The 576,716-nt window shown below is 37.7% G+C and overlaps 7 protein-coding genes and 1 long non-coding RNA gene across 19 annotated transcripts; 4 read left to right on the top strand and 4 right to left on the bottom strand.

Moving 5' to 3' along the window:
* The first annotated feature begins 737 nt into the window (after positions 1 to 737).
* On the top strand, positions 738 to 12,101 carry LOC131195247 (transmembrane protein 68-like). Its single transcript, XM_058177014.1, has 7 exons — positions 738 to 912; positions 2,547 to 2,836; positions 4,145 to 4,312; positions 7,154 to 7,347; positions 8,432 to 8,492; positions 10,881 to 11,020; positions 11,107 to 12,101. The coding sequence occupies exons 2-7, from the start codon at positions 2,581 to 2,583 to the stop codon at positions 11,206 to 11,208; spliced, it is 921 nt and encodes a 306-aa protein (XP_058032997.1). The 5' UTR covers positions 738 to 912; positions 2,547 to 2,580; the 3' UTR covers positions 11,209 to 12,101.
* Positions 12,102 to 29,266: 17,165 nt separating this feature from the next.
* Positions 29,267 to 46,807, top strand: LOC131194885 (monoacylglycerol/Diacylglycerol O-acyltransferase-like). 3 transcript variants are annotated; one of them, XM_058176444.1, is made up of 6 exons: positions 29,267 to 29,586; positions 31,611 to 31,775; positions 33,502 to 33,695; positions 39,523 to 39,583; positions 44,774 to 44,913; positions 46,674 to 46,807. In XM_058176444.1, the coding sequence occupies exons 1-6, from the start codon at positions 29,319 to 29,321 to the stop codon at positions 46,776 to 46,778; spliced, it is 933 nt and encodes a 310-aa protein (XP_058032427.1). In that variant the 5' UTR covers positions 29,267 to 29,318; the 3' UTR covers positions 46,779 to 46,807. The 3 variants fall into 3 exon arrangements, with proteins under 3 accessions (XP_058032427.1, XP_058032428.1, XP_058032430.1); XM_058176445.1 differs by having other exon boundaries at positions 44,780 to 44,913; XM_058176447.1 differs by lacking the exons at positions 44,774 to 44,913; positions 46,674 to 46,807 and adding an exon at positions 40,695 to 44,560.
* LOC131194886 (uncharacterized) lies at positions 46,786 to 54,034 on the bottom strand. Of its 4 annotated transcripts, XR_009154340.1 has the most exons (7): positions 53,929 to 54,034; positions 53,324 to 53,811; positions 51,700 to 52,282; positions 51,396 to 51,594; positions 51,120 to 51,231; positions 50,044 to 50,219; positions 46,795 to 47,343 (listed from the first exon to the last, which is right to left on the bottom strand). It is a non-coding gene; the product is annotated as an uncharacterized LOC131194886 (long non-coding RNA). The 4 variants fall into 4 exon arrangements; XR_009154338.1 differs by lacking the exons at positions 53,324 to 53,811; positions 53,929 to 54,034 and having other exon boundaries at positions 46,786 to 47,343; positions 51,700 to 52,413; XR_009154341.1 differs by lacking the exons at positions 53,324 to 53,811; positions 53,929 to 54,034 and having other exon boundaries at positions 47,247 to 47,343; positions 51,396 to 51,591; positions 51,700 to 52,413.
* On the top strand, positions 54,023 to 69,426 carry TMEM68 (transmembrane protein 68). The gene is made up of 7 exons (XM_058176443.1): positions 54,023 to 54,161; positions 55,481 to 55,811; positions 60,525 to 60,689; positions 61,368 to 61,561; positions 63,270 to 63,333; positions 64,941 to 65,080; positions 66,752 to 69,426. Exons 2-7 carry the CDS (start codon positions 55,484 to 55,486, stop codon positions 66,857 to 66,859), a joined length of 999 nt encoding a protein of 332 aa, XP_058032426.1. The 5' UTR covers positions 54,023 to 54,161; positions 55,481 to 55,483; the 3' UTR covers positions 66,860 to 69,426.
* Positions 69,427 to 84,804: 15,378 nt separating this feature from the next.
* LOC131196021 (transmembrane protein 68-like) lies at positions 84,805 to 99,986 on the top strand. 5 transcript variants are annotated; one of them, XR_009154604.1, is made up of 7 exons: positions 84,805 to 86,910; positions 88,565 to 88,729; positions 89,263 to 89,456; positions 91,724 to 91,787; positions 94,093 to 94,232; positions 94,802 to 95,700; positions 97,640 to 99,986. XR_009154604.1 is itself a non-coding variant. In XM_058178402.1 (7 exons), exons 2-7 carry the CDS (start codon positions 86,589 to 86,591, stop codon positions 97,745 to 97,747), a joined length of 993 nt encoding a protein of 330 aa, XP_058034385.1. In that variant the 5' UTR covers positions 84,805 to 85,319; positions 85,438 to 86,588; the 3' UTR covers positions 97,748 to 99,986. The 5 variants fall into 5 exon arrangements, 4 of the variants coding, with proteins under 4 accessions (XP_058034385.1, XP_058034384.1, XP_058034382.1 ...); XM_058178402.1 differs by lacking the exon at positions 94,802 to 95,700 and having other exon boundaries at positions 84,805 to 85,319; positions 85,438 to 86,910; XM_058178401.1 differs by lacking the exon at positions 94,802 to 95,700 and having other exon boundaries at positions 84,805 to 85,319; positions 86,584 to 86,910.
* Positions 99,987 to 110,037: 10,051 nt separating this feature from the next.
* XKR4 (XK related 4) lies at positions 110,038 to 201,222 on the bottom strand. The gene is made up of 3 exons (XM_058176815.1): positions 200,315 to 201,222; positions 138,873 to 139,072; positions 110,038 to 111,141 (listed from the first exon to the last, which is right to left on the bottom strand). Exons 1-3 carry the CDS (start codon positions 201,184 to 201,186, stop codon positions 110,195 to 110,197), a joined length of 2,019 nt encoding a protein of 672 aa, XP_058032798.1. The 5' UTR covers positions 201,187 to 201,222; the 3' UTR covers positions 110,038 to 110,194.
* Positions 201,223 to 209,614: 8,392 nt separating this feature from the next.
* Positions 209,615 to 465,578, bottom strand: RP1 (RP1 axonemal microtubule associated). Its single transcript, XM_058177836.1, has 59 exons — positions 465,488 to 465,578; positions 439,238 to 439,894; positions 433,078 to 433,249; positions 418,410 to 418,573; positions 416,429 to 416,515; positions 414,674 to 414,806; positions 413,195 to 413,346; positions 411,244 to 411,322; positions 409,845 to 409,920; positions 405,618 to 405,694; positions 404,507 to 404,538; positions 403,475 to 403,604; positions 401,400 to 401,503; positions 400,096 to 400,269; positions 399,442 to 399,654; positions 395,547 to 395,724; positions 393,993 to 394,124; positions 384,806 to 385,008; positions 361,623 to 361,709; positions 359,897 to 360,029; positions 358,051 to 358,202; positions 356,537 to 356,691; positions 354,117 to 354,175; positions 352,392 to 352,436; positions 350,408 to 350,571; positions 340,413 to 340,638; positions 329,434 to 329,588; positions 322,825 to 322,903; positions 321,686 to 321,773; positions 320,254 to 320,309; positions 320,096 to 320,128; positions 316,347 to 316,513; positions 305,578 to 305,797; positions 301,711 to 301,865; positions 299,261 to 299,474; positions 298,284 to 298,474; positions 296,733 to 296,943; positions 288,666 to 288,820; positions 287,155 to 287,233; positions 281,971 to 282,102; positions 280,443 to 280,624; positions 279,494 to 279,580; positions 271,904 to 272,036; positions 258,810 to 258,961; positions 251,490 to 251,742; positions 249,929 to 250,167; positions 249,698 to 249,824; positions 246,325 to 246,473; positions 238,346 to 238,553; positions 237,161 to 237,220; positions 236,773 to 236,951; positions 235,845 to 236,061; positions 223,867 to 224,024; positions 223,597 to 223,672; positions 222,916 to 222,994; positions 220,434 to 220,677; positions 215,518 to 215,596; positions 213,410 to 213,485; positions 209,615 to 212,126 (listed from the first exon to the last, which is right to left on the bottom strand). Exons 2-59 carry the CDS (start codon positions 439,880 to 439,882, stop codon positions 212,072 to 212,074), a joined length of 8,460 nt encoding a protein of 2,819 aa, XP_058033819.1. The 5' UTR covers positions 439,883 to 439,894; positions 465,488 to 465,578; the 3' UTR covers positions 209,615 to 212,071.
* A 17,972-nt stretch (positions 465,579 to 483,550) lies between these two features.
* Positions 483,551 to 487,988, bottom strand: SOX17 (SRY-box transcription factor 17). Of its 3 annotated transcripts, XR_009154561.1 has the most exons (5): positions 487,525 to 487,988; positions 485,600 to 486,449; positions 484,234 to 484,317; positions 484,069 to 484,120; positions 483,551 to 483,804 (listed from the first exon to the last, which is right to left on the bottom strand). XR_009154561.1 is itself a non-coding variant. In XM_058178130.1 (4 exons), exons 1-3 carry the CDS (start codon positions 487,820 to 487,822, stop codon positions 484,281 to 484,283), a joined length of 1,185 nt encoding a protein of 394 aa, XP_058034113.1. In that variant the 5' UTR covers positions 487,823 to 487,988; the 3' UTR covers positions 483,551 to 483,804; positions 484,234 to 484,280. The 3 variants fall into 3 exon arrangements, 2 of the variants coding, with proteins under 2 accessions (XP_058034113.1, XP_058034114.1); XM_058178130.1 differs by lacking the exon at positions 484,069 to 484,120; XM_058178131.1 differs by lacking the exons at positions 484,069 to 484,120; positions 484,234 to 484,317.
* Positions 487,989 to 576,716: the final 88,728 nt, after the last annotated feature.

A 576,716-nucleotide genomic window follows, 5' to 3' on the forward strand; every position in this document is an offset into this window, starting at 1 on the left:
TTTAAGGGTTTAGATTTATCATTGAGACATTTTAAAAATATTTTATTATATTTTTACAAAGATTTAGAACACTTTTTGATACAAGCTTGATTATTCAGATCAAACTAATAGAACAAAAAGAAAGAATAAAAACAAAAATGCAGACAGAAAGAATAAAAATAAATAGCAAAAGTGGTCTTCAGAAGCAACAAAATTTTAAATTGGACTAGGCTTGTCCAAACTGACATAATTTATATCATTTGCACAGTGATATAAATTGATGCATAAAATGATGCATAAAATGATGCAAAATACATCTATATCATGAGCAAATATTTACATTATATTATTAATGTAAATGTGAATTTAATTTATATTTCAGTGTAACCACTAACCCTTTCCACAAAATGGTCTATTAAACTGAGTTTGAGAACCTTATAGAAATAAAATTAAAAGGCTGAACAGCTTATTTTGAAATTGCAAATAAATTGAAGTCACAAAATTCACTCTCTTTAGGGGAGCTTATATAAACTGCCATATTAATATAAATATTTCTTTGTATATATTGTTTCAGATCTTACATAAATGTTGGTGATCAGTATGAAGAAGAATGAAGTCATAGCACAAAAACAGCAATAATCCAAGGAATGGTGGGAGACCATTAACAGATAACTATCTTCTTGCAGCCAAGGGAAGTGATATGGTTGTTAAACAATAATTAGAGGCGTAAACCACACCTACAGCCAGGTAGTTTCAAACTCAAAAGATACAGTCAGCAGAAATATCTCAACATATGACAGATGAACAAAAGAAGAAACAAAAGTGTAAACCCATTAACAAATAAAAGATTTCAACCTCGGACAGCTCTTACAAGTTAATCCACTTAAAAGGCTTTGAAAAAGAAGAGGACAATAACCACCTACCCAGATTTTGGTAATATTTTTAAATTGTTATTTTGAAGTTTTGATCCATAATACTGTTTAAGATAATAATATTTTAATAAGCAATAACTAAATAATCTTAAAGGAACAAAGTATTGAATTGCTAAAATTCTATATTCTTGCAGATTTTTCATTACCCAAACTAGGTAACATTATCAGTGCTAGTCCAGTAAGTAAGTAAGTAAGTAAGTATGTAAGTAAGTTAAATAAGCATATACCTAGTAAATATAACAAATTTTTTCTGTCCTTAATGAAAGATATATTAATTGTCCCTCTTGCATTTAGAAAAGTGGATAAAACTGTACAATTTGATGGAAAGGATTGTAAACATTAAGGTGATCCTGTGAGAGTTTTTAAAAAAGTAAATAATCTGTAAGTGTGTTTTTAGAATTACTGACATAGCTAAAATCTATGGAGAAAAATGGGGCAATGTTTTCACAATCAACATGTGATTTATTTCATTGGACAATTTTGCATTTCTAGTTTCAAATTTCTAATTCAGCTTTTTTAAAGTTTGTCAATATTATTCAAGTTAGGAATTTGCATATCTCTCCATTCTGACCTCAATAAAGGTTATCAATGAGTGGAAGAAGGCTGTTACATGCATTATTTTTTCCCCATATAAGTTTATATTTTGAGTTGAGTTGAGTTGAAAAAAAATTGATACCTTTTATTTGTAGCATATAATTAAAATTTCAGCTACACAGTTTAATGCATATTGATTTTAACATTATTGAACCAATATGATAGCAAAAATTAATTGTTAATAAAAGAAACATCATTTTAGCTTTGCTCTTGGCTACAGATTATAAACACAACTAATCAAATACCTGATCTCTAACACTTACGGATTTAAGGTTTTGTGCATGTTATCCTGAGTATTTTTCTCTTCAGTTATCTAAGATCAGGTTAATATTGCTTAATGCTCTTTAAGTAATTTAGCATAAGCAATTAACAAGAAGGTTGAAACATGATATATGAGTATGAATTAATGATTTTTCAGTGCTTACTGTTAAAGAATTAAAAAGAAAGCAAAACAATGTATACTTTGAAGTTCATGTCTGACTATCCTAATATATTTCATAACCATTATGAAAAAAGCATTAGCTTTTAAAAAATTGTCTTAATATGCATATGTAATTTCACAGTACATATCTAAAATTATATTAAAATCTCCCCAAAATCTATTCCTAACTTTCAGATACAATCCAGTAAAATGCAAGCCAACTGATTCTCTAGATTAATTTAATTAACCATTTAGGACAGGGATCAAAATATATACTGTAGTAGTAATTATCTGGCCCACAGTTGTGAGTGCTTTTGGACTATCTCAGCTTAGATCACCATTACTATTTTGTGAGTCCTGAGTACCCTCCAATTTAATCAAAAGCTTCCAAAATAATGAAAATTTGAGATTATATAAACAAGCACTGAGATCTTGAGAAATTGCACTCGCAAGATTTCAATCATTCTCACAGACAATTTCTGTCATTCTGTAGAAGGGAAGGCAACGCATGGCCTAATATTCCTAAGCTTCATATTGCAAGATTTGTGGCAGCTCAATATTTTTATGTTGAGTATTGTTATACTTATATTGTTCTTTGATTTTTTTCCCCTTTTCATCAGAAAATAAACATTATCACATTTCGCACCAGTACTTATGAACTCAACAATAAGCCTGCCATACATATATGGAGAATGGCTTCCATTGGGCTTGGAGAAATATTTTATTTATGCAGTCTTAGGGCCCATACTGGCATTAATGGTAGTTCCAATTTGGATTTTTTTCTATGTCTACCTATCTGTTTTCATTGTCCTGATCTATGAGATGTCTAGTAAAGCTAAAGAAGAGGCCCAAAGAAGCTACTATTTTATTTTGGGACATCTTTGGGACTTCTTTGGAAGAATATGGCATGGTAAGAAATGTTTATTCTTCTGAGTTTGCTTGTTCTGGGAAAAGGGTCCTATTTCTGATGTTTATATTTGCCATCAGACATTTCTTAAATTCATTGAAATATGAATACTGGGATTTGAGTTCAGATAATTCTGCTTTAAATTCTGCAATCTGTCTATATGTTCACTACCTATATTTAAATATTACATTTAAATCACTTACTAATTAGATGATCTACTGCATTAACTAGTTTCTACTGTCCTGAGCTACTGCTTCAGCAAAACAATAATCATTACTAAAAATATTTAGCACAACATAAACTGGTATTAATTACATGTTATTCAGGAGATCTTTGTCTGGATATTCTGATTTAATTGAATGGTAATAACGAGATACTGGCTTGTTTATTTAGAGTAAAAATGTAGGTATTTCTATTATCTATACAATATATAATAGAATATGGGCATGAATTTTTATTAAAAAAAATACTTATATGAGCAGCTTGCTCCTCTGTCACTGATCAAACTGAAACTTGCAGAATTAATGCTTGTTGCATTAGAGCAGAGGCTCCCAACTCCCGGATAATGGACTGGCACTGGGAGAGGCATGCCAGCAACTGTGCTATCCAAACAAGTGAAACTTTTTATATTAATATATGTAAAAATTTTGAATCCTCCTTATTAATCAACAAAAGTCTAATAATGTGTTTTAATAAAATAAAAAAATAAAACAGTAGAGATACTTAAGAGTTAGTTATTTGGCAAGCGGAAGTATTTTGGGTCATTAAATTCTCCCATTCCCTGTTCTCCATAAAACTCACGATACAACAATTTAAAAATTCTATCAGACAATATAATATTGTGCTATTTTAGTAGAAGTAGAGACTACTGTGATCTAATAATAGATCAAGCATAATCATCATCTACTTGGAATAATAAAATCTTTTTTAAAAAAAAGTTTTTATTAATTTTATTACAATGACACAACACAAACATACATAACATAAACACATAATCTGTATTTTCTTTTTACATGATGGTTTTGTTCCTTCAACTTTCTGCTTTATCCATTCCCTTTTTCCCTTCTTTTTTACTATCTTTGACTTTATCGTCCCTTTACACCTAGTTTCATTTATTTACAATATTTTACACATTTGTTATCTTTTCTTCTCCATCCTTTATTTCTGTTTAGTTTTCCTATTCTCCAACCACTCGTACCATTTGATCCATATTTGATAATATTCTGTCTCTTTCTTTTGGTATAATAAAGTCTTATGATGCATTTGATTATATGAATGATAATATTCTGTTCTGTTTTGTATTAAAAACAGGTTATGAATTACATGGAGTAGAAAATCTACCAGACGGACCAGGCCTTATTATTTATTATCATGCTGCACTTCCTATAGATTATATTTTCTTTCTAGCAAGGATCTTTTTCCTGAAGAACAAATTGTGTTGCTATACAGTGGTCGATCATTTTGTCTTTAAATTGCCAGGTGATATATAAATATATATATATTTATTTTTTGTATCATTGCATTTATAGATATATGGTCTGTCTAAAGGAGCTGATAATATATTGTCCTGCTTCATTTTATTCTAAAACTTATTTGAGGTAGTTCAGGTTAAAAGTGTTTTTGGGATTTGGTATACATGTAAACTTGAATGATTATTTGTGGATTGTCTCACAGACATATTTTCTTGCTGGTAGAGCCCGACTTATGGAATTCTCTTTGAACAAAGTTTAAAGTTTCTCTGTTTTATAGAAACTGAAGAAATGCCTGTTTATTCAGGCAGGCATGGGATAATAGCTGTTTTGGATGGCCTTTGATTATTATTATTATACTTTTATTCATTAAACATGAAACTCACTCAACTGAACATTTAAAATTGTTTCTAGTTCTTTTTCTTCACAGTCATCAAAAATCGAAGCATACAATTTATTGATATCGCTGTACCAGGAGACGCCAGAATCTAAGAAAAAGAACTAGAAAAAATAACAAAATATTGTGACCTGGCCATCGAAACAACGCGATTAGGGATGAAACATGTGACAGTGATACCCATTGTCATTGGGGCACTTGGCACTATGTCCAAGAATTTTAAAAAATACATCCAGAAATTGCAGCTTCCTGCAATAACTCCAGCAGAACCGGGCGAATTGGTAGCAGCAGGAGGCTCCGCCCACTTGCCTGGATGCTTCTATGCATGTGCAGAAGCGTCGCGCGCACCCACAAGTAAATCGGTGGCAACGGGTTTTGAAACCAGCCCCTGACTCTAACCACTGCACCACTGAGGTCTAATACAGAGGAGTTTTGACTCAGGAATCACAGCATATCACTCAAAGAGACCACAATACATATCATAGATCTCTGCAAAGTAATGTATTTTCACACTGAGCAAGCAACTGAGGCTATGAAAATGATTTGATTTGTTATCTTGAAAGAAAGAAGATATCAAATTTGCCCTGATAAAGCAATTTAGGTGGTGTCAGATTAATCTGAAGTCAATGCTAAAGGTTAGGGTTTAGGGTTCCTCTCAACCTTCTCTCTGAGAGCTAGGCAATTGTCCCAAGATATGCTGCTTTAGCCACCTTCATGAAGCCATGTCTTCCGGATGACTTTCAGCATGCATAGGCCAATACTAAGAGATAAGTCTTTTCTTAGCTATCTCTGTAAGCACCTAGTAAAGAATGATATACACATCCATACCAGGGGTGAAATGCTCCCGGTTTGGACTGGATTGCCAAATCTGGTAGCGATGATGACGGGTGGTTCAGAGAACTGGTAGCAAAAATCCCTGGCCACGCCTTCTGCCCCTGCACCCGAAAAAATGCTTTTAAAAGTAAAAAAAAAGCCTTTGATGATCATACAGCTCAGCTGGGATCGTCGGAACCCTTTAAACTCTTTTTTTAAACAATCTCTTCGGCTGAAGAGGTTGTAAAAAAAAAAAGCTTTTAAAAGGCTCCTCTGGCAATCCCAGCTGAGTTGCCTGATTACCAGAACCTTTAAAAAATATGTTTTCTACAAGCTCTTCGGCTGAAGAGGTTGTTAAAACAATCCTTTTAAAAGGTTCTGGCATCAGGCAACTTCAGTTGGGATCATCAGAGGAGCCTTTTAAAATCTTTTTTCCCTCTGGCAATCCCAGCTGAGTTGCCTGATCATCACAGGCTTTTAAAAACATTTTTTTGCAACCTTTTACAACATCCCCCCCATGTCCACCCAATCGCCCATCCCCACTTACCTAATTGCTGCTTCTTTTGGGCTTGCTAAGCCTTTCTTTGCTTCGGCTGCTGCAATCAGTTGCATCAGCTAGCAATTGAATCTGCCTGCCTGCAATCCATCTCAGTGAGCAACTCAATCTGCCTTTGCTGGCTGAGGAGTTGAAGTCCACAAACCTTAAAGTTACTAAGGTTGGAGAGCCCTGATCTAAAAAATATAAATAAAATAAAATAATAAAATAAAATATTTTTGCAGCTTTCTGAGATTTGGTGTGTTTCTGTAGTGTTTCACTCTAACTACACAAACACACAAAATCTCACAAAGCTGTATGTGGCATTTTGTGTGTGTGTGAGTCAGTTGTGTTGTGTGTATGTAAAGTGTGAAAGTTGGTTTTTGGTACCTCTTATTGTTTTGTATACTTTGTTTATTATTTTTTGTTATTGGCCATGCCTACCCAGTCACCTGACCACCAAGCCACATCCACCAATTAAGCCATGCCCACAGAACTGGTAGGGAAAATTTTTAGATTTCACCCCTGATCCATACACATATATAATTATATTGTAACACATTACATATTATTATATTTATATGGGGTTATAACATAATGGTTTGAAATCTTTAGGGTGGGGGAAATTTCACAACAGATTACAACTGAACAGTTCTACTTTCTAGCATTATGTCTTCTAAATCTACATGTTACGGGGTTACTTTAAAATGCAATCCAGCAAAATAGCTCTTATTATCAGAAATTGAAATATAATGCTTGTTGCTATTTATTAATGAATAATAGAATAAGAAAATAAAAGACTTACTGTTCAAAATAAAAACTATTCAATTTGAAATAAAACAGTTCTTGGATCTTATTTTTTGTATGCTGGCTAGATGGTTTGTGATTTACTTGCCAGCTAAAACATGTTGACCATCACTGACAAAATTAAGAAAATAAATTAGTACTGCTGATTGCTTTGTTCTGAAATAAAGCAATCAGCAGTACTAATTTATTTTCTTAATGTTATCTTTCAAAAAATATACTTTCTTATCACATTGTTCAGCTTTCTGCTCTCAAAAAGATTTTTAATTTTATTTTTTATTCATTTTATTTCTTCCCTTCAGGCTTAAAAATGCTTGGCAGTAAATTGAAAATGATAACTGGTTCAAAGGAAGAATGTCTTCATGGCCTGAAAAATGGTGATTGGGTGGCTATTTCACCAGGAGGAACACGAGAAGCTATCTTTAGTGATGAAACCTATAACATTTTATGGGGTAAACGCACAGGTTTTGCAAAAGTTGCTTTAGAAGCAAGAGTGGTAAGTCCTACCAAATACATAGCAATAGGAATGATATAGAGACTTATATACCGCTTCATAGTGCTTTACAGAACTTTCTAAGTGGTTTACAGATTCAGCATATTTGCTCCACAAATCTGGGTCCTCATTTTATCGATCTTGGAAGAATGGAATGCTGAGTCAATCAGAAACTAACTCCTGGCTGTGGGCAGAGTTAGCCTGCAGTACTGCATTCTAACACTGCACTACCATGCTCTTACATGGAGAAATCACATTGTATATACCACAACATCCATCAGATTCCATTTTTATTAATTTCATGACAGTTGTCTTATTATTTAATTTGTATCCCACCTTTATTATTTTTACAAATAATTCAAGGCAACATATCCGCACACCTCCTTCCCTGACTTGAACTCGCAGTCTCCTACCTTCTAACTTAGTGCTGTAACCAGTAGACCAGGACTGTCAAACTCACGGCTCATAGGCTGGATGCATCACAGGCTGGCCATACCCATGCCCAGTTTAGCAAAGGGGAAAAAAGTCCCGATACATCATGTGATGCTGCTGTGATTATGCCAGTTTGACACCCCTGCACTAGACCAAATTATCTGTAGAATCAAGTGGCATCTAAATCAAAGTAATAAATTGACAATGCATGAGAAAGTGTATGTAATGTGCATTATCATTCTATTTGTAATGTAGTTCTAACACACAACTCCATCTAATACACAAACATTTGGGAGGATGATAAATTATGACTGGGAAGTTCCTAGTTCAAGCCTACCATCAACCATGGAAAGCCACAAAGTGACTTTGAGTCAGTTACTATCTTTCAACATCTCTATCCTTTATCCTATAGGGTTGTTTTTAAAGAGAGGATCAAAGGAGGGGATGTTATATATGTCACTTTAGGTTCCTGACAGGAAGATGAGATATACATCTAATAACTTTGTAGATAAAGAACATGAGGAAGCTGCTATGGTAATTAAGAACAGACTATATATTTACAATGAAAGCACATGTTCTTCAAATTACCAGTTATTAAAATGAAATATTTTAAATAAATGAAGTTGATATTTGCTTCCTTGCTTCTTTTCCCCAGCCCATAATACCAATGTTTACAGAGAACGGTCGTGAGGGATATAAAATACTTGGAAGAATAAGTAAGTTAAACATACTACATTTTTTCTAAATTTATAATCTTTTTTTTTTTAAATAAACAATGTCAATGTTCCTAAACACTAAAATAAACAATAGTATTTGTTTTATAGTGTTCCACCATAGCTCCAACACAGTGATTTTGCAAAAAGATGGACTTTTCTATTGAGCAAGTTTTACTAATTGCTTTCTTTCTTTCTTTCTTTCTTTCTTTCTTTCTTTCTTTCTTTCTTTCTTTCTTTTTTTCTTTCTTCCTTCATTCCTTCTTTCCTTGATTCATTCATTCATTCATTTATTTTATTATTTATTTTAGCCACCCATTTCAAATGAAAATAAGTGTGTGTGATGTACCCCAATACTGGAACAATAAATATCTAAAATCATTATCAATACCCTTTCCTTATTATCAGTAACAAAAAAAAACACCACATTAGTATCCAGTTATTTTTTTTCTAATGTAGCCCTCCATTTCACAAGCAACTGACTCATGCAATTATAATATAAAAATTAAAGGCTATAAAACACAAAACAAATAAATAACAAACAAAGGGATGTTACTAGTAGTGGAACCACCTCACAAGTTCACCCATCCTCTGAGGTCCAAGCTTACTGGTACAATGGAGCAATATTTCTAATTTTATTTCACTTGACCAACTTTTTTTTCTGCTTTTAGATCTTGTTTTTACTGGGAAACTGCATATTTCTAGATTATGTTGCTACTTGTATTGTCTGCAGTCTGAGAACTCAAATTTTAAATAGCTTATTATTTGAAATATGCTCACTAAGCAAGGCAGGGGAAGCCTGAAGAACATCCTTCTGGAAATTTTTCTAATTCTTTAGCAACATAGCTACTGAAGTTATCTGTGTAGTAAACTAACAAGATGTGCTAATCAGTGGTGGGTTTTTAAAATTTTTGCTAATGGTTTGGTGGGCGTGGCTAGGTGAGGGGGCCATGTGACTGAGTGGGTGTGGCCAACTTGACATCACTCATGCCCATGCCCACTCAGTCACATGTCCCTCCCACCTAGCCATGCCCACAGGAAAAGGTAAGACAATTTTTGGAATTTCCACCTATCTAACCTCACCCTCCTTTTGCCAGGTGCCCCTGTTTCCCCTTCTTTAGTGGCCCCAGTCCTAGCTCCGCTTCCTCCCCCACCATCACCTCTTTGTTCAGGCTGCTTATCTTTCGGGGTGGCTGGTCCACAGTCTGGAAGGCAAGCTGACTGGAGTTTTCGGTGGCCCCCAGCCAGCCAACATAGCTGCAAAGCGGCTGTCAAAGGAGCAGTGGCTGGCCGCAGGCTGCCAAAAAGTACCGGAGGTCGGGGAAAAAGCTGCTGCTATCCCTGCCATGTTCTTTACGCATGCACATCCCACTGAACTTGCGAGGCAATGGGATGCACGTGCGAAGAAATGGCGGCGATGAACATGGTAGGCAGGGAAAGCAAGTGGCGACCGGGGGACTAGTTCAGGGGCGTGGCCAGTCAGACAACGCTACTAGTTCAGCGACCTTGGCCAAATTTCTGCCAACAGTTTGCACGAACCAGTGCAAACCGGCTGAATACCACCTCTGGTGCTAGTAGCTATGGTCGGGTTAAGTGCATACTTTGCTTCTGTGTGTGTGTGTTTTGTGAAGGCTGGGTGATATGTATTGCCAGCTTAAATATGTCTGTGTCTTTCTGTACAAGTCAATCAAGATGGATGCTTTTGTGAGTGTGTCTTCTTTTGCTTGCTCCTTGTGTAAAAAAAATATTTTTATGTGTATACTGTGAACCATAGAATTCCACCCTGGTCATGTGATCAGGAGAGAGGAAATAGGGAAGTTTAAACATATAACTCCCAAGGAGTCACTTAATTGCTTATCTCCAAGGTCTGCACTGGTGGATTTTTTTCTAAAACCTTTTCTCCCAGAAAAAGGATAGCCTCTGAATTTGGATAGTCTGAACAGGTCCAATTCATTTTTCAACTCTCTTTTGCTACTTGGCCCACCATCATAAATTGGTTTTATTCTCTTCTGTTTTGAGAATTAATGTATGGATAGACAGATAGTCTTAAGTCTCCCTGTATTTCTTTCTGACATTCCAGATGAAAAAAATAATAATAACAAAAAGAAATGCTTTCATATACGCAGTTATATTGTATGCTGAATGATACAGAATGCTGATTTAATAGTTGTCATCAGTGATATAATAGGCACTGATAATTTAGGAGCTGCTGTAATTTCACATCATTTTTAAAAATATTTTTATTGAATAATTTTTTAATGAAGTACAAACCGTAAAAGACAATAAAACCATAAAATCATCTAATTTAACTTCAGAATGCTGTTCATCTGAACTTAACCTTGAAGACTGTCTTATATACTTAACATGCTACCTAATTTTCTCATCATAAAGAACCACTAAGAGATTTATACGAATATTTTCGATGGCCACTAATTATTTTGTATGGAGGGTTTCCAGTGAAATGGCGTACCCATATTGGAAAGCCGATACCATATGATCCAAACATAACTGCTGAAGAGCTGGTGAAAAAGGTAAACTGATCTATACATGAGTGTTATTAAGCAAAAGCATTCAGGAGTCAAGAGAAATTTACATATGTGTTTTCTTTTTCTAATAGGCAAAAAATGCTTTACAGACTTTAATAGAAAAAAACCAAAAACAACCAGGAAGTATAAGAAGAGGTCTGTTGGCACGGTTTCATAACAAGAAAAATGAATAATTGCAATGAAATTTCTGCGTAACAATGACAGCCTTATCCTTATTGTAATTCTATATCCTCATGCATTATTGAAATATTGCTACTCTTGTAAACTTGTAAACAGTTAAAATGAAGCCTTTTGATGTTGTTATATGTGTTATTTACACATTTAATTAAAATGGGCTCCTGAAAATTCAAGTTCAGCTGTTTTTGAAGTCTTCCAGGCAACAATGCTGAAAGATTTCATTCTCCTTGGGTGAGTAATTCATTTGGGCTTGGAATCTCACAACTTCTATGGCCAACATGGGCTTGTTGCACGTGATTTTGGACCAAACACATATAATAGATATAATAATTTATTATTATATACTATAATATTATCATTATTATTAATAATAATATGTTATTAATAATAACATATTATATCTTGTCTTTCCCTTGAAGCAGATGAGACATAATCTAAAGATGGAAGACCTGGCCATAGTTGAGTTATTATTTTGTTCATGTGCACATTGCTGCCATACTTAATCTACAAGAGGGGTAGAGTGATTACGAAGTCTTATTCCCACATGCCTGATGGAACAATTCACATTTCTAAGGTTTATTTTTCTGGCAATAAGGTAGACATTTGTAGAGGACAGAGGGAATGGCCTTGAAAGACAAAAAAGAAGAGCTGCTACCAAGGCAATATTCAGATGAAAGGGTCCTGATCCCTAGTCAATAAACTCATTTGAAAAAATATTTGTTTAATTCAAATGATTTTAAAACTATTAAAATTGTTAAATAATATTTTCTTTAATTGTATTAATTTATTGTGATTGTAAAATTTATGCAGGGGATTGTTTCATTATGTTGATGTTTTATTACTATTGATGGTAATAATAAATTGGTAATAATAAATAGAGCCTTTGAAGCTGCCAGTATTTAAATTGTTCAATAAATAAATAAATAAATAAATAGACAATTTTGTGGGTGATAATTATTTTTATTATTTTTTCATATTAAGGGAAACCTTAATTTTAATGTTAGTTCATGATTATCCTTAAATATTTTGCTACCTGAAATGAAGTTGCATGTAGTATCTATCAGGGTCAAAATATAAGTATTATAGGAAGCTATTTCACATTCAAGACTCAGAAAAAACACAGGGTACCTGTGTTATCGAGTTTAATTTTAAGACTGGCTCCTTGGCATATAAATAAATTTGATGAATAATATATAATTTTTACAGAAAATCCAGTACGTAGTCTAATGCAATCCATTACAGTCAGATATTACTGTTCGGTGTTGTAGAACTATCTCAAAATACAGATGGCTATAATACTCAAATAATTAAGAGGTTTATAAATGTCATTCAGAACTCTTCTCTCCCGTAAATACTCAGATGGAGCCCCATAAATTTTTGTACATGAAGTTCAGGTATCTTCTCCTGGTGCCCATCACTTCAATCTCTTCCCTTTTTTCCTCCTTTGAAAAGTCATTTTTCATTTTATCCCAGCTGACAGTCAATGGTCCAGCTTGGTCCACATATCACATCGTTGAATTTTCATTGTCTATCCTTTGCAATTTTTATTAAATATAAAATAATAATTAAAAAAATTGAAACTTTCATTCTCCAAGGTATGTGTCAAGGTATGTGTTATTTTATTATTACATTAGTATTATATAACATTACTCCAATACAATAAAATGCCATAATAATGGATTCTTTTAAAAAAGAATTTAAAGAAGAAAAAAGAATTAAAAAGAAGCTTAACTTGTACCATGGTGTACTTAGCTATTCTATGGTGTTTCATTACTGTTACCTACTTTCTCACAGAAGGTGAGATTTTTGTGTTTGAAAGAACACTAAAATAAATATAGAAATGGGAATTCCACATTACATTACTAGATTGAGAGATTAATTGAGAATGCAAACGAACATAGTTAAAATAATACCAAAGTCCACATCAATTTTTAAATGACTAAGTGAAATAAACTGAAAATATATATTTTAGTTGCCTAGGTAATTCACAGATTATATATGTATTTAACAAATATACTGTAAATAACTACCAGAATATTTTAGCACTGAAGTCCTAATATATTATAACAGGACTCCAACTATTATCCCTCATTCATTGTGTTCTCCTGCTTCTAACCAGGCACATCCAAAGCTTCATTTTTTTCTAAACAAATGAGACACCCTCCCCCCAAAATGAGTTTACATACTGTACACAAAATACACAACGGAAAATAATGAATATTTAATAATATAATGTAACAGGACTTCACAATGTCCAGAAGAATTGAACATACTAAAAAAATGGAGACAAAGAATAGTGGCTCCCAACTTTTATTTTATGATCACAATTATGGTACCACTTATTGCCAATCTAGTCATGGATTACCAAATTACACTCATGAAATTTGAAAACAAGTTTCTTTCATAATGATATTATGCAAAAGGGCCACCATAAACACATTAGATTTGCAGAATGGTTTTTATGAAACAAATTACACTGTTATTAACAATGGATGTGGAAGCCCTAATGCTCCAGAACTTTCTCTTTCTCAGCAAGATCCAGAAGAGATAATGTTCTGGGAATGATACTGTATATAGGTTTTCCAGAAGTTAAACTTTTAAAAAGCTTTCTGATGTGCATATTATAATTCTTCAATCTAGTTGCACAATGAAATGTTGTTAAATTCAGCAGTGCAATATTCCATTCCAGTCATATCTAATATTATCTATCTAGTCATATCTATGCATATTATCATGTAGCGTGCCTTTTGACACCTGGCGTGATTGGATTTAGATATATTGGACTGCAACTTCAAAACTCAGAAAACATCTTCATTGACCATCATAGCTGAGATTTATGGAAACTAAAATTGAATTGACAGCTGGAGGAGTGAAGAAAATATTAATTTTCTTGAGTATATGAGCAGTAATTTTATAATATATATTAATCTAATCTCAAATTTACTGCATTGGACTTAGATGTCAAGAAGCAATAGAAGTGATATTGCAGCAAACTGGACTGGAAATAGATGAACAAGCGTTCAGCTTCAAGGACTTCTTCATTCTGCTCTATTTCTATCATTATTAATATTCCTTACTCTTACTTTCTTGGCTGAGTAAATACATTCTATACCAAACTCAATACTAGAAAACCCTCCCTTGCTCTGAAAGCATTGATACTTGGCCTGGCTCAGATATCAACAGATATGTCAGATGTTGACAGAGTGGTTTTGGGGTGCAATACCATCAGTACGCTGATGACACGTAGCTGTACATTTCCACCCCTGACCACCCCAATGAGGCCGTTGAAGTGATGTCCCGGTGTTTGGAAGCCGTACGGGTCTGGATGGGGAGGAACAGGCTCAGACTCAATCCCTCCAAGACTGAGTGGCTGTGGATACCATCGTCCCGGTACAGTCAACTGGTTCCATCGCTGACTGTTGGAGCCGAATCATTGGCCTCCATGGACAGGGTCCTCAACTTGGGTGTTCTCATGGATGCTCAGCTGTCGTTCGAGGAACATATGAACGGTCATCGCCAGGGGAGCCTTTTATCAGGTACGCCTGATCCGCCAGTTGCGCCCCTTCATAGACCGGGATTCCTTGTGCACGGTCACTCACGCCCTCGTCACTTCCCGCCTGGACTACTGTAACGCTGTCTACATGGGGCTCCCCTTGAAGGGCACCCGGAGGCTCCAACTGGTCCAGAATGCAGCTGCGCGGGTGATAGAGCAACCAGTGCAGCCTGCGCAGGAGAGGTATTATGTGGGAGCCATGAGTGGTTCCCACATAATACCTCTCCTGCGCAGGCTGCACTGGTTGCCAGTGGTCTTCCGGGTGCAATTCAAAGTGTTGGTAACCATCTTTAAAGCGCTCCATGGCTTAGGACCGGGCTATTTAAGGGACCGCCTGCTGCCACCGATAGCCTCCCACCGAACTGTGCGCTCCCACAGGGAGGGTCTCCTCAGGTTGCCGTCAGCCAAACAATGTTGGCTGGCGACCCCCAGGGGGAGAGCCTTCTCTGCGGGGGCACCTACCCTCTGGAATGAGCTTCCTCCGGGGTTACGATCACTCCCCGACCTCCAGACCTTCCGACGCGAGCTCAAGACCCTTTTGTTTCACCGCGCAGGGCTGGCCTAATGTCTTAATGGTTTTTAGTTAGGGTTTTATTATTGTTTTAATTGGTTTTAATGTTTGCCAAAATTGAATTAGATTTTTATAGCATTTTTTAACCTTATTTATGAATTATTGTTTTATGTTGGCTGTAAACAACCCTGAGGCCTTCGGGAGAAGGGCGGTATAGAAATTTAATTAAATAAATAAATAAATAAAATAAATAAATAGATGTTCAGGGTAATAATCAATATAGTCAGATGTAATTTTTAGAAATTCTAACCAGATTGGTCACCACTCAGGTCAAGAAGGTACACCCTAGGTATTGAAGTTTTGGACATCTGGTGACAAATGGGCTAGATTTCAGGTGTCAAGCCTCTAAGTAACATGTCCCAAATAAGAACAGTCCAAGGCAGCCATATTCAAACCAAGTCTTTTTATTAGGAGCATATCAAAATGGCAAGGTCTTGGTGTAATTCCAGATCTGGCCAGCCTAAAGAATTATACCCTATATATATATTAAATGTTAGAAACATCCTTCACAGAGTCACATCCTCCAATTAGTTCATAGTCCATCGGTCCGGTGACTCCAAACTCCACTTTCTGCCCTCTGCAGGCATTTTCACTTCCACCGAGCCATAACAATCCCCTTATCTCTCCTACCCCTCTTCTTGCTACCAGATGTGGCGAACTTGAAGCACCGTTAAACACCAAGTCAAACTATTTAACACTACCAACAATACAGCTACTCTTCAAAAAGACCTTGACTTTGTGTCAGAATGGTCTAAAACCTGGCAACTCCAAATCTCAACCAGCAAATGCTCTGTCTTACACATTGGAAAAAAGAATCCAAACACTAAATACAACTCAATGGACATTACCTTACAGATGATGCCCACCCAGTCAAAGACCTTGGAGTCTTCATATCCAATGACCTAAGTGCCAAAGCCCACTGCAACTACATTGCAAAAAAGGCATTAAGAGTTGTTAACCTAATCTTATGTAGCTTCTTCTCCAGAAACACTACACTACTAACCAGAGCTTATAAAACATTTGCTAGACCAATTCTTGAATACAGCTCACCTGTCTGGAACCCATACCACATTTCAGACATCAATACAATTGAACATGTCCAGAAATATTTTACAAGAAGAGTTCTCCACTCCTCTGAATATAACAAAATATTTTATGCCACCAGACTTGAAATCTTGTGTTTAGAAAACTTAGAACTCCGCCGCCTCCGACAGGACCTATGTTTAACTCATAGAATCATCTATTGCAATGTCCTTCCTGTTGAGGATTACTTCAGCTTCAATCACAACAATACAAGGGCAAACAATAAATTTAAACTTAATGTTAACGGCTTCAATCTTGATTGCAGAAAATATGACTTCAGTAACAGAGTTATTAATGCTTGGAACACACTACCTGACTCTGTGGTATCTACTCAAAATCCCCAAAACTTTAACTTTAACTTCAACTGTTGACCTCACCCCATTCCTAAGAGATCTTCAAGGGGCGTGCATAAGAGCACAAACGTGCCTACCGTTCCTGTCCTACTGTTTCCTTTCATTATATCCAATTTATATAGTTATTATATACTTATACTCATATATATGCTTATATATTATATAGTTACTTCATGCTTATGCTTATATATACTCTTGTGAAAAAATAAATAAAATAAAATAAAAAATTAATCCCCATATAGCATATTGAAAAAAGTAGGAAAGAATATGCATAAGAAATGAACTACAATTAAAAATGGCTGTGGGTATGTCAGCTTCAGGGTCGACTCTTTGCTGAACAACCAGAGCCAACACTCTATAGGACCAATAAAAGAAAAGTTGGTTGAATACCATCAAGACAATTAACATCTTGACATTTCCAGTCATTAGATACACAACTAGAATAATGGAATGGTCTCAAGCAGAGCTAGAAGCCTTGGATTGCAAAAATGGATTAGATTGCAGAAGAAGAAAAAGGGCGTTGGAAAAATGCCCTTCACTGATGGACTCTGAAGAAAATACACTAAAGCTAGTGTACCATGAAGGTTTTCTGAATACTGGACTGTCCCGAAGTTTTTTTTTTCAAAAAGCAACTAGACTTTCTTATTTTTTTTCTTTTTGAAAACATTTTGCTTCTCATCCAAGAAGCTTTTGCAGTTCTGAGTTAGAACTGAAGAAGCTTCTAGGGTGAGAAACAAAATGTTTTCAAAGGAAAAAAAAACAAGAAAGTCCAAAACCTGGATGATTGAGAATCTCCATTGACAAGTACTGGACTGAACAAACTGGCCTACATGAAAGACCATTGAAGAGACATGGCAAGGCAGAGTATTACAATACCAGTACATACATACATATGCACATTAGTGGCAAGGCAGTTACCAACATGATTCAGAAGTGGCTTAGAGTGGGAAAGGAGATGGGGGAGAATTATATTTTCAGACTTGCAAGATTGGGATAGCCTAGCATGGCAAACCAGATATGAAACATTACTACATGAGCTGATACTACTTTATTATAAGGCTACACTGACAGAATCATGCAAATCTTAAGGTACATTTCTCTTCCTCTCATCTCATTTCCTCTACAGCCTGAGAAACTAGGGAATGTCTCCTCTGATCCTCTTGTTCTGCCCATTATCCAGCTGCAGGCAGAGGTGGGTTTTAGCAGGGTCTGACCAGTTCTGGAGAATAGGTAGTGGAAATTTTGAGTAGTTCAGAGAACTGGTAAATACCACCTCTAACTAGTGCCACCTCCATCTATTCTCTGCCTCCCGAGTCCCAGCTGATTGGGGAGAAATGGGGATTTTGCTGTAACCTTCCCCTGCATTGGGGTGGGAATGGAGATTTTACAGTATCCTTCCCCTGGATTGGAGTGGGAATTGAGATTTTACAATATCCTTCCCCTGCCATGCCCACCAAGCCATGCCACACCCACCAAGCCTTACCCACAGAACTGGTAGTAAAAAAATTTGAAACCCACCACTGGCTGCAGGCTATGTTGTCTTTTATCTGACCATTCTCTTGGCAGTTTCTCTTCACCTAGTCACCCAAGAGCTTTCCCTCGTTCCATTACATAAGGTGGACTTCTGAAATCCTGATAGATGGCATTGTTTAATCAAAGCAATCTGGAGGGTACCAACCTACGAGATTGGCAGGTATTAGTGGACGGTCTTCTTTATTTCACCTTTCACAAGCCTAATTCATTTTATATCTTCTGCTATTATTCTTGCTTCTACCCACAGCATCCAGAAATTACTCAGTAACTCTATCTTCCTCTCCAGAAGTTAGCACATTTCACAAACATTTGATACTTATTTGTGTCCCTTTTGGCCCTTCTGAATTACTTTAGGAACTGAATCATACTTCTGAACAGGATTATCTGACTTCATAAGAGAGAATCTTTTTTTAATTTTTCACTTAAATTTCTTTATGTGCTTATAAAGAAGCCCATGTTTTATTTATAGATTTATTTATTCACTCATAAAGAAATGTATAATGTATAGATACATTCTTTATACACTGTCAGTTAATAATCATTTCTTCTTTATCGTATACTGTAGACTACTTACAAGGCAATGGGAAAATGTGCAACTATCTTAAAGGTAAAGGTAAAGGTTCCCCTCGCACATATGTGCTAGTCGTTCCCGATTCTAGGGGGCGGTGCTCATCTCCGTTTCAAAGCTGAAGAGCCAGCGCTGTCCAAAGACATCTCGGTTGTCATGTGGCCGGCATGACTCAATGCCAAAGGCACACGGAACACTGTTACTTCCCACCAAAGGTGCTCCCTATTTTTCTACTTCCATTTTTTATTTGCTTTCGAACTGCTAGATTGGCAGAAGCTGGGACAAGTAACATGAACTCACCCCATTATGCGGCACTAGGGATTAGAACCACTGACCTGCCAACTTTTCGATCGACAAGTTCAGCGGTGGCTTAGTGGGTAATGACAATGAATGACACTTACAAAAGATTCTTTTGTAATCTTTTAGAAGGTCTGTAGCATGGTTACTGTTAGGAAAGGGCAGGTGAAATGAACTAAGAAGCTGACAGGAGATCAGTTGTGAGGAAGTTGGACAAAGAGAGGAAAAAAAATAAGATGGCAATTAGCAAAGTGGAACTCATGCAACCTTTGGCTAATGAACAGATACAGATTCCAAGGAGATTCAAGAAGATATTATAACGATAGTTTTGAAAGACAGGTAGTTAAATTTTAAGTACAATCTTTGACTAATTCTTTGAAAAATTAGTGATAATCGCATTTTAGGACAGGGACAATGTCCTCTTACCAGAAGGGCTGTTTTTGCCCAGGGTTACTTAATCTCGGAATGGTAGCACAAAACATCTTTGAAGACATAACCTGGAGGAAAGAGAAGTGGGAGGACTATAGATCTTCTTTAGAGGAAGACAGAGATAACCTTTAAGAAGGCATGCAGAAACAAGCAATGGAAGATAAAAGATAAGTTGATCCTGGGAAAGAAGAAGGCGTCAGAAAGAAATTCAAAATAACCATGCCTTGATTCTGTCTGGTGTAAAAAGGGCAGAAGGAAATTCTGGCGGGCTTTCAAGACTTTGTTATTGTACCTTGCAACAATAACACCAAGACAAATTCCTTGTGTGTCCAATCACACTTGGCCAATAAAAAAAAAATAAAAAATTCTAAAGTAGCAATTATTAGGCTGCTTCCTGACATTGGTTACCTTGAAGAGCTGACAGTACTAGCAGAATTCCATTTGACTTGTTAACTAGAAAAGTACACCTTTTACAGAAATCAATATTTTTCTATCCTTGTTTTGCTACTAAAGGATAACAATTTAGAGGGTATTTTATCCAATCAGTTCTGAAACTCACAGACACATCTTTTTTCAGTGAAAGAAGGGAACGCCTACACATTCAGATTTTAGGCTAAATACGCTTAGTTAAGTAATGGTTTTCCTTGGTTTTTAGCAAATTTTGTTCAAACCAGGTATTATTTATTTTGATTCCAGCCAATCGGAATGGGACTTTTTGCCTCCACCCTTGGCTGCACTTGCTTCTCCACCAGGCTTCTGTCTCCGGGGATTCTCCTCTAGCTTTTCTCGTTGGCTGACACACTCCCTCTCATTCACCCTGGCTAATCGGCCACAGCCCCTCCATCTCACACTTCGGCATGGCCCATTCGGCACCACACTGTCCATCCCGGGCTTTTCGCCTCCTGAGACAGTTAGCTGCCAGTCAATCGGCTAGAATCCCTTCCTGCCCTTGTTGTGCTGTTTCAAAGCATCCACTGAAGCTGTGTCTAGTGCCAGGGTTCGTGGTCCTTCCTTCCTCTCCTTTTTCTCTCCCTCCTTTCCAACCCTCTCCCTTTCTCTCTCTCTCTCTCTTTCTTTCTTGTCTCCCTTCTCTCTCTCTCTCTCTCTCTCTTCTCTCCCTCCTTCCCTCTCTCTTTCTAAGGCTAGGATACCCACCTGAAACAAAAACTCCTTTGGATGAAGCCAGCTTGCTATCAGTACCCCCATTCCTGCTCTTCCCTTCCATCCCTCCCCTTGCTTCTCCTAACAAGCGCCTGAGCAGCAACTCCCCCAACCCTCACCCCTGCACTTCTGGCTGCCAGCATTGGCAACTAGCTGATTGGCTGGCGACTAATTGCCCCAGGAGATGAAAAGCCCAGGATGAACAGTGTGGTGTTGAATGGGCTGTGCCGAAGTGTGTGGGGCAAGGGGCCAGGGCCGATTGGCTTGGGGCAAATGAATGGGGCATGTCAGCTGATGAGAAAAGCTAGAGGAGAATCCCCCAAGATGGAAGCCTGGCAGAGAAGCAGGCACGGCCAAGGGTCAGAGGCGAAAAGTCCTAAACCCCAGCCAATTGTTTGTAGTAACTTCTTCTGTTTTCCAGTTTCTCATTATCATATTTAAGTTTTAGCATGATTCAGTTGTTTAAAAAATATGTGCTAATGTTTCATCAGAAGGAACATTTCTGCAGAATGCACCATTATGTAAAGCTTTACCACTATCTGACAGTTGGCTTCCTTCAATATCAGACCTCAAACTTTATAGCTCAGGAGTTTCTTCACCAGAGTTCTGTGAGTCTCAAGGCTTGGTTCTTTTATTGTCTCCAACCAAAAACACTACTTGTTGACTATTCCCTATTCATTCTTTTAAAAGTGTATAATATACTTGAAGTCCCTCAACTATGCAGTATGGCTAAAAGAAATATATTAACCTCAATTCAGGGAGAAAAGGCCAGGCTAACAGTTTACTGGATTCGATTATCTGCATCCATGAAAATAATTAATTACAGAATCTTCTACGTCTAGAAGACTCAAACCTTCAATGCAAGTCATTTATTTCAGGTAAGCCATTTATTATATAGCCAGGCTTTTTATATATATTTTTCACAAATTAGTTTAAAATATGATGCCATTCAAAATGAGAATGGAATCTAATTTAACTAATCATTTTTAAAAGGTTCTCTTTCCTTTTCCTATCATATTAATGATAATAGAAGTGATGTAACTGAAAATAATTGCTTTTCATTGTATGAAAAGTATGCTCTGACTCATAAAAGTAGCAATTTTGTCTTTATCTTTCATAGCTGTTATGAAGAAAAACATCAGCACACACCTTTAAGATGTGGGAGAAATAATAATATAAAGAGATATTTCTTCTCTGATAGTGTACTCTTCTGCCTACACGCTGATCTGAACTAAAGCAAGTAATTATTATAAACAGAATTATGAACTGAAGCATATAATATTCAAAAGATACTTTGGAAGGGTGTTATATAGAACAGTGTTGGCAACTTTTAAGATGCTGGATGGGGAATTCTAGAGCTGAAGACCACACATGTTAAAGATGCCAAGGCTGAGAAAGAAAATGTAAGACCTGCTGTTTATTAACCCGGATGACAGAATACAACATGTATAGGATGTCATGGGATTTCTGGCTTTGTGACCCAGAAGTCCCAACTATAAAATGTGTGTTGAGAGATGACAGAGGTTGAATACTACAGAGTTAGAATATTTTAATCAATGGAAATAACATAGTCTTCCCATGTGGAAAAAAAAAAGCTAAGGTTTAAAGAGAGTTGGAAGAACCATAGGAAACAAAAGAAATTAATTGGATGATGACTGGAATTATGTATGAATACCATGTCAATATCTACTTGTCTACTTCATGTTTTGTTTTTGATAACATAGTGCAAACTAAAGAAGAAACTTAGTATCTAACTAGAGACATATATAGAAGATGAAAAATAAATAAATGGTTGTTGCATATATGGAGAAGTGGAGTATACGATTAATGAGAGGGATGAGTATTAATCATTGTGTTGTAATACAAAATAAAATTTTAAAGGTGTCAGACCCAACAGGTAGATCAGGTCCAGAAAATTAATTCCAATGGAAGTCTAAAACCACACTTCATTTACTATAATAGTAAAATCTTACAAGTCTGATTGTGCTATATTTTTACCTTTTCTTTTACCATAGTGACTCAGGGAGGCCTCTGCCTTCCAACTATTATTTTGTTTCCCCAGACTTAAAGAATATTTCATCCCTCTTTGTCTAGACAATAGTTCTTACATATTTCTGTCCATGTCATCTCCCTTAGTCTCTACAAACAAAAGGGAAGAGGCACAGAATGAAAAAGGAGCATAATGAGTCTGCAGTTTGCCAATTGTAACAAACCAGCCCACTAGTTTTTGCTTTCTGCAGAACTCCTAATCTACCTGATCCTGCCTCTGAGATGTTGATGACTTTGCAGTATGAAATGAAAACTTAAAATCAGAATACAGAAATGGCAGCACTTCACCTTACGTACATCTTCACAGACATTTTCCTATGACTTTCTTTCCTTACCTTTTATTTCCTCCTTCCATTAAATTAGTATGGTAAACTTTGTAAATGTTTAATAATCGTGATGACTAATTTGATACTCAGGTATTTAGCTAAGTCAAGAGGAAACTAATGATCACAACCAGCCATTATGTATCTATTTATTCAAATAACATGAAGAGGTGTAATCCGGAACAGTAAGTTTTATGGCTATGCCAAACAGAATGAATGGTGTTTGAATGTGTGTGTTGCAGTAGGAGGTAATCACACAGGGCATGAAGCTGACTGTCCTTGCTCAGTAAGTAGAAGTTTACTGATCTTAGTGGCAGCAATAATCATGTAGGTAGAAAATGGGCAGTTGGCATTCAATGGCTAGAACTCACCAATCTTTTGGAGAGTTCTTGATTAATTCAAGACTTGAGAAATTGCTTCTGACCTATTAGGTACAACCCTAACTGTACAATTGTGATTTGTAGTTTCTAAATGGGAGCAGAAAGACAGATAATTATTAATCCTTTAGGAAGTGGTGTGAATAAAAACAGAACAAAGTGAATAGGAACACCCAAGCACAAATTTGGCAAAACACAATCCACTTAAAAAATGAGGATTAAATCAAAGAAAAAGAGAGAAGAATAGAGACTTCTCTCATCAACTCCCATTATCATATTCTTGGCAACTGAAACCAACCTTTTCAAACACAATATGAATTGGAACTTGACATCTGTATACTACTAAAACTGTTTATCTGTTTCTAATCTTCAATTAACCCCAAAAAGTGCATCATAGTGCAAAGAATTTTGAATCAAGGTACCTTAAATACAATAACTTAAAGAATGCTCAGAATCCATTATTCCTGTGTAATTGAAATGTCAAGAATAGTCACACAGAAGTTTTGTTCGCAAAGTTGTGGTCCTGCATCATTACCATAGTTAACTGTGGTCATGTGATCATGATTTCCAATGTTCTCTGCCAGCTTCCCACACGTAAAGCCAATGGAGAATTTTATGATGTACTACATCATCCGTTGCTCATTGGATCATCATTTTGGAAATATCCCCCAAAGTCAATAGAAAATTCGAAGTCACTCCTGCTCCCACTGCTTTTTTTTATCCATACAGTTCCTTCTGTTTTTCTGTTTGGGTGAGAAAATACCTCCAAAATGATGACCTAATGAGTAAACTGGTTGAGCAATATAAAATTATCAAAATTATAAAATTAACCAAGTATTAGAAAGTATTAGAAAGTATTCTTTCCTTGAATTTAAAATGAATCCATTTTGCTTTCTATCTTACAATGTTGAAATGGTGCAAAAGTCACAGAACCTGATCTATTTCCATTTAACAGTTAGTTCTATTGAAATAAATGACATTACTTAAGAATAGAATGAGAATGCATCCTCACTTTCATGACAATGCACAGCGTAAAATGATTAAAAGACATCCTTAAGAAGTATGGAATTTACTACATAAACAGAACTAGGACTCTTAAGTTTCTACATACAAGTTGTCCTTGGTTAATGATCACAATTAGGACTGGCAACTCAGTTATTAGGCAAAGTGGTCACTAAGTGAAATCGTGACTGTGCTTATGATTTTATTTCAGTTTTCTTTTCCTTTCCTTTATAGATCTGCAAAGGTTGTAAATGCAAGGACTAGTTGCAAAGTTACATTTCAATCATTGTCATCATTGTGAATAACTGTTATCTGAGGCAGTCACTCAGATGGAGGAGGACTAGCTAACGAACAAACAAACAACCTAAAATAAATGATAGAAATGGAGAAACTGAAGATGAAATAACTGAACTAAATTAAATGGAATTTACTTCCTTTTCTAATTTGGAGATTATTATTGTCTGTATTACAGATGAATACATACATTTATTTTAAAATATTTTTTCAAAGTTGTACTTCTATTCATCATGTAACAATACTCACCCCATGACAAGATAAGAACACTAGTTCACAATCAGTCAAATCAAATAAAAATAAATGTTTATTCTGGCACACAGTTAACTTACCAATAAAATAGAATTAGAAGGCTTTAAAGCAATAGGTACTAAAATTTATCACAGAAAGCACATCTCTCTCTGAAGATTCCAGAAAAATCTAGATTTTATTAAGGATTATATGAGCAGCCTGATTATTTAAAGTTTCTTCCTTTTGATTGGCTTTTTAGTGTTTCAAAAATATTGGTATATTGGTTTTTTTGAAGATTTTCTTGTAAGAATTAATTCAGAAGAATAGGAATATGAATGCAGCAGATGGCTGCAATTCATTACAGGTAATCCTCGACTTACAACAGTTCATTTGAGTGATCATTCTAATGCCACTGAAAAAAGGGACTTATGACCATTTTCCATACTTATGACTATTTCAGTGTCTCCTTAGTCACATGATCAAAATTCAGATAGATGGCAAATGGTTCATATTTATGATGGTTGCAATGTCCTGGATCCACTTTTGCGACCTTCTTATAAGGAAAGTCAATGGAGAAGCCAAATTCACTTAACAACCGTATTACTAATTTAACATCTGCAACAAGAGAACTAAATTAACATCAAAAAACAAGGGAAAAAAGGTCATAAAATGCGACAAAATTCATTTAACAAATGTTTTTCTTAGCAAGAGAAATTTCGAGCTCAATTGTAGTCATAAGTCAAGGAGTATCTGTACAAATCATAAATGCAAATCATGTTGTTCTGCAGGATCATATAGTTGTTATAAAGAGAATTTCATTCCAGATCTGCTGTCAGATCTGGTAAACAAATACAGACGTTTGCATGAGTCACAAAAAAGTGTTGCATTCACACTCCAAAGTACCCTTCCAAATGTAATCATCAGGCCTCATACATGCTATCAATATTTCACCAATGGTGAAAATTATTGGCAAACTGTTTAACATAATTGGCTGACCCATTTCCCAAAATATAGATTTTACCAGGATTTCTGATTATTTGAAGCTTTGTCTTTTTTTTATGCACAAGCCAAAGTATTCTTTGTGACATTCTATGGATGCAAAAGTTGAAAATTAAAGAAGCAGGATAGGAAATGTAGATGCCTTTGAACTTTGGTGTTGGAGAAGACTCCTGGGAATACTAAAAAGGTTGGGTCTGACTTTAGGGGTGGTACTCACTTTTGTTTCTTAATCTTTTGAACTGCTGGATGGCAGGAGTTGGGGCAGGAACAGGAGGTCATCACATCACAAGACTCTCAGGTCTTGAACCCAGACCATTAGCTTTCCAGCTGTCAAACTCAGTGTCTTTAACCACTCAGCCATCATGCCCCTCCCCGAATACTATGGACAGCCAAACAAAAAACAAAAAAAAACCCCAAACTGATGGATCATCAAACCAATCGATCCAGACTTTTGACTCAAGGCACAAATGACCAGGATAAAATGATCCTATTTTGGACATTAGGACTAGCTTCCTAGGGAGGTCTCTAATGCTGGGGAAGGTGGAATCTAAAGGGGGGAAAAGGATGACCAGCAGCATTCTTGGATGGGTTCAGTTACAGTGATGATGAATGCACTGTTGGAAGATGTGAAAGAATAGATCATCATGGAGAAAATCTACGTGGCCCCTAAGAACTGAAAACAACTTGATGGCACATAATAAATTGAAAAATAAAATTCAATAAACATATTGGCTTTTATGAAACAGCATATTCCCTCTAATTCTACTTCAGAATAATCCCACAATTGTGAAATGGGCATTGGGAGTCATTCTATCTTCATCTGGAGGATTCTGGGGTGTTAGGAACTTAATACAAATACTACCAAGAAGGTTACTATTCTTAAAGTAACTGATTTTACTTCAATGCTGATTCAGCTGTAATGCATTGAGATGCTTCCTGTAGCCACTATATTACATAGAGGCTCGTGCCAGACGAGTTCTGGTTCGGCTCCTGAACGCCCTTGGCCTTTTCTCTGAGAGCTGGTGTCGCAAGAACGCTTCTATAACCAGCGTAACCTGAACGGATTTTCTTCAGGCATTTTTCATGAGAGTGTTAAGGAAATTTAGGAAGGAATTTCCTTAACATTCAGTGGGTGTTTTATTTTCTGACTAAAAAAAAACAACCCAAATCTTCAGAGTGGATCAGGAAGACTGAGGTGTAAAGGACCAACCCTCGATCTTTAGAGCAGGGGTCTCCAACCTTGGCAGCCTTAAGCCTGGCGAACTTCAACTCCCAGAAGTCCCCAGGCAGCAAAGCTGGCTGGGGACTTCTGGGAGTTGAAGTTCGCCAGGCTTAAGGCTGCCAAGGTTGGAGACCCCTGCTTTAGAGTATCGTGGGTGTCTCCTCCCCTTTCTTCTATACTCTTCAGCCATGGTCGCTAAGGCTGTTTTTTATTTGAAGCCCTGATTGTGCCTGTTTTTTGTTGTGCTTGTTTTTCCCTCCTCCGGTACAAACTGAGTCTGAGAGTGACCGGGAGCTGCTATGGGACGAGCGATGCAAAGCGAAAGAAGCAGCGATAACGAGCAGGCAAGTGGAGTCGAGGCGAGAAAATACCGAGGGGTTGCCTGGGAGCTTCCGTAGGTTTGCGTAGTTAGGACAGGCTTTCGACTTGCTTTTTTTTTGGGGGGGGGGGTTGGGGCGAACGATAAAAACAAGGCTTGGAAAAGAAAGGACGTAATGGAGGAGGAAAATGGCAGAACTGGTTTAAGGAGTGGCTGTGGGACGGAACCTCTTCCTCTGAGCAGGTCATCCACATCTGTTGAACTGCAGGTCCACAGAATTCCCAGCCTGGGAATCGCCCCCCCCCCCGCTCCAACACATCTGGAGACACCACACTGGGGGTGTAGAACTGCGCCCATATCATCTGCTAAGTATTTTCAGAAAATCCTTGTGGTCCATTTCCTTTGAAATTAAATGCGATGGCCCACTTTGCAGCAGCATGTTAAAGAGCAGAAGAAACGCTTTTCACGTTCTCAAGTACAGGGCTCTCCAACCTTGGCAACTTTAAGACTTGTGGACTCCAACTCCCAGAATTCCTCAGCCATCTTTGCTGGCTGAGGTATTCTGGGAGTTGAAGTCCACAAGTCTTAAAGTTGCTAAGGTTGGAGACCTCTGCTCAAGTACGTAACTTACATGTTCGTGCTGGGTAACACTAAGGCATCTGGGCTGCAGAAATCCCTACGGCCAATGGAGGAGAGGAAAAAGCTACGAAAACCCTTTAATTTGAAAAGTCTATTTAGCGGTCCTCTGGATTTTGTAGCCTTGATTGGTGCTTTTGTGCGTGGTTATTCTTCCCGATTATAAATGGGTATGGACATCTGAAATGTTTTGCAGTTTAAAGTCAGCTATGGTTTGAAAGCGATTTCTACAAGACTTGAAATCAAACATTAAAAATAGATCATCATGGAGACAATCCACGTGGCATATAGTTCTGTTGAGATTTGTTATGCAGGTATTTTCATTAAAATATATAGTGAAATATGGGATACTGTCAACAATAAGTGAGCTTTGCTTTTCCTGACTGACTGGGAAATTCTGGGAGCTGAAGTCTACCCATCTTAAAATTGTTAAAGTTGAGAACACTGTTCTGCAGAAGGACTGCCAGATCTGAATTGCAGAAATCAAGAGAATCCTCAGGGATCAGCTGAAAGATAGAAAGGCTTTGTTGCCCTCTAATGGTCATCCAGTATATATAGAATTTGGAAAAAAATATTTTTGCTTCTTGATGGAGAAACATTTCATCCTGTTTTAGGGCACAGTCAAATCAGTGGTGGGATTCAGCCAGTTCACACCACTTCGAGAGAACCAGTTGTTAACTTTCTGAACTTCCAACTGGTTGTTGGAAGAAATTATTAGGGCAGAAAACCGGTTGTTAAATTACTTGAATCTTACCACTGAGTCAAATAATACATTTTATAGAAGTATTATTCTAGCTGACTTTATCTTTCTTCTCCTAGCAAAGTGTTTTCCTTTTTTTTTTTTTTTGCTCCACACCCAACTGCATATATCAGGAATAGTCGCTTTCCCAGTAATTAATTTTATGCTCCATAAACTTGAACTGGATCTATTATTTGGATTGGTTGATTTAGATTTGGGTGTGTTTTATTAAGATTGTTGCATAGCTAGCATATTTAGACCTCTGTGATGTTTCTGACTGGGCACTTGAATTATTTTCTGTGGGATGAAGACACAGTAGTGCTGTGGAAAGAATATTACTAAATACTGCTTGCCTTGATAGCCAACAATGATCTTCTCTACATGCCTTCAATATCTTTTGGAAGAATGGCTTCCTAACTATCTTCTTTATATAGTTTTTTACTCAGTGCTGCTGCTTGCTATTATATTATTTGCCGTTCCACTTGCATTCATATTATTTTTATATTTTACTGCTTTATTCCTCCTCTTGTATGAAAGGACTTGCAAACTGAATGGAAATTATTCCAGTATTATATGGGATCCTGTGAGGCTAATAATAGCAATCATATTGGATGGATATGGAAGATTATGGCATGGTAAGCAAATGTGTAATAGTGAAAAATTTAGATTCTGTTACAGAATTATCTACATTTGTTGGATCATATCAATATAACTGTACTTACTGAGATAATGGATGTATAACTCACAGTATTTTGTATCAAAGTCTTCCATAAATTATTCACTTCATAAATGTATATAGCTGCCTATATCACTGAACATGATTCTGGGTGGCCAACAGTTAAAACACTATTTGTTTTTAAACTATAGTTATTAGCTAGTTCTCCAATTGTCAATATGCATTATACAAAAGCCCTAAAATTGGGAACATTGACCAACATCCAGAGTGAACTCACAAATAATGTTAGTATTTAATACGTTTTACTTATTTCTTAAATATCTCTGTCACTTTACTTATGTGTCTTGTTTCTTTGGATTTTGTTGTTAGCTGTTTGAAGATCAGTAATTGCCCAGCTCTACAGTGCAGGCTTGGGCAATTACTGATCCTTCAAATAATGTCAAATTTCCATTCCTGATGATTGCAAATCTAATGGTGAATGACGGTGCATGTTAAGTGTGTTGCCAGGTCAAGATGGACCTATGGTAGATGGTCTATCAGTTATCTACCACAGCTAGCATAATATGCTTACCATTATAATTAGTTCTGGCTTTTTGCTACTTGAGAAATGCAATTTTGAAGCAGTTAGTGTTGCTGAATCATTTTTTGCACTGAGCGGAAAAAGAGGGTCACTGGAGGGGACTCCTGTCTTGTTTTGCCTTCCAACTTCTACTAACCCAATATGATTTTATATAATGATTCAGTAAAGGAGCCCAAAGACAGTATAGCCTTCATTACATCATAAGATGCTTGGAAGGAGAAGCTTGTCACAAACATAAACACAAAAATGCCAGCAGTGTAATTTTACGTCACATTTTTGTAATAGAAAACATTTGCATTATGGTACAAAACTGAAAGATTGGGAAGAGGCTTTTGTTACTTAGCCAACCAACCAACACCAAACGGTTGGTTATTTTAAGTGCTCTGCTTTTGGCCAAGAGGAGCGAAGGGTCATTGCCTCTTGGTTCAGTTCTCTGTAAGGGCTACAGATTTATAAATACATCTGCTCCACTAGTATCTTGTAGTGTGATTACAAATATAAATTGCAGCATCCTTGCTATTACCGACTGACAAAGATGCTCTAATTATTGACTCGAAACACTTGAATGACAGGCTTGTTATCTGCAGATGCTCAAGTGTATGCACCATAGCATAGCCTTTTCCCTACTGCCAAGTGTTCCTCATTTCTAGCATAGGAATCCATCATTGAAAGCATCTCATAAGAATTCTGCTGTGAGTGCTCTGAATAAAGAAGTGAGCCAATAGTATTTGCTAGTTCTTCCCTCCCAGTAAAATCTGTAGCAAACATGTTCTTGGAAGGTGGGAGCAGGGTAGATACAAATTCTGGGATAGATCTTGGGATGCCAAAAGACGAGTTCAAGAGTTCAAGTTGAAGAAAATGCCTTCTCTCTTGCTCAGTCACTGGAATGTTTCAATGAATGGATTTTTGGAAAACCGTTTCTTAAATGGTTAACACTTCCCCGAGTCATCATAATAGACATGTGCAATACAGTTTTCTTAGCAACGTTACATAAGTTGTATTACTGACTTTCTAAGAAATGCCTAATTTTTCTGGAGCAGGCTACAGCTCTGGAATTTCCTATTAGTTTCCACTTAAGTGCTAATTAGGTCTAATCAGCCAAGGTCAGGTAGGGGCCATCACTTGCTATGACTCCATAAATGAAAGACGTTCTTAGTTCCACAGAAAATATACTCTTAATTCAAACTATATTAGACCATAGATGGCAGCTTTCAGTACATGGGAATTTCAGGCAGTTGTTTGATTGTGACTATGGTACTTACTAGTTAATCGTATCTAAAATTTGATATTCTACATTAGAAACATTCATATAGCAAATGTGCATGGTATTTTAATTAGTGCATTACTGATTTATGTAGCATAATATGGAATAACTGTTGATTTATACTTTGCATTTCAAACAGGGTATGAGCTACATGGCATTGAAAACATACCAGATGGGCCAGGGCTAATTATTTATTACCATGGAGCAGTTCCCTTGGACTACTTGTATTTTCTGGCTAAAATTTTTATTCTGAAGCGCAGGTGTTGTTACTCAATAGCAGATGATTGTGTTTTCATATTTCCAGGTGATGTTTATAAGTTATTTTAATATGTATGATGGTAAAACATTTCATTCAGTTTGTTTTTCCAGACTTTAGGAAGCTTGAAACATGGATTTTTATATGATAGTTTCCTGTGCTGGTAGCCAGCAGCTGTCAAAAGTTCACAAAACTTATTTTAGAGAACACTTTCTATTTGCTAGAAATTGTTAGCTAGCATTAGTGATTTAGAAGCGTGTTAAACGAAAGAGAAAGAAAAAGTATTTACTTCTATTGAATCATATTCTTATCTATACATGAAACTAACAATCCTACATAGGCCTCTGACGTAATCTAGTCAGTTCTTAGAATCGGTTGCTCATGAAAAGAAAAGAAAATAATAGAGCATATGTCGTTAGTAGAAGTGTTACACAAAACTAACTCCAAACAAACACGCTGCAGTTCTGGATGTTTTGCACAACCGCTGTTGATGAATTGAGTTATTAGCACACAAATTACATGGAATTTATAATGACCTTAACTGATTTTAGGGATAGTGTGCATTGCTTCTTCTTTCCCTGCCTTCTTTCAGGAGGTCTCAGCATAGATGATGATGATGTATTAAACTTGCACGTCATGTGATACTTCCTTCTGCTGCTAATCATGGCAGTCTGGCTGTAATCTGTGTTCTATCAGAAAATATCCAAACAGTTTAATTCCTTTAATTCGTTTCCACAAACAAGAAACAAAATTGTTTATAAATTAGGTAGTGTAGGCATAATGCACCTCATCTTGCATTGGCACAGTGCTGAATTGCTCTTTTATACGCTATATTAAATCAATTAGGCTCATTTAAAAACTACATACCTCCATGCAAATTTCAAATTCTCCATGCAGGTACATAGTTAGGCAACACAGTTAACAAAGTAGCATAAAATTATGCTGTGGCATTGCCCATTTCTTAGTCTATTTTTCAATAGAATAGAATAGAATTTTATTGGCCAAGTGTGATTGGACACACAAGGAATTTGTCTTGGTGCATATGCTCTCAGTGTACATAAAAGAAAAGATACGTTCATCAAGGTACAACATTTACAACACAATTGATGATCAATATATCAATATAAATCATAAGGATTGCCAGCAACAAGTTATAGTCATACAGTCATAAGTGGAAAGAGATTGGTGATGGAAACTATGAAACGATTAATAGTAGTGCAGATTCAGTAAATAGTCTGACAGTGTTGAGGGAATTATTTGTTTAGCAGAATGATGGCCTTCGGGAAAAAACTGATATATATATCAATATATTTGATATATATATTTGATATATTCAAATATATAGTATGGACACAATTTTTGTATTACAGATTCATTTTCATAGTCTTATTAAATTCACAGTATAAATTTTGAAAATGCTTTTATTTGGCCAAATATATGAAATATTTCCATAATGACTTACATGTATTAGAAATAAGTTCAAGGTATCAGTTTGAAACAGGTTCTGTAATTTTTAACATAGAAAATTAATTGAAAGTATGTTATTGGTTGAAAGTATATTTTAATATAACTGGTATTTTAGCCTTCAGGTAAAATTAAAAAATAAAATAAATGAAGACTGAAAATGTCTTTTCCTTACATAGAACCCCAACCAGATCCACACACTTTAAAATTCTGATCTGATCCTCTCTGTTACCTTAAGGTAAAGCATTAACGCAATTTCATAGATCTTTACACACAGCATATTATTTTGTAATCTTGCACTTTCTTTCAGGTGTTCAAGCATTAACTGGTGTGACAGGTATTATTCAAAATAAAAAGGAAGAGTGTTTAAATGTTCTCAAGAAAGGCAAGCTACTTGGAATTTCTCCAGGAGGAATGAGAGAAGCACTCTTCAGTGATAAATCATACAAGCTCATATGGCATAAGCGTAAAGGTTTCGCTCAGTTAGCTGTAGATATGAAAGTGGTAAGTATGGTGTTCATATCATTATTAAATCTTTGCTGATTACATTTTATCAGATAGAACATGATGCTAAAACAACTGGAAAACTTAGTTTTTTATAGAAGTATTGTGATAGGTTTTCTTGAAGATAACAGCTCACGAAGTATATTTACTGTAACTTGCTGTTTGAGAGTTAATTAAGTAAAGTAATGGTAGCCTAGTTCATATTTCCCAATTTTGGAACAAAAGGGAATCGTTTTTGACTTAATTCTTCATGACCATGACAGCAGAACTCTTTTCCTTCAATTAACTTAGCTCTATACTGTACTTCTCCTATTGATTATATCAGGGGTTTCCAACCTTGGTCCCTTTAAGACTTGTGGACTTCAACTCCCAGAGTTCCTCAGCCAGCTTTGCTGGCTGAGGGATTTTGGGAGTTGAAGTCCACAAGTCTTAAAGGGACCAAGGTTGGAGACCCCTGGTTTATATCATACCTTCTGTAACTTTACTGCTATGAAAAAAATACTATTCTTCTATTATCTTAATGATAAATATTTCAATATCTCAAAAATTTTCTTAATATTTAGTTATTTAACAAACTACATTTTTTTTTATTTTTAACTCTCTGATTAGACATTCATTCAGTTAAAAAATGGGAAGTCCTGATCTATTCCAAAGATTTATTATTAAATAATTGGCATTTTGTATATAGTTTGTGTATTGTGTATTGAACGAGGTATCTAGTTTGGAAGGAAAGTTCAAAAATATCAAGTAAGGGCCATATTAGAATGTTTAATGAAGCTAATCATGCAAATAGAAATAGTTTTTAAAAAAATAGTGATACCTTGGTACTCAACTGCTTTGAAACGAATCTAATTTGGTACTCAATACATTTTGATTTGAAAATTTTGTCCTGGTACTCATTGTTTGTTTGGTACTTAGCACACAATCTAGAACCTTGACTCACTTTATTATTCCTTATGGGAAAAAATGTTTGGTACTCATTGTTTCTGGTACTCATCACACCTCCTAGAAACAACGATGAATACTGAGGTACTACTATACAGAACTTGGACAGAAAATTAAGTCTCATACAATTTGATCCTTTTCGCTTAGATTCCTAGCATTTTCTGTTCCCTGGTTTTGGGTTTTGGTTTCATTCTATCCCTTCAGACCAGAGGTGGGTTTCAGCAGGTTCTGACCAGTTCTGGAGAACAGGTAGCGGAATTTTGAGTAGTTCGGAGAACCGGTAAATACCACCTCTGACTGACCCCGCCCCCATCTATTCTCTGCCTCCTGAGTCCTAGCTGAGATTTTGCACTAACCTTCCCCTGGAAAGGGGGGGAAATGAAGAGTTTACAGTATCCTTCCCCTGCCACACCTACAGAACCGGTAGTAAAAAAATTTGAATCCCACCACTGCTTTAGATTCAGTGTTTTGTATTTTTTAATACTCAAGAGTAGGGGGGGGTGTATTCTAATCTTATTTACCATTTACAGTTCACTTTATTTTTATACAAAAATAAGTATACCAAGTTTACCTGTATACTGCAACACACTATCTTGCTTGTTAGAACAGAGAATCTATCTTGCATTAAAGTGGGACTTTGTTTCCATTTGTAATACTCTGGTCAAAATGACTACGCTGACTTTACCATTAGTAGCAAATGCTGCATTTGTCATAAGAACTATTAAAACTGATAATCTAACTTTTATCATCACCTTATTTAAAAGCATTATGTAAAATTCTCAATTGACCAAGGCAGGGTGGTAGGGAAGTTCATTATCTATGGGCCTATCCAGGACTAACTATGGCACATAGAAAACAGTGACTTGGATGAAAGAGGAATAAATAAAATCTTCTGTGTCCTCTTTGCATAGTCTGAACCTCAGATCCTGTCTAGTGTGGTTGATCTATGCTTTTATGAATCTATTGCTTAGTGACTATTGTGCTGCTGTGATCACTGCTTCAAGTAGGATTGCCCAAGGTCAGCACCTCAGCTGTCAATGGTGCCTTGCCATGCCACTTCTTCTGCTTGATTTTCCTTGCATATCTGTTTCTGCTTCAGGCACTTTTTTAGGATCTTATCTTTCAGTGCCATCTTACCAATTACACTTGAATATTTTGAGTTTCATCCACAACAATCATTTTGACACCAGATTCTTCCTCCTCTCTTTCTCATCCAAACATTGTGAGAAACTTCCAGATCTTTACATTGGCAGCCTTCATATCCTGCTTTGGTTAGTTTACTATACTGACTGGCAAGGCATATGCCTTGATGGTGTATATCTTGTTCTTCCCATTGAATTGGCCCTTCAGGACCTGTGTTATCTTTTGATAGTATATAAATGCTGTTGTCTTCTTTGCCTGCCATGTGATTCCCATGTAATTGTGGGATACCAGGTGCTTGTAACTGGTCCGAATATTTGCTTTGTGATCTGCTGTTAGTTCCACCCATCAGTTTTTAAACTACCTCCTTTCTCTTTTCTACCATGCCGTAGATTTCTTGTAAATGAACAACACATAGTGTCAGAAGTGAATTCTTCTGCAGCAGTAATGGATGCTAGAGTCAAAGGTTTGATTAAAACAAAGGACAAACATTTTTTTAAAACTTTGTTGATTTATTAAAAGGTTTATTAAACCTGTTTTACAGTGTTTACACTTTATTATTATTATTTATTATTTATTAAATTTTTATACTGCCCTTCTCCCGAAGGACTCAGGGCAGTTTACAGCCATGATAAGAAACAACAACAATATACACATAAAACCATAATTTAAAAAACTTATTATACAAATGGCTGAATTAAAACATTTAGAATAAAACCCCACATTTTAAAATGTTAAAACATTAAAACTAATTAAAATCCTATGCCAGTCCTGCATGAACAAACAAATAGGTCTTCAGCTCTGGGCAGAAAGTCCGAAGGTCCGAAGTTGCCGAAGTCCAGGGGGAAGTTCGTTCCAAAGGCTGGGAGCCCCCACAGAGAAGGCCCTCCTCCTGGGGGCCGCCAGCCGACATTGCTTGGCGGACGGCACCCTAAGGAGTCCCTCTCTGTGCGAGCATGCAGGTCGGTGGGAGGTAAGTACCCTGGCCTAAACCATGGAGCGCTTTAAAGGTAGTCACCAACACCTTGAAGTGCACCCGAAAGACCACAGGTAGCCAGTGCAGACTGTGCAGGAGAGGTGTTACATGGGAGCAACGTGTGGCTCCCACTATCACCTGCGCAGCTGCATTCTGAACCAACTGGAGCCTCCGGGTACTCTTCAAGGGGAGCCCCATGTAGAGAGCATTACAGTAGTCCAAGCTACAGTTCTACAGTGATTATTGTTGTACTGTAAATCAGAATCAGCAAAAGACTGAAAGATCAGTTGCAACATTACCAACCAACCTTTACAGAATAGTGCTTTTGCTTTTGCTTTTGCTATTAGCTTCTTCCTCCTCCTCTTCTTTTTTTAAAAAGATGCTCTGGAGTCATTGCCAAACTTGAGGCTTCCTGGGAATATGGAAATCAAATTCTTTCAGCAAGGATTTCTTGACAGCAAGGATTACATGATAGCAATTAGTTACCATGAAAACGAGGTCACATAGAAATTATAGATGCTCTTTCTTGAGTACACTTCAGAAATTGAATGATGAGTATCAAAGAGAGTGTTTGTCTTGAAATACATGTGTGAAATACATGTGAAAGCAAAGAATGAAGACTAACAAATGAGCTACCATGTGTGGGCAACAAATTCCAGAGGCCACTATTAAAGAGGCCTATGAAATAATCGAGGTCACTAAATTGTTAGTAGAAGAAATGTTTGAGTTAAAACAGTCTATAGACAGTCAAGTAGGACTTACCACTATTTTTAGAAATTAGCAAATGGGCATGCCAAGAACCCAAAATTCCAAGCTATTATTGTACATTTCTAGAAACTTGTTTAGACCTCTCATAACTTTTCTTAGAAAATAAATGAAAAAGAAATGTATTTTTTTCACTCATCTGATTAAATAATTGGGTGGCTAATTAAATACTAGATGATTGAAAATAGGTATGTTTCTCAACAAAGCAATGGGATGGTGGAGTTGATGATGGTGCAGAAACCAACCTAGGATTCTAGAGAACATCATATCAGTTGTGGGCTGCAATTTTAAAAAGTCCCATTGTAATAAATAGGCCTTTTTGTGACTTGTCATATCCACATGGAAGCTATTTTCTGAATGTGCAACAGGAAACTTTTATGAAAGTATTTGCTGTAAGTATTCAAATTTCCAGTGTGCCATTGGCCCTAAAAAAGTTCCCTGTTTTTTCTGGGTGACAACATTATTGCTTCCATTTTAGAAGGAGTGTTTATTTTAGTAACCCCTTTTCTATATTTATCTGAGTTTCTCTTTATAATTTGTGCTTGAAAAAAACCCTTTCTGGTTCATGAGATGCATACTACCTAGAAGGAACTGTGAATAATCAAATATATTATGGATATTGAGCAAGACAAATGTAAGATATAATCCAGAACGCCCTGCTACATGATTGAGTAATTGATTGATATTTAATGTGGGTGGATATTTAATATGTCCTGCAATCCAAACATTATTACATTATATTCAACTCTTATTTAAGACCGTAACAAAATGTCCATTTTCTCCCCAAAAGAAAAGGGAAATTAGAAAAAGTGTTCTTCATATCCTTGGAAGTCATTGTTTGTATATATTTGTGTTTTCTTTTCTTTTTCTTTATACTTTTCTATCTCTTTTTACTCTTTATTTTTTTCTTGATCATTAAAATTATTTGACCAGACATCACATTATTATGATTGGTGTTGCTAACCTTATATTTGTTTTAAGCATATAGAAACTGAAGATTATGATGCTGAAAGCAGTGTATTAAATATTAAGGAAAACTCGATCAGTCGATTAGTGATAATAATTAGGCATACCTTAAGTGCAGTTTGAGTTAGAAAAGATAAGAATGTTAAGTGTGCACAATCAGAACTAAGCAAGATCAGTAAGAAATTTTTATAAACATCATTTTTAAAACTTTTAATTTTAAATTATTCTGATTTTAATGTTTCATTATATTGATGATATTGTATACTGCCCAGAGCCCCTCTCTAAGGGAAATGGGAAATTAAGAAATATGAAGTATAGGTCATGGGTGATATCCAGCAGATTCTAACAGGTTCTGGAGAACCGGTACCGGAAATTTTGAGTAGTTAAACCAGCAAATACCACCTCTGGCTGGCCCCAGAGTGGGATGCGAATGGAGATCTTACAATATCCTTCCCTCAGGAGGGGAGGTAATGGAGATTTTGCAATATCTTCCCCTGCCACGCCCACTAAGCCACACCCACAGAACTGATAGGGAGAAATTTTGGATTTCACCCCTGGTATAGGTAGTCCTTGACTTACACCGCAGTTGAGTCCAAAACGTCATTTAACAAATGAGACAATTGTTAAATGAGCTTTGCCCCAATTTACAACTTTCTTTGCCACAGTTGTTAAGTGAATCATTCCAGTTCTTAAGTTAGTAACACTGTTAAGTGAATTTGGTTCCCTCATTGACTTTGCTTGTCAGAAGGTCACAAATGGTGATCACATGACCCTGAGACACTGCAAGCGTCATAAATATGAGCCAATTGCCAAAAGTTTTATTTTTGATTATGTGACCACAGGATTGTTGCAATGGTTGTAAGTGTGAAAACTGTCCCATCACTTTTTTCAGTCCTGTTGTAACTTCGAACAGTCACTAAATGAATTGTTGTAAGTTGAAGACTACCTGTATAAATAAATAAATAAAACGGGCTAATGGTCTCTCAATACTTTAATTAAATATTTTTTAAAAAATATCTCTTTTTTTTCCTTTAGCCTATTATACCCATGTATACACAAAATATTCGAGAAGGATATTGGATCTTTGGGCAATCAAGTAAGGCATACTTATATTGCATATTTTAATTTGAAAATTACTTGTTGTTCAGTCTATAGCTCTATGTTTTGCATAGCATTTAGATAGAGTGTATAAGACACAAAGAGGTCCCTAGCCCCATTCTCTTTGGGATGCAGAGTTTAACTGAGCTCAGTACTTGACTCCACCAGTGTAATACAATGATAAATTATTTTTACTCTATTGTACTTTTAATTGCCTTGATGAAGAAACACTTTTCTTGGGAAACTAAAACAATGTATTGCATGGTACACAGTCATCTCTGAGCTTCATAGGTGAAGCAAGAGGTTTTCTTGAAGTACAGTACAAATGCTGAGTTTGTTCTTTTGCTTCACACCATTCCAAACACTTAGGCGCATTTTAGATTGTCAGAGGATCTGCAAAAAATAGCTGTTTTGTTTACCCTTTTCCCTATTTGGAAAATGAAGAGGGAAGGAGGAAATATGCACAATAATTATAGCTTTTAATCACAGGAATGATATGCATCAAGGCCTCTCCAGAGTGCCTTGCAAACAGATGTTGTAACCCTATTACAATTTGCTACACCCTGTTCTCTGCTCATTGCTGATAATTGAAGAGCAATATTTGAAATAAAAATATAGCAAAGTGAAGTATGTCAAGCGCAGGAAATCAGGAGCCAGGTTGGTTCAAATAAATACAGGTTTATTGCAGGCTAACACTCTCTCTAAGAATCTGAACTACTACAGTCAAAGTGAATCGGTGGTAGATAAGAGTGAACAGAATTCAACTTAGATCCCTTGTGGGCGCAAAGGGACTCGAGACTGATGATGCACTTGACCTCTCCCTCAGGTTCAGGCTGTCATCTCCTACATCTATTCACCTGTGATAATATATTGAATTTTTTCCATTCCTTTTAATTAATTCTTTAGATCCCAGATTTTTTGCTCATTTATCCATACCCTGAACTCTCTCATCATTTTATGCTATAAATTGTTAATCTGCTTTCTGTCTTGTTAAAACTTAGTTGTAGCATTTCCATACAGAATATTTGTGGCAGTCTGAAATCAGAACCAAATTTATCAGTTCTCACAGTATTAACTAAGCCAGGAGATAAATAAATTTATTACTACAGGTACCTCCAGCATCCTGCTATGCGCTGTCTTTTCATTTGAATCTTTGCACTATTGGTAAGCTTCTGATAAGCTTGTTACCCTTTGCAGAAATCTTTCCTTGGTTGTTAACTTGATCAGATTATTGGCAAGCTCCTTCAGTATCTAGAATGCAATTAATTTGACCCTGGAGACTTAAATTCATTCTAAATAAATCCCCTGACCATGCTTCTTTGAGTTTCAAGGTACAACCCATCTTCTTTATCCTGGTTTTTTTAAATGGCATTGTAAAGCATGTTATTTTGTTGGAAACGAAGAAAACAAGAGATATTCAATAGCAGTCTTCTCTGTTAGTATTGTTCTGTTTTACATTTTACACACGTGTGTGTGTGTGTGTGTGTTTCATTTTTTATTATTTTTATACATATTATAATTCTTCCCTTTTTATAAAAACTGTTTTATTTCTTGATTTTCTTTTATATATGTTTTCTACTTTTTTTAATAAATGCTCTGCTCTACTTCTTTGGGACTTACAAACAGACAATGTCGGCTGGCGGCCCCCAGGGGAAGATCCTTCTCTGTGGGGGCCCCCACTCTTTGGAATGAACTTCCCCCTGGTTTACGTCAAATACCTGACCTTCGGACCTTTCGCCGCGAACTGAAAACATATCTGTTTGTTCGTGCGGGGCTTTCTTAAATTGTTTAGTTTTAAATTTTAAATTTCTCTCTGGTTTTAATTGGGGTTTTTTAGATTTTTAACTATTTTAATTTCGGCCACACTGTATAATAAGTTTTTTAATTTTATTTTAACTGTACATTGTTTCTTTTTACTTTGGCTGTACACCGCCCTGAGTCCTTCGGGAGAAGGGCGGTTTATAAATCTAATAAAATAAATAAATAAATAAATAAATAAACAGTACCACAAGAGGAAAAACAACTATTTGTCTGCCTCTTGTGGAGCTATAAAAAATACTACATAATAAATTTTTGCATGAAAAATAATAAAGCCATGGGGAAAGTGTCTGGTAACATTGTTACATGCAATGTGTAAGCAATGTTTGTATTCCTACCTATGGGGGACTCAAATAACACTTGCAATAGGTGTAAATTGGTTAGATTACTTGAAGAAAAGGTGAAGAATTTGAAGGCAAGTCAAGCCTCTAAAACTCATGACACTCCCGTACTAGACACTTTAAAGTTTGTTTATTTATCAAATTTATTACAATCCTAGATTGTATCAACAGAGGGATACCATCAAGTTCATGAGAAATGATACCGTTCTATACTGAACTAGGAATACTGTATCCAGTTCTGGTTGCCAAATACAAATAAGATTGTGAGACCCTAGAAACTGCAAAGAGCAAAGAAGATGATAAAAGGTCTGAAGGCTAAATGATATGATGACCAGCTGAGGGAGCTAGGTATGTTTAGCTTATCAAAGAAAAGGATTAAGGGGGGTAGGTCCCTTTCAGCCTATGTTTCTGTGTTCTAATGTTGACAAGACAGGTTTTTTTTAGCCAAGTTTGTAACAATGTCAAGTGAATTTCTGCTTCTTGTTCATAATTTCAAGAGTACAGGAAGCTTTTATTTAGATCAGGACTGATAGATCGGTGATTCCTATCTCACTGGTACATGCTACTCCTAGCAACCAAATCTGCTGATATTTCTCAACTATAAATTATGGCTGAGAAAATTGTTGCTTTAAATGTTGTTATTGAAAGGTCCTAATCTTGTCTAAGTTTTGTTGTGGTCCGCCAGCGTCCTGCAGAGCTGGCAGCAGAGTCAGACAGTGAGGAGTTTGGAGAGGAACATGAGCCAGTCTTAGAATCTGGGGAAGGCTCAGACGGGGTTCTGCGACAGAGGCAGAGAAAGGGCCATCTAGGAGGTACGTGCTGCCTTCGGACTCTCAGCGGACTTCAGTGAGGCAGAGGAACAGAGGGCTGTTCCCAGTGTGCACTTGCGCAGAGCTGCCAGAAGGCAAGAACAGTTAAAACAAAAGGGACGACTTGGGAGTAGAGCTTGGAGATGATTATGGAGCCCCTCCCATAAGACTTAAAAGAGGAGCAAAGGCACGTGGGCCTTTGCAGGAAGCGGCGTTGTTAATTCTGTTCTGTTTAAAGCCTGAAGCTCTGTTTGATTCTGGACTCCGCCAATTAGGTCTTTGGCAGCGTGTCAAGGGAGATAAAGGTGGGTGATTATCCCGAAGGACTTTTTACTACTATTTGGGACTCAACAGTGAATGAACAGAATTCACAGCTGTTGCAATAAAAGAGGTTTTTGGGACTACTCGTGTGTTTTACTGACTCAGGAAGTCTAGGTCAGAACAAGTTTTTCAATCTCTGCTTCTTTATTAACAGTAACTCAGTGTAAAAGGAGATCACACTTTGATAGCAGATAATCTGATGTGCTGAAAAAAGGAGGGCATCCTCAAGTTACCAACAGCACCAACTGATTTTATCTGTAGATCTTTCAAATTACATTTTTAATTTTAAAATTGCTAAAATCTAGCAGCTGAAAAGTTTACCATGCCCTGCCTGAGAAGAAGAATTGCAGTTTTCATCTTAAATTATACTAAGAAAGTAAAATCAAATAGAGAAAGGTTAATTCTTGAGACAGAATTCTCAGTGCTAGGCAAATTTGTAATTCTTGTAGTTCCTATGAAGAAAAAGAAGCCTGTTATTAAAACACAGCAGCCTGCAATTACTGCAGGTTCAAGCCCCACCAGGCCCAAGGTTGACTCAGCCTTCCATCCTTTATAAGGTAGGTAAAATGAGGACCCAGATTGTTGGGGGGGGGGGCAATAAGTTGACTTTGTAAATATACAAATAGAATGAGACTATTGCCTTACACACTGTAAGCCGCCCTGAGTCTTCGGAGAAGGGCGGGATATAAATGTAAATAAATAAATTTAAAAAAAGTATGATTTAAGGCACAAACAAGTAACAAAAGTGATCTTACTTTAAAATCAAATTCTATTTCTCACAGATCTGTAGGTTGAATGTGTAATCATATATATAATTATTTTTAAAACAGCAGTTTAAGTACTCATATTTTGGGGGGAAATAATAAATCATATTAGAATAAGCAAATATATGCATTTCTATCTGTGGGATTATTTTTCCTTTGCAGAGTATTTCCATAATTACTATTTAATTTAATTGCCCATGTAATCAAAAATTTAGCTAACATAGTCTGTGGAATCTAAAGATAAAGGCATGATATATGGGCATCTGGCAATTCAAATGTTAACAAAGAGAAATCCACTAGATTCTAGTGAAATTTTGTTTGATTCCAGAGGAAGCACTAGATGAATTAAGCTTTGCCCAGGGAACAGGAGAGAAAAGCAGTTTTCCTTGTGCCCCTTTTCTCATTGGTTCCTTTTGCTTGGGGGAAAAATCCCTACTCTAACTGGTGCAACCAGCTATGGTACAAAACTGAACAATGTAGAAGGAGATATATGTATGTATGTATGTATGTATGTATGTATGTATGTATGTATGTATGTATGTATTACTGAATCTGGGCTTCTACTGAAGCCCAACAACTCTAAAAGCTCTTCATAAAACTTTTCCAATTGTGAAATAACCAGCCAACATACAACCCAGGAAATAGACAATATGGTTTCTTTCAGCAATTTTTTCCTATGTTAATATGTTATACAGATTCCTTGTTCTCCAACTAAAACAATGGATTTTGTTAAACCCATTTTTAAGGGAGTGACTTTGGGATGCAATACTAAATAGAAGCCTCTGTATTTTAATCTTTTGCTTGCCAGAAACTGTATATGTGTGTGCGTGCGCACATGCAGATGTGTATAATTTTTATTTAAATGAATAGTTTTATGACTATGTTGCAGCTGAAGAGCAACTATAGTTCTCTAGAGCAGGGGCCTCCAACTTTGGTCCCTTTAAGATTTGTGGACTTCAACTCTCAGAGTTCCTCAGCCAACTGGCTGAGAGACTCTGGGAGTTGAAGTCCACAAGTCTTAAAGGGACCAAGGTTGGAGACCCCTGCTCTAGACTGATTCCAATAACATATAATTTAGATATTTAAACTGATTCAAATTATGTTTTGGTTTTAACTTTTTTTTCTTTCACATGAGCTTTAGCTAGGAGGCTATATGAATATAGTCGAATCCCCTTCCTTCCAGTCTGTGGTGGATTTCCAGTCAAATTTCGTACTTACATTGGAGAACCCATTCTGTATAATCCAAATGTAACTGCTGAGGAATTGGCTGCAAAGGTATGATTTGTTTATCAGTTTGAACATCTTCAATTCCTGCTTAATTGTCAACAAATATTTGTATTTTAAATTAATGTATTACATTGATTTAATGTCTCAAAGCTTTTCATAAGACTAATATAATTCAAATTATTCATGGAAAAGTATTTTCCTTTTGTGTTTTCAAAACAGTGCAAATAAAATCTAGTAATGACCAAATTCTATTACTAAATTGTGGAAATTACACTTAATGGCATTAACCTTAAAATGGTTCAGTGCTTACAAACAGAGTAAAATAAAACCAAAATATTTTAGATGACTTTATATTCTTTGAATGGATTGGTAAATTCTAGCTATGGTGGGTTCTAAACATTATTTATTTTATTTTATTTTATTATTTTATTTTATCATTGTCTTTTCAGTTTCTATAGCTGCCCATTTCATTCTTACTCTGGGCAGCTTGCAACTCGAGAAATAGATTACAATTGAAACATTAAAACATTTTAAAACAATAAGAAACAATAAAAACATCAAAAAATATACATAGAGATGAGATACTTGGCCGGTTAGCAATTCAACTAGGAAACAGGGCCCTAAACACAGTCAGGACCCCAGGTTTATTTATAGATTAATGTTATGATTTATAGATTAATGTATCTAGCTATTGTGCCTTCAGAAATTTATAGTCTAGTTGTTTCAGCATGTAATGCCCTATAGACTGTCCCAAGGGGAGAAGTTGAAACAGTTTAGATTCAGGATGTGAGGGATCACTAGATATATTTTCAGCCTCCTTCTGATCTGTGCAATATACATGTCTTCTGTGGAAGGCAGGCTGGTTGCAGTTCCTTTTCCTGCAGTCTTAACTATCTGTTGGAGTACGTACCTGTCCCATTTAGTTGCTGTACCAAACCAGTATAGAAGTACAAATGACAGACTCAGTAATTCCCCTGTAAAACTGCATCAACAGTGCCTGGGGCTGAACTTCCTGAGGTTGCAGGAAGAATATTCTTAGTTGTGGCTTTTTAGTGATGGTTTTAATGTTAAGTGTCCACTTCAAGTCCTTGGATTATAAAGGGCCTCTGGTGGCTCAACAGACTAATGCAGTCTGTTATTAACAGCAGCTGCTTGCAATTACTGCAGGTTCAAGTCCCACCAGGCCCAAGGTTGACTCAGCCTTCCATCCTTTATTAGGTAGGTAAAATGAGGACCCAGATTGTTGGGGGCAATAAGTTGACTTTGTATATAATATACAAATGGATGAAGACTATTGCTTGACATAGTGTAAGCCGCCCTGAGTCTTCGGAGAAGGGCGGGATATAAATGCAAAAAAAAAAACCAACCACCAGAAAACCTGAAGGACTCTACTGCTGACACTTTTCTGTCAAATATAGTAAGAGGTGGTAGAAGGGCTTTATTTAGAAATAAAAATAAAAATGAATATAGAAAAGAAGAGTCATAATCTGATAGACTTACTTTAGTCTAGATCTGGGAATTGGAAAAAGGGACCCCCACGTCATTTCTCAAGATATTTCTAACCTGTATACTTTTCTATGAGAATAAAAAAATTAAACAGCAGCTATATTTTTATATAATGCCTCCCTTTGTTCCGAACTTTTTGGGGACAGAGAACAGATTGGGCCTAAATAGTACTTGGATTTGAGAGTACCAAGGATGAAGCTTTCATAAATTTACCATTTATTCTTCTAGCGAATCCTTATCCAACATAATTGTGATAATGAAATGTTTTATTGTTTCCTTTTTTTTTTAACTTTCATTTTTAGACCCAAATTGCACTCCAGTCATTAATTAGAAAGCACCAGCAAATTCCTGGAAGCATCTGTCGGGCTTTATTGGAAAGATTTCACAAAGAAAAGAAAAAGGAGTAAATTGGTCAAATGTTATGATTAGGTTAAATGAGGCAGCACACTGCTAATTACGAGTTTGACAATCATACAGGATATCAAAAATTCTAATTTATATTATTTTCTAATTTAGTATTGTACTTTTTTGGCATATACTTATTATATTATTATTATAATAATATAATATATATAATATATATAATATAATATAATTTATTATTATTATTATTATTATTGCTTATATATATTGTTGTGTTTGACAAATAAATAAATAAATAAAAATAAAGAAAGAATAAAGTATTATGCAATTTTTCATTTACAGGCAAAAAGCACTTGAATAGCTTTTCATAAGGCTTCTAAGACAAGGGTGTATTTCAAGGTTGAAGTGTTACTTAGAGACTTTGGTGTACTTACAGGTAGGTCATGATTACTGAATGATACAATACTAGACTTAGTATGAGTTGGAATTTGAGAAGTTGCATATAAGGAGATCCCAAATTCAGTTAAGGCGAGGCTTCACGTGTGCAACACAGTGGAGATTTTAGACACTCTTCATCTTCATATGTGCAAAATGGATAAAAGGCAGATTCTGTCAAAGAAAAACAGTGAGATTGTAATTAGAACAAATATTTGCTGTAATTGAATGACATGAACATAACCATAGCAATCCTAAATTAGGATGAATTTAGGGAAGAATTATTTTGCGTTTGCTTTCTATAATTACTCTGTGATTTTGTTATATATATGAATTTGAATAATGCAACCATTTCACTGGATTCATTAATCACACTAATCAATAATATTTTTTAGAATGATTTGATTCCTTGGCTGTTGTTTATATTGTGCATTTCACTACTGTATTGTTTTTAAATGTTGTAAGCCTTCCAGAATTGCTAATGTAAGATAAGCAGCTGTATAAATCCAAGACATATTTTTTTAAATATTAAAATTATATTGAATAAAATGGCATTCATGTTGTGCTTCACTGCAATATGTATTGGAATGGATCTGTCAATATACATGCAGTGGTAAAGAATTTCACTATTGGGTTTTTGTGAAACAGGCAATCTTTGTAGGCTATCTTGAAGCAATATTTCACCAGACATTTTTAACAAAGTAAATTTTTATGGGATGTATTTTGAGTGAAAGGAAATTTTAGAAAATTTTGTTTGTATCAAACATATTCAAATTGATAGTCTGTGTGGATAAGCATATAGAGAAGGCTGGTACAAGACATGGCCTACATGCTGCCCATCAGCCATATTTTTTTTTAATAATAAAAAAATAATTTTACTCTCAGCGTCAGAAAGGATCTGCAACCATTGCCACGAAGACACACTGCTCCAACATTTCCAGGCCTTACAATGCCGCCAGCTCTGTTGCTGCTCCACCAGCTGTCAGACAGTTACAGGTAGTCCTTGACTTACAACAGTTCACTTAGTCACCATTCAAATTTACAACGGCACTGAAAAAAGTAATTTATGACTGTTTTTCACATTTACCACAGGGGTAGCATCCCTATAGTCATATGATCAAAATTCAGACACTTGGGAAGTGACTCACATTTATGACCACTGCAGTGTCCCAGGGTCATGTGATTACCGTTTGCGACCTTCTGACAAGCAAAGCCAATGGGAAAACCAGATTTGCTTAACAATCGTTACTAATCTGACAACTGAAGTGATTCATTTAACAACTGGGACAAGAAAGGTTGTAAAATGGGGGGGGGTAATTCACTTAACAAATATTTCACTTAGCACCAAAAGTTTTGGGCTCAATTGTGGTCATAAGTTGAGGACTATCTGTAATTGTCATACCAACTATTTCTTTGCAGACACCTAATATTTTTAATTTATTAACATGACCCTTTTCCATCTACAACTTGTGTAACTCTGGTAGCAGGTTGTGCAAGTTAAGGTTAATTTGCAGGTTGTTTCAGCAGACATTTTGGCTAATAAATTTCAGCAGACATTTTGGCTAATAAATGAATAAAAACACTGAAATAAATAAAAAATAATAATTATGTGGAAACCAATCTGATCTAAAGCTACTTTCAATGAAAACCGACGTTGGCCTTTGTAAGAGAATGTATTTATGGATGCTTCTTTGGAGATCCGATGTTAGTAATTGGACTTATTATCCTTTAGTCATGTTTTTGATCTTTATATTTATAAATAAACTCAGATATTCTAAAACATAGTTACCATGGCTTTTTTTCTAAATGGAACTCTTTTGGAATATGTACTGTAGCCCTCAATATGATCACAGATGGAATTTTGGTAGTAAGTCAGGATAATCATTGAACCAATCAATTTGGTGACTGAACTCATTTCAAAACCATTTTATGATGGCTGTAAAGTGAGCCACTGTGGTTGTTAAGCAAACCATGTGGTCCTTAAGTGAAACCAGTGTACGCAATAGGCTTTCCAGCAGAAAACAGTAAAAAAAAATGTGGCAAATCTGAAATGTAGTCAAATGATTATGGGGCTGCTGTGTCACATTTTACAATGGTTAGAAGTGCTTACAGGCCAGAAAGTACACTTTTGGAGGCCATCATAACTTCAAATGGTCATTAAGCAACCAGGCATTAACCAAGGACTACCTGTAATTTTTCCAGTTCTGGAAAAAGTAATGACTGACAATATTACCTAACCTACAAATCTCTCCTGAGTTCAGGTATGGCAGGGCTGTCAAATACCTGGCCCTCAAACCAGATGCATCACGCGCTGGCCATGCTCACACCCGGTTTAGCAAAGGGGGGGAAAAAGTCCTGATACATCACGTGATGCCTCCGTGACGACATGAGTTTGACATCCTGATGTATGGTGAATCATTTCTAACAGCGCTTGCTCTCGATTTGGGATAGAAGGTACTGTAATTTGGGTTAGACAGGCTAAAATGAAAATAAATTTAGTAGTTTAGATCAGGGGTCTCCAACCTTTGCAAATTTAAGACTTGTGGACTTCAACTCCCAGAGTTCTTTGGGAGAACTCTGGGAGTTGAAGTTCACAAGCTTTAAAGTTGCCAGGGTTGGAGACCCCTGGTTTAGATGTTAAAGTAGCGTAACAAAGTAGGAAAACGGATCATTAGTTGATACAATTGTGGCTATTGGAAATGTTAGACTATTACGTCATTTTTTAAAAAAAATTTAATTTACATTTATATCCCGCCCTTCTCCGAAGACTCAGGGCGGCTTACACTATGTTAGCAATAGTCTTCATTCTATTTGTATATTTATATACAAAGTCAACTTATTGCCCCCAACAATCTGGGTCCTTATTTTACCTACCTTATAAAGGATGGAAGGCTGAGTCAACCTTGGGCCTGGTGGGACTAGAACCTGCAGTAATTGCAGGCAGCTGCTGTTAATAACAGACTGCATTAGCAGTCTGAGCCACAGAGGCCCATCACGCGCTTTATTCCAATTATATACACCTGATCTATTCAAGGTATCTCTCAAGGTACCTATCAGTTTAAAAAGAAAAAAAAGAGAATGAAATTAATTCTAAATATGTGGCCTTTTGTCATTAACTCTATATTTGCACTTCATGTCATTCCTTCTAATAATCAAGTTATTTTGACAAAATAGTAGCAGTTATGTGCTGCTGGTTACTGGATACTTGTTTATTTGCAAAGTTGGATAATTAAGTGTACAAACCAGTTTCCAGTTGACATTCTGGATATTCTGGAGGCATGCTTATCACATTGCCATCCAGTCCTTTTTTGGATGCTATAAGTTTTTGAAAACTTTGAAACATACTGAAACTCTGGAAATGCTTACAGCACTGGGAATTCTGAAGATGTAAAGGACATAGGATTAAGGAAAGCTAAACTGCTGTGACTGTCAGCATCTTTCTTTTTCATTAGAGGCCAGTCTTTTCTATTATCCACTGATTTTTAAAATTGTTTTAATACAAAGATTGAAACTTTATCTATGTTAGTGTGTAACATAACCATTTTACCACATTGTTACAGCTGTGGATGGGACAGAGTCCTAACACTAAAGAAAGCCTTTTAGAAATCCAAATTTGATCCGGTGGTAACATTGGATACCATGTTGCAAGACTAAGCATTGATAGAAGCAATGCAATCAAGTCAGAAAGGATTAAAAAAAGAAAATCTCAAAAAGACTTACATAACTCCATGAGCATACAAAAACTAATATTCAATAGTCTTAGAAGACAAATAATAAAAGGAACTTCTGATGCACTGCCAGACCATTAGAGTACATATATACATATATACACCACCACCATATATACACTACACCCATCTTCCACAAACCATGCTTCTCCCTTGCATATACACATGGACACACACATTTTGTCCTATAATTTAGGTCCCTGGGGACATTTTATAGACTACCTTTCAGGAGCCAACTTCTGTACTAGACTTTTGAAAGTTAAAAGGAGCTTCCTCTTCAAGCAGTCCATCTTCAGGTATTCATTTCCAGCTCAGTGACCCAGAGCTCTTTGATCTTTCATCAAATAAAACAGAAGGGTAGAGCTTAATATTAAACTACACGTTTCCAAACACAAGATAAAGATGTAAATCCTCTTGTCCAATTTTAGGCTCAAAAATAAGCAGATTTATAGATATATTTCAATGATTATATACATACATACATACATACATACATACATATATATATATATATATTTGTTTTCTGAGGTTTTCGCGGGTGTTTGTATGTAGGTCTTTGGTTATTCAGGTTTTCTCCCGCGTAAAATTGGAAGTGTCTTGGCGACGTTTCGACGAAGTCTCATTCGTCATCTTCAGGCTTCAGCTTCGTGCTTCTGGGAGCAATGTGTGATTGCAGCTGTTTCTTCCTTTTTAACTGCTAGCATAGGAAAAGAAACAATGAAAGGCAAGACATCAGGAAAAGAGGAGAAATGGGTCTTCTCATCCTCCACCACCCGCAAGTACAGATTGCAGAATGCTTTACCTGGAACTCCTTTTTCTCCATATTATTCTCCTTATTGGCTTGTAGGTCAAAGCTCTGAGCATGGGTCGATGTCTCTCTGCCTAACTCTCCTTGCAGGGCCATTCAGGACACGTCAGAGGTCTACCTCTGTAGATATTTGGATATGTACGGAAAATCCATGTGATAAAGCGATGGCCAGCAGGTCTTTTGATACAGATTATACCAATATCTTCCCTTCTGTTCCTGCAAACCATGGTTAGTTGGAGAAATGAGGATGAAGGAGACATTCCTGCAACATCTCAGATGATCACCAAGGACAGCAGCTTACACACCTAAATTTACTATGTTTTGCTATGGACCTTTATTAGGCAGTCATTCATGTTCAGCAGCAGAACTTTGAAATGGAACCAGAAAAGGGGTGACTGACGATGGTCTTCTAGTCAAAGTTATGTGGGCATCTTCTTACCTCTTAGAGCAATTTAAAATGTAGACAAACCAAAAGTTTTTAGGCTCATCTGCTTCATTCTGAATTGTAATAGTTTTACTAATTCAAGTAAAGGTCTTTGTCCAGAAACAGCATATAAGCAACAGAAGACGTTTTAATCTGAAATACATGCACACAGAAGATTGTGCATTAGAAAGTAAACACGAAATATAAAAACAGATATAACAGATCCTCCCCAATTATAACACAAGGATCATAAACTTTTTGCATTTTGCTATATAACGGGGGTCTCCAACCTTGGCAACTTTAAGGCTTGTGAACTTCAATTCCCAGAATCCCTCAGTCAGCAAAGCTTTGTTGGCTGAGGAATTCTGGGAGTTGAAGTCCACAAGCCTTAAAGTTGCCAAGGTTGGAGACCCCCGCTATATAATGTTACGACCCGGAGAACAAAAGCGCCGAGCAAATAAAAAAACAGGAAGTGCCAGAGAATAAAACGAGCATGCGCCAAAGCCTTGTCTTCCTTTGGCAGCGTCCGGTGATCTCGAATTTGATAGAGCCAGAAATTATTAGAGTGACAAGACGATGGACTATGGGCTTTCTATCATTCACTGGGTCCGACCTGTATTCTGAATTCGCTGAAAGAGGTTGCCTGCTTCCTGACTCAGAGTCTTGTGCACAGGGTAATTACAGATCAGGCAAAATACTTAATTCATTAAACCACAATTTGGGTAAACCGTGGGGTTGGCCGATTCCGGCAACACGGTTTGCCACGCTGTCATTTCATCTGTGGAGCAACGGGGAGGCGCCAACAACTTTGCAGAAGAATACAACTGGAATGGGGGAAACCGGTATGCTGCCTGGGGCTTGTGGGGAAAGGCGAGGTATCGGGGTTATTCGTTCATTTAATTAGGTCCCACTTAAGGCTGGTTTCACTCCGCCGCGCCCCTCCTATGTAGAAAGACAGCGGATCTCTCTACGCACCTACTTACGGCGGTGCTGCAACCCGCAACCCGAGGAGCCGACCCTTCCGAGGCGCGCGTGGGTCCCCCTCTGGGAAGCGCGGTAGGGTCGGAGGATGGCTGGGCTCCAAAGGAGCCTCATTGCCCTTCGAAGCGCGCACTCCCAATACCGCCCTTCTGGGAGTGGGGAGAAAAAGCAGAAGGAAAGCCGGGCTCCTTGGGACGACGAAGCGTTTCCTACCTTTGAAAGGTGGTTTTCCTGGCTGGACTGACCCGCGTTAGTGAATATCGGCCGGTGAGAAGGACAGCAGTGGCATTGGGTTCTGTTTTTTGCTGACCGGCATCGTTGTACCCTCTGTGGGCAAAGCCTTTCCTCCCACCCCCTTGATTCCCACGGAGGTCCGGACCCTTTCCTGCCCGTTTGTCCTGGAGTTCTTCTCCGTGGCTCCCCCATCCCCGGTCGGAAGAAAACCCTGCGGGTATAAGCTGAAGGGAGGCGGCTCTGCTTCTTGAAAGGCTCCTAGGGCAATTCGTTGTAAAGGCGAGAGTCCCGAGGTCTTCTTCCTCTGCGGCTGGGAGGGGAACCCTGCGGATGCCGGAGTGAAGAAACGATCGAATTCAAAGCTTTGCGGGCCTTAACTTTGGCAAGGTCTTCGTCAGTGATGGGATTCAGCCACTTCGCACCATTTCAGGAGAACCGGTTGTTCACTTTCTGAGCAGTTTGGCAAACTGGTTGTTGGAAGAAATCATTAGAATAGAGAACTGGTTGTTAAATTACTAGAATCCCACCACTGGTCTTGGTAGGATCAAAGGAAAAGCAACCGAAATACCTTCTTCTCAACTCACCCCAACTTTAGTGTTAAAATGTGAATCTCCTCCTTTACAGGACAGGTGAACCTGGAGAAGAATCGGTACTGGCCAGAGATTTTTGAAGAGCCAAGGAGAAGCTGCATCTGATCATCTTTCTTTCTTGAAATTAAATATATCCAACAGAGAGCTGTTCCTGTCTGTTACCCTCCTGATGAGTTGCAACATTAATTCTTCCCAGTAAGCCAGTAAGCCCAGGTGAAACATCAAAGGTAAGACGTAAGTCTCTCAATTCCCAATGGAACTAGATTATTTAATGAATGTGTCAATCAGAACAGATCTTGTCTTGCTTGGTGCAAAAGTTCCCAAAATAATTTCTGACAGGTGGCAATGCTGCCCCTGTCCAAAACTTGTCAATCATGAATAATTTTATTATGCATACATAATCAGTTTCTTGACTGATGTTGACTCTAAAAGACTATAGCCCAGAAAAATGTATGTGGTAATAATTTGGAAATTTTTAAGATGCCAAAGGATTCTTTGTGGTTTAACTGTAAAGAAGCAACCTTTTCAAACTTTTATAGCTTGAGAAAATTGCAAGAAGAGATAGGAGTTCATTTCAAGAACTTATCACCAATTCAGTCTCTTTTTGAATGTTCAATAATTTTGCCTTGCATGAATTAGACTATTGTGTATAAAATGGATATTTAACAATAAGGTATGTTCTTATATTTGTAAGGATGTGGAGTTGACTTTTTATACCTTCTTGAATGTTAGGTTTCACTGCTTGAAGTGATGTCCTTTTGTTACAATGTAATGGAAGAGTGATACTAGAGTACAGCATTAAAATAAGGGATCACACAAAAGCTTTGCATAATATTTATTACAAAACCTGTATTGTTATTTAATAGTACATGAAGTTAAAATCAAGAATTTCAAGCCAAGCAAGTATGTCAAAATCTCAAATATGTTGTTCTTAGATCAGATAGGACACTTGGCCATGACTGTAGTTCATGTTTACTTACTATATACAATATAGTACAGTGATGACTAACCTTTCTTGGACCTAGTGCCGAAGGCGCGCAAGCGTGTGAAGGCGTGCGCACATAATGCAATGCAACCCACACACATGCGCACATGCCCTCTTGGGTGTGCCCTGCCCCCCTGCATGTGCACCCCCCGTGTGCATGCACACGCATCTCCTGCATGCGCTCCACCCCTGGGCATGCGTGGCAGAGACCTGAAAACCAGCTGACTGGCAGGAGGCACATGCGCATGCGCAGCAGAGCAGAGCTGGGATGACGGCTCACATGCCCGCAGAGAGGGCTCTGTGTGCCACCTGTGGCACGCGTCCCATAGGTTCGCCATCACAGATATAGTATATTCTATATGCAGTATATTCTGTAATTCTATAATCATTTGCTTGGAATTAAACTTTATTAAGTTTAATTGGACTCATTTCTTAGGAGACATGTAGATTAGGATTCTTATATTTTTCTAATAATTAATAGTTAAGTCAAATTAATTCAAGGACAATTATACGATGGTCTAGATTTTAAAATGCTTTATGTTTTATTTCCTTTTTAAACAGAATATGATACACCAAAATGGATCCTGTGGGACAGAACAGATACCCATATCCTATTTAACATGTGTGTTTTATGTGTTAGAAGAATGGACTGGAGTGGAACGCTTGGGAGAATATCTGAGTTACCTCATCTACCTCACATGGCTATTTATGCCACTACTCATAGGTTTTCTGCTTCCAGCAGTTATTATCCTCCTCATTTATATTTCGGCTATCATTGTTCATATTTACAAAAGAAAAGCAGACATAAAAGAAGGTTATTTGAATGATTTCTGGGATGGTGTAAGACAAATCTTGGCAACTATGTGGTATGCTCATGCAAGAATATGGAATGGTAAGTATCCTACCATTCTTGTGCGTGACAGTTGTGAACAACTTTATCCTCAGTCTAAAGGGCAGATATTCATAAAAGTCATTGGATAATTTAATAATACTTAGTTCCAATACCTGTAATTTTTCAAAACAATGCTTTTAGTATCATGTCAGAGATTCGTTTTATTTTAGTTTATAATGTTCACCTTTCCTAAGTTGATAATGCATAAATAAACATGGTTAAAAGGGTGTATATAGAAATATAAGAGAAACGTTCCCCTAAATTGGGGACAAAATGCCAGTGGAATATGGTGTGTTTCAGGCGATTTTGTGATATGGTCACCTCTATTAAGATGGCACTGGCTGTGTGATAGTATTGGAAGTTGTGGAAAACATGAACTCTCCTGGTTTGCCCCAAGGGTGACAGCTGGGCCTTTTTGTGTGGAGGATGATAGGCTGCTGACTGGACTTTCCATGTTTTTGGTCCCTGGAACCCCTGGAGTCTTAGAGGTGCTGAAATGAAGACAGTGTCTATGTGAATTCGTGCCATGGGAATTTGACCCTGTTCCTGAGGAAGTGGACAGGATCCTAAGGAATGTGAGCTCCACTACCTGTGGGTTAGATTATGACCCACATGGTCGCTAAACGCGTCCCAGGTAGTGATGTGCTGGTCGGTGCTAGCAGTAGTTAATACATCTATGGATGAGAGGATGATGCCCCAGTCTATTAAGGAGATTGTGGTTCACCACTTTAAGAAACTGTTACTCAGTGTTATCCTGATGGACAATTTTCATCCTGTTTCCAACCTTCCCTTTTTGTAGAAGGTTGTTGAGAAGGCAGTCATGCTGTAGTTCCAGAGGATCCAGATTAAAACAGATTATCTGGACCCCCTTTAGTTGGACTTCAGATCTAGATATAGGATGGAAATAGCATTTATCTTGTTTTTGGATCTCTGGCAGGAACTCTGGCATCCTCTGGCAGATGAGTGTAGTTAGAGCAAGAGGGTAGCAAGTTCCTTTCCGCAGCTTTTGATACCATAGTATTCTGGAATGGCTCTATGGCTTAGGAATGGGGAACATTGTGTTGTCCTAGTTCACTACCTTCCGACAAAGCCTTTTTCAGTTTTCAGTTGATATTAATTGGAAACAAAAGATAATTAGGGGCAAAAGATCTACTTGTGCCTTCTGCTTTATGGGGTCTTTTAGGGATCAGTGCTTTCTTCTCTCCTGTTTAATATCTACTTGATGCTGCTGGGTGAGATCATCTTTCACCAAGATATAAGATATCATCATGACTAAGTTAAGAGTACTTAGTTCCAATACCTGTAATTTTTCAAAACAATGCTTTTAGTATCATGTCAGAGATTCGTTTTATTTTAGTTTATAATGTTCACCTTTCCTAAGTTGATAATGCATAAATAAACATGGTTAAAAGGGAGTATATAGAAATATAAGAGAAACGTTCCCCTAAATTGGGGACAAAATGCCAATGGAATATGGTGTGTTTCAGGCGATTTTGTGATATGGTCACCTCTATTAAGATGGCACTGGCTATGTGATAGTATTGGAAGTTGTGGAAAACATGAACTCTCCTGGTCTGCCCCAAGGGTGACAGCTGGACCATTTTGTGTGGAGGGTAATAGGTTGCTGGCTGGACTTTCCATGTTTTTGGTTCCTGGAACCCCTGGAGTCTTAGAGGTGCTGAAATGAAGACAGTGTCTATGTGAATTCGTGCCATGGGAATTTGACCCTGTTCCTGAGGAAGTGGACAGGATCCTAAGGAATGTGAGCTCCACTAACTGGGTTAGATTATGACCCACATGGTCGCTAAACGCTTCCCAGGTAGTGATGTGCTGGTCGGTGCTAGCAGTAGTTAATACATCTATGGATGAGAGGATGATGCCCCAGTCTATTAAGGAGATTGTGGTTCACCACTTTAAGAAACTGTTACTCAGTGTTATCCTGATGGACAATTTTCATCCTGTTTCCAAGCTTCCCTTTTTGTAGAAGGTTGTTGAGAAGGCAGTCATGCTGTAGTTCCAGAGGATCCAGATTAAAACAGATTATCTGGACCCCCTTTAGTTGGACTTCAGATCTAGATATAGGATGGAAATAGCATTTTTCTTGTTTTTGGATCTCTGGCAGGAACTCTGGCATCCTCTGGCAGATGAATGTAGTTAGAGCAAGAGGGTAGCAAGTTCCTTTCCGCAGCTTTTGATACCATAGTATTCTGGAATGGCTCTATGGCTTAGGAATGGGGAACATTGTGTTGTCCTAGTTCACTACCTTCCGACAAAGCCTTTTTCAGTTTTCAGTTGATATTAATTGGGAGCAAAAGATAATTAGGGGCAAAAGATCTACTTGTGCCTTCTGCTTTATGGGGTCTTTTAGGGATCAGTGCTTTCTTCTCTCCTGTTTAATATCTACTTGATGCTGCTGGGTGAGATCATCTTTCACCAAGATATAAGATATCATCATGACTAAGTTAAGAGTACCTGTAGACATTTCCAATTTCAACATTTTAGCACTTCTTTTATCCAGTGTCCCAAAGGTGCTTTGTAAAAGACAACTGAACTTCCTTGTTTTTCTTTGAAGAATTTCGCTTTTCATCCAAGAAGCTTCTTCAGCTCTGACTGGTTGGTGGGGAATGGAAGGATTTATATTCCTTGCAGACAGTTGGTCATTTGCATTCTTTTTACAGAGCTGTTGAGGCCACTTGGAGATTTTCTGTATCCTCAGGGTCATCTGAGTAGTGCAAATGGAGCCTTCTTGGAACTGCTGAAAGGACTGTGTTGTAGATTGAGATAGATGATGTCATAGCCTTCCCTCTCTGTTGAGAGACAGCTATTCAATTTTGACATAGCTGGCTTCTTTGACTCCTCTTTCAAACCAATGGTCCTCTCTGCCCAAAATGTGGACTTTGCTGTCTTCAAAAAATGGCCTTTGTCTTTTAAATGCAGATGGATTGCTGAATCTTGTCCTGATGGATTTGTTGCGTTTATGAACTTGAATGTAGCATGCATTGATTACAAAGAAGCATTTGACTCCCTGCCACATGAATTAAATAATCAAGTGCCTAGAAATAACAAGAATGAGAAGAAACATTAGAAGCTTTGTGCAAAGATTGATGGCACAACATGAGACACAGTCGCAGGTCAATGATAAGAGACTGGGAAAAGTTAATATCAATAGAGGATTATTTTAAGGAGATTCACTATCACCACTGATAATAAACATATATGTTTATTATTGCTCTGATTTCTTTATTGACAATACTGAAAAGCCCAGGCCATGGCTATCAAATATCAAAAACTTCTGCTAGACCCATGATGGCAAACCTATAGCATTCGTGCCACACGTAGCACGTGGAGCCATATATGTGGGCACACGAGCCGTTGCCCTAGCTCAGCTCCAACACACAGCTGATTTTCAGCTGGCCCTGCCCACCACACCTCCCATCCCAGGAGTCTCCATATGGCCCATTTTGGATACCAGGTAAGTGCAGGGCTTGCATGGAGGCTCTGGGAGAGCGTTTTTGGCTTCTGGGGGGGGGGCAGGGGAGGTCATTTTGCCCACCCTAGGCTCCAAGAAATCCTCTGGAACCTGGGGAGGATGAAAAACGGGCCTACCGGAGGTCAGGAATTGGGCCGTTTCCGGCCTCTGGAGGCTTCAGGGAGGCCTGCTAGGCCCAAAATGGGGGACGGGGGGGTTGTGCGCATGGGGGTGGGACCCCTCCGCTTCCTCCGCTTTTGCCACATGACGACAAAAACGTTAGCCATCACTGTGCTAGACTATCTCACCTTCTTTACATTTACTTTACATAAGATCATTTATGGATGATCTGAAGCTATATGGAAAAACAGCATCTGTTCATATATATACAGCCAAGATATTGCAATGAAGTTTGGACTGGAGAAATGCAGCACCATCAAACGGGGAAAAATAGTGAATAACGAAGGAATCAAGAAGTCCTATGAAAATAACATCAAGAGTCTGGATAAATGTGATAACTACAAATACCTGGGTATCCTTCAAGCTGACAACATCAAGCACACTAAAGTCAAGAAAAAAGTTACTGTGGTTTCCTGAAAATAAGCCCTAGCTTGTTACACGTGTGTCCAATATAAGCCCTACCCCCAAGCAGGCAGGCACTTGCCATGTAACAGCACACTGACTGTGCAAGAAACCAGTACTGTAGTTCTAAGAACTTCACCATTTATATTGCCTCTTTTGTTCTTGTTTGCTAAGAAGAAAGCCATTACATATTTTGTCATGCTATATTTACTTCCTATATAGAATAGGAATGTTTTTGAAAATGCTTTAAAAATTGCCTTTATCAAACACAAACAAGTTTGTGAAACTGAATTACTTGCTATACAAGAAGCAAAAAATTTCAGTTTATATATGTTAATTTATGATTTTGCTATTTCTTTATCCTAAATAAACCATGTAATCCAGAAGCAATTATTTTTTATCAGCTAGCCCAAATTCATTTTGAAGATGATAATTCTCCAGAACAAGCAGGCCGTGTATCTGATTGGCATAAGTAATAAACATCAGTGAATATTAATACAAAGATGAAATGGAGTTATAATGTAACGAATAACTGCCATGCATTGTAATGTATTTATAGTTGGTATCTTACTCAGCAGTTTCATAATTTTAATATCTTAAGAATATTTTGTTAAAAAAACTTGGTATCAAATGCTAACCTTGAATGTTTCTGCCCATAACAGGTTATGAGGTGCGTGGTCTTGAAAAACTACCAAATGGACCAGCAATAATTATTTTTTATCATGGAGCAACTCCTATAGACTTTTTCTATTTGGCAGCCACTGTTTTAATCAAGAAAAAAAGAATCCTCCATGTAGTTGCTGATCATTTTGTCTTTTCAATTCCAGGTAATTGTCCTGAGCAATTAAGAAAAATTAATGTACAGTATGGATCAGTTTTATGTCACATTTAGGTTGTGATATATATTGAAAAATAGCAGTAAACTAAATTATTTTCTTATTTTAAATAACAATCCATTCTGTTCCTAATTAATCAAGTATGGCTTGTTTAAATTAAATTCCTATCCAGAAGTTTTATACAGCTGCACTCTGTTTAAAAGAAAAGTGAATTCCCATGTAACTTAGGTATATCATTGTACTGGCTTTGGATTTCAATTTTCTTATTGTGAAGTCTTTTGTAGCTACCTTATAGTTAAATTGTTTCCGGGTAGTGATAGTTGAGAAAAAGTGCTTTTTAAATCACCACTATGATGTAGACTTTACAGCAGAAAATATATATTGCATAAGCTATATAACAATATTTGATTATTGGATGTTAATTGGTAGATTTCTTATCAGGATAAATTTTCATTATAAAAAAATTATAAATTTATAATTCTTATCACTGATCATTGATTTGAATATATTTGATTAGATATGGATTGGTGAAAATCTAATCCTTTTTGTCTTTCTCATAATTTGTAATTCAGTGTTTATTCTATATTTTTCTGATAAAATCTAGTATCTATGGAGAGATCATAATTTTATATCAAGATTAGTCTTACAACAGAGTCTTATGAATTCCAGGTATACAGTTATTAATTGATGTGATCCGTGTTCTGCATGGATCACAGGAAGAATGTAGAAAAGTATTAGAAAATGGAGGACTGGTGATAATTTCACCAGGGGGAGTACGGGAAGCACTATTCAGCGATGAAAATTATACTATTATGTGGAAAAATCGTAAAGGGTTTGCTCAAGTGGCCACTGATGCAAAAGTGGTAAGTATTCTGTGGGAATAACTGGAATGTAAGATTAAGCTTATAATGTATGCCATGCTTAGAAAGGGAAATTTAATGTTGAAAACCATGTCGTTTTTTAAAAAAATTATGTATTTTTTACTTTATACATCACTATAGACACACCAGTATCAGACTGTATCTATAGAGTTTATTTACAGTCTCTCTTTGCTTTACAAGAATCTGAGGTATCAGGTTCTACTTACTCTGATCCTTTTTAAAAATAATTTCCACACATTTCTAGAAACTGTAATGAACGTGTTCCTTGAGCATGTAAGTTTCTGTATTGGTTGGTATGCTTCCTTAGGTAAACCAATTTAATTTACATTTTAATCACTTAATATATTATTTAAAAAATCAATTAAAAATAGTTCAGTCTTTTTCAAATTTCTCCAACTTTTCAGAAAAAAAAGTTAGGAAAAAAGTGGTTTTGGCATTGGGCAATGGGTGGGAAAGGAGCAGTTTTCTAGTCTGTTTATATGACTTTTCTTGCCATATAAAAACAGCTAATGTAATCCTATAACTGTATACACATTAAAAAGAGTCATAATTATGCAATAAAAAGGCAAGGTGAGAATGTATCTCTTCAGATTTCTCAATACAGATTTCCCATAATATTTATATAAATACTATGGTATTATGTAGTGTAGTAATTTTTATTTAATACCAGGTTAATAGCTGAAATCGAACAATTCAAATACCGGTAAAAATTTTAATATAGTCCTGGGGTTTCCCTTATGTTTCCTTTGGTTGGTATGAGACTTTTGTAGTGACAAATGTGTCACTTTTGACTGCAGTCTTCACAGCGACACATTGGAAAGCCAGTTGGCATCAGCAAAACCCCATTTTTTTAAAGCACTGAAGCAGATAAAGCCCTCAGAAGCTTCTGTGGGTTTTCAGGAACCTTCCCAGATGCATCTGCACAGCTGCTTTGCTTTGAGGGTATTGCCACTTAAAATGTTGCCTCACATAACATTTATAGACAACCTAAGAAATTCTTCAAGGAGATGTCTGAGTTTCCAGACACAGCAAGAATGAATGTTTTCAAGCATGAATGCATTGCTTGTGCTAATACACTTTGCAAAATGCCTTTCCCATTCTTAATGCAGACAAAATTATTATTACCAGCACCTCAAATTTTTCCATAACGTCTTTGATGAAAGATATAAATTTGAGAAGATCCTAGATAATATTCTATTTTGTTAATTGCTTGCAGGACAAGGTTGCTTTTCTGAAATGTGAAGAACTTCATGCATAAAATTGCAGGTATATAGAGCAGTACAAAAAATTAATTTACTTAACATTGTAGCTCAAATATTCTCAGAATGCAGCCTATAATCCCTATGAATTGATGACTGAACTTGCAATAATTGCAATAATTATCTAACTTTGTAGTGAGAAGGTTGGGTTCAGAATGGGTGACTAAGACTCAAATCCCCTGTAAGTTACAAAATTCCCCCACTGTGCTTGCAAAAAAACAAAGAAAAAGATACTTTAGTTTCTTACATCAACTACTAGATGGAAATGTGACAAAGAAATAGTTTCCTATACTAGTTTCTCTTCCTTTTTCAGTTAATCTGTTTTATCTGCTTTTAGATCCAAGTATTTAACTTTGTGATTTAGTAAAAAAAATCAGTTGATTATGGGAAATAAATTGTTAATACATATTTCCATTAATCTATTCTTTCAGCCCATCATTCCTATGTTCACACGAAACATTCGGGAAAATATCCGAGTAGTTGGAGGACAAATAAGTATGCAACTTTATTTGGATTGTATTGTATTAAGTCAATTGTGATTACATTTGGTTCGCCCTGATTAGAGTTCATTTAACTCTTATGCCTATGGTGCTGTAAATTATTTTAAATAAAATGCTCTGGTTTTTAATAATATGCTCTAATATATAAATAAGTTGCTTGGCCTGTTCTACAAGAGGAAACTGTAGTTATTTCATTTATATATTGTCTTTCTGCAGCAGCTGAAAGCAACGTATCTGGATTTCCCCTTTTTTTAATGCCAGATCAACAATACTCTGGAATATATTAATCTGTCTCAATGTAAAATTTTTCTGAGATCTGCAGGAAGGACAAAATTAATCCATGTTCATCTCTTTAATCACTGCACTACACTACAGCCTGGGCATGTAGAATTTGTTGGCTGTTCTGCATGACAACAGAGCATTTTTTATAATTTGCTTTTGAGGTTTGATATTTCTCCTTTGAGAGATTCGTTTTACAAAGTAAAAACCTGAAGGCATTGACAAACTCAATTACAAGGCCAGTTTAGTATAGTAGTTAAGGTGCTTGCCTAGAAACTGAGTCACTCTGAGTTCTAGTATTCTCTTAGGCATAAAACCCAATTGGGTGCTTTGTGGCTCAGTCACTCAGGCATCAACATTATATCTAGTACCTTTGATATATAAAACAAAGCGGATATAAATTAAAATTATTGTTGACAAATTCAACTCATAAGAACAGTTCTTGATAAGCAAGAAGCAGCCATTTAGTAGCCAACCAAATACCTGTTCAGTATTCATAGAAAGGCGGTGGAAGCATATTTCTCTTCGACCATGGGTTAGAATGCACTATTGCCAGCTAACTCTGGCCACAGCCCAGGAGTTTGATCCTGATTAACTGAAGGTTGACTTGTCCTTCCTTTCTTCCAAGGTCAGTAAACTGAGGACCCAGATTGTTGGGGGAAATATGCTGACACTTGTAAACCATTCAAAGAGTGCTATAAAGCACAATGGAGCAGAATATAAGTCTAAGTGCTGTCGCTAAGTGCTATTGTTCCCGCTATTCACAGAACTGCCTTCTATCAACTTATATATCTGCTTTTAGAATAACTTGGGTTAATGGACATCACCACATTTTATCATAATGACTTCCATAGGACTCTGGCATCCTTACCTTGTTCTGATTTGTGTTAGGAAGCAATATTCTATAGATTTCTGAGTGCCTCAGTCGTTTTAGGTGAAATTAGAGATGACATCTTCCATGAAGATGACTTCCAGACTCCAAACTAGTTCCAGACCATTACAAACCAGTATAGCGACTATTTCCAAACACTGGTTCTCCTTGCAGTTACCTCTCTAATGTTTCCTCTCCTTTCACTAGATTCTAGTTTTTTAGCCTGATATCTTTCTCTATCCATTAATATTTTTAACAAACTGCCATGCAGCTTTAATTTCCTAATGCAGAGGTCAAGATGATGGCACGAATTTGTTCAGATTTGTGCCAAGAAGCTATTTTATACGGATTTGTGATTGAATCACTACTTCTTGGATTTTTCAAATGAACAAATGGGTAAATACATAATTGTACCTGCTACCCTATTAATCCTTCTTTTTTCAATTAATCAGAATTATTAAGATCGATATATGAGTATTTTCGTTGGCCACCAGCTCTTCTGTATGGAAACTTTCCAGTTAAATTACAGACATATTTTGGAGATCCTATTCCATATGATCCAAACACAACAGCAGAAGAACTGACCGAAAAAGTAAGATCTTCCTTATCGACTATTAATAACTTGATGTCAGTTTATAAGGTTAAAATAAAGACTCCTGGATGTATTGCCAAAATAATTTCAGTTTATACTATATGGATGTTTCGAGAACATTTGTGTGATTCAAACTGTGGATTGAAACATATAAATTTTGATTCAAATAAATAGTACAAAAAACATAGGGTTGTTTGAAAATTAGGCTGAATGAAAGGTTAGGGAAATTAGGTCAATATCTACCATGTTTCCCAGAAACTAGGACCTGTCTGGATAATAAGCCCAACTGGACTTTTGAGCGCATGCACTAAAATAAGCCCCCCCCAAAAAATATCCCCCCAAAATACTTAGACGTATACGCAGCTGCCATGCAAACAACACGACGTGAGGAGGTGAGGCCGGAGGGGGGGGGAAAGGGAGGGGGAACATGCCCCACATGCCCCATGCACACCTGCCATCCAGACGGAACGGCCTCGTCTTACCTGACTTCCAACTCCTGCTATGCCCGGCAGTCAACAGCCATTAAAGATGGTTTTTCAAACTTTTTTTAAAAAAAATAAAAATGAGAGAGACAGAGAGAGAGAGATGCATATCATTCGGGAGGCAATTCACTGTTGTTGGAATCATTTACAAAAAAGATTCTGTCCCTAAAGTCCATCAGTCAGATTAAATTTAGGGCCTCAACAAAATTTCAAATAGATCAGAAATGATAAGTCCCACTACTTGCACTAATTCACTTTTATGGAAATAATGATTTTATTCTTCTTGCCGGATTAGGGTTTGTCTTTGATCATGAATACTTTTTTCAGTGAAGATGTGGGAGAGAATATGAAACTATATGAAGTCTCCTAAAATTAACTAGTTACTTTTCATGCATGAATAATTTGGGATTTTTGTCAAGCATATATGGTTTAATAACAGAATTAATGTCCTAAGAATAGTTTGATCATAAAGGATTTCGCATTGCTCATTGTTCCACTCCGTGGAACTTGGAGTTTCAGAATGCCTTGCCATTCAGCAGAGGGCAGAATTTTCTTTTAACTAACACAAAATCAGAGGGACGCGGTGGCTCAGTGGCTAAAACTGTCGATTGAAAGGTCAGCAGTTCAGCAGTTCGAATCTCTAGTGAGCTCCCATTACTTGTCCCAGCTTCTGCCAACCTAGCAGTTTGAAAGCACGTAAAAAATGCAAGTAGAAAAATAGGGACCACCTTTGGTGGGAAGGTAACAGTATTCCGTGCACCTTTGGCATTTAGTCATGTCAGCCACATGATCACGGAGACGTCTTTGGACAGCACTGGCTCTTTGGCTTTAAAACAGAGATGAGCACCACCCCCTAGAGTCAGGAATGACTAGCACATATGTGCCAGGGGAACCTTTACCTTTACCTTAACACAAAATCAGAGCAGCCAAGGAAATCTACTCCTTTGTTTATTATTTGATTTTGTAGTATCTAAAGTATAGATTGTTTGATAAAAACTAATTTCCACAACAATAAATCTTTATATTCTGTATTTGTGTGGGTTCTGTAATTTCAGGGTTAAATGTCTGATTAATGTTATATTGTAGTTTGAAAAGGATTTGTTGTTGCTTTTGTTTTTTAAATGTAATTTATCTTTGAACAATGCAATAATAAATAATTTATATTTCTCATCCTTCACTCCCCTCGTAGGCAAAGGATGCACTACAATGTTTAATAGACAAACATCAGAAAATACCAGGAAATGTGTGGAGGGCTTTGATGGAAAGAATTACAACAGAGAAACAAGACAATGAATAGCTTTGACAAATCATTGTGAAATTTTTTGAATGATATTTAATGTGATATATGATTTAAGAATTGTTACAATAGTTTTTTATTTGCTGTGCAAATGTATAATTTTACAGAAAACCAGGCTTTGAAGATCATTGTTACATGTATTGCTCAGGAAAGTAAATATTTCAGTATAAATACAACTCTTTTGTGTTCACAGAAATAAAACTATAGTTTAAAAAGCGCAATCCTAATTAGGAATAAGATGTAAAAATGATTTTTAGGCTTTTTGAAATTTATCAAATACGTAGCCTATTTCTAGTACTTCTTAAATTAAATGTAAACTTTAAATGGATCAGGATTAAATTTAGTATTTTTGTAAAACTTAGATTTTTTTTATTCCATGTATTCTCCAGTTACCAAAAGTTTAAAGTAATCAAACTTAATGTATGCAGAAGCTACTCATATGAGCAAGAAAGATCCAGTATCTGTATTTATTAATACTTTGAATTACACTTAGAATTTAGTTCTATTTTACTGCCCAGTACTACTTATACTGGTACTTAAAAAGAGAAAATTAATTTAAGGCTTTGTAAATAATATGAATTGGCACTGCATAAAGAAGAATTTCTGCAATAGAAATTGTTTTGCTATTTTCCAGCAAGTACTACATTTTTGGGAAAACTACTAATTTATTATGAATTTGTGTGTCCTTGAAATTAAAATTCATAGATTATAGGTATACTTCTGTGCCAAGACAGTGCGAAGCCACCAAGATGTGCCTTATTTACTATAGTGATTGTGGGATCAATAATCATTCAAACAGAGACTTACATAGCAGGTTACAATGCCATCAAAATGAGAATATTAGCATAGGAAGTTGAAATGATAATCCTTTTATTGGGAAGCATCTTTCTGCTAAGAATATGTTTCAGTATTCTCCACTTTGATTACAGATAATATATACAGTGGACTAAGTATTAATGAATAGGTCAATTCATGTATCTAAATCAAGGTTGTCTCTAATCAAATAGTTGAATTAAACAGAATGACACAAGTTCTTTACAGTATCATTTGCACTATAATGTACCTGTTGTCATTTTCATGTCATTGTATCTTGCTATATATATATGTTCAGACCTATGATTGAATGATTATTGACAACTTTTTTTACAAGGCCCTAGTCAGCAACGACTAGCAGAGTAAAATCTGCAGGGATCCTTTTTAATGGATAATGTTGCAATTCTGAGCATTTTTTAGATTTCTTATAGTGTTGAATCCATTTTAAAGGTTAGATTCTATTTCAAACATTCCATATGTTTATTCTGCATATTTATAACCGTCCAAACCTACTTATGAGTAGCTTATTTATGATATATGCATAGGAAATTTATTTTGTTGGTTTCATTAATGCAAAATAACTTCAAACTTCGGGGGAGAAAAGTATATTTGAGAATGTTCTGAGAATATTTTTACTTTTGGGGGAAAGGTTAGTTCTCCAGAGCTCTTATATGAAAACTATTCTGTACTATTATAATCCACAAAGCAGGACTTTTTTTCTTTAAAAATTTAAGTAGAAAAAATAGCTTTATTGTGTCTTTTTTCAGATTTCAGCATGCATAAGGAACTCCATCCAAATTGTTTTAAAAAGATGCCATGTGAAGTTAGAGTGCTTTACCATGAGCCTATTTGTCTGTCAGTATTTTTTGGAGTAGGATGGGAATCTCTGAGCACTGAAATGTATCCAATTAATGAAAACAGAACTCCTGGAAATACGTTATAAGATATGGATACGTAGCTATCAAAAATTTACTTTTTTCTGGAAGTAGAATTACGTCAAATATAAGTAATTCTACTTCCAGAAAAAAAGTATTTTCTTTGATTGTTATGTGTACTACTTTAACTATTTATTCATAGTAAATGATAACAAATATTTTTTTTATTATCCACTGAATCTACGATACTTGATAAATGTAAATCTGATTTTATATGTTCACATTTAGTCTTACTTTTCAATTCCCTTAAGACCTTAAAAGGAAACAAGTTGTTATGATGACCATTTGATAATTATGATTAAAAGGTTTGACATAGAAATAGTCACTACTATAATGATTTCTGAAAAGTGTTAAAGAGATAGAGAAGTAATCCAACAGGTAAAGAAGGGCCCATATTTAGGAAAACCTTTTCTGTCCATTTAAGGGGTATTGTGGGTTTTTTTGAGCTCTCTTGCTGCTGCAAAATGTATTGCTTTTACTTTAAATTAACATTTTCAATTTCATTTGCTGTTTAATTATTTTCTTTCAGACTGATTACTCAATGTTTAGATTATTAAAAAGTGTTTGTAAGGTATTTCCAGGAGTGATACAGGAAACTTGTAAATATTTTGAGATCAGGGTTATAGATATTGCTGCATATTTTTTTCTGAATAATGCTTTTAAATCACTTACAAGATAGTAACAGATTGAAATATAGTTCATTTAAGAATATTTAAACATAGTTTATCTGCAGTTATTCCTTATTGTTTTATTTATTTTTATGTCATGGGGTGAAGAATACCTACTGAATAAAGCTGAAGTAACAATTAGAAAATATCATTACGTATTATATTACTGTGTGCATTCTATTGCTCTTAGGGTTTTTTATACCATAGTTACTGAAGAAGACCATATAAATAAAACAATCAGATGAAAGCAAGGAGAAATATATACAGTTAGTAGCCAGAAACAATAAAGCAGAAATAGCAATAGCACTTATATACCACTTCAGAGCGCTTTTACAGCCCTCTCTAAGTGGTTTAAAGAGTCAGCATATTGCCCCCAACAATCTGGGTCCTCATACTGAAATCATATGTTTTCAGTAGTATTAAATACTAGAGCCTGGAGAGACTTCATAAGTGATTTTTTTAGCATTAATAAGTTAATTGTCAAATGGCTGCTTTAAAGATTTTTCCCAGCTGTCTCTCTGTCTATGTCCAGGGAAAGTCTTTTTGTGTGTGGATAAAACCTTGAAAAAGTTGTGTATGGTTTCTGGAAGAGTAAGAGCAGGAGTAATTTGTAGCAAATCTTGCCTGCCTTCTTCAGCACCACAAAGGGAAACTATTTCTCTCCTTAAAGCCTTTAGGATACAACATCAACTCCCCTAACCTTAACCCAGGGGTATCAAACTCGCATCGTCACGACAGCGTCACATGACGTATGGGGACTTTTTCCTCCTTCACTAAACTGGGTGGGGGCAGGGCCAGCAAGTGACACAATTGGGCCGCAGGCAGCGAGTTTTACATCCCTGCCTTAACCCATTGATTTTCTACCATTAATTCATTCATTTATGTTTCATTATAGCTTGTCTTTATTATTTTATATTACAAATATAAATTATTACAAATATAAATAATTCAAGGCAATGAACATATCCAACACATGTGTCTATTGAAATTCTCAATTATCCAGCTCATGGTTGTCCCTTTTTGTCTTCAGAAGGCAACTGGACTTTCTTGGTTTCTTCCTTTGAAAACATTTTACTTTTTATCCAAGAAGCTTCTTTAGTTCTAACTAACTGGTGGGGAATAGAAAGATTTATATTCTTTGCAGTCATCTGGTCATTACCACTCAGAGTTGTTCAGATCACTTGGGGATTTAACAGTATCCTCAAGAGTCACCTGAATCAGAATGCACACAGGTATGGAACCTTCTTGGGATTGCTAAAAGGACTGCGTAGAAAGCGGGAGATAGGTGATGTATCCCTCCCCCTCTTATTAATATAGCCTCTTTGACAACTCTTTCAAACCAGTGTCCCTCTCTGTCCAGACCGTGAACCTTGCTGCCTTCAAAAGAGTGAACATTGTCTTTAAGATGAAGATGGACTGCTGAATCCTTTCCTGATGACCTTTCTCTCCTGTGCCATCTGTTTGTGAAGTGCTTGTTTAGATTACCCGGGTCTGCACAAACCTCACTGCATTGCACTGCATATCAACATTATTCTGTTTGCATCTGGGTGTTTTGCCCCTGGGATAGACAAGCTTCTGTCTTAATTTATTCTGAATTAAAAGTGTGCATCTATATTGTGTTTGTCGAAAGGCTGTATTAAAATTGATCTGTTTCCAGACACCAAACCTGACAATTACAAACCAGTTTACTGACTAACTGCAAGCATTGCTCCTCCTTACAATTACCTCAGTTCGGGTCACCACTCATTTTATTAGATCCTAGTTTTTTAGCTTGATATCTTCTCTATCCTTTAACATTTTTAGCAAGCTACCATATAGGCTTAACTTTTTAATCAAGAACTCAAGGTGAATCTGGAAGCAAGAACTAACTTGCTGTTGAAATTTCTATCGTTTTGTGAGTGAATCACTATTTGTCATAGTTTTTAAATAAGTAAATGGATAAAATACATAATTGTACCTGCTATCCTATTAATATCTCCTTTTTCAATTAACCAGAATTATTCAGATTGATATATGAGTATCTTCATTTGCCACTGTCTTCTGTATGGAAACTTTCCAGTTAAACTGTAGACAAAGTTTGGAGATCCTATTCCATATGATCCAGAGGTGGGTTTCAGCAGGTACTGACCAGTTCTGGAGAACCGGTAGTGGAAATTTTGAGTATTTCTGAGAACCAATAGTGAAAATTCTGACTGGCCCTGCCCCCATCTATTTTCTGCATCCTAATTCCCAGCTGATGGGGAGGAAATGGAGATTTTGCAGTAACCTTGCCCTGGATTGGGATGGGAATGGAGATTTTACATTATCCTTTCCCTGCCACGCCCACCAAGCCACACCAACAGAACCGGTAGTAAAAAAAATTGAAATCCACCGCTGATATGATCCAAATATAACAGCAGAAGAATTGTCTGAAAAAGTAAGATCTTCCTTTAAGAATTGATCCCAACCCACAAGGTTAAAATAAAGACTCTTGGATGGATTGCTAAGTTACTTCCAACATATACTATATCCGTGATGGTGAACCTATGGCACGCATGCCAGAGGTGGCACACAGAGCCCTCTCTGTGGGCATGTGCACCGGCCACCTGCTGTCTTTTAGGTTTTGGTGGCCAGCTGGCCAGCGTGCTGTGTGTACTGGAACCCAGAAAAAAGCAGCTGGCTGGAGCGCATGTGCACGGCAGAACCTGGAAGAGCAGCTGGCTGACACACGCATTCATACTGCCCAGCTGCTCTCTTCCAGGTTTTGGTGGTTTGGCACATGCACATGCGTGTGCTTCAGTTTCGGCACTCGGTGTCGAAAAGGTTATCCATCACTGTACTATATGGATGGTCAGACAACATTTTTGTGATTCAAATTGTGGGTTTCAGGGTTAAATTATTGAATGTCTTATTAATGTTATACTGTATTTTGAAAAGGATTCAATTGCTTTTAATTTCAAATATCATTTACCACTGAACGATGCAATAATAATAAATAATTTATATTTCTCACCCCTCATTCCCCACAAAGGCAAAGAATATGTTACAGTGTTTAATAGAAAAAATATCAGGAAATGTGTGGAGGGCTTTGATGAAACGAGTTTCAACAGAGAAACAAGACAATGAATAACTTTGGCAAGTTATTATAAAAAATTTTTGAATGATATTTTAATGTGATTTATTATATAAGAATTGTTTATATAATAATAATTAGTATATTATTATATATAAATAAATAAATAAAAAGTTGTGTTTTTATGTTACAATCTTATTTTACTGTGCCAAAAAAAATTGGAAGCCAATGCTTTCCTTTTTCTTTTTCCTTTTACCCTAAACTTTTTCCTCCCTTCTCCTTCTCTATTTTCATTTGATTGTTTTTCTTTATATTTTTGTATGTTATAGTTTGATAAATAAAAATTTGTGACATAGAAAGAGTCCCATGTTTCCAGAAGGGAACAAAACTAAGATAACTATCTTAATGTGGTATGAACATATAAAGACCAAAATATGCCACTTACAGTATATAAGGACAACCTACATAAGTGTAATATGTGTTCTCTTCCCCATTCATAGTTCAATAAAACTTTCATCAGATTGCTATCTAATAGGAAATCAAACATAAGGAATCATCTTGATAGATACTTGCTTACTGCAATGTGTATGTTTATTTTCCTTTACAACTGAAATATATACACATATACATACACTTAAACATACTCAGAGATCCACACACAGACACATCTGTGATTATCCATGGTTATAATTGACATAAAGATCATTTCATAGCTACATTTTAGATAAACTGAAGGAAAACAAGGCCTTACTTTTAAAGGTTAATATTTTGCCAAGTAAATAATTGATTCATTACTTTGATTCATAAATCAGATTACAAGGTGAAGTCTCCCAACTGACCAAGCCTATTATCAAATCCAAACAGGGTTCCTCATCATCTTGATTTATTTAGGATTTATTTGATTTATTTAGAATTATGCTGCCACAATAATGTAAATATTGCACTCATATATAGACTCTTGGCTAGCAAAAAAATATTAAGGCATAATTATTATTGTACATTGTTCAAAATAAAATGCATTTTGATAAAAAGACTAGTGTCAGCAAAATGACCACAGTGTACTTTATGATTTGCAAGTTCGTATTGTAGTAAAATAATTTTTAAAAATCATACAAAATCCAAACACATAAAAATGTTCAAATCAAATTGAATTCAAAGAAATGTTGAAATATGAAGCACTACTGTGAATTTCATTTCATAAACCGAAACTGAATGAACAGACTAAAAGAACTATGGTACTATAGTACATACATCATACACTGTTATCACATTTAACCACTTTCAGTGCAAGCAATGGTATATAGCCAATCAAGACACTCTTCACAATCAGGACTCAGAAAGAGAGAGAGAGAGGGAGAGAGGGAGGGAGGAAGGGAGGAAGGGAGGGAGAGACACAAAAGAAAGAAAAGAAGGAAAGAAAGAGAAAGAAAAAAGAAAGAAAGAAAGAAAAAGAAAGAAAGACAGACAGACGTTATACATGGAGTCTGAGTATAAGTACTGTATGTATGTATGTATATATATATATATATATATATATATATATATATAGGTCTTTGGTTATATACAAATAACAAACACTATATACAAACACCCGTGAAAACCTCAGAAAACAAATATATATATATATATATATATATATATATATATATATATATATATATATATATATATATATATTTATATATATATATATGGGCCTTTGATTATTCGGGTTTTCTCCCACGTAAAATTGGAAGTGTCTTGGCGACGTTTCGACGAAGTCTCATTCGTCATCTTCAGGCTTCAGCTTCGTGCTTCTGGAAGCAATGTGTGATTGCAGCTGTTTCTTCCTTTTTAACTGCTAGTGGGGGTTTGAACTGATTGGGTGGGAGCTTGGCTGTGCTCTGATTGGATCCAGAAGCACGAAGCTGAAGCCTGAAGATGACTAATGAGACTTCGTCGAAACGTCGCCAAGACACTTCCAATTTTACGCGGGAGAAAATCCAAATAACCAAAGACCTACATACAAACACCCGCGAAAACCTCAGAAAATATATATATATATATATATGAAATATTTCTGTTTATCTGTTTGAATCTTCATTTCAGATGAAATACCATTTGTACAATATTTACAGGCACAAGAGCTGTCATGAATATTCTGTTTATTGAGAACTATTCAATGGAATAAAAAAAGGTGGCAAACTAGCATGATACCATGCTGCTACCACCCCCTCTACCATCCTCAGTCAATCCAAGATGATACCATGGTTGATGGTATCAAAAGCTACAGAAAGATCAGTTGGGTATAGGGAAAGATCAAGTAGGAATAGGGACAACCCTATCCCACCCTCATCAGAAGTCATCCAAAAGCATGACCATTGCTGTTTCAGGTCTTAATGAGCTGTGGTGGAGCAGTGGTTAGAGTGCAGTACTGCAGGCTACTTCTGCTGACTGCCAACTGACTGCAATTTGGCAGTTGGAGTCTCACCAGGCTCAAGGTTGACTCAGCCTTCCATCCTTCTGAGGTGTGTAAAATGAGGATCAAGATTGTTGGGGGCAATATGCTGACTCTGTAAACCACTTAGAGAGGGCTGTAAAGTACTGTGAAGCAGTATACAAGCCTAAGTGTTATTGCTATTGCTATTAATTCCAACTGAAAGGCTCTAGATAAATCTGCTCTAAAATCTCCTCTAAAACTGCTATGTACCCACTTAATCAATCAATGTATGAATGTTTGAAATTTCCACATAGAAGTCTAAGGATCTGAACTAAGGGAACGTAACAGTTGCTTTCAAAACTTCAAAAATACTTAATCTACTAATTTGTCCTATTTGCTTAGCCCTGTTAATAGGATAGCCAAATCTAAAGCAAATTTACACCCAAAACCAAAATGTACAAAAAAAGGTACATGAACAGGTCAATTAAACTGTACTGCAGTACCACCTAGTCAGTGGATAATACATATTGAAGTTAATTTTTCATAAATTAAGCAGGAAAATTCTGATTTCAATTTTTTAGAGTTCATTTCATTGATAAATCAGAATACAATTTAATAAATGTTTCCACAAATAGTTATTTTTTAAATAAAACTGGTATATTGGTCTTGTACTTCCTATAGGCTATGTTAATGTATTTTATTTTAATATAATTGTTATTTATATACATTTTATATCTGGGTACATAAAATAAGTATTTTTTATCTTTATTTATAAGCAGAGGATAAAAATAACGTGGAGGGTTTGTAAGTTAATTTCCATGTAGCACGTGTAATAGCCACATGTATATCGTATAGCTAAATTCTATAGTTTAGAATTTAGAAAATTCTGTATAGAAAAACATTTCTTTTTTTCTTTCTTTCTTTTTTTTTTGGCTATTTGTAAGAGAACAGTCCTGTTTTTCTGAATCTCAATTTGGCATTGGTTCATGTCAAGAACCTTACAAAAGATCAAAACCTGATCAAGTATTTACAAAGGTCAGAATTACGCTGATCCCAAATTGGATTAGATGTTAGTGAAATAGAGTATTTAGTTACATCAATAAGCACTTAGCTATAATACATTTCAACAGTGTCATTGCTAAACATCCTCAGAACTAAATGAAATACTTTTTGGAAAGTAGGGCTAGGAAATACCAGTGGGAATAGACATATTCCTATGCCTTTATAATTCGATGGAATAAGCCATCATAAAAAGCCTGACATGATTCAGTAAAATGGGATTAGATGCATCATTGTTTCTGAGTTACCCTATTTGAAAAAAAGGCTGAAAATAACAAAACAATTTATGCATTCACTTGAAATAGCTGGATAAATATTAGATATGTATGCTCTTCCATCATGGTTTCAAATAAAAACAAATATATCTAAATCATTGAAAAACATATAGCCAAAACTAATGAGTATTCCAGTTGTACTATTCACTCAGATCCCGAGAAACAGAATACTGGTGTGATTTGGCTTGAATCTTCAAGAGTTTCAAACAGTCTGCCAAAATAAATTGGGGAAATTCTATCTGAGAACATTGGTTATAAGATTTTATAAATAATAATTTATAATATTAAATATTAAAATAGAAGCTAAACATTAGCCTAAAAATCAAATTAAAAAATTCACAATTGTGAATTGTAATTCCAGGAGGACCTTAATTTGCTTATTTATTTTATTTATTTATTTATTTATTTATTCGTCGTAAAAAATATATACAAGTATAACATAGAGGATTATATAATATATAAACATATATATGAGGAGAAACAAGGTACTACAAACACATATATATATAGGGGAAGAAACAATAGGACAGGAATGGAAGGCACATTTGTGCTCTTATGCACGCCCTTAGAGTCCTCTTAGGAAAGTGGTGAGGTCAACCGTGGATAGATTTAGAGTAAAACTTTTGGGGTTATGAGAAGAAACCACAGAGTCAGGTAATGCATTCCAAGCATATACAATTCTGTTACAGAAATCGTGTTTTCTGCAATCTAAACTGGAGCGGTTGACATTGAGTTTAAATCTGTTGGTAGCTCTTGTGATATTGTTATTGAAACTAAAAAAGTCATTAACAGGAAGGACATTACAACGGATGATTTTATGAGCTAAACCCAGGTCCTGTCGATGTTTATTTTTATTTCATTTTATGTTTATTTCATTTTCTTCTTTCAGAATCAACAAACACCTTTTAGTTTCCCATAGATAAAACATAATGTACCAGGTAATGGTTATTTATTCACACAGTTACTATCAAAATATAACTAAATATGCTACAATTTATTTCATTCCATAATTCTGCAGCACAGGGGTGGGTTCTACTTACCTTTACTACCGGTTCGCATTGTGTCCACGTGCACTCTTCTGCGCATGCACAGAAGAGTTTTGATGATGTTTGGGTCAGTGGGCGGAGCCTCCCGCTGGTTTTACTACCAGTTCTATAGAACCAGTCTGAACTGGGGGCAACCCACCACTGCTGCAGCAGTTTCTCAAAGCAGAACTCCCATTTAACATGGGTAACAAAATAATCTTAAATCTTCTCCTGTGATTTAAGTGAAAAAGCAGAGAAGCTGTGGACCAATTGAGATTTTATTTATTTATCAATAAATAAATAAAGGGAGACGGAGTCACAGAGGGAGTCTGGGCAGTGTACAAATAAAATATTAAAACATAAAACATATAAAATTATAAAAATACTCATATATAAAAATTTAATTACCAGGCAGGGGTAGTTAAAATTCAACGTTAAATATTAATTAAAATGTGGGAGGAAGGCCTACACAGTGCTAACCAGCCCCACAGCTATGTGCTCCCCATGAGCTCAGAGCAAGATAGTAATGCCTTTAGTCAATGCTCTCTACATGGGGCTCCCCTTGAAGAGCACTCGGAGACTCCAGCTAGTCCAGAATGCGGCTGCGCGGGTTATTGAGGGAGCGGGTCGGAGCTCCCATGTAACACCGATCCTGCGCAGACTGCACTGGCTACCTGTTGTCTTCCGGATGCGCTTCAAGGTATTGGTTACCACCTTCAAAGCGCTCCATGGCTTAGGACCGGGTTACTTATGGGACCGTCTACTGCCGTCTTCTATCTTCCAGCGACCAGTGCGTTCCCATAGAGAGGGACTCCTTAGGGTGCCGTCAGCCAAACAATGTCGACGGGCGGCCCCAGGGGGAGGGCCTTCTCTGTGGGGGCTCCTACCCTGTGGAATGAGCTTCCCCCTGGACTTCGACAATTACCTGACCTTAGGACCTTTCGCCGCAAACTTAAAACCTATTTATTTCGTATGGCTGGACTGGCTTGATTTTTAAAATTTTAATTTAATTTAAATGGGTTTTAAATTTTTGTAATTTTATGGGTGTAATTTCTATTTTAAATTTTTTGACAAATTGAATAAGTTTTTTAAGGGTTGTTTTTTAATATTGTGTGCGTCTGTGTTTGTATTTTATTTGGTTGTTCACCGCCCTGAGTCCTTCGGGAGAAGGGCGGTATACAAATTAAAATAATATTATTATTATTATTATTATTATTATTATTATTATTATTATTATTATTATTATTATTATTATTATTATTATTATTATTATTATTATTATTATTATTTCCAAAAAGCTAAGAGATTAGGGGCCCACCCCAACCCTCATCTCACCCAAAGGGAGAAGTACAACAGCAGAGCAGGTTCTCTTACCGAACCTCACAAATCGGTATTCTTTAACTGGCAACATACATTCCTGGCATTGGGACTTGCTTATATAATGAAGTGAAGACACTTCTGTAGGTATTCTGGCCCCATGCCATGTAGGGCTTTAAAGGTCATAACACATAACCAACCCCTTGAACTGGATGCAGAAACAAACCACACCCAGTGCAGCTTTCACAGCAGAGGTGTTACATGCCTTGTTCTTTGGGTGCACAAGATTGCTTGCATGGCCACATTCTATACCAGCTGAAGCTTTCAGATACTTTTCAAGGGCAGCCCAGATATAGCATATTGCAATAATAGAACTCCTAATCCTTTTCCCAGTAGCCGGCCTATCCGGCAAAATTGTGCAAAAGCTTTTTTGAATTAATACTATTGATTGGTATAATATTTGGGAATTTTTCGTTTTGTGATTGAGTAATTTTCAAAATATCACTATATCCCATAATTAGTCCCATGTGAAAATTTAGGGCTAAATCCTCTACTGGGTAGATTATTATATTATAAACAAGCTTGGCTTGTTACACGTTGCTACATAGACATTGCAATATGGCTTCTTCGTTCTAAAGGAACAAAGTTTATTTTTTATTTTTTTTAAGAGTAAGGACATTTGGAACAAAATTATGTAATGAAGTTTTTTTTTTGTTTTTGAATATTGTTGTCTTTATCATAGGTAAAATAAATATATAAACTGACTAAATATAAGTATGTATATAGACTGGTTACTTTTGTACATCACTATAATCAAAAAGGACAATAGTTAATATCAAGAATGATTTTTATATAACACTCATAACACCACAATCTACTAAATTCTAATAATGCCTTTTGAATGTTCACTGAAAGATTCCTCTTTTAGTGTCTGGAAGTGATCAGTTTAACTATTAACCTGGATTCAAAGTGGGGGCTAAACATAAAGGAGGGTCAACATGGGCCCTTCCTGCTCTTCCCATCCAACCTCCCCAAAATGAGAACCATTCATAATTTCTACTAACATAAATAACCTTAAATGTGAGATGGGTGGCATAAAAATTTAATATAAATAAATAAATAATGCTGCAGCAGATCAATTCCTCCGTCAGTATTGAGGATTAGTGGCAGTGAAGTTACATACGAGGGTTTTTTAAAATTGTTGTTAAAACCAGCAGTTGTATACACAGAGGCATAGAATCAAAATCACGTGATGTACTAGTACCACTTTATAAAACCTTAGTACGAGCACATCTGGAACACTGCATCTAGTTTTAGTCACCACAGTACAAAAAAAATGTTGAGACTTTGGAAAAAGTGCAGAGAAGAGTAACTAAAATGATTAAAGGCCTGGAGACTAAAATATATGAAGAACAGTTGCAGGATTTGGGTTTGACTAGTCCAAAGAAAAGAAGGTGTCATGAAAGCAGCATTCCAGTATTTGGGGGGCTGCCACAAAGAAGAGAGCGTCAAATTATTTTCCAAAGCACCAGAGGTCAGGACAAAAAACAATGAATGAAAACTAATCAAGGAGTCATGCAACCTGGAATTAGGAGAAACTTTCTAACAATGAGGACAATTAACCAATAGAATAGCTTGCCTTCATAAGTTGTGGGTACTTCAGGTTATTAAGAAGAGACTGGACAGCCACATGTCTGAAACAGTAGAAAGATCTCCTGCTTTTAGCAGGGGGCTAGACTAGAAGACCTCCAAGGACCCTTCCAGGTCTCTTCTCTTCTCTTCTCTTCTCTTCTCTTCTCTTCTCTTCTCTTCTCTTCTCTTCTCTTCTCTTCTCTTCTCTTCTCTTCTCTCCTCTCCTCTCCTCTCCTCTCCTCTCCTCTCCTCTCCTCTCCTCTCCTCTCCTCCATTCCATTCCATTCCATTCCATTCCATTCCATTCCATTCCATTCATCAGTGTGATGCACATTGCCTAGATTTCCATCCCTATCTCAATTTTAACCTTAATACTTATAGTGAAGAAAAGAATAAGTTTAGTCTGGCAGCTCATTCACAAAATGAGATTGAATCAGCCTTCCATATCTGATAGCAATGTTATAAAAATCAGCAATTTTAAATTCCATATCTGATAGCAATTATAAAAAAAGCATTTCATTACAAAGTCCTTGTTTTTCTTTTCTACCATTGTTCTCTGAACACTAAGCATCATATTCCCACAAGTACCTCAAATAGACATGTTACAGAACATGTCCAAAATGTGGGATCCTTGACTCCTGAGAAGAAACTTTCAAAGCAGATACAACTTTGAATATCTCCCTGAATTTTTAATAACTTTTCAAATACATTAGAAGTTCTGCCAATACTAAAGGCATTGAGGAAAATATCTCTGAAATGATCACACCAGATATACTCACAGAAAAGGTAAAAAAAGAGAGCTGCTGAACAAACACATCCCAAAACTTACCAGTCATATCCAAGCATCCCTTCTTCACCCCTATATCCCAATTGTATATTTAACAAGGAATGCGAGAATCACATGGAAAGCACTCAATGAGGCCAATGAGGCCATCTTAGCATGTGGCATAGATGTATTTATCTCACTATTTATTCCATTATAACCTGTCAAAAAATACAAAATGTAAAAACTTATAATGAAAAAAATACAAAAACTTCTACCCCAGGGAACATTAGGCATCAGCCCTCAAAAAACTTACATTTTCAACTTCTTCTGGAAGGTAGGGTTGGAGGTCCAAATTTATGGGTCAGTTTGAATTGTATTACATTGAAACTACCCGATACCCAGTGAAGGCACTAATTTAGTCACGTCTTCTAAAGTGTGGCAACATTCAAATGTCTTGTCACATTGCAGAATACCAGGATTTAATTGGCTCTGGTAAGGTATTTTTACATATTCAGATTCTGATCCCTTAGATTACATGCTTGGTTTGATGTAAAAACCAAACTGATAATTTTTGAATTTCTCTTTTTTTACAATAAGTATACTGAATTCTATATTTACTCAGTATGTACTATATATTCAAGAGTTTCTAATGCAAATACTAATATGTAAAAAAATATTGCAATGTGCATCTGACAATCTTCCTATTCTTACAATTAGATGTGGTGATGTCCATTTATTACATTGCTTAAATGGTGATATTATGAAAACTATTTTTTACTCTTCCTGTGTTGAATAGAATCTTGCATATAGAATAAATGCAATTAGATCTAGTCCTATATTAACATACATCAGATGAAACTGATTTCAAATGCTAAGTATGATACATGTGCTATACTAAAACTTTCTCACTTTTTAACTCAAATGAAACTCAAATACTTTGGCCACGTAATGAGAAGGAAGGACTCACCGGAGAAGAACCTAATGCTGGGAAAGATTAAGGGCAAAAGAAGAACGGGACGACAGAGAATGAGATGGCTGGATGGAGTCACTGAAGCAGTAGGTGTGAACTTAAATGGATAGAGGACCATCGTGTTATAGGGTCAGACACGATTTCACAACTAACAACAACTTTGTAACTAGCAGCTATTTTTCGGTGTATAAAACGCACCTTTTTACCCCCCAAAAAAAGGTTGAAAATCTGGGTGCGTCTTATGGTTTTAAATGGGTTTTTATTATTTATACTGTTTTTTAATAATTCGGCTATAGAATAAGTTTTTTAATTGTCATTTTAGTTTGTATTTATATGTATTTTTAATTGCCTGTGAACCGCCCTGAGTCCCTAGGGAGATAGGGCGGTATATAAATATGAAAAAATAAAAATAAAATAAATAATAAATAAATAAATACGCCGAATGTAGCCCCGCCCACCTGCTGGCCTCCACCCTTTGGACATTTTCGGGCAATTTCAGGTAGCAGAAATCTGGGTCGGGGCACATCCTGTCCCGAAGAGGAACAAACCTCTTCGGGACAGTTTGGGTGGGGGATCTGCCCGGAGGCTTTGGTGAACAAGGCGGGCCCCACAGTTTGTGGCTGGTCACCCCTCTAGCCACCCAGAGGGCAGCTCAGGCCAGACAATGGTTGTGATGACTTCACTTCCCAGCAACATGAGAAGCCACTGTTGCAACCACCGCCTAAGCCCTCTCTATGCCCAGGAGCCGAGTCAAGCGGGGACCCCTAAAGTGAAACGTCCCTTCTTTCCAGCCACGGCTGCCCGAGCTGCATTTCAGGCAGAGGCCAGTTCCCCTGCAATGTGCAGCTGGGAACCAGAAACTGTTTTGGATTCGGGGAGGGGATTGCAGTGCTGCCGCCTGAAAATACTTTCCTTCCCGTTGCACATTGCAGAACCGTGCACCCTCGTCCTCCTTCTCAGCAGACTCACCTCTTTCCTCCTGGCCAGATCTTCCACCTAAAATGTGATGTACTTTTTTTTCCTCTGCACACCCCACTTTTGGAATCAGGAAGGGGATCGCGGGTCTGTCACCCAAAAACACTTTCCTTTGGAATCGGGAAATCCTGGTCCTGTATCTGTAGAACACCACTTGGGAAATGGAGCACAATTCTAAATCGGTGCTTGTGGTTGTTCTGTAAAGAAGACCTGTAATCTGATAAATCTTATGTAGCCTAGACCTGGAAACTGGAGACAGGATGCACCTCCGCATCATTTCTCAAGATATTCCTAACTTTATACTTTCCTATGAGAATAAAAAAGTTAAATAGCAATAATTTTATATAATACCTTGCCTTTGCTCCCAACCTGGTCTCTCGGCAATCTATTCATACTTACGATGGGTTGCCAAGCCCTCCATGATCATGTGATCATTATTTTCAATCTTGCCTGCTGCATCCCTAGAAAGTCAACAGGCGCTTGCATTGCATTTGGGGTTTCGGGCATGAACACATGCGTGCTTTGGGCACTCGGCACCAAAAAGATTAACTATCACTGCCATATACCATTTCAGACCAGTGGCTGTCCAGTCTCTTCTTAAAAACCTCCAGTGATGAAGCACCCACAATTTCTGAAGGGAAGCGGTTTCACTGTTTCCCTCACTGTTAGGAAGTTTTTTCTTAATTCCAGGTTGCTTCTCTCTTAATTAGTTTGATTAGTTTCCAACTATTGTTTCTTGTCCTGCCCTCTGGTGCTTTGAAAAAATTAACTGGGTTTTTGTGAAGCAGGTAATCTGTGTAGGCTATCTTGAAGCAGTACTTCATCAGAAAATGAATTTTTATGGTGCTGTATTTTGAGTGGAAGGAAATTTTAGAAATTCAAAATGATGATCTGTCTGGATAAGTAGGTAGAGCAGGCTGGCACGAGATATAGCCTTAATTCAGCCCATCAGCCATGTGTGGCCTCTGTTTTTTGAATAATAAAAAAATAAATTGATCACCAGGAAGCCCCTGCCACCATTGCCAGAAAATCACACTGCCTCTAACACCTCTAGGCCTCACCAATGCCACCAGCTCCACTTGACTGGCAGGTCAGCTATTTTTTTCCAGACAAATAATATTTTTAATTTATTAATGTGGCCCCTTTCCATCTATAACTTGCTGAGTCTTGATGTAGCGGACTGTTCAAATAGTCTTCAGATTAGATTTAAGCAGAGTAATTTTGAATAATAAATGAATAAACAAAGTTGAAATAAATAAAAGATAATGGTGTGAAAAAAGATAGTTCAATTTTTCAATGAAAACTGAAGTTAGACTTTTTAAGAGAGTATATATTTTATGGATGCTTCTTTTCTCCCTGCAAACTTCCAACAAGCAAAGTCAGTGGGAAAACACCGGCTGGAAGTAGAAAATACCTCCCTGCTTATTTTGCTTGCCCACATCATTCTATAGACCTGTTTAGAATAAAAACCTCTTAAAGGATGACCCAAGGAGACTGAAATTAGGGTGGCAACATGAATTGATTATGGAATTACAGCAATACATTGGCTGAGTCAGACTGCACTGGAACAACTCTTGTTGGTTAAAAATAGGTTGCCTGATTCAAAGTCTTGTGTACAGGGTGATTACACATTAGGCAAAATACTTAAATTGATTAAACCACAGGGTGGTGTTCAGGCTAATTACAGATCAGGCAAAATACTTAATTCGTTAAACCACAATTTGGGTACACGTATTGGCCGATTCCGTCCACACGGTTTGTCACACTTTCATTTCATAAATCAATCAATCAATCAATCAATCTGTGGAGCAACGGGGCGGCGCCAACAACTTTGCAGAAGGATACAACTGGAATGTGGGAAAGCGGTATGCTGCCTAGGGCTTGTGGGGAAAGGCGAGAAATCGGGGTTATTCGTTCATTTAACTAGGTCTCACTTAAGGCTGGTTTCACTCCGCCCTCCCCCTCCACCACTTTGTAGAAAGATAGTAGATCTCTTCACGCACCTACATAGGGCAGTGCTGCAGCCCGCAGCCTGACAAACGAAAATCTCCGAAGCGCGATAAGATAGGAGGCGTGAGGAAGGAAAGCAGGAGGAAAGCTGGGGTCTTTCGGGCGGCGAAGCGTTTCCTACCTTTGAAAGGTGGCGAGGGAAACGGACGGGCCGGTTTTCCTGGCTTGGCTGAGCCGGGTTAGTTAATACCGGCCGGTGCTGTGGAGAGCACTGGCACTGGGTTCTTTTTGACTGACCGGCGTCGTTACACCTTCTGTGGCCTAAAGCCTCTCTCTCTCTTTCTCTCTCTCTCTTCCCACGGAGGTCCGGACCCTTCCCTGCCCGTCTGTCCTGGAATTCTTCTCCGTGGCTCCCCCATCCTCGGTCGGAAGAAAACCCTGCGGGTATAAGCTGAAGGGAGGCGGCTCTGCTTCTTGAAAGGCTCCTAGGGCAATTCGTTGTAAAGAGTCCCGAGGGTCTTCTTCGTCTGCCGCTGGGAGAAGAACCCTGCGGATGCCGGAGTGAAGAAACGATCGAATTCAAAGCTTTGCGGGCCTTACTTTGGTAGGGTTTTGGTAGGATCAAAGGGAAAAAAAATGGAATCCCTTCCCGCTGGTATTGTCACTCCTCCTCATCTCTCACCTTAGCTTTAGTATTAAAATGCAAATTTACTCCTTTTCAGGACAGGTAAACCTGGAGAAAAATTAGTACCAGACAGGTTTTTGAAGAGAGGAGAAGGAGATGCTACATCTGATCATATTTCTTTCTTGAAATTAAGCATATTCATTAACCAGCTGTTGCCCTCCTGATGTGTTGAAAGATTACTTCTCCCCAGTGAACATGACCAGCCAGTAATCTCTGGTGGGTTTAGAAGTCTGGGAGATGATGTACTCAGATGTTCTGATGCACCTTTGAATCAGTCTTGACTCCTAGTAAGGGCATCTATCAGAAGGAATCTTATAATTTCCTGGTACATGCAAAAATTCTCCAAAGTATTCTTGACAGGTAGCAATCCAGTCTCTGTTCAAAATGTGCCAACCATAAACAAATGTATTATTTATAGTTTTCTGCAGGTTATAATCAACTTCTTGATTGATGTTGCTTTTGATAGACTGTAGCCCACAAAAAAAAATGTGGTAATAATTTGGAAATCATTAAGGTGGTTCTTTGTAGTTTTGCTGTAAAGAAGCAACCTTTTAAAACTCTTATAGATTAAGAAAATTACGAGAAGTGAGGGCATCTCAAAAACATATCACAATTCAGACAGGAGGTTTTTACAGCTTTGACTTGCTTGAATTGAACTATGGTGTGTAAATATGCATTTGTTTTTGTTTTTTTAAAAGCTATGTTCTTACATTTGTAGGGGTATGGAGTTGACTTTTTATATAGTATTCTTGGATGTTATAAGAAAGCTTTACACAAAACATTTTAGAAAACTTTGTACTTATAATCAGTAGCTAAGAGTAGCTTAGCCAAGAGCTAAGCAAATATGTCAAGATCTCAGATTATTTTTTCTCTGGTAAGAATTGCTTGGCAATTCTTGGCAAACTGACTGCAGTTTATGTTTCAGTTGTTTACTATGGAAGATAGCAACTCTATTTTCACTTGCCTGGAAGTTTTTATTAAATTTTATTATATTTAATAATAAATCTCTCTCTATATAAATATCTATTAATCTAGCTCAGTTTTCAAGATATGTACATAGGTTTTCCCTGTGAAAAATGTCTGATGGTTCAAATGAAGAATTGAAAAGGAAATTAGCAGGGCAAATATATGATAGTCTAAAATGTTTAAATGTCTTTATTTATTTTTTATTTCCTTTTTTAAGAGAACATGATAATCCAAAAAGAATTCTGTGGTGCAGAGCAGATATCCGCATCCTATTTAAGATACCTGCTTTATTTGTTAGAAGAATGGACAGGAGTGGGATGCTTGGAAGAATACCTGAATTACCTGATCATATGCCTCCTTATACTACTACTTATAGGTTTTCTACTTCCAACGGTCATTTTCCTTTTCTTTGTTATTACTGCTATCATTGTTCATATGTATAAAAGAAAGACAGATATAAATGAAGGTTATTTGAATGATTTCTGGAATGGTGTAAGACAATTGTTGGCAACTGCATGGTATGTTCATGCAAGAATATGGAATGGTAAGCATCCATTCTTCTTATGTATGACAGTTGTGAACTAAATTATCCTCACATTTAAGGACAAATATTAGGTCAATGGGTAATTTAATGATGCTTATTTCAATTTCCCTGGAATTTTGAAAGTATTGCTTTTAGTATCATGTCATTTTATATTGTTCTGAATCTTAGTGTTTGGAGGAAGTTTACTATGCATATAATATAGACTTACTCAACATAATACCTCTCAGATAATTGGTGCTACAATTCTCATCAGCATAATTAGCTGATTAACATAATTAGCTGGATGAATAGGAATTATATTCTTAAAGAAGATAGTTTATTTTCTAGAAAACCCCTTCCTTTTTTACTTCTTTTATTTTCACCACTTGTACATTATTCAATTAACAATGTAAAGTTAAAAATGTGCTTTATATTTATGTTGATTGATGGGTGATTTGTCTGAATGCCAGGAATTTACAGGAATTATGTGGTGTTTTTAAATTTGGCTTCTGGCATGCTCATCATTTTCCAGTTGAAACTATGGTTGAGTCTCCAATATGCTACGGGATTAAGGAATTTTCATCACAACTTCTAATTGCTAGTTGGGGTTTCATGGATGTGCTCTGCTAGTTTTCTTCTGTCCTACACAGTGGCTGTTACAATCTTCCCACTGTATGTTGTGGACTCCTGATTTTTACTTCTTGGGTTCTGGGTCTTTGGTTTGCTTTAGATGCTTTGGAGAGTTTTAGTTGGCTTGGGTGCTATGGTGATGCCATGTGGTTGTAATAGTCTGTTGGCTATGTACCAGATAGTTGTCTATATGGTAGATTTATCCTTTTGATAGCTTGTGTTAATTATGCTGCAAAAATTTGAGCAACAGGTACTTTTTGATAAAGTTATGTGGGTATCTATTTTGTTGAGAAACACTGTGTAGGTGGTCTGTTTTCTTTTTTCAGATCTTCTGGGTTGCTGCAATACATTTATACTCATCTGAATAATGTTCTAAGAAGCTTCTCTTGTGGGAAATTGAGTTGTTACTTTGGTAATAGAACACTTGTTTAGCGTGGGTTCTTTTTTTGGTTGACTTGTATTTCTAATTTGCCTCTGCTGTTGAGGATATGCAGGAAGGATAGTGTAAATTTGTTTTTTGTGAATTGTATTCCTTTAAAAGTGTGGTTGATTGTTTCATGTGACTTCTCTAAATGTTTTTTTTTATTATGACAAAGGTGTCATACTGTTCTTCTTTTGTGATTTGAGCTTTCTTACTTAAGTCATTGATGATTCTCTTGATCACATTGTCTAGTTTCTGTATTAGGTTGGTGCTTTCTGGAATGTAGGATTTTTTGTCCTCCAGTAATTCCTTGGTTTTTTGTATGTATTGTGTTCTGTCCACAATAACAGTGGTTCAGCATTTGTGTGCTGTAAGAATGGTAATGGTTTAGTCCTCCTTTAGTTTTTCTTTTTTAGGGCTGCTTTCTGCTTTCAGTTGGTACTGATTCTGTGTCCTTCTTGTATGTGATATAATTGTCTGTCTTATATTTTCTTGGGTCTCTGGCAATTTCTGAGGTTTTAAATGTACCTGTAATCATGCAGTTCATAATTTTAATATCTGAATAATTTTTGTTATTCAAGCTTAATATCAAATGCTAGTCTTGAATGTTTCTGTCTGTGATAGGTTACGAGGTGCATGGCCTGGAAAAATTACCAGATGGACCAGCACTGATTATTCATTATCATGGAGCAACTTTTTTAGACATTTTGTACTTGTCAGTCATTATTTTTATCAGGAAGAAAAAAATCCTCCACATAGTTGCTGATCATTTTATCTTTTCAATCCCAGGTAATTGTTTTGAAAAATGAACATAATTATTTGTACATCTCATTTAATATGTATATAAGTTTTAACACACACACACACACACACGGGAGATAGAGACAGAGAGAGAAAGGGAGGGAAAGATATTGAGATATATATTGAAAAACTCCAGTGAACTAAAATTCCCTTCCCTTCCCTTCCCTTCCCTTCCCTTCCCTTCCATTCCATTCCATTCCATTCCACACTGCAACAGCCAGAAATTTGAAGACCTATCGTAAGTTCCTTCGTTTGGTGCCATTATAACTTCAAATAACTACTGAACAAATGGTGTAGCTCAAGGAATACCTGTAATGGACAGTACAAGTATAGAATTGAAAATTTGCTACAGATTTTCTACAAACATGGGCAAATGTAGTTTTCTTGTGTCTTTCTCATTATTTACTTCTATTTTGTTGTTCATTGTTTGCTCCATGTTTTTCTGGCAAAGTATAATGACTCTGGAGGGATCATAATTTTATACCAGTATTAATCTTACAATGATTTCTTATGAATTCCAGGTATGAAGTTAGTATCTGATGTATTACAAATTATGCCTGGATCCCAAGAAGAATGTAGAAAAGTATTAGAGAATGGAGAATTGTTGATAATTTCACCAGGGGGAGTACGGGAAGCACTATTCAGTGATGAAAATTACACCATTATATGGAGAAATCGTAAAGGATTTGCTCAAGTGGCCATTGATGCAAAAGTGGTAAATATCATATTGGTATAATTGGATAATATTATTACTGCTTTTGTGTGCTATGCTTAGAAATATAATTTTCAACCTATGATTAATGGAACCTGCCCATCATGGTCGTAAGTCCTAATGGCTGTAAAATAAGTCAGTTGTTTATTATCTTTTTTGAGGCAATTTTTAAGTGACCTATATAAAGTGACTGCCGCAGCTGTTAAGTGAACACAATGGCTTTTAAGTGAACTGATAGTTAATGCAGTTTTGCCGAAAAATGGACATGTGCCATTTTTGTAAAATTTGGTCACTGCAGTGAGGATGGGTGAATGGCACAACTTTGAATTCAAGTTGTAACTAATCCCATGGTAGGTCGGTCTTAAGCTGAGGACCCAGATTGTTGGGGGCAATAAGCTGACTTTGTATATAAATATACAAATATTTATAAATATTACAAATATTACAAATATTACAAAGACTATTGCTAATATAGTGTAAGCCGCCCTGAGTCTTCGGAGAAGGGCGGGATATAAATGCAAATAAAAAAAAAAAGCTCAAACAATCACTAAATGACCAATCATAAGTAAAGGACTACCTATATAACATTTATAATATTTCTGGAAATAAAACGTTTCTGGCAAATTTTAAGCAATAGGAACCAATCTGATGGAAAGAGGGACAGTCAGTGTGGCACAGTGATTTTGGGATTTTGGACTGATAAAATCAGTCTATCCTCAGTCACAGATTGTTGGGCCAATTAATACTCTTTTATCTTAATTTACCTTTCAATAGCAATATCACTTTGACTTATATACAGCTTTGCAGTGCTTTCCAGCCTTCTCCCAGAATATTGCCCCAACAATCTGTGTCCTCATTTTACTGACCTTGGAAGGAAGGCAGCTGAGTCAATCTTGAGCTGGTGAGAATAGAACTGCCAAACTGCAGTCAGCCAGCAGTCAGCAGAAATAGCCTGCAGTACTGCATTCCAACCACTGCATCACTACAGCTACTTCAGGGTAGTTGTACATTTAAAAATGTACAAATGTCTCCCTGGGCTCCTTTATGAAATGAGGTATATTCTGTAAATCCATATAATTCAATACATGAATTAAAAGACTGCAGTACTTATTTTTTGGAACTTTTATGGATTTAAAATGATTTAACTTTACAAAAAGGAATATTTGTAGCTTTGTTTACTCCTAAAATTTCTGTGACAGTTGAAATATACACATTTTAGATTGCATATTTCTTGATTTAGTTAATTTTAAATTTTGTTTAAACTACAGATCTTTAAGGAATGTACCTTCTCTTTATTTTTGTTAGTTTAAAAAATAAGGCAAGCAAAATCTTAATGTTGAAAAACATGTAATATTAAAAAAGTAATGTATTTTTTTACAATATCAGAACTGTTAAAGGCAAGCAGGAGAGAGACATGCAAGTCCCAGACTGTATCTATAGTCTTTTTCTGCATTACAAAATCTGAGGTATCAGGTTTTACTTACTCTGATTCTTTTTAAAAGCAATTTCTATGAATTTTCGGAAACTGCAATGAAACGTGTTTCTTGAACACATTCTTTATTGATTTGGCATGCTTTCTTACCTAAATCATTTTAATTTACATTTTAATCATTTAATGCATAATTTAACAAAGAAACAAAAATAGTTCATGTCATTTTTCAAAAGTTCTCCAACTTTTCAGAAAAAAAGAATTTAGCAAAAAAAAAAAGGTTTTGTCATTAAGAATAGGTGGGAGACGGATAATTTTCTAGTCTGCTCCTCTATTTGGCTTTTCTTGCCAAATAGAAGCAGCTCAAAAAATCTTTCCATAATTGTTTACGTATTTAAAAGAGACATAACTGTTTACACATTAAAAAGGGCAAGGGGACAATGCATCTGTTTAGAATACTCAATTAAAATTTCTCGTAATATTCATATAAATACTATGGCATTATGTACTGTGGTAATTTTTACTTAATACCATGTTAATGCTAATTAATAACTGACACTGAACAATTCAAATACCTGTACTCCCACATTTACATTATTCTAATAAACTCTATGTAGGGCTTCTGTTAGATTTCCTCTAATTAGTATGATACTTCTGCAGGCCACAAAAAGCAGATACTTCTGACGGGAGTAAATTAAGAAAACTACTATAAATTCTTTCTTTTTTTTTATTGAAAGAGTTTTTTTAAAAAAAACAAAGACATTTTCCCCCCTTTTTTCCCCCCTCCCTCCCAACTACTGTAAATTCTTAATGTTTATTTTCATCACTCTATTTCTTTCAGCCCATCATTCCTACATTCACACAGAATATTCGAGAAAATATTCGAATAGTTGGAGGACAAATAAGTAAGCAACTTCAGTGTGGGTTTTTTCATATTAAGTCATCTAGTCATCTGATTAGAGCTTGCTTTGGTTACATTTTTTGCTTATAGTGGTGGACATAATTTAAATAAAATGCTCTGGTGTTTATTACCATATTCTAATATATAAATAAATTGGTCTGTGCTAAAAAAGAAGCTGTTGTTTTTTCTTTTATATTTTGTCTTTCTCTCATAACTCAAAGTAACATCTTGATTTCCTGTTTTTATTTCAAGATCAATAGTATTGTAGAATATATGAATCTGTCTCAATCCAAAGTTGCCCAGCAATCTACATGGAGGACAGACCTAAATTTAAGTACTTTAGATGAATTAAGTTCATCTCCTTAACCTGCACTACGATACAGTGTGGGCATGTAGAATTTTAAACATTTTTTTGAGGTTTCTTTGAGAGATTACAATTTGGGAAAAAAAAAAACATTGATAACTCAATTACAAAGTCAGATTAGTATAGTAGTTGAGGTGCTTGACTAGAATCTGGACCATTATGAGTTCTACTATTCTCTTCTCTTTGCTCTTACAATTGACTATGGGGATGCTGCAGAGTCCCTCTCTTTCTCCTCCCCTCCATCCTGCTCTGATAGGACTCTGCAACATTTGGGCTTACTCCTTATGGCTCCTGGAAGCAGCTGCCATTTTCAGCACTCCAACAATTCCTTTTGGAAATGGTAGCTGCTTTTGGAGCATTCTACCCTGATCAGCTGGCCATTGGGGGACTGCAAAGCCTATCATGTTTCTTGCTAGGCTTTGGGAATCAGCCCTGCATGTTAAGGCACAGTTTCAGGATGAGCTTCTCAAAACCTTTCCCTTGCCACATTTCTTCAATAAATACAACAGTAAAAGTTGGGAGGAAAAGACTTCTTGATTTTTCTCCCCCCCCCCCCAAATTAGGTACAGAAGCGTATACCTCTTAGTTTAGGCTACAGCCCAATACGTGCAGCAAATTGAGTATTTGGGGGGAAAAAATCCCTTTAAGACCTTTAGAGTCCTAGCTGGAACTTAAAGGTAGATTAGAGGAGTCCTAGATAGGATAAAGGGGATGCAGTGACTCAGTGACTAAGACACTGAGCTTGTCGATCAGAAAGGTCAGCTGTTCGGCAGTTCAAATCCCTAGCACCACATAACAGGGAGAGCTCCCATTACTTGCCCCAGCTTCTGCCAACCTAGCAGTTTGAAAGCATGTAAAAATGCAAATAGAAAAATAGGGACCACCTTGGTGGGAATGTAACAGCGTTCCGTGTGCCTTCGGCATTAATTATACCGGTCACATGTTCACGGAATTATCATCAGACAGCGCTGGCTCTTCGGCTTAGAAACCGAGATGAGTTTAGAGATGAGCACCGCTCCCTAGAGTCAGGAACAACTAGCACATATATGCGAGGGGAACCTTTACCTTTACCTTTTTCAGCTCAAAGTGTTCTAGAGATACCAAGAAGAGGAACAGCTTGCTCTAATTCTATGGAGCTTCCAGAAGTGGTTATGGTAACAGGTAACAGCAACAAAGGTGGGGAAGAACATGTGGAACCCCAACGGGTATCTCAGGGTTGGGGATGCCCAAAGTAGGTGGGCTTGTATCTGCACTGGGCCTCCCAGAATCTCCCCCCAATGCACCCTATTCCCTACTTAACAACCTGTACATTCATTTAAGGAATGCAGGGATGACTTGTCATTACCTGAGGCAGTTCATTTAACATTTATCCTGACTTCTGGATAACTTCTAATTGGCAGGCTCCATTGCATTCGTAACTCAAGAATTAGTTGACTTCCAACTCTGGCACATTTTTACCTTGATCCATTTTTTTAGCCTCATTTGTTACTTTTGCTTCTTTACTGGTCCAGTATCATGCCTCAGTCATTTTAGATTTAACTAGTGATGATGTCTTGCATGAAGACCACTTTCAAACTTGTTCCAGACTATTCCACATCAATATAACAACTAATTGCAAGCATTGCTTCTCATTGCAGTTATTTCTGTTCTGATCTGCACTCATTTCACTAGTTCCTAGTTTTTTAGCTTAGTATCTTTTAGATTGGCATCTATTCTTTAACATTTTTACCAAGCTGCCACGCAGCTTTAAGTTTCTAATGCAGAGCTGAAGGTGACAGTGGAAGCAGGCAAATAATTCCAGAGTGTTCAGATTTGTGTCAGGAAGCAACTTTGTACAAATTTGTGAGTGTATCACTACTGCTCAGATATTTTAAAATGAATAAGTGAGTAAAAATATATAATTGTACCTGCTATCCTATTAATCCCTCTTTTTTCAATTAATCAGAATTATTAAGATCGATATATGAGTATCTTCGTTTGCCAATATTTCCGCTGTATGGAAACTTTCCAGTTAAACTGCAGACATATTTTGGAGATCCTATTCCATATGATCCAAACATAACAGCAGAAGAACTAGCCAAAAAAGTAAGATTTTCCTTGTAAAGTATTAATAGTTTGATCCCAACTTACTGGGCTAAAATAAAGACTCCTGGATGAATTGCTGAGATATTTTCAGTGTATATTATATCAATGGATGTTCAAAGAAAATTTTTGTGACTGAGATTGTGAATCAAAACACACAAATCTTGATTGGGATAAACAGTACCAAAAACACAGATTCAGTTGAAAATTAAGCTGAATGAAAAATTAGTGAATTTCTGTCAGTATCTACTGATTTATTTTCTAGATAAAGTTCTGAATTACAAGGTGTTTTTTTCACTATTTATGTTGCAGCAGTATTTTCCCAGTTTTTTAATTTCCACATGCAGTTGTTTTTTAAATGCTTAATACATATCTTGTTTTAGTATAAATATTTAGATACTGAGTAATCTAAGATATTTTACATAGCATAAAGATCTTTCTAGAGCCCAAAGAATATCAGTTATCAACAGCATGATCGTGACACTCAGCAATCAAATGCCATTCAAAAGTTATAGAATAATAGGTTTAGAAGGGAATTTACAGTTCTTCTAATCCAACTTCTTTCTGAATAGAAAACTCTTTGACTGTCTGGTCTCTTTCTGAAAATCTCCAGTGATGGAACCCACATAATTTCTAAATGTAAGACATTCCATGAATAATTCCATGAACATCTGTCTACCCTAGACGAGTTCAAATCACCAGGATCGGATGGATTACACTCCAGGGTTCTGAAGGAACTGGCAGACGAAATCTCAGAACCACTGAACTATATCTTTCAAAGATCCTGGAGCACAGGGGAACTGCCAGAGGACTGGAAAAGAGCTGATGTAGTTCCCATCTTCAAAAAAGGAAAAAAAAAACAGATCCAGGAAACTACAGACCTATCAGCCTAACCTCAATACCAGGGAAGATTCTGGAAAAGATAATCAAGCAACGAATCACTGAACACCTAGAAGCAAATAAAGTAATAACCAAAAGCCAACATGGGTTTGTCAAAAACAGATCATGCCAGACTAATCTTATTGCATTCTTTGACAAAGTGACAAAATTAGTGGACCAGAGGAATGCTGCCAATATAATTTACTTGGACTTCAGTAAAGCATTTGATAAAGTAGACCATAACCTACTACTAGATAAAGTAGAAAAATGTGGGTTAGACAGCACCACCACCAGATGAATTCATAACTGGCTGACCAACCGCACTCAACGTGTAGTCTTCAACGGAACTACATCCACATGGAGGGAAGTATGCAGTGGAGTACCCCAAGGCTCTGTTTTAGGCCCAGTACTCTTCAACATTTTCATCAATGACTTGGATGAGGGATAGATGCAGAACTCAATCAAATTTGCAGATGACACCAAGCTGGCAGGAATAGCCAACACTCCAGAAGATAGGCTCAAGATACAGAAAGATCTTGACAGACTTGAACATTGGGCACTATCTAACAAAATGAAATTCAACAGTGAAAAAGTAAGGTTCTACATTTAGGCCAAAAAAACAAAAAAAAATGCACAGGTACTATATATGTGGTACCTTGCTCAATAGTAGTAACTATGAGAAGGATCTTGGAGTCCTAGTGGACAACCATTTAGATATGAGCCAGCAGTGTGCAGCAGCTGCCAAAAAAGCCAACACAGTTCTGGGCTGCATAAACAAAGGGATAGAATCAAGATCACGTGAAGTGTTAATACCACTTTATTAATGCCTTGGTAAGGCCACACTTGGAATATTGCATTCAGTTTTGGTCGCCACAATGTAAAAAAGATGTTGAGACTCTAGAAAGAGTGCAGAGAAGAGCAACAAAGATGATTAGGGGACTGGAGGCTAAAACATATGAAGAACGGTTGCAGGAACTCGGTATGCCTGGTTTAATGAAAAGAAGGACTAGGGGAGACATGATAGCAGTGTTCCAATATCTCAGGGGTTGCCACAAAGAAGAGGGAGTCAAACTATTCTCCAAAGCACCTGAGGTAGAACAAGAAGCAATGGGTGGAAACTAATCAAGGAGAGAAGCAACCTAGAACTAAGGAGAAATTTCCTGACAGTTAGAACAATTAATCAGTGGAACAACTTGCCTGCAGAAGTTGTAAATGCTCCAACACTGGAAATTTTTAAGAAAATGCTGGATAGCCATTTGTCTGAAATGGTGTAGAGTTTCATGCCTGGGCAGGGGGTTGGACTAGAAGACCTCCAAGGTCCCTTCCAACTCTGATAAAATAAAAAAAAATTGTTCTCACTATCAGGAAATTTGTCCTTGGTTCTAAGTTGGTTCTTTCTTTAATCATTTTATATGCTTTTGCAAACTTTTTTTTAAAAAATACAAATGATACAGAGAATTACACATTAGGGAAAATTCTGTGATATTGGAACCAGGGGTGAAATCCAGCAGGTTCTGACAGGTTCTGGAGAACCGGTAGTGGAAATTTTGAGCAGTTCAGAGAACCGGTAGCAGAAACTTTGAGTAGTTCACAGAACCGGCAAATACCACCTCTGGCTGGTCCCAGAGTGGGGTAGGAATGGAGATTTTGCAATATGCTTCCCCCAGGACTGGAGAGGGAATGGGGATTTTGTAGTATCCTTCCCCTGGAATGGGGTGGGAATGGAGATTTTGCAGTATCCTTCCCCTGCCATGCCCACCAAGCCACACCACACCCACTAAGCCACGCCCACAGAACCGGTAGTAAAAAAAATAGGATTTCACCATTGATTGGAACTATTATAAAAAAAACTTAGTCCCTAAGGTCTCCATTCACATTAGTCTCAGAGCCTCAAGAAATTTTCAAATGGACTAGAAGTGATAGGTCCCATCCTATCTGCAGTTTGATTTTATTTTATTTTTTTGGCCAGATTAGTGTTTGTCTTTGATCATGAGCACTTTTTTCAGTGAATATGTGGGAGAGAGTATGAAACTGTATGGAATCCTCTAAAATTAACCGGTTTCCTTTCATAGATTAATAACTTCATATTTTTATCAAACATATATTACAGAATATAGGTTTAATATAGAATTAATATTCTAAGAACCATTTGATCCTAAAGATTTCTCATTACTCAGTGGAGGTTGGAATTTCAGAATGCCTTGTCATTCAACAGAGGGAAGAGTTTCCTTTTTAACAAACAAAAAATCAGAGCAGCCGAATATCAGTGTGGCTGAAATCTACTCCTGTTTATTATTTGATTCTGCAGTGCTTAAAGAATAGGTTGTAGGATGAAAACTAATTTCCATGCACAGAGCTCTCTCTATTTTGAATTTGTGTGGATTTAGTAATTTCAGGGTTAAATTATCAAATTTCTGGTTAATATTATATTGTAATTTGAAAAGTATTCATTGTTGCTTTTGATTTTAACTGTAATTTACCATTGAATGATGCAATAATAATGAATAATTTATATTTCTCTCTGCTCACAGGCAAAGAATGCACTACGGTGTTTAATAGACAAACATCAGAAAATACCAGGAAATGTGTGGAGAGCTTTGATGGAACGAGTTGCAACAGAGAAACAAGACAATGAATAACTTTGACAAATCATTGTGAAGATATTATTTGAATGATATTTTAATGTAATGTATTTTTAAATAATTATTATAATATTTTTTATTTGCTGTGCAAATGTATAATTGTATTAAAAAGTAGACTTTAAAAATCATTGTTACATGTATGGCTCAGGAAAGTACAAGTAGTCCTTGACTTACAACAATTGTGCCCAAAATTTCCATTGCTAAGCAAGGCAGTTGTTAAGTGAATTTTGCTCTATTTTATGACCTTTTTGCCAGATTTGTTAAGTGAATCACTGCAGTTGTTAAGTAAATCACACAATCGTTAAATGAATCCACTTTCTCCCATTGATTTGGCTTGTTAGAAGTTGTCTGGGAAGGTTACAATAGTAATCACGTGACTCCAGGACAGTGTAACTGTCATAAATTCATGCAAGTAGCCAAGCAACCAAATTTTGATCACGTGACCATGGTCATAAGAGTGAAAAACTGTCATAAGTTACTTTTTTCTGTGCTGTTGTAACTTTGGATAGTCACTAAATGAATGTTGTAAGCTGTGGATTACCTGTACCAGGGATGGGTTACTACTTACCTTTATTACTGGTTTGCAGCAGGCTCATGTGCGCTTGCTTCTGTGCATGTGCAGAAGCTTCCTGATGATGTCGGGGTGGGCGGAGCCTAACCCCGTTTTTACTACCTGTTTGCAAGAACCAGTCTGAACCGGTACAGGTCAGTGTACCTGTACATCTTTTAATATTAGTACAACTGTTTTTTACAAACATAAAACTATAGTTTAAAAATCACAATCTTTTATATCCTTTATAAGATATAAAAAATATTTTTTAGGCTTTTGGGAAATGTATCAAATTTATAATTTATTTCTAGTATGTAAGATTTAACTGTTTTGGACTAAATTTGATACTTTTCTTAAAATTTGGATTTCTTTTCTGTTGCATGCATTCTCCAGTGTAGTAGAGGTTGCCTTTAATTTCTCTATCAAATTAAGCTGCTATTGATTCCTTTTTTTATGAAAAGTATTTAAATTGGATTAAATAGGAATGTACATAAAAGGAGCCTTGGGTTGATTATAATTTTAAATAATTTTAAAACTTGAAATAACATTTAACCTGGTGTCTGTATTAGACACATCAGGAAATATAATATAATATAATTATATTATAATATAACAGTAAATATAAGCATCCCTGTCTTACTGTCCCCATTCGTATCCATTTCCTGTATTCATAATCACGTTTATACTTATATCTGTTATCTTATACATGCTTGAAAAATGAATAAATAAATAAATAAATAAAATAATTTTATTAAAGTTTGTTCAGTTTAGGAGAAAAAAATGATTGCAATGGAAGTTATACCTGGACTCTGTAATCCATTGCTTTGGGGTAGGATTGGGACAACTGAATGGAGCTGAGCATTTACTGCCCAGATGTCCTTTCTTGATGCCTACATGGAGTTTGCAGCAGATATTTTCTCTTTGAGCCCTGATAGAGAAACATCTATCGCTGTGTAGGATTGAACTCTGAACCTTCCAAGTGGGAGGCAAGTGTCTTCACCTCTAGGCTGTTACACAGCTCTTTTTAAAGATCTTTTTAATGTGCTTAATTTCTCTTAAGACATTAAAAAGAAACTGTGCAAAGCAAATTGGTATTGTGACCTTTTGATAATTATCATGGCAAATTGTACCCAGAAAATAGTCACTACTGTAATGATTTGTGCAAAGTGTTAAAGAGATAGAACAGTAATCCAACAGATAAAGAAGAGACCAATGCTCATATTTAGGAAAACCATTTCTGTTCATTTAAATTTTTAACAGTTTTTGATTTTTTTTTAGTTCAGTTGTTGCAAAATGCATTGCTTTTACTTTATTTTTAATTTCATTTATTGTTTAATTATTTTCCTTCATGATGATTATTCAATGTTTGGATTATTAAAAAGTGTTTGTAAGGCACTTCCAGGAGTGAAATAAGAAACTGACATAAATATCTTGAGATCATGATTATGGTTACTGCTGGATATTTTTTTTCTGAATAATGCTTTTAAATCCCTTAAATGATAGTAACATATTGAAATATTGTTTTATTTTTAAGAATATTTACAAAGATATTTAATTGCATTATTCCATATTCTTTTCTTTATTTCTATCTCATGTGATGTAAAACATCTATTGAATAAAACTGAAGTAACTAGAGAATATCTCCTAACATAATTAAATTAGTAATTAAATTAATTACTGTGTGCATGCTATTTTTCTTAGTGTTTTTTTTCTCTTGAATACCACATATATTGAAGAAAAAGACTATATACCTAAAACAATCAAATGGAGGCAAGCAAGAGATGGATGATAAATGAAATAAATAAATACTAGGGCTGGTATCACTTCTAAAAGTAAAGACATTAAAAAGTCATTGTCTGGAAACCTCAAATGGTTGCTTTAAAAGCTTTTTCCAGTTCTCTCTCTGTGTCTGTGTTCCAGGGGAAGTTTTTTGTGTGTGGGTAAAACTTTGAAAGAGTTGCACCATATCTTCTGGAAGACATTGCTCCTTCAGTGCTTTAATGGTTAGATACTTCAGTGGAAACCAGGACTAGCTAAACCAGTGGATACTTCAGCAATGATACTTCAATGAAAACCAGGACTAGCTAAATCTTGCTAGAACTTTTTATGTAAAAGTGATGGGAAATCAGAGTCATCACATAGAACAAAGTACCATGCACAGAGGACTTCCACTTTGATTCTAGCCTGGCCAGGTATACTTTGAATGAGTGAATGTGTGAGAGAGATGGTAAAGCTTTCAGTTCAGAAAATAAACATTGAACGTTGTAATTTGCATTTGCTTTGTATTGTGAATTTCTAGATAAATAAGAACAAAAAGAACTAATGGCACAGAGGTTTTTATAAAAACCCTCTATCTTTTTTCCATGTGATGCATTGATAAATCGGAACAGCAGGGTTAGACTAAACCTTGCTGCAAACCATATAAGAACATTGTTTTATTATTTTGTCATGAACATAAGAACAGGCAGCATCATTTATTAGTTTAGTCACTGTCATGGCTATAGAGTAAGTGTAAGCACAGCTTTGGCAGGCTGACACCTCAAAGAACTTGTATCTCAATGCCAACAAAATAACAGTAAAATGTATGTTATTGGAATCTTGCAATTTAGAAATGATATGGTATCTCAGGATGTAATTAAGTCTGCCATACTTTCTTACCCATTTTTTCAAAAATAGATTCTTTCACAGACTGTAACAATGGGAAAGATGCATTTCATCACCTTTATTTTGAAGAATTCCTTTGGCAGAAAATGTGCCCCTAAGCCAATAAAAAATGAGGGCCTACTGCAGCCAGAACTTTGTTTGAACCCTGACGGGAACCAAGCTATAGGATGCCCCTATTGTGGAATGACCTAAAGATCAAAATAGCCACCTAGGATATACACAGAACTGTAAATAATGAATTCATATACTGGTCCTTGGCTATCAAATATATATGCCATATTTATAATTGCATATTTAATTAAAATGACTCACTGGAGAAGAGCCTAATGCTGGGAAAGATTGAGGGTAAAAGAAGAATGGGATGACAGAGAACAAGGTAGCTGGATGGAGTCACTGAAGCAGTAGGCATGAGCTTAAATGGACTCCAGAGGATGGTAGAGGACAGGAAGACCTGGAGGAATGTTTTTCCATGGGGTCACGACGGGTCAGACATGCTTAGCAATTAACAATAACAATTAAAATGAGGCATTATTGATGGCATCACAAGAGGCTATTGGAAGTTCCTAGAAAGAAAGAAGTTACCTAGGTGCCCCCCTTAGAGCTAGGAAAATCTGCCCGCCAAAAGTTAAAGTGTGTGTGGTGGGGAAAATGTATTCACCCAATCAAAGCTGCTGATGCAAAAATGTTGTGGGGGGACACGGGGATTGCTTGTTTTGAGACTTTAACCCCAGAACTGACTTCTTTACCTTGGCACAGAAATAAACATTTTTATATGTTCCCATCCACCTTTGTGTGATTATTGGTTAACTCGCACCAGGTGAAATGAACCACCCATTTGGGCTGCGCCAACATTGTAGTAAAAAAAACTCCACAGTGTCAGTAAAATGACCACAGTGTACTTTATTTATGATTTGGTACTTCTTGTTGCAATAAAATAAAAAAAATCTACAAAATCCAAATATATAAAATTTTTCAAGTTTTCTTTTAAAGTTTTACAAGAAAAATCAAGTTGTATTCAAAGAAATGTTTAAGTATGAAGCACTACTTTGAATTTCATTTCATCACAAATTGTAACTTACTTAACAGACCAAAAGAACTATGGTACTGTAGTACACCAAATACTTCACACACTGTGTTCCTTACTATAGCACATTTAACCACTGTCAGTGCAAGGCAATGGTCTCTAGCCAATCAAGACACTCTTCACAATCAGGACTCAAAAGGAATGTTTGTATACATGGAGTCTGAATATAGGTATTTACAGGAAGGATTTCTGTTCCATTATCTATTTGAGTCTTCATTTCAAACGAAATACCAAGTACATTTGTACAATGTTTACAGGTCATAGCACAAGAACTGTCATGAATATCATTCAACTCAAGTCACTGTGCTTGAGGGAAATATATCTACATGGTTCCCATAAACATAAAGATGATCTGATAATGGTAACTATTGAGTAAAAGCACAGTTACAATTAGCACAATCTGCTTAAAATGCAACAGTTTACAACAGGAGCTGAAAAATTATTGGCCATTTTCTAGTCTGCAAAGGGTAACTTTTCATTACTTTTTTCTGGTATTTCTTATAAGTAGATTACCGATACAGGATAAACAAAGTGAGGGGAAACCCTTAATTTATAAATAGGAAAAATACAATTCTTAAGACAAAGTAAGCATATACAAGCAGCTTATATGGGTTGGTTCCTTGATATTTGAACTGCATGTCATAGATTCACACTCCTAAATCAGCTATATGGATACTGAGCCGAACATCAAAATCTAGTAATCCAGATGGAGGACACAGTGAGTTCTGGTACCAGCATATTCCTGTTATTTTTTTAAAAGGGAGAAAAGCTGTATGCTTCTGCCACCAAGTGGATGAAGGGTGGTATGATTTTGGACTTTGCTCAAGTTTCCACTTCAGACCCAGCAATTAGATGCAACCAGTATTTTCTTTCTTTACAAAAGATATAACATAAATACAGAAACCGGTCTGCCTGAAAATATCATCATAAATGCTTCATGGTGAAAAGTGTGTTCCATATTCCTTAATGATCTAGGGTGGGTCTTTTCCTTCCCCCAGATTATTGTTTCTAAATGCTAATTAGTATAATTTTGAAAAATATTTTGTTTTCCAAATGTAAATTTTAAAAAGAATCAAAATTAAAGCTTGCTGAGGTAGTCTACTGTAAAAAAACAACAACATGCAGATTTTAAACATAGCCAGACAAATAGTGGTATAACTTTCCAACTCTTGGAAATGTAGTTGATCAACAATAAAATGGCTTTGCATTATTAGAATTTCACAAATAAGCAAAATTAATATATTAAGCCCCATCTGTCTTCTGCATCTCAAATGTTTTTAACATTTCATAAGATACCATCTAGGTCTTGTCAATTTTTCATGTTTCTTAGGTCATGCCCTATATGCAAACATTTACTGTAGTGTAGTCTTTCTATTAGAGTCATCCCATACCAATATAGTATATCTTTCTTCAAGAAACAAAATTGGAAAAAGAACAATCTGATTTTCAGTACAAAGATGTTGGGGTACATATGCATGTTATTACAGATATTTTATAACAGCAGAATGCATTATGCCTTTTCAGGCTCCATCTTGGTTACAGAATTCATAGCTAACGGGAACAGTGACTATACAGACTGAAATTCTTGAGGCTGAAATTCAATCTATCTGGAAGGCATCACGTCAGACATTTCAATATAAGGTAACAAAAACACAGTCATAGAATAGTGGTAACATATCAAATGACACTTCCATTTGAACCAGCAATTACAAGATAATGCCCATTTAGTAGAGCTTTGGCAGAAATTCTTACACATTTTCCAGGAAAATAAAAGTGTATGTAATTGACATAAATATTAATCTTCAGATGTGGAACAAACTCTGTTTCAAAGAAATTTTGAAATTTTTTAATATCCATTTTATTCAATAGAATCACTAGGACTAATATTGGGGAGCACTGCACAGGGAGAATAAAGAGTTTTTTCTTTTCAGAAAAAAGGTGATTTCAGTTTTTCCTGTTGAAACAAACAAACAAAAAAAACCAAAACTCCATTCACTTTCAGTTCATTTTCCATCTTACTGAATTTCCCTTAATTACTTCCATTCTATATTCTGGGCTTGCTGGTGGTCAGCTTCAGCTCTTGTCTTCGAGGATTCTGCTATGTCTCCTCTCATATTAGCCCTTGACTGTTAGGAATGCCAAGATATATAAGCCATTAAAAAGCAACAGCAGTGCCATGCATCCCATCAACTCTGAGTAGCAAAGATACTGTCCTTACAAGTTCACACTGCAAAATAATAGCTTCTACCAGCTGAAAGCAGCTCTATCACCATGGCCATGCAAAGAACGAGTATGCTAATAGTGAGCCTATTTGTATTAGAGGATCCAGGAAGGTAATGGAAGCAGTCATACAAAGTTTATTATTCATTTGTTTTGTTTTGTTTTTCATTAAACCTATATACTACTTTTGCTTTAGGAACCTCTAGCCCTTCAATTTTATTGTCATAATAACAGAGCCCATGAAGAAAGCACAACTAGGTTATGATTCTTATTGTGTTTTAACTAGAAGCTTGGGGTAAGGGGAACTAATGTCCTGGAAATTTCTTGGAAAGCTGCAGTCTATGATAAATGACAAAAAAAGTTACTACTTTTACATACTCTGGAAACCTACTGTAGAAATCCTGGAAACAGAGGCCACCATCACTGTCAGAGAGAAAATGTGGTTTGTTGGTCCTCCATGTATCTCTGTATAAGATCTTAAAGGTTCACCACTGCCTGCTATCCTCTCACATAGAATAGAATAGAATAGAATAGAATAGAATAGAATAGAATAGAATAGAATAGAATAGAATAGAATAGAATAGAATTTTTTATTGGCCAAGTGTGATTAGATACACAAGGAATTTGTCTTGGTGCATATGCTCTCAGTGTACATAAAAGAAAAGATACCGAAAAGAGCATTTCCGAAGATGCAGAGAAGATAATGCAACTACTTCTTTATCAAAGTATTTCAAGCAATAATGCTACCTTCATGACTAGGAGTGAAGTTTTTACTGTATCAATGGAGCCAGAGGTAGATGTATTAAAGACAAGAAATGGGGCTGAGGAAGCAAACTTGAAATTGAACTGGCTTGATTTGGAGGGAGCATTTCTGACAAAATCAAATATTTGAGCAAAACCACATTGATGTAGTCATTTGTCTGTTAGAAAATATACAATTGTACAACTGCTTATACTAAATAATACAAATTTCCTGGTCACATAATGACTGGCTTCTTATCTTCTGCAAAGAATAGTTGAGATTGAAAAATAACCAAAACAAAAATAAATGGTGAAGTGAGATCAGAACTATTGCTGATGCAGCTGAGGGGAATTTAGACAACTTGCCCTTTTGTGTACTTACTCTACCAAATATGATTAGTAGAATGAATGAAAAGATGTTTTTCTGAAGCTCAAATTAGATGATACCATTTAATGATTACCTTTCTAAGGCAGAAAGAAAGGGTTACATTTCTGTTCATCTCTTATACTTATTCATATGATATAGCAAACTGGGGAAAGTTAACTTAGCCCCAAATCATTCTAGCATTGTCAGAACAAAAAAGTATCCCAAGGTTGACTCCATGCAAGATGTTAACACCACGTCCAATCTAGTTAAATAGGTTATACAAACAGAACCACCATGTCAAGATGGCAGCAGCCCAGGAAGGCATATTAGAGATATGCAACATCCTTTGGCTTGTGGGTCTGTCAGGTGTTTACCCAGCTATTGAGAGCTACTCTCCAAAAGTGGGTGAGGCCAGGATGCAAAATGAGCCTTCCTTGGAAGAAGGAGTGGAAGCAAGTTCTCATTTTGCTTCTTTAAAATCCACTAGCCCAAAGTTTAGTCCACTTTGGGAATGGAAAAAAAAGCTATAGCAAATTGTAGGTGAATTAAAAGTTTCACTTTTTGCATCTAAGAATAGATAATGAGAAAAGTTCAGTCATTTTTCTTTTCTTTTCTTACTTGTCAATGGAAAAGAAGATGATGTAGGTAGCAGGAAGGCATTGGCTGAGCCTTATAGGTTAAACAGTTGCCTAGAATGCACCAACATTAGTTTTGTGAAAGTTTATATTGCCATTGGTTCCCTTGAAATAAAATGGGAAACATGAATATGGTAAAATAATAACATTATTCTTGTAAAATTACACCAATGAAATAAGTTCAAGGACATAATGTAAAATAATTATACATCATCATAACACTGAAGCTGAAAAACTGACTCCTGATTTCAAGAGAGAAGAGTATGTCATGGAACTGTATTGTAGACTTTGCACAGTATTACAACAGAATTATGTATATTAGAAGCAAAAAATCATGTAGGCAACTCCAGCCATATCAAGACAGAAATAATTAAACATCGTGGTACATCAAGAAGGGCCATTCTGTGAATGTAAATGCTCCTTCCTAGCTAAAGAAGAGAAGAAAGAGATTGTCTTCATGGAATTCTGAAAATTGTCCAAATCACCATAGTGGAAAAAATAATATAGTAATGAATTATATCTCTGAATTGATACATTATCTTTTGTAAGCTAGCTATTACTAAAACATGCAAATATATTATGCATTAGTTCAATCTTAAGACATAGTAGTCCTCACAAATTCCAAAAAAATATTCATATTATTTTCTATAAAAAAACCCAATGAGAAACAAGCATCCTGCTTTTTGTTCAAACCTTTCTATTCAAACATGATGTTTTTAATCACTTTTGAACAAACTTTGCAAAACTCAAACCTCCGCTTCTTATATTGTATCTTGTTCCACACATTATAATGGCAGGCGTAACATTATGCAAAAGACATGCTATGAAAAGAACGACAAATGCAAGGCTGTTGATGGAGAGGAGCTTTGCTGAAATTCATGCAGCACATACAGATGAGGTGATCTTTGTGCTGTTAAAGGCTGTCCTCCTCAACAAAAATTTCTTGGAGAACTTTGGTAAAGCTGAAACAATGGATGTCAGGGTCAGGGAAGAGTATGAGATGATGCATTCACTTTATTTCATCTTTTCCCTTCCTCTCACTGTTTTGCACGTGCACAATAGGATGCCCATACCTGCCTCTCTTTCCCCCTACGCAGCAGGTTTTCAGGAAAAGGATGGATCATTCTTGTCGGATTTTTCAATTTTTGAAATCAGACTGAGGGGCCACTTGAAATTAGTAATAAACCAGTATTGCCCACCCATACATGTTGAGTTTGTATTTGAAAGCATGTTGATCCCACAATTTCAACTCGTATGTCTATTGAAATAACGAGATAACTTTTGCCAATACAATTGCATCATGGCTTGAAGCAGTGCAAATTCAACATGCCATAATCTTAAAGAATTAGTTGAATTGAAGTAGGACATTTTCAATTGCAAAGGAGACTGCTGAAGGACATGCACATTTACGCAGAGCTATTTTTTGGAGGGGAAGTTGTTTTCTTTCAATACAATTGTACAAAAAACTGCTTCACATACCTGCTTATTGCAACAGCTTATATTCATAAACAACTTCCTGATAATTGCAATAGGTGATTATATATTCTTTGCTAAAGAATAACACAACGAACCATCTCACTTTTTGAAGTTTCTAATATATTGCAGAAACGTTATGAAAATACAGCTTGCCACTATCTGGAGATTAACTGAAGTAGAAAAAAGCAAACTATAATCTCACTACAAATCTGCAAAATTTCAGCTAAATCTAATTATAAATTGGCTTTTTTCAACCTACAATTCTCCACTGCTGTGGCTTCACATTCTGCAAGTTGCATTCCGAAGAACACTGGAGAATTCCAGATTGGAAAATATTGATTTCATAGTTTAGAGTTCATAAGAATTCATTATAAAGCATCCACTGTACACACTGAACTAAATCTGAAGTACTCATCTGAAGTTTTCACTGTTTTGAAAGGTAGCAATGGACATTTTCATATTGCATGATATTGTGAAACAAACTAATATAGCATCAAGACTATGCAGTTATATTAATTTACAAAGGACTAGCAGATATAATTATGGACTAATTTTTAAACTAAGTTAATAAAGAGAATGAATTACAGGTGAAAAGATTCTGCCTATAAAAAGTAACAAGTTGTGTACTGAGTTTTTGCTTTACAAAAATATTGACATAATCCATGAGTTATTCCAGTTTGCACCAATTTTTGTTAAAAAAAATACTATCAAATTTTGACTTGCACCTTTAATGCAACCAAAAGCACCATCAAGGATACTTTTAACGTAAGAAAAGATACTTCTTGGAATCATACCCAGATACCTATTTGCAAAACTAATTTTTGACAGTTAGCTGGTTTGGATATAAGGCTAAAGTGTAGTTTAGCTGTACAAAAGTGAGCCACAGTAAACTCTGGATTTATACATTTCCCTTCTTCTTTTTATGTACCTGTGAAGGGAATACTGAAATTTTAGATTATTTTTAGGTGCATCTTTTGCTTTCTTTTTGTTTTTTTTATTTTGTTCCTTACTTTTAGCTTGTGTTAACTTGTAACTTGTTTAAAAACAAACATTATACTTAAAAATGAAATTTACATTAATTTTGCTTTGTCTAGCTTAGGTCAAACTTGCGGCCTGTGGGCCGAATGCATCATGTGCTGGCCACACCCACCAGTTTTAGCAAAGGGGAAAAATCACAATACATCACAATGACGTGAGTTGTCTAGCTAATCAAAGACAAGTTTCATGTTATTAATCAAAAATACAAGTAGTTGGAAAAACACTGAGCATTAAGCTGCACATGAAAATCATTTGTTTCAACTAACCTTAACATGGCAAGTGAAATAGCACTTCATCTAGAATAGAAATGGACACTTTTGATCTTATTAGATGCCGGGTCAGATGACAAGAGGTGGAGTACCATTAAATCCAAGGCTCACTGAAACACATTTTTGTGAAACTAAAACACAATGTTGTATTATGTCCAGGTACAATGAAACAAGTTTTACCCCTTTCAAGAAAATCTTGTGCATAAGGTAGATTACTGTAGATTACAGTATTTATAAAGTATATACTGTAGTTTATATGCTTACAAACCAGGGAATATTTTTTGCTTAAACACCATTGACTGTAATTGTAAAAAGTACAATGTATTCTTTCCAGGTTCTTTAGGACATGTCACACATTATCTCTTCTTCAAACCTCATTATTATATTAATTTTGTAATTACACAATATTTGGCACTAAAAGGTCGTAGCATTCTGTGATGCTTTATTCATATGTAGTAGATTAAAACACCTATTCTCTTTTGCTGCTGTTCTGAATGTAATCTTCATAGGATATGGGATATATACCTTTTTGGTATTTTTCCATCTCCCTCCCTCCCTGCCTTTTCTTTTGTTTTAGTCTTTGCAATTGAAATTTAATCATGATTATCATTTAATTTACATTTTTAATAACCATCCAAACTCTCAATTCTTTTTGAAACTTGAGGAGGGAAGAGGGAATCATCTGCATAGAATTTCTGTTAAAAAGTACCCTGAAGTTGTACATAAAATATTGGTTTTTGTTTAAAAAAAGGAAATAAAATTTAATAAAATAAAAATGAATAGTTTCTTTGACTATAAATTGTAGATTAGAGAAAAATTATTAATGCCTTGTTCAATGTCTCTTATTTGAAAATGTTTCATGATTTACCTATGCAAGATAATTTTATTAATTTTTTTCATAGAAACTAGAATTCATATAACAGTAACATCGCCTTGTATGAATTTAGTTCTGACAATTTTTGCTAAACTGCTGCTTTGTTTTGTAAATAAGTATGCAAACATACTAAGCTTAAAAATATATGTAGGGATTTATCTAAAAATGAAAAAAGAAAAGAAAACCCCACTCACTAGTATGTTGGATGTCACTCATTCAACCCTTCCTGCCTTATTTTTAAATTCCATATAATGCACTTAAAAATCAGAATAATCGAACTAAGTCTATTTCTCAGTCAAAAATAATGATTCTTTGAGGTTTTTGTATGCTGCTTCTTTTAGGCTTACTGCGATTGACCGTGGTACAGTGGATCAAATGATAATCATGATGGTAGTCAGACTAAGGACACTGCTATAGCTTCCTGATCTGCTGTAGAATGAAATTAAGTTATTGCCACGGCCCTATTATTACCCTTTTATTTGGATGCATCATAGCCGTTGCACTGAGTTTTCTTTATTCATTCTATTTATAGTGTTGTTTCATATTCCAATCGCTCCTGTATAAGGGCATCATCTTTATACTGTAGTCGTGGGGGAGCAGGAGAACATTCAAAAGCTAAAATGGCCTTTCTGAGGCTCCTGTCCAATACATGTCTTTCCCATGCTGGATACCTATTCCTGAACAAATCAATTTTAATGACGGATTCTTCAATCCTTGGTGGTCGGGATGAAGGAGTTGAAGGTGCAGTTGGTCTCACTTGAAAGACAGGTACACACCCATCTCTCTCAGCAAATTTCTGATCCCGGTCACTTGTGACACTCCGATTATTAGAAATAGACCTTAAAGTACTTGATGCTACTTCAGCAGGAAGAGTGAAGGCAGCTACAGTATCTTCACAAGCACAGCTTGGTGACTGCCCAAATCGTGGTCCATTAGGATGAAAGAAGGCATAGTACATCAGCATAAAAACAATGCCAGTTAAAAAGCTGCTGAACACCACACATAGTGCCGGTATGGCAAATGCATCAGAGATCATAGGAGCCTTGTACAGATACCAAAGAGCACTCAAGGCAGTGTTTTCCAAAAGGATCACAAAATAGTAAATGAAAAGCCTACAACGTGTCCTTCCTTCCTTGACGTTGAACCAACTAAAGATATAAATTATTCCAACAACCATGTCAAACACAATCTCTTCCCACTTTGTAATGCAGAATTCTGTTTCACAATGGACGATCCAGAAAGTCATGATACACCAATGAAGGACTATGAAGATCCCAAAGTATAGTTGAAAAACAGAGGCAAAGAGAGCAAAAGTAATCACCCTGGCTGCGATTGTGAAAAAATGCCAACAGAATTGAATAATTACAGCCATGTAGCTGATAGGTTTCTTGTCATCCCGGGAGTCACGAAGAGCTTTTTGATATGAAGCCAATGCCCATGCCAAAGATACTAGGGATGCTGCTGCAGTAAGACCTACAGGAAAAGGAAGGGCAATAAATATAGGACATGCCATTAATAAAGATGGACACTTTTTAAAAAAAACATGCATAATCTCATTACACTTCTACTTGAAAGGACCACGTTATGTACAATCCTGTAAATGTTTTCTTCCAGTGGACCGATCACACAAAGAATTATGCTGGAAGATTGTAATCTGATAAATGACATTTTGTAACAGACATCTAAAGATGCAGGAGAACTTTTAACTACTGAAAATGTTCATTTAACAAATATAACTGTAATGAACTCATTAAAACTTAAAGACAAAAAATATCCTACAGGCAGAAACTGTAACAGTATATCAGCAGTATATCACAAGTAAGATAAGACAACAATATTATATAACAGCTTGAAACACACAGACATCAATCCCGAAAGACTCAGAATTCAGTTAAAAATGCACTATGTGCTACCCTTTAACAGACAAATTGTGGGAGAACTAGGACATTTTATGGAAAAACATCTGAAGATGAAGATTTGTTTGAAACATTCTTATTTCAGCACGGGCATACATTTAGCTAAATCCCAATTCTGATGGCCTACCTTATTATGATGATGTTAGTAGATTCAATCCATATTCGTTTGTGAGAGGAAACAGATTCAATTTTTTAAATAAGAAATACCTACTGTAAAATGCTTGATCTTATAAATTCAAATCCAATGTCCCAGCAATTGTGGACAATATACTTACTATTTGGTTAAGATTTAGAAAATCAGAACAATAATGGACTGACATATGTATATACTAAAAATATATTGAACACAGAATAAACATTTGGAAAGGTCTAGTCCAGGGGTCGGCAACCCCTGGCTCTGGAGTCACATGCGGCTCTTTCAGCCCTCTGCTGCGGCTCTGGCTGCCCCCTCCCCTCCCAGTCACTCCTCACCTGGCCTAAGAAGGATGGGGGGGGAGGGGATGGAGACTTGCTCCATATTTCGGAGCTGAAGTGAAGCGTCCCTGTACTTTCCTTTGCAGGGCAACAGCATTCTGCCTTTGACATGGTACATTTGAATTTAAGGCAGCCCTCGCTACTTCAGGTTTGGAGCTTTGAGCCGCTTCGGGCTTGGAGCTGTTGTCACCTCCATGGCCTGCCCACTGCTCTCGCAACAACTTGCGCAGCACAGTGAAATTTAGCATGCTTCACAATGGGGGAGACGGGGCCCCCTCCTCCTCCTGGAGCCCATTACGATGCGGAGCCTCAGTGCGACTCTTCCCCATTTGCCCCTGGCAACAGAAGCGGCTGTGCTGTGGGTCAGGCCAGTGTGTTGGGGTCGAGAGCAGGTCGCGCGTCTCCCTGAATAACCAAGCCGCGTCTAGCACCAACAAGGGCTGGAAGAAGGATTTTTAAGGGCTTTGCTGTTGGAGGTTTTATCTCCATTCCGTTCCCAGGTATTTGAATATCTTTAAGATGATGCAATCTTACCCAGGTTTTATATGAATAGTTCAGTCCTGTAAATGCTTTTATAGAAGCTGCATTGGCTTTTGGATCCTTTTTGCCTTAGATCCTGATGAGACTGGCTGCGGAAAGGGATTTACTCCCAGAGTTAGCCTTAGATTTTAGAAAGCATTTATTTATCAAATCTAAATAGCCACTCAACTCACCTAAGGTGACTCTGGGTGTCAACAATGAAATAAAACTATATAAAAACTATAGATGTAAAACATAAAAATCTATATTAATAAAGTAGCCGTCCACTGTTTCCTGTTGCAGTCTACCGGACAGCGAGACCCAGCTAGAGATGAGGTGCCAGAGAATCAGAATCAGAATCAGAGAGAGAGAGGGGAAAAAAAAACCTCAGAGAGACATAGATAGAGAAAGAAAAAGAATTTTTTTACAGAACTATAGATACATCGAGGCCTTTGAGGCGGGAGGTGAGGCAAGGCCGGGTGTGACAAGAGGTGACTGGAAGGGGAGAGATGAGGCATGACTGGGGTGTGTGTGTGTCATGTGACTGGGTGGGAGTGATGTCAAGTTGGCGACGCCCACCCAGCTTTTGTGGCTCCCGATGTTTTCTTTTCTGTGGAAACAGGTCCAAATGGCTCTTTGAGTATTTAAGGTTGCTAACCCCTAGCCTAGTCCAACTCCCTGCTCAGTGCAGGAATTCAAGAACAACATTCCAATAAAGGGCTGTCTAGTATTTGCCACTTTTCAGGATTGGTGGTTCTACTATTCCTACTATTGAGAAGGTTTTTTTTCTAATATTCATTTTTATTTTATTTATTTATTGATTTGTCACAACAGTATATATAAGCATAAGCATGAAATAACTATACTATATACAAGCATATATATAAGCATAAGTATTTAATATCTATATTAATTGGATATAATGAAAGGAAACAATTGGACAGGAACAGTAGGCACGCTTGTGCTCTTATGGACGCCCCTTACAGACCTCTTAGGAATGGGGTGAGGTCAATAGTAGACAGTTTTTGGTTAAAGCTTTGGGGATTTTGGGAAGAGACCAGAGAGTCAGTAGTGTATTCCAAGTATTAACAACTCTGTTATTGAAGTCATATTTTCTGCAATCAAGATTGGAGCGGTTAACATTAAGCTTAAATCTATTGTGTGCTCGTGTATTATTGCAATTGAAGCTGAAGTAGTCTTCAACAGATATAACAGATTATGACATATTCAGTCATAATCTGTCTTCTTATAACCATTATTTCATATTCTGCAATGTGTAAAAACAGATTTTATTTTTCTTCAGCAGAAAAGCAGCATCTTTTCAGGTATTTGAAGAAAGCATCATTCTGACACCTTCAGTGAGCTTTTCTCAAGGCTAAAACACAAAATCCTTCAGTCTCTTTTCATAGAACTTAGTTTCTAGTTTTGATCATTGTTATTCACCATCTCTGAAACTGTTACAATTTCTCTGATTTCTCCTGAATATATATTTCTCCTGAGTATATAAAACCTAACATTATATCCCAGGCCAAACCAACCTCACTTCAAGGAAATGATTAATTCCTTTTGAATTAATTTTATGGCCAAACGGGCTGAATATAGGAACACCTCTGTTGAAATATTGTATTTTTCTGTTAAACCATATGGCAAGGCAGTTCTGATTATAAACGTAGGAGAGCAAGAAAGTTGGTCAGGTTGTGAGTTTTCCCAAAGAAAAACTATATGATTTTTCTTATGCTCCTCCCTCATCCCCAATCCCAGCACAGTCCCAAGTAATTACTATTTTCCCAGACAAGGGAAAGTACAATTATCCCAAAATCCTGGAAGGATACACTAAAACGTGACATGGCAAAGCAGTTTATACAATGTTGCTATTGTTGGTTGTTGTTGTTTTTTTGTTAAAATTCAAACAACATGCAGACACTGAAGTACTAAAAAGATGCATGAGTATTTTGCTAAGAAAAAGACTGTTTTTGCTAACGAGTAGGGTATATATCACTTACATGTAATTTGTTAAAGCAGAAAAAATATACATTCACACAATTCACACTACATATAATCCACTAGGTGGCAATGCAACACAATTTAATGTTTTTGGTCTGTTTTGCTTTTGGCTATAAACTTGCTATAATAAGCAATTTGTTAGCTATCCTATTAACAGCCCTAAGTGAATAAGACATGATATAGAAATTAAGTGTCTTTGAAATTGTGAAAGCAACTTGTTATGTTTTCTTAATTAAAATTCTTGTATGTAGAATGTACACATGCAGTTGAGAAAGTGGTTGCAGAGCAGGTTTGGAGGGCCGTGAAGAAAGAGGATTATCTGGATCTTTTCAGTAGGCATGAAGACCTAAATATGGGACAGAAACAGTATTGGTCACGCTTTTGGATGAACTCTGATGAGGGTGTGATTGGGTTGTGCACAGCGGTGGGATTCAACCAGAACCGGTTGTTAACTGTCTGAGCAGTTTGGCAAACTGGTTGCTGGAAGAAATCATTAGGGCAGGGAACCGGTTGTTAAATTACTTGAATCCCACCTCTGGTTGTGCACCATCCTTGTTCACCTGATCTCTCTACATCTTTCAATACTATTGATCAGGCAATCCTTTTGGATTGGGTCAGGGGATTGGGGATGGGTGGCACAGTGTTGTGGGGGTTGGCATCCTTTTTCCAGTGTTGATTCAGCCATTGTTGCTGTTGGAGGAACAGAGATCCCATCTTTGGCTCCTGCTATGTGGAGCACAGTAAGGTTTGGTGCACTGTCCTATTCCACATCTAACATGAGGCAGGTGAGCTTATTTGCATCCATGGGTGAGGTTTCATCAGTACTGGGTAATGATACCCAGTTATACATGGCTGCTCGTGATAACTTAAACAATGCTGTGAATATCTTATCCTGGTGTGTGGAGTCTTTGAGGGTCTGGATGGGAAACAACAGACTAAACCCTGAGTGATTATGAGGTTTTTGTCTGCCACTTCTAGTCACCTCCCAATCGTACCACTATAAATGCACTTCACATAGGGTGCCCGGAAGAGTATTTGGAAGCTTTTTCTGATGCAGAATGTAGTGGTGTAGGCAGGTGTGTCTATTTCTAGAACAGAAGGTGATATACCTCTCTTCCACAAGATGCATTGGTTGCCAGTTTGCTTCCAGGTCAAATTCAAAGTGCCGATCCCCCCCCCAATAACTTTATTATACAAATAAAACTCTTGACGAGTGTATCTTGTCTTTTAATGTACACTGAGAGCATATGCACCAAAGACAAATTCCTTGTGTGTCCAATCACACTTGGCTAATAAAGAATTGAATTCTATTCTATTCTATTCTATTCTATTCTATTCTATTCTATTCTATTCTATTCTATTCTATTCTATTCTATTCTATTCTATTCTATTCTATCCTATCCTATTTTGCAACAATGTAAGTTGTGTGTGTGTGTGTGTGTGTATATATATATATATATATTAAAAGGAGAAAGAAAAAAGCTGTCGATTTTAAGCTTTAAAGCCCTTCATGGCATTGAGCCAGGTTATCTATGGGCAGCCTCTACTCATTTATATCTGCCCATCCCATCAGATCTGGTAGAGGAGGCATGTTGCCGGTGCTGTCTGTTAAGGAGCTACATTTGGCAGGTCCCAGGCATGTGCTATCAAATTACCTTTGGCGGATCCCTTCTGTGCCATGGCACCCACCTTATGGAACATTCTTTCTCTTGAAGTGAGGCTGGCTCCATTGCTGTTAATTCTCCAGAAATCTCTCAAGACCTGACTCTGTCATCAGGCAGACTAATGGAACCCTGGGATGCCTCCCTGGTGAATATCCACTCCATTTTTTATGTTCTTTTTTACATCTTAATAATGTAAAAATGTTTATATACTTTTTTTTTAATTAATTGTTTTATGCCAACCAGAGTTGTTGTGAGATGGTCAGCTATATAAATTTGATAAATAAGCAAATACACAATACTTGAGAAAAATACTCAACCACAAAAACGTGGTAAAAATCTTATTTACCTAAATTTATTTATGGCAGATTTAGACCTGAGAAAGGAGTATTGTTGGGAAAATAGCACAAAGTGGGGAAAAACAATAAAAGAGAAGCTTAGGGTCAGTGAGAATATTTAGCGTGTTTTAAAACTATACTTTTACACACGTCTATTAATTTTCTCATTTAATATGTGAATTCTACACTTTCTAATCCATGGAGAATTGCTTAAATAGGTAACAACATTTCAGTCAAAATACAGTCAAAACAATCAAATAATTGGAAGAAGCAATAGCTTTGAGATGTTAAAGAATAAACCTGAGTATGCAGTTTAGAAATAAATGCCAACCATACAGCTTTCTAGTAATATCTAGATATAGACATAAAAATGAATCTTTCCTTTTCATTCATAAGAATTGTGCAATTCTTTTGTTTTCCACTCCTTGTTTAAGCAAATTAAAATGGTTACCTACTTGTGATAGAGCTTTCATTCAACTATTCAACTATTCAAATTTTCTTGCTTTCATCGTAATAATTGTTCACTACTGAACATCTTAATTCATAAACTTGTTAAATATGTCAAGTATTATGGAAAGCGATATGAAGCAAAGAGACTTTCCAGTTATTTAAAAAAAAATTAAGGGAGGTTATTTAGCATTTAAAATGTTAAGATATTTTTGAGCCTATTTCTAAAGTTCACCTGTGATTCTTTCTCTCAGAAATAAGAATTTGTTTTAATATAATATTCTCTTTTTATCTCATTGAAATACCCTAAATTTATCTTGACCTGAAGATAAGATAAGCCTGAAGTAAAGCATACTCATTCCAAAATTTCACTGAATGTAAGTCAGGATATTAACAAGGTTTTATGGTCCAAACAATAAAGGTCAAAATACATGAAACATCAAATGTATTACTTTTTCAGTTTTATGATTCAATGCTATATAAATTCTGGAAATATCATAGCACACATTTATATGTTTGTTTGCACAAGAATATCACAGCAGATATTGAGCAGATGTATAGAAAGCTTTGCTGTGCATGTCCAAGGTTGCAAATGTCAAGTACATGAACCAGGCTTGGAAGGGAAATGGAGTTCTTTTTGGCTTTAACATCTCATCACTCTTTTCCTTTCCAGTAAAAGATAAATCTACCTATACTATTCTTCTGAAAATTAATTCAAAGAAAATTCAAAAGACTATTTAAAATCAACCTAGATTTATACAAGTATCTTGAAAGGTACTGCCTTAAAATTATCATTAGTACTTTTAGAAATCAAATCTGGAGCAAGCAATTTACCAAGCATTAGTATCCTTCTTTGTGTTTGCTTTTCGACATCTGCTTGGAAGCAAGAGCTCAGTACCTATAAATTAATCAATATCAGAAATTGATTAAAATAAATTATATTCAGAATCCAGTTGTGGCAAACTGGTTTCTAGTGCATCCAAAGCATAAGGTATGATTCTAGCTAGTATCTATTCTCATCTGAATAAATAAAAATGAGTGGGATGGGGTAAAATGGAATTCATGTTATAAGTGGTTTAAGAAAGAGAGTGGGAAGGGAAAGCAACAGATGATGATTGTTGAAGATGAAGATAATGACAACAAAGATGATTAGATTTTTATCCTGCTTATTTATTTGGTCAACTCATAGGTGGTGAGCAGTGATGGGTTGGCCCCGGTTCAGTCTGGTTCTTGCGAACCGGTAGTAAAACCTGGGGGGAGGCTCTGCCTACCCACTCGGATGTCATCATAGATGATCTGTGCATGCGCAGAAGCTCGGTGCGCACAATCCCACTGCAAACCAGTAGTAAAAGTAAGTAGAACCCAGCCCTGGTGGTGAGCATAGCTAATACTTCTTCCTCCTACAGTATTTTCCCTGTTTTCCAATAACCCTGTGAGGTAAGTAGGGTTGAGAGAGAGTGATTGGCTCAAAGACATCCAGCTAGCCTTCATGGCTAAGGGAGACCTTGAACCTACTCCCGGCTGTTTTTTAGGCTAACGCTTTCACTACTACACCCAATGAAACTGAAAAGAATAGGGTTTCTTTCCCTAATACTTATTGAAACCTTATAAAAACATACAACCCAGGGAGCATTTGACAACTATCCCAAACATCTTCCATTTTCAATTTCTTCTGAAGGTGTCTAGACTTTGGATCCAAAGTTATGGATCTGTGTCAAATTACCTTACATGGAAACTACCCAACTACCCAGACAGCACTAATTTTGCTAAGTCTTCTAAAGCAGGGATCTCCAATGCCTGGGCTGCAGCCTTCTACCAGGCCATGCCCTAATCAGAAATGGGTTGCGTGAGTGGTTGGCCAGTGAGTGCGCATGCACGCAGCTCTACTTGTGAGAGCAGTGGACCAGCAGGCACTTGCATGTATGTGCACCAGGTTCAGCTGCGCAAGTGTGCACCACCCCACCACCTGTGCAAGGACTGCATGCACAAAAACATGCATGTGCTGGACTGCCACTTGTGCTGTTCAATTCCCATCCCTCTCCCCACCCCAGATGGGTCACCAAGCTGCAAAGGTTGGGGACTGCTCTTCTAAAATGTGGTCTTATCAACACGTATAATTTTATAATTTCCATTTAATTACCTTTGGCTTTGGTAAGATATTTTTATATATTCAGGTTCTGATGTACCTTAGCTTACACACTTGATTTGATGCAAAACTCAAACTGACCGTTTGAACTCCTTTTTGACAATAAATATAGTCAACTGCATGTTTACTCAAATTTACTCAATTTTTAAAACATACTCAACAGTTGTTTAATGCAAGTGCCAATATATTGCAGTGTGTATCTGGCATAATATTTCCTATTCTTACTGTTAATATGGAAATGACCATTTACTGCAATAGATATATAGCGGTGATTATAATGCTTATTTCTTACTCTTGATGTTGAATAGAATCTTGCAAATAGAATAAATACAATTAGGTCAACTCACATTTTAATATATATCAGATAAATCTGATTTAGAATGCTTAATGTGATACAGGTGCTATACTAAAGCTAAAACTGATTTCTCACATTGTAACATTACCAGCAGCTAATTCACATAATAACATAGTTTTGGGTGCTAATGAGAATATATATAAGTCATAGTGACTAATGACTAAAGATTCAATTCTCACCATGTTAGAAAAAGTGTCATAATGTGTAAAGGTAAAGTTACAACAATTCTGTGTTCTGGCAACCAGACACTAAGATAATGTATTATGTTAATGATAGATAAGAACAGTTAAAAAAGAAGTTAAAAGTTGGACTTAAAAAAACCTGAACATTTCACATTATTTTTTTAACATTTAACATAGATTTAAAAGTGATTTTTATCTCATAACAAAAGAGCTTTCTATATATGGCACAAATTAAAAGATTCAATTTGACTAATATAAAGACACCTTGATAATGATCTTGTGTATTAACATTTAATACAGTCTTTTTCCTGAAATAGCCATTGGGATTGTGCAAAACATAATCTGCCTAAAATAATCCAGTCTAATTCTCAAGATACGGAATGTAACATTTTCCATTTTGTGCATGATTCTCCCACTTTATTTGAACCAATATTTCATTACCTTAGAACAGCTAACTAGAGATGTTAGTTGGTCATAAAACGATGAACGATATGCCATTCTATTGGCATCCTTCAGTCTCAAAAGACTATGGTATCGTGCTCTGGAAACAGCATTTAGTATGGCTAAAAAGGCCAATTCGAGAGTGGCAATCCCTTCCACACTGAGGGCAAATCCCCTGCCAACCCCCCAGATTTTGCTGATATGCCAAATTATTGTAAAAAGCCATGCAACCATTTTCTAAATTTTTCTTCTTCTTAAATTCCATTTCTATATATTGGAATTTTAAAATATATATCTAGTGACTCACTCGGCTTCTTTTCCTAGTAGACTGTAATGCGTAATGTCAACTGTTACATCACATCTCATATTTAAACATAATTTAGTGCCAGCTTTTACATATGTACAGAGACATGAAAAATTCAGCAAATATGATTATTTATAATATAATAAAAATAAAGACAGTATTATTATTTGCTACATTATTTATAGAATAAATAATATTCTGATAAGAAGCCAAGTTTTCACTTGAATTCTACTTGCTTGTCTGATTCAATATACCACCACCACCACAATTACTGTTTCAAGTCAGTTTTGACTTGTGGCAACTGCTCTCTGAAGCTTTTGTGGCAGAAATTTTTGGAAGTGGCTTGCCATTCTTCCTGAGACAGAGAGAATGTGATGGGCTCAAAGTTACCCAGCTGGCTTCGTGGCTAAAGCAAGACTAAAACTCAGTCTCCTGATTTCTAACCTGATGTCTTAACTAGTACACCAAATTGGGCCTCTTCAATATATATGTAAATCAGATTAAATCAAGAAAACTAGCAGGACTTCTATCATATCACAAGTACCCAAAAATACTGTATAATCACTCCTATCCCTAATATGAATGAGAAATTCTTTATGGTAATGAAGATTGCTACTGTTAAGTGTTTCATTTAAAGAGTTCTTTGCAATGGATGGGTTTTGTTTCATAGCCAGATATTAAATGGTGACATTTGGGGCTGATAAAGTTTTCATTCAGAAGTTGGAATTGCCCTCATTTCTCTGTAACAAATTATGAATCATATAAAGACAAAACAGGAACTCAAAGCAGAAATCAGAAGCCTGGAAAGCTCTCCATTTGGATGAAGTCACAGTAGGAGAATGCTTCTAAATTTGACCCTATCTCACCAGCTATATTCCTTAAATTTCCTTCCTAGAAGCTATATCTCATAACATGCTGTTTAACTCATTTAAGTGAAACATCAGAAGCAACCTGATCTTCTGGCCTCTCTTGGAACATTTTTTCAGATTACAAATATATTCTCATGTGCAATAACTAAGTGAAGATCTCTGAGATTTTATGATGAATAATGAAATTAGCTAAGCAAAGATCAAGTGGATAAAACTGGCAGATGTCTGTTCACAAACTGGTGCTCATTGCTTCATGCAGTATGAAAAACAGCTAGAAATATAATACATGTTAGAGAACAAATTACAACAGTGTATGTTGAAAGAGTGTATGAATAGTACGTCTCCCCCCCAATACACACACACGTTAGTCTTGCAGGTTTAATATGGTCAGTAATAGCTCACATTTATAAACATTATGTATACCTAGTCCTGCTTGAAAGCAATCCAACCAGCTTCAGCTGGTGCAGAATGTGGCCGCACAAACCATACTGAACGCCCAAAAAAAAGGCACATACAACACCTTTGTTCTGCAAACTGCACTAGGTGCCAGTTTGGTTCTGAGTGCAATTCAATATATTGGTCATCACCTATAAAGCCCTACATGGTATAGGGCCAGGCTACCTATAGAACCAGCTTCACCTTATATTATTAGTCTATCCCACTTATTCAGGCAGGGAAATATGCTGCAGATCCTGTTGGTCAAACAATATCAATTGGCAGGGTCTAGAAAGAGGGGCTTCTCTACCACTAATTCTGTCCTTAGAGGTGAGGAAAGGCCCCAGTCTCTTGGTCTTCCGCAAAGGGATCAAAACTTGGCTACCCACTCTTGCCTGGGGAACCCATAGGCCCACACAACTGTGGGGCTAGCCAATCCCTATGAGAACCCCCACTGGTATTTATTAATAACTGCTAATTCCTCATCTTGGAATTTTTCACCTTTTGAAATTTTATAATGTTATTTTTATAATTGTAAAACTTTTAGCAATAGCACTTAGACTTATACGCCACTTTACAGTGCTTTATAGCCCTCACTAAGCGGTTTACAGCATATTGCCCCCAACAATTTGAGTCCTCATTTTACCCACTTCGGAAGGATGGAAGGATGAGTCAACCTTGAGCTTGGTGAGATTTGAACTGCCAAATTGCAGACAGCCAGCAGTCAGCAGAAGTAGCCTGCAGTACTGCACTCTAACCATTGCGTCACCATGGTTTTTGAATCTTAAATTGATGCTAATTTTAATATTATTGATTAAACAAATGTATTTATTTTACATTGCTTTTGTTCATTTTTTGTGTAATGGAATATCTTCCTCTTTTTTTACTTGCACAAAGGGGAAAATACATCAGTTTTGCTCCTGAAGAACATATTTGTCATTTCTGTAGACATTATTTCTTATTGATTTATTACATATCAAAAGTATAATATCAAGTTTCTTCTTTGCTTAGCTATTTTAGCTTTCCGCTTTGGATGACACGATTTTAGTATGAATGATATACAGCCTGGTGGTTGGGAAAAAAAAAATTGATGATGCAGGAACAATAGTTTTAATTTCCTCCTTCCTTTTCCTCTCAATGTATGAGATTAAAATACAGAAGTCTAAGCTTCAGACCCTCTGTTTGCTTCATCTCTATTAAGAAGATATTTCTAAACATCCCAAACAAACAGATGTTAGATGTGATTGAACACTAACTAGGAATTAAAATGCTGACAAACCCATACTTTTGGCAGCACTCAGCAGGGCTTGTTGTCTGCAATCAGCTTTGCATTGTAAGGTTCTGGCTGTCATTTCTTTGATTTTTAAGCTAACAAATGTTTTGATATCAGTTCAGTTCTTTCCATTATATGTCCTCTGAACTCCCATCTGGAGCCAATGAATGGAGATCCAATAAAGATTTTTCTCCATTCACTTACATAATAGTAATCTGAAGCAGTGCCACTCTGTTAAAGACATCATCTTCAGCAGGTGCACAGCGATGTAAAGAATATGGCTACATATGGCTCAAAACCTTTATTGACATTTTCTTCCATAGCCTTTATTATGGTGCAAAATCCTAGTGAAAATAAAATTAAAATTGCATTTTCAAAGAAAGGACCAAGCTCTTTTCTTTGTTCTGCTGGATCTTTGTTACAGAGATAGATCACTTTTAAAAATAAAAATAGAATGTAAAAGGACAACAAAATTGTTTCTTACAGAACAGAAAATAGGATAGTAACATTGGTAATTAAGAAATTTGGAATCTGAATCTGAATGTAACTTAAAGAGGCTTATCTTAAATGTTATCAGTCTTACGTCTTATTATCTTGTGTATCAACTATTGCAGACAGGGCTGCTCTTGAAAACAACTTGGAAGCTTCGTCTGGTCCAGTATGCAATAACCAACAGTTGGCAAAATTTGCTTATGTAAATTAAGGAGGCTTTTATGGCTTACAGCTCCAATTCAAGGGAGAAAGTTAAAGTCATACGTATTATAGATCAGGGTCTGGATAGCTCTGTTATTTGAAAGAGAATAGATAGACAGTTTATTATATTTCATGTACATTCCTTGGGCAGCAAAATTTACAGATATTAGTTACACAAAATTTAATCATATCAGGGCCCAACATCTGCTCACAGGTATGTAGGTTTTCTGCTTTTGTACTGCACTGAAGGAATCTTCAATTTCTCAATATATTGGTCTTGGAATCTGAAACAAAGCTGCACCAATTCCCTTAAAATATAACTGAAACTCCTTTTTATCAAGTCTATATCACCTGAAAATTAATCCAAAGAAAACTAGATGGTTCCTTTGTACTACATGTAATATATACTTCATGTAATATATACTCTATTGTTGGCAATATATTCTATCTCAGAAGACATAATGTTTTTGAAGGTGGATCTCATTAATAGAGAGAGACATGGCATCCAGAAATGTGTGTATATTTTAAGCCAAACAACTGCTAAAATCAGTGAGAAAACCAGATCTAACTTACATAACATAACATCAGAGTTGGAAGGGACCTTGGAGGCCTTCTAGTCCAACCCCCTGCCCAGGCAGGAAACCCTACACCATCTCAGTCAGATGGTTATCCAACATTTTCTTAAAAATTTCCAGTGTTGGAGCATTCACAACTTCTGCAGGCAAGTCATTCCACTTATTAATTGTTCTAACTGTAAAACTTTTAGCAATAGCACTTAGACTTATACGCCACTTTACAGTGCTTTATAGCCCTCACTAAGTGGTTTACAGCATATTGCCCCCAAAATTTGAGTCCTCATTTTACCCACTTCGGAAGGATGGAAGGATGAGTCAACCTTGAGCTTGGTGAGATTTGAACTGCCAAATTGCAGACAGCCAGCAGTCAGCAGAAGTAGCCTGCAGTACTGCACTCTAACCATTAAGGCCACCATGGTTTTTGAATCTTAAATTGATGCTAATTTTAATATTATTGATTAAACAAATGTATTTATTTTACATTGCTTTTGTTCATTTTTTGTGTAATGGAATATCTTCCTCTTTTTTTACTTGCACAAAGGGGAAAATACATCAGTTTTGCTCCTGAAGAACATATTTGTCATTTCTGTAGACATTATTTCTTATTGATTTATTACATATCAAAAGTATAATATCAAGTTTCTTCTTTGCTTAGCTATTTTAGCTTTCCGCTTTGGATGACACGATTTTAGTATGAATGATATACAGCCTGGTGGTTGGGAAAAAAAAATTGATGATGCAGGAACAATAGTTTTAATTTCCTCCTTCCTTTTCCTCTCAATGTATGAGATTAAAATACAGAAGTCTAAGCTTCAGACCCTCTGTTTGCTTCATCTCTATTAAGAAGATATTTCTAAACATCCCAAACAAACAGATGTTAGATGTGATTGAACACTAACTAGGAATTAAAATGCTGACAAACCCATACTTTTGGCAGCACTCAGCAGGGCTTGTTGTCTGCAATCAGCTTTGCATTGTAAGGTTCTGGCTGTCATTTCTTTGATTTTTAAGCTAACAAATGTTTTGATATCAGTTCAGTTCTTTCCATTATATGTCCTCTGAACTCCCATCTGGAGCCAATGAATGGAGATCCAATAAAGATTTTTCTCCATTCACTTACATAATAGTAATCTGAAGCAGTGCCACTCTGTTAAAGACATCATCTTCAGCAGGTGCACAGCGATGTAAAGAATATGGCTACATATGGCTCAAAACCTTTATTGACATTTTCTTCCATAGCCTTTATTATGGTGCAAAATCCTAGTGAAAATAAAATTAAAATTGCATTTTCAAAGAAAGGACCAAGCTCTTTTCTTTGTTCTGCTGGATCTTTGTTACAGAGATAGATCACTTTTAAAAATAAAAATAGAATGTAAAAGGACAACAAAATTGTTTCTTACAGAACAGAAAATAGGATAGTAACATTGGTAATTAAGAAATTTGGAATCTGAATCTGAATGTAACTTAAAGAGGCTTATCTTAAATGTTATCAGTCTTACGTCTTATTATCTTGTGTATCAACTATTGCAGACAGGGCTGCTCTTGAAAACAACTTGGAAGCTTCGTCTGGTCCAGTATGCAATAACCAACAGTTGGCAAAATTTGCTTATGTAAATTAAGGAGGCTTTTATGGCTTACAGCTCCAATTCAAGGGAGAAAGTTAAAGTCATACGTATTATAGATCAGGGTCTGGATAGCTCTGTTATTTGAAAGAGAATAGATAGACAGTTTATTATATTTCATGTACATTCCTTGGGCAGCAAAATTTACAGATATTAGTTACACAAAATTTAATCATATCAGGGCCCAACATCTGCTCACAGGTATGTAGGTTTTCTGCTTTTGTACTGCACTGAAGGAATCTTCAATTTCTCAATATATTGGTCTTGGAATCTGAAACAAAGCTGCACCAATTCCCTTAAAATATAAGTGAAACTCCTTTTTATCAAGTCTATATTACCTGAAAATTAATCCAAAGAAAACTAGATGGTTCCTTTGTACTACATGTAATATATACTTCATGTAATATATACTCTATTGTTGGCAATATATTCTATCTCAGAAGACATAATGTTTTTGAAGGTGGATCTCATTAATAGAGAGAGACATGGCATCCAGAAATGTGTGTATATTTTAAGCCAAACAACTGCTAAAATCAGTTATTAAATGAGAAAACCAGATCTAACTTACTACCCTTACAAATATTTTATAATTGTCTTTTGGAACAGGCTTCCCAGGACCTCAAAGAATAAAGCAGCATCTTGAAGACAATGGTTTGAAGATGTTTATGGATCTCTGGATAAAAAAGAAGCTGGTACAGACCCCAGACCAAGGAAGAAGATTCTACTTCAAAGAATCCTTCTGGAAAGGGGAGGATTCCTACCTTTGCATTGAAGAAGCAGTGATGGGTGATGCTGATTAGAGACCCTCTGAGTGGAATTCAAATAGCAATCCATCATCCAGACAGCCTTTCAAGAGAAGCCTTTCTAGAGAAGCCTTTCTGGGGAACATACTTTGTAATATGATGGAGAGAGAGTCCAAAGATAGTTTAAGCCTATTGGCAGATATCCCTTTCTCTTCATTCATGTGGAAATAAATGATCCAACCAGACATAGTCTGGAAAATACTGCAAGGGATTGTAAAGAATTGGGCAGGGGTGAAGCACTGACAGTATCTGTAGAACATTGATTCTCCAAGATGGCGCCGACGAAGGCTGCCTCGGTGAAATGCTCTCTAATTGTTTCTTTATTTCTAATTGTTCTCTGTGACTCACTATGGATTTCCTACTCACGAGACCATCTGCTAAAAATTAAGGAACATTTCTTTAAGGAGCAGCTTTCTTTAATCTCACCCCCGCCTGTCTTTACAAACACGGAGGAGATTCTAACACAGGAGGAGGCAATTCCCACGGAGCCATGGATTACTAAAAAAACCAAACGACGGAAACGAAGGAAGAGAGGTAAGCGATCTGGGATCTTAATCAGGCTAAGAACTCGCATTAAAACTTCTCTGCCTTCAATTTTCCTAACAAATATATGCTCACTTGCAAATAAGATGGATGAAATACTCCTCTTAAACAAATACTATTCTGATTTTTGCAATTCAGCAGTCCTATGCTTCTCTGAAACCTGGTTAAATGAATCAATTGAAAATAGCAGCCTGAACATTCCAGGGTTTCAGATTGAACGATCAGACAGGATTCCAGAAACATCTGGTAAAAAGAAAGGAGGAGGCTTATGCCTATATATTAATAGAAACTGGTGTCAAGATTTTAATATAATTTACAAATTCTGTGACAACAATTTAGAGACTCTAATAATCAATTGCAAACCTTACTATTCGCTTCGTGAATTTTCCTCATTTCTTCTAATTGCTGTTTATGTCCCACCACAAGCCTGTGTAAACAAGGCATTACGAACTCTAGCTGACCAAATCATGGAGGCTGAAGCCAAACACCCTGATTCACTGGCCATTGTTTTGGGAGATCTAAACAAGGCAAACATAAGGAAAGAGCTACCAAAATACTTTCAGCATGTCAATTGTCCCACCAGAGGCAAGAATACTCTAGACCATTGCTACACAACACTAAAAGATGCCTATCGGTCTTTACCACATGCAGCTGTAGGACACTCTGATCATTGCATGATTCACCTTGTACCTGCTTACAGGCAAAGACTTAAAGCCACAAAACCAATAATTAAATCAGTGAAGACCTGGACGGAGGAATCAAAATTAAAGCTACAGGCATGTTTTGACTGCACTGATTGGAATATTTTTAAAGATACCTCTGTAGACCTGGATGAACTCACAGATACTGTAACATATGTCAGCTTCTGTGAAGACCTATGTCTACCTACAAGGAACTTGCGAATACACAGTAACAACAAACTTTGGTATACACCTAAACTTAAACAGCTACGACATTCCAAAGAGGAAGCCTACAGAAAAGGTGATAAAATGCTGTACAATCAGGCCAGAAATGCACTAACAAGGGAGATAAGAGCAGCAAAAAGAAGCTACTCTGAAAAGCTAAAGAATCAGTTTTCAGCAAATGAACCAGCAAACATGTGGAAAACTCTTAAAAATATCACCGGCTATGGCAAACCTCCTTCCCAGGCTGAAGGTAATCAACAACTGGCAGATGACCTGAATGAGTTTTACTGCAGGTTTGAAAGGAAACTACAGCCACCTATCTCCACAACCCCCATCTCAGACACACCAACAACAGCCAAGCCTCCTACAACTGACCCCATTTCATTGGGTTCACAACCCCTAGTGATCACAGAAAAGGAAGTGCAGGACCTATTTCACAGACAAAAGCCAGGAAAAGCTCCAGGCCCAGACAAGATAACTCCTTCTTGCTTAAAAGTCTGTGCTGACCAATTGGCCCCCATCTTCACCCATATTTTCAATAAATCACTAGAGATGTGTTATGTTCCTTCTTGCTTCAAATGCTCTACCATCATCCCAGTGCCGAAGAAGCCCACCATCAAGGAACTGAATGACTACAGACCAGTTGCTTTAACATCTGTAGTCATGAAAACCTTTGAAAGGCTAGTGCTTTCCTACCTGAAAACCATCACGGATCCGCTGTTAGACCCCTTGCAATTTGCATACCGAGCAAATAGATCAACAGATGATGCTGTTAATATGGCTCTGCACTACATCCTACAACATCTTGAGTCTCCAAAGACCTATGCAAGGGTCCTTTTTGTAGACTTTAGTTCAGCATTCAATACCATCATTCCAGACATTCTTCTAACTAAGCTAAACCAGCTACAGGTACCGGAACAGACTTGTAAGTGGATCACAAGCTTCCTAACAAACAGGAAGCAGCAGGTGAAGCTAAGCAAGATCACATCAAATATCTGTACAATTAGCACAGGGGCACCCCAAGGGGCCCTTCTCTTCTCTCTGTATACCAATGACTGCATCTCCAATGATCCATCTGTTAAGTTACTGAAGTTTGCAGATGACACAACAGTGATTGGTCTCATTCGAGACAATGACGAATCCGCATATAGACGAGAGGTCTAACGACTAACCTTGTGGTGCAACCAAAACAATCTGGAACTGAACACACTCAAAACCGTAGAAATGGTGGTAGACTTTAGGAGAAACCCTTCCATACTTCCACCTCTCACAATACTTGACAACACAGTATCAACAGTAGAAACCTTCAGATTTCTACGTTCTATCATATCGCAAGATCTCAAATGGACAGCTAATATCAAAAACATCATTAAAAAAGGACAACAAAGAATGTTCTTTCTGCGCCAACTCAGTAAGCTCAAACTGCCCAAGGAGCTGCTGATCCAATTCTACAGAGGAATTATTGAGTCTGTCATTTGCACCTCTATAACTGTCTGGTTCGGTTCTGCAACCCAACAAGAAAAACACAGACTTCAGAGGATAATTAGAACTGCAGAAAAAATAATTGCTATCAACCTGCCTTCCATTGAGGACCTGTATACTGCATGAATCAAGAAGAGGGCTGTGAAAATATTTGCAGATCACTCGCATCCTGGACATAAACTATTTCAACTCCTACCCTCAAAACGACGCTATAGAGCACTGCACACCAGAACAACTAGACACAAGAACAGTTTTTTGCCGAAGGCCATCACTCTGCTAAACAAATAATTCCCTCAACACTGTCAGACTATTTACTGAATCTGCACTACTATTAATCGTTTCATAGTTTCCATCACCAATCTCTTTCCACTTATGACTGTATGACTATAACTTGTTGCTGGCAATCCTTATGATTTATACTGATATATTGACCATCAATTGTGTTGTAAATGTTGTACCTTGATTAACGTATCTTTTCTTTTATGTACACTGAGAGCATATGCACCAAGACAAATTCCTTGTGTGTCCAATCACACTTGGCCAATAATAATAATAAAAAAACATTTAGCACATGTACATTTCTCTCCTTTCTGTTGAAAGCTGCAGTACAGGAAGAAAGGCTAACAACAGCAACAACAATAATAATAATAAAAATAAAAATAAAATAATAGCATTGAACAACAGACTACACAGATGGTGCCAATGAAGCAGTTTAGATGCAACAAATACCAAAAATAATTTTTAAAAGTTTCTTTCAACATATAAAAAGCAAGGAAAAAGGTCAGGGAAATGATCAGTCCACTAATGGGATGGCAAAAGCTGATGGGTAGAAGGAGAAAGTGGAACTGCTTAATTCATTGTTTGCATCTATCTTTATACAAATGGAAAAAACAACAACAGTTCAATCTATCAGTAGTAGTACTGTACTACTTAGGAATACAAGTCAAAATAGGCAAAAAACCCACCAAAGTTAAGAGAACACCTATCAACTCTAGGTGAAGAGCTGAGATGAGGGACTGCTGGCAAGAGATAGGTTGCCTCTCATGACAACTGGAAAACTAGTTCAGAACTGTGGTTCTGAACCTTGTGTGGAAGAAAAAAAAGAATGTCGAAAATGGTATGGCAACAAATAAAAAGAATAGGATGAGAAGAAGTGTACAGAATGTGAAGACATCCAACCATGGGCATGTAAATACAGGAAAGATAGATCATATTATGTGATCCAAGAATTCAATCTCTTGTAGAAGTGCATAGACTATGGGGAAAAACACGAGAAAAGACAAGACTTAATGCAGGATATCAACTGTGATTTTGTGAAAATTACTAGTATATTGGGATAAAACTAATGAATGTTGCAACTGAAAGCCATAATTTATTCAAATGAAAACATAAAAGGAATGATATATGAACAAAGGATATACTAGTATGGTGATACAAAAATCTAAGTATGAAGTCAAGAATATTTGGATATAAACACAAGAAAGGGGAAATAACAAAATATTATTTTTGTTATATTATTGTTGAGTGTTCCATATGTAGAAGAGACAAGGGAATCTACCTAGGCCCACCTAGACTTTCAAGGAAGACCAACAGTAATAAAGAGTTTCTTTGGCTAAGACAAAGAAGGGATAAGGAAAGAAAGTATGATCCAACTGGGAGTAGTGCATTTTAGGATAACATTGTTTTGGGTAGAATGCAGAGATTGTTAATTCCTACTTTGCTTTGGTCTTCTCTCTCACAGGAGACTGTGTTTGGATGAACTTAAGCTTAATACACTGAAAAAAGAAAGAATTGGAATCCAAAGTTAGGGAATGAGATATCATGTATTATCCTATCATGTATTGAGACTCCGGGCCAGCATCCAAGAGTTGTGAAAAAACTGATGCTTATTTTCTTGGAGTCTCTTTTTGTAATCTTTGAGAAATCAAGTAGAATGGGCCAAATAAATGTTATTCCTATAGTCAATAAGGGAAACAAGAAGATCAAGTTATTGAAGATAATGAGCTTGACTTCAATACTATGCAAAACTCTGAAGCAGATTAGTAAATAGTAAGTATGGGTGTAAAAGAGTGGAAGGAGACATAAATCATGTCAAACCAATTTGATTTTTTGCATAGAATGACCAATTGACCTTGCTATGGAAAAATGATAACTATAATACCTCAGGTTCAGCAAAGCATTCAACAAATTATTCCATGGGATTCTATTACAGAAGATGACAAATTATGGATTGGCTTATGCTGCCATTAGATGGATACAAAGCTCTCTGCCATTCCCAGTAAATGTATATCACTCAACATCAAGCTATATGAAATTTTATGTGGCGTACTGTGAAATTCTCTTACACTCTGTGCTGTTCAATGTGGAGTTATACAATATGATTAACACGTTTTCAGATGTGATGTGTTCCTTCTTGCTTTAAACACTCTACTATCATCCCAGTGCCGAAGAAGCCCACCATTAAGGAACTGAATGTCTACAGACCAGTTGCTCTAACATCTGTAGTCATGAAAACCTTTGAAAGGCTAGTGCTGTCCCACTTGAAAACCATCACGGATTTGCTGTTAGATCCCCTGCAATTTACATACCGAGCAAATAGATCAAGAGATGATGCTGTTAATATGGCTCTGCACTACATCCTACAACATCTTGAATCTCCAAAGACCTACGCAAGATCATCTTTGTAGACTTTAGTTCAGCATTCAATACCATCATTCCAGACACACTTCTAACTAAGCTAAACTACTACAGGTACTTGAACACACTTGTAAGTGGATCATAAACTTCCTAATAAGCAGGTGAAGCTAAGCAAAATCACATCAGATACTGTATAATTACAGGGCCCCCCAAGGCTGTGTGCTCTCCCCACTTCTCTCGGTATACCAATGACTTCTTCTCTAATGATCCATCTGTTAAACTACTGAAGTTCACAGATGACACAACAGTGATTGGTCTCATTTGAGACAATGATGAATCCACATACAGACAGGATGTTGAACCACTGGCCTTGTGGTGGGACTGGAACAATCTGGAACTGAACACATTCAAAACTGTAGAAATGGTAGTAAACTTTAGGAGAAACCCTTCCATACTTCCAACTCTCACAATATTAGAAAACACAGTATCAACAGTAGAGACCTCAAATTTCTAGGTTCTACCATATCGCAAGATCTAAAATGGGCAGCTAACATCAAAAACGTCATCAAAAAAGCATAACAAAGGATGTTCTTTCTGTGCCAACTCAAAGCTCAAACTGCCCAAGGAGCTGCTGATACAGTTCTACAGATGAATTATTGAGTCTATATCTATAACTGTCTGGTTTGGTTCTGCAAACCAACAAGAAAAACACAGACTTGAGGATAATTAGAACTGCAGAAAAAACAATTGCTACCAACCTGCCTTCCATTGAGGACCTGTATACTGCACAAGTCAAAAAGAGGGCATTCCTGGAATGCCATCACTCTACTAAACAAATAATTCTCTCAACACTGTCAAACTAGTTACTAAGTCTGCACTACTATTAATCTTCTCATCATTCCCACTACCCATCTTCTTCCACTTATGGCTGTATGACTGTAACTTTGTTGCTTGAATCCTTACAATTTATACTGATACTGTTTCCTGATTGCTTATTTATATCCTATGACTATCATTAAGTGTTGTACTTATGATTCTTGATGAATGTATCTTTTCTTTTATGTACACTGAGAGCATATGCACCAAGACAAATTCCCTGTGTGGCCAATAAAAAATTCTATTCTTCTTCTATTTTTCTAAATTTTCAGATGATACAAAAGGTAGTTATTCTATCAAAAATGTTAAAAGAAAATATCAACGAAGCCAGAAAAATGGTAAAAAACCAAGGTAAGTTTCAAAAGGGACAAATACAATATCCTATATGTGGATAGTAGAAAAAATATCTGAGACTCTTGATCACAAGATGAAGATGCGCCAACAGTATAATGCAGCTGCAGAAAAGCCAAGGGCAATGTTAGACCGAATCAATCACATTATAATGTCAAGATCAAGATTCATTATTCCTTTGTGTTATAACTTGAGCAGGCGACACCTAGAATATTGCCTAAATTCTGGTGTCACATTTTAGGATGGATATTTACAAATTAAGAGTATGTCAAAAAGGAGAGCAACCAAGAAAAAAGAGATAGTTGGAGGCACTGAATATTTTCATCTTTCAGAATGAAAGATAGTGGATAGGGTGATATGATAGAAGTGAATGATAGACGTCTTCTAATATTTGAATGGCTATCATGGGAAAAATGAAGCAAAATTGCTCAGAATTATTTCGGAAGAAAGACAATTTGGCTGAATATTAGGAAGGTTTTCCTCACACTAACTGCTGTTCAACAATGAAAACACCTTGGCAGGAGATGATAGCATCAATGTGTGTGAATTGAGTAACCATATATATGTGCTAAATAAATAAATACAGTAAATAAGAGTGTCCTTTGTTGAATGTTTTTAAGTAGAGACTGAAGGAGAGATTCCTGGGAATTTAGTGGTAATGAATTTCCTACACTGGGTAAGCTCAACCTTTTGTGGTGTTTCCAAATTGCAATGATAACTCAGTGAAAAGCCAGTCTTCATGCTTATAGCACTACATTTACAGAAGAATGGAAATACTGCAGACAATTGCACAGTGTGTGAGGAAATGGCTCTTCATTGGCATCTTCAGATAGTAGATCTGAATGGAGAAAGAACTGCTTGAATGTTGAATTGTATGCATTAGTCTGCCTAGTAAAATCTAACATGATAGTGTTCTCTTCATTGTAAAGGGTCTAACTGATGTTCATTGTTTCATAAATGTATTTTTGTAAGATAAATTAGATTCTGAGGTTCTGACAAAGAATATCTTTTTGATGACTAGCCTTCTCAACAGAAGAAAACAAGTTGCTGAAAAATAATTCTAATGCCACAATCCTCTGAAAACATTGAAAAGGATGTCTATTGATTACTGAACAATTGGCATAGCAATTGGCCTTTTCTTCTGAGGCTGCATTTAGCAAAAAAAGAAAACGAAAAGGCATTGCTTTGGTATTTAAAAATAAAATCTGCTGCAACAGGGCACAGCTGTGAAAAATTAAGCTTCATTTATGCAGTTCTATAGTGTTTCAGCCTTTTAAATATTATATTATCTGAAGATCTACAGAGATTTGTCATTATGTTCCATTCTTAAGTAAAAGACTGCCCTTTCTAAAGGATAAAACAAAATCACACTTAAAAGTTAGTTTAAAAATGTCTAGTGCTTAACTTCTCTAGAAATGTTGAATGTATATTCTTTTCTCCTGTATTTATGCATTCATATGTCAGGATAATATTATTAGTCTTTACCAACTTAATGTGTTATCTTTATATCCTATTTCTTTTTTGTGGGTTCAGGGTCACATTTATTCCATAATTTTTCTCCACAAAAGAACTCTGGGTGGAGAGATAGTGATTGACTATCATTCAATGAATTTCTGTGGTTTAACAGGGACTCGAATATGAGTTTCCCCAGTCTTACTTCAATGCCTGAAGCATTAAACAATGCTAGCAACTCTGAGAGAACTCCTTGAGTATGTTTCTAAAATTTTAAGCAATCTGTGAACAATAGTTACTATGCTAAGTTAAATGCTATGCAGTTGTGAATTATCTAAAACGGATTTAGACAGCTTGATCTTCTAACAAGAGAAGTTCCACTGCATATTAATCTAATCTATTGTTCTAAGGAAATGTAAGCTCTTTCATCCCTTAAAATTGATTTGACACGGTAGAAACATAGTATGCAACCCAAAGCAACTTCTTGAGTTGTGAGTGTTTAGAAAGAAAGAAAACTTATCTGCATCTAAGGGGAGCAAGAGACTATCAAAATAGTGGACTATTATCATGCCCAGGTTGGTTGGTGAGGAAAGAAAGTGAAACCAAGAGTTTAGCAGAAATTTCAGCCCTGCAGTTCTTTATTATTAGGAATTCTTCATCCTATGTAAATCAGTAGTGGGGATACTGGTTATGCAGGTGCCAATCAGATATAGTGAAAGATCCATTACTGTGAATCATCAGGAGAAGAATGAGCTTTGGCTTCAAAGATACATTCTGCATCAACTCTGCAAGTCCCAGTTTTTGGGGGCAACATCAGAAGCTTCTGACAAAAATGTTCCTCTCCACAATGTACTCTTTGCCATTGAGTAATGTGGTACCTGTCCAATTTTAACTATTATTTTTGATTATTGGAGTGTAATAAAAATATCAGTTTTAATTTGATAATTAATAGGGAAGAAAAGAGTTACTTCCTTATTATCCATAGAAAATCACCTGTGTAAGATTTGTTTGCCATTTATTGCAAATCTGCAGGTAGAGTAGTTCATGTCTAACAATGACATTAAGAACTTTGGAAAAAATGTCAATAGACATGACATAATTCCTCTACCCACCTTCCCCAAAATGAAATAGAATAAGTGTTTCAATATAGCCAGTTTGATGTAGATGGCAGGGGTGTCCAAACTTGGCAACTTTAAGACTTGTGAACTTCAACTCCCAGCTTTTCTGGCTGAGGAATTCTGGGAGTTGAAGTCCACAAGTCTTAAAATTGCCAAGTTTGGACACCTCTGTGTTAAGGTATAAGTCTAGAAACGAGATCTGGCTTTCTATTCTCACCTTAAGCATAAAGTCAGCTGGTTGACCTTGAGAAAATCACTTCCAACGGCAAACCATTTCTTTTAAAAATCTTGTTAAGAAAACTGCAGGGACTTGTCCTTCTTAGAGAACTGGACACAAGTGAACAGAAGACAAAGTACGGAAAACATGCAGCTAGGTTTTTTTGGAATACTTTTCAATCCCTTTATCAAGCTTAAGAGTCAGGGATACCTGAACAGGTGACAAATGAAATGTGTGTTGTGACATCAGACTTAAACCATGAGATTCAAATATTTGTGTACAATATCAGGGCTGAAATAGGAAAGGCCAGGATTTGTGCTATGGCATTTTAATGTACATTTCATTACCCTTTGATCATTACAGTTCACATTGGATTCCTATGATTGAAGGGTCTGAGATTTTCTTCTTTGTAACTATGTAACATGTTGCATCTTGATTTGCATGTACTTTGTCCCCATAAACTAATCATGGTGTTTGCACATCTGTTGTCTGTGTGTCTATGAGAGTCTAACCAGCTAATGCATGGATATAACATCTTTAGGTGTGCTTTTGCTTTCCCCTCTTGGAGCACCTAATGTGTTTGGGTGTATACATGCACAGGGAAGTGGTAGGCTGCAAATGCTGAACTCCTAGTCATGTGGTTTGGAGTGAGTCATGTGGTTTGGAGTGAGGACTCCAAATGGAATGGATGGAATGGAATGTTCCATGGAATGGAACAGTGAGCCACTTGCTGGTCAACTATCCAACTATTCCTCCATAGAGATGCACTGGGGAATTTTTCCCCTGGCTATTTCTTTTCTGCAGCCCTTTGGCTGATCTAGCCATTTTTAAACTTTGTTTTCTTCTTCAGTCACACCAAATTTGGTCCTATCTTGTTTTAAGAGAGTTATTCTGGTAGTAAATAGACAGACAGTGTCCTGAGCCCCATTGCATAAATTCTGTTAGTTAGAAAAAATGAAAGTGTTCCAACCTAGTAGGCCAGAATAACAAAAGAAGAGATTAGTATTTAAAAGTAATTTGGTCTTAAAAATAGTATACTATCTCACATATCAGTCTTTTATTTTACAAAGGTATATTTCGCAGCACCAGCATATATTTAATTACTGGTATATCCATTTGTAAAAAGACAACACAGATTTTAAAGGTAAAAGATACAAAATAATATAGAGCATTAAAGCAAAGGAACTGAATTTTGATAGAAATAGCATGACTACAAAAAAAAAATTCAATTTAATGATGTGTGCTAAAGCATTCTAAAATGCTAGAGTGAATTTCTATTTTTTAATTGATCCAAAAGCAGAATATATGATTTAAGAAACAGTACTCCCTTTATTTATGCTTTCTAATGTGTATGCAAAGTATTATATATAGAGAACAATCATTGACATTATCAGATTAATCATTAAAGGCAAGATTTAGCAATAGAATACAAACTTATACACAAACAGGCATGCATACATGTAAAACTGTCTACTTATTCTAATCAAAGGCCACCCTCTCAAGATATAGTTTTTAAAATCAGAACATTTCAAATGTCAGGTCTGATTTCAAACACTATTCTATGCAAATAGGAAGTGGGTGGAATGTCTTCTTTCAACTTATGCACATGTATTATAATGTTCCTGTGTATTATGTACATAAAAATGCAAATGGAGCCTCTGTGAACAGTTGGCTTACTTTTCTAAAGAAAAATTATCATTCAAAGAGTAACTTGGAAGAGAAAATAATCTCACTTTATCAAAAAGCTGATTTTTCCTAAAAATATTATAAATCCTCGCTCTTATCAAATTGAATAAAATCAATTGATACATATACCTGGCTGAATTACAAAGTTTCTGTATTACTGCTATTTGCTTGATGTTCATTGTTACAAATTCCAACTTGAAAGTTTGTGCCATTATCCTAGATCTTAGTTGTTTGTATTTTGAGACTCTAAGGAAGTTTATGGATTAATTTAATATAAAGAAGAATACATATTTTAAATACCTGCCTGCTTGGAAAGCCAGGACTTAGGGTTTGAAATATTTAATTAATTTCTAATACTTAGAAGAAAGCAGTTGTAGTGTATACTAGTTCATTTGTTTGAGTAATGGTGTTAGCCGGGATTGTTATGAGAATTCTATTTTCAAAACTCTGTTAGATAAACATTATAGATAATGTCTCTATATCGCTATATCTCTCTATATCTATTTCTCTCTATATCTATAGAGAGAAAAGGAGGGCGGGAGGGAGAGGGTGGGGGAAGAGAGAAACTTGACATGCCAACTTTTTCTTCCAAGAATTTTATGGGCTTGCAGATGGTTTATGAACAATAAATGGCTTATTTATGTTTTAGACTTTGTATAGAAGATAATTAGATCTGTAAATATGTTAAACTCATACATATTATGTCCAGTCTTCTATAAATCTGATGTAACTTTATCTCTGAAAAGTATTCTAAAGATCTTTAATTTGATTGCAATCTGATGAAGCAATGTTATTGTCCATGAAATTAAACTGTGAATCTAACCCAAGTTCCTACAGTCATAGATATAAATCTAGAAAAAAGGAATAGGGAAATCCTTACCTTGAAGGGCCTGAAGGGTGCGCGTCTGTACAACAATGCAGAGTTGGAGGACCAGTTGTGGGGCACTTTCCAGAAAAGTAGCAAGCAAATGCAGCATACTCACATCTGCGTACTCATAGACCATTTTCCAATAAAAACGCCACCTGTCATTCTCTCCACTCTGTCTACTCCGAATGCCCAAATATATAGTATGGAAATATCTAAAAAGAAAATTTGAGAATAAGGTTAAAATTGTAATATAGTATAAATATTAGCAAATTTAATACTCTACTTTTCTACAGATATGATAAATAGAAATGATTAAAATATATTTATTAAACAGAATCCATTAACTACATCTATAATTATGGATATATATACTGTTCAGCAAAAGGCTAGTTAGACTTAAGCAAATACTCTGACTACATAAACCAAGAAGCTCCACAAAAGGAACCAGGGATGACTTCTGGAAGAGGTTCAAAAAGTTGAGATGGTAGTCCTGCCTCTTTTTTCATATGGCATGATCCATGTGAAAAAAGGACATGGTTTCCATCACATGGTTGTGGCCTTGACTTTTTTGTTCCAAACCAATCTTTGTGGACACCTGGAAGGAAGCACTGAGCATGGACTGAAGTAGGTAAAAAGTCAAACAAATGGATTGATTAAATAAATGTGCAATTAAACAGTGTTAGTCATTGTAGTGCTATCAAGGGAAGTAGAAAAGAACAACACATTAAACTTCTTGAAGATCCTTATAAGCAGAGACTGCAATAGCAAACTAAAAACACGTGTATCGAAAAATCACCCACCCTACCAAGAACTGCACTAGCAAAGTAACAACCCACCATCCCACAAGAGAAGCTATATAAGAACACTATTTAGACAAACACAATGCAGCAACCCTGAACATCCGAAAGAGGAAAGAAATCATCTATACAACATTTTCCAACACAATGGATATCCATGTAATTTCATCAATAAGTGTCTGACCACTGAACTCAATATAGGACAACCAACACAAGCTTGGATAAAAGGATAACACTGCCATATATCAAAAACATTTCAGAAACCACCAACAGACTATTGCAAGCACATGGCATCAATATACCACACACACCAATTAAAGCCCTCCAAAACATTCTAAGTAAACCAAAAGACCCAGCAGCTGTAGAAGAAAAAAAACAGGAGTCATCTACAACATACAGTATAAGAATTACACTGCAATTAGATAAGACAAACAAGCAGAATACTAGCAGAACACATCCATGAAACCTTGGAGTATCTATGTTCCCAGTTTGAGTAATGCAAGAAAATAACCAAGCTTAGAGAGCACCAAGGACCCCTCAGAAGCAATATATTAGAACTGGTTGGATATTTATTTTTATTTATTAATTTTTTATGCAGCTCATCTCCCTTATAAGGTAACTCTGGGTGGCATGATTTGATTTGTAGCCAAATGATGTTGAATTACCAAATGAACATTTTAAAAGGTTTTTTTTTGGGGGGGGGGAACACATGTTATAAAAGGATAGATTCTAATTTAAACCAAGAAAAGAAGAACAGTTTAATAGTGGAAAGAGTTGATCACTGGACTTATTTAAGCACAGCCTACATAGCCATATGTCTGAGGTGCTATAATTTGAATTTCTTCTCTGAGCAGGGGATTGATCTTACCTAAATTATGCCTTCCAACTCTGTGATCTTATGTATATTACTTCAGAGAATTTTTCAAAGAAGATTCATGATTTCAAGTAAGAACACCATTCAGAAATACATGCAAGTCAGATGGGTAGCTAAATAAATTCAATAAACAAACCCTACTAAACTATGGAAGTAATTTTCACTCCAATTCTAAATGGCTAATAAAATTACCACCGTTACTATTTCTTTAAGAGCAGTTCCACATAGCAAGTTCTAGGGGCATGTTGAAAATCTTCCAATTAGTGAGGATTGACAGACTATGAATATTATTCATTACTTTGAATAATATTGTAACTTTTACTAGTACTAGTATTGAGTGGTGTCATCAGCAAGCATATGACTGCAGCCATAATCATTCTATATATACAAAGAACATTTCTATCACCAGTCAAGTCTGAAATATTTATATAACTATTGACAGCATATATTGGATTGGGGTTATTCAAACTGTGCTTTGAGGAATCTTTGAGGTTTTGTGGCATTCCCTGAAAAAGAGGGACAATCCCACCCCTTTAAATGAACCAATTTTCTACAATTCAAACTTTGATCAGAGATTTCAGAATTTTGCTTTTTTTTTTGTTAACAGCTAGCAAGTTTTACTGGCTGAAAAAGTTTGAAATTTCTATAGAAGATGAAACATGTCCTACTTTTCAAATCAAGATTCACAACTGTCTTCTGAATGATTTGCTGGGAATATTCCAAAAGTGGGTGAGGGAAAGAGAAAGGGCCGGAATAGCTCAGGCTGTGTTATTAGAACACAGTAGCCTGCAATTACTGCAGGTTCAAGCCCGGCCCAAGGTTGACTCAGCCTTCCATCCTTTATAAGGTAGGTAAAATGAGGACCCAGATTGTTGGGGGGGCAATAAGTTGACTTTGTAAAAATATACAAATAGAATGAGACTATTGCCTTATACACTGTAAGCCGCCCTGAGTCTTCGGAGAAGGGCGGGATATAAATGTAAACAAAACAAAAAAAAGAAATAGATGGGAATGAGATGAAAACATTAGAGGTCAATTTAATATATCAGATATCTTATCATTTTCCTTTAGTTGTTCTATTTTCATATCAAATTATGTATAGCGAAGGCAGAAAAATCTATCTTGCCTTTTAGTTAAGTGTAAAATAAGCAGCATATAGGAATAAAATATATATTCTATGAAGATAAATAAGATAGGAGCAATATTTGAATTTTTTGGCATAAAAGAAAAATGCTGATTTCATGCCTTCTATATTCTGATACTTATGAAAGTTACCTAAGTATGCCATTTGCTATATTATATTCAAACATTTATAAAAAGATAAGGGATAAAAAGCTAATGACTGATAAAGGAGAGATTGTCTGATTTGCTTTCTATATCAAATAATACATTAAGCAATTTAGCTAAACAATAAACAGGCACTCTTTGTGTCATCTTTAAAGAACAGAGAATAAAAATCTGTATAGTTAGGATTTAGAAATAACATAAAACAAACTGCAATTCAGGTAAGTTTTTTCTTGTTGCCTAGTTACCAGAAAAATTCACTATATTTTTAGCTCAACAGAAGTTATTGTTTATACAAACATTCATGGAACTATTTTTTTTCCTGAAATGTTTGCTTATCTGTTTTAACCAAATACAAAAGTGTGGGGGGACATTAGTTTTCTTATAAACATTAGTTTGTTTTTGTATTAGGGATATATGACATTTTGTTCCAAACTTGGATATCCATAAAAAATATTTTTTACTAATACTCAACTTGCATGAGCATATCAAGTTTGCTATTATAAAGTTTAATCTAAATTGATTTTATTATAAAGTTGCAATTTTAAAGATCAGTTCTTTCAAATATGTTGGAGTTTGATAATTTTTAAAATAAATTGGGCACTGAATATGTTCTGAAACAAAAAATAATGTAACATCTGAATAACTAGAAAGCAAAAAGCAAAGTGTCGAACTAAATTACCAGATATACTCATGTGTAAGCTATCCATGGATAAACTGACCTTTGAATTTTTAAACCAAATACGATGGTTTTGTTTGAAATGGTATAGGATTTTCTGTAGGGGGTTGAACTAGAAGACTTCCAAGGTTCCTTCCAATTCTGTTCTGTTATTCTTTAGCGGTTTTTTATCCAAGAAAAGTGGATATCTTTGATGGTTAATTTATGAAATGGAATCCTAAGTAAAATAAAAGGAAACATACCATGTTTCCCTGAAAATGAGACCCTGTCTTATATTTTTTTGAACCCTGAAATAAGTGTTTGGCCTTATTGCCCGATTGGGGTTTTTTTTAATCAGGGGATGTCTTATTTTGGGGAAGCAGGGTAGGTAGCTGAGATGTTGCTTAAACATGTACAATCAAGATAATATTAATAGAGCAACAAAAGATCAATTCCTAATTGAAAAGATGACTGTGGAAAATTGCAAGAGAAAGAAAACTAATTTGAATGTACTTGGATTGATTGCAAGAACACGTTCAACTCCCTGTTACATGATTGGATTATCAAGTTCCTTAGAAGTAACGGGAATCAGTAGAAACATCAGCTTTGTGCAAAGATCAATAGCACAAGGGAGGACATGGTTGATGCTGGTCAATAGTGATAGACTGGGAGAGTGGACTAACAAGAGTGGAATATTTCTAGGAAATTCACTGCTATCACTCCTGTTTGTCATTGCACTGATTCTTCTACCAACAATACTAACCAAGTCAGGCCATGGCTATCAAACATAAAAAAACATCTTCCAGGCTATCCCACTTCCTTTAAATATATGATCTGATGCTGTATGGGAAAACACATTTGAAATAGAATCAATCCTGCCCATGTATGCACCCAAAATATTGCAACAGAGTTTGAATTAGACAAATGTGCCACCTTCATGACCAGAGGAAAAATAGTGAAAAGTCCCCTATGGAGAGAATATTGAGGGTCTAGATGAAGACAATACCTACAAATAATTGATACTACATCAATTAAACTTGAAATCAAGAAGAAAGTTAGAAGTGAATACATTGTAAGAGTGAAGAAGGTCTTAAAGGCCAAACTCGGTGGAAGAAATACCAACAACTAGGCAATTTCAGTATTAGGTGAACAGCTGGAATAGTGGACTGGATTAAAATAGAACTAAAAGACCTGAATAGATCACAAAAATAAGGAAAATTAATCATGTCCTTCATCCATCCATGTCCTTCAGACGCTGGTAGACTACTTATCAAGAAACATGAATTATTGCAAGTACATCAAATAGTTGGAGAAGAAACGGCCATTGGAAGAATATCTGAAGACAGTGAAGAAGATGCAGTGAAGCTAATACACCATGAAGGCTTACTGAATACCAACAAGACAAAACTGACCTATAAAGAAAAATCAAATAAAGAATAGAAAGCAGACATGGCAAGGCAAAGAATGACATGGCCAGTACACAGTAAATTTCCTTGCAAATGTTTTGTAGTATCTTCTAAAAATTAATCCAATAAACCTTTTCTTATATCTTTCTACTTTATTTCACACTGAAAGATCCATAGCTTTTCCATAAAAGTAATCAAGTCTGGGAAAAATAAATACATATTGCATGAATGAATAGTATAATAAAAGGAAGTAAAATCCAGTAGCCTAAGGTTCTGTGTATTTATACATTCCTCAGAGAATAATAGGAGTCAGTAATCCAAGCAGGAAATTACCTGGAGATTGAGAATCACTGCGATCATCTATATAATCAGCCTACATGTGTTTATTTATTCTTAATAATTCATATTATACCTTCTGTCATGAAAAACAGTATGGAGCCAGAGACTATTTCACATGAAGTCTTGTATAAAATATGCATCTTCCGTAACAGACTAGTTCTGTTAAAGAATCCCACCTAACAAGTTCAGATGAGTGGGTTGTGGAACAGCAAATCCTCCTCCTAGGGAATTTACATTTATTGCATTCACTCAGGGGACTGTTCCTATTAAGAGAATGTTCAAACACGTCTGAGTACTATTTAGTGAAAGATTTGTCTGCTAGGCAGAGGGTTTAGTACTTAGCTCTTAAAAGTCTGGATTTACAAGCAAATATCTCCTCATCCCCCTTGAGAGAGACTTGCATTTTAAAAACTACATGGCAGAGAGATCTAGCCTTAACTTTAACTTACAGGGCAGAATTTGGCCATCTGAATTTGTGTAGTATTTAATTTTTAGACAAGAAAGTATAATGTTAAAAATAAATCAAATAATTTAATAAATCAAATGCATGTTTACTCCGAAGATGTACAATAGCCTCCCCAAACATTTGCAATTAATTTGCAATAATCAGTATTGTAGCTTTTTATAGGACTCTTTGGAAATAGTCTAGGTCGGTGGTTCTTAAGCAGTCATCCCCAGAGTGTTGGGGAGGGTACAATATTGCAAAGGCTTGAAGAAATGTTATGATTTAAATCTCGAGTTAAGTCTTGGTCCACGGCCACAAAAGGTATTTAAAGGGGATAAATAATGAAGAAAAGGTTGAAAACCACTGGTCTAAGCAATTAGACACTAGGTTAGAAACCGGGAAACTGGGAGTTTTAGTTCCACCTTAGGCAATGAAAGCTGGCAGGGTGACTTTGAGCCAGTCACAATCTCTTAGCCCAACTCTCTTCAAAGGGCTGTGACACAGGAATGAAGGAGCATTAGGACATTTGCCATCTTGTGTTATTTATAAAAGTAATAAAGGGATGATAAAAATATATAAAAACAATCATTGAAATATTTTTTAAATGTACAAAGGCAATCCAATAAATCTTAGTAAAAGTTACACCAATAAGCATTTTAGTCTTTCCAATATTTCTGATAATTCTAAGGTAGGAAAGACCTTAATGTCACAAAAGATGGATTTATGTTTAAGAAGTTAGGAATTTTGCATAAGAATGTTGCTACTTTAGTTTAATTATTTGATTACAGTTTTATGTTGCCTCAGTCTAGCATGGCTGTTGGCCCGTGGCTCTGGAACAGCATGCGGCTCTTTCACCCCTCTGCTGTGGCTCCCTGTAGCCCTGTCGCGGCAGAGGGATGAAAGAGCTGTTGCCCTTGTGGTGGTGATGAGCGGAGTCTTAGTGTGGGAGAGAAGCGCCCCTGTATTAGCCTTTGTGCAGCAACAGGATTCCGCTTTCTTTGTGGAATCTGCTTTTGCCACCAGCAAAGAGGGATGGGAGAGAATGGTGGGGGTGGATCTTGTGGGGTGGGGACCATTCCTCAAGCCTGGCCTTCCTTCTCCCTCATCAGCAGGGCCAAGAGAAAGAAGGGGGCAGCATGGGAAGCGCTACCCTCCCCCGGCCTAGTGCCGAGCACAAAAGCCCAACAGGAGGGGGGCAGTTGTACCGGCAGAAGCACCCCCATTGGCGAGTCAGCTGGTGGAGAGGCCTGGCCTGGCTTTTGCAGCTGTCCCCTGTTTGGCACCTCCAGACATGAGCTGCCACCTTTAAAATGTGCTGCACCTTTGAGGAAGGCGGGCAGCAATGGCTGGGGCCATGGGGGTGGGGGAAGGTGAGGCATCAGGGCTGATCCTCTCCTCCTTAGCAAGCCAGGCATGGAGAAGCACAGAGAGTTGCGGGCTGTGCACTGGAGGCTCAGAAGGTGCCCTCTGACGTCATCCCAACATGCATTTCCAGCGTGCGCTCCTCTATCCTGAAGTGAAATTGAGTGGGGGGTAGGTAGCAGGGGAAAGGTAGGGGGCTTCTAGGAGGAGAAGCCTATTTGGCTTTCCTTTTGGCTTGGGGTGGGGGGAAGACCCCCTCCATGGCCTGTCCACTGCTCTTCTAGAGCCTTGCACAGCACAGTGAAAACGCACTTCACAATGGGCGAGACTGGGTTCCCCCTCCTCCTGAAGCCCATTACGACGCAGAGCCACAATGCAACCCTGCCCCACTTGCCCATCAACTCTCTTTCAGAGAGTTAAAAGAGGGGAGCAGGTCGCGCATCCAGCACCAGCAAAGGCCAGAAGTTGCCGTTTCCTGCTGCAGTCGGACAGTGAGAGAGAGAGAGAGACACACACAGAGAAACAAATTCAGCTCAATTCAACTCTGCCTGCTCCCTTCTATCCTTCTTTGCCCAGTTTTGCAAGGATTCGGAGGATGCTGTCTTGGTAATGGGGGGGAGGGTTGTCCCGTACTTTACTTGCCAAGCTTCTTTGGGGCACCCAGGGACTATATTTTCTGGTTAGTTTTCACTGAGTTCCTGGATGTGCCTGTGTGCCTGTGTGAGTGTGCTGTTGCTTGGGATGAGGCTTCATCTGTGTGCGGCAATCTAAGGTGGCAACCTCATGGCGCTGTGATGTAACAGCTTGACAGTCACTTCTTTTGCAATGCAAGATTTATTTTTGTATCTTTCCAGAGGCAGAGGGAACGTGGCCGAATTTCTTTACAGTTATTCCCTGGGTGTATGGGTTGGGAAGTGGAAGAGAGCAGGAGGGAGAAAGAAAGAAATAGAGAGAGAGAGAGAGAGACAGAGACACACACAGAGACAGACAGACAGACAGACAGAGAGCCATGGAGAGAGAGAGAGAGAGAGATTGGCCATGGCCACCCAGGTTTTGTGGCTCCCGGTGTTTTCTTTTCTGTGGGAAATGGATCTAAATGGCTCTTTGAGTGTTTAAGGTTGCAGACCCCTGCACTAAGCAAATAGCATTCACTAGGGCATTCCTTTCAATGTGTATTCTCTAGTGTATGCCTGTTGATTCTCTTGTAATCTCTTTTTCAATTAGTGTAAATACCAACAATTTCCCCTTTCTAGTTATCTCAAGACTGAGGTTAGGATTCCAAAGGTAGGGAGCTTTCTTGTGAGTTGAACTCAGGAATATAACCTTCCTTTCCACTTGGACTCAGCTGGTTGTTTGGAGTCATATCTAATCTGACACTAAGTATTCAGGAGTAATTTCTTAATAAACTTTTTCCAATATTTATTAACAGCCAAATGTCTCCCTTTAGTGCCTGTTCTGCTAATTCTAAATTAAGCATTGACATGCAGCTTAATGGAATTACATTTGAAAGCCATATATAGAATGATAAATTGTGCTGTAGAAGTTAGAAACAGATGCAGTTTGAATGTATGGAATATATGGAAGAGGATTGTATCCTTCCAGTTCTGATTGCTTTTCTATTTAAAAGTCTTTCTGTGTCTGATATCCAGGCTTTCTAATTATATCTTTCAGTCCAGATGACTGATCTGGATCTCAAGCTAAATCTCCAAGGGTGACCATTTCAAAATGAATATTTATAACTCCCATTCATCATCTAACTATGCATACATGTGATACCCATCATTGTAAGACTTTGAATTACTGTTATTAGATCATTGAATCATAATTAATATTAGGATAGCTTGGATCCTTGGCTATAGGATTCTGATATATTAATATCTTCAGAACTGATATATAATAAGTAAAAATATGTAATACGCTCTTCAAGCTCTATCTTGAATTGAAAAAACAATCACTACCAACCTGCCTTCCATTGAGGACCTGCATACTGCATGAGTCAAAAAAGGGCTGTGAAAATATTTACAAACCCTCACACCCTGGACATAAACTGTTTCAACTCCTACTCTCAAAATAACCCTATACAGCACTGCACACCAGAACAACAAGACCCAAGAACAGTTTTTTCCCGAACGCCAACACTTTGCTAAACAAATAATTCCCTCAATACTGTCAAACTATTTGCTAAGGCTGCATTACTATTAATATTCTCATCATTCCTATCACCCATCTCCTTCCACTAATGACTGTATGACTGTAACTTTGTTGCTGGTATCGTTACAATTTATATTGACTGTTTTCTAATATGATTTGATTGCTTACTTGTACTCTATGATTATCATTAAGTACAACATTAAGTGTTGTACCTTATGATTCTTGACGAACATGTCTTTTCTTTTATGTACACTGAGAGCATATGCACTAAGACAAATTCCTTGTGTGTCCAGTCACACTTGGCCAATAAAATTCTATTCTATTCTATTCTATTCTATTCTATTCTATTCTATTCTATTCTATTCTATTCTATTCTAGGTTCTATTCTGTGTTCTATACACACAGTAACAAACATTTTTAAAAGAAAAAGTGATGCAATCCTTAAAGAGAAAGCCCTATGAAATAATCCCTTTTTCAAAGGTTTCCTGAAAGTCACAAGGAGGAAAGGGGAGAGAGAGTTTTGATCTTATAGACAGGTCATTCCAAAGCATCAATGTTGCAACAAAACAAATAAACAAAAATGTCTTTGAGCCATGGCTCCCCTCATTTTTTAGAAGTGTAGGAGTACAAGCAATTGTTCCCTACAAGTTCTAATGGGTCGGACCAATTACGATTGGAACAAACAGTCTTGCAAGTATGCAGGTGCCAAGCCATGAATGTTTTTATAGGTCAATACCATCACCTTAAATTGTACCCAGAAACCAACAGATAATTAGTGTAGGACTCACAAAATTCATTTTATGTGCTCTCATTGCCAGGAGCTCTTAAATATGTTGACTGCTGCATCCTAGATCAGCTGCAGTTTCTTTAATTGCTCTCCTTTAAGACTGTCCTATCAACTGATTGCAGCAATCCATTCTGGTACTTATGAGAACTTGACTTATTATAGCCATTTCATTATATATCGTTAAAATTGCGATTGTGCAGCAGATGAAGCTGGGTTACCCCAAATCATGGACTAACTTCTTCATGTGTATCCACTAGCTACTGGCCTGAAATGACTGAGCAAATTTAAACACACCTTCCAAATTGACCACTATTTAAAATCGCAATTGCCAAAACATCTCAGGGAGACATTTACCCGAGCAAGATTTGAACAGCTTGATACAATGGTTAGATTTGGGAGATTCCATTCTATCCCATACAATGTACGTACATTTATCTGTGGAACTGAAGATCTGACTCATGTATTATTCAATTGCTGTTTATATAAGGCGGTGAGAGATAAGTACCTTGATCCACATATTAAACCTATGGCCCAGTGGGAGGCCCATATTAAAAAAAAATACCTCACGTGTAGCCAGAATCTGAAAATGACATTTAATATAGCACAATTTTTGACTAAAATGATCCGACTGAGATTGGCGTATGTGAGCCTGATTTGGGTAGATTGTAGGGTTGATAAAGAAATATAATTTTACATTATTTTATTCCATCCAGATCCTGCCATTCACCAGGTAGCGGGAAAAGACATCAGCAGGACCCTTTAGGGTAGTGATGAAAAAGTGGGTATCACCAGCATAGTGATGATACTGCACCCAACTCTTGTATGACTTTATTCAAGGCTTTCATATAGATTGTAAAGAGCAAGGGAGAGAGGAATGACTTTAGCAGCACTTCACATATCAGAGTCTGTCAGGCTAATTTATTATCTCTCCCTAACTCACTGACAAAAATTGCCTGGATTTGAAAAGAAGGGGAGGACTATAATTTGTGGGAAATTATTGTTAGGGAAAATTTAGCGTATGATTGTTTTCTTTTTGAACTATACCTTGTGTTTGCTCTGGGAAGTCGGGGGGGGGGGGTTGGAGGGAGGGGGGAGGGGACAGAGGGGGGGAAAAGGGGGTTAAAATTTTTTGTAAAAACTTTTTCAATAAAAAAAAAATTGCCTGCTAAAGAAGGAGCAGAACCACTTCAAACCAGGTAAGGGGTGTGCATAAGTACACTAGTGTGCCTACCATCGCTGTCCTAATGTTTTCTTTTATTCGTATCCTTTACATGTATTTATATGTTTACACTTGCAGCTGTCATAAAATACATGCTTGACTAAATAAATAAATAAATAAATAAAAATAAAAATGTCTCCAATCCCTATAGGTAGTTCAGTAAAGTAGTTGGTTCACATAGTACAAAAATGCAAAAAAGTCAAAAGAATGAGGAGAGATACACTATTATCATTTAGGTACTAAATGAGAGAATACCAGAGGTGGGATTCAAATAATTTAACAACCGGTTCTCTGCCCTAATGGTTTCTTCCAACAACCAGTTTACCAAACTGCTCAGAAAGTTAACAACCGGTTCTCCCGACGTGGTGCAAACTGGCTGAATCCTACCATTGGAGAATATCAAATGCTATCTCTGTGCTATATCTGACAAAAAGGAATCCAAATAATCCAGTTCAGTTAAGGAACTATGAAAATGTTCAACCACCACCGTCACAAGAACATAGCCTAAAAAGAAGAGACTGGGGATTAAATGAAAATTACTCAAATCCTTGGATCTAGGTATGACATCTTCAAGCAATGGGCACATCACAGTCTGCTTTAACATTGCTGATAACTCTCCTTCTGACTAGAAGACAAGAAAAATCTCCTGAATCCAAATTGATTATTTGTCAATGTGTGTGATCAGATCAGGAAATCAACTCTAAGGAAGACAAAACTATATTTATTGAGATTGGCTGTAATAACATAATCTTACAAATTTGATTGTGCTGTATGTCCTTCCTCTTCTTAAACTCCAGTGAATCAGGGAGTCATCTGCCTGAGCCACTTCTGAGTAACAGCTGATTTAAAGAGTTGCATGCAAATGTCACAACTGGATTTTTGGAACAAAATCTAAAATGGTCTTTGCTCACTTAATTTAAGGACAATAATGTAAGGCAGGTAACTTTGAAATAAATGCAGCAGCAGTGTTCAACCTCAGTCTGCAATACTGTGTTGTGTTGATGCTTAAGAATGTTCTTTTCTCCCATGCAGAATCATTATAATGTAATGCAGAGGGCCCAGAATGATCCGCTTACTACCATGATCCTGGGAATATACTGCAGGAGCTAGAAAGAGGGCTATGAAAGGCTATTTACAGACCCCTTGCATCCTGGACATAAAGTGTTTCAACGTCTACCCTCAAAATAATGCTATAGGGCACTGCACATCAGAACAACTAGACTCAAGGACAGTTTTCCCCCCCCCATGCCATTACTCTGCTAAACAATTGATTTCCACAACACTGTCAAACTATGTAGAAAGGCAGTGTTGTCATCATTATTCTCATCTTCCCTATTATCTATTTCCTTATCTTCTCATGACTATAACTTTGTTGCTTGTATCTTATGATTAGTATTGTTTACTTAGTATCCTAGTATCATTTATGTTGGTTGCTAATTTAGTATCCATGACTGTCACTAAGTGTTGCATCTAATGCTTTATGATGAATGTATTTTTACAATGACTATGATAATAATCTATCACTATTGTACTATGTACACTGAGAGCTTCTGCACTGGAGATAAGTTCCTTGCGTGACTAATCACACATGGCCTGTATTCTGTATTTAAGCTAGGAAAATATAAGGATTTTTCTCAAATTATTTATTTATTTATTTATTTATTTATTTTTCAAATTTATATACCGCCCTATCTCCCTAAGGACTCAGGGCGGTTCACAGGCAGTTAAAATACATATAAATACAAATTAAAAAACAACAATTAAAAAACTTATTCTATTGCCGAATTTAAAAAACAATATAAATAATAAAAAAACCCTTAAAACCAATAACTTTAAAATCTAATCCAGTCCCGCGCAGATGAATAAGTGCGTTTTAAGCTCGCGACGAAAGGTTCGGAGGTCCGGAAGTTGACGAAGTCCTGGAGGGAGTTCGTTCCAGAGGGTGGGAGCCCCCACAGAGAAGGCCCTTCCCCTGGGTGTCGCCAGACGGCACTGCCTAGCTGACGGCACCCTGAGGAGTCCCTCTCTGTGAGAGCGCACGGGTCGGTGAGAGGTATTTGGTAGCAGTAGGCGGTCCCGTAAATAGCCCGGCCCTATGCCATGGAGCGCTTTAAAGATTGTCACCAACACCTTGAAGCGCACCCGGAAGGCCACAGGTAGCCAGTGCAGTCTGCGCAGGATAGGTGTAACACGGGAGCCCCGAGGGGCTCCCTCTATCACCCGCGCAGCCGCGTTCTGGACCAACTGATGCCCCTCAAGGGGAGCCCCATGTAGAGAGCATTGCAGTAATCCAGGCGAGACGTCACGAGGGCGTGAGTGACCGTGCATAAGGCATCCCGGTCTAGAAAGGGGCGCAACTGGCGCACCAGGCGAACCTGGTGGAAAGCTCTCCTGGAGACGGCCGTCAAATGGTCTTCAAAAGACAGCCGTTCATCCAGAACGCCCAGATTGTGCACCCTCTCCATCGGGGCCAGTGACTCGCCCCCAACAGTCAGCCGAGGACTCAGCTGACTGTACCGGGATGCCGGCATCCACAGCCACTCAGTCTTGGAGGGATTGAGCTTGAGCCTGTTTCTCCCCATCCAGACCCGTACGGCTTCCAAACACCGGGACAGCACTTCGATAGCTTCATGATATGCATGCACATTCTTTTATTTTACTAATCTATTTTTTCAAATAATTTCCACACTGTTGTGTCCGCCAGCAGCCTGTGGACCTGGCAGCGGAGTCGGACAGTGAGAAGGCTGGGGAGGACGATGGGCCAGTCCTGGAGTCAGGGGAAGGCCAGGACGAGGGCTATACATCGGAGGCAGAGATGGGGCCAGGGCCATCTGGGAGCGATGCACGGACTCCGGAGCCTCCTGAGGTGGACAGCAGAGAGGCAGAGGAACAGGACGAGCGCTGCCAGAAGGGAAGAGCAACTGAAGCAAAAAGGACAACTTGGGAGTAAGGCCAGAAGATGATTGGCCACCCCCATAAGGCTTATAAGAGCATCAACGAGCCGTTGGGTTCTTTGTGGAAAAGCAACATTGAATTCCATTGCTTCTTGTCAGTGTCTCTTGAACTTTGTGAGGTTTTTGCCAAGAAAAGCCTTTGGCAAGTTGCCAAAGATAATAAAGGTTGGTGATAAGGCTGAAGGACTGTTTATAAAGAATTTGTTTTGGACTAAACTGAGAATGAATTAATTCTCAGCTGTTTTAATAAAATAAGTTTGTTCAGGACTGAATTGTGTTGGGTAATCACTACTTGGGCCTTGGTCACAACACACACATTCATACTCTGCTTTTCAGATGAATGTTTAAAGGAGACATGACTAAGGTAATGTTAGCTCCCATCCTACTCACAAAGCTGTATTTGTATCCAGAGATGTACATGATACTCATTGAATTCAAAATTAGCCATAGGAATTTTATTTTCTTAGACTAAAAGGTCAGCATTATTTTATCAGCTTTTTATTTTTTGTATTTCAAATGTCATCCAACATAGTTAGCCTGGATAACATTTGTGCTTGCAACATTCTCTTTTCTGTTTCTTATTTTTGATAAGGTCTTTTATGCATAAAGAATTCTAATTATGCTTGTGTTTGAATACAAACTTTTGAAAGACATCTCAGTAAAAATGTTTAAACAATCTTTAAAAATGATACACTATCAGCTCTTTAAAATTGTACTTTATCTTTTATTTATTGTCTGGATTTACACATCATTTTAAACCACAATACTGAATAAAATACCTTGGGTTCACTTACTTTTTATGTTCTAAATTATAACTTCTAACTTTACCAGAGTTCAACATATTATGACTTAGAGTACTGTGCAAACAGTCAGTGCATCAGAATAAAGAGGGGGAAATGAATTCCAACATCTCATCCCAGTGAAAATAGAAGTTTTCTATTTGTATTATATTATATTCTACTTTAAGCAATCTTCTATTTCATAATTCATTGTTATTTATATATTGAGTGCTGCAACTTCTATTATCCACATGATATTACATTCAAAATCACAATTATACTGATTACAGTCACTGCTAGTTATACAACCTACATTCATAGATCCTATAATTTGTTAAGATTAACGGATGTAGGCTGCAAATATGCATCTAGCAATTGCCTGAAATTTTGCAGTCCCAAATTTGTACATGGTAGATACTGTAAAATTTCATGCTAGTCAAGGATTCATTTATTTCCCCACGTAAACATATAGCCCAGATGCTGTACTGCTACCTGGAATAGATTTGAAAAGTGCATAATTGAACATCTAAATACTGTACATACCAAATACATACATTTGACGGTAAGTTTGACTTAAAACTGTTTATTACACAACAGTTTTGGGTACAGGAGCCTCATAATTTTCCTTTTGTATTCCTCTTCAGTCCTTTCCCTTCTCCTTCCTTTTCCTATCTGCTGCAATATCTCCTAAGCTCTAGTAATGGTACAATATACTGAAATGACTGGTGGTGAGAAGGGTAAAAGATACTTCCTAGGGAGTAATAAGTTAAGAGAGTGTATAGCTTGCAGTTTCATAACAGGCAGAGAAAGAAATTCAGAAAGGATCTCCCTAACTCAGGGGTCTGCAAACTTGGCTCTTTTAAGACTTAAGACTGGGGTCTGCAAACTTGGCTCTTTTAAGACTTAAGACTTAAAAGAGCCAAGTTTGCAGACCCCTGCCCTAACTTATCAGGCTATAAAAAAGATGGTGGGTAATGTTAACTTTCAGAGTTGCAAGAATCTGTTAATGTAGACGTACAATAAAGTAGAATTCACTCATCTGGTAGTGTTTCTTCTCTGGGCTGCCTGGGAAAGCTGCCAATTTTGTAATACCATACTCCACATATGACAAACCACTTGAACAATAAAAGTTTCATCTGACATATGCTTATTAAAGTATCAATATAGCATTATAGTTCCATTACTATACCTGGATTGCCTTCATCCATGTATGGATACTAAAGACATTGTCACTGTATCCTGTTCTGTATTGGCAGGCAGCAATGTACAGTGTTGCATTATCATATCGTTTTTATACCTTGTTTGCTTACTTCACAGCTATATTACTGCAACTGTATGTTACAGTATTCTAATATGCTATTGACATAGTAATACCCTTGGATTTTCTATCCATCTGATTCTTTAAAAAGTGATTTATAGAGAAAACTGAGGCTTAAAATGTAATAATTTGATCTGAGCCATGGAAGATTTCTGATAATACCTATTTATAGCTTTTGCCTCTGAGGCCTTTGGATATGTGAAGAGAGTTAGCATGTTATTCAACTAGGAAAATGTGTCAGTTGACCAAGCCAATTAAATCTATCGGAATTACATTTATCCTCAAACTGTCCTAGGTTGTTGAAGCTAAAGTAATTCCTTCCATTCAGTTGTATCATTCCAAATTATCGACTGAGAGTTTAACTCACTACCTTCCATGATAAGTACAAAATTGTGGGAGGAAAAAAACCCTGTGAAACAAGATTTCCCTACATTGCCACAATATTTTTCTGGCTATCGTATTTTTCGAAGTATAAGATATACCTTTTCTTCCCTAAATGAGGCTGAAAATTTGGGTGCGTCTTATACTCCGAATGTAGCTTTTTCAAATCTTTTTTCCAGCCCTAACGAGGCACTAGCGAGTGAAGCGATCTTCCGCACTTCGCCTGCTTTTCTCATTGCTTCTGTCTCTGAAGATTAGTTGTGCTTTAGAAGCTGTTTGTTATCCCCAACCAGGGGATAAAAAGTGTGCACTGAAAACCAGCGAACTAATGTGCTGAAGCTGACCAGACTAAGGACACTAGCCAGATGAATACCTGGTAGGCATAATTTTTTTCCTATTTTCCTCCCCAAAAACTAAGGTGCATCTTATACTCTGTAAAATAGAGTATTTAAGTTTTCAGATACTTGAATAGAATAGAATTTTTGAATTCTAAGGACACTAGCCAGATGAATACCTGGTAGGCATAATTTTTTTCCTATTTTCCTCCCCAAAAACTAAAGTGCATCTTATACTCTGTAAAATAGAGTATTTAAGTTTTCAGATACTGAGGCGATACTGATGAGTGAAAAAGGATTAGCAGATCTGGGTGGATCTGAGTGTCACCCCAATCTTATTTGTAGTGATACCATCCAGATTGTGCCATTGATGAACTGAAGTATGATATGCACCACTATTATTTTATCATAAATGAAAGTTGGCCAGTGAGCTTGAGGAATGGCTGTGGAATTTGAATATAAATATATAAATCTGAAATTGTTACCTTTTACAGCAATCTTCTGATGTTCTACCTTAATAATGCTATTGTCCACAATATATTTGATATTTAAAATAATTTTGGCCATCCAGTCCAAGTGCTGAAGGTCTCTTGCATAGAAATATGGCTGGAATAGGAATCCTTATGGGATGTTCTCTGCTCTAGAATAATTTGGCCCCTGCAGGTAAGAATGGCTCCCAATGTCATGAAACTTCAAAAACAAACGAAGAAAAATCAACAACAATAAAAAAGCAACAAGATAACTTATTGAATCAATCATTGTTGTGGACTTATTGAATCAATTGTTTCGGAAGAAATTTTTGTAAATTTCTTTTACAAAAGGTAGCAACAGTTAATATCCTGTGACTTGGAATGTGAATATAAATTATTATATCTGAGCTGAAAAAGATGGAAGCAAAAATATATATCTATTTTTTTGCAGAAATTATTTATTCTATATTTCTTTGCACCCATCTAGGATTATTTTTCACGTAATTTCAAACACATTTATATGTTGTATAATACATTGTCTTATAAGGAATTTTTTCAAGATTTTCATTGCATCAATTGCTTGCTGGAAAGTGCTGTTTAATTTTTCTTTTAACATTATTACTGGATGTTTATTCAAACAGTATTTTAGTAATGACTTAGAAGATGTGGAGAGAATGTTTATCAAACTAATATCTCAAAAAGAAATCTTTGTTATTCCAAATATAAATTCTAATTCCTTCACTTAAATCCATTATTTGGTGAAATGAGATATTTCATACCATTATTGTTTTTGACTATCTTAAGCTTGTGATCTTTAAAATTAGAAAAACAAGGGGCAGAGGTTTGTGCAGAGCAAGTTGTGAATGTTTATGGTTAGGACAGAAACCAAAATTTGTAACACAGACTTTAAAATCAGCATTGTCTTTTCTCTTGAGAATTCAAGATTCTCTTCCTTAAGAAGAAATAGAGTCATTGTCATGTTACCTCAGTGGAAGAGAATGATGAGCCCAGATTCATCCAGAGAATACTGCAGTTCAATAGGGACTTGAACTGGGTCTTCCCCATCAAGGTACAACAACTGAAACATTATGCTATATTACACATATAAGTCATTGTAAAATTAGTACAGCCCGTGTGTGTGTGTGTGTGTGTGTGTGTGTGTGTGTGTGTGTGTGTGTGAGAGAGAGAGAGAGAGAGAGAGAGAGAGAGAGAGGGGGAGAGAGAGAGAGAGAGGGAGGACAGAAATAAAAGCATTTGAACGTTTTCTGTGTTTGGATGAAGGTGGGCTTTCTGCAAATATATTTTTGTCTGTTATATTTTAATAGAGGAAATTATGCTTTACTATCAAAGCTGAATGCTGTGTTAACAAACTGGTCCCCAGGATTTTGCTATGTACAGTGACCGCTAACATTGTCCATTGGCATCTTTTCAGGATAGATAGCTGAGCTTAGAGAGAAAGTCAGGTATCAGCCCATTCCTAGCCAGATCTCCAACTTCCTCCAAGAAAGTTAAGAGCCTTTGGCAGTGGCTTATGGCTCATGCAGTCACAATTCAGTAAACACAGCTAGCTTTAGGAGTCATCTGTTCTTCTTGAGGCTTTCAATGATGAGCAGGCAGGCAGTAAAAGTGTGCAGTGAAAGAAGATGATGAGTGGACATGATACCTAATGGAAATTTCAAAAATATTGAAAACATAGCAATGGTCATGCTTTTTGTATTCTGAAAGCTCACCAGAAAGTTGTGCTTCAATTGTCAGTGACAGCTAGAGAGAGAAACAAGTATCTTTCCCTAATATTTATACATTTTAAATTTAAAAATATACTTAAAAAACTAAATTTCTCATTGTTTCACATAGCTTTCTTCCAATCAGCCAAAAACACCCTTAGATCTTTTTAATTTGTTTTGCAAATTTCATATCTACAATTTGCATTGTTCAAATTTACCCTTTAATTCATGGACATTTTTGCATCAGTAAATGCATAAATGAGAAAGGTATTTCAGCAAGTTATGTAATACTTAAAATTCCTCTCATTGAGGTTCTTTTTTAGACTGTCTTAGTTTTACAAAAACCACTTAAAATAAATCCTCTGATGTCCAATAGACACAATCAAGTACTTGTTTCAATAATGAGAAGATACTTAAAACCTTCTTACTGTTGCAAAAGAATCAGCACCTGCAACAAAATGGATGTTTTGTGGAAAAACTGAGAGGAATGTCATGGATATCTTCCAAAATTCATATGGGAAGATATCTTAAATGACAGATGAAATTAATTCAGCTGAACAAAGAATGTCTTGTACCAGGTGCTCTGGACAGGAATAACTGACAAAAAAATAGAGTAATATTTCAAGCTCAAAAATCAAGATACAACAGTGACATTCTTGGAACAGGTAAGCTTCAGTTTCTTGGTACAATTTAATTAGAGTTTTAAAAGCCTCTGTGTTTTTTGAGACGAAATGAAAACTAGCATGCATGTGACTACAGGTATATAAATGATGTTCATTATTGCTTGACTTTATACATATTCAAGAGGGAAACCGTGGCAGAATGTTCACAGGAAAGCCGACACTTATTAAGGTGAGATTAGTTACATTAATTTTAATAACCTTTCATTTGCAGAATTTTAAACAATTCTGGGCAAGAACAACAAAGAGGATAAAATGTATAGCTATGTTCTGGTTGAAAGATTTGGTTAAATAAAAAAGTAAAACACTGTATTTGTACACTAGTTAACTGAAATAGCTTCAGAACACAAACCATAATAATTGGTACCAACAAGACAGGATCTGTTCTTTTATGACAGACCAATTTTCACAGGAAAAAAAAGAAGCTCCCAACACAGTTGTGGGAGGTGTAATAATCATCACAGCTTCTGCAAATTCAGTTTTTAGTTTAAATTATATGCAGTGAAGAAATATTTCTTTTTTTTAAATAAAAAGCATAATGAGCTACCTTACACTTTCCAACTGAATTAGAAAATACAGGTACTCAGCACATTTATTGTAGGTGATGAGATATTTTCACATTAATTTCTCTAGTGTGATGCTCGTTTGAAACCCTAGGAATAGGGTTGCATGGCTTAATGCATATCCTTTAATAAAGCAGACTAAGTTGTAACTGTTTGTTTTATATACACTAATACTATTTATACATAGAACAAAACTAAGAATTTTATAGATATATCTGAATTTTCAGGATTAATTTCCGTATACGGTGAATGGGAACTTTTCTTTGAAAACTAAATAAATTGAAATTTAAAAATATGTCGCTCCCCACTCCCATCATAGTGAGCTGAATGGATAGGAGATTCTTTTTCTCCTGCAGATGAACAGCTGGTTTTGCTATGAAAGCTAGTTATTTGGTGGCTTTGCTTCCTAGGAAGGACCTGAGATGGACGATGATGCACAGATGGAGAATAGAGAGGCTGGATTCCCACAATTCTCCATAAGAAGTGACATGTTTTCCTTTCAGCTATTCATCTTTCTTAAGCATTCCTAGGACTTAATTGCACTTTTTGAAGCTTTATAATCTCTTGATTTCTGACTAGTTGACTTCTGACCTATTTCATAACCCCTTGGTGGATTTTTACAACTCTTTTTTCTTACTCTTTCTGAATTTTGGTTATTTTATAAACATTACAGGTTTTTTTTATCATAAAAATGGTAAAATTTGTTGAAGGTTAATTAGTAGATCTGAATGTCTGTCCAAAATGCGACATGTTGACTTAAAACTTTACAAAGTCAAACTATTTTTGCTGTGTGCCTCTTTACTAGATCAGACCAAATTTTGTTTAAAACTTCATTAATTAGGACATATTCATTAATTTATGAAAATACTTAAGTTTTTAAATTAAGTTCTAGCAAGCGGTCAGAGAACTTTTCTAACCCAAATGTAAGAAATATCAATATTCAAAGTAAAATTTAAGGAATTTTACGCAAACTTTCCAGAAGAAGAATAACATTGTCCACAAAAAAAAGTAAATACATTTCTTCTAGGTCTTATCAAGTGACTCAATGACCCTTTATTTCTGAGTTACTTTGCTTTATTTTCCCTCTCCTATTTCAGAATGAATAATTTGTAGTGAATATTTTTCTGAAATATAGGGGAGGGGACAGTGTTTGTTCACAAAACAAGTGCAACGAGATTGTAATTATTTTTATTTCATTCTGAGTATGTATTTGTTTTGTTAACTTATTTATTTATTTATTTATTTATTTATTCGTATTTTTATACCGCCCTTCTCCGAAGACTCTTACTCTGTATTCATTATTATACCTATTTTAGTCTTTATGATGAAAATGATTACTGAAATTTGTTGGAGCCAATAAAAGAATGAAGCAAAAATAATTCTCTAGATCTTTTGATATAAATATCTGGATATATTTAAACTCAAATGAAACAGGATTTTATTCTTTGGCTTCTATTTTATTCTTTTGGTTTCAATCTTTTTCCTTTATTTCCATAATTATTGTTTCTTTTCTGACTCAACTTGAAAGTACTCAAGAAGATAGCCTAGAAAGACATTAATTTTTTGTAAGGACTCTGCTTGACAGAGTTTAATTAATCTGACATCTATCGGGAGACAAATAAGTACCACTTCAGGCCTTTCTGAAAGATTTCCATTTGCTTTTGAGAAGCTTCATCCATAACTTTTCTTTGCTTGGATGGGAGATTTTTTCACATATTTTAATGATATTGCTTTTATTTAATCATTTTTATTTCAGTTTTAGATCTGGTTATAATGAATAACATAACAATTACTCTAAAATAGAATTAAAAATTAAAATCATATTGGTAGAATATAGGTGAAGGCAATATTATTAGTGTAAAATCATAGAGTACAGGAATTAAAACATGAAAGAATCCTATAAAATTGCAATTAATTTTACAATGAATGATTTAGATGCTATAAATAACGGGGAGATAACTACAATAGAATGTAAGTAACACTAGAATTTTTAAAACACTACAAGAATATAAAGCTATGCTAATTTATGTTAAATCTAATACATGCTGAAGCCCTGCTAGGTTTCTTTGGATTAAGATAATTATGGTCCAGGCAATAAACAAAGAAATAGAAAAATAGTATGTGCATATTTAATAGAAAAAAAAGGAGGGAACGAAGGAAGGAAGAGAAAATATATTAAGTAACAGAAGTTTAGTTAAGGTTCAGCATCACCTCACTTGGAGGAGTTGTTTATATTTAATCATAGGTCTAATGCAGTACCAGGCTACAAGGAATCCCTGTTGCCTGGTCAGCTAGCAAATGATTAAGGTAATTAGCTTCTGACCTGCCTGGGTATTGTGCTATACAGTACATTGTACATTTCTATTAAGAAGACAAACGGGAAAAAATGTTTCAATTTCCTCAACAGTGCAAGGTCAGAGCCCCAGTTCTGTTGACATGTTATAGAATCTTCTTCCAAAAAAGGCAAAGGAGAGGACATTACAGCAAGCAAGACTATCTGATGTTTGTGGGAGACAATACTATGGAGTTAATGTGTAGAACCAACACTTTCAGCAAAATTAATATATGGTGGAGTTTGGCTAAGATCATTTTGCAAGGAATCTCTGATAGATTTCTTGAAAGATCATTGGCCTGAAATCAGGGGTGAAATGCTCCTGGTTCTGACCGAATCGCCCGATGGTGATGGGTGGTTCGGAGAATCTGTAGCAAAAATCCCTGCCCCCCTCCGCATGCCCAGTTGAGCCATGTGATCATAACAGGTTTTTTTTTTTTACTTTTAAAAGCATTTTTTTTTCAATTGAAAAAATGCTTTTAAAAGTAAAAAAAAAGCCTCTGATGATCGTGCAGCTCACCTGGGATTGTCAGAACCCTTTCAAGCATTGTTTCTACAAGCTCTTTGGCCAAAGAGGCTGTAAAAAAATGCTTTTAAAAGTAAAAAAAAAAAAAGTTGGCCATGCCCACCCAGTCACATTACCCCACCACCACCAAGCCATTCCCACAGAACTGGTAGTAAAAAAAATTTACATTTTACCCCTGCCTGGAATTAATACATCTTTAACCTGGATTTTAACCAGTGATCTAGCATCCCTAGTTCTCTTCCCTACTTCAGATCCCCACTTTCAGATTGTTAATAAAGGCAATGCATTGTGTGAGTCACATGTTATTAAGTCCAGCATCTATTTACTTAACAAAATTCCTCCATTATTTCATTACTTTTGCAACCAAAACAAAAAGAGAAGAGTACTATAATTGATAGGAACAATCAGACTGGCTGGCTAATCTTTTCCTAGGTCTCCATGATCAAAAAGAAATGTCTGATATCATAACATAGCTAGTGAAAGAACCATTCAGGAAAAAGAAGGCAGAGTAGAGTCTTCTTTATTTTGTTGTGCCTACTTTTGATACTCTTATCATAAGTGGCAACACATATTGATAGTGGCTGATTAAATGAAGAAAAAAACTAAAGTAGGCAGATTTGATTCTAGCTGATTCTTGGATGGAAAACTGCTTGGGAGTCCTGGAGCTTCAGGCTAGATTGAGAGAAGTGGAAAAAATAAACCCTACTTGAGAAAGCAAATTATGTACTCTTGTCAAGAAAAACTATACAGATATATCCATGTAGTCATAAAAAATCAAGCTCAAAGGAGACATTAGCTTTCCTCTTAATCCAGGAAAAGGCAGCTGCAAATGATCCTCTCTGCCTGCTTTTATTTTTCTAATGTGATCCTTCACTACAGCTTCTTGCTCCAGTCTTTACAGGGACCAAGCAAAATGGCACAATATCCAACTTTCATGGAATATGTCTAAATCCATTATGGTTATATAAATAAAAAATGCTTATAGTCGTATGCATAGAAGTATGGTTTGTTAAAAAAAAGCCACAATGTCCTGATTCATATATATATTGAATAATAACAGACAATTTAGTGTATATGAATCCAGTATATGAATCTATTTCACAGACAAGCGTTTCATTGAACCAAAGTTGTACTTAAATGATATTCATAATTATATGCTTTAAGTTCAACTACGCTGTATTTGCCTTTACAATACAGCTACAGATTTATTTAATTATGTACATGGATTAGTGTTTCATTATGAATCTTTAGTTATGTTCAATTTGAAAGGAGGGATACCATAAGAACCAGAAGGCAGGCTCTGGAGGTATTTTCCTGATGCAGAGAATATACCAGTGGATTTAAATATGAAGAAGCCAAAAGCTGAGAAGTGTAGATTTCCAAAGACAGAATTAATACCTTGAAATTGACTTAAACATAAGCAGTAAGCCATGATTGCAATTTAAGGAAGAATAAACATAGACTTCTGCAAAGCTTTTAACTCAGCAGTACATGATAAACTCCAAAAACTAAAATCCTACAGCAATTCAGGACCCCTCCACAATTGGATAACAACTTTCCTGTCAAACAGACAACAAGTGGTCAAAATTGGCAACGCTATATCAAATCCTGTTCCTGTCAAAAGTGGCATTCCCCAAGGCAGCGTTCTTGGACCAACACTCTTCATATTATACATTAATGATCTCTGTGACCAAATTATAAGTAATTGTGTTCTCTTTGCTGACGATGTCAAACTATTTAACACCACCAACAATACAGCTACCCTTCAAAAAGACCTTGACTTTGTATCTGAATGGTCTAAAACTTGGCAACTCCAAATCTCAACCAGCAAATGTTCAGTCTTACATATTGGAAAAAAGAACCTAAACACTAAGTAAAAGCTTGATGGACATTACCTTACAGATGACCCCCACCCTGTTAAAGACCTTGGAGTTTTCATATCAAATGATCTAAGTGCCAAAGGCCACTGTAACTACATCGCAAAAGAAGCTTTAAGAGTTGTAAACCTAATCTTGCATAGCTTCTTCTCCAAAAACACTACACTACTAACCAGAGCATATAAAACATTTGATAGACCAATTCTTGAATACAGTTCGACTGTCTGGAACCCATACCACATTTCTGACATCAATACAATTGAACGTGCCCAGAAATATTTTACAAGAAGAGTACTCCACTCCTCTGAACACAACAAAATACCTTATGCCACCAGACTTAAAATCCTGGGTTTAGAAAATTTAGAACTACGCCGTCTTCAACATGACTTGAGTTTAACTCATAGAATCATCTATTACAATGTCCTTCCTGTCAAAGACTACTTCAGCTTCAATTGCAACAATACATGAGCGCACAATAGATTTAAGCTTAATGTTAACCGCTCCAATCTTGATTGCAGAAAATATGACTTCAGTAACAGAGTTGTTAATGCTTGGAATACACTACCTGACTCTGTGGTCTCTTCCCAAAATCCCCGAAGCTTCAACCAAAAACTGTCTACTATTGACCTCACCCCATTCCTAAGAGGTCTGTAAGGGGCATGCATAAGAGCACAAGCGTGCCTAACATTCCTGTCCTATTGTTTTCTTTTGTTATATCCAATTAATATAGTTATTACATACTCATACTTATATATATGCTTATATATTGTATAGTTATTTCATGCTTACGCGAATAGAATAGAATAGAATAGAATAGAATAGAATTTTTTATTGGCCAAGTGTGATTGGACACACAAGGAATTTGTCTTGGTGCATATGCTCTCAGTGTACATAAAAGAAAAGATATGTTCATCAAGGTACAACATTTACAACACAATTGATGGTCAGTATATCAATATAAATCATAAGGATTACCAGCAACAAAGTTACAGCCATACAGTCATAAGTGGAAAGAGATTGGTGATGGGAACGATGAGAAGATTAATAGTACTGCAGATTTAGTAAATAGTTTGACAGTGTTAAGGGAATTATTTGTTTAGCAGAGTGATGGCCTTCGGGGAAAAACTGTTCTTGTGTCTAGTTGTTCTGTTGTGCACTGCTCTATAGCGTCGTTTTGAGGGTAGGAGTTGAAACAGTTTATGTCCTGGGGATCTGTGAGGGATCTGTAAATATTTTCACGGCCCTCTTCTTGATTCGTGTAGTATACAGGTCCTCAATGGAAGGCAGGTTGGTAGCAATTATTTTTTCTGCCGTTCTAATTATCTTCTGAAGTCTTTGTCTTTCTTGTTGGGTTACAGAACCGAACCAGACAGTTATAGAGGTGCAAATGACAGACTCAGTAATTCCTCTGTAGAACTGAATCAGCAGCTCCTTGGGCAGTTTGAAGTTACTGAGTTATATATACTGTGTGACAAAATAAATAAATAAATAAAATTAAATAAATAAAATAAGAAAGATTTTAATAATTGGACAAAAGGAACTAAAGATTATGATTAATTAATTAAGAAAACATATCAATTTAGAATTACAGAATGAAGAAAACTATTTTAACATTGGACATATTGAAGAAAATTTTTGAAAAATGAATCTAGAAATCAATTTTAATAATGTTAAAGAGATATTTGCCTTTATTGAGAGGCTTTCAAATAATGTTATGTAAGAACAAGAAGTTTTACCTGACAAAATCAAGGCTGAGTTGAAAATAGATTTACAAATGATAGAGTATGGAAAATATTGCTACACTGGCAACAAAAAATAAATTGGCTGATATTTTAATAACCAAAGGAGATATACAAACAATAAATCAAAAGAGTTATTTGGATAATTTTCCTACACTGAATTTACAGAAAATGCTTATTAAAATCTTGCAAGAAGGGACAAAGAAAAAAATGAAGTTACAATAATACTGTTATATTTTCAAAAGGAAACTGGACTTCCTTGGTTTTTACCTTAAAAATGTTTTGCTTCTCATTCAAGAAGCTTCTTCAAGTTCTTAAAATAAAAAAAAATTTAAATATTTAATTTTTCCAAAATATGTAAATATATTTTAATTTTTTGTTGTTAATGTTGTTAGAAATGTTGTTATTTCTAGTGACTTAATGGATTTTTGCTGACATCAGGAGTGAAATTTTGATGCTTTATGGATCTGTTTATAGATAAGAGACAGTATATTGGAAGAGCTCATTAGCCGTATTTTAAGAAAAAATGATAAGTTACCAAAATTGCTTGTATTTATGATAACAATAGGAAGTTCCTTCTTTATACATTTGTTTTCTTTTTCTGTTAAATATTCTTAATTTTTTTCTCTTTCTGAGAAAGTGTGGCCAAGTGTGATTGGATATAAAAGGATCCAATCCACCAGTCTTGGTACATATGCTCTCAGTGTACATTAATAAAGAATCATAAGGTACAACACTTAATAATAGTCATAGGATACAAATAAGCAATCAAATCATATTAGGAAACAATCAATATAAATCCTAAGGATACCAGCAACAAGGTTACAGTCATCAGTGGGAGTCATAAGTCATAAGTGGAAGTCATACAGTCATAAGTGGGAGGAGATGGGTGATAGGAACGATGAGAAGATTAATAGTAGTGCAGACTTAGTAAATAGTTTGACATGTTGAGGGAATTATTTGTTTAGCAGAGTGATGGCGTTCGGGAAAAAACTTTTCTTGTGTCTAGTTGTTCTAGTGTGCAGTTTATGTTCTCAGTTTATGTCCAGAATGCAAGGGATCTGTAAACATTTTCACAGCCCTCTTTTTGACTCATGTGGTATACAAGTCCTCAATGGAAGGCAGGTTGGTAGAAATTGTTTTTTCTGCAGTTCTAATTATCCTCTGAAGTCTGTGTCTCTCTTGTTGGGTTGCAGAACCCAACCAGAGAGTTATAGAGGTGCAGATGACAGACTAAATAATTCCTCCGTAGAATTGGATCAGCAGCAGAATCAGAATCAGAATTGGGCAGTTGAGCTGAGCTGGTGCATAAAGAACATTCTTTGTTGTGTTCTTTTGATGACATTTTTGATGTTAGATGTTCATTTTAGGTCTTGAGATATGGTAGGACCTAGAAATTCGAAAATCTCTACTGTTGATACTGTGTTGTCTAGTATTGTAAGAGGCGGTAGTATGGAAGGGTTTCTCCTAAAGTCTACCACCCTTTCTACGGTTTTGAGTGTATTCAGTTCTAGATTGTTCTGGTTGCATCATGGGGCTCGTTGTACAACTTCCCATCTATATGCGGATTCATCATTGTCTCGAATGAGACCGATCACTGTTGTGTCATCTGCAAACTTTAGTAGTTTAACAGATGGATCGTTTGAGATGAAGTCATTGGTATACAGAGAGAAGTGGAGAGAACACACAGCCTTGGGAGCCCCTGTGCTAATTGTATAGGTATCTGATGTGATTCTGCTTAGCTTCACCTGCTGCTTCCTGTTTGTTAGGAAGCTTATGATCCACTTACAAGTGTGTTCAGGTACCACTAGCTGGTTTAGCTTAGTTAGAAAAATGTCTGGAATGATGATGTTGAATGCTGAACTAAAGTCTACAAAAAGGACCCTTGCATAAAGTCTTTGGAGATTCAAGATGTTGTAGAATGTAGTGCAGAGCCATATTAACAGCAATATTCTCTTTTTCTTTTTTTTCCCTCCATCTTTTCCTCTTTGTTTTTATTCTATCTCTTCTAAAAGTTTTACTATTGTAATTACAATCTTTAATAAAATTATTGAATTTTTTAAAAAAATCTTTTTCATACTTTATAGACTTGTAACCAATTGATTATAATGATGTATTGAACTCCAAGTCCCACATGATCTATGTATGATTTATGTATAGCACAAGGGTGGAATAATGTATTTTCTTTTCTGTTTGTAATGTTAGAAAAAAGTAATAATAATAATAATAAAAAAAAAAAACAATTGAGATTCCTTTCCCCCTATTTTCAGAAATGTGTTTGGGAATCACTTTTCTCCTCACGTACCTTTTTGTGCCACCTTCTTAAAAAAACAAATAAAAAAACATCTGCACTGTTTATACATTCATCATAGCACAAATGTATTGTATTGTGTTTAAAGAACAGCTATTGCAATACAAAGATTCTGAAAAACATATACAATCTTGTGAATGATACTTCTACAATATCTTTATTAAAATTATTAAAATTCAAAATCTAGTATCCTGTACATAATTTTTCGCTATCTGTTCACTCACATTATCTTTCCATGCCTACAAACCTTTGAGAAAAATGGTTGTAAACACAGACAGAAATAAAGGAATATCCACTGAATTTATATACGTGAACACTAGACACATAAAAACCGAAGCAAAACCAAGTCCAAGGAAATGGTGGAATATGAAACAGATAATTATTTTAAAATAAAATGAATAGGCAAACCAGACTCTGTAAAATCTACTAATAATATACAACTGATTAAATGGGTAAAATTAAACAATAAGTAGCCTATAACTGAATCCAATTACATTAAAATAATATCTTTCCTCCATGAATAATATGGAATACTTGGATTACTTTAATACTAAATAAGCAACTTTTATTTTCCCAGTTTGCGCATAGTAGATCGAAGATTATTATCCTTAGTTTTTTTAATACATTAAACAAGACAACTGCAAAAACATTCATATAATATACCCTTCAATCTGGCATAGAATTTAATGTTGTAATTCTAATCCTTATAAAACATAAAGGAGAGAAAAAGGAAGGGCATTAAAAATAATAATAATAATATAAAGATTAAAAACTGTCTGCAATGGAATTATATTGCTTAAGAAGCACGATCCTGCAATCTCTTAGCACTACTTGAATTCCCCCCCCCCATTTCTAACTAATGTCCAATTTTATACTGTTGAAGTTTATGAAAAGTTCATAAAACTAGAGTTTTGGTAGCACAATGATGAAAGGATTTATCTGAGAATGTTCTATTTTAAGCTATAGAGAGACAGGATGCTACATTGTAATAAAAGCTTTCTGTATGTAGAAAACACATTGAAGAAGCTTACTCTGAATCTTTTTCAAAATATATCAATCAGTCAAAGATATATTAACATTTTAAAGAAACTTACTTGGGTCACTTTCCTGAACTCTACACTGAATAGCTAGATTTTACTAAAGACATTAAAAGAGATAATATAGTCTTTCCCTTAAACTGTTGTTGTAAAATTATTAGATATCAGGGTGAATTTTATTCCTTGTTTATACACCTGATATTCTTCTGTTCATATAACTTTTTTTAAAAAAAAGTTTAATAAAAATATATCTCAAAAAATGTAAATTATAATTTTTTAACATCGTAGAATAACCATATTTCAAATTCATTTCATAATATTTCAACAGACATCCAACTACTAAATATTTTAGTCAACTACGAACTTTCTGTCTTAATTAAGTTGTAGGAATCCAAACATTTGTTTATGTAAACAATATAGTTGAAAAAATAATACATGGTGATTAAGACCACCTTGTGCTAATAGCGTTAAGTTATTATTATTATAGAAGCTTTAAAACACCTTTAAAAAACACCTTTAAACTGTTTCAACTCCTACCATCAAAACGATGCTATAGAGCATTGCACACCAGAACAACTAGACACAAGAACAGTTTTTTCCCGAAGGCCATCACTCTGCTAAACAAATAATTCCCTCAACAAAGTCAAACTATTTACTAAATCTACACTACTATTAATCTTATCATCATTTTCATCACCAATCTCTTTCAACTTATGACTGTATGACTGTAACTTTTTGTTGCTATCATTAAGGGTTAAATGCAACCTATGACCATCATTTGTGTTGTAAATGTTGTACCTTTGATGAAGGTATTTTTTTTTCTTTTCTTTTATGTACACTGAGAGCATATGCCCCAAAACAAATTCCTTGTGTGTCCAATCACACTTGGCCAATAAAATTCTATAAATTCTAAATTCTTTAGAAACATTTATAACCAGATGCCCCATCGTTGGCAACAGCATCCTATGCCATCTTCAGCTTCTGAACAAAATGAAAAAAAAGCCACATATCATGCTATAATAGTCTAAACTGATAAACAGAACAGCTTCTGCAGGTTCAGTTTTTAATTTAAATTATATGCACTGATGAAATATTTATTTTTTTAAATAAAAGGCATAATGAGCTATCTTACACTTTCCAACTGAATTAGAAAATACAAGTACTCAGCACATTTATTGTAGGTGATGAGATATTTTCACATTAATTTCTCTAGTGTGATGCTTGTTTGAAACCCTAGGAATAGTTTCTGCATTAAATTATGTTGCATGGCTTAATGCATATCCTTTAATAAAGCAGACTGAGTTGTAACTGTTTGTTTTATATACACTAATACTATTTATACATAGAATAAAACTAAACATTTTATAGGTATATCTAAATTTTCAGGATTAGTTTCCGTATTTGATGAATAGGGACTTTTCTTTGAAAACTAAATAAATTGAAATTTAAAAATATGTCGCTCCCCCACTCCCATCATGGTGAGTTGAATGGGAAGGAGATTCTTTTTCTCCTGCTCCTACAGCCGGTTTTGCTACCAAAGCTGGTTATTTGGTGGTTTTGCTTCCTAGGAAGGACCTGAGATGAACTTCAGATGATGATGCACAGATGGAGAAGAAAGGCTGGATTCCCACAATTCTCCATAAGAAGTGACTGGAAGCTCTTGTCTCTTGACACATTTTCCCTTCAGCTATATTCATCTTTCTTAAGTGTTCCTGGATTTTAATTGCACTTTTTGAAGCTTTGCACTCTCTTGATTTATGATTAGTTGACTTCTGACCTATTTTATAATCCCTTGCTGGAATTTTACAACTCTTTTTCTGCTCTTTCATTATTTACCAGTAAATTCAAAATCATTATTTTTAACTGTAAGGAGGTTGTGGTGGGTTTACACAAGATTATACAATGTGTTCCTTTTTCTAGCTTTTTTTCTTTTTTTAAAAAAGGCCCTTAATTTTTGATAGGAAATGTTTCCCTTTTTTAATGGTTTCCCCGTGGAAGCTGTTACTGCTTTTCTTGTCCTTTAATAGAGAGCAAAAAATGTTTATCATGCCTTAGAAAGGAGGTAAACTACTTTGGAAGGCAATGGAAAAAAGAATGCTCTTCAAATATCAGGCTTTATTTGAAAATATAAACAAAAAACTTGATGGGTTACTAATGGTTCTTGTAAACCCAAGAAAGTATCCAAAGCAGGAAATAACAGCTGGCCATGATTTGCAATTTGAGAAATTGGAACTTGATTTATTGTAGCCAGATATGAAAAAGGGAGTGTTCGATTTGCCAGAAAAGATTGAGAAGAATGTAAATATAAGAAATTCTGAGTAAATAGTTATGACGAAGGTTGGACTGGACTTTTTTGGCAAAAGAAATGTGGTATTGTCAAGGAGAATTATTCAACTTTGGAACTTTGAAACTTAAACTTTGAAAATGAGATGCAATTGTTGGTAAAGTCATTTGTGATAAATAAGAAACCATGTACTCTATGAGTTAATTACAATAACAGACTGCTTTGAATTTTAACTTTCTTGTTGTTTAACCTGTTAATTAATTTTTCTTTCACATAGGTAATGTATGGCAGGTCAATTGAATTGCAAATAGATATACAACCTTATAAATATTGGACCTGCTTTGCAAGGGAGGAAGCCAATAATGCTGCAATGGTTTATCAGTATTTAGCTAGGAAAATATGTTTTTTCTCCTTTTTTATTCACATTTTTTAAAATTTTGGATATTAATCTTTTGACTAAATAAAATAGAATTAAAAAATAAATTTAAAAATATTTATTTATTTATTTATTTATATATTTGTCGTAACAATATATACAAGCATTACATAAAGGATTATATAATATATAAACATGTATATGAGGAGAAACAAGGTAATATAAACATATATATATAGGGGAAGAAACAATAGGACAGGAACGGTAGGCACATTTGTGCTCTTATGCACGCCCCTTAGAGTCCTCTTAGGAATGTGGTGAGGTCAATCGTGGATAGATTTTGAGTAAAGCTTTTGGGGTTATGAGTATTATAAGCATAGATAATTCTGTTACAGAAATCGTGTTTTCTGCAATCTAAATTGGAGCGGTTGACATTGAGTTTAAATCTGTTGGTAGCTCTTGTGTTATTGTTATTGAAACTGAAGAAGTCATTGACAGGAAGGACATTACAACGGATGACTATATGAGCTAAACCCAGGTCCTGTCGAAGGCGACGAAGTTCCAAGTTTTCTAGACCCAGGATATCAAGTCTGATGGAATAAGGTATTTTATTGGTTTCGGAGGAGTGGAGAACTCTTCTCGTAAAATACCTTTGGACACGCTCAATTGTATTGATATCAGATATATGGTATGGGTTCCAGACAGGCGAGCAGTAATCAAGAACTGGCCTAGCAAATGTTTTATATGCTCTGGTCAGTAGCGTGGTGTTTTTTGAAAAGAAACTACGTAGAATTAAGTTAACAATTCTTAGAGCCTTTTTTGCTATATAGTTGCAATGGGCTTTGACACTTAGATCGTTAGATATAAAAACTCCAAGGTCTTTGACAGGGTGGGGGTCATCTGTGAGGTAATGTCCATCAAGCATGTACTTTGTGATTGGGTTCTTTCTTCCACTATGCAAGACTGAGCATTTACTGGTTGAGATTTGTAGTTGCCAAATTTTAGATCAAGCAGTTAGATGATCAAGGTCCTTTTGAATTGTGGATGTATTGTCAGTGGTGTTGAAAAGTTTGACATCGTCAGCAAAGAGAACACAGTTACTTGAGATATGATCACAAAGATCATTTATGTATATTATAAAGAGAGTCGGTCCAAGAACGCTACCTTGAGGAACACCACTCTTGACAGGAACAGGATTTGATAGAGCATTACCAATTTTAACTACTTGTTGTCTGTTTGACAGAAAAGCAGATATCCAGTTGTGTAAGGGTTCTCAAATGCCATAGGATTTTAATTTTAGGAGAAGTTTATCATGTACCATGTACTATAAAGACATATAATATGTCTTTATCCACCTTAGATCATTTTTTCAGCTTCCTAACTATACAGGACTTGAACAAAAAATTGAAGACAATAAATAATAACAACAACAACAACAGCAGCACCATCAAACATCCAGATGTAACAACATCAAACATCCAGATCTGTCTATTCCAGGTTCTTGGTAAGTACTTGATATGTACACAAAAATGCCAAACCCTGTCTGAACATCTGGCTGACTTTGCAATTAACAACAACAACAACAACAATAAATGGACATATTTCATGAAAATTATGACACCTTTCTATTTTGAATTTTTGTTATTTTATAAAGATTATAGTTTTTAATACCATAAAAATGGTAAATATGAAGAAAAATTTCAAGAAAACATGTGGGTCATGAAACTCAATACCAAATTATTCTAAATAATTAATACAAATAAGAAAATGGCATTTTAATTCTTCTGATTATTAACTCAAAATTTGGAAAACTAACAAAAAATGTAATCTTATTTTACAAAATAAAAAAGGATAAACAACCTACACAAATACTTCTTAGTTTTCTCCACAGATGAATTACTATTCTCAAGGGGAAGATACAAAAGGTAATTTATAAGACCAAGCTTTATTTGACTGGAGGGGCCATTGCACTATCAGAGTGAGAGCCTCCCTGACCTCACTTTCTTATAGGCTGCTTTGTTCAGTTTTGCAGAGCTTGATAGATCCATCTCACCTCTCCTATCAGCTTGCTTAAGCGAAAGAAAAGTGCCAGAGATGAAGTAGAGTAGACTGGGGAGGCAACCCATTTATCCTTACAGAAATCAGATTAAAACCAAGAGACCAATGTCCTCCTTGATCAGGAGAAAAAGGTATGCCTTCTGGCCTTGAGAATTGGCCCCTGACAACTGCCTAGTAGCAGAAGTACAAAAAATTTAAAAGAGATCACTCTATAATTCATTATTTAAAAACATTCTAAATTTAATAATAAAATATTTCCAGTATTATCACCCGTACAATTCAAGCTAAAAGGGGTGCGAACATTTTTCTGTCATTTTGAAGTGCAGAACAATGCCAAAAACACCCAACCCATTTCCAACGCTCCTCTTCCTCAAAATGAAAAAGAACATAAAAGGGTAAGCCTGAAATATTTGCATGACATATCCAGAGGTAACATACTATAACAACTGGTTCACCCAGAACCAAAAATGTGAGCGCACTGGACATATTTCCATCCAGTCAGTATATCTGCAGCAAGCAGTAATAATGCTAACATTAAAACAGGTGACTTCATGGCATCATCAGATAAATGGCATGTTATATACTTAAGACCCAACATCTAATGCAAGTATATAGTCATGGCATGATATCAGTAAGAAAAATGCAAATTTCAATTCTTTTCCACCCTCCTTTGTTTTCTCCAGTATCCATGCAACCGAAGTGGGCTTGTCCCTTTCTCCCCAAAAAGGGTTAAAATAAAAATTGTAATTTAAAATTTATCAAATAATGATTCTTTCCAGTGATGTCATTCTGCTACCAGAATAGCATCTGCCAGTAGTTCTTTCTTCAGCTGTAAATCTTCAGTGTCTTTTCACCTCTAGCAAAGGAAACTTCCATTACACAAGCAGAACTGTTGCATAATATTACATGTAGCCCAGTTTTTCGCAGCTGTAGTTATCCAAATGGTATTTAAATGTTATTCAAAAGCAAAAAATAAAGGGAAAAATGATAGCTTTATATCCTTTAAACTCCACAACTGTGATACATCTTGATTTCCCTGACATGCTTTCTATACATGAACAGTTTTACATGTTTGGGACAATCTGCAGATTGAATCAATCAGAATTCTTTCACTGGAAGATGCCATTTTCAAAGTAGTGTAATGAAATCTGCAATATTAAGAGCTTTGTGTATTGTCATATATATTTATGTAATAGTACTAACAAACATTTCCTTTTAAATTTTAACATTATCTTTGTATTATGGACATTGTTTCATTTTACAAGACAAAGGAAAATGGTATCTACTGAAATAAATACCATCTTATATCTGTCTACTATTATTCATTGTATTGTCCAGTAAACCTGACAACCTTTCCGTGCTACCAACTGAATCATCTCAAGATTCTTGTTCTGCTAATGTTTCAAAATGAAAACAATATGTGTTTATTGAGATAACTATAAAAATTAAATATTCAAAAGAGATTCCAACTGCTCAGTTTTGGAATACAACTTGCTATATACTTTGCTATATTTCTTTGATTCAAATTACTTCCATGGAGAATAGTAAAATATCCAGAACTGATATCCAAATTCACTCACTACCAAAAATAAAAACAAAAAAGGAAAGGAAAGGAAAGGGTCATAGAAGAGAGGAAAAAGCAGTAGCTGACTAATCAATTGAGAACTGAAAGTAATTTTGCCTCAAGAAGTACAAAGAAAGTGATGATGAAATGAAATAATAAAAAAGGAAGTCATTTTAATTTAAATTATTCAAACAACTGAAGCAATATCCTGAAACATTTTAATATGAATTGTGTGCTTACATTGGGTATAGCATCATGAAAATTCACTCAAAGTAATAATTTATTTCAAAGAAAGGAAAAATACAGAATAAATAATGAATTGCTCAACAAATAAAACATTGGATATGATATTTTGTTTGGAAATATTACTAAGTCCAGATGAATGATAAAACTGCAATGTACCCCTACTCCAAATAGGAATGTTCTGGAAACATTGGAAATGTTGGAGGCAGATTTCTTGGATCAGATTAGATAGAAATGTCAGGATTCAGATGGATTACCTCCTCCTTTCTTTGGTAGACAATTCATTCATATGTTCGCCTTTGTATAAAGGAAAAATGTTACAATTCTACCATTGCAATAGAATTGCTGGACATGAAAGAGTGTTTAAAACTTTGCACCGAACTTCAGAGAATTGTGGAGGCTGAAAGTGAGACCAGATATCAAAGACTGCCTGATAGTATCATGTCTGTTACTGGGCATGATTTTACAGTAAAATCAACCTGAAAAAGAAGGTCTGTGAAGTTAAGAGCAGAGAACTGCTATGCTCCCACTAATGTGACACTGAAAGGATGTAAGAATTTCCACACACACAGACACCAAAGTATCTTTTCCCCTTCAAAACCAAAGTGCCACACATTCTTAGCAGTGATGCTTACAGGAGGGCAGATATCAAAGACTGCCTCACTGGGCCAAAGTTGTCTCTGACAAACTGGACAGCATACTTCAGTCAGTCTCCTGCCCTCCTATAACCATCAGTGCTAAGAATGTGTGGCACTTTGGTTTTGAAGGGAAAAAGATGCTCTGGTGTGTGGGTGTGTGTGGGTGGGTGTGTTTGTATGTGTGTGTGTGTATGTGTGTGTGTGTAAATTCTTATATCCTTTTAGTCTCACATGAATGGGAGCTTAGCACTTCTCTTCTCTTAACTTCACAGAGCTTCTTTTTCAGACTACCATAAAAGTTGGTGGGAAGCCCACAAGACTGGCAAAAATTAGTAAAAAATATTCTCCAATTTGTTGGAAACATGAAACCGAGTTAGTTTCATGTCATACTATCACATGTGGTGGGAATGCCAAAAAGCAAAAAAATTCTGGCAGCAAATAAAAAGCTGGTTTAAAGAGATGTTAACGGTCAAAATAGAGGTCAAACCAGAATTTTCCTTATTGGGCATGAAGGATGATAAATACGATAAAAATGTTACCTACTTAACATTGCATATATTAACCATGGCAAGATTAGCATGTGATCAAAAATGGACGTGTAAAGAAATACCCTCAGAAGAAGTAATAAACAAAATCTACAACTGTGCAGAGATGGACAGACTTACTCTATAACTCGAAGACAAAAGCGAATCAAGGTACTATGAGGTCTGGAGTAAATTCTACGACTGGCTTGAGAAGAGGAAAAATGCCAAAAACAAGAGATAATGAATGTCTGGAAATGTATCTATTAATGTATATTGTATTTGTGAGGTTATAATAGATTTTTTAAATATGTATATAGTTGTAGGAGTAGTAGTAATATAGTATATACTTGATATATAAGGAATTAGAAGATATGTAAATTTGTATATAGACTGAGGAATATATGATATAGTAACTTGAACTTGACGTAAATGTTAGAAACCAGAGATGAGGAGCAATGCCCATTGTTTTTTTTGTTTTTGTTTTTAAATCCAATAAAAATTTTCAATAAAAAAAAAAGTTGGGTGGGAGGGAGAACTGTGACTGTTTCAAAAGCCATATTAATATTAGTGAATAATGAATAATAATAACAACAGAGTTGGAAGGGACTTTAGAGGCCTTCTAGTCCAACCCCCTGCCCAGGCAGGAAACCCTACACCATCTCAGACAGATGGTTATCCAACATTTTCTTAAAAATTTCCAGTGTTGGAGCATTTAAAATAGCTGCTCTTGCATTCTCTCTCTTCCCCACCTTCCACATACGCTGTCACCATACTACTACAAGGGTTTATTAGTTGAAGCTAAATAGTAAATTAATTATATTACATAGTTTAATTAAACAAAGATAAATAATGAAATTCACTGCTATAATTACTATGACCACTAATCTAGATTATTTAAAAACAGGAATGACTGAATTAACTACAGTATATCAATGGCCACCAAGTCTCCAAGGCTGAGTCCCAGGGCCATATCTTAAATTCCAGTAACTGAGGAGTTGACAATAGAAAAGTTCAGATGCCTTTTGGCCCACATTTACCAGATTCCTAAAAGTTTTGGGCCACGGCCTGGGGGTCGGAAACCCCTGGTTTAATGTAAATAGAATCTTATAATACAATTTAAAAAGAACAAATGTAAGACAGAAAGAAAGGTACAATAGTTCACATCAGATAGTAAATGCTGATTAATTTTGGCAAATAAAAATATCAATACTGGATATCCATAAACTGAAAAGTATGACAGTTTCACCTGAACTCATTTCTTTTTAAAAAAATCAAAAGATAGTATCTAATTCCAAAGGGCTTTTTTTTTCCCAAATGAGGGAAGAATTTCCTCCAATGTTTTTAATTTATTAACAGCACTGTGAATATGGAGGTACTCTTTGTTTTGCAACCCAATTGGGATGGCAACTCAATCACTAATCAAAGCAGTCACTAAGTGAAACTGTGATTTCATTCAGGTTTTTTTCAACTTAGAGACTTGCAAAAATTAGTTGCAAAATTACTTTTTTATCACTTGTAGAATTATTAAAATTAAGAAGGGTCCAAATGTAGTTCACAGAATCATAACTTCATACACCGCCCTGAGTCCTCCGGGAGAAGGGCGGTATAAAAATCGAAATAAATAAATAAATAAATATGTTTTTCTGACTATGACAACGGTATTAAACTCGCAGCCCGAGGGACAGATGTGTCACGTGCTGGCCATGCCCAACCCCCAGTTTAGCAAAGGGGGAAAATGTTGTGATATGTCACGTGACAATATGTCATATGCAGAGAATAAATTTCAGAAGCTTTACAAAGAATTCACTTGAGGCAATATTATGGAAAGTAGAAAAGCATTGAGCAGACACATAGTGTTATTTTTCCTTGGTGGTTTAGACCAAATCAATAGACTGAAATTGTCAGTACCCAGTGTGCTGTCAAATACCTGTTCACTGGGAACAACGTATATAATATCAATAGATATGAGACCAATAGAAGAGAATATAGTAGTTCAGGATTGATCTGTGGAACCCTTGATGCTCTCTGAGCTTGGCTGATTACAGATGTTTCATTATCCAACTAAGTAACATCATTAGTGCATTAGTACCTCAATATATCAGTATAGCGACACAAACCTTCTTTAGTACAGGGTAGATGAATTGAGATATTTACACTCTAAAAAGAATGTCTCTTTTCAGGACAATATGTAATTGTTCTTTGTATACAAAGAAGTTTCAAATAACCTTTACACAATTCCAAGTGATAACTGTTCATTTGTAACTATGTAATCAGTGTATGATGAAGTTGATCACTCAAGCTGTGGGCGATGATGATCATACTTAATGGAATACAAATCAACCTGGTAGTTAGGCAAAACTTGATTAGTTTAATTTCCTGTTAAAGTTTTCTGACAAATGAAATCTGTCTGCTTGTTTGTTTTTTCATTCTGTTTGATAATTTTCTCTGGAAAATGTTCTGAGGGATGCTGTAGACATTGTCAGAAAACAGTGAAAATAAAGGACCTGATAAATCCTAAGGACCCCCAAAAACTTGTTTTTATCTGTTGGTGAAGATGTTGAAATTTTGACTGTACTGTAGAATGACCAGGTTTTGGTCAAAGGCTTAAATACTTTCTTTGCCTGTACAAACGAGACAATTAAAATAAGCTAGTGTTATTTTCAATAAGATGTAGTATCTTTTTCACCGTGTTATGAGGGAGGAGCCAGGGCAGTTGCTGGCTTGTTAAAAGTAATGTTCATCATTATGCTAAAAGAGGTCACTCTCAGATCCATTTCTGAAAATCAAAGTGAAGTAAGGGAATGTTGGAAAATAAGGGAATGTTAGAGATTTACATGGGAAATCTCTCTTGACACCTGAAGTAGAAAAAAGAAGGAAGAAAGAGAAGGAAGAGGAGGGGAGAGGGGGAGGAGGGGGAGGAGAAGGAGGGAAATATAATATTATGTTGATTTAAATGAATGCTATAAATGTTATTGCCTGAGGAAAAAAACAGATTAAAAGGAAATAATAAATCCTGTGACAATACTGAAAAAGATAAGGCTGCAGGATTAGACAAGTAATTGGAAAAATGTTAAATTATAGATGGGGGTTGCTTATGCAGTTGCTGTCCAACTTGTTTAATGTGTGTGTGAATTGTCAATGCATCTGCGCCTGACATTTGGAAAAATGCCATTATTGATTCCCTCTACAAAGAAAAAAATGTGTTCAATTTTGCAAAATATACCAGGAACAAGTTTATTAAATATGCTTGAGAAAGCATTTGGTAGAATTTGATGAAAGGAATTCAAGAGATGACCAAAACTGAGAAGTCAAGCAGTTTTATCACCCAAGTATGTATGAAAATGAATAAGAAACTTTGTTGTATGTCTGTTAATTTTGAAAATTCATATTATGAAATGGTCAGTTAGTAGGGAATCAGTATGGAAATGAAGATTAGCAAATTATGTATTATGTTAAATGGCATATTTAGCAAATGTTTCAACATTAAATAGGAGGTAAGATAAAGGTATATGATATGTGCTCTTGGTTGCTTAATATTGTTAGTATAACTAAATAACTAAATAAGAAATGCTCGTGGTGATTTTGTGTATGATTGTGGTGATTATGAATGTACATATACTTTGAATGTACATATACTCTTAGAATGAGTCATTATGTGAATATATTTTAACAGCCATCAAGTAACTCACCAAGTATACATAGATTCAGAAAAGTATGGGAAAGAAGCCTAGAGTTTAACTTGTGGATAACAGATATTAAAAAGCTGTGATTTCTTCTGCAGGTTATTGTATGACTTTTTTCAGGGCCAAGTTTGAGGCCTAATATTTACTGTAAATTTAAATTCAAACTCTTAATATTCCTGATGTTGTATTTTATGATATAATTCTTTGAAATAAAACAAAAATGTAGAAAGTCTGAATTTGCTTTGATTTTATTGGTACCAGCAACTTTAAACAATTTTTAAAAAGCTATGCATTAAAAAGCTATGGTTCTGCAACCCAACAAGAGAGACATAGACTTCAGAGGATAATTAGAACTGCTGAAAAAATAATTGCTACCAACCTGCCTTCCATTGAGGACTTGTATACTGCACGAGTCTAAAAGAGGGCTGTGAAAATATTTACAGACCCCTCGCATTCTAGACATAAACTGTTTCAACTCCTACCCTCAAAATGACGCTATAGAGCACTGCACACCAGAACAACTAGACACAAGAACAGTTTTTCCCCAAACGCCATCATTCTGCTAAACAAATAATTTCCTCAACACTGTCAAACTATTTACTAAATCTGCACTACTATTAATCTTCTCATCGTTCCCATCACCCATCTCCTTCCACTTATTACTGTAACTTTGTTGCTTGTATCCTTACATTTATACTGTAATTGATTGTTTCCTGACCGCTTAATTGTAGCCTATGACTATCATTAAGTGTTGTATCATTAAGTGTTAAATTTGTACCCTATGACTATCATTAAGTATTGCAAGTGTTATACCTTGATGAAGGTATCTTTTATGTACAATGAGAGCATATGCACCAAGACAAATAATTCCTTGTGTGTTCAATCACACTTGGCCAATAAAAAATTCTATTCTATTCTATTCTATTCTATTCTATTCTATTCTATTCTATTCTATTCTATTCTATTCTATTCTTAGAAAAATTAAAAAATAAATTAGCATGTTGTAAGCAAGCATGTATTTACTTATTGATATCTTGGAAATATTTTTTCCAGTGATGGTATGTCCCTAAAAATTCCCACAAATAAATACCAATGATTCTATTAATAATTCAGTTGTTTTCATTATTATCTTAACTTTTAATAAGTTGAAATTAAAATTAATTTTGTATCAAATTCAAGTTATTTTTCTAGAGATACAATTTAAATTATAATTTCTGGCATATCAAAGTAAATTTCAATAATCTGAGAAAAATACAGATTAATGAGATTTTCAAGTTATGCAGTTTTCATTCAAAAGATACAGCAACATTACAATCACATGCCATTTTTAATCCAAATGTGCCATGTGGTATATATTCCTTATATTGTCAGTATATGTTAATTATATATTTACCTATGTTGTTTCATCTATTAAATTACTACTACTTTACTTATGTTTCTTCATAAACTATAAATTATTAATTATTAAAGAAGGAAGTCATTTTTGAAAGGAACATGATTTATTTTTTTCTGCACAAAACGACTATGAGACAACAGGAACCTGAAACACTGAAATAGAGCGATATAGTACAAGATCAAAATGTTATTATTTTGTGTGCTATCTTGCAGAGTCAAATCATGAGTTGTTCTAAAAAGCAGATGTGATGTACTGGAATGTTATCTTATACAAATCCTTCTGAACAGAATTTAACCTTTACCTGGGACTAAATTCCTAATAATTATCAATATTGGCCAATGTTCAAATGTTTAATGAGAGGTGACCAAAATACAATTGCCTGGAAATTAAAGTAGTTGCACTCATAAATGGTAATCAACAAATGTTTATCACAGATCTTGATGGGAGCAAAATGAGTGCTTCACCATTGGATCCAAAGTAAATTTAGAGGCATGGAATAGTACCTGAAATGAAGTTGTTTTTTTCTAAGAAAATATCTGCATTGGACTAGGGTTATATAGAACATTATAAAAAAACATTTGAGGTAAGTTAGGGTTTTCTTTGATCCCTGGGAGATTGTTATAAAATGAATGGGCTCTTCGAAGAGTAAACATTTATGAGATTTGCTATATCAACTCTGGATACAGGATTTTCTCTGGAAGAAAAAGGGAAAGAGCTTCTGTTTTCAAACTGTTTATAGCAGTAAAGATGCTAAGTTTTTAAGATATTTTTAAAAATGACAGAAAAATATCTCAATCAACACGTTACTTTTAAAAATTAACATCTTCCATAGTGGCTTTGGTATGGTAATAAATATGAAAATTTGTTTGATTATTCTGGTAAGTGGGAAATTGAATGACTTAGCCCTAAATATATGCCTAATAAGAAGTTCATGTCATAGTTCAGATAAATTCTTAATCACAAGTCTGCATCTAGTCCATCTTGAACAAGTCAAGAATCCAGATCAGATGCAGACCAATGACAGATTATAATTACTGTCAACAAACATTTGTTCTGGGTTAATTAGAAACATGTGATAACTGATTATACTGATTACTGAATTAAGGGCTATGCTATGATTTTTAAATATAACATGTCCTTTTCTTATCTGTTTGGTTATACAATGTATACTTTGAAACTAAACATACCGTAGAAACAGCTATCCACTACTACAACTGTGATTCCTGTAAAACTTTAATTGGGTGAAACAGTGTACCATAGCGCAAACTTTTTTGAACCTGGTACCACCAATGGGCAAAATGGTATCTAAAATTTAGACACCATGACTCCCATGTAGCTGAAAATTGGCAAATTTTATAAAACATTTTGTGATATAAATATTATCTTAAAGCAGCTTATGATATAATACAGAGTGCCATATTAATTGAGCTCAACTTGGTCACCTCCTGATGTTTGACTCTTTTATATAGTTTAACTTTCAAGGCAGATGCATCTCTGAATTTGAATCTCTGTGCCATTGTTGGAGGCATTGAGAAATTTAGTAAGGTCAAAGCAGGGGTGAAATGTAAAATTTGTTACTAGCGGTTCTGTGGACGTGGTTTGGTGGTGGGGGTAATGTGATTGGGTGGGCACCAACTTTTTTTTTTTTTTACTTTTAAAAGCATTTTTTCTACCTCTTTGGCCGAAGAGGTATAAAAAAATGCTTTTAAAAGCCTCTGATGATCAGGCAACTCAGCTGGGATCGCCAGAGAAGCCTTTTAAAAGCATTTCTTTACAGCCGAAGAGATTGTAGAAAAAATGCTTTGAAAGGGTTCTCACGATTCCAGCTGAGTTGCCTGATTGCCAGAACCCTTTAAAAGCTTTTTTTACAGCCTCTTTGGCCGAAGAGCTTGTAGAAAAAATGCTTTGAAAGGGTTCTAACAATCCCAGCTGAGCCATGCAATCATCAGAGGCTTTTTAAAAAAAACTTTTGAAAGCATTTTTTGGCGGCTCAGCTGGGCATGGAAGGCGGAGGACGGGGGGAGCAGGGATTTTTGCTACCGGTTCTCCGAACCACCCGCCGCCATTGCTACCAGATTGGGTGATCTGATCCGAATCGGGAGCATTTCACCCCGGGTCAAAGGTTGTTTAATACATCACTTAATAGATAAGAAATAGCTTTTCCTGGTGCATGTTTACATTTGCATCTACATTAAATTATCAGGATTCTGAAGAGAAAGAAAAAGAAGAGTTTTAGTAGTATATAGATGTTTCTGTGTTTATCAATGTATCTGTTGTATATCTAAACAGATAAGAGAAAGACATGTTATATTTAAAAATCATAGTATAGACCTTAATCCAGTAATCAGTATAATCAGTTATCACATGTTTCCAATTAACCCAGAGCAAATAGTTGCTGACAGTAATTATAATCTGTCCTACTGACATACACATTCACACGCTATTGTTTGGAGTTCTAAGTAGTTATTATTGAGTTGTATCAGCCCCATTAATTATCTTCTACTGAATTTTGCTTCACTCTGGTAAATCTCTGTTAATTGCTTTGTTTACAATAGGGTTTCCCCTCCCCCCGACTTAATATGCTGAGTACAAAACTATCTCTTTAATGTAATTTTATTATGCTAAACTAATTAACAAGAGGAATGCAAAAACTCTAATAATAACAATAATAATAAAAGTAAACACAGGGCTCATTATTTATAGCCCAAAAACAAGCTCTAGCCACAAATGCTTTAAAAACAAAAATTTAAAGAGATAGAAATAATAGCAAATACATTATTCTGTATGTAAAGAAAACTACAAGTGGCTATGGCAAAATTGTTCAATTCATGAAAGAATACATGGATGAGTAGCAAAAATAATACAAATACAATAATGCAAACAGTTTTACGTGTTGTTGTTTCCATACCAAATAACCCCAAGATAGTTAAAGAGGAAATCAGAACAAATGTAAAATATCAGGGTTTAACAATTGAAATACACAGATTATGAAATAATCCAGTAAAAATTTCCCTCTTACTGGCACATTATAATCTATAATCTATAACAGGGGGGTTGTCAAAAGAGCTGAAAAAACTAGAATTATATTGTGTATATTATATTTGCTTTGCTTGGAACCATGTACATTTTAATTCATTTATTGAATTTGTATGACCATATTTATATTATTTATTGGAGATATTGAAAAAAAAACCAGGTGCACCAGGGTTTCAGAAAAAGTCAACGCTGCAGTGTAATCAGACCGCTTATTAATGATTGCCATGGTAGACATGTTCAATATCAAACCCCTTGAAAGATGACAAACAAAGACTTTTTTTAAAAAAATGCTAAGAGCAACTAAAATGATTAAAAGCCTGGAGACAAAAACATATGAAGAACAGTTGCAGGATTTAGGTTTGGCCAGTTTAGAGAAAAGAAGGACTGAGGGTGACATGATAACAGTATTTTAGTGTTTGAGATACTGCCACAAAGAAGAGGGGGGTCAATTTATTTTCCAAAGCACCAGAAGGCAAGACAAGAAACAAGGAAACTAATCAAGTAGAGAAGCAACCTGGAATTAAGGAGAAATTTCCTAACAGTAAGGACAATTAACCTGTGGAACAGCTTGCCTTCAGAAGTTGTAGGTGCTTCATCGTTGGAGATTTTTAAGAAAAGACTGGATAGCCATCTATCTGAATTGGTGTAGGGTCTTCTGCTTGAGCAGGGGGTTGGACTAGAAGACCTCAAAGGTCTCTTCCAACTCTATTCTGATTAGCTTGAAAATAGTAAGGATGCATCCTATTTCCCATAGCCTATGAAAATGCCCTATTCATGCCACCTGATTCCTTCTAAGTCTCTCTCTCTATATATGTGTGTGTGTGTGTGTGTGTGTGTGTGTGTGTATGTGTGTGGTTTTAAATTTATATGAATGTATTTAATTTGATATGTTGCTTTCTAAGATGAGTGATAATTTTTAAAGACTGGCTGAAGCACAGTAAAAATGAGGCAAGGTTTCCATTTCATCCCATATTACTAGTATTAGATAATTTTTTTAGAACTAATGTTTTCTTAGAGCCAGTTGGCATCAGATTAGAAACCAGCAGACTGTAATTTCTAGTCCCACTTTAGGCATAAAAACCAGCTGAGTGACTTTGAGTCAATCTGTCTCTTTCAACCCAACCTATCTTAAAGGCTTGTAGTTGTGGAGAAAATAGGAAAAGGAGTATTAAGTATGTTTGTCACCTTGAGTTATTTATAACAATAATAAAGGTAGCATAAATAAATACAAATAAATTAATAAATAAACAACTTAATGAACTTTGTTCTTCAGGTTCAGATGCTCAAGACAAGGCATAGTTCACCATTCATAATATTTCTGACAGTACATATATTTAATTAGTAATTACTTATAAAAAGGCTCATATTATACTCTGCATCAATGTTTATTGATTTACTAAGCTCCACTGATCTATCAATATGGGTATCCTTTTCATGGAATATTTAGAGCACCTTATACAAAGAATTGCTTTGTCGATTTACTTCCTAACACATCTCAAGATTCCTAACACATCTTGAGTCTCCAAAGACCTATGCAAGGGTCCTTTTTGTAGACTTTTGTTCAGCATTCAATACCATCATTCCAGACATTCTCCTAACTAAGCTAAACCAGATACAGGTACCCGAACAGGCTTGTAAGTGGATCACAAGCTTCCTAACAAACAGGAAGCAGCAGATGAAGCTAAGCAAGATCACATCAAATACCTGTACAATTAGCACAGGGGCCCCCCAAGGCTGTGTGCTCTCCCGACTTCTCTTCTCTCTGTATACCAATGACTGCATTTCCAACGATCCACCTGTTAAGCTACTGAAGTTCGCAGATGACACAAAAGTGATCGGTCTCATTCGAGACAATGACGAATCCGCATATAGACGAGAGGTCGAACGACTAGCCTTGTGGTGCGACTAAAACAATCTGGAACTGAACACACTCAAAACCGTAGAAATGGTGGTAGACTTTAGGAGAAACCCTTCCATACTTCCACCTCTCACAATACTAGACAACACAGTATCAACAGTAGAAACCTTTAAATTTCTAGGTTCTATCATATTGCAAGATCTAAAATGGACAGCTAACATCAAAACATCATTAAAAAGGACAACAAAGAATGTTCTTTCTGCCAACTCAGAAAGCTCAAACTGCCCAAGGAGCTACTGATCCAGTTCCACAGAGGAATTATTGAGTCTGTCATTTGCACCTCTATAACTGTCTGGTTCGGTTCTGCAACCCAACAAGAAAAACACAGACTTCAGAGGATAATTAGAACTGCAGAAAAAATAATTGCTACCAACCTGCCTTCCATTGAGGACCTGTATACTGCACGAATCAAGAAGAGGGCTGTGAAAATATTTACAGATCCCTCACATCCAGGACATAAACTGTTTCAACTCCTACCCTCAAAACGACGCTATAGAGCACTGCACAACAGAACAATTAGACACAAGAACATTTTTTTCCTGAAGGCCATCACTCTGCTAAACAAATAATTCCCTCAACACTGTCAAACTATTTACTAAATCTGCACTACTATTAATCTTCTCATAGTTCCCATCACCAATGTCTTTCCACTTATGACTGTATGACTGTAACTTTGTTGCTGGTAATCCTTATGATTTATACTGATATATTGACCATCAATTGTGTTGTAAATGTTGTACCTTGATGAACGTATCTTTTCTTTTATGTACACTGAGAGCATATGCACCAAGACAAATTCCTTGTGTGTCCAATCACACTTGGCCAATAAAAATTCTATTCTATTCTATTTAAAAAATAAAACTTCTGAATCATCTACTGCAAAAATACTTTCTCTTGAAATTTGACGAGGTGACATTAAAATTACGTAAATGATTTCTGCTATCACATTAGACATGACCAGTGTTGTTCCTTGGCTCACATATATTCTGTTAAGTTGCTTTTTCAAACCCCATGGAATCTCCCTACTCATAATAAAAGCGTCTTTTAAAGAATTTACTAGAAGAAGAAAGCATCCGGGTTTATGTGTTATGGTTAATATACTCTGAGAGTGTTGGCAACATAGCAACACTTCATTTGCCATGAAGACGGAACTGCACAATACTCTGACAGATATAAATTATTTTGTTTTGCATTTTGTTCTGAAAAAACCCCACTATCAAAACTAAAACTCACATTAATCTATTCTAACAACTACCATGATTGTTCTTTTAAAGATGAAATAATTATATCAAAGTGCATTGGGCTTAGAGTGGTCCATATATTCAACCTCTGAACACCTTTTTTGAAGCTGACTGGAATGCCAGGATTTCACTGGCCAAATTCAACAGAAGTTTTTTTAATGTTGATCCTAATATCTTATGGAAGCCCAAAAACCTAAAAAGTAGTACACCTCCAAATAGGCTTAATATATATTAAACTTCAATAATTAATTCCAGCCAAGTATTTGTGAAAGTATTCCATAGCATTCTGCTTACCATCTAATTAAATACGGGTTACAAACCATGACAACACAGTGGATACACAGCTGATTTGAAAATAGAATAGACTAGAATAGAATTTTTTATTGGCCAAGTGTGATTGGACACACAAGGAATTTGTCTTGGTGCATATGCCCTCAGTGTGCATAAAAGAAAAGATATGTTCATCAAGGTATCATATTCAAATCATATTCAAATCATATTCAAAGAATCTTTATCAGTGGTTCCTCACCAGCTGGAGAGAGAAATCAAGATTGAGTGCTGAATCATATACTTTTCAACAATTTTATTAATGACTTGGAAGAAAAGGTGGACAGAACGCTTACCAAATTTTCAGATGACAAAAAATTGGACTAATAAAATTGGACTAATAGGGCTATGAAGTGCTTCAGATCTGGTTTAAAGGATTTGGTTTAATTTGAAATCTTTTAGCAGCTGAATAATACTAGAAACAAATGCAGGACATTTAATAAGTCATAGACATAAAGTATTGTGGTCATATTCCTGCATGTTCCAGAACTTCTCTTCCAAATCAAAATTAAAGCACTACCTGACTCTTATAGCTCTAGGAAATAATTCAGAATGATACTAACTGACCACATCAAGGGACTGACAATAGCAAAATAAAATTTAACAGAGATAGAAGTTTCTTTACATGCCCTTTTCCGTTCTTGTTTTTTGAATACAAACATTTTTCTGTTACCAGGTAATAAATTGTAACACTTCATTACAGACAGTGTCAAATATATCACTGATAAGTATGGTGCATCAGGAACATATGTATTTCTGAATTAGAGTAGGTTCAGAGTTGGCCTGCCATAAAAAGCTACAAGTTCTGGCTGTATTCTTATGGTCACATTACCCAACAAACAGAACTGAGAAGGATAAAGACAAAAGCAAATGTTGACTGAGCCTATGGTTAATACATTATGAGACAGAAATATTGCTTAATGTAAAAAAGAAGACTGTACAGAAAACGTTTCTGCCCTAAATTCTGAATATTCCATGGTGACATTAAAATATTCCTAGATTACTGCAGAATCTTTTTTGGCCATTTCACATGATTATACTCTAGTCTCCAATTTAACACTGAGAGAAATGTAAAGAAATAATCTCAGTAACTATACTTCACCACCAAAATATTTCCTAAGAATAACATCTGCACAAGAAGACCTTGTGTGGTGAAAAAGAAAGCATATTATATAAAAGTTTCCTAATGGTATCTGAAATATCATGTCAATCAATCTCCTAAACATTAAATTAAGACTAAATAATTAATGCTATTAAAGAGTGTTACATTTTTATCAGGCTCAACTAGGTCCATGTAGATTCTAATAACTGTACATCAGTATACCTAGTCAAAAAGGGCAGAAGTCACACTAGTTCAAAATACAGGCATAAAAAGGTAATATTACCCATTACAATTAAGTTTTTACAGTTGTTGAATGTAAAGGCAGCCAATAAAATAAATTATGATGTTAGTCTAATGAGTACCAAATAAAACATACCCTTAAGGCAAAAATGTATTTAGGATGTTCAGCAAAGATTTAAAAGATGTAGTTATCGTAGTGACATCATAGATACATCCTTGATAAAATTGTTAACTTTGCATATATAAAACAAAGTAAGTCTTCATACAGAAATAATTCTGTAGGCAAAGAATCAACCTATAGTGATATACTTGTTGAATACCTTTCTAATTTATATTGACCTATTTTTTATTGTCAATGGTCCCAGAATATATCCACAGTAACTTTCAAGAAATATGCTTGCTGAATTTCTGAATGCATGCATACTGAAGAATGGAGAATCTGGTTTTTTATGTTTTAGTATTTGTATGTCTATTATTAAAAGAACATATTCAGAAAAGGTAGATAAAATATTATTCTATGGTTAACATAGATTTTATCATTAAGGATTAATTTATTCATTAAGTTATGGTTGTTTCATTGCAAAATGTCTTTTAAAAATCCTTGGGAATTTGAGGTACTCATATACAGTATGAATACTATGTTATAACATCTATATTGGGAATGATTTATTTATTGGTAGATGGAATAATTTGTACAAAAGGTTTTTTTTAATAGGAATTGTAAAATAAGAAACCAAACAGGAGGATTAAAATTAAAATAAATGCTGTTTACATAAGTAGGAAAATGAAGAGGGACAAATGCTTTATAACAGAAGTGTCAAACTCATGGCATCATAGCATTGCCACGTGACATATCAGGACTTTTTTCCCCCTTCGCTAAACTGGGCACGGCCGTGGCCAGCACATGACACATCTGGCTCACGGGCCAGGAGTTTGACAGCCCTGTTCTACAAAATTTAAATAACTAATCATACATAATAGTCTAAAAGAACTAAGGTAAGGTTTGCTAATTTTCTAGAATCCTTTCATATATAGTCAGTTACCTCTTGTTCAATATACCAAGGATTACTACAATGTGTTCTACATGAGGTCTTTGAAAACCACTTAAAAGCTTTAGCTGGTCCATAATGCAGTGGTGAGCAGATATCTCAGTGTGGTGGTATATAGTCCCAAGTCGCAGAGGGGAAAGAGCAAAGGGACAAAGTAGCTTGCCCAAATTAATGTTTGATATGAAGAAAAAGGGCAAAGGCAGTTCACAAGATATATCTAATAGTTATGCAGATAAATCTTAATCTGAGCAAGATTTCAGTCTAAAAGCAAGCAACAATAAAGAAACTAGTCTGAAGTAACCCCTCATGTTGTCCTTAGTTTTTTGAGCCTGATACTCACTATGCCCCTGTAACACTTCTGCTATGCAAGCTTCAATATGCTGGTTGCCACTTAATGGCATAGGCCCTTTGAGAAGGGCCTCTCTCCCATCTGCCTAACTTATAAGACCTACCTGCCTACCTTATAAGGTTGGACATACTTTGTGCCCCGCTCATTGAGTGATATCATCTAATGGTACCTAACTCTCATCTAACGCTCATTGAGTGATATCATCTAATGGTACCTAACAAATTAACACTTGACAAATCACCCCTTCCCACCCCCAAACAAAACACCTATTTCTAGTTTCGAGGTATTTCATTTCTGGAAAGTTATGTACAATTTGTGTTTCGCTATACAAAGAAGGCCTGATTATTACTGATCTCACCAGTTTTCTAAGATATTACACCTTCTCACAACTTCATTATATGGTTCATTAACTTAATGCCTTTATAATTTCCAAATTCCTTCAGTTCTACTGTGTTTTTAAAAACTAGTACTAAAATGCTAACTGTGCTTGATACAGCCTCAACCCTTACACAATATGAATTACATTCTTGATAATTTTATAATGCAAGTATACAATTTAATATAATTTGACAATTATATCATGGTATATATGAAGTCATTTTTATTAATTGAGGAATGTCATTGACCTTTGTTATGTTAGTCTTTTCTTTTTTAAAAAAAGTATTTTTATTATAAGCACCATTAATATGTGTATGATACATGTGCTTTGATATAATACATTGTATTCAAGACAAAAAGGATAGGTTAAACTGAACATACACACACATACCGTATATCTATATTCTTTCTAGCATTTCCCCAAAAGCGCAGAATCCTCTCCCCCCACCATGGATTGCTACAGGAATTGACCAACTGGTTCATCATCTAAGCCTGAATTTGTGGTCTGAGAAAGTGTGTCTGGACCAAAATCATTGAAGATGGGTTTCATGTCTAACGTGGAACTAGAATTTATAGCTTCCTGGTTTCTACTCTGGTGCCTTAACCACTAAACCAAATTGGCTTTCTATCAAACTGAACATATACGGAAAGCTAAGTTTCTTAGTCAGACTGTGTATTACTTGTACACATATACTTTCTGAGATAAATTCAGACATTTATTATAAGCCAAGGGTCCTTGTCCATTTATAGACACAACTGAATTCATCATCAAATGTGAATGATCTTTTTCCCAAAAACAAATGGTGGAAATATGCAAGCCACCAGGGCCTCTGGTGGCTCAACAGACTAAGCAGTCTGTTATTAACACAGCTGCTTGCAATTACTGCAAGTTCAAGTCCCACCAGGCCCAAGGTTGACTCAGCCTTCCATCCTTTATAAGGTAGGTAAAATGAGGACCCAGATTGTTGGGGGCAATAAAAGTTGACTTTGTATATAATATACAAATGGATGAAGACTATTGCTTAACACATTGTAAGCCGCCCTGAGTCTTTCGGAGAAGGGCAGGATATAAATTAAAAAAAAAAAAAGTGTAATAACATTCTATGGCTTCTTCTGATAGAATAAAAAATGTGGCCATGGAATGGGAAAAGGATGGATGAACCATTAAGACTCATGGTAGAATTTGGGAAAAGATTACTTGGGCCTGTAGCCGAGAAAAACTGATAGGCTTTCAAGATCATGTTATTATGCACCACAACAATAAACATGATTCCCCAATTATGAAGTTATATTACTTTTATTGAAAATAATGCAATTTTTCCACATTTGCTAAAGATAGAATCAGGGCTTTTATAGGCATAGTTAGTTTAAAGACTGTTAACATAGGCCAGACTGAAAATCCCTGCTGCTTTTATTTCCTGATCTCTTCTTCCTCAAAAACAATTTATACTACTAGGACCTGTTTTAGGGATAAGGTAGTCCCAGCTGCCAAAATCAGTTGGCTTACTACAAACTGCTTTCTGAAAATAAAACTTGGCTCAAGTGAAGTAGGACAAGGTTTACTATATAATCAACTTTCCTTTCAGTTTCTTTCCCTTCAGCTGAGCTCCACTTTCAAAATAACAGCCTGCAGGAGGTGCTGTGTTGCCAATCTCTCTACAAACATCTGCGCTATACAGATGGATTTTAAAGTGTTATTTTCCTCTTTCAGCAAAATGCATTAGACCAAAGTTTAATATAGAACAACAGATTTAGTCAGAGGGACAGAAAGGTAGACACTTCTTTTGTCATCATCCAAAGAACCAAGTCCCCAAATCAGCATCTAGAAAGACCAGTGTATAGAAGCATGAAATATTCATGATTGTAAAATTAGTGTTGTTCTGAGACAAAGAGATTGGTTGGGGTTTTCTCTACAATTAAATTGCTTTGTTAAAAATGTGTTGTATTATTACTATCGTGCTTTTAAAAAAATATTTTGGTTAGCTCAAGGCAATGAACATAACTAATACTCCTGTCTCCTCTTTTCCCTGTGAGTTGGGTTGGACTGAGATAGTAACCGGCCTAAAATTAGTCAGCTGGCTTTCAAACTTAAGGGAAACTTAGGAAGTCATGCTTTCCTGGTTTCTAGATCAGTACCTTCACCTGGAGCCCAAACTCACTCCAAAGATGAACACAAGGTTGTTGAACTTCTTATAGCAGTCCAATATTTACTAATATTAATTCATTAATCATTGTGACTTTAATATCCCCTTACATTTCACCCAGGTAGAAAGTTATAAATTATTGCTGTAAAATGGAAGTCAAAATATCCATGCAATGCATATTGGCTTAACACGATTGAGCCAATATCCTTAAGGATAAGATGCTTCCAGATACACCCTGTATTTCAATAATCTTGTTAGTCCAATGATTAATATTATTCAGGGTATATCCTGTAGTGTGGTAAACTGGTAGACTCATGAAATATAACTTATACTACAATATAGCCATTAATAAAATATATATTAAAGTTTGTGTAGGCACCTTAATGATAATATTTGTCCAAAACAAAATTGCTACTCAGTAGGTACATGACAAAATAACCCATAATATTCACTGTATTTAATATATGAACTTGAAGCACTTAGTAAAATAAAGTGTCATATAGGGGACCAATAGAAGACTTCATAAAATTCCTGTGATTTGATTTGGGCAACTTACAGCATTATAGATTTATGCTGCAGTTGCTGTTATGCTGCATGAAATAATTCACAGTAATATTTTAAAAGTAAATAATCATTGTGCGTTGGTAGAAATTAAAACTTTTGCTTCTTTTTCTCATATGCCTCTGAAGTGACTTAAAAATATAATTTGCTCCTTGCCAAACTTGCCAAAATTATACTAGAAAATGAACCCTTTGGTTATTTCTCACTAGTAATTTATAGCACAGTATGCTATCATCCAGTGATCTTGATGGTGATATAGTTTATCTTCATTACTGATATATTGACATAGTAATGGTTGGATGATAACATAGATGCCATAAATCACCACTGAAGAAATGATATTTGCTGGCTAAATTGCAGTCCCTATCTTTTCTTTTTCATTTTGGTCTTCCCCCAATACGTATTGTCTGCGTCAATCAGCTAAGGTACTGTTTCAGTGATCAGAAACCATTTTCACAAAGAAGTTAGAACACCCTCAGTTTAAATTATACTTTGTTCAGTAATGCACAGCAAATGCGATCTCTGCAAAGAATTATTGTAAAACCGAGATGAGATAAATGACTGGAAAGCATGCATCATTTGAATCAAGAGAGAGATAAAGAGTTACATAAAACCCTTCCCTGCAGAAAAGGAAACTCTCTGAATTCCCTGCTTCCTTCATTATCAGAAATGCTGATTTGGCAATATTTCAGCTATTAAGCAATTCTTAGACATTCTTGTACCCCTGAAGCTACAGTAATTGCAATTCATGTTTTGAGAGAATGGAAGGATCAAATCAGAGAGAAGTGTGGAAAGAAAAAGGACATGGAATTGAACAGAAAGAAAAAGACAAAAATGCAGGAAGGAAGGAAGGAAGGAAGGATTTTTAAACTGCCCAAGGAGCTGCTGATCCAGTTCTACAGAGGAATTATTGAGTCTGTCATCTGCACCTCTATAACTGTCTGGTTTGGTTCTGCAACCTAACAAGACAGACACAGACTTCAGAGGATAATTAGAGCTGCAGAAAAAACAATTGCTACCAACCTGCCTTCCATTGAGGACCTGTATACTGCACGAGTCAAAAAGAGAGCTGGGAAAATATTTACAGATCCCTCACATCCTGGACATAAACTGTTTCAACTCCTACCCTCAAAATAACCCTTACAGCACTGCAAACCAGAACAACAAGACCCAAGAACAGTTTTTTCCCGAACGCCATCATTCTGCTAAACAAATAATTCCCTCAATACTATCAAACTATTTGCTAAGTCTGCATTACTATTAATCTTCTCATCATTCCTATCACCCATCTCCTTCCATTAATGACTGTATGACTGTAACTTTGTTGCTGGTATCGTTACAATTTATATTGACTGTTTTCTAATATGATTTGATTGCTTACTTGTACTCTATTTATTTACTTATTTTAGAATAAGTTTTTTAATTGCTTTTATATTGTATTTATGTGTTTTTAAGTGCCTGTAAACCGCCCTGAGTCCTTCGGGAGATAGGGCGGTATATAAATATGATCAAATAAATAAATAAATAAATAATCTATTACTATCATTCTACACCAACAGAAGTAACCAGGAGGAGACAAATCAGAACTCAGAGAAACTTAGAAGGTAGGTGGAAAGTGGTTCAGGTCGGGCCAAATGTTTGTCTTAATGTAGATTAATACTGGAACTAGAATGCTCACAAATTACAGGTACAGGCTTACATGAATCCATCAATAGGATTGCTTTTTTACATATTAGAAAAGCATATACTATATAAAACTGGCAGATTCCCTCTCTTTCATCTTATGCCCACTCTTCCCACCCATTTGTGAGCTAAGGATAATTTATTTCTGGGCAGAGGAATGGTTGATGCCTGTGCATTTTGTAATGGACCACCTGAGTTCATGCTGTCTGCTTTTAACCTTGCCAATCTAGGCACCAGAAATACCAACCATACTACAATGGGATCCAACTAGATTGGAACACGGAATTGTCTTTACAGTTAATTTAGAATTACTATTGGTGCAAATATTGCAGTTAGAGCATGTCCATGACAAATTATTCCCATTATAAAAATTATGCTGCTTCCACTTAATTTACAAACATATAAAGGCATTTCAGGAAGCAATTATTTTATAAAGATTCTGGGATGCATAATCTAAGTAAATATGCCATTTGGAAACATAAAAAATTGATACAAATACTTGGACTTCTAAACCCCAAGCAACATTAGTGGTTTATTTCTTAGTACTAGACATTCTAGTAATTCAGAAATATCCAGAGGTCTGAGTCAGATGCAGGTGTTGGATCCCATTATCATTAGGAATTAGTTGATAAACTAAGATAGAACTTCTAAAATTAAGCTCCCCTTAGAATTTCTCAGAAGTGATTACCTAAATGTTTTATTCTCTTTTTAATATGAAATGAAACCCATTAAAAAAAAGATTTTCAGGTATTTGATGGTTTTATTTTAATTTTGTTATATTTTATAATATTATTTTATTCCAAATTTTATTGAATTGTTTAATAACCTTGAAAATAATTTTATTTTTTATTTTATTTTTGCATGGAATCTTTTTAAGAATATATATTGGATAATGGGAGATAGATAATCAAATTCCAAGTGACTTTGATAAGCATCTAGTTTTGATTGCCACAATATAAAAAAAGATGTTGAGACTCTAGAAACAGTGCAGAAAAGATCAACGAACATGATTAGGGAACTGCAGGCTAAGACATATGAAGAACAGTTGCAGGAATTGGGTATGATTAATAAAGAGAAGGACTAGAGGTGACATGATAGCAGTGTTCAACTATCTAATGGGCTGAGGATGGGTCAACCTTTTCTCCAAAGCACCTGAAAACAGGACAAGAAGCAATGGATATAAACTAATCAAGGAGAGAACCAATCTAGAACTAAGGAGAAATTTCCTGGCAGAAAAATTAATCAATGAACTTGCCTCCAGAAGTTATTAACTCTGTTATTCTGTTATCAGTTATACTCACAATCTCCCTATGCATATATATTGACCGTAGCCATATTATATATGGCAAAAATGCTCATTCTTATATTCTTTCTAAAGCACATACAAACTAGAATACTACAAGAAAGTACTGTTCCCACAATACAAGATCTTTCAACTCTCGCTGAATTTTTTTTCTATAATTATAACTCATGCTATAAGATGGTTGGTTTCTTTAAATATACTTTTCTTCTCACATCAGAAGTTTATAAATATAATTCTGAATTATAAAGCATGTAATATATATATGATATAATATCAAGCATTATAGTAACATTAATCTATTAATGTTTAATTAGCATGCTTTAATTGAAATAATGATTTCATTATTTCAATTAAATTATTATCATTATTTACAGTTATTATTCGTTAATAACAATACCTGTAAATAGAAGTAGAATGACTATGGATGAAGAAAGCAAAGATAGTACCAATAGTAAAAGGTTTCGTGGGTGCAATCCCAAAACATCTGTGATGGACAATTAAAGCTGTTATCCTTTTGGTAATTTTCCTGAGTAAAGTGTTTCCTGCTTTCCCTTGATGACTTACGAATTATAACAGTGTGTCTGTGTAGGTTTTCTACTTTGGTAGTGATTGGGCACTTTTTATCATTTTCTTACAATTTCTAAACTCAAAAAGAAATGTTAATAAATGGGAGAGTTGAACGAAGAAACTTCGGAGTAATAGTAGTTTTCATTTGCTGTTCCTATTGCTGCTCTCTCTTCCACAATTTGTTTTAATGTTTCCATTTATTTTGTCATCCTATTACTAAGGACAACAAGCCTTGTGGAAAATTCATCCTAAACAGCATTTAAAGAGGATCTAATCCCAATACCACATTAGTGACAGATACAAAGATGATAGATAGATGATAAATGATAGATAGATAGATAAAATACCACCATCCAAAATTAAACATTGTATTGCAATAATTATATCATATATTAAAGCTATAAAACTTCAAAAATACTTGAAAATAAATCTTTTAAAGTTGAATTTTACTGAAATTATATTTGCAAAAGAATTCTCAGATTAAATTTTCCATATAACCGACTGTCCATCATTTTCTTGGGTATAAATTGGAGAAATAAGTATTTAATAAGAATACTTGTCTATAACAATGATTATATGCTTTTTGAAAGTTAGTCACACATGACAATTTTGTTTCATCACCTAACAGTTATGAAGCTTGCCGTTTTTACCAACACAATTATTTATAACCATCTCTGTGGGGAAAAAAGGCTTTTAAAATTGCAATTAACATAATTCCTGTACGTACAAAATTCTTCTCATTTTCTACACATTAAATATTCACTGAGTGCCTGTTAATATTTCTGGCTGAAGAGTAAGAAATAATGAAACCCATACTTATAATAAAAATAAATAGTGCTGGCAGGCCTCAAAATTTGACCCAGTTAATGTATTTCTTACCTTAATTTATAACCAATAATTCTATCTTCTAATTTTTTTTATATAGTATAGATATTGCATCCTAGTTTAATTGCTTCCTTTTCCACAAATTTTGCCTGAAAGCCCCAGTCTTATATTATAATACGCTCGGTAGATCATTGACCTGTTTAATGCATTCAAACCTTATATGACTTCCTAGTTCCCACCCCAACCCAAGGTCAGGACATAACAACAGCCCTGGATAATGGTCATGCTTGCTTTATGTGAGTGAATACAAGGTGTGACCAATTTAATAAAAATATATTTTATTATGATAGGTTGGAATAAAACAAATAAAGGTAAGTATATTTTAGAATAAGAATTTTTTTGAATCATATTCAGCATATGATGATAGCATTTTAGCTATTATAGTTACTCAGAAATATTATTTTAAATATGCCAGACTGAAAGTTTAATTGAAATATATAATTTTGTAACTAAATAACATGAAAGCAATCTTTTGTTATCTTTAAGGTAGTTCTTTATGTGGATTTATAGTGTAAAATCAAATTATCAATATAGTAGATGCAATAACCCTATTCTATTCCATATTAAATGTACAGGTATTAAGGTTTTCAACGTCATTAACAGGTTCAGAAATATGTAATTATCAAATAAGCATAAAAACAATACTTATAGAATATGCTATGTGAATTACATTAACACGAGGCATATAAGACTGCTGAATACAAAACATACTTTGAGATTTGCCTTAGGTCATAATGCTCTAAACACACCCACACTCACACCCACTACTGTTTCTGTGTAAAGAATAAAAATAACTAATAATCCATCCATGTGCAGGATTTTTAGGAGTAATATACACTCAGGTTTTGGAGACTTCAAATTTTAGTTCTTTCTTGTTCTAAGTATTTTGCATACGCTTTTTCAGAAGAGCAGGAATTCAGTCATCTGCCTTTAATCTATTTGTTTAACCATTTCCAATGTTACTTTTTTTAACCATGCATGAATGTTCAGAAATAACAACTGTATCTTAAAACCCTGCTTCAGAGAAATATTTCACTATGAGCTGGCATCTAGTAAAGATGTTGGAGTTTTCTATGTGTTCTTCCTAAAACAAACACCAAGTTTTGCATTTTCTCTGAAGAAACTGGAGTGACATCCATGCCTCCTTAAGCTAAGATAAGACTGAAACTAACCAATCTTAGAAGGCAAGGGGATGCATTGCACACAATGCAATTCTCCATTGTGTGTTTCAGCTGTAAGTGACTCCATTGATAGTGCATTCTATCTGACTGCACATATAACCATTCACAGGGACCTTGGCAAATCAGTTCATGATTTCAGTTCATGATTTCAGTTCATGAGCTGTTAAGAGTAAGATGAGATTTGCTGTGCCACATGACCCACCCACCCCTCCACACTCCAGTCTCTTAAGTTTTATCTATTATTTTAGGCCTTGAAGATAACAAGTTTTGAGTCACCCGGGGCACTTCCCACCCATCAGAAATACACACACATTTCTTCGTTGATGCCTAGCTGTATGGACTTCCTAAAAGCTAGTTTGAGGCACTTGTGTCTTACCTCCAAATTTGCCCAAGCTGCAGGATGTGGATGAGGGACTGCATCAGCCAGATGCAGAAGGCGCAGGAGGCAGATCTGGTCTTGGGGGTTCGGATGCCGCTGCAGCCGCCACCTCCACCTCCTCCACTGGTGGTGCTGGTCGCATTGGTGGTGCTGCTGTTACTGCTATTAGTTGCGTTGCCCTTGCTGGCATTGGATGCTTGCCTTTGTGGTGTGGCCGGCCGGGCCCCGGCATCCATATCCCCCGCGGCCGACCCACTGCTCACCAGCAGTTTGCTTTCGCCGTGTCCGGCGGAGGAGGAGGAGGCAGGAGCCACCGAGGCGCCGTCCTCGTTGCTGAAATCGTGGACAAACCAGCGGAAGCTGAAGACCTGCACCGAGAGGGAACCGAGCAGCACGAAGAAAAGTGTGAGCCCAAACCACCAGCGCTGGCCTCGAAGGTAGTAGTCGACCGCCAGCCAGAGGTCCGTGCCCACGTCGGCAAAGTACACGGCCACGGCGGCCAGAATCCACAGTCCGTCCCACAACGAATAGCGCCGCTGCTCCCTGCCTAGCCGCAGGCACAGAGACGACGAGCCTCCGCCCGAGCCCCGCGAGCCCCCGGCCGCCCTGCCTCCGCGGCCGCAGCAGCAGCAGCAGCGGCATCCGCCGTTTCCCCCGCCGTCCCCTCGGCTCCCGCCGCCGGACTTGCAGCAGCCGCCGCCGCCAGGTGACTCGTCATCCTCGGCGCTGCCGGGGCCCTCGGCGCCGGAGGAAAAGCCCGAGGCCAGCGCCTGCACCGAACCGGAATGCTCGGAATTCTGCAGTGGCGTGAACGCCACCTCGCTGCCCTTCTTCATCTTCAGCCGCCCCCCGTCCGACTTCGCGGCCATGATGCGGGTGGAGAGCGGCGGTGGCGGCGGCGGCGGGAGCGGCGGCAGCGAAAGGGACCCAGTCCGGGAGCACCCTTTAGCCCGCCCCCTCCCCCCCCTCCCCGGACAATTCGCTCTCCTCGTTAGGTTTCCCAAAGAGCTGGTGGGGCTGGGCCACTGGCTCCTGCAGGCTCTGCTGGAGCGCCGCCTGCCTGCAGGGAGCCCCGCTCACCCACCCAGCCCCGGACAGAAGCGGCTTGCCGAGCAGTCCTTACACCGGCACATCTTTTTCTCCGCCTGGCCCGCCCCTCTGCTTCGCCTCTGCTGCTGCTGCTGCTGCTGCTGCCGCCGCCACCCAGCTGACTGACGCCAGGAAAGAGGATGACCTCATCCCTCTCCCCCATACATACAGACACGCGCGCGCACACATACACGCGGAATAGCCGTGGCGCCCAGAAAGCGGGTGGGGGGTGGCGTGCGTGTGTATATGAAAGAGACAGAAATCGGGAAGCGACGGTACTTCGGAGGCGGGTACGGTGAAATCACACATGCAACAGGAAGAGGGGACCTGAGGGGGCGTAGAGGAACTGCCGATCGGCTGTTAAGATTGCTGAGAGGCGTGTGTGTATGTGTGTAGGGGAGCGAGGTCTGCCGTAGAGGAAAGGGAAGAAAGTCCCTGGTTTTGCTCCCTGGCGGATAGAGAAAAGGACCCACTCGCGGTCAGGAAATGTGAGCAATTATGGCTGGCATCTCAACAGATCTTCCAAGGAGGGTTGGTTGAGAGGCTGCCTGGAACGAAAAAGACAGGAAGGATGAGGAGGAAGATGAGCAAGGATCTCATAAACGGAGGAGGCCAAAGGCACCTAGAGACACCTTCACACCTGAAGGCACGGGCGCTTCCACTCCTGCCTGGAGAAGCGAGCTCCTGGTCTTCCTGCGGCAGCTCCCCTTTTCTCCGCGCTCTCTCTCCCACTCTTGAAATCGATCGCGGAGGAGCGGTGCTGATCGGGGGGGCGTGTACCGAGGGCCCGTGCAGAGCTCGGATAGTGGTGGTGGAAGGCGGATGGGAGAGCTCAGACGAGGCCGGGCAGCTCCGGAGACGAGCTGGCAACGCAGGGCGCTCTGGAAGTTGGCGCTCCCCAAGGGGCTCCCATGGACGCAGAGGAGGATGATTCCAGAGAACAGGTGCAGAGAAGAAGGATAAAACGAGGCCTCTAGTGCGGGAATCGCTGGCGGCTTCCCGCCTTTGCGGGGCGAGAGAGAGAGGAGCCAACGTTCGCCTCATTAGCACGGCCTGCTTTGTCACCTGAGGGCATGGGGCGGGGCGGGGCGGGAGGAGCATCGTTAGCAGCAGGGAGGCATGTCGCGTGGGGCGGGTGGCACCTCGGAGAGTTCGCTTACTCTCACCTATTCAGTTTTATGTGCCAGGAAGGAGAGAGAGGAGGGGCCGTGGCTGAGAAGCCTTTTTATGTTCAGCACCTTCCCTGCATTGGTAAGTGTCAGAGGCTGGCACTGGCAGTGGAATCAAGGTGGCTAGCGTGGTTTCCAAAGGCTAGTGTCACCGGAGTTGGGTGGTCCTTTTTGGGTTAGCTGGAAATACCTTTGACATGCTAGATCCCCCTTATTGCCTGCCACAAAGCCATGTAGAATCTTCATTGATTGGGAATGGGACATTCCTGTCAATGAAGTTGACTATGTACAGCTGAAAGTATAGCTAGAGATGATTAGCCCCTCATCAGACACATTGCATTTGACAGTTATGTGAGGCACAGTTGGATCTAGAACCTTATTGTTGATGGACGCTTGCCTAAGCTCAAGAGATGAGTCAGGTGGCAGTGAAGCGGAGTTTCTTCCTCATAGTGCTGTGATTTCATGGGACAAGAGAAGCAGGAGATCTTATTCAGCTTAAGAAAATCATGTAGGGCATATCATGACAGCTGACTTAACTGTGCTCCAGGCTGTGAGATGGTACAGAGCATGCCAGCATAATTTGCTCTCTCTCTATAGCTGTTCTCTGCTACTGTAGCAAGGCCAGTCAGGGGTTCTGTCCTAACAATTTACTGAAAAGCAAGTTGATGTGGGGCAATTCCTGGAAGGAGGAGGAAGAAGAGGATGAGGAGAAATCTGCCAATTGCTCTCTATAGTATTTTCTGAACAGGAGGCAAGTACTGCTTTTTCTTATTAAAGCAAGGAAGAGACCTGGACTTTTCTTGCCCAGTTACAGAGATCAGAGCTACCTTGTGTAATGGTTGTATTGCTAAAATCACTAGATAATGTGCTTCAAGTTCCTAATGTTTGGTGTTTTCCAGGATACAGGTTCGTACTGAACTGCTTCTGGGCTCCTGTTAATCCAGCAGCATAAAACGAAATGGCCAAGGAGAGAAGTTGGAGGTGACTGGAGTCAGGAGGGGGCATGCTTGCAGAAGCAATCAATCAATCAATCAATCAATCAATCATTCAATCAATCAATCAATCAATCAATAAATAAATATTGCCAACAAGACCTTGGTAAATCCCAGCTTCTAGGACATCATTCCCATATCTACTACTGAAGCTTTATGCGTTATACAAATAGCAAGGCATATTCTAGATGAAGATAAGGAACATTGCCTCCATAGTAGATCAGGAAATTCCCCACCCCCAAAGTTAAATGGCTTTGGCTATGGATGAGACAAAATCTGTTTCATGCAAATATGTTCTTAAAGCACAATTAGAAACAATGTTGAAGCTAAAATTAGGTGAACATGGACAAGATGTTATAATCACTAGTGAAGGTATGGCTCAACGTAAGTTTTAAATCCAAAGTTTAATTTCCCAAAACACTTCAGAAGTTTTCAGAGGTTAGTTAATCTTTGCATATTTTATCACAACTTTGCAGAAGCTGTATGAAGTAATAAACATGTTAAGCATAAGCATAATAATAATAATAATAATAACAATAACAACAACAACAACAACAACCACCACCACCACCACCACCAGTGCAGGTGGTTCCACTCTGGGAGCTGTGTCTAAAGACCTAGACAAGCACTTAAAAGCAATTGGCGCTGACAAGATCACCATTGGTCAGCTGCAGAAGGCCACCTTACTGGAATCTGCTCGCATAATTCACCGATACATCATGCAGTCCTAAACACTTGGGAAGTGTTCAACTAGTGATCTGTGATACGAAATCCAGCATAGTTATCTCGTTTGCTGTGTATACTGTCATAATAATAATAATAATAACAACGACAGAGTTGGAAGGGACCTTGGAGGCCTTCTAGTCCAACCCCCTGCCCAGGTGTTAACTATGGTCTGTTAACTATGGTCTTAGTTGAATGTCATGGAAACTGACTGATAATTGTGCAACAAAATATAAGTTTAAGCTCTTCTCCCTAAAGTTGTTTAAGATGGGTCTCTAGCCTTTTTCAAAAATTTGGCAGCTATATTACACCAGCAGTATTTTGCTATGGAAACACTCTTGCTCTAAGGTCCTGCCTTTCTCATACACCAATTAAAACATGGAATGACATTTTTTCTACTTAATCAAGAACCAATTTGGTGGAGTAGTTAAGGTGCTGGTGTAGAAACTAGAAGACTGAGTTCTAGTCCTGCCTTAGACATAAAAGCCACCTGGGTGACTGGGCCAGTCACTCGCTCTTACTCTAAATCACCTTACAGGGTTGTTGTGGGAAATAGGAAGAAGAAGGAGTAAAGTATATTCATTGCCTGGAGTTACTTATCAAATAATAAATGCAAAACAAAAGTCAAATAAAATATTTTACTGTAATAAAAACTCTGCTTAAATTTGGACAATTTGATAGAACGCCAATTAGCAATATTTATCAGAAAGAAGATTAGAAAAATTCCAGTCAATCCTTATTGAATGAAGTAATGTATAAACAATTTTGGGGACAAAACTGTTGTCTCTTTTGTGTGTGTTTACAGTGAAGAGATGCAGAATGCCTGTCATGTTTCTGACAATAGAGTTTTTCTGCCTGTTCACATTTTGATATTTGCTACTGGACTTACCAATATGAGAAGTTACTCTCACAATTGATCTTAGCAACAAGACATTCTTGAAAGCCACTTTTGAAAAACAGAAATTCTAAAAACGATTTTCACTTCTAACCTCTTGACATAATGACCACCATAAATACCTAATAATTCCTCTCTTTTGTCATTTGGATTGCGGACACCATCTCTACACATAGTGATGCTTAAAAAGGACAATTTTAAAGTAAATTGTCCTTTTTAAGCACATTTTACTTAAGCCATATTAGCATAACCATTAGCAGACCAATTAATCTCTTTCAAGATTTCCTCTTTGCCTATTCCTTTTGTCTATGTATAAGTATGCACACGTAAATGAACATACATAATATAATTTAGGATTTCATTTCCTTTAAATTCTTCTTTCCATCTAATAATTTTATGTTGCCATAAGATAGTAGATCTCAACACTAAACACTGAGGATGCTGTCTGAGGGTGCTGATTTTGGCTCTCTCAAAAAGGAAAAAAAAGTTTAAAGATTTTGTTGGCTTGTTCTTTTAAGTGTAAGGGGAGTGGGAATTTTTGGGGTAGACTTTTGATACCAAATAACTTGAATGATTTTGAATATCAAATCTATGCTGTAGTGCAGGGGTGTCAAACGCAATTTCATTGAGGGATGTGGCTGACCTCGGGGGGCCAGGTGGGCATGGCCAGCTGAGTGGGCTTGGCCAGCTTGATGCCACTCTCCAAACTGCTGCCATGTTTCCTCTTTACATTGAGTAAACCGGGCCGAAGCCACACTGGCCCAATGTTACCTCTTCGCATTGGGTAGACCTGACCAAAGCAACGTCGGCCAGCCCCTTACGTTTTCCAGGACAGGCCAGATGCAGCCCATGGGCTGAGAGTTTGACACTCCTGCTGTAGTGCAATTTATGACTGTTTTGAAATTCTATGAAATGTCTTCCACAAGTGATGCAAGAATAATAAACTACTCTGAATAGTTTTACTATATTAGAATTACTATAAACACACTTCTCATTCTCAAAGGTGCTTTTTCAAGGGGCAACTGGACTTTCTGGTTTTTCTTTGAAGACTTTTCACTTCTTATCCAAGGAGCTTCTTCTGGAAACATCTTCAAAGAAAAGCCAGAAAGTCCAGTTGCTTCTTGAAAAAGTACTTTTGGGACAACTATGACCTGGATGACTGAGAATCTCCATAGACGTTCAGCTATGCACTTTGGGACAGACACCGTTCAAAGGGTGCAGGAATATGAATGGATTTCCAGAAACATTGTAGACTACAGGAATCATTTGCACTTCAGTTTGAGATGCAGACAGCATAGACTCATCCTCAACAGTTTGATCCTCTGCTCAACAGCGAAGGGATACAGGGCAGAAAACATCCTGCAGAAAGCATTACTCCAACTTCTCAATGACAGAGCTGAAAAAGCTTCTTGGACGAGAAGTGAAACATCTTAAAAAAATAACCCAGAAAATCCAATTGCCTCTTGAAAAAGTACCTTTGGGATAATCATGACCTGTGTGACAGAATTTCCATAGACATTTCTCATTCTCAAGCCATAACATAGGTGCTGTTGCTCTGTTTAGTTTATAAATCATGTTTTTCTTAGTTAAGAAATAGAAACAATAATTTTCTAAAGTAATGATAACAAATTTAAGAGAGGACCTACTGAATTTCCTTAATTCAGTAAAAAATGTAGAAAGAAAGGAATTATGTCAATAATACATTTTCTTCCCACCTAAATAACACTGGTATTTCTACAGTCAATGATTCTTGCAGCAATGTATTAGCATGTTTTGTATCGAATCTGCTCTATTTATGTTCTTCAAATTGAAAAAAGACCAAAACTTTTTTTAAAAATAAAAAACACAGCAGTTAGAAGTATGGATTATGAATACAATAATATTCAAAATTACTGTCTCCATGGAATCATTTCAATTCACATAAAATAATGAATCCATGGTTTTAAACTTTCACATAATGATTACTGAGAACAAAATAAAACCCTTTTATTAAACAAGGAATTGCAAATACAGTCCACTTATTTTATGGTTGCTAAATTTCTCAAGTTCATTAAAGGATACAATTGTGTACAAAATATTCTTATTTAACATAATGCAAACATAATTAGCATCCTTAAAAACTGTTTTAGCATAGTCCTTTATATGTTTCTATCAACTTCAAAGTCCATGTTAGACTTTGAGGAAAATATTTAATCTATGTTTTGACAGTTAGTAGAGAATAGAAGAAAAGGAGAAAAAGGAAGAGAAAAAGGACAAGGGTTGTAAGCAAATAATATGACAATGACATTAGAGTATAATCCCACATTCAGAATAAAACACACTGCATTTTAGAGAGTTTTTGAATACACCATGATAATATTCTAAGGGAGGATCTGGCACAAGAAGACTTTTGAAACAATTAATATAACAGAATATTTTGGAATAATATTATTGTATATTGTAGTTGTATTCTATAAAACAAAATTATTAGTTAAAAATGCAGCAAATTGTGCCCAATCCTTATTCTATTATGATCTAAGAGTTAGAATATTGATTATACTTACATGAATCCTTCAAAGTTTTTGTATGTGATCACAGAATTAAGAACTAAAAATTATATTAAAGATCATCTAGTCTAACCACTTCTTGAATGAGGCTTCACTAGAGTGTGAGTAAGAATGCCTTTGTTCCATAGAGAACAAGTTAACTGTTTCTTAAAGAAAAAAATATAAATGAAAATTGAAGTTTTTCACTTCTCCCATGTATAGAGATAAAGGAGAAAATTTTTACCTGAGTCATAACACAGAAAAACATTTTTACAAATATAAAATATTTTAAGTTTCTCCTAATACAGAAGCAGCTAACTGAAGTTTTTTTTTAAAAAATCAATACAAACCTACAATAAATAAATAAATAAATACAAACATTTGGATACTAGAATCCTATAAATAGGAGAATTTCTATGAGATTCCTTGTTTGTTCCCATCCCACTTTTACTCCTTTGAAAATCCATTTAAACCATTTGAACCCATTTAGATGCTGGATTAACACATACTGTACATGTATAACAATAAGTCCTATCTAAGTTGTTTAAGACAGGGGTCTCCAACCTTGGTCCCTTTAAGACTTGTGGACTTCAACTTCCAGAGTCCCTCAGCCAGCAAAGCTGGCTGAGGAACTCTAGGAGTTGAAGTCCAGAAGTCTTAAAGGGACCAAGGTTGGAGACCCCTGGTTTAAGATATATCCATAATAACTGTTGGCTTGATTTGTTTGCATGTGTATGTGTACATACTTCTATCTAGTGCAGCATTTCTTGACAATATAAAAATGGGTGGATTTCAACTTTCAGAATTCCCCAATAGCATGGCTGACTGAGGAATTTTGTAGGAGTTGAAGTCCAACCATCTTAAAATTGCAAGGTTAGAAACAGTGGTCTAGTGTGTATGTTTTCTTACAGTTTTACTGTGATGGTAAAGCTTTAGAGTTGCATGAAATATAGTTTATATGAACTATAATTTTGAAAACAATTTTACATTGTTTGGTTTCATGCTACAAATTCATGAAATTATGCCAAAATATCCCATTTCTCATTTCTACCCTTAAGCTGCTTGAGACCTTACTAAAGTACAAATTTTGCATAATTCAGGTCATTTAGTATGTAAACATTTGTCAAACTCTGTGCTCTGTGAAAGAGATAAATTCTATTTCCTCATTTTACTTCCCTAATAAAATCACATTAAATCCTTAGTGAATATTGTTTTAGCACATCAGGTCAAGGCTGTTGTCCTCTGTAAGGGAATAGAAGCTGTAGCTGAGTACCATTTCTGTACACCATTGTCTGAGTTATTTATGGATAGATGTAAACATTTTAAAAACTCTGTCTCTATAGAAACTGGTTGAAGGCTAGACTTTAAGGTTCTCTGTTATAAAATTCACTTCTTTCAGATATCTGAGATATCCAAAATATATTTTGACATAATCAATTACTTAGAAATCTACTGACAATTTTTTCATGTTTAATTGCTGTCTTAAACAAATTAATTTAAAACTTATATGAATATCAAAGCAATTTATTTCCAATTAAGGTCAGATTTTAGCCTTAAATTTTTCACAATGAAGCCCCTACAAATGTCATTCAATAACAATTTTTATGCACTAATATAACAAAACATTACTTTCATTCCAATCTTGTTGAATTAATCTTGTTGACAGTAATTTATACAAATATACGTACACTACTTTATTTCATAAAAGTTCTCTTTATTTTATAAATTGATTGAATGTTGAAGATAAATACAAGAATTTCATAATTCAAGGCTGATTTTATCATATAAGTAATGTCTAACATCAGAATGACTCCAAACATCAGTCAAGATTGTGAAAATAATCAACATTTGCAAAAAAAAAAATAATCAAATCCAAAATGAAGTTGAGACAATTGCTTTTGTTTTTACAGGTTTGCATAGGAAGCCATGGAAACTATTGGAATAAATATTTTTTTTAAAAAAAATTGTTTTTCTGTTTATCAAACTTATTTGCTACACATCTCATGGTTCAGGTGGTGGTTTTTTTCTTTTTCATGTTATCTTTCAACATTGTCTAATATGAGAGTTTCATAGGAACAAAAAGGGTGCTGTTTCAGATGTATCTGAGCCACAATAACAATGCTGAAACTTGTGATTCAACAATATCTGGATAGCCACATTTTGTATTCCTGATTTAGATGTAGATGTAGGTTTCCAGGCCTGACACTTAGAGTGCTTTCTTACATGCAGTGTAACAAAATTATATGAGTCAGCATGTACCCTGGTGAGGTAGAAACAACCACTCCTGACAGAAACAATGCACTGCTCACTGATCATACTGATACTTCAATAGTAAACCTATCCTCTTTTTAAACATTGGATTTACTTTTCCATAGATTATTTGTTATGAGTTGTAGCATTACTGAACTGTACTCTCTGTTATGAGGTATGAGTTTTCATTTGCTGCATGAGTCCCACAGCAAATAGGCACATTTTTAGTACATTGAAACAATATGTAATTCACTCACAAAAAGAAATCAATGTATCTCACATAATCTGTAATACTTGTTGCCAAAGTTTATTAATTAAATTAATAAATTAAAAACTAAAACTCAGTCTGAATACTTTACTTTTGGAAAATCTGAATCATGGTTCAGAAATATAACCAAGGTTGCAGAATGATTTTGAACTAAATCACCTGTAGCTGTTCTACTTTGCAATTATGGCCATCTTACGGAGATCAATTTAAGTTGTAGATTGCAGTTTTCACATAATAAGCCATTTCATGAGAAATTACTCTCACAGTAGTTTTATTGATACACTAATCATAAAACACTTGAATAAAATTGAGATTATTGCCCTATTCCTCAGAAAGATCTCAATACGTGGTATATATTTACCAATATATGGTAAAATGTTATGTCTTTAAATGGAAATTAAGAAAATAATGAATATAAAGCTTGTATATAAACTGACCTGTCTTCTATTGAAACTGACCTCAGCTGCTCAATTTCCGGGAATCTTTTGCTTTAGGTCAGCAAAATGGAACTCCTGTTGAAATTTCCCCTGTGGGTTTTGCAAATACTGATGAAGTGCTTTTTTTAAAAAAAATCATTCAACAGTATATTATATTTTCCCAGGGCCTCGTTTTAAATAGGACAAAATAGGACAAAAGGACCAAATAAACTGCTTAAAGATGTTACTGAGTATTATTGAGGTAAATAAAGTAAAGTAAGGTAGTATTATTTACACTTGATATACTAGCAATGGCATCAGGGTAAGTTCATATTAATGAAAGACACACTAGAAGAAAAGAGTAAAGTGATTCTTTATAATGAATACAGATACTGATTAAACTCATTTCTACACTCTAGGGATCACATTTTACATTCATTTCAGTATCTATCCTAGCAATGCAAGCAGAAATATGACTTTTTAGTAAAACTTAATTAAAATCATTTCCTTGTTTAATCAGAAAATATTATGTTGTTATTTTTAACATAGTGTCATTATAAACTATTTATTCCTATATCTAGGAATATTATTGATTAGCATTTTGACAAAGAGTTCTTAATGAATATACATTATAATAAAGCATACATTTTAATAGCTTTTTATAAAACTTACACATTTTTCTTTGATTGATTTCTCATTATTTCGTTATTTGAACAGTGTATCTTGACAAATGATTGCATAAAAAGCTTTTTAGTTCCTTTTAACTATCATTATAAACTTACAATTTCCTCAAAAAGTGATATGCCATTTTCACAATTAATAAGATTATTTATAGACATAAGAAAGAAATATTTACCCTTCTTCCTTCTGATATGCACACCATATAAGTACTGTCACCATTGAAATGAGGATGGGAACACACAGTTCAGTGAGTCTTCTTGGGATTTGGCTTCAAAAGTATTTTTTATAAAGCAAAAAATGGTTGCCTATGACATCTTGCCACAGAGTTTTCCATAACCATTTTGAAAACATTTTGTCTACTAGAATAAGCTATTTGTGTATGATGTTATCAAGAAAGTACTTTCATTTATATAAAAATAAACTTCCAATAAAAGATTTCATTATGTGCTTGCTCATGACTGACATAAATTGCCTTTTCTTTTTCCTATGTAAAAAAACCCTGTCAATTTTAAATGTTGTGAAAGCATAATGATACTAAGACATATAGAACAATGAATTTATTTTATTCTGTAATTGAATAAAAGTGTTTAGAATGCTTAGAGTCATTCTCAATGGAATTATTAAAATGTGATAAATTGTTTTGATATTGTTTCATGATAATTATAGTTCTTTCATAATTAGGATATACAAATAAACTGAATCAGCTTGAAGTGAAGGGGAAGCACATTCAAATAGGTTTCAGAAAATTATATGTAAAGCTGTACTACTGTGCGTCCATCATTTTCATCTTTAGCCAGCCATCTGATAAAGAAAATATATACATATTATTGAAAGAGAAGGTACATTTGATCAGACTTTTCCATCCTAATTCCATTGATCATGCCAATTGGGAACTATGGGAATTGTAACCTAACATATCTGGAAGGCACAGTTTGGGGAAGTTCCTATAGACATGAAAATCCATGGGGATTTTGTGGATTTCATTTGCATTGAGTGAACATGCTGTTGATCACTTAGTAATCCCTCTGTTTCATAGCCTGAAGCTCAGACCTACTGATTCTCAATTTCCCTTGCATCTGTGATTTTTCTTCTCCTTGGAAAAGGAAAAATCTTTCCTAGTGTGTAATATTAGCAGTAGCAGTGGCGCTTAGACTTACCATATTTTTCAGTGTATAAGACACACTTCCCTCCCCAAAAAAAGTGGGTGGAAATGTCTGTGTGTCTTATAGAGCGAATGTTGCCGAAGCCCCGTCCACCCTCCCACCCTTTGGCTTCTGCCTTCAGCATAGCATGATTTAGCACAAGCAGTGAATGGGGGTTGGATTTGCTTTCCAGATTAGCTGTTCTAGGCTGCAGGGATCACTATTGCCCATTGCCACTGTCGCCGCCCATCACCGCTGCTGCCTATCGCCTTCTCCATTTGCCCCATTTTTGGCCCATTCCAGACGGTGGGGATTACCACTGCCAACACCACCTTGAACAGGCCAAAAATGGGGCATATGGAGGCTAAAAATGGGGTGCACAAAGGCTGAAAATGGGGCACAGGGAGGCGGCGATAGGCGGCAGTGGTGATGGGTGGTGGTGGTGATAGGCGGAAGTGATCCCCACAGCCTAGAATAGCTGATAGGCGGTATTCCGGGAGGCATATCCAACTGCCAATCAGCTGCTCATGCTAAATCAAGCTGTGCTGAAACTGACCAGGCTGTTTGCAGTTTGCTGCAAGGAGACAAATTGCTGGGAGACAGAGGCTTTATTTTTTCTTGCTTTCCTCCCAAAAGCTAGGTGTGTCTTATAGTTGGGAGCATCTTATAGTCCAAAAAATATGGTACATATTGCCCTATAGTGCTTTTACAGCATTTTCTGTTTACAGAGTCAGCATATTTTCCCCAACAATCTGGGTCCTTATTTTACTGACCCCGGAAGGATGACTGAGTAAACCTTGAGCTGGTCAGGATCAAACTCTAGGCTGCGGGCAAAGTTAGCTTGCAATGCTGCATTCTAAACACTGTGGTACCAGCCATATTGGTTAGTTAATATTTCTGTTGAATTTTGTAACAATAAAAATTTAAACAAGCCAAACATACCTGTTACAGCTAAAGCTGTAGAGTTCATTTGTAGACATATCTGTAATTTCCACCTTTTCAAGAAACCAGCCACTTGCTGTAAAAAAAAACAACGAGAATAAAGATCTGACTGGCCTAAATCAGGCCATTTTCAAATGCCTGAATAAGAGCTGCAGCTACTATTCATGCAAACATAAAGTTATCCAAATCATTTCACAAACAGGATCAGCTGGCTACCACATGCTAAACTCTGTCAACAAGGCTGTCTAGACTCAGTTTCCAAATGTCAGTCAAGTCAACTAAACAGTGACAAAAGATTACTTTTTACTCACCTGATGACAAAATATGAGAGGTGACTTTTTGACTTTCTACAGTATCATTAAGCAGAATTATCCTGTGAGATAAATTCAGCTGAGTGACAAGAGCTAGCAGGAAGTCAGTCAGCAGGAGTCATAATTCACGGTCATGTGGGCTGCTTGTTTAGCAACCTGCATTGTCCTTGCTTAATGATAATTGGGACTGTTGGAACTGCCATTGCTAAATGCAATGGTCATATTTTGTTAATTACTATTATTTTTTTAAGGATTTCAAATATTAAGATAAAATAATGCAAACCAAGAATAAGCCCAGAGTTTCCTTGTGGTAAGATGGACAGCTAATAAATTTTAGAAATAAATAAATAATATAAAAGGTAAAGAAGAAGAATAAAAAATGCAGAGAAAAATAAAAAATAAAGTTACATAAAGAAATGACTCCTCCTCCCTCCCGACAAGTATAATCAACTTCTGTAACTTAACTCTTTGTTTAGTATTTTAATAAAAAATCTTGCTATATTTCATCTCTTATCAATAAACAAATTGCAAAATCTCATTATTCAGTCCAAATCAACAAAAGTCCATTAAGAGCTATCAGAAATAACATCAATTAATTTTGCTCCCCAGCTTATCATTTTCTGTGGAAAAAAAAATTCTCCCATATGATCTTTTATTTATAAATAAAGGCTCATCCTTCAATGGCAGACAAAATGGCAAACTGATGATGGGTCCACAACAGATGGCTGTAGTAGAAACAGTAGCTGGTGAATGGATTGGCTCTTGAGAACTCTTCTCCAGATCATAGAGAAGACTGGGATCACCAGTCCTGGAATCATTTGCTCTATATAGAAGCTTTTCACAAAGTGCTTGTAAAATAGGAATCTTTGGTGGGTTTTATTGCTGTGGGAACCAGAGGGAAAATCATCTTGGCTAAGTCACAGTTCAGTTCCTTCAATTGGACACCGAGTATTCCTATTTTCTCTCTTAATCGCCTAAGGAAATTGCTTGTTACTGATTTTTTTGATGTTAAAAATTTTAGGAGGACAAGAATAGGTTGACTAGAAGAAACCAGAAAAAACTAAAGATTACAAGTAAAAGAGAAGAGACCCATTATAACAGTGGAGGAATATTGACTGTAGAAAAAATCAAGGATATTCATTCGTTCGTTCTTTCTTTCAATTTTTATAGGCACTCAACCAAGTGACTCTGGATCAATGTGTCCATAAATTAGTCTTAAGATAGTTTGCACCTATAAAAACAGATTTTACAAAGGCTACAGAAGAACAGATTTTACTAGGCAAAATAGACCAAGGGTGATCTGCAAATGGATCAAAAAATGCCAGACTATAACACATATGGAAAAAGATGCCACAATGGATTTACAAGCAAAACTGAATGATGTCTTAATAATTAAAAGAGACATACAAATAATAAATCAGAAGAATGACTAGGAAAGCTTTTTTATCTTGGATGTACAAAAAAGGTATGTTAAACTAGTGAAGGCTTTCCTGAGAAGAGACAAAGAGAAAATGATAAGAAATCAACTTGTGGGACATTATTTGAAAGGATTAAAGATCAAATTTTCTAAAAATAAACAAAAAAAATCAAAGTAGATTTATTAGCTAAATCATAAAATATGAAATGGATTTATTTGATATGTGTGGTGTGGTTTCTCATCATATTCTTTTTACTTATACCCACATTGCTTAACAACAGAGTCCAGTCCCAAAAAAGCATCATTAAGTGAAGACTACCTGTACAGATGTTTTAGCACCTATGAAACACAATTTAGTCAAATAATGCAAATACACTTACCAAACCCTTTCCCATCATGCCCAATTTCAATCTTCTGCAGCCTTCCAATATTCTTTGTCTTAATTTTGAATGTATCAGACTTTAAAATGAAAAATAGAATTAGCTTTTCAATTATAATAGGTCAAACTTTGGAAAATGCTACGTTTACTTGGTAATCTTTTGCACCAAAATATATGCCACAGTCATTGCATGTGAAGCTCTGTGTCCCTGTGCCAAGAAACCAGAAGTGCCAAGTAGCCTGGAGATTTTCTAAATATCTATATGTCTGCCAGCTCCTTTGTTTCTCTCAAGTTCTTTGATCAAGAACTAGTCTGAATTAAAGCAGGGTCAAGGATATATATATGACTTTTTATTATCACTGAAGATATCAGCTAGAACAGTAATTTTTGTCTAGTATTTCTGAATTCTTTCTATCACATGGTCCTGAACAAGAAGGAAAAGCAGCCTAAAAAGGAGCTGTAGCTTTGGCCTAATCCAAAAAGATACTATAAGAGGATTCTAATATTTTTTTCAAACACATTTCAAAATTCCAAGTAAAATAACTATGGACAACTAAAAAAGGTTTGAATTAAAAACCTGAAAGGGAAAAATAATCCAGCAGTCTGCCTTCATCAAAATTAACCATGTTTAAAAATAAAAGAAAATCAAGAATATTTTGCTGGTATCTAAGGAACTGCATAAAAATGGCTGGTTCAAGAATTTAATTCTCCCAGATATTGGGGGGGGGGGGGAAGTTGTAAACAGATTTGCTTTTTGTCACAATAATAGACATATTCAGCTTCATTCGTCAGATGAATAAATAGCAACTGGAGCTGTACAATGATCTGGATTTGAAAAAGAAAATGTTATTTGCACTGTGTGTAGATGCCCACAGTATATACAGGCACCTACAAATACATAGCACCTCTTGGGAACATCTTAAACTAGAGGTGACTTCTGTTGTGTCTTGCCCGCCCTCAGAGCAGCCGGGGCCTTCTTACCTGCTCCCGAACACTGAGGAATGTATGCCTCCCGGCCCAAGTCCTGGCTCCATGCCCACACAAACTGCAGAAGAAGGAGCATCTCCCGGCCCTAGCCCTGACTCCATGCCCAGGCAAACGGAGCAGCTAGACCCCTCCCCTCCTCCACAGCATGTGAGCCTGAGGAGGGTTTATTCCCAACAGCTGCTGATTGGTGTGACCCTCGCATCAGAAGGCTGGATAGGCGGAGGCAACAGAAGGAAGGGAGGGGCAGGCCTTAATGAGTGCTGAGTCATGGAGCCACACCCCATGGCCTATATAAAGGATCTGCTTTCTGGCAGTCTCTGAGTCAGGCAAAAGTCGAACTTATCTTGCTGAAGTCACTTACTGGTCTCCTGCCTGCTCTGAGGACTTTGCTAGGACAGAGCTGCAGAGGCAAGCCTGATTCGGATTTCCCTGACCCGGCCGTCAGCGGAGGAGTGGGACATGACAACTTCCTGGGTTCTCAAGCAAACTAAGGAGGGCATCATGTAAATGCTCAATAGCTCCAGTCACATTTTGCCCTTCAAATTCAGATTTTTCTTCAGTTTTCTTAATTATTCTGCTCCAGAAAGGTTTAATATGTAGCAAAATCCTCAGATATCACAGTCTTCGCCATCTCTTTGTTCTTCCAAACTCAGAACTGCAAGCTGGGCAGCATGCAAATTAAATATATAAATTGTTCTAGAGTGGCTACCATTATTTGAATCAGCTATGGAACTTGCTTAAATATGTACATGTGTGCAGATTATATAGATATAGATGATATACTGTAGGAGGCTTGAGAAATACCATATCTTGATTAATGATCACTGGTTGAAATTCTATGCTGCAATTCTTTCCATTTTTTAAAACATAAAAGAAGTACATCCCAATTTCTTTATTTCATTTATTACATATTTGTATGACATGCACCGTATTTTTCAGCATATAAGATGCACTGCCCCCCCCAAAGTGGGTGGAAATGTCTGTGTGTCTTATACAGCAAATGTTGCCAAAGCACAGCCCACCTGCCGGCCCCCACCATTCAGCTGTTTTCAGCCTTCTTGTGTTATCAGCCTCCGCACACCCCGTTTTAGACCTGGCTGCGGGAATCACCATAGCACATCACCGCCAAACGCCACCTCAGTGTGTTGCATTTTTTGCCTCCGTGTGTCACGTTTTCAGCCTCCACATGGTCTGTTTTCGGCCTCCATGCATTGCATTTTTGGCCAGTTTCAGGTGGTGGTGATCAGCGGCAGCGATCCCTGCCACCTGGAATGGACCAAAAATGCGATGCGCAGAGGCCAAAAATGAGGCGTGCCAAAGTGGTGATTGGCAGTGATGTGCTGTGGCGATCCCAACAGCCTGGAGTGGGTCTAAAATGGCGTGTGCAGAGGCTGAAAACGTGGTGCACAGAGGCCAAAAGTGTGACATGCGGAAGCGGTGATGGGCTGTGACAATTCCCGCAGCCTGGAACAGCTGATTGGCAGTATTCCAGGAGGCTGATCCAACCGCCAATCAGCTGCTCATGCTGAATCAGGCTGCGATAATGTGCTGAAGCTGACCAGTCTGTTTGCTGCAAGGAAACTAGCCAGATGAATATCAATGGATGCTGGTAGGCAGAGGCAGAATTTTTTTTTCTTGTTTTCCTCCCCAAAAACTAATGTGCGTCTCATACTCTGGAGCATCTTACACTCTAAAAAATATGGAGTGAAATACCTTTGACAATTCAAAAAAGTGGCTATTATCAGCAAAAAGAATAAGGAAATTTATGCTGGTACAATTCTTATTAATGTCAGAAAATAGTTTTTAAAAATAATGAACTTCCAGCTAGTTTGAAAAAAACACCTTGTGTTTTGCATTTTTATATGTATCTTTTTAATGATATATAAACCTTTCTTTGAAGACATAAAGAGAAGTCATTTGACTCTAATTATGATAAAATCTTTCAAATACCCTACTAATTTGGTTTAAAATATATATCTTTTTCATTTCCAGTGTTATTTTTGACAATGCTGGCATTTTTTTTTCAACGGGGGCAACTGTTTGACCTCTACAAAACTGTTTCTTTCATGTTAAGTTAATTCTCTAAATACAAAAATGAATTTGTTCAGGGTCAAAGGGATAAAGGAAAGTTAAGTAGCTTTTGAAATCTTTTCTCTAGCAGAATAGAACATGTTATTTATGCCTATTATGTGATAGGTATAACAATAAGTGTACATTTACAATAAGTGTACATTTAACAGAAGTTAATCCCACCAAAGAAAAAGTTGCCATATTCATATTTGACTCATTGACTTCATTTTCAGAGAATGAATGGGAATTTGCAGAATACACCAAGTTGTACTGAGATTAAGTCCAGTTTGATGTCAAAACACAAAGCACTCAGCACCAAGATAAACTCCCATTGAGAATAACTTTAAATACAGTAAGGAAACAATGGTTTAATATAGTCTATTCACTTAATTCAGCATTTTGTGTGTAACCTAAGACTCAGATTTTAAAAAGTTACCTCCTCTTCTGCTGTCCATTGGAAGTAACTGGAGGATGAACTGCTCCCTAAAATGGAGCTCCTCCAGTTCTTTTATCTTTCCCACTTCCCTGTTTTAATCTTCACATCAAGCTTGCAAAGAATGAATGGAAATTCTAAAGGCAATGTGCTGGACAAGGTTCATCCCAAGGACTGTTATCCCTCCTCTATCTGTATAGCTCTAAATCTGGTTGTACCACCAGTTTTTAAAGAAGCATTGGCCAGACACTGTACAAAAGTAATAAGAATATCAGCAAAAAGAAATGTATACTTTGCCATGCTATCTGGCACAAGATCAGTGAATGAATGAGATAGTAAACAGTTTATCATAATGCACAAATATAAATATATATATTCATTGGAAATATATATATACCTGTGTTTCCCCGAAAATAAGACCTATCCTGAAAATAAGCTGTAGCTTGATTTTTACACATGCGCCTGATAGAAGCCCTACCACCCATAATAAACCCTAATTAAGCCTCGCTCATGTCTGGCTGTATGAGGTGGGGCTTCTTGTGCTGGTGGAGCTGCTCGTGGCAGAAAGCCACTCGCAGCAGAACTTTTCGCCTGAATGGAGAAATGGCACAAACGCAAAGCTCCATTTGCTTGCAAAGGGGACAGTTTGAAATGGAGCAATTAGTTCCATTTCAAATGGTCCCTTTTTCAAGCAGACAAAGCTTCAACTGCCCCTGTCAGGCCTGGAAACCATACTAGGCCGTAGGTTTCCAGATGCTGCCACATTTCTCCCCTGAGGGGAAGAAGGGAGGGTGATGGGTATGGTTACATTCTTCAAGCGGTCAAGGTCGGATTGTGTTCGCATCTGCAGAAGGAGTGAAGAAGAGGTTTTGAATAAAGTGGGTGAAAAGTGTTTGGGCAGCTACCATCGGCCCCATCCCACTGTCTGCTTGCCTGGTGCCTCAATCAGGGCCAAGGTCTTGGCACGCCATGGCCTCCACCCACCCTGCCAGGAGGGCAAAGAACCTCCGCGAGCCCCCATGGCTGAGAAGTGTCCAACAGAAGCTGGGCCAGGAGTCAGAACAGGTGGAGGCTGTGGCATGCTGAGATCTTGGCCCGTTGCAGCCGTGGGCAAGCAGACAGTGGGATGGAGAGGGTGGAGCCAGCAGTAACTACACTCCCACTACTCACGCTTGCGTCCTCCTACACACAAACACACACACACATGTACACACATTCACACACACACACACACACACACACACACACAATATTCTATATATTATAGAATATATATAAATATATACTATATATTTGTGCATTATCTATTTAATTACCACTTCAATATTAAATATGTAGCAAAATCCTCAGGGATATATATTTTCATCTAAAACTTGTAATATTTGATATGGCCAATATTTAAAAAAGATATGTATGAGCAATATTACCTTTCCTTTTTCGAAGGGATCTCGATGATCGAGAGAGGTTTTGAGTTGAATTAAATCGGATGTATCCATGTCTCCAAACAAAATGATATGAACATTGGCATCAGTTCCTGCCCCTCTTTTATCACCAGTGTACACTTTAATAATATGTTCTGTCAGATTTTCTGGTCCATTATCTTCCTTAGTAACCAAAGAGAGAGGGATTTCTTTCCTTATTTCAGGTTTACCAATGTCCAGATGGAATGTTCTAGAAACAATTTTTAAAAGACAAGACATGTATAGGATTTGATATGACATTTAATAATGTTTTTTTTAAAAAAATATTCCTTTCCTTGAGATCCAGTTTTATTTTATGTACCTTTCTTAACCCTGGTAACTTCAAGATGTGCACACTTCAACCCAAGAATTCTCCAATCAGCACACCAACTAGAGAGTTTTGGGTGATGAAATCCAAGCTGTTAAGGTTCAGAAATACTAGCGATTATAAACTCAGAGTTTATAAGAGTTCTAGTACTAACCTAGACACAAGGCCAGCAAATGACTGTGGGCCAGTTAGTCTCTTTCAGCTCTGGGATGAAGTTCTGAAAATGCTGCCAAGACAACTGCAGGGCAATTACCAGGAATTACCACTGCAACTACATAGCAAAAAAAGCTCTAAGAGTTGTAAACCTAATCTTGCGTAGCTTCTTTTCCAAAAACACCACACTACTAACCAGAGCATATAAAACATTTGCTAGACCAATTCTAGAATACAGCTCACCTGTTTGGAACCCTCACCACATCTCTGACATCAATACAATTGAACGTGTCCAGAAATATTTTACAAGAAGAGTTCTCCATTCCTCTGAAAACAACAAAATACCTTATGCCACCAGACTTGAAATCCTAGGCTTAGAAAGCTTGGAACTACATCGCCTCCAACAAGACCTAAGTTTAACTCACAGAATCATCTATTGTAATATCCTTCCTGTTAAAGACTACTTCAGCTTTAATTGCAATAATACTAGAGCAACTAATAGATTTAAACTAAATGTCAACTGCTTTAATCTAGATTGCAGAAAATATGACTTCTGTAACAGAATCATCAGTGCTTGGAATACTTTACCTGACTCTGTGGTCTCTTCTCATAATCCTAAAAGCTTTAACCAAAAACTTTCTACTATTGACCTCACCCCATTCCTAAGAGGACCATAAGGGGCAAATAAATAATTAAAATTGACTTGAAGGCACACATTTTAAAAAATGCCCATAATATAAAGAAGAGCATAATTGATATTAATATGTCTCTGAATGTATTTTCTGAATGGTAATATGAAGTTCGTGACTTTCCCACTGTCACAGGTGTGAGTTTTGACAGGGTCTCCTGGCTGTGAATTATTGTTGCCACAGCTGTTAAGGATGGAACCATTTCTCTAACAGCCAACAGTGGGCAGCAGAAGAAGGGATTTGATAGCTGCTGGAAGAAGGATAGTTTGTTTTGTTTTACTCATGCTGGGGAAACTTTTCCAAAACAATCTCCCTGGCAGGTAAGCTTATCCTGCATGACAATTTTTTCTAAGATTCAAATTACTCTGTTTGTTGTGATTTTTATAGGTGCCTTCTATAAAAGAGATTAATTTTTTGCCTTCAGTTGGACTCAGAGGTGGGTTTCAGCAGGTTCTGACCAGTTCTGGAGAACCAGTAGCAGAAATTTTGAATAGTTCGGAGAACCAGTAGTAAAAATTCTGACTGGCCTCACCCCCATCTATTCTCTGCCTCCCAAGTCCCAGCTGATTAGGAGGAAATGGGGATTTTGCAGTAACCTTCCCCCAGATTGGGAAGGGAATGGAGATTTTATAGTATCCTTCCCCTGCCATGCACACCAAGCTATGCCCACCAAGCCATGCCACACCCACCAAGCCACACCCACAGAACCAGTAGTAAAAAAATTTGAAACCCACCACTGGTTGGACTTACGTTTTTCCTCTGCTGTTCTTCCCATATCACTTTCAGAGTACAAGTTGCTTTGATATGAACTGGAGCTTCAGGGAGTTGACTAGGCCTCATTTACAAGCCTTGGTTCTGAATCTTATAAGGGCAGTTGTGAACAAATGCCTTTTCTACTTAATTATCACCTCACTGTATCTTTTGGGACAAGCAACACCCCTTTTGGATTGCATACTTGCTGTCTATCAAATGGGTATGTTTGCAGTCTGCAGTGATCTTAGATTGTTTTTTTTAAAACAAACATAGCAATGAAATTAGAGCATTAACTTTTACCAGGTAGTTTGCTATCTGACAAAGAGAACCAAAGATTTCATCTCCTTTTCCTACTTATCAATAGCCAATGAGATTGTTTTTGGCATGCAGGTTAGAAAAATCCAAGGTAATCCCTCCTTCCTTGGTAGTAAGTACAATACACCATAATAACAAAGTAAAGTATTGATCAGCTTCCCTTTCTTAATACCCCAAATTTGCCCCGGTGATTCATATTTCTCATACTCACTCGTTCACTTCAAATATGTACACAGGCTCTTGTTTTAAATTTTCCTTTAAGTGCAAGGCTTTAATTGCCAATTTGCAGGCTGCATTAGAAGCAATAGATAATTAAAACATTTTTTCATGCCAGCACTACTATCAAATTATATTAAGTATCAGTAAATAGCATTACAAGTCTATCCCTTCTTAAATCTTAAGTAGTTGTTCTTAAATCACAAACTGGAGAGCTTTTCTATTTAATATATCCACAGGGTCTGCAGCTGTCATTATGATACCTATTGCAACTCCCATATTTATTACAGATAGAAGGAGAGGTCTGCAGGACTTATTTTCAAATAAATGTCATTTAAAAAATACATTTCCTCTAAGTTCAGTGACAGAACATGGAGTCACATTTCCAGAATGTTTAAGACTCAGTTCCTGGCATTTCTAAATTAAGCTGGGGAAACTGCTTGAAACTGTTAAAAATTGCTGTCTGTCTCATGAATTATATTGTTCTAGATGGAACAATGATCTTACTCAGCATAATGCTGTTTCCTATTTTTAAACTATTTAATGAAACCTCAAAGAGGTTGTGTTAGGTTACATAGTATGCTTTTATACTACATACTACTGATTATACATATGCAGCATCAATATTAAACTGCAAGGTTCTCTTAGCAATATTTTTGCAGTGAAAAAAACTTACACGATGTGTTTCCAATGAGAAGGACAATTTTGTGCAATTTTCCCAAATCCACAGCATCTATGTGACCTGTAAATGACTAAACATATCAGAAGATATTTCAATAAAGCAGAAAAGTGTGATATATTCAGTATGTGTGTATGTGTATGTGTGTATAATTTGCTTGTTTCTCTCCCTCTCCCTCCCTCTCCTTCCCTCCGTCCCTCCCTCCCTCTCTCCCTCTCTTATATTTTTATTCTGAATTTTTAGATAACAGTAAAAAAACTGAATTACCTCCCCAATTTCTCCTTTCTCAATTGTAGATGATGGTGACAACAAAAGCCTTCGGTCTTCAGTATCTCCATTGGTTCCATATACATTCAGAGATATAGGCACCATGCTTATTTTGCTCACAATATCACTGCAGAATATATTTATATCATATGTAATCACTGTAAAATAAAAACAAATGTAAAATTTGATGTTACAGATGGTATCATCATTCCATAATTTGTTACTTTAATAATATTTCCTGCTATCTGCCAGTATTCACATGATGCAATATTTTCTCTGCATGAATTCTTCTTCTTCATCATCATCATCATCATCATCATCATCATCACAACAACAACAGAGTTGGAAGGGACCTTGGAGGCCTTCTCGTCCAACCCCCTGCCAAGGCAGAAAACCCTACACCATCTCAGACAGATGGTTATCCAACATCGTCTTAAAAATTTCCAATGTTGGGGCATTTACAACTTCTGCAGGCAAGTTGTTCCACTTATTAATTGTTCTAACTGTCAGGAAATTTCTCCTTAGTTCTAAGTTGCTTCTTTCCTTGATCGGTTTCCACCCATTGCTTCTTGTTCTACCCTCAGGTGCTTTGGAGAACAGCCTGATTGCCTCTTCTTTGTGGCAACCTCTGAGATATTGGAACACTATTATCATGTCTCCCCTAGTCCTTTTTATTAAACTAGACATACCCAGTTCCTGCAACCGTTCTTCATATGTTTTAGCCTCCAGTCCCCTAATCATCTTTGTTGCTCTTCTCTGCACTCTTTCTAGGGTCTCAGCATCTTTTTTACATCGTGGCGACCAAAACTGAATGCAGTATTCCAAGTTAAGCAAGTGATATAACTAAAAACACATACTGCATATTTTTATATTCCCAAAGTGCTTTTGCTCCTTTCTCTCCTTTTAGCACTGATGAAAGCATTGTTAAAGCAGATACTTCAGTCTATTTGATCCAGTAATCCATCCAGATCTCTCGTTTTGTTATCCACACTGCCAAATATTGAACCAATCCCACAATCAAAGGATTTTGTATTCCAAACCTGAAGCACACTTTTACTCAGTACATGAAAATTGCAGTTATGTGAAATGATTATTGTAAAATTTGGAAGAATCGAAACATTGAGTAAAAAATAATGTTAGGGTAGGTTTGGGGAGTAAGTAGTATGTCAAATGAATGATTCAGATAACAGAGTAACAGAATAAATGCTTTAGTACATTGGCATCAGGATTCAAGGCCTGAGGGGCCAAATATAGTCAGGTCTCAGAAAAATCACATTCCATTTTCTCTGGGACATCCTGTTTTGAAGATGGAGTGAGATTCAAAGGTTACTTGAACCACTCCTTTTTACCATGGTAAAACTGGATATTTTTACTTTTTTTTTTTTTTTGAATTTATATTCCACCCTTCTCCGAAGACTCAGGGCGGCTTACATTGTGTAAGGCAATAGTCTCATTCTATTTGTATATTTATATACAAAGTCAACTTATTGCCCCCCCAACAATCTGGGTCCTCATTTTACCTACCTTATAAAGGATGGAAGGCTGAGTCAACCTTGGGCCTGGTGGGACTCGAGCCTGCAGTAATTGTAATTACAGGCAGCTGTGTGTTAATAACAGGCTTCATACTGTACTTCATAGGCCCAGCAATCCAGGGCCAGGTTCCAAATCCAACTGCTTCCGGTTTGCTCGTGCGCGTGGAGCTTCTGCGCATGCGAAAAAAGCATCTGGGAGGGTGGGCGGAGCCTCCCGCTGCTGCTGCTACCAGTTCACATGATCTGGTGCGAACTGGTAACAACCCATCACTGCAGCAATCTAATTATCCTGGTAACTCTTCTTTGGAGAAGCCCTCTTTGTCAAAACCTTTCTTAAAATATGACAATCAAAACTGGGCTCACTGTTCTGTGCAGTTAACCAATTACTCCTCATAATCTGATTTATACATTTCTGATAATGTAATTTGAAGGTGCATTTGTTGTAGCAACCACATTATTTTGCTAATCAGTTCAAATATTTTTGAGGGATATTGTATCTAACTAGCAGAGGATTGACCAATTGGAGCAGGAAAGAATTCCTGTAGAGGTAGTCCTCCACTTACCACCACAATGGAGCACAAAATTTATGTTGCTGAGTGAGAGATTTGTTAAATGAGTTTGGCCCATTTTATGACTTTATTTGCCACTAACAATCATCGCAATTGTTAAGTTAGTAACATGGTTGTTAAGTGAATCTGGCTTCCCCATTGACTTTGCTAGTCAGAAGGTCACAAGAGATGATCACATGACCCTGGGACATTGCAGCCATCATAAATATGAATTTCCATCTGAATTTTGATCATGTGACCATGGGGCTGCTTGCAACAGTCATAAGTGTAAAAATTGTTGTAAATCACTTTGTTTCAGTGTAACTTTGAAGAGTCACTAAATTAACTTTTGTAAGTCGAGGACTAGCTATAATTTAAATCCATCCACCAATAAGACCCTACCTTCTGCATACTCTAGCCAGAAATGTAGAATGACCAGAGCATTTCATCTTTGTGATTATGTCTATTTGGGGAAGGAAATAGGTTTGAAATGCTCTGCAGGGTAAGCAGACCTCAATCATAAAGGGCTTTATATAGTAAAGTAAAATCATGAAAAGCACCCTTGAGGCCCCAGACAACTAATGAAGCTCCTGAAGCATAGGGATGAGAGAAGAGAAGACTGGAAACATTTGGAACAATTGCGTTATCATGTTCTGCACTACCTACAAGAACAGGGAGTCCTCGGTTTACAACTATTTGTTTAGTAACTATTTGAAGTTACAATGTCACTGGAAAAAGTGACTTACAACTAGTACTCACACTTATACAACCATCACAGCATTGCCACAGTCACATGTTCAAAATTCAGATGCTTGGCAACTGGCATGTATTTATGATGGTTGCACCATCCCAGGGTTGTGTGTTTGCCATTTGTGACTTTCCCAGCAGCTTCTCACAAATAAAGTCAATGGAGGAAGTTGGATTTACTTAATGGATCTGCACACAGTCACGGGGTTGGTGGGAGCCATGAGAGCCCTCCCTTTGCCTTTGTCAACTAATTTTTAACAGGGTTTAATTATTCCTGCCTCCTAATTTTTTTTTATATTTTTTATATTTTAATATTTTTTATAATGTTTAAATTTTTATTTTTTATTATTTATACTTTTTAATTAATTTTAATTAATTTTTATTCTTTATATTTTTAAATTAAAAAATTATCCTTTTATATTCTTTTATTTTATTTTTAATTTTTAAATAATTTTAAAATGTTAACTTTAACATTTAAATATTTTGATGTTTTATTGTACATCGTCCGGAGTCCCTCTTTGAGAGCAATGGGTACTTCAAAAATGTGCAGTATAAATAAATAAATAATGGCTGCAATTGAGGCAATTTGCTTAAAAACTATGACAAAAAGATGATACAATCAGGTGTGATTGACTTTAACAGCCACCTTGCTTAGCAATGGAAATTCTTTGTCCCAATTATGGTCGTAAGTTGAGGACTGCCTGTAGCTGGATTTGTTTCAAAGAAGGCCCAACATAAAGTAAAGCTCAAGTCCAACCTGAAGGTAACCTGAACATATTAGTGGCCATCATGAAGATACATGTGCAGTTCTACACCCCAATATTACCTGGGATGACATGGTAAGAGATTGATCCAAATAACTTAGAGTCTAGACCATAGATACCACATAGATTACTTCCATTTTATACTTATGATTAGGTTTCTTTGCTATAAATGCAAATTTTAGAATTAATCATGCGGAATTTTATTATATTTATTCTGATACAGTAATTCAGCTTGTTCAGAACCTTTTTATTCCGATTGTTTTATTAGTGTTGGTTACTCTTTCTAGTTTTACATCATCTGTATTTGTATATTTCAAGTCCGAATGGAAGTAGAAAAGGTAGCTCAGTACATATTTCACCACTAAAGTTAAATAAATCTATCCATTCTGTTTTACAGTCTTACAGTCCTTCACCAATCAGTATAAATCTACAGTAGTGCAGCCACTCAACCAAATTGGCTCTCTGGTATTAATAATAATAATAAACTAAGTGGTTTCTTGAGAAAAGAACTCTTTGCCAACATCTGGACAATGTTTTTACTGTCTGTAGGAACTAAATAGCAGATGGCTGATTGGCTGGAAAAATGGAAACACACAGTTATATTGAGCGAATAAACATTACAATGATAAATATACCAAGTAGTAACATTCAGAAATCAACAGCTACAAAAGTATTAAGCTGATTTGATCCCGCTGAATTCAGTGAAACAGAATTAGCTTGAATAAAGTACTCTAATTCAACTAACTTATACAACTACTAATATTGATGTGTCAAACAAATTTAATATTACTGGGAAAATACTAGAAAAAAAATGTATTTAAACAAAGGATTCTTATGATCCATGTATTAAATTATTTTGAGTCATTTTCAGCTCAGTCACATAAAATATTTAGCATTTAATTTAACATGACTAATATAATTTAATAAAATATTTGAATTCAATGGCAATTATTTTCATTCTTCAGAAATACAAATTCATTTTTGCAAATGGTTATATATGCATATATTCCTACTTATTTTTTCCAAAACACTCACCAATGTTTATATCTAATACTGAGTTTGATAATTTAATATACATTCACCATAAAAAAATGACATGAACAAATTTTATAACTAGCATGTGACAAATATCCAGACTGTTATTTAGATCTATTTCTGTCATTATTTGATGGATATATGTTTTCACATGCATATCATTTCATATGAAATTCAATAACACTGTTGAATACATGTCTGTACACTATATCTCATTATAGATATGATCTCAAAAATGTATGGGAAATAAAAAAAGACTGTACTATTAACAAGTTAGAATGTCTTCACACTGCTTTTATTACAGTTATCAGTCTATGTACAGTTGATGATAACTGGCTTTTAACTAGCATTTCATTGATTAAAAATCATTTTTTAATTAAAAACCGCCACAGAGGAAGACCTTGCTGCTGAGGCTGCCGAGTCAACCGCCGTGGCTTCCCCTCCCGCCGACGGGAACCCTCCAGCGTGGTGGCCGTCGCTGCTGAAGCCGCCAAAGCAAAGGCTTCCCCCACCGCTGAAACTGGCTACCGGGAATTCTCCCACTGCCGAGGCTGACATTGCGTACGTGGGCTTTCCCCACCGCCGAAGCTGATGGTTTTCCCCACCGCTGAGTTGCTGCCTGAGTCTGCCACCTGAGTCTGCTGCCGAGGACACCGCTGCACCTTCCCACACCGTTGGAGGATTCTCACCAAGTCCAGGAGTTCTCTTCGAATGACCAGGATCGCCAAGACTGGTTTTGATCACCAGGACCGGAATCGCCAGGACCGAGCGTAATCGTCAGGACTGAGTGGATTGCCAGGACCGGGTGAGTTGCTAAGGAGGTATAGCACCACCCCCACCGCATCCCACCCGCCTCCATCATCCCATACTTAAGGCTTTGACTGCCCAGTTTCATCAAAGACAGGGTATTGTTGTGAATTTTGAATTTCCTGCCGAATCTTCACCGTTAACATAGTGGATTGCCAGGGTGAGTTCAACAATAAGGCCCCCCTAATACATGATCTGATACAGGGGGGTGCCACGGATATCATAGGCGTTACGGAGACCTGGTTGGGCACTGAAGGGGGTGTGCCCCTGGTCGAGATGTGCCCACCGGGTTTCCGTGCATTCCATCAGCCGAGGGCCCAGGGTAGGGGTGGAGGGGTGGCGGTTGCTATTAAAGAGAGTCTAGAGCCGAGGGAGACCACTGTACCTCAGATTGCCGGGTGTGAATCCCTCTTTGTGAGGTGGGGTCATAGATGTCAGATGGGCTTGCTGGTCGCGTACCTGGCTCCTTGCTGCGTGACAGCTGCCCTGCCCGAGCTCCTAGAGGTGCTTGCCGGGGTGGCAGTGGAGACCCCCAGACTTTTAGTCATGGGGGACTTTAACTTGCCATCTGCCGGCTCGTCGTCGACGGTAGCTCGGGAGTTCCTGGCTCCATGACGGCCTTGGACCTGACTCAAGTAGTGGATGGCCCCACTCACATCGGGGAGGCACACTGGACCTGATTTTGTCTCTGGTCAGTGGTTGAGAGATCTGGACTTAAAGGAAATAGTCACTGAACCTTTGTCATGGTCAGATCACTCTCTTCTTCGCCTGGACTTTCTGACCGCTACCCAACACCGCAGGGAGGCGGAACCATTACGGTGGTACCGTCCCAGGCGCCTGATGGACCCAGAGAGGTTTCGGACGGAGCTTGGGCCACTTCCTGAGGGTCTGGCTCACGGCACGGCAGAGGAACTAGCTGCAGCCTGGGAGCGGGCTGCGGCTGGGGCTTTAGACCGTGTCGTGCCTTTGCGACCTCTGACCCGGCGCAGATCCCAACCGGCTCCTTGGTTCTCCGAGGAGCTGAGGGGATGAAACGCGGAGAAGACGCCTAGAGAGTTCCTGGAGGTCCAGCCGTTCAGAGGCTGATCGGACACTAGTTAGATCCTATACCAGGACCTACCTAGTGGCACTGAGGAAGCGAGGCGTTCCTCGCCTCCTCCCTCATTGCGTCGGCAGATAACCGCCCAGCTGCCCTGTTTGGTGACCCGCCTCCTCCTTCACCAGGGGAGCGGGATGACCCGCTATGGGACGTGCTGAGGAGTTTAACGGTTATCTATACGATAAAATCGTTCAGCTTAGGGACGGTCTGGACCAAAATTGTGGCGATTCAGACGGGTATCTGAGGCGGTCTTGGTGATGTTGTGTGGGATGAGTTTGACCCTGTGACTCCGAGGACATGGACAGGTTGCTGGGTAGATTGAATGCCACCACGTGTTTACTGGACCCGTGCCCTCCTGGCTGGTGCTGGCCACTCAGGAGGTGACACGAGGCTGGCTCCAGGGGATTACGAGTGCTTCCTTGTTGGAGGGAGTCTTTCCGGCCGCCTTGAAAGAGGCGGTGGTGAGGCCCCTCCTCAAGAAGCCTTCCCTGGACCCGGCTGTTTTAGGTAATTATCGTCCGGTCTCCAACCCTCCGCGAAGGTTGTAGAAATATGGTGGCATATCAGTTTCCCCTGCACCTGGAGGAAACTGTCTATCTGGACCCGTTCCAGTCCGGCTTCCGACCCGGTTACAGCACTGAGACGGCTTTGGTCGCGTTGGTGGATGATCTCTGGAGGGCCAGGGATAGGGGTTATTCCTCTGCCCTGGTCCTATTAGACCTCTCAGCGGCTTTTGATACCATCGACCATGGTATCCTGCTGCGCCGGTTGGAGGGGTTGGGAGGCACCGTTTATCGGTGGTTCTCCTCCTATCTCTCCGACCGGTCGCAGACGGTGTTGACGGGGGGGCAGAGGTCGACCCCGCGGCGCCTCACTTGTGGGGTGCCGCAGGGGTCGATTCTCTCGCCCCTTCTGTTCAACATCTATATGAAGCCGCTGGGTGAGATCATCAGTGGCTTCGGTGTGAGGTACCAGCTGTACGCTGATGACACCCAGCTGTACTTTTCCACACCGGGCCACCCCAATGAAGCTATCGAAGTGCTGTCCCGGTGTCTGGAAGCCGTACGGGTCTGGATGGGGAGAAACAGGCTCAAGCTCAATCCCTCCAAGACGGAGTGGCTGTGGATGCCGGCATCCCGGTACAGTCAGCTGAGTCCGCGGCTGACTGTCGGGAGCGAGTCATTGGCCCCGATGGAAAGGGTGCGTAATTTGGGCGTTCTCCTGGATGCACGGCTGTCTTTTGAAGATCATTTGACGGCCGTCTCCAGGAGAGCTTTCCACCAGGTTCGCCTGGTGCGCCAGTTGCGCCCCTTTCTAGACCGGGATGCCTTGTGCACAGTCACTCACGCCCTTGTGACGTCTCGTCTGGACTACTGCAATGCTCTCTACATGGGGCTCCCCTTGAAGGGCATCCGGAGGCTGCAGTTGGTCAGAATGCAGCTGCTGGTGATAGAGGAGCCCTCGTGGCTCCCAGTGACACCTATCCTCGCAGGCTGCACTGGCTACCTGTGGCCTTCCGGTGCGCTGCAAGGTGTTGGTGAACGCCTTTAAAGCGCTCCATGGCATAGGGCCGGGTTACCTACGGGACCGCCTGCTGCTACCGAATACCTCTCACCGACCCGTGCGCTCTCACAGAGAGGGACTCCTCAGGGTGCCGTCGGCGCGACAGTGTCGTCTGGCGACACCCAGGGGAAGGGCCTTCTCTGTGGGGGCTCCCGCCCTCTGGAACGAGCTCCCCCCAGGACTTCGTCAACTTCCGGACCTCCGAACCTTTCGCCGCGAGCTCAAAACGTACTTATTTATCTGCGCTGGACTGGGTTAGTTTTTTAAGTTATGGGTTTTTAATGGTGATTTTATAGTTTAGGGTTTTATATCGGTCGTCTGACCGTTTTTAGTTTTAAATTGGCCGGTTAAATATTTCATTTTAAATGTATTTTAAATTTATTGTGTACCTATGTGTTTTAATAAGGCTGTACACCGCCCTGAGTCCTTCGGGAGAAGGGCGGTCTAGAAATCTAATTAATAAATAAATAAATAAATAAATAAATAAACATCTGCAATTGCCGTCCCCGCTGCTTTTGCCCACCTCCATTCTCCCATCACTTCCTTCTCTACAACTCCAGTATCATAACTCTAAACTTATTATCAGAGAAAGTGAAAGAGGGAGAGATAGAAATTGAGGAAGATTGATTAAGAGAGAGATACTTCTTCAATATTGAAATTGAAAAGAGTGGAAAAAAAAGAAAAGAAATAAGAAAGATACTGCTTCAATACTAATTACATAAAAATTCAAGAAATATCACTATGCCAGCCAGAAAATCCAACAGATCAACCATTGATGCTGATAAAAACTTAGAAACAAGAATAATAGCAGCTATTGAACAAAACTTAGAAAAAAGAATACTAGCTATTGAACAAAACTTAGAAAAAAAATACTAACAGTTATTGAACAACGTTTCACAAATCTGGTAAAACAAATTATAACACAAAAAAATGAAAACTCAACTGATCTAAATCTCTTCCCAACCCATCTAACATTACATAATACACAACCTGCAACACAACCTAGACAACAAATAACTACTAACCAACTAATTAGAGATACCATGGAGAGAGGACAAAAAATAAATAATGCAATATTATTTGGATTAGAAAACACTAACGAACTAGATATCACTAAGATTTGCAATATCATTGGAAATTATAATTCATCAACCATGTCCCCAAATGAAATAATTGCAGTCTCCAGAGATGGACCAGAATATAAAAACAGTGATGGATCAATAGCACCAAGATTCTGTAGAGTCATCTGCATAAATAAGGACAGCAAACGTAAGTTCATTTATACTATAAACTCAATTGCTAAAAGCAACCCTGCCTACAGTAAACTTAGATCACATCCTTTTCTGCAACGGATACGTTCTCGTGAACTCCACACAGAACTTAAACGAAGACAAGACAATGGTGAATCCAACCTATATATTGACTACCGTGCTGATTGAATAAAAAATAAAACCTATAAGCAAAAACTCACCATCAAAACCCCCATCACCCAAAACATCCAACCAGCCGTCCCAATGTTCAATCAAGTTCCCATCACCCAACCAGCCATCCAACCAACCATCCAACCAACCATCTCAACAAACAGTCAAATACCCAACATCCAAAGGCTCACCACCCAAAACATCCATCCACCTATCTAACCACCTATACAACTACCTGTTGTACATAACCCTCAACCAACTAACATCCCAAACTACGTATGCACTACGTATGCACGCCCCTTACCTCTTCAACACCAATCACTACAGATCTTAAATGCAAATCAATAAATGCAAGAAGTATTGTTAACAAATTACCTGAATTTATCCTCTTATTAAACATCTGGACTAACTGGAGCCTCCGGGTGCTCTTCAAGGGAGCCCCATGTAGAGAGCATTGCAATAGTCCAGGCGGGAAGTGACGAGGGCGTGAGTGACTGTGCGTAAGGCTTGGACCAACACTCTTCATACTATACATAAATGATCTTTGTGACCATATCTCAAGTAATTGTGTTCTCTTTGCTGACAATGTCAAACTATTTAACACCACCAACAATACAGTTGGTGCCGTGGTGGCTCAGGCTGTAAGATAGCCTGTTATTAAAACACAGCTGCCTGCAATTACTGCAGGTTCTAGTCCCACCAGGTCCAAGGTTGACTCAGCCTTCCATCCTTTATAAGGTAGGTCCCAGATTGTTGGGGGGGCAATAAGTTGACTTTGTAAATATACAAATAGAATGAGACAATTGCCTTACACACTGTAAGCCGCCCTGAGTCTTCGGAGAAGGGCGGGATATAAATGTAAATTTGTAAAAAAAATCTACCATTCAAAAATACCTTGATCTTCTAACCGCTTGGTCTAAAACTTTGCAACTCCAAATCTCAACCAGCAAATGCTCAGTCTTACATATTGGAAAAAAGAACCCAAACACTAAGTACATGCTTGATGGACATTACCTTGCAGATGACCCCCACCCTGTTAAAGAACTTGGAGTTTTCATATCAAATGATCTAAATGCCTAAGCTCACTGCAACTACATAGCAAAAAAGGCTCTAACAGTTGTAAACCTAATCTTGCGTAGCTTTGTTTCCAAAAATACTACACTACTAACCAGAGCATGTAAAACATTTGCTAGGCCAATCCTTGAATACAGCTCGCCTGTCTGGAACCCATACCACATTTCTGACATCAATACAATTGAATATGTTACAAGAAGAGTTCTCCACTCCTCTGAAAACAACAAAATACCTTATTCCACCAGACTTGAAATCCTAGGTTTAGAAAACTTAGAACTCCGTCGCCTTCGACAAGACCTAAGTTTAACTCATAGAATCATCTATTGTAATGTCCTTCCTGTTAAAGACTACTTCAGCTTCAATTACAATAATACAAGAGCAACCAATAGATTTAAACTTAATGTTAACTGCTTCAATCTAGATTGCAGAAAATATTACTTCTGTAACAGAGTTATCAGTGCTTGGAACATATTACCTGACTCTGTGGTCTCTTCTCATAATCCCAAAAGCTTTAACCAAAAACTTTCTACTATTGACCTCACCCCATTCCTAAGAGGACTATAAGGGGCTTGCATAAGAGCACAAACATGCCTACCATTTCTGTCCTATTGTTTTTATTCTTATACATATATGCTTATACTTCCTCATATTTCCTCATATATATGTTTATATACTATATAACCATTTTGTGTGATGCTTATGTATATTGTTGTGACAAAAATAAATAAATAAAATAAATAAATTTGCAGTGACAATATAGACATATCATGGAATATGTTCTTATTTATTAAATGAAGTGAGAATCTTCTACAAACAACCTAAGGTGCCACAACCAAGAAGGGTCTTTTTCGTGGTCTTACCACATGGACTTCCCTAGCAGAATTGGCTAACAACATATCCTCCTTTTCTGTCCTGGTGGGCTGAATGGGTGTAATGGGGAACAGTCATTCTCCAACTAGACTGCCCCCAACTCATGTAGGGCATTAAGAGTTATAACCAATACCTTGACTTGTACCCGGAAGCAGATTGGCAGCCAGGGCAGCTCCCACAAAAGAGGTGACACAAGTCTAGGCTTGCAATAAACTGTGTGGGCCACTGCATTCTGGATCATCTGAATATTTTCTGGATATTATGACAGCACCACTACAAATAGTAGCAAGTATCAGTAATGAAGGTTGAGGACTGTTCCAGTCTTTCTTCACAAAAGTGAAGGGAATGCAACTCTCTCATTGCTATGACACAAGACTCTTGTATAAGTAATGCATAGGAACCAATATATCTTTCAAAAATACACCTTCTCATCTGCTATCAGTAGAGTGTGCCCCTAGACCTTTAAACTACAATAATGCACTACACTATGCAGTGATCAAATGCCAATGGATACATACCAGAAAGGGCTTTCCTTAATGGCCATTCGATAGGGAACTCAAGCCACTGATCTCCATTAAGAAGAGGAAAGGTTTCATTTAATGAGAGATAAAAGGTATCCAGGGTTACAGTGTTCTGGATTTTGCAATGATGAAACAATTGCCATATGCTTTCTCCCAAGAGATGAACACCAATCTTCACTTTATAAAGTGTTCCTAAATCAGATGGGAAATATACCTAAAAGAGAATAGCAGAATAAGTAGTTTTCCACTATGATTAAAATGACATTAAATAATATTTCGAAATGACATTTTCTTAGGCGTTGTCTATTCCTGCTGATCCCACAGGCTAAAATGGAGAGTTCAAAAAAATCTTATTTTCTAAATCCACATCTCCTTTTTTTTAAAAGCATGGATTGATTGATAAATAAAGAAAATGATGTGCAAATGCAAATCTTTGATACTCATATGAAAATACACATTAGTATGATCTTCTATTTACTGGTCTTTCTTAGATGTGTTCATTATAATATACCAACAGTTAAATGACATTTTATAAAATAATCAACAAGAGTAAAGAATTCAGGATTGATTCTTTTTTGTGTGTGTGCATAAAGCAAGATTCAAATAGACAGTTTCATAGCTTACCAGTCACAAGGTAGGAAATTTAAAGGAAAGAGTGAGAGATAGCCACTGTTGTTGTGAATTCTCTAGATCAGGGGTCTCCAACCTTGTCAACTTTAAAACTTGTGGACTTCAACTTCCAGAATTCCTCAGCCAGCAAAGGAATTCTGGGAGTTGGAGTCCACAAGTCTTAAAGTTGCTAAGGTTGGAGACCCCTGCTCTAGATCCTGCCTTGTGAGAAAGATGGAAAGATTTTTTTATTAAATTGAAAAGCTACTGTGTCTATGCTTTATCTCTATACAAATAATTTACATATTGATTTTACATCAAAAATTAATTTGTCATCAGCTTGAATTCCTGTTTTGCTTGTCAAGGAAATTGGTTCAGATTTGCCATTGTTTCCATAGAACACCCAAATCAGTTTAGTAATGTTTTCCCAAGATTCTTCAAATGCTTTTGATGAATCTTCACGACATGCAGTGCAAGATATCTTCCACAGACCATCTAAACAAATAAAAGAAAACAGCATTATGGAAAGAATGTTCAAATCTAGTTATATATTAATCAGTAAGAATGTTACATTAGAATGTTAGATATTTTACTATTTAAACATAATGATAAAAACTGATATTGCCAACAATAGCGATGTATTTCTAAAACGAAGTATTTCTTTAAACAATCTGAGGCATCATGGATTGGTGTTACATAAGTACCTGATTTCATGTTTTGGCTTGATAACAATGAGGCGGTTGTGCTTCCCTTATCCAGTACTTCTAATTAAAAAAAGTTAAAAAGAGAGATATTAATATTTCTTTGTAAAAGAATACTAGACATTTCTTTTTTCATTATATTCAAATATTTGATATTCATATTTTCCTTAGAAAATTGGAGAAAGTTTCCTGGAATCTGCTGTGGTTTCTGACTCCATGCAGAACACATATAGGTTTGCATCATCAGTTAATGTTAAACCAATGCCATAACTTACTGTACTGTGTAGCTGGGATCTTAATAGTTTAAATATGCTAATATATTGAAAAGTAGAACTGTTTGTGTGCACCAAGCAGGAACAGTTATTTTTATATAGAAGTTCTTTTTTTAACTTAAAATGAGGCTTTTCAATGCCTCAAAGTGTCTAGGAATAAGAAACAGTAAAGCAAGGAATTGAGATGGAAGAAAATGAACAAGAGGAAAGAAAAGGCAAAAAAAAAAAAGGTGGTTTGAATCATAATGCTTGATAAGCTCATACTTGGAGCTATTGATAGAATAAAGCTTAAGGATGTAATCAGCAAGATTTTTGCCATTACATGCCAGCTTTTCCTGTCTCTGGTTCCCTGAAATATGAAAGGATGGAAACATCATCATCATTGTTTAAATCAGGGGCCATTTCCAGAATGTAATAAGTATGATTTCATAGCTAACTTGGAATATATAAAACAAACAGAAACTTTAAAAAAACTTTTAAAAAGGTTTTTGATATCTTTAAAAAAAATTAAAAACCAAAAGATACAACAAGAAAGAAAGAAAATCCCCCTTTGATAATAAATAATAATTTATAAAACATATTAATATATCTCCTGAGAAGTAAGAATAATTGAGAATATTTCTTGATATATAATGCTTATAAAGCTTATAATACTTTTTGAAGGAGTCACAAAGTCAAAAATAGTCGATAACAGACACTTCCACAAATTTATGTTGTACTTGGTTGCAACTTGCAACATTTAATTAATACTCTACAATCTTATTGCTAAGTTGGCTTGTGCTGTTGCTGTCATAAGCAAAGATTCTGCAGAGTGTACTTTCTATTATTCAAGCTTAGAATAAATAGGAATGTTCTGCCATTTAGAAGGAGACTTCACAACAAATTTCAAATGAGAAATGTCTTAAATAACACCAACCGGTAGCATTCAGCGTTAGTGAGGCATATTTTTTCTTTTCAATTGTGTCTTTCAGCCATGTCTGTGTCATAAAGAGTGTCTCTTTTCCTTCACATTGTGGTTCTTTCACCATAACCTTCTGGAGGTGCCAAGCAGAACCTTTTCCTTTTTCCACAATAAGCTGACACAGAATTCCAATATCTACTGCTTCTATGGGAAAAACATCCACCTAGAAGGACCACAGTAGCATACCAAAGACTTAATAAACAGAAGAATGAGATTGATACAACCACTATAAAGCTGTCAAGCATTTTTTTTAAAATTATTATTATTATTATTTATTAGATTTTTATACCGCCCTTCTCCCGAAGGACTCAGGGCGGTGTACAGCCAACATAAAAACATTAACAAAATACAATTAAAATAAACAATTAAAAAACTTATTATAAAATTGGCCAAATTTAAAACATATTAAAATTTTAAACCCATTAAAATACATCCAAAAAATTTAAAATTTAAAATTTAAGCCAACCCCGCGCGAGTAAATAAATACGTCTTCAGCTCGCGGCGAAAGGTCCGAAGGTCAGGCAATTGGCGTAAACCAGGGGGAAGTTCGTTCCAGAGAGTAGGAGCCCCCACAGAGAAGGCTCTTCCCCTGGGGGCCGCCAGCCGGCATTGCTTGGCGGACGGCACCCTGAGAAGTCCCTCTCTGTGTGAGCGTACGGGTCGGTGGGAGGCATGAGGTAACAGCGGGCGGTCCCGTAAGTACCCAGGCCCTAAGCCATGGAGCACTTTAAAGGTAGTAACCAACACCTTAAAGTGCACCCGAAAGGCCACAGGCAGCCAGTGCAGCCTGCGCAGGAATGGTGTTACACTGGCGCCGCGTGCGGCTCCTTCTATAACCCACGCAGCTGCATTCTGGACTAACTGAAGCCTCCAAGTGCACTTCAAGGGGAACCCCATGTAGAGAATATTGCAATAATCCAAGCGAGAGGTAACAAGAGCATGAGTGACCGTGCATAAGGCATCCTGGTCGAGGAAGGCACGCAACTGGCGAACCAGGCGAACCTGGTGAAAAGCTCTCCTGGAGACGGCCGTCAAATGATCTTCAAACGACAGCCATCCATCCAGGAGAACGCCCAAGTTGCGCACCCTCTCCACTGGGGCCAATGACTCACCCCCAACAGTCAGCTGCAACTGCAGCTGACTGTACCGGGATGCCGGCATCCACAGCCGCTCCGTCTTGGAGGGATTGAGCTTGAGCCTGTTTCTCCCCATCCAGACCCTTACGGCTTCCAAGCACCGGGACAGCACTTCAACAGCTTTGTTGGGGTGGCCTGGGGTGGAGAAGTACAGCTGCGTATCATCAGCGTACAGTTGGTATCTCACCCCAAAGTCACTGATGATCTCACCCAGTGGCTTCATATAGATGTTGAACAGGAGAGGTGAGAGAATCGACCCCTGTGGCACCCCACAAGTGAGGCGCCTCGCGGTCAATCTGTGCCCCCCTGTTAACACCGTCTGCGACCGGTCAGAGAGATAGGAGGAGAACCACCGATAAACGGTGCCTCCCACTCCCAACCCCTCCAACCGGTGCAGCAAGATACCATGGTCGATGGTATCAAAAGCCGCTGAGAGATCTAATAGGACCAGGGCAGAGGAACAACCCCTGTCTCTGGCCCTCCAGAGATCATCCACCAACGCGACCAAAGCTGTCTCCATACTATATCCGGGCCGGAAGCCGGACTGGAATGGGTCTAGATAGACAGCTTCATCCAGGTATTGGGGTAGCTGCCATGCCACCACACTCTCTACAACCTTCGCAACAAAGCGAAGGTTGGAGACAGGACGATAGTTTCCCAAAATAGCTGGGCCCAGGGAAGGCTTCTTGAGGAGGGGTCTCACCACCGCCTCTTTCAAGGCGGCAGGAAAAACCCCTTCCTGCAAAGAAGCATTAATAATCCCCTGGAGCCAGCCTCGTGTTACCTCCTGTGTGGCCAGCATCAACCAGGAAGGGCACGGGTCCAATAAACACGTGGTGGCATGCAGCCTTCCCAACAACCTGTCCACTTCCTCGAGAGCCACAAGAAAGTGAAGCTTAATGCTTTATTCTTATTTGACAACCATTAATCTTCATGCCAGCGCCACCTTCCCTGATGTTCTAGGGGTGCTGCCAACCTTTAGATTACATTCATAACAAAATTCTTCTCTGCATAGCTCTGCAACCATTAATTTAGCTATATGTCTAATTTCAAAACCATAGAATGTATAAGCTTCCCCCCCCAAATCAGCATCATTACAATTAATTTGTGCAATCTATAATTAGTAACCTAATTGTTGCTAATGTAATTTAAATGTGGACTATACTTAAAAATCAAATAATATATTAGGATCAATTTGTTAACGCCCGCCCCCAATTTTTTTTTGGAGATATGGCCAGTTTAAATTCATGTTTAAAACTGACCACAGCATTCAAAGGAAAGATAGAATTCTGCAGATGCTCATCTATTATTCCCCAACTACAATAAGGTATTGATAGGCAATCACAATATCTGTTACTGAGGTGCACAATTTCTGATGAGATGTGTAATATTTCTAGGATATGCTGTGTTAATATTTGCTGTAATGTAACTTGAATTACTTATTCTATGTAAGAGTATAAGATTATTGTGGAAGCATAGAAATGTGCTAAATCAATGAAATGAAATAGATTTTATATTTGAATGCTCTCATCAACAAATTTAACTAGGTTTAATATATCTGGGGCTCCAAGATTCCAAGCAACCATTAGATGGTAGCAAGGAAATTCAAAACACTGTACCATTTTAGTGACATAAAATGATCATTTGGATTTTAGCAACAATGATAGCCCTAAATCTAATAGTCCTAGAGAAAGCAAAATATATTGACCCATTTTCAAGTGAGTTCACCATGAGCTCTGAAGGCTTGGTTAGCTTAATGGCTCATATGTGCTTTATGATCAACAGTAGAGGTGTTACTCCATTGGTTCTTCTTGACTTCTCACAAGGTTTCATTACTGTCAACTACAATAGTTTTCCATATTTCCAGAAAGATTTGAGAATAGGAGGCATGTCTTTGCAGCAAAGGTGGTATTCATCAGGTTCTGACCAGTTCTGGAGAACCGGTAGCAGAAATTTTGAGTAGTTCGGCGAACCAGTAAATACCACCTCTGACTACCCCCACCCCCATCTATTCTCTGCCTTCCGAGTCCCACTTGATTGGGAGGAAATGGGGTTTTGCAGTAACCTTCCCCTGGAATGGGGAGGGAATGGAGATTTTACAGTATCCTTCCCCTGCCACACCCACCAAACCACATCCACCAAGCCACGCCACGCCCACCAAGCCATACCCACAGAACCTGTAGTAAAAAAAATTGAATCCCACCACTGCTTTGCAGTAATATTCTTTCTATCTCCCAAGTGAATTTCACATGGAATTTCTTTGAACCTCCTGGTTCTCAGAACAAGAGTGTCTCCACTGTTTCCAATGCTGTCTCCAATGCTGTCAATATCTACTGTATGTGAAAGTGTGGGTGCAGAACCTCAGATTTAGAACTGGATATTGTCAGTGTCAGACATCCTTGATTAGGATGCAATATAACTTCTTCAGCTCTTCAGTCTAATTTGTCAGAAGTGTCCCAGACATGGCTTGACTAAATTAGGATTAAGTTATACACTATAAATGACCACCAAGTTTAATACAAAGAGATAAGTGACTTTTACATATTCTGAAGGAATTTAAAATTCTTCCTTCCAAATTAATTAGTATTTGGTGCAGTGCTTGGTGGTCTTGAAGCCTAGCAGCTGTGTGTTTACATTGTCACCATGTCTAGGAAAGGGAAAGTAGTTTCTACTTCATCAGCTGCAATCCTTAAACAGGTATATTGCTGACACCAAGATTTATTTCTCTATAATCTTCAGGAAATGGTATGACACCTCTGAATGACTGCTTGCAGTGAGTAATGGACAAGGTAAAGGATTATTAATTAAAACAGATCACAGATAAGACAGCAGTGTTTGTTGTGAGGAGTAAATCTGCCTTCTCCAAATGGCTTCCCCAGTTTGGGGAAGAATATAGAAATTATTATTATTTTTTTTATTTTGTCACAACATTATATACAGGAACATATATTGAAAGGAAACAATAGGACAGGAACGGTAGGCACTTTTGTGCAGTTATAGTCCTCTTAGGAATGGGGTGAGGTCAATGGTAGACAGTTTTTGGTTAAAGCTTTTGGGAGTTGGAGAGGAGACCACAGAGTCAGGTAGTGTATTCCAAGCATTAACAACTCTGTTACTGAAGTCATATTTTCTGCAATCAAGATTGAAGCAGTTAACATTAAATTTGAATCTATTGTTTGCTCTTGTACTATTGCTATTGAAGCTGAAGTAGTCTTTAACAGGAAGGACATTGCAATAGATGATTCTCTGTGTTAAACACAGCTCTTGTCGGAGTCGGCGGAGTTCTAAGTTTTCTAATCCCAGGATTTCAAGTCTGGTGGAATAAGGTATTTTGTTGTTTATAGAGAACCGGAGAACTCTTCTTTTAAAATATTTCTGGACTCGTTCAATTGTATTAATGTCAGAGATGTGGTGAGGGTTCCAGACAGATGAGCTGAATTCAAGAATGGGTCTGGCAAATGTTTTGTATGCTCTGGTTAGTAGTGTAGCGTTTTTGGAAAAGAAGCTACACAGAATTAGGTTTACAACTCTTAGAGCCTTTTTTGCTATATAGTTGCAGTGGGTTTTGGCACTTAGATCATTTGATATGAAAACTCCAAGGTCCTTGACAGGGTGGGGGTCATCTGTAAGATAATGTCCATTAAGCTTGTACTTAGTGTGTGGGTTCTTTTTCCCAATATGTATGACTGAGCATTTGCTGGTTGAGATTTGGAGTTGCCAAGTTTTAGACCAATCGGATACAAAATCAAGGTCTTTTTGAAGGGTAGTGCTATTGTTGGTGGTGTTAAATAGTTTGACATCATCAGCAAAGAAAACACAATAACTTGAGATATGGTCACAGAGATCATTTATGTATAGTATGAAGAGCGTTGGTCCAAGAATGCTGCCTTGAGAAACGCCACTTTTGACAGGGACAGGATTTGATAGAGCATTGCCAATTTTGATCACTTGTTGTCTGTTTGACAGGAAAGCAGTTATCCAATTGTGAAGAGGTCCTGAAATGCCGTAGGATTTTAGTTTTAGGAGGAGTTTATCATGTGCTACTGAGTCAAAAGCTTTGCAGAAGTCTATGTAGATTGCATCTATTGCTTTGCCTTGATCAAGATTGGTAGTCCATATGTTTTTGCAGTGGAGAAGTTGTAAGTTACATGATAATTTTTTTCTGAAACCAAATTGTTTATTAGAGAGTAGGTTGTTTGTTTCTAGGTGGAGGGTAATGGATTGGTTGATGATAGATTCCATTAGTTTGCAGGTGACGCAGCATAGAGAGATTGGTCTGTAATTTTCAACTAGGCTGGGATCTCCTTTTTTGAAGATAGGGATGACTGTGGCTAGAGACCAAAGTTTGGGAAGGGAGCCAGTCGTGAAAGCTTTATCAAAGATTATGCTTAGGGGTTCAGCTATATTAGTGGAAAGTTTTTTTAAGAAGTATGCACATAGTCCATTAGGCCCAATAGATAAAGATGGTTTCAGTTTGTGAAGAGCTTTTTCAACATAATCTTCTGTGAAATCTATATGAGTTAAGTCATTGTAATCATTGTTAGTACGATTGGGGAATGTCAGATATGAGCCATCACTGTTAACAAAGACTGAGCCAAAGAATGTGTTAACGAGGTTTGCTTTAACTGTTTCATCGTCATATTCATTGCCGTTAGATTCTTTTAGTGGTGGGATGGATTTTGATTCTTTAAGTTTATTGTTAACAAAATTATAAAAAGCACGATTGGAATTTATGCACAGAAGATCTTCTTCTTGCTTTGTGTGCTAAATGGTGCATTCAGTTTTTATTTGGTTGCAAATATTTCTGTAGCGGTTTTGGAAGTTTGCTACATGGCCCTTTTTTTTTCTTCTCCAGAGGGATTTTTTTTTGGATTGATGCTTCTTTATTGATATAGGTAATTTGTTTGTTTTTTTTATATTGGTGGTGATTTGTGGTATGTATTGTTTGATGATTCTATTGATTTCAAGTAGGAAAACTCTGTAGTGGTCTTCAGCAGTGATACAGATTGAGAATAGATTTTGCCAGTCAAGATATGAGAGGTCATTGTTTATAAGGTCATAGTTGGCTTTTCTGAAATTATAGTTAGGAGTACTATTATTATGACGATTTATGTGAGGGTGTATATTGAGACAAAAGTCTACCATGCAGTGGTCACTGTTGGAAAAGGGTTCTTTTATTTGTAGTCCATAAACTGAGTTTGTGTTATTGCAAAAGATGAGGTCAAGGCAGTTGTTGAGTCTTGTATTATTAGTTATTAGTTGTTCAAGACCTAGGTCTGTAATGGTGTTGTATAGTGTAGCATGGATTGGTTCAGTTGTACATTCATTTGTTATCCAGTTAATAAAAGGTAGATTTAGGTCACCCAGGAAGATGAGAGGATATGGGCAAGAGGTAGCCTATCTATCTATCTATCTATCTATCTATCTATCTATCTATCTATCTATCTATCTATCTATCTAATGTTTTCTGAGGTTTTCACGGGTGTTTGTATGTAGGTCTTTGGTTGTTCGGGTTTTCTCCCGTGTAAAATTGGAAGTGTCTTGGCGACGTTTCGACGAAGTCTCATTCGTCATCTTCAGGCTTCAGCTTCGTGCTTCTGGGAGCAATGTGTGCTTGCAGCTAAAAGGAAGAAACAGCTGCGAGCACACATTGCTCCCAGAAGCACGAAGCTGAAGCCTGAAGATGACGAATGAGACTTCATTGAAACGTCACCAAGACACTTCCAATTTTACGTGGGAGAAAATCCGAATAACCAAAGACCTACATATATATATATACACACACACACACACACACACACATACAAAGAATGTATATACAAATATAGTTATTACATACTTATGCTTATATATGTGCTTATATATTATATAGTTACTTTCATGCTTATGCTTATAAATACTGTTGTGACAAAATAAAATAAATAAAATAAAAATAAAAATGTTTTTTTCTTTTGTAATGTCTTCTGATATTTTTCTCTCAAGGCCATTTTCCTTGTTTCATTTCCATCCTCATGCTCCATCACATTCTCAATTAGCTTTGTATTCTAGATGTCTAGCAAAGAGTACTATTATATATCTTTCTAATTAGGACAAATCATATATATACATATACATACATACATACATACATACATATATATATCCTTTTTTGTTTATTTATTTGAAAAACTTACCTTTCCTTCAGAAAAGCATCCCTGCTCATTCCTGAATAATTTTCTCCGGCCTGTGTCTCCCATTGTCCCTTTTAAAGTGACATACACATCAGCGTCTGTGCCTGACTTTGGGGCTGAATCCGTTGAGATATATAGAATATATTGTTTAACTAAAGACCAAAAAACAAACAAACCCCAGATCAGTTAATAAAAATATATTATAAAGATAGATATATAAATAGATAGATAGATAGATAGATAGATAGATAGATAGATAGATAGATAGATAGATAGATTGATTTAATATATATATAAGGATATATTATATCCTTTATATATTATAAAGGTACTTTCATGCTTATGCTTATAAATACTGTTGTGACAAAATAAAAATAAATAAAAATAAAAATAAAATGTTTTTTCTTTGTAATGTCTTCTGATATTTTTCTCTCAAGGCCATTTTCCTTGTTTCATTTCCATCCTCATGCTCCATCACATTCTCAATTAGCTTTGTATTCTAGATGTCTAGCAAAGAGTACTATTATATATCTTTCTAATTAGGACAAATCATATATATACATATACATACATACATACATACATACATATATATATCCTTTTTTGTTTATTTATTTGAAAAACTTACCTTTCCTTCAGAAAAGCATCCCTGCTCATTCCTGAATAATTTTCTCCGGCCTGTGTCTCCCATTGTCCCTTTTAAAGTGACATACACATCAGCGTCTGTGCCTGACTTTGGGGCTGAATCCGTTGAGATATATAGAATATATTGTTTAACTAAAGACCAAAAAACAAACAAACCCCAGATCAGTTAATAAAAATATATTATAAAGATAGATATATAAATAGATAGATAGATAGATAGATAGATAGATAGATAGATAGATAGATAGATAGATAGATTGATTTAATATATATATAAGGATATATTATATCCTTTATATATTATAAAGGTACAAGTATGTTTATTAGTAGTTGTTAATTAAAATATTTCGCTGTTTTCTTATTTAAAAAAGCACTCAGAGCCACAGCTACAAAAATTATTAAAACAAGTTTAAGAACAGCAGCAAACAAGAAATTAAAGTAAATGTTACATGATGATGTAACCTAGTTGGGTATGTAAAACATCTGCAAGCAAACAACCAAGCTGAGAGAGCACCAAGAGCTCCACAATTCAGTCTTGAGCTACAGATACCCTTTTCTATTGGAACAGTTAAAGCAGATCATACATGTGAAAGAGATTTTGAATGCTGTGTTCACCTTCTTGCTGAATACAAGGATCTGTATCACAGGATAGATACAGTACTTCTTATAGATCTGATTACCCTTCTTAAACCCAACAGGCAAAGTGGAACACATCTGTTCCTGAGAATATCTACTCCATTGTCATATGTTTATCCTAAGTTTCATGTCTAGATTTGGAGTTTCTGTCGATCAGTTGTAATACTGCTTTCTGAAGCAACAGGGAACAGCTTGTACCAATGTCTGAATAAGAGTATTTTATATACTGGAACATAGTATCACTTAAATGGTTGCTTTTCTGGACTGGATATATCTAGATTTTTCAAATATTCCTAAAAGGATTTTGGTCTACATGGATACATTTTAATGTGCTGAAATGACTGGAGGAGACCAAGTATTTGTTTCTTGTACATAAAACTGGAATTATGTGTATATATTAAACATACTACTGGCTGCTCAGGGGTGAAATGTAAAAATTTTCCCTACCAGTTCTGTGGGTGTGGCTTAACTGGTGGGCGTGGCTTGGTGGTCAGATGACTGGGTGGGCATGGCCAATAACAATAAATAATAAAAATAATAAACAATGTATAAAAAACAATAAGAGGTACCAAAAACCAACTTTCACACTTTACACACACACACAACACAACACAACTGACACACACAATGTAAAAGCAGCTGCACTTCTCACTTCACACAGCCACAAAAAGCTCAAAAACCAACTTCCACACTTTACACACACACAACACAACACAACACAACTCTCTCTCTCACACACACACACACAAAATACCACATACAGCTTTCTGAGATTTTGTATGTTTGTGTAGTTAGAAACACTACAGAAACACACCAAATCTCAGAAAACTGCACAAATATTTTATTTTATTATTTTATTTTATTTATATTTTTTAGATCAGGGGTCTCCAACCTTAGTAACTTTAAGGTTTGTGGACTTCAGTTCCCAGAGTTCCTCAGCCAGCAAAGCTAGCCAGCATTAGTTGCTCAGTGATGAAATAGATTAGCTAAGCAATTGATTTTGTCTGATGCTGAAAGTGAAACTGGGGCTTTCGGGCTGGGAAAAAAGCCATGCGTTCAATCAGTAATCAGGTAAGTGCCTTAGAATCTCTTAAAAGGAGGTTTTCTACATGTTTTCTACAGAAAACATGTTTTTTAAGGTTCTGCTGATAAGGAACTCAGGTGAGATCGCCAGAGGAGCCTTTAAATTTTTTTTTTAAGTTTAAAGGCTCTGCCGATTTCAGCTGAGGGGCGGGATCCTCAAAGGCTTTTTTTTACTTTTAAAGGCATGTTTTGGCTGAAACATGCCTTTAAAAGTAAAAATTAAAAATTAAAATAAAAATTAAAAATTAAAAATCAGCTAAAGGCTGATCTGCCTTTAAAAGTAAAAAAAAAACCCTCTGCTAATGATGTGGCTCAGCAGAGGCAGGGGGGGCGGGACCAGGGATTTTTGCTACCGGTCCTCTGAACCATCGCTACCGGATCGCGCAAGCCAGTCCGAACTGGGAGCATTTCACCCCTGTGGCTGCTACTGGAGGTAAAAGGTGAAGGTAAAGGTTTCCCTTGCACATACGTGCTAGTTGTTTCCAACTCTAGGGGACATTGCTCATCTCCGTTTCAAGAAGAGCCAGTGCTGTCCAAAGATGTCTCCGTGGTCATGTGGCCAGCATGACTAAACGCCAAAGGTGCACAGAGTGCTGTTACTTTCCTACCAAAGGCGGTCCCTATTTTTCTACTTGCATTATTTATGTGTTTTCGAACTGTTTGGTTGGCAGAAGCTGGGACAAGTAACGACAGTTCACCCCGTTACGCGGCATTCACATCCGTTTGAACCACTGAACTGCTGACCTTTCAATTGACAAGCTCAGCATCTTAGCCACTGAACCACCGCATTCCTTTTTGCTACTGGAGAGGTCCCCATCAAATTAAATGCTACCAGTAGTAATTACATTATAGTTCGTAGTTTCTTTCATTGAGTTGCCAAGCTCTCTTAGTAATCAGGAAATTTGCTAGGGTTATACAAAGATAGACTTTGCCTTGATAAAGATTTATGCAAAACATATTTTGACTCGCAAAATGACCTGTCTTTCGCCTTCTAAAATATACAGAAGCTTCAACACATGTATGACATGTACACGTAAGCCTCATTGAGGAAATTGGAGCAAAACAGAACAATTCATATCCCCTTTGTTCACAAGAGAACTTTTAATGAAAAGTACATCTTGCCCTGTCAATTGTTTATCCACCACTTAGATTGGCTTACAACAATGGAGATCGATTCTAGACAACACAATATAAGAACAAACCACAACAGAGAACCCAACAAAGGATCTAAATCACAATAAAAAAGAATCCCATTATAACAGCAGGCTGCTAGTCTTTCAGCTTTTCCATCCTTTTCCAACTTTTTTCTTCCTTGGAGAAAAATAGCTTTGCATATGGCAAGAATTCTGGCAATTACACAAAGAAGGAACCATAATTCAACCAGTTCAGTAAAAAAAAAATGATTGGAGCACTTTCTCCCCCCCAAAGTAGAACCTCTAACTAAAAGTGGAATATAACATTTACTCTTCTTTCCTAACTGCTATTTGGCATCAGCCATAGTATCTAGTATGTAATTTTAAGAATTGATGCCTAAGCTGGCTTACTATACTCTTTTCATTCCTTTTCATTTCATAGGAGACAAATGTCCTTTGTAAGCTTTTGTGGAAGTTTTTTTAAGTGTTTGGTAAGTAACAAACCTGTTAAAAACCTGGTGCCAGTTATCAGAATGGGAAATTCAGCCACTGTGCATCTTTTATTATCTGGAAAATCTCGGCAGCAAGGTATTTCTAACGTTTCCTTATTCTTTTTATTCTGAAGTTTCACCTATAGAAAAGAAGAAAATAAAATAATAGATGAATAGATTTGTAAATTATAATTTTAAAGAACATTTGTGTAAAACTATGTATTAATGCATAATTAAATTTTACCTCATGACAATGCCATGTTTCTCTGTCTGAGTCTTCTACTTCCAAGCGAATTTTGCAAATCTTATTAAATTTCTTATCTAGCTCCAAAGATGTCTGGTAAGTTTTAGCCCTTTTAAATGATCCTTTGGGAATGAAGACGGCAGCTGATGTACCTTTGTCATCACATACTGTCAGAATTAATTTAGTGTTCCCATAATTATCTGACATTTCCCTAGTTATAACAGTGACATCCCAAGTCCCTAGAAATCAACAAGAAATAATTTGTTTGTGATGCTACATCTGAAATGTAAAAAATGCTTAATTGTTTATAGTATAATTTATAATTTATAGTAGACTATAAGTAGTATAAATTAGAAGTTTTGCACATATAAGATGGATGGAATAATTGAGAGTTTAATTACATTATCCTGTAGAGTCATACACTATTATAATTTATGTAACACTCCTAGATAAATTATTTAGTAGTCCTGGGACTTTTTTCTTCTTCACAAAAGTGTCTGAGGAAGATACTATTTTCATTTTATAGAAACTTTTAATTCAAAGATAGGATTTAGCTAGTAACTGAAGTCCTTGACATGGAAGTCCTTGTCACTGTGCCCCCTAAATAGAAATACAATGTTATGTTTATGAATGGCACCATGCCTGAATTCAAAGTTGCCTCAGCCATGCATCACTTTGAATTAAAGATTTTCTCCATGTAGAAATTTAAGGTAACCAAATTAATAAGCTGCTGCTTTTGTGAGGATCTAACCAATGAGAACACTCTAGCAGATCTATATCCCTTGCTACTTGAATTCTTTTATTTGCCACACTCCTTGTTTTATCTAATCCCAATTAAAACAGTATTTCAGATATGAGTGTGTATTGGCATAGTACTGCAGAAGAAATGTCTGTAGAGATTCTCACTCTTCCAGGTCATGATTGTCCCAAAGGTGCTTTTTTCAAAAGGCAACTGGACTTTCTTGTTTTTCTTTGAAGAAGAATAGCTTCTTCAGCAGAAAGTCCAGTTACCTCTTGAAAAAAAACACCTTTGGGACAAACAAATACAATGATTTTTGAGTATTTAATACAATGTATTTTTGGTATATATGTTCCAAAGAGTTTATTCCTTCTAAAAATGAATAAGAATATTGAGTTAATATTTGTCTTTCTAGTAGTAATATGATCATTTCAATTAATCAAAATTTAAAGCACTATTCCCAAAAGTGACTGGTGGAAAGGAAAAAAACTCAGCTTGAACAGGTGAGGAAATAGCCTCAAATCCAACAGCCTTAGGTCCCACGCATGAAGAATTCTATATTTTCTTTTCTCTCTCCATGGTGCATTCAATCCCCACATCTCATTTAAAACATTGATTATACTTTTTAATCTCTCCATGTGCTTATCTATTTTTACTTAAATATTATAACTGCATTACCCAGCTTTACTAAATGCCAAGGATATGCAGTTTGCATTAAAGATATTGTTCTGATAAACCTGTCTTTTTTGCAGTTGATCCAACCAGGAAAGACAAAGATGAATTAAAAATAGAAACTTGAAAGCATTTTATTGTATATCTTACCATGAACATCTTTTGTCAGACTTTCTTTATTGGTTTTTCCAAGAAGCCTCAGTTCTTGTTTCATCTTTCCATCACCAACACCACTGTCCAACCATTGCTGGCATGAGAATACATACTGACTATCACTCTTCCCCAATTCTTGTATCAAGATTTGGTCAAGGTACCATCCAGCTCCATAACCAGAGTTGTTGTGTTCCACCAACACTGAGCTTAACATCCCAAGATCAATTGCTTGGATAGCAAATATATTTATCTATTTTTAGATGGGAGTGAAGGGAATTACCAACAGGTAATTAGGAAGAAATCCATATTAATAGAAACATAATTAGCATCCAATTATTTAATTAATATTAAATTAAATATTAATTTAATTAATATTTATCTATTTATATACATTTTCCTGATATTCTTTTGAAAGCTAGGGCACAGGAAACCATAAAATTAAGACATAGCAATAAATCAAAATTAAGCAACAATAAAAATGCATTGTCTCTAACCAATATCCCTGCAGTGGGGCTTCGAAATGTAATATATGGCATATTATAAAAGATAATAATGCTTCCTTGTTGTTGCCAAGACAGTAGCATGAATATATCTATGTTGTCACAAGAAATTAAGTTTGACTCAAAGGAGGCTTTTCTTCAATGAATGATTAGTAGTATATTAAGACAAATTAAATAAAACCTTAAGAAAAGAAATCGAAAATATTTTAATCAGATCTTTTAAAATCTAAATATTCATATGATTACAATACTCTTCAGGAAATATTGCATTTTTCTTGAAAAAAAAAAGAATAACTGATATTTTTACCTTTATATATTTAGTTATCATACACAAATCAGTTACCATGGCAAATGCTATCCTTAATGAGCAAGTATATGAAAAAGACCAAAATAGGTAATAGGCATGAAAAAACATACTGAAAATAATTTGGAACATTTTAGCACTTTTGAGTTTGTTATGGAAATTGTAAATCCTGTTGTGCCAGTACATACACTCATGCATAATACTAATTCTGGCAATATTAATCTTCCTTTTATTTATTCGTTTCCAGTTTCAGATCCCTTATTAAGCACATCCTATATCACAGTAACATAGATTTGGAAAACAGTTGTTAAAGACACACTTTGTTATCAACAGATTTTCCTCATGATGGAGGAAATTTTAGTTTTCACTATTTACTAAAATGAAATTTTATGTTATGCCATTTATCCCTTTGTGGAAATGCTAGCTGCTGAAAGACAAAAGTGATTCTTTAAAATGGACTTTTCTGATTTAAATTTTGCTTCATCTAGGTGCAAAGAACATTTCCTATTCATTTAACCCAGAGGTGTCAAACTGGAGGCCCATGGTCCGAATGTGTCATGTGCAGACCATGCTTAACCCAGCTTTGTGAATGAGAAAAATGTTGTGAAACATCATATGACGGCAATGTGATGCCATGAGTTTGACACCCATGATTTAACCCATTAAACACCTAGAAACCCATTAAACCACCTAGAAACAAACAACCTACTCTCTAATAAACAATTTGGTTTCAGAAAAAAATTATCATGCAATTTACAACTTCTTCACTGCAAAAACATATGGATTACAAATCTTGATCAAGGTAAAGCAATAGATGCAATTTACATAGACTTCTGTAAAGCTTTTGACTCAGTGGTACATGATAAACTTCTCCTAAAACTAAAATTCTATGGGATCTCAGGACCTCTACACAATTGGATAACAGCTTTTCTGTCAAACAGACAACAAGTGGTCATGTTCTGTCCCCCAGCCTCAGTCAGTGAAATGACTCAGTTAGCTGGGAATTTAGTCCACAGCAGCTATCAACTCTGGCAGCAAGCCAGCGAGCGTCTGCCAAGGTTTTCTTTTATCTTTCTGGATGCTGGCGTGCCAGAAGCTCATAACCGGAACAAACCAGGAAGTCAGGAACAAAACAGCAATCCAAGCCAAATGCTCAGTCAAATAGTTCAGCTCAAGTTTTCTCTAGTCAGTTTGATTTGTCCGTCATGAAGTAGTAGAGCAGCCCCTCCTGCTTTTATACCCTGTGGGGTGTGGCTCCTGACTCAGCACTTTCTAGGCCTGCTCCACCCCTTCTTCTGTTGTTCCTGCCTCTCTTGTCTACGAAACCTGAGATCTAACCAGGACTGATTTTCTGCAGCTGGGTTTGGGAGCATTGCCTGGGCAGGGGAAGATACAGGAGACACAGACCTTGTTACTTCCTCCACCTGGCCTGCCTCTGGCTCCTGGAGCTGAGCCAGAGAGGCTGGCCCTGCAGAGGCGAGCCCTGATGGTCCTTCCCCCTCACTCTCTGAGTCACTCTCTGGCAGGGGGCCAAGCCCGGGGGTGGGGGGGCTGGAGCCACAACAGGTCAAAATTGGCAATGCTCTATCAAATCCTGTTCCTGTTAAAAGCAGCCTTCCCAAGGCAGCGTTTTTGGACCAACACTCTTCATATTATACATTAATGATCTCTGTGACCATATTAAAAGTAATTGTGTTCTCTTTGCTGACGATATCAAACTATTTAACACTACCAACAATACAGCTACCCTTCAAAAAGACTTTGACTTTGTGTCAGAATGGTCAAAAACCTGGCAACTCCAAATCTCAACCAGCAAATGCTCTGTCTTACATATTGGCAAAAAGAATCTAAACACTAAATACAAACTCGATGGACATTACCTTACAGATGACCCCCACCCTATTAAAGACCTTGGAGTTTTCTTATCCAATGATCTAAGTGCCAAAGCCCACTGCAACTACATCGCAAAAAAAGCTTTAAGAGTTGTAAACCTAATCTTGCGTAGCTTCTTCTCCAAAAACACTACACTACTAACCAGAGCATATAAAACATTTGATAGACCAATTCTTGAATACAGCTCACCTGTCTGGAACCCATACCACATTTCTGACATCAATACAATTGAACGTGTCCAGAAATATTTTACAAGAAGAATTCTCCACTCCTCCAAATACAACAAAATACCTTATGCCACCAGACTTGAAATCCTGGGTTTAGAAAATTTAGAACTCTGCCGCCTTCGACATGACCTGAGTTTAACTCATAGAATCATCTATTGCAATGTCCTTCCTGTCAAAGACTACTTCAGCTTCAATTGTAACAATACACAATAGATTTAAGCTTAATGTTAACCGCTCCAATCTTGATTGCAGAAAATATGACTTCAGTAACAGAGTTGTTAATACTTGGAATATACTACCTGAGTCTGTGGTCTCTTCCCAAAATCTCAAAAGCTTCAACCAAAAACTATCTACTATTACTTTTTTTAATTGAAAAAGTTTTACAATAAAATTTTTCCCCATTACATCCCCCACCCCTCCCCCCACCCACCATCACCCCCTCCCCCACCCCCACCCCGGACTTCCCAGAGCAGAATACAAGGTATATGATTGACAATCATAAGCTAGAATACCCTAATTATCCATAAATTCCCATCCCTCCCCTAAAACCTCAACTCTCGTTCTCCATAAAAAGAAACAAAAAAGAAGGAAATGTTCATTCATAAAATATTCGATGTTTCTGCAAATATCTTTTTTAAATTCTCTCGCTTATTTTCTTTTAAATCTCTCACCCTGAATGCAGATTCCATTATTTTATATTGTAATAAAACCCGTTCTTCATCTGCTCTCTCCACCTTGTTCTGAAGCTCCTCTATTTGATTTTTTAAATTCAAGTTAATTTGATCAATCTCATACACTTTTCCATCCAGCTTTTTTATAACTTCAAACATAGTCATAAAGTCTGACCTTATATCTTCTTGTAAATCTTCATTCTCAACTGTAGCAGAATTTTTAATTTCCAATAATTTCTCCTCAATTTCCTTAAGTTTTTTGTCTCGGGCAGAAATTTGAGCCTTCAGAAATTCTTTCAGCTCCTCTTGTAATTTGTGTATTTGAACTAGCGAGGCAACTCCCTTAGAATCAGCAGGCTGTATTTGTTTAGAAGCCATCTTGCTTTAACTTTGTAAATTACAATAAAGTCAAATCTTTTCAAGCAACTTATTTGAAATGGGTAAATCAGTTCTATAAACCTTCGGCTTTTCTCTTTAAGATTTCTTCACTTAAGTATAAAATCCATCAAATTTAAGCAGAGTTAACAAGGTGCTAACGAAGTTAACAAGGACTTCCTTAAGTTTCGTTTTCACACCTCATTAAACAAATCCACCATTTTCCTTCTTCTCAAATACCTTCTGAAAATCGAGATGAGGTCTAAGACATGCATTCACCCTGCCTCTTGCCTCTGCTCCGTCTCTTAAAGTAATTAGAATATCTTCATCTTGATAGCAGAGATGGTCGCGAGCGCTTTGTTCTGCATAGATGCAGAAGCTTCCCGGATCTGGAGCATTTGCCAGGTTTAAACAGGGAGATCTCACCCTGTTTATTCCTGGAGTTATTCCTGGAGCTCTTGGGGAGCTCTACCCCCACCCGGCCGCTCACCTTTCCCTCTTCTCCTGAGGGAAAGGTTTTCAAACTGCCAGAAAAGCTGATTTGCGCTGTCTGAGCAGCTTTAACAGAATCACGGGGGCGGCAGTCCAAAAGGACAGTCTCCAATGCGCGTGGAGCCACCGGAAGTCTCCAAAAACTATCTACTATTGACCTCACCCCATTCCTAAGAGGTCTGTAAGGGACGTGCATAAGAGCACAAGCATGCCTACCGTTCCTGTCCTATTGTTTCCTTTCATTATACCCAATTAATATAGTTATTACATACTTACACTTATATATATGCTTATATATTGTATAGTTATTTCATGTTATGCTTATATATACTGTGTGACAAAATAAATAAATAAATAAAATAAATAAACCAATAAAAACAGTTAGCTATAAAGATAGCTCAAGTGATAGAAACCAGTTTTGTTTGCTATGATGTAATTCAATTCTGATTTTCTTTTATCAAATAACTTGCACTGGTGTCTGAATAGTGATCACATAATTTGATTTGATTTATTTATTTGTCAATCATATATAAGATAACAGGTAAAAGTATAAACATAATTTGGATACATGAAAAGAGTAAAAAAGGAATATTCGGACAGGGATGGTAGGCATATGGCTGCACTTATGCACGCCCCTTACAGACTTCTTAGGAATGGGGTGAGGTCAACAGTAGACAGTTTAAGCTTAAAGTTTTGGGAGGTTGGGGAAGAAACTACAGAGTCAGGTAGTGTGTTCCAGGCATTGACCACTCTGTTGCTGAAGTCATATTTTCTTCAATAGAGTTTGGAGTGGTTTACCTTGAGTTGTATCTATTATTTGCTTGTGTATTGTTGTGGTTGAAGCTGAAGTAGTCATTGACAGGTAAGACATTGTGGTAGATAATTTTATGTACTATGCTTAGGTCAGATTGAAGTCTGCATAGATCTAAGTTGTCTAAGCCCAAAATTTGGAGTCTGGTGGCATAAGGTATTTTATTGCGAGCAGAGGAGTGGAGGACTCTTCTTGTGAAATATCTCTGGATTCTCTCGATTGTATTTATGTCCGATATGCAGTGCAGGTTCCAGACAGATGAGCTGTATTCAAGGATTGGTCTAGCAAATGTTTTGTATGCTCTAGTTAGTAGTACAATATTACCAGAGAAGAAGCTACGCAAGTTTAGGATAACAACTCTTAGTGCCTTTTTGGCAATGTTGTTACAGTGGGTTCTGGCACTTAGATCTTTAGAAATGAGTACACCAAGGTCCTTGACAGAGTGAGGGTCATCTATAAGGTCACGTCTATCTAATTTGTATTTTATGTTTTGATTTTTTTTGCCAATGTGCAAGACAGAGCATTTAAAATTTGAAATTTGAGATTCAGACTTCAAATTTGAAGTTAACACTTCAAGTCTATGACATAATCATAGACAAGCTGCAGTAGCTGCAAATATGAAGGTCCATCATAAGTCCTTCTCATTCAGTGCCATTGTAACTTTGATTGCTGAATGAATAGTTGTTCATTGAGAACTACCTACATCTCTAAAATAAGGGAAGGAAATGCAAATGGTTTTTGCAAGGATAAACATAAGTTTTGAAATGGGCATTTTATCAATAATAGTTTGCAAACCCTATCATCATCCTAGGGCAAGGGTGTCAAACTCGCGTTGTTGGGGGTGTGTGTCATGTGATGTATCAGGACTTTTTTTCCCTTTGCTAAACCGGGTGTGCGAGTGGTCAGTACGTGATGTATCTGACCTGCGGGCTGGGAGTTTGGCAGACCTGTCCTAGGGAGTAGATAAAAATTAGCATCTGAAAAAGTTTTTAAATGTCCTCTTAGAATTCTTCAATATAAGACATTCCAGAAATCTCTTGGGAAAGTAAATCAATTGCTGAGATAATTTTACATTAATTTTTAATTATCAGAGATCTGTAATCAAACAGCAGCACATTGTGTTAATTAGATTTGGTGTGACCAGAAAAGGGATATATTATACTGAACACAGATAACTCATGTTGTATTTGTTACTTAGAATCTCTGCTGTTTAGCATTTAGACCTTGCTGGTCATAATTTGGGAAATAGCTATAACAATCATGGCATCCTGTGTTGATAGGTAGACCAATATTCACTAAAACCATAGCAGTATAATATGGATACCTCTCTCTCAACAATAGTTGTTTCATTAGAATTGCTAAAAAAAGTTACTTACACTGGGACTTTTTCAAAGAATTAACAGTTCTTTTAAAATAAAGCATTTTAATGACTTAAATTTTTAAAAATGATAATGAGGATTTCGTGACTTAGGAATTTGTACTACAGGTGCTTTTGTAAATGCAATGTGTGCATTGAAAGCAGCCAGAAATCAGTTTTCATTGAAAGCAAATCTGTCTGGAAAAGATCTTGAGTTTTGCAATATGATAGCGACTAAATCTTTTGATGAGTATGTCAACATGTTGAATGTATGAACATTAACAGATTGGTTTCATAATATAAAATACTTTCTCAAATATCCTTTTATCCAGGATTGTAGTTCTTGGATGATTGAATAAGATGGATAACTAATTACTTGTGACAGCTTAAGCATTGTCCTAATTTTCTACTAATATATGGCATTACACATGTTTTGTGTGTAGTAAATGGTCTTTGTTTCCTTCATTTTGGGAATGAGGGATAATTATGGAAACCAGATTTCAGATGTTCAGGATTGCGCTTCAGAATTTTTCTGATTTTCACATAATGATATGAGTGACAGAAGTTTGAGGCTGTAACACTTTTCTCTTGTAACTAAGTTGGTGTGTTTTGGCACATGGATGTTCTTCATTCCAATGAAATATCTACAAAATTTTTGAAACATAACTACATGTGTTCCATACTTACCTGACCCTTTTCAAACTGCGGGCATGACTTTGAGCGCTTCAGTTGTCTTTTGTAAGAGTCTCCATTCTTCCCCAATAGCGTAATAAAGATATTTGCATCTGTTTCAGATGCAGGTAATGTTCCTGTATAAACACTGATTGAGTAAGTAATTTCTGTAATGGAACATCAGATGAAAAAAACATATGAAAAGAATCCATGTAAAGAGATAAAACAATCACTCACATATTCTTTCATAGATTAAATAGTACTTAGTGCTAGGTCATAAATCTGACCAGTGGTCTCAACCTTGGCAACTTTAACTTTAAGATATGTGGACTTCAGCTCCTAGAATTCTTTGGCCAGCATGCTGTGTACAGTCATGTACAGACTAAAGTTATATATTAAATTCTGAGTTGCTTGGAGACCTAAAGAAGACCCCAAGCAAATGTAAAATGTAACACTTGAAAATATTTGACAGACTTTAAACAATTAAAAATTAAAAGAAAAAAGCTGCCTGTAAAATATACACAAAACCTTTTGCTGTGCCTTTGCTTATAGCAAAGTATCTCCCTTGAGCATTAGCATAGTAAAATAAAATCGGTATGAATGTTTAGAAAACAATTCAACAATCTGAATTTTCAACAGCTCAGTCATCCTTTTCTATTCCAATAGAAGATAACAGAGAAAATGCACGTTATGTTATGCATATTCATATTTCAAATCAGCATATACAATAAATCATAGCATGCACTTCCAAGCCAGTGAAAAAGATCTAACATGAACAGGTTGATCCATACATTGTGTTAAGCCATGAATTGTTTGTTGAGTAAAACTCAGTATTTTTATTGAATTTGCTAACTTTGTGTTAAGTTAGTCCTATTATGGCTTCGCACAGTGTGTGAAGCCGACTGCTATCAACCTTGATACAGTACAGTATGGCTTTGGAAGTCATACTAGGCCGGAGGCTCCCATGCTGCTACTTTCTCATGTGTGGGAAAGTTGTTGTTAGTTGCAAAGTTGTGTCCAACCCATCGCGACCCCATGGACAATGTTCCTCAAGGCCTTCCTATCCTCTACCATCCTCTGGAGTCCATTTAAGCTCATGCCTACTGCTTCAGTGACTTCATCCAGCCACCTCATTCGCTGTCCCGTTCTTCTTTTGCCCTCAATCTTTCCCAGCATTAGGCTCTTCTCCAGTGAGTCCTTGCTTCTCATTAGGTGGCCAAAGTATTTTAGTTTCATCTGCAGGATCTGGCCTTCTAAAGAACAGTCAGGGTTGATCTCCTCTAGGACTGACTTGTTCGTTCACCTTGCAGTCCAAGACTCGCAGGAATCTTCTCCAGCACCAGAGTTCAAAGGCCTCAATTCTTTGGCGCTCAGCCTTTCTTATGGTCCAACTTTCACAGCCATACATTGCAACTGGGAAAACCATAGCCTTGACTATACGCACTTTTGTTGACAGGGTGGTGTCTCTGCTTTTTAGTACGCTGTCTAGATTTGCCATAGCTTTCCTCCCCAGGAGTAAGTGTATTTTAATTTCTTGGCTGCAGCCCCCATCTGTGGTGATCTTGGAGTCCAAGAAAATAAAATCTGTCACTATCTCTATTTCTTCCCCATCTATCTGCCAGGAATTGAGAGGGCCAGATGCCATGATCTTAGTTTTCTTAATCTTGAGTTTCAAGCCAACTTTTGCACCCTCCTCCTTCACCTGCATCAAGAGGCTTTTTAGCTTCTCTTCACTTTCTGCCATTAGAGTGGTATCATCTGCATATCTGAGATTATTAATATTTCTCCCGGCAATCTTAATTCCAACTTTTGATTCATCCAGCCCCGCCTTTCTCATGATGTGCTCTGCATATAAGTTAAATAGGCAGGGCAATAGTATACAGCCTTGCCAGATTCCTTTCCCAATTTTGAACCAATCAGTGGTTCCATGTCCAGTTATCATTGTTGCTTCTTGACCCGCATACAGGTTTCTCAAGAGACAAATGAGATGGTCTGGTACACCCATCTCTTTAAGAACTTGCCACAATTTGTTGCGATCCACACAATCAAAGGCTTTAGCATAGTCAATGAAGCAGAAGTAGATGTTTTTCTGGAATTCCCTAGCTTTCTCCATGATCCAGAATATTTGTGGCAATTTGATCTCTAGTTCCTCTGCTTCTTCGAAATCCTGCCTGTACTTCTGGTAGTTCTTGATCCACATACTGCTGGATCCTAGCTTGTAGGATTTTAAGCATAACCTTACTAGCATGTGAAATGAATGCAATGGTGCAATAGTTTGAACGTTCTTTGGCATTGCCTTTCTTTGGAATTAGAATGTAAACTGATCTTTTCCAATCCTGTGGCCACTGCTGAGTTTTCCAAATTTGCTGACAAATTGAGTGTAGCACTTTTACTGCATCGTCTTTTAAGATTTTGAATAGCTCAGCTGGAATACTGTCTCCTCCACTAGCTTTGTTGTTGCTCAGATTTACTATTGTTTTCTTCTATTTCTTTGCACTGTTCATTTAAGAATGTATTATTATCTCTTCTAGCTATTTTCTGGAATTCTGCATTCAACTGGGTGTATCTTTCTCTTTCTCCCTTGCCTTTCACTTTCCTTCTTTCCTCAGCTATTTGCAAAGCTTCCTCAGACAGCCAATTTGCTTTCTTGCCTTTCTTTTTCTTTGGGATGGTTTTAGTTGCTACCTCTTGTGCAATGTTGCGAACCTCCATCCATAGTTTTTCAGGCACTCTGTCTATCAGATCTAATTCCTTAGATCTATTTGTCACCTCTACTGTATATTCATCAGGGATATGATTTAGTTCATACCTGAGTGGCCTGGTGCTTTTCCCTACTTTCTTCAATTTAAGCTTAAATTTTGCAAGGAGAAGCTCATGATCTGAGTCACAGTCAGCTCCTGATCTTGTTTTTACTGACTATATAGAGCTTCTCCATCTTTGGCTGCAGAGCACATATCAATCTGATTTCTGTGTTGACCATCTGGTGATGTCCATGTGTAGAGTTGTCTCTTGGGTTGTTGGAAAAGAATGTCTGCTATGACTATCGTATTATTTTCACAGAATTCTATCAGCCTGTGCCCTGCTTCATTTTGTACTCCAAGGCCAAACTTGCCTGTTATTCTGGCTATCTTTTGGCTTCCAACTTTAGCATTCCAATCCCCATGATGATAAGGACATCATTTTTTGGTGTTAATTCTATAAGGTGCTGTAGGGCTTCATAGAACCGGTCAATTTCATCCTTTTCAGCCCCTGTGGTTGGGGCATAGACTTGGACTACTGTGATATTGAACGGTTTGCCTTAGATTCGAACTGAGATCATTCTGCCATTTTGGGGATTGTATCCCAGTATTGCTTTTCCTACTCTCTTATTGACAATGAAAGGCTACTCCATTTCTTCTGAGGGATTCTTGCCCGCAGTAGCATACCTGATGGCCATCTGAATTCAATTCACCCATTCCTGTCCATTTTAGTTCATTGATTCCTAAGATGTCGATGTTCAGTCTTGTCATCTCTTGTTTGACCACGTCCAGCTTACCTTGATTCATGGAACTTAGTCCAGGTTCCTATGGAGAAAAAATCTTTACAGCATCGGACTTTCCTTTCACCACCAGATACATCCACAGCTGAGAGTCCTTTCAACTTTGGCCCAGTCGCTTCATTCTATCTGGCGCTACTAGTACTAGCCTTCTGCTCTTCCCCAGTAGCATGTTGGACACCTTCCGATCTGAGGGGCTCATTTTCCGGCATCATATATTTTTTTCCGTTTTGTACTGTCCATGGGGTTTCATGGCAAAGATACTGGAGTGGGTTGCCATTTCCTTCTCCAGTGGATCACGTTTTGTCAGAACTCTCTGTTATGACCTGTCCATCTTGAGTGTCCCTGCACAGGATAGCTTATTGCTTCATTGAGCTACGCAAGCCCCTTCGCCACGACAAGGCAGTAATCCATGAAGGGGGTGGAAAGTAGGAGGGGGGATTTAGTAGAGGGGTTGCCATTAGACATAATAACATTCTTCCTGCTGGTCAAGGTCAGGCCGATCCTGCATCTGGAGAAGGAGTGGTCAGAGTGATGTCTCAAGCTGGGACGGCTGGCAATTGGAGCATGTGATCGAAAGAGAAGTCAGGGGGTGGTTTTGGAGGTTTTGATTTACTGAGGGAAAACCCAGATCTCTCAGATTCGGATTTTCTTAGATGTGCCAGTTTACTTGTCCTAATAAAAGAACTTTGAAAGACGCGTGCTTCGGAGTTTTACTTGGTGAGGGTTTTTTTCTAGAACACTGATATGATAATAGTGTAATGTGCTTGTTGTTGATGACTCAGTCATTCATAACCCTATCTTTTGCCATTGTTATTCTGTGTTTATTTACTTTACATAGAATCCCATCTTAACCAAATAATGGTGTGTGTTTAAAACAAAATGGATACATAAAATAACATAATGTAAAAATCATAAGGCAAGACATAATTAAAAATGACCAAAGCTCCTCACAAACTGTCTTGTGACATAAAAACAAACACACAAAATAGGCTCCAAAATAAACTCCTGGCTTCTGAAAGAAAAGTCAGGTGTTCAAGACCTTCTAGAATGCCAGCAATGGGCTTGTGTGTCTGTGAGGAGGGAAATATCCACATTTTTTGGAGGGGAGAAAAGGCTGTTCCAAAGGATGTGCCATGACAATGAAGGCATACTTCTTGGGTACCACTAGTTGACATTGTTTCCAAAAGGGTCCCAGAGCATGCCCATTAGGCCAGAACTGGTGGAACAAGCATAATCATTAGAATCATCATCATGCCTACTGAGAATCATCATCATGCCTACTGAGCATGTCCAAGATGGTGCCGCCCTGCTGATCGGGGGAGCGGCGGTGGGCCTTTTCGGGCCTTGTCCGGTTCTGGGGGGGGGGCCTTGGTGACATCTTGGGCCCCCGCCCTGATGGAAGAACATCCAGTCACCCGGAGGAGGGGTGACTTGGTGCAGGACGACTTCGGGGGGCGTTGGGAGGAGCCCCGGAGTGTCCTGCTGCAGCGGTGATCCTGGCGGCTTGCCGCCGGCCTTTTCGGTGGTCTGGCGGCGGCGGCGGCGGCAGCGACGGCGACAGGGGGTCTCTGATGTTCAGGGCCCCCTTGGACCCCGCCCGTGGGAGGAAGCAGTGGCGGCCCTGGCAGCTAGCCGGGCGGCTTACTGGGCGGCCTGCGGCTTGCCGGGCTGCCGCCGGCCCTTTTTAGCATTCTGGCGGCGGCGGCAGCGGCGGCGGGGGCCTCTGACACCTTGGGCCCCCTTAGATCCCCGCCCTGATGGAGGAGGCTTCAGTCGTGGAGGAAGATGGATGATGGGCGACTTCGGGGGCGAGGGGAGGAGCCCCGGAGGAGTTGCGCCCAATGGAGATCTGGAGGGCCTATCGGGCCCCCGTCGGCCTTGTTGGCTTGCTGGCGGCGGTGGCGGCCTGGCTTCTTCGTCTGGTGCGGGCGTGGAGTGACTGGTGTCCCTTCCTAGATGGGGGGGACGTCGGTGGCCTCATGCGGCGGCGATGGGACGCTTTCGGCGGTGACGGCCGGGCGGAGGTGGCCGGTGGCGGCGGCCTGCCTCGGCGCTTCAAGGCGGCGGACGGCCTGTTTAACATCTCTACCATCGGTCCGCCCCCCCTCCTTCTTCCTTAGTCCACCCCTGACTATTTATAGGGGGTGGCGAACTGACTGAATGAGTGGTTTTGTCCTCTACTCCACGAGGATCACTATTGACTGCTTCCCATCAGGACTGACGGACAGACTGGTTGTGGTCACTGTATCATCTGTTACCATCTTGACCGGCCCAGGATGGGCCTCCTGCCGGACTTTCTTGGTGATGCGAACGTTTACGGCGGCTGACCTTCTTGCCCTGCGAGATGCCCCTCTCTCGCGGGTTTGGCCCTCCATACTATCGAGGGCCCACCTTGAGGACGGGCTTTGGAGCCCTGAGAGGTGGCATGCTAAAAATAGGAGGCTTAGGGGCTTTTTAATTAGCTGTTTTAAGAGATTTTTTAAGGGGAGTTTTAAGGGGGATTTTAAGGGTTGGGAGGGAGGGATTCACGGGTAGGGGAGAGAACCCGTCGGGAGGGGTGGGAGGGTTAGGGCGGGTATTGGGAGTAGCCCGCGGGTGGGGAGCCAGTCCTTGCAGCGTGCTCGTGGCGGTTCTGTAATGGGTTCGGAGGTTATGGGGGATTGCGTTCCTTTTGGTGAGGGTGGTTCCATTTGCACGGTAAGTGGGAGGGGCAGATATGGCGGAAGGGGGGGACCGTATCGTTCTGGGGGGGCGCGCGCTCGATGTCTGCAGGCGATCGCGCGCCCCGATCCCCCTCCCTTCTCCCGTTCCCCGGATGGTCAAGACCCTCAGAGCCTGGGCCTTCGTCTGATGTTATGCAACGCACGGTCCGTGGCCAATAAGGCCCCCCTAATACATGATCTGATTCAGGGGGGTGCCGCGGATATTATAGGCGTTACGGAGACCTGGTTGGGCACTGAAGGGGGCGTGCCCCTGGTCGAGATGTGCCCACCGGGTTTCCGTGCATTCCATCAGCCGAGGGCCCAGGGTAGGGGTGGGGGGGTGGCGGTTGTTATTAAAGAGAGTCTAGAGCCGAGGGGGACCACCGTACCTCAGATTGCCGGGTGTGAATCCCTCTTTGTGAGGTGGGGTCATAGGTGTCAGATGGGCTTGCTGGTCACGTACCTGGCTCCTTGCTGCGTGACAGCCGCCCTGCCCGAGCTCCTGGAGGTGCTTGCTGGGGTGGCAGTGGAGACCCCCAGACTTTTAGTCATGGGGGACTTTAACTTGCCATCTGCCGGCTCGTCATCGACAGTAGCTCGGGAGTTCATGGCTTCCATGACGGCCCTGGACCTGACTTAAGTAGTGGATGGCCCCACTCACATCGGGGGAGGCACACTGGACCTGATTTTTATCTCTGGTCAGTGGTTGAAGGATCTGGACTTGAGAGATATAGTCATGGAACCTTTGTCATGGTCAGATCACTCGCTCCTTCGCCTAGACCTTCTGACCGCTACCCAACACCGCAGGGAGACGGAACCATTACGTTGGTACCGTCCCAGGCGCCTGATGGACCCGGAGAGGTTCCGGATGGAGCTTGGGCCACTTCCTGAGGGTCTGGCTCACGGCACGGCAGAGGAACTAGCCACAGCCTGGGAACGGGCTGCGGCCAGGGCTTTAGACCGTGTCGTGCCTCTGCGGCCTCTGACCCGGCGCAGATCCCAACCGGCTCCTTGGTTCTCCGAGGAGCTGAGGGGGATGAAACGCCGGAGAAGACGCCTGGAGAGTTCTTGGAGGTCCAGCCGCTCAGAGGCTGATCGGACACTAGTTAGATCCTATACTAGGACCTACCTAGTGGCACTGAGGGAAGCGAGGCGTTGCTACGCCTCCTCCCTCATTGCGTCGGCAGATAACCGCCCAGCTGCCCTGTTTCGGGTGACCCGCTCCCTCCTTCACCAGGGGGAGCGGGATGACCCGTTACAGGGACGTGCTGAGGAGTTTAACGGTTATCTATACGATAAAATCTTTCAGCTTCGGGACGGTCTGGACCAAAATTGTGGCGATTCGGACGGGGCGTCTGAGGGCGGTCTTGGTGATATTGTCTGGGATGAGTTTGACCCTGTGGCTCCCGAGGACATGGACAGGTTGTTGGGTAGACTGAATGCCACCACGTGTTTACTGGACCCGTGCCCCTCCTGGCTGGTCCTGGCCACGAGGCTGGCTCCAGGCGATTACAAGTGCTTCCTTGTTGGAGGGAGTCTTTCCCGCCGCCTTGAAAGAGGCGGTGGTGAGGCCCCTCCTCAAGAAGCCTTCCCTGGACCCGGCTATTTTAGGTAATTATCGTCCGGTCTCCAACCTTCGCTTCGCGGCGAAGGTTGTAGAGAGTATGGTGGCATATCAGTTTCCCCTCCACCTGGAGGAAACTGTCTATCTAGACCCGTTCCAGTCCGGCTTCCGGCCCGGTTACAGCACTGAGACGGCTTTGGTCGCATTGGTGGATGATCTCTGGAGGGCCAGGGATAGGGGTTGTTCCTCTGCCCTGGTCCTATTAGACCTCTCAGCGGCTTTTGATACCATCGACCATGGTATCCTGCTGCGCCGGTTGGGGGGACTGGGAGTGAGAGGCACCGTTTATCGGTGGTTCTCCTCCTATCTCTCCGACCGGTCGCAGACGGTGTTGACGGGGGGGCAGAGGTCACCGCGCGCCTCACTTGTGGGGTGCCGCAGGGTCGATTCTCTCGCCTTCTGTTCAACATCTATATGAAGCCGCTGGGTGAGATCATCAGTGGCTTCGGTGTGAGGTACCAGCTGTCGCTGATGACACCCAGCTGTACTTTTCCACACGGGCCACCCCAATGAAGCTATCAAGTGCTGTCCCGGTGTTTGGAAGCCGTACGGGTCTGGATGGGGAGAAACAGGCTCAAGCTCAATCCCTCCAAGACGGAGTGGCTGTGGATGCCGGCATCCCGGTACAGTCAGCTGAGTCCACAGCTGACTGTTGGGAGCGAGTCATTGGCCCCGATGGAGAGGGTGCGCAACTTGGGCGTTCTCCTGGATGAACGGCTGTCTTTTGAAGACCACCTGACGGCCGTCTCCAGGAGAGCTTTCCACCAGGTTCGCCTGGTGCGCCAGTTGCGCCCCTTTCTAGACCGGGATGCCTTGTGCACAGTCACTCACGCCCTTGTGACATCTCGTCTGGATTACTGCAATGCTCTCTACATGGGGCTCCCCTTGAGGGGCATCCGGAGGCTTCAGTTAGTCCAGAACGCGGCTGCGCGGGTGATAGAGGGAGCCCCTCGTGGCTCCCGCGTGACACCTATCCTGCGCAGACTGCACTGGCTACCTGTGGCCTTCCGGGTGCGCTTCAAGGTTCTGGTGAACGTCTTCAAAGCGCTCCATGGCATAGGGCCGGGCTATTTACGGGACCGCCTACTGCTACCGAATACTTCCCACCGACCCGTGCGCTCTCACAGAGAGGGACTCCTCAGGGTGCCGTTGGCGCGACAGTGTCGTCTGGCGACGCCCAGGGGAAGGGCCTTCTCTGTGGGGGCTCCTGCCCTCTGGAACGAACTCCCCCCGGGACTCCGTCAACTTCCGGACCTCCGAACCTTTCGTCGCGAGCTTAAAACGCATTTATTCATCTGCGCAGGACTGGGTTAGTTTTTTAAATTTATGGGTTTTAATTGGGGGTTTTAAATGGGGTTTTAAATTGTATCTAAATTTTTAGGCCGTTATTGAATCAGTTTTTTATATAGTTTTTAATTTGTATTCTATGTATTGTGTTTTTTATTGGCTGTGAACCGCCCTGAGTCCTTCGGGAGAAGGGCGGTATACAAATATAATAAATAAATAAATAAATAAATAAATAAATAAGAAAAAGCAGGCTTGTAAATAATCAGATCCAGTAACAAACAGCAACTTGAATTGATCCCAGAAACCTGCTGGCATCCAGTGCAGTTCACACAGCAGTAAGCAATAGTAATAGAACCACTTTACAGTGTGTTACAGCCCTCTCTAAGCAGTTTAAAGAGTCAGCATATTGCCCCCAACAATTTGGGTCTTCATTTCACCCACCTCGGAAGGATGGAAGGTTGAGTTAACCTTGAACATGGTGAGATTTGAGCTGCCAAATTGTAGGCAGCCGGCAGTCAGCAGAAGTAGCCTGCAGTACTGCAGTCTAACCACTGCACCACCATGGCTCATAAGGCATCCCAAAATGCATGTACAGCAGTAGTTCCTGAGTGCATTGTAATAATCTAACCAGGAAGTGATCTTGAGCAGAACCTTTCAATCTAGGAATGGGTGCAAGTGGCACACAAGATAACCTTAAGATAGCTGAGCATATAGAATCCTTACTATGCATTTTGGGACTACATTGGTCCCTTTTTTTGGACTTCTGGTAACTCTGAGACCCCCTTAGGCCTGCTATTACTTTCTTTTTGAATAGAGACCCTTTTCTGGCTATAGACTGGATTAATAAAATCAGAGGTTTTTATTTGTTTATTTGTTAGATAATGGCATCATATATCATGACAGGACAAGGAAATATGATATCAAAATAAGAGTCACAGTTATAAATTAATTGTATCCTCTATGCAAGTATCTGCAATAAAACAGGAATTTTGAAGATTAGTTGGGAATTATTCCCAACTAAGCAACTAATGATGGGTCTAATGGGAATCTATGGTCCCACAGACTATTTGTAATCACCTACAGCTCCAATTGCAACTTCTCAAAATTCTATAGACATTGTTTCACTGTCCCCCAATCACTCCTTGGGGTCTGTGAAGTTAAAATTATTTGCCAACCAATGTTGAAAAATTAATATTTACAATATTAAAATCCCATTAATTAGTTGTGAGAAGCAGTAGCAGCAGTAAATGTGACCCTTTTAATTTGTAATATGATAAATATTATCCATAATTTTTAAAAGGATCCTGAGGGAAAAAAAGTTAAAGAAACACTAGTCTGACTGGGGATAATTTTGATCTTTTCCCCCCCTATTGTATGGATGGGTAGGTACAAAATTTAAGCAGCAAAACTGACATCTTAAGCTTTACATTCGCTTAAAACTCAACATTTTCTGAAATAGGGTCTCCTGCTCGAGCAGAGGGTTGGACTAGAAGACCTCCAAAGTCTCTTCTAACTCTATTATTCTATGTTCTATAAACTAATTTTTCCTAGTTCTAGTGTGATTTAATGGGCAAAGAAATACCCTAAATGCCTGCAAATGGAAGCACTATGACCATTCTTAACTTTCAGTTCCCTAAAAGTGCAAAAAAAAAAAAAAGAGCCTGAAAATACTACCCTATAATTTTATCAGCCAGATTTCCTGTGGCCTTTAACTAGAAAGAAGGTTATTTAAAGAAAAAAAGAAAGAAAAAGGCTACTCATTCTTACATGAAATAAAGAAAAATATAACAGGACCGGGAAGAGATTTGCAAGTACATTTATCTCATCTGATTAAATGATTCTGTTAGACCATAACTGATATATAGTTGTTAGAAACCAGGTACCTTTTTATTCTATTTAAGAAAAAAGAACATAGCTGCCTAGCTGAAATCTGGGACATGAGATTTAATTTGTAACACAATTCAGCTCTACAAGTTTGAGTACCAGCTTGAACATCACACCTGTTTTCAAGAGGGGAAAATGTGCTTGATACATTTAGACAAAATTAGCCTTAATGATATTTCTAAGGTTCTTGAACATACACATAACTATGACATCTGCCTCTTTTTTAATACAGTACAGGACATTGCAATTTACCATTTATTATAATAGAAATAGCAGCTATTTTAGATCTAATTTTGAACATATGATACAAACGTATAAGATAACCTATTATTCAAATATCAATAGTGTTAAACCAAAGCTTGTTGTTCTGGACAGATTTTTTTTTATTTTCAGATTAATCATGTTACAATGATTCAGGTGTACAATTAAAAATGATTTAGATCTTATATAAACTGAGAAACAATTTTCCCCTTTTATATTGTTTAAGAAATTATGCTACTTTTAATTAGAATCCTCATTGCACTGATTTTCATGAAAAAAGATGCAGTTTGTTCAAAATTATCTGCTTTCCTTCTGAACCTATTATCTTATTACCGCCAATTAAACTAGAATAAGGAAGGGGATCAATCCTTCACATTGATCAACATTAATATTAGTTATTACATTAGAAAAATCATTTTGAAAGATGATTGAGTAAGGACTCATAGTTATGAATATGCACTTTAAGCAACAGGACAAAAATCTCTTTTTATAATAATAACTGAACAAATAGTATTTAGAAGTTACGCTTCAAGCAACCAGTTTTGCCAATCTATTTGTCTCTGAATTAAAATAGGAAGGAAATGTCAGTGTTTGACCATCTATGTAATCATCTTTTTCAAAGGATTCTAGAAATTTTAGCAATACTTAATCTGAAACCAAGGCGGCTTAATTACATCTGCATTTTAGTTGTATGGAATGTAATGAAATTAGATATTTTTGAGTGAAAATTCTATAATCCCATTCAAATCCAGTTAAATAAAATCTGCTGGATTTAAATTAACTAGTTATTTGATCCCGCAACACCTGCAATTAAAAACTCTCTCATTTCTAAGTATCATTACATTAACATCTAAATCCTAATAATGTCAATGAAATTAAACTGTTGTCTAACTTAAATGGTTTTGAAAAATAATAAAAATTAAAGGTTTTTTCCCCATAAAGGCAATTTTCAGGTTTTTATTTTCTTTCTTTCTTTCTTTCTTTTAAAAAAGCAATATATTGTAGAAATGGAATTGTCCAAAACTCATGCATAAATGTAACATCACATGATTAATAACATGTGACTGGAGAACAGTTTAAGAAAATCACTCCAACTATTTTTTTTTTTTATTAAATAAGTAATTCAGGGCAATACACATACATACATAACACACTTTCCTCCTCCTATTTTTTCCACAATAACTGTGTGAGATAGATTGGGCTAAGAGAAAATGGCTGGCACAAAGTCACCCAGTCAGCTTTCATGCCTAAGGTGATTCCTAGGCCAACAACTTAACTACTACATTACAATGATCAGAAACTGAAGCACATCTTCCTATCTGTATCAATTACCCACAAAGAGATTGCATGAAATACATGCTTTTGGACATATTTTCTTAAATATATACTTTGATGTGCAATCCTGAAAAGGACATGCTATGTCGCCATAGAGCCTGGTTTTGCATATGTCACCAATTTATTCGCCCAGTTATTTTGTTTTTTATCCCTATCTGATATAACATTTTTGGCCTCCCTACAAACTTCTTCCCATGCCTGGATTTCTTTCTGGCCTCATCTGTGCTACTGTTCCTCCTCACATATGTTCATCTTTCATCAGTTTCATCACTTACTTTTTTTCCATCCCTCTCTAAAATAGCATATAGATTTTTATCATTGAAGCCGCCTGTTTGGAGGAGTATTCTCCCAGCAGCCATCAGTATGACTGCAATGCAGTTATCTGTAGTGTTTGACACCTAAGAGCTATCTTGATGTTATGTTTCTACACTTTCAAGTTTGAAAGAAAGGGCTATGCTGTGGTTATTGAAAAATGTACCTTTGAGAGGAGCTTCATTTGGTCTTACTACTGCTAGTTCTGTCACAGTTTCTGACCCGTCTTCTTCAAAAAGCCATCGGTTTAAAGGATGAAAGCCTAATTCTTCGTTAGTGTCCAAGTCTTTCATCCGCACCTGCAGGATAATAACAACTACATTTTTTTGTTTCTTTTTTTCCTTTGTTTTAATGAAGTAGTCTTGCATAGGTATAAGGAAGTAGGGACATGTACAGGTAGTCATTGACTTATGACCTTAATGGAACCTGCCCAATATGATCGTCCGCCAAGCAATGTCGGCTGGCAGCCCCAGGGGAAGATCCTTCTCTGTGGGGGCTCCTACCCTCTGGAATGAACTTCCCCCGGGCTTACGCCAAATACCTGACCTTCGGACCTTCCGCCGCAAATTGAAAACACATTTATTTATTCATGCGGGGCTGGCTTAAATTTTATTGGTTTTAAATTTTTATTATTAATTTTAATGGGTTTTAGTTTTATATGTTCCAAAGTTTTAGGCCAATTATGCAATAAGTTTTTTAATTCGTATTTTAAATTGTATATTGCACTGTTTGTTTTACCTTGGCTGTACACCGCCCTGAGTCCTTCGGGAGAAGGGCGGTATAAAAATTGAATAAATAATAATAATAATAATGATCATAAGTTATGATGCTGATAAAGCAGGTCACTCACACAAAATTTTTTGACATTTTCTTGCTGCAGTCATTAAGCAAATGCCATAGTTGTAAAGTGACTGCAGCGACTGTAAAGTGAACATAAACTGACCATGGGACGTAGGGTGTTGGAACTATAGATTGGTTGCCTTGTGCTTATGCAAAACTTCAGACATCCAGCAGCTGGGATGATGGCAGCTGTTGCCAAAAATGTAGTGTAAGGGCCGGTAAGGGCCGGAATAGCTCAGGCTGTAAGGAGCCTGTTATTAGAACACAGTAGCCTGCAATTACTGCAGGTTCAAGCCCGGCCCAAGGTTGACTCAGCCTTCCATCCTTTATAAGGTAGGTAAAATGAGGACCCAGATTGTTGGGGGGGGCAATAAGTTGACTTTGTAAATATACAAATAGAATGAGACTATTGCCTTATACACTGTAAGCCGCCCTGAGTCTTCGGAGAAGGGCGGGATATAAATGTAAAAAAAAAAAAAAAGTGTAAAGTTCCTCAAATCAGCCTTGTTCTGATGAAAAAAATCTAAAGGAAACCCTGTAAATTTTGGCTCAGCTTTAGGGTTGATCTCACTTTCTTATTATGTTTTCTTCTAGTGTGCTGTCAAATTGGGGGAACCCACTTTCCAATTGCTACTTGAAAATGGAACTCAGAAAGTTAACATTCTGAAATTTACTTTCATCATTATTCAGGAAATGACCATTTTCAATTTTAGGAAAAATAATTATTTCCTCTTATAATTACTTCTTTACTTTTCTTTGCTCTCTTCTCACTGGAAACTGCCCTATTTCAAATCATGGAACAGGTCTAATGGGTAGAAGGGGAAAGACAAATCTGATCGATGTATCCAAACGAAAAAAACAGGAATTTCCTTTTTTATGTTTTGAAATATAGAAAGCTGGATTTGACATTGTTCCTATAAGAATTACATATTTATTCAGTTTTTTCTAATACAACTCTGATACCTGGCTTCTTTAAAATGTCGCATGACAAATAATAGTTTTACGGAGCATATTATGTATTTGGTGCAAGAACAACTATTTTAATATTTTAAATATAAGCTTTACATAAAGCTTTAGATTGATAGTTATTGAGAGAAGATTCTTCTATACAGCTACTATCAGGGAAAATACAGCATACATACTAGCAGCAAAGAGGGAGCTTTTATTCCTTCCTTTTCAAAGTGTGTTTAAAATATTATCCTTAATGGGATGATACATTTATACCTGTCACTTTGTTCCTTTTGGGGGTAAAATAAAGTTGAAAACAGTAAAGCAAGAAAAAGGGTATAGAGAAGTTTGTACTAACATCATCCAGTATGCTTCTATATATCTATAAATCTTAAATGCTCTCTACACATTTACTTCCAAACAAAAACATCTCTATGGTTACTAAAGGATTCCTTTCACATTTATCCATAAATATGCTATAAACTAGAGGACACAACATATCCTTGTTTTATTTTCCGCTCAGTGGTGAACTATTTCATATATCCTTTATTTCAATCATATCATTTATGCCATTGAGCAACTTTCAAGTGAATATTACGCAAAATTTCCATAATGCAAATCTATTCATTTTATCAAATCCTTTTACGAAACCAGCAAATGTATAATAAATTTAATCTCTCACATTGATGCATTTTTTTTCCAATTGCTGGCAGAAGAGCAAAATTCTAATCGGCACAATTTGTGTCTGGCAGAAAGCCAAAGTGCAGTTCCCAAATTTTCCATATTCTCATTGAATTTTACTGTTCTTCCAGTTATCAGATGCAGTCTTCGCAAACATGAAATAAATCACAGTTATTTAATAAGCAAACCAATTCTATATTTATTACTTCTTCAGTTACACTATGAACACATGTAATCTTACTATTTTTTAACATTGCAGCAGTAATATCACTCATGTTTATTTCATTTAGTATCTTCCATGCCTATTTCTTCCTTAAATCCATTCCTAAAACTAATCAAAGAAATGTGCTGCACATTCAGAAATGTTCATCACCCTTATACCTTCATTAATTCTTTCATCATAAAAAAATCAAATCAACAATGTGTTTAGATTTAGATATACTCCTTTACCATGTGTACAAATGACTAGATCTGCTTAAATAAAAAAATACCTGGCACTAATCACTATTTTCATTAATTATTCTTAAGTCTCCAAATAGCTCATGGAGGGGGGAGCTATTCTCTCATTCCCTCAGGTCACCCTACAAAATATGTTTTTTATCCTGAGTCATACTTATTCAGAATGTTCCACAATTTTTCTTAAGATTATTCTGTGGTTTTTCTATTGTTACCATTCACTGAAACATAATAAGCACACCTACATAAGGCGTTCTACTTTCATGAATACATACAATATTCTAGATTATATCAATTCATAGTTTCAAACTTTTAATTCACAGTTAACTTACACTTACACATTTTTATTCACAGTTAACTTACACTTTAATTTCTCTGTAAATATTCATCATCTCTACTGAATAAGATCATTCATATTACATCTTTATATCATCTTTACAGCACATGACATAACTATTTTTCTTCCTTTACTTAATTTATTAATCCCTGTACTTTACTTTTTACTCCTCCAGTATTTTAAGTTTCCTTCTTCAATATTCCATGTCATCATCATTGTAATGATCACCAATGCTACAAGCAGCATCTTCTATTAGCCAGTTTTTGTCAATGTTCCACAAATGGATTCAAATGCAATTACATTCCAAGTATATTGATACTATTCCATGAAAACTAGATTCTCTAGTCTAAATTACCTTACAAGCTATTGTCCTTTTTATCAATATCCCAATAACTTATAAGTTCATGCTGGGTACTGACAGATTGGAAGTTTAGAAGGATGAAGCTTTTACATCAAGTCCAATAAATCAACTAATAATATTTTTTATGCTTAATATTTGGACAATAATTACTGCTGACTCTTTTTCTTCTATCCAGTAGTTCTTGAAAATGATATCTTATTTATTTATTTATTTGTCGTAACAATATATACAAGCATTACATAAAGGATTATATAATATATAAACATATATATGAGGAGAAACAAGGTAATATAAATATAAACAAGGTAATATAAACATATATATATATATATATATATATATATATATATATATATATATATATATATATATATATATATATAGGGGAAGAAACAATATCTCTCTAACTTAGGTGTCAATCGCTATTAGTTTGTTTATTTACTTCATTTGAAACATGCATTTTCTTCTTTTGACATTACTTGGAATTAATTAAATAGGTGTTTCATAAATATTGTTCATGTCTTTGTAATGTTGATGCTAAATTGCACTATTATATTCTACTAAAGGCTATTCAATGATGTTGAAACTCATTAAACAATGTCTTTATTTATATCTTTTGGGGATTAGTCTAAGAGCTTATTTATTCCTAAACAACAATGAAACTTCAGATTCCATAATTGCTTAGAGACCACATTTTCTTCTAGGTTCCACATTAACCTTTGATTCAAACATTGAGTATTCTTGAACAGATTAGATTTTCCTGGGAACGTTGATTATTTGACAAAAAAAAGGAAAAGTTAATTGGTGGAAGTTATAAAATAAGAAGATAAGTGTAACATGAGATGGATTATGTCATCTAAACTAGGGAAAGACAAATTGAACTAAAGCCTTAAGGGTATTCAGAAAGCTAAAAGGGGGAGGGGAGAAAAGCCTGCTTTTTTACCTTCATCTTTGTAATCCACTTACTTTTACTAATAAAAGAATGGTGACCACTGGAAAAGCTGCAAAGCAAGGTGAGGGAAGGCAACATTTGTTAGAGCAACTGACAGAAAAATAAATTGTCCTAGAAACATTACAAAAAACTGTTTGAAAAAATAGAAAAGCAGATATCTGAATCTGTCAGATCTGATAAAAGTGAACTGAAGTGGGAATGAAAGAAAGGTAAGAAAGGTAAGATGAAAGAAGTTAGCAAAATTGAACAATCTATAGGGCATCTTAAAAGATTAAGCAAATTAATAATGAAGCGAAAATTGTAGATTTCTAATGTGGAATATAAATAGAAGGAAAAAAGAACAAAAGAACAAAAGAAAGGGAAAAAGAGAGAAAGGCAGAAAGGCAGAAAGAAAGAAAGAAAGAAAGAAAGAAAGAAAGAAAGAAAGAAAGAAAGAAAGAAGGAAGGAAGGAAGGAAGGAAGGAAGGAAGGAAGGAAGGAAGGAAGGAAGGAAGGACAATTATGTTAAAAAATTGAAACAAAATGTACCGTAATTTGTCTTTAAGAAACCCATATTAAAAAACTAGATATAAAATATTTTATCTGCAGAAATTTGGGTAAAGAATTTGTTTCAATAGGAGATAAAAGGAAATTGAATTTTTTTCATACAAACCCTCATTTGCAACCAAAACTGATACTGACAGATAAATTTCTGTGCATGGGTCCTAGACTTTCATAGTTGGAATTTATGCTCCAAAACAGAAAACAATACACATGTGGACAAACTAATGGACTTATACGAAAATTGGTATTCAATGAAAGATTAGAATGGAGTAATATGTCCAAAAAAAAAAAAAAAAAAAGGACAGAACTCCTGAGATGTATTTTAAAATAACACAAGGTAAATTACTAAAAGTTTAGCATGGAGATGCAAAAATGATGATGCAAAAGAATGCACTTGTTTTTTCTGAAAGACACAGATCCTTTTCAAGATTGAATTTGACTACTAGTGTCATAAAATGGAGATTCCAGTAATTGCCATAGACTTTTTCAAACCACAAGCCAGTGACTTCAATTTTTGAAAGGAAAACTATTTTCCTCAGATGATTGAATGTTAAACAAAATTATATTGCAGTAAGAAACAGTAATGGGAGATTGTAAAAAGTAGTTAAAATATTTTTGATAATAATTTTAAAGGTACATAAACATGGTTTGAAATTAAAATAAAGCTTTAATGAGGGAATATTTTATATAGCATAATAGTAAACCAGAAAAAAGAGAAACAAGTCAAAAATAAGTGATTTTAGATCAGATAAAAGTGAAAAAATTAAAAAAATTCTCCAAAAAGAACATTATTTCACAACAAATTAAACTTTTACAATGGTAGCTGTCTTTGTTAGCAGTAAGAAAAAAGGAAGTAAAAATAATTATGCAAAAGAAAAGAATTTTGAATCTGCAAATAAACCAGGGAAAGGGTTAGAAGAAAAAAGAGAAAAGAGATATTAAAATTAGAAGATGGAAATACTATAAAAACATATAATCTAAAGATGAAAAATATTTCACCAATAAAGGAGAAGAAATTTCCTATCAAAGACCAATGAATATTTAAAGAAACAAAATTTACTGAAGATCACAGAGAAACCATTAATGAATAGTGTTATTACAATAAGAGAAGTTTGTGAAAGTATTAAAAAGGTGTAAATAGGAAAAGCATACAGACCAGATCATTTAGCAACCATTTATAAAAATTTTGGAGATAAATTATTACAATCACTGCAAAACCTGATGAATTCTATTTTACAGACTAGAAAGATATCAGATAGTTGGATGGAACCTGACATAGCATTAACACCTACTGAAAGTCAAGACTTGACTTCATCAAAAATTATCATACAACACCATTACTTAATAATGATTATAAGTTATTCATGATGGTATTAGTTGAGAGAATAAATATGGTTTTAGAGGACTTTATTCATGTAGATCAGTATGGATTTTTACTTAAAAGAAATGGTTTTGTTATGTACAACTACTACAAACATTTGAAGTAGATAAAAGGACTTTTGATTGGAAATATAAGACAGAATTTGAAAAAGAATTATGTACAAATGATGAACATGTTACTTTAAAACAAACTAATAAAGATATATAAAGAAACATTTTAAAGCTTTATAACTTTTATTTCTTTTTGCTTTCTATTCCTGTTTTTTTTCTTATTTACTTTTCTTTCATTTTTGTTTCTTTTCTAATATTTGTATTGTTTTCATATTGTTAAAATTTCCTTAATATAAATTATATTAAAAAGCTGTACTTTAAGGCACAAAATTGCTAAAATACCATCAATAGTAAAGTAGGAAAGTTACAAACCCTCATTTGCAACCAAAACTGATACTGACAGATAAATTTCTGTGCATGGGTCCTAGACTTTCATAGTTGGAATTTATGCTCCAAAACAGAAAACAATACACATGTGGACAAACTAATGGACTTATACGAAAATTGGTATTCAATGAAAGATTAGAATGGAGTAATGTGTCCAAAAAAAAAAAAAAAAAAAGGACAGAACTCCTGAGATGTATTTTAAAATAACACAAGGTAAATTACTAAAAGTTTAGCATGGAGATGCAAAAATGATGATGCAAAAGAATGCACTTGTTTTTTCTGAAAGACACAGATCCTTTTCAAGATTGAATTTGTTTCTTTTCTAATATTTGTATTGTTTTCATATTGTTAAAATTTCCTTAATATAAATTATATTAAAAAGCTGTACTTTAAGGCACAAAATTGCTAAAATACCATCAATAGTAAAGTAGGAAAGTTACAAACCCTCATTTGCAACCAAAACTGATACTGACAGATAAATTTCTGTGCATGGGTCCTAGACTTATAATATAAGACAGAATTTGAAAAAGAATTATGTACAAATGATGAACATGTTACTTTAAAACAAACTAATAAAGATATATAAAGAAACATTTTAAAGCTTTATAACTTTTATTTCTTTTTGCTTTCTATTCCTGCTTTTTTTCTTATTTACTTTTCTTTCATTTTTGTTTCTTTTCTAATATTTGTATTGTTTTCATATTGTTAAAATTTCCTTAATATAAATTATATTAAAAAGCTGTACTTTAAGGCACAAAATTGCTAAAATACCATCAATAGTAAAGTAGGAAAGTTAACATAAGTAAAAGTGAGGCAATACCTTATGCAGTTTGATTCCTTTATTCAAATTTGAGCAGGGCGACAGAAAGGAAATCTTTGTTATTTGACCAATATCACCAATACTCAACTGTTAAAAGGAAAAACAACAACAACTATAAATTCACATGGTGAATAGATTTGGATTCTCTTTCTGCATGTGAAGGTCTATCTCTTTATTTTAAAATGTCTGCATTTTCATATTAAAATATCTACATTTATATGCATTCAAATTTAAATCTGTTTTAAAAGAGCAATTAAACTAAAAGATAAAGATATCAGCAACAAAGGTTGAAAAATACTCTAGGTCCATGATGGCAAACCTATGGCACACGTGCCACAGGTGGTATGCATAGCCATATCAGTGGGCATGCAAGCTCAGCTCAGCCAATTTTCGGGCCTTCCAGTCCCACCGGAAGTTGGCAAATGGGCCATTTTCAGCCTCCGGAGTCTTCTGAGGGGGTGGAGAAGGCCATTTTCACTCTCCCCAGACTCCTAGAAAAGCTCTGGAGTCAGGTGAGAGAGAAAAACGGGCCTACCAGGCATGCCAAGACTGGAGGGAGTGGGGGAGGTTGCATGCACATGCGTGGGGTGGGGCGCATAGAATTATGGGTGTGGGCACGCATGCATGTGACCCTCCCCCACTCACCCCTCCTGGCACGATTAAATTCCACTTTTCACAGTCTGTCGTTCCTTCAGTATGTGAACATCATACTTTTCCCTTTGGAATTTAAGAACGTATAACTAATTTAGCATTCTGTGTCATCCATTCAATGAGTAAATGCATTTGGAACTTCAGAAGCAGACTACAAGGACACTAATCCTCTCCTATTATGACTCTCAGACTTTTTTCATTCTTGTGCACAGTTTCAGACGATGACAACAGTGTGATGAACCTAAGTAGAAAAAGCAGATCTGCATCCTAATTGCAATATTATCAACTAGAAACCTACCAGAAAGGGTTCATTTTTAAAATGTTGAACTCTCTGTGCAAATGATACTCCATTGGTTCCATAGGCAAGAATTTTTATTTCAGGCATTTTTTCTGGAACATCGACAAAGTCTATCCACAGTCTCCATTGTCCTTGGCTTTTTGCTTCAAAACCTTTCATGGGGCCAGATTTTTCTGTCATTTCTGAATGAAATACAAATGTGATCCTAGGTTTCAGTTAAAAAGTTATTCTGAACTCATTTATTATTTTGTTATGCTTAATCTGTTACGCTGTCATGTTGCCAATATTTCTAGAGCAGGGGTGTCAAACTCATGGCATCACATTGTCATCACATGACGTATCATGACTTTTTTTTTCCTTCGCTAAACTGGGGGTGTGGCCAGCATGTGACGCATCTGGCCTGCAGGCCGCGAGTTTGACACCCCTGTTCTAGAACTTGAGGTGTGAATTACAAATGTGCTTTAAATTTACCAAAATTCTGAAGTGATTTCAGGAATCAAAGCAAGTTTCTTTTGAAAAGAATGAATCTAAAGCTCCTCAAACACAAAGCTGGGTAAGAAAGAGGGAAGAGTGTACCTGTATGTACTGTTGTATCAATAGTAAATTAGACATATTGGAATAATATATTGCCAACTTGTTTTAGTTGCCCCTAATTTCCCTGTCAGGAATGGAACTTTAAAAAGATTTCTGGAATCAATGGAATTTTGCATGCTGTAATATAAGGGTTTCCTTAGAAACTGCAAGATGATCAAATCAGTCTTCCTCTGTTACTATTTCTGTGCTTGGTCCATTTCCTGCCTCATCTCACTTTTTGTAACTTGAGTTTCAAACAGATGAATCCTAAACTGTTTGTAACTTACCATACATTCCTAGCCCTTTCATGCCTAGAGAGGAATCAACATTCAAAGAATGAAGGACAGCCTTCAGAATCTTTGATTTAGTTTGTAGGAAGATTAAATGAAAGCATCCTACTCTAACCCCAGGGACCTGGACCTCTGCAAATGCCTTGAGCACAGAAAAAAGAGAATCACAGAGGTGCAAATTGCAAGACAAAAATTCCCAGAAATAAGAAGCTAACTTGAGACTTAGGTCCTTTTGAATTGTAAAACCAAACCAAAAGTTTCATCTGGGTATCAATAGAGCCTCGCTATTGGGCTTCTCGGTAATTAAGTGGTTTGGTGCACTGCTTCCTAAATTGGCAGTTCTGACAATACTGGGGCTGAATTACATAAGTCTAAATCTAAGCACTCTTAGATAAGCCCGCTAAGTCAAGATATTCAAGCCTTTTGGGTATTTTAGAAGAAATTGTGAGACTGGAAAAATTTACTAAAATATATGTAGTATTATTTGTATAAGACAACCTATGTTACTCATTCCTATAATATTTTGAAAAGTTGCTTGACAATTTGTGTGATAATTTTATGTAAGACAAATGCACACATGCATGCATACATCTATCTTTGTATCTCTACATCTGTACATCTATGTCTATCTTTGTATCTCAAATTTGAAAATTAAGACACGTGACCTTGTAGTGGGATTACAGCTTCTGTAAAATCCTTTTTTGACTGTTGATGCAACCAGTTATTATGAACAAAAGTATATGTAGTAAAAGGATAGTTTGTTTCTTCTATTACTATCTTCTCTAGAAACCAATCATCTAGGATGGGAAAAAAAGGAAAAGGTTACCATTCAACTTTCTATTTTTGTTTGATTTACCCAAGTAATAACAGCTATACAAACCACACTGTATATACGAGTTAATTCAAAATAATACTACGTGAAAGCTTAAATAACACTGCAATGGAAGGACTTTGTGTTATTTTTCTTTTATACTCTTAAGGTTTCAAGTGTTCAACAAGAATACTTGAAAAGGCCTATTGCTTTCTGAAGTGAAAATCCACTTATATTTTCAAATAGTGTAAAAATATTGATGGAATCAGTATTCGTGCATTTTGAGACTCTTTGTTACAATAATTTCTGCAAATGATCCTGTCATGGTGCCTTTAAAATGAAAGAACAGTAATCAAAGTAATTTTGGACAGAACTACACACATGCAAGATGACAAACTGAATTGTAAATTTAATTCATAGCCCAGCAATATATATCCCATATGAATTTAAAGTGAATAAGTATGATCTATGCTAGGTATTAAATCAATACATGATTACTACTACTACTACTACTACTACTACTACTACTACTACTACTACTACTAATAATAATAATAATAATAATAATAATAATAATAATAATAATATCAGAGTTGGAAGGGACCTTGGAGGTCTTCTAGTCCAACCCCAGGTAGGAAACCCTATACCATTTCAGACAAATGGCTATCCAACATTTTCTTAAAAATTTCCAGTGTTGGAACATTTACAATTTCTGCATATTCAAGTAAAAATGAATACCTACTGGTTATTGCAGCTATACATCTTCCGTTATTCTTCAATACATTTGTGTAACTTGCTACAGCTGCTTACCATCCCAATCTCATTCTGCATCCTGTTATTATTCTGGAACTACTACTCCAAATGTATCTTGAGAATGCCAAATTAAGGGAGACTACTTTTTGGTTTCTCTTTTCAGTTATGATAAAAACTGAGTCGATTTGTATGTATAGAAAATCCTTCTTGAGCCACTTCTTGCATCTGAGGTTATAAATTTATGGTTGGGAATCTAAATATTCAAAGGCTACCCTGATCCAAGATCAGTATTACATTTCAGTGTTCTCACCACTCAATTTTAATCATGTGATCATGGGGATGCTGCACCAGTTGTGTGAAAAATTCTCATAAGTCACGTTTGTCAGTGCTATTGTAACTTTGAATGGTTATTAAATGAACTGTTGTAAGCTGAGGACTACTTGGTTAATCACCTCTTATACAATGACCCAAAGGTGCTTTTTCAAGAGGCAACTAGACTTGCACATGTCTCACTGCATTGTACTGCATATACTACATTGCACAGTTTGTATCTGAGTATTTTATCCTTTGGGTGGACAAGATTCTGCCTTAGTGTATTATTGGGTTTAAGTGTATTGTTGAAGAGGAAATGTTGCAAAGATATTCTGTTATATTTCTATCGGATTTGTGGAGAAACTCTAGTCTCATCCCATCTTCCTGGGTATCATTTCCTTCTTTCTTCTGAAGCCAAAACACCATGGTGTTGGAAGAGGTGGAGTTACATTATATATAAAAGATCACTACATCTCTACAGAAATCCACAAAATCAAGGATGAAAACCTCCTAGAATCCATATGGGTCAATATGAAAGGAAAAAATAACATTGCTATTGGTGTATACTATAGGCCATCCAACCAAGCAGGAAAAATAGATGAACTTTTTGCTAAACAATTAACAAATATAGAATAGAATAGAATAGAATAGAATAGAATAGAATAGAATAGAATAGAATAGAATAGAATAGAATAGAATAGAATAGAATTTATTGGCCAAGTGTGATTGGACACACAAGGAATTTGTTTTGGTGCATATGCTCTCAGTGTACATAAAAGAAAAAAAAATTCCTTCATCAAAGGTACAACATTTACAACACAAATGATGGTCATAGGTTGCAATTTAACCCTTAATGATATACGTAGGAAATATACCACAGTAGTAATGGGAGACTTTATATCAACTGGGAGACAAACTCTGCAGCAAAAGGGAGATCAAACAGATTCCTAACCAACCAATCACAACTTTGTCATCCAAAAGATAGAAGAGGGGAATAGAGGAAAAGCTATAATGGACCTAATTATTACTAATAGAGTAGAAGTGATGGAGATAGTTGAAGTTGCCGGAACTTTGGATAAGAGAGACCACATCATATTGGAATTCAATATAATGAAAACACTAACAATAGAACATAATCCAGCCACTGTCTTAAACTTCAAAATAACTGATTTTAACAAAATCATAGTGATCCTAAGAAAAATTCCATGGATGGAAATCTTAAAAGGGAAAACAACTCAAGAAGCATGAGAAACTTTGAAAAATATGATCATAAAAGCCCAGTCCAGAACAATATCACTGAAAAAGAAAAACAAGAAATCCAAAAAGACATCATGGCTGCACAAAGATCACTTTGATAAACTGAAAAACAAAAAGGACAAGGACAAAAAATGGAAAGAGGGACTCATAACTAAGTCAGAGTATCAGTAGATAACCCAAATATGCAAAGATGAAGTCAGGAAAGCAAAGCCTCAGAATGAACAAAAATTTGCAACAAAAGTCAAAGATAATAAAAAATTTCTTCCAACATATAAATAACAAGAAAAAAGTCAAGGAAACAGTAGATCCACTTAAGAGAGAAAATGGCAAGGAAGTAAGAAGCAGCAGAAAGAAAGCAGAACTGCTTAACTCATTCTTTGCATCAGTCTTCATGCAAAAAGAAACTATAGCCCAACCTACCAAAAACGTAACTGTAAAAGACAGACTAGAAATAAAAATTAAAATAAGCATGAAAATGGTTAGAAAATACCTATTTGATCTTCATGAATATTAATCACTGGGACCTAATGGATTACATCCCAGAGTTCTGAAGGAGCTGGCAAATATTATCTCAGAACTATTGTACCATATCTTTCAAAAATCCTGGAATGCCAGGGAATTACCTGTGGATTGGAAAACAGCTGATGTTCCCATCTTTAAAAAAAAAAGGTGGGGGGAAACAGACCCAGAAAACTACAGATCAATCAGACTAACATCAATAGCTGGAAAGATACTGGAAAAGATAATAAAAAACCAGATCTGTGAACATTTAGAAACAAATAAAGTTATAATTAAATGTCAGCATGGGTTCGTTAAAAATAGATCATGCCAAACCAATCTTATTTCATTCTTTGACAAAGTGACTAAGACCAGCAAAATGCTGGGGACATAGTATACTTAGACTTGAGTAAGACATTCCATAAAGTAGATCACAATCTAGTTCTTGGTAAGCTAGAAAAATATGGGATAGAGAACATCATTACCAGATGGATTTGTAACTGGCTGACAAATTGAACTCAGTGAGTCATCCTTAATGGTACTACATCTACATGGAAGGAAGGAAGCAGTGGGGTATTACAAGGATCCGCTCTAGCCCCAGTACTCTTCAATATCTTCATAAATGACTTAGATGAGGGAATAGAAGGGAAAGTCATCAAATTTGCAGATGACACTAAGCTGACAGGAATAGCCAACACCCCAGAAGACAAGCTCAGGATTCAAAAAAATCTTGACAGATTTGAACAATGGTACCTATCCAATGAAATGACATTTAATGTGGAAAAAAGCAAGGTTTCATACTTAGGCAGGAAAAACCAGAGGTACAAGAACAGATTAGATGAAATCTGGCTCAAAAACAGTAACTGTGAGAGGGACCTTGGAGTCCTAGAGGACAAACACTTAAATATAAGCCAACAACATATGGCAGCAGCCAAAAAAGCTAATAAAATCCTTGGTTGTACAAACAAAGGCATAGAAACAAAATCACATGTAATATTAGTACCGCTTTAGAAAGCCTTAGTAAGACTACAACTGGAATACTGCATCCAGTTTTGGTCACCACCTTAAAAAAAAGAGTTTGAGACTATGGGGGAAAAATGCAAAGAAGAGCAACTAAGATGATTAAAGGCCTGGAGACAAAAACATATGAAGAATGGTTGCAGGATTTGGCTTTGCTTGTCTAGAGAAAAGAAGGACTAGGGAGGACTTGACAGCAATATTCCAGTATTTAAGAGATTGCCACAAAGGGGGGGGGGGTCAACTTATTTTCCAAAGCACCAGAGGGCAGGACAAGAAAAAAATGGATGCATTTTCAAGGAGAGCAGCAACATGGAATTAAGGAGAAACTTCCTAAAAGTGAGGAAAATTAACCAGTGGAAGAGTTTGCCATCAGAAGTTGTGGATGCTTCATCACTGGATATTTTTAAGAGGAGACTGAAGAGTCACTTTTTTGAAATGGTATAGGTCAGAGGTTAAATGCTCCTGGTTTGGATTGGATCACCTGATCTGGTAGCAATGGCGGTGGGTGGTTCAGAGAACCAGTAGCAAAAATCCCTATGTCCCCCCCCCCAGCCCATCAGTTGTTTTTTTTACTTTTAAAAGCATATTTTCTTCGGCTGAAAAAATGCTTTTAAAAGTAAAAAAGAAAGCCTCTGATGATCCCGCGGCTCAGCTAGGATCATCAGAGACTTTTAAAAGCATTTTTTCTACAACCTCTTCGGCCAAAGAGGTTGTTAAAATGCTTTTAAAAGCTTCTGATGATCAGGCAACTCAGCCGGGATCGCCAGAGGAGCCTTTTAAAAGCAATTTTTTCAGCTGAAGAGGTTGTAGAAAAAATGCTTTTAAAAGTAAAAAAAAGAGAAGTTGGCCACACCCACCCAGTCACATTACCTCCCCCCCACCAAGCCACGCCCACAGAACTGGCAGTAACAAATTTTACATTTCACCCCAGTATAGGTTCTCCTGCTTGAGCAGGGGGCTGGACTAGAAGACCTCAAAGGTCCCTTCCAGCTCTATTCTGATTGATTGGTGCCTTTCTTAATTATTCTGAGTTGCTGTTTCCCCATTCCTCTATACAATATTTGCATTAGTTTGGTTTTCCTACTTACTATACAAAGCACTTCAGTGGTCTTTCTAGGACTCATTATAATGCTTTTCCTCCATTCCACATTCTCTCTCTCTCTCTTTGCCCCTCCCTCCCCCATCTGTCAACGTTTACCTTTGTTCAAACCTTTGAACCCCACAATGACTTGATTCAGCTTCCCAAGGTGCACTCCTTTGATTTGGTAAACATCCATCTATAATGTGAGAAAAGTTGATATAGTTGAATTTGTATGAAGCAAACTCTATTAGCTATTAATGGGTAAATTCAGTAAACACAACGTCTTTTCTCTGCACAGATGAACATTTCAATATATATAAATCATTTTTGCAAGGTCATAGCAAAAGGTTGTGCAATAAAGCTGACATCTTAAGTGTCAATGAGTAGTTTCATTTTATTGCAAATATTAAATCACAGGATTATGTAAGCATACAGTATTTCCTGGATTTCTTCACTGTTCCAGTAACAGAGCTTCTAGAATCAAATAAATAAAATCCAATTAATTATGATTTTTACACAGAGACACTTTACTTTAAAGTGTCTTTAAATCGTTAAATCTTAGATTTAACTTTATTCAAAGGTTATATACTGAACTAGAGTAGGATTCTAAGCTTTAGGCATTCATAATTTAATTTATATTATTTCTATAATGTATGGTAGAGAAAGATTGATTTTAAATAGCATTATGTATAGCTCATTAAAGCGTCATTGCTTTTGCTTTTCCTATCTCCCGCAAAATGTTATATTAATAACTTGTGTCCTTGTCACATCATAACAAGTGTTGTCTATGAGTTTTGATATTTCATGTTGAACCTATTTATGGCAGTTTATACTTATCAAAATTTATTCATCAATTATGCAACAAATATGTTCAGAATCACTATTTCTACTCTCCAATTCCTCAGAAGCAATCTGCTAATGGTTGTCATCACTTCAGCTGATCTTGAAATACTGAGAGCATTACTGGTTCTGTACTTTTGTGGTAAAGGAGAAAGGAAGAGAAGAGTTGCCACCTTTGTAAGAATAGCTCGCCCTTAAACTCTAGGCAGTTCTTAGAGCAACTTCTGGTGCTGTTTCAAATATTCTATAGTTAAGGCCACGATAAATCAGTTCTATATATCTGAATGTAGCTGATACCATGGGATATATTTGCTGTTAGCAAAAGACATGTGAGAGTTCTCAACTGTTGATTAAGTAGCACTACCTACCTACAGACTATCTATGAACATTATGTTCACATTTTATGAGTAGTAAAGGGTTGTTAGTTTATACTGAGCCTACACAGATCTGAATCAATAGAACAGATTTTTTTTTTATTGGCCAAATGTGATTGGACACACAAAGAATTTGTCTTGGTGCATATGCTCTCAGTGTACATAAAAGAAAAGATACCTTCATCAAGGTACAACATTTACAACACAAATGATGGTCAAGAAGTACAGAATGCATTAAATTAATAGGGAAGATGACTAAACAAGTGGATACAGCAAAGTTGATCAGTACTTGGTTAAACATAATTTCATGTCATGCCATTACATAGTAAGGAAATTATTTTTTATACTTAAAACATGTCTGTTAAAAGCATATGCATACCTATTACGTAATATATACAAATATATATATGTTACCTGTCCTCTATCAAAAGTGATTGGTCTTGTTTTAGAATTATTAAGCCATCGTTTTCCTGAATCACCTCTATCTCCACAAATACAAAAATAAGCATTGCCACTGGCGCCAGCTTTCTTCCTGTCTCCAGTATGTACGTGGATCGAATACTCAACAACTGATGTAAATAAAAGAAATATATAACACTATAATGAGAAGAACTGTTGAGATTTAGTTGGCAACCACATAGCACTATTAATACATATAAATTTTCAATCAATTACATACCAAGATCTTTTCTGTGAGTAGTATTACTGAACCAAATATCCCCCTTAAAATATATTCAAAATATATTTTCTAAGTACTTTGCATTTTCTGTTTTATTTCATCCTTTCACTTTCACTTATCCCTCTGTCCTTGGTAGGTATCCATCTAGGGCACGGGTGTCAAACTCGCAGCATCACGTTGCCATCACGTGACGTTTCCTGACATTTTTTCCCTTTGCGGAGCTGGGATGGGCGGGCCTGCACGTAACTTATCTGGCCCATGGGCCACCAGTTTGACACCCCTGATCTAGGGGCTATGTCTCCCCTACCCCTTGCTTTGTATGATCTGCTGATCTGATTAGAATTCTCCCATCCATCCAGTGAATCCATATCAATAATGGGGAGAAAAAAGAAAAAAAAAAGACACAAAACAGTTCTTGAAAGACCTTTTTCGGCAGGGTTTGTCTCCAAATATTTGTTTCAGTGGTGGGTTGTCCCCGGTTCGATCTGGTTCTTGTGAACCAGTAGTAAAACCAGGGGAGGCTCCGCCCACCCACTCAGATGTCATCATAGATAATCTGCGCATGCGCAGAAGCGTGATCCCTCTGTGAACCAGTAGTAAAGGTAAGTATAACCCACCCCTGATTTGTTTGGATAATTAAAATTTTCCATCATTACAACTGCATGCCTTTTTGAAATATATGCAATTTGCTCTTATAAGACATTATCCACATCTTCTTTTGAGTAGAAATGGTGACAATAAATACTGTCAACAGTATTGTTTTTACTTGTTCTTCAACTTATTTAACCCCAGAAAATCTTTACATCATTGTCGTATTAATTCATTTTGATTTTTGGGTAGGAATGGATATTCTTAACATACAAGAGAATTTCTCTCCATTTTCTAAGACTTCTGATCCTTTAGAACAAATTCCATTCTGTAACTGCTGTACATCAGAACTGGAACTCACGTTGTTTTCATCTTCAAATTCTGAACAATAGTGTATAGACAACGAAGGCCATGAATTGTATGAGCCAAAATTGTATAAGCCAATATTCTTTATGATTTTTCAGCGAGTAGTTTAAGAGGTTTTATTTCAGCTACATTCCTTTTTTATTTAGTAAATATTCCCCGCTCCCCACCCCCAAGGCCCTTACTTCAGGGTGTCCATTTCTTTCTTCCACAGGCTTCAGCTTGAAGTCCTTGTAATCAAACTTTCCATTCTTTGACCAAACACATTGAGTGTGTTGTGTGTGTGTTTTGCAACTGATTTGAGGTAGTAGTCTTTCATCTCGATTAACTCATAATTTCAGAAACCATATTTCCTCTTTTGATGCCATATTGACAGTCAGCCACTGATATGTAGTAGTCTTATGTCCCTTTCTGGTCTGATAGAATAGTAAGAATATTACCTGAGTCCTCAGAGTCTTGAAGTTACTTCCAATATTTGATATTTTGTTGCCCTTGCCCTACCCTCTGTTTCCATGTATTTCAGCAGGAAAAGATAATTGTCAATGTTTTTTATAATTTTAGTAGTTGTTCTGTCATATTCTCGATCACTTCAGAGCCTATGGATTCAGTCAGCATATGTTTATTTTAGTTCCTCATAGAAGTGAATCACCAATTACAATGCCATTATTTGCTCTTTATCTTTTTATAGGGCACAGTTGCATCCTTTCTACCCTTTAGGGGTCCATCTTCCTGTTACTAGCTTGGCTGATTTCTTTCTTTTCCTGAATTCTCTGAAATTGTTTCATCTGTAGAAGTCCGAAACTGTTCCTATTCCAGTCTGTACATGTCTCTTGCTTCTAGTTGTTACCCGTATACACTGCATTTGGTCTTCTGTTTCACTGTGTTACAGCCCTATAAAGTAGATCACACTAGAACAGTTACAGTAGCAGTATTTTGCAAGTCTGACTGTGTTTCTCCTCCTTTCTCTTTTATCTTCATGCCACTTGAAGAGTAGATGACATCTGACGTATTTTCATAAGTCACTTTTCTGATCTGGGGTCAACCCACTTTTATTTGATCATTGCCTTGGTAATGAATATTCCTGTATTTCAAAAACCTCCTCTATGTTCTCCAGAGAAGGGTTATACCAGCTTAAAAATTTGCGTATGTTTTTATTTGTGTTCTCTGCCTGGAATTTCCCTTAGTACCCTGTTTCCCCCCAAATAAGACATCCCCTGATAATAAGCCCAATCGGGTTTTTGAGTGCATGGCAATAAGGCCAAGCGCTTATTTCAGGGTTCAAAAAAATATAAAATAGGGTCTTAATTTTGGGGAAACATGGTAGATGGGTGGCTATACAAATCAGATCAAATTTTTAAAAATCTGCTTCTGTTGCATAATTTCTTTCTTTGAATTGATAAACCTTCTTCCTTTCTCATCAATTGAGACATTCGTTTTGTTAGTAATATGTTCCACTAATCAGCATTGTGCGTTCTTCAGCATTGGTACATACTTGGTTAGAATTGACAATGAAGATATTGAAAGGGTGGGTAGTTTCTGCCTTTTAGGATCAACCAGTGGTGGGCTACAACTGGTTTAACAACTGGTTTGGTGAGCGTGCACTTTGCCTAAGGTGCTTGCGCACAGCGTTCAAAATATAGCAACTTGAAGCTCAGCTGCTTACCTTCTAAGGCAGCCCCAGTAAATAGAACAATGGAGAAATCAGCTGTGCCACGCGAATCAGCTGAGCCAGAAAGAAAGAAATATAGGACAGGATAGGGCCATAATGATGAACCAATGGCACATGTGCCGGAAGTGGCAGCCAGACCCATCTCACCAGGCCTGCGTGCTGTTGCCTGTTGCTCTTCCGGGTTCTGGCGCACCAGCCAGTTGGTCTTCACACATGCAGGAGCACCAAAAACCAAAAAAGCAGCCGCCTGGTGCACATGCATCATCTTCCCAGGGAACGCATGCGCTCCCGCACATGTGAAGATCAAATGGCACCAGAACCCAGAAGAGCAAGGAGAGCAGAGCTGCCAGTCAAGATGGGCAGGCCAGGGCTTCCCTCCCTCCCTGTCTGAGGGGCTTCTTGCGTGGCCCCAGCCCCCCTGCCTGTGGTACCAATGCGCATCTGTGGTCCACAGCGCCTGGCTGGCTCGGGTACACAGGGCAGCGGGGCAGCATTTGCTGGCTGGGTGGCCGGCTGCCTAGCCTGCTGCTCCTGCTGCCGCCGTGGATGACTCTAGGATGCTGGAATAGTCAGGAGGAGGAGGAGCCTCCTCATGCATGGAGATGCTGCTGAGGGTCCAGGTTGCCAGTGGGGGAGTGGTTGCGGGGGCCTGCCATTCCTGCCCCTCACTGTGGCTGCCGCTGCTGCTCTTCTGGGGCAATGGGACTGTGCAGGAGCTTAGTCCATACGGAAGAAATATCTGTCTGGCGCCAGGGTAAGAGGTGCACAGGCCATGAAGCGGTCATGCTCCATTGGCAGAAGTGGAAGGAGGGGGGCTGCGCTGTCTTGTTCTTGGTGGCAGGATGCAGGGTGCTTCATCTTGGCCAGAGCTGAGGCAAAGCTCTCCCACCTGCTGGCCCAACCTGAGCCCCAGGAACGCCGATGCTCCTTTATTTCGAGGCCGGGAAGGCCATCTTTCCAGCAGATGGAGGCAGCATTCCCTGCCCAACTTTCTCTCCCTGTCCGGGGCTGCGGAACCGGGTTGTCGGTGGGGATGTCCCGCCACCCCAACGAGAACCAGGAGGGCAGGCAGAGAGGCACGAGGAACCCCAAAAGACCAGGCGGAACCAGTACATGTGCATCGGACAGCTTGTCTTCATGTGCACATGTGTACCAGAAACCGGAAGACCAGGTGGCCGGCGCACATGCGCTCACTGGAAACTGGAAGATCATCTGCTCTTCCAGTTTCCAGCTTATGGCCGTGGTGGCTCAGGCTGTAAGATAGCCTATTATTAAAACACAGCAGCCTGCAATTACTGCAGGTTCGAATCCCACCAGGCCCAAGGTTGACTCAGCCTTCCATCCTTTATAAGGTAGGTAAAATGAGGACCCAGATTGTTGGGGGGGGCAATAAGTTGACTTTGTAAATATACAAATAGAATGAGACTATTGCCTTATACACTGTAAGCCACCCTGAGTCTTCGGAGAAGGGCGGGATATAAATGTAAATAAAAAAAAATAAAATAAATGTGCGCGTGTATGCATACTCCCATTTTGGCACTCGGTGCTGAAAAGGTTCGTCAACATTGGGATAGGGTGAGGACAGGATAAGGCAGGGGCGGGTGGGTAGGGCTAGCTGATTGTCGGAACAACCGGTTCATCCGAACTGGTCCGAACTGGCAGCAACCCACCACCGGGATCAACCATATATAGAAAAAGATCTAGCAGTCAAGAAATACACCATAGACTACCACTCAGTCATGAAGGCCTTGGGAAAAAAATATTCAAATGCTGGTGTATATCTGTATCCACAAAGATCAGACTCATGAAAACCATGGTATAGTGATGTGGACTGTGAGTTCTAAGATATGGAATAGTAGCACCTCAGGACAGTGACATATTAAGAAAGCTGGTCTAATAAACACTATTAGCTTTTAATGAGGAAATAATTAGAGATCTTGATAAAAGTCTTGCAGAGATCCAGACATAGCTGTAGCCAATGGATATTCCAAGCTATTTACATGCTATTTATTTATTAATGTGGATAAACTATGAAAGATAAATATAATTTATTATCAGTGGGGATTTTATGTTTACATTACTGTATGAAGAAAATTGGGCCAATGTTTTTAAAAGGCTGCGCAGAAATCTGACAAGTTGTTGTATTCTTGACAAAGCAATGTTTCTATTGTGAAATTCAATGTTTTTGGCATAGCTGCTCTTCAAATCAGATTAATGAATTTATATATACTGTGCACTGGTGCAGTATCTGTTCTCTCTATCAGGACTGAGTACAAAGACATTCTCATTAAACTGCACCCTTGGTAACAAGAATTCTCTGGTTTTCCTGCTGCAAAAGCAGAGGCTGAGAAGAGGAAAGTTTTCCATTTCATTTACTGGGGTGCGGTGGGGGGAATCAGGAAATATGAACTTTGATAGATCTGATGCTATGTAAGCAAGCCACAGCACACATTTTAAAGATACGTGATCCAGTATGTGCACAAAATTAAAAGCTGTTACACATACCCTGTGCCAAATTTCTATGTGTTCCTTCAGCAGATTATTTCTTTTTAATTGGATGTGTGGAAAAATAGATGTCTTGGTGAAAGATCTAAGCTCTGCCATCAGATGTTGTTCAGTTTCAATAAACTAATTTTCATATTTCATTTTTCCTGCTTTTTTGTAATGCTGTACTCATTTGGGGGAAACCAGAGAATGCAAGATTTTTAATAGTACAATGCAATATGGAATGAATAAAAATATTATTTCCAGTTACAGATTATCCTCAGCGTACAGTATATTTTTCCCATTTTGAATTTAAAATTTGTAATATTTAAACTTTTAAAAGTGATTCAAAGTGTATCAAGTGTGGAATATATATAGTTGCTAAAGTAAACAAGTCAAAACAAAATAAGTCAGTGAAACGGCCATTTTAATTTAGAATCTTTACCTAGGAATATCTTACTAAATTGAATGTATCGACTTTTCAATATTTGGTAGAAGATTCAAAATGATTTCCTCCTATGTCACTGTAAAACTTATTTTGGGATAATTATATTTTGGACCACTTTTTTCAAGGCTTCTGATTTTCTTCTTGAGGGATGAGTTTAAAGGTTGTGGTATTTTGTGATTTTTGTCACTTTATTAGTAAGTGTGAATAATTTTTTTTTTGAAAGAACAAACCCTTAAGAAATACGACACTGGCACTGCAAAATTAAAATATGAAGGAGTCTGACACACGTCAATGGCTAGGTTTGTACATAGCGCTGATCATGATGTACATCATGAAAAAATATTATTGTTAATCACAGCTTGTTTTCAATAAATTACAGGAGTAAACATAATTAACTGAATTGTTGTGATCCGCCAGCGGCCTGTGGAGCTGGCAGCAAAGTCAGACAGTGAGGAAATTGAGGAGGAACATGGGCCAGTCTGTGAGTCTGGGGAAGAGTCGGATGAGACCTCTGCATCCAAGGCAGAGAAAGGGCCACCTGGGAGGTACATGCTGCCTCCGGATCCTCCAGAGTCGGACCTCAGCAAGGCAGAGGAACAGGGGGAGACTGTTCCCAGTGCGCGCATGCGCAGAGCTGCCAGAAGGCAAGAATAGTTAAAACAAAAGGGACAACTCGGGAGTAGGGCTTGGAGATGAGGCCCCTCCCATAAGACTTAAAAGAGGAGCAAGGGCATGTGGGCCTTTGCAGGAAGCAATGTTGTTAATTCTGTTCAGTTTAAAGTCTGAAGCTCTGTTTGATTATGGACTCCATGTGGCTTTGCCAAATAGGTCTCTGGCGGCATATCAAGGGAGGTAAAGGGGGGTGATTATCAATCTTATCCCGAAGGACTCTTTACAACTATTTGGGACTATCTGTGAATAAACAAAATTCACAGCTGTTGCAATAAAAGAGGTTTTTGGGGCTACTCGTGTGTTTTACTGACTCAGCAAGCATAGGTCAGAACATGAATATCATGAAAAGCAGCAGTTCAGCACACAGGACAATAGTGGGAACTTTTGGGTGGCAAGTATAAGTATTACATATTTGTCAAGAGGTAATGGGATGACTTAAGGGCTGCAATAGACTGGATCATAACACAAAATAGATGGGCAAAGTACTTATGGAACTGTAACCAGGAATTTATTTTTATTTTCTTTTGGTTTATGAGATTGCTTGCTTCAAATGGTCTCTATAAAATAAAGTTCCAACCCACATCTGGAGAATGGTGAGCCTCTTCTTTCTTAAGATCTTCAATCAGAAATTAGACAGTCATCTGTTGTGAATGTTTGAATCCTGGATTTTCTGCATCCAGATGAGGGTTGAACTAATTAGTCTTAAAGTCTGAGATTTGCAATATCAGCTTTATAATGTTTGTATCAATAAGAAATGTTTTGGATAGGTAGATTTTACAGATTTATCCACATAGCAATAGCACTTAGACTTATACACCGCTTCACAGTGTCTTACAGCCCTCTCTAAGTGGTTTTCAGAGTCAGCATATTACCCCCAACAATCTGGGTCCCCATTTTACCTACCTCAGAAGGTTGGAAGCCTGAGTCAATCTTGAGCCAGTGAGATTTGAACTGCCAAACTGCTGGCAGCCAGCAGTTAGCAGAAGTAGCCTGCAGTACTGCATTCTAACCATTGCAGCACCTTGGCTTTTATGATAGATGTATCATGAAATATGAAAGCATTGGAAGGATATGACTTCCCTGCTAAAATGGTTTAGACTAGGGATACTCTATATGGCTTGTTCTCAGAATGACCATTTTGATAGTTGCAACACAAAACAAAAGCTAGTTATTTTGAAAAGTGTTGTTTTTAGCATCTGATTTTTTCTGAGCACTGCAACTAGACAATTGTTTTATGGCTTGGCCTTTGAATTCATGGAATAAAGATAATGTTATAATATGTGTAAAGAGCCAGTTTGGTATAGTGGTTAAATATCAGGATACAAACCAGGAGATGGTGACTTTTAGTCCTGCTTTAGGCATAAAGCCAACTGAGTGACTTTGGACCAGTCATTTCTTTCAGACCTAGGAAGAAGCCAATGACAAAACATTTCTGAAAACTTGCCAAGAAAACATCAGGGACTTGCGATATCCATCGTTTTACATTCTCTGTTAAAATAAGTCTTTGGACATTTATTCAGTCAGTAGGCTGAATCAAAGGATTTAAGCTTTTGTTTTAAAAAAGCAAAATAATCTTACCAGGCAAAGGATCCTGGTCTGCAAAAAATGCTGGCAGTTCAACACAGGTGTCTTCATTGGGTTTAAACCAATAATCAAAATTTAACCACATCTCTTGTTTGGTATCTGTATGCTTCATATGCAACATGTCCATATGCCAGGACTCCTTTAGTTGAGCATGGTCACTGGATATCTGAATCTTGAAAACTGATCCAACATTTGCCAATTCATCCTATTTATTTGGGAAAAATAAAATCAAAATAGCACAATTTAAAGTTTTAGTTAATTAAAGTTTTATTTTCGGTACCAATAATTTCAAGCTACTTCCTAGAATTTCCCTTAATTATATAAAAAAAGAACTGTAGGGAAAAATGGCACTTCTTCAGACATTTGAAGTAGATATTAAATTCCTGAAAAAATATTTCATATTGAGTCACATGGCTATTTTATGGACATTAACTATATACATTTTATATATTTAATTTGATAAACATTAGAAAATCAGAATATTTTAAAGAATTTGTGCAAGATATTCATATATCTGATGTTAAAAATGTAAAGTTCATTTCAGCAAATACATATTCAAGAAGTATAATACACATATAAGGTTTGGAATCAGCAGCAGTAACTCTCTGGTTTGTATACACAATGGTTATGATTATTTTAGTTTAAGTGCAAATTATTTCATATAATTCTAAACTATAGTACATCTTGATTTTAATTTGTTTTAATTTATGGAGTCATTGATTTATGATCTGTCATAAATTTATGATCTGCCTGAAAACATTAATGTTAGCAAACTGTTTGTTACGTTGGCTTTGTGAAATGCAGCAACAGCAATAAGAATTCAAGGAAACTATTCATACCCCTTGTACCTATATTTTATATCCATGCTATACATTTTTTTAAAAAATAAATGAAATAGATAAAACCTAATATCCATTAACCAACATTCTTATATAGTTGTCAGAATTGAAAAAAAATTGAAGGGTTCATTTCTCCTTCCTACCACAGCATTCCTTTTCTAGCTTAGCACTCATCAAAGATAGAGAATTAAAATAGCCTACTATTTTAATCCTATGCAATGCCCCTGAAATTGTGTTGCTCTGAATTGGCTAGGCAAAACTATCTAACATTGTTCAGAGTGCTGCTTTCAACACTGCAATAGAAGAAAATTTACATGGATTCAATCAACAGTAGAAAAAACCTGTACATCCAATAAAGCAATGACCAGAACTTTGACTTTATCCCACTGTATCCTGAGATGTGAAAAACAAATGTGGCTTCATTGAAACTGTGTCACTATTATTTTTAATAACTCATCATTTCACATACCAACATTTTTGAGGTCATTGCCTAAAAAAGATTGTTTCTCAGAGGAATTACCTCCAAAGAAATAGTTGCAGGATTTAATGTTAGTATATAGAGCGCTTTCAGTTTTTTAGACCATTATTTTTCTCTTTTATTGAGCCCCAGCTGCAGAAGCAATACACCTATATCAACATTTATACATGACTTTTTTTATATCCATGACTGATTTTTTGTTTCTTCTTAAAATAAAAGGCACATTACTTTGATTTGTGTTGTCTTTCCTAAAAGTTGCAGTGCCAACTTTTTGTGACCTTTATCTCCATAAACGTTGAAAGTAAAATGCATTGGATCAGTTTCAGCATTTATGTCAGATCCGGTGATATTCATTATCCATAAACCAGATATCTGCTGATTAATTGGAGAATATCTTGAAGAGGAGAACCTTCTTTTACCTTAATAGAAATTAAAGCAATAATAACAACACGATTACTACATAATTCTTAAATTCCACTGATTTCAAAGAATTATTCAGGCTCCTAATTTGTTATCAATAGGACTTTAACACAGAGCTTCATTTTGTCACAATTATAGAACAGTGATGAGTTCTTTTTGCTATAACCATGACAACTATTCATGAATAACACTTCATCAATATAAATAAACAGTTATCCTTTAAAGATTTAACATGCAATTCTCATTTTATTAATCTTAAATCTGAGATTTAGAACTCTTAATTGATGTCAGTTAGGTTTCAACCTCTTTCCTAAAGATAATTTTTAAGGAATTCTTTAGTGTCCTAATTTATTGTTCTCATCCAAGTAAGCCATGTTCCACAAACTGTATCATCCGCAAACAGTATTTAGTATAATAATAATAATGACAGATGGCATAACAAATGGGCCCAATGAAATATACTTGCAATCAGGACATAAATAGGAACATGCTGTATGTGATACTATTCTTTATAAAATTATGGCTACCAACATTGACTTAAGGGAGGAAAAGCTCATTTGACACAATGGAAAAATAAAGTAGTATTTTAGATATTCCTATCATAGCTCAGAATCTACAATCAAGGTTGCTATTATATAATTTTTTTTTTTTGATTTCCAACTATTTAAAATCAATTGTTATTTTTGAGTCTTGGAAATAAACTATAGATATCAATATTTTATGCATATTTAGCCAAATCAGAAGGCAAAATATAATCAACTTGATTAGCAAATAAAAGCACCTACCTATGGTTTTAATCTCACAAACAGTATCACAGATTCCCATATAAGTATCTAGCCAGTTCCAACATGGAAACATCCATTCTTTGTCAGAATTTTCTGATTTCTTAATGGTTACCATTTTTAAGTATATTCCAGCACCATAGCCTTCTCCATCATGTCCTATAACTATCTTTTTTAAATGGCTCAAGGAGACTGCTTCTATTAAAAAGGAATCCACCTGTAAAAAATGAAATTGAGTTACATACAAAATGTGTACACCTCATAAAAATACCAAGAATATAATTCTAAATATTGAATCTTCAATCAAATCAAGGAATATTCAATTTTTAAACCCAGAGAATTTAGACAGAAATTTCATCTTAACAATTAATGTAAGGTGCAACTTTACCAATGTAAGGTGATTTTAGTATATTAATTTATTATATGACTTCTTTTATTAGTTTTATTGTTTTTGTATGGGTTTTATATTCTGTAAGCTGCATTGAGTCGCCATGTGAGAATAGGTAGCAATATAAATTCCCTAAATAAATAAACTCCTCAAAGAGTTACTTATGCCAAATAGATCATTCCAACAAAATAAATTGAAAGATTGTAATTCTAGTACTCATAGAAGAGCAAACCTATTTCATTACTAAAAGAGATGTGAATTGGAAAGGATAGTATAAAATAAGGCAGAAATTGGGAAACAATTATTCTGTGCAAAATGGAAAAAAATATGGATGGATAGAAAGACAAAACAATTTAGTAAAGCATAGATGTGAATGTGAAAATATATTTTTGTGTGTATGAAATAAGTATTTGAAATACAGTTCTATCAATGTTGTATAGATTGATGAATTTCATAAATATTTACTGGTGTGCCAGTTAATAATTTTGGAACTTGTAGTCTACTTGTATTAGGAGGTATCAGGTTGGGAAGCCAGATTTGTCTGACATCATCAAAGGCAAATCTAGAAGTTGCCTTTTCTGATCTAGTCAAACCCTTCCCCATGTAATAGCCTGCAAAAGTGATCCATCTGTTATGGTAGTTCCTAAACAGTCTGTTCTTATTAGCAGACAAATAGAAGCTGAGCATAGGACATATAAAATACTGCAGTTTCACATGGATAGTATTTTGCCAGAGTATCAAAAAGGTACTGAGCAAGAGGAACTTTGGGAGGGAGTTGATAGATGTGTGCAACTGAAGAAGTGTCTATGGAATATTAGTTAGTGTAATATGTTGATTAAAACAAGCAACAAACAAAGCCCAATTTTTTTTAAATTTGAATTTATATCCCGCCCTTCTCCGAAGACTCAGGGCGGTTTACAATGTGTTAAGCAATAGTCGTCATCCATTTGTATATTATATACAAAGTCAACTTAATTGCCCCCATAAATCTGGGTCTTCATTTTACCTACCTTATAAAGGATGGAAGGCTGAGTCAACCTTGGGCCTGGTGGGACTTGAACTTGCAGTAATTGCAAGCAGCTGTGTTAATAACAGACAGACTTAGTCCTTTGAGCCACCAGAGGCCCCTATGAGTTGCTATAGGAATTCTTACGAAAGAATTGTTGTTCGTTCTAAGAGACGCCAGGGCAAGCCTCTTGAAGCAACTCAAGGAACTTTGAGCAGAGAGTTGAAAGTTCAGGAAGGAAGACGAAGAATGTTTGGGGATAAAACTACCTAATACAGACAGTTTTCACAGAAAGCTGAAGAAAAGAGAGTGAGAAATCATCTGCCAGCCAGAGCAAGAGACTGACAGTTTAGGAGAGAATATGCCAGTCAGAATAATTATTCCTTTCCAATCTCTAAGTAGGAAGAAAAGGATAGCATTGAACTGGCAACATTTGCATTTAGTTGACATGCTAGTCCGCACACATAACAAGGCAAGATTGCTGGGGGGAAAAAAACACCTTTATATGTAGTAAAGAGTAATAGTAAAGACTGCTTTATTATGCAATGATTTTTCATAGGAAAATAACTCAAATTTTTGAATCATTTTAAGTCTGTCATTTCCCCTGCTGCCTCTCTAGGGAAGGGAGGCTGGAAGAGAGATAACAGAGGACAGAAAATGGCTACCCAGTTGTAAGTAACCTTTGCAAAGGAATGCTACTTAGAATTGAAAGTAAATATTTCTTTTGCTTTACTGGGTTAATAACACAGGAAAACTAATCTGAAGAACTGTTTTGAGTTTTATATGTTATATCGATGAACGCATGAAGTTGGTTGCTTTCCTTTCCTTGGCCCTGTCATTTCATGATATCTTCTCTGTTGAAAATGATGGCTATGTAATACCCCTGCTATGCAAAGCCCAGCCTATAACAGGAAGAAAGGAATGTCTGCTCTTCCACATGTAACAAACTACAAAGCAATTACATGAAAATAAGAGGCTAATACTTTATTCAAATATTTGTTATTATATTTTGATTATTATTGTCTTATATTTAAATAATATTAGTGTTTTCTCCTTTACCTTGTTCCTTTGAAATTTTTCTCCGTCAATAAAGGAATCTTGAAGTTTTCTTACACCCGTATCTCCTCGTTCACCATAAACTGTTATATAAACGTTTGCAAAGGTTTCTGATCCCCACAGATCTCCAGTGTGTACAGAGACTATATATTTATGTACTGCAAAAAGAAGCAATAGTAGATGAACAGTACTCATTGTACTGCATTACTTTAATCTATATACACAAATATAAAAACGTATCTGTTTCAATGTGTTAACAAAATATGCTTTGTTCAACCCCCCCCAAAAAAACCACCAAAGAAAACAGGGATCTTTAATTCAAATATGATATATAATTCAAATAAAATTGTGAGTGTCACCGATTGGAATGGCCAAATATTGCCATCAAAGGAAGAGGGTTTACTTTAACTACATATAGTAATACATTTTGAAATGAAGAATTAATGATGAGAAAATTATTGTACTATATAAAATTGCTTCTCTCCAACAAATGGGTTAGGAGATCTGAAGTTAAACAAATAATCCTACAAAATACTAGCAGTTCTGTCTTTTTTGTGTCTTAAAGTTTCCTAGATGTTGGTATCTTTGAGACTGAATGATTGATGAAACCCTGATTATGGTTTCTCTGTGAATTATTCCATATTGTACAGAGAAACTTTTCTGTTCTTCTCTAACCTACACCATAAGGTTTAGGTATTACTACCCTGTCCCTTGATATGTGTGGTACTAAGCTTTCCCCATTGTTGATCCATTTTAGATGTCCGAACAGCTGGACTTTCAAAAGGCAACTGGACTTCCTTGGGTTTTTTCCTTGAAAATGTTTCACTTCTCATCAAGAAGCTTCTTCAGTTCAGTGAACTAAAGGGGAATTGAAGTATTTATACAGTATTTGTTGCAGTCTTCTGGATATTAGCACTCTGAACGTCAATTGTTAGCTCTCTGAAAGTCATTGAGGCTCTTAGGGGTTTATTTGTACCCCCAGGGTCATCTGAATCAGAGTACAAATGTGCGTGGAACCTTCTTGAGACTGTGACAGGATAGGAGATAGGTACTATTGTATTGTAGACAGGAAATAGGTGGTGTCATAGCTCTCCCTCTCTGTTGAGAGAGGGCTGTTTAGAATAACAGAACTGAAAAGAAGCTTGGAGAACTTCCAGTCCAACCCTCTGCTCAAGCAGGAACCCTATATGCCATTAATCAATGGTAACCAGACAAATTGTTACCCAATTTCTTCTTTAAAACCTCCAATGTTGGAACACCCACAATTTCTGGAAGCAAGTCATTCCATTGATTAATTGTTCTAACTATTTCTTCTGTCCAGAAAGGCCCTAGATTCAGGATAAATTCTTAGAATAGAATAGAATAGAATAGAATAGAATAGAATAGAATAGAATAGAATAGAATAGAATAGAATAGAATAGAATAGAATAGAATAGAACAGAACAGAATAGAATAGAATAGAATTTTTTATTGGCCAAGTTTGATTGGACACACAAGGAATTTCTCTTGGTGCATACGCTCTGAGTGTACATAAAAGAAAAAATACGTTCATCAAGAATTCTAAGGTACAACACTTAATGATAGTCATAGGGTACAAATAAGCAATCAGGAAACAATCAATATCAATATAAATCATAATGATACAAGCAACAAAGTTATAGTCATACAGTCATAAGTGGAAGGAGATGGGTGATGGGAACGATGACAAGATTAATAGTGCAGACATAGTAAATAATTTGACGGTGTTGAGGGAATTATTTGTTTAGCAGAGTGATGGCATTCGGGAAAAAACTGTTCTTGTGTATAGTTGTTCTCGTGTGCAGTGCTCTGTAGCATCATTTTGAGGGTAGGAGTTGAAACAATTTATGTCCAGGATGTGAGGGGTCTGTAAATATTTTCACAGCCCTCTTTTTGACTCGTGCAGTATACAGGTCCTCAATGGAAGGCAGGTTGGTAGCAATTGTTTTTTCTGCAGTTCTAATTATCCTCTGTTAGACATATTCTGGACAGAGAGGACCACTGGTGTGAAAGAGGGGTCAAAAAGGCCATCTATATTAAAGCTGAACAGCCTCTCTCAACAGAAGGGAAGGAATACAATACATTGTGTTGCCTGTTTACAACATGGCCCTTTCAGCAGTACCAAGAAGTGCCATACCTTTTTGCACTCTGATTCAGGTAACCTTGACGGTACAGATAAACCCTCAAGTGGCCTCAACAACTGTCAGACTGCTAACAGACCAGATGACTGCAAATTATGTAAGTCCTCCCATTACCCACAATTCAGTCAGAACTGAAGAAACTTCTTGGATGAAATGCAAAAAGTTTTCAAAGGGAAAAAAAGAAAGTCCAGTTGTCTTTTGAAAAGCATCTTTGGGACAACCATGATCTGGATGATTGAGAATCTCAATAGATACCCAACTCATTTTTTTAAATACTTCTCCATTTTAAGTCACTATTTGCAGTAGTTATCAGGAAATAATGATAATTATTAATCTGCACTACTATTAATCGTTTCATAGTTCCCATCACCAATCTCTTTCCACTTATGACTGTATGACTATAACTTGTTGCTGGCAATCCTTATGATTTATATTGATATATTGATCATCAATTGTGTTGTAAATGTTGTACCTTGATGAACGTATCTTTTCTTTTATGTACACTGAGAGCATATGCACCAAGACAAATTCCTTGTGTGTCCAATCACACTTGGCCAATAAAAATTCTATTCTATTCTATTCTATTCTATTCTATTCTATTCTATAACTTCAAAAGTGCAGGTTGCTTGTCCTTTTCATAGTATCTGATGAAATGTGAAAAGCAAACAGCGTTTGCAGATCTTATTTATTCTTCTCCTGAATATGATGAGTTAGAAAAAAACCTGGAGCAGATTTGTGAGGAGAAAAAGAGAATCCAACCTTTGTATTATCTTAGCAAAACGTTTTCTGCTAATGGAATCATACTATAATATTCATATCAGAAGATATGAGCTTCTTCTAAATTTGAGGATTGTATTTTGAAGCTCATAAATACCTTCATAATATGGTATCTGCAATAAAGAAAAGGCAAGTGTGTCTTAAAAAAAATACTCAAAATATTTCACAAAATGTTCAGTCTCGAAGCCTGGCAATAAATTCAACATAATTAGCAACTACCACCTGCTGCCCATGTTTCTCTGTAGTTCTCACTATTGAGGACATGGAAACACTATAAAAAAAGCTATTCATAGTCCAGAACCAATCCAATGGCTTCACAACAGCACAGTGGTGCCAATATTATATTGGTTTATCATTACTATAATCATTTGCTGTCCTACTAGCAAGATAGTCAACAAAAATCATCCCTGGTAGTTAAAACCAAAGATTGGAATGACCATGAGAAAACCACCATAATGCATTTACCATGCACACATTCACTCATATGTATTTAAAGCTTTTGTGCAGCAAACTTGTAATGTCACCTACTCCACTTTATTTTAACTTTTATGGAAAGTTCAAAAAAAGTGAGGGGGAAATGTTAAGTTTCACTGTGGTGATGGTCATAGATTGGGATAGCTGATATAATGTATATTATGATTTCATTTTATTCATTCATTTCACTAACTGCATTGACTTATTTTCCTTTACATACCTAGACATGTACAGACATACACATGTGTTTGTAAAATAAAATAAATAAATCAATGCATTTAGTAAACTAATAAATCATTTATTTATGAAGCATGCTGAAAAATAAATCAGTATTTTAAAGTCTGGGAATCAATCCAAGCAATTATATCAACAATTGAAATATCAATATCAAAAGAATTCAATTAAGAATTCAAAAGTAATCCAAAAGTAAATTAGAAGCTACCTCTTCCCCCTGTTTTACCTGACAAAGTTTTCTGGTTTTCATTCACTACAGGAAATTCCTTCACCATATCTTTGCATTCTTGGCTAAGGGAGAACCAGCAGTTGCAGTCAAAGTTCACCTCTTGACTAACATGTAGCTCTTCCATTTGCAAAGACTTCAAATGCCAGCCCTCAAAGTCTACCAAATCATCACAGTTGAGCCGAATCTTGTACACATCTCCAACATCTCCAGACTCAATCTGAAATTAAGGGAAATGGAAGAACAAAGTATCAACAGAAAAAAAAAGCATGATTAAATTCAGGACCCCCCTCCCCCAAGAAGCAGAAAGGCTATAATAGAGCATATTGCGGACAGTCCATCTCCCATCACTTTGGATACATAGCATTCTCACTAAATTAAATTTATCATTGACTTTACAAATAGTGAAGTCTTCCTAGTTACAAATACAATTATTTATTGCATCTATATCCTGCAATTTTTTCAGGGGTTCAAGATGACATGTATAATACTCTGTTTCCCCAAAAATCTTTCAAAATAAGGAGGGGGTATTTGTCCTGACAGACTACAGACAAAAGATATATTTTCCCTCAGAATCTCATTTTTCTGCAGATATCTTTATATTGATTCATTCCATTTCTTTAGTAGCTTTAGAAGTTGTTTTTAAATGTTTGTGCTAAAATATCTGTATTTTTACTACATTTCCCCACATTTTTACAAGCAATTTTCTCTGTTTTATATTGATTTTTTCCTAAATCATTACGGGGTGTGTGTATGTGTGTGTAAATTGTATTGCAAAATTTGGAAGGTTATCTATTTTGAAGATATGAGGGATTCAATTTGTACATTGCCTTAAAATATAACATTAGAATATTAAACTTAGATTGCACTAAAATGTGAATCAAATTATCCATACATACATATGCTTATCCATCCCTACATATTGCATGAATAGGAATAACCCTATTCAGTGAAACAATGTTTAGGTTACTCAAAACAGTTGTGCTTTTTTTTTAAAAAAAATGGTCAACTTAACCATGTTTATATCTTTAAAATTATATTTCCTTTTTATTATAGCAGATATAGGTCCTTATGTGTCATTGATGTTTAGATGCTAGATCAAAAGGCTCTGTTGTAACCTGTTGTGACCTTGTTATTTCAATCATGAATGTCACTTTGTTGTTGCTGCTGTCTTGAATGGTTAAAATGACAAGAAAATCAATGCAATGCCTTTTACACTTCATTTTCTCCCTAGATTTTTAAATTTACATAGGCAGACAAAGAACTGATAGAGAATAATGCAGAAATTAGATGTGGACAGAAATAGGAAAAATATACTTCCTAATTACTTTCCTATCCTTATCAATAGAATGGACTACACAGGAAAAAAAATCTGATTTCCTTGCTGCTATATCATCTCAAAAGCAGGGGAGGGTTTCAAAACCAGTTTTCTCGTGGGCGCTCGCACTCGTACGCAACACTTCTGCTCATGCACAGAAGCATTCGGATGGGTGAGTGGAGCCTCCCACTGCCACCACTACCAGTTCGACCAATCTGGGGTGAACTGGTAGCAACCCACCACTGCTCAAAAGAGACCCACATTTTCCTACTTTTTAAAACCTACATAATGGAATCATACAATATGCCTTTGATTTTTTGTAACTGTCCTGATTACAAAGATAATTTATCTGGTGGAAACTATCTTCTAAAATAGTTTATGGTCTGCATACTTATAGTTTTCAACTGTTCACTTAAAATGATTAAGAAAAAAAATCTAGGAGAAAGATCCACAAGCTCACAACCAAATATAAGAACCTCCTCAAAAAAACCACCCTAAGTCCTTCGGAAGAAGGGCGGTATAGAAATTTAATAAATGAAATAATAAATGAAAAAAAAATCAATGCAGGATTAATACAAAATCAGATTGCAGATGTCATTGGTCACACTGAATCAAGCTACCTATTTAATGCAATAATTCAACACTAACATTCTACACTTGGTAGCTTCCCCTTAAACACATCCAACAATAGAAAACCTACCACTTGTCTTGAGAATTGGTTCAACTGTCAAGCTTCTCTTACAGATTATGTAATTTTTTTCTAACAGAGTCCATCATTTTCTTCATTTTTTTAATATGTAAAATTAATATAGCCACTCAGTATTCCAGACTAAGAAGTTGTCCTTCCATTTGATATTCTTTCAGGCATTTAAAAGTGTTAACATATTATCAGTTGTCTTTTTTTAATGCTACAACTTAAATAGCTTGTTAAACAGAATGTCAGAAGTACTTTTTCAAATACTTTGTTGAAACCAAAACTCTATATGTCTATAGTCTTTCAAAAAAAAATTACCTAATCAAAAGCATAAATATATTTAGCCAGACAAGATTTGTTGTTGACAAAAGGATCCTGAACTCTGGTAATTATAGTTTTCAAGATGCTCACAGGTCTACTTCTTTATGGCCTGCTTTAGAAACTTCATATGTTGATGTTAGATAGATCAGTCTTTATTTCTTTCTATCCTCTTTTTTAGCTTTTATAAAGATAGGTTCTCTTATTGTTGTCTGGCGCTTAGTTGTTTTCCAAGTATTTTGTTTTCAAAATTAATTAATTAATTTCCCATCTTCATTATTTTTACAAACATCTCAAAGTGTCAAACATATCCAGCACACCTCCCTCCTCCTATTTTCCTCACAACAACCCTGTCAGTTACCTTGGGCTGAAAGAGAAAATGACTGTCATCCGAAGTCATCCAGGTGGCTTTCATGACTAAGGCAGGACTTGAACTCCAACTTTTTAGCCTGTGTCTTAACTACTAGAGCAAACTTTCGGCCAAACCATCAGAAAATCCCTTCAGCATAATAGGATATCATTCAACTGATTGTGAGAACTGTAATTTATTCAGATAAATAGGAAATCCCCCACCATGGGTGAAATTTGGTCGAAGCCATGAAAGAGAAATTATCTCAATGACAGACAAAACTGAAATGCATTCAGTAACAAACAATGATCTGAGGTTATTTTTTACTTTTTTATACTAGACACCACAAAGTATTGATCACTCTTTATTGTTAGGATGTCACTGATCCACAACATTGATCCAACTACTAGTTGAAAACCTGGTTCCTATATGGCATAAAAATCTTTTTTACAAGTTTCAAATCATGGATAACAATCTCGACATCACCTCAACTTTTCAGGAACATGGCTTGTATTCTTGCTAAAGCTGCATATTTACAGAAAACATTACCTAACTCAGCTCTGGTCACTTTTGCACTTTGTCTAAATCAAGTAATGTACATCAATTTTCTTTCTTACATTCATACACTTTTCAAAGACATCTAAAGAGCAAAAATAGAGTATGTCCTGAAAATCCCTTGCTTGCGATAAAGATCCACTGCACTAGGTTTTTTTTTTGTACTCTCCCATTCAAAATTCAACAAAGCACCTTCCAAGACATAATTATCAAACAAATCCCTGCAGTTTTCACATTCATTCTTTTACCTTTCACTTTTAGTTATCAGGCGCAGATGTGGATGTCAAATAATTCACATAGTTATAGTTATTATTTAAGCAAATTGCATCTACATTTTAATGATTCTTCAGTTTTTCAGTCTTAACAATTTTAAACACGCAGCCTTAGAATATTTCAACATTTTATAGGATTTGAAACATATTTTCATTGGTTTGTTTGGAGACTAATATGTCCACTAATATATGTTTCAATTCTATTCTTTGATATATTATTATCATTTCCATACAAAGTAGCCTTTCTAGCAATCCTTCACCTCAATTTCATCCCAAATGTTTTATTTCTTTTTTAAAAGTTCCATTCACTTGCGGGAGTGTCCTCATTTAGATTTCTTCATTCATTTCAAAGCAACTTTTTATTTCTATTAATACCAGTTTGCGTTTTCTATATTTTTCTTAATTTTAGCAGTTCCTTCTTTTCTTTGATTGTCTTCTTTGAAAAATATATTTTTCTCTATATATACATTATTCAGTATCTTTTGCCTGCTCTCATTTTGGTACTAGACATTATCTCCTATGACTTTTTTCTTTCTCATCTAGTCTCTTTCATTTCATCATTCCAATAAGCATCCTTTTTTCTATTAACCATTAGCATGATTGCAGACATTTCCTGTAGTATTCTGTAGTAAATCTTTACCCTTATCACAAAGACCTTCTATATCCTCTTAATTTACAACCATTTTCCATTAATTCCATTGGTAGATTACGTTTGTTTTCTAATACTTTTTAAAGGGGATAAAACTTGACTCTGTAGCCTTGAATGAGTGGCACAGAAGACCACTCAACCGTGGGGCTGGCTAGTTCCATGAAAACACCCCATCATTAAATGGCTATCTTAGGATATTTTTTCTCTTTCACCTTTTGATGTCTGTTATTATTCTAGATTTAAAATTTTTAGTTCTAATTTAATTTTAATGTTAATTTTTATACATTGCTTTATTTATTGGTTATATTATATTGTTTACCATCCAGAATCCCGCTTTGAGAGAGATTTAGAAATATGAAATAAATAGATAAATTATCGGTAGATAGATAGATGATAGATAGATAAATAGATGATAGATACTGTAGTATGTTCTTTTTCTGTAGCATTCTTATTTTCATTTTAGTTATTTTTACCTTCTACCTGTTCTTTCATATCCATTTTTTAAAAAGCTAATCTTTATACTATCAAAACAGATCACATGTCTCATATTCTTGTGTTCTTCACTGATTCTCACAGTCTTTCATTATAAACAATCACATCAATCATGCTTTTAGATTTATATTAATTACTTTTCTTAGGCCATTTGGAGACTCAAGAAAAAGTGAGAATAGTGACTGATGAGGCTTTGCCTAGAGAAGCCTTTTGTAAAAATGCAGCTAAATTGAAGTCTATTCAGACTTAATAGAATAGATGTAAGTGGGATCTAGAAGATGGCATCTCTTTCTGGTTTTTTTAATGTAATAAACTGAAATTATCACTCAAATTATGTTTTCACTTCTGATCTAATGTATAGTCACACAGACGTAATTCAGACTTCCTGCTTGACTAACTGTGAGAATATCTCATTTTTTCAGAAATTTTGTCTGTCCATTAGAATAGGCCAAGCCACATATTCTATGGATGATTTATGTATTTCCAGAAACCATTTTGCAATGTTCCAGACACAGTCATTTCAGGCCTTACACAGAACAAACGAACCATTCCCTCTTCTTCTTCCTGCTTTTATTTTATTTCTCTGCATCCCACCTTTTTATTATTTTGCATATTATGAGAAAGAGGAGTCTGGTAGACTAATCAGCCAAAGGGATTATGACTTCCTATTCACTGGATGTGATTAGGCAGAAGCTGGACAGGCATAGGATAGCTTGGCTTAAATTCCTGCACTGAGGATCTTAGACAACAAAAGCTAAACCCTTTCGCTTTCTATTTCTTGAAGATGTTACTAATGTCTGCTTTTCAGCTAATCAGCATATTTGAGGTTTTAGGAGCACAATAATGTTGCTCATAGGAAACTGGCTGCTATGGGGACCTATTCCATCTATAAAATGGCATAGCTTGATACAACACTTCCTTTTATCAGGACAAAATGATCAATCCTGCATCCAAAATGATCCAAATGATCATTTGATCATGATCCAAATGATCATTTTGCAATCCAAAATGATCAATCAGGACAAAATGATCAATCCTGCATCAATCCTCTGTAGGATATTCAGTCTCAACTCCAGGGTAACTTTGTCCTTTTATTTTCTGATCAGATAAGTTTATTTAGAATAATGCACTGGGCTTCAATCTTCTTCTCTTTTTTTTTTGTACAAATGATCCACAAGACCTGTTTGAAATCTGAAACCATACTTAAAAATAATGATATTCGTGAAAGTTGGTGTTTGTCTTTGCAATGTGGCAGGTTCCTTTGGCATTTCCATTTAAGATGTCAAAAGTAAATTGGGAAAGGGACACCTGTATGGGAGTTACACAAGGGTCTCTAGCTATGTAGACAGCTTTAAAACAAACAGTAATATCAGGGGATGTTTCAGGGTTGCAAATAAAAATTTGCAAAAGGGGCAAAAAGAAACTGAAATATTTTTTAACCCCAGAAGAGTGAGACAACATCTAAAAACGGCTGAAACATTGATCTACCAGGAGGAAGGGATACAGTATACAATTAGTCTTCAACTTACAACCACAACTGAGCCCTAAATTTCTGTTGGTAACCAAGACAGTTGTTTTGCCACATTTTACAACCTTTATTGCTACCAATGTTAAGTAAGCCACTGAAGTTAAGTTAGTAACACAGTTGTTAAATAAATCTGGCTTTGCTTGAAGGTCGCCAAAGGTGATCACATGACCCCGGGATGCTGCAACAGTCATAAATACATGCCAGTTGCCAAGCGTTTGAATTTTGATTATGTAATCACACTGCAAGGATCAAAAGCATGAAAATTTGTCACAAATCACATTTTTTCAATGCCATTGTAACTTTGAATGGTCACTAAGCAAGTGGTGATAAGTTGAAGACTCTCTGTAAGCAAACTTGCAAAATTTTGTCATTAAAGCAATCTCAATATAATTCCTGTGAGTTGATTTTCTTTTTGGTCTACCTACTAGGGCTGACAAATATGTAAAGTACCCAAAAATCTCAGAAAACAGTGACAAAGCTCTTGCTGAGATTTATACATACACTTGATGTTTCTTGAAAGTGCTGGATTAAAGCAAACATCCAATTCACTAATGCCCAAACATGCCTGAGATTATCCTGCTTGATCTCAAAAAGCTAAGCAAATTTGGAACTGATTAGAATTTGGATAAGACACTGCCAGAAAATACTAAGATTATAAGCCAACAAGCAATTTTGTTTTATGTAGGGAAAAAAACAGAACAGAGCTTGATTCAAAGAAGCTTTTATTAGCTTTTATTATCAAATTTATGATTTAAAAATTTTGCTTTGTTTTTTTTTAAAAATGTACATAAGATGCTCAGTTATTTGCAGCTTGCTCCTTATTAAGTATAGTTGACTGAATCAAGATTTTTGCTATTCCTCTCCTCCATTTTATTATTTTGCTGAATTTGCAATCTTCTGTTAATTGCAATGTTACACAGCTATTCCTATGGCAACCAGTTGTGTGTTGCCACTAATGGGAATATGTGAATTCATGAAATAAAAAAAACAAAACTCTGTTCATTTAAATAGCCTCAGAAATAAAGGACTGTTTACAGAGGATAACAAAGCGTTAAATGCAACTCAAATAGTTTTGGAGCAAGCAAAATGTTTCTGAGTGATGTTTATATTATATTGATTCTTCCTAAAAAGTATGGGTCATCTTTTGTGTAACATCAAATGTAATCAGTAGTGTGTTTAGAAAAAATATATGGGGAAAGAAAGAGTGGCAAAAAAAATACAAAATGGGTTCTTAAGGGAAAGAAATCTCTCTTTGTATGCACAAGCCTTGATGTACAAAAAGCTTGCTTGCTTATTCAGCAGGTATAACTGTTATCTCAGAGCTGTGTCAGCAGCATGAGAGACAGGGCCAAGCCACTTTGCAGAAAGGTTATTCTCCCAACCAATCCCCCTTCAGCTCCGTTTCTCTAAAAAATAAAATTTCTTGCACAAAGAGCAGCCCATCAACTATTCCTGAGTTTCAGTACAACAGGAACTAAACTGTTAGGGAAAGAGTTACAAGAAAAGTGGCCATAAGAGATCTCTCACAGACATCCAATACATTGTCCAAGTGTTTCTGCAGGGAGGGTTCGAAAATGTCAAGCGGGCCAGCATGATGATGTGATTGAAGCTCCAGCTGATATTTGTACATAAAAGCCAGATGGAGCCTTAACTATCACTTCAACTATCTTGACTTTTTTGATCATACCTTGCAGACTATTAAAGAACAGAGATCAGAGAATTTACTGGCCAATCTCTTATACATCATTGTAGATGAGGGTAGCACCAAAGTTGACTATAAAATTTCAATTTTCTCATCTTGAGTTTTAATATGTATAAAATAAGGCATAGTTTGCTCTGCTGAATTATTATCACTTCCAACATTCAGGAAGATGAGCTGGAGGACAGGCCTAACCGGCTGCTTATACTAGACAATGAAAATTTCTCTGCCTTCCTTGTATTCATTTCCTACAATGTGCCATAGTGATTCAGAGACGTTGGGGGAAATTAACACTAAGACAGTGGCTGAATCCAACTAGAGCTAGATGGAATTGATCCAGAACAAACAAAAAAGAGATATTACAAAACTATTAAACCAATCTCTTTCCATTTATGACTGTATGACTATAACTTGTTGCTGGCAATCCTTATGACTTATATTGATTTATTGACCATCATTTGTGTTGTAAATGTTGTACCTTGATGAACATATCTTTTCTTTTATGTACACTGAGAGCATATGCACCAAGACAAATTCCTTGTGTGTCCAATCACACTTGGCCAATAAAAAATTCTATTCTATTCTATTCTATTATCACATTCTAAACTTTTAATTAGATTATATATGTATCTAGATATTTATTGATAACCTATTCCTAATACTAGTAGCATCAGTTGTTCCTCATGGGTTCTGTACATTTCCTAAAATTACCTAATCACAGGTGAGTCTGTCAATTTCAATATTGCTCAGATTGCCCTTTTTACAAAAATTCTGAAAAAACTGTATGAACATCCATTTACATTGTCATGTGCACTTCTTTGTATTTATCGTATGCAACTTTCCTATTACACTGATTTTTGCAAATATTTTCTCTGATATAACATGCTTTTTTTGTTTCAGACAATAATGTTTCCATTTTTGGATAAATTGGATTTTTATAACAGTGAATTGTACTATACAGTGATGAAAAGTCCAGGTTTTATCATGTAAGGTTATAGAGAGTCAATAAATGCAGATTGAGCAAATTAAACACGACAATACCGACTGATTAAGGTTCTCCACTACCTTTTCTCTTATTCTGGGAAAAGGTAGACGAAATCATTCTGATATCAAGTGTGGAAAGAAGTGGTGCTGTTCCATATATATGCTCAGTTATAACTAAGGAAGAAAACAACTCCAGTTTATGAAAAACTAGCTTTTCTAACAGCCTACTGCTCTGTTATTGAAATGAGGCCTTCTCCCCACAGACTTTGCTGTAATAGATTCCACTTTCAGTATGTCATAAAGGTCAGGTGGGACTGAATTAAATTGCTTCACTGTTTGAAAATCTACCAGCAAAGGTAATAAGCCAAGCTATGTTTTCTGCTTCAATGCCCTAAATATGATGATTTGCAAGAATAGGCATTTATAATACTATACCAGTAAAGCAGTCAATCAAAAATAACAAGAAAAAAAAAGGTATCAACCTGTTGTAGAGTGGAGATGTATTAGCATTTAGCAATTCAATCACAATGAATGGTTATGGCAAAAATAATTTAAATAACAATCCTAAACATGAAGGGGACAACCCAATGAATGCTAAATGAACACAAGTTTCTTATGAAAAACAGTTGTGAAATTTGCCACTGATGCTTGTTACATAGGAGTGCAACATTTGAATCAGTAGTAGGTTTGATTAAAACAAAAGGAATCCAGCATTTGTATTATCTACAAATAAATGAAAGTTAACCACCATTATCTTTTGCTTATGCACATGCTCAAGACATTTTAAACATAGTTTCCACAGTAACACTTTTCTGTGTGAGGAATTGTCTTTCATTATTAACTAGTTCAAAAATTCAGATACGCAAGAGAGGGCTTCATAAACTACTTCCAAAAGGCTGTTTTTCAGGCATGAGGAGAAGTTTTTCTCCCGTGTTCTCCTAGACCTGCACAGGGGTCCTTTGTCTCTTTCTGCTCATAAATAAAAGGATTTAAGACTCATAATCAGACCTATCCAAGCAACAACAAGAATAACTGAATTATGTTCAGAACTCATGCAATACCCTTATGCAATACATCTTCTATGTACATTTACAAAAAAGTATATAGAAGATGGATTGCATAAGGGATAGTTAACAAAAAGAGCCCAGTGTACATACAAAGTTATGCATATGTTTAAAAAAGAAGAATATACAAAAAGTTTACCTGTGAATACAATTTATATGGAAATAGTCTGGCTAAAAAGCTGATGAAGACATACAGATGCAGTGATCTGGTCTGAAAAATGAGCAACTGAGCAACAACAAAATAACAAATTTATTGGTCTCATGGGAGAATCCTGACTACTGGCAGCAATGCTCCAGTCAACACTAGATGGCTGGGAGCCATCAATTTAGTTTTCTTCAGTACTTCTGGTATAGTATTACCCTGGAGCATTGTTGGAGTTTGGGGTTATGAGACCCCAAACTCGGCTCTCATCATACCCCTACACTGACTGAAAAATTAGAAAATAAAGAAGGACTGGGAGAGAATTTACAATGAACTAAGCCGTGTCACTTAATAACACTTAAAACTTGCAAACTATACTTTTTTTAATACAGTGTTTCTTTCTTTCTTCCCAAAAACCGAGTTATTATTATTTTTGGTTATATGATAATTGTATAAACTTGCAACAAATATCTCCACAGACCTCATTGCTTATGATTTTAGGCATGTACTGCTTTCCATACCGTCAGTATCCTCAGACGTATTTATATCTTGAAAAAAGAAGAAGGGGAACATGCAGAGAAACATAAATAATATTTCAGAGCTTCTTAGTAAATAAGGGATGGTTTTTTCGTCCCCTTATAGCAGGATTTCTGTCCTCTGCCTAAAGCAAGCTGTCACTTCAGTCTCTGTGTAACAACAACTTACAATGAATTCATCAGTGGCTCCAGGTTGGAAACACACATATCCCAAACTTTGTGACGACAGGAGAAGATCATCACTTTTGCCTTTTGAGCCATAAATTGCAAGGGTTCTTTTAGATGTCCTTGGCTCTGGAGAATCATGATCTGTTTTCACCACCACTCTCCACTGCCCTGTGAAGGAAAGGAAACAAACAAACAAATAACCATGACTGCAATGTATCCATCACACTGGGGAGGAAAATGTGCAGTTGTTCGTATTGCTGATTACTAGACTTTTCATCAGTGCAACACATATAGGGATCATATCATCTACAGTTTACATGACATAATGCTATGAGAGGATGAGAAGAAACAATCCATATATATCTATACAGTTATTTGTTAATAGGGGATTTGATTATAACTAATTTTATTATGAACTATAAAGAGAACCATGCTGATGACTGCATAATATGTGTTGTGATATTTACATGTCATTCTATTTACACACTACCTGGAACCTCTCCTTTCTTACAGATCCCTCACATCCTGGACATAAACTGTTTCAACCCCTACCCTCAAAACGACGCTATAGAGCACTGCACACCAGAACAACTAGACACAAGAACAGTTTTTTCCCGAAGACCATCACTCTGCTAAACAGATAATTCCCTCAACACTGTCAGACTATTTACTGAATCTGCACTACTATTAATCGTTTCATAGTTCCCATCAGCAATCTCTTTCCACTTATGACTGTATGACTATAACTTGTTGCTGGCAATCCTTATGATTTATATTGATATATTGACCATCAATTGTGTTGTAAATGTTGTACCTTGATGAACGTATCTTTTCTTTTATGTACACTGAGAGCATATGCACCAAGACAAATTCCTTGTGTGTCCAATCACACTTGGCCAATAAAAAATTCTATTCTATTCTATTCTATTCTTTATTTCTGTCACTTATTTTTGTATTTTCTACATACAGTAAAGCTTTTTCATCCCCCTTCCTTCCCTTTGAAACCAATATATTTTCCTCAGGTTGGTCACTGGATCCATTAACTACAAACCTGGTGAAAAAAAAAACCAAATCAGTAGTTGGATATACCTCAAGAAATTTAGACTTGTTACTGTAAATCAGATATGAAACATGTAGTTCTTGCAGTAAGCTAGTTTAATTGGTCCCTATTTATGAAGTCTTTAATCAGTTCTGAACCTGGTGCAGATGTGTTCATACAACATGATTAAACCGATTAGTTATTTTTTTTGTCTTGGTTCACATAATACATTATGTCATATAATAAGCAAATGATTTTGCCTAACATACTACACCACAAAATTAAACAAGCTAAGTTTATTAGACTGTATCAGTTCAGCTATTAGGTTTTAACTGACCTGATTTAATACACTGAAAAAAGTATTCTCAGAACACTAGCAGAATCACTTGGAAAATAGAATTTGTTCTAAAGAACTGATGCCTTTTTTTCTTTTGTCCAATAGTCCTCTAGGTTCTATAACATCTAGGCTATTTCTACCCAGCTATCAGTTGTATCATCCTAAAATGATGCATAGTGATTTGAGAATGTTACCGCTAATATTCCCATTCTAAAGAAACCTATAGTTCAGCCAAAAGGTATCCTCTCCAGCTAACTAATGGAAGAGTAATGAAGTCAGCATCTATACAACTACACTACCATCTCATGTTCAGTTGTCAACACATTCTACAGGCTCCAAATGGAGGTGTATCCTGACAGCTGACCCTTTTTCAGAAGAAAAACAGAAATTACAGCCTGCTGGCATCTGAATCCAGCAGGAAGAGGGAAAAGCAAGGATTCAGACAGTAGAATAATAATTCTCAGCAGGGCATGAGTAATTCACTCAGTTTTTGCAAGCAGAGAACTGTCCATGCAGTGATTTCTTCTGTACCTACTTGCTGTGAAGTACAGTATGTTGATCAGCTCTGCTACTCAATACCACTGAAAGAGTGTGATTGTGTGGATATAAAGCCAACCAGGACCAGTTCAATCGCTAATGTGGAGGAACTCAATATTTTCCATAAGCACGCTGTCTAGGAATTCTGGTACCATACAGTAGTCCTCAAACTTGAAGGGTGTGACAAATCCTTAAAGCAAGCTGCCCAATACTTTCAAAATGATAAAAATAGTGCAATAACAATATTGCACATGTTATAGCACAATCTCATGAAACAAGGAGAAATTTACATTTAAGAAGAAGAGAATCTCATTGGAGTAATAGCAGCAGATGAAAGATTTAACTGGCTGAAAAGCCTTTTTATCCATGGATTCCCATTGCAAAGATCTTTCTGTGTGATATTTAGTCTTCACATTTCTGAATATTCTGGGAAAATCCTGTTCATCTTTAGTCTGATACTACTTTTGCTGTCATTTCACAATCTGTTCCCATTTGCTTGCTGGGGGAGCTGTCCCCGTTTATGAAAGATAGCAATGTTGGCATAAACAAAACAAGTCTTGCATCTAGTCTCAGAGGAACCTTTGACTCATTTTAGAATAGAATAGTAAAGATCAGAAGGGGAGAAAACTTAGTGAAATACTTAAAGTGCAATGTCTTAAGATGCCCCTTCTGTGAGTCTGCAGCTCCAGTATTCAGATAACTTTTCATGAAAATATAATTTGCTTTTTTATATGTCTATTTAACATGTAATGCAGGGGGGAAATGTAAAATTTTTTACTACCGGTTCTGTGGGCATGGCTTGGTGTGGGGGTAATGTGACTGGGTGGGCATGGCCAACTTTTTTTTTTAACTTTTAAAAGCATTTTTTCTACAACATCTTCAGCCAAAGAGCTTGTAGAAAAAATGCTTTGAAAGGATTCTGACAATCCAAGCTGAGCTGCGCGATCATCAGAGGCTTTTTTTTTAACTTTTAAAAGCATTTTTTCGGCCAAAGAAAAAAAAATGCTTTTAATAATAAAAAAAAGCCTCTGATGATCGCGCGGCTCAGCTGGGCATGTGGGTGGGGAGAGAAAGGCGGGAAGGGATTTTTGCTACCGATTGTCCACCGCCATCAGTGCCGGATTGGGCAATCCAGTCCAAACCTGGAGCATTTCACCCCTGATGTAATGATATTTTAGTTCATTAAGAACACAAGAAGACAGCTACCAATTTGACTGGCACCGTATTTGTACTTTGCAGTTTTGGCCTCAGTCCTAAATATTTAGGCCAATTAACTCTAGAGAAGGCCAAATCAATATTGAAAAAGAGAATTAGGGACATTGATCATCAAAATGATATTGCCACTGCCCCTGAATGCCAAATGTTAGATAGCCAAAAGCCCTCTACTCAGGGGTAGCTATATAATCTAAATTTAAGGGAATTTAGATGAGGCCCTGCTATCAGCTCTGTTCCCTATGTGGAACCAGAGAGGTAGAAACTCTTGCTCATGTCCTCATATGGTGTATTTTTTTTATGATGTGTGCTCTGATCTCCCCAATCAGTTCCAACCATGATGTTATATTTATTACTTTTTAAAGGTTTGCTAACCCCAAATTCACATATCAGATGGCCAAATATATTTACCAAGTTATACAATGGCACGAAACTTTTAGTTAGATATGTCATTTCATGGTCCTATTGGTTTTTTCCCTTTCCCAATAATGAATTGATGTGTCCAACTATTTTTCTTTTTTACTGTAAAGGGTGGTTAAAGACGGTAATGAGGATATCTGATTTGATTTGATTTGATTTGATTTGATCTGAGCAGCAAAAGAAGAGAACATAATGTACAACTTACCTCTAGGATATGCCATTGATGCATTGCTATTTTCTGAAATTAAAAAAAAACAATACAACACTATCATTTACCAGAAGTTGCTATATCTTTATATTTAATTAGTAATTTGGTACTTTGGATACATTTACTGTACAAAGGGTTTTTATTTCAGTACTTACTTCTGGCAATTAGTTCTCTTTCAGTCTTCCCATCATCTTGGTACTCATCTAACCACCTTCCATGGGGGGAAAAAGACAGTAATTATAGTAAAATAAATCTTAGTAAATGTGCTAAATAAACACTATATTTTATCCCCTTTAGCAAACTTTAAAATTATCAATTGTTAAATCTTATTTCACAAAGTAAACACAAAAAAGGGTTGTTTTATTTCAGGGGTGAAGAATTTGTGGCCCTCCAAACATTTAATTAATTACAACTTTCAGTATTCTCCATCATTTGCCATGTAGACTAGTGCTGCTAGGAATTAAAGTTCAGGCAGAGGTGGTATTCAGCAGGTTCTGACCAGTTCTGGAGAACTGGTAGCAGAAATTTTGAGTAGTTCGGAAAACCGGTAAATACCACCTCTGACTGGCCCCACCCCCATCTATTCTCTGCCTCCAGAGTCCCACCTTATTGGGAGGGAATGGAGATTTTACAGTATCCTTCCCCTGCCATGTCCACCAAGTCACGCCCACCAAGCCATACCACACCCACCAAGCCACACCCACAGAATCGGTAGTAAAAAAATTTGAATCCCACCACGGGGTTTAGGTATACATGGTGGAGTTGTAGGGCAAGTTTTTCTTTCCTGCTTTATTTAATATGGAGGAATTATATGACTTATAAAAAGGTTTATTTTTGTATTCATTTTATTTATATCCCACATTTCTATTCAAAAGGCTACTAAAGATAGCTAACAATTTTTATAAAATCCATCAAATTAAAATTAGTAGTTACCTAAATTAAAATTTAAAAAGCTTAGTGAAAAAAATATGCATTTGTACTCATTTTCTCAATGACAAGTTCATGCTCCTTTGGGATTGGTGGACTCTCTTTTGCTGAAAGTGTTTCAACCAAGGCTGACTGATCATTTGTTGAGGATTCTGTAGTGAAGGATGCCTGCACTGACCTGGAGGTTGGACTCGCTGGCCTCTATGGGCTCTTTCTATGATATGAGCTCAGTTTGAATAAGCATATATCAGATTGGTTATATTGATCGGTCCCATTACATGAACATAAAACATGATCAAAATGAAGATGCAGTGTGTTGGTTAAAACACTGGACTGAATAACCCAGGATAAACCTTTTAGTCTATTTTCAGCCTTGGAAGCTTGCTAAAAGCTGCTGCAGAAAAAAGCAGGAGGAGGGAAAGCTATATATGCTACATTGAGTCTAGTAATGAAAGATGGAATATACATCCAATAAATATAATATGTTATAGCAGCACGTTGCAGGAAAAGACAAATAATGTCAATAACAGAGATGCTATTGGTAAGGGGACTTTGTGCGTCAGTACTAAATGTGCATTGAAAAACACCTAAACAACCTTCCCAAAACTTCAGGTCTTTTAAAGACATAATTAAAAATATTGGCATTCATCAGTTACATACCTGTTACAAAGAAATTCAATTACTTCTTCTTTACTCTCTGCTTCCTCCTGAAACCTGATAACAATCTTTTGGAGGAACCATCCACTACCTGAGATTCAATGATAACAAGTGTACAGTAGGATGGAGAGAACTTCTGTCTTCACAGTGTGTCATTTAATTTATAAGTAGCACAACACAGATATCCCATATAATTCTTGAAGTATAAAATGCAATACACATTTTATGGGGTAAATATGTTTGCCTCTTAACCCCTATAAATATATCTGCAATTCAGCCTTCTATAATTTTGATATTTTACAGATGTGTTGAATTACATCTCCAGTTAGATTTAAACAGCAAGGCTGTTATGAGCAGTGGTATTTATATTTTGGTACCTGGGGGAGGCTCTTGCAATATTTCAAGAGGCAGACTAATGCAGCTTCTCCAATTTTAAGCTGTCCAGATGTTTTGAAATTATAAATCCCAGAACATCTGGAAAGTACCAGGTTTAGTAAGACTGATGTTGTTTGTATATGCTAGGAGCAAGTAGCAATAACAAATTAGAGGATTTCACAAGCTCATTACTAATCAGGGGAGAGAGGAAAGCAGAAATAAAGTCATCACAATGCTTAATGTGACATACGAAAGAGATGCAGTGTATTTGGTTCAGGGGTGAAATTCAGCAGGCTCTGACAGGTTCTGGAGAACCGGTAGCGTAAATTTTGAGTAGTTCAGGGAACCGGCAAATACAACCTCTGGCTGGCCCCAGAGTGGGGTGGGAATGGAGATTTTGCAATATCCTTCCCCTGCCATGCCCATTAAGCCACCCCCACAGAACCGGTATTAAAAAAAACATTGAATTCCATCACTGATTCGGTTCCACATATTAACCAAATGAACCAAAATTTATGAGAAATTCAATAAGGATATAAAATTAGATAAAATGAAAGCTGATGAACAGGCTTTCCACTGCTAATATTCTCCCATAAATATAGTATTCTTATAAAATATGTTATTATGCAGAACATATAAGCTCTATGTTCCTGCAAGAAAAAGATACACTTGTCTGATCTTCAAAGGTGGCACGAGACATAATAAAATCAACGTTCATTTTAAAAGAAACCCTGAAACTTATCCATCAATGGGAAAAAAAGCTCTACCTGGACCAGTTCCATCATGGCCAATGATGATTTTACGCAGAACTCCAAGTGATACAGCCATCACAGAGAAGACATCAATCTGTAAACAACAAAAAGTGGGGGAAACCAGTATAATCCAAACAGTGAATGGCAGACCTTGAAATGATTGATTGGATGTAAAGCACATATTATTATTTGTTGTGTAATGCATACTCATTGTGCAAATGTATTGTTAGAAATTGCTACAATGTAAAGTATGTACTTAAGAAACTACCATCTCAAGAATTTTTAAATAGGTTTTTCATAATAGCTTTTCGATCATTTAATTTTTTAATATACCATGCCATTTTGTTCTTGGGATTCATTTTCCAGGCAGGTACTTTTTCCCTCTGTTTTATTACAAAAGAAACAAGCATTTTTCCACAATATTCTATTGCTTCTTCCTTGCTATGTGCTTTATATCCAACTAGGAGTTAAATGCTGCCTACTTGCCTTTGAAACATAGTAAAGAGGAAACATAGTATTATGACTACGTAGTATGCAGTACTAGGAACAAAGGTTAAACCAAGAACCTAGAGCAGTGATGGCTAACCTTTTTGCCATTGTGTGCCAGGAGGGGGGCGGAAGGGTCACATGCATGCATGCCCACACCCATAATTCTATGCACCCCACCCCTGTACATGCACGCTCCCCCCACTCCTGGCACGCGATGGCCCGGTAGGCCCATTATTCTCTCTCACCTGTCTCCAGACCCTTTCTAGGAGTCTGCCCGCCCGAGGACTTCCGGGGGGGAAGCCATTTTCGACTCCCCAGACTCCTAGAAAGGCTCTGGAGTCAGGTGAGAGAGAATAACGGGCCTCCCCCGCCTCCCCGAGGCCCTCCAGAGGCAGAAAACAGCCTATTTCCCTACTACTGGTGGGCCCAGAAGGCCCAAGAACCAGCTGGCCACCACGCACATGCACATCGGAGCTGAGCTCACATACCCACTGATATGGCTATGTGTGCCACCTGTGGCATGTGTGCCATAGGTTCGCCATCAAGGACCTAGAGAAACTTACAGCCTCTTCTACTCAAATATTTACATCTTTCAGTAGCTGGACTTAAGGAATAAGTTTTGGAAACTTTTTTAAAAAGTAAAATATTAAGCCTATCTAAAAACTCAGATTAAAAATAGAAAGCAACATGGCACCACTTTGTGATGATCCTAGTCAGAAGGTACTTTGACAGTTTCACAAAAAGCTTCTCAGTCTGAAGGCTACACAACCTGTTTGCTATAGTAACTGGAGATTTCAGACGAAAATTCTAACACGCCTCAATTACAGGCCCTTTTTTATTTAGTCACATACATATTCTCTTCTTTCAATAATAGCAATAACAACAACAATCGCTCAAAGAAGCTGACAATAGGAATACCTACAATATGAAATAACCAAACCATATCACATAATTAAAAGACATGAAATAAAATAAGAACAGATTTATTTTTTAACAAATGTCAGACAATAAAAAAAAACATAATTAAATTTAGAACACAGCACAACAGAAAGACATCAGTTATTTGTCAGGCCAAACACTGCTTAAATAAAAGATGAGCCTCCCTCAACTGGGAGCTCCCAAACCTGGATAACTTGAAAAGCCTCTTTCTAAAGTTTCTGATAAACAGAAATTGGTGGGACCTGTTTCTTTTCTGAAATCTGATATCAGAGATCGCTGGAAGAAGAAACAGGAAGTACATTCTGTCTCTTCATTTCTGATCTCCCTGCCTTGCTTGAATTCAAGGCACAAACTTACAGACACCACCTCCATCTCAAAATTTTATGAAAAAGCCTCGCTTCAATTTTCAGGCATACTCATCATTGGTATTCTTTCCATGCACAGAGTTCTCAGTTTGCTGACCAGCATTTCCTCTAGCTAGCCAGTGTTTTGCCCTCTGCTCTCATTCTTACATCATTGTGTCTGTTTCATAAGCAAGGGGAAAAAAGGGGGAAATGCAAACTGCACTAGGAAAGAGAACAATCAAGCAACTTCTCTATTTAAAATCACAAATTCTCCTTGGGTTTTATATATATGTATATATATATGCATATATATATATGCATATATATGTGTGTGTATATGTATATGTGTATATATATATATATATATATATATATATATATAGATATATATATATATATATATTTGTTTTCTGAGGTTTTCATGGTGTTTGTATGTAGGTCTTTGGTTATTCGGGTTTTCTCCCGTAAAATTGGAAGTGTCTTGGCGACGTTTCGAAGTCTCATTCGTCATCTTCAGGCTTCAACCGTGCTTCTGGGAGCAATGTGTGATTGCAGCTGTTTCTTCCTTTTTAACTGCTAGTGGGGGTTTGAACTGATTGGGTGGGAGCTTGGCTGTGCTCTGATTGGATGTGGGTTTTTTTGTGCTCTGATTGGCTGGGGGTGTGTCCTGTTTGGGTGGGGGCTTGGTTGTGCTCAAATTAGACTGAGTTGCAGGGGGATCTGAGCTGGTGAGCTGCACTGCTGCTGTTTGGCTTCGTGTTCGTGGTCGTGCTACATCTTCGTAGTGGGTGTCAGTCTGCTGCATGTATGGATTGGAGGGGTTTGAAATGGCTAATGTTGCAGCTGCAGTCTGGCTTCTGGTCCTTGGTCGTGCTTCCTGATCAGTGTGGGTTTGGGTGTGCTTTCTGGGTGGATATGTGGTGGTGACATCCTGTGTGGACCTCGTGAGTGTGGGTCTGGTGTTAACACGAGGAATGACACCAGACCCACACTCACGAGGTCCACACAGGATGTCACCACCACATATCCACCCAGAAAGCACACCCAAACCCACACTGATCAGGAAGCACGACCAAGGACCAGAAGCCAGACTGCAGCTGCAACATTAGCCATTTCAAACCCCTCCAATCCATACATGCAGCAGACTGACACCCACTACGAAGATGTAGCACGACCACGAACACGAAGCCAAACAGCAGCAGTGCAGCTCACCAGCTCAGATCCCCCTGCAACTCAGTCTAATTTGAGCACAACCAAGCCCCCACCCAAACAGGACACACCCCCAGCCAATCAGAGCACAAAAAAACCCACATCCAATCAGAGCACAGCCAAGCTCCCACCCAATCAGTTCAAACCGCCACTAGCAGTTAAAAGGAAGAAACAGCTGCAATCACACATTGCTCCCAGAAGCACGGTTGAAGCCTGAAGATGACGAATGAGACTTCGTCAAACGTCGCCAAGACACTTCCAATTTTACGCGAGAAATCCCGAATAACCAAAGACCTACATATATATATATATATATATATATATATATATATATACATATATCCCATATATATATATATATATATATATACTCCTAAAAGCACGAAGCTGATAACACGAGCCTGAAGATGACGAATGAGACTTTGTCGAAACATCGCCAAGACACTTCCAATTTTACGCGGGAGAAAACCCGAATAACCAAAGACCTACATACAAACAACCACGAAAACCTCAGAAAACAAATACACACACACACACACACTGTTGTGTCTTGCCCGCCCTCAGAGCAGCCGGGGCCTTCTTACCTGCTCCCCAACACTGAGGAATGTATGCCTTCCGGCCCAAGTCCTGGCTCCATGCCCCCACAAACTGCAGAAGAAGGAGCATCTCCCTGCCCCAGCCCTGACTCCATGCCCAGGCAAACGGAGCAGCTAGACCCCCCCCCCTCCTCCACAGCAGGTGAGCCTGAGGAGGGTTTACTCCCAAGAACAGCTGATTGGAGTGACCCTCGCATCAGAAGATTGGAGAGGCGGAGGCAACAGAGGGAAGGGAGGGGCAGGCCTTAATGAGTGCTGAGTCATGGAGCCACACCCCATGGCCTATATAAAGGAGCTACTTTCTGGCAGTCTCTGAGTCAGGCAAAAGTCAAACTTATCTTGCTGAAGTCACTTACTGATCTCCTGCCTGCTCTGAGGACTTTGCTAGGACTTTGGGCAGAGCTGCAGAGGCAAGCCTGATTCGGATTTCCTGGACCCAGCCGTCAGCGGAGGAGTGGGACACGACACACACACACACACACACACACACACACATACATATATACAAGATCCCGCTTACAAACCTCTAAACACAAACCCCACCACCTACCTGGAAAAAACCCACCAAATCCAAAATAAAAGCCTCCCCCATCAGTGAAGAGATCTAGCAAAGAATCATCCCCAGAGAGAAATCATCCATATGCCCAAGCTCTATAGTCTCCCCAAGATACACAAAGAAGGAACACCACTCAAACCCATAGTCAGCTCCATAGGCTCACCTCTACAAAATCTCGCCAAATTCCTTGCCAAACAACTTCAGCCCTACGCGTCACCGCACACGTACAAAACTCATTCCACTTCAAAGAAACAATAAAGAAACAAAACCTACAACCCAGCGACCTACTCGTGAGCTTCGATGTTATATCCCTCTTCACCAAAGTGCCTATTAAAGAAGCCTTGACAGCTATCCAAGACAAATACAACCCCCACACCAAACACATCCTAGTTCTAACCAACCACTGCCTAACCAACACATACTTCATCCATAATGGACAAAGATACAAACAGATAGAAGGAGCACCCATGAGATCACCCCTCTCACCTGTCATCGCAAACCTCTACATGAATACTTTGAAACCAACGCTTTAGATAAATCTGAACTCAAACCCAAACTCTGGCTTAGATATGTAGATAACACTTTCGTAATTTGGCCACATGGAAAGGAGAAACTGGACAACTTCCTCACATCTCTCAATAGCCTACACTCCAAAACACAATTCACTATGGAAATAGAAGCTAAAAACCAACTCCCCTCTCTGGACGTCCTAATCTACAAAAAACCCAACGGCTCCCTATGAAACACCATCTACCAGAAAAAAACACACACCAACCACTACTTAAACGCACAATCACATCACCACCCTGCACAGATCAACTCCGTAGCCAAGACTCTCATCTCCAGAACCAAATGACTAGCTGACAAAAGACCACCTGAAAACTGAATTACACACTTTCACAAACGTATTAATCTCCAACAGATTCCAAAGAAACATAATTACCAACCTAATCCAAAAGGAGACACCGCCCAAGAACCAAGAGACAGAACAAGACAACAGCATCGCCCTCCTCCCGTACATCAAAAGCACCACAGATAAAATCAGCAAAATTCTCCATAAACACAACATCAAGAAAAGCCTTCTGCACAGACCAAAAAAATAGCCAACATCTTAAGAAACCTCAAAGACAAGATCCATCTAGAAAACCAAGGAGTCTATGAAATACCATGCAAAATCTGCCCAGCCACATACATTGGGCAAACTAATAGGAGAATAAATGCACGCATCGCAGAACACAAGAATGCAGTCAGAAAAGAAGAAAAAATCTCCTCCCTTTTCCAGCACCTTAAAACCACAGGACATGAAATTGATTTTGAAGGAACCAAATTAATCTCCAAAACTGAACACTATAATGAGAATAATTATGGAAGCCATCGAAATAGAGAAACACCCCCACAACATGAACAAACGGGATGACACCTCCTGCCTACCAGACATCTGGAAACTACCCTTACTCAACAAACGAGTCCCAGCCACGAAAATTGACACCAGACTCAGGATAACACATGACGCCAGCACCAATCATCCTCACCAGATTCAAACCCAAACCCATCCCATAGATGAAACACAACCACCATCCAGAAGCCAGACCATGCTGGCACCACTGGCTGCTGCGCCACCCTCCAATCCCCACACAAAGCAAGCTGACACACGCCAGGAACACATGACAAGACCTGAGACTCGGAACCAAAGCAAAACCCGGGATGCTGCATCACAGCCATCTGCTCAAGACATCACATCATAGAACTCCAGAGGCCGCAACACCAAAGCTCAGGACATTACAACACAACCTACTACCCAGGATGTTACACATCGCAGAGGTCACATTCCAGGAGGTCACATTCCCAGAACTCAGGACATTTCCAGGAAGCCCATTACCACCATCACATTTCCAGAACTCAGGATGTTTCTGCACAGCCCATTAACCAGGTCGTTACAACACAAAAGACTAGGACCACACCCACACAAGATGCTATGAAACAGCCGACCAATCTGCAAACACCCACTCCATCTACCAATCAAGATGTAACCACACAGCCAACCAACCCGCTCACAGCAACACTCCCCATCTCCCAACCAGTATTTATAGAGAGACGGCAGCTCCGACCACACTTTGCTCGCACAAGCACGAAGCCGAAAGCACCAACCTGAAGATGATGAGTGAGACCTCGTGGAAATATCGCCAAGATACTCTCAACCTTACACGGGGTACTCTCAACCTTACACAAATATGCCAAGACCTACATACCTATACCCGTGAAAACCTACGAAAACAAATATGCATATATGTATATACATATACTTATGCACAGGTTAAAAAGATGGAGTCTGTGTATGTAGATATATGCAGAAAATCTGTCTTGAGTGTCGTCTTCTGTTTTAGCCAACATATACTTTTCAAACTTTATAACTCAAATTAAGATTACCTGAATTCAATTGTGTTGTCAATTACTTATTGATTCCAATCAGATTTTGTATATTTTTCTTTACCTGACCACGCTGAAATGTGACTTTATTAGTGCTTGACTTCTGAAGTTTCCGTTTTCCAGAATCTCCTTGATTTCCAAAGATAGTGATGTTCACATTCGAATTAGTTTCGGCACCTGGCTGTGTCCCAGTGTATACACTGATCTCATAGACTACCACTGAAATGAAGACAAAATGTATTGTTTGTGTGCATTTGTATGTTGTTCATGGCTCAGCAGATATTCATAATAACTTGAGTATTGTGACTAGAGAAACTTACTGAATATTGAATATATATAATTGTTTTTTAAAGGAATTCTGCCTAGTTCTAAAGACTACCAATTAATTGGTAGCTCACAATGCTAACTTCACAATAAAAAGCATCAGGTGATCAAGTGATTTGAGCAGGCAAACCCATGCATTTGAAGAAAATTGAGGAAAAAAGGGAAAGTCCACAGACTAAACTGGAACCTATTGAACACAAAACAAAAAAGTCAGTGAGGCAGAGAGAAAGACAACCAGTAATGAATCAGCTGGAAATGCAAGCACATTAGTGTCCATGGGTTTTATGTTGGGGATCCAGTTTCACAAATACTGCTGCTGCTTATATTCAGAGTTACTTCAGAAATATACATGTATGTATGAGTGTGAATGGAAACTTAAAATCATACATTGAATAAAATGTTGGTGTATTTGGGAACTATAGCAAATATATTCTGTTGCTGTAAAAGAGTCATAATTCGGATAGATAGATATAGAATTGTGAGTCTTTTAAAATATCAAAATACATTTATTAAAGTTCCCAAATACTACAACATTCTAATCAATGCATAATTTTAAGCATCATTTTTTTGAAAGAAGTAATTCTGAAAACAGCCGGCTGCTATCCAGTAAAGCTTATTTCACAGAGGCCCAGCCCTAGGATACAGACAAGCATTTATAAGCTAATTTTTGGAAACATGCAAAATTTTAAATCTTTTACTGTCTGTCCTATACATGCTGACAGGATTCAGTAAACAACAGCTGTCAAGTGAAGTTGATAATAAAATACATGATTCATTAACAAACAAATATTGGATAATAGACATTGCCTTTGAAAGGTTAGGCAAAAATGAGAAGGAAGAAAACACTCGCTCTCTTTCCCCAGTTGATGAGCACACACATTGGGGAATGATTGTGAGAAAATCTTGATCACTGAGTTTATTGGTCTGAAAAATGTAAGTATAGTTTGAGTGTGGTGACAGGTTTATCCTGAGGTCAGCTTCTGATTATATTATATTGAATATCCATTCAATATTAAGACTAAAAGATGTCTGATTATATGTGTGAATATAGGAAATGAAATCTTAACACAAACTCTAGCTATCCGGAGCTGAGATGTCTATAATTGAGATTCTTTGCTTGACCATTCATTTTGGTGCATTCTCCATTTCCCTCTTGAATAAGGAAAATTTAGATGCAAGTCCTAGACAAGAGTTGTCCCGATGTATTAGTGCAGGCCCGTTGTGAAATTTCCTGAACATAGGAAACAGCATAAAATCTGATAAATAATAATCTGTTGAGGTTATTCACTCAAACAAAAGTCTAAAGATATTTCTTCTAGCATGTAGAAATTGGTTTCAATAGCTACATTCTTTCACTCTCTGGAAATACTGTATACTGCACGAATCAAGAAGAGGGCCGTGAAAATATTTGCAGATCCCTCGCATCCTGGACATAAACTGTTTCAACTCCTACCCTCAAAACGACGCTATAGAGCACTGCACACCAGAACAACTAGACACAAGAACAGTTTTTTCCCGAAGGCCATCACTCTGCTAAACAAATAATTCCCTCAACACTGTCAGACTATTTACTGAATCTGCACTACTATCAATCGTTTCATAGCTCCCATCACCAATCTCTTTCCACTTATGACTGTATGACTATAACTTGTTGCTGGCAATCCTTATGATTTATATTGATATATTGATCATCAATTGTGTTGTAAATGTTGTACCTTGATGAACGTATCTTTTCTTTTATGTACACTGAGAGCATATGCACCAAGACAAATTCCTTGTGTGTCCAATCACACTTGGCCAATAAAAAAATTCTATAAAAATAGCGAGGATCAAGCAATATAGCAAGAAGAGAGCAGAAATTAAACAAGTTTAATTAATGCAATCAAGAGTGTACTTCCTGAGGAGAAGGGGTAATGCTTTTTTTGAAATACATGAGATTTGAATATTTGTGGTGCTAAGAGATGGGCTTTAATTAAGCTGTTATGTCACACAGGCACAGTACTGTTTTATTTCTGAGTCAAAACAGTCAAGGAAGAACAGGTAGTATTTATAGTTGGAGAAAGGCAAACTGAAAGCATGAAAGAAGTACTGAAGAAGGTAAAGAATTTGTTCTCAGGCTCTGCTTTGCTGTCTGATATGCTTGCTCTCAGCAGTTCCAGGGTTGAGAAGAACTTTCACATAGGCCCATTTTATTGTACGAGTGTCTAATTTCTTTTGCATTGCCTGCGTTCCTATGTAGTGATTTTTTAAAAACTTTTTATAATTTGTATCTTGTTAAACTTGCCTCCCCTCTGAAAAGTATTAGAAATAGTCTAAGTGGTTGCATTTTGACATTCCAAAGACGATTGTCCACACGACCAATAATATTGGATTTGGGGGCAAATGGATATGGAAAAAAAGGGGGGAAATGAAAGAAAGAGAAGCAAAAGTAGTATGACCACTAGAAGAAATAGTATGAAAAAGTGTTAGAAAACTTAGTAAATCTTCTAATAAAATAAATGGAAAATAGGTATAAGGAAAGTGAATATAGGAGCTGCTTGAAACAGAATTGCCACAGAAGTGTGTGGAGTTACCCTAATGGAAAATATCAAAATGTTACGATAAAGTGAAAGAGGAAAATAATAGAAAAAAATGGCTTGTATCAAAATGATAAAAAGCAAAAGGCACGTAGAATGATAAGATCTTTTTTTAAGAAGATGTTAGATAACATTTGTCTGAATTAGTGTAGGGTTTCCTGTCTGGGCAGGGGATTGGACTAGAAGACCTCTAAGGTCCCTTCCAACTCTGTTATTCTATTCTATCATTGTAAACAATATATCCAAATGAAAGAAAGAATACTTGAATGTAGAGAAACTGCCATGAATGTTGATAGGAAAAATGTTTTAAAATTGGATAAAGCAGTCTAAATCAGGAGCTTTCAACAGAATGAATTGAAGTAAAAATTGAAGTGATCTATTTATTTGGGATAAAACTAAAATAAGGAAACGCTGGTAGGAGGTTTCTGAAAATTATATAAGAAAGGTGTTAACATTTGAAGAGTGTAATTGAAGCAAATGTACTGAGTAAAGCACAGTATATTTGTTTAATGTTCCCTTGATTAATTCAGAAATAGGCATTTTCAGTAAAAAATCTGTTTTTTGCAGAGGTGTCTACAGAGGAAAGTAACAGCATGTTACTTAGGACAGCATAAACAAAGACACAACTCTTTTTTTAAACATGAAGTTAACGATAAAGTTGATTATGTGTTTGCAGCCTCTGTGTTGATCTTATATTTGTCCTAAGGACATCCCTGATCTCTTTTGCTCAAAAATGACAATGACTTTCACCATGTCCCACAAGATTAGTAATACCTGATTATTCTTGAAGATATTGGGAAGGAGAGGAACAGGGTATTCCATTTTATAGTATTATAATATTATTATTGTCTATTGTATTGCTTCTATCACTGCCTGGGGAGGGAGGAGCTAGCGTCCAAGAAAAACAACATAAAGAAAGACATACAGTAAATCTTGTGAGATAGTGCAGCTGGAGAAATGGTAAAAGATGCACGTTTTGCTTATGAAATGTCACCTAAATTCATGTTTGGCAGAATCCTGACTAAAAGCTGATGAGAAGGAATGCTGAGGAAAAATATGGTTTGATGATGAACAGGGTATGTAAACTAAATAGTTATACTTCAATAAATATATTGAGAAGAATATGAATCAGAGATCGAAAGTTTTTTGAACGTTTGTTGATTTAGAGAACACTTGTGATAAAATGAATAAGCATGAATTATAAAATGTTTTGCCTTGGTATCAAGGTGAAGGTTGATTGTTGAAAGCAGTAAGAGTGGCACGAAGTGGAAGTAAACCACGTGTGAGAGAATCAATGCAATCCTCACCAAATGATTCAGCACAGAGCAGGAAAGTTAATTTATAACTTTTATTTATTTATAATAAATGTATAAAGAATGCTTCTGGTGTTAGAGAGGTTTGTTTAGGATGCTTATGTATTTTGTAGATAGGTATTATTAAATGATAATCCAAGTGATTTGCAGTGAAGGTTACATAGTTTGTGTTATGTAACAAGGATTATAGAACTGAAAACTGAAACATTAAAGACAAAATTAATGTATTTGACAAGGAAAATAATATAAATAATTGCAAGTTATAGATAAATGAAAGATTTACAGACCAAACAGATGTCTTTTTAGAAGCTTTACTAAAGATGGGTATATTTTTAGACATGAGGATGTTTGAAGAAAGGTAAGTTAGTGTGTGCTCTATTAGGAGGAATGAATGTTTGTCAAAAAAATCAAAAATTGTGCATCCAAATACATTTCTACCTACTTTCTTATATGAAAATCAGATCGGAGAACATTAGAAGAAACATACAAATTGAATGCAATAGGAATAGGTTACTTATTAGTATGTGTGATAAAATTACTAGAGGATCAAGAATTAATAGATGCTGAAAAATATACAATAAACACAAACTTGATCAACCTGTATTGGGAGGATTATTTTTATTGTGGTGGAGCTTTATTGTCTGGTTTTATTGTTATTGTGAACTATCTAGAGTCTTTGAAGTATGGCGGTATAGAAACTCTATATAAATAAATGTATAAATGAAGGTTTGCCAAAAGAGTGAAAATCCCACAGCATAGGTGGAATTATAAACAACATAAATTGGACAATCAATCAATAAACCAATTTTTATACAGACACAGACAGCATTAATTGGATAGATCTGGTGATATATATCCAATTGGGATATATTGGGGAAGGTGCAAGGAATTTGGACAAAATATAGTTCAGTGGTATTTGCATAAACTACTAATACTAAAACAAAGAAAGAGTAAGATATAGAGAAGAATGAAAGAACTTAAATAGTAGTTTAAAATGAACTGTTTACCATACGACACAGGTTGGATGATTCATACAGCAAATGGAGAAAAATCAAATGCAGTCTTATACATTATATATATTCTGAGAGAATATAAGGTAACAATCTCTAACAGAGTGAGGTAATGAAATGCAAAACAAAGCCTTAATTAAATTATCTTAATTGATAATTCCTGAACTGAAGGTAAACATAAAACATACTTTCTTCTTCTAGTCCATATTTCTAACAAAACAAATCTTTAAATTTAGTGAATAAATTAGTGTCAAAAGAGTTATGTTTACTCAGAAATTTATACTGGATCATAATAAGATATGGAGTGTTGGTGCTCTCTGAATTTGCTCTGTATATGAAGAAAGAAAACAACTACTTGTACCAGTGACGGCAAACCTTTTAGGGACCAAGTGCCCAAACTGCAACTCAAAGCCCACTTATTTATCACAAAGTGCCAACACAGCAATTTAGCCTAAATAATGTTTTACTACCAGTGGTGAGATTCAAATAATTTAACAACTGGTTCTTTCTAATGACTGGGTGGGTGTGGCTGCGGTGGTGTCATATGACTGACTGGGCATGGCCAACTCTACATCACTTGTGTGGGTGGTGCCTGTATGATATGGTTGGAGAGGGAATCCAGGGATCTCTGGTGAGTGGGGTGGGACGGGGTGGGACGGGAAGAAAGAAAGAAAGATCCAACCTGTTTGTGTGTGTGTGTGTGTGTGTGTGTGTGTGAGAGAGAGAGAGAGAGAGAGAGAACACCGCTGCCAGCCCTGATATAACTCTCTGAGATTGGATCAGATCTCTCTCTCTCTCTCTCTCTCTCTCTCTCTCTCTCTCACACACACACACACACACACACACACACACACACACACATGCACAGGCACACACACACACAGAGGTTAGATCGGATCACTCTCTCTCTCTCTCTGCTTTACACATGCTTAGAAAGTCTGCCAGCCCAGCATGCAGCAGACACCCTTTGCTTGCCCCTTTGCCTGGCTTCCCTCTTCCACAATCTCCTCGGTGCTTGCTCACATTCTCCCTCTCCAGTCTAGCTTGACACAGGTGGCAGCGCAGCTCACATTGCCCTTTTCCACCAACCCATTGTTGGTGAAGCCAGGCATCGGTGAGGGCTGGCTTTTTGTCTAGCTTTGTCCGGCTGTCAGGGGTGGGGGAATGGGCAGGCACCTGGGGAAGAGCCTACATCAAGCTAGACTGGAAAGTTGGCTGCGAGAGGGAGAGACTGGGGAGGGAGGGACAGAGTGTGAGTGAGCAAGCCAGCGGTGCTTCCCTCCAGCCTTTGCCCAAAGCCCCCGGCCACACCAGGAGGCTGAAGTTGGAATTTCTACCCCCCTCCAACCCATGCCTACCTTGGCAATGGGACTGTTTCTCTCCACCCCCTTTCCCCCCTTTTGTCTGTTGGATTGGCACATGGGGACAAACCCAGCTTTGCTGCTCATTGCAGCTAGGAATTTGAAAGCCGAAAATGAACGTTTGTGTTGTAGCCAGCTCAGGTGCTAGATCACCCCCTGCAAACTCCATCTCTTGAGGAACCCAGCCAAACTTTTGTGTACCACTTGCTGAGGCGGAGGATGGGGTGGAGCTAATAGATGTCCAAGCTAAGTGTCTGAAGAAGCCGAGCTGGCTGGCAGAGAGGTGGCCCATCCCAACACCAGCAGCTCTGCAGGAAAAGAAACTTTTTTTGTTTTGTTTGCGGACCTGACCCAACCCAGAGTCGTAATAGGCTACAGGAGGAGGATGGGATCCCATCTCCCCCATTGTGAAGTGCACAACTGAAAAAGTTCTCTCAATCAATTCCAACTTTGTGAGATCTTTTTCTTTCGCAAGAAGTTGGAATTGATTGAATGAAACGCGATGGAGAAACATGATTGGAGCTGGACTGGGGTGACTGCATGCATGCTCCCAAAGAGGGCTCTGCATGCCACATCTGGCATGCATGCCATAGGTTTGCCATCACAGACCTATACAATCACATTATCAAAATGTGCCTGACCACTCAACTCACTACAACACAACCACGCTATGAAATAGATAATACTCATACATCAAAATCATCTCAGAAATAACCAATAGACAATCATATGGATTCACTGTAGCATGCAAACCAATTAAAGCCTTTCACATCTTAAGTAAACCAAAAGATCCTGTAGCTAATAAGAAAAACAGGACTTATCTACAATATATAGTAGAAGAACTGTAACACCCACTATGTAAACAGGTGGGCAGAAGATTAGCAGAATGTATCCACAAATACCAAAACATATAGAAAATTACACAACACACTATGACACATGGAGAGATTTATAGTTTTAACTGGGAAACTGTGAGCAACCTCACCCAAGCTAAATCCAAAAAATGCTAGAGAATTCCTGGGAACTCAGCATTCAGACAAATCTGCCATCAATAGACACAGATATAAAATACCTTTATGTACTATTCAAAAGCGACAATAAAATGCTAAGAAGGAAACAAAAAGACTAAATTTCATCCCAGCGATGAAATCTCAATTTTTTTACTACCGGTTCTGTGGGCATGGCTTTGTGGGTGTGGCAGGGGAAGGATACTGCAAAATCCCCATTCCCACCCCACTCTGGGGCCAGCCAGAAGTGGTATTTTCTTGTTCTCCAAACTACTCAAAATTTCTGCTACCGGTTCTCTGAACTGCTCAAAATTTCCGCTACCGGTTCTCCAGAACCTGTCAGAACCTGCTGGATTTCTCCCCTGCCTCATCCTCTTCAGCAGCTTACCTCAGATAAGCAGACAAAATCAAGTAGAAAACAATAACCTAGTCAAAGAATTATTAAGAAACTACTAAAGACAAAACTATACCTCCACCAACATTGGCAGGGAAAGCTACTGTATATAAACAGGGAGCAAACCCTACACTCATTTGCACTGATGGTATTTAGCTGTGTAATGAAATATCTGCAAGCAAACAACCAAGCTCAGAGAACACCAGGGATTCACAGTTCAACCCCAAGCTACATATATTACCTTCTATTGTAATGGGATGTCTTGAATCATTTGTCTCCTTTGATGTAACACCTATTTCCAAGCTTTTATACAATTACCCTTTTACAACTAGAAATGCAGATGGCCCAAAACTGTACTCTCTGTGATAGTAAATGATAGTAGCAAAAATCCATAGTAGGGTTGAGTGTTCTATTGATATTCAACTTAAATGAGCCAAAATCAATAAGTAATTTGAAGTCATAAATGTACAAATTTAGGATGTATCTAACAGCTATAAAAAGTTTCCATTTACTTTTATTTGTCAAATACATTTTAATAACTATAACGTACTAGGAATAGCAAAGATAAATATGTCATTAGAGCGCCAATATTAATAAAGTTGAACAAATATCTTACTTGGAAAAATATTATATCCAACAAGAAGAGTAGTCCATACAAAAACTGTAATAAAAAAACACCTTTTATTTGGCTGCATCCACAAGGCAGCTATTGATATGCAAGAAATTCTGTTTCCATTCAGTTTGTCTTTTTATGTCCAAATACTGCTCAAGAAAAACAAAACTACATTTGACTGAATGCCTTCCTACTATGTGGGCAATAGTTCCCATAATCTCAGGTCAGAGTCTACCTTCACTTATGCTCCTTCTGGATCAGAATATAACTTACTAATAAAATGGAATTATTTATCAAAATAATAAATGTCCAGACTGTAAACCATTAAAAAGAAATGGAACAAAAGTCAAGTAATCAAAAAAGAAAAGACAATAAAGTATAGCATACTCCAAAAAGAAACACTACTGGCTAAACCCAGTCTGACCATCAATAACCGTATCCTAAATTTCTGAGTAAAGCCACTCTAAGGCTTTAAAAGGTTTCAATGGGTATATCCTGTTCTGGAGGCAAAGCAGGGTTGCTGTTCAGCAGGTTCTGACCGGTTCTGGAGAACCAGTAGCGGAAATTTTGAGTAGTTTGGAGAACCGGCAAATACCACCTCAGGCTGGTTCCAGAGTGAGGTGAGAATGTAGATTTTGCAATATCCTTCCCCCAGGAGTGGAGAGGAAATGGGGATTTTGCAGTATCCTTCCCCTGCCATGCCTACCAAGCCACACCACGCCCATAAAGCCACGGCCACAGAACCGGTAATAAAAAAATTTGAATTCTACCACTGACGCAAAGCGTGTATTATATCATCTCTTACAGTAGATCCTGGAACCTAGGGCTGTGCATGCTCTGAAATTATTTGTAGGAGATGCTCTGGAAAATGTGAGACATCAAACTCAGCAACTTAAACCAACTGTGCCTTTATTAGGACTCAGCATGAACTAGAAAAATATACAGTTCACACATCACATAACACATGCAGCTACTTGGAATGAGTTGACTTATGTTCCAGAATGAATTCTTGGGCTCAGATTTGAATCAGAGGAGGGGACCACTGACCACTGATAAGCAGCCATGGTCAGAGTCAGCTTTAGAAAGACAGACAATGAACCGCAAGCTCCAGTGCTGTCAGATTGATTGCCATCCGAGCAGGCAAAGAAGATAGGGCAAACTGCAACAGTAGTCATAACTGCCACTGTTCTCTGAAGTTGAGGGCATGGAATTACTATCCAACACCATCCACCAAGTTTGCTTCTAAAACGGACAGCAAGCACAGGCTCTCCTTTGATGATTATCATGGTTAGCTTCAACTTTGTGTAACTTGAATTATGAACTTTGATTTTGAAGCTGGACCAGCTGATGAATCTGCTGTAAGCTTTAACCCCCAGGCTGCGTCTGATTACTCTCCAGGGTGCCACTTAGATTTTGAACACTGGTAAACCAAGCTTGCTGAACTTTGGAGGGAAACGTGTCTCTATATTGTGTGTGTGTGTGTGTGTGTGTGTGTGTGTGTGTGTGTGTGTGTGTGTTCCCAAGCCTTATTAGAAAAACTTTGTGTATTTGTGTGGTTGGTCTGGGAAGGACATTCCAAAGAACGTCGCCCAAATATTTTGCAAACCATATATATTTCCATAGTTCCATTATTCTGTCTTTTTAGACTATATTATTCAGACTGTGCAATGCACTCTGTAATTATTTTTGGTACTTCAAGTTCTCTTTTACCAAAAGCATAATATATTGATAAATGATAATGTTTACTATGCTAAATTGGGAATGCAGTTGCTTGCCTTTAGTACCTTCGTTTCCCTTTTTAGACTACGTTTTTGGGTTCTATCAATGGTTCAGTACTTCAGAAAACCAACCTAAAGTTTTTGTGACTGTGAATATTTTTAGATATAATAAGTAAGCTTAAATAACATTGGTCTGGCTGATTGCACAGTTCCTCCTAGCTTCCACCATTATTAAATGCTAATTCATTTCCTAAAGTCATTTACATTCTTATTTAATTCACTGTGTGCAAGACTGTGCAAATAATTCTTCTCTAACACACAATATTTAGATAATTGTAACTTGCCAAAGTTCACAGTCTTGTCAAATAAACTTTATTAAAACAGTTCTGAAAGTGTAAGTCTGGATTTCCTCTGTACTACACAAGGGAGTGTATTAATTTATATTTTTCAGGAAATGCTTAACAGAGAATGTAGAAGTTGCTAAAACAAGCCATTGATCTTGGGACATTTTAAATATATTTCTGGAGAGTAAGCACTTGAGCTATTTAGTATTTTGAAAAATACTAGTGAAGTATAATTCCCTAACATCTAAAGTTTTCCTATTCTTATTTTTTTACTTTCATAACACTGTGATGAATAATAAGATGAATAATAAAAATATGTAATTGAAACTAACACCTAATACACATATAGCTGAATTAAAAAGAATTATATATTATAGACATACATGGTAGAAGTTCTTTTTTAGGCCTCCTAATTGGTATTTCTCTCCATGTGTCTCCATCTCCTTGGTCTTCAGATAACCAGCAGTTGATGGGAAAACATATTTCTTGCTCAGATGGCAAATTCATCTTTTGAAATTTAATTTCATTCAGGTACCAACTGGGATTCGTTCCACTGTTGTCATGGCCAATTCGGATTTTATATGGTTCTCCAATATTTTTTAGCTTAACCTGGAAAATATAAATAGATAAAAAAAGCTTTCATTATATTTCAGTTGCCCATACAGATAAATCTAAATAATTAAATGAGATGAAAACAAAATGTTAATAAACAATCCTTCAATAACTATCATTAACATAAAATAAAGATAGCATGTTGTTTAGAAGGCCTGAGGGAAAATAAGACGGTCATAGCCCAACAATGAAAAATGTACTAAAGTGCGTAGCTTAATTTTTCTTAGGACATTTTTCTTAGGAGATGAGATTTCCAGTGGAAGGACAATTACCAAAAGTTCCCTCACCCTTGGATATACTTGCAAGAATTGAAACTGAAAAGAGATGTGGGGAAAAGCTCCATTGCTGATTTTGGAGCTTTTGTGGATACATATTGTATGTCATAACTGTATGAAACTCTTAAATATTGAGGACTCAACCCACATGATTAGAAGATTCTATATAATTCTACTAAAATTTTACATTCAAAGATGAGCCAACTGAGTAAAGTTTAAATGTGTTAATGGCCTTAGTTATTCTTTTACCCTAAATATCATTCCTATCCTGCTTAAGGATTATTTTGCATAAGTATAAAAGTAATAATTTATTTAAAATGCTAACAAGAGATTTAGTGACAGATTATCAAAGACTTCTTGCCTTTACTGCATTAATCCTAAAACAAAACATTTAACAAATACATTATTACGCTAGGTCAAAGCAGTAACATTTGAATACAATTAAATGAAATGAAGAGCCAATATGCTATAGTGGTTAAAACATCAAGCTAGAAACTGGAGGACCATGATTTCTGGTCCCATACCCAGCTGGTTGACCTTGGGTTAGTCACCTTCTCTTAGCCCTAGGAAGCAGGCAATAGCAAACCACTTTTGAAAACTTTGCAAAGAAACTGCAAGGACTTGTCTAGGCAGGGTCCAAGAATCAGATACAATGGAGTGGAAGGGGAAAAAAAAGAGAGATGGAAACATTGGAGTGGGGAACCTATACATGTGGAAGGGTAGTATTGAATTCACTGACAATACATTATGCCAAAGACAGGATATCAGATGAGTAACTACACAAAAGACTTCTTGTAAACATGCACTGAAGCTGAAGAGTGTTATACAGTACACTTCTTTATTTTCTTCTGCTGAACTAGTTAAAGATGCAATGCAAAATATTATTTGATTTTGTTTCCTGAATTAAGGTAAGTCCCAACATCATTAGTTTCTTGTGTATTATTCAAAACCAGGTTTTTGTAGCAGATGACCACATGGAGCCCAAGGGAAGGGTCAAATGGATCATCAGTCATGAGTCCATTTGGGCCCATAAGAGATCTAAGTCTAGCTTGAATTCCTGTGACTTTTATCTACCATCAATCTGCTTAGACTATTAATCGTTCAGATTCTTGTAGCGAGTTTAAGCTTGCAATAAATCTTTATACGCATTTGAACAGCTCAGATCTCCTGATTCCCCTAGTACTTGACCGTTTTGCTGTTAATTTACTAACTGCAACTATGCATGAAGTGCAAATGAATGCCCAGCCTGTTGGTAGTTTCCCACCTTATTCCTAGTCTGGCTTTATATTCCTACCAAGCTCACAGGAACTAAAAACGCATTGCTTATAAAAAGAAGAGAGGCCTAGAGTTAGTTAGACAAACTATGATTATTTTGCTTGCCAAAAATGCTCATTTTAGTTTCATCAACAAGCTGTTAAAATAATTAAACACAGGTGGATATAATCATATTACATATACTTGGATGCCTCTGTTAGCCAAGTTATATTTTGAATATTTGTCACATCCAGCCCAAGAATTATATAGATCAAACCAGCCAAAGTTCAGTTTTTTATTTGCTTACATCATAGACAGAATCTTGCCAAACTAAAAACCCTTACTACTCACATCTTAATGGATATACCTTGGGATATTATAGGGAGAAGCCATACTAATTTTCATCCTCTGCCTCCTATTTAGCTTTGGGCTATATTGCTTCTTATCTGCTACCCACCCAATGGAATTTTCCTTCTTCTTTTTGGAAAATTGCCACATCAATGTAATGCATCACACCAGGCTCTTGTTTTATTTCTTCAGTTGCTCCCCAGCATCTGATGTATTGGGAGGAATGACAGTTACTGATTGGTCCCTCCACATACTTCTACACCAAGAATATCCAAGGACCCGCAAAGGTGACCAAAGTGAATGTTGAGCCATATAGACGCAGTGTCACTTCCCATAGCCTTCCTTCTGGTTCCCTGACCAAATCGCAACTAAGATCACCCACAGCACATTTGTCTTTGGAGTAGCCTTTCTTTTCAATGAAAGGCTACTACCTTTGGGAGCTGAGAGGCTACCTCTTCTTTCCAGTATGAAGCAAGAACATATGAAAAATGGTTGCAGGATTTGGATTTGGCTAGTCTAGAGAAGGGATGTGGTGGCTCAGGGGCTAGGACATTGAGCTTGTCAATCGAAAGGTCGGCAGCTCGGTGGTTCGAATCCCTAGTGCTGCCGTGTAATGGGGTGAGCTCCCATTGCTTGTCCCAGCTTCTGCCAACCTAGCAGTTTTGAAAGCACGTAAAAATGCAAGTAGAAAAAATAAGGACCACCTGTGGTGGGAAGGTAACAGCGTTCTGTGCGCCTTTGGCGTTGAGTCATGCCGGCCACATGACCACGGAGATGTCTTCGGACAGCGCTGGCTCTTCGGCTTTGAAACGGAGATGAGCACCGCCCCCTAGAGTCGACAACGACTAGCACGTATGTGCAAGGGGAACCTTTACCTTTACCTTAGTCTAGAGAAAAGAGGGACTGGGGAGGGGGGATGATGTTTGTGTTTGAGAGATTGTCACAAAGAGAAGGGGCCAAATTATTTTCCAAAGGACAGGACAAGAAACAATGGATGGAAACCTGGAATTAAGGAGAAATGTCCTAACAGTGAGAACAATTAACCAGTGGAACAGCATGCCATCAGAAGTTGTAAGTGCTTCATCACAGGTGGTTTTTAAGAAGAGTCTGGACAGTCACTTGTCTGAAATGGTATAAGGTCTCCTGCTTGAGCAGGGGGGCTGGACTAGAAGATTTTTGAGGTCCCTTCCAGTTCTTTTCTGATTGATTGAGCTTTTGCAGGAAAACTTTAAGTTCACAGTTAGCACTGAATTCTATAAATAGAGTTGAGAAATGGGCCTTTCTGAAGGGTGAGGTTTCAATGAGCAGCTTAATGTTTTAATAGACCACAACCCTGAAACCAAGAAAATAGGCTCAAACAATATCAGCTGCAAGAACAATCTTAATGTGACTACCAGATAACACATGGCTGGCTGCACGCCTTTGATGGCTTTGTTTTTCCCTCCTGGGAACTGAACCTGCTCTCTTCCTCTTTTTCCCTTCAATAATTCCTACCAACCCAATTTCCACACCCCCAAAATCCTGTCAACTCCCAACTATCCATCTCATAATCCCTTTCCTTCCTTGAAAAGATTGAACATTGCCATTTGAGTGACACTCTGCAATTTTTTCCTTGTTACTGTACCATATTTCATATCTTATTTGTGAATTCCTAGTCTTGCATCATAAAAAAAAACAGGCATCCTTCAGCAGCAATTTCACATTTAAAGATTTGCTTGTAAAGAAGCAATGTTCTTTACACCAAGGCTGTTCACTCTGCTCCTTGAGAGTACGTAGGAGTGTTTGTATTACATTTTCATCCACTAGTACAGACTATGTGCCCATATATTTTTAAAAATGCACAAAAACCACCAATTCATCTGTATGTACATAAGCTTCTATCTGTTCTGAACAGTCTGTTCTGAATCTTTAGCTTGTTCAGATTTCCAAATTATTGGAAAACAACCAAAGGATATAGCAGGTGTCATTTGTGTGCCTATTGACAAAGCTTTATCTTCAATTTACCTAGTGTTCCAGTTATCAAACTACCTTTAAGCACAGATTACCAACTGTGCTGAGATGTGCCAACTTATGTGATGTGTTTTGAAGGGGCAGACAACTGAAATCTATACAACTACTGCTTATTCAAGACATTCTGTCAGTACTTACTAACCTTAAGAATATAACTGCCAGTACAATGCAATAAGAGGTTTCCTTTGTCTTCTATTTTATTTCACTATTGCAAGGAATAAGGATGCTTACACATCCATCACTGTCAACATTTCTTATATTTGTACCTTATATAAATGTATTTCTAACATGTCTGCAACATGCAGGAAGTAGGGTGCAGAATTATTTTTCATTCATAGCCACTTCACATCTTTATCAAGAACATCCAGAGTATGTTAGCAAAACAATAGCATCTAAAAGTTATTAATATATTTCGTGCATTTAGGTTGAAAATAGAAGCAACATATAGGGGATTTTTGCATAGATCCAGAGAACCAAGGCAATGGCCCATTTGTTCCCTATATTCTATAACAATGAATTATTAGTTTTTCATAATACTGTATTTTTCAGAGTATAAGATGCACTTTCCTCCCCCTAAAAGAGGCTGAAAATTTGGGTGTGTCTTATACTCTGAATGTAGCTTTTTCCAAACTTTTTTCCAGCCCTAACGAGGTGCTAGCAAGTGAAGTGATCTTCTAAGCTTGCTTTGCCTGCTCTCTCCGACTCTCAGCTGTGCTAGCTCTAACGAGGCGCTAATGAGTAAAGCGATCTCTGTGCTTTGCCTGATTTTCTCATTGCTGCTCCCTCTCAGCTGTGCTTTAGAAGCTGTTTTTTTATCCACAAGCAGGGGATAAAAAAACATGCACGCTCAAAATCAGCAAAGTAATGTGCTGAAGCTGACCAGAGTAAGGATGCTAACCAGGTGAATACCAGGTAGACAGATTATTTTTCCTATTTTCCTCCCCAAAAAGTGTGTCTTATACTCCAGTGCTTCTTATACTCCGAAAAATATGGTAACTAATACAAATGTTTACTTCCATTGACTACATAGGAGGCTAAGATTTGTCATCACAGTGGAGATATAGTTTTTTGCATGAAAATGGTCTCATGTTCAATATTCAGCATCCAAAAATATCCCTCTAAAGAACTGGACAGCTTCACACAAATAACATCCACCAGATTCTGCTGAAGTTGAGCTTTTAAATGTAAACAGACAATTGGGAATATTATTATTTATTTGGAGCTAGGTAGACATGGAAGGGATGCAGTGGCTCAGTGGCTAAGATGCTGAGCTTGTCGATCGAAAGGTCGGCAGTTCAGCGGTTCAAATCCCTAGTGCCACGTAATGGGGTGAGCTCCCATTATTTGTCCCAGTTTCTTCCAACCTAGCAGTTCAAAAGCACATAAAAAATGCAAGTAGAAAAATAGGGACCACCTTTGGTGGGAAGGTAACAGAGTTCTGTGCACCTTTGGCATTGAGTCATGCCGGCCACATGACCATGGAGACGTCTTCAGACAGCGCTGGCTCTTTGGCTTTGAAATGGAGATGAGTACCGCCCCCTAGAGTCGGGAATGACTAGCACATATGTGCGAGGGAACCTTTACCTTTAGGCAGACATGCTGCAACTACAACTGTTCCAATTCTGGGTCTCCACAAGTCTCCATTCCTGATCCAGTTTTCAAAACCTCCAAATTTTGAAGGGTGGAACCATGACAGCAATTAAAAAAAATGTTGTCTAGGCAAAGGATCATACTGTAGAACAGGAGGGAGGGGAAAATCAGTGATTGATAGGTCTTCCTTCAAATCAAACTGAGCCTTGTGATCACTGCTTAATCACTGATGCTGGAGAATGGTGACATCTTGGTAATTACATTTTTTTACCATTAGTTTCACCTCAATTACATTTTCTTATCCTGGTAATATGTTTTGGCATAGAATTTGCTTGCTAATATGGTTTAGTAAGTATTTTATAAATTAATATAAATTAGCATTTTGTATCACCAGCTCAGTTCATGGCAAAGTGCTCCCCCCAAAATCCATATACCGGTAAATTAATCTCACATATATTCAACTCAGTTCATGATAATGTATTCCAAGAAATAAATTCACTTTCTTATTTCTTATGACTCTCCTATCCTTTCCGTGAAACAATCTCAACATATACATGAAATCTGAAAGGAATGTTTACAGAAAATTTCATCACAGATGCTTTTCAAGAAAAAAAAAAAAGAGCTTAGATTGAAAATCCTTGCATCATTCTCTATAAAATATGATGCACTTCAGTGCAATCTAATAATAAGAGAGTTTGCTTATAAATTTCATGTATTCTTTCAAAAGACAAAACCAAAACTGCTTAGGTTTTCTCATGATAGGCTGTTAAGAGAGTAGTAGACTATGGAAGATATATGAGATGACTTGCAAAAAGGCCTAATCAGGCTATCAAGATTAGACAACCCTGTACAGCTGTACAACTAAGTTGTGTAAGATCACATGATGTAAATGCACTAAGTATAAGGCAGCTTATAGATTTATGAAAAGTTGACATTTATATAAAAAATTCCGATACCAAAAGGAAGCATACCTATTGTAACTGAAAGTGCATTTCATGTCACATATTTTATTTTGGGAGCAATTAAATCTATACAATTAATCAGAACAACAGACAAATACTGAGAATGGGAGGTGTTGTCTCCTGTCTTGAAATGAATTCCATTGGTTTGTGCTTGTCACTTAGTCCCAGAGACATTGATTTCTCAGATATCTATGGAACTCACTTCAAAGTTCAAATTCAAGGTCTTCTTCTAATCAATATCTGCACTTGGATTAAGGGAAGTTGACAGTTTTAATTTTTTTAAAAAGCATAATATAATCATTTCTGAAAGGGGGTAAAATGTAATGTTGGTAGTTGCAATGGCTACTACAATACATAATAGTTTAATTTTGTTAACTGTCATCATTTTACATGTCTTTTATATTTTAGATTATGTGAGTAATTGTGCATCTACTCTGCATACTGGTGCCTTTTAGATTTATTGGGTAACAATTCCCATTATCCCATCTCACCATCTTAAGGACATAAAGGCAGTGACATACTTTGTTCTATGTCATCTATGTCATCTGGTATGTTTTATTAATTTTTACTGGATTTACCTGTGGATATCATCTTATGCAGTGTTCCACAGCCTGCTACTCTCTTTTCAAATGTCTTGAACGTTAGTAGGAAGCAAATGTGTTTTTGGTTTATTTTCAGATAAAATGAAAAATCATGCATTTCATAATAAAATAAGATCAAAGTTTTCTTCAAGTTGAGCTGAATATCTGATGACTTCCTGGTTACCTAGCCAATCTTGGCTGAAAAACTATTAATGAGCTTGGTTTTCTAGCTAAGGTTTTTTAGTGGACCACTAGAAAACCATAGGGTTTTACTTTAAAATGGGAAATTGAGCAAGTATTCCAAAAGAAAGTGCCAAGAAAATAAATAGTCAGCTGCAAAACGAAACATCTTGATATGCTTGAAAATTTCTGTGCTAAGCTGGTAATGGAAATGGACTATATTTTGGACAGCTACTAGTGAATTTTAAAATTGTGACCCAGAAGCTTGCTAGTATTTCTGTTCAAGAAGTGGTCTGGGACATATGGCTTGGTAGCATTAGCAATTCCAAGCTACAATACTCACTGAATTTACAACTTTCTGAGCTGATTAAAAGTTTAAAGGAGATCTAAATTTGTTCAAGATTCACAGACCTTCACATAAAGTTTTCTTCTGAATATGAGCTTCAAACATTGAAATACTGAATGGTTTTAAAGAAACAGACATCATCTACATCTCACATGGAACCTTGGCTGTGATTTTCTGGCTGGACATTTTCTTGAATTATTAATGAAAGTATTGTCCCAAAATTAGGGGTTAATATCAGTTATTACGGTCCAAGCTATGTGTGATTCTAGGGGAAAAGGGGATATTGTGCTTTCTTTGGCTTTAAAGATTAACAACTAAAATAAATGCACCAGGCCTCAGTTTGCTAATATAGACAGTCTCCACTTAACAAGTATAGCCTGACCTGTTTAGCCATCCCTCAAAGTTATAATGGAGCTGAAAAAGTTACTATACAACTGGTCCTGGCACTTATGACTTATGACTGTTTCAGCATCTCCACTCTCATGTGATTTGCATGTTTTATTGCCAGCTTCCAACAATGGAGAAGCCAGTCAATGGAAAAGCCTGCAGTAGAATTGCAAATCATAGCAACATGATTTTTATTTGAACAACTGCAGATGATTTGCTTAATGGCCACAGTGGAAGTGAGGCTGCAAGTTTGTGTGTTCACATGATGTTTCACTGAACGACCATGTTGCTAAGTGACAGAGTTGTCAGTCCCACTTTTAGCCATTAAGTGAGTACTACTGGCATCTGCATGCTCTTGTCCTTCTGTTTTTAAAGGACATATTAGCAAGGACTTCCTCTAAGTAGCAAGGTGGCAACCTAAATGAGTCTTTAAATGTTTAAAAATAACTTTCTTCGTTCTCATAATAACAGACTTGTGGATCTATGAGCCTCTCTGATCATGTGGTGATGACATGGTTAGAGATTGGAACTGGCCCTGCCCCTATTTGTCACCTGAAGCTGCTACTTTCTGGTGACTAAGTACTGCCTGAGTGGTGATTTATGGTACTTTTGGCTTGGATTGCATGAGAGCCTGGATACCTGGCTTCTTCAAAGATATCTGCTAACACTATGTAGACATTTGGAAAGCAACAGTAAGTCATTAAAACATTACTTGGATAATGGATGGATGGATGGTAGCTGTTTTGGAAGAACACTAAACTTGTTTTTAAGCACATGTTTAACAAAGAGTTCATATAATGCTAGACCAGTCAGAAAAGGGGGAAAGGTGACTGGTGCTCTTGCTGATTTAAATCAGGGAGGAGAGCCAACTTCTACCAGCTCTTTTTAATTTCATCCTGTCCCAAATCAGTGTGTTCTAAATTTTTTGAAGCTGCTGCTAAGAAAGAGATTTATAGGGCTACACTTTCTTACTGGTTTCATTACCTTGGGAGGAGAAGCAGCCATTAATTTATTAACATGATAATGCCCCATCATGAATTATGAATACTATTTGTCATCTTAACTACTTTCTTAACTACAACCAGGTTTAGTGGTGTTTCAGATGCTGTCAAAGTCCTTATTTAGAAAAAGCACAAGTAACAAGCTTCTAGCATGGAAAAGTACTACCATGCACGAGCCTTCCCCATCACATAGCCCTATCACACATTATGTTCATTTCTTCAACACTAATTGACTCTGGCTAGGAGGGGAAGCAACCTGGATGTCTCCCAAGCGGTGCCCTTAAATTGTCTTGCATTATTGCACCAATCACTGATCTCAGCATTGAGACAGAATAAAACTTGTTTACTGTAGTAGTGCAATTTATATTAGTATATTTTACTGTCAACTCAAGGACTTTAATGTGGTCATGATAAAGAGTCTTAAGAATTATCTGGCAGGCTGAAATGTTAATCCTTGAAATCAATGATTCGAAGCAGGCCAAGTTGCATGCAACAACTCAATCTCTGTCTTATAGCATGTAAATAACAGTAGTATATGCATTAGTAAGGAAAAGAAAAGTTGATCTATACGGTAATAGTAGCTTAGCATCTTTCCAGACTCCAACTATCTTCTTAGTAACTAATCTTAGTATGATTGGTGCCATAAATATGCAATCACTCAGTTCTTCCAGGAATGCTACATGTTATTTCAATGAACCACTGAGACAATGAAATGTGAATTGAAATCATTACAATAGAAGCATTATAAACGTCTGTCGCTTATTCACCTTAGAATAAACCTGTCTTGAATAACTCAGTTAATCTTCATTGTTTGTATGAAGTCATATTGTACCTGGAATGTATCTGTACTGTTGGGATTAAACAGCTGGTGTTTTCCAGATCCCAGTATAAGAGGACCTGAAGCCTTGTTATCTCCGTAAACATAAAGGGACACAGTTGCTGTTGTGCCAGCTGTTTCAAAACCTCCAGTGACTATAGTGATTTTCCAATCTTCTCCTGCAGGTAAACAAAATTAAAATGAGTTCCACTGACAGAGCAGTTTTATCTCAGTAACTACCCGGTGCCTGGAGAGCTGTGCAGTACCAGCTTTATTGCAAACAATGCATCACTGAGCCTAGGAAACGGGAACAATCGAATGCTTAAAAGAAAAAGCAGGTGCTCAGGGATGGGGTGGCTGGATGGTAAAATATTGTTTATTTTTATTTATTTATTTATTTATTTATTTATTATTTAAATTTGTATACCGCCCTTCTCCCGAAGGACTCAGGGCGGTTCACAGCCAAGTAAAATGCACAATACATACAATTAAAATACTAATAAAAAACTTATTTAAATTGGCCATAATTAAAATTTGGAAGTAAAACCCATTTAAAAACCCATAACTTAAAAAACTAACTAATTGTAAACTAAGGTTATTCTTTGATCATGTTCTAAGAGCAGATCGAATTAGATGACACAATGGTCTTCAATGCAACATCAGAATGCTTTCTAGTGTAGACGTGCCTGGAAATAATTTATACCAAATAGTGGAAATAGATTTTATTCTTAGAGAATGTGCCCAGAATTGTGTGATCAAATCCAGGACATATTTGGTGGGAAAAAAAGGATATCCATTTTAAAATGTCATGTAATTAAAAATTCTTTCGTATTTTCAATATATGGGTAAAATATATTATTTAACGGTTTAAATTGTAAGCCACCTTGAAGGCTATTGTGGGACACAAAATAACTTATTAATAAATATACACATGCTAAGGTTGATAGTATAAATGTCCTAATCATTTTCTTGTACTGATAGCTTTAATAAAGGGTAGGAGAGGTACTTCCCTCTATCATATATGAAACCACTATTATAATATCAGAGTAGTATAATAAGCCAACTAATACTAGAAATTAGAAGTGTATTTTCTTATATAGCACAGGGCAAATCCTCAGCAGGATTCCCCCACTGTGTGCTACAGAAGTAGTTGACTCTAGCTAAAATTGACTAAGACCAAATTTCTAAGTTACCCTCCATGTTCTCAAATATGTCCTTTCATTTACAACTTGCACTCCAAAAGTAAGAACCATGATTAAAATTATTTCAAATGTGTGTCAGTGTTTATATTGTGAATGCCACCATGAATACATTTTTCTATACATTTAAAAAAATCTAAATGTTTCTATACATTTAGAAAAGGCTAATCATCAAATGTGATGTTTAGCAAAGTATCAATCAGAATCTACTTGCATCAGATACTTGACTGGAATACACATTTTCAAAATGTTCTTTTGATAGTTAAACAATAAGTATTTTTCTGTTTAGGAACCATGCAGGACTAATATTTCATTGGACACAGTTAAAGGATCCAAATTAACTGGATCATAAATTTTCCTCCCTCTTGTATGCAAAATCTTCATACCTTCTGATTCTTTTAACTCTGAATGGGGGCATAATTTGCTATAAACCACATTTTTCGTCTTTACATTTATCTATGATAAAAATGCCAATCAAAGAGAAATCGCATCAGGAAGAGAGACCAAAGTCACATTGCCAAAAAGTGTCTGCAATACAGATTGCCTTTGGGAATAGTTAACATGTTTGTATATATGATAATGAAAGAACTAATTCAAAATAAAAGTAAGAATTTCTTTCTTAACAAGAATGTAGAGAAAGAGATATTATATGAGTGCTTTTATTGCTCTCCATATTGCTCTTCTCCCTTCAGAAAATGTGTCTGTTAAAAATAGGCAAAGATGTTCATAGAACCTATACCCCCACACATTTTAGTTTAGCTCTAAAGTTGATTAAAAGAAAAAACAACGGAACAGTTTACCATTTTCTTCCTCTTGCATTTTCAACTGATGATTTATTTGCATTTCTGCCAAAAATAAAACAGCAGTGCAGTTAATAATAGAGTTGTCAGGTTACAATAAAATGTGGAAGAAGGGAAGAGGTGCTAAGTTGATATTAACACTTCTGCTCCTGCAGAAGAAAAAAATATCTTTCACAAACCAGCTTGCTACACTTGAAAAATCTAAAAGCAGCCAGGTTTCTATTGTTCTTTGAATAATTTGCAGGACTGCTCCTCATATCTGTATTAATGTCTCATTCAGTCCATGAGATGGATGAAAATAATACCAACATGCAGTATGTGGAGCTGCCCCATTGCCATTCTCACAGTTAATGCACAACAATACAATAATATTAATTTTATTTGTATCCGAGAAAAACCAAGAAAATAAAAATAATTGTATTCATGGACTAGGACAACTTAAGGAAAGTGATTAGTGGGTTTCCCTGGCATCACCTGTTGGTTAAAAAAAACAAATACCAATTGCTCTCTCAAAACAAGAAGCTGGTTTTGACAGATGAGTAGAATACCTGTTAGAACCTGGTCCTGAGCCAAATGATACATGGGAGAAGAAGGATGTGCTCAACTGTTTCATTGAGCAGAAATCTCATACTATTCCATGCAGCTGCTGCTATATCAGACAGATGTCACCCCCATTGATAATCCATGTGGGGATATGGATGATTTTGCCTGCTAAAGCATGAAGTGCTATTCTGCTTTACAAGGCATCACCATCTGCTGTGGATCAAGCACGGGGCTGCCTGGGGCTTGGCAGATTGGCAAGAGAAGCAAGATAAGGTGTGTGTGGTTATATAGCTGCCAGTCTCAAATCTCATAGATCCCTCTGGTAAGAAAACAAGGGAATCAGCTCCATGAGATTGGAGAACTGGTGGCTAAATAGTTGCTCATTGCCCCAGTTCTTCTGCCTCCCTTCCCCTCTGAGTCTTAGCAACCAACTGTCAAGTTTAGCAATAGTGTGAGGAAGAGTGAGTATAAATGGTTATCTGGTTATCAGGAGGAGTTTGAAAGAATTGAACTCTCCTGCTTCAAAAAGGAGAATAATCATGAAATCAGGAGCCAGAGGGTTGGGTCCACAGAGGATCCACAGCAGCCTTATGAAATCAATGGGATCTGGGCAGGACCCAGCCCCTGACTGTAGTGTCACAAATAATTGCTACAAAGGCACTCTAGATCATTTGTATTGCATAGCTTTGTAAGAAGAGGAGAAATATTGCTATAAATGTGACAAGCTTAATTTGGGACTAAATATGAGGTAAACTGGTGACAAGTTGAAGGAAACATCATGAGGACAAAAATAATGAAGCCTTTTCATATGAAATTGGCAGAATGGCACAAAGATGAGCCTATAATCACTGTACTCTGCCCCAAACTCACTGTAAGATAGGTTTATTATACCTAATCATAGCTGCAAATATCCAAATATTATACAGAAAATAAATTCCTTATTGAAGGCCTTTCTGTAAGGTCTTCCATATTTGGAAACCTTATGGTAGTATGGAGAATAGGGAGTAACAGATTCAGCAAATCCAGATCATTATGTCTGTATTTGGTTTTCATGATTGACCAACTTATATGCAACTGATTTACAGAACAGTCCAATTCAATAGTAATTCAGTAGTGCTAGGCCCATAATAAGATTGTATTTAGAAATTTAATCTCCCTCCAAATTCTGTTTATATAATTTACCCTGGACAAAGAGCTCTATTTCTGAATGGATTATTCCTTGAGACATATATGGCAGCCATCTGAAAAAAAGAAGAAAGAATGAATGGAAGGAAGGAAGGAAGGAAGGAAGAGATAAGAAAATATAACTTGCTTCCATGTCTAACAATCTAATTGGGGTTACGTTTTCAGTAGGAATACTTACAAGATGATAATCCTTCCATGTTCTGCAAAGCTTTTAACATATGATAATTAAAAAAACTACAAAAAATATTTGACAGTATCATGTTGTAACCATTCAATTGTATGAAGGTAAGGTATTAATTTCAAGAAAGAAAGGTAATGAAAATTATAATAAATTTTGCAAACGGGATAATTATATGTTTTAATCACATGAGTTGACAAATAGAAATTAGATTTCGCACCCCACCCCCCAAAGTTCATGATAATAATGTGAGGTTTAAGGAGGTTTTCTTCACCATTGCTAAAGTCTGGTTTAAGGTACATACACCTGAGATTAATACAGATTCCTATGCAGAGATATTTAATATGTACTTTCATAATGTAAAACATATAGGCATCATCTTCACAAAAGGAAGAACAGAGTAGGGGAAGGAAACAGCACCAGTCAAGAGCTATTGCAAAAGAAAGTAGGAAGTACAAAGAATTATGTCTGCTTTAGAGATATGGTCATACTATGTAGCAGGTGAAGTGACCAGTTCAAACAACATCAGAGAAGGTAGAGATTGAAGACAGCAAAGGTGTTTATTAAAAAGTTTTATTAAGAGAAACTAAATTAGCAAGGTTTGTTTTTGTACTAATCTTCCTGATAAATAGCTCTGGAGAACTGAAAACTCAACACAATGACTTTGTCAACACATGTTAATTTGATTGATCTTAATAAAGGTATCACTCTACTATCGTAATTATTTAGATACTAAATATTGTACTACTTTTCACAACAGAACTAAAACAAAAATACCTCATGAAACTAAAATTAAAGCAAAAGATATACATGTTCAAAATATGAAGCAGTTATTTTTAAATCAGGCGTTTTTGAAGTGAGAAAAAAATTGTCCATCTATAGATTGGAAAGTGGAAAACAAGACTAAGATTTCACATTCCATTTTAGAGAAAACACTGGGTCTTCCACTATATGCAGGAGATGAAAAATGGAAATGGGTGCTCATTTACCAGGGGATGGTAAGCTCATGTTGAAAAACTGGCTGCATCTAAAATTATATTTGTCTTGCTTAGTCATTGCTGTCTTACGAAAGGCATTGGCTTGCCTTCTACTGAAAAAAAGGCTTCTTTCTAAGTTTTATAAATCCTGATGGACCATTAAGAAACCATTAGGTTTGTTCATCCCTGGACTTTAAGTGGAATACTTTTTGTTATTAGAATTTTAAAAAGCACATATACAAAAGAGGAAGAGATGTGTGGTCCAATTTTGGTATTCCTGAAAACAATCACAATCATTCCACATACATACATACTGAAATGTATGACTAGTTCCCTCTCCCCACAATTACTTGTATAAGGATTATTTTCTATGCTATTCATGTTGTCTTGTATTTTCTGTTATGGATTGCACCAACAGAGGCTAAACCAATTCTGTTGTATACATGATGTACAATGACAATAAAGGCTATGATTATGATGATGCCTTGTACACATTTAGAAAATATGGTATGGAGCTCCCTTAAACAATCCCTTAACCGTGAACCACCTGGTCAATATTACACAAAGAATCAGGGAACCAATAGGAGATGGAATATTATATACCATTCTAATTAAAATAAAGGAATTATTGCTCAATTAAAACTAAGTTTATATTACAGTATCAGCGCTGGGTGATATAACAGATGTAGGAATTTGGCTTGGAATGAGAACATAAAATGGTATCAGGAAGCAAAAGAGGGAATTATTTTCTATATCTGTTCATATTCCCACTATTAGACAACTGTTAAAGACATGGGAACCCTTTCCTTTTGGGCAGTAGAGTCACCCCAGTTTTCCAGGTTCTAGAAAGTTATGAAATCCTGCAACTAGATACCAGGGGAAAACAAAAAAAAAAGAGAATTACACAGGGAGGCAGAATTAAGGGAGGGAGGGAGGAAATAAACAGAGTGAGCTTCCTTTGAGTTTTGAAAGTACAACTTGGGTATTCTCTCTGTAACGGTGGATTGCTATTCGTATTAGTTGAGCCCAACTGCAGTATCTGTAACAGGAAAGCAAAGTGTTTTTCCAGTGATTTTGTCATTCTAATAAATCAAGTTTGGATACATTTTTTGTTGTTGTTTAGCTGATGCTATTTCTTGTGTCATTGCAAGAAATAGAGGTAAAAATGAAGGAAATTATATAATTGGCAACATGAAGACACAATATTGCCAATTTAGGAATCAAGAAATAGTTCTGCAATTTCTTTTAAAATCAAATACAACCTTTCACAGATGAAAATATTTTCTGAGTTTTTCCCAGATTCTCTGATGATTATTTTCTCACAGTACCAGTCCTGCAACTGGTTATCACTCTTGCAGCACAGCAGCAATTTCTGTAGATTTCCAAGTGACACAGCTTGTATTTCAAACATGTCAATCTAGAAGAGACATTAATTCAGACAATAATAAACAATGATTACCATAAGCTCAGTGTTGAAATAGTGTTTAGAAAATCTATCTTTCCTACTTCTTTATATTTATAGATCTCTTCTCAATTAGTTTACTTATCCTCAACTATTCCTGATTGCTTATTTGTAGCCTCTGACTATCATTAAGTGTATCATTAAGTGTTAAATTTTTACCCTATGACCATCATTAAGTGTTGTACCTTGATGAAGGTATCTTTTCTTTTATGTACACTGAGAGCATATGCACCAAGACAAATTCCTTGTGTGTCCAATCACATTTGGCCAATAAAAAATTCTATTCTATTCTATTGTTGTTCCCCGATTATAATCAAACCATCAAAATTTCTGGTCAAGGAAGTTCAAGATAAATGTATTAAAATAACTGAAGTTCAAGCATTCTAGCTTCTAGCTAGTATGGACAATACCCTTTCACATCTGGCTTCTTGAAATGTTGCAATTTATATAATACACATAAGGTAGAACAGTAATGATGATTAATAATGAGCAATATAATAGTTATTGCAAGTGGGACAAAACATTGTACTTACTGACAAGTAGCTATTTAGAACTCTTGCTAGAACCAAAATCATACACTGATAAGAATGTAATATTTTACTATAAGTATTAGGAATGACAGAAAAAGAAGGACCAAGGCCATCAGAAACGGCATCAAATGGTACACCACAATGCTAAATTGTCACAGTAGCATTATTCTACAAACCTTTTGAACTATGGATACTATCCTAGAAGTTCTTTAGTAATTCTGGTGCCAACTGTATCACATTCGGATAAGTCTCTGTACGTAATATTTTGCAATAGACTTTAACACCACAAGAAGAATGTAGCCAATAGCCAAGTAATCAACCCTATTTATTCTAATGTCAAAAGTATGGCTATCTCATATTCATCACATTTCCATAATCCACATGCCTGCATTTAAGCATCTAAAACTGAAAGCCTTGCCCAAAGATTTTTGCATGTTTCCTTCCTTTCTTATTGCTGTAACATTTCTTTTCTTTCATATATTTTTAGAATCATGTTTTTTTTATTATTCATAGTGGTAGTTGGGAGGGAGGCATAATTTTTCATTATGAAAACAGGATATTTAGACATAAATAGATTTGGATATGGATATTGTACAGAACGGAATATATTATAAGATGTAACAAGATATAGGTAAATTGAATGGTGACTTAAAGTCTGAAGTTTGATTCCATTTCCTTCAAAATTGATGTAATGTTCTGCATTAAAGTCACATTTAGTTTCTCTATAATTAACTTATAGATAAATAGTTTATGTATTATGAATGTATTATTTAAGCATACTTACCATTCCTCTCTGAAATTTTATAGGTTGGTCTGATTTAGCAAGAAATCTCAAACCAGAATCTCCTCTTTCTCCATATATGCACAGATAAATGGAAGAAGTGGTTTCAGCGTGTTCCAGATGCCCAGTAGATACATAAACCTGATAACTCACAACTAGGGAAAGAGAATCATAGCTCAAAATAGATCAATGACTTAATATATATATAAAAATACAAACAAATTTCTGTGTTAGATTTACTGTCAAATTCAGTATTTGTTTAACATAAAGACTTATGATTGTTATTTGAAATTAGAGACATACAAACTGGATGGAGTCAAAGGGGAAGAATGATATCACATGTGTCATGGTTTCATCACACAAATGACACCATTTTTATGCACCAAAAATTGGCATCTTCACCATATTGGGACATATAGAAGGACATAACCATGGCTTGTGCCAAATTCTTGTGTTGAAGTAGTCATAACTGACTTTGCTAAGGCAGTTCACTTCCTACACACTTGATTAACTGTGGAGTAGAGGGGGTACAACTTCCCTTCCTGAGTTGCATTAGCCAGAAGAGATACTGGAGTATGTGCAGGAACCTCTCTTGGTGCTTTTGCTATCTGATTGAAAGGGACATAAATGTGAAAAAGACTTTTCAAACTGTTGGAACTACCAGAGGAGGTATCAAAAGGAAAACATCAAAATGACTTTGCATTAGGAAAGGAACACACTGCTTGTAGAAGAAGCATTGAAGAAGTTTGTGCATAAGAGCACAAATGTGCCTACCGTTCCTGTCCTATTGTTTCCTTTCATTATATCCAATTAATATAGTTATTACATACTTATGCTTATATATATGCTTATATATTATATAGTTACTTTCATGCTTATGCTTATATATACTGTTGTGACTAAATAAATAAATAAATAAATAAATAAATAAATAAATAAATAAATAAAATAAAATAAAATAAAGAAGCAAAGCATGTTAGTTCTAAGGAGGGAAAAAATGTGGGGGGTTTTCCCCTTCAAACAAAGCTCATCCCCCTATTTCTTGTTATTTTTTTAAAAATACAAAAGTGGCTTATAATGCAATCAAATATGATATAGACCAAGAGAAAAAAATGGAATTAAAAACAGAATGTAAAAAATCCATTAAAAGCAAGGAACAAATCATGGGGGAAGAACAGACTTTAAAAGCTAGGCAAAGCCAACATTAAAAAGGGAATTCTTAAATGGTGCCTAAACACAACATTGGGGGGGGGTCATAGAAGAAAGGGGGTCCCACATGGTAACTACCACTTTTCCCCCATTCATTTCCACAGGATCCAGATTATTTCACTCCATCTAATATAGCAGTTCTATACTCTCCATTCAGTACTAAGCACCCTTCCAGGTAAGTGGGTAAAGGACAACCTAATCTCTTCCATGAAAGCAAGATTTTTGCATAAAATATAATCTTGCAGTGGTTGTAGAGGAAACAGACAAAAGGAGGTTCAGGTTCAATGCCTAATCTGTAGATATATGCCTGGGAACTTTAGTAAGCTTTGGCCAGCAACAGTCTAATCATTTTGGCCTAAAATGATTTTTTAAAACCTTTTTTTAATGCTAAATTGGTATAGGACAATACACTGTGCTTCTTTTCACATATTTATACTCCTTTGTCAAAAGCAGGATCGACCATGGAAAGGGAAAGGGTATTTAAAAAAATAAAGAGAGGATCCATGATTTCATCACTGAAGAGCTGCATCTTTTTAAAGTGTGTTGTATATGTGATTAATATATAAAAGGAACAGGACTTCAATTATTCAGCTATCATCTTGGCTTGTTGAACTTCCTGGATATAAAATAGATTGATTACTTGGATAAAGGCTTCTTCCATTTTCTGCAACAGAAAGTTCACACACAGTATTTCCATTGCCTTCATTCCAGGACAGCCATTTGTTTGTGGGAAACTTCCAAATTCTGCCAGACTTCAGATGTTGTAATGTTACCTATCAAAGAAAGTACAGGAAACATTTGCATAAACCTGTGCAGTGGGCTTTTACTTCTGAATTTTGCCACAATTGCAGCACAATTATAAAAGAAAGTAAAATTAAAATTTAGGATAACCAATAACGTATTCATACCCCTTTCTTACAGTTAGCTTCAGAAAGCAGTCCCTGATTTAATTTCTTTAAACTGAATTTTAACACCGAACATTTTCAATTTGATATAAAAGACTTTTGCAGAAATAAACCTGATCACTTTATGTTCTAATGCTTTGTCCTTATTAGACCAGCTCCCTTTGCTGATATACACAAAATAGCTACAGTGCCAGGAAAAAACCCATGTTCCAGTAAGTTACGTGCTTCCTTGAATGAAGGTCATCCTTTCAAATCCAGAAATCATACTTATGAACCTTGGACTACTAAAGAAAAATGAATCAACAAAATAGAAAAATAACAGAATCTCTGAAATAAAGAGAGTTGGACTGAAAATATTTTCACTTCCATTTTGAGTGTTCTATTTCTAACAGTACAAGTCCTTGAGTAGCAACTATTGCTATTAGAGTACTTCTTATTAAAAGTTTTTTTTGCAAATTAAGTTTACAGAATAAAACACAACTCTGCATAGGATACTAAGCAAGAGACCAATCTACTTCTACTTCTCCAACAGCTGTATTGCAGAGCAAATACAGATATTCTAATGAAATAATCAATTTACTTGGTCTTGTGAGCAAAAGACAATAAAATGGGATCATGGTTGCACTGGGGTAAAAGCTCTTTAGAACTAAAGTTGGAAAGGTATGGGCCTCTACACACTGTATTATAGTATCTGGAAACTCCAGCTGGCATGGCTAATACTGAAGGGTTCTGTGACCCAGCCTAACTTTTAGAGAAGATCAAAAATTAGTCATTATTTTAAGGCACCCCAATTTGTCAACTTACATATATTTACAAGAAAATAACTATTTTCTTGTAATTATTTTGCCAGGCTAAGAGGTAGATAATAATCTATATTGAATGTATTATTAAAATGAGATTTTAATCAAGAACTTGTTTTAGAAAGTCCACACCTGTGTGGATATTTACTTATTTCTTATTTCTCTCTTTATTAGATTTATTTGCCATTCAACCTCAAAGCAACTCTGAGCAGGTTATAACACTAGAAGCTGTAAAGATTAAAATATAAATATATTTAAAAACATTAAAATAGAATTACAATCAAAAATAAAATTGCAGTTAAAAGATGGGGAGGAAGGGGGCAGGTAGGAAGATGAGATGTTTCTGATCCATTAACCAATTCCAGTGTGATATTGCTCCATTGTGGCTCCAAGCCAGCTGGAAGAGCCAGGACTTCAGCAAATGGCTTGCACCTTTATGATAATATAATTTGATGAACAATAGTTCATATTGCATCGATAATTCTGGGCTATTTAAAAAAAATCTCTTGCTCATTTCTTTAAAAAGAAACATCTATTTATCTGTTTAAATAGCTAACCTATTGTCTTCTAGCGGTACTACATCAACTTCCTAAATTCCTAGCAGCCCCAACATCCGGTGACAAGGAATAAGAAACATTGCAAAGTGTACCAGGAACCTGACCTTTTCCAACATCCAGTCTGCATAGTGACTTGATCCATCGTGGCCTATTCTGATTTTGTAAATGTTGCCAATATCTTTCATTTCAACCTGAATAGCCAGAAATAAAAACAGATACAACATGTCACAAAGAAATAGTTATATTAAATAAAAAAGATAAAGAGATATGAACATAGCGTGACACAATCATTGCCACATACAGGTCCTGCAATTTATAAGGAGCACTAGGGCTGAGTGTTGTGGTCCACCAGCAACCTGTGGAGCTGGCAACGGAGTCGGACAGCGATCAGGCTGAGGTGAGGCCAGGGCCATCAGGGAGTGAGGTACAGACTCCAGAGCCTCCAGAAACTGATAGTAGTGAGGCAGAGGAACAGGAGGAGCCTGTTTCTAATGCACACATGAGAAGAGCTGCCAGACGACAAGAGCAGCTCAGGCAAAAAGGACAACTCGGGAGTAGGGCCAAGAGATGATTGGCCCCTCCCATAAGGCTTAAAACAGACCAGTAACAGCATTTGGGCTTTGCCGGAAAACAACATTGGTAGCTTCGTCTTCTGCTTCTATTTATTTTTGTGACTTCTGAATGTTTGCCAAGAAAGGCCTTTTGGCAGTTTGGCAGTTTGCCTAATTGGACCTAGGTTTGCGATAGGACTGAGTAATTTGTATTGGGAAGAATTTGTTTTAATTTGAATTGAATGACACTGGGAATGAAATAATTCTCAGCTGTTCGAATAAAGTTTGTTTGTTTTTTCACAGACTGAGTTTCCTACTACCTACTTGGGCCTGGGTCACAACACTAGGTTGATCTTTGAAAAGACGCTTTGCTTTCTGGAAAAAAAAGCAAAACGGCCCTATGATGTGTTACCATGATCACAACAGTGAGCAAAGGATTGTGCCTTTACTAACATCAAAGCAACTGGTCTCTTCTCTATGAAGTAAAGCGCCTTCTCAAGACCAACCACCCATGCAACTTTAAGGTAAAGGTAAAGATTCCCCTCACACATATGTGCTAGTTGTTCCCGACTCTACAGGGCGGTGCTCATCTCCGTTTCAAAGCCGAACAGCCAGCACTGTCTGAAGAAGTCTTTGTGGCCATGTCCCAGCATGACTAAATGCTAATGGTGCATGGAACACTGTTACTTTCCCACCAAACATGGTCCCTATTTTTCTACTTGCATTTTTTTATGTGCTTTTGAACTGCTAGCTTGGCAGAAGCTGAGACAAGTAAGGGAAACTCACCCCATTATGTGACACTAAGGATTCGAACCACTGAACTGCTGACTTTTCCATCGACAAGCTCAGTGTCTTAGCCACTGAGCCACTGAGTCCCTGTATATGCAACTGTATAAAGTACTACTTGATATGGATGTAGACATGCATGTGTATTTATACATATACAAACATATATGCATATATACATATATATACACACACATATATATACAGTATACACCGATATTTATTTCTATAATCAGTAACATAATCACTATTGTTTTTTCATGAAGTCATATATACAGTGATAAGCACATATTTTCTTCACCATATATAAGTGATTACTTGATCTATTAATGCATTAAATTAGCCATAAAGAGAAGTATTTATATTTAGTACAGTTATTGTTTTCTGTATCATTTCAGATTCAGGGAACAGATGTTCCACTAAGTATGTAACAATCTAATATTAAATGGGCATGAATCAGTCAATTTAACGTTATGAAGACAAAGCTGTGGAATAAATTAAGAAATTGTTTGATTAGTATATTAACTAATTAAGAAGAAATGTATGAAAATGTATCTAGACAAATTATGAAATTTAATTTGAAATACAGGCTGTGCTAATATATTTGTAATCCTTATATTTTATTTGTACTAGTATCTAATCCACTTTGGGGAAGAGGAGAAAGAGGGGTAAGTTTATAAAATTTATAAAGACAAGGTGGCAGAATGAGCCTGCAATTCAACATTTCTTGCCTTAGTTGACCTCCGTCCACAATGCCTCTGACTTTTTGTCAATACGTTTTATGTACTGATTTTAATTAGAATTAAATCTTCAATAGTTGCTTTTCATTTTAAAGCATTCTCTCCGTCTAAACTTCTGTTTCTAAAATACCCAGGAAACTTTGTGTTCCATCTTGCGCATGCGCAGATACAGGCTCTGCGCATGCGCAAGATGGCTGCATAACCGGGAGATCGGGAGGACGATGACTTGGTGAAGTGGGGGATGGCGACGCCCAGGCGGTCTGCCGAGCAGCCTGCGCCCCCCGGTTAGGTGTAGCACCACCTGAGCAGCCGTGAGAGGGGTCTTGAGACCTCCTTGGACCCACGGCTGCCGGGACCGAAGCCGGGAAGGGCGGGGCTGCGAACGGCGGCCATTTTATCATTCGGCCGGGCGGGAGCCGAGGAAGGAAACAGCGAGGCCTGGAGGCCTGGAGGCCTGGAGGAAGGAAACAGCGAGGCCTGGAGGAAGGAAACAGCGAGGCCTGGAGGAAGGACGCCGGTACCCAGAGGGCCTGCCAAGCGGTTTCGCCCCAGATCCGGTATGTCATCTCTCGGGCAGCCGGGGGAGAGGTCTGGGAGCCTCTTTGGACCCCCGGCTGCCGGGAACGAGGCCGGGGATGGGCGAGCCGCGGATGGCGGCCTCTGGGCTACGGACGAGGCTGCGGCTTGGATTTGGTGGTTGGGGAAGCCGCAGCTGGGTTTCCCCCCCCGTTTCATCGTTTCATCACTTTTCTGGCATCTGGCGTCTTTGGATGTCTTCTGGGCTCTCCAGCTCTTCTTGATTTCCCCTGACCCCCTTTGGACGTGGCGGAGGGGCCTAGGCTCTAGGGCCTAGGGTGAAGGGCTGTGATAGATCCCTCTTGTGGCCCCCACCGGAGGTGTCCCGGCCCAGTTTGGCCTGGTTAGGCCTAGCGGGGCCTGCTTCTTCTCGGACTGGGAGTGCATTTTCATCTGCAACCATGGGCCAGCTGCATTTGTCACCTTGCATCTTATATGGCTGGCTGATGGTCATTTTTGGGACTGTTCGGGAAGGTGATTGGAGACCGAATGGATATTGGGGCCCTACTTTGCAACATCTTATGAGGAAACATCCACTCTGGAAATACCGGTGACGCCACGAACGGGGGAGATGAATACCACCCCTATTAGGACGGATTTTAGGACTGAGCTTTTCGCAGAACCACGATCATTTTACTACCAGACTGCATCTGCGACTTATACCATCTTGTATCAGCTTTAAGCCAGCCACCATCTGAAGACATTGGGCAGATGGGTATCCACCCGGACTTGGCATTACACCTTGCCACCCCAGACATTACTTTGCTACTTCACGTCGTCTGCTCTCTCCTGTGTATGCTTTTAACTTATTTATTTATGCGATATTCTGCCTTGGAACTCTTGCGCCTGCCAGGGGCCCCGCCGCAGGAATGGCCCTGCATTATCAAGGGCCGGCCTCAATGACGGGTCTTGGGACCCACAGAGGTGGCATGCGAAAAAAAAGAGCCTGTGGGGGTTTTTAGATAGGGCTTTTTTAAGGGGTGGGAGGGTTAAGGCGGGCGTTGGGGGTAGCCCGTCGGGAGGGGAGCCAGTCCTTGCGCCTGCTCGTGACGGTTTTTTAATAGGTTCGGAGGTTAGGGGGGGAGATTGCGTTCCTGTTGGTGAGGGCGGCCTGATTCCCACGGTAAGTGAGAGGGGCAGATATGGCGGAAGGAGGATCATATCGTTTTGGGGGCGCGCACCCGATGTTTGCAAGCGGTCGCGCCCGATCCCCGTCCTTTTCCGTTCCCGGATGGTCATGACCCCAGAGCCTGGGCCTTGGCTGATGTTATGCAACGCACGGTCCGTGGTTAATAAGGCCCCTAGTATACGACCTTATTCAGGGGCGCTGCGGACCTTATAGGCGCATGGAAACCTGGCTGGGCACTGAAGGGGTGTGCCCTTGTTGAGATGTGCCCGCGGGTTTCCGTGCATTCCATCAGCCGAGGCCCAGGGTAGGGGTGGGGGGGTGGCGGTTGTGATTAGAGAAAGTCTAGAGCCGAGGGAGACCACTGTACCTCAGATTGCCGGGTGCGAATCCCTCTTTGTGAGATGGGGCCATAGGTGCCAGATGGGTTTGCTGATCACGTACCTGGCTCCTTGCTGCGTGACAGCTGCCCTGCCCGAGCTCCTGGAGGTGCTGGCCGGGGTGGCAGTTGAGACCCCCAGACTTTTAGTCATGGGGGACTTTAACTTGCCATCGTCCGGCTCGTCATCGACGGCAGCTCGGGAGTTCATGGCTTCCATGACGGCCTTGGACCTGACCCAAGTAATTGATGGCCCTACTCACATTGGGGGTGGCACCCTGGACCTGATTTTTGTCTCTGGTCAGTGGTTGAGAGATCTGGACTTAAAGGAAATAGTCATTGAACCTTTGTCATGGTCAGATCACTCTCTTCTTCGTCTGGACTTTCTGACCGCCATTCACCGCCGCAGGGAGACGGAGCCGACACGCTGGTTCCGTCCCAGGCGCCTGATGGACCCGGAGGGGTTCCGGACGGAGCTTGGGCCATTTCCTGAGGGTCTGGCTCACGGCTCGGCTGAGGAACTTGTTGCGGCCTGGGAACGGGCCGCGGCGGGGGCCTTAGACCGGGTCGTGCCTTTGCGGCCTCTGACCCGGCGCAGGTCCCAACCGGCTCCTTGGTTCTCTGAGGAGCTGAGAGGGATGAAACGCCGGAGAAGACGCCTAGAGAGTTCCTGGAGGTCTAGCCGTTCTGAAGCTGATCGGACACTAGTGAAGTCCTATACTAGGGCTTACCTAGTGGCAATGAGGGAGGCGAGGCGTAGCTCCCCCCCCCCCCTCATTGCATCGGCAGATAACCGCCCAGCCGCCCTGTTTCGGGTGACCCGCTCCCTCCTACACCAGGGGGAGCGGGATGACCCGTTGCAGGGACGTGCTGAGGAGTTTAACGGTTATCTATACGATAAAATCGTTCAGCTTCGGGATGGTTTGGACCAAGATTGCGGTGATACGGGTGAGACGGCTGAGGGTGGTCTTGGTGACATTTTATGGGATGAGTTTGACCCTGTCGCTCCCGAGGACATGGACAGGTTGTTGGGGAGGCTGAATGCCACCACGTGTTTACTGGACCCGTGCCCCTCCTGGTTGGTGCTGGCCACGCAGGAGGTGACACGAGGCTGGCTCCAGGCGATTACGAGCGCTTCTTTGGTGGAGGGTGTCTTTCCGGCCGCCTTGAAAGAGGCGGTGGTGAGGCCCCTCCTCAAGAAGCCTTCCTTGGACCCGGCTGTTTTAGGTAATTATCGTCCGGTCTCCAACCTTCGCTTCACGGCGAAGGTTGTAGAGAGTATGGTGGCATATCAGTTTCCCTTGCACCTGGATGAAACTGTCTATCTAGACCCGTTCCAGTCCGGTTTCCGACCCGGGTACAGCACGGAGACGGCTTTGGTCGCGTTGGTGGATGATCTCTGGAGGGCCAGGGATAGGGGTTGTTCCTCTGCCCTGGTCCTATTAGACCTCTCAGCGGCTTTCGATACCATCGACCATGGTATCCTGCTGCGCCGGTTAGAGGGATTGGGAGTGGGAGGCACCGTTTATCGGTGGTTCTCCTCCTATCTCTCTGACCGGCCGCAGTCGGTGTTGACAGGGGGGCAGAGGTCGGCCCCGAGGCGCCTCACTTGTGGGGTGCCGCAGGGATCGATCCTCTCGCCCCTTCTGTTCAACATCTATATGAAGCCGCTGGGTGAGATCATCAGTGGGTTCGGTGTGAGGTACCAGCTGTACGCGGATGACACCCAGCTGTACTTTTCCACACCGGACCACCCCAACGGCCATCAAGTGCTGTCCCGGTGTCTGGAGGCCGACGGGTCTGGATGGGGAGAAACAGGCTCAAGCTCAATCCTCCAAGACAGAGTGGCTGTGGATGCGGCGTCCCGGTACAGTCAGCTAAATCCGCAGCTGACCATCGGTGGCGAGTCATTGGCCCCGATGGAAGGGTGCGCAACTTAGCGTCCTCCTGGATGAACGGCTGTCTCTAGAAGATCATTTGACAGCCGCCTCCAGGAGAGCGTTCTACCAGGTTCGCCTGGTGCGCCAGTTGCGCCTTTCTGGACCGGGAGGCCCTATGCACGGTCACCACGCCTCGTGACGCCTCGCCTGGATTACTGTAACGCCTCACATGGGGCTCCCTTGAAGGGCATCCGGAGGCTACAGTTAGTCCAGAATGCGGCTGCGCGGGTGATAGATGGAGCCCTCGTGGCTCCCGTGATAACACCTATCCTGCGCGGTCTGCACTGGCTACCTGTGGCTTTCGGGTGCGCTTCAAGGTTTTGGTGACCACCTTTAAAGCGCCCATGGCATAGGGCCGGGTTATTTACGGGACCGCCTACTGCGACCAGATACCTCTCACCGACCCGTGCGCTCTCACAGAGAGGGACTCCTCAGGGTGCCGTCAGCTAGGCAGTGTCGTCTGGCGGCGCCCAGGGGAAGGGCCTTCTCTGTGGGGGCTCCCGCCCTCTGGAACGAACTCCCCCCAGGACTCCGTCAACTTCCGGACCTTCGAACCTTCCGTCGCGAGCTCAAGACTCATTTATTCATCTGTGCAGGACTGGCTTAGTTTTTTAGATTTTAAATTTAGAGGGGTTTTTAAATTGATTTTAATATCTATATTTTTTACTTTTAATTAATTGGGCAGTAGAATAAGTTTTTTAATGATTGTTTTAATTTGTATATTGATGTTTTTATATGCCTGTGAACCGCCCTGAGTCCTTTGGGAGATAGGGCGGTATATAAATTCAAACAATAAATAAATAAAATAAATAAATAATCTCTGTCGTTCTATTGGTTCTCTATACAGTGCATTTTATATAACAATATAAATTCAATAAACCTGTACATGACAGTTTCATACCAAATAATCTGAAGGCTCTTGTGAAAATAATTCCATTTTAATCACTTGGAAACCAATGAGATCTTATTGGTTTTATACCAACTGCTCTGACATGATGAGAAATTTGTGCTCTTTCAGCCTTTTCCATTTTAAGATTTGTTTGATATCAATTAATGGAAAAGATTACATAACCAACCAGGGCTATTAATTTGTATGTTGTATACATGGCTAGATTACTAGGTCTAAATACATTTCAATCAGTGGTGGGATTCTACCAGTTCTCCATGGTTCTGGCAAACCGGTAGTGGCGGTGGTAGGAGGCTCTGCCCACCCACCCAGGTGTCATCACGGATGCTCTGCGCATGCGCAGACGTGGCGTGCGTGCTCCTTTTGGTGAACTGGTAGCGAAGGTAAGTGAATACCGCTACTGATTTCAATCCTTCCATATCACTACTCTGTAATACAGAGGAATGACGATATCTTTGTAAACCACACTGAGAGTTATAGCAGTGGAATTGGTACAGGGCAGACAATGAGCACATTAGGAATTCTAAGAACATGTTGTGGGTATGGGTAAAGTTTATCTTTCCACCCCAAATGTCATAATGAACAAAAATGGTAACAAAACATATCTTTCCTAGAAGAAACATGCCTGAGAATGCTTGTCAGTGCAATTATTGTCTATTCCCTCAACCTCCCCCTTCCCTCTCCACTTTCTTATATTTTCCTTGGAAAACACTTCCAAGCATATGAGTCAAATATAGACACCCACCTCTTCCTTAAAAATTCTGCAGCTCCCATGTAGGGTTCAAAAGCTTGCTAGACATGATCCTTTGCTATGCTTCACATTTTTTAATTTTATTTTGTCACAACAGTATATATAAGCATAAGCATGAAACAACTATACAATGTATAAGTGTATATATAATGAAAGGAAACAATAGGACAGGAACGGTAGGCACTTTTGTGCTCTTATGCATGCTCCTTAAATTATTTTTATTTTTATTATTTTTATGCATTTATTTTGAAAAAAATATTTTTTAAAAAAATATTTATTTATTTTATTTATTTATTTATTAAATTTTTATACCGCCCTTCTCCCGAGGGCGGTGTACAGCCAAAAGATAAAAAAAATATAAAAAATATACAATTAAAACAACAATTTAAAACCGAGCAAATTAGAAAAAATGGCCAGTATTAAAAAATTTAAAATTTAAAATTCCAAACCCTAAAATGATAAAACCCCAGTTAAAAATTTAAAAATATTAGGCCAGTCCCGCTTGAATAAATAAGTGTGTTTTCAGCTCACGGCGAAAGGTCCGAAGATCAGGCACTTGACGTAATCCAGGGGGAAGTTCGTTCCAGAGCGTAGGAGCTCCCACCGAGAAGGCCCTGCCCCTAGGGGCCGCCAGCCGACATTGTTTGGCGGACGGCACCCTGAGAAGACCCTCTCTGTGTGAGCATACGGGTCGGTGGGAGGCATAAGGTAACAGCAGGCGGTCCCATAAGTACCCGGGTCCTAAGCCATGGAGCGCTTTGAAGGTGGTGACCAGGATCTTAAAGCGCACCCGAAAGACTACAGGAAGCCAGTGCAAGCCGCGCAGGATTGGTGTTACATGGGAGCAACGAGTTGCTCCCACTATTACCCGCGCAGCTGCATTCTGGACTAGCTGCAGCCTCCGGGTGCACTTCAAGGGCAGCCCCATGTAGAGAGCATTGCAATAATCCAAATGGGAAGTGACAAGAGCGTGAGTGACCGTGCATAAGGCATCCCGGTCAAGGAAGGGGCGCAACTGGCGGACCAAGCGTACTTGGTAAAAAGCCCTCCTGGAGACGGCCGCCAAATGATCATCAAACAACAGCCGCCCATCCAGGAGGATGCCCAAGTTGTGCACCCTTTCCATTGGGGCCAATAACTCGCCCCCGACAGCCAGCTGCGGCTGCAGCTGGCTGTATCGGGGTGCCGGCATCCACAGTCACTCCGTCTTGGAGGGATTCAGCTTGAGTCTGTTTCTCCCATCCAGACCCGTACGGCTTCCAGACACCGGGACAGCACTTCGACAGCTTCGTTGGGGTGATCCGGGGTGGAAAAGTACAGCTGCGTATCATCAGCGTACAGATGGTAACTCACCCCGAAACCACTGATGACCTCATCCAACGGCTTCATGTAGATGTTGAACAGGAGAGGCGAGAGAATCGACCCCTGCGGCACCCCACAAGTGAGGCGCCTTGCGGTCGATCTCTGCCCCCCTGTCAACACTGTCTGCGACCGGTCGGAGAGATAGGAGGAGAACCACCGATAAACGGTGCCTCCCACTCCTAAACCCCCCAACCGGTGCAGCAAGATACCATAGTCGATGGTATCGAACACCGCTGAGAGATCTAATAGGACCAGGGCAGAGGAACAACCCCTATCCCTGGCCCTCCAGAGGTCATCCACCAACGCAACCAAAGCTGTCTCCATACTGTGACCGGACCGGAAGCCGGACTGGAACGGGTCTAGATATACGGCTTCATCCAGGTACTGGGGAAGCTGCCATGCAACCACACTCTCTACAACCTTCGCCACAAAGCAAAGGCTGGAGACTGGACGGTAATTACCCAAAATAGCTGGATCCAGGGAAGGCTTCTTGAGGAGGGGTCTCACCACCGCCTCTTTCAAGGTGGCGGGGAAAACCCCTCCATCAAAGAAGCATTTATAATTCCCCGGAGCCAGCCTCGTGTCACTTCCTGAGTAGCCAGTACTAACCAGGAGGGATACGGGTCCAGTAAACATGTGGTTGCATGTAACCTCCCCAGCAACCTGTCCATGTCCTTGAGAGTCACAGAATCAAACTCATCCCAAATAACCTCAACAAGACGAGGTTCCGTCATCCTGCTTGGATCATCGCAATTTTGGTCCAGACTATTCCGGAGCTGAACGATTTTATCATATAGATAACCGTTAAACTTCTCGGCACATCCCTGTAAAGGGTCATCCCGTCCCTCCTTCGGGTGGGAACGGACCACCCGAAACAGGGCGGCTGGGCAGTTATCTGCCGATGCAATGAGGGTGGAAACGTAAGAACGTTTCGCCTCCCTCATTGCCACTAGATAGGTCTTAGTAAAAGACTTCACTAGTGTCCGATCAGCCTCGGAACGACTAAACCTCCAGGTGCTCTCTAGGCGTCTTCTCCTGCGTTTCATCTCCCTCAGCTCCTTGGAGAACCAAGGAGCCAATTGAGATCTATGCCGGGTCAGAGGCTGCAAAGGCACGACACGGTCCAAAGCCCCAGCCGCGGCCCGTTCCCAGGCCGCGACTAGTTCTTCAGTCGTGCCATGGGCAAGATCCTCAGGGAACGGCCCAAGCTCCATCTGGAACCTCTCAGGGTCCATCAGGCGCCTGGGACGGAACCAACGCATTGGCTCCATCTCCCTGCGATGGTGACCAGCGGTCCGAAAGTCCAGGCGAAGGAGAAAATGATCTGACCATGACACCGGTTCTGTCACTAAATCTCCTACTTCCAGATCATTAAACCACTGTCCAGAGATAAAAATCATGTCTAGTGTGCCTCCCCCGATGTGTGTGGGTCCATCAATTACTTGAATCAGGTCCAAGGCCGTCATGGAAGCCTGGAACTCCTGGACCACCATTGATGACAAGCCGGCCGATGGCAAGTTGAAATCCCCCATGACTAAAGATAGAGCAGGGGAAATAGTTGTTTTCTTTTTCCTGTTGGAATCCCAAAGGTGCTGTTCAAAAGGCAACTGGACATTCTTGGTTTTTGGATAAACATGCCTGAGAATGCTTCTTCAGTTCTTGGATTAGAAACAAAATGTTTTCAATGAAAAAATGAAGAAAGTCTAGTTGCCTTTTGAACAGCACCTTTGGGACAACCATGACCTGGATGACTGAGAATCTCTATAAATATTTTCGATTGGAATGCCCTTAAATAAAGAGTTGAATTTTTGAAAAGATGTTTCCTTGATTTACAAATGGGAAGCAGTGTTTCCTTCAGTACAAAAAGAGCTATGTAGGCCTATACTATGTATGTTCAATTATAGACCTTAATATAAATCAAGTTATTTTTATAGTTGATGTTTTACTACGTATTTCTCCCCCAAGAATATGACAATGATGGAGAAATTGCTTAATAGATGTTAAACATATCACATGAATGCAAATCAAATCGCATGATGTAAAATAACAAAAAAAAATTTCTCTCTCTCTCTCTTTGTCTCCCTATTTGAGGTGGTTTTCTATATTCCTCTACTTATTCAAGATAAACCATTCTTATACTTTGAATAAGGATAATCCTTTGTCACCATGTTCAGTTTCATTCCTATATGGATATGACAGCCTGCAGGGTAACAACACACTTGGCATATGTTGCTGCTCTGTGCATATCAAAGTGTAGTGGCACAAAATGCACTTTGGGTGCTACACTTCTGAAGATACAGTTCGAAAGCATTAGATGGGATATGTTGTTTATCATCTGATAAACTCTTGGTAGTCAAACCATACAAATCAGAAAGTTCAAAAGTAAGACTGTATGTTCAGAGACTAAAGAAGCAGAGTAATTGAGAAGATGTAATAAAATATTGCTGACTAACTGAGCTAAGATAATTGATTACTAATACAGAAACTAGATTCACATATCATATCATGTTATGACTTGGTGCTAACTAGGATCTGTAATATGAGCAAAATGATTCAGTTAATATGTGACACTAACCCATTAACCTGATTTGTTTTTAATCAAATTAGAAATCCATCTAGTTCAGTGTGTTATCTTTTATAGGAACTAGCCAGATAGCAAATATAATCCTCTTTGGCTAATACTTCCAAGGAACGTGCCAAGACACCTATTTGGATAGACAACGATATGATCAGAAAGCATTGAAGCCATTCTTAAAGCTTTCATTCTTGATTCAATTCATGTTCAGAAGTTCATCTCCCATCTTGACCTAGATAATTCAAACCTCCCTCCATTCCCCCTTTTCCTCCTTTTTGATCCTTTATCAGATCTTGCAAGAAACTAATGCAGCTTGGACTCAAGATTCCTAATAACCAAAGAGAGTGAAGCAGCAAGACTTTGAAGGGACAATGATGTGTAATCTTTTAAAGGCTGTGAAAACCTTAAATTCTCAGAAGCTCAGACAAATGACAATCAGGAAAATAGGACATAAGTATTCTTCACCAGATACAGAGAATTCTGGTAAAGGACTAATTATTAAAGGAAAAATCTGTTGAATCGAAATGATGTTGCTATAATAATAAATACTGAGTTTATAACAAATATTGAGTTTTAAAACAGAAGATGCTTTGATAAGGAATACATTATCTAACCACCCAGGAACTAACTAGCTCCATTGGTTTCTATTCTGCTTGCATCCTTTCACCATCCAGCACTGCCCTGAAGAGATCAGAGCCCTGGGTGGATAAGAACTAAAGAAACAGCTCCACAGAAAGAGAATGGGACAACTCACTGCAGGCAACTCACTACGGCCAACTTGCCATGGCCAACTCACCGTGGGACAACTCACCATGGCCAACTCGCCACAGGCCAACTCACTGCAGGGCAATTCAATAATTCAATTATTTAAAATAATAAAAAAATATTTTAATTTTTGTCATTCACATTTCATTTTGACCCTCCTTTGGCATCCTTTCTTTGATGATTCTATTCCACTATTTCTTTGATATTAGTATAAATCTTGTCCTGTGGTGAGTTTTCCCCTGGCGAGTTGCCTCATGGTGAGTTGGCCAGAGCAAGTTAGCCATGGCGATACCCTTCAGGTATTTAAAAATCATCTCACATTCCATGAAGCACAATAAGATTTTGGTCTGATTGTTAAACTTTATACACGTTATTTAGTGGAAAATTAAAAGGAAAGAAAGGATATATTTTGCATATTTGAGGCATAGCATGGCATAGCATAGCATAGCATGGCATGGCATGGCATGGCATGGCATGGCATAGCATAGCATAGCATAGCATAGCATAGCATAGCATAGCATAGCATAGCATAGAACATTTTAAATTGTTTGTTTAGGATTTTATTGGTAATATGTTTTTGAACAGAACAGAACAGAACAGAATAGAATAGAATTCTTTATTGGCCAAGTGTTATTGGACACACAAGGAATTTGTCTTTGGTGCATATGCTCTTAGTGTACGTAAAGAAAAATAAAATTCATTCATCAAGAATCATAAGATACAACATTTAGTGATAGTCATAGGTTACTAATAAGCAAACAAAACGCACTAGGAAACAAATAAAACAATATAACTTGTAAAGATACAAGCAACATGGTTATAGTCATAAGTGGGGGAAAAATAGATACTAGGAAGGATGAGAAGAATAATAGTAATACAGTCTTAGTAAATAATTTGTCAGTGTTGTGGGAATTATTTGTTTAGCAGAGTGATGGCATTCAGGGAAAAAACTGTCCTTGTGCCTAGTTGTTCTGGTGTACAGTGCCCTATAGTATTGTTTTGAGAGTAGAAGTTGAAACAATTTATGTCCAGGATGTGAGGGGTGATTAAGATTGAAAAATGAGATAGATGATTGAGGAGACAAAGATCATCTAAATCAAGTATCAAACTCAATTTCATTGAGGGCCACATCAGGTTTGTGTTTGACCTCGGGGGTCAGGGTATGCATGGCCAGGGTGGGCATGGCCAGCTCAACATTTCACACAACGAAAACAGGCTCCTGAGTTCCATTTTTGGCTGTGGTGGCCGCCTGCAACCCTCTGCCAGCGAAAATGGAGCTAGGGAGTGCTGCCCACGGCCCTTGAGAGCTCCGTTTTCACTGGCAGAGGCACAGTGGACTGATCCTGCACTGTTTCCAGGGTGGCCCCATGGGCCAGTTCTAAGCACTCTGTGGGCTAGATCTGGCCCCTGAGTCTTGAGTTTTACATCCCTGATCTAAATGATCTTTGGAGGAGGTATTCCTGAAATTGAGGACTTACTGAGACGAGTTGCTAAAAGTTAATAGTGCGAAGAATGGATCTCAGAGTCAAGTCCTAATGGACATCAGTGGTCAAGATGCCTAGACAAAGAGGTAATCTCTTTTGAGAGATTAAAGTAATCAATATGGGAAGATGTTCTCAGGGTGAAATGTTTGTAAGAAGATTTATAGTGATTGTAGCTGGAAAAGAGATTCCTAGAGGGTATGGAGATGATTGTCCTATTGTGTGGTGTGTGAGAAAAGTAAGTTTATGAACCAAACATGAATCTCAAGTTGAGTATAACCTCAGAAATCTGCATTCAATTAAATAAACATTAAGGCAAACACAAGTAAACTGATTGTTCACACATGTGATGAAAAAGATATATAATTAAAAGGTACATTTAAGATAAATGTGCAAGTCTTCAGGAAAAAAAATGGAGAGCATTCTGGGCCATCCACATATTTCAGAAAGTAGTTTTACTATTACTATTACTATATTTTATTTTATTTTTGTATTTTATCTTATAACTATTTTATTTTATCCTACTCTCATTTTAAATTGTTTGTTTAGGATTTTATTGGTAATATTTTTTGAACCTGTACACTGATATGGCCCATAGGCTAATTTATATCTATCTATTTATCTATCTATCTATCTATCTACACAGAGAGAGACAGAGAGACAGAGACATATAAACAGAGATAGATAGATAGATAGATAGATAGATAGATAGATAGATAGATAGATAGATAGATAGATAGACAGACTATAGTCCATGTATCCTAACTGTTCTTAAATTAAATAACCACATTATTTAACCTGAAAAATAAATCATTTCATGCTTTGTGTATCACAGATGAATCACAGAGATTCTCAAAAAGCATATCTTCTGTGGAATGATTTTTAAATTATGGTTTTTCTAAATAAAAATATGGTGGGTAGCTCTGCTGCTCAATGTCTTATTGCAGTCCATTCATTCATATCTAGATGCTTAATTAACTAAATATCCTGTTTGCCTTTTCTCTTGGAAAACACTTCTAGCTATACCATGTACTTATCTGCAATCTTCACCTAGAACAGGACAAATTCCCCTCCCATGCATATAAAATTAACAGATTTAAATCAACTAGTTCATGTTTTTCAAACTACAAATTTGGTTTATTTAAATATAGTTTACTGAATAAGCCACAAGAAATGTTGGAGAGTTTTTTCCCTTTTTGGAAAGCTTAAAGATCTATGAAGTTTCTTTTCAACTACAGAGGGATTCATGTTTAATGTATAACATTAATCCTTTTTAATAAGCACTTAGTCATTTTTTAGGAAAAAGCCCCATTCAAATTATCTCCATTAGAAAGTACTGCAAAGAACAAGTGTCAAGTTCAGTCATTTTCCACCAAGGCAGTCATTTTGTGAAATGTTCATAGCACGTTCTCAAAACTTTCCCACCAATTGAGAAAGGTATAGTGTTGTTGCTTTGAACATTCTATTGATCCAGACATTGTAGTTTGTAAATCATTGTTCATGGATTGTTGTGTTTCAGTTTATCATATTCAGTAATCTATGGTTAAACAAATAATGACTGTGTGATATAGGAAACCACAGGATGGTCTGTCTGTCTTTAATAGCAATTCACAATTTGGAGGTGGCAGATCAATGATCTGAAATGTTGAAGAAGAGAAAGATTACATTCTGTACATGAATTCTCTGTACTTACATGCCTTCAAAATGCTTATTGAATAATTTGACCCAACAGCATGACTGTTCTCTAAAAATTGCTAGATCAGCTTGATAAATTTTAACTTTTATTTTTTTGTCCATCAATACAATGATTTACTATTGTATAATAAGATATGCTGGCAAGGATTTTCTCCCCCATGACTAAATGCTTTGGATTACATCATCCTTTCAACTTCAACTCACACGTTTCCTATGCAGTATGAGATTTAGACTACTGTGGTTTACATTTCAAAATTTCTTGTCCTAAATTGTATATCAGCATCAGAAGCAGATGGATATAACAAACATTAGACAGTTTTCATAACTGAATGATTACAACTTGGGGAGAGGAAGGATTGCAACTCTCAGAATTTGTCAGCCTCCATGGTTAGCAGATGTAGAAGATACCAGGCTTAAAATAACATAATTTGAAAAATCATGCTAACAATTGACCAGAAATGCAGAATCTATTCAGACTCTAGGCCATTGATCTCAGTGCATTACTCGAAATAAAGTGCATCTATAAATTGTAATAGGCAAGATATTGCAACCCATTAGAAAAATGTAGAATAAAGTATACATTTCATAAAATGAAGCTATTTACCTTTTATATTGGAAAACAGCCAGACCCAGCTAAAAAGTAGATCTTATACTATAACATTCCAATAACTGAAAGATTGCTTCAAGGAAGAGGGTGTCGGTTTATTTTACTTAGTGGAAGCTTTCAGTCATATGAGTAGGAGATATTCAAAAAAAGGATTTTCTTACTATTAAGCAGTGAAAAAGCCTGCCTTCTGAAACTGTGGACATGTAAAGTAAACTGCAAAGTAATGGAAACAATCATCAACCAATCCATTACCTTCCACTTAGAAATAAACAACCTACTCTCTAATAAACAATTTGGTTTCAGAAAAAAATTATCATGTAACTTACAACTTCTCCACTGTAAAAACATATGGACTACAAATCTTGATCAAGGCAAAGCAATAGATGCAATCTACATAGACTTCTGCAAAGCTTTTGACTCAGTAGTACATGATAAACTCCTCCTAAAACTAAAATCTTATGGCATTTCAGGACCCCTTCACAATTGGATATCTGCTTTTCTGTCTAACAGACAACAAATGGTTAAAATTGGCAATGCTCTATCAAATCCTGTTCCTATCAAGAGTGGTGTTCCTCAAGATAGCGTTCTTGGACCAGCACTCTTCATACTATACATAAATGATCTTTGTGACCATATTTCAAATAATTGTGTTCTCTTTGCTGACGATGTCAAACTATTTAACACCATTGACAATACATCTACCATTCAAAAAAACCTTGATCTTCTAACTGCTTGGTCTAAAACTTGGTAACTCCAAATCTCAACCAGCAAATGCTCAGCCTTACATATTGAAAAAAAGAACCCAAACACTAAGTACATATTTGATGGACATTACCTTATAGATGACCCCCACCCTGTTAAAGACCTTGATCTTCTAACTGCTTGGTCTAAAACTTGGTAACTCCAAATCTCAACCAGCAAATGCTCAGCCTTACATATTGAAAAAAAGAACCCAAACACTAAGTACATATTTGATGGACATTACCTTATAGATGACCCCCACCCTGTTAAAGACCTTGGAGTTTTCATATCAAATGATCTAAGTGCCAAAGCCCACTGCAACTACATAGCAAAAAAGGTTCTAAGACTTGTAAACCTAATCTTGCGTAGCTTCTTTTCCAAAAACACTACACTACTAACCAGAGCATATAAAACATTTGCTAGGCCAATCCTTGAATACAGCTCGCCTGTCTGGAACCCACACCACATTTCTGACATCAATACAATTGAACGTGTCCAGAAATATTTTACAAGAAGAGTTCTCCACTCCTCTGAAAACAACAAAATACCTTATGCCACCAGACTTGAAATCTTGGGTTTAGAAAACTTAGAACTCCGTCGCCTTCAACAAGACCTAAGTTTAACTCATATAATCATCTACTGTAATGTCCTTCCTGTTAAAGACTACTTCAGCTTCAATTACAATAATACAAGAGCAACCAATAGATTTAAACTTAATGTTAACCGGTTCAATCTAGATTACAGAAAATATGACTTCTGTAACAGAGTTATCAGTGCTTGGAACACATTACCTGACTCTGTGGTCTCTTCTCATAATCCCAAAAGCTTTAACCAAAAACTTTCTACTATTGATGTAATGTATTTGAATTTCAGGAGGGAAATTTGGTCAGAAAATTGCACGTTGCTGATTGGCTGATGCCTCAGCCAAAATACTATTTAAAGAGGGGTTTTGCCTGTTGGTTTTTGCTGGGATCACAATAAACCAAAGAGCTGTTGTCACTTGTATTGTCTCCTGCCTCTTCATTGCCCGAACTTAACATTGGCGACAAGGATGGGATATTGATAGTGAGACTAGGAAAAGAGCTGAAGGAGCAATGTAACTCCAAACCCAGCCAGTATCAAGGGCGGATACATAGCAATGTCTAGCTATACGCTGCCAGCACCATTCGACCCAGCCAAGGAGAAATGGGGGTCGTACATGGCTCGTTTCGAGTGTTTCCTCAAAGCTAACGAACTGCAAGGAGTATCGGATAATCGGAAGTGAGCCTACTTCCTGAGTCCCTATGGGCCAGAAGTCTTAGATACCGCCGAATCGCTGTCGGAACCAACGCTGGTACAGTCGGGCCATGGCAAATGCTACAGACGATGCTACAAGCACACTATGCACCGGTGCCATCGAAGTTTGTACAATGGTTCGAGTTGAGGCAAAGAGTTCAGCGAGAGGGCGAATTGATAAGCGTGTACATGGCCGCATTAAGGAAAGCCTCAAACCACTGTGAGTATAGAGACTTGGAGGACTCTTTATTAGAACAACTCATTTGTGGGGTCAGGGACATCCGACTACAGAGGTGGCTGCTGTCGAAAAGCAACCTAACCCTGGCGATAGCCCTGGATGAGGCCAGGGCACACGAGATGTCCACCAAAGCAGCGGAAACCTTACAAAAGCCAAACATGCCAAATGCTGTGGCGAAAGCAACGCCAGTCCACAGTGAAGAAATCCAGGCCGAATCGGACGGTGAAGAAGAGGAAGAGGTCTTCCACACCGGGAGGCCGGAGAGAGGCGACCGGGACGAGTGCGTGAGTTGCGGAGGCCAACACCAATGACAGAATTGCAGGTTCAAAGATGCAATTTGTCGGCAGTGTGAAAAGAAAGGACACATAGCTCAGGCCTGCCGAGCCTCTCAACCTTCCCGCCCAAAATTCAAACCGGCCAATCAACAGGGCGCCGGATCCGTGAAGCGGCCAGGGATTGGTCAGTTCAAAAAGGGCGCAAAGTTGAATCAGACCACTGTGAGAGTGGGCCATGCATCGTCACGGCTAGAGAAGAAAATATTCACCAAGACACACATCGAAGGAGTGCAGTGTAAAATGGAGGTGGATACCGGCTCATCAATCACGATTATGTCTTGGGACACAATCGCAAGGGACCTGCCAGACGTCGCGAAACGCCAGCTGCAACCCCAAAAGCTGAGAGTGCAAGACTACCAGGGGAACCGAATCCCTGTTCGAGGAGTCACGTCCGTCAGAATGAAATATGGACAATTCAAGAAAACCCTGCCGATCATCATCGTAGATGGAAACCTGCCCAGTTTGCTAGGTCTGGACTGGTTCAGAGCCTTGGGCATGGAAGTAACCGGGGTTCACAGAAGCGGAGTCAACCTGAAGGACGAATTGTTGACCGAATTCGAGGACGTTTTCCAAGACTGCCTGGGCAAGTACGTGGGGACCCCCATTTCATTCAATTTGGACCCCCAGGTGGCTCCCATTAGATTAAAAGCTAGGAGGGTCCCGTTCACCCTTAAACCCAAGATTGACAGGGAACTAGACAAATTAGTAAGCCAGGGAATACTAGTCCCCGTCGACCATGCAAAATGGGAGACACCAATAGTGACCACAGTCAAACCGGACAGATCAGTCCGGATTTGCGCTGACTATAAGGCAACGCTTAACAAAGCATTGCAAAAGAGTGCTTACCCCGTTCCCATAGTGCAACATTTGTTGCACTCGTTAGGACAGGGACAGGTTTTTGCCAAACTCTATCTGGCCCAAGCCTACCAACAATTACCAGTTGATGGCGAAACGGCCGAAGCGCAGACGATTGTCACACATGGGGGCGCTTTTAAATGCACTCGACTTCAATTTGGAGTTAGTGTAGCCCCTGGGTTATTCCAAAACCTAATGGAACGACTCCTACAAGGTCTACCGGGAGTAGTTCCATATTTCGACGATGTACTGGTATCAGCAGAAAACTTGGAAGAATTAGGGGTCAAATTACAGAAGGTTTTGGGCATTTTCAGGTCTGCGAGGCTTAAGGTTAAACTCAACAAATGCCAGATAGGAGTTGAATCTGTAGAATTCTTGGGTTACCGGATAGATAAGGAAGGCATCCACCCAATTGAGAGCAAAGTGCGAGCCATTAGAAAGGCCCCAACCCCAAAAAACAAAACAGAATTACAAGCATTTTTAGGGCTTGTAAACTTCTATGCGGTATTTTTAAAAAATAAGGCAACGGTAGCCGAACCGCTACATAAACTGCTAGCGAAAAAATGTTTGGACTTGGGGCAGGGTTGAAGCTAAGGCATTTGAAGGCGTTAAGAATCTCTTATCTAGCGATAGCCTTCTAATTCAGTACAATGGGACGTTGCCATTAGTACTAGTTTGTGATGCATCACCCTACGGGGTAGGGGCTGTCCTCAGCCACAGGTTACTGAACGGTTCAGAAGCCCCTATCGCATATTTTTCCCGCACGATGTCCGCAGCAGAAAGGAACTATAGCCAACTAGACCGGGAATCCCTGGCTATAGTTTCTGGGGTTAAAAAATTCCATGAGTACCTGTTTGGGTGGCAATTTGAAATAGTCACAGACCACAGACCTTTATTGGGACTCTTGGCGGGGGACCATCCAACACCGGTTGCATTATTACCCAGGCTGACCCATTGGACTATTTTCCTGGCAGCATATTTGTATAAACTGTCTCACCGACCGGGCAAAGATTTGGGACATGCGGACGCTTTAAGTAGATGCCCGTTGCCAGAGGCTATCGAAGACCCGACCCCAGGGACACCCGTCTTATTAATTGACTCTTTGGACTCTGGCCCAGTCACATCTATGGAAGTGACTAGGGCATCTTACAAAGACATTGTCGTAAGGACTGTGATCGGTTGGGTGCAGAGGGGATGGCCCACTGCACCGGGGGATCATTTCAAAGAATTTACAAAAAAGTGTTCGGAACTGTCGGTACAAGGGGGTTGTCTGTTATGGGGGGATAGGGTGGTTATTCCGGAGAAATTACGAGGGCATGTGTTGGAACTATTGCATGTGGGACACCCGGGGATTGTGAGGATGAAGAGCCTAGCGAGAAGTTATGTGTGGTGGCCACAAATGGATAAAGACATTAGCGACCGGGTAGGGAAATGCCAAGCATGTCAAGAATCAAGGCCACTACCCCCAACAGCCCCCATAAGGGATTGGGAGAAACCCCAGGGTTCTTGGTCCAGGATCCATATAGATTTTGCCGGGCCGTTCCATGGGCAGACCTTCTTAATTGTGGTAGATGCCTACTCGAAGTGGTTAGAAATTTTACTCATGAAAACCACAACAGCGGAAGCTGTAATCACAGTATTGAGGCATCTATTTGTGATACACGGGTTTCCCAACACTCTAGTGTCCGATAATGGCCCACAATTCACGGCCACCCAGTTTGAGGGGTACTTGGCAGAAGAGGGCATCCGACATGTTCTCTCGGCGCCTTTCCACCCAGCGACGAACAGACTTGCAGAATGTTTCGTACGCAGTGCCAAGGAAGCGCTATCTAGAATTAGCCCAGGAGATTGGCAATCCAAAATTGATACCTTCCTGGCAGTCCAACATAGAACTCCCTGTGTGACCACCGGCCGCAGCCCATCGGAGTTACTAATGGGTAGAAGACTCCGGTGCCCCCTAGATCAGTTAAACCCAACATACTCCCCTTATGGGTACCAAAACACAAAGGGAAGAACCAGAACAATGACAACAGGTGACCCGGTATGGGCACATAACTATAGTGAGGGCCCAGCGTGGCTAAAGGGAACAATTGTAGGAGTGACGGGCCCAAAGTCATACATAGTGGACATGGGGGATGGCCGAGTGTGGAGACGCCACATAGATCAATTACGAAAAAGAATACAAAACAATACAGAAACCAAACAGCCAGACCCTGACTACACAATATTTGAACCAACAGCTAACTCAACCCCGAGGCGATCGGAGGACTTAGCTGAGTCTGAAGAAGTCCAGTGATGCCAACCGGCTCCTCCAGAGGACAGCAAGGACGACTCTGCCAATAATCCAGGGCTGGATGGCCCAGAGGAGGAGCTGGGAGGAACAAACAGTCCCTCCGACCAGCTCGACTCACTCCCAGGGAGTGAATTGCGTGGGTCAGAAAGAGTTAGGAGACGCCCTGTCTACCTGCGTGTCTACGTGGAAAAATAACATGCAAATGTTATGCAAAAAACTATGTAAATATGATACAATGTGTTCTGGGAGGGGAGGAGTGTAATGTATTTGAATTTCAGGAGGGAAATTTGGGCGGGAAATTGCACGTTGCTGATTGGCTGATGCCTCAGCCAAAATACTATTTAAAGAGGGGTTTTGCCTGTTGGTTTTTGCTGGGATCACAATAAACCAAAGAGCTGTTGTCACTTGTATCATCTCCTGCCTCTTCATTGCCCGAACTTAACAATTGACCTCACCCCATTCCTAAGAGGACCATAAGGGGCGTGCATAAGCGCACAAACGTGCCTACCGTTCCTGTCCTATTGTTTTTTTATTCTTATACATATATGCTTATACTTCCTCATATTTCCTCATATATATGTTTATATACTATATAACCATTTTGTGTGATGCTTATGTATATTGTTGTGACAAAAATAAATAAATAAAATAAATAAAAACATTCCATCACTGGAAGTTTTCAAGCAAAGGGTGGACAGCCTTTTGACTAGGACAATAGACAGATTGCCACCTTGGACAGGTATTTCACCCCAAAGACTTTTAAGTTCCTTTCCAACCCTTTGGTTCTATAATTCTATTTTCTAAAATTAATCTGCTGAACATCTCAGGTCAATTGTGTAGGCTAGGATGGGGGCGGGAACCATCCAGGAGAAAAGCAGTGACCAATTATTTCTACAGTAAATAATCTAATGAAGTTAAATAGAAGAAAATTGGTTTCTAGATTGTCCCTGCTCTTGTAAACATGAAAAGGATGGGGTGGGATGGGTGGGATGGGATGGGATGGGTGGGAAGGGTAGGGAAAGGGAAGGAAAGGGAAGGGAAGGGGAGGAAAGGAAAGGAAAGGAAAGGAAAGGAAAGGAAAGGAAAGGAAAGGAAAGGAAAGGAAAGGAAAGGAAAGGAAAGGAAAGGAAAGGAAAGGAAAGGAACAAAAAAAGGATCTCTTTGCCATTTGCTATATTAAGAACTGATTTCATACTGAACACAAATATATTAGATTTATTTCAGGTAGCAAGTTTGGAGAAGGTATTTTCAACATCAAAAGGAAGATGAATTGTAGCGAAAAAAATCCAGCCAAGCTTTTATTAGTTACCTGAAATGCATCTTCAGTTCTAGGTAGAAACAGTTGTTCTCTGTTGTCGTTGCCAAGAATAATAGGTCCAACAAAACCTTCGTCTCCATATATCCAGAGACTGACATTTGCTTGAGTTCCTGAATTTCCTGTCAGTATGAATACTTTCCATTTATCATCTGAAGGTAAAAGGGACTTTTCATTTTGAATAGTCATCATTTCTTCTGAAAAATATAAAATGTCAATACATCAAGATGGATATGCATTTAGAAGTCTCTTTCAAAAACAAGATAAAAAGAGGAAGGGATTTTTTTAAAGATAGGATCATAGTGGTCTGATTAACTGGCATAACTAAAAAAACAAAATTTAAGCCATGAGTGTGAAGAACACTTTCAACATCAAGGCTACCAAATGTAGTTCTAAATTCTGGTTCTAAATTCTTCCATGTGGCAACTGTCACACATAATGAAGTTTCTTGGTGCAGCAGCATCAATTCACCTTGCAGCAAGATGGATAGCAAACCAATTTAATAAATAACTAAATTAAATTAATAACAATAAATTCCATATAGTTGGGGGAAAAAACAGTCCACATTGTCCAACATCACTCAAATGGTCCTTAGAACTTCTAATGTGGAACCATCTCATTTCAGATACCAATTAAGTGTTAACATTTTAGTTCCCATTATTAGGCAAATATTCTGTCAAATTATTGTTCACAGTTGGTTTGATCCTTTGTAGACATTTTAGTTACACATATTAGTCTTTTTAACTATTTATGAATAACTTTTATAAAAAATGGTTGTGCACTGCCTAGAAAAATCCCATTTTTTTTTGTTTACATTTATATCCCGCCCTTCTCCGAAGACTCAGGGCAGCTTACAGTGTATAAGGCAATAGTCTCATTCTATTTGTATATTTTTTTACAAAGTCAACTTATTGCCCCCCCAACAATCTGGGTCCTTATTTTACCTACCTTATAAAGGATGGAAGGCTGAGTCAACCTTGGGCCGGGCTTGAACCTGCAGTAATTGCAGGCTACTGTGTTCTAATAACAGGCTTCGTAACAGCCTGAGCTATTCCGGCCCCAGCAGCATAGGAAGGAAGGATTTATTTAAGCATTTTGAGAAATGTTTCACCTTGTACTTTGCACTTTTTGCTTTTGCACAAAAAAATCAAACATGCTAAGATGCCAGTGAAAAACAGCTTTTAAAGGATGTATTTTTCCATAGGTTACTCTTTCTTAACCTGATGCCCTTCTCTGATGTTTTCAGAATAAATCTTATCTAGCACATGTTGCAATCTCAACAGACCTGGAAGGTGACTGGGTAAAGAAAGGTTGTTTTGCTTGACCACATGTTCTATAAATTATACGGCTTGATATAATTGCCACTTACTGAGAAAAACCATTGTAAATATTGCAACTGGATACCTGAAAGTACCCCCCTCCCGCAAGGAAGCAATAAACAGCTGGTTGCCAGCCAAGCATGCAATCACTTGATAGGCATGTATCTGAAATCTGAGACTTGACATTTTAAAAACTAAATGTTAAACAAAGGACAGAGAAAGACAGGTAACACTGAATTAATGATTTTTGTTTGTTTGTTTGAAATCCTGTGCAGGCTAATTATGGATTACTTGAATCATTCACTTATCAAAAACAAGGGTGTGTGTGAACTTCTGATTCAGAATCCGTTGGTGTTTGGAACAGCAAATGAAATTGAGAGAAACAAAGAAAAGTAAAAACTCTCCTGGCATTATTCCACCTATGGTGAGATGGCACTTCCACTTTTAAAAGACTCACATTCCTCACTTCTGCAAACGAGGTGAGAAAGTGTGACAGACACTTAAGAAGTCCTACTTTTAGAGATGGCAACAAGATAAATTCTCCTGCATCCATTCCCTATTCAGTTTTATAACAGAGAATTTCTTTTAGTGTTCTTTCCCAAAATTTGGGAAGATTTGGGAAGAAGTCTTGATGGGAGGAATGTCACTTTATTGCACTTGGTTGTGAAATGGCCAAAACTGTGTGCATGGATTTCCTGCTTTTCTCTGCACAATCATCTGCAATTAGTCATGCCAGGACTATCATCTCCAATGTGCTGCAATCTCCACAGCTTAAATTAAAGCCAAAGGAAAAATATAATGAGAAAATTCTTTGCTTGGGACTTTTTACAGAGCACTGCCATGACTAATGTCATGACTAAGGACTCCTGACTTTGAGAATTGGATAATTTCTGTTTTAACTTCAGAAAGGTGAGAATCAGGGGTGAAATGCTCCCAGTTCGGACCAAATTGCCTGATCTGGTAGTGATGGTGGCAAGTGGTTCGGAGAACCGGTAGCAAAAATCACTGCCCCCCCACCCCCACATGCCCAGCTGAGCCATGTGATCATCAGACTTTTTTTTACTTTTAAAAGCATTTTTTCTTGGCCCGAAAAAATGCTTTTAAAAGTTAAAAAAAAGCCTCTGATGATCACGTGGCTCAGCTGGGATTTTCATAACCTTTTCAAAGCATTTTTTCTACAACCTCTTCAACCAAAGAGGCTGTAAAAAAATGCTTTTAAAAGGCTCCTCTGGCGATTCCAGCTGAGTTGCCTGATCATCAGAGGCTTTTAAAAGCATTTTTTACAACCTCTTCAGCTGAAGAAAAAATGTAGAAAAAATGCTTTTAAAAGTAAAAAGAAAAGTTGGCCGTACCCACCCAGTCACATTACTACCTCACCAAGCCCCGGCCATAGAACCGGTAGTAACAAATTTTACATTTCACCTCTGGTGAGAACATCAACCATCCAGGTTCTCTGGGCAGGAATGTGACAGAGCAAAACTTTTCAAAGATCATCAGACTCATCTTTAGTTTTCTAACACAGAATAACAGAGTTGCAAGGGACCTTGGAGGTCATCTAGTCTGACTCCTGCTCGAGCAGGAGAGTCTGTACCTTTTCAGACAAATGGCTGTCCAGTCTCTTCTTGAAAGTCTCCAGTGACGGGACACCCAACTTCTCAATGCAAGCCATTCCACTAGTTGATTGTTCTCACCGTTAGTAAAATAAAAATAAAATTAAAAACCCACTGCTCCAAAAGTGCTCCTTTTCCAGGTTCACTTAAGTTTTAATACATTAATATAAAATTTATGCTGTAAACTGCCCAGAGTCACTTTATAAATGGGCAGCAAATACATTTAAAAAATAAGTAAAATAAAATAAATAAGTTATATCAAATATTCTTTATCCACATGTACACAAAAAGAAACAGTGCATATATTTCTTTCCCTCCTTACAATAGGAACAGCAAAAAAAGAAAACAGAAATGGATTAGTTAGAAATGATTGCCACTCTGAAAAGGGAGGGAAAGAAAAAATAAAGACTAAAAGTAGAAGGAGATGAGGCATGGGGAAGGAGAAACAACAATCTAACTAGGAAGTATTTTAAAAAGTGAAATTCACCAGATTAGCAGCCTTTCTAAACCACAGATAATCTCCCAAGAGATCCATACTTTACAGAAGGCGTAGTCTGACTGAATTCCATCCATTTGCTTACTTTCAACAGCTCTTCTGCTTCTCTCACCTAATCTGAGAGCAGTTAAGACACTGAGCTTTTCGATCCGAAAGGTCAGCAGTTCGATTCCCTAGTATAGGTCTCCTGCGTGAGCAGGGGCTTGGACTAGATCACCTCCAAGGTCCCTTCCAACTCTGTTACTGTTAAAAACTGTTATTCCTATTGGCAAGTTGTTATTTGGGGGGGGGGTGTTTCCTATCAGTAAATGCAGCGTTCTGTGTGCGGTTTCAATGAATGTGTAAATCTATCCAGATCATAGAATCTGTGATGCTTTCTCGGGACAGATTTGCACATCATGCTTTCTTTAAAAAATTGATGTAATACTTTAGCATGATGCTCGTGCTAGGTCCTTCTAGTTTTTCCTAAATCAAAGCAGAACTGAGAAATATTAGAATAGGGTTATGGGATTAGCGGATTAATGAATTAAATTGAAAGGGCTTCACTGCAATTTGGGGTGTAATCAATACGATACGGTGCGCTGATGTCCTGTGATCTTTGTTTCTCAACTGTGACATCAGCGTTTTTTAAAAATCAGAAGTTGCTTCTATCAGCAAATAGAAGATTTTCCCCCAGACTTTTCAGTAATAGCTTTAGTCTACCTTCTCATCTAGAAAGAAATGCAAATCAGCTACACTTTGCTGCCTCCTTGGGGCATATTTCCAACTAGAGGAAACATGAGACAGATGCCAAAAGGAAGATTCCTCAGCTTGAGAGAAATTGACTGCAGTCTTTTTCAAGCATTCCTTAATTCTGGGTGGACAAATCCACGTTTTGGCCCTCTTAGTTTCTCATTATTCAAATTTTAATTCATTCCATTTTGGGGGGAAATTTTATTTTTTTTAAAAAAATCTGCATGAAAATGTGTGTGTGGATGTGTGTGTTTGCAGGCATTTCTCTAAATATATCTGATTTTGTATGTATTTTTTCTAACACAATTTTTGACAGCAACTTTCCCTAATATGATCTGTCTCCTGGGTCTCTTTTTCTTTAATATATATATTTTTTTAAAAAAACTTTTTTATTTTTTACAAACACACCTACATAAAACAATCTTCCATCCAAATACGTTGCGTCAGTGGGTTGATCATCAGTCTTTGTGCAGATCACCATTTTCATTATAACTAATTTATCAATCTTATTTTTTTATATATTTTTTTATATATCTCTCCACATTTTAATCAATTAATCTCAATTAAGAGTAACATTTCACTCTCTCTATTCTAATCAGCTTTCTTAATTTAATGTTAAGCATCTCCAATCTCATTCCCTAAACTCCATCATATAATTTGACATTTTCATTATACAATCTTACTTAAATCTCTTTAACATATCTCTCTAACCATTGATAAAAGAGATCCCATATTTTATAGAATTGTTTCTCTTCCTGTTCTCTAATTTTTTTATATTTTATTTTTTTTGAATTTATATCTCGCCCTTCTCTGAAGACTCAGGGCGGCTTATATTGTGTTGAGCAATAGTCTCATCCATTTGTATATTATATACAAAGTCAACTTTTATTGCCCCCAACAATCTGGGTCCTCATTTTACCTACCTTATAAAGGATGGAAGGCTGAATCAACCTTAGGCCTGGTGAGACTTGAACTTGCAGTAATTGCAAGCAGCTGTGTTAATAACAGACTGCATTAGTCTGTTGAGCCACCAGAGGCCCCTCATTTCCAATGTCAATTTACTCATTTCTGCACATTCCAACATTTCCATAATAATTTTATCTTGCAATGGAAGTCTTTCATTTTTCCAATTTTTGGCAAATATAATCCTAGCTGATGTTAAACATTTACAATCAAATATCTCACTTCTCTATTATATGTTTCAGATATAATTCCCAATAAAAAAATTTCTGGTTTAAAATCAGTATGTTTCTTAATCATCTTTTCCAACCATGTGTGGATTTTAGACCAATATCTTTTAGCTTCTATACATGTCCACCACATATGGTAATATGAACCGGGTGCCTGGTGACATTTCCAAGATTTTTCAGATTTATTCTTAAACATTCTAGCAATTCTTGTCGGGGGTAAGTGCCATTTATAAAACATCTTGTACAAATTCTCTTTATATGCAGTAGACATTGTCATTTTGTAGTTTTGAGTCCAGAGTTTTTGCCACACTTCCAAGTCAATTCCATATCCGAAGTTTTTTCCCCAAGCAATCATTGTCTCTTTGACTTATTCTTCTTCTAAATTAAATTCTAATAAATAACAGTATAATTTCCTAATTAGGTTGTCATCAGCACCTGTCAAAATTTTATCTAAGTTAATCATATTATTATAAATTCCTTCTGTTTTGGAACTTTTTCTTTAATATATTAAGGATAGTTAATTGTCCCCAACCTAGGCATGATTAATATATTTTGCCCATTTAATGGGCAAAGTCCAGTGATTCAAATAAAGCTTTCTGAAAACAACACAGGAAATATAATGTGAAAGAAAATTTATACATGCTCAATAATCCATTTTTTCTTCAAATAGAAAAAATTATGTTTGAAAATATTTCCTACATGTTTCGTAAAGTTGTAATTATCAGTATTTGACTGATTGGCACTTAAAAAAAATACCACATTTAAACTAAAACCCATTCTTCTTCTTTTTCTTGTGAACTGAATGAAATGAACTATTTACATCAATATTGTCCAGCACTTTGAGAGAAAAATTAGATGTAGGCCATACCACACAAATGGTAAAATTCTTTAAAATTGGTGGCATTCCAATATGTTGGATTATGGGTCTTCTAATTCCCAGCCAATAAAGGCGTTGACTGTTCTGCTTGAGAAATATGGGATTTATAGAACTTGGGAAACAGGTTGAAAAATGCTACTGCATTTAAATTGCAGGCCTCCAGAGGCCAAATAAAGTGGGAAAAATCAATATATATTCTGCATTCGAAGGTAATAGCTGTCGCCACATTGTTCATGCCTGCAGCACTTTTGCAGTAAGTAACTACTATTCTAAAAATTCACTATTAAAGCTAATTCTAGATATAAAAACCAATGGAATTTGCTATTTTCTGAAAACTGAATCAATGCTACCCTAGATTAATCATTCTTCAGGGAATCAAACTGCAAATCAACCATGAGAAAAAAAATAAAAACACAAAGTTCTGTATACACAAATGCTTAATAGATGTGGGGGGGACTAAACTGTTTTAACAACAAAATGAGTATGTGAAAACTAATTCCAATAAAAGCCTTTCAGACTAGTAGTTTTATATCAATTGACTAAAATTATGTGAATATTTTAACCAGTTATTTTGGGAGGGTGGGGGTGGGAGGAAATGCTTCAGCCATTACCAATTTATAAGATTTGAAAGATTTGGGTTCCTTTGGGCACTTTGTTGTGATAAGGTTGGCAATATTGCTGATTTACAAATATAAAGGGGGACAATTTCAGAGCAATAATTGGAGGAATATCTCACTTTCTTTCTGCTCCACTTAACACCTTACACCTAACACCTAACTCTTTTCTGGGATGGTCAGTTAAAGTGTTTGCTTGTCTGCGTTTCAATTCCATCCCATCCAAAAATAATCCAATCCCATCCAAAAACAAAAATAATTATACCTCCCTAAGAACGAACAAAGGGACACGGTGGCTTAGTGGGTAAGACACTGAGCTTGTCGATCAAAAGGTCGGCAGTTCAGCGGTTCGAATCCCTAGTGCCGCGTAACGGGGTGAGTTCCCGTTATTTGTCCCAGCTTCTGCCAACCTAGCAGTTCGAAAGCATGTAAAAAATGCAAGTAGAAAAAATAGGGACCACCTTTGGTGGGTAGGTAACAGCGTTCCGTGTGCCTTTGACATTGAATCATGCCGGCCACATGACCACGGAGAGGTCTTCGGACAGCACTGGCTCTTTGGCTTTGAAACAGAGATGAGCACCGTCCCCTAGAGTCAGGAACGACTAGCACGTATATGCAAGGGGAACCTTTACATTTTAAGAATGAACAATTATTTAGAACTATGCACATCTTATATGCTATGTTATCTGACAAGAGCATGGATTTTATTGAAATCTTCTCAGCTCCTGGGAAGTAAGTCATGAAGATAAACAGTATTCCTTGAAAATGATTGTCAATGCATATTCATATCGATTAAGAAGCTTATTATATTCTTTGTGTTTAGGAATATTTAGCTTTATTTGTTTCCTATCATTGGCCTAAATATGCATAATCTTTATATAAGTAATTCCAAACATACCTTTAAGCATTCTAAATAATACTTATCCTACCCTCCCACCCCATACACAAAATATTGTTTTGCTGCTCGTTATTTTCTTTTCGCTGATGCCTGGATGGTCCTGTAATCTACATTTAAGATGAATTTAAGATAAAGGGCAAAGAATTATTTATTAATTAAGCAAGGCAATCTGAAAGAAAAAAAATCCATGCATTTAAATTATCTGAAAAAGATCTAAAATTACTCAGCTATGTTATTTATGAATGGTAGCATTCCAAGATTCCAAAGAATTTTTTCCCCCTAGCCTCACTTGTTTGTAAAAAAAAAAAAAAAAACTTTTGGCATGAAAAGCAAATGCCCTGGCCTACAGAATTGTTAGAACTGACTCATCATAAGTCAGTACTGTAAATTTTTACCCTACACATTATTGAGAAAGAAATCTCTACAATAATTTGCACATGGTTTTTCTTATATGTTCACATGTACCAAAAAGGATAGCTTTCTAACTTGTGCCTCAAGGTTCAGTCCTTTCCTGTATTGTATCCAAATCAACCAAAACAAGACAGAACAGCTATTGATTCAGAGGAAAACTGATTCCAGAGATGACATGTACTCTGGCTTTCAATGGACTTTTGCTTCTCCAGAAAGAACAGGCTTTCTGTCTTGGGATCCTTTTAGAATTATGAAAAACAGGAGAGTTTTTGGATAGCTTTGCCATTGCACCAGCTGCAGTCTTATTGCTTTACTTAGAATAGGATCAGTGGTATGATTCTAATAATTTAACAATCAGTTCTCTGCCCTAATGACTGCCTGGGTAAGCGTGGCCAAGTGGTTATGTGACTGGGTGGGCATGGCCAACTCAACGTCAGTCATCACACCCAGCCCTGCCTCTTGGCCACTCACATCAAAGGCCTCAACATGGTACAATTTCTGTCTCTATTTATTTACTACTACTGAACATCCAAAATGGCCTGAAAAACAGTCCAAAAATGGACTGAAAACAGCCCGGAAAAGGTCCGGAAATGGTTAACCATCCCTGTTCTAGTCTTATGTGAGTTGACAGGTAATCTTTTGAACACAGAATATTTCAAATGAAATACATTTTGTGAGAGTATGACATTTCATATTAAGGTTAAGAAGCAGTAAAAAAACCTAATTAGCCATCATTAATGATGTGCATAATCATTAATAGTGCATAAGAGCACCAGCGTGCCTACCGTCCCTGTTTTAATGTTCCATTTAGTTGTACTCATTTTATGTATTCAATTCATACTTATACTTATATATATTATTGAATATGTATTTGATAAAATAAATAAATAAAATAAACAAATAAAATAAATTAACAGCAGATCGGGTTAATACTTTGAAAATGAAATAAACCTCCTTCAATATGTTGTTATTGATATGAATGAATGAATGAATGAATGAATGAATGAATGAATGAATGAATGAATGAATTTTACCTGAAGGAGGAGGATTTGGTTGTCTTCCAGACACTAGATTCTGGGTTTCTGCAAACTGCTGTTTAGATTCTCTGAACACTTCTTCCTGCTGGGTAATAGTTGCAGATGTTTCCATTGGCTTTTTTCTGCCAACTAAAATTCAATGGAAATCATTTAAGGGGAGGGAGATTGGGAACTTTTTCAAAAGCAGTTAAAAGCAGTTCTTATTTCTGTGCAAATTTTTCATGAATCCAAAGGGCAACTGGCTTTACAGTTTTTCAGTGTATAACAGATTATGTCTTATGAATTGCATGCAAGAGCTTAATGTTCTTATGCAAGAATGCTAGAGTAGTGTTGAGAAGTAGCCTAGCCATGGCATGGCTTGAGATGTTTGACCATGTAAAGCCCCTTGTTGGCAGAATCAGAGAAAATCGTTCTGGGCACACAGTGGTGACAGAGTTATCGACAGAATGCTGATAGAACCTGGTTGCCTTTTCCAGTTAAAATGGAGTTTCTGTGCAACAGAAGAAGAAGGTAGTGGTCCTGCTTTTTTTATACACAAGTACAGTGATCTTTCAAAAAAGCTGAGAATGATGTTCATAAAGGACCTTGCATGATACCAGTCAAACATTCTGGAAAGTACAGACCATTGCATTACTTGGGAAGATGCTTTTGTGATCTCTCCTAAAGTCTGAGTCAAAATGGTCATGAAGATAAATTTCCCTATTGACTGGAAAGAAGAGGACATGTCCACAAGAGTTTAAAGTGGCCTGAAGGGTTGGAAAGATCTCAACCTCTGACCACTTCAGCAATCATATTATCAGAGTTATTGGGACTCAGGTGACATATAAATTTAATTTATTATTATTATGTACCAAACTGTATCCATAGCCATAACTGTGTTAGATAAGAAGTGGAAAACACTATTTTCACACTGATATACAAAGCAATACAAAGCAAAACAGCTATACAAAGCTATACAAAGCAAAACAGCTTTGAAATAATTTACAGCATCAATTTTGGATCTAGCTTTGCTTGCCCCGCCTCCAAAACACAAATACATGTGCTGCCTAAAATACCATGAAAACTAGGTAGAAAACATGAGTTCATTTTGTGGGGTTTCAAATAAAATTGTTCTATATCATCCTTGCTTCATATCACAGACTACAAAGAGTTGATGATAATAAGATTACAATCATACTTAATAGCTACTATGCATTTCTGCCAGAATCTTCTGGAGAAGACATAGGACTTGACAAGACATTTTGCTTGAAATCTGATCTAGAAAATTCCAGTCCTGTAATTTTGTAATCACAATATAGTGAAAATTTTTTATCTATCTGGCAGAAATAAATATTTATTTATTTGAAAGGCAATTTGTATGCATTTTAAAATGTAGCAGCAGATTCATAAGTCATGTAGTAGAGGTAATGCAATATGTATCATATAATGGTTAATAATTGGGATGTTCATTTATATCATTATCTTAAACATACTTTTACCAGTAGTTTTTATATTTTAAAAAAGAAATGGCAAGCCATGTATTTTTAAAGCAAATAATTATTTTGTACATACATTTGACAACTTGTGGGTAAAACAAAACGTTGCTTTCTCCAGTATCGACAAATGGCTTGGTCTCACCATTAGGCAGAAGCCCAACATATATTCCTCTGTTCCGTGCCGATTCAAGACTTACAGATCCAGTTTCTAAATTTTTTTGTACTTTGAAATGACAGTCCACATCTCCTGTGCCCTAAAAAATGTAGTAAATCCACATGAATAGTGCTAGAATAATTGTTCTTAGGTATAATTTTATGCCTCAACATTTCAACTATTGGCCTTTTTCTGATCTCAGAAACTTAGCATGGTTGGACCTAGTTCGGATGTGGATGGGAAATTTCTAAATATTGGATTTTAAAAAAATCTTGACAAAAGATAATGGAAATCAACTTTTCCTGCCAAAAAAACCCCTACATGGACCTGTCCACAATGTTTTCAGGAGTCATGTTTGACTCCCAGGACAACTTATGCTCACAGGACACTGAATGTAAGCCTCACTTCCATCACCAGCTGCTACTGATTCCTGGCAGTTGCCCAAACAAACTGGACAAGGCCTGATTTTGCTAAATTGGGTTTGTCCTACCAGTTCAGTGTATTTCCCAATATAATCTGTTGTGCAGCAACTTTTCTGTGATATGAGATCACTTAACTTTGTTAGTTTGTGTTTGTGTTTATTTAACTAAAATGTTCAAATGCTCTCTTTCTTTCAACCACATTTACCAGTAATTTTTGTATTTTAAATACAAAACACCAACACCAAAAGTATCTAGCTATCTGGCCATATGACTTTTTCATTATTTATCTTCAATTGGGTAGCTAAGTGGCAAACGGTCAGATTCTACTCTATTTGTAAAGCTACCAGATCAGAATCCTTTCTCTAAAAACATCTACCTTTGAAATGTTATCTTGTCAAAGTAAAGGTTAAAATGAATGCATTTCAAGAATTGATATAATGTAGTTCCAAGCTATCCATCAATATATTCTAGAAGCATGCTGAAATCTTCCTCCTATTGGATGTATTATATTTCTGTTTAATTTATGGAAGCAGAGAATTGGAAAGGGCCATTTGGATAATTTATCCCTTGTTCAGTGCAATGATCCAGATGTTTGAATATGGGCTACCTGAATACGTTCAATATAGTCAATGATGGTAACTGGTTTCATTCTTATTCACACACCCCCTTTTTTTTTTGTCCCTTTGAGTTAGTCTTGACTCCTGGTGACAGTCTGGACAAGTCCCTGGAATTTCTCTGACAACATCTTCAGAAGCAGTTTATCAGTGTCTTTTTCCTGGGCTGGGAGAGTAACTAGTCCAAGGTCACTCAACTGGCTTTGTACTCAAGGTAGGGTTAGAACTCATTGTCTCCCTGTTTCTAGACTTTGAACCATTATACCATATTGGCTCTCATAGTATTTATGACATGTACTTATGACAATAAGGCATATTTCTAAACATTCAGACATAAATTACTATTGCATATGAACATGCTCTCCAGGTATGTTTTTTTTTTCTTTTTTAAGAATTGCATACATTATCTCTTTAATGGAAAAGGGTGGAGCAAGAAGTGTGCTTAGCTTCCTTAAGGTAAGGCAGCTGCCAGAATGACTGGTCTCCAAGCATATAGTTGGTGAATTGATGGAGAAGATATCCTGGAGAACTACAACCCAAGTGGTGAAGTCTCAGAGGAAGAAGGCAACATAAGAGAAAGCAAATGGATTAGGAAAGCAGTCAATAAAGATAAACTTGCTATAAGAAAACTCAGGAAAATCTAAGTGAGGATTGGCAGGATCTTTTTGGGCAGAAAGGTCAAAAGAATATATAAATGGCTGAAGATCTTATACACGCATTAACATAGACCAAGGGAATGTGGTTTCTACTGTGATCACATAACTACTATCTCAGCTCTTTTGACTTCAAATAGGGATAATGATGTGCTAGGAATAATAGCTTACTCTGGAGTCTGCTGGCAGTGCACTTTTCACAATTTACTTACAGATCATTTTTCTCAAAATATGAATCATATTGCATGAATTAAAGGCATTTTGATATATGCCGGTATGACTTTTCAATGTGATGATGGAAATCATTTACTTATATATCAAATTTTCTCAAAGTATGAATCATATTGCATGAAGTAAAAGAACTTTGATACATATTGCAGTTTAGAAAGACAGCCTTCCTTCCTTCCTTCCTTCCTTCCTTCCTTCCTTCCTTCCTTCCTTCCTTCCTTCCTTCCTTCCTTCCTAAGAACTGTGATAATATTGAGTTGCCTAATCTAGCAACCATTTGTTAGAACAATAAGAAGTATATGACCTTTAAATAGTCATCTATATGTTCTTCTAATGTTTGTGTTTCATTAATGTGTTAAAGCCTTTATTCAAAAAGGTATTGGTGTATTGGTGGCAAATTTTTCATATATGTACAATATATGTATATGTACAAAAATACAAAAAACAATTCAATATTAATATCTGATTTTCCAACAACTTAATAATAAAAGAACCAAAGATCAATCTTTCTGAATCAGATACTTTTCAAATATATCCAACTATAGTTTATATAATTCCCTGTATAACTGAGAACACAAGACTGATTTAAAATTAATCTCGCCAGATTCTATCATGGATGACTGATCAATTTTAACTGAGGAAGAGACATTACATAGTAAAATCTAAATGATGTTTCCTCAAATTTAATATATTTTAACACCAGAAAAGAGAGAATGGGCTTTAGATATAGTTCCTGTAGATTGATACTACTTTTAATGTAGGAAGGAAATCTTTAACCAAAAACTGTCTACTTTAAGTGCGAGCTTAAGACTTCTTTCATCAAGCAGGGCTGGCCTAATGATAAATTTTAATTGAGGGTTTTTAGTGGGGTTTTAATGGGGTTATTTTATTCTATAATTTTATCCACGTATTTTAAATATTCAGCTTATGGAATTAGATTTTTAATTATATATTGTATTTTAAATTTTTTGTATATGTGTTTTATCTATGCTGTACACCGCCCTGAGTCTTCGGAGAAGGGCGGTATAAAAATGTGAACAATAAATAAATAAATAAATAAATAAATATTGACCTCACCCCATTCCTAAGCGGTCTATAAGGGACATGCATAAGAGCACAAACGTGCCTACCATTCCTGTCCCATTGTTTCCTTTCATTATATCCAATTTATATAGTTATTACATGCTTATATTCATATATATGCTTATATGTTATATAGTTGCTTCATGCTTATGCTTATGTATTCTGTTATGACAAATAAATAAATAAATAAATTTTAAAAAAATAAGTCTCCAATTCGCTTTATGTAAAAATTAATTAAATAATTAGATGACTTGCAGCTATTATTCTACTTTTGTTCTTAAGAAAAACTTTTATTAGATGACTAAAGCTCTGCCATTTTATTAATAAATAACTGATCATTACAATCTAGTGATACCTTCATTACTACAAAATCTCTCTCAACTATTAGTGACAATGTTTTGGCTGTCTTCTAATTAACAGGAGAATTTTAGTGAACCTAAGATGAGATTTGAAATTTTTGTACAGAAACCCAGTGTTATTTTTTTTCCTAGGAGAAACTCCCACAAAGTAAACATTATAACTTGTTTTATTGGTTATAGTGTCTGTATCTGAAGTGATTTATATTATTCTTATAAAGTCTCCTTTAAGTCAACCTTAATTCCTGATTATTTTATAGAAACATCTATGGAGTTTTCTTTTTCTAGTTTCATAGTTTTGTCTTCAGTTTTGCTTATCCCATAACCAGGTATTCTTTTAGTTTCTGAGCCCAGATCAGTTGCCTCCTGCTTTGATCTATTTGATAAGAACCAGCTTTAAAACGTATCTTTTATTCAATAAATCAATCTATGCACTTGCTGAGAAAATGCAAACTTCTTACCATCCCGTTACACTGGCCATCCTTGATCCTCAGATACATTCTTGGGTGTTTTGCATTTTCAAACATACAAATCCCAGAGCTGATTTTATGAACTTTCCAGGAACAGTCATCAGCCTGATTTCCGGCTCCACTGCAGCTCCCATCAGCTCTCAGGTAGAAGAACTGGCAGTAGCTTGTAGCGAGCAAAATTATGGCACTGTTGTGGAATATACCCTATAAATCAGCAAACAGAACCATCTGAAAATAATTTTGAGTTTCAGATTTCCCATTTTTCATTTTTTCTCCTTCCAAACTAATCCCCTCTCCCCAAACTGGCATTTTCCAGATTTTTCCCAACTAGTATAACCCTAAGGAGTGGATAGCGTATTTGTTTTTAGCTTGGGATTTATTCAAAAAGTCATGATTTAAACAATCTATGCCTAAGCAATCTATTATATCAAATCTGGTCATTTTTAGGTGCAATAATTTAATCTCACTTGATATAAGAATACAACAAACTAAGGAAACTGTGGAGTTACCGATAATGATTTTGTAAAGTTATTGCAGTCTTCAGCTCCATCTAGTGGGTGGAAATTGCTTGTCTTTTGAAAGCTGTTCGTTCACTATTTGCACCAGCTTTTGTATCATATTCCATTCTTTTTCCTTTTCTCTTACCTTCACATGGACCACAAACTCCTTGGTTAGCCCTGCGTAGCCTGTGTTATCATCGGCTACTGTGCCTTGAAAATTGAAAGAAATCATTTGGCCTGGATTCTGGGACGATTCCAGTATGGCGCAATGATTAGGCTGAACATGAACTTGCAATTCACAGTGGTTATCCCCATAGTTCTAATAAAGAGAAAAATGGGATTAGTCCACATTCATAGACATTTTGAAAATGGATACAATTTTAGATCATAGCATTACAGTTTTGCATAACCGTATAGCATGAACCTATCCTCTCCTATAGCGGTACAGATTTCTTTCTGTTGTGTTTAAGAAGATGAAACGTATTATAAGATCTAAACCAGGAAATAGGATTAGTGGATTAGTTCTTCAGCATTTACTGGCATTACTGCAATTTTATGGGTAATGCTTCTGACTAAAAAGAATATTATTAGCTGAATTATGACTTCAGCTACTAGCATTAATACTACAATAATTCAGCATGAAGTGCATCAATTCGGGCTGCCAGTAAAACCGCCCAGACTTTCCTTCAGCAATGGCACAATGGCTTTTCGAGCTCAACTCCGCTGCTGCTGTGTTTTCCCTTTCAGTATTATCATCATCATGTATTGATCCGTTCCTATCATCATCATGTATTGATCAGTTCCTGCAATTTTTACTGTATCAAACAAATCACTCCGCTAAACAAATAATTCCCTCAACACTGTCAAACTATTTACTAAATCTGCACTACTATGAATCTTCTCATCATTCCCATCACCCATCTCCTTCCACTTATGACTGTTACTTTGTTGCTTGTATCCTTATGATTTATACTGATATTGTTTCCTGATTGCTTATTTGTAGCCTATGATTATCATTAAGTGTTGTATCATTAAATGTTAAATTTGTACCCTCTATCATTAGGTGTTGTACCTTATGATTCTTAATGAATGTATCTTTTCTTTTATGTACACTGAGAGCATATGCACCAAGACAAATTCCTTGTGTGTCCAATCACACTTGGCCAATAAAAATTCTATTCTATTCTATTCTAAATGTGTCGTAAGATTGCGTCAAGTCTGTGAAAGCATTTCTGCACAGCTACAATAGGGGTTTTGGTGGTAGTTTCCCACCTCCCTTGATTTACTAATCAAGAGAGTTAATCAGTAAATGGTATGATAGTGCAACCAAAGAGTGGCCTGTAAATAGAGGAAGAAAATATTTGGTATAACTTCTCTCACAGTTCTTATCAACTTTCTCGAGCGCAAACACAACTGGTAAAAAGATAGGCGTCATGGAAAAAAGGTTACCATCCCTGTGACTGAGCCATGAGCAAGCGCAAGGGCCAGCTGTGGGTTTGGATGACTTCTAAGGACACACAGGGTTCCTTTCTTCGCTGCCACTTCAAAAAGACCTAATTCGTTCAGGACAACAACAAAAACAGAACCTAATTAGATGTTCATAATAATGTAATATTGAGTTGCTTTAAACCCACCCACCCCAACAAACTGATGAAATTTCCCTCAGTGAAAACATGTGGCATTTCTTTTTCCTTCCTGTTGATATTTATTTATTTAATTCTGTATTTGCCCATCTCAGCCAACTGACGCTGGGTCGATTACAGTTCTAAAACTCAAAAAACAGTTAAGACAATTTAAAAAAATGTAAAGGGTTAAAAAGTCAAAAAACATATATACAGCAGCTAAAGAGATTTACCAACTAATGTTTATTTATAGACAGGTAGTGTTGTGTCTCGTCCGATCTCACCACAGCCAGGGCCTTCTTATCTGCTTCCGAACACGGAGGAATGTCCTAGTATGCCTCCCGGCCCCAGCCCTGGCTCCATGCCCAGACAGGCTGAAGAGGAGGAAGTATCTCCAGCCCCCAGCTCTGGCTCCATGCCCAGGCAAATGGAGCAACTAGACCCCTCCCCCTCCTCCACAGCATGTGAGCCTGAGGGAGGTCAATTGCCAACAGCTGCAGACTGGAGTGACCCTCGCGTCAGAAGACTTGATAGACGGAGGCAACAGAAGGAAGGGAGGGGCAGGCCTGGATAAGTGCTGAGTCATAGAGCCACACCCCATGGCCTATATAAAGGACCTGCTTTCTGGCATTCTCTGAGTCAGGCAAAGTCTAAACATATCTTGCTGAAGTCACTTTCTGGTCTCCTGCCTGCCCTGAGGGCTTTGCTAGGACTTTGGCAGAGCTGCGGAGGCACGCCTGATTCGGATTTCCCTGACCCGGCCATCAGCGGAGGAGTGGGACACGACAGGTAGTCCTTGATTTACAAGAGTTCATTTAGTGAACATTCAAAGTTACAGCAGCACTGAAAAATGTGCCTTATGACCATTTTTCATAGTTACAACCTTTGGAGATCCCAATATCATGTGATCAAAATTCAGAAGCTTGACAGCTGATTCATATTTATGATCATTGCTGTGTCCCGAGGTCTTGTGATCACCTTTTGAGAGATTCTGACAAGCAAAGTCAATGGGGAAGCCAGATGCACTTAACAACCAGGTTACTAACTTATCAACTATAGTGATTCACTTAACAACTGTGGCAAGAAAAGTTGTAAAATGGGGCAAAGCTCACTTAACAAATATCTCACTTAACAGCAGAAATTTTGGGCTCCGTTCTGGTTGTAAGTCAAGGACTATTTATATTAATATTTATAAACAAATCATTTATAAAATATAAGGCCACTAAGTCTGTGAATTTGAGTTTCTTATTTTAAAGTTATGAATCTTTGGAATTTTTATCCTGAAATAATGATCTATTTTTTTTTTTATCTTGAAGCAGTCATGGGGAATTATCCATGGAATGATATATGGGAAGAATATTAACCTTCCTTTCCATAGAATGTTGACCTCTGCAGAGAAATCAACTTGAACCTCACCTGTGTAAGAAAATGTGTGATTTTTATACATTCAAAGTAGCCATGGATTGGTAGGTGAGATGATTTGAGTTTAATAGAAAAGACATTGTGGACTTAATTACTCCGTTCACATCACAGAGGATCAATGGACCTATTGCAACCTTCACTTAAGAGAAAAAATATTTTAAAATGTGTCATCTTGCAATGTTTATTACTAATTTGTAGTGATGCAATCTTGGGGTATAGTGGAGCTTGCAAAATGCTCCATAAAAGCTAAGAGCAGTTTATGGAGTATGGTTGGTTCACTTCAGATAAACAGTACATGAAAGTAATGATATGGAGCTGTTCATTCAAATCCAATAAAAGTCCATTTACTAGAGACAAGCATCAAGATTCTTTGCTTTGCTACTCTGTAGGACATAATAATAAAAAATATGCCTTAAGATTATTTTCATCCTATGTATCCCTAAAGAACTCTCATTCTGTCACTAGATAGACAATATTTACCATATTTGTCTTTTTTGTCACCAACGGCATCCACCTCTCCGCCTTGTCTTAGACGTATAAAACCATGGGTCATCTTGTTGTAAAACTGAAGTATATTGCCTTTCTGAAATTTCCATTTCTCAGCTGCCCACTAAAACAAAGTAAAACAACTTGTCATCCCATAAAAGACACTATATGAACCTTCCTTACTTTTTTCTTCTTCTTTTCAATCATGTTTGAATCTATGAGTAATCTGTTGCACGGGGTGGAGTCAGGGCAAGAATGGAGTTGAGCATTTACTGGCCAGATGCCCTTCCTGACACCTATGTGGAGTTCACAGCAGAAAATTACGCACTGCACCCAGAAAGCAAATATCTGCTGTTACCTAAGATTGAACTCACACACTTCTGATTGTGAGGTGAAAGCTCCTCACCTGGGTCACCATGCCACTCATCTGAATCTATGAGATTGCCTGGACAACTTACTGCAATTTTCTTGGCAAGTTTTTTCAGAATGGCTTGCCTTTTCTCTTTCCTAGGGCTGAGACAAAGTCACTAGCCCATAGTCACTCAAATGACTTTGTGTCCAAGACAGGACTAGAACTTGCAGTTTCTGTTTTGCAGCCTGATGTCTTAACCACTATACCAAACTCTTTCTCTTACGTTAGGTTTGTGGACTTCAAAAGGCCAATGGCTTCATTACCCAAATTTTAGTAATACCTTTCGGAGTAGCCTGAAAAGTTCTCACTATTTCTATCCTCACAACATTCATATTCTTCATAAGCACTTCACAAAGGAGTCTAAAGCGTATTTTCCAGATAGTCTCACCTTCCATTCCATTCTTGACTTCACTGCATTTATTTTTATCAAAACAATTTAATGGTCAAAAGCACAGAGAAATGGCCACTGAGTGGCATGATATTCTTATCTTCTCAAGAAGGAGATAGCCATTCAATTTAAAATGAACATATAAAGGGTAGAGGGGAGGGGAGAAGAGAGATTATGTAGATTTCAAATGAATTTATTTATTTTCAGTTTTTTTAAAAAAAATTACCATGTTTTTTCTCTTGATTTCTAGTTCTTGTTCTGTGGAAAAGCAAATATTGATACAAGTAAAATATAAGAAAAAGTAAATCACTCCATTAGAATCAAAATTGCCTGCCAATGCATTTAAGTCCAATAAAAATCTAATGAAATTGATAAATTATATAATATAATATAATAATATCAGAGTTGGAAGAGACCTTGGAGGTCTTCTAGTCCAACCTCCTGCCCAGGCAGGAAACCCTACACCATATATAATGTAAAAGTGGTCTTGAAGAGAGACTAACTCCATTAACTGGTGGGCATGATGACCACAGGAATCCTCAGCATTTATGAAAAATAATGTCTATATCTATTGTTTTGAATGGTTTCCAACAGTAAAAGACTCTCCAACAGAGAACAGCCATAACTTTGCTATATTATAAGCTCCCATTTTCCCCAAAGACTTAAATCCCAGACACTTAACTTACTTTCCCCTCATTGAAACTTAAGGGAGGTTTCAAAATATCAAAATAAGGCTAAATTGCTGTGTGTTACAACTCCCCCTTTCTTGTCTCTTTGGCCTTTGTGAACTTAGTTGTTTGCTACTTGAGTTCTGCCTTTACTTAGCGTAGAATTGCAAACCTAAGCAGACTTACTTAAAAGTAGATATTCCTGTGAAGTAAATATTTAGAATTATTCAGCTTCTGAGCTCTTTGCTAATCCTTGTGTCTCAAAGAAATATCCAGTGATATTATTCTTATCATACAATACACCAGACTTTAGGAAATCCAGAGTCTATGTTACCTAGATGCTACAACAATGTAATGTAATGTAGGGTAGGGTAGTGTAATGTAATGTAATGTAATATAATGTTATAATATGATGTGATGTGATGTGATATACTATAATTACTATGCTATACTATACTATACTATACTATACTATACTATACTATACTATGCTATGCTATGCTATGCTATGCTACGCTACGCTATGCTACACCACGCTACACCACGCTACACCACGCTACACTACACTATACTACACTATATCTAATGTAATGTAATGTAATGTAATGTAATGATACCCTGATTTTTTTCAGAGAATGTCCTTCCCCAAGGACTTTGGCTTATACTTACTCTTTGCAATGGTGTAATTATCAATGACATAAAGTTCTCTGACAATTTTGCCATCGTCTTCTCCTTGATCTAGCCATCTTTTGGGGAGAAATATATTGTGTAATAAGAATATAGCTTGGCATGCTATTATTTAAACCAAAAATATTAATATTTTATTAATTAAAAACTTTAGATGCATGAAATCAAGGTTGCACTTAGGGCCATTTCTTGATTATATAGAAAAACTACCTGGCTACCTGATTGGATAAAGATCAGGCTAGAGATGCTGAAAAAAATTGAACAGAAAATCCATTAAACTGATGATTCTTTCAGAATGAAGAACTGAAGACATAGAAACATGCATACAGAGACACCAACAAATCATTTTCTATCGAAAAAAGATATATTTAAGACCATATAGAAACTTTCTTGCAGTCATTGATGTTTTTAGTGTGGGAAAAGGAGTCTATTTTTAAGAAGCACATCAAGAATGGATTGAGACAGAAAAGAAAGATATTTGAGTTAAACAAAGTGAATATATAATTGATATGGACAAAATATTCCTACAATTACATTGCATTTCAAGAATTTATTCCTGTAACTTTTGTTACTGAATATGACACTGCAGTATAAACTACTAAATTTTATGCCATTAAAGTGCACATAAGACTTAGCATGAATAAATAAATATTTACTTTTTTCATACTTATTATGGTTATATGCACTTTAAAGCAATATACATACATAATGTATGCATACATAAAAATAAAACAGCCACAAATCAATGTGGCTGAGCTGCATGAGCTAAGATTAGATTAAGTACCTTAAATGTGATATAATTTGGGAACATTCTTCCTTGAATAGCCACCATATAATTCATTTAAATTCATTTAAAGCCAAAAATAACAAAGATTATTTTATAGGACAGCAGATATTTTGGCAAGGTTTGCCACCATAGGCACATGAAACATGAAGCATAATTAAGGCCAAGTATAATTAAAATATAGAATTTCAAATACATAACAGATTTTTAGTATGTGCACATGAAAACAATTAGAAGTAAACTGCCCCTGATTTTGCTACTGGAAAACAAATCAAGAGTCATGTTGATTTCAGGCAGAAATAAAGCTTGAAACTGTACAGTATATCATTAGGACTAGGTGTATATTTATCATGGGTATCCAAGGCACTTTACATTTCTATATCAGTTGCTGAAAACATGAATTCAATTTGTGGTCTTCCCGTAGGACTAATATATCTTGGCTGTAACATTCCACATGACCATTAAATGTAGCAGAGAAAAATCTAAATATGGCTGTCATCTAATGATTTATTTATTTATTTATTACATTTGTATACCGCCCTTCTCCCGAAGGACTCAGGGCGGTTTACAGCCAATTTAAAAGATACAATAAATACACATTAAAAACAGACTAAAATTTATATAAATAATGGCCAAAATATTTAAAAACTAATTAACACAAAAAACTAAAACCCCATTTAAAAGTACTTAGTCAGGCTAGCCCAGCTCGATGGAATAAAAGAGTCTTCAACTCATGGCGGAAGGTCCAAAGGTCGGGGAGTTGGCGAAGCCCCGGAGGCAGCTCGTTCCAGAGGGCAGGAGCCCCCACAGAGAAGGCCCTACCCCTGGGGGTCGCCAGTCGACATTGTTTCACCGACGGCACCCCAAGGAGGCCCTCCCTGTGGGAGCGCACAGGTCGATGGGAGGCTGTTTGTGGCAGTAGGCAGTCCCGTAAATAGCCCAGTCCTAAGCCATGGAGCGCTTTAAAGGTGGTAACCAACACCTTGAATTGCACCCGAAAGACCACCGGAAGCCAGTGCAGCCTGCGCAGGAGCGGTGTTATATGGGAGCCATGAGGCACTCCCTCTATCACCCGCGCGGCTGCATTCTGGACCAGTTGGAGCTTCCGGGTGCTCTTCAAGGGGAGCCCCATGTAGAGAGCATTGCAGTAGTCTAAGCGAGATGTAACGAGGGCATGAGTGACTGTGCGCAGAGAAACCCAGTCCAGAAAGGGACGCAACTGGCGGATCAGGCGGACCTGATAGAAAGCCCCCCTGGTGATGGCTGTCAGATGATCTTTAAGAGACAGCCGTGAATCCAGGAGGACGCCTAAGTTGTGTACCCTCTCTGTGGGGGCCAACGACTCGCCCCCAACAGTCAGCGATGGAGTAAGCTGGCTGTACCGGAAAGCCGGCATCCACAGCCACTCGGTCTTTGAGGGATTGAGCTGAAGTCTGTTCCTCCCCATCCAGACCCGTACGGCTTCCAGACACCGGGACATGACATCAACGACCTCGTTGGGGTGGCCTGGGGTGGATATGTACAGCTGGGTGTCATCAGCGTACAGATGACATCGCACCCCAAAGCCACGGATGATCTCACCCAGCGGCTTCATATAGATGTTGAACAGAAGAGGCGAGAGGACCGACCCCTGAGGCACCCACATAGGAGGCGCCTCGGTGTCGACCTCTGCCCTCCTGCCAACACCATCTGCGACTGGTCAGAGAGATAAGAGGAGAACCACCAATAAACGGGGCCACCCACTCCCATCCCCCCGAGCCGTCGCAGCAGGATACCATGGTCGATGGTATCAAAAGCCGCCGAGAGATCTAATAGGTCTAGGACAGAGGAACAACCCATGTCCCAAGCCCTCCACAGATCATCAACCAACGCAGCCAAGGCCGTCTCTGTGCTGTAACCAGGCCAGAAGCCGGACTGGAACGGGTCTAGATAGACAGTTTCATCCAGGTACTGAGGGAACTGTCGTGCAACCACACTCTCAACAACCTTCGCCGTGAAGCGAAGTTTGGAGACAGGACGATAGTTAGATAAAATGGCTGGATCCAGGGAAGGCTTCTTGAGGAGGGGCCTCACCACCGCCTCTTTCAAAGCGGAAGGGAAAATACCCTCCATCAAAGAAGCATTAACAATCCCCTGAAGCCAGCCACGTGTAACCTCCCGGGTGGCCAGCACCAACCAGGAGGGACACGGGTCCAATAAACATGTGGTCGCATTCAGCCCCCCCCCCAGTATCCTGTCCATGTCCTCAGGAGTCACAGAATCGAACTCATCCCAGATGGAAACATCAAGACCAGCCTCTGCCATCTCGCCCGGTCCTACCCAATCTGCGTCCAACCCTTTCTGAATCTGAGCGATTTTATCTTGCAGATACTGTATGATCATCAGGATGTTTGTAGTCTAATTGCTGTCTTACAGATAACTGCTGAAACAGAGCATTTAAGGGCTTGACACAAAAGTGCTCATATGTTCAGATCTCAGTGAAGTCAAGAAAGTCTTCCCATGAATAGAATTATCTTTCTAACAAAGAATAATCAACTAGCCAAGCTTTGTTTTCAAAGAATGTGTGATAACAGAGGGGTGCTGTTGGCCTGCCAAGAGAGGGCAATGTGGTACATCAGATTGCAGATCTTATTTTAGAAGCCTGCTGCCACAGTTGAATATTAATGTAATTTGTGTATCATGTAGAGTTTTACCATCTGCAATACCGGTTCACATATCTCTGTGAATGCACATCTGTACTTTAGATCAGGAGTCTCCAACCTTGGCAAATTTAAGCCTGGCGGACTTCAAATCCAGACTTCAGCTTTGCTGGCTGGGGAATTCTGGGAGTTGAAGTCTGCCAGGCTTAAAGTTGCCAAGGTTGGAGACCCCTACTTTAGATGTCTTGCATTTTGATACTTATTTACAATTTTGTATTCAAAGCCTGGAATGCATGAAGCCCAAGTAAGAGGTACTCTATTGTGGCTAAAGTTTAAGATGTATGGCAAAAATGAAAAAATATGGCTATTTTCTCAAAGTGTTTTAAGGAAGAATTGAAAATGAGAATGCCACATGGGATTTAATTTGAGCTGACAATTTTTTTTTCTCATGATAAAACTTTCAGCTGTTTGAAAGTTCAGTTTGACAATTACTGCAGGGCTGAGGGACAGGTGAGAATGATTTTTAAGGAATCTGAGGCTGAAGGGACTTTGTTCCTTAGTGCTTGCCTGCTCCTCATCTTTCTCAAGCATCAAAGAGTTGGAAAAGTCAGCTCCTGGGACTAGTCAGCTTCAGCTAGCCCTGGAAAGCTCCCTCATCCAGAAGGACCTTCAATTGTCAGCTTCTTAGCGCTTTGCTTTTCTCTTATCTTAGCCTTCCCAATCAGATATAATGTAAACATTGTGAACTAGCTATTATAAATTTTAAAAATAATAAACTGAACAAACCTGTAACATAGGAAGATATAATCTGAGTTTGTGATAGGATCCTGGACTACAATTTTCTCCAGAAACCAACCATTTCCTAGGTGAGAAGATAAATATTCTATTCTTAATAGTGAAATCAAGTCAAGTATGTTTTAATATCACTGAAATCTCATGATAGCTCTGTGCTGAGTCATTCTCAAGTGCAAGCTTACATACTTGGTAAAAGAGCATCACACAAACTTTAGCCATTTTTTGTATTACATTTAAATAATGCATACAGTGCTGCAATATTCACTTGCTTGCTTATTTGTTTATTGTATTTCTTATCTCTAATTCAAGACAGCTGTGACCCCAGAACAATTTGCAATATAAAGTGCATACCTTTTTAGGATGATAAATGGAAACTATACAAATGTAGATTGTTTACGGAAAGTTCTAAACTCTTATGTGTCAAGGACATATAACTTATATTTGTGATTGGCTTGTTAGCAAAATCAGGGTAGCCTGACAGTAGAAATCTGGGCCTTAGTATCACAGGTTATGTAATATTTCCTGCTAAAGCCTGCCCAGATGCTTAAAAAAGTGTAGAACATTAAAGCTCATTTTCTAGTTATAAAAGATTAGAGCAATTTCATGCCTATTTTTCTTGAAGGAGGTTCAGAAACAAATAGGTTTTTCTGGGAAATGGTAGATATTAACTTGCATGGTCCTAGAATGCTTGGGCTTAATACTATCTCTAATTATCCGAAGAAATGTATTAGCCCACTTTTTAAGATTTTGTAAAGCATCGAAAAGCATGCTCAGGTATTTGGCTATGTGAACCACACTATCTGTCCCAATGGTCTTACCATCCATTTTTCTGAAGGAACATACAGCTTTCTAAATACCGTTAATTTCTAAGATGCAATTTTACCCTTCCTTTGGTTTATGCGTAAAGCATTGAATGCACAGTATTCTGCTGCCTACAATTATATAGCTGCATTTTACTTTTGAAAACCAGTTTATTATTCTTATACAAGTATAATGTATAAAATAAAAAATAAAAAAATAATTTCTAATAGTTAAGAATCATTGTTAAAGAAATTTAAGAATGGAATAGCTTGAACAAGCTAAATTAAAAACTGAAATTATTTACAAATAAAATAACAATATAATTATTGAAAAGACTTTCTATATGGAGTCTGAAAAAAATCATCTACAAAATGTGCATATAATATGTAAAAATTTAAACAATGTTTATTTTTCACAGGTATCAGAAGCAGTGCTGGGGAAGGATGCGCAGATCTCCCATAATTTGCTTTCCATAAATAGGTACTACTTTTTATTCAAAAATCTTTATTCCTAAACTCCTAATACTCGTATGAAAAAAAAAATCATATTCTTTGTCATTGAAGTATATAAATATTTTAAAATTTCTGACCTGAGCCAAGTCCATTGTGTCCTATAACAATTTTATATAAATGTCCAAGGTGCACAGCTTCAAGTGAGAATGTATTAGTCTGCAATCAAGCAAATAACACACATTTAATTTTAAGAATTTGTGTTTGTCTTCTCTCATTCTCTTTCAAGTAACCCACATATGTAAATGTGAAACATAAACCCTAAATAAGTTTCCATTCATATTAAAAGAGCAATGGGAAAAATACTTTTAATCAATTACTGTTAAATGCACATGTTAAAAAAATCAGTAAGACATTTTACTCCAATTAATTGAATTAAATTATGACAAATCATTTTTAAAGCAACAAACACAGACTAAAACAGCTTATAATTTTCTTTAAATTTAGTTTCTACAAGGTTATATTGCCTCAGGCTAACTTAAGGAGTGAAGATAGCATGGTCACAAAATTGCTACATTAAAGCTAAATTGACTTAGCAGTGCTGGAAGTACTTATTTTTCATGCTAAAAATTTAAGATGCAATTTCTTCTTTCCCCCCAGAAATAACTGTTCTGAACATTTGCTGTAGTTTTATATGTAAATAGATGTTTAGCACTTTTATGCTGTAAAATACTAATGGGAGTCATATCTCTTTGACTAAAAGACAAAGAACAGGCATAATCATATTTAATCCACCTTCCTTCCTAAAATATATAGGAGTGTGGGCATGTATAATTCTATGAAGTTATTTTGAATAAATTTTGTTTGTGATGCAGATCTATACAAATTAATAGCCGTTGCTGAATTGTGAAAAGTGTTATATTTACATGAACTCATATTTATTTTGCACATTTATAATGGTGCTCAATTCAAACAATGTGACTTTGGCAAGCGGACAAGAGAACATTGACAAAAAGGTAACTTATGTTGTTCAAATATCCCAATATATAAAATGGTGAGCCAAATGGAAAAATTAGAAAACAAAAGTGGTACTCAATTCAACTGGACCTATATGTCTAGGGAAAAAAGACAAAAAATACATTTTGGGCACAATGGCTGAGCAGTTAAAGATGCTAAACTTGTCAGCTAGAGAGTTGACAACCCAGTTTTGAGACCTGAGCTCCATAAAATAGGATGAGCTCCCGTTACTTGCGCAGCTCCTGTCCACCTAGCACAGGGGTGTCAAACTTGCATTGTCATGTTGTCGTCATGTGACATATTGTGACTTTTTTCCCCTTCGCTAAATTGGTGGTGGACATGGCCCGAGTGTGATGCATATGGCCTGCGGGTCACGAATTTGACACCCCTGACCTAGCAGTTTGAAAGCATGCAAATGTAAGTAGATAAATAGGTACCATTTCGTTGGGAAGTGTTCCATAAGCCTCAACCAGAGGTGGTATTCAGCCAGTTATGACCGGTTGTCACAAACTGGTAATGGAATTTTTGAGTAGTTCAGACAACCGGCAAATACTACCTCTGGCTGGCCCCGCCCCCGATCTATTTGCTGCCTCCCGAGTCCCAGCTGATTGAGTCCCAGCTGATCGGTTGGGTCTTCTTTTATTACCCTGCACAGCAGAACAGAGCTGGAAAGCAGGTTAGTGGGGTGGGGAAGGAATAGAAATTTTACAGTATCCTTCCCCTGGAGTGAGGTGGGAATGGAGATTTTGCAGTATCTTTCCCCTGCCATGGCCACCAAGCCACACCACAACCACTAAGCCATGCCAACAGAACTGGTAGTAAAAAAATTTGAATCCCACCACTCAACATATATCCATGCTGGCCACATGAGCATGGAAATGTCTTCAGACAATACTGGTTCCCCTGGCCAAGAAACAGAGATGAGCACCATGCCCTAAAGTTGGATGTGACTGACAGGGAAATCTTTACCTTTTCACCTACATTTCAGGTAAGAAAATGGCTTTCATATATATTATGTATACCTATTTGACAGTGTGTTCTATGGGAAGAGGGCATTTACTTTAATTCACTCACTTGTCCTTTCATGTGTTTTTGAGACTTCATTGACCTATGCAGCTGTCGGCACCCTGTATCACCTTTTTCTCCATTGATTGCTATGTAAACATCAGCTTCTGTCCCAGCATTCCAAAGATCACCAGTTACTACATGCACCTTGTACATTGCCACTGAAAATAAAAAAATACAGCAATTTACCAACATTATGCTCTGTGTACAATTACCTTATACTGCTGTCTCAACATTTATCAATATCATATTTATTCATTGTATCTAGCTGACCAGTTAAAGTACATGATTCTGGGTGGATCACAATTAAAAGCAATTAAAACATGGATACATTAAAATAAAACATGTAGTGGTTAGAGAACCATAACAAGTCTTCAACATACACAAGAGATCAGTTCTATTCCACATATGGAACCCTAGGCTCAGGCACAGAACCAGGTCTTCAAATACTTATAAAAGGTCAGTAGTGTGTGGGCCAACCTAATTTTATGGGGATGATGTTCCAGAATGGAGCTATCATGACAGAAAAGGCTTTTCGTTGAAGTCTTGTCAATACTCCTTGGATGATGGAAAATGCAACCTGCTGTCCTACTTATCTCTCCTACCACATCAGGCAGGACAGAAATCAATCAATCAATCAATCAATCAATCAATCAATTTGTCCCTGAGGTTGAAACCTGACAAAATAAATTATCTGGAGCTGTGTATCAAGCCAAAGACAAAACTAACTTATTCTTTTTCTCCCTCAGTGGCCAACCCAACTGCTAATCACGTTTACCCACTATTAAGAGTCTTTCATGGTGGGAAATTAAATGTATCAATCCCCTTAAAAGTAGGTATTAAATTGGCAGCCATCTCTATATCTTGTGGAAAAAATGTTCTTTGGGCTGTATAAATAGTTATTGTCAAGACTCTTCTATATTTGGTTTCAGTGGATGATCCCAATTTTTAGTAACTGATTCTCATATAGGTATTATTCCAGTTTTTTCCATCCTTTTGACTATTGTTGCTCCTTGTTTTTCATTGATACATTAACGGTCTTTTTGAGGTGCACTGATTATGAAGCATACAGAATGCTAAATGTGACTTATGTAAATGACTTATCCATTTTATTTGTTGTTCCTTTCCTAACACTCCTCAACCCAGAACAAATATTTTTATCTGTAGGAGCCTAGCTGTAGGAACCTATTCTGTTCTAGTCTGTTCTATATGGTGCTGCATGCTGCTTGAAAAATTGTAGATAGTCTATGCATATAGAGGTCTCAATGCCTCGACATTGGTTAATATGCCAGGCATCACCAAGGAATTTCAACATGTGGCAGTATCTTAATTGTGGCACATTGCATTATTGCCTTTGAAAATTAGTAACTGCAAAATTTATTACATATATATAATTTAAATTTATATTTAACATAAATTCTTACACAAAAATATCTTGAAATTACTCAATGAGCAGAATTGAGCAATCTTCTTATTCTGGAATCTTACCTGGAAGAATGGGCTGCCCCTGATACAAAACGGGAAGTTCCTGACTGATTTCACCTTCATCTTGAGCCTGCGTCAGCCATTTTTCAACAGAGAAACCATATTTTTCCCCTGTAACAAGATTCTGCAATTGCAGCTGAAAGACAGACAATTGAATCTAGATTATTCTAAGATCTTTGCAAAAATGGAGTAGGGCTTTTTGTTATCACACTCCATTCTTAAGCCAATTGCTGAACTTCTGTTTTAAAAAAAGACTCATTTTTCACACTCATTTTAAAGGCATGGTATGAATTTTCCACGTGGAATGTAATGCAAAGGTTACATATGCTGTTTTGGTAGTATATGAGTATGTTTGCATGTGTTTTTGCATGTATGCTTTCCTATAACTGTGCTTAGAATTCTAAGAATAGAACAGGATTTTGCATGTCCAAAGTGAACAAAATGCTTTTACTCCATGCCCTGAAATATTCAAGAGACCCTAAAGAAATGTCAAGCCTATTAATTACATTCTATAGCAGTGAAAACTTTTCACTGAGTGACTATATGAACTTTACACTTAAAACATGATTAGGATGACATCCAAGTTATTTGTGTTTGGCTGTATGTATCAGTGGTGGGTTGGTCCCAGTTCGGTCCAGTTCTTGTGAACCGGTAGTAAAACTGGCAGAGGCTCCGCCCACCCACCCAGACGTCATTATGGATGATCTGCACAGCGAGCAAGCACTCTCCCATTGCGACCAGTAGTAAAAGTAAGTAGAACCCACCCTGGTATGTATGTATGTATGTATGTATGTATGTATGTATGTATATACATAAAAAAAGGGACGCAGTGGTTCAGGGGCTAGGATGAATCAATCGAAAAGGTCGGAAGCTCAGCGGTTCAAATCCTTAGTGTTGCCGTGTAATGGGGTGAGTTCCCATGACTTGTCCCAGCTTCTGCCAACCTAGCAGTTTCAAAGGCACATAAAAATGCAAGTAGAAAAAATAGGGACCATCTTTGGTGGGAAGGTAACAGCGTTCCGTGCACCTTTGGCGTTGAGTCATGCAGGCCACATGACCACGAGACGTCTTTGGAAAGCGCTGGCTCTTCGGCTTTGAAACGGAGATGAGCACCGCCCCCTAGAGTCAGCAACGACTAGCATGTATGTGCGAGGGGAACCTATACCTTTACCTTTATGTATGTATGTATTTGTGCATGTTCATAAAGATTTTTTTCTCTGCCCAGCAGGGGAGAATAATTTATATGGCTCTAATTGCCAACAAATGAAATATGTTGATTATCCATGTTAAGATGCTCTCTCTGAACTACATGTTCCAACCAGAGTCCTTAAAAGACCAAATTGGGACAGAGCCTCCTGGAAAACACCTATTTGTGTGGTTGCTATGAGTTGACACTTATTTAGTGGGACATAAGCAAACAATCAATAATGCAATGTCATAGCTCATTCAGTGTTACTGATATCAGTCACTGTCTCCAATGATTTATCCTCTACTTGAAAATATATGGCAAACATTTCTTTCAAATACCTGACCATTCCTTAAATTTTCATTATTTCAATCACAAAATCAGAGACCAACATACTATATACTAGCATTCTGGTCATATAGCCCATAGTATGTTCATGACTGATATTTTGGGTGATATTTTCATTTTTCTAAACTTTTCAAATCCAGCAAGGGTTTTACAGTTTATGCAGTTCATTTATCATTAAAGTGGCATATAGACCTAAATAAATAAATAGTATTAATTTATGTCACCTCTTTGCAGTGCCAGGCAGGGGTTTCTCCAGAATTATTATGTCCTATTCGTATTTTGTATAGATCTCCCAAGTCTTCCGTGTGAATCTGTTCGCATAATATAGCAAACCAAATAGTAGATCATATATCTTTTTGAAAATAAATATGCTACTATAACTTCTTTAATTATATAAGGTTTATAATACTTTTTCAATCAAAACACTTTTAGGGAAATTCCAGAGGAAAAACCTCTACATTTACAAATGAAACTATGAGGTTACTTTGAATTTTATTTCATACTAAAGTAAACCTAGATAATTATGTATCTCTTTCCAGCATGTTGCCCTCAAAAATCTTAATGATCATAAACTTCAGATTGTAAAGACTGAAATATAATGCAATCAAACAGAAACTCTAAGACCATAATTGTGAGGAAAGAGTGTTGACTAGAATAACATTTGACAGTTATTCAAAGACTTAAAATGATCATTTTAGAGGCCAGAATTATTTCAGCATATGAGGATTAATAATTAATTTCTTTTATTATAGCAATTATTGTTCAGTTTAATCTACATTTTTCAGGAACTAAGATTTATTAAACTCAAAATTACACAATTATGTTTGTGTAGTCATAAATGATACTGTTTTGACAAAGCACGAAATAAACTCATAGCTTTATGGGCTGCCAGCAGCTGTATTTCAATTTGCATCTTTTTTCATCTTCCTATACATTTGACTAGACAAAAGACAGTCAGCCAATGGAATTCCAGAAATATTCCATTTCTGATTCCTCCTTTCTTCTAAAAGTTCTGACACCTCCCTATTTGATCTACTTGTCCCTTAACAACAAATAGCAATATCCAGTGGTGGGATTCAAATAATTTAACAACTGGTTCTCTGCCCTAATGATTTCTTCCAACAACCAGTTCACCAAACTGTTCAGAAAGTTAACAACCGGTTCTCCCGAAGTGGTGCAAACTGGCTGAATCCCACCACTGGCAATATCTATCAATAAATGGGCTTTAGCTGTATTACTATCTTCACTAGATTTATATTCAGGAAGGGACAATGGGAGATACAGAACTTTGTGCTGGTGTGTGTTAGTAGTCAAAATTTCCTTCAGGTTAAAAAAAAAGAGAGAGAGAAAGAGAAACATCTGAAATAGATGTTCAAGCATACTTAAGTTCAGATAAGTAATCTTATTTTTGAAAAAAAAAACTTATTAGGCATTATGATATACTTTCAGTTACTGTTGTATATAAAATGTAATCACTATTTACAGTAAAATAAAAGTTTGAAATGGTTTCTTCTCTTTCCCCAACCCAACCTGTGGAATGGCCTAGATGCCCCATTCTTTTGAACAAAAGCCAGTTACCATCTCTTTCTTCTTTTGGTAACAGACAGACTGTATTTTTTACCATGTGAGAATTAGCTCTCACAAAAGCAAGCAAAACTAGTCATTTGAATGAGTCCTACCAATTTGTTTATACATTCTTCTCAAGTAAATCCCAAGCTAAGAATCAAAGAGGAAAAACAGTAACAGAACTTGTATTCGTTGTAGCTGTTGTTCAGTTGTGTTACAAACTGAAGCAGCTACATCATTATGAGATATGGTAGCACAGTGTTTAGAATGCAGTGTTGCAGGCTGACTTTGCCCACTGCCGGGAGTTCGATCCTGACTCAGCCATCCATCCTTCCGAGTTCTATAAAATGAGAATCCAGATTGTTGGGGGCAATATGCTGATTCTGTAAACTGCTTAGAGAGGGCTGTAAAGCACTGTGAAGCGGTATATAAATCTAAGTGTTATTGCTATGATTGCAATTAATATAATTTAAATAAAATTACTTGGCTCAAGTCTTGTGGTAGTTGAAAACAGAAAATGACCCAATGATACGAAATGATACTGTTTTCCCACACAGTCACATATTACTAATATTAAACAAATAAGAATGTTTAATTAAATGGCATTATTCTAAATTCTTGTTATAATAAATACCTTACCATGAAAGTATCTGTGCTTCCTCTTTCAAATACCTTTTTCTCTTCCCCATATAGAAAGACAGCTCCTGAACTGCCTTTCTCCCCATATAAAGTAATATAAACTTGCGAGCTGGTTCCTGAAGATGGCTGGTCACTGGTAAAAATTACTACCTTCCATTTCATAGCTAAAGAAACATAAAAAAAATATTTAAAACTACATTGTCATGGGGAAGATCTTCATCCCTGTGAGATCAGCTCTTCCCTAAATCAGTTCTAAGAGACTTGAACTTCAAATTACTTATCTTTCTTTAAGGTTCTACTACACATTTAGGCACATCTTGGTTTATGGCAGCTGGCTTATTATTGGCTGTTTTATTCAATGGTGTGTATTGAAGATTGCTTTTATTTTATTTGGTATACTTTTAGGGGATGAAAACTGTTTAAAACATACAATTATAACAATATTTAATAAAAGTGAAATTAATATACAGTTTGTGAAAATAACGTACATAAAAAATTTACTTCCTGGATTTTGTGGATTCCATATCTAAATTATATTTACAACAATAGTAAGAGTGATAATATTAATATTAATCCCTTAATACAGTGCATAAATTAATTTAAAATGACAGCACTTACAATAATAAAATTCAGGGCAGTGTCATTTAAAAACATAAAAATTCAATATCTCCTTCAATAACTAGGAAATAAGATTAAACAGTGTAAAGTGTGTCTCTAAAGCATATATAACAAGACAATCCCAAATATTTATCAATACCTGCTGAAAATGAACACCAAATAATCCTTAGAAGTTGATACAGATAAAGTAATTTTCAGTTCAAGCTATATAAATGCGGAGTCTAAGTTCACTGTCTTTTTACTCAGCATTCAGGTATTGCGTAGAATATCAATAAAGGTTTCATCTAAATACATGCTTAAGAGTAAACAAAATTTAGAAGATCTTTTCTTTGTTCTCCTCCTTTTCCCCCCTTTGGAGAAGGAATCTGACCAATTAAACCAGTTTTTCTTACACAAATCTCTTTTACCATAAACCTGACTGGAATTTAAAACAGTCATCTTTATTTGTGGCCCATCTTCTTATCTTCTCTCTTAATTATTCAGGAAAGAAGTCTGTCATAGGCAGTTTATATTGGTTCATTTGTCCTGATACTTGTGCCTCAATAATGACTTGCATTATTATTGATAGCAGCAACAAATCTGCATAGAATTATGTTTTAATAAAGACTTTTCTTCATTGTTAAAATGCAGTGTTATGCTCATTTGTTAATCCAACAGAGCAGTATTAAAGAAAGAAAAAAAACTGGTTTCTAAACTTCAATCTAGATATCAAAGATAAAGGAATATTTTGTTCCTTCCAAGTAGTTTGTACTTCTTTTGGTTCTCTGAAGGTGGAAAATAATTGTATCCTTGGGCGATTTAACTGGTACTACTTAGTTAATATGTCTTAATACAAAGAATCCTGAAAAATACAAAGGCTGTGTACAGCTGACACACAGGTTTTATCAAGCAGTTCTAAACTGTTGCTATTGTAATAAATAAGAAATTTGCTTCTGCTTATTGTTTTTTTCAGAAACACCACTTGGAATAAGCAGCTTTCCCTATTTGTTCTCATAACTGTACTTTGCAATATCATACAGAAAATGGCCTTTCACATCTGAGCTGCAAAAAAGGAGATGCTGCAAAAAATTGGACATCCACTAGATGGCAGCAAAAAGATGCAGAAAGGATGCTGAAAAATAAATACCCAAAGACCATCTTGATTTTTGCAACCCAGATCTTGTAGCCCTAACCATACATAAATCATCCCTTTCTAGTGTTTCTCTGTAATATAAGAATTGTCTCTATAAGACTGAGAAAAAATAAATAAGTTAAACCGCACCCAAATTTCTCATGTTTTAGATTTCTGATTGTCTTATTATTTCTCTTTCTCTTTTTTTAGTCAATAATTCCCATTTTTCCAGGAGAATAACAAGTGGCTCCAAAACATCCCTCTGCATATTCAGTTATTATAGTCAGCAGGTGATGTAGTTGTTAAGGTTCTGTGTTCTGACCAGGGTGACCCAAATTCAAATCCATTCCATAAAGTTCAAGTAATTTTGTATCAGCACTATGTCGGACAAATCTATCCACAGAAGATAAACAGTGAGGGAGGGAATTCTATGAGCATTGCCTTGAATTTCTCGAAGGAAAGTCGAAGGACATCATAATCCATACCTATTAAAACTGTAGGACAGAACATACTCAATCCATCACTAAGTAAGTTTGATTTGTACCTGTACCAGTGGTGAGTTGCTCCCTGTTAGCCCCAGTTCAGGCAAACCAGTAGTGGCGGTGGCAGGAGGCTCCACCCACCCACCCAGATGTCATCAAAAACGCTCTGCCCTTGTGCAGAAGTCCTGCGTGCTTGCAAAGTGAGTGTGCATACATACCCGTGTGCTACTGATAGCAACCCGGTAGCGCCGGGATTTGAATTCCACTACTGACCTGTACAATGTTATAGGTAAACCTCTTACTATACATATCAGTGGAGTAATATTGTATCTAGTTTACTAAACTATCTTAATGTTATCGAGTCAAAAATGGTGAAAAAAAATTTCTATTAATGAGCCCAAGAAGAATGTGAGTAGTCAGATTGTTCCGCATATTACAGGAGTATTTGCTATGGGGACATCTGCCACACCAGACCTCAATGCAATTACAATTTTTATATGATTAAACCAAATCCATGCTGAGAACAAGATCAGACATCTGATTCATGTTTACTATTGTACTCTAATAATCTCAACTGGAGCCTATTTTAGTCTAGTAAATATAGATTCACACATATAAACTCAATTACATGGTTAGTCTCTAAGGATATATTTTATTATCTCTTTTCCATAAACTGAGAATAATAATGATTTACATCTTGCAAAAGCAGATGCTGAAAAAATGAATTAAGACAACTTTGATGTACAAAAATCATTCCTAAAATCAGCTACCTGTAATGTCACCAAGCTTGGCATTGGCCTTCAGTTTAGATTGTTCACCTCATAAGCAATTTAGGACTCAGATTAATCAGAAATTCTTTATTTTACTTCATTCAGTTATATCACAACTTCATAATAGTAATTCAGTTTATTGTTCATAGTTTTATTATGCAGGACACTACAGTAAGCTTAATGATATTCAAATTCAAATTCAAAATATTTATTACAAAGACCAGTACAATTAAAAATACTTAAAGAGCATATAATTGAAAGTTTAGAATAAAATAATAGCAAATAAAATCTATGTTAAAATCATACTTTGGCAGCCTATCTATCAGTTATATGTAAACAAGAGCAAGGCCTAAGCTATAATGTGACATTAATCCTTAAATTGTGAAACCCTATAGTTATTAGGTACTAAAATACAACAGAGTGATAATATCAAAAGATATGGTGCATTAATTGTATAAAATGGTTATAATGGATTATTCATCAAGTTCCAGTGAATCTTTAGTGCTGTTGTGCAGAATCTAGTTATCTGTGCTGTGACTACAAAGTTTGTCTTTAAGCAACCACTGAAGATAAATAGTATCGGAATGGCCAGCTGCCTATTAATTAATAGGAAAATAAATTTTGCTCAAATGTCTCTATAAAAAGAGCAGTGAAGAAGGACGTGTCCATAGGATTCCATGTCTCCAGAATCACAGGGACAGAGTCTTTCAACCAATGATATTCCTTTATATTTGCTGTCCAAGACGGCAAGCTTAATGATAAACATTGTTTTAACAGAATGTACATTTTTATTTACACAAAAACAAAGCTACCATTGGTTCGTCAGGAAATATGAACCAGAATAACAGCTACTCAACTTATACTTTAGATAGGATTAATAAGGCAGAGGGATATGAAACTTATTATCTGGCTATCTCTCTGTATCTATCTATGCATCCATCCATACAAATTTAGACACTACAGTAGCCAAATTCTTAAGGACACGGGGCAGTTTAAAAATAAAAACCAACATATGGAGAAACAAGTAAAAAGAACTAGAAAAACAATATACTAAGTCAGCAAACAAACATAACAATGCTTCACCTCCCCCAACCCATCCCAAAGTCTAGGAGAACAATCAGGCTTACAACAATTATCTAACTATCATGGAGATGGAAGCTGTGCAAATCTCTGAGAGAATGTCATTCAAGAGGGTAGACGCTGCACACTTTCTGGCTCCTACAAGATGATACATTAAATGGATGGAATCCCTAGCAAATGCACTCTGCTTAATTGTACTGGACAGACAGAAGCAGTTGGGGCTAGGGTGGTCCCTCACATAGCCTATCTGAGTTGCCTTGGTTGAATGCATATAAATAGTTTCAGTTACATGATTCTGCAATCTGTGTTGGTTTAGATTGTTTTGATTTTTTTTTAGAATCACACTCTATATTTGCTAACATGTTTACTATATGGAGATTTATTGTAATATAAAAGTAGAATTCTGAATAGTAATGTGGCCTTTAAGCAGATATTCACTATTATGTGCATGCATGCATGCCTGCTTTTTATCTGATGTATTTAACATGATGCAATTCTCCTGGTGAAGTAGCTTCAATCACTAGGAACAGTTCTTTCTTCCTGATCCAACTTCTTCTCATGTTCAAATCTGTTCCAGACAACTGAGAAACTTTTGGACCAGATCTTGCAGATGACCAGAAGTGGGGCTATTGAGAGAGAGTTTCAGCAGGTCTGTTGTTTTTTCAGCACTATATTTCAAGATCATATACAATTTATTGAACAGAAGTATAATGTTTCATATACAAATGTCCAAAATATTTCATTGATATTTATAATGTAGAAAATAATATTTCTACATTTTCAGAATTTGCAAATAAAATGAGTACCCATTTGCAGCTTGTTTTCGTTCTATGTATGCAGGTATTTGTCCAACTTTAGAAATTTATTTATTTAAGAATGATTAGTAAGAGTCATATATTTAACTTTTAAAAGTAAGAATGGATTTTTTTCTGGCATAATCAAAACACTATGCATGCATGTTTTTGATTGCTTATGAGAGGAATGAAGCTGGGGACCAGTTGGTAAATGTAGATTAGCTCTATGGTCCTGCTATTTGTTGGATCTTCCCATGGTGAAGGAGAGTCATGAATGGACTTCTCCTTCATTTACCTGAGCTTTGATAAAAATTCAGAAATTCTTCTTTGCTAATTCTCCTGATCATTTAAAGAGTATTATTTATTCCAAGAAATATTAACTGATCCCATCCCATTTTTCCTCGATATTTCTTCAACGCTTAAAAGGAAACTTTGGAGAATACATAATATTGGCGATGGGCTATTCTTAAGATTCGTGTGAAGAAAGGCTTAAGAATGTACATCTCATTCAATTTAGGAAGATGGCAAAGAATATAGCAGTTAATGTCTGAAGAAAAAAAATGGCTACTTCGATAAACATCAAACTATCAAAATATTTCAGGTGTTTCTGATCTTGAATATTATAACATAAACAGCTTAATACAAGAGAATATATCTCACTCAGGAATGAGCTGTGGAGTTCTTGGTATTCTGGTTGTAGACATTTCATTACTTAACTAAGTAACATCATCAGTACAAGTGAATGAGGGATTACTGCCTATTTCTGTCTGTCTGTCATTGAATCTGTCCATGTGTTGTGAGATTTAAGGAATTTTCATCATATTTTCTGGTTACTGGTTGGTGTTTATGGATGTTAGTCTTCTGCCACATGCCTTTATAGTGCCTTTTGCAGTCTTGCATTGGATATTGTAGATGATGCCTCTTTTTTCTTCATGTGGGGGTACTGGGTCTTTTGGTTGATTTAAAACAGGGGTCTCCAACCTTGGTCCCTTTAAGATTTGTGGACTTCAACTCCCAGAGTTCCTCAGCCAGCTTTGCTGGCTGAGAGACTCTGGGAGTTGAAGTCCACAAGTCTTAAAGGGACCAAGGTTGGACACCCCTGATTTAAAACGTTTTGGAGGGCTTTGCTTGTTTTGTGTGGTACAATCATGCCAAGAGGTTGTTGCTTGTTTCTGAAATGTTTTTGATATATGGGAACATTGTACTTTATCTAGGTTGCACTAGTTATGCTGTAGTGACTACAGTCACTTTTTTAATAAAGTTGTATGGGTAGAGAGAGAGAACTTAATATCGACTTTTCCCCCCTTTAGTTTGAACTTCTACAAAATATTTAGCGTTTCATTAGAAAAATTATTATGCTTGCTAACAGCAAATACAGATATATTTTGCAACAATTACCTGTGAATTGAGGTTCTTAAAATTGCTGTTAAGAATAGCTTTGAAAGCAAAGGAATGAGGAAGAATTTCAAATTAGCATGACTGCTTTGGAAGATCTGCCTAATCAGCGGGAAGGGCTATTGAACTCTGATTTGTTCCTTTTTCAGTTAATGTCTGTAAGAGTCGTTTCTTTACTGCTAAGATTCAATCAGTTATATAAAGAACCAACTGAAGACTCCCAGTTATAAGAGAAATAAACCACTTTCCCTCTGCTGCATTGTAATTTTCTGAGTAAAAGACACAGAAGCTCTTCTCCCTGATGATCACTGATATATAATGGTTCTAATTTGAAAATTATTTCACTTGCTGGAATACTTGTACCACTGCTTTTTCATCTGAATTAATCTGCTATAGATAATTAAATTTGTGCTTGGAGGAAATTAATTTCAGTTCAGGAAGCTGCCAATACCTAAGTAGGGTTTTTTTTTTCTCTCTCTCACCTTTCTTCCCCTTTTCAATTGCCATCACTCTTGCCATTACCTAATTTCTATCTTGTTCTGCTCTTCTTCTCTATCTAATTTTTTCTTGCTTTCCAGAGGCAGCTGCTACACTTTCCCTTCAACCTATCCCCATTCATTTCTTCTTTGTCTTTCTCTGTCTCCTCCCACAAAGGAAGAAGAAAAACAGTGTGTGTAGAGTTTATTTCTGTGTGTAGAAAAAGAATGGTTGGTATCTGCAGAGGGAGGATTAATTCATTTTATTTTAAGGAGGTTAATTTTACTCAACAGTTTGATAAAATAGCCAGTTCTTAAATATATTATATATATTTATAATAATATAAATATTATACATATATGTGTACTAATATACACTCATGTATCACATTAAATATTACTGGATGACACAAGATTGTCTTAAGCCGAAAATGGCAGTGTTAAGTTGATAAGATGAACGTTTGTCTTTTGTTTGAGTGAATCCATTATTCAGATATCAATTCACCTACTTGTTATTTGCTCTTTGTCAACTACCATTAGGATATCTATCTATCTATCTGTCTGTCTGTCTGTCTGTCTGTCTATCTATCCATCCATCCATCCATCCATCTATCTATTCTGTATTTATTCACAGTTCTTCTTCTTCAATGCTCATAAAATTATGGAGTTTTGCAATTTAATCTTGAGATAGAAACAAACAACATATCTTTATTCTAATATTACCTGAGCTTCTTGGGTGAAAAATCTGCAATTTCTACAAAAAAGGTAAGAATGCTGAGAAAAATAAGCAACCCAAAGTATTTTTTGTTGAATGATGGTTTTTGTTTAAATATTAATAAAAGTTGCAAAGACTGAACACTTCTATCTTTCAGATATACAGTTATTTCCCAATAACTCATTTTTATGAAATTCTTTTGATAGTATTCATTTTGACTACTTGCTGTAAAATGTTCTAATAAAGGAGTCCTTTCTCCCCTAATAAATTGATCAACAGTACGTCTTGTGCTTTGATAGCTAGATAAATTATTACTGTGTTCTACAGTTATCCCATCAAGAGCATCACCTTTTCTTGTGCTACTTTCATGATTCTTGTATATCTCTGACTTTAATAGCATTTCTTTAGTAATCTTTGTGATACCATAGAGAGAATTTAAAGGTAACTTAAAATTATTACAATTTGTAATATCTAAGATGTTCTCAGTGTAATGTCTTCCAAATATGTTAATTGAAATCTTATTCATGCAGCTGATCTTCAGCTGATCATGGGGTTTGCTGAGTTTAATTATACATTTATCTTTCCCTATGGATTTATTTATCAAGTATGGTAGCCAGATTAGATTCTCAATATCAGATGCTTTTTGATAAGCACATCCTCTGATCTGCTCATTCAGTGGCTTTATGAGAGCTGTCAGTATGGGACAATGTTGTCCACAAATAGCATGGAGTCTATCTAAAGAATCTTGAGTCTCAGGCCTAGTCCTGTTTGAAGTAGTATTCCTAGTCGGCTGGGTCCGAACTAGTGTGTCATCTGTAATCTGATCCAGAGGGTGTATTCGATTGTTAGGTAATTTTAAATCGACCATTGAGAATGCTGGGGAATGGCTGTTCAGCTCTGTGCAACATTCTGAAGAAGTGTTGTATTCCTTCCTCTTACTTGGGCTGTTCTTGCATTTTATATCTGGAACATGAGGAAAAGGCTCTGAATCACTATTATGAGGCATGTTGAAGTAATTGCCTTCATTGCCACAAGGCCTTGCCATATCTTCCAAATCAGAAGATGATATTTCTTTCAATGCTGACCTTAGCTCCATATTCTGCAAATGAGAATTTGGAGCATCACTACTATGATTGTCAAAAAAAGTATCAGTTGATGTTGTATCCATATTGCCATACATTCCACTGTTTTCAGGAGGTGATTTTCTTATTAAATGGTTTTCTTTAAGAAGCCATTTTCCTTTATCGATCAGTATCCCTTCATCTTCAGCAATTTCGGCCTTAAACTCACTGTGTTGGTTAACATTTTGCAGTGAACAATCAGCATTATATGTTTCTTTCCCATTAAGGCTGAATATAGGGATTGGCAAAGTAGCATATTCACCGCTGATTGTATCTAAATCATGGTTATCGTATGATCTTAATGAAGAAGCTACTTTGTCTTCAGGCCATCCATTATGAACTTTATCACTGATTACATGTAAGGGAACTTCTGTATCTTTGGACAACATCTGACCCAAATATGGAGAACCAGGCTTGGAAATGGGTTTAAATGCAGTTTCTGCTTTACCATAAAGACGTTCAATAGTTCTTTTTACATAGCCTGTGTTGTAGCTTTTTTCATATATTGCTTCATCTGTACTTTCATCAGACAAATCACTAGAAGGCCTAGACCTGCTGTCACTTTCATCAGTTTCAGGTCGATAATCAGACAAATCAGATGTGCCAGGACTTCCAATGGTTTTTTTCAATTCTGAAGAAGCATTTGAATGAGATCCACACTCAAGTTGATTTATTATTAATTTCACTCTGGATTTCTTATCTTCAGTATTGATTGGAATTTGATTAGCTTCATAAACAAAAGGTTGTGGTGAAGTTATTGATAATTGCTCTGAAGTTTCCACTGAATAATCATTTTCCTCTAGATTATCGGTTGTAGAATTTTCTACATGAGTCTCATTTGTGGTATTTTTAATAGCTGAAGTAAGATTCTCATCAGAATGTTCTCTTTCGCATATTGATGTTATATATTTTTGCTCTTCTAAGCTATTTAATTCTTCATCATCTAATTGTGATGATTCTGGATCAAAAATCTGCCCATTAGTATGATTACTAGTGTTGAAAATAGTGATATTAGATTCTGCAAATAGCTCAGATTTTTCATTATTTAATGATGGATCGGGGATTTTTTCCTCTAACTCTTGCAATGGAATAGCCTCATTTTCTTCAAGAAAGTCTTCATTTGAAACCACATTTCCTGACTGTGCTTCGGTGCAGTTTAGATTTTGCATCACAGCCATTTCATACATATCTAAATTTTCTGCTGGCCTGCTGCATGGTTGCTCTTCTTCACAATTGCTCTGTAACTTTTCTGCTACCTCTTTCACATCTAAAACTTCTTCAGAATTTATACTGTCATTCACAATTAAATTCTCATCTGGTTTTTCTTGTTCTTCAGTGCCTGGTATATTTTTAGTTTCAATCACAGCAATATTTTCTCGGCAATATGCTAATTCCTGTTTTTCTATTTGCACCCCAGAAAATATTAAGCAGTTTGCTGTGCAATCCTGCATGTCAGATGCAGCTGTCATTAAGTTTTCATCTTCTTCTTTAGCTGCAACCTGTTTCAAATATTGTGATAGCATAAAGATTTCTGAACAACTGCAACTAGTTCCCACCATCTCATCTTTATTTATAAAGGGCAAACTTTCTTTCAGGTTTAGTAGAAACCAAACTAGCAGGAAATTGGATGGAGATCCAAAGAGAGAAGAAGAAAAAATATCTGAAAGACCATTTAAATTTTGGAGGCATCCAGTTTTGGTTTTTTCAAGATTGAAAATTGCTGATTTCAGCTTATGTAGCAGAAGACTATTTTTGCAATATTTCTGCTCCTCAGTACCTGGGACAGATCTTGCATGATCAGTTTCCTCTTGAAGCTTTTTTTTATATTTATGTATAATATCACACATGGAAAGTTTTGCTTTTTCCTGGATATCCGTTGGCATTAAATATTTGTCTTCATCTTTCAAGATCCCATCAACATTTCTTAAACAATCTGTGTGTGTTTCATGTAATTCTTTAAATGATTCTTCCAAAGCTTGCACTTCACTTAGATTATTTAATGTACTCGTCACTTTATCTTCAGGAATATTATTCTTCCCAGTTTCTTTACTTCCTTTATCTAAGAATGATTTTGCTGTCAGGTGATGTGATTTTTTGTTAATTGAGTTTATAGGAGCCCAGTGTTTACGGGGCCTCACAGTCTTTGGATATACATTTTGCAACCAGGTTTGAATGTAGTTTTCAAGAGACTGTTTTGTAATTTCATTTGTAAAGTCTGAATGCCCCAAAGTATCTAACGCTTTTGTTTCATTCAATACCTTGTCTATACTACCTGTAGCATTTTCAGATTTTTTCTTCTTTTTCACTTCTTTGTGTTTTGATGATGGTTTTATCAATTTAGTTGAAATGATCTTTCCCTTTTTATCTTCTGCCTTCTGACCAGTCCCTAAATCAGTTAAAGGCTTTAGTGAAGCAGGTGGTTGTTCTATTCTATTAAGAGGTTTACATGTCCCGTCTTTAATCTGTTCAAATTCATGTTTTGTGTTATCCTTTATTAATAGTAGATCTTCAGCTGTCATAGATTTGCTATTTTGGTGCGATAACTGACTATTTAGATTTTTCTTTATATTATCTTGTAAATCGTTCTGCTGGGATGTGATTGAAACCTGGCTACATAAATCACCTCTGGTGTTTATGGTTTTAATAGCACCATCAGAGTTCCCAATAGGAAATGCAAGCTCTCTTTTATGAATTGCTAACTGGGTAGGAGAATGATTCATTGTCTCTCTTGTGTTGTGAAGCGTGCAGGTGTTTACATTTTTCTCTGTAGTACCTTCAGTGGAAATGTCATATGAGTCCTTTGGGGAACTTACATTTTGTTTCACTATATTTAATTTATTCTTTTTCTTCTTCTTTTTCTTTTTGTCACTAGATGATGTAGCTTGGCTTTCATCAGAGAGGAGCGTAGCAGTAATACAATCAGATCCTGTTAACGTAGGAGTCATTGGAACATATTTACAAATTGTATTATTGCTTTTATGAGGCAATGATGAGGAACAATTGTGTATTTGACATTGTTCATATATAATTTCTTTAGTTTTTAACTGAGACCATTCTGAATGGTTGTTGAAGGAATTTAGTTCTTGTTCTGCAGCATCACATTTATTACATAAACACTGTATAGATGTATTATTCCTCTTTACCAAAGATTGTCCTTGTCCAATACTAGAATAACCTTCAGGTGTTAAACTGTTAAGTAACTCTTTCTCTAAAACATTATGTAATAATCCATCCTCTTCAGGCAAATCAGAAGACTTTTTAATTGTGCTTTTGCTCAACATTTGTTTAGCCTCTTGGTCAGTCTGAGTTTGATTCAGTGTATGATTATTGCATATGCCACTAATTTGAGGATTAGTATCATTTGTTATTTGGCTGCTAGCATGAGTAATCATACAGTGCTTAGATTTGGTTTTGCCATTATCCATTTCTTCACTGACAGAAAATTCACCTACCATCTTTTTTTGGACAGTTGTGTCTGATACCACTGTAACACTTTCAACTAATGCTTTCTTTTGTCTGACTTTTCTAGGCCCAGGAGTAGGAGGTCTACAGAACTTAAGTTTAAGATCATTATTTCTTTCCTGCCCCAACTCTGTGTCCATCAGTTGATCCTGCCAGACGTCATAAGTGCTGTTTTTCAATTGATTTGCAGAGTTTTGATTGATCATTTTTGTACAGATTTGCTGCATTGGGACATCATTTTCAGCAATGCTGAACTCCTCTGTGGGATTTTTATATGTCAAAATATTTAAATCAGATGTTTGATCTTCTGGAATGACTGCTGAAGTGCCAGCATGAGTAACAGTAGTGGTCCATTTTATAGTTTCCTTTTTTTTAACCTTGAATCGAACTCGCATCTCAACTGTCATACTGCCATCTTGATTAAGATGAACAGACTTTTCAATGTCATCAGTAAAATGCTCTTCCGGGTAATCTTCATCAGCATGCAAACAATTTTCTACTGTGCCCATGTCATTGTCATTGTTGGGTATAAAAGAGGAATCTGAGTTGTTATCATTGCTGTATTCCTTATAAGATGAAGCAGAGAACATCTCCTTTCTGGATCTTGAATCTACCTGAATCCCGCTCACTTTCAAGCAATTTATTGAAAGCACCCAACATGACAAGGTTAGATTAAAGTGTGGAAGATAGTCATCCAGCATAACCATCCATAAAAATAGCAGCAGACAGGTAGCAAAGAGGCAAAAGAAAACACACAAAAAACCATTGTTAGTACAAAACATGCAGATAACATTAAATTAGACAAAAACAAACAAAAAAAGCATTCCTAATAAAGGGGCTGCATATGCACTGAAATTCCTTTTTATTGATTTAGCAGTTGTGAGATTGCTACATAAATTGATATAATAAAATAGCTAATTATATAATATTCATCAAAATCTGGGATTATTTAAACTATCTGGGCACATATACATATGATTGCAAGTGATTCAGGAAAAAGTGCTTATAGGCACGTGGGAATGTTCACTCAGCATCTATTGTCAAGCTTTAAAGCAAACTCTTTTTTTCCTAGGATTGCAGCCAACTGTGGGAAAAGAAGTTGCCAACACATGAATATACTAAATTTCTTTTCTTTTTTTTCATCTTTTTCTAGATGAATTAGAGAAAGTATCTAAAAATTTCCTTGATTTTCTAACATATATCCTGAGCTGCACATATTTGTTTAAAGATCTAATTGATAGAGCTGGGAATTTTTCAAATTCAATTCCAGAAAATCTAACTCGTAATGTGTGGGAACATAGGCATGGTGCTTGCGTACTGGTCTCTAAAACAGCGGCACCACTTCTCAGGATCACTTAGTTGCTTTAAAGAGCTGGCAGATGCTTCGTTTAAACCCACAAGCATCCCAAAGCACCTCTTTGGAATCTAAAGTACTGCACAGCCATATTACTTAATGCCAGTAGTATGCAATTAAAGAATAGCTAAAATCAAATGAGAGAGCCAGTTTGGTGTAGTGCTTAACGCCCTGGGCTAGAAATCAGGAGACTGTGAATTCTAGTCCTGCCTTCGATCCAAAGCCAGTTGGATGATCTTGAGCCAGTCACTCTTTCTCAGCCCTAGGAAGCAGGCAAGGGCAAAACCCTTTTGAAAAAATTTGTCAAAGAAACGTACAGGGACTTGTCCATGCAATTTCCAGGAATAAAGATTTGTTTGAAGAAACAAAAAAAAATGTAAATATTTGTTACAAATTTTGTAAAAATCAATTTATCTGCTACAGTTACCCTATGTTATCCTTGCTTCCATAATCATCAGAATTCTGTTTTTAAGGACAAAAAGTGATTGAAAGATAAGGGAGACAAATTCTAACTAATGCTATGGGAAGGACTATAGAAAACAGGCTAGAGTGCCACTAAAGATGCTATTGTTGTCCATTTAATGTTGGTTTAACGTAACATTTATTGGCCCAGAGTTACATTTTGTACATATGAAAGATTCTGGACGGCAAGTAAAATCTCCAAGCACTGAGACAGACTTCATGTTCTTCTGTGTTTTCATTAAAAAAATTTAAATTCACTTTAGGTTATAGTTGGTCAGTCAGCTATAGAATGTAAATGTATTTTATTTCTCATATTTATTAATTTGCTTGTTTGTTTATCCACTATTTTTTTCACCTACTCAATTTTCAAGTTAGTATTCATAGTTGCCCTTTATAGCAATCAAGCAATGTAGATTGGGATGAAACAAAGTGCTTGACACATGACTACTGGTAATGTTCAGTCTGGTCTTTGAGATTGGTTTTTTTCCCCCTTAATATAAAGGCAGGCCAAAAATATCCTGTTTTCTAAAGAGAACAAAAGACATTTCACATTCTTTCAATTTCAAAGTGAAGAGTGAAAACAAGTTAAATTATTTTGGCACCTAAACTATAAAATAACACTGTTGCCTGCCTTTCTCTGTCTGCCCAATGCCCAGGCTAAATCAGCAGCAGCAGCATATTAATTAACTAACTAACCATTTGTTATCTTTTTCATGATACCCAAAATCAGTTTCCCAAGCTGGCCAATTTGTTTTACCTAATGCTAAGGCTGACCTTATCGATAATTTAAAAAAATGGGAAAAAGTGGGGACAATTTAAGGAACTTACTTTTTCTGCTCTCTGACTTGAGGTTTGCTTGGGGGTGGACACGACTGGACACCCCCGGAAGTCTTGCAGGCAAGGAATACCTACGAGGATCATAATTCCCTGCCTTAAAGGGTTCTCTCCCTGCAGCCACAACAGCTCCAGAACACAATATCAGACCCTGAAGGTTGGAAACCTGAAAAAGAAGCAAGTGATAAATAAATTAACCCTCTTTTTAGATCATTTCCCCAACCTTTCTTTCTCATATGTAGCTATTAGAAAATATCCTCAAAATACATTGGTTTTATTTATATACTCACTTTGTAGAGTGTGATGGGTGGCATATTAAATAAACAAATAAAAAAAAACAAAGCAGATTTAACCCAGTTAACAAATTAACCCATACTTTGAGCTGGCACAAAACCCTGAATTGGTTAGTAACAATTGGTTAGGCTTAACCAATTAGTAACAATTGATTAGGCTTAACCAATTAGGCTTAACCAATTAGTAATTGGTTAGTTACAATTGGTTAGGCTTGCACACCATAACCAGTGGTGGTGGTATTTATTATTTTATTAATTATTTATTAATTAAACTTTTATACCGCCCTTCTCCCGAAGGACTCAGGGCGGTGTACAGCCTTCATTTAAAACAGTTAATATACATATTAAAATAACAATTAAAAAGCTTATTCAATAAAAGGCCGAAATTAAAACCGTCCAATTGACCATATAAAATACCCAGTAAAATTTTAAAATTTAAAATTTAGAATTTAAAAATCAGGCCAGTCCCGCTTGTATAAATAAGTAAGTTTTCAGTTCCCGGCGAAAGGTCCGAAGGTCAGGCAATTGGCGTAAACCGGGGGGAAGTTCGTTCCAGAGGGTAGGTGCTCTCACAGAGAAGGACCTTCCCCTGGGGGCCGCCAGCCGACACTGCTTGGCGGACGGCACCCTGAGAAGACCCTCTCTGTGAGAGCGTACGGATCGGTGGGAGGCATGTGGAAACAGCAGGCGGTCCCGTAAGTACCCGGGCCCTAAGCCATGGAGCGCTTTGAAGGCGGTTACCAAAACCTTGAAGTGCACCCGGAAGACCACAGGTAGCCAGTGCAGACTGCGCAGGAGTGGTGTTACCCGGGAGCAATGTGGTGCTCCCTCAATCACCCGTGCAGCTGCATTCTGGACTAACTGAAGTCTCCGGGTACACTTCAGGGGCAGCCCCATGTAGAGAGCATTGCAATAATCCAGTCGAGAAGTGACGAGAGCATGAGTGACCGTGCATAAGGCATCCCGGTCAAGAAAAGGGTGCAACTGGCGGACCAAGCGAACCTGGTAAAAAGCTCTCCTGGAGACGGCCATCAAGTGGTCTTCAAACGACAGCCGTCCATCCAGGAGAACGCCCAAGTTGCGCACCCTTTCCGTTGGGGCCAGTGACTCGCCCCCAACAGTCAGCTGCGGTTGCAGCTGACTGTACCGGGATGCCGGCATCCACAGCCACTCCGTCTTGGATGGATTGAGTCTGAGTCTGTTTCTCCCCATCCAGACCCGTACGGCCTCCAAACAACGGGACAGCACTTCGACAGCTTCGCTGGGGGGGGCTGGGGTGGAAAAGTACAGCTGAGTATCATCACCGTACAGATGATAACTCACCCCAAAGCCACTGATGACCTCGCCCAACGGCTTCATGTAGATGTTGAACAGGAGAGGCGAGAGAATCGACCCCTGCGGCACCCCACAAGTGAGGCGCCTTGCGGCCGATCTTTGCCTCCCTGTCAACACCGTCTGCGACCGGTCGGAGAGGTAGGAGGAGAACCACCGATAAACGGTACCTCCCACTCCCAACCCCTCCAACCAGTGCAGCAGGATACCATGGTTGATGGTATCAAAAGCCGATGAAAGATCCAACAGGACCAGGGCAGAGGAGCAACCCCTATCCCTGGCCCTCCAGAGGTCATCCACCAACGCGACCAAAGCTGTCTCCGTGCTATACCCGGGCCGGAAGCCAGACTGGAACGGGTCTAGATAGACAGCTTCCTCTAGGTACTGAGGGAACTGCCGTGCCACCACACTCTCTACAACCTTCGCCACAAAGCGAAGGTTGGAGACTGGACGATAATTACCCAAAATAGCTGGGTCCAGGGAAGGCTTCTTGAGGAGGGGTCTCACCACCGCCTCTTTCAAGGCGGCGGGAAAGACCCCCTCCATCAAAGAAGCATTTATAATACCCCGGAGCCAGCCTCGTGTCACATCCTGAGTGGCCAGCACCAGCCAGGAGGGGCACGGGTCCAGTAAACATGTAGTGGCATGCAGCCTCCCCAGCAACCTGTCCACGTCCTCGGGAGCCACAGAATCAAACTCATCCCAAACAACATCAACAAGACGAGCCTCAGTCATCTCATCCGGATCATCGCAATCTTGGTCCAAGCTATCCCGAAGCTGAGCGATTTTATCGTATAGATAACCGCTAAACTCCTCAGCACGTCCCTGCAAGGGGTCATCCCGTCCCCCCTGGTGAAGGAGGGAACGGGTCACCCGAAACAGGGCGGCCGGGCGGTTATCTGCTGACGCAATGAGGGAGGAGGCGTAAGAACGCCTCGCCACCCTCAGTGCCACTAGGTAGGTCTTTGAAAAAGACCTAACTAGTGTCTGATCAGCTTCAGAGCGGCTGGACCTCCAGGCACTCTCTAGGCGTCTTCTCCGGTGTTTCATCTCTCTCAGCTCCTCAGAGAACCAAGGAGCTAATTGAGATCTGCGCCGGGTCAGAGGCTGCAAAGGCACGACACGGTCCAAAGCCCCAGCCGCGGCCTGTTCCCAGGCCGCCACTAGTTCTTCGGTCGTGCCGTGGGTAAGATCCTCAGGGAATGGCCCAAGCTCCGTCTGGAACCTCTCAACGCATTGGCTCCGTCTCCCTGCAGTGGTGAGTAGCGGTCTGAAAGTCTAGGCGGAGGAGAAAATGATCTGACCATGACACTGGTATCGTCACTAAATCTCTTACTACCAGATCATTAACCCACTGTCCAGAGATAGAAATCAGGTCCAGCGCGGATCCCCCCGTGTGAGTACGGCCATCCGTTACTTGAACAGGTCCAAGGCCGTCATGGAAGCCTGGAACTCCTGAACCACTGTTGACGACAAGCCGTCCGATGGCAGGTTGAAATCACCCATGACCAAAAGTCTGGGGATCTCAACAGCCACCCCGGCAAGCACCTCCAGTAGCAGGGCTGTAGTCACGTAGCAAGGAGCCAGGTACGCGATCAACAAACCCATCTGATTCTTATGGCCCCACTTCACAAGAAGGGATTCACAGCCGGCTATCTGAGGGACAGTGGTCTCTCTCGGCTCCAGACCCTCTTTCATTACAACCGCCACCTCTCCACCCCTACCCTGGGCCCTCGGTTGATGGAATGCTCGGAAACCTGGTGGGCACAGTTCAACTAGGGGCACCCCCCCTTCTGCGCCCAACCAGGTCTCCGTAATGCCCATAAAGTCTGTGGACTCCCCCTGAATAAGATCACAAATCAGGGGGGCCTTGTTAACCACGGACCGGGCATTACACAACATCAACCGGAGGCCCGAGCTCTGAGGATCCTGATCTTCCGGGGAACGGGGAAAGACTGGGGGGCCGGAGCATGTGATCGCTTTTAAACAGCGAACACGTGCTCCCAACGAACGATACGGCCCCTTGCTTCCACCATATCTGCCCCTCCCACTTACCGTACAGATGGAGCCAACTTCCACCTCTGGAACGTGCCCCTCACCCCCCTCCCTCGGACCTGATGAAAAAGCGCCGTGAACTGGGACTGAACCTACCCTCCCCGACGGGTTCTTTCCCCCACCCGTCACTTCCCTCCCCCCCTTTATTGGTAGTGAGGGAGCAAATAATATAAATACTAGCCTGGCTGAATAAGCATATTAGATATATGCCTCATTTAGCTTGTAGTATTGCACAGACACACATACAGAAAGAAAATCCCTTCCAACGTTAGCTTCAATCTGTCTCTTGGACTTTTGGACATTCTAAGATTATATTACCGCAACCGTGGTCATTTTGCTTTATTTAGTTGGACACTTATTTTTATATTGCATCCTCTTGTTCTTTTCCTGGCCACCTCTATTCAGGGGTAAATGTATAAGAACTAGGCCACTGTGGCTCTATTACTACCACAGCATCAGTAAATACAGAACAGCTGATTGTTCTGTATTTACTGCAAGTGGAGTCTGCTCTCAGCCAGCTCACAAAATTCCAGAATTTCCAGACACCACAGTCTGAGAAAGGTTTTCCCTTTTTCAGACTGATCTATCATTTTTTCCTTTTATTAGCATTGCTCTGTTTTCTACCTGCTACCCATCTCTACTTCTTTTAAATCTCCCTGGGAACCAGAAAAATTCTACAGCAAACTAGGTTGAATAACAGAAATATTCTCATTTGAAAACTTTAAAAGTTTTATAAACCCATGGCATATTTCAGCATGAATGTGTCTAACAGGTAGTTTATCTATAAATGTGGCAATGCTGGTAGGTAGGTATCGTGGTATCTATTCCTAATAGAACGAAAAGTTCATGTAACAATGACAGTTTTTAAATAAAATGTTAAAGCCTTAATCATAATTAACATTTAAAAGAGATTTTACAGCCCTAAATCATAATCAAAACCCACCTCTTCTATCATCACAGTACTAGCATTTTTCTTGTTTGACAAAGAAATGTTGATATTAAATATTCATCAAAGCTTTACTACAGCCATCTTGGGGGGAAAAAACTTAAAATACTTCAGCTGTGTTTTTTGAGAAACAGAAATCTGCTGGAAGACAGCAGGCAGGGAAACATTTAGAGATAGCTAACTCCTCTGCCTGCACAAGTCTGTTCACTCCTATAAAATCATAAGGAATGTATATATGTATTTACAGTTTGTGTGCGTGTGTGCATGTACTAAAAGCATAGAATTATTTGCAGTTGGAACTCAAGGTTACAGCTTTGGAACTCTCATTAGGGTTTAGTGTTACAATCAATATAACTTTTCAAAATATAAATAAACTGTAACGTTTATGTGAGGCTAAATAAATATTAGACATAAACAAATCCCCAACTTGTTTTAATTTTAAAATGAGCTTTGGCAAACTGTTATTTCTATGCAATAGTGATGAAAGGAGGCATGACAACTTCACTTTTCTCCTACCAATTAATTTTAAAAACAACTTAGTGCTTTCTTTAAAAAAAACTTCACAGAAGTCTGGAACACAAAGAATTATATGCAGTTTAATGCAGCACAGATAACAATAAGTTGCCCTGAAAAATCATTGCTTTTTTATGTTACAAGATGAGTCCAAATGATGCTAATCGACAAAGGGACTTTATTTTTGTGCTTTCTTTCTGGGGCAAAATAAAGATGTGAATAGGGGAAATGGAATTGCTTCAGGTCTTTTTAGGGAGTAAAAGAACAAGAATTATGCCTCATGAGAAGTCTAAGCATACTATAGTCTTTAAGAGATTATGATGTGACTAATTGCTAGTAGTACATAAGATTGAGGACACTCCTAGAGATGCCCTGGAAAAGCTCCTTAACAAGAGTACACAGATGAAGTAGAACAGGAAGGTGCAGATTAAAACAAGGCTAGTTCTTTGCATATACCAAGACCTCCTTACTTTGTGTTTCCAAGACTTCCATGTTCTTAATACTGAAGTATCTAGTAATAACTAGGGAATACGGGACAATGTAACTCAGCTGTTTTAAATGTAAAAGACTTGGAAAGATGACAGGCTATTTTTCTTGATCTCTGTGGTGAAAATTTTTATAATAATAAATTTGTTGTAGAGTCACTTGGTTTGTGAGACAGGTAATAAATAAACAAAAAAGCAAACAAACAAACAAATAACAAATTTATTATATGGATGCTGAAATGTAAGAACTTGACCTATTAGTAACAAAAGCTGAGTAAAATTTATTTTATTTGTTTGCTGCCCAGCTCACTACCATATTAAATATGCTTTTAGTAAAATTAGAAAAATGGTTGACCTTTCCATATGCTTCAATTTCGATATTTGCTATAAAAGTTCAATGGTCTACTTTGACAGTAAAAGTACCTCTACTGAAGAGCATTTCATAAGAGATATTGTGTAATTCACAAAAAGTCCCTCTCCCAATTCCACAAAAAGAAACATATTTGATTATTATCTTATAGTTATCTTACCTTTCTCCCATCAGTAGTATATAATTTCAACACTGAATACTGCATTAATTCACTGATGTGGTCCAGAAAGGCCTCAAAATTTTGTGTGTTTTTCTTACCCAAAACAACCGTACACCGGATTTTTGCATTGCCATTTCTGAAAACAAGCAAGTTCTTAGGGGTACTCAGTCGTATAGTGCTACCCTGTTGGAACATACTCCCTTTGCTTTCTCTGGTTAATTGTACAGCCTTACGACGAGCACTGATGGGCCTACTAATTTGCCATGGCAACGGCTTTCTTCTGGCCATCTCCAAATTAATGGGTTTGATTTTTTTTTGTTGGGAACAAATGTATGACTTTCCATCTTCAAGGTCTTCCAGATTATTGATATTGTGCACTCCTCTGGGTGTAGTAATGTTCCTTACTCCGAAAGGCAGTGGAACTTTTTTCGACAAGTTGTCAAGCAGAGCATCAAATGATCTGAAAGAGCGGCTATTGACAACCATTTTAATTCCATTAAACTGAGGGTCTCCACTCTTATAAAAGCAGATCCGTTTGGCCACACTAGGTTCGATGACATTGGATGGGTGCACAGATAAAGACTGTTCACTCTGTGAACTGCGAGGTTCGATCACTGAGTTGTTGGTTGAAGATGTTTTACTCATTCTAAAAGCAATCTAGAAATAAAGAGGCAAGAAGTCAATGTTTTGTCTCACAATCCCAAGAAGAACATTTTCCTAATTTATGTACAGCCAACAAAGGAGATTTCAACAAAAGCAACAACAGTAATGCTTGCCAAGATCAATGATTTAAATAGACCCATGCTGTTAGCTCCAAATGTTACAAAGACTGGTAAGATCTAGCTGATATCTTTATTTGCAGATTTAAGCAGAATTCTCCAACATATTTTCACAGATCTTATTTTTGTACAATAGATATTTTTTCTTAGCAATAGGTACTTCATCACACCAGAATAACAATTACAGGGATTTTGTTTCAACAGCAAACATAACTGCAACATTTCCTACTTTTACATTATGAACATTTTTATTCATAAGAATATTGTTTCATGTTTTTCAAGGTTGACAAATCTAGCAAATCAAAGCTTTGCAAAGAAATACAGACCAAAACCCAGAAACACACACAGAGAGTGGCGGGGGGGAGAGAGACAGACAGAGAGAGAATATATATTAATATACTCACGGAGACTCAGAGTTTAACCCTCATCTTTAATTACAATTTGAATATTGTTTGATGACAAAAACATGGAAAAATAGAAGAATCAACTTCCTTCAAGAATGGTGCTTGTATAAATTAATTTATAACCAAGCATTTTCAAGCTTTTATCATTATACTTATTACATTTTATATGTGGTTGTGTCCATTTCAAAACCCAATTTAACTTTACATAAAGCTTATTTTTTATTCATCTGATTAAATATTTCATACTTTGTTTAATTTTTCTTGGGCTTCCTTAACATGTTGTGCAGTTCTTCACAGTATTCAGATGTATTCATTGTTAAATGGTACCCTGCAAAAGGAAAACTCCACCTTGCCTGGGAGAAATGACCTGTGCTCCCAAACCACTTTTAGAAATTCAGTGAAGGAGGCAAAAAATCTGGCTCCATTGACAAAGATTCTATTCTTCAGATATAATTGTGTATCCCTAAAACTCACCTGCTGCTATCTACCTTTACCTGTACCTGTCTAACCTTTAGTCTCTTGTTGAATCTCCTCCTTCTGTGTCCCAATCCCTTTATTTATTAAATTATTAATCTTAAGTAAAGTATATTAGGAGTGTATTTTCAATGCCAAGATTCAATCTATATTCAGAATGGAACAAAGATGGTTTTTTTGAGTGCTTTCAAGATGTTTTGACATCAAACCAAATATTAAATAAAAAAACCAATTAACTAATATTATTTATAGATCAATTGTTGTGTACAGTGAACTAACAGATGGATATATTCTACATATATAAGAATCTAACTTTACCAGATGGAAGAAGGAAAGTTATGTTTAGTGCAGCAACCGATTTCCCTTAGATGTCAGCAAAGTATCTCTGGGGAAGCCCATCCCTAAGCCAAGTAGGCAATCCTTTTTGCATACTATTGTTCCCCATAGTTGGGTTTTAAAGTGTACTTATGAAGACCATATGTGCCTATCTTGATTAACAGTAACTGTTTTATCCTCCATCATTTACCTAATGGAGGAAATAATGGGGGGAAAGTAAGGTAAAAAGATTAAAGAATGGCTTCCTATAAGACTCTGTAATGGCACCCACATTATTCAACTTATATATATCAGATATACCAGTGACAAGGTGATACAAATTTGGATAGGCTGATGATTTGGCCATAGCAGTGCAAGGAAAACACATCTAAAGATCTTGGCAAAATTCTTCACTGACTAACTGGACGCTTACTCCTAGCACCAACAAAATGGTACCTACATGCTTTCACTTAAATAATAAACTAGCAAATGACATCTTGAAGGTTTACTAAAACAACAATTTACAATCCCTGTCCGAACTACATTGGAATAACATTCGATTGGATTATATCCTATAAGACAGGGGTCTCCAACCCTCCAAAAGCTGGCTGAGGAACTCTGGGAATTGAAGTCCACAAGTCTTAAAGTTGCCAAGGTTGGAGACCTCTGCTATAAGACACATCTAGAGAATGCAGCAGAAAAATCAAGAAACTAAGTCCATAAACTAAGCAGAACTAAATGAGGAGCTTCAGCTGCCATTCTCAGAACATCAGTTCTAGGGCTGGTCTCTCTCCCCAGCAGAATACATGTTCCTGTATGGCTGCCATACTACCATGTTTTCCCGAAAATAAGACCCTGTCTTATATTTTGGCCTTATTGCCATGCGCTCAAAAGCCCAATTGGGCTTATTATCAGGAGATGTCTTATTTTGGGGGAAACAGGGTATAACCTAGACACCAGACTCAATGACATGAGAGTTGCCAAGGTTGGAGACCCCTGCTATAAGACACATCTAGAGAATGCAGCAGAAAAATCAAGAAACTAAGTCCATAAACTAAGCAGAACTAAATGAGGAGCTTCAGCTGCCATTCTCAGAACATCAGTTCTAGGGCTGGTCTCTCTCCCCAGCAGAATACATGTTCCTGTATGGCTGCCATACTACCATGTTTTCCCGAAAATAAGACCCTGTCTTATATTTTGGCCTTATTGCCATGCGCTCAAAAGCCCAATTGGGCTTATTATCAGGAGATGTCTTATTTTGGGGGAAACAGGGTATAACCTAGACACCAGACTCAATGACATGAGAGTTATGAGCAGATGCATTAAAGCCACTCCAACCTGCTGGTTTTCTATTCTGAGCTATATGGCACTGCCAGCTTTACAAAAGCAAGTTGCATTAGTGAGAGAATACAGACAAAATATGAACAATTATGAACAACTCACTCCTATCAGTGCATACCAACTTTCATCATTTAACCATTGGAAATTTCAAATACAAGAACCCCCCACTGGTTAAGCCAACATCTGCTCAACAACTTTAACATTGATTCTCAATGGAAAGCCTAATAGATTGTTGAAAGCCCAGCATGGGTAGATATATAAATCACCCTACACAAAAGGCACCAGGTTTTGAACTACCACACCAGCAATGGACAACCTTGAATCAGATTTCCTCTCAATGTAACTGCAGGCTCTCACATCAAATGGTAGATTACATCATGACCGGCTGTAAACTGAGGGCATATACCAGTCCAGTATCTGATTTTTTTTCTCACATAAATGAAGCTGCGCTTCAATCGTTAGATTGACTAGACATTGCTATCTAAATATATATCTTTTTAACATTCATATTTTACTGTGTTTTTAATCTGGTTGAAATGTAAGTAAATATTGCAAATCCATGTATGATATGCCATTGCCATATGCTAAATAAATAAATTCATCTAATAAAAGTGATAGCTAGAACTAAAGCTGTACTATAAATATTTCCTCTCTTTTTTCCTGAATCTCCCACCCTTTAGATTCATTGGATGGCCCAAAATTCTAGTATTATGAGAAAAAAGCATACATACTTTGTATTACAGGACTAAGAAGCAACAGCATGATTCACGCTTCAATGCAAACTGAAGTTAGAAGCATCTTATCAAAGAGTAAAATATGTTTTTTTCCCTTGCTTCTAGCCTTAGAATGTTGGATGTTGGAAACGTAGATGCATTATCTTTGATTTATAATCAATTGAGCAATCCTATGTACACATAGGTGGTTTTAGGATTGCACTTTGATTCTTGTATATCAAGTATATAATTGCAGGTCATAGAGGTGCATACTATGATGATGCATTGCACTGACACTTTGATCTGCAATTATCATTTCTAAATATTAAAAAATAGCTCCTCTTTGAAATGATCTTTGGAATTTAAAAATGTTCCATAAAAATAGTGAATAATATGCTGAATACTTTAACAAAGGAAAAAAATTCTTAACATCAAACAATTACAATAACTAGACTAGTGGTTTCGTAATACTTACTCAGGGTTATACCCAATATGAAATAAATCTTGATCTTCTTTTTCTGAAGAACAGCTAGAAAATAATTCCTTACTAATTCTCAAATTAGGCTTTCTTACACAGAAAAATTAAATAACATTCCATGTTATGTTAGTTTAACTCTAGCACATTTCTTCTTTAATTTGTGTGTGTGTGTGTGTGTGTGTGTGTAAAAAAATCCTGAATCACTGAAGCACTGGTAGAAAAAATCCTTTGCTATGCATTTTTCACATTAGTATTCACACTTTCCTTTGCTTGTAAATTATCTTCCGGAACTGAGCTTCAATTTTTTGGTTTTTAATATCATTATTCCAGCTCATAAATTCAGGTCCATTTTCATCCTCATAATATATTCTTTTGATAATTATATTCATCTAGCCAAATAATGAGAGATTATTCCAAGAGCGATAATTCCTGGTGTCCTTACTTTTAGTGGAGCAAATGAGTCTAGATCATCCAATTCAATAGTTTTCTTTCTTTGTGGCTCTACCCAGCTTGTCATAGATTCCTTCCAGTCAATGAAAAGGCTGCATCAAGAAGGGTTGACAACCAAGCAATTGCATTTGATCAGTATTTCTGCAGATACAGGGGATTATAGTGCTTTATATATGTAAGATGCCGATCTCCAGATGGCAACTGTTCCATCTAATTACTACAAAATGTATAATCAGATTTGAAACTTCTACTCTTAGACAGGATTACAACAAGCTTGCCATGCTAACTGTATAGGAGGCATAATAAAAGCACAGCAGGTATGCATCAGGCAGGGGTGGGTTTCAAAACCCATCACTACTGGTTTGCTCATGGGTGCGCTTGCATTTGTGCTCACCACTTCTGCGTACGTGCAGAAGTATCCAGGTGGATGGACGGAGCTTCCCGCCACCGGGGGTACCAGTTCGCCCAATCCGGGGCGATACCAGTTCGCCCGATCTGGGACGGTACTGGTTTGCCCGATCCGGGGCAAACCAGTAGCAACCCACCACTGGCATCAGGGTTCTTAACTGATTGGCCCCAGTTTTTTAGGATATATTTTTACACATTTTTCAGCTGACTGTAGAGCTTGCTTTGCTTCAAGATATGATTTTTTTTCTTTTTGGATTACACTTTTCCAATGAAATAAATGTTTAGGACTGCTGCATTGATAATATATTGATACTGAGGAAATTTCCAGTATTTTAAAAGTAGTTAAATCTCTTTGCTTGAAAGCCATTTTTAAACTAAGTAATACCAAGAAGAGGGAAAGAAAAAAAAAGAAAAAGAAAAAAGAAAAATTCAATAAACTTTTCTTCTTAAACACTGTAATAAAAAGATAAAAAAGGATAAAAAATAAAAAATAAAAATTCCATTTAAAAAAATATCTTGTTATATTCTTCTTAAAGGTTCCACGCCAGCAATTGTAATAAGCATTTCCTTAACTTTCACTTCCAATATACAAAACGCCATTTACTTGCAATACACAAAACGCCATTTCCTTTCATCATCTCCAATCTTGACTACAAATACATTCTCTATCAGGGAGTTAAAATCCTCACTTCAGATACAGAAATTGAAAGAAGATATTAAAGATGGCTTAAGGAATTTTTTACAGGAGCTTATGGAGGTTCATCTTTCAGAAATAGATCAAAAATTTGATGAAATGGAGAAAGAAATATTGGATTTTAAAGATATGGTGGAAAAACAGAGGAGGGAGATGAAAAAATTAAAAGAATCAATTAACCCATTATTGCTATCTAGTATTCAAACAGAGGAAAGACTGGAAGAAATTAACCAAATTAATTTAGATTTGCAAAGGAAAATAGATGAAGTTCAAATTAATTTGAATTTAGAAAATAAAATAGACAATATTCAGGTTAAGGTAGATAGGGCAGATGAAGAAAGGGTTATATTACAATATAAATTAATGGAATATGCTATAAGGGTGAGAGGATTAAAAGAATGTAAGGAAGAAAATTTGAAAGAGATTTTTATTCAGGCCTTTGCTCAGATAGATGGAGTGGAACCAGAAGATTTTGAAGTTAATATTGAATTATTGTGTTAATTCTTGGTTGGCAAGGCAGAAGTGTTTACCGAGAGATGTGGTTATTTATTTTACAAATAAGAAGATTAGGTATGGAATTTTGCAAGCATTTTATAAAAATAAATTTCAAATACTAGGACAAGATATAATAATGATGAAGGAAATTCCTCCTAAAATGTTAAGAAAGAGAAAAGAATTTGCCTTTTTAGTGGATGAGCTTAAGAAACATCAGATATATTTTAGATGGGAGATTCCAGCTGGCTTAACAGTGAATTATAAAGGAAGAAAGTATTTTCTTAATACAGTTTTTAAAGCACGAGATTTCTACACTAATGTATTAAAGATTGGGAACCCTTTATCGATAGATGTTAAGTTGAATGGTGAATAGATGGTGGAAAATGTAAGATAGAAGATAAGGGAGTGAGAATGTTTAATTTTATAATATATGATTATGGTTAATTTTTGTAAATGATTTATTTTGGATATAAATGTGTAATTTTAGGGGTACTATTTGATATATTTGAGATATAAAGGAATAGGAAGATGGAATATTGTTTAATTTTGGAGGATAGATAGAAAAAATTAATTTGGATTAAATATTATATTTGAGAGATGGATGTAATGTTGTTATATGGTTAACTAGAATTTAATTGTTATAACTGATATATTTTGGATAAGTTATAGGTGTAATTTTAATAATGTTATTTGATATAAGTAAGATAAAGTGAAGATTTTAATTATTACAATTGATATATTGTGGAGATAATATAGGATTAACAATAATATTTGTAATCTGATTTGATGTATGTAAATGATACCAAAGATATGAAAAGATGGATTATTGTTTATCTTTGGAGGTTGGACAGTAAAATTTAAGAAATTAAGTTGGAAATATGAACTATTCTTGAGAGACTGCTTAAGGAAGAAAGACATTTCAGAAGAATCCTTGGTGAATATTGGAAGATGGAACGTTGTTTTGGTACTGATTGATGAAGGTTGGATATTAAAAACTATGTACTTTAATGAAGAACAAATACGAACTCAATTGGAAATTTCTGAGATCGGGGAGTTGAGGTTTTAAGGAGTGACTATGGATTATGATTTGTGTTATATTTTAATTTTTGACTGTTAGTTTTATACCCTGTATTTGGTTCTGGGAAGTCCTGGGGGTGGGGGAGGGAGGGAAGGGAGGGGGAAGAGGGAGAAAATGGACTGATGGTTAATGTACAGAGATGATTGAAGATGTATAATCAATGTAAGATCGGAGCTGCCTGGCTACCATTTCAGAATGATGGGAAGGAAGGAAGTAGAAGAGAGAAGGAGGTAGGAAAGAGAAGAGGAGGAAGAGGAAAGGAAGGAAGAGGGATAGAAGAGGGAGAAGAAAGGAGTAGGGAGGAAGGAGGAGAGGAGGTAGATAAGAGAAGGGGAGGATGGTCGTGGAAAGTAGAAGAAGGTAGAGAAGGGAAGAGAGTTAAAGGAAGTGGGTGGTGACCGGGCAGGTCCGATTAATTGTATATGATGGTTTAAATATGTTATTGGCTATGAATGTTAAAATAAAACTTTTTAAGCAAAAAAAAAAAGATAATATATTGATAGTAATAATAAAGTTACTTGCTGAAATTGGCAGGAAGAGAAGAGAAAAGAAGAGAAGAGAAGAGAAATCACTCAACTGCAAAAGGAAGCTTTACTTGGAACAGCTTACATCCTGTAATGGTATCTTTAACACCATCAAACAATGTCTGCCTATCCTGAGTTTTTGGGAAGGACTTGATAGGTAGATAAAAAACCAAATCCCATGTAAACATCTGATTGACTGTGCAACAAACCATAATGATAGTAATTATATACCGGTATATGATTCATTACAAATTCGTAACAACTTCATTAAAGTACTTCATCTAAAACAATAATTTCATATCTAAAATAGCCCAGGCAATACTATGCAACATAGATTTGTGTTCTGTTCTGTATGTTCAAAACATCTTTTAGCTACTGGAAATTATTTTTAAATATATGGTAAGTCAGATATGCTACCTTTGAATGATTTCAAATTTTAATAGTTTCATTTTCAATAAGATGACTCAGTGTTTCTTGCACCAAATGTTCTGATAAATACTGGAGTTCGTTTCCTTCACTTTTTAATTCCTTTGCAGAACATGAGGTTCCAAGAATCTCCAGAGTTACCTTACAACCATTTGTTGTGCTCCTGCAACGTGCTTAATTGGGTTAAATTGGGATTAGCATATCGTGTGAGCGTTGTAATCAGTCAGTACTGATTGGAGGGTAAAATCCAAATCCCAGGGTGAGGAATCAGGTTAAACTAATTTGCCCAGCCAGTGTATCATCTAAAGAGCATTTTCATATTTTGTTTTATCTCAGGGAAGTAGCGTGCTGGGTCAGGGTCTGATGTGTCATCTGAAAACAGCCATGGGCTACCATGCCATTTTATACAGAAGTGATGTTACTGGAGAATAGATACCACAATGCTAAGCCAACAATAAATCTCATCATGGCTTAGCAAAAAGTAAAGTATGGTTTACAATTTAGCATTAGATAAAAACTCAGCCAACATGATTCATTTGGTTTTTATATTGCTTAAACCCATTCATTATCTGTCTTGCATGTATCTTGAACTATTGTGTGGGGAAATGCTACCTGGTGGAGTAGTGTTGGGTAAGTATAAACAATTCAGAATGTTTTTTAAAAAAACTTTCTGGTTTCCCAACATAGTTTTCTATTTTTTTAAAAAATCATCATAGATTTAACCACATGTTGGCATACAATCCATAGTCAAAGATAGACAAACATTTTTAATTGGATGTGTGCATTTAGAACTTTAAGAAAGTATGTCATTCACTGCTCCCACAAAATGACTGCCATGGATGGATTTTTGTTCTATTCACAATATGGTTGCTATGGTGAGCAAGCCAATCCCAGAACACTGATTACCAGAAGGCAAGTAAGTGGAAATATGTCCTATCATCTTTATGCAGCCCTCTTAATAGAATCGAAGCTCTCAGTGATTTCAGCTTTTTCTGGGACAAGCAAAAATATTTGTAAAAAAATACTGCTACTGAGATTGGGAGTGCCAAAATCCAAATAATCAATCATGAGGTGAAAAATAAATACAGAAAAAGCTAGCACTATTATTAACTGTTAAGTCATCTGAATTTCAAGGAATTATAGTTTGTCACACAGTCAATGAGATGTTTAGATGGAATTTGGCATTTTTATTTACCTATCAACTCCTTCACAAAGATATCAAATAGACAAATGTTGTTTAATAATATTAAATATATTGTTGCAGGCTGAAAGCTGCCCTATATAAAACTGCCTTTTGCAATTGACTGGTGGTGATTTCTCAATGCCAATGGTGTTAAAATAGTGTTCCAGATGTTTTTGAGACTGCATCCAAGGTGCCTATTACTATTAGTCTATCTTTGTTTTGTTTTGCCATAGACATTCTAATTCTATTTGCAGGCCTTTATATTTTGTAATTGTCTCCAATTCTTTCTCTTCTATTACTAGTTACTAGTACCAGTTCTTCTGGTACTGCAACTATCCAGACATTTTTGTTTCTTATTGACAATTGTTAAATCAAAGGGATTATGTGGCAGATGCTTCTCTATTTCTGAAATCCCAGAGCACTTTAGCTTCTTCATTTTCTATTACTTTATCTGTTTGTGGCCAGCAATTCTTTTTGCAAGCAAATGATATTTCTTGCAGATATTCCAATGCATTATTGTTGCTACTTTGTCATGCCATTTTTTTGTAATCAGTCTCTGCAGTCTTCTTCAAGCAACTAAATAAGTGGTCCACTATTTCTTTAGCTTCTTTAAAAAGATGACATTTGCTACCTGTTGCTGTCTTCTCATTTCTAATGTTGTTGCTTCTTTGCCTTGCCATGTCTATTTTCTATTCTTCATTTGATCTTCCTTGTAGGAAAGTTTGATTTCACTGATATTCATGATGTACTAAATTCAGTGCATCTTCTTCACTATCCTTCAAATATTCTTACAATGCCTCTTTTTCTTCTTCAACTATCTGGTATACCATGCCCACCTATCTCCTTGATAAGTAGAATCTGTCAACATCATTGCACGAATGAAGAATATGATTTGTTGTCATAATTTAACTGATAACAACATATAACTTGAAATCATTCCTTAATCTAAGAATATAATTATCTGGAGATTGGCTACCCAGTGGGAAGCAAGGTGATAGGAAGAAGTGATTTATATATTCTTATAAACAAATTTATTTGTCAGACATCCTTCATAAGGAGCACAAAGAAGCATACAAAACATCCCCTCCATTTATCCTCTCAAGAGGCCTCTCAGAGAGAAAGAGAGAAGTGACTGTCTGAAAGTCACTTAGTGAATTTTGTAGCTGAGGATGTACTTGAGCAGGTCTAGGACATACAGATGCCCATCCTTGACGATACCCACTTCGATCCCAGCCAACTACTGCTGCTGACCCACAGTGGCTTTCCTCTACCACAGCCAATGGCGCCTCAGCCCTCCACCCTCAGCCCTTTATCCCAGCCCATTTCCTGAGGTATGGTTTTGCCCAGGCATTTCACTGCACTGGACAAATAGCCACCAGCCAATCGCGCAGTGGGTGACAGCAATGGCACTGGGGTGTAGTGCACAATTGTCAGTGGACGGGGAGATCATGGAGACTGTGGAGGTGCAGTGCACAAAGGGTTAGCCCCTGTGATCACCCCGCCCACTATCCATTGCAAGCTGCCCCCCCACAGCCTCCACAATCACCCTGCCCACTGCCAATTGTGACCAAAGTGGCCATGGCCAAAGGTCACTGTTTAATGTTCCCATTCCAACTTGAAACTAGGTTTCCTGAGTCTTAATACAATTGTGACCACTTCCCATGTATTTCTATTGTTTAATTAAAATCATATTTGAAAAATAGAAGAAACTACTAAGCTTGGCAGACGTTATGAGAAGTGTCTACCTGCACAATGTCAATTTCTGGAGTGGCAATTAACCCTTTGATCTCTAACCCACATTTATGTAATGTGGGTTGAGGCTTTCAGTGGAATTTTTATTGTTATTCTATGTTATGTCTGTTTCCTTCAAATTAAAGCTATTGACAGTGATTTCCTAAGTTTTCATTTTGAATGAATCATTCTATTACTCAGGAAAACTGTAGAGCATAGAATAGCATGCTTTCAAGTACCTCCTATCAAGCCTCCAATTTACACCTCCTGTTCAAGATTGTCCAAGAGAACAATAATTGGTAAGGCTTTTTATTAATGTGTGAGTTACTCTATTAAAATACTAAGCTGAAAAAAACAGATAAGTTAACATGGTTGATTTTGGGATACAAGAAATATCTGTATTTTGCCTCACATCACAGAATTCTGACAACCTTTAATCCAGTGAGATTTTTTAATGGGATCATTCAATAAATTATGGACCTAGAAAAATTGATTCAGTTGGAAAGGAAAGTATCATAATATAGAAAATCTAGGTTAGGTTTCTCTAAATATACCTAGCCTACTTAGGTCCTTCCACAGAGGTTTCTGAAAACCTGCTATTTTTAACCATCCTTCCAGTTAAGATTTTAGTTAGCACATTGTATTTCAGTCATATGATATTTAATCATCACAATATTCCCTCAATGTTTATGAAACACAAAAAGAGCAAGAAATATAAAAGAACAGCCACATAGTTTTATAAGCTCTGAAATGATTTCACATACAGTATTTGACCGAAATAAACTTTTAAATAGAGTTTGGACTAGTGGGTAAGGCACTGGACTGGAAAGCAACAGACCATGAGTTCAAGTTTTACCTTGGACAGGAAAACCAGCTGGGTGACCTTGGGCCAGTCACTCTCTTGCAGCCCAAATCACCTCCCAGAGTTGTTGTGGGGAAAATAGGAGGAAGGTAATAGTGGTGGGTTTCAAAAAAATTTACTACTGGTTCTGTGGGTATGGCTTGATGGACGTGGCATGGCTTGGTGGGCATGGCATGGCTTGGTGGGCATGGCTTGGTGGGCGTGGTAGGAGAAGGATACTGTAAAAGCTCCATTCCAGTGGGAAGGATACTGTAATATCTCCATTCCCTCCCGATCAGCTGGGACTCAGGAGGCAGAGAATAGATGGGGGTGGGCCAATCAGAATTTTTACTACGGGATCTCCAGAACAACCTGCTGAAACCCACCTCTGGAAGGTAAGTTGGATGTATTTGCTCTCTTGAGTTATTTGTAAAAATAATAAAAATGGGATAAATAAAATAATTAATAATTAATACAATTATTACATACTTTTGCTCATGCATATGCTTATATGATATTTTGCTGATTTATGTTAATGCTTGTGTATACTGTTGTGACAAAATAAAATAATAAATAATAATATTGCTGCAAAAGTACAGAATAATAGAGAATTATATTCTGATTGAAAACAAGGCTTGGTTTAAGAGGTGGTTTTTCTATAATAGAACAACATGTTTCATCCAGTGGATCATTTCATTGACAACTATGTAATACAATGAAGATCAAAACCATATTTGCTACATGCTGATTTTCTTGTCACTTTGATTCAATTGATCGGAGTGAGCTATGGACAAAATTAGCAGTTAATCATACAAATTGTCAATGTAGTATGTAGAATAGAATAGAATAGAATTTTATTGGCCAAGTGTGATTGGACACACAAGGAATTTGTCTTGGTGCATATGCTCTCAGTGTACATAAAAGAAAAGATACGTTCATCAAGGTACAACATTTACAACACAATTGATGATCAATATATCAATATAAATCATAAGGATTGCCAGCAACAAGTTATAGTCATACAGTCATAAGTGGAAGGAGATTGGTGATGGGAGCTATGAAACGATTAATAGTAGTGCAGTATAATATAAATATATATAAATGTAGTATAGATCTTTACACAATATTTGCTTGAGATAATTCCATCATACAGCTAATGTTTCATATTGCAATTGTAAAGTCACACGAGTTTAAATTAAATATATTACCATTCAGTAACAACAGAAAATCCTGCATAATGATGAGGATATAGAGTTTTGGATTAGATTTTTGCTCGAAATTTACAGTTCATTTTTAGAGACAACTCAAGATACTCATTGAGACAGATATTCTTAGTGCAAGAAGTATGGAACAAAAAGTTTGACATTTTCAACAAATCAATGTTTGTTTGTTTATTAAATATTCTATATAAATAATTCACTATGCCACAATACCAAGTATGTGCTCACTAACAATGTATTGCTAAAATCTATGTGGTCAAGATTTAATTTAAAACTTGAGTTATTTTCCTATTTATTTTGCTTACAATATTTTTCTCATTTTACTTTCAGGTTACTGTTTTGAATTAGCTTTTTTCTTCTTGTTGTATTATCTTTTTGTTCTTAGGGCTTTTTAAAAATATTAAAGCACAGTAAAAGAAAAAAGAAAAAGAAAAAAAAATCCTATGACAATCCAGACTGTGCAGATTTTAAGTAAAGGCAAAATCACCCCCCCCAAAAAATCTTATTGCAATATTTGAATATTTTGTAATCCATAGAACATAGTCTGGTGGTTTCAGAAATTATTTTTTGATATTGTAACCATTAAAATAATCATATTATTTAATTAACTAGCAAATATCTTAGATCTTTCTGCAGGATTATCTGTAAAATTATATATTAAGATTAGTTTGTATTTGACCAGAATAATTTATTTAAAAGAAACAAACTTAATTCTACAATTCTAATAGCTGGTTCCCATGATTTTGAAACATGTATTTTTATGCAGTCAGATTAATATTATCATTTAATCTGACCAGGACAAACATAATGTTCTAATTTTTTGTTCTAAAATGCCTGACTAACTCTTTCTTTCTAAAGGCTTTTGTTCTTTTGTATTCTATTCTTTTATTTATGAAATTAAATCAGATGAACAATGGTGGGATCAATTCTTTTCACACAGAGGTCATCATTTTTCATTGTTTTCCTTTGTAGACTTCCATTTTACTTTATTAAAGCATACATCTAAAAGAGTGTATTCTATGTTCTGAACTTTCAGGTATGAATATTTTCTAAGGAATAAATGAATGAATGAATGAATGGTCTCTGGTCTAAGACTGTAGCAAGTTTTTTTTAAAAAAAAAAAGAACGAATGAATGAAATAAAACAAACATGTAGCTGCTTACATGCAAGGGTGTTGAAAAAGAACAAAAATATAATTCAATTATCAAAAACTATTAAAGCAATGTCAAGAGCCCAGAAAAATCTATATATATAAAATCTCTCTCTCTCTGTTATTAAGAGCAGCTGCCTGCAATTACTGCAGGTTCTAGTCCCACCAGGCCCAAGGTTGACTCAGCCTTCCATCCTTTATAAGGTAGGTAAAATGAGGACCCAGATTGTTGGGGCCAATAAGTTGACTTTGTATATAAATATACAATTAGAATGAAGACTATTGCTAATATAGTGTAAGCTGCCCTGAGTCTTCGGAGAAGGGCGGGATATAAATGCAAATAAAAATAAAAAAAATAATTAAAAAAATATCTACACATGTGTTTCTCCAGTGCCTGTACTACTTTCATGTTAGCCTCATTTCAGCATTATTGTATAAATAACTAGGGCTCACAGCACAATTTCATATTTCTTTGCTGCTTGCAGATACTTACCCTGCCACAACATATGTTGCCCTGTCCTTTGCAGGACTGGTTAAAAATTGTCAGATAATGACCTGTAATTATGCATATTAAATGTATTTTTATGTTTTTAAATTTTGTGCAATTTTTGTTCTAATATTGTTAAGTTTTTTAAAAAAAAATAATGTTTGTATTCAATCTTCCTTAATGCTGGCCTATTGATATTTGATGTGATTATTTCTTTGTATATAGCATGTAGATAACAAATTAATTCTGTTTTCATTAGCATAGTGCCTATCCCTGACCACTCGGAAAGAGGGTAACATCCCATGAATTATATCATCTTTTCATCTAGATTTCACTATCCAGGTAAGTATGGGAGAAATAGTTGTTTTACAAAGCAGAATGAAGGAGGCTAACAAAATCGAAAATCATACAAGATGGAAAAACAAATCTGCAACTAACCTGCAGCACTGAACATTCCTGATGTGTGTTTGGTCAACACAAGGAAGATCAAATTTTCTTGTATTGAGCTTAGGTCTCTAAGCTTTTTCAGAAAATAAAAACTGTAATTGGTTGCAACCTGCCATTTCATTTGGCAATATGCGTATATTCTTGGAGAAAGAAAAAGTGGCAAGTGGTGAGGAGTATTCCGTGGGACATGATTGAGGGGTTGGGAACTAATATTTTAATAAATCAAAATTAGTAACTGGTATATATGTTTAAGTAAGTCTCCTCAAACAACCACTCTGTCAATGTCAAGCTTCCAAGTGGAAAACTACAGATTGCGTTCTCGAAATTTCTTCAGCCCCAAAAAGTTTGGTCACCCTGATTTAAACCACATTACAAAGTTCAAATTTGACATTCATAACCTTCTGTTTATTGTTTTTACATATTTTTATATTTAAGTGTAATAATTATGTTGTATCTTACTCTTTGTAAGTATAACAATTTGATGATGATATATTCTCATCAAATAATATAAATATATAAATATATAAAATATAAATATAATTCAGACCGATTCTCAAATTCAGCTCATCTGCCTGGAATCCACACTGTATATCGGACATTAATACAATTGAGTGGGTCCAGAGGTATTTCACAAGAAGAGTACTCCACTCCTCTGCTCATAACAGAATCCCTTATGCCACCATTTTTGCTTAGACAACTTAGAACTACGTCGCCTTCGGTCTGACCTAAGCGCAGTACACAAAATTATCTGCTACAATGTCTTGCCTGTCAATGTCTACTTCAGTTTCAACCACAATAAGTGTTGTGGCTTCAGCCCCCCCCCCCCCCGGGCCTGGCCCCCTGCCAGAAAGTGACTCAGAGAGTGAGGGGAAAGGGCCATCAGGGCTCCCTTCTGCAAGGCCGGCCTCTCTGGCTCAGCTCCAGGAGCCAGAGGCAAGCCAGGTGGAGGAGGTGACGAGGCCTCTGTCTCCTGTATCTCCCCCCACCCAGGCATCGCTTCCAGACCCAACTGTGGACAATCAGTCCTGGTTAGATCCCAGGTTTCGTAGACAAGGCGGGAACAACAGAAGAAGGGGTGGAGCAGGCCTAGAAAGTGCTGAGTCATGGAGCCATATCCCACAGAGTATAAAAGCAGGAGGGGCTGCTCTACTACTTTGTGATGGACAAACCAAACTGACTGGAGAAAACTTGAGCTGAACTATTTGACTGAGCATTTGGTTTGGATTGCTGTTTGTTCCTGACTTCCTGGTTGTTCCGGTAACGAGCTTCTGACACGCTGGCATCAAGGAAGATAAAAGAAAACCTTGGCAGATGCTCGCTGTTTTGCTGGCAGAGCTGATAGCTGCCATGGACTAAATTGCCAGCTAATTGAGTCAGTTCACATGCCTCCCAGACTGAGGTGGGGGGACAGAACAATAATACACTAGCACACAATAGATACAAACTCAAGGTAAACTGCTCCAAATTCCACTGCAGAAAATACGACTTCAGCAACAAAGTGGTCAACATCTGGAATGCACTACCTGACTCTGTTGTTAAATCCTCAAACCCCCACAGTTTAAACTGTCTACGGTGGACTTTACCCCATTCCTAAGAAGTCCATAAAGGGGGCGTGCATAAGCGTACTAGCGTACCTACCTTCCCTGTCCTACTGTCCCTATTTATTTGTACTCATTTCCTATGTTCACGTCCATGTTTATACTTATACCCGTTATCTTGAACGTTTGACAAAATAAATGAATAAATAAAATAAATAAAATAAATAAAATTATAAAATTATATCTATCCAATTACAAGTAGGCCTCAACTTACAAAAGGTAGTGACCGTTAGTGAAGTTACAACAGAACTAAAAAAGGTGACTTATGACTGTTTTCAGAGTTATAACTGTTACAGCATCTCATGGTTACATCTCAAAATTCAGACACTTGGGAACTGACTCATATTTAAGACAGTTGCAGTGTCCCAGGGTCATGTGATTACCTTTTGTGACCTTCTGACACGCAAAGTCAAATGGGAAGCCAGATTCAATTAAACAACCATGTTGCTAACTTAACAATTGCAGCTATTCACTTAACAGCTGTGGCAGAAAAGGTCATAAAATGGAGTCAAACTCACTTAAAAAATACTTCACATAGCAACAGAAATTTTGGGGTCAGTTATGGTCGTAAGCTTAGGACTCCTGTAGCTCTTTCTCTATCCCTCTATCCCTATTTTACTGTATTTCCTCTTTCCTGCAATACAAGAAACTTTTTTAAAAAACAGAAATAAAGCTTATATTCTGATTTGAAGATTTTATTTACAAGATCAGCACATATAGAATATTTGAAAATTTGCCATTGTAGGAAAAACTGACCAAAAGGGGATCCTTATGAAACATGCAAATAACATCGTATTTTTACTGCTTGGAAAATGAAGGTTGTGAGTGGATTATATCAACTTGATGAAATTATCAAGCTTTTTGAAGAAAGAAAAGCTTATTTTCTTATTTAATTTCATAGGTATGTGGTATAGAGAACCCAAATAAGACATGTTTTTATCTTTCTTTGTCAAAAAGTACAGCAAAATGGAAATGCAGTCTTTTAATTGTTTTTTTTTTCTATTAAAACATTTCTAAATTTACAATAATTGTCTACTAAGAGATAGAAATAGGATTGCATCTGAGACTGAAAACAAAAAAGGAGATATACTTTATCAGGTGGTGCAGAATGTTTTATACTCAAATAACAGAATATTACACATTAAAAATGACAATAGATTAAAACCTGTTTGCTGGCCCTAACCTATATAATCTTCCAGCTTTGCTTCAGCATTGCCTCTCACAAAATAAATTAGAAATGTATTTCTCAAGTATACTTAATTTTTAGAGATCTTTCCAATTTTAACCATTGTTCATAGCTTTATGTTCTTAGTGGTCCTTGCAATATTTAGCAAGCTTAACAAAAATGCAACCTAGTTCAAATTAAGCATAAGGAAAGAGTAGAAGTGAGGCATCTAACTTTTATTTGAAGTAAAAAAAATCCTGTAGGAAACATCTGGAAATTTCTTTGGCCAATTGATGGTCTCCAAGTCTTAAAAATACCAAGGATTGTAGGAACAAGTTTTCCTGAATGGGATGAAGACATAGGTTAAAAAGAGATGCCTTTAAAATATTAAAGTGTAATGTTTGAAAGATAAACTCCCGCAAGGTTCTGCCCATTGTATGCTACCAGACAGAGTCAGCATGCTCTAGATTCCATTGATTAAACAAGAAGTGGGGTCTTCTCTGTTGCAGCACCTTCTCTTCCTCCAAAGGCTTCCAATTGTCTCTATCCTGTTCCCTTTAAATGAGCCTTTAAATATGGCTCTCTCCCTCTAGGCCAGGAGTGTCAAACACACATCATCACAGCGGTATCACGTGATGTATCGGGACTTTGCTCCCCTTCACAAAACCAGGTGTGGTCATGGCCAGCACATGACACATCCGGCCCGTGGGCCAGGAGTTTGATAGCCTGCTCTAGGCCGTGACTTAGGATGGTTGGCAGATTCCATTAAGTTGAGTGTTGTGTAAAGAAGTTTTAATTGATACACTGTAAGCCGCCCTGAGTCTTCGGAGAAGGGCGGGGTATAAATGTAAACAAAAAAAACAAAAAAAATTGTTTCCTCTGGGCAGCTGTCATATTTCTTTAATTTGTAAGCCACTTTGGAGCCAGGCAGCCCTAGAAATGTATTTTATAAATACAAGTTATAAATTAAATAAGGTATAAATAAGTTATGTGTGTTCTGAAAACTGCTGAGATTTGAGATTGATTTGCCCTCAAATTAGTTTTTCCATGCGGACTACTTTACATGAACTTAAGTTGTGTCTTATGAACCAAGTGCAAAAATGATTGTCAAACAGCCAGTATTAATCACCAAGGAACCATAGCCTAACATATGCTACGACACCCAATAATATGATGCCCCATTTTGTTGAGATTGCTTATACATAAACGGGGGTCTTTAAATACAAATGCCGAAAGAATTTGATTCCTGAAAAATATAAAATACAATTCAAAGTAGAACAATTTAAAAGGTGCATGTTTAAGAAATTGCACCATTCAATATTTTAGCAGCTTTAGAAAAATAAAGCAGCCAGAAATTATGTCATATATTCCATGGCAGGGAATAGATCATGGATAGGCTTATGGATTTGTTTTCCTGAATTGGTTTGTTGCTTTCAAGAAATGATCTTTACTGAGGCTGTTTCCTGTCTATGACATGATGCATCAAGACTAATCCCTATTGATTAGGCTTTATTGCAATTTGATAATACTGAAAGCCTCTGCTCTGATAAATTACAGACTAATACAACACATACTCTTGTACTTACCATTAATTTAATTGCAACAGTTGTCCCTTGAGTCTAATCTGTGACTAATGTATTACTAATGAGATGTAGCACCTAACCATATATAAATATAAGATTAATTGAAGAGTGCAGAATCTATTCTATTATGTTGATTTCAAGGCTTATTTAAGTCCTACAACAATGAATGTACACAGGAGAAAGCAAACTCTTGTCTTGCTTTATGATCTTCCAGTTATAAATTCTCAATCTACTCCCACAGAGTTGTTGTTAGGTTAAAATGGAAAATAACCATGTTACTCTAAATTATGCACAGGAGAAGCATTGTAAAAATAAAGTAAATCAAATTCTAATGAGAGTCTGGAAAAGAAGGGTGTTGGACAAAAGCAGCCCAGACAATCTGTTAAAATAAAGAGTCTGAATAGATTCTATTAAATAGCAATTTAGTTTCCATGGGAACTAAATAGTAAATTAATTGCTTCTTGTACAAGATAATTGGGGGTATGCAGCTAAATCTGAAAGAGCAGACTCTTTTCCTTTTAATTAAAGATGAAGCTATCTAGATGTCCAGACACAAATAACAATAGAGAAAGACACCAGGATTTAAGTTTCAGCTATCAATATTTTAGATTGTTGATGTGTCCCTACAGAGTTAATGTCCTGATGGCTGATTATAATTACTGGAGTGTTTAAAATATGCATCCACTTTTTTTCCCCTAAATATTAAATATATTAATAAGTCTTCAGTGTCCCCAGCCCCCTAGCCTTCCAGGAAGCCTTGAATAAAACAGGCTATTTCTCCAATGCTGGGAAAATGGAAGGAAAAGGAGGACAGCTAGCAGCAAGTTTGATGGAATCACTTGCAGAGGTGAGAAGTACACCAGTGGGAGACCTCAAAAGCTAGATTTGGGGACATCATCTTGGAGAAAGTCCATATGATTGCTAAGAGTCAAGAGTAACTTGATGGACATAATTTAAAATGTCAAACTTTTAAATTAGGCACAAAGATAATACGTAACTTTCCTTGATTTGTGCCATTAGAGGTATTAAAAGTTGATTTGTGCCACTTAAAGGTATTAAATCTAAACTTAAATATATGATTTATGAAGCACTTTCTGTTAACAGTATTAAGTGAGGTTGAACAGTATTAAGTGAATTTTTTCTGACAGGTATTGTCTTGGCAGTTTGCTCTGATCGTTAATTTTTTTTAATGAAAACCAGCTGTAAATTTGATGCTGGATTAAGGCCAGCAGATGCTCAATAGCTATACCAAGGCTGCATGAGTCAATATTAAGTTGTTGAAGCTATGTGTCTCAGGTCCACTTCCCTCAAAAGAAGTAGGACAAATCATCACAGCAGCCCTATTTTCAGCCAGTTCCCTAGACAAAGTCAAGGAAAAAGAAAAATTTAAACATTAAGAAAAAAAGAACTCCAGTTTGGATTTGATTACTGATTAGAGTAGATCAGAGCTGTCAAACTCGCGGGCCGCAGGCCGGATGCATCATCCGCTGGCTATATCCGCCCTCAGTTTAGCAAAAGGGGGAAAAGTCATGATATGTCACGTGACATTGCCGTGACGATGCGAGTTTGACACCCCTGGATTAGATGATTCTTTGAATGGGGATAAAGAAGGAAGTTAGTGCAAAACTGGTTGGGTTCACACAGCACCCTGCCCTCTTTGAACACCATCCTATCCTCCTAGGTTAATTTCCTCTCCAAAATTAAAAGAAGGAGAGACCTACTTCTTCATGAGCAATCCACTCCCACCAATTCCAATTATTACTTGAATTGTTGTCTATTACTGTAACACCCTTGGCTCTGGAAGGGAAAAACTTATTCCTGAGACTCTTTTCAACTTTCTGTGCCTTTGCCATATGTCCAGCTACAGAGCACTCCCTTACATATGTGAAAAACGGATATGGCTAGTACCACATACCATTTCCAGAGATTTGTACCTATAAACCACACAGTGCCAGATCAGTGCTATATTGTGAACATAATATTCCTTTGATAAAGATTTTAATCATTATATTGCAACATTTTAAGTATTTTTTTAAGTGTTTTATCCAGACAGCATCTAGTCCCTCTCTACATGAAATATCCGGTTCTGACTCCTATGCATGCTTGAGAAAAAAACAACCTAATTTGACTCTCAGCATTACTGTTCTTATTTTAAAGGAGGAACATCTTTCAAAATACTGTACTGCCTCAATACAGAATAGTAGTGTTCATTTTTCTCTACATTTTCCCTGCTTTTATTTTTAAGGAAGCTGCCCCCAGTTTGCAATACTGTTATCAGAAGTATACATATTTACTAATTTATAATGCATTTGAAGAAAACTCCTCCTGATTCTTTTCTTGATGTATTCTTTTTTAAAAAAAGCTTTGAGTTCCAATAAAATCTGTTTAACATGTACTAAATATGACTAAAGCTAAAGTTGTCATGGAATAATGTTTCAGAATTACTTTTCTGCTTTAATAGATTATGCTATGCTGTCCAGGAGTTGTGAGTATAACAGAGGATTGAGAGCAGAGGTGGGTTTATTTATTTTTATTTATTTATTTATTTTGTCATAACAGTATATATAAGCATTAACATGAAATAACTATATAATATATAAGCATATATATGAGCATAAGTATGTAATAACTATATTAATTGGATATAATGAAGAGGAACAATAGGACAGGGAACGGTAGGCACGTTTGGAGAATTGGTAGTGGAAATTTTGAGTAGTTCGGAGAACCAGTAGTAAAAATTCTGACTGGCCCCACCCCCATCTATTGTCTGCCTCCCAGATGATCAGAAGGAAATGGGGATTTTGCAGTAACCTTCCCCTGGATTGGGGAAGGAATGGAGGTTTTACAGTATCCTTCCCCTGCCAACCCACCAAGCTATGCCATGCCCACCAAGCCACGTCCACAAAACCAGTAGTAAAAAAAAATTGAAACCCACCACTGATTGAGAGCACCTAGAATCTGTAGGTGCCAGTGCAAAAAAACAAGATTTAGGTAAGTAAATGTAGAAATACCAATACGCGTTGAACTTTCCTGCCTTGCCCTAAAACCTAAATCTCATTATAAAGAGTTACAATGACTTTGTAAATGCAAAACTTTAAGCATCAATGTGAATTTGGTATGCTTAAATAGAGAAAAAATTAATTTCCTCTCTGGGAATTTATAATATTTAATCTGAGCACAATAATTTTCATCTAACTGTTATCAACCCAATCATGCTCAAGAGACTTTTTTGGTATATCAGGATACCAAAGTCAATTAAAAAAGAAAATTCCAGGAACCCTGAACAATTTCAAGATCAGTTTACAGTTTCTAAGGACACTGTTTATTTTTATGTGTTATTAATTTACTCAGTATGATACCAAGGCAGTATGATTCATATCAACAAAACCCAAGAGTATTACCATGGTGTAAATGATACACAAAGTCAACAGAAATCTCTCCTAGACACATGTACAAAGAAAACAAAAAACCCCATAAATGTTCAATTGGATAAGTAAATAAGGGATTCTCTAGGAAAAATAAATTACTTCACTGTATGCTATTGCAAAGTCTATCAATGAATTGAGTTAAGCTAAATAGTTGCTATTAATAGTTGAATCAATGAACTCTATCATGGTGAGACAATGCTTCACTGTTGTCATTATACCAACATCAAAACTAAAATATGTTGGCTGCTTTAATGTCTTTTTCTAGAATTAGCAGCTTGTGGCTAGTTTACTTAGTCTACTTTCATGTGGCCTCAGCCTAATTTCCAAAAATCCCCAGCAACAGATCAGCTCAGAATTCTAGTAAAGGCAGGGCTGGCTTTAGACATGTCGGCGCCCTAGGCAAAGTTATATTCTGGCACTCCCCTCATGGTCTGGCTCATCTTCTGATTTTGTTAGGAATTTCAAACAGACACCCACTTGTTCCTCTTTTTTTTCTTCCAATGTTTGAACTTTATAGTGACAATTGTCAGCCCCAGACATTTTCACCCTATTTATTCTGGGGTAAATTTGTTTAACCCTCAAGCGTACGCAATGTGCCCTACAGCTTTTCACTTTTTTATTACGTTTTTCAGAAGTCTTTTCAATTTTGGCACTCCTTAAAATTTGATAACCCTAAGCCAGTGTCTACTTGGCCTTAGACTAGAGCCAGCCCTAAATAAAGGCTATCTTTCTCATAGTCTACAGCAAGAGAGAGAGAAAGAAAGGGGAAAGGGAGAGAACGGGAGAGGGAGAGGGGGAGAGAGAGAGAGAATAAGAAAAAGAAAAAGAAAAAGAGAAAGAGAAAGAGAAAACATCTCCAATTACTCCTTGATTTTTTTTATCCACTTAATAGCCTCCAAGAGGAAAGCAACTTTCCAGTGGGGAAAAAAAGGGGTTTCTTTACAACATAGTTTGTGGTTTGAAGATATCAGGCCAATGAATGAGGTGTGACCTCAGCTTTTCCCAGTTCTTGTCCACAAGCAATAAATATCTCTAAGTTTACCACTCCCTCTTTTGCCTACCTGTGTACCCACTCTCTGTATTGGATTATAGTGCATCTGTATACAATATATGAATGGTTGAGAGTTGTTTAAAATTATACATTGGGAAATCTCTTATCAGACATCCTATGAAAGCAATTGGGAGGGAAGGGGGGAAAGTAACCAGAAAATATTTAGCTTATAATTAACAGAATATATGAGCTTTTCGGTGAAAAAAACCAAAAAGTCTTATCTTTAATATAAATGTTCGACATTAACTTCAGCCAGGATCAAATACTGAAATAGTTTAAATGTTATACTGTCTCAAGTTTTCTTAAACCAGTAAAATATAGATAAAATATGCCACTATATACAACATCGTCTTAAGATTTAAAATGAGTGGACTAGATGCATGAAAAAATGCATAATATTACAAAACTATATTTTGTTTTAATATTTGTTTTTCTTTTAAAAATAATCAAACAGATGTTTTTCATAAATATGTATAATTTTTTAAAATTCCACAGTCTTCAATTTTTTTAAAAAAAAGTCTTAAAAAGTGGTTTCATGAGTATAGATTAGCAAGGCAGAAAAGGTATAATTGTCTGGCAGGAAACTAAACTGTGATATAACAGAAGCAAAAAAGTATAGGCAGGTCAAGCCAGAGTATTAGAATGGAGATGTTAGGAGCTAACCAGGAAGATTTAGAAGTGAAACTCTTTCATGAAACATGAGTGGAAATATGTGGCCTTCTAGATGTATCTCTTCTTCATCCCTCAACAATCCCAGTGCCAATGCTATGGAAGATGAGATATTTTTAATTTTGAGAAACAAAAAAAAAAAAAAAAACCCTGGTAGTGTTATTAGTTTGAGCAAATTCATCTAATGATTACCCAATCCATGAAGAATTTTCTTTATGAAAAAACTCAGGATAAAAAATTTTAAATATATAATTTTAAGACAGATGTCCTCCTTTGCCCTTGTAAAATTTGTACATGGTAACTGCCAAATCCTGTGCCACTGATATTTATTCCTAGAAAAGTGAAAATGGATTAATTGCAGGTCTCACTGTTTAATTATGCTTATGTTAGCGAAGAATCTGGTGCATTAAAAAGGGAAATATATTTATTACTTGTTAAAAAAGAATTCTAAAAAGGGAATCAGACTATGAATGTCATTATATTATTCTTTCTCTAATAAATTATCTTTTAATTTTTAAATCTAACTATCAAAGTTAATAAACTTAATACACATATCAGGGAATTTATTATCTCTCGCTCTCTCCAAAACAAGTTCCTCATATGTTGAGGGTAGTTCATTGTCCATCCAAGTGCCATACCCGTAGAAATCTGACCATATGGATAAAAATCAGAAAAGTTATACCAGTTAGCCAATTATCAATTAAGACTGTATGGTCCTCAGTTTTCCATATGACTTGAAGTTAAATACCATCAATACCATCCAAGTGTCCTTTAGTAATTCTGAATCAAAGACTACATATTTCAAATACATATAAGACTTTCCTATATAGTGCCTTGGTAAACTCTTGCTTTGCATAGTCTCTGTCATGCAACAAAATTGTTCTTCCTGTTAAATCAAAATTATGGTGCTTAAGATCATGGAAAGCTTTTTTGCTATATTTTAATCTTTAAGGTTTTCAATAATTTCAAGATTTTTAAAGGCTGAAGGTTAATTTGATCCTGTGCAAAGACAAAAATCCCTGAAGCTTCTGATACTACACCATTTATCAGTAATTATGGAATAACCGACTTCTCATATGTTGAAAAAAAATTACTGAGATAAATAAACAATATTGTACCTGGCATCTCCTGGATGCGCTTGAAGGATGAACCACGTTCCTAGAGTTCTTTCAGATGGTAAAAAGAATGAGTAGGAGGGCTCTTTCCCTAAAATGCAAGTCCAAAGAACTGGACTGCTGCTCTCAACATAATTAGGCTGTGTTATATACAAACACTCTTCTCCTGAGCAGCAGTCTAGCTATTGATTTAGTACCAATCACAGCACTACCTATTGTATGGGTGCTATAGCAACAACAAACAAACTTTTGACAACAGAGGAGCTGTGTATTGTTTTCTGAGGATTGGGGAGTCTTGACATTCATGTGGTACATGAATTAAACATGAGAAGGTTGATACTGCCTGAATACTGTCCCCTAATAATCTCTTATACACTCTAAAAAGATATAGTGATTACCTTGAAAGAATGGTGCCATTTAGGGAGATATAATGGAATGCATAGTGGGGGATTGTTCTTGAAAACTCTGCTTAGCTTGCTGAATGCCTGCCAACCATGTTTAACACACTGTTCAATTTTCTTTATTGCATCTCCTTCCACTGAGATCTGTTGCCGAGGTATATGTAGTGGTCTACTACATCTAGTTCTTCTCAGATATAAAAACTGGAAGTGGGCTGGTCACATAGTAAGAAGAACGGATGACAGGTGGAGCAAAGCAGTCATAGAACGGATCCAACGATAAAAAAAGTCCTCAAAAGAGATCTAAAACAAGATGGATTGAAGATATCAGCAAATATTGTGGGGCCGATTGGCAAAAGAAAGCTCATATGGGTTGAAAATATGTGGAAGAGGCCTTCATCCTGCAGTAGATAGGCAATGGCTATACTAAAATGTTTTTCTCCGTAAATGCAGTCCTGAGAAAATGGAAAGCATGAGAAAGAAACTCAAAACAATCCCACTTTTATTTTGTTTGATATAAGGTGGGCCAGAATAAAATTCTGATAGGCTTTCAAGATTTTGTTATTATACTCTATCACAATTATGAAGCATCCCAGGAATCCTTGCAGAATCTGTTTTGTGATCTGGACCACATCAAATAGCTGGTGTTTAGTAAAGGTTAGTGATTGTAGTAGAATAACTTTTCAAGCAAGTGTTCTTAGAACTACAAGTGACCTTCCCCTGCCCACCCCCCACCCCCGTGCAATGGTTTATTTATTTATTTACACCTCACATATGTGTGTGACTCCCCAAAATTGATAGTCTAAATCAGTGGTTCCCAACCTTTTCTTGTTTGAGGCACAACCTTTTCTTGTTTGAGGCACCCTTGGAAAGCCTTTCAAAAGTTCCCGGCACCCTTATAAGGAAATAGATATTTAAAATCTCCGTAGCTCAAAAGTTCCCGGCACCCTCAAAAGATCTCACGGCACCCCTTAGTGCCGCGGCACACTGGTTGGGAACCACTGGTCTAAATTATCACCCTTATTGTGGCTCTCTAGCAATTGGGTGCTAAATTGATGGTTATGTCAATACAATTTCCTCTCTTCTGCTCAACTAGGAGAAAGAATACATGAATTAGGGCACTGAAAAAACAAAAACATAGCTAATGCATGCTCTCTATATCACTTCAATGTGTACAGTTTCACTCTTGTCTTATTTTATATTAGCAAAGGTTCCGCATTGTGCAAATCTTCCTATTTTCGTGTTCTCTTCTATTTTTTGCTTTGTTTTTAGAGCTTTTTTGCCACTTTATGTGGGGTCAAAAAACTTCAATATTGAACAAAAGAATTCAATTGCTATATTTTTTTAAAGGGAAGTGTTTAAACTGACAAGCAGTTTGAGAACTTTGGGCATTTTGCTCTGTCCCTAGGTTCCTGCTTCCATTGCTTTATAAATTTACCTCTTCTCTGGAATATGTAGCCATAGCCATATTAGGTTGCATGTAGTAAGAGAAGAGAGGCAAGAAAAAGAAAATAGCGTTGAGAGACATGACAGGGCTTAAATACAGCTAAATATTCTAAAACTATGATTTTTAAAAAGAGGAAGAGCGGGACATTCTAACTAAGAGGCCAAATAACCGAAAAGAAATTGTAAAGGATAAATCCATGCCTATGGAATTATCCCAAAACAAGTAATCTAACCTACATGTACTAATAAACAAAGGCTGTAGTGCGGCCTAGAACACCTTGTTGCTGTGGTGAGCCATTGTTTTAGCAGGAAACTATTTTTAATCCTGAACACAAAATAGGCTCAAAAGATTGGCTTAATTCTAGGATGAAAATAATAATTCCCCAGTGAGATATTACCTTGATATAGTTGATGAAAATAGTGGTTGAAATAACATGTTGAGGTAAATACATACTTGTTCTGGATTACTTATATCTACAAATATTGCTCAGACTTTTAATTAAAAGTATTTCCATCCTTCTAAAATAGGGATGTCAAACTCGCCTCATCACGACATCATGTGACGTATCGGGATTTTTTCCTCCTTCACTAATCTGGGCCTGGGCGTGGCCAACGTGTGACGCATCTGGCCCGCAGGCTGCAAGTTTGACAGCCCTGTTCTAAAAGATTCTTCTTTTAGGATACATGAGGACAGGCAGCTAACTGCTGGGCAAGAGCAAAGTGCCCAGCATTTATAGCTCTATCTATTCTCTATCCCTTATGAATTTCTTAACCAGGTTGCTTGTATGTTGAAGGGTGACATAAGAAGCTGAAAAACACCTTGCAATTTATGTTAGCAGTGAGAAAGAAAGGAATCAAAGTCATAGGATCTTCTGCAAATACACATACTCATTTATATGCACTTCATAAACCAGGTTTACTAAGAAATAACAAAATCCGCAATATGAAGTCCTTTTCATATCCTAAATTATAAGCCTCTCATAAGTATTCCATTCTAAACTTGTCACACTTGTCATATAACTATAAAATATGTGGTATTCACAAATAAGTCATTATTTAAACAGTATGTTTCAAATGCTTCTCATAAGGAATGCTCAATGACTTCTGAAGGATGCATCCAATTAAGACCAATTTCAAGACAGAAATAATTGCCAAAATTTTCATTTAGCAGCAGACATCTGTTTTATCCTTTTATAATTCCACCTGCACTTGGAAATGATGCATAATAAACATTTCTAATTTGAGCATCATGTTTTCCAGAGGCTACATTAATAAAAGACACATCAGAAATAGAAATCACTGTACTAAAGGAGTGCAGTACTAACCATTCATGTTAACCGCTTTCTTATCATCATACGCTATTGATGATAGTCACATATTTTAATACCTTGGATCTGTACTTACGTCAAGGTCGATGTTGGTATGCTTCAGGTCCAATAAAAGGATACCGGAAAATAATGTATAAATTATACTTTCCATTTATGTCTCTTCTTATGTCATGACTTCTGCAGTCATAACCATTAAACAAGTCAGATAATGAAATGAGGAGGAGGAATAACCCTGAAAAACAGGTGGAAAAAAACACATCCAAGGCAACAGTTAGACAAACAAAATATGAGTTTGGGACAGAAATATAATTTGAGAAAGCATCTCATACATAATTCTCTGATTCCCCGATTCTTTATTTTTAACAGAATAACGGGAAGAATGGAAGGAAGCGTATTCATAATTGCAAGTTTCTGTTACTATAGCCTTATAATAACACAACTTTGATTTCCTAGTCCAGTCTAGCTTGAAGAGCTGACATGTAAGATCACACAAAACACTACAGGGACAGACCATAAGATGCATCCAAAATCTAGGACTCCTGACTGAAGGGAATGAAATTTGGGGAAGTTACGGCTACTTCTGTGCCACTGCCTGTTACTGTTGTGCTGGGCCGCTGCTGGGGTCACATGGTCCTCATTTTCAATGTTCTGTGACCATTTTCCAGCCAATCTTATAATATCTGCCTGCCATCCCCACTTACCTGTCTACTGGCAAGGAAAGGACATGGCAGGGCGGAAGGAAGGAAGGAAGGAAGGAAGGAAGGAAGGAAGGAAGGAAGGAAGGAAGGAAGGAAGGAAGGAAGGAAGGAAGGAAGGAAGGAAGGAAGGAGAGAGAACAGGGAGGGAAGAAAAGAAAGAAGGTGGAAGGAATATTTCCCTGCCAACTTTCCACAAGGAAATTTAATGGTGAAATCAACAAGAAGTTGGAAGTTGCTCCTACTCTCACTGGCTTTTTGCCCACCAGGGATCACCATTTCTCTCAATGACCCAACAGGGCACAGGTTATCTAGTATATTTTTGATTCTGAAAAGGGGAACAGGAAAGGAACTAGGAAGTCTCTTGTCACAGAAGTAACAAATAGGGACTCAGTTAACCAATTTTCATTCTCACTACCATATCTAGATTTTGAGCCAGGTGGAGCTGAGCATTTGATCTGAAAATGTAACATTTCAGAAATTGCTGCTAGTTCAGTTCAGATTAATTTCTCCCTTGTGCTAATAAAAGTAAGAGGGTCAAATATATCATGAGATTGTCTGAATTATTTACCCTGTTTCCCCCAAAATAAGACATCCACTAATAATAAGCCCAATCAGGCTTTTGAGCTCATGGCAATAAGCCAAGTGCTTATTTCAGGGTTCAAACAAATATAAAACAGGGTCTTATCTCCAGGGAAACACAGTATATGAAAACTACAGGTCAGAGAGATAAAAGTGGGGCATTTCTTCCAAATCTACTACTTTAATAAATGTCTTCCAGATTTAATTATTTTCTAGATTCAGTCATAGGCTCAGTTAAATATGTAACTCTACAAATCTCTGATGTATATCGGCATATATAGACATTTTATTTTAAATAATTAAATTATATATTTGGCATTTTCTGTTACTATTGCAGGATTAACCAAAACTGCAGCAAGTCTGCCCTCTGCTGGGCAAAAGTAGCATGAGTTTACTCCACAGGAAACAGATGTAGCCAGTATCTATGATCTACACAATCACAAAAACAAGGCAGCAGTGGGGAGGGGGGATATTTCCTGTCTGGCTGTACTATGTAAATAAATAAAGTAGGCTAGTTAATCATCTGATTAAACAGAGTTCACAAGGTCATATTTTTTTTACAACTGTACTTAACATCTAAGAAATTAGAAGAGGTTAGAAATAAGATGATTATATATGTATGTGTGCATGTGTTTGTGTGTAAATTGAGTAAAACTGCAGAACAATTATAAATATAAAAAGTCTAGTTCTAGATTTCTAGCAATGGCACTTTCTGTGCACTATTCAGAAATGCAACAGATGTGCCAGGGAACAAGTATCATCAGTCAAATCTTTAGTGAAAACTCTTACAGCGAACAGAATTCTAGAGTTATACACAATTAGATCTATCAGCTGCAAAATTGCAAACAACCACTAGGTAGCAACAAAACTTTATTGTTCTCACTGCTGCACAAAACACCGATCTAGTGGTTACCCAGAGTTTTACAGCCCATATCTGGAAGACCCAACTCAACTACAAACTGAAAGATGCTGAGTTGCAACGCACTGGGAAAAGTGGTTCAGGGAATTTTACTGGGTTTTGCCTATGTTGTTGGTTGTTGGGATTTATTTAATAATGTATGCATATGCCTCTGAGTAACTAACATTATGTCCAAACCCATACCCCATTACAAATCTAAACTCCATTATATCCCAATATATATGAACATTTGCTCAATGTATCTTGTTCATCATAAATCACAGCATACACTGTACATTCTTCCACTTCATTTTAAAAATAAGCCCAAGATGCAATGAAAAGCTAGAATTATTTAATGAAAGGGGAAAAGGCAGATTTCCAGAATCATAATGTTCTATGCATTTTATGCATTGAGTGTTTCTCTATGTTGTTTTTTTCTTCTAAGAAGTTCATACTCTGGAGTTTGGAGGAATCCAAAATATTAAAATAACACTTAGAATTATATTTTAATTGTTTAGATTTTATCTCTTGAAGAGCCAGTTTTTGTAGTGATTAAAGGTGCTTGGCTAGAATTCAATAGATGACAGGTGTCTAATTCGCCACATCACGTTGCTGTCATGTGATGTTTCGTGACTTTTTTCCCATTCATGGAGCTGGGTTGGGTGTGGCCTGTGTGTGACACATCCAGCCTACAAGCCACCAGTTTGACACCCCTGCAAAAGACCATGACTTCTAGTTCTGCCTTAAGCACAGAAACCAAGTAATTTTGAGTCAGTCACTCTCTCTCAGCCTTAGGAAGAAGGCAATGGCAAATGGCTTTCAAGACAACTGAAAGACTTGTCGATGCGGCTGGAAATAGTCAAGACCGACCCCAAGGACCTCCATGGAAGATTATTTCCACATACTATCACAGCAGCAAGATCACTGCATACACAGCAGCAACATTACTTTCCAGAGATGGAAGGATTCAACACTATCTACTATGAAGGAATAATTGGTGAAGTTGATAGCTTTTGCTAAAATGTATAAATTAAGTTGGAGAAAATACATTATACTTATTGCTGATTAGAAGCATGTACTTTTTGTGCAAAAATGAAAAAAATGAACAAGTGACTTATGATATTGATATCAGGATGGATTATACAAAGAAAAGTAATATAATGTATCTTTAGAGAGAGTAGTTTAAATGTTTTAACAAAATTATACATAAAAAAGATTGATTCAACGGACCAAAATAAAATAATTCTCTTGAGTAGAGAATCCCTGAAAAACAAAACTCAATTTTTCTAAAAAAAAAAAAAATTCTATGCAAGATAGAAGCTAACTTAACTATTATAAATTAAATATTAATTGAGGTTCTGTGGCTAGAATAGCATATAAATATAAGTTTTGTTCTATTCAGAAAAGTTGTACTTCTTGTTTTGGTTATTTATTTATAAGAAAGTGATAACAGAACTAACAACAAGACAAATAAGGACCCAAACCCATAGTAGGAGGTTCTCTCTCATCACAAATCTACTTTCAAGTGGAAGAGACAGAATTGATAGCTTTTGAAAAAAACAACAGAATAAGAGTCAAACTAATTTTGAAAGGAACGCTATTCAAGAGAAGAGGAACAGTAACTGAAGTTTGTCTCTGTGGTCTCTGAAGCTGACATTTTTTAAGAAAAGGGATCTGGAAAGATCTAACCCTTCCCATCCTTATCACTATGAAAATTGTTGCTGGGAGAAGGTGGTTATAAGCCTTATGAGGCTCTAAAAGTGACAATCAGAGTCTTGACTCATACATGGAGGGAAACTGGTGGAGTTCTTGCACTACACGTTACATGAGAGGCCCTGAAGACTCCCACCAACCGCAGTTGCAATAGGAAAGGAGAATTGTTGATAATTCACTGCTCATTGCCACAATGTATATTTGAATGGAACCATGTCCAAATTTGCTCATTACGTTCTGTCAGTATTGTTCTAGATAGCATCTCTGACATTTTCACTGGAGATGCTATTGTTGATGTTGATGTTATTGTATTTCAGTATTGACCTCTGGGTCAGAATGCTTGCTCTGAGTTCATGTCATATATAGTTCATTGTATAGAAGATGGGAGTTTTGTCCCTAACAGAATTAACTGTTCAATTTATAAATATGAATGATTCAGCTTACCCTATTGTGCAAGCTTGAATTTTGAAGACAATACATTATTGTATTTAATAATCACAATAATTATGCTTCTTCACAATTAGATTTTCTGTCCTTTTGAATGATGCATCACAATAATAAATAATAAAAACTACTATAAAATTTGACAGTGCTAAACAAATATTTCTAAAATTTCTAAGAATTCATTGCAAACTTAATTGAAGTGTGCAAGAGAGTTATATTTTGCTTTATTTATCACACATAATTGTGGATTGACATAGTTTTGTAAACATTAATCATTCAAGCATACTTAAATTGTGTGTGTATTTGTGTGTATGTGTGTGTGTTCTAAATTCAAGCCATCTAAAATGTAAGAACATTTTAAAAGCATTTTTGTATAAAATATTCTGTATATCAAAGCATCATGCGGTTATGTTTAAATCATCATTTGATTTAAACAAATCTGAATGTGTTATTTATAATATAGTTATAGGCTCTGACTTATATAGCTTCCAATTTTTATTTTGTTTGGCTCTTATTAGTTTGATTTATCAAAGCTACTGCTATTGTTTTGCTTCCCTTCTTATCAGCACAATACAAAGCAAAGAAAGAAGATACTATAACTCCTTTTATACATGTTTTCTCACAGATTAACTTTAAGTAGATTAATTGTTTGCTTTCAACCTGACAGTTTCCCCAACACACATGCACAAATCTATTTTTGACACAGATTTTATTTTAGGATGTCCTGATTCTGATGCTAAATTTGAAATGATGGTGTGAATTTTATAGAACACTATTTCCCTTTTTAAAGGATGTTCACAGCTAATCTATCATTTAAAGGGCAGACAGAGGTCAGTAAAGTAGGAAACAAATACAGGTGGGCTAACAGAAATGTGAAACTTAATTTTTCCTATTTCTGATGTTGCTAAATTAAAATTCCTTTCCTTTTTTCTATAAAAAACCTAATTGAAATAATTAGATATGACTCACCCATTTTGCTTTATTTTACAGACAAAAATAATCCATAGCACCACATCCATAACAAGGATGTGGTGCTGGCCTAGAAACCAGGAGACTGTGTGAGTTCTAGTCCCACTTTAAACATGAAAGTCAGCTGGGTGACTTCAAACCAGTCCATCTTTCTCAACCCAAGCCACCTCACAAGCTTCTGGGGAAAATAGGAGAATGGAGAAATATTACATTTGTTTGCTCGCTCAACTTAATTATAAAGATGGAATAAAACAATAAAAAATGGTGGCAATCAAAGTTCTATCATTTTTTATGCAACTCAAAACAAACAAAAAACTCAAGCTGAGCTTTCCATAGTTACCATATTGACTTTTCTGACTACATCCTATAGACCAGGGGTGTCCAAACTTGGTCCCTTTAAGACTTTTGGACTTCAACTCCCAGAGTCCCTCAGCCAGCAAAGCTGGCTGAGGAACTCTGGGAGTTGAAGTCCAAAAGTCTTAAAGGGACCAAGTTTGGACACCCCTGCTATAGACATTCCTGAAAGTAGAAGGACGGATAAAAGTCTGAAGGTGAATTGCACTAAATTGCTTTCCTTCTTTAAAAAACAAAAACATATTGCATATAAATGAAAACAGCATTGTGTTCCTATCATCACTTATACATTCTTTATAATAACAAAGAAAGATATGTTTCCAATAAAATACTACGGTCTGGTTCATGGCAGTTTTAATTTTTTTTTTCTCCTGCCTTTATTATTTGTCCCGGTGTCTGGAGGCCGTACGGGTCTGGATGGGGAGAAACAGGCTCAAGCTCAATCCCGCCAAGACAGAGTGGCTGTGGATGCCGGCATCCCGGTACAGTCAGCTAAATCCGCGGCTGACCATCGGTGGCGAGTCATTGGCCCCGATGGAAAGGGTTCGCAACTTAGGCGTCCTCCTGGATGAACGGCTGTCTCTAGAAGATCATTTGACGGCCGTCTCCAGGAGAGCGTTCTACCAGGTTCGCCTGGTACGCCAGTTGCGCCCCTTTCCGGACCGGGATGCCCTATGCACGGTCACTCACGCACTCGTGACCTCTCGCCTGGATTACTGCAATGCTCTCTACATGGGGCTCCCCTTGAAGGGCATCCGGAGGCTACAGTTAGTCCAGAATGCGGCTGCGCGGGTGATAGATGGAGCCCCTCGTGGCTCCCGCATAACACCCATCCTGCGCAGGCTGCACTGGCTGCCTGTGGCCTTCCGGGTGCGCTTCAAGGTTTTGGTGACCACCTTTAAAGCGCTCCATGGCATTGGGCCGGGTTATTTACGGGACCGCCTACTGCTACCGAATACCTCCCACCGACCCGTGCGCTCTCATAGAGAGGGTCTCCTCAGGGTGCCGTCAGCGAGGCAATGTCGTTTGGCGACGCTCAGGGGAAGAGCCTTCTCTGTGGGGGCTCCCACCCTTTGGAACGAACTACCCCCCGGACTCCGTCAGCTTCCGGACCTTCGGACCTTCCGCCGCGGGCTTAAAACATACTTATTTAATTGTGCAGGACTGAGCTAGATTTTAAATTTGGTTTTAATTGGGTTTTAATTGGATGTTTTAATTAACGGGCTTTTTGAATAAGTTTTTTAACTGTTTTTATACTGTATTTATATGTTTTTAAATGCCTGTAAACCGCCCTGAGTCCTTCGGGAGATAGGGCGGTATATAAATATGATTAAATAAATAAATAAATAAATAAATAAATAACTCAAAGCAGAGGACATACCTAATACTCCTTCCTCTTCCAATTTGCTTCACAATAAGAACAGGTGAGATGAGTTGGGCTGAGAAAGAATGACTGGCTCACAGACACCCACCCAGTTTACATTCCTAAGGCAGAACTAGAACTCAGTCTCCTGGTTTCCAGAGGTCTGCCACCAGTTCACTGCACGCACATGTGCAGTGCATGCCAAACATGTGTTTTGCATGCATGTGCACCACAGGTGCTACCGTGCAGCACGGAAAAAGGAGGCTTAAGAAGGTAAGTAGAGCCACTGCGGGGGGGCGGGGGGGGGAGACAGGTGTGCCGCACGATTTATATTTCCTGCTTTCTAGCGAATATAAATCGCGCAGCACAGCTGATCATCGAAAATACCAGTTTGGAAGAAATGGTAGCATTTTTTTTAACTACCGGTTCACCCAAACTAGTAGCTCTTATTACTACTGGTTCACCCGAACCAGTGCAAACCGGTACCATTTCACTCCTGATATATATATATACATTTGTCTTTCTCTTCCAATGCTTCTAGGATTTTACATTTGTTTCAGAGATCCAATTATCATTCTTCCAGGTGTGGTCAATTCTAATAGCACTAAAGATATATTTGAATACTTGCAATATAACCTGAAAGTATACTTCTCACTCTTTTTTAAGCTTTTCTATCAAGTTGGTTTGCCATTGACTTCTTCCAAGGTGTCTTTTGACTTCTTAGTCTAGACCAGGGGTCTCCAAACTTGGTCCCTTTAAGACTTGTGGACTTCAACTCCCAGAGTTCCCAGAGCAAAGCTGGCTGAGGAACTCTGGGAGTTGAAATCCACAAGTCTTAAAGGGACCAAGTTTGGACACCCCTGTGTTAAAGGGACCAAGGTTGGAGACCCCTGGTCTAGACTACATCCTTGTGTCTCTCTAGCAGAATCACAATGTTTAATTGAGTTTTCCCTTGCTTATCTTCTGAACCCTGACAAGATCAACCAGAGGCTATCACCTGTTGAGGAAGAAATCATAGTATTGTAAGTTATTTCATCTGAATTAATGGTGAATCAAATAAAGTCTTGTCTATCTTTGCCCTGTCTACTTTTATTTGCCCTGTATATCATTATCTTTGCCCTGTCTACTTTTTATAAGATGAGCAAAAAGCCCACATTTATTTCTTATTCCTAGATATAGGAATATTTCTTATTCCTATATTTACTTATAGGTGAGGTCAAAAATGAAGTGGCTCAGTTTTTCTTTTTAAGGGTAACTTATGCTTTAAACGTAGATGCAATTCTGAGTAAGTATGTACCTGATTAGGGAACTAATTATCAGGAATATGATAGATTGGACTATAATAAATTTAAGATTTGGAAGACAAGAAAATTACAGTTCTCACAAAATTACAGCTCTTGTGGAATTAACAGTACTCCTTTCATTTGTATAATCAAACAGGATATTCATTTGGAATCAAAACTAATCTTATTTTTAATTTCAGGAAAACCCAAAATATCAGCAGGTCCAACTACTTATGTTATCATGTAGCCATGATGTGCTGAATTTTAATCTCTCTCTCTCTCTCTCTTTCTCTCTCTCTGTGTGTGTGTGTGTGTGTGTGTGTGTTGCGTATGGTATTTGCCCCATGGCTCATCCTGCTTTGCATTTTAAAACTTTAATGGTCAATAATTATAACCTGAGGTTGGATTAGCCTGACCTCTGCTAATAAGTAAACTATTCTCCCCCCACAAAAAAACACCCCAAGATCTTCATAAGCTTCCTTAAGTGCTTTAGCCCCTGAGCCAGTCAAGCTCTGAACTATCAACAACTTTTCTGTTTCTTCAATTTACACCTGTTAAATCAAGATTAGCCAATACTGGATTAAAGAAATGAAACACTGGAACAGTCTAAAGTTCTTTAATGGATTGTTAGTCTTGATGGATAGCAACAAATATTCTTATTATTCACCTTGTGCTGTTTTACAATTTGTTTAATGATATATTTTTAAAGACACATTATTTTCTTGCATAATGTTAGGGTCTTACATTGCAAATCTAATAATGTAACAAGCAATAACTTTAGGATAATTTAAAAGACAGCGGCACAAATTACTGAATACAGTAATTTGGTTGAGGTTTGTTTCTCTGAGTTTTTTGTTTTGATTGATTGATGATTGATTTTTTAGGGAAGAAGCTTCTTTTGTTTTGTTTAATGCTTTGTTGTCTTTTTTTTTTATACTCCTGGCAACTACCTGGAATAGTTCCTGCAATTTTTCTTGGCAAGGTTTTGAAAATGGTTTGCTATTGCCTGCTCCAGAGGTGGGTTTCAGCAGGTTCTGACCAGTTCTAGAGAACTGGTAGCAGAAGTTTTGAGTAGTTCGGAGAACCGGTAGTAAAAATTCTGACTGGCCCCACCCCCATCTATTCTCTGCCTCCCAAGTCCCCCATCAGAAGGAAATGGGGATTTTGCAGTAAATTTCCCTGGATTGGAGAGGGAATGGAGATTTTACAGTATCCTTCCCTGCCACACCCACAAGCCACGCCCACCAAGCCACACCACGCCCACCAAGCCACACCCACAGAACCAGTAGTAAAGAATTTTGAAACCTACCACTGGCCTGCTCCTTAAGGCTGAAAGAGAATGACTGGCTCATGGTCACTCAGCTGGCCTAAGGCAGAACTAAGACTCACAGTCTACAAGTTTCTAGCCACAGACCTTAATCATTACACCAGACTGGTTGTCTGAAGAGTTGGCTACCTATCTAAAATTATCTGCAATCTTGCAATGCTTCACCTGTATCCAAGGCTAAAAACTGTAGAAATTCTGTTGAAGTACATTTAAGTGTCATTATATAAATAGTACTGTATTGCTTTTCGTATTAAACAGGAGGAATAGAGGATGAAGTAGGGAAAACAAAATATGAGGCAAACATGACTGTTCTATGAGACTATACAAAATAATAAATAAAAGTAAGAAATTACAAAAGATAAAAGGTTAAATTCAGTTCAGGAGCCAAAACCTCTGGTAAGAAGTGTAGGATGTTGATAAGAACATTACTGAATTTTTAAAAAATATAGGAAGAGCAACATTGGCCTAGCCAAAGATTCATTTCATTCAGAATTCTGCTTCCACAGGGGTTCTGCAGATACTCGTGGAAAGCCACAACCAAACAAAAATAGAGAAACTCTTTCCTGTTTAATTCTCCTGTGAACAACTTTCAGAGAAGACAGTAAGGACCTATATAGCATTGCACTATTCCATTTTAGGAGGAATTCCCTTATTATTTTCACTCATTCTTTCAAAAAGTTATTTCCCCATTTACCAAGTAGCTTTCAAATCTAAAACAGGCTGATCAAAATCCCATTAAACACATCCAGTATTTAGAGAATAACTTCAAGGAAGAAAATAAAATAACTCTGTATTCAGGATTTTCAATACCTTAAGTTACTCATGGGAAAGGATTATTTGTATGGCCGGGTAAGAAAATTATCCTTTTTTAGGACAAGATATTAGAATGTTTATGCCATGAATGCAAACATTATATCCTATTATCTGTGAGAACAGAAGAACAGTTACTTTTTTTTTCAACATCAATCCTTAGATTACAAAATTACATAGTCAACAGTAGCAAATCCTTGATTGCTCATGTGCTACATAGCTATTACAGTTGCCATAACTTACTTCTCTGACTACAGTCTTTCAAAGGTTTTGTTGTCATGGTAAAGAATACACTAATATTCATAGAATTTTTTTAAAAAATCTGATTTTATTTTGCTTGAGTCTTTTGTTGAGTCTCTTAACATTCATTTCTCTTTTCAAAGATACAAACTACATTCTATTTCTTCACAAGAAGAAATATCAACCATCACTTTTCCTCCTACTCCCCCTTCTCGCAAATGTTTTTTTTCCTAAAACAAAAATATGATCAAAATGTCTGATTGATTGATTCTAAGCAAACATAATAATTACCTTATTATTTGGCTGAACATATATATTTGTGGTTGTATTATATACATCATTTCCAATGCGACATGTCCCAATACATAAGCTGTTCAACGTTACTCACTAAATTGCAAGGAAACAATTTACAAGGCAATTAGAACTAAAAACATAACATGCTAAGCTAACCAACTGGACAGTTAAGTCATTAATTATAGAGGTCTGTGTTATAAAAACACAGCACATAATTATTGAGAAAGACTTAAAGTGTTTTTATCCACTTTCTCACCAATTAGGTAAGATCCACTTACTTGGCCTAAAGAACAAAAAAGTGTAAGTATGTATCCATAGGATTAGTCTCATTTTGTAGTGCCTTTAATCTAGCTTGATGGGCTGGAAATTAAAAAGACCATTACGTGTCTTATATCTAAAGTAAATAAACAAAACACAGGCAATTCTCCAAATGTGAATAAGATACTGGGCAATAGAAATTATTTACATTGTTTTTATATATGAGCAGAGATATAGATATTGTGGAGTCAAAATTATATCTTAGAAATATGCTTCGTATATATACACTTTTTTCATCTTATCAATGTGTATACATTGTATGTAATAATAATGCTAAAGGTTGCCTTTTAACAACTGGTTTGTTTTTTAGATTGAATTTAAGATTGAATTTAATTTAAAAAATTTAAGATTAAGACCAAATTTAAGATTTAATTTAATTCAATTTTTAAAATTTAAGATTTTTAAGAGATAAATTTAGTACCTCATATTTATACAAATCTTAAAATATCCAAATCTTAAAATATCCCCCAGTGCTGGGGAAGAACAGGTTTCAGCTTTACCCTACCAAGACTGAACGGCTCTGGGTTTAATAATTCCTGGATCTATTAATATTTTCTATCTTTGGTTCTAGATGGGGTTGTGCTACTCCAAAGAGAATTTATGCATAATCTGGTTGTCTTTCTGGACTCATAGTTGAAGAGAAGGAACAGCCATGGCTGAGTGGGTTTTGTATAACTTTACGTTTCTTCTATGGAGATTCTCAGTCATCCAGGTCATAGTTGTCCCAAAGGTGCTTTTTCAAGAGGCAAATAGACTTTCTGTTTTTTCTTTGAAGACGTTTCACTTCTCATCCAAGAAGCTTCTTCAGAAAAGGGAAACATTTTAAAAGAAAAACCAGAAAGTCCAGTGGCCTCTTGAAAAAGCACCTTTGGGTTTACTCTCCTTCATTTCTCTAATCCTTTCCTGAACCATGAGGCACTGCTCGTGTCACTCACACCTTCATCATCTCCTGAGAGAATCACTGTACTACATGCCACGTGAGACTACCCTCATTATCTGGAAGCTGTAACTGGATTCAGAATGCAGCATCATGGGTGGTCATGAATACCATCTTGGTATACTCAAGTTACAATTTTGTTTCACAAGCTGACAGGTGCTTCCATTTGAAATTCAAGGTACTTCTTCTCATCTGTAGCATGAAGCCAGGTTATTTGTGGGACTGCTTCTCCCTAGTTCTTTCTACTCAATAGAATGTAAATGCTGGAACAGAAGGAGGGAGAGAAGACTTTAACAGCTAGTACCTTCCTGTTTACTTATTCGGGGCAGTCTCCATTTTGAGTTTTGACCATTTAAGGTCAGGAATACATCACTTTGTGGTAGGGTCTCCATCTTAATTCCTTAAAATCATTTACGTAGCAAATTGACACCATTCTTAGATAAGAATTTGGTACCTGTGTAAGACATGAATAAGAATTAAGCATACTCAGTGGCACCAGCTTGGCAAGCAAGCCAGCTGGAATCAGGAGCACTCCATTACCCTGCAATGTTCTGTTACAATTTCAGAGTGTTTTGGCTCTTGCATTTCCATTTTTATGGCCATACTTTAAAGCAGAGGTCCTCAAACCTGGCAGCTTTAAGACTTGTGGACTTCAACTCCACAATGCTGGCTGGGGAATTCTCAGAGTTGCAGTCCACAAGTCTTAAAGCTGCCAGGTTTGAAGACCTCTGCTTTAAAGAATGGCACACAACTGGATATCCTCTAGCTCAGGGGTGTCAAACTTGCTGCATCATGTGATGTATCATAACTTATTTTCCCTTCATTAAACCGGGCGTGGGTGTGGCCAGTGTGTGACTCATCCAGCCTGCAGGCTGCGAGTTTGACAGCCCTGCTCTAGTTGGTTTAGATTACAACACCCATAAAGCTTGAGAGCATGTCTAATAGTTAGGAGATGTAGTCCAAAATATTTGAAATGCCTATCTCTGCTTTAATCTATTCAAGAAGCAAAAGCCAGAAGATAATTAAATGTTAATTTTAGTGGTCAGAATGATTTCAATAAGTATGGTACCATAGTTAATGTATCTATTTGAGTGATAGATCTACCAACAGGCTAAGATGATCAGCAAGCATATTTTTTGTTCCTCTCATAGAGCATGCATACACCAAAAAAGGAAACAGATGCATTTGATATATTGAGACTAGAACTGCAACTCCCTGGATGATGAGCAGATGGCAGCAAAGCATTTTCTTACTACTTTCCAGTCCTCTAGTGGGCATCTGGATTTTGGAGTCCAGATCTAGAGAAGGTCCATAAGTGCTTAAGAAAATTGGAATTTTAAGTGATTTAAATTAAGGTTTGAAATATAGAGAATTCATATGTCTGTAAGTAAAATTGTGGACTGGTTTAGAGACGTTCTGCTTCTATGGCTGAAAATTTAGATTTGCTTTAGTCAAACCAAACTTGCCTTGAAATTCACACCATGGATCCTTCCCTTTCTTTGAAAAAAACAAAACAAAACCACTGCTGTAATAGAAGGTAACAGGATGAGATAATATGGCTGCATCTTATCCAGCCTTCTCCCAGACAGGCTTCAGATACAGTGGACCTATGACTAAGGAAGCATGCACCCCAATTGCATTACACAGCAGACCTTCCCAGCACATTGACTTTAATAGGCATTTTCTTCCGATTAAACGAATATAGAACTGAATGACAGGTAAAACACAGCCAGTATGATTCTATTCAAATGTACACATTTACAGTTTACATCATCCCCATATATTCCCTTGACTGGCATTTGCTTTGTTCCCATGTTTAAAGCAGATTTATTCTGGAAAATAACTGGCTTTTCCTGCTTAATCCAACACAAGCCATGGTGGGTAAATTTTATGACACTTTCACGTTTTCCAGAAGTCTGTGTGAAAGTTACCAACTCAATTTAGAATAACTATTGACAAGATTCCTTGGGAACAGATGTGTATTTCAGTATATTCGTCAGCAAATTCATGTTCTCAAAACGTTCTCCTGCTGCCCATTTACAAACAATCCAGTGAGGAAAATACTTGATTTTATTGTAATTGTGCCATTTTCATACCAAGTTGTTATGTTGATATAGGAAAGAGGGAGTCTAGTTAATAAAGGTACTTTCCTTTAATTGGAAACATGTCTGAACTCTGCTGAAGATGTGATTCCCAAAAAGGTTTGAATAAGCAATAAGCTATATGTTTTATTTCCATATACAATAAGGCTCACCTTGTTGTACAGTACAGCCTAATGAAACAATATTTTCTGGGATATTAAACCCTAGAGTGATTTATAGGGGGATATTTTAATTTTTTGCTTAATATAATATTTGAAGCCAACTAATTGCAATCTGACTCTTCATGCTGTCGTATTAGTCTTGAAATCAAAGAATCATATAAACCTACAAAGGAAGACTTTCAGGGAAATGGCTATTCATATTTTAGGGAGTAATTCCTCAATTTAGATCCAAAAGATCAGGATTCAAATTCAGAGGGGGAATGAGAGAGGGGGGAAAGGAAGAGGAAGGAGGGGCATTTGGGATGGAATATCAAATCCTCCAGATATCCTTGGGGGAAATACGCATAAAATGGGATTGATTAGAGCTTTTTCCAATACTAAAATAAAAGACAAGACACTTGGAATTGAAAAAGTTAATCATGTTTATTACAAAATTTAAATCCTGATCAATGGAACATACTCCTGAGTAAGTCTTCATACCCAGGTTACAGGCAACAAGATGGGAAATCACTTATCTGCATATCCATAAGTTTACTACACAAATATTGTATAATCTCAGTCTTGCTCTTTGAGGGATTGTGTTACCAGGATTTATTTGTTTGCTGCAAGGTAGACTCCAACTCATATCCATCACAATACATTCTAGCTGCCTTGTTTTCTACGTTGAAAGAAAAGGAAATTTGTATCATGTCCGTACTTTTTTTACAAAGGGTTACAGATATGGGCCAAAATCAGAAAATGTCTGTACTTTTAATAGCAAGTATATATAGTGCTGATGCCAAAAGGTACAAGATAAGAGGATATCAATATAAAAGGCTCTTGCCCATCCCTTCCTCTGACACATGATCCAGTTTTTTTTATGACTGCTATCAATTTAGGATGGCTCGATTTGCTTGTTTTCTGCTGAAGGATACTCTCTTACCAAATTATCAACAGCATTTTCATTTGGTTCAGTTGACCATACTCTGCCCGACCTGAGGGCAACAAGATTTTCTACATATTAGCCTCTCCATATATATATTTTTCGTGATAATCTTTTTAAATTTTTGGCACATTTATTTTTGCATCAATTGCAACAATTCATTACCTGATTAGAGCTGCAAAAAGTCAAGAAACCAGGTTTTCTCTTGGTTGCTATCCCAATTTTTGCTGATTCTTGGATCTGGTAGTCCTAAATTGATGATATTAAGTGTGAACAATTCAGCTTAAGGTGAGAGCCAAGCAGTAGTACAGTGGTCAAACACTCCAACTTGCACCCATTTACTGCACTCCTAAATGACTCAGGATTGTAATCTCCTTAGATACTGAAGTCAAAGACTTTTTTGAAGGGAGCACGGTATACAAATTCTATTTCTTGGACTAGAACGGAGAAACAGCACATTTAATTATATTCATTTAATTTGCTCAAATTAATACTAATAATAGGCATTAAACATCAGATTTAAAACATACCTTCTAAGGCTAAGGAGACTTTGGCAGACTATGAACCTTTGGAGAATATCCTAGGGATCGGATTGTGAGAGAAGGTGACTCTTTATTTAAACTAACTTTCCCAACACCTACTATCAGTTGGTGACACTTACTAGAAAGAAGCATGTTCAAACACTAGATCTTAGCCAGGCAAAAGCATTCATGTTTTCTCCTCTGATTATCTTTGGGATCCTTTCAGTATTTACTGCTTGGAATGCTTTCCGGGTAAGAGAATGAGGCCAAAGGTTTGAAAACTATTAGATTGAAAATCCCAACGGAGTTTGTCAGGACTCACTTCACACTAGAGTATTATGGAATCTACCTCCTGACCCCACCCATGTAATCGGCCTCCCCCAAGCAAACTGGCCCAGGGAAACTAGGACAGATGTTGTGGGGTCTCTTTTATGGGGAAGCCATTCCAGGAGCTCAGCTGGGACCTCTAGTTTCAAGATTACCCAGCCACATTAAGACCCACCATGACTAATTTGGATTTTATGAGAATATTGTATTGCGATGCGCAAAGCAAGATTGTAAAGTTGTGTGTGCAAAGTTAGCGGGGGTTATTCAACCATTCATGGCATGTTATTTTCTGAGGTAACGAAGTCTCTGAAGAATGAGACAACTCCCCAACACCCTGCTGTAAAAACCACCTGAAGATTTTTTGGGGGCGGGGTTTGTTTGTTCATTGCCAAGCTGTTCCAAGTCAAACTTTAATCTGGGTGCTTTAAGTCAAAGCCCAACCCATTCTGTACAAAAACTGAACAAGGCAAGCTATGCCTGTTTTCCCCTCCAAGTGAGCCTCCTGCGAGAAGAAGCCTCGCGAACCCTGGACGTGCCGGTTTTCAGACACTCGGGAGATCCTTCCCTCTTTCAGTTTCCATAAACGGCCATTAGAGAAGCGCAGTCAATAAATTACAATAAATAGTATTTAGCGGGGTCCACCTGCCCCGCCCTCATCGCCCGCCTGGAGACGTTGGACTCACAACTCGGGATACGTTCCGGCCCCGCCTGCGGCCGCGCAGTAATAGGCAGCGGCGTTAGCCTCCGGGCCTTCGTGGCTCGCATAGGAGAGCCCCAGGTCGCCCGGGCGGCAGGCGAAGGGCAGGTACTGCTCAAACTCGGCGCGGTCCACATCTGCCAGCAAGTCCACGTCGTGAGCGGGCAGCTGCTCAAGCCCCGCGGGGGCCTCCGCTCGGCGACGGGGTGGCTGTTGCTGTGCGTGGTCCGGGGCGGGCGAGGAAGGGTAGGAGGCCAAGGGCACAGGGAAGCGACTACGGAAAAGACTGACGCCGACATTGGGGCTACCGCCGTTGTTACCGTGGCCGCCGGCAGGGAGGCCGTTGCACGGATACTCGGACCCGGGCGGCGTCGGGTAGCCGTAGGGGCCCAGCAGGCAGCCGCCTTCCTCAGGGTGGGGCGGCGGGAAGAACACAGGTTCTGCGCAGGCGCCCCCCTGGGATTCGGGCTCCGGCGTAGGCAGGCTGTAGTTCCCAAAATGGGTGCCCAAAGCCGACAGCGGGAGCGGCGCGCAGTCCCGGTAATGGAAGCTCCCGCCGGCGTAATTCGGCTGCTCTGCGTAAGAAAGGCCGAGCCCCTCGCAGCTGCCTCCATTTCCCGCCTCTCCGGGCAGGCCCAACTGGTGATGCTGAACTGGGAGGAAGCCGCTCCCACCGTCCACTGCGCCGTCGTTGCGTTTAAGGCGCTTGACTTGCTTCCTGCGCCGCGGCCGGTACTTGTAGTGGGGGTGGTCCCGCATATGCTGCAACCGCAGCCGCTCCGCCTCCTCTACGAAAGGGCGCTTCTCCTCCTGGGTCAGCGCCCGCCACGACTGTCCTGTTCAAGGCAAAGGAGAAATCGGGAGTTTAAGCCGTGTGAGCGGAAACTGATGGCCAAGCTGTGGCTGGGCTCGGGGGGGGTGGGGGGGACAGAATCCAGTTCACTGCTTGTGGCTTTTCCATCCACACCCACCTTTCTTTGGGAAGTAAGTGGTTTATGGCAGGGGTTTCCAACCTTGGCAACTTTAAGCCTGGAGGACTTCAACTCCCAGCGTTGAAGTCCGCCAGGCTTAAAGTTGCCAAGGTTGGAGACCCCTGGTTTATGGCACGACTAGTGGTTAAAACTTGTGGCCGCCTCTTCTGCGGAGGAAGTGATCGCGGCTCGTGCTGTTTTCGTCTAGAATTAGGTCCCGTCTCGATCCCGCCCAGCTGCGGCCGCAGTATGGGGAAAGTACGCGAAAAACACAAGGAAGAGGCTATCAAAGAAAGGCCAATAACCGCAAGGCGTCATTGTTTATAGAAACTTTCCTGAACTACATTTTGAATTCGTGGCAGTAAACTAATAAACCGTTTTCTGGAATCACCCCGATTGTCATTGCACCGCTAGGAGAGCAGTGACCAGCAATGGCCGGGTGCAGCTGGAGTTAGAGTCTTTCATTCGCCCCGTTCTCGTGCTTCGAATGGCCAGTCCCTTCGATTAACCAGCTGCAGGGCAATGAATCTTACATCTTTAGCGGAGTATGAGAAAGCTGGCTATTGGGAGAGTGAGCCAATTTCCAGAAGATTTAAAGAGTTTTCCCAAAAGCTTGCTGAACGAATCAACGTCGTCGATTCAGAGAATTCGAGTCCCCTGGACTAGCATCGGATTGCGCAACACTCTTTAAAAAATCACAAACGAGTCTACTGGGTCACGAGCTGGTGCTTTAGTTCCTTTACAAAAGTTCCCGTAGTCTTATTTCCGAAGACAACGGGGTGTTTATTCCGCGACGGGCCGGCACATAGAAAAAAAATATTTGGATGGCATATAAATACTGCGCAATATTTGGATGGCACATAGAAAAATAATAGTGCGCAGTATTTCTCAGCCTCCTTTCCCAGCGATCTCCCGCTCCACCGACGCCTATTGGACTTACCCAGCATCTTGCTAAGCTCCGCGTTGTGCAGATCCGGATTCTGCTGCGCTAGCCGCTTGCGTTCGTCCTTCGCCCAGACCATGAAAGCATTCATGGGACGTCGAATGCGGGTCTCCCCTTTGGCCCGGCCCGAGGCTCCCTGCTGTACTTGATCGGCCGCCGCTTCGCCTTTGCCTTTGCCATCGGTTAAGGGGCTCAGCGATTCTGCCCACTGACACTGCATCATAAGGGGAGGGAGAGAGGACCGTCCTTGCGCCTGGTCGTCGCTACTGGCGTATCCAGCATCGGGGCTGCTCATTTCCACAGAGCTCCACCGGCCCGGCCAGTGTCGGCCCCTCTGGGTGCCTCCAGAAGGCGAGCAGCCGAGCGAGTTAGTAGTTCTTGCGCCTCGCCGTTCGGTGCAAATAGAGCTTGGAAGCGCCTCTGATGCAAGCCTGGAGCTCCGACAGTCCTTGAGTAGCTGGCGGCTGTCACCGCGCGGCTCCGTTTAAACTGAGCAACAGCCAATCGGACGGCGTGGGTGTGGCCAGAGAGTCTGAGCGGGCGAGGAGAGGACCAGTTTTATCTGCAATTCACCTGTATGGGATTGAGCCAGAAATAACCTTTCTCACCGAGGAGTGGATTTTTCCATGACCTGAGTCTACGTGGAAGTAAATTCCATTGAGCTCAATGGGATCTACTTTCAAGTAAGTAAGGGACTCGAAAATGACTTATTAGAGTTGACAAAAGAAAAGGGAAAATGAAAAGTTTATCCATGAAAATATGTATGTTTGTTCGTGTTAGATAGTTTGCTTCTACGAGCACGGAGGGAAGATTAAGCACTTTCGACCTCTTTCGACCGTTTCCTGTCTGTTGGACCGAGTTTCCCAGACAGGATATGTTATAACAAATACCATATAAGCAATACTATTTTAAGAACTGGCTTATGGACTGGACTAATTACTTTTTAAATATTGCTGTCTTTATAAATATGGCGGTCGCATTTAATAATTTGTATGTTGTTAGTATGCATATTCATATTTTGGAATATTCTCATAGGCTAAATATGGCAATTACTGTAAACTAATTTGCTATGGTAATTATTCCATTTGTAAAAGTCTTGATTTAATTTGTTTGCTTCTTTAATTGTTAACTCTGATTATTCCAGCACAGGAATTCGTTCTAGGTTGAAGCAAGTCTAAACAAGCAAGATGGCGTGATGCCTTGTCACAATTAACACAAAGTGAAAGGGGTTTTAGGAGATGCATTTACTTTTAACATACCCTGGAAAAGCTGTTGGAACTGACTTGTCCGGATATAGTAAATCTGATGTCGAAAAAAGTGAAAATACTTTAAACAACTGGAAGTAACTGATACAGCTTCTATGTTCTTCCATGCGATTTCAGCTTTAGCCGTGCCTTTTACATTGGTAGAACGTTCTATTAAAATAGCTATACTGTGAACCTCATGTATTATTTATCTACATACGATGTTTGAATTGCGATATGATAACTGAACAATTCACTTTGATTTACATCATAACATTTACTGCTAAGTATATTCGTCTACTCCTTATTTTACCTAGCAACTGAAGGTTGCCATTCTAAACATATTTAATAGGGCAGCCCCAGTGCAATTTATTCACAGATAAAGATACATCAGAATACACTTTGGGACTCCAGGTCGTACCATTATCATAGGAACAGGTAGCTTTCCAGATAGCTTTAGAAGAGTTATTGTTTTTTGTTTTTGTTTTTTTGCTGGCATTTGATTCTGATTCCTTGATGTCAGCTGGGTTCCTATAGAATATTATTAATCCTTGGGGCCCACGGGAAGTTGTAATCCTAATCTTAACTCCAAATTCACGTTTGTTGCTGTGGAAAGTGGATTAGCGTCGCTGGAACATCGGCTACAATCGTCAAATGACTCTACAACCATGAGTATAAAGTAAATGAACTAAAACCCTGAAACTGAAAATACTGTGTTTTTTTTATTTTGCAAATTTTTCATTGTAACGTGTGTGCTGCTGGAACCTAACTCCTGTGCAAATAGATTGGTGCTGAGATCTTACTTTTCGGAACGATTAGATCCCCCTGCCCCTTGGTTTAAAGTTTCCCCTCAAACCATAAAAGTGAAATGATGGTTTTGAAAACGAAGACTTCCCTCTTCGCTATCCTTTAAGTCTCCCTTCCTTTGCTGCCTCTTCAATAGTGCGAAGCGTCCTTGGAATCTTCTAATCCTTACAATCACAAGAAAGCCTGTTGCAGCTGCCTCAGGGAAGAGCAGAACCGTTTGAAAGTAGCTACGACTCTCGCAGCAGCTACGGAGGAAATGGCCTGATCGCGCCAATCTGGCACAAGCGATTGCGCCCGAATTGCTAGAGATCAGCAGCCCCGAATCATAACTTTCCACAGAAAAGCCGCGATTCAGACCGGCCTGTGTTCGGGTCCCCCCCAAGGGCTGCGTTCCCACACCCCCTTCTCATTTCTAATGAAGACCATGGGGCGGGAGGGGGGGGGCTTTCCTACAGCGCGTTTAAGTTTTTACTTCATGGTTGTTAGCGGCTTCGCAAAGTCAGTGCAATCGGGCTTTTCGTTAGGTTATGGGGGGCCCCTCCCGAAGTTACCTCAAAATGTAGAAAACTGACCTATTTGCCCTCCCTCCCCCCACCACTTCTATCGCGCGGAACGAAGACGGCAGATGAGCCTCGCGCCTGGGGATTCCAATAGTGGATTTGCAGCCCAAATCCGAAAGTCGAGGTTTTTGTATTTGCCGGTTTGCGGCGGTTTCTGGCAAGGGACTTTATTCCAAGCGGGTCTAGCTTCAGAGAGGATCTTCTGACCATCCCTTCAAGCCCTGGCGGCAAAACCGGTGACTTTCGCCTGCCGAGCCACCGCCTCTGTGCAGCTTTGCACCTGTATTTTATTCTAAGGAGCAGCCGAGGACGTCCGGTAAATGCGGCGTTTGCATTTCGTTGCTCCTAGAGAGAAAAAGGTTGGGCTTTGCAATTCGGGCAGGAACACTAAACCGGTAATCGCAAAGAATCGGCATCTTTGGCAGGACCCTTTGTCAGGACCCTCGGTCCTATAAAATCACGGAGGTCGTTTGCTTCTAATGTTTCAGTGCTCTGAATCTCGAATAAACTAGCATGAGAGGGTCGCAAAAGTGGTTTTTCCAAAAGGCAACCGGACTTTCTTGGGTTTTTCCTTGAAAACGTTTCGCTTCTCATCCAAGAAGCTTACTCAGTTCCATAGACATTTAGCATGAAAATGAACAGTTATCGGGCAGACTCTCAATAACTACCATTGGGAACAGAAAATGGGAGTCAAAAAAGTCAAGATAGCATCCGTGGACAAGTACAATAGAAACCCATTCCTCTTCTTTTTTTTATATGAATCTTGCTTGCGACACAAATAAAAAAACGGGGGGCAGAGGAAATCTCGGGGTTTCGACTGTGCGCCAGTTACCATCATTTTGATATTTTTAAGAACCCTGCTTCGCCCTCGTTGCTCCGGGGACGAACCCATTGATCCCAGGCTAGGTGTCTCATGTAAATTTGAAATCAGAGGCATCGAAACTTTATTGACAACCCCAGGGTTTTTTTATTAAACACGTAATCAATAATTAATTGAAATAGATCATGTGGGCATTAATGTCCCCACCACTTTTGCTGTGCTCTACCCTGCTTTTCCTCTGTTCACAGGTTAAGTCTACTGCATCTCCGACCCGTATGTGCAAGACCTTCCTAACGAAATATAGTTATATGATACCTTAATCAATCAATCAGAATAGATCTGGAAGGCACATAGGAGGTCTTCTAGTCCAACCCCGGCTCAAGCGGGAGACTCTACATTTCAGACAGCTGGCTGTCCAGTCTTTTCTTAACCCCACCCCAGTGATGAAGCACCTACAACTTCTGACGGTGCAAATTGTTCCACTGGTTAATTGTCCTCACTGTTAGGAAGTTTCTCCTTAATTCCAGCTTGCTTCTCTCCTTGATTAGTTTCCATCCATTGTTTCTTGTCTTGCCTTCTGGTGCTTTGGAAAATAAGTTGACCCCCTCAAATATTGGAATACTGCTATCATGTCATCATCCCTAGTCCTTTTCTCTAGACTAGCCATACCCAATTCCTGCAACCGTTCTTCTTGGGATGTTCTTTCATATGTTTCTTTTTATTCTACTTTGTATATTCTAAGTAAAGAAGGGACCGTGTACCCCCTTCTTTCCTCTCCCCTAAAGCCTCCTGGCCGGACGCCTTGCCTGTAGAAAGAATTCCCCGGCCAGACTGGGGTGTTTAATTGAGGGATTAGAATAACCTTGTGTCGGAATGGTGTCCATAGGTTCAGTTCGTGCATTTTAAAAAAAATCCAAAACCCTCGAAAGTTCGAGCATCAAGGTAGCATTAGCAGGACCCCCTCCCTCCCTCCCCCCACCACTTCTATCGCGCGGAACGAAGACGGCAGATGAGCCTCGCGCCTGGGGATTCCAATAGTGGATTTGCAGCCCAAATCCGAAAGTCGAGGTTTTTGTATTTGCCGGTTTGCGGCGGTTTCTGGCAAGGGACTTTATTCCAAGCGGGTCTAGCTTCAGAGAGGATCTTCTGACCATCCCTTCAAGCCCTGGCGGCAAAACCGGTGACTTTCGCCTGCCGAGCCACCGCCTCTGTGCAGCTTTGCACCTGTATTTTATTCTAAGGAGCAGCCGAGGACGTCCGGTAAATGCGGCGTTTGCATTTCGTTGCTCCTAGAGAGAAAAAGGTTGGGCTTTGCAATTCGGGCAGGAACACTAAACCGGTAATCGCAAAGAATCGGCATCTTTGGCAGGACCCTTTGTCAGGACCCTCGGTCCTATAAAATCACGGAGGTCGTTTGCTTCTAATGTTTCAGTGCTCTGAATCTCGAATAAACTAGCATGAGAGGGTCGCAAAAGTGGTTTTTCCAAAAGGCAACCGGACTTTCTTGGGTTTTTCCTTGAAAACGTTTCGCTTCTCATCCAAGAAGCTTACTCAGTTCCATAGACATTTAGCATGAAAATGAACAGTTATCGGGCAGACTCTCAATAACTACCATTGGGAACAGAAAATGGGAGTCAAAAAAGTCAAGATAGCATCCGTGGACAAGTACAATAGAAACCCATTCCTCTTCTTTTTTTTATATGAATCTTGCTTGCGACACAAATAAAAAAACGGGGGGCAGAGGAAATCTCGGGGTTTCGACTGTGCGCCAGTTACCATCATTTTGATATTTTTAAGAACCCTGCTTCGCCCTCGTTGCTCCGGGGACGAACCCATTGATCCCAGGCTAGGTGTCTCATGTAAATTTGAAATCAGAGGCATCGAAACTTTATTGACAACCCCAGGGTTTTTTTATTAAACACGTAATCAATAATTAATTGAAATAGATCATGTGGGCATTAATGTCCCCACCACTTTTGCTGTGCTCTACCCTGCTTTTCCTCTGTTCACAGGTTAAGTCTACTGCATCTCCGACCCGTATGTGCAAGACCTTCCTAACGAAATATAGTTATATGATACCTTAATCAATCAATCAGAATAGATCTGGAAGGCACATAGGAGGTCTTCTAGTCCAACCCCGGCTCAAGCGGGAGACTCTACATTTCAGACAGCTGGCTGTCCAGTCTTTTCTTAACCCCACCCCAGTGATGAAGCACCTACAACTTCTGACGGTGCAAATTGTTCCACTGGTTAATTGTCCTCACTGTTAGGAAGTTTCTCCTTAATTCCAGCTTGCTTCTCTCCTTGATTAGTTTCCATCCATTGTTTCTTGTCTTGCCTTCTGGTGCTTTGGAAAATAAGTTGACCCCCTCAAATATTGGAATACTGCTATCATGTCATCATCCCTAGTCCTTTTCTCTAGACTAGCCATACCCAATTCCTGCAACCGTTCTTCTTGGGATGTTCTTTCATATGTTTCTTTTTATTCTACTTTGTATATTCTAAGTAAAGAAGGGACCGTGTACCCCCTTCTTTCCTCTCCCCTAAAGCCTCCTGGCCGGACGCCTTGCCTGTAGAAAGAATTCCCCGGCCAGACTGGGGTGTTTAATTGAGGGATTAGAATAACCTTGTGTCGGAATGGTGTCCATAGGTTCAGTTCGTGCATTTTAAAAAAAATCCAAAACCCTCGAAAGTTCGAGCATCAAGGTAGCATTAGCAGGACCCGCTCCCTCCCTCCCCTCCTCTTCTTCCTCCGAGAGACTTCAATTCGAAGTGAGCACCGGCCTTGGCCTTTTCACACCGAAGTCCCGCTTCTCAAGTGGCGGGTTGGAACTGGGGAGAGGCGAGAACCCCGAGCAGGCGCTGCCTTTCTGCTCCTTCTGTTTTTCTTTTGCTTTTCCCTTCCAACCGCTTTTCCAAGCGTGGCGTGGGGTTTGGGAACTGGGGACGGGACGGACGGAATGCGGTTCTCTCGGCAGCGTTATCAGAGGCGGCCACAAATGCCACATGAAACGCAGCAAACATCCGGCGCGCTTCCTGAGAGCCGCCGCTAGTTCTCAAGACAAGCGAGAGAAAAAAGAGGGAGGGCTCCAGGGGGGCAATGGGTGGAGGCGCCCAGATCTCAGGAGACCGACGATCGCACACACACACACACGCACACACGCACACGGAGGGAGAATTCAGCGACGCAGAGATGCAGACACGCTCCTATTGTTCGTGGGCGCCTTTGCAGACTTAGCTTTGCTCTCATTTCTCCGCCCGGGAATTTTAAGTGGGAGAGTTGAAATTACACACGCACACCTTACGCCAGCGTTTTAAATCTGCACCACTACCCCCCACATATACGTACGTACGCCCGATAGAAGGCTGAACCTTAAGGCAAACTAAGAACTGGAGGAGAGAGGAGTGGAATGGTCTGAAAGTTTCCTTTTGGAAAATGCCGTCAACTAATTGCACTCCTGGGCGCTGCCCTGTAGAACTGGCTTTGTGCGCAAGCTGCGCCACAATGATTTGGGTGCAGCTTGTTCCAAAAATATCCTATTAGAGGCAATAGGGTCCCTTCCCCGGGGGGAACTTTCTGTTTGGCTCCAGTGCCCTTCTGTTGACTGGCAAGGCTTGCCTTTCCCGCACCTGTCCTTGGATCGTTTCTTTGACACCCACCTGGAAAGCGGAAATAGCGAAGACAACAACTGTGCCTTGATCGGAGTCCCTTGTGGGGGGAGGGTGTTGTCATTCCTTTTCAAAGCAACTCTATTAAAAGTGCTTTCAGAAACATGAAAAGCGTGAATGACCCAAAGGGATCCTGTAACCTGAAGCAACGAAGGGGTATTACGAATCCTGCTTCCCTTATCTTTAGCCATAAAACATTTTTCTTTCCACTTATCCAATCTCTTTCCACTTATGACTGAATGACTGTAACTTTGTTGCTGGTAATCCTTATGATTTATATTGATATATTGACCATCATTTGTGTTGTAAATGTTGTACCTTGATGAAGGTATCTTTTCTTTTATGTGCACTGAGAGCATATGCACCAAGACAAATTCCTTGTGTGTCCAATCACACTTGGCCAATTAAAAAAAGAAATTCTAAATTCTAAATTCTAAAATTTCTCTTTTTTTTTCAGACTCGAAAAAGCTCAGGATCTCTTGAACTGTATTCGGTCAGAGCGTTCTACTCTGTTTTTTTAAAATGTAAAAGTAAAAAAAAGACTTTTTCTTCTATTGAGCCCAAGTCTGTTTTACAACTGCAGCATTGCCGCTATTGTTGCACAAGTGACATTTTGGTAGTGATTGCAAGAGCTTCACGCTTCTTTCAACGACTTGCTCTAAGCTATGTGAGGTTTTCAACATTGTTTCTCCCAGTTCTGGGTTTCTTTCCTTATAACTTTGGGGTTTAGGTTTCCAGAGTACCTTTTCTCCAACATCTACACTTGAAAAGAGGATTTCAGGTCATTTGGGCCTGTGGCTCTTTGCAAGCCCTCCTTTGAAGCGATATTTAAATATAATCAGTGAAGATTTGCAAATCAAATGGGTTTAGGATCAACTGCTAATCCACTTATTTCCTTATTTCCTTTTTCTCCTTGCTTACTGATAACATATTGGATCTAGTTCAACCTTCCCTTGATTTCCATGGAAAGAAAGAGTTTTGCAGTTTGTTTACACAGAAATAAGTCTGTTGGCTTTCAATCAACCTAAACATCTTTCTGCACTTGTTCTCTCCTTTATCTTTTTCTTTCCTGCATTCTCTTCACCCATCTCCCCTCCATCTTTAGAGACCAAGCTTCCTTCCAACAGGACTAGGCAGAAATGAGAGAAGACTTCTACCATATTATAAGAGGAAGAAGAAAAGACATCTGATTTCATTTCTTTTGGGAAGAAAGGAAACATGTCACAGCCATTTCTGCTTTAAATTTATTATGAAATGGGGTTGTTTTACTTTTTGATACAACAGCCCTGCATTGTCTTACTGCAACGTCCAGAAAATAATGAGGGAGGCTGACCTGGGATTTATTTATTTTTTTGCTAACTTTACAGTTTGCTTGTGTTTCTCAGGTTCACTCATGTCCACCCACCTTCTTGCCTTGAAGTAACATTAACTGCCCAACAGTTTCGTGATCTACCTTGTTACACAATCCTGACATGGTGTGTTTCTCTTTTCTCTGGGGTTCTCTTGCCCTGCTATCTTCCCAAGTGTTTATTTCTTTGCATTACTTTAACATAGGGGATGCCCAAGTGGGCTTAGAGAAGAGGAGCAGGCAAACCAGCCTAAAGTGAGACAAAGCCCTGAGCTTAGGTTTGTTCCATTCCTGCTGCAATGAGCTGCTGCTGGATGTCTTCCTTAAGCAATCACTAGGGATATGCCTAAAGAGGAGAGCACCAAACCCAGAGAAGGAAAACAGTCACTTTGCCTATCATGACTGGCACGCCCAACAAATCAAGGCAACGCTCATTGGCCATGAGTCAGAAGGAATGCAATGCACCTAGGATAAAGACTGGCAAATGCTGTGCTATTGGGTTACTCCAGCTCACCCGTTGAAAACCCCCACCAAATGCAGTAGTGTCAGTGTAATGCCTTCTCCCCCCCCCCCATCTTGAGTCAAAGGACCCCTTTTTGCTTCTCTCCACAGATTGTATAAGATAAACTACATATGTCTAATTAGCTAGTTACATTTCTAATAAATGGCTCCTGCTTTATTCTCAGATAATTTGAAGAGGAGAATACTTTTGGTGATTTTCTATCTTTTCAGTATTTGTCCCATTTTGTTTGTTTGATGATTTATTTTTGAGGAATGATGTTTCCCCGTCCTTTCAAACCCATGCCAAAATGTGTGTGTGCAAAGTGCCTCGTTGCAAAGCTTTTGATTGATTTTTGGTATTTTCAAATGTATTATTTTTATAAAGCAATTTTACCTAAAGAAAAGTTGAAAACCTCAATGGGCTGAGCACCTTTTTTCGGCAAAACCAGAAATGATTACCAGGTTGCCTATTTTTCAGGATTTTATTTTTTACTTCCTGGAGGAAAGAAAAAAGGAAGGAGGGAGGGAAGGAGAGAGGGAAGGGGAAGGAAAGGAAAGGAAAAGTTTATTTATCTCTAAAAAATAGTTAACCTGGCAACAACTAAAATACATATAGCTCAGGGGTGAAATCCAGTAGGTTCTGACAGGTTCTGGAGAACTGGTAGCAGAAATTGAATAGATCGGAGAACCAGTAGCAGAAATTTTGAGTAGCGCAGAGAACCAGCAAATACCATCTCTGGATGGCTCTAGAGTGTGGTGGGAATGGAGATTTTGCAATATCCTTCCTCCAGGAGTGGGATGGTAATGGTGATTTTGCAGTATCCTTCACCTGCCACGCCCAGCAAGCCACGCCCACAGAACTGGTAGTAAAAAAAATGGATTTCACCACTGATATAGATATCTTTAAAAAACAGAGAAAGTGAATGAGGATCATCAGGCACTGTACATTGGATCAACTGAGACTGAATGAAATGGAAATATTAAACTTTGAGAAAATTGAAACATTGTTTGATAGAACCTTTAAAGTACATGGAAGTATATCACACAGAAGCTGAAGATCAGTTCTGTATAATCCAGAGTGCAAGAAATATAATAATAGATATGTCTTCCTGTAATTCAGTATAATATTCAGATGACAACTGAATATTAGAAAAAGATTTTCAAATAGTAACAGCATTTGGACTGTGGAACCGCTTACCCAAGAGATGATGTTTCCTCATTTCTTTACATGTTCAAGTGAAGGCAAGGCAGTCGTTGGTCCTGAGTTTGGATTCCCTCATTTAACAAGAGCTTGCACCAAATGGTCTGTTATAGACCTTTATAATTGCATAATTCTGGTCTCATGTGTAAAGTCAGAAACAGGGAATCAAAATTATTAAAATAGAAAATACAGGTGCTGGGATAAGGGATAGTGTAGGAGAAAGGTTTTTCATTATAGGCATCTTCATCATAACATAGCCTGACATAATATCAACTTAATTTATTTGGTAATGAATTTAACTGATTTTAAACATAATCAAGGCCAGGAAGCCCTGCAATTAATCAGATTTATTTGAAATTAAATTCCAGTAATCCAAATGTAACCTATCAATTAAAATCCAATGAAATTTGTAAGAGTCAGCAACCTCACAGAAATGCTGCTTAAATGACAAGAGGTTAATTACTGACAACACCCCAATATCCATGAACCTCTTCATGTGAGCATTTCATCTTCATTCTTCGTACTTTTAGTTAGTAATCAACATTTTAAAAAAGCATTTAAATCACAAATAGACAACAGCCAATACTTATTTGATTAAAGACTCTGTCTTCTACCGTATACTTTTAGCTGACTACTCTACCAGTGTCAATGCAGTGTCAATGCAGTGTCCAGCCAACTTTAAATTTTCGCTTTTTAAATTGGTTTTAATTTTTGTATCAATTGTTTTATTCCGGCTGTAAACCGCCCTGAGTCCTTTGGGAGAAGGGCGGTATAGATATTTAAATAAATAAATAAATAAGTGTTCAGAGTCACTCTTTTAAACTACAAATCCCTACCATTTAGAAGGCTGCCTTATCACTGGAGGTAGGTCCTTGCCTCTGATCAGACTGCATAACAGGATTATATTGATATTCTAAGGTTCCCTGACTTGACTGATTGTAGAGTTGCAAAATCTCCATGCTACCTCTTGCAGTATCATTCCAGATCAACACTTAATTCCCTTTGAAAGTTGTTTGTTTAAGGGATGAGAATCAGACAAGTGCTACTTCTTGGAGCCAACATCTAAAGAAGAATCAAAATACATTTGGGAAAGGATAATAGGAAAGACATTGCTCCTCTCACTTCAGACAATATATTAGATTGAGTTACTTTTTTAATAACTGTGGTGTAACTGGGTGGAAACTGGTCAAGGAAAGAACTAAGGAGAAATTTCCTGACAGTTAGAACAATTAATAAGTGGAACGACTTGCCTGCAGAAGTTGTGAATGCTCCAACACTGGAAATTTTTAAGAAAATGTTGGATAACCATCTGCCTGAGATGGTGTAGGGTTTTCTGCCTGGGCAGGGGGTTGGACTAGAAGGCCTCCAAGGTCCCTTCTAACTCTATTGTTGTTAATATTTTCTATTCATTTTTAAATGCTGTCCTCATTGATTGATATTGACATCCATACTACCTCATCCTTTTTCTTTCTTTTCTTTTCTTTTGTAACATCAAAATGTTAGGTAGTCCTCAGTTCATTGATTTCTTTCCAATTTTCATATGAAATGATTCAATGCAAAATCAGTATGGTACCTAGTCTAGACTCAACTGAACCATACTTTGGAGAACAACCCTTCACCTATATTTTTTTACACAATCATAGAAATGTTTGCTCTCTTTCATTCTCAATTTCTCTGTGGGGAAAAAAAATACCCGCATAATACAAAAGATAATATGTAGTATACAATATAACTATATAATACATTTATTTTTAAATGTTCTTGGTATGGAAAGCAGTATGTATGTTCTTTAAATAAATACAAATGTAATAGAATTGCAGAAATGATATAGAGTAAATCATGGTAAACTGAAAAGTATACAAGCCACTCTGTATTAGGAATTCTACAATTCCCTAAAGAGAGATGAATGTGAGCCAATTTTAAATTTTTACTCCTTCTCATTTTCTGTCTGCAGACATTTTCAACTACCCCATATATATATATATATATATATATTTTGAAGGAACCAAAGGGGGAGACAATGTTTTCAGTGATGGGCTGGCAGAATTTGAACCTCCAGATTAAGACTTTCAAATTTACTTGTGCTTTTATTTAATGCTATGGTCATGTAGGTTTAATCTAATGGAATGCTTGGATGTAATGATGGGAGACGTTTTTCTGAGTTTTGAAATGGGTAATGGTTAGCAAAATTGTTTATGACTTGGGGAACTTTTAAAATTGCTTTGAGTTTTTCAAATAAAATCAGTTAGGACCATTATTTTTAAGAATTCTCAAAGATTTGATTGATCCATCAAAGCGAATATTCTTTCTAAATTAAAACAAGTGACTGTAATAGATCCCATGCATTGGTACCAGCTGGAATGCTGCCTACTAAGAAATAATTATTCCAAAATATTCAAAGTTATAATTTAAGCTAGAATCAGTATGTCCGTCCCAGTCTCTTTACCGCACATATTGTTCTGACTAATCAAGGGAACAGCACAATATTCATAAGAACAAAACTTCTGAACATTGGACTATTAAAATGACTGGTTGTCATCGGGCTTATATTTTAAAGCAAAATCAGTGTAGAGATAGGCAAGCATTGTTTATGGATATTTATTAGAATATCTTGCATATGAATCTTATCAAATACAGTTTTTCTCCATGGGGGTTTAAAATAAGGCTGTTTTTGGATCTTGATGGCCTCCCATTCAGTTAAAATTGTCATATTACTACTCTATTATGCTGAGTTCATCTGTCTCACCATCTGGTTTCTACAGAGGTAGAAACCAGATGTGTTTGCCTTCAAACCAGTATTGGCTCCTGCGGATTGCCTGGACTAATCCCTTCAGTTTTCATGGCAAGATTTCAGAAGTGGTTTGTCATTGCCTCCTTCCTAGGGCTGAGAGAGAGTGACTGGCCCAAAGTCACCTAGCTGGCTTCATGTCTAAATCAGAACTAGAACTCGAGCTCCTGGTGTTCAGCCTCATGCCTTAACCCCTAAACAAACTTTCTGAGATTATTGTTTCTTGTATTAATTCCCCTATATTATGATCCTGTAGATATAGGTTGTTAGGTTAGCAAGGGAAATGTCAGGATCATAATATAATTTAGTGAATCATAGACTTCCTATAGAAAACTAGTGCTCAGAAATACTACTAGTTGTTGTGACCTAAGCCCAAGTAGTTATTACCAGACACAATCAGTCCTAAACAAACATATTTTATCAGAACAGCTGAGAATTACTTCATTCTCAGCTTAGTCCAAATTAATTCCAAAACAAGTCCTTCAGAAAAAGTCCTTCAAGCTTATCACAAACCTTTATCTTCTTTGGCACCCTGCTAAAGCCTTTCTTGGCAAAGCCCCACAAAGTTCAGAAACAAGAGACACTGATTCAAAACAGATTTATCAACATTGCTTTCCTACAAAGAGCCCAAGAACCATTGCTGCTCTTTTAAGTCTTATGGGAGGGGCCAATCATCTCCTGGCCTTACTCCCGAGTCATCCTTTTTGCTTTAGCTGCTCTTGCCTTCTGGCAGCTCTTCACATACGTGCACTAGGAACAGGCTCCTTCTGTTCCTCTGCCTCTCTGCTATCTGCCTCTTGAGGCTCTAGAGTCTGTGCATCATTCCCAGATGGCCCTGGCCCCATCTCTGTCTCCAACGCAGAGCCCTCTTCCGGGCCTTACCCTAATTTCAGGACTGGCTCATTGTCCTCCCCAGCCTCCTCACTTTTCGACTCCGACTCCACAGGCTGCTGGTGGACCACAATAGTAGTGACAGCCTAACTCCTTTTTCAAATTACTAAAGTAGGATGGAAATTCTGGAAGAATATATTAGGGCTAAATATATAAATATGCTAATATTTTCACCATTTCCCTATGTAATCCCATGCACGTCTTTAACCAAAGCAAAAAAATCAACATTATAGGAAGAATGAAATGACTTTTACTTAGATTGGCTATAGTAAGAGAATTGTGAGAACCCGGCTGTGCATCCTCGGCGGCTCAGGAGTTCATGGCTTCCATGACGGCCATGGACCTGATTCAATTAATTGACGACCCTACCCATGTCGGGGGAGGCACCCTAGACCTGATTTTTATCTCTGGCCAGTGGTTGAATGATCTGGTTTTAAATGATTTAGTTGTCGAAACTTTGTGATGGTCAGATCATTTTCTCCTTCGTCTAGATTTTCTGACCGCTACCCACCACCACAGGGAGACGGAACCAATGCGCTGGTTCTGTCCCAGGCGCCTAATGGACCCGGAGAGGTTCTTGACGGAGCTTGGGCCGTTTCCCGAGCACCTGGCCCACGACACGACTGAAGAACTAGTTGCGGCCTGGGAACAGGCCGCGCTGGAGCTTTGGACCGTGTCGTGCCTTTGCGGCCTCTGACCCGGCGTCGGTCTCAACCAGCTCCTTGGTTCTCCGAGGAGCTGAGGGAGATGAAACGCCGGAGAAGACGCCTAGAGAGTGTCTGGAGATTCAGCCGTTCTGAGGCTGACCGGACACTAGTTAGGTCCTATAGCAGGACCTACCTAGTGGCACTGAGGGATGCGAAACGCCCACGCTTTCCTCCCTCATTGCGCTGGCAGATAACTGCCCGCCGCCCTGTTTCGGGTTACCCGCCTCCTTCAACAGGAGGGGCGGAGGACCCCTACAAGGCGTGCCGAGGAGTTTAACGGTTATCTATACGATAAAATCGTTCAGCTTCGGGACGGATTGGATCAAAATTGGGTAGATCCAGGCGACGGTTCCGAGACCCGTCTTGTTGAGGTGGTTTGGGATGATTTTGATCCTGTGACTCCCGAGGACATGGACAGGTTGCTGGGTAGGCTGAATGCCACTACATGTTTACTGGATCCGTGCCCCTCCTGGTTAGTACTGGCTACTCAGGAGGTGACACGAGGCTGGCTCCGGGGGATTACAAATGCTTCTTTGCAGGAGGGGGTCTTTCCCACTGCCTTGAAAGAGGCGGTGGTGAGACCTCTCCTCAAGAAGCCTTCCCTGGACCCAGCTGTTTTAGGGAATTACCGGCCAGTCTCCAATCTTCGCTTCATGGCGAAGGTTGTAGAGAGTGCGGTGGCATGTCAGCTACCCAAGTACCTGGATGAAGTTGTCTATCTAGACCCGTTCCAGTCCGGCTTCCGGCCTGGATACAGTACAGAGACAGCTTTGGTTGCACTGGTGGATGATCTCTGGAGGGCCAGGGATAAGGGTTACTCCTCTGCCCTGGTCCTATTAGACCTCTCAGCGGCTTTTGATACCATCGACCATGGTATCCTGCTGCACCGGTTGGAGGGGTTGGGAGTGGGAGGCACCGTTTATCGGAGGTTCTACTCCTACCTCTCTGACCGGACGCAGACGGTGTTGACAGGGGGGCAGAGATCGACTCCAAGGTGCCTCATGTGTGGGGTGCCGCAGGGGTCGATTCTCTCACCCCTCCTGTTCAACATCTATATGAAGCCGCTGGGTGAGATCATCAGTGGCTTTGGGGTGAGATACCAACTGTACGCTGATAACACTCAGCTGTACTTTTCCACCCCGGGCCACCCCAGTGAAGCTGTCGAAGTACTGTCCTGGTGTTTGGAAGCCGTACGGGTCTGGATGGGGAGGAACAGGCTCAAACTTAATCCCTCCAAGACGGAGTGGCTGTGGATGCCGGCACCTCGGTACAGTCAGCTGCAGATGCGGCTGTCTGTCGGGGGTGAGTCATTGGCCCCCATGGAGAAGGTACGCAACTTGGGCGTGCTCCTGGATGGTCGGTTGTCCTTTGAAGATCATTTGGCGACCATCTCCAGGAGAGCTTTTTATCAGGTTCGCCTGATCCGCCAGTTGCGTCCCTTCCTGGACCAGGATGCCTTATGCATGGTCATTCATGCTCTCATAATTTCTCGCCTGGACTACTGTAATGCTCTCTACATGGGGCTCCCCTTGAAGAGCACCCGGAGACTTCAGCTAGTCCAGAATGCGGCTGCACGGGTTATTGAGGGAGTGGTTCGGAGCTCCCACGTAACACCTATCCTGCGCAGACTGCACTGGCTACCTGTTGTTTTCCGGGTGCGCTTCAAGGTATTGGTTATCACCTTTAAAGCGCTCCATGGCTTAGGGCCGGGCTACTTACGGGACCGTCTACTGCCGGCCTCTATCTCCCATCGTCCGGTGCATTCCCACAGAGAGGGACTCCTCAGGGTGCCGTCAGCCAAACAGTGTCGACTGGCGGCCCCCAGAGGAAGGGCCTTCTCTGTGGGGGCTCCGACCCTGTGGAACGAACTTCCCCTCGGGCTTCGACAACTACCTGACCTTAGGACCTTTCGCCGCGAACTTAAAACCTATTTATTTCGTATGGCTGGACTAGCTTGATTTTACTTTTAAATTTTAATTGAATTTGATGGGTTTTTAAATTTTTGTAATTTTATGGGGTGTATTGTTATTTTAAATTTTTGAGCAAATTTAAATCAGTTTTTTAAGGGTTGTTTTAACTATTGTGTATGTTTGTATTTTATCTGCCTGTTCACCGCCCTGAGTCCTTCGGGAGAAGGGCGGTATACAAATTAAAACATTATTATCATTATTATCATTATCATTATCATTATCATTATCATTATCATTATTATTATTATTATTATTATTATTATTATTATTATTATTATTATTATTATTATATGTCCTCCTTATATTTCAAATTATTAGGGAAGTATCTGCCTGAGCCACTTCCAAGTGTTACCTTAACCTTCCAACCTCTTTTGCCTAGGCAATGCTTCGTGCATATCTTGCCAAGGCCATCTTCCTTATGCTCTAAAAAAATGAGCCAGTATATTTGGATATAGCATTATCTGCATCATGTCATCAACCATGATATGATTTATGGTGGATCATGAAAGGCAAAAGATGAAACAGAAGAAAATAGGGACTTTGTGTGTGGTTTGAGGGCCAGATGGACTTCTGGGTATCTAATATTTAATAAAAAGCTGTGATAGATACTGGCTTATATATTGATATACAAATAAAAAAGAATACAAGTGGGATACCTTCTTCCCTGGGATAAATTCTGAGGATTTGTTCTTCTCTTTATCACTTACATGCAGATTAATTTTGAATAGGGATACATTGTTTTTTCAGAACAGTGCTAAACTTGTGTCGAAAAATAATGCAAATGCCAGATCAACTGGCATTATTTTATTGAAAAATAATGCAAATGCAAGGCAACTTCCATGTCTCAAACCTGTTAATTGGCGGATTTAATTACATAGCAATCCAGGAATAGTAATAGTAGTTAATTAATAGATTCTTTCATAACCATACCTAGAAATGATAAGAATTTAACCTGGGACCTTTCCAAGGGAAACATACATTTTATGTTCTTTTAACTAAAATAAATAACAAAAATACAATATCCCTGAAGCTAGCTTTATAGATGTTATTTTTACTCTGCATACTTTCTGCATCATGTCACTACTGTTCAATTCTTCAGGAATGTTACTACACCCAGGATCTTGGTGCAAGGCAATCCCCTAGAGATGTTTGCTAGAAGTCCTTGTTCAGCTGTTTTCTCAAGAAGGAAAATAGTTACTTTTTGTTCAACACAGAGAAATCCATATCCACAGCCATAGATATAATTCATAGTCACTCACGGTCACTCACGCCCTCGTCACTTCTCGCCTGGACTACTGTAACGCTCTCTACATGGGGCTCCCCTTGAGATGCACCTGGAGACTTCAGTTAGTTCAGAATGCAGCCACAGGATAGAGGAGCCACTCGTGGCTCCCATATAACACCGATCCTGCGCAGGCTGCACTGGCTACCTGTGGTTTTCCGAGTGCACTTCAAGGTGTTGGTTACCACCTTTAAAGTGCTCCATGGCATAGGACCGGGATATCTTCGGGACTGCCTTCTGTTACCACATGCCTCCCACCGGCCGGTACGCTCTCATAGAGAGGACCTCCTCAGGGTGCCGTCAGCCAAACAGTGCAGGCTGGCGACCCCCAGGGGGAGAGCCTTCTCTGTGGGGGCACCTACCCTCTGGAATGAGCTTCCCCCAGGACTTCGACAACTTCCAGACCTCCGGACCTTTCGCCGCGAGCTTAAAACATATCTATTCTTTCGAGCAGGACTGGCTTAATAGGGTTTTAAATATGGATTTTATTGGGGTTTATTTTATATTTTGTATTGTATTTTAAATTTAGGCTATTGGAATAAGTTTTTTAAATATTGTTTTTATTGAAATGTATCGTTTTTATTTTATTTGCCTGTTCACTGCCCTGAGTCCTTCGGGAGAAGGGCGGTATACAAATTAAATTATTATTATTATTATTATTATTTAATAGTGACTGAAAATTCCTAACTGGAGCTATTAGGTTAAGGAAGCAAATAGATATTAATTCATATAAGGATATTGAGGCTTATGTTTATATAACTCAATTATATAATTTTGGATTTTAAAATAATTTTGTGTTTTCTTAGGGTCCACATACTGTTTAAATGACTGACCCCAACAGAAGTTGCTGGGTTGTAAACTCATTTATGCTTATTGGATTCAGCATAATTGAAATCACACTTTTTCTTTAAATTTTAGAGTTTATTTTGCTACATTGACCTATACAAAAGAAGAAACAACAATGACACCATGAGAAAAATGTCTCTCACTGTTAAATGGTCGCTGGTTGTTCCCAGTTTTCTCTGTTATTTCATAGAAATTTTTGGAAAAATTGAATCTTTTTATTTTCTTTTTAAAAAATATCTTCTGCTTCTCACTCCTTCTCATTCCACTTTAAAACATCTAGATTAATCCAGACATTTTGGACCATTCAGATCTATTTAAATTTTAAGTGGCTAAAAGCAGAGTCAGGTTTGTAACTACGAGGTGCAGAGAATTACTGTATCAGTCAGTCAGTGTTCACTTGTTATCTTTTCAAACTTCCCATTAACTGACAGTGAAATAAAATAAATTGCTATCATTTCCCCACTCATATGCTCCTTGCATGTGTGAACATTCATCCATTGTTTTGTTAAAAAAAAAAAGATTGAAAGAGAAAGAGAGAAAGAAAAATAAAAAAAATAAAAAAATATGGAGGCAGTTTGAGGAGCAATTTGTTTAAGAGCAGATATTTAAAACAGATTAAATTAAACCACTTAAAACCTTCATAGCAATAAACCTCAGTGGCCTTTCAAACTCCTGTGGTCTGCAATACTAGAAATCACCTATTGTAACCACTTCCCACAAATGGGATCACCCTTTGAAACACCAGGCAGCAATACAGTGCTGTTTTTAAAGTGGCATTGACAAAGCTGGATCTTCATTTTCCCATTCACAGAAAAAACAGAATCAGGAGGCCATAGCAGTGTTTGTGGGATTAGCAGAATTTAGCATTCCCTGTAGCCCAGTGCTGAGACTACACTACACCATCATTAAAGGGATTCACCTATTGCTTAACTGGGTTGTGGATGAGAATGCAAAAACAAATAGGATGAATTTGCAGTAAGCTCAAAAACAATATTATTCAACCTTGATTCCCATGTTAAGTTCTAACTCAAAACTCCCACTGTGAACATGTTCAATACACACATGTAAAAATATATGGAATGTTCATATATAGACTGTTTTAGGAGTTTTTGCTTAAGAACATGTGTGTTTATCTACAAGATTTAAAGAAAGACTATGCTTCAATTATTCTGCCCTATCTTCATATTCTTGCAAACAGAACTCAGCAAAGCAAACGGCAAAGACAATAGCAAATTATGAAGTGGATCAGAAGCAAAACTTCAAAGCTTCCTTCAGAGCACTTGCACTGTGAAGGATGCTTTGAACCTAGGTTAAAATGTCACAAGGTGGCTACACGAGCACTGCTTTTTATCAGTGGTTCAGTATCAACAAGCAAATACCATGACCAAAAAAGATAAAACTGCAGGGATACTGAATGTCAAAAACTGAGTTTGAAGTGTGTTCAAAATAGCTTTATTTTAAAACTCTTTGAGAATTTATTGCTTCACTGAAAACAAATGTTTTCAGACACAATCATCTGAGCAGCTGAAAATGGCAGATTTATGAATCTAAATGAGTCTGGTAGTACATTTTCAGACTGACAGATTTTATTTTATTTTATTATTTTATGTTTTTAAATAAAATGTATTAATCTGCCATGGTGTTATCAGACTCTGGTTGTTGGTTACCAGAGGCTAATAGTGCTTTCTTCCTACTGAACATAAGGTAGTTTCTGACTTGTTCCAATTGCAATTCAACCAAATCAAGCATTTTGTTTTTATGCGGTTTTCGCAACTGTGTTGACTCATGAGGCATTTTATTCTTGATAGTGGAGATCCCTGATCTTGTGATAGCAGAGAGTTGAGATCAGAGTTTTCCTAGATAAAGGGTTTATTGATAAACTAAAATAAAAGGCACGTTCCAAGTTACTGAGAAAAGAGTCATATATGAGTGGGAAAGATCTGGAAATGAAAGGAATAGCTTTCAAGCAAAGGCAGCTGTATGTAGATATCTTTGATTGGGAAAAACAACAACAACATCCTATGTAGCATAAGGGGAAGAAATGAAGTTAAACTGAAGTGTTTTTCTGTTCTCTTAATACTAGGGCCTGGGCTTTTCCAATAAAATACAAGGAAAGATTCAGGACTAATAAATATAATATTTCTTTGTATGACATATAATTTAAATAGTTACAGTATATATGTACAGTATGACATACAGTTTAAATATGTACAATAATTCAATAAAGAATACGTAGTTAAGGCCACCAGTTTAGATAGTTTCAAAAATGAGAGCAGAGAAATTAATGTAGAAGGAATGTATGGGTCGTTTATGATGGCTTATATCCCTTCTAATATCACAAATGCTGGGCTATTAAATATAGTTGTTAAGAAAGAACAAATATCCTTCTGATAGATATCTGACCTGTAATTGTGTTCTTAAAAAAAAATAAAAAAGGGAAGCAAAAAAGAGAATAGAATTAGGTTTTGCTAAGATAACATATAAACGGGTGAATTCAGGTGAAAAGGGAGCGATTCTTGATAGAAGAATTTTTTCTAAGGTTCATGTGTCCTAGGCCTAGAATTTTTACAAGAGGATTGTGGGTATAGTTTTGAAAGTAAATACAGAACTGAAACGTAAGTACGAAAAGTATTATGAATTTCCAAGACTTTCCCAAGAAAGAAGAATTAGTTTGAACGAGCAATGAACTTTGGAAACAAATTCCATGATAGAAATGGAAAGGCATTTGCCGGGAGAGGATAATAATTCTGAATTGTCAATTTTCCATTACTCTGGTAAACTTCTCTTTTAATATGCAATTGAAGTGTCACCTAAGGAAAAATATTGGTATGCTTTGGTATAATTATATTTGATATCTAGTCCTTGTCATGATTCATACAAACTAGAACAGAATCAGAGAAGGTGGATCATCAGGCACCTTGAATATTATACAATGGTTCAACAGAGAGTAAGAGAATTGAGAATATCCAATTTTGACAAAATTAAGAAACTATTTGCTAGAATTCTTTAAATACATGGAAGTATATCACATAGAAGCTGAAGACCAGTTCTGTATAATCCAGAGTACAAGAAAAAGAATAATTCCTGTAATTCAATATAGGAGGGTAGATGATAACTGAATGTTAGAAGAAGATTTTCTAATAGATTTGCATTTAGACTGTGGAACTACTTATCCAAGAACTGACATTTCCTTATTTATTTTTTTCATGTGTTCGAGTAGAAGCTAAGCAACTATTGATTCTGAGTTTGGATTCCTGCATTTAACAAGAGCTTGGACTGAATGGTTTTACATAGACTCTATAAATTGTATGATTCTATTTTTATTTGTAAAGTCAGAAGTTGGGAATCAAAACTATTAAAGTTGAGAATACAGCTCCAGGGGTACTATGTAGTACAAGAGAAAAGTTTATAGTCAAAATCAAAAAATAATTCTTTTTTTCCTCCAGATTTTGGCCAAAATAAAAAGAGATTTAATAATTGCGTAACTTCATCTTGACTATAGAATGTATATAGCAATAGCAATAGCACATAGACTTATATACTGCTTCATAGTGCTTTTACAGCCCTCTCTAAGCGGTTTACAGAGTCATATTGCCCCCAACAATCTGGGTCCTCATTTTACTGACCTCGGAAGGATGGAAGGCTGAGTCAACCTGGAGCCGGTGAGATTTGAACTGCCAAACTGCAGCCAGCAGTCAGCTGAAGTAGCTTGCAATGCTGCACTCTAACCACTTTGCCATCTCGGCTACTACTACTAAAACTCTTGCTTTTAAGACCAATAACTAGGTGAAACCATGCATTATAGGTTTCATATATTATATTCAGACAATTTCTGAACCAAGTTTTAGGCTGCTGCATTGATACCGGTTGCAGCTGTACTGCTGGGTTGCAATTGTGTCCATGTGATTTTCATTTTCAACATTTTCAGCAGTTTCTTGTTACCAGACAATCTTGTAATCCCTTGTTCCCTCCCTCACCCAGAAGCAGAGAAGGGAAGGAAGGCGAAGTGAAGCAAGGGGAGGTGAAACGAGGCAAGGCAAGGCAAGGCAAGGCAAGGCAAGATTTCCAATACTCTTCCCACATTCAAACAAGGAAACTCAATGGGAAATCAGGCAGGAAGTTGGAAGTCACTTCTGCTTCCACTTAATTTTTTGGTCTGCCTTTGTCATTTTATTTCTCTGTTTGGGTAGGGAAATATCTCTGAAACTAAGACCCAACATATCTAGTATCTTCATAATTATAGATTCAAAAGATGGGAGAAAGGATAACAATTTGATAGGCATTACCTGTCAAATTACAATGAGAGACTGAAACAGATGAAATCAAGTCTCCCACCAGAAAGCAAATTTAATGAGCTTGGGAACTCTGATGTGCCAGAATTGTATACTGACAACTTATTTCATTTATAAGCAAAATATTTAAAACTCAAGACTATAAGAAACAGATATAAGAATTTAAATTATTGAGAGAATTAACAGAAGCATAAAATATGCTAATAATATTTTCGCAGATGAAAGCAAAAAAGAATTAAGAAATCTTTTGCTGAAAATGAAGAGAGGTCCATATCTTATCCTTGATCAATAGGCAGGAAAAAAGTAATGGTTAGTAGAAATAATAATAGACTATCTTTCTATGATCACAACAGTGGTGGGTTTCAAATTCTTTTACTACCAGTTCTATGGGTGTGGCTTGGTGGGCATGGCATGGCTTGGTGGGCGTGGCAGGAGAAGGATACTGTAACATTTCCATTCCCTTCCCAATCCAGGGGAAGGTTACTGCAAAATCCCCATTTCCTCCCAATCAGCTGGGACTTGTGAGGCAGAGAATAGATGTGGATGGGGCCAGTCAGAATTTTTACTACCAGTTCTTCGAACTACTCAACATTTCTGCTACCAGTTCTCCAGAACTGGTCAGAACCTGCTGAAACCTACCTCTGGATCACAAGTTCACTGGGATAGTGACTAGCCATGAAATACAGGAAAGGTTGCTATTTGGAAAACTAAAACTAAGACAAATTTAGTCTATTGAAATGCAGAGACATGATACTGATAACAATAGTACATATTGTCAAGGCCACAAATTATCCCAGTTGTTACATAGGACTATGACAGACTGAAGGAAAAAATAAGTCATTATTTGTCTGATAGATTGTTGTACAAAATAATGAGACAAAACTTGGATTGTAAAGTTAGGAAGAACTATATGACCTATCTAGTCTTTAGGCAAAATTCTTGGCAAACAACTGCAAGCAGATTCAGCCAGTCAACACTATATAAAACAATTAATTGTTTAAGCAGACATGTTCTTATCCAGCAATGGAATGTATCAAAAACAGCCAGAAAAACTTCCGACAACAGAAAATTATGTATTTGTTTTGGAGCATCTGCATTAATAAAGGCAAAAGATACTGTGGAAGTTTTTGCTACTCACCTGCTTTACACAATTCCAAAGGAATGTTTTGCTTTTGAGCAGGAGAACAAATTAGTCAAAGGAAATGAAAATAAAATTGCCAAGGTTAGTTCCACTTACAAAGTCAATTGTTCATTTGCCATCAGTTATATTAAAGAATTGTTTTATTTTTCTGACAATTCTAGGATGTTGATCAGAATTTTGCACCTTTTTTGAAATTAAACAAATACATGGAAAAATGTTCAAGCTAATTACTATGAAAAAGGGAAGAAAAATTCTACCTGTTAGTATCTTTCCATATTTATTATAATAGAATGTCGTTTGGTTTCCAGGAAATCACAGGCATTTTGTTGTTTCTGTTCAATTTGCAGTTAGACTTCTAAAACAAAAGATGTTATATGGAGAGATTTTCTTACATTTTTCTACAATTTGTGGGAATGTATATATGACATGAATACACAAGCAAAACTCCAAATATATACAGCTGTTCTTTTGCAAATAAAAAATGGATAATAATTTTCTTGTTTTCTTGTTTTCTTTCTTTCTTTCTTTCTTTCTTTCTTTCTTTCTTTCTTTCTTTCTTTTTTATTTATTTATTAAATTTGTTTGCCATCCATCTCACTGCAAGGCAACTCTGTGTGCTTCACAACAACAAAATAAGGCCATAAATATTGCTTGATGTTTTTATTATTTTAGTATTCAAAAAATAAATGCAGATAGATTCTTCATGATTTTTGGCACTCTTATACAATATTTATTTCATTTACTTTGAATGTGTTCGATATATATTTTTATTCTACCCTAATGTATCCTACAGTAATTATTTTTGGAGGAAAACATTATTATGATCACATATCCTAAACTGCAGGCTGGACTCTAGGCTGCTGTCATTATAAAAGAAATGCAAGTTGATTATTTATTTGTATTCCACCATCAGGAAGGAGGAAAGTATTTATGAGGTTTTCTGTTTGTAAGTTGGGCATATAACAACGTGTATGTGGCTTCATCTCAGGCAGTAAAATGGATTAGGCAAAAAAGTCCTCTTTTTGGAGTGTTTATGTGCTTATCTCTAGCTCTTAAAGTAGGTAACTTCTAATTAAGCTTTAATTCATTTGTAGGAAGTGAAGTACTTTCATGAATGGAAGAACATATGCACCTTGAAAGTATGCTGATTGTTTTAAGGAAATTTTCATATTTATCTAGCTATTAGCACAGTGAAAAAGGCTTAGCAGTACTAATCAAATACTGTTTGATTAGAACAATATATTAACATGATATTTTAAGATTGTAATCCTGCATTAATTTATCCATTCATCTGAAAGCAAACCCTAATTGAATTAAGCGGGAATCCTAAGAAATTACTTCCAAGCTAAAATACATATAGTCTGTAAGACAGTAGTTCATCTAAAAGATTTTCCTAGAAAAATTAAGTCAATGTGCTGGAATCATAAAAGTATTCAAAATTTTCTCTTTTTGATTGGAGTCTTTCTGAAGACGTAATTACATCAGATTGTGCCAGATCATCTATTTATAAGTTACTTTCTATAGCTGCTGCTACAATCTCAGTTTTGTTTAAACTGAAAATTCAGCAAAATGTCTTTTTAAAAAAATCCTGCAATATATTTACAACCAATGAAGCTACTTTTTAAACTTGATTTGCTCTAAACCTGCTCTGACTTATAATGAAAGCCCTCAGAAAAAGGACCGCTAGCATTGAAGAAAAGGCACTACCATGATGTTTCCAATTGATTTCCAGAAGTCAATCACTTTTGAACCAAACAGGTTGAGTATCAGTACCGTATTTTTCGGACTATAAGACACTTTGAAGTATAAGACACATCTAGCTTTTGGGGAGGAAAATGAGGGGGGGGAAATCTGCCTCTGCCTCCCAACAATTTACCTCCTTACAGCAAACAGCCTGGTCAGCTTCAGCACAGCCTGATTTAACATAAGCAGATGATTGGGGATTGGATCGGCCTTCCGGAATACCGCCTATCAGCTGTTCCAGGTTGCACGGATTGCCACCGCACGTCACCCCCGTCGCTGCCAATCACTGCTGCCACCATATCGCCATTTCTGTGGGTCCCACTTTTGGCCTCTGCGCATCCCATTTTCAGCCTCCCTGCACCTCGTTTTCAGCCTCTGCACATCCAGTTTTTGGCCCATTCCAGGCGGTAGAGATTGCTGCCACCACCGCCTATCCCCGCTGCCTGGAACAGGCCAAAAATGGGACATGTGGAGTAGCGGTAAAATCCTCCGAGGTTTGCCCCCAGTTCGCTCTGTGTGCATGTGCAGTGCATACCAAACAAATGCTATGCGCATGCACATGTGCAGCGTGTGCCAAATGCATGCTGCACGCACATGTGCAGTGCACACCAAACGCATGCTGCACACGCATGTGCAGTGCATGCCAAATTCACAGACATTTCCACCCACTTTTTTTGGTGGGGGAAGTGCATCTTATATACCGAAAAATACGGTAATTACTAGCTATAATGGCTATAAATGACCCAGTCCATGACTGAACAGATATCTTTTTATTTCTTGCAGTTTCTAGAAAGGGGTTGAATGGTCAAATGCATCCCCTGAAATCTCCTATAATCATCACTTCTGAACCCGAAGGTGTTTTTTTTCAAGAGGCAACTGGATTTCCTTGTTAGTCTCTGAAGACGTTTAGCTTCTCAACCAACTTCTTGGACAACCATAACTTGGATGACTGAGAAACTCCATAGACATCAGTTTTAAGTTCAGTAACCCAATTTCCTAATATTTCCCATTCCAATGAAAAGAATAAATACATAAAAACATTGATTTGGGGACTAGTTTTGTTTATTTTTCCTTGCCTCTTAGTGGTAATGTCCACTTTAATGTGTAATAAAATCATCATGGTCATCTTAGCCCTAATGAGAACAACTATCACTAAGAAGAATATTTGGAATGATTAAGCATATTTCAGTGGTGAAGAATGGGGAAAAACCTGCATAATGTAAATATTTGAAAAAAGTATTATATTTAAAAAGATATTCAATAAAAAGTAACAATGCGATAACTATAATAATCCATATTTATTATACAGTGGGATTTCTTTTAAAGGCAGTAATAATACATAAAGTTAGAGATTAGCATTTGTAGACTAAATAGCTTGAAAGTATTTTTTTATTATCTCTCTCCGTCTCCCTGTATGGACCTGAATATACACAAACACGCACACACAAAAATTGGTAGTAAAAGTCTTCTTATGGCACAAATCAGGCTATTCGTATGTTCAAAGAGAAGCATAGTAAATAGCAACTTTTATGCATTCAAAGAAATATCAAATAACTTTTTACTGATAGCAGAATATCCTCTAGAGTGAAAACGTGAAATGGAAAACATTTATTCCAGCAGTTTTGATATTAAACCATCTAAAGTGGGAGCCTACTCCCTGTTCTCGTATGACTCAGAGCCATGTCAGTCATGACAGAAGAGGATAAAAATAGCCAGAATTGCAGTTTGCCTAGGCTGCAGATCCCAAGAGAGAAAGGAACTGTAGACGTTTGCTCAGCTCGCCTGGCGACCAAGTGGTGGTGAATGTGTAAGAAAATGGGCAGGAAAACGGACAGTTTGTGCTGCTACCCCAAGGACAGGAAACATTGAGACTTTCTGCAGCGGTGGTTAGTCTGAGATAATGCCATTGTATAACCAGGACGAGCGACCTCTCCCAGTGCCGAGAGCCCAGAGGCTGGCGTCTGGCTGCTTGGCCTATGGCCAGCCTTAGGCTCTCCAGTCTGGGGGAGGGTGTGGATTCTTCTCCAGCAGCTCCCCACAAAGAGCTGGCCACACCTCACCTTGCAAAGGAAATCTGGCTACGGCTCCAGACTTCATGGCTTTGTCTTTAGGAAAGCTGCTGCTCCCCCACCCCAGTCGGAGTTACCTCCAGGTTCCTGCCACGGCTGGCCTTTGCAGCATTTGCCCTGGAATAAAGTCACACAAGAGAAAACAAGATATCTCTGAGGGAAGGCTCCTTGGACAAACTCCTGCAGGGATCTGTCACATCTTGCCTTTATCTTAATGGCAGCAACAATCTTCCCCTGCTGGCACTAGGTGAAACGTTCGTTTTGAAGAAAAAAAAAAGAAATCAATGCTGCCAAACAAAGCATTTGATTATTTACCAGATTATACATCTAATGTCCAACTCATGGGGGAGGGGGAATTCAATTTAATGGCACATATTCCTTTTTTACTTACTCTTTTCATATATTCAAATTATACATGAATTATACTTTTACCTGTTATCTTATATATGATTGACAAATAAATAAATAAAAATAAAAATAAAATAACAGCCGTCTCTTTCAAAATACTACAGACATGAATAGAGCAGGTCAAATTACTGATCCATTTAAGCCAGTCCTGGATGTTCTAACAGATGTCAGGCAGTTTTTCAACATCCAATTACTACCTGGAACAGAAATTGCTATCGTTTCGGTCTTTCAGTTGCACAAGTAGTCCTAGCTTAATAACTATTCATTCAGTAACCATTCAAAGATAAGATGGCACCAAGCACATGGTAGTTACAACTAGTCCTTAAAGTTATGGCTGTTGCAACACTGCTGCTGTCACATAATCAAAATTTGGGTACTTGATAGATCATTCAGATTTATGACTGTAGTGTGCACTACAGTTTCTCCCACCTGTGTCTATCTCCTCTTCTTTCCTTATCTCTGCCCTTTTGATCACTATGGAGTATATTGCTGCCTACTCCTCCTACACTTGGCCAAGGAAGCTGCTTTTTTTTCTTGTCACAGTTGGTAAGTGAATCACTGCAGTTAAGTTAGTAACAGTTGTTAATTGAATCCAATTAAAAGTCAAAAATCAAAGTTTAGAAATTAACAAGTTTAAAAGGCAGAAGGGATCCCCTTAAGCCAGGGATGTCAAACTTGATCTCATTGAGGGCTGCATCAGGGTTGTGTTTAACTTCGGGGGTGGGGAGGGGGGACATGGCCAGCTTGATGTCACTCGTGTGATCAAATACCACTTTTGCTAGTAGTTTGTTTTGCTAGCACTCTGCCAGTGAAAACGGAGCTTGTGAGGGCTGTGTACGGCCCTCCCAGGCTCCGTTTTGGGCTGCAACCACCTCCTGCAGCCCTCTGCCAACAAAAATGGAGCCCAGGAGGACCGCATGGCTCCATTTTAGCTGGCAGAGGGCTGCAGGAGGCCATCACAACTAAAAATGAAGCCCAGGAGGCACGTGTGCAGCTCTCACATGCTCCGTTTTTGCAGGGAGAGGCACCGTAGGCCGGTCCTTTGCTGTTTCCAGGGTGACCCCGTGAGTCAGATCTAAGCACCCTACGGGCCACATCCGGCCCATAGGCCCCGAGTTTGACACCCTTGCCTTAAGCCATCCATCCCCAGGTAAGTGATATTCCATCATCTTCTCAGAAATGTTCACCCCATAGAGGCAAGATATTGGATATTGGCTGATAGTTGTTCAAACTGGCTAGACTGAGTGATAGCCTCTATGCAGGTGTGGGGAACTAATGGCCGCTTTATGATTTGCAAACTTTAACTCCCAGAATTTCTGAGCCAGCCATGGGAATTCTGGGAGTTGAAGTTCACAAGTCATAACAGGGCCATAATTCTCTACCTCTGCTCTATTGGCTTATCCCCCCTCCTTCTAGGAAGCTGGCACCACCCCCTGTATCATTGTCCTTTGGAAAAAAAACATGGGACCATATGGCAACATTGGGATATACCAGGAATAACAGAAAATAGCTATCTACTTCCTCTTTCATTGGATACTTCCACTTCCAATGAACTGCAGAAAGTGTGAGCTGGCAAGAGCTGCCATGTAAAAACTGCTTGAAATCATGCATGGGCAAGAATCATGCATCAGGCTATTCATGTGTAGCACTGGCAAGTTGATTGATTGACTTTCAACATGCAACTACAAACAACCGTAAACAAAAAACTTCAGGAGGCATGGTGACATTCCCCAGGCTCACACTGTGAAATTCTATGCATGACTAGGTGAGCAGATGGCAACAACTACCAATTTGAGGTGTTTATTAAAGCAATTCACTTGCTTTATTACAGAAATGGACAACTTCCCCCAGAGGCTGTAACTCATACTCTTAACCAACTGCATCGTAGACATTTAGCCATTCCCCCCACACACCCCAAATTGGGCTTTTAGAGGTAGAGAAAAAGAACTGCCTTTATGCCCATCTTCTATCTGCAGGGGAAAGAAGCAAAATTGCACTGCTTAATATGACTTTTTGCTACTGAATTCCAATGGCCAAGTCATTGTGTGTGTGTGTGTTTGTGGGTGGGATGCCTTTTCTTTGTGAGCAAAGGGGAGGTGGAAACTGGATATCAAGCTACTGAAATCACATTGCTTAGCAGGACTAATTTCATGATTTCACACCAAACATATAAATATGATTTAAAATAATTAGATCAAAGGAAACTTTGTTAAACTGGGATTTTTTCCACTGAATGACAGGTGTGAAATCCTGCAAAAAAATAGTGTATTGATTTTAGCAATATATGCTACACCTGTGTATGCACCCAATAAAGATCTGAGAGCACAAGCAATTCTAAGTAACGGTGGGAAATCCACCAGTTGGCTTCCATTTTATTAATATATTTATTGTTTATTACATCATATTATGCAACATCTTACATATGATATTTGGATAAGATTGGAGACTTATTGAAATTAGCATTAAAGCAACTGCAGAAACAAAAAAAATAAACACAACAGCATACTGCTATCCTAAAACTATGATTAAAAATTCAATAAATCACAATCGGTTGCTGAATATATCCATTTAATATAGCCATTGCCAAAGCTCACTGCTACTGCTAGACCCAAAGGCAGGAGGACAAAGCGTTCAACCTTTCTAAAGATCAGAAGAATGGGGGCAATCTAAGTTCCAGGGGAATGATATTTCAAAAGTGTATTATTTGCAGATACATTATTTATTTCCATCTGATCACTATCAACTTGAAAATTTTACCTTATCCTATGTCCATGATGCAAACATAATGTTCCTTTTAACTGGATATAGATGAAATAAAGACTGCTCTTGAAATAGATGAGATAAAGACTACATTGAGATTTCTGGATTGTGAGCCAGACGTTTACATGTGCATCTGAATTGAATTACTTGAAGCATTGAGGGCTACCTAGGTTAAAGAATAGGTTGTTCTGTGCTCCCCCAATTTAACTCTTTCTCTGCCCATTCAAAATTATGGCAACAAAATAATCCAATAAATGGGTAAAACGTGTAAAAATTGGCACGTAAACAATTGTATTTGACATGAGAATTATAAGAACTATCTATAAGAACTCATATCAGATAAACTCATTAGCCACAAGATTTCTCAATGGTATTTAAAAATAATCAGCTTTGAAACTGAAAGAATGTCTTCCATACAGGTTTTGCATAGAAAGAGTACAATAGTTTCTGGTTTTAATACAGAAATATGTTCTTTAGTAAGAAGCTCTTTTTCAAACTTCCCCTAATTTTTGTATGAAATGAAATGTTCATGTTTATATTCCAATCATAATCAATATCCAGCTGCTTCATTTATTACTGTAGAAATTATATATATAATAGAGATAAAAATAAATTATGAAACATACATATCATGATTATTAACTGTGTGCAAAGTAATTTTGATAAAAAAGGATGCATTTGTTTCTATACCAAGAAATATGCAAACATTACATTTGTGGAAATCCTGTTCAAATTTATAATAATAATAATAATAATAATAATAATAATAATAATAATAATAATAATAATAATAATAATAATAATAATAATAATAATAATAATAATAATAATAATAATTTAATTTTTATACCGCCCTTCTCCCGAAGGACTCAGGGCAGTGAACAGGCAAATAAAATAATACAATACATTACAATAAAAACACTATTTAAAAAACTTATTCAATAAAGCCTAAATTTAAAATACAATACAAAATATAAAATAAACCCCAATAAAATCCATGTTTAAAAATCCTATTAAGCCAGTCCTGCTCGGAAGAATAGATATGTTTTAAGCTCGCGGCGAAAGGTCCGGAGGTCAGGAAGTTGTCGAAGTCCTGGGGGAAGCTCCTTCCAGAGGGTAGGTGCCCCCACAGAGAAGGCATTCCCCCTGGGGGTCACCAGCCTACACTGTTTGGCTGACGGCACCCTGAGAAGACCCTCTCTATGGGAGCGTACCGGCCGGTGGGAGGCATGTGGTAACAGAAGGCGGTCCGGAAGATATCCCGGTCCTATGCCATGGAGCGCTTTAAAGGTGGTAACCAACACTTTGAAGTGCACTCGGAAAACCACAGGTAGCCAATGCAGCCTGCGCAGGATCGGTGTTATATGTGGCTCCCTCTATCACCCGCGCGGCTGCATTCTGAACTAACTGAAGTCTCCGGGTGCACCTCAAGGGGAGCCCCATGTAGAGAGCATTACAGTAGTCCAGGCAAGAAGTGACGAGGACATGAGTGACCGTGCATAAGGCATCCCGGTCTAGAAAGGGGCGCAACTGGCGGACCAGGCGAACCTGGTAAAAAGCTCTCCTCGAGACGGTCGCCAAGTGATCTTCAAAAGACAACCATCCATCCAGGAGAACCCCCAAATTGCGCACCCTCTCCATTGGGGCCAATGATTCGCCTCCAACAGTCAGCCGCGGTTGCAGCTGACTGTACCGGGATGCCGGCATCCACAGCCACTCAGTCTTGGAGGGGTTGAGCCTGAGCCTGTTTCTCCCCATCCATACCCGTACGGCCTCCAAACACCGAGACAACACTTCAACAGCTACATTGGGGGGGGGGTCAGGGGTGGAAATGTACAGCTGGGTGTCATCCGCGTACAGTTGATAACTCACCCCAAAACCACTGATGACCTCACCCAGCGGCTTCATATAGATGTTGAACAGGAGAGGCGAGAGAACCGACCCCTGTGGCACCCCACAAAGGAGGTGCCTCGAGGTCGACCTCTGCCCCCCTGCCAACACCGTCTGCGATCGGTTGGAGAGATAGGATGAGAACCACCGAAACACGGTGCCTCCAACACCCAATCCCCCCAACCGCCGCAGCAGGATACCATGGTCGATGGTATCAAAAGCCGCTGAGAGATCAAGGAGAACCAGGGCAGAGGAATAACCCCTATCCCGGGCCCTCCAGAGGTCATCCACCAATGCGACCAAAGCTGTCTCCGTGCTGTACCCGGGTCGGAAACCGGACTGGAACGGGTCTAGATAGACAGATTCATCCAGGTACTGGGGTAACTGGTGTGCCACCACACTCTCAACAACCTTTGCCACAAAGCGAAGGTTGGAGACTGGACGATAGTTACTCAAAACAGCTGGGTCCAGGGAAGGCTTCTTGAGGAGGGGTCTCACCACCGCCTCTTTCAAGGCGGTGGGAACAACACCCTCCCTCAAAGAAACATTAACAATCCCCTGGAGCCAGCCTCGTGTAACCTCCCGGGTGACCAGCACCAACCAGGAGGGACACGGGTCCAATAAACATGTGGTGGCATTCAGCCGCCCCAGCAACCTGTCCATGTCCTCGGGAGCCACAGGGTAAAACTCCTCCAGATGGTCTCAACAAGACTAGCCTCCGTCACCTCGCCCAAAACTACCCAATTTTGGTCCAAACCGTCCCGAAGCTGACCGATTTTGTCAAACAGATACCTGCTGAAATCCTCAGCACAACCCTGTAAGGGGTCATCGCAACCCTCCTGGTGAAGGAGGGAGCGAGTCACCCTAAACAGGGAGGCAGTTCTCTGCTGATGCAATGAGGGTAGAGACATAGGCCCGCTTGGCCTCCCTCAATGCCACTAGATAGGTCTGAGTAAAAGACCTAACTAGTGTTTGGTCAGCTTCAGAACGGCTGGACCTCCACGCGCTCTCTAGGCGTCTTCTCCGGCGTTTCATCTCCCTCAGCCCCTCGGAAAACCAAGGAGCTGGTTGAGACCTACGCCGGGTCAGAAGCCGCAAAGGCACGACACGGTCCAAAGCGCCCACCGCGGCCTGTTCCCAGGCCGCAACAAGCTCCTCGGCCGAGCCGTGGGCCAGATCGCCAGGGAGCGGCCCAAGCTCCATCAGGAACCTCTCTGGGTCCATCAGTCGCCTGAGATGGAACCAACGTATTTATATGTAAATTTGTACCGTGTTTCCCCAAAAATAAGACCCTGTCTTATATTTTTTTGAACCCTGAAATAAGTGATTGGCCTTGTTGCCATGCGCTCAAAAACCTGATTGGATTTATTATCAGGTGATGTCTTATTTGGGGGAAACAGGGTAATTGCACATGTAGATTCTTATCTGTATATAGTCCATCGTCAAATATTAGTCGTCTATACAGCCCAAAGAAAATTCCAAGAATTGAATCCAGTACTTGATGACAGATCTATACAACTTATTGGCATTACCTTGAATTGTCCAGTGGCCAGTTATATTGAATGAAACTGGTTGTGGGAATAAGTGTCCCATTATGGACTTCAGTAGCCTTATAATTGATCATGTATCTCCCTATACACTGATCCATTGGACTGTCCATGCAAATATTTGCCCACTCTGGGTAAGGAAATGGCAATTTCTGCAGAGAGTTGGTAAAAAGACACAACATTTCAATTCTTTGTGTCAACACTGAAAAACAAACAATAGCTATTAAGGGAGAACGTAGGCATTCATGTGACAGGGTGCACAAAGTTACTCATGACCGTGACCTACACACTTTATCACTGTTCAATCTGCATTGTGAATGTTGGGACTATGTCAGGGAACTTGGCAGGAAAACCACCCTGGGGAGTGGTGGAGTTGAGGGCGAGAGGCTTTTCCATAATATTCAAGGACCTCATTGTTAGGTGCACACCTAAGTTAATTTATGAACTTCTCACTTTCTTTTTAGTTAGTTCCTCCCCCCACCCACCCCATCAGTAAGTAAGCAACCTCTTCAAGGATATCTGTAAAGATTTCCAAAGCAGTTTTCTTTTTAGTCTTTGTTGTTTTACATTCACACAGTTCCATCAAAGTTACAAAAATGGAAATTTTGGGCCCTTGATCTCACTTTGCCATTGGCAGCTGAAGATGCCGCTCCACCTGAGAAGTCTTCAATAAGGATGAAAGGAACAGGAGAAGGAAAGAGGTCAAGAATAAAAATAACTGGAACGACTCTTGAAATTGCTTCATTAGCAACTGATGTGTTTTTAAAGGCTATACACATTTGTGTTTTCCTACAAAAGGATGGCTACAGCATTTAGTCATTTAATAAGCCAGATATGAAATTAAAAACACTTTGAAGAATATCCTCAATACCTTATGAATACCTGGCTGGCTCCCAAAATAGAAGGAGCTCTCACCTTGCTAGCCTCAACTGAGGATTTGAAGCCACCTTGTTCCAATGGGCTTTTGATGTACATTTGTACACCAAATTGCTGTATAACGTTCTAAACATCAACATACACAAATTTTATCTAAAATAATTCATTTTCCTTAGAATCCTAAACCTCAGCCAAAGACCAACTAAATCGTTCTGTGTCTATTGTCCATGGGAAACTTACATTGCTGGAGTCCTCCCAATATACCAATAGAAGCCTCTAAAGTCACTACTATCCCATTCGCAGATCGACAATGGAGAAAATTGGGAGAGGTGGATGGTTTAGGGATCTTTCTTCCTCCTGATATTATCCCCCACTTCAATCTTGCATGCCCTGGAGTTAGCACAGTTAATTCCCTCCCACTAAGGGCATTAAGAGCAGAGGAAGGAAGATAAGCAAAAGAAAGATAAGGAAACACCCTTTCCCTGGCCGTGGCAATCTAGGAGGGTTAGGAAATAGAGGTAGTCCCACCAACAGAGGATTAATTCTATTCATTAATCAATCAACTAAAACACAATCAGCTAAGACTTCTTTAATCCAATGACAAGCATTCTCAAAAATAAAATAAAGAATGCTGACCTCAAAAGTTCATTGTGCAATCTCTGGGTTATATTTACTGAATTTTAGAAGGGGAGGAAGACCCCCCCCAAAAAAGTTGACACCATGGGTTTGTAATCTGTTCATGTCCACCAGGGCCTTTTCCATTCCATTCATATCATAGAAAATTTTTTAGGTGGGAAAGACAGAATTGTCACATTCTCCTTTTACTCTAACACTTGTTTGGAGAATGTAAGATGCCAAATGTAAATATATTATCCTAATTATTTAAAGTTAATGGAAAGAGAGCAGTAAAAAGTTACAATGTCACTTTAGTGTGACCAATCTCACACAATGAGAAGCAACGTAATAGAAAACTTGACCATTACAAAAGCAAGTGAGGTGCAAACTGCCCAGGCCAAAAAAAAAAAAAAAAGATTGGGCCACCTGTTATACTGGGGAGGGTGGGGGATAGAACATGGTGCAAAAAAGTTTAAATGTTATTTCTATATGTAGGATTTGCTTATGAAGTTCTTCAGTGCCAAAATTCCTATTGTATTTCTAACCTGTCTTCAATACAAAATATTTATCAAAAGCTCTTGGAGTCTTAAGAAGTCACCTAATTGATTCTAGTTCTGTCTGTTGATAAAACATGATAAATTTGGGGTGAGGGGAGAAAGGATAAAGATCAGTGGTGGGTTTCTACCAGTTTGCCCAGGTTCAGGCAAACTAGTAGTGGCGGCAGCGGGAGGCTCTTCCCACCTACCCAGATGTCATCCCGGATGGTTTGCGCATGTGCAGAAGTGCCACACGCTCCCGGTTCTGAAACGGTAGCGAAGGTAAATGGAACCCACTACTGATGAAGAAATAGAAGTTTTAGATAGATAGATAGATAGATAGATAGATAGATAGATAGATAGATAGATAGATGATAGATAGATAGATAGATAGATAGATAGATAGATAGATAGATAGATAGATAGATAGATAGATAGATAGATAGATGTCTTTGTATCCACAGGCCAGATGGAAGATTATTCCTCTCCTACAGATTTAAATGACATAAACCCTCAATTAGGTTCAGTATGGTTTCAGGTATTATTGTAACTAGAAAATACCTGCATGTCACTGATCAACCAAGTGTGCCATGCTATCTCAACTTGTATTTCTTCATCCTTTCTCCCCACCCCCACCCCAAATTTATCAAGCTGTCAATTTTACCAACAGACAGAACTAGAACCAATTAGGTGACTTCTTAAAACTCCATAAATAATGTTAAAAGGTTATGATCTTGTGGGGCTGCATTGCTAACTGTACAGGACTGCATGCAGCCTATGGGCCTGGGTGGACATGCCTGGGCCAGAGAGATTCTTTTAAAAATGGGCTGTTTCAGCTGCATTGTCTCAATTGTAGTTTTATTCTCACTTTCTTTCCATTGATTTTCTTTTATTCCAAATGTTAAAAAATAAAAAAGCAAATAATGAAGGAATTAGCCATAGCTTAGGTGATGGAGCTTTCAGCCAAGATGGCTACTTTAATTAGGATAATTCTATATTCTTTTGTGCATATTTGGAACATTGGCTAAGTCTGGAATCAGCACCATTTTAAATTGCTTGCATTGTGTGAAGAGGGCCAGAGTTTATATGAGGAAAGCTGAATGGACTCCAATTGCTCAAAGTATCAAACTTTCTGATAGTACTATTGCTTTTATGTGTGGTATAAATAGTATATAATAGTATAACTAAATTCAGTGGTAGTAAAAAGATGAGTTAGCAACTATAGGGTCTTTTCAAATTTGCTATTTTGCACATTTTTATGATTTTTTTTCCTTTGGGATTATAAAACCAAGAACATTCTGAAAGCTGTAGGGAGAATACAGATAACTTCCTTCTTACAAAGAGCTGGAGTACACAATACATTAAGATTCATATCTGGGTCTCCATAGTTCTCTCTCAAACCCATTCATTCTTGGCAACATATTGAATCCGAGCTATAGTATTATTTGAATGCCTTTCATCTTTTCTCCTCCCTGATGTTTTCGTAATGTAAGTCTCCTTCTCTAATTGTATTATAAAAAGTATTTTTAAGTGTTTAGAACAGGGGTGAAATCCAGGAGTTTCTGACAGGTTCTGGAGTAATGGAAATTTTGAGCAATTCGGAGAACCAAAAAATACCACTTCTGGCTGGTCTCAGAGTAGGGTGCAAATGGAAATTTTGCAGTATCCTTCCCCTGGAGTGGGGTGGAAATGGAGATTTTGCAGTATCCTTCCCCTGCCATGCCCACAAGCCACGCCCACAGAACCGATAGTAAAAAAATGTGGATGTCATCACTGGTTTAGAACAATGTGGGGTGGAGAAAGGCAGGCTCTATGCATCAGGTCCCTGCCCAAAGTCATAATCCCAATCCAGATTAAGTGTTGGCAATGTCTGCTTTTTAAAAAAAGGAGGAAAAGGAAAGTGAATTAATTACAGATTTCATCCACTTTAGCCACAAATTAGAAACTGAGAGGGAAAGATTGGGACAGGAAACCCAAGAGATGAAAGAATGCCAAGAAAGCTGATCTTCTTTTAGTTTGGCCTTAATATTAATCATTAGCAAGTTGAATCCTTTCATCTGTGCCCTTTCCCCTCAAGGAAGCTTCTGTGCTGTATCTCAGGTGTAGGATGAGACACCCAGCATGGTAAGTATACACTCACCTGGCGACAGGGGGTTGGAATCGATACACAGGATGGCTGCTGTGGCCTTAGATTTTTCAGGTGATGCCACCAAGAGTATAAAAATCAATATGTAGATCTGTAACATGAAGAGATGATACTCCAAATTCCTACGCTTAAAAATCTGCTGCTTGATGAAGGAATGGCAGTGAGCAAATGCAACAAAATTAAAGTACTTTTGAAAAGAGGATTTAAAGGGAATATACTGAAAAATCACAAACAATTTTTTTTTGTAAAGTTTTTTTATTTTTTACACACAAACAACAACATACAGTGCATTTTTTCTGAACAGAATATCGGCTAGGTACATGTTCATACCAAATTTAGTTCCCCTCCAACACATCTTCCTTGATATATTTTCTCTCATTTTTATTTACCTTCTTTTATTTCTCTTTGTAAATCTAATCCTACCCTTCACCCTAAATTTTAGTCTTTTATCAAATTTGATAAAAGAAAATCACAAACAATGTTTAAAGGATGAGCATGAGCCATATTTTTCTTCTCCCTCGTAGCCCTTGTCTTGATTTGTTATGGCACATATATATAATAAAGAAGTGTTGTAATAGAAGCCCTATGACAGAATTCACCAGTATTCCTATTGCATTTTAACTTTAGATTTAGGTTCTTGAAGCATTGTAGTCTTGAAACTATTTAAAATGCTTCTCAACCCAAAAATATAGAACCATTTCATCTTAATATTTCTTCTGCCCGCCCCCCTACTTATATCAACTTGATGGCACATAATCAATTAATTTTACCAAAATGTGAGAGTTTATAGTTACTTCAAAGCAATTAACCCAAATAATCACAATCCAAAGTATAAATTTACACTTGATGTGAGAAGAAATTCCATCTGGAAACTCTCAAATATTTGTACTCTACTATCCGCAATTTGAAAAATCTAGACTAGCGTCAAATATCTATTGGGTGATCCTAAGAATGAACACATCAAAGCAGTGTTAAACTGGCATTTATCCATGGCCCTCCCACATTTCACCTTCTGTGATCATTTATCCTCATCTGGTCTCCCAGCAAGGAGGAAGTTATGTAGGAGGCAAATGCCAGGGGCAGAGTGAACTCTTTCCTACCTGGTTTTTTTTTTTTTAACATTCTCAGTTGTGTCCCACCTCCAGTTCTAAATCAGACTGGAGAAGAAAGAGACAGTTTAAACATTTAACCTGCCACTGTCATCCACTGTCCTTTAGCACTACAGCAGTTCTAAAGATATCAGCAAGTCAAGATACAGAAATAGCTATACCTATTGCTTCCTCCCGAATAAATCCACCATATCCTATTGCATTTTAAAAGCTATATCAGAAATTAGAAACAGAATAGCTGTCTACAACTGTCCACATGTTCTCAATGCCCAACTTTCTTGCTTTTTAAGGATAAAATACAAATAGTTTCAAGCCTGTAATTCTGTTCACAATTATCTTAAATTGGAAGTCAAACTACATTTCAAATTAAAGATATCTTTTTTTTTCCTGAGGGTTTTCAAGTATAAGAGGTAAGGGAGTGGGAAGATTGATTCAGATGAGATGAAGATTAACCGCAGGCCAGTTCTCCTGGATTAGAATTGATTGATCGATTATGTGCCATCAAGTAATTGTCAACTCTTAGCAACCCAATAATTCCATCTAAATATGCTGTTTGCTTTAAAAGGAAATTTGTTCTGATGCCAGTACAAATTTCTTCTTAAAGAAACTAACAAAATTGGGGAAGGAGTCTGAATGAAATCTTAGCATGGGAAAAACTTTATCTGTGTATATGGGCCTAATCTGAATGAGGAAACCCTGTGATTTATTTCATAATCAATTTTCCACCTATCCCTCAGTTTTATGACTTTGCTATCAAAGATTGGGAATTTTGCAATATTTACATTCATTCTAGGTTATCTAGGATATAAATATATATTTATAAAAAAAAATATACCTTCCAAAACGTTATTTGTAGCACATTTTGCAGCATGTGCATTCCCGTTAAGAAGTTAGTGGGTAAGGTTTTCCAACTTCTTCTAGTATTTTGCTAAATTCTTGATTGTGCGGTGAAATCATGAGTGTGGAAAGGCAGCTCACACCCACTGGTCTGTTGACATATACAACTATGCCACAATGTACGGAAATCAAGCAATCTAGAGCAACGGCTGGCTTTATGCAGGAGCCATTCAAGCTTTTCCTGATCCTGAATGGCACCCTTTCATGCTGTTGGATCCTATTTTGGGGTCATTGTGCATTTATGTAAGTATGTTTCCCAAATCCACTCAGGGAAAAATATCATTTTTAATTAAGCTATGGAATTCTAACTTAATGCAACCCAAGCTTTGATGATTTTTCTTATATGTGCCTATACTAAGGTAAGAATGTACCTATATTTTATTGTAATTTTAATTGGGCATGTTTATTTTACTTATGAGCAACATTCATTTTTGCATTCTAAAGAAGAGGATGCAGCCATCCCAATCCTAGGCACCTCACAGATATAGTGCATGAGCTTCAATTCCCAGAATTTTTTAGCCAGACCTTTTCTGAGAACCATGGAAGTTTAAGTCCATGAAATGTGCCAAGATTCAGGAAGACTCCTGGAATACAGAATTTTTAGAAAACATTGATGTATTACTTAAATTGATCAAGTTGATCAAAGCAATGACATGGCTAATTTGATTTTCAATTATGACAAGAAGAACCCAGCAATTGTCTCTTATACATAACATAGCTTAGTGATGAATAAGAATCTAGCTATTGTGGCTTTTTCATAAAATGATGGATAAATTAAATATGGTGTAAATGATATTCAGATTGATGATGTGCCTATACCCATACAGATCAGAATTATGCAAACAATAACTTTTCCCATGACACTCTAAGAAGCAGAATAGAGTTTGACCATTCTGAATTTTGGTATTGGAGAACATGCCTGAAAATTCTTTGGATAGCTAAAAAAACAAATGGATTATAAAACAAAAATCAAAACAAACAAAAATCAATCCAGATTTTTCACTTAAAGCAGAAATGATCCAGTTCAAGTTATTCTTTTTTGACCCATTATGCAAAGATTTAGTTCTTTATAGAAGTGTCTATAGAGATTCTCAGTCATCCGTGTCATAGTTGTCCCAAAGGTGCTTTTAAGAGGCAACTGGACTTTCTTGTTTCTTTGAAGACGTTTCACTTCTCATCCAAGAAGCTTCTTCAGCTGTGACTGGGGTGGGGAATGGAAGGATTTTTACTCCCTGCAGACAGCTGGTTATTTGCATTAATTTAGAGAATTCTATTGTTCACGCAATCATAACTTGCTACCTTCCCTTTCTACAAAGAATGTAGAACTACAAATCAATGGGGAAGTCAGAAGTCATGGTCGTTTGAGGTCATTACTTAATGACTCACTGATTCTTGGACCAGACTCATATGTTGGCTTAACATGTTGTGTAAATCTGTTTTGTGACTGTTCAATAATACTTAACATGATTAGTATATTAAATGAACCCATATCATTGTGACATTCAACAATCTATGGTTAACCAAACTATGGTTTAACACAGGGGTGAAATGTAAAATTTGTTACTACTAGTTCTGTGGGTGTGGCTTGGGGGGGGTTAATGTGACTGGTTGAGTGTGGCCAACTTTTTTTTTTTTTTTACTTTTAAAAGAATTTTTTCTACAACCTCTTCGGCTGAAGAGGTTGTAAAAAAATGCTTTTAAAAAGTTCTGGAGATCAGGCAACTCAGCTGGGATCACCAGAGGAGCCTTTTAAAAAAAAAATTTACAACCTCTTCAGCCGAAGAGGTTGTAGAAAAAATGCTTTTAAGGGGTTAGAGGCCTTTTTTTACTTTTAAAAACATTTTTTTTGGCAGAAGAAAAAAATGCTTTTAAAAGTAAAAAAAAACCTCTGATGATGGCAAGGCTCAGCTGGGGTGGGGGTGGGCAGGAATTTTTGCTACCGGTTCTCTAAACCACCCGCCGTCATCACTACCAGATCAGGTGATCCAGTCCAAACCAGGAGCATTTCACCGCTGGTTTAACACACTACCAGATTTCAAATTCTATAATGACCAACATCTGGAAGGTCCCACCAATAGATTGATACTGAATCAATTTGTTTAAAATTTGTCTACAAGATTGGCTTCTATTCCAATTAATCAGCGCAGCAGGATATGATATGTAAAAAAAATTGAATTGGTTGGGCTAATTAATCTTAGTCTTAGTCTTAATCTTAATGTCTAATTAATTTCAGTCAGAGCTGCAGAAATATGGCCCTTAATAGAAAAAAGGCCAAATTTTAATTATTTTTCAGTAGTATCGAAAAACAGAAGAATCAGATTTAAAAAGCAGCTCTTGTCTTCTCTAACTCATAAACATGATGGGCACCAAGAGAGAAGATAAAAAAATACAGGCAAGTAGTCAGGGCTGGGCAAATGATAGGAAGGCACACTATGTTTTAAATCTGAGTTACCAGGACTCCCAGATGCTAGAACAACAACCCACCAAAAGCTCAAGGGCAGCTCACAGCAAGCTGAGCATGTTGACATTCAGATGTGGTTCACTAATTTCTCTTTATGTTCTCCATAAATTCAGCTTGTTGTAATTACTGTCTGTAAAATTAATGAAATTGAAGCTGTTCAACAAAAGAAATATCAATCTGTAGATTTTGATTCGGTCAAAGAGACCTCAATTTATCACAAGTACATTTTATGCAAGGCAGAAATTTGGCCCTTCATTTCTAACAGCTGGAATTCCTTCAAGTAGCATTTTAGAAACTCAGAAATGCTTCACTCCTACAGTTTGCAAATGCAATCAAAGAAAGAGAACAGGAGAGAGAAAAAGCAAGGAAGCTTTGAGGAAACTATTGCTTCGCTGAAAATCTTTTTGTTTATGTACATAATGAATGCACAATATTTTCTACCAGTCAGGGAAGTAAAGCTATACAGCAGACAACTATACTATATTATACCTAACTTCCCTTTCCTGGACAGTCTTTATTGGCATTGTTAGAAATGAATAGCCCTCTTAAAAATAAACCTAAAATTAAAGAAAAAATGTTTTGCTATATTTTGAAAAGTCACTACTATCCTTCTTTAATTTTGTTATTTATGTATTTATTCAATTTGGGCATTGGCTGACTCCAAAGGGTCACACCATAAAAATAAACAGCAATATACAATCAAGTAAACAAACAATACAGAGATGATAGAGCCAACAGCAACATACATACAGAGCAGTGGTGGGATTCAAGTAACTGCTTCTCTGCCCTAATGATTTCTTCCAACAACCAGTTTGCCAAACTACTCACAAAGTTTATTTATTTTTTTATTTATTAATTAAACTTTTATACCGCCCTTCTCCCGAAGGACTCAGGGCGGTGTACAGCCTTCATTTAAAACAGTTAATATACATATTAAAATAACAATTAAAAAACTTATTCAATAAAAGGCCGAAATTAAAACCATCCAATTGACCATATAATATACCCAGTAAAATTATCATTTAAAATTTAAAATTTAAAATTTAGAATTTAAAAATCAGGCCAGTCCCGCTTGTATAAATAAATAAGTTTTCAGTTCCCGGCGAAAGGTCCGAAGGTCAGGCAATTGGCGTAAACCGGGGGGAAGTTCGTTCCAGAGGGTAGGTGCTCCCACAGAGAAGGACCTTCCCCTGGGGGCTGCCAGCCGACACTGCTTGGCGGATGGCACCCTGAGAAGACCCTCTCTGTGAGAGCGTACGGGTCGGTGGGAGGCATGTGGAAACAGCAGGCGGTCCCGTAAGTACCCGGGCCCTAAGCCATGGAGCGCTTTGAAGGTGGTAACCAAAACCTTGAAGCGCATCCGGAAGACCACAGGTAGCCAGTGCAGACTGCGCAGGAGTGATGTTACCTGGGAGCAACGTGGTGCTCCCTCAATCACCCGCGCAGCTGCATTCTGGACTAACTGAAGTCTCCGGGTACACTTCAAGGGTAGCCCCATGTAGAGAGCATTGCAATAATCCAGTCGAGAAGTGACGAGAGTATGAGTGACAGTGCATAAGGCATCCCGGTCAAGAAAGGGGCGCAACTGGTGGACCAGGTGAACCTGGTAAAAAGCTCTCCTGGAGACGGCCGTCAAGTGGTCTTCAAACGACAGCCGTCCATCCAGGAGAACACCCAAGTTGCGCACCCTTTCCGTTGGGGCCAGTGACTCGCCCCCAACAGTCAGCCGCAGTTGCAGCTGACTGTACCGGGATGCCAGCATCCACAGCCACTCCGTCTTGGATGGATTGAGTCTGAGTCTGTTTCTCCCCATCCAGACCGTACGGCCTCCAAACAACGGGACAGCACTTCGACAGCTTCGCTGGGGTGGCCTGGGGTGGAAAAGTACAGCTGAGTATCATCAGCGTACAGATGATAACTCACCCCAAAGCCACTGATGACCTCGCCCAACGGCTTCATGTAGATGTTGAACAGGAGAGGCGAGAGAATCGACCCCTGCGGCACCCCACAAGTGAGGCGCCTTGCGGCCGATCTCTACCCCCCTGTCAACACCGTCTGCGACCGGTCAGAGAGGTAGGAGGAGAACCACCAATAAACGGTGCCTCCCACTCCCAACCCCTCCAACTGGCGCAGCAGGATACCATGGTCAATGGTATCAAAAGCCGATGAGAGATCCAACAGGACCAGGGCAGAGGAGCAACCCCTATCCCTGGCCCTCCAGAGGTCATCCACCAACGCGACCAAAGCTGTCTCCGTGCTATACCCGGGCCGGAAGCCGGACTGGAACGGGTCTAGATAGACAGCTTCCTCCAGGTACTGAGGGAACTGCCGTGCCACCACACTCTCTACAACCTTCGCCACAAAGCGAAGGTTGGAGACTGGACGATAATTACCCAAAATAGCTGGGTCCAGGGAAGGCTTCTTGAGGAGGGGTCTCACCACCGCCTCTTTCAAGGCGGCGGGAAAGACCCCCTCCATCAAAGAAGCATTTATAATCCCCTGGAGCCAGCCTCGTGTCACATCCTGAGTGGCCAGCACCAGCCAGGAGGGGCACGGGTCCAGTAAACATGTAGTGGCATGCAGCCTCCCCAGCAACCTGTCCACGTCCTCGAGAGCCACAGAATCAAACACATCCCAAACAACATCAACAAGACGAGCCTCAGTCATCTCATCCGGATCATCGCAATCTTGGTCCAAGCTATCCCGAAGCTGAGCGATTTTATCATATAGATAACCGCTAAACTCCTCGGCACGTCCCTGCAAGGGGTCATCCCGTCCCCCCTGGTGAAGGAGGGAACGGGTCACCCGAAACAGGGCGGCCGGGCGGTTATCTGCCGACGCAATGAGGGAGGAGGCGTAAGAACGCCTCACCACCCTCAGTGCCACTAGGTAGGTCTTTGAAAAAGACCTAACTAGTGTCCGATCAGCTTCGGAGCGGCTGGACCTCCAGGCACTCTCTAGGCGTCTTCTCCAGCGTTTCATCTCTCTCAGCTCCTCAGAGAACCAAGGAGCTAATTGAGATCTGCGCCGGGTCAGAGGCCGCAAAGGCACGACACGATCCAAAGCCCCAGCCACGGCCTGTTCCCGGCTGGGGCTGGTAACAACCGGTTCTCCCGAAGTGGTGCGAACTGGCTGAATCCCACCACTGATACAGAGTAAGGAGCTCCAATGACCCTACTCTAGCCAAAACCTGGGAGAAGACCCAGACCTTTAAGACCAGAGGGCTTTTAAGCCCACCTGGATCTCAGAGGGCACCTCATTTAAAATGGCAAGAATCACAACAGAGAAGGCAAGCTTCTAGGGTCCTGATAGATGGTACTGCTTGACCTAAGGAATCCAGAGCATGCCAACCCCATTGGATCAAATTGCTTGGACTGCTACTGAGGGAGTAAAGAAGCCCTATGCCATGTAGGCAGCAGTGGATTTAACATTTTGTTACCAACAGTTCACCCCATGCACCCCATGCTTCACGTGCATGCCTTCCGTGCATGCGCCTGGCCTTCCATGCATGCGCTTTGCTTGTATGCGCTTTGCTTGCCTTCCACACATGCACCGGCCTCAAAAATGTGCCTAAATAGGACAGCATAGAGCTGGGGGAGGAGACGGGCCCACCCACAATTTCCATTACCGGTTTGCCCGAATTGGTCTGAACCAGCTGAATAGCACCTCTGCATGTAGGACTTTATAGTTCATAACCGATACTTTGAGTATCACCCAAAAGTAAACTAGAAACCAGTGCAGCAATGTGATATAGGAGTATCACTTGAGCATATTAAGATATGCCATACAGCTGCATTCTGGACCAGTTAAAGTTTTGTGTGGACTACTTGTAAACAAGATAAATAACATTCTTTCTCATATTCCAACCTGTAACAACTACATTTCTTTCTCTAAGCAAACAAAGGTTTTATTTTAGATGTGGTTCATATTTTTAAAGTAAACTTCAGACTTCAGAGATTTCTGGCAGTTTTCTGTTTGGACAATAATAAATAAGCAATGAGTTTACAAAATTATGGAAACTGTTACTACGGTAGATACGCTATTTATTATCTGATTCAAGAATATATATGATGAATAATTGATGGAAAGGTCCTCTATCTAACTCTTCTCAATTGGAAAATATCGACTTTTTCAACTGAAAATACCAGAGATTAAATATGGAGCATTTATTATGCAAAATATGCCCTTACTTTACAAGCACGGATACCATCGGCAACATAAGGTTATAGAATATGTCAAGACATCTTAAGTTTTCCTGCTAATATAGCTTTATTTTATCTGCATCCAGTCTCCATCTGATAAGATATGGGTTAAATCTGGAGTCTGGAACTGTTATTTTACCCTTTGAAAATAAGAGGTTTGACAGGAAGTTCAAATGATATCTGGGAAATAAATGTTTTTGATGAAAGGGATTAAGTACAGTCTTTTTTTTTAAATGGGAACTTCTCTTTACCCATTTGATTGAGTCTTACTCATCTTAACCTGACAGACAGCCAAGCTCCATATGAATCATCACATTTAAGTGATACAAGAAATAGCCCTGAAACATTAACTATCCAAAAGGAAATTCAGAAGTTTTATTAGTTGTAAAATAATCCAGTATTATATTTGGCTGCTGATATTTTACTGAACAATACTGAAAGGTATATTATAGCACATTTGTTGCTATTTTTCACAACCCATTATATGTGTATCTTTCTTCTGAAGTTACACTTTACAAATCTTTTTATGAACTTCTTATGTTTTCAAGAGTCCTCAAATTTGTACTTTCCAGATCTGGATTCAAACTAAAAGTTGTCCTTAAGCCAATTAGACTGACAAAAAATTATAATGTAATATTTTTCTAATCTGTTTAATTATCTTTTTCCATTTAAACTGGGTGAATGGATATTGCAAATGCCTTCAAAAATAACAGGTATTATTTTAAAATGTCAAATGTTAAAGTGTTATTAATTCTTCACAATTTCAATGGATATTTTAATTATTTCCCCTGATTATATGCTTTAATTTTCTTTTTCTGTTGTTTTGTTTTTACATTTAATTTTTATAAATCAGAATAAAAGAGTAGTAGTTTTAAAGCTACAAATAAAGAAAGACCTGTTTCTCTACATACATGCCTACTTTTAAGCTAATTTCACGAAATGAACAGATAACACATGTTAATGATTGCACAAAGTGCTTTATATTTCACCTATGCTCAATTATATCCACCACTGATCATCCCTTAGGTCAAATGTTCTTCACAGAAATAAAATTTTCCATTTCTGCTATATAACCTTTCAGGTCAGAATAAGCGCACCAAAGTCAGTATAAAAAGATATGCAGGTTTCACCTCTCATTTTTATATTTCAGGTAAAGTGGTATAAGCAACTCCTTAATCATCAGTTGTAAATGACCTTGTCCTGCTTTTTCTTATTAGTCAAAATATAAAATAATACTTATGATCCTGTCATTGTCCAGTATTTCATCAACATAATTTAACAACAGCGTCTAGAACAACACTAAAACAAAACAGAATGTCTCCAGTCTTCAGCAAGGCTGAGCAGGCACTGTCTTGCAAGACGAACATAGATGAAGAGTCAAGTCTTCTCCTTCATCCTTTTAGAAGGGCAAAGGTTTCTCTGATAAGACAGGATCAGCCTGCTAACACCTATCCCTGTGAACTGTGCATGTGAAGAAGTTAATGGAATGCTATTCCAAAACAGTTTCTATCTCCCACATAGAGAATGAATGCAATGTTCTCATAAACAAAATTAGCTATCTATACATTTTCAAAACCAGTTCTTTTTTTATATATTTCTTTGGAATATATCTAGTCATCTAATCATTATTGCAGATTACAAATGACTGGTTACTCATATGCAAATTTATGGCCATGTTTACAAATTTAAAGAGAAATTATACTGAGTTTGAAAGAAAATTTTGCTACTTTTAAAGGTAGTGTTCTGAAGGGAAATCCCAATTGTTCAATACAGTAGTTTTTTTTATTTGTTTGTTTTTTTCTTTAAGGCCTCATGAACAAAGGATATTAAATCATATGATTGGAAATGGAAATGGAGATCAATATAATCTGAATCTTATTAAGGCCTATTTTTATACAAGTTTACTTCAGACTGGAGAAAGAAACTAACTTGTGCTCTGCCAGTGATACTAACCTGATACCAAAAATGCAAAGCATCTGCAAGCCCAAATAATAAAAATCAAGAAGCACAATGAAAAAATAGGACTGACGTTAAACATTATGAAGACCAAACTAATGATAATAGGTAAAACAAACCAGAGTTAGAACAGATAATGAAGGTACTGAGTGGTGGATATATTCTGCCTTTAGAATCAGCTATCAACAGAAAAGAAACAAGCAGTCAAGAGGATAATTAGAACTGCAGAAAAAATAATTGCTACCAACCTGCCTTCCATTGAGGACCTGTATACTGCACGAATCAAGAAGAGGGCCGTGAAAATATTTGCAGATCCCTCGCATCCTGGACATAAACTGTTTCAACTCCTACCCTCAAAATGACACTATAAAGCACTGCTCACCAGAACAACTAGACACAAGAACAGTTTTTTCCCGAAGGCCATCACTCTGCTAAACAAATAATTCCCTCAACACTGTCAGACTATTTACTGAATCTGCACTACTATTAATCGATTCATAGTTCCCATCACCAATCTCTTTCCACTTATGACTGCATGACTATAACTTGTTGCTGGCAATCCTTATGATTTATATTGATATATTGACCATCAATTGTGTTGTAAATGTTGTACCTTGATGAACGTATCTTTTCTTTTATGTACACTGAGAGCATATGCACCAAGACAAATTCCTTGTGTGTCCAATCACACTTGGCCAATAAAAAAAATTCTATTCTATTCTATTCTAAATATGCTGCAGAGTAACACAGTAGACCTGAGGCTTTGGAGAAAATATTTAGATTCTGTGCTGTGTCTATACCTACAAAGATAAAAAATGTAGAAGCTGTAGTGTTCCCTGTGTCACTCTTTGGAAGCAAAAGTTGGACATTGAAAAAAAAAGGATGGAAAACATATTTATTTTTTTTAAAAAATACTTCAGTTTTGGAGAAGATTCCTGAGACTATGGTTAATAGCTAAGAAAACAAATGGATCATAAAACAAATCAGTAGCTCATTCAGCCAACCTACAGAGATGAGAGGGAGTCTTCGTGGCAGGGGGCAGAAGCTTGCAAACTTCCCTGCCAGATTCCCCATTGACTTCAAATAGTGAACCCATGATTGCAGGGTGCTTGGCAACTGTTTGTAAATGTAAAGAGGTTGCCAAGCACCCAGATCGTGATCACGTGACTGCAAGGGCTGGTGCCATGTTTTGTGATGGTCAAAAGTGGCTTACGTGCCATAAAGTACCTTTTTCAAAGCCATTATTAATTCAAGCCATCATTAAGCAAATGATATTAAATCGATGACCACCTGTAAAAGGAAAGAGAAGAAGAGGATGACAGGGTGGGTAGATTCTGCCACAGTGGTGATGAGTGTACCATTGAAAGGCCTGAAGGACCAGATTAGAGACAGATTGCCATGGAGAAAATCTATTATATAGGTGATAAGAATCAAGAATGATGTGATAGTATATAATCAATCAATCAATCAATCATTTAAGACACTTTTATCTACTCTTCAGGTAAAACCTGGAAGAATAGCTATCAATATAATATAACTATATGTTAATCAATAAACTAGTTATATGTGACCCAAAATTATATGAAATTATTTTATTTTTTCTGCTAGTTCCCTCTGAGTTACAGTGGATGTCTGTGCCTTTCATAGAGATCCATTTCCCCAAAGAGAGGATCAGACATGCTGTATATATCAGGGGTCTCCAACCTTGGCCACTTTAAGACTTGTGGACTTCAACTCCCCAACTTTGCTGGCTGGGCGATTCTGGGAGTTGAAGTCTACAAGTCTTAAAGTGGGCAAGGTTGGAGAGCCCTGGTATACATTATTCGCCCAGAGATGTGCAGTCACAAGTCTCAAAACCTTGGGTTTGCACTCTGATCTCTGAAAAATATTATTTTTGAGTTATTCAAAAATATTCAATATGATAGAAGGAAAAAAATGGGTCTAATGTGTATTTTATTACATTTAATTTAAATCAATTTATATTTAGAATGGAATTAAGTTGTTGTTTTATAACATTATAACAAATAATGTTCTTTTGTTCCTGCCCCACTTTTTGAAGTACGTCTCCTAGAACTTCCCTTAAAGGCCATTTGCTATTCTTGGCTCCAAAAAAAAGTTGGATACTTCTGCTGCAGTGACACTTCAAATGGAAACAGACACAAATCATAATGATAGATGCCAGCAGAACGAAAATAAGAATCAGTTTCACCCTTACATCAGCGAAATAAATATTGGGATGAAAATTCCTAAGAACTCTCAGCTACTTCAGGAAATATAGTCTATACATTCTGTTTCTTCATTTGGAAGTAAACGGGGGATTTTTATGCTGATATCATTCTCTGCCAAGCAGAGATCATTTTCTGCTCAATTTTCAAGACAATGTATACACATAAACAAATGTCTAAGCCAAAATGTCAAACTCAGCATTTGCCAACAAAACAGGGAAATGAAAACTTCAGTTATGAAGGCAATGTGTAATAAGTAACAGACATAAAGGTCATTCTCAGAGGAACATCAAGGAGCATATTAAAGTGTAGGCGACTTGCTTCCTTTACTACTTTATACAATTGTATAAAAATGCTTACATCACTATTTAGCAACTTTTTGGAACAGCAAATTCTTGCATTGTGAGGTCTTTCCCATCTCCCCACTAATTTGTAAATTAATTTAACACGACTTTTTAAAAAAGGGATGCAGTGGTTCAGTGGCTAAGATGCTGAGCTTGTCGATCAAAAGGTCGGCAGTTCAGCGGTTCGAATCCCTAGTGCCGTGTAACGGGGTGAGCTCCTATTACTTGTCCCAGCTTCTGCCAACCTAGCAGTTCGAAAGCACATAAAAAATGCAAGTAGAAAAATAAGGACCACTTTGTTGGGAAGGTAACAGCGCTCCGTGCGCCTTCGGCATTTAGTCATGCCGGCCACATGACCACGGAGATGTCTTCAGACAGCGCTGGCTCTTCGGCCTTGAAACAGAGATGAGCAGCGCCCCCTAGAGTTGGGAACGGCTAGCACATATGTGCAAGGGGAACTTTTACCTTTATCTTACTTTTTAAAATGCATGTATATTATGCATTATGCATTATAAGATCCTATTGCCCATGAAAGTGAGCATGTTTGTTAATGCATTAGGAAACTAGTCTAAAGAAAGCTACTGTATAACAAATAAACTTCATGCAGGTTAGTAAAAGACTAGTAAAAGATAAAGTAAAAGGCTAGTAAAAGATAAAGTAAAAGGCTAGTAAAAGATAAAATGCATGTATATTATGCATTATGCATTATAAGATCCTATTGCCCATGAAAGTGAGCATGTTTGTTAATGCATTGGGAAACTAGTCTAAAGAAAGCTACTGTATAACAAATAAACTTCATGCAGGCTAGTAAAAGATATCATACTGTATTATAAGAGGCTACAGTATTTCAGCTAAATGGCTGTTGGAATGAAAGATTAAACTAAAGGTTAGAATTGGTAGTAACTAATTGCTGGTGGAGTTTGAAAAAAAATGATGGACCAATGGTACTTTATGTCAGTTGGATAAATTTGCCAGCCAACTCTCTTCTTTCCGAAGGGCTGTTCTACACAGCGTGCCAACCACAGGCTGAAGAAACCTAAACTGTGTTTAGAAGATAGAACCAGATACTGTCATCTTCAAGTCAGAGCTGTCCCACTGAAAAAACAGCCTGAACTTATCTTTTCCTCCTTCAAGTTTCAAAATGATGTTTTCTGGCAGAAATCATGTTGTGCAGTTTTCCTGTGGCACTTTCTATCAAAATAAAGTTCAGGATGCTGTTTTGCTTCTTTCAGCCACGAGGTTTCTGCAGATAAATCCCTCTCCCTATCCAATTTCTGGGTAGTAATTCTCAGGGCCATTCAACAGCACCAGGAGAATCAAAGCTCTTCTGCTGTGTAAAAGCCCTCTCTCTTACTTTTCTTGCCAACCATACCATATAGGTCCATGGACTGCTAGGGCTTGGGGATTAGAAGGAGAAATGTATCAGGGAAATGCTCTTTAGTTGCCAACTTCTTGGGTAAAGCTATGCACTCAGGCCTGGTGGAATAGTCATTGCACTGCCTAATCACCAAGATTGGATACTTTGACAGGTTTGACAACTCTCCATTAATCTTTTGTGAGACCTGCAAAATTGCACCCCAAACCATGGAGTAGGGAAATGTCTCCCTCCAATGGGAAAGAAGTATTTTTATTGGAGGAACAACATAAAAAGGCAGTGGGTTTTCTGCTATCAGTTCTCTGGTTCTATGGAGTTGGGAGTGGGAGGGAGAGAAGGAAATGGAAAAAGACCTTAAGCAGGCAACTTGCAGCAATAAAGCTACACTCCTACAGATTAGGTTTAAAGCACCCATTCCATTTTTGGAAGATGATGTGTCAAAATGCTTTTATTTTATTTTTATTTATTTATTTTGTCACAACATCATATAAAAAGATTATATAGTATATAAACATATATATGAGTAAATATTAGGAGGTATAAGCATATATATATATATCGGAAGAAGAAAAGAAAAACAATAGGACAGGAACGGTAGGCATGTTTATGCGCTTATGCACGCCCCTTATGGTCCTCTTAGGAATGGGGTGAGGTCAATAGGAGAAAGTTTTTGGTTAAAGCTTTTAGGATTATGGGAAGAGATCACAGAGTCAGGTAAAGTATTCCAAGCACTGATGATTCTGTTACAGAAATCATATTTTCTGCAATCTAGATTAAAGCGGTTAACATTAAGTTTAAATGTGTTGGTTGCTCTTGTATTATTGCAATTAAAGCTGAAGTAGTCTTTAATAGGAAGGACATTACAATAGATGATTCTATGAGTTAAACTTAGGTCTTGTCGAAGGCGACGGAGTTCTAAGTTTTCTAAACCTAGGATTTCAAGTCTGGTGGGATAAGGTATTTTGTTGTTTTCAGAGGAATGGAGAACTCTTCTTGTAAAATATTTCTGGACTTGTTCAATTGTATTTGTTAAGTTCGGGAAGTAACGAGGCTGGAGACCAGGGTAGTGACAACAGCTCTTTAATATAGGGTGAACCCAGCAACAGGCTGGGCGAAAAACCCTCTCCTTTTATATAGTTCTGTTGGAGGTTTTGACCAATCAGCAACGTGCTGATTTCCCGCTCAAATATTTAAAGGTACAGCATTAATACATAACACTCCTCCCCTCCCAGAAAACACTTTGCCTATATTTACATAAATATTTACATGTTATTTTTCGACGTAGTCACGCAAATAACCTGGGCGTCTCCTAGTCCTTTCTGACCTGCGCGGTTCAGTTCTGGGTGGTGTTTTGAGCTGGTCGGAGGGGCTGTTTTCTCCTCCCAGCACTTTCTCTGGGCCAACGGGCTCCGGATTATTGGCCGACTCTTTTTCTTGGTCATCGGGCCTTGGATTACTTTTTCCAATTTCCCTGCCGCTTCCCTCGGGAACCTGATGGCGTCGCTGGAACTCGGGGACCTCAGCTAAGTCTTGCGCCTCCCCCGGGTCATTGTTGGCTGTGGAATCAAATTGGTATTGATCATGATATGTTTCATTTGGTTCAGTTTGGTCGGTTATTCGTTTCCTTAACTGATCTATGTGGCGCCCACACTCTGTTGTCGGGTAGCTCTACCACGTATGATTTTGGGCCAGTTACTTTAATTATTTGTCCTGTGAGCCAACTAGGGCCGTCCCCATAGTTTCGAGCCCACACCGGTCGCCTATGCTCATTTCCTGGTCTTTTCTAGTTTTCCTTGTAACCCTCTGGTGTGTAATGGGGATTCAAACGGTCCAGTGGGCACGGAGTTTCCGTCCCATTAGCAATTCGGCTGGGCTTTTCCCGTGGCCGTGCTTGGGGTTCTGTGCTGGACTGCTAGGAAAAGTCTATTTTGTTTGCCAGTCACCTGGCTTGAGCCTGGACAATGCCTCCTTAGCGCTCGGACGGAACGCTCTGCAAGGCCATTCGGCGCAGGGTGGAAAGGCGCAGAGAGGGCATGTCGGATGCCTTCCTCTGCCAGGTATTCTTCAAACTGGGCTGCCGTGGTGGGGCCCATTGTCGGACACCAGAGTGTCCGGCAATCCGTGAGTTGCGAATAGGTGGCGAGGGTTGCGATTACTGCTTCGGCCGTAGTGGATTTCATGAGTATGACCTCCAACCATTTAGAAAATGCATCCACAACTATTAGGAATGTTTGGCGTGAAAGGGCCAGCAAAATCAATGTGGATTCTTGACCAGGGCCCTTGGGGCTTTTCCCATTCTCTGACTGGGGCCGTTGGGGTAGAGGTCTGGACTCTTGGCAAGCCTGGCATTTCCCTACCCTCTCAGCAATCTCTGCGTCCATGAGTGGCCACCATACATAGCTTCTGGCTAACCCCTTCATCCTTACGATCCCTGGGTGACCTCGTGGAGGTCCAATACCTTTCCCTTAACTTTTCAGGAATTATTACACGATCACCCCATAACAGACACCCCTTGAGCTGAGAGCTCATCTCGTTTTGACAAATTCTTTGAACCTTCGCCCGGCGCAGCGGCCACCCTCTGTACCCAGCCGAGTACAGTCCTTAACACAATGTCGGTATGATGCCCGAGCCACTTCCTTAGATGTGACTGGGCCAGAGTCAAGAGTCAATAAGTAGGATGGGTGTCCCGGAGTGGGGTCTTGATCGCCCCAGGTAATGGGCATCGGCTTAATGCGTCTGCATGCCCACTTCTTTTCCTGGTCGATGTTGCAGCTTGTACGAATAAGCGGCTAAGAATATAGTCCATCGGGTCAATCGCGGCGAAAGTGCCACAGGCGTTGGGCGGTCGCCAGCCAGTATTCCTAGTAGCGGTCTGTGGTCAGTCACGATTTCGAAATTCCGCCCAAATACATACTCGTGGAATTTCTTGACCCCTGATACAATGGCTAGTGCTTCTTTGTCTAACTGGCTGTAGTTCCTCTCTGGGGAGGACATCGTTCTCGAATAGAACGCTATAGGGGCTTCTGTACCGTTTGGAAGTCTATGGCTGAGTACAGCCCCCACCCCATAAGGGGAGGCGTCGCAAACCAACACTAGGGGTAATGAGTCGTGATATTGGATGAGCAGGCTATCACTTGAGAGCAGGTTCTTTACTGCTTCAAAAGCCCTATTTTCTGACTTTCCCCAAGACCAAACAGTATTTTTCCCTAAGAGCCTATGCAGCGGTTCCAAGAACGGTTGCTTTGTTCTTTAAAAGACCGCGTAAAATTAACCAATCCAGGAATGCCTGCAGCTCTGCTTTGTTTTTGGGCGCTGGAGCCTTCTAATTGCCTTAACCTTGCTCTCGGTAGGGTGAATTCCTTTCTTGTCTATCCGGTAGCCCAAGAAATCGACGGATTCGACCCCGATCTGGCATTTGTTTGTCTTGACTTTTAATCCGGCTGTCCGGAAAATGCTCAAGACCTTTCTTAACCGCTCCCCCAATTCCTCCATGTTTTCCCCTGAAATTAGGACATCATCGAAGTAGGGAACTACCCCTGGGAGCCCCTGCAGTAGTCGTTCCATCAGGTTTTGGAACAGCCCTGGTGCCACACTGACCCCAAATTGTAATCGGGTGCACTTGAAGGCCCCCCTGTGCGTCAATCGTTTGGGCTTGGCTGTGCGGGCGCTCACTGGCAGTTGTTGGTAGGCTTGGGCCAAGTCTAACTTTGCAAAGACTTGCCCTTGCCCCAAAGAGTGCAATAAGTGTTGCACTACGGAACCGGTAAGCGCTTTTCTGTAAGGCTTTGTTAAGCGTCGCCTTGTAGTCAGCGCAAATTCTAATTGACCCGTCCGGTTTTATGGGGTGACGATTGGCGTCTCCCACCTTGCGTGATCGACTGGCACCAAAATCCCTGATTAATGAGCTTATCCAGCTCCTTATCAATTTTGGTTTTAGGGCAAAGGACTCTCCTCGCCTTAAGCCTAATAGGGGCTACCTGGGGTCTAAGTTGAAGGAAATAGGGGTCCCTTGTACTTGCCCAGGCAGTCCTTGAAGACATCTTGAACTCGTTAAAGAGAATGTCTTTCAGGTTACAGTCACTTCTGTAGATGCCAGTCACTCCCATGCCCAGGGCACGAAACCAGTCTAGTCCCAACAGACTGGGCAGAGTTCCTTCGACGATCGTGATGGGCAGGGTCTTTATGTGGACCATACTCGACTCGGACGGAGGTGGTCCTCGAACAGGGATGCGATTCCCTGGTAGTCGTGCACTCGTAGCCGCTGTGCTTGCAGGTGGCGCTTGACGGACGGCAGCGACTTCGCCAGAGTGTCCCAGGACATGATGGTGATCGCTGATCCCGTGTCTACTTCAAGCCTGCACCGTACTCCCTCGATCTTGGGCTTTGTGAAAATCTTCTTTTCCACTTTGGTTGAGGCGCGGCCTATAATGACAGTCGTTTGGTTAGACTTGGCGCCTTTCTTGTTTGAACCAATCGCGGGCCGCCTTTCCGGTTCCGCTTTGATTGGCCGATTTGAATTTTCGGCGGGAAGGTTGGGCCGCCTGCAGACCTGAGCTAAGTGCCCTTTCTTCCCACACCGCGGCATGTTGCGTCTTTAAACCTGCAGCGTTGGCGCTGATGCTGCCCTCCGCAGCTTCCGCACTCGTCACGGTCCTCAAAGTCGCGTTTCTCGGTCCGGCAGACCCTTCCTCCTCCTCGCCTCACCGTCGGATTCGGACTGAATCTCCTCCTGGTGTACTGGCGTTGGCTTTGAGCTCGCCTTGGATTGAAGAGGCTTTGCAGGGTCTCTGCTGCTTTAGTAGACATTTCGTGTGCTCTGGCTTCGCCCAGAGCGTGGCTAGTGTCAGGTTGCTCTTGGCTAGCAGTCGCCGTGACGGATGTCCTTGACCCCTCGGATGAGTTGCTCGAGTAGCACCTCGCCCAGGTCTCGGTATCCGCAGTCCTTGGGCGCTCTTCTTAAAGCGCCATGTAGTCACCGATGGATTCGCCTCCATCTGTCTCGTTCTCCGAATTCAAACCGCTGCACGTATTTGGACGGCGCGCGCGAAATGGTTCTTCAGCAAAGTCTGCAGAGTCGGCCACGATACCGATTGTATCGGCGTTGGCTCTGCCAGGGCTTCCGCAATCTCGATGACCTCCGGCCCACAATGGCTTAAGAAGTAAGCCCGTTTGCGGTTATCCGGGATCCCCTGTAGTTCGTTGGCTTCTAGAAAGCTTTCGAAACGGGTCATATACGTTCCCCATTTCTCCTTGACCGGGTTGTACGGTGCGGGTGGCGTGTTTGCCATTTCCGCGTTTCTGCCCTGAGTTTGCTGGGTTCGGAACTATCGTGCTTCAGCTCGGTTCTGGTTCTCCTTAGCCTCGAGATCCCACCTTCGTCGCCAATGTTAAGTTCGGGAAGTAACGAGGCTGGAGACCAGGGTAGTGACAACAGCTCTTTAATATAGGGTGAACCCAGCAACAGGCTGGGCGAAAACCCTCTCCTTTTATACAGTTCTGTTGGAGGTTTTGACCAATCAGCAACGTGCTGATTTCCCGCTCAAATATTTAAAGGTACAGCATTAATACATAACAGTATTGATGTCAGAGATGTGGTGAGGATTCCAAACAGGCGAGCTGTATTCTAGAATTGGTCTAGCAAATGTTTTATATGCTCTGGTTAGTAGTGTAGTGTTTTTGGAAAAGAAGCTACGCAAGATTAGGTTTACAACTCTTAGAGTTGTAAAGTTGTAAATGAGTTGTAAATTAGAGTTGTAAATGCTGTCCTATATTAAATGTTGTGATGTATATTTTGTAATAGTGAAGGGTATATTGTCTGCAAGGGGTGGGGAGGCTGTTTTAGAGCCACTTCCAAATGTTTTTTTCCCTTCTAATCTAGACGCCACTATAAAGCCAAACCTCTTCTCTCTTCTTAGGGAGACTGCCAAGCTGCAAGGGAATGGTTGGCTTTACCACAAGGACTGATGGATCTTCAGCCTCTGCTCTTGTGCAGTAAAGCATGAGGAAGTTGGATTCAAGCTGTAAAAATAGGTGACATAAACAAAACATATGGTTTTTAGTTTAGGACTTTTTCTGGCACAGAGCATTTGATTAAATACGTTAGTTTATATATGGCTAAAAAAAAAACCCATAGACTTTATTGAGGTTACTGAAAGAAGCAGAATGAAACAACAAGCATGGCTTCTATTCATTTCAACAGTCCACTTCTTTGGATATTTTTGTGGTGACGTATCCACTTGTCTATTTCCCTTCACTGTTTACTCTGGAAGGACGGTGTGTTATTTTAAAAGAAATGAAGAAGAAAATCAGACAGCAAAGGAAACCAGTAAGTGCTCTGTGGCCTGAAAGCCAAGGCCTAAAACAGCCCCAAGTGTTAAAACATAAGCATTGTATATCACATCATTTTAAGTAATTGTTAACATAAATGTTGATCAATTGGGGGGTTCACTTTTAATGATTTCTGTTGACAAAATGATTCTTTGACAGCTGCTGTTTCTGACATTTTGTACTGTTTGTATGTGATCAGGAAAAAGCAGAGGAAGTAACTGGTATATGTTTAGCAAAAAGGTGCTATCTTTAATAATCTTTTTTGATGGAAGGGCAAGTGCTAATCCAACACATAATAAAGAATAATAACCTGCAAGTTAATTTCAGGTTTATTCAGAATGTACTAATTTCTCTCTGCATTTTCATCCACATGACCAAATTACCTTTGCTAGAATCCCATGGGAGTGACCTTAAAGCACAAATATACTACACAAAAGACTCTCTAGAGGAAGAAATGCATATCTCTTCCTTTCAGATATGGCTAGAAGCGTGAGGAATGCAAGGCAAACTCACACTTCTTTCACAAAAAAGATCAATCATTATTATACCGAATTTTGTTGACACCAATGTTGGTGGCAGTCCTGGTTATCCAGCAAACCCCAAGCTGGGGTTAGTGATATTGAGATTAAATTAGTGAGTGAGGTCAAGGGCCTTGCAATTTGGGGATTTCCCAATTTTAATTCAATAAACATTTTTTCAGGAGGAAAAGAGGTCCCCTCCTACTGTCCATTCAAATGCTGCATTAAGGCTTGTCAGGGCTAGCTGAGGAAGTTATATTGGTTTGTTCAAACCAAAAACTAAATCATATACCATGGCTTACAAATTAAAAAGGACAATAGCATTTGGAGCAAAGTGCAGTGATGTCAAAATCACAACATGTATGTCAGTAGTGAGTTTCAAATGCTGACACTACCAGTTTGCTATCGATAGCCTGTGGACGCGCGCAGGTACTTCGCCAGTACATGGCACTTCTGTGTATGCACAGAGTGTTTTTGATGTCTGGGCAGGTGGGTGGAGCCTCCCACCGCTGGCACTACCGGTTCACCCAAACCGGGGCGAACTAGGAGCAACCCACCACTGATGTATGTCATCATGCAGATGTCACTCTTATGTACTTGCATCCAGTGTCTGGCATAAGTTCATGTAAGACGTGGCAATTGCATGATGATACTGTTGCACAACATGTTTCATGTTTTAACTCACTTGCCTTACCTAAGGGGTTCTGTAATAACACATTGCTTCATGTTAAAACAATTGCAAATGCATCTTTGTTTTTATTCTCCCCATTCAATTCTCATTTGTCATCTCATGCCATGGGGTAACACCAGCAAAGTGCCGGAATAGCTCAGGCTGTAAGGAGCCTGTTATTAGAACACAATAGCCTGCAATTACTGCAGGTTCAAGCCCGGCCCAAGGTTGACTCAGCCTTCCATCCTTTATAAGGTAGGTAAAATGAGGACCCAGATTGTTGGGGGGGCAATAAGTTGACTTTGTAAATATACAAATAGAATGAGACTATTGCCTTACACACTGTAAGCCGCCCTGAGTCTTCGGAGAAGGGCGGGATATAAATGTAAATTAAAAAAAAAAGTGATTTCCAAGAAAACCTCTAGGAACCTTTCTCCAAGAAGATTCATTTTTTCCTGGAGGAAGACAGGCAGTCCTCAACTTAGGACCACAATTGAGCCCAACATTTCTGTTGCTAAGTGAAACATTTGTTAAGTGAAAATTTCCCCATTTAATGACCTCTCTTTCTACAGTGGTTAAGTGCCTCGTTGCAGTTGTTAAGTTAGTAGCATGGTTGTTAAGTGAAACTGGCTTCCCCATTGATTCTGCTTTTCAGAAAGTTGCAAAAGATAGGATACTGCAACTGTCGTAAATAGGAATCAGTTGCCAAGCTTCCAAATTTTGATCACATGACTGTGATGATGCTGCAGCACTTGCAAGTGTGAAAAATAGTCACAAGTCACTTTTTTCAGTTCTGTTGTAACTGTGAACAGTCACTAAAAGAATTGCTGTAAGTCGAGGACTACTTACCACCACCACTACCCACAATTCCTTTAGATATAGCATGCAGAGCCACAGACTAAACCAATACATTACAATAACCTAGGTTCTTGGGAAGAACTCAGTGCGTATATAGGCCAACTTCAACTAGAGAACTGGCAGCTGCGATTCTGAACAGATAATAATAATTTATTTTGTTTTAGTAAATTTATTTGCCATCCATCTTACCTCAGGATAACTCTGGGCAGCTTACAGTGTTAAAAAGGATAAAACTATACAAAGCATACAATACAAATAAAATACTATAAAAGTACAAACGATCAAATCTAACTAAAAAATGGGGCAGGAAGAAGTAGAATGAGCGGAGTGGAGGTGGTACCTCTTATTAATCTATCAATCACCTCCACTGTGATACTCTCCCATTGAAGTCTTGGGCCAACAGGCAGAGTCAGGTTTTGAGGCTCTTATGGAAGGTCAAGAGGGTGAGAGTTGACCTCATTCCTGAGGGCATAGGGCAGCAGCAATGGCAGAGATGGCAGAGAATAACATGTTTAAGAAAAAAACCCTGTATATTTATGTATTTTAATTCAAATACTAGAACTGAAGGGATGTCAGCAACACCTTACATCAGTTACAGCTCAAAGATCAAGAAATGAGATACACATTCATGAGAATTCTATTCTCCAACACCTCCATTACGTGTTCTCTAGGGTCTTCCCTCAGAGGCATCTGCCTCACTCTGCCTTATGGTTGGACTGACCAGTCTTGAATAGGATTATCCAGTGCATTCTAACATTCAGTATGAATTGCTGGCCTAAAAGTTCCTCTGAGATGATCGTATAGTGGCCTCTTCTGAAGTACATTGGACTGTTTCTGTTGTTGATGAGACTTTCTAAAATTATATCCCAAGTTATACAGTTTTGGCCTGAACCCATTTTAAACAGTGCTTATCTCGTGGCATTCTGAATTGCTATCAGATAACCTTGTGCTCATATACAAACATAACCACTATCAGGCACAAGCAGGCAATCAGGCTAAAAAAGAGAAATAAACACAATGTGAAGGGAATATTAATATTCTCAAGACAATAGTCATTTAGCAACATTAACTTAGTGCCCTAAGCAAAAGAATATGAACTTTTACCCTATTGGCACTTTTATGAAAGCTGCAACCAGACACATCATACGTTCTAGCCAATCTGTTTATTCAGTAAGTGATAATTTTTACATTTTGAAATAATCTTTGATATTTCATTCATTATGGGTTTTTTTCTATGCTTTTGGGCAGTGTTCATTGGCAACCACTGAACTTCTATGCAGTCAAGAATTATCACAACTTTCCTAATTTTTTTATAAATGAATTTCAGTGGGACAATCTGGACCCCACCCATATGTGTTAACCAATGATTCTCAACATTTTCTTCACCATGGACCCCCTTTAAATAGGATGTAGGTAGGAACAGCATATACTTCATTGTAGCTTGTCAAATAAGCTATAACTAAGTAGCTGGCATTGTGTACAGGAACACCAGCACACTACACGGACCACCAGACCCTCTGAGTCCAGATGGGAGATTCTACAGATGGTGGAGAATAGCAAAGCTAAGATTTTGTGGGACTTCCAGAAGAAAACAGGTAGGCAGGTACTGGTCAATCAAGCAGATCCTGTGGTAGTAGTAAACAGTAGTGGTGTTAGTAAATATTGTGGTGACAAGTGACAACAACATCAGGAAGAAGGAGTATGAGAAGCTGGAGAGGTACCAGGTTTTTAAAGGAGGAACTAACGAGGATGTGGAAAGTAAGGCTAAAGTAGTCCCACTGATCAATTTTGATTTCACTAATTTGATTTCAATATACTGCACCCAGCACAGCTACCCAGAACTTGTATTTGCAAACCAGGTAAAGGAAAATTCATGTTTACTTTTTCACTTTCTTTTCAAACACTCAGTATGCTTACTAGCAGTATTAATCGTTTCAGCATTCCCTAGCTTTTTAACATTGGGAATCCACAATCCCTAACTTTCCAAAATGAGAATATAAGAAGATAATATAAATTAGCATACAAATTATATTAATATTCAAAGAAACTGAATAAATAAACAAAGAATTCATTTGCCATTGCATACAGCTTTTCTCAGATATTTTATTCTGAACCTGTAGAAGAATCAGTGTATTGGGAAAAAAGAACTGATTGACCTCTCAAAGATGATAGGATTTTGGGTTGTTTTTTTTAAAGGATAAAAAAGAACAGATTTCCATTTATGGACTATAGAAATCCTGCATTCCAATTGGCCTAGCCAGCCCAGTGGCAAGTTTTTTGTAGTGATAAGGCTTGAAACAGGAAGCCATGAGAGGTCAGGAAGGAAGTACTATCAGGCCAGAAAGAACGATTGCAAAGTGAAGGGAGCAGGACAGGTTCTTGTATTCAGGCTGCAGAACAACTGAATCTATTTTTTAAAAAGATAAGCAGAGTTACGAGTCAAAAATCTGCACAGCTGTCCCCATTGAAAATGTATCTCCTCTCTAGTTTTGTTTTTTTGCCTGTGTGGGCTTTGCCAAGACTGCAGTAAAAACATCGTTTCTCCACTGCTGGCTCTAGGAAGCAAAGCTCCTTGTTTATAGCAATTCAAGTTGACCTTGACCATATTGAAGGAAATGGATTTAATACAAAAATGCTTCCATTATGCCATAGCTAAAAATGAGCAGCTTTCGATGGCACATTTCCCAAAGCCACCTGCATGTTCCTCTCCCATCCTCTCCTTTAACCTCAGTATGAAGCAGATCATTGAACAAAAGGGAAAGTTCCCCCCCACAAAGACAAATGTTTAACTGTCTTTTTTAAAAAATTAACTTTGTTTCCTCACAGTTGCTAAATTACTATACCTAAAATTCTGCTTAATCTGAAGACTCTGTTCACATCTTTATCACATATGACACTTTCCAAAAGTATGATGGAGGCATGGCATTTGAGGTATAATATTTTTGCATAAAAGAATAAGAAAATCTATAATGAAACAACAGGATTATATTTGGGTTCTTCAAATATCTCTAGAGATGGAATACCACTTGCCAATAGAACCAATGATTACAATCTGTCCATCTTCACCACAGCTAGTCCGGAAGATGAGTTTGATATGTAAGAGTCAATTTGGGGGAAGTATAGGATTAGGGAAAAGTGGGGTGAGTGAAGTTCCTTTTCATGAGCAAGTGTGAAGCTACAATCAGACACTCAATATGGTCCCATGATGTGAAGCTATTGAGATAGATAACTGGATGCTGAGCATTCCATTCCCATGTGTTCATTTGGTTAAGCACTGCTTAATGTGGAATGGATTTTTTGTGCATAATTAGTCTCCCATTCTTCATTCTCTATGATTGATAAGCATTGTTTCTATTCAATTTTAATATACTACAGCAAAGCAATCCTTCTATAGGAGCAGTATAATACTTCTATTTAACAAGTTCATTGAATGTCCATCTGTAATGAATTAGAATTGGAAAGGCAGTGGTTATATTCCCTCCCCCACCCCAAAGCCTACTTTACGGAGACCTTTAAGAAATCTGACAATTCTCTGAAGCTAAACAATTATTCATCCACATTCATGATCCCTAATGACACATGAGCAAGTACAGTCAATCCTTCATATATTTATTGGATTTATTTTAAGGCATATGATTAATTCTCTGGTAGAACAAGAGCCTGTTCTGTCACTAACAAGGAAGCTGCCAATCAGCAGAATCAGGAGCAGAAGGAATGAAAACTACTTCCCAGAGGAATAATCAATATGAAAAGAGCAGTAGAGAAGTGTATATTTCTGGAAACATGCCCAACAGCTGTGACTATCCCAGAAAATACCCACCATATGATGACTAATATAAAAAACATCAACCATGTGCATCAAAGAAGGAAAACTTTTCATCAACAAGTCAACATGTACATCGCCGATATGAGTGCACCTGCAAAGTCTCAGCACAATTTCCTTAAAATGGTGACTATACCCATCAAATAATATATGAAAGTCATGGCAGGAACAATAACAGGCTTATTCGGGTTTTATGCTTTAAAGTTAGAGCAGACCTTTTCAAGCATACTTCAGCATTCCAGAAAATGAAAAATACACTTAAACATTCAAATGTTTTCCAGACTCTAATATATCAAACCATGGTGTAACTGGGCTTAATTTGAATTGCAACTTGGAACATTTAACCATTTTCATCTGTGGCTTAGTTTTAATCTACTTATTAATGGCTTCATGTGCTATCATCACTTGGATGGGGATAGCTGGTTTATGATTGATCTTGGTCTTCTGTTGATCTGTGGACATATATCTGGAAAACAGGAGAATCTACAGAATTGAATAACTCTAGTTGCCATTTCTTTGTTAGTCTCACATTTATTTTTAGCTTTTTAAACAAAAATGTGAGGGTGAAATGGGGCCCCTTTATCATATTCCCTTGTTAATTGCAGATTGCAATCTTAATGGCAAAATATCAATGCCAGGCATGAATAAATGGGTGTTTGTGTATAAAATAGCTATTTGGTGTTTTAGTAGATGAAGGTACATGAAAAAATGCTACACCAATATTTTGGTTTGGAAAATAGCTTCGGTTGAGTAATATAGTTATTACTGCCAGATACTGGGTGTCACTTATTGCTTCCTTCTGTTTGTAAGAAACTTTTCCCTAATGTATACATGAATACAAGACCATTCTGTATTCATTTAAAAATAAGGCAGGAAAAGAACACATTTTAATCGGCTGCATGCTATTACTGCTGAAAACAAGGAAATCCCTGAAAGCTAAATTACTTATTGTTTAAAAATGCTAAACATATGTCTTGCATTTGAGATCATTCCTTTGTTTTACTTACATGTGAAGCTGTGTCTTATTTGGGTAGGATTAGTAAACTGTGCACTGCTCCTTAAGTACATGGCAGGAATTTCTCAGACTAAGAGAAGCTCACTGCTGGAGAGAAATGATCACTCTATATAGACATTTGCTGGGCTACATTCTCTGCACCGCGTAATTAAGCTTCAAAGCACAACGCAGTTCGACTTACCACTTAGTGATGCAATCACATGCTGAACTTGCATGCTAGTCACCTGTATACAAGTATACAAAAGAAGTTTTGTATATACATGTATACAGAAGACAATATCCTTAATGAGACTGCTTCACATGATAACTGGAAAACCAAATAATGAGCCAAAGCACACTATTGTTACAGCAGCATATAAATATCAAGTCCCTATTACTGATATATTGTTTCAGCCAAAGTCTGTATGGTGAAATTAACATGAAACCAGCCAGCTACTTTAATGCAGAAACCAAAGTGTGCTCTGAGCTGCATTTGATCAGCCATCCATATTTACTTCACTGAAGTAGGAAATGGTGCAAATGCATCATTCATTGAATATATAAATATTCAAAGCTTCTCCTTCAACTGTAATGTTCTTATAAATAAAAGTACTTTGTGTGCAAGAAATTACTGGGCTGAAGTATTTATCTAGCTAAAGATGGTAGGAAAAGTTGGTTCCACAGAATGACAAGGACATATGAACCCTCCGTTTTCATGAATATCTCCAGACTTCTGACCTTGTTCTGCATTCAGTCCTTTGATTTTAGGAAGCCTGGCCATGAAAGTTGCCAAAAGGAGTATTCTAGTATCACCCAAGCAACATCCCCCTCATGGCCTTAAAAACAAAGGTCACTAAACAGCCTTAGGAAAATAAGATCTAACCTATATCCCTTAGGGTAGTCTCCCAAAATATCTAAAATTTCATAATATTTTGCTGGAGCTTAGCAAAAAAAGCAAATTCTCTGCTCAAGAAACTTACACTCAACTAATCTGTTTTGTTCTGCAAAGATCATCACAGCCTGTTTAAATATTTGTTAAAAAATAAACTTAAAAGCCAGGACCTTATTTTCATGTCTTTATTATCTGCCTATTGCATTTAATTGCTGGAAGCTATCTGAACCTGCAGAGAAGACATCACAAGTTACAGGAAGCTTAAGAATAACCAGATTTTTCCATAGACTTAGAAACTGGGAGAAGTACTAATACAGCCAGGAAGTAACACACAACTTTCATATACAGGAATTGGAAGGCAATTAAAGGATAAAATGGACAATAGGAAACCTTTGGCTACTTATTGGTTCATCTCTCACTTTCCCTTTTGCAAATGATAGCTATTGATGAAATGGGGTTTTTTAATTGGCTGTTTTAATAGATTTTTTAAGGGGAGTTTTAAAGGGGATTTTAAGGGGAGGAAACCGACGGGCTTGGGTTGGGGGGTGGGAGGGAAGGGGTGGGTGTTGGGGGTAACCCGTCGGGGGGGAGTCCAGTTCCTGCGCATGCTCGTGGCAGGGGGTTGGTGGGTCCAAGGGTCATGGGGGGAGTCGGTGTTCCATTGGTCGAGGTGGTGCTATTTCCACGGTAAGGGGAGGGGCAGATATGGCGGAAGTGGGGCTCATATCGTGTTAGGGGTGCGCTCGATGCTTACAGGCGATCGCGCCCGAGCCCTCAAACTTCTCCCGTTCCCGGATGGTCAGGATCCTCAGGGCCCTGGCCTTCGGCTGATGTTATGCAATGCACGGTCCGTGGCCAATAAGGCCCCCCTAATTCACGATCTTATTCAGGGGGGTGCCGCGGACCTTATGGGCGTTACGGAGACCTGGTTGGGCCCAGAAGGGGCGTGCCCTTGTTCAGATGTGCCCACGGGTTTCCGAGCATTTCATCAGCCGAGGGCCAGGGTAGGGGTGGTGGGGTGGCGGTTGTGATTAGAGAGAGTCTAGAGCCGAGGGAGACCACTGTACCTCAGATTGCCGGGTGCGAATCCTCTTGTGAGATGGGGTCATAGATGTCAGATGGGCTTGCTGGTGGCGTACCTGGCTCCTTGCTACGTGACAGCTGCCCTGCCCGAGCTCCTGGAGGTGCTTGCTGGGGTGGCAGTTGAGACCCCAGACTTTTAGTCGTGGGGACTTTAACTTGCCATCGTCCGCCTGCCATCGACGGTAGCTCGGGAGTTCATGGCTTCCATGACGGCCTTGGACCTGACCCAAGGAGTTGATGGCCCTACTCACATTGGGGGTGGCACCCTGGATCTGATTTTTGTCTCTGGTCAGTGGTTGAGAGATCTGGACTTAAAGGAAATAGTCATTGAACCTTTGTCATGGTCAGATCACTCTTCTTCGCCTGGACTTTCTGACCGCCATTCACCACCGCAGGGAGACGGAGCCGACACGTTGGTTCCGTCCCAGGCGCCTGATGGACCCGGAGGGTTCGGACGGAGCTTGGGCCATTTCCTGAGGGTCTGGCTCACGGCTCGGCTGAGGAACTTGTTGCGGCCTGGGAGCGGGCGCGGCGGGGCCTTAGACCGGGTCGTGCCTTTGCGACCTCTGACCCGGCGCAGGTCCCAACCAGCTCCTTGGTTCTCCGAGGAGCTGAGAGGGATGAAGCGCGGAGAAGGCGCCTAGAGAGTTCCTGGAGGTCTAGCCGTTCAGAAGCTGATCGGACACTAGTGAAGTCCTATACTAGGGCTTACCTAGTGGCAATGAGGAAGCGAGGCGTACCTCGCCTCCTCCTCATTGCATCGGCAGATAACCGCCCAGCCGCCCTGTTTGGGTGACCCGCTCCCTCCTACACCAGGGGAGCGGGATGACCCGTGCAGGGACGTGCTGAGGAGTTTAACGGTTATCTATACGATAAAATCGTTCAACCGGGATGGTTTGGACCAAGATTGCGGTGATCTGGTGAGGCGGCTGAGGTGGTCTTGGTGACATTGTATGGGATGAGTTTGACCCTGTCGCTCCGAGGACATGGACAGGTTGTTGGGAGGCTGAATGCCACCACATGTTTACTGGACCCGTGCCCCTCCTGGTTGGTGCTGGCCACGCAGGAGGTGACACGAGGCTGGCTCCAGGCGATTACGTGCGCTTCTTTGGTGGAGGTGTCTTTCCGGCCGCCTTGAAAGAGGCGGTGGTGAGGCCCTCCTCAAGAAGCCTTCCTGGACCCGGCTGTTTTAGGTAATTATCGTCGGTCTCCAACCCGCTTGGCGAAGGTTGTAGAGAGTATGGTGGCATATCAGTTTCCTTGCACCTGGATGAAACTGTCTATCTAGACCCGTTCCAGTCCGGTTTCCGACCCGGTTACAGCACGGAGACGGCTTTGGTCGCGTTGGTGGATGATCTCTGGAGGGCCAGGGATAGGGGTTGTTCCTCTGCCCTGGTCCTATTAGACCTCTCAGCGGCTTTCGATACCATCGACCATGGTATCCTGCTGCGCCGGTTGGAGGGATTGGGAGTGGGAGGCACCGTTTATCGGTGGTTCTCCTCCTATCTCTCCGACCGGTCGCAGTCGGTGTTGACAGGGGGGCAGAGGTCGGCCCCGAGGCGCCTCACTTGTGGGGTGCCGCAGGGGTCGATTCTCTCGCCCCTTCTGTTTAACATCTACATGAAGCCGCTGGGTGAGATCATCAGTGGTTTCGGTGTGAAGTACCAGCTGTATGCGGATGACACCCAGCTGTACTTTTCTACACCGGACCACCCCAACGAAGCTATCGAAGTGCTGTCCCGGTGTCTGGAGGCCGGACGGGTCTGGATGGGGGGAAACAGGCTCAAGCTCAATCCTCCAAGACAGAGTGGCTGTGGATGCCGGCATCCCGCACAGTCAGCTAAATCCGCGGCTGACCATCGGTGGCGAGTCACTGGCCCGATGGAGAGGGTGTGCAACTTAGGCGTCCTCCTGGATGAACGGCTGTCTCTAGAAGATCATTTGACGGCCGTCTCCAGGAGAGCGTTCTACCAGGTTCGCCTGGTGCGCCAGTTGCGCCCCTTTCTGGACCGGGAGGCCCTATGCACGGTCACTCACGCCCTCGTGACGTCTCGCCTGGATTACTGCAACGCTCTCTACATGGGGCTTCCCTTGAAGGGCATCCGGAGGCTACAGTTAGGTCAGAATGCGGCTCCCGGGGTGATAGATGGAGCCCCTCGTGGCTCCCGCATAACACCCATCCTGCGCAGGCTGCACTGGCTACCTGTGGCCTTCCGGGTGCGCTTCAAGGTTTTGGTGACCACCTTTAAAGCGCTCCATGGCATAGGGCCGGGTTATCTACGGGACCGCCTACTGCGACCAGATACCTCTCACCGACCCGTGCGCTCTCACAGGGAGGGACTCCTCAGGGTGCCGTCAGCTAGGCAGTGTCGTCTGGCGGCGCCCAGGAAGGGCCTTCTCTGTGGGGCTCCCGCCCTCTGGAACGAGCTCCCCCCAGGACTCCGTCAACTTCCGGACCTTCGAACCTTCCGTCGCGAGCTCAAGACACATTTATTCATCTGTGCAGGACTGGCTTAGATTTTAAATTTTACAGGGGTTTTAAATTGATTTTAATATTTATATTTCCATTTTTAATAATAGGGCATTGGAATAAGTTTTTTAAAGATTATTTTAATTTTGTATATTGATGTTTTATATGCCTGTGAACCGCCCTGAGTCCTTTGGGAGATAGGGCGGTATATAAATTTAAATAATAAATAAATAAATAAATAAATGAAACATTTTTATGATTAAAGGTCCTGACCTCTTGTGGCCAATAATAGAAAGATCTCATAGAAATTTTAGAATATGTTATTGTTTAATTTTAATTTTGCTATGTTAGCTGAGTTTTCCATCTCATGAAGTTGCATTTTGTCTCTCTAAAATTACCCTTGTATTAACAGGTAGGTAAATTATTTCATGGTAGACAATTGAGCAACCGATATGAACCATTCCATCAGTGGTGGCATTCTAGTAAAACTGGTGTTAGCTCAAAATTAAGATGTAACATATGAGAAAGACAGAAAAGAATAGGAAGAATCATACAAAAATGGCATTGCATGAAATGCATGCATTTAACTCCTATAAAATGCACCCCAAATATATTTTCAAAAATGTAACATGTGCATATCTATGGCTTGTTCCTGACTCTCTTTCTTTATATAAATACTGTAACATTATGAGACTGATGTGTTTATTGAGTTCAAGATCCTTGATGAATAGATTCAATGTAGTGCAGCTAATAAAAATTAATAATCTCCATCAGCATTTTTATTAAAGTGAAGGCAGGGGATGGGAGAGGCATTCTAAACAATGTCTATGCATCATCATTTATGCAGTTATTTAGAATAGAATAGAATAGAATTTTATTGGCCAAGTGTGATTGGACACACAAGGAATTTGTCTTGGTGCATATGCTCTCAGTGTACATAAAAGAAAAGATACGTTCATCAAGGTACAACATTTACAACACAATTGATGATCAATATATCAATATAAATCATAAGGATTGCCAGCAACAAGTTATAGTCATACAGTCATAAGTGGAAAGAGATTGGTGATGGGAACTATGAAACGATTAATAGTAGTGCAGATTCAGTAAATAGTCTGACAGTGTTGAGGGAATTATTTGTTTAGCAGAGTGATGGCCTTCGGGAAAAAACTGTTCTTGTGTCTAGTTGTTCTGGTGTGCAGTGCTCTATAGCGTCGTTTGAGGTAGGAGTTGAAACAGTTTATGTCCAGGATGCGAGGATCTGCAAATATTTTCACGGCTCTCTTCTTGATTCGTGCAGTATACAGGTCCTCAATGGAAGGCAAGTTGGTAGCAATTATTTTTTCTGCAGTTCTAATTATCCTCTGAAGTCTGTGTTTTTCTTGTTGGGTTGCAGAACCGAACCAGACAGTTATAGAGGTGCAAATGACAGACTCAATAATTCCTCTGTAGAATTGGATCAGCAGCTCCTTGGGCAGTTTGAGCTTACTGAGTTGGCGCAGAAAGAACATTCTTTGTTGTCCTTTTTTAATGATGTTTTTGATGTTAGCTGTCCATTTGAGATCTTGCGATATGATAGAACCCAGAAATTTGAAGGTTTCTACTGTTGATACTGTGTTGTCAAGTATTGTGAGAGGTGGAAGTATGGAAGGGTTTTTACCCAAGACAATAATACTCTATGGAGATCAGGTAAATAAAATGTAAAAGAGAAGCTAATTAAATCCCAGCATTTAAGGCTGTCTATGGATTAAGGTATAAGGTTTCTCACACTTTTTTGTACCTCACATTTAATCCATGGGAAGGTTTAACAGCTTCTTATCTGCAAATCTGCTTTTGAACTATCACAATGTCTTACAAGTTCTGTACTAGTAAATCAAATTTTCAACATTTTGATCCATTTCTTACATTGTTTATTTACTGATAAGTACAAACCGTACTATCCAAAATCATACTTCTTAGTGCTTCTGAACTCTCACACCGTTCTTACTTTTGTTCATTCTTCCCATTCATTGCACATAAACTGTACAGACATATAATTTATATAGTCTATATTTTAGAAATATTTTTAAAATGCTCATGGAATTTTGCAAATGAACTACACAATATTATAAATATGATTGCATTCCACAAACATTTATTATGCCTAAAGTTGTACTATTATAATTAAGAGTCTACTGACTCCCCCCAAGTATTTTATTTTATACTTCCAATATTTTTCAGATAGCAATGTATAACTTATTTTGCTTAGATTCTCACATTAGCTTCATGAAAACTAAAAACTCCATCTCTATTTACAAAGAAGCATTTCACGTTCCATGACACCTGTTTGTCTTTTCTTTCATCTTTTTTCAATTTACTGCTAAAACTCTTACTATGCTTACATTCCAATACAACGTAATTGTGATTAGGAATAATGGGGTATTGGCCATTTCTTTATAAGACATCTAAACTACCATTGTTTAAGGCAAGACTTATCAAAGCTAATTAAAAGACAGCTATCAGGTGCCAAAATTTCCCTTTACTTTGTGGAACAGCAAACAAATACAGCCTTTGTCACACACAAGGATCTCAAAGTCAGTGAGGATCAACTATTATTGCAGAAGGATGAAACTCCACAAATCCAAAGCTGTACAGCACGTGTGGCAAGAGAAACTATCTAGTTGCTGTACAGGTTGATGGCAACCAGTGATGAAAGATGAATTAATTAATTGGCATGTTTAACATATGAAACAATTATCCTTAAAGGACATAAGCAGGTATCATAAATGTAGCATGTAAATTATTTGTGATATCAGTTTTTAATCTTCAGGACAGCCCAGGAATCTTTGTACAAAATGTGGAAAATAACTTATATAAATGTTTCAATTTTACTTACTAAAGTTCTTATATTATCACTTGGATAATCTGAAGGCATTTGAAACATGAAAATTAGCTACAAAGATTGGAAATGTGTGCTCTCCTAATATTGCTAAATATAATTCTTATTCATCCCAAAGTACATAGTTAAATGTCTATGGAGATTCTCAGTCATCCAGGTCATGGTTGTCCCAAAGATTCTTTTTCAAGACTTTTCAAGACTCGACTTGCTAGCTTTTTTTCTTTGAAGACATTTCGCTTCTCATCCAAGACGCTTCTTCAGCTCTTTAATTCTTCTACGAATTAAATACACGTACATACATTCTTATTGCCCCTTAACATTTACCATAATAACAAGGTGAATGGAAAAAAAAAGAGGCAGGTCCACACCCTCTATCTCTGATTTAATCAGCACATTTCACAACTCTACATTTGTTATCTTAAATTCCATCGTGAAAGAAAAGTAAGATAAAAGTATAACCAATGTTGTACTTGTCTTTCACTTTTCTTTTGATGTATCTTCTCTTACTGTGTCTCTTTACAACCTTGTTTCCATACTCTATGGTGAAGAAAGTTATTAGCATAGTCACCTCTGATTCTCCTAATTTCATTGCAACCCAATTATTAGATTGCTAGATATGTATTTAAGATTATTCAATATGCCTGACAAAAAAATAGAAAACATCAAAGTTTTCTCTACCAGGCCATTGAGTGATACTGAAATTATTGGGGTCTCCTTTTGAACAAATCTGCAAGATTTTCTCTATTTCTTTAAGATCAGTTGGGTCTATCACCACCCAGTTTATGATGTTTAATAAAGAAGATAATGGAAATCTTTTCACATTTATTTGAAATATTAGGTTTATTAACATATGTTTGCAAGAGGGGTAAATGTGTGTCTGTGGAAAGGAAGAATATGTACTGTATGATTGGCATCCTTCGACTATTGAAAAAGTGACCCTACAACTTTGCTAAATCTGCAATGCAAATCATAACTAACAATCACATTTTTAAGTTCTTAAGGTAAAATCGCTTATAGAACTTTAATTATTGGCATTATTTTGTGTTTATTAACACAATCTTTTTTTAAAAAAACCTTCCGGTTCAGAATCTGCAATATTACCCTGGGAACCCTGTTTCCCTAGAACTTGCTTATTTATTTAAACCAATCACTTGTACAAGATTATGAGATACCACATTCTTCTGCATTAATAGAATGGAAAGAAATATTTTTAAAATAGTTTTTCAAAGTAGAAGACAATTCCAATGAAAGACTATGGGTAAATTGTTGGCATTTACCCAATTTACAAATGGGGGTGGGAGAGAGTGAATGTCCTGTTTTTTATGCATAATCAACACTCTAGGAGTCCTCAGCTGTTTAGGCATTAATTAAATCCCACATGAAGACAACCCCAGGAAACTCCTTCTCTGTGGGTTGTTTTTTTAAGCTCAGAGAGCTAGAGATGATATGAATAGAATAGAATAGAATTTTTTATTGGCCAAGTGTCATTGGACACACAAGGAATTTGTCTTTGTGCATATGCTCTCAGTGTACATAAAAGAAAAGATACGTTCATCAAGGTACAACATTTACAACACAATTGATGATCAATATATCAATATAAATCATAAGGATTGCCAGCAACAAGTTATAGTCATACAGTCATAAGTGGAAAGAGATTGGCGATGGGAACTATGAAACGATTAATAGTAGTGCAGATTCAGTAAATAGTCTGACAATGTTGAGGGAATTATTTGTTTAGCAGAGTGATGGCCTTCGGGAAAAAACTGTTCTTGTGTCTAGTTGTTCTGAAGAACATCAGCAAAGAGAATAAGATAGAAACATGAAAACATTTTTCAAAAGCAAAAAAAAATCAAAAATCTTGCAAACTCTGAAAGATAAATTTTAATTATTATTATTATTATTAATATGGGACTCTTGATAGGTTTATAATATCAGGAACTGATATTCCACGTGGAAGTAACTGAGATATTAATATTTGTGTAACTACAGCCAACCATCCAAGTTTAGAACCAGGTTATTTTAATACACTCTTTTGGATGGTTGTATGAAATTGGAAAAACACTGCCTGAAGATCAAGCTATTTGAAGCAGATTAGTAATCTTCTTCTTCTTCTTCTTCTTCTTCTTCTTCTTCTTCTTCTTCTTCTTCTTCTTCTTCTTCTTCTTCTTCTTCTTCTTCTCCTTCTCCTCCTCCTCCTCCTCCTCCTCCTCCTCCTCCTCCTCCTCCTCCTCCTCCTCCTCCTCTTCTTCCCAGGTTTTCCCATGGTTTTATTCTTTGCTTAATAATTAGTGACTTCTAGCTTGTTTTTTCCCCAGTTTGAAAATAGTTCGCCTTAGGACTATTTCTTAGTTGCTGGGAAGGAGGAGAGGAGGGAGAGAGAAGCTGAAAGAGCACAGATCCGGTATCAGCCCCATGCAAGTATTGTTATTTTTCCTGTCATATTTGTTGGGGTACAGCTTTCATTTATTTTTCCTACAGCAAAGCAGGAAAACCAATCTGGAAAGAATAGAGCTCACATGTCATCAACAGCTCCTTGGCTGAAGCGCTTGGCACTGGCTTACCGACAACTTAAAGGCAAGAAGTGGGTGAGGCCCAGCTGCAGCCAACAAGGAACTAGAAAGGGATACTTCAATCTGATTCAGCCTTTACCCACCTCTCCTCCTCTTCCCCTTCCATTAGTCTCCCCAGGGACTACTGACTATAATGTCACACAATTGGTTGCTTTCTAGATGTAAGTTTAGGAGGAACTGCCTGCTTTGGGACAATTCAATTGTGGGATATCTTGAGAGATCACTCATGAGCATAGCAGCCTCTCCCAAATTTTTCAAGTGTTCTGCAAGATTTCCAGTAAACATCTAAATATCTTAACAAGTTCCATCAAATTAAACCTTGTCCCTGATAAGCTCAGATAAAAAAAATGTTATAGTCCCAACCATCTGTTTTTTTTTTATGGGGATTTTTTTTTTAAGATGTGAAAGGTTTTTAAAAGTGGTGTATTACATGAGTTTTCACAACCCGTGTCCCTCCAGATGTGTTTGACCAATTACTATAAGGCTTTGCAGGAAGAAGAAAAACTCTGTTCCACCTGCCTCACGGCTGTAGTACAAAATAAACTATTCTATTCAAAAGTAACTGGAGATATAAAGTCACAATACTAAAGGAATTATTAATTCTTAAATAGGAATACTTTTTTAATGCTGAGCTCAGGGTATATGGAATTTGGAAGAAAAAGTAATGAAAAAGAGAACTCTTTGTTAAATCAATATCAAGGGAAGAGAAGAAAAATAAATTCTAACACATAGAAATAAAGTGTTAAGGGTTTTTTACAAATATTTTCAAAGACTACTGCATTGTATAAGCACGTTGTGTACAAGCAAAAATAAAACCTTGTCAACTGCCACTGCCAGTAATAATGTATTATTTAATGTTTACAAATGTGGGCCATTATCAACAATTGCAACTTTGTACCCCAAGCATTTTATATATCATGCCATGAATAGCCACATTAATAGTAATTTTATTAACAAACATTTTGCTCGTCCATGTCATGGGTAGGAATTCCAATAAAATATAGCACTGTGAAATGTTCCCTTTTCTGGCTCTGAAATTTTCTATTTCATTCCTAGTGTCATACCAAGAGGGTGTTTTTCCCTAGGTCTATGATGGCAAACCTATGGCATGGGTGTCGTAAGCATAGCCATCTCTCTGGGCATGCCAGCCGTTGCCCGTTGCTCTTCCAGGTTCCAGTGTGCACATGTGCGCCAGCCACCTGGTCTTCACACGCACAAAAGTGCCAGAAACCAGAAGAGCTTCCGGTTTCTGGTACATGCATATGTGTCAACCACCGGTCTTCACGCGCATGAAAGCACCAGAAACCAGAAGAGCAGTTTCCTGGTGTGCATGCGTGTGCCGGGAAGCTGAGCTTCCGGTTTCCAGTGCATGCATGTGTGCTGGCCAGCTGGTCTTCACACGCGCATGTGAGCCAGAAACCAAAAGACCAGGTGAACAGCACGAATGTGCACGCCAGAAACTGTGCACGCCAGGGAACTACTCTTCCGATTTCTGGTGCTCCCATGTGTGTGCACCGGGGAGCTGCTCTTCTTGTTTCTGGCACCAACACTGCCCTAGGTCAATGCAGTAACAGGGATGTGTCAAAGACACAAGGAAGCTAATAACAAGTGAGTAGTTGGATCACTGCTGCCCACAGGCTGATCAATTATTTTACAGGCAATAGGGAAGCAGCGATGGAGGAAAATAATTGGGTCTTCAAGTCAGTTCTGATTCCTGCTGACTGCCCCCCTTCAGTTTTCATGGCAAGGTTTTTCAGAAATGGTTTGCTATTTCCTTCTTCTTATGGCTGAGGAAAGAGATTGATTTAAGATCACCCAACTAACTTTAAAATTAGAACAGAATTAAAACTCAGTTTCCTGGTTTCTAATTTGATATAGTGACCGAATGAAATCTTAACCACTACATTAAAGTAGCTCTCAGTAATGAAAAAGAGGACCACACAAAAATGATCTGCCCCAGCTGTCAAATATACTAGGCCAGGTTGAAGTCTACAAGTCTTAAAAGAGCCAAGTTTGCAGACCCCTGTACTAGGGCATATCACTGTTTGTTCCACTTCCCTTTTACCTACTTTTTGTCTCCTTGTATATAGATATACATAAGGAACCAATCTATTTCTGGTTCAGAATCGGGAGAAAAAAAGAACAGTCAAAGATGGATCCCTGGGAACCATTCCAGATCTCCTCCCCTGACTTACGGTATTTCAGATGCTGATTTGGCAGCCTTGTCACAGGCCAACTTCTTTAAACTATTACTAAAGAGTTTCCAGTGACAAGCACAAAGGAGTACACTTTGTTCTCAAATAATGTGTAATTAAAACAATTTACTAGTACTGTGCTTTCAGCAAGGTTGTACAGAACAAGAAGAGTTTTTAAAATGATACCTCACATATGCAACGATTTTTTTTTCTAAGCAAAGAAATGGTCCCGGAAACTTAGCTAGCTATCTTCGGAATCCATTTAAAGGCACCCTAACTCTGCAATCTATCAAGTAAGGACATGACTGGGAGTAAAGAGTGTGGCTAATTTGTTTTACTCCCTTTGAGCATCGAGTAGGGTTATTGATTGATTGTGCCATTGTTGCACCACCATAGCCGCCACCTCTTTATTATCAGGCCATATTCTCAGGGCTACAAGGCCAGTGGCAGCAAAGACAACTCTGAATCATCTCCATTCTATTTTTAGGGGATTAGGAAGAGAGTACCCACTATAGAAGTATCAAAAACATTTAAGTTCAGAGGCCCCATTGCCTAGAAAAGAAAAGATAAAAGAATCACCTCAACCTCCCCTGCTCTTTTCTTTTAACCAACTCACAGAAAACTCACATTTCAGTTTAGTTCTCTGTACACAATTGTAAGACACAGTTTAGGATGAACAGCGTGAGGCTCTTCTCTTTTTCACCACCAGTGAGATTATGAAAGTGCAAAACTTAGAAAAAGAGAGCAATTACCAAGGACAAAAATAGGAATTCAATGTGGATTCTGAGTTAAAAACTGCCCATTGGTGTTCTGGAAAGTGGTGTGTGTGTGTGTGTGTGTGTGTGTGTGTGTGTGTGTGTGTGTGTGTGTGTGTGTTTAGAGTTTACGTTATTGATTCGCCTTGGGCCATATCAAACTGCAGAGTTCCAGACACAAATTATTACTAAAATCTGATAAAAACAATTTAAAATGGAATTGGATAAAATACAATTTAAAATGAAATTGGGAAAAAAATACGATTTAAAATGACATTGGAATAAAATACAGTTTAAAACGATAGCTTTGAGTAGCCTATAGGCTATATCAAAGCACAAGATGCAAACACATATCGCCAATAAAACAAACAATTTAAAATAAGAGTAGGGTAAAATACAATAGTGATAGGATAAGATACAATATAATTTAATACATAAATATATAAAATAGAATAAAATTATATAAAATTATATTTATCTCACCCCCTTATACAAGCAACAGTCAAATAGGATGTGAGCCAGGTCTTCTACCTCTGCTGTTCCACAAATGCAGAGATGCTCATTGTAGGGTATAGAATGGAATCTCCCATATCTGACCATTGTGTCAAGCTGCTCAAATCTCAGTCATGTAAATATCTCCCTAAGATGTTTTGGCAGTTGTAACTTCAAATAGCTGTCTACTTGAAAAGTATGTTTGTATTTGCTCAGCCATTTCAAGTTACCCACCTTACTAAGGATAGCTGTATCATTTTGTGCTTCTATATCCTTAATTCTTTGGGCAGTTCTTTTCTGAATTGTTTTCCTGGTACACAAAAGAGAGGAAGGCCACAGCTTCTTACAAAATTTGTTAGCTTGGTGATCCAGGAGGTTTGTGACTGTAATTTTATTTGCTCTAGTAGATGTAATTTGTCATCAGTCTCCATTTCATTGACTTTGCACCAGTGGTTATATGCTCTAATTTTGGATAGTGCATGAATTGTATAATTCCCAGTTCAGCACTGTGTGTATATGTGTGTGTGTGTGTGTGTGTGTACATATTCAGGAAGCCTGCAAGTGAATAATGTAAGACACGAAATAGATGTGGTCAAAGCAAAAAGTATTCATGTTCAGCACAATGCCCACAGTTTGAAGCTACATCTACATTTAAACCAATATACTGTATAACTGATTCTCTCTTTAGAAGTAACACTAAAACTGTAGTGAAGAAAGTTCCAAGGCCAAGGGAAAACTGTCTCATGAACCAGGCTTCATTTCATGGAAATGAATTACTAATGTTGCTAACTCACTCCATTGTTTCCAGCAATGCCCTCTCAAACTTCAGCAATAATTCAGCTATGAAATAAACAGGCCTGATCAGATAGCTGTGAAAATTAGATAAACTACACAATAGCTCAGAAGATATGAACATTTCATCAGGAGCCATATATCGGCTTCTTCCTGATGTTAATTCCATTCATTTTCCCTTTCTTAGCATTTTAGACATTAATTTCAGGATTCAGGAAGAACATGAAATATGGATATTTATAATAGGACATTTTTTTCCAATGCAATAGATAGAGGTACAAATATGTTGACACATAGTTTAACTGCCAAAACATTAGAATACTGCTACAGTTACTCATATTTGGTTTCCTTATTGTGCCATGATTTATTTAACTGTGATATACTGAAAACTACAATTAACTGGATTCATCTAGACCTAAGTCCATACCCAACAAACCACATTATGGCTACCATGCTGTAAATCCAGGAAACTTGTGAAAGAATATAGATCGCTTTGGAGAGGGACCAATGAACCCTTAAAAGAGGGGGGAAATTACTTAGCCTTGAGAAAGTGAGAAAGGAACTCAAAATGATCCCATTTTGATTTTATTTGGTAGATCAGAAAAAACTCTTAATGAGCTATTCCGATTCTGTTATTCTTCCTTACAATCATAATCCATGGCTCCTTTTCTTTTTGACTTTACCTACTGTATTTTTTGGACTATAAGATGCTCCGAAGTATAAGACATACTTAGCTTTTGATGAGGAAAACAAGAGGGGGAAAATCTGCCTCTGCCTCTGCTTCCCAGCAATTTACCTCCTTGCAACAAAAAGCCTGATCAGCTTCAGCATAGCTTGATTTAGCACAAGCAGCTGATTGGCGGTTGGATCAGCCTCCCAGAATATCGCCTATCAGCTTCTTCCAGGCTGAGGGGATCGCCATCACCAGTCACCACCATCGCCAGCCAACACTGCTGCCTCCTATCTCCACCTCCATATGCCCCATTTTCGGCCTTTGTGCATCCCATTTTTGGCCCATTCCAGGCGGCAGGGATTACTATATCAGTCTATGCTGAAGCTGACCAGGCTGTTTGCTGTTTGCTGCAAGGAGGTAAGTTTCTGGGAGGCAGAGGCCAAAGGGTGGGGACTGGCAGGTGGGCGGGGGTTTGGCAACATTCACTATATAAGACCCACTTTGGGGGGGAGGGGCAAGTACATCTTATACACCGAAACTTTGCATTGTACAGATCAAATATTTGCTTTGATATTGAAACGTTCACATATAATCCCAAAGGTGCTTTTTTCTTCTTCTTCAAAATGGAAGAAGCTTCTTGGATGAGATGTGAAATGTCTTTAAGGAAAACTGATGTCCAGGTGCCATTTGACAAAAGCACCTTTGGGAAAACCATAACCTGGATGACTAAGAATCTCTATAGACATAATCACATGATAATTTCTTCATGCTTATGACAACTGGCCCTGAGTTCTTAAAATAATTCTAAAACTGATTTTCCTCTTTTTTCCCTCTACCAGCAAAAAGTCCAGCTTAGGCATTATTTTTAGAATTCAGAATAATCCACTCCTCTTTAAAGAAAAACTAAATTTTACTTTAAAATTCCATCCTGTAGGTGTTTTTGGGAATAGAGAGAGCTTGCAACATCGCTTTTGTATATTCTTACCTCTGTAAAATTACCACCAGATCTGTAATTTTTTTCATAACCTTTTCTTCAAAGGCAGTTAAAACAGTTAACAACTATAACAAAACTTTACAAAACTATTTTTTTCATTTAAATTAAAAGGTCAAAAAAATAAGGCTTGGCATTTTGTTTAGAATAGTGAGAATTAAAGCTACCCATGGAACTATTTTCTATAGCTTAGGAGTAAAATAAATTCCTATTTTTTGTTTGCTTGTTTGTTTTGTTTTGTTTTGTTATTCAAGACTAACTTGCAACTTGGAGTAGACTACTGCACTGAAACTTCTTTTAAACAACTAAAGTGTAGATAATTTTTTTCATAAAATATAAATCTGAATTTAACTAACCTAGGTATTTTTGAGGTTCAATTTGTGGCATATGAATTTAGGAAAGGTATAAACAAGGGGTGAAATTCAGCAGGTTCTGACAGGCTCCTGAGAACCGGTAGCGGAAATCTTGAGCGGTTCGGAGAACCGGTAGCAGAAATTTTGAGTAGTTCGGAGAACCGGCAAATACCAGCTCTGGCTGGCCCCAGAGTGAGGTGGGAATGGAGATTTCGCAATATCCTTCTCTCAGGAGTGGGGATTTTGCAGTATCCTTCCCCTGGAGTGGGGTGAGAATGGGGATTTTGCAGTATCCTTCCCCTGCCACGCCCACCAAGCCACACCATGCCTACCATGTCCACAGAAGCCATGTCCACAGAACCAGTAGTAAAAAAAATTGGATTTCACCACTGGTATAAACATAGCAGAATTTAGAACATTCTGCTGCAAATATAAAACCCTGGCATTAATTTTTCAACATTTTTCATGAAGTCATTTGATTCAGCTCTTTGTCCAAATTAAGTCAGTGTTCGTAAAACTATCAATGCTTTGCAACAATTGAATCTCCACAAATCTTTCCTTTCCTTTCCTTCCCTTCCCTTCCCTTCCCTTCCCTTCCCTTCCCTTCCCTTCCCTTCCCTCTTTGTTCTCCTTTCCTTTCCTTTCCTTTCCTTTCCTTAACTTGAACTTGCATCTCACTGTGCCAGTCCAATAGCTTCCTCATTATACCACATACGGTTTCATATATATGTATGTATGTACGTACGTATATATATATATATATATATGTAAGTAAGTAAGTGTGTACTTACTTACTTACAAAACCCGAACAACCAAAGACATATATATATATATATATATATATATATATATATATATATATATATATATATATATATATATATATATATAGGTCTTTGGTTGTTCGGGTTTTCTCCCGTAAAATTGGAAGTGTCTTGGCGACGTTTCGAAGTCTCATTCGTCATCTTCAGGCTTCAGCCGTGCTTCTGGGAGCAATGTGTGATCGCAGCTGTTTCTTCCTTTTAACTGCTAGTGGGGTTTGAACTGATTGGGTGGGAGCTTGGCTGTGCTCTGATTGGATGGGGTTTTCTGTGCTCTGATTGGCTGGGGTGTGTCCTGTGTTGGTGGGGGCTTGGTTGTGCTCAGTCTAGTCTGTGCTGCAGGGGATTTGAGCTGGTGAGCTGCATAGCTGTTGTTTGGCTTTGTGGTGGTGCTACATCTTCATAGTGGGTGTCAGTCTGCTGCATGAATGGATTGGAGGGGTTTGAAATGGCTAATGTTGCAGCTGCGGTCTGGCTTCTGGTCCTTGGTCGTGCTTCATGATCAGTGTGGGTTTGGGTCTGCTTTCTGGGTGGATGTGCGGTGGTGACATCCTGTGTGGACCTTGTGAGTGTGGGTCTGGTGTCATTCCTCGTGTTAGGGACTCGTTTGTCAATAAGGCGGGTTTCCAAATGGCTGGTAGGCGGAGGTGTCATCTCGTTTGTTCATGCTGTGTGGGCGTTTTCTATCTCAATGGCTTCTCTGATTATTCTGTTGTTAAAGTGTTCAGTTTTGGCGATAGTTCTGGTCTTTTAAAGTCAATATCATGTCCTGTGACTTTAAAGTGTTGGACCAGGGAAGAAGTTAGTTCCTCTTTTTGAATGAGTTCTTGTGTTCTTCAATCGTGCACTTATTCTTCTGTTGGTTTGTCCAATGTATGTGGTGGGGCAGGCGGTGCATGGGATTTCATATACTCCTTGATTTTCTAACTCAATTTTGTCTTTGGGGTTTCTTAGGATGGTGGATATTTTTCTGTTTGTGCAGAATGCTGTCTTGATGTTGTGTTTGTGGAGGATCTTGCTGATTCTGTCTGTGGTGCCTTTTATATATGGGAGGAGGGCTGTGCCGTTTTCTTGTTCTCTGTCTTGGATTTTAGTGGGGGGTTCTTTTTGGATTAGCTTGGTAATCTTATTTCTTTGGAATCCATTGGATGTTAGTACGTTAGTGAGAGTGTCTAGTTCGGGTTTTAGGTGTTGTTCATCAGCTAAGCATTTTGTTCTGGAGATGAGTGTCTTGGCTCTGAGTTGATCTGTGCTGGGTGGTGGTGTGAGAGTGCGTGCAGATAGCGGTTTGTGTGTGTTTTCTTCTGGTAGATGGTGTGTCCTAGGGAGCCATTGGGTTTTCTGTAGACTAAGACATCCAGGAAGGGAATTTGGTTATTAACTTCTGTTTCCATGGTGAACTGTATTTTGGGGTGTAGGCTATTGAGGTGTGTGAGGAAGTTGTCAAGTTTTTCTTTCCCGTGTGGCCAGATTATGAAGGTGTCGTCTACATATCTGAGCCAGAGTTTGGGTTTGTGATCAGATTTTTCTAATGCTTGGGTTTCAAAGTGTTCCATGTAGAGATTGGCAATGACAGGTGAGAGGGGTGATCCCATGGGTGCTCCTTCTACTTGTTTGTATTTTTGTCCATTATAGATGAAGTATGTGTTGGATAGGCAGTGGTTGGTCAGATCTAGGATGTGCTTGGGGGGGTTATATTTGTTTTGGATGGCTGTCAAGGCTTCTTTGATTGGCACTTGGGTGAAGAGGGATATGACATCAAGACACTTCCAATTTTACACGGGAGAAATCGCCAAGACACTTCGAATTTTACATATATATATATATATATATATATATATATATATATATATATATATATATATATATATATATATATATGTTTTCTGAGGTTTTCACGGGTGTTTGCATATATGTCTTGGTGTATTCGGGTCTTTTCCCGTGTAAGGTTGAAAGTATCTAGGCGACGTTTGAAGTCTCATTCGTCATCTTCAGGCTTCAGCTTCGTGCTTCTGGGAGCAATGTGTGATCGCAGCTGTTTCTTCCTTTTAACTGCTAGTGGGGTTTGAACTGATTGGGTGGGAGCTTGGCTGTGCTCTGATTGGATGGGGTTTTCTGTGCTCTGATTGGCTGGGGTGTGTCCTGTGTTGGTGGGGGCTTGGTTGTGCTCAGTCTAGTCTGTGCTGCAGGGGATTTGAGCTGGTGAGCTGCATAGCTGTTGTTTGGCTTTGTGGTCGTGCTACATCTTCATAGTGGGTGTCAGTCTGCTGCATGAATGGATTGGAGGGTTTGAAATGGCTAATGTTGCAGCTGCGGTCTGGCTTCTGGTCCTTGGTCGTGCTTCATGATCAGTGTGGGTTTGGGTCTGCTTTCTGGGTGGATGTGCGGTGGTGACATCCTGTGTGGACCTTGTGAGTGTGGGTCTGGTGTCATTCCTCGTGTTAGGGACTCGTTTGTCAATAAGGGCGGGTTTCCAAATGGCTGGTAGGCGGGAGGTGTCATCTCGTTTGTTCATGCTGTGTGGGCGTTTTTCTATCTCAATGGCTTCTCTGATTATTCTGTTGTTAAAGTGTTCAGTTTTGGCGATAGTTCTGGTCTTTTTAAATTCAATATCATGTCCTGTGACTTTAAAATGTTGGACCAGGGAAGAAGTTGGTTCCTCTTTTTTGAATGAGTTCTTGTGTTCTTCAATGCGTGCACTTATTCTTCTGTTGGTTTGTCCAATGTATGTGGTGGGGCAGGCGGTGCATGGGATTTCATATACTCCTTGATTTTCTAACTCAGAGTTAGAAAATCAAGTTAGAAAATCAAGGAGTGATTTAGATTGAGTTAGAATTGAGTTAGAAAAATTGAGTTAGAAACAGCTGCGATCACACATTGCTCCCAGAAGCACGAAGCTGAAGCCTGAAGATGACGAATGAGACTTTGTCGAAACATCGCCAAGACACTTCCAATCTTACACGGGAGAAAACCCGAACAACCAAAGACCTATATATATATATATATATATGTTTTCTGAGGTTTTCGCGGGTGTTTGTATGTAGGTCTTTGGTTATTCGGGTTTTCTCCCGCGTAAAATTGGAAGTGTCTTGGCGACGTTTCGACGAAGTCTCATTCGTCATCTTCAGCTCAGCTCGTGCTTCTGGGAGCACGAAGCACGAAGCACGAAGCACGAAGCACGAAGCACGAAGCACGAAGCACGAAGCTGAAGCCTGAAGATGACGAATGAGACTTCGTCGAAACGTCGCCAAGACACTTCCAATTTTACGCGGGAGAAAACCCGAATAACCAAAGACCTACATATATATATATATATATATATATTAATATAAGTATTGAATGAGGTAAAAATAATAGCAACCTACTGCATTATTTATATTCTTTTCTACAGGCCTCTTCTTTTCTTCTGCTACTGAATTGAAAGAGAAACAGTTGATAACCTAAACAAGCATTCTTTGAGAGGTGTTTTATATCTTGTTAAGATATAACAGAATCTCTAGGACATGCTGTATACTGGAACTTGCTTTACACTATCAAGCTTTGCTGATCACTCTGAGTAAATGTATTCTATTTGCATTTCTTACAAATCTTATCAGAGGTAAACAGGTTAAGCAGGCTGGAATTTTATGGGCTTTCTTAAAGTGTACTCTGAGGCCCTGATCCAAGGCCCTTTGAAGTAAACAGAGCTCTCTCAGCTAACTTCAGTGAACTTTGATGGCAAGCATTGCATATTACTTCAGTGAAACAATTACTAAGCATAAGAATCAGTTTCAGTAGATTTTTCTAATGTCTTGAATCATATCATAACTGCTTTCTATTAAACCAAATCTAGGAGCAGCAAAGTGAAGACGGGAAACTGGCATATTCATTGAAGAATATCACCATTTCTGAAGAAGTCACTCTACACACAGCCACAGTAGTATAAAATATGTGAAAGGAGACTATTGAAAAGAAACATCAAATTACAGGTAGTCCTCAACTTATGACCACAATTGACCCCAATAGTTCTGTTGTGAGACAGTTGTTAAGTGACTTTTGCCCCATTTTACACCTTTCCTGCCACAGTTGTTAAATGAATCATTGCAGTTGTTAAGTTAATAACACCATTGTTGAATGAATTTGACTTCCCATTAATTTTGTTTGTCAGAAAGTTACAAAAGGGGATCACATGACCCTAGCATGGTGCAACTGTCATAAATATGAGTCATTTGCCCACAGTTCAATTTTTGATCACATGACCATGGAGATGCTGCAATAGTCATAAGTGTGAAAAATGGTCATAAGTCACTTTTTTAGTGTCATTGTAACTTTGAACAATCACTAAATGAAATATAATAAGTCCAGGACTACTTGTACATAAAAATATTTTGAGGTATTATATCTCTTACTTCCTGCAAACCAATGATTTGGTTTGCTATTATCAGTTGTGAGATGGGCCATAGGTTGAGCTGGGCTAGAGGCCCAGGATCCAGTGGAGTGAGAACAATGCATTTTGTCAGCTCAAATGACAAAAGTGAACAAGTTCCGACACTCATCCTATCTTCTGCTAATGCCTTCCCTGTTAGACTGTCTGGTGGAAACAGTCTGGGAGCATACATATTCAGGTTTCGGCATATTCAATGTGCAACAACTGAGTAATGGTAAGATTAGTGCTGCACACCATGCTAAAGCAGAATGTGGTCTGCACAGTCTTTCCTTAATATACAAATTGTAGCAAGACAATTTAGTCTGATTTATAAATACATGAAATTGTGGTTTATTTAGTAACTCATGGATACACAATTATATGTGACCATAATCTAATTTTTTTTTCATTTGTTTAGTTTTAATGTTATTATTGCTGTGTATTCTGGTCATCTGTTTATATTTTATAATCCTTTTAATCAGTGTTTTTAAACTTGACAACTTTAAGATGTGTATATTTCAATTCCTAGAGGTCCCCAGCCCGCAAAATTCCCCTGGTGGCTGCGGAATTTCCCTGGTGATTGGGAAACTCTTAAAATCGAAAATTTTGAAAAACTCTGTTCTAAATCAAAGAATAAAGTTTAGGAAGTGAAACAACATAAAATAAAGACCTCTGGCCAGCATCTGACTTGAGAAACTGATTTAAATTGCCCCTTCCTTGAAGCATTTTACTCTGCTCATCACCATGTTGGCTAAACTGGACAGTCAGGGAGCAGATAGGGAAACAAAGTCACTTTTCACTCTCTTCCAGAGCTTGGGGCTTTGGCCAAAGTCAAATCCTTTTGCTAAAGGACATCCTCTGGAAATATGGTCAGGTTAAGAACTTGCCCAGTCTGCATGTATGAACTCGTTAGCTATGAAAATGTTCCAGGTTACATAATCATTTTTCAACAGTGGAATACTCGGTTTACCAAATAGAATAGAATAGAATAGAATTTTTATTGGCCAAGTGTGATTGGACACACAAGAAGAAACAAAAGAAAGAAAGAAAGAAAGAAAGAAAGAAAGAAAGAAAGAAAGAAAGAAAGAAAGAAAGAAAGAAAGAAAGAAAGAAAGAAAACAAGAAAGAAGAAACAAGTAGAGATTGAGGTGGAAGTTATAAAATGGTTGGGTTTACACACTGCCCTAAATCATAATGGCTTCTTGTGTTGTGTGAATCCAGCCAATTTGTTGCATTTTAGTATATTCATAAACAATGGTTTCAAATAAATATGATATAGTGCAATTTGTCAAGCCAATCAGAAAGAAAATCTGGTTTGCCCTGATTACATTTGAAGGGAAAGAAAAAGATTCCTCATTTTAACTTAATCAAGAATTAAAATTGTGATCCTGAATGATCTG

The sequence above is a fragment of the Ahaetulla prasina genome, chromosome 3, assembly GCF_028640845.1.
Source record: "Ahaetulla prasina isolate Xishuangbanna chromosome 3, ASM2864084v1, whole genome shotgun sequence".
Classification (NCBI taxonomy): Eukaryota; Metazoa; Chordata; class Lepidosauria; order Squamata; family Colubridae; genus Ahaetulla; species Ahaetulla prasina.

Bases quoted from the DNA above. Each gene is read 5' to 3' on its own strand.
- LOC131195247 (XM_058177014.1), top strand. From the start codon at position 2,581: ATGAACTCAACAATAAGCCTGCCATACATATATGGAGAATGGCTTCCA. The intron at 8,493-10,880 runs GTAAGTTAAACA...CTCATCATAAAG, and splicing joins TAAAATACTTGGAAGAATAA to AACCACTAAGAGATTTATAC. The intron at 11,021-11,106 runs GTAAACTGATCT...TTTTTCTAATAG, and splicing joins CTGAAGAGCTGGTGAAAAAG to GCAAAAAATGCTTTACAGAC.
- LOC131194885 (XM_058176444.1), top strand. From the start codon at position 29,319: ATGATCTTCTCTACATGCCTTCAATATCTTTTGGAAGAATGGCTTCCT. The intron at 31,776-33,501 runs GTGATGTTTATA...ACTTTCTTTCAG, and splicing joins TTGTGTTTTCATATTTCCAG to GTGTTCAAGCATTAACTGGT. The intron at 39,584-44,773 runs GTAAGGCATACT...CTTTCACATGAG, and splicing joins TTGGATCTTTGGGCAATCAA to CTTTAGCTAGGAGGCTATAT.
- TMEM68 (XM_058176443.1), top strand. From the start codon at position 55,484: ATGATACACCAAAATGGATCCTGTGGGACAGAACAGATACCCATATCC. The intron at 55,812-60,524 runs GTAAGTATCCTA...TGCCCATAACAG, and splicing joins TCATGCAAGAATATGGAATG to GTTATGAGGTGCGTGGTCTT. The intron at 63,334-64,940 runs GTATGCAACTTT...TCAATTAATCAG, and splicing joins AGTAGTTGGAGGACAAATAA to AATTATTAAGATCGATATAT.
- LOC131196021 (XM_058178402.1), top strand. From the start codon at position 86,589: ATGATAATCCAAAAAGAATTCTGTGGTGCAGAGCAGATATCCGCATCC. The intron at 91,788-94,092 runs GTAAGCAACTTC...TCAATTAATCAG, and splicing joins AATAGTTGGAGGACAAATAA to AATTATTAAGATCGATATAT. The intron at 94,233-97,639 runs GTAAGATTTTCC...CTCTGCTCACAG, and splicing joins CAGAAGAACTAGCCAAAAAA to GCAAAGAATGCACTACGGTG.
- XKR4 (XM_058176815.1), bottom strand. From the start codon at position 201,186: ATGGCCGCGAAGTCGGACGGGGGGCGGCTGAAGATGAAGAAGGGCAGC. The intron at 139,073-200,314 runs GTAAGACACAAG...TTTTCTTTTTAG, and splicing joins CAGCTTGGGCAAATTTGGAG to ATATTTCCATACTATATATT. The intron at 111,142-138,872 runs GTAAGGATTTCC...CTTTTCCTGTAG, and splicing joins CACCCTTCAGGCCCTTCAAG to GTCTTACTGCAGCAGCATCC.
- RP1 (XM_058177836.1), bottom strand. From the start codon at position 439,882: ATGAGTAAAACATCTTCAACCAACAACTCAGTGATCGAACCTCGCAGT. The intron at 401,504-403,474 runs GTAAATATTGTC...TGAACGAATTAG, and splicing joins TGACAAAAAAGACAAATATG to GTCTTTTTGAAGTGGCAGCG. The intron at 399,655-400,095 runs GTAAGAGAAAAG...GCTGATTTATAG, and splicing joins AGTTTGTGGTCCATGTGAAG to GGTATATTCCACAACAGTGC.
- SOX17 (XM_058178130.1), bottom strand. From the start codon at position 487,822: ATGAGCAGCCCCGATGCTGGATACGCCAGTAGCGACGACCAGGCGCAA. The intron at 486,450-487,524 runs GTAAGTCCAATA...TGCCTTGAACAG, and splicing joins GGAGCTTAGCAAGATGCTGG to GACAGTCGTGGCGGGCGCTG. The intron at 484,318-485,599 runs GTGAGTCCAACG...TCATCAATTTAG, and splicing joins GCCGGAACGTATCCCGAGTT to GACTACCAGATCCAAGAATC.